This window comes from Anopheles coluzzii, chromosome 3 (assembly GCF_943734685.1).
Source record: "Anopheles coluzzii chromosome 3, AcolN3, whole genome shotgun sequence".
Lineage (NCBI taxonomy): Eukaryota > Metazoa > Arthropoda > Insecta > Diptera > Culicidae > Anopheles > Anopheles coluzzii.
The window spans coordinates 73,729,715-74,303,871 of record NC_064671.1 but is presented as its reverse complement, the minus strand read 5'-3'; the positions used below and the strand labels follow the sequence as shown (position 1 = coordinate 74,303,871).

Genomic DNA, 574,157 nt, shown 5'->3' with positions numbered 1-574,157 from the left:
TGGAAAAACTACTTAATTTTGAGATCCGGCAGGTCCATTCCCTCGATGACCAAAAAAAGCTTCCACCAGCCGCCGCCAGATGCGCTAGTGAAAATCAAAATTACGCTTGCGAGTACGATCAATGTAGCCCGGCCTTAACGCATTGCAGCGCTTCTTTTTCGGACGAGCGAGTTCGGCCCACCTGCCGAAGCAGTACATCTGTTACACAGGTAGCGTAGGTTCGTAGCTTTTAGTGCGTTGAAGTCACTGCAGAATCACTTTCCAGCACTTTTCGAGCGTTCGCGCATTTCGAAGAGGAGTTTCAGTAGAAAAAAGTAACGTTTAATCGTCAACATTATCATAATTTCTTTCAACATAAATTCACGCAAGCGTTTGTTTTGTTTGTTTAGGAAATCCTTTGCAAAAACGAAAGGTTTTTTTTTATTTTATTTTGCGGATTAGTTTGGCGAGTTTTATTTTTTTCGCATCTTTTTTTTAGGTTTTGGTTGGTTGGTTGGTTGGTTGGTTGGTTGATACCCTCTTTACGTGGTGTGTTGTGTGTTTTTGAAATGGAAATGGATTTCCACTCGTGTTTGATACTGTTTAAAATGCTACGCGAAAACCCTAGCCCCTCCTCGTAGAGCAGAGCCTAGCGATAGCAGCAAAGGGAAGAAAGATCAGTCGGCAAGGAGTTGCAAATCCATCACCCACTACCCACAACAATAACACACTTTAATAAAATATATTATTCCCCCAAAGGTACCCCAAAAGAAAAGGAAGTAAATTAAAGTTCAAAATAAAACAAGCGCGTGACTCTAACCGCGGATTGAGCTACCTTCAACAACACACTAACAAACCGATACACACAAGCCCGCCCACGGACTGTGTGGTGCTGTGCTGACTGGGGTGGGGATCATTCCTGGACAAAAGTAACCTACTACGTGCTACACACTACATCATCTCGTCCACGGTCACGTATTAAACTCTTTCATTGGTAGCACGAGACACCCCAGTCGGCCCTCTACTGTGCGGGCATGTACGATAAGGGGAATTCGTTTAAGGTTGGCATTATCGCCAACTTTCTTCTGATTAAGCATCACATAAATGAGGACAATCTGTCATATGTTTGCCTGCCAAATATCTAAATTAACGTAAATGGTCATATTAATCGTAGCTAAAGAGAGAGAGAGAGAAGGAGGAATAGGACGAGAGACAGCGAGAGAGGCATAGAGAGCATAATTACACGTTATCACAAGTATTGGCGTACGTTACGTGGCAACCGAGCCGTTCTGCCTACTGCGGAATGTTTTGTTTTTTTGCTCCGATTCCACGCTCACGGGTTGCTTTGTACTAAAATTCGCTTGTCGGAGTTTTTTCTTCTTCTCTGCAATCATTCCTATTACCTAGGTAGCATCGTGGGTGCATATGGCAACGTATCGTAATGTAGGGACAAACCCACAGGGGCTCTCGTCCTTTCGATCGACCATCCAACTTCGACCTATTCGAGCTAAAATATTCACTATTTACGGTTGCTGATACTACTTGTACTAAAAAAAAGAGAGAACTGTGTTACTTAAAATTACGTTCCCAAACGTTACCCCCAAATTCTGATGACACGCCGCCGCCCCCCACTGTGTGTTACGCTGCTGTGTTTGGCGTTCATAACGCAAACGCGCTTCGCGCACGACGTGCGTCGACACTAATCTTCTTAACCGCTAATGCTAGTACAACCGAACTGAATACTACTACAAACGAAACGAAACTTATTATTTACACACTCCGTCACACACACACATACACTCGAATAAAACGCTCACGCACACGCTCGGTGTGTTTTGGTTTTTGTTGTTGTTTTGCTTGGAATTGCAAGGGGCTGCGCTTTCTCATCGTGTGCGCGCGAGTACTACGCACACACCACGCGTGTAGTGAGCAGCGCGCGCCCTTTTTGATGCGTTTATTTTATTTGGTTAATCTTAAAGTAGTGTCGTTACACTGCGTGGGTTAGGAAGAGGGGGGGGGGGGAGAGGAGAAGAGGACAATATCTAGACTGCAACAGTTACAATTACTTTTAATGGAAAAGGGAGGAAAAATGGAGGGTCAACTTTATAGGACACGTGGAAGATAAGGGAAAAGGATGAAAGGAAGGAAAGATGAGAAAAGAAGAAAGGACCAAATGGGACTAAATAAAAGGGTGAAGAAGATGACGTTACATGTTTTGCTACAGTGTTAGTATTAGTGTTCTTAACATTTATCATTAAATTTTGTTACTTTTTTCTTTTCTTGTTGTTCTTGCATGTTTTTTTTTTGTTTGCCTTCACTACTTCCACTCCTATACTGCCGCCTTCTAGCAATAAAGTTTACGGTCAAAGGGTTTTTTGTTTGTTTGTTTGTTTGGGTTCCTTTGCGAGAGGGGCCATGTATTTGTTGTAATAATAAAATATATTTTAATTGCTTCACTTGTTTGCCAAGCCCTTTCTATATATATATGTGTGTGTGTGTGTGTGTGGTCATCAAGCCCCCACGTGTCATATCGCATACAATCAATACAATGAAAGGCAGATCACGTGTAGCCACACCTATGTAACCGTACCGTACATACACAACAATCTAGACAATCGGGGTTTGTTTGTTTGCTTAACTATTTAACCTATCGAAACCAAAAATAAAAAACAGAAAAAATCTTTACACATCACTTATTCTAAGAGCGTTTTACACCGCGCAGTTGTTGTTCGAAATACACGCACAAACACACGACGAAAACAGAACAAAAGTGAATACAAATTAAAATCGCAGCGGTGTCCCCGTTTCTGCTACAACGGGCAAAACAGTCCGGGTAAGTAAAATGACCTCGTTAAATAAGCGTTTACATGATAAGTGTGGGGAAAAAAGGGACAACGAAAACGACGACGGCGACAGAAATGCTTGCGCGTAATGATCATGTCGGCTTGTTGTTATTTTTGTTGCTATAAAACGCGTTGTTTCCTTGCGAAACAACCGTGCACTTGTATACTACGTGATACAGTTTAAAACATAATATTAATTGTTTAAAAAAACAGTCTACCAATTTCTCCTGCCCTGTAGTAAAGTGTGGGAGTGCTTTTTGTTTGTTTGTTTGTTGCTAACGGATCGTACAACGCGTGTACCATAAAAGATGGTTTGATCCACTGACATAATCTCCAGTGGAGTGTAAGCATTAAAAATATGACTAAGAATAACAATAAAAAAGAAAAGTTGAGGCAAACTCGGAAACAAAACGATTCTCCTAACAAAAAATCAGGTTGGTTCCACAGTTTCCCGCAAGAGGTACACTATACACTACTGTAGCTGCACGCGAACAACCGGCGCCATCTTGCCGAGTCCCTAACACGTGCCAAACAATACACCCCAATCGTGGGTTCAAATTCTCTCTCTCTCTCTCACACACACGCGCACGCACGCACACACACATATATATGTATAATTTGGACACACGAAGCTGGGGCATGGCATTCGATGCGTCCGCACTAATCGGCTGCTGAATAATGTGTTTGCTTCCCGTGAGAGAGGGCACGGGAGCGGAGGGGAGAAATGGTGTTGTGTGAAGGAGAGCGGGGACGTTGGAAAACCGATTAATTGTCCTTAACTAACCTCTGGATTTTTCGCTTGTCCGCCTCATTCACACCGATCCGTCTGTCCAGCCGGTCGAAGATGCGCGCCTTCCGGTTGCTGCTGCTGCTGCTGCTACTGTTGCTGTTGTTGCCAGCTGCTGTCGCTCCGCCTCCTCCGTCCCTCTTGTCGCTGCCGGTCGGCTTCATGAGCACGATGCGTCGGCTGCTACCACCTCCAGTCGCTGCTGCTGCTCCTGTTCCACCGCTGCTGCCACTGGTTGTGGTCGGGTGACGATCCCGTCCACCCTTCGACCCTACTGCTGCCCCTTCCCCACCGGACGATGAGGTGGTGACGTGGGCCGTACCGCTGGTCGTGGACACCTGGCCGCTGCTGGTCGTAACGCGCGACGGCTTCGACGGCATCGGTTCGGGCGTTGGCTCGCGCAGCAGCAACTCTTCCAGCAGATCCAGCTCGATCGCTTCCGAGTTGAGCTCGCTGCTGATGCCGTCGCTCGGCTGCGGCTCGTTGTCGGGGTGGCGCGATCGCGTGCGCTCCTGCTGATCGCCGGCCGCCGGTTTAGCGTGGCTGTTGGAGCGTTCGGTCGGCGAGCGACGGCCGTGCGTCGAATCGGACGCCGCCGCCGCCGCCTGTTCCGGCTTCTTTTTCAGCGTAATGATTTTCTTCTCCGTCACCACCAACGGCGTCAGCTTGGGTGGTGGCGTATTTTCCTGAGGTTTCGGGTCCTGCGTGAGTGAGGGGATGAAGGAAACAATGTTAAAAAAAAGATCTGCATCACGATATTTCAACCAAACAATCAAACGCTTACACTTGATCGCGACTTTAGCTTCTCCTCTGCCGCCCGCTTGCGACGCATCTCCTTCTCGCGGAGCATCTTCTCCCGGGTCGCCTTCTGCTTTTCAATCTCCATCCGATAGGCCCTCGTTTCGGGATCTTCGTCATCGTCATGGCGCTAGAAAACGAAAACCAAAAACCTCAATGAAAGAGTCACAAAAATACACCACAACCACCTCGAACATACCTCATAATGTCCGCGGTTGTTTTCCCCGTAATCGCTGCTCTTTCGCCGCTTCGGGAACCGGCCGTCGTCGTCACGGTCGCGGCTCGCATTCCGACTCCTGCCAAAGTTGCGCCGGCCCGGCCGTCCCAAATCACGATCCCTACTGCCAGCGCGATGATGGCGGCGGGGTGAATAGTCACGCTCGCGATCACGCTCCCTCGACCGTGGCCGCATGTCCCGGTCCCGCGAGCGCGACCGGCCACGGAATGGTTCGCGTTCGCGGTCCCGCTCACGGTGCTCGCGATGGTCGCGCTCGCGCGATCGCTCCCGTTCGCGCGATCGGGCCCGATCGCGGTCGCGCTCGCGGTCCCGCTCCCGGTCACGTTCGCGCGACGGGGACCGCTCGTGCCGGCGCTTCTCCACCTCGATCCGGTTCTTGTTGATGAACTCTTCCTGCTGGCGCAGCAGCTCGTCGTCGCTGACCTGCCGGGCGGTGGTGGCGACGCCGGCCACGAACTGCTGCGAGCTGAGGGCCGCATCGCGCATGAGCTGATCTGCAAACGGTGCGAAAACGGAACCGGTTGATAGAGAAGGGGAGTTTTTTTTTAAAGTAAGCTAACGCGTCCAGTTTTAGATCCAAAAAGCAAACCATGCAACTACGTAACAATGTTTCGATTTATTTGCTCAATTGCCCAAAAAAACAAATTGCGCGTATTTTGCGTACGAAACCACAGGACAGGATGTTAGGGGAAAGAGTTTTTCTGGATAAAGTAATCTCAAGCATAGCTATGTATACAGCGTACAGGACTATTTAGATAGTCGAAAGCGTTTTTTATGGACAGTTCAACTTCCGCCCGCGGGAAACGTCGTCAACAATAATTAAATAGAACAACTTAATGCTAAGGCTTACAACACTAACGCTTAACACAGGGATGAATTGTAATGTTTAAAGCATGGTTCTAACATAAAATACGTGTGAAATACATAACGTAACAGCCATCGGATCGAGATTCGTTTTTCTGCTTCGTTTTCTTGCGTACTCGTTACGCGCTTGTTTTCACTCTTTTTCAATGTTTTGTTACAACTAAAATAACACTTAATTTAAAACACACCTAAATTGCACAGTACACCACAAGGGGAGATCCAATCACTAATTGCAAGGTACAAAATCACATGCGCTACTAAAATTCCACCGCCTACTACAACTACTACGTTTGATCGGTTTGAAACGGAAACCCGGATCCTACCGCAATTAACTTAAACCTCTTAGCAGTTCGTTTTGTGGAGGCTCATCTACAGTGCCAAAACAGAAGCCCGCCCCAGTGATAGCGAAATGTACATAACCAAGAAAAGTCTTCGTATACTCACTCTTGACCGCTTCCACGCCACCTTTAAAATTAGGATTGATGAGAACCTTTTGCGGGAATCCGGGCACTGGGGCGGCGGCGGCGACGGGTGACGGTTGCTGAATCGTGGCCCCACTCCCGGCACCAACACTACCACTTGCACCACCCACAATGCCGCCACTAACACTTCCTCCTACTCCTGCTCCTCCTCCTCCACCGCCTCCACCAACCGTCATCGGATCGAACGTGCCGGACAGGAGCGATTGCGGCTGCGGGACAGCATTACCACCACCACCACCACCACCTTGCCCCTGTTGCGACGGTCCGTAAGGTCCCTGCTGCCCAATGGCCGGTCCTTTTGCCTGTGGCCCGTTCGGCGGACCAGCATTCCGATACATTTGTGGCCCATTGGCACCTCCCATCGGGCGGATGAGACGCGGCGGCATCGGTCGCCCCATTTCGAACGGATGGCCCCGCCCTGGGAACCCGCGCATCGGTGGCATTGGACCGCCCGGCCCCCCTGGCATCAGTACGCCCGGATGGTGCATGCCGGGCGGCGGTGGCCCGGGCGGAAAGTTCATCCGTCCCATGCCACGGTACTGGCCCATCATTTCCGGTCCGAAGCCGGGCCGGAGCGGGTAGCGCTGCCGGTTGCCACCGGGCCGGAAGTCCATTGGGCGGCCACCGCCGCCGCCCGGATGCATGGCGCCGAAATTGTTTGGCCGGTGCGGTCCGAGTATGTTGGGCGCAATCATGCCGCCCGGGTGCTGCTGCTGCTGCTGCTGCTGCTGGGGTGGTAGTAGGGGGTGCTTCATGCCCGGCTTGCCGTACCCGGGCTGGAGCCGGTTGCCGGGTCCATGGTGGCCTAGGAGCGGATGGGGCTGTTGCTGCTGGTGCTGGTGCTGCTGCTGGTGCATCGGATGGCGTGGTTCGTTCTTGGATTCGTTCTTCCAGCCCCGCTTTTCGCTCGTCTCGTCCGTATCGTACGAACCGTCCGGTTCCTGGTTGTTCGCGTACAGGTACAGCACATCCTCGGACGAGGTCGTGTCGCACTGTTCCGCGCTGGTGGCGGTTCGGTCGGTTCGGTGCGTACCGCTCGATGACATCGGGACCGAGCTGACCGTTTCGGCAAGCGACTGGGCGGACGTACTGTACTCGACCGTCGTCGAGCCGGAAACCGTGCCACTCTCCACCCCCTGTCCCCCGCCAGAAGACGCCGACCGTAACGATTCCTTCGACACGCTAGCACCAACATTCGGCACATCCGGCTGCGGCTCTTCAAATGCGCTTTCCGCTGCGACCTCATCCTCCGTCGTAGTAGGCAGCGCCGTTGTTTCGGCACCGGTTGCAGCAACATCCTCTACATTCGCCTCGTCGCCAGTATCGTCCCTGCTCCGAGTGGTGGTCGGTTCGATGGGTGGATCGACGTGGAACGTTTGATGTGCCGGCGCGGGAGCTTCCTGGCAGCCGGCTCCCTCTGTTGGTTCACTCTCATCATCGCACCGGCTTACGGCCGGCTCAACGGGCACCGGCGGACGTGGTGCGGACGTTTCACTGTCACGGGGCACACTTTGCACTGTCGCACTGGTTTCACTTTTCGGTTGCACCACAGTTCTCGACGCTACCAACTCATCGCGTACCCAGTCGTCCGTCTCTTCCAGCAGGAAATCTTCATCCGGCTGGTCGAGTTTGATGCCACTCTCTGCGGGGTGGGGGGAAGGAAGAGCAAAGGCGGTTAATGATACAGTTGAGGGGCAGGGCAGCAAAAGGCAAAAAATCGATTTTCCAACTTACCGTCGTCGGACAGCAAAAGTTCGTCCTCATTAAGAATGGCAGGATCGTCGTTGCCCAAATCGAAGGTAAGCGAGTCGTCACTATGGAGGGAAGAGAAGGAAACGGTGAAAACGATTAGATGCTACACTTTGATGTTCTTTATACACTTTCCCTCCCCGCACAGGGGCCCAAGAGAGGTCGAAGGTTGTTGGCGTCTATCAATTATTGCCGAAATCAGCAAACGCATCCTGCCGCCGGGAGAGAGCCCCCTAACACCGCCAACACCACCACCACGAACACATGTACAAACAGGGTGGCTGTGGTGGTAGGGGAGAGCCCTTGCTTTGCAGGCCTTCTTACACCCACTTTACGCACACAGAACGGGCAAAACTCATCACCACTGAGTGCTTCAAAGCCAGCGGAAAGTATTTAACGTATTTTTTATTGCCTAGGGGTGCGGGAAATTGGTGAAAAAGTCGATTTTTCCCACGAGAATTTGTTCACACTTACTTCGTTTCGGACATCTTTTATGGGCTATTTTGACAGCTGCTGTCAAATCCGGGACCAAGCCAAATACGCCGTCCCGCTACAGGTTAGCTCATCGCCGGGCGCCATATTGGATAAACGGCCTTTTGTCGACTCGCCAAGTCGACAAACGTAAAAATGCGTTTCATCGATTTTCGGGTTGTTTAAATTATAACGGTTATCAGTACGCTAAATCCATCCAGCACCTGTTTACTCTTACTTATAATCAATAATTGATGTATATTTCCCATCTAATGTTATACCAAAAAATAGTCTCATCGAATTGGCTAGCAGTATACAAGCACACGCACAAAAAAGCATCTTAAAACAAGATTGCAGACGCAAACAACGAAGACGAAACGGAGTCTTATCAAATACTCAGAAGTTCCCGCAGTGCCACAGGGAGTTGTGCGCGTAAATCGCAATTGGATGCAGCCCTTTGCGCCAGCAGCTCATTCGTCCACCGAGCAAAGGGCCGCTTGCCGTCAGGAAAATTTTTCCCTTTTCCGCCGTACCGCCGTGATGAGGGCCGCATTATCATCCGACGACCGTCGCTGGTGGCGCTTGCAGTCCGGGCTGAGGAACGGATTCTCGGAATGGCACAGGTCGATGTGCTTGCGCGGCACAAACCAGTCGAGAAAGCGCAGTATAAGATGGCACAGGGCAATGACTAGCACGAAGGGCCACACGCCACTTTTCAGCACGCTGCAAATAGGAGGGGGAAAAGGAATGAGGAATGATGATGAAGAAAGTTGATATGGCATTGGATAACAGTGCGCTTACTTTTTCATCATCGACTCGAGCGTGGCGGGCGCTTCCCGGAGCGCCGTTCGGTACACCTTTTCCGTCCGCTCGGTCACATTGTTCCAGTTGTACAGGTTGGCGACGATCTGGTTGCGCTCGAAGGCGCACAGCCCGGCGTACGACGTTTCGGACGGTGTCGGGGCAAGCGCATCGATCGAACCGTTCGCGTACCGGGCGCTGGTGATTTGCTTCTTCTCCATCTCGCGCCTTATAGCCTCGCGCAACCCCCGGTACACCGAATCGACGGTCGGTTCGGTGAGGATGATAAGGCTGGCCGGAAGGACCTCGGGAATGCCGCCCACCTTGGTCGAAACGACCTGCAGACCGCAGGCGGCCGCCTCCACGATCGCCATGCAGTACGCTTCCGTGAGCGAGGTGTTGAGGAAAATGTGGCCCTGCACCAGCACGTCGCGCACCTTCGCATGCTCCAGCGCGCCGAGCATTACCACCCGATCCTGCATGTTGTTGCGTTCGCGTATTTCCTCCAGCAGGGCACGCTTCGGCCCGTCGCCACCGATGATGAAGTGCACGTGCGGCAGGTGTTTCAGCTTTGGCAGTATGCCCGCCAGCAGGTCGACGCCTTTCCGGTACACCAGCCGCGAGACGACCACGATATTGACTGCGGTGGAGCAAAAAGGATAATTAAAGGTCGATAAAGAAGCTTCATCTTGAGCTATCCGTACTTGTTTCATCGTCGTTCGGTCGTCGGCAGGGATTCGGTGTAAAGTAAGCCGTATCGACCGCGTTCGGTATCACCGACACCTTGTCCTGGTGCACCTTCGCCCGAAGGACCGTATTTTCTTTACCTGAAATTTAAAAAGAAAATTATCAAATAATCACACGACAATAGGGACTCTTCCCACGGTCGGCCTACCCGTGTGGGACACGCATATGCAGTGGTTACAGTTGGCGAGCGAAATTTCCAAAAACTTGTTCGTAACCACCGCCGACAGGTCGGCAAACCCGAACAAGCTGTGATCCGTAAACACTGACTGCAGGAAGAAAGAAAAGGCCCTGTTTTAGTACTGGATGAGGAACGCAACATTTCCTTTCGGAACACCCCATACGCTTACCCTCAAGCCGAGCAGCTGGGCCACGTTCATGGTTTCGTGCGCCAGCGTACTGAACGCCGAGTGGCCGTGCACGATGTCAATCTGCTCCCGGAGCAGTATGTACCGCAGCAGTGGAATGTTGCAGATCATGGTGGGCAGCACGACCTGGTTGTAGAACACCTTGATCGGGACGTAGTACACCTTCAGCCCGTTCGTCATGTACCGGATGCCCTTCCGGTCGCCGTACGAGTGCGTGATGACGATTACGTTGTGGCCGCGGGCCAGCAAACACTGCGACAGGTTGAAGATGTGCTCCTCCACTCCACCCATGTTCGGGTAAAAGAAGTCCGACGCCATGCTGCAAGCGGGTTGCAAGTTGTGTGTTAATGTACGAGCACTTATCCAGCAGGATTTTTAGCAGTGGATGCTTACCATATTTTCATCGTTGCAGCATTTTATGTCTCTTTTACCGGTAGAATGTGTACTTCCTTCTGGAGTAACACATATCCGCTTGTGGCAGTGTTTTGTGTGCGGTTTTTTTTGCTATTTTCCAAACCATCTGCTGTCAATGGTTGAAGTTTTGCAAACTGGACAGGTACTGTCATTGTCAACCGACGGTGCCATACTGATTTTGTTTCATCGATTTATTGTTTAGTTTCATCGAGTCTATTTTAGCGCCATAAAAATACAGCTAGTGCTCAACTTTTGATAATCGTTTTAGGAGTACAAACAAGTTTGTACGCTTTTATGAAACAATCAAAATATCGACTTCCATTGGAACATTTATCGAACCGTTTGGCTTTATTTAGTGTGCGCGTTTCAATCGTTTCTTTCCATTACAAAACGCAACACGACATTACGCCTGTACATTTTATTTGAATATCAATAATTTATTTTTATTGCATTTTAAAAAAAAAAAACTCATTTTCCTTTTTATGCTTACTCATGGTTTAAAATATACCTTGTTTGTTGTTGTTGTTGTTGTTGCTGTTGCCTTTACTTGCAATTTTACTGCAGCAGGAGGTGTGTTTTACTTCTTCTCTCTCGCTCGTTCTCTCTCTTTTCAGCCTAGCGCAAAAACGGACATAATGTATGGTTATACCCCTTCTTTTCCCTCTTCTTAATTCGAATGTCTTCCCGCCTAACACAACACATCAACCTCCGCTGTCGACCATTGCCACCCATAGGCTCACGGGATTTGGGCTGAATGATGATGATGAGGGGAGAGGCTCCATGCTTTTTCTTTACCCCCACATTTTTTAAATATCCTTCCAGCTAATTTCCAACCGAATCCACCTTTAAACTCAACGGAATATCGCATTAAATTATACGTATAATTGTGTTTGTGTATATTATATATATATTATCTAAATCAGAAAATACAGCGCAATAAAATAAAATAAACAATTTCACAATTACCGGTACACGTGTCATCATCATTCGTTACTCTGCTAAGCTCTCTAGCTTACTAAACGGAAGAAACTAGTGTAAAATAGTGTTCAAATCAGTAGTACAAAACCAAAGCTGCTCCTTCATGACGATGAACCCCTTCTTCGCACCACACAACACACATCACCGTTGAACGATTGAGATAATCATTAAGTATTTAGATGGAATTGCAATAATTCAGCTACTACACCACCATGGGTTGCGTTCGATTCCGTTCAATGCTATTTCCATCCCCACCCCCTACCCATGTACCCTGAACTCATGTGTGCCTGTGACCGATGTGCATCATTTTACATCCCAGATTAGCTTACTAATTAGTAGGGTATAAGCCCTGCACAATCTTTTCCACATACACATGCACGCCTCTTACGGGGCTGTCTTTTTAACAGTTCCTGCTACTTCCGCTCTCAATACTTTTAGCCACTTTCCTCTGCTCTCGAGCGGTTTAGTGTAATATTCCTTGCAACCCGCGTGTTTCTCTCGTCTGCGCCTACTCTTACTATACGCCATACCCGCGTGCGCGCTACATGCGCGCTTACCCTTGCACCCCCGATTGCGCATACACACAGGGTGCGCCGCTTCTTGCGCATCAACCGGTGAAACTTTTCCAAAACAACCGCAAAACCGCACGATTTGTGTGGGTGTGTGTGTGTGCAAGATGTTACGAGATATGATTTGAAACGTAAAGAAGAAAACATGGTGGGGGAGATTGTGATTTTATGAATATTGCGAAACACGGTAAATGAAAACTGAAGCTCCCTAGTAAATGTCAGATCGTACACATCCGGCGGAACACTCTTCTAGATATATGCCGACGCACACGTATGGTTTCATTTCCGTTTCCGCTCCTCCTTGTATGGCATATCAATGGTTCCACCACCACCACCACAAACGTTCGATTATTCACACCCGTTCAGAACGGCCACGCACGTACGCACGCACGCGGCTGGTGGAAGCGAACTTCCTTTCTCCCCTCCCAAAAACCAACAAGAGCGCGGCGCGCTAGTGTTAGTGGCGGGTGTGTAGTTTTGTAGCTGCTTGTTGTTTTTTTTTTGTTCTCCCGTGTATATTTTTTATATGATAAAATTGACCGTAAAATCGTGTAATCTTTAAGGTATGTTACTCCGTCCGAAACCCCTCCCCACCCCTCCTCCCCTAGCCTGTCTTGCACTCCAAAAGTCATACTTCCAGCAGGGAAGGGTAGGGATGTGCTGCTGCTCTGCCTACTACGACCGTGCTGGGCATTTTGCACACCACGTGGTGCGCCACGTGTACCACACACAAACACACGTGGGTTTTGAGCGCAAGAGTTTCGTCGTAACCGTTTAAGTCCGGTTGCTGCGCTGTCTGGGTATTTGTATAATAATTACTCCTAATCTAACATTTGTTCTACCCCACCGACGGACCTTTCTTTTCGCCGCTTTTTTTTCCTCCGGTCACTCTGTATGTCTGTATGTTGGGTGCGTGCAGTTGTATTTAATTCTCAGCAGCAGCGTTATGCGCCTGCTCTAGTCAATATTAGTTTTCACAGCATTGTGGGTATTGTGGTTTCACATATGCGCACGAGACGAGCTTTAGATTCCTTCCGTTTCCTGTTACCCATGTTATGTATTGGAGTTTTTTGCTTCATTTTTCATTCGCCCATCCTTTCGACAATTCGTTTTTTATGAGGAGTTTCTTCTTTTGTGTGTGTGTGTTAATTATGTGTGTTTTTTATCATTATATATTCTACATTCAGATTCGTTTTGAATTGAAGGAGCGAAGAGAAATCGTTCGAAGAAATTTCATTTCCATTTGCATCATGTCTTTTCTGTTCTTTTTGTTTTTTGTTTTTGTTTTTTGCTTACTTGATCTAATCTTCCTACTACTCCTCTACCCCTCATCGCTACTACTCTCCCTCCTCACAATGTGTTTGCTCTCCCCTTATGCCATGTTCGGTGAGAGCATTTTTAATGAGAGCGCACGAGGCATGATTTAAATGGTTTAAATTAAAAAAAAGAACAATAAACCAATCACCAAACGAAAAAAGCACCAACCGAAAGCTACACAATTGTTTGTTGTGTGACTGTGTCTGTGAATCAATGTTATCATTACGCGTGTAACGTTTTGTAACGGTGTTATTTGCTGTATAAACGCCACCCCTCTGACTGTTGTCCGTCTGTCTTGCTGGCTGGCTGGCTCTGTCTTTCCCCGTGGGATGAATTTTTTGTATAGTGAGCTACTAGATTTATCCTATTTTTGTTTGCTTATCCGTCCCCGTCCGCGCCGCCGTGTTTTACATGATAGTATTTAGTACATGTTCCAAATATTCCATTACTTTTGCCTGTCGCTATTATGTATGCCTATATTTATATTATATTTGAGCTAGGTATAGTGTTGTTTCTATGTCTTCAACCTTCCACCCCTCATGCTGCCCCTTGTTTCTTGTTCGTTTTTTTGTTTGTTTTCGATTTTCGTACTAGTTTCGAGCGAGGAAGTAAAATGGAGATTTGTAGTAGATGCTCTACGTTTCGTGCCTTGTATATATATATATCGGAGTGCCATACATATGTTGTTTTGTTTTGCTTCTGTTTGTCCCGCGTGGAGTGTAATCCAACAGGATCTACACCGCGAACAGTAAACTTCCTTCCAGTTCCTTTCCATTCCAATAGGATGGGGATGGGAGATGGGTTAGGAGACTGTACACACATGCACACACACACACACACACACACACACTACACCAGAGTACAAAAGGAGTGGTCTAAATTTCTTATGCTCTTTCCCTGTCTTTCTCTCTCTCTCTCTCTCTCTCTCTCTCTCTCTCTCTCTCTCTCTCTCTCTCTCTCTAGCTCAGCTGATTTTTCTGTGATTTGACGATCTGTGGTGGTGCGCAAGTGCAAATATATCCTACACAATAGTATGTTGTTGCGGCGTTCATTTTGGAATGCGTGCCTGATTTCTCACCACACAACCCGCCGGCACACCCAATTCTCTCTGCTTCACCGCGATCGCGCAAAATGGAAAGATTCAATCCCCTTATATTCTTGTATGCGCCAGCAGTAATGATAAATGAGCCTTCGTTATTATGCGTGTCTCTGTGTGCGTGCGCGTGCGCGTGTGTGTGTGTGATAGTTTACATTGATCCTTTTGTTGGTGCGCTAAGAGATGGTACGCTGAATGTTTAAATGGCGTGAATGATTATTTCGTATGTTGCAGTATAGGTGCCGGGTACAGGTGGATGCGATTCGTGCGATTCGATGCTTGACTAATTTTTGTTTTGTGTGTGTGTGTCTGTCTTACTCCAAAGGTCCTTTTCCCTGCAGCCATCGACTACGACGCCATCCTTAATTACAGTGAGAGCGTGCCTTACTAATTATGCAGAGATCCCGGGTAAGAAATCGAGATTATACAATGTTGTACGTTTTTGCGCCTTTTTTTGTTGTTGTTGCTGAGGAATGTTTTGCTTTAAATGTAGGTTGGTTGGAGAAGGAGGTTGAGTAATGATACTCTCTGTTCATTTCATCAGATACACGCACTCACACCCACTCGCACAACTCGCTTTAATTTTAGTTTGTTTCTTGTACCGTCCTAATTCCCATTCTCTTCCCTTTTTGCGGCGTATCTCTCATTCACTCGTCTCTCATTAGATGTTTGCGGGCGGAGGGGGGTAATTATGGTGTATGAAGTTATGATGAGATTACCAGCACTATGATGTCTGTGGGTTTTAGTTGTGAGTACGTTTAATAATCGCAGTTAGATTGTGGCGTCCAATAAAAGACTTGTTTTTATCCCTTTTTCTTCACCGTTGCCTTTACCCCTCTGATTCTGATATGGCCGTGACAACACACAGACACGGGAGCTAAAGACAATCGATGCAAGAGAACGTAGAGTATGATAGAGACTGATAGATAGTTTAGATTAGTCTGAGTGAATGACACTGTGGGCTTGATTGAACCGATCGCACATCGGAAGGAAAACACTAGCAATTCCAGTGCCAAAATCGTTTCCCGAACATGCTGTCTTACACCAAAAACAACAGAGAGACTGGAAAGATGATTTGAATAACAGTGCCTTTCTCCTACGCAGCAAAAGAGAGTGACGCTCTAGCCATGGAACCACCAAAACGAAGATCGTTTAAATAACATCAGTGCATAGAAAAGAGCGTAGATGATGGCGGAGGTGATGCTCGGCTAAGGAAACCAGTGTTGTGATTTGTTTAAATAGTCCATCGAATATAGAGCTTTATATTCTGCACATTTGCGTTCCTATTAGCCATCAACCGAATAGCTGAATTCTAATTCGACCGAATAGCCGAATTCTTATTGAAGTTCGACAAGTAAACGCTTAGCTTATTAGAACTCAGTGTGTGTGTGCGCTTTTGGAAGGGTGGGGGGAAGTAGTAGCATTTGTAGTAACAGTAAAAATGCAACCATTTAAAATTCAATTTAAATTGAAAATAAATGCAAGGGCAAACCTAACGAGCACCGTAAAAATAGTGACAAGGCGACAGTGCGTGATCCTTAGTGTTGTGTACAACAAGCATCCGGTCGCATACAGACCTCCCTCCTAAGTAAGTTACTATTTTTCTCCCGAACAATTCCATGCCAACCTGTTCCATGCCTCCACCATGCGCAAAAACGAATGTTTTCCATCGAGAAACCAATTGAGGAAGAGGAGCACTACCGATTGGATGATCCGCCTTTGCTGTACAGACTATTATATCGGCCTTAGTCAGCTGACTCTCTAGCTACCCTACTATTATTATTACTACTACTGCTGCTACTACTGCTACTACTACTACTAGGTGGTGTGACGCGTGGCTGTCAGCCTATACTTTGTGGGTAATAATGAAGAAATATTGGAGCGCCGTGTGTTGTATGTCTGTAGGTGGCTTAGGATGTTGTCAGTATAAGTGTATGTCGAGAGAAAGAGAGAGATAGAGAGTTGAGAGAGAGTGAGATAGAAAGAGAGTGTTTGGAAGCTAGTGCAATAATCGAAAATCATATCCTATGCGCCAAGCTTGCAACGGGGCGTGTCGTGTCCATCACTGCTGCACATTGTGTTTCCTCTCTCTCTTCTGTTTGCTGCCCCAAAGATGGCGCTTGTGGCGCTGTGCTGACGTTATATGTGGTAGCTTTCTATGCGTAAAAAGATCGTTTCAGAGGTTGCTGCCGCAGCAGCAGAGCAACAGCAGCTACGAACTCCATCCGGTGGCATCATGTACCAGCCGTCGTCACCCGTGTGTTTGTTGTGGCGGGGGGGATCGTCGGTCTAAGCATTAATATATCCTCCATTCAAACAGACAGAGTTGCCCCCGGGTTTCTCTAAAATTGCGATCTCCTCACCAGTGGAGAGCTATCGGTATTCGCTGGCAGCTGGCATGGTTGTTCATCTTCCTGCAAAGCGTGAAGAGTACACATAAAAAAGGCATCAGTATCAGCTTGAAATTTCACCCGTGCCGTCCCCCGGAAACCTACCCATCTTGATGGTACCGTCGCCCGGTGGTAACGACATGGCCTGGCCACCGTTGTTCGCCGACGAGGACGCCTGCTGCCGCTTCATCGTGCGGTCCTCGTACCGCGTGCCGCTCTGCGACGCCATCGGACGGTTGAGCGTGTTGTTCGGCGAGTTGGGCGAGTTGTCGCTGTAGCTGCCGCCCGCCCCGCCATTGCTGCTGTTCAGGTTGCGCGACGCGATCGTCTTCGTCACAAAGTCCTGCTCCTTCCAGCCGTGCTTCTTGTACACGTCGCGCAAATCCTGATGCTGCCACATGGTAAACAGCAGCTGGCTGGCGAACTTGAGCACGCGCGGCGTGTACTTGGACTTTTGCCGCGACATGTTCATCAGCCGCTCGACGCCGCCCGCATCCAGCAGCGACCGCGCGAACTCGGCATTCTTCTTGATCACCTCGTTCAGCGTGGCCAGCACCGCCGCTATCGTGTCGTCCGAGGTGCCCTGGTCGCACTGCGGATTGCCCGACGGTAGCTTCTGCACCAGGTCGCGCATCGCGTACTTCCCGATCAGCTCCTTGTTTCTTTGGTCGATAGCTAGATTGCGCAGGGCCGTCGCTACCGCGCACACCACCCGGTCCACCTCCATGCGCAGCAGCTCGACCAGGATCGGCAAACCCTTCTCCTTGCGCACGGTCGCCCGGATCTCTATGCTCGGCTGCCAGTAGCAGGCGGCCAGATTCTGCAACGCACCGGCCGCCGCCTCGAGCGTCTCCGGGTTCGAACAGCTCTGCAGTAAGGCAAGATAAGAATGTACAACGTCCGGTTGCCACAGCTGTTCCGCTCCTGCAAAACCAAAAAAAGGAAAAAAGCGTAATATTTAGTAATGCGTCGTAAATTGCAAAATGTCATGAGAATCACGTGATAATCATCACTGAAAACAATGAACATATCCATGGTACCTAGATGCTCATTGCTGATACTCAATGAAAATGCGTCATGACATGCCGAACGCGACATGTGAGTGCTTGAGCCAACCGCGCTACTCTGACTGACAAGCTGAGCTTAATGCCGGCGCAAGCATAATCATGACTTTTTCTGGCTATGAACAGTGCTGTCTAATGCCACTGTTTCAGTCACCAACACTCATGACTGAAACGAACCTCAAATCAGCTCACGTACACAACTGAGATGATCAAAAGTGAATCTCAAGCAGTTATTGGACCAATCACATGCTTGATGACATTTTATTTAGCACTTAACTCTTGATCACTCACTTAGTCACGACGTAGCGTGTGGTCCCAAGCAACAAAATGAGCATCGCTCTGTCTGGTTTGTCTGGTCTGTCGGGTCGAACAAAGCGAGAAACCATGCTCATTTTGTTTCTTGGAAAAGCATGCTCGCACTGCGTATCTTCCATGACTATCGTGATGATCACCGACTGAAAATGTCGCGACCAAGTGACTGGCCAACAACTGTTTGAGTTGAGACCTCTGATCATCACAGTAGAGCTCGTGACGCTGACATTATTTTGTTTCAGCCGGAATTTGTCATGATTATGTCAGTGACATTTTGCAGAACTGATCACAGTAAAAACAAAAAGTCATGATATAGTGACTGACCACGCGTTGGTCGAAAAAATGTCACGAAGCATGCATTGAACACACCAATCGTTTTGTGTATCACCTGTGATTATCACAATTGAGTTCGTGACACTGACATGGATTTTGTTTCAGTCAAATTTTTTGTATGACATTGACAGTGACATTTTGCAGCACTGATCGTAATTACGCTTTCCAAGCAGACCATACCTTTATAGTGAGCAGTGTTTTTGTACGCCATCCTCGACGGGTCGCCGTTCGCGCTGGAGTGGTCCTTGTCGGCGGCCGCCTGCTGCTGCGCGGCCGCTGCCGCTGCCTGCTGTTCCTTCTTCTTTTTGCTCGCCCCGAAGCAGCCCAGATTTTCGCCCTTGGACGACGCAGCGGCCGCACTCACCACGATCGAGCCACCGCCGTGCGAACCGCTGCCACCGCTCATGCCCCCGTCCGAGCCGTGGTGCGGGATCGGGTTCTTGTCGTAGTTCGGGTCCTCCACCTCCTGGCAGCGGTACGACAGGTTGCGCAGTATGCACACGCAGTTCTCCACGATCTTGTTGCCGATGTTCGACTTCTCGATCGCTATCCGGATCACGTACAGCAGCGAATCGACCAGCCCCTCGCACTCGCGCAGCTTCTTCCGCGCGTACTCGCCCGCCGAGCTGACGTTGCGCAGGATGCCGGACGCGTTGCGGAACACCGTGCTCCAGCAGGTTTCGCCCGGGTTGGTCGGGTCCCAGCCCGAGTGCGGGATGATGATGTACGACACGATCACCAGCACCGCGTCGTCGATGATGAACCGCTTCAGGTCCTCGCAGGACGACATGTTCCAGATGATGCCCGTCACCAGCTCCTTGATGTCGGACTCGGCCGTCCGGCGCAGCAGGTGGATCAGCGCCTGGATGCCGCCCGCCGCGTTAATTGCACGTTTGTTCTCGTCGTTCTGCCGCCCGTACGACAGGTTGCGCAGGGCACCGCACGCATTCCGAAACACGTCCGTGTTCTCGTGCCCGAGCAGCTTCACCAGCGGCGGGATGCCGCCGAGCGTGCGCGTCCGCTGCTTATTCGGGTCGTCCATGTAGCACAAGTGCTGCAGGTAGGCGGCCGCGTTCGCCTTGATCGCGTTGTTCGGGTGGCTCAGGAAGCCGATCACCTCGGTCAGGTTCGGGTCGCGCCACTTCATCTGCCGCTGCTCGTCCAGATCCATCCCGCCGCCGCTACCGTCCGGCATGCCGCCGCCCCCGCCGCCGGCCCCATTCGAGGGCCCGCCGGCCCCGCTCACGCCCGGCCGATTGTTGCCGCCCGGCGACGTGATGATGTGCTGTAAAAACACGTGATTATGTATCTGCAGGTTCGACAGCTGCTGGTGCAGATCGTCCTCGCCGTCGTAGTAGCACGACCCGTCCGGCGCTACGTTTCCTACTACGCCGCCGCCGCCAACGCCCCCTCCGGCTCGCTGCTGGGCGGTGGCCGCTTCGTACGCCAGCTGCTGCTTGGTGGCGTACGTCGGCTCCACGCCCCCGTTCGGGTCCATGTGCGAGCTGATCGTGCCGTACGGCGGGGTCGACACGTACCCGTACACCATGGCGGACGGGTTGTCCGGGTAGAGCCGATCGACCGGGCCACCCTGCCCGGGCGCAATCACGTACTCGCCCATCTCGTCGTACTGCCCCTGCAGGTAGCCGCCCGGGCCCGCCATCAGCGCGGCGGCCGACGGGTTGCCGCCGCCCATCTGCGCCACCCCCATCGGCATCGGGATGGACGATTCGCTGTTCTCGCTCGACGTGTGCGGCGTGTTGGAGCGGTCGTTCATCTGATACTCGCCGAGATAGGACTGCGCGTGGCCGGGATGGTGTGCCGCCTGGCCGAGATCGTACCCGGCGTCCGTGTACTGCGCGTAATGCTCGTAGTCCTGATAGTGTCCTTGCCCACCGCCGCCGCCTCCCATCGCACCGGGCATACCCGGTCCGCCGCCGCCCATCACCTTGGCGCCCGGCGGCAGGTGCGCCGACTGCTGGACGGGTGGACCACCGCCGGCCCCACCCACCATCTGCTCCGGCTGGTCCATGTGGTTGAAGTTCAAGTACTGCGTCCGGGTCGTGTACATACCCATCGGCATCGACACGTAGTCGATCGGTTGACCGTCGGTTCCCATGTCTAGAGGCATTGCTACATAGTCGAACGGTTGTCCAGCATCCGGTCCCAACTGCTTCACCTCCCGCACGACCTTCGTGATGGTCGTGATCTGCTGTGTCGTTTGCTGCTGCTGATGGTGGTTGTGTGCTCGAGCAATTAGATCATCCTCACTATGCATTGATGTGGTTCCTTTGCTCTCTTTCGCTGTTTTGCCTGTTACGGTCAACAACCCCAGCAGGCCAGTTTGGGGGGGCCTATCACCACTTGCACGCGTTCACTACTGGTTCACCAAGGATCTACAGATTGAAAGAAGGAAAAAAAACAGAAACAGAATTTAATTTTGATGTTACACCTTCGAGTTTTTGTTTCACAATGTTTATTTTATCGAACGCGGTTCTACGAAACTGCCCCATTGTTTGAAATAGATCCGTTGGGTCTTTATCTTATCTTTCCATCCATACTTTAACACGATAAAACTGGCTGTTTTGCCATTTCACAGGGCGCAAACTTCGCAGATACGAAAGGAAATAACGCCGAGACAAGAAAATCCCACAATGATGTCGGAACTGGTGTTGTGCTTCATTAATCTTTCGTTGATTCGTTCATTTGAGTCTTTAGTGATGCGTTATTAGAGTTCCGATTCGATTCTTCTATTTTGCCGTGATTTGAGTCCCGAATCGAATCTCCATAGGTTTGTGATTCATCAAAGATTCATGAATCTTCAAGAATTCATACGAAGATTCATGAATCTCTCTATGAGTCTCAAAAGAGTCATAAGTCTCTAAAGCGTCAAGAGTCTCTAAAACGCATGTATCTCTAAAGATCCCGTTTCATTGATTCACATTGAAGATTCATTAGGATTGAAGAATCTGAATCAGAATAACTCATTTCTAGTTTGAAATTCATTAAATTATCTTCCAGAATTCTTACGAATCTTCAAACATTCATGTGTCTCTAAACCTTCATGAATATTTGTCACTAAAGAGACATGAATATCTTTAAATCTTTAGATGCATGGATTAGAAAAGTCGATCACCACTCATGAATTCAAAATTCAGAGCTTTCAAGATTAAGCTGATACATTGATCTGGAGTTACACATCTCTATCCTTAAAGTGATTCATCTGCAAGAATTCATACGACTCTCCAAAGATTCACACCAGATTCACAATATTCTTTAAAGATGTATGATTCTCTCAGGTGACGTGAATCTCTATAGGGTCATGAATATCAAAATTTGAACACCATTTTCATGTATTTGCTTTGGAAGTTAATTCAGATACATCAATCTGAATCAGAGTTACTCATCTGCAGACGTGCAAAATTGTGCCCCATTAAACTGCGAACCCAAACAGTACATCAATTGCACGGCGAAGAGAGCACTGCTTGCTCCAGCGAACAATTTTTAATTACATCCATAAAACTCATGTCCCCCTCATGTATTGAAGGCCCAACAGACATACATATTCCAGCCCTTCAGCGTCAACCCTTAACGGAACCAGGACTCATAAGCTTCATATTTCATTTTGGCCAAAGAACGAGAAGGAGAGTCGAACACTCATACCCATCGCGTCAATTTGGTGTCGCTACCGCCTTTTTACCCTTCAAATTCAGCACGTATTGCATGTTTCGCATCCCATCGGGATGCGGATCAGCCCCCGTCATTTCCTCGTTTGGCTTGGGTCGGAAAACACGTCACTGGGACGGTGCTACAGACATGCTAAAAAAAAGAAAGCAACGCCACACAAATATTTGCCCATGAGGACCCTCCTCTGCTGCTCGGGAACCTCTCCCGCGTGCAGCAGTGCATGCTTGCACTCATTATCCCTGCTTTCATTTAGCGCTAATTACATGCTATCCATCGTCACTGGATGCACAGAAAACCTGCATGGTACCCCATCAGCTAGCATCGCTCAGAGCATCACGTACTACACACGCAGACACGGTAGAATGCACAGTACACGACACTGAGTCGTCCTTGCCGGGCTCGCAGGTGGTACACGGGAGACCCTGGATGAGCACCAGTCAGCCGTCGGGAGTGCAGCCACACTTTAGCCAGTCGTGTAAATTCAACGCCCTTCCGACAGCTTCGGTACCGGATTTGGATAGGAAACCTGGCCCAGACGACCGTGTAGGTACGATGAGGGAGTTGAAGAAAGCAGGCGACAAAACCCCCCCTCCTGTCACAGTGTCAAGTGCGATTGTGTCCCGTTGTTCCGGGGGTGTCTCGTTACTTTATCCACATGGGCTGTGAAGGGCCGACCGTTTGATACATTTTCCCATATCACATAGTAGGCATTCCTTCTGTCACAAAGTTCATGCTGACTCATACCAGAGCTGAGGTGGCTTCTTTTTTGGGCCCTGTTTTCACCCTCTTTCGCTCTGTTCATTGCATCACAACAGGGCAAGATGATAAAGCAAAAGTGCATGTAGACCCGCTGCTGCGGCATAGCTTCCCTAAGAAAACGTCCTATAACATACCGAAACCCGAGGGAAGAATTGAAAGTAGGGACGCGTTCTTATCTTTCCCCAAATAGCCGTGTGTGTGTGAGTGCCGCGCGCCATCCTGTCGGGGATGTATGTCCTCTCCCTTTTGCTATGATATTGTTCCAATGTTCCTCTTCTCTTGAAGTTTTCCAAGCATTTCGGTGATCGCTGGTAAGAAGTTTCCTTTTGACTTTGCGCTGGTGATGCATCCAAATCGACGAATGTCTCTGTTTGTTTGAGATGTTTTTGGAACTTTAGCACACATCCCCATTCGTATTTGACTCGCACGTATGCTTGTCTACAGAGACAGACCCCCCTACTCCAGCATTTTGAAAACTCCGGGTCGTAGCAACACCATGGTAACACGAAGCAGCATGCCGTCCTTTAAGCATGACGCAAAATGCCAACGCGGATGAAGCACAACACCACACGTGGCACGCAGTCTTTTCTTTGCTGATTGAGACTAATTAAAGAACCAACCCACTCACGTCTTCGGGAGTAGAAAAAACAACAACATCGAATGGGGGTGAGGGAGACTGCGTGGAGGAAGAAGAGTTGAGAAGTTTGTGTTTTGAATTCGTTCGTATCCTTTCAAATTAAGAGAGGATATTTTCACTCGTTCATTGACGGCAGCAAAGCGAATTCCGCCATGTCCCTAAAGTGGTTTCACAACATGCCTGAAGTGTGTGATCCAAAGGCGCGCGCGCCCGAGGAACCTAATTAGGGTGTCTATGAAATGATAGACGAACACACTCGTTTGACTGGTTTTTTTCTCGCTCAATTTGTATCAGATGTTACTACGAAGTTCCTAACAGTGGGTGGAACTTCAGAAATTGCACAATGTCCGAGTTCTCGGTGAATCCTATTAGAATGCCCATAGAATTCGCTGTATGGACGTTGTCAAATATAGTGTTAATAATAAACTTCCGACTTGCATTCGTGTTAGAAACCTTTGCATTTACATACACATACAGCATTTCCCTTTTAGCATTGCAACGAGGACATCTTGTCGGGTGGAAGAGTCAAACACCATCTCCAGAAAGGAGTTCGGTGAACCTACCCAGCCGTCGGTGGTTTGGCTTTACCAATGCCGCCCGTCTTCCCAGACTGAAACAAACCACTTCAAAAGCGGGAACTGGGACTGGGAAGAACGGGCGGCTTCGATAACAGAGCGGTTTTTGTGGGTGGTAGACCTGCAATGGAATGGAACAGAATTCCGCTCTCCTTTGGTTTCTCCCCTCTTCTTGGGCCGTAGGTGCACTTGAGCGCATTTCTTGGGAAATTCTTCACACATTTTCCACAAGCGGCAAGAAAAGCAATTAGAACGGATATTCATTACGAACTTTCTGGGGCCCTTCCTTTGCTTCTAGTACCCCCCCGTACACCCGGGATAGTCGGCCCTTCGCTTCTAACGAAACTATTGGAATGATTTGAACCGCACCAACCGACCAACTACGGGAGGGGGGTGTGTCTGAGGGGGGACAGAGAGAGAGAGTGAAAAGTTTCTATCCGCGCTACAACACGGCTCACGTGCGTCAAGGGGTAGTACACACTAAGATTTAGCCGGAACAGAGAGGATGATGGTACACGACCGGCTTTTGTTCGCCTCTTCCTCCAGTTCTAAATCCTTCAATCGGACACCCACCAACACAATCACACACATGGCACATGGGGACACGGATGCACCCGTGCCCGTCGCATTCACGAGCACCGAGTCCAATTAGAAACTAATTCAAGCTATAATTAAATAGTTGCTTGGTTATGAAATGTTGTGGTTTATTACTCTTTCATCTCATGTTCCAGAAGGCTCGCCATTAGCGATGGCAGCAACGCAGCACCATTCTATGCTACTAGGAACCACAAACCTCCCCGCTGTGCCTTTACCATTACCCCCCGGGTCGTCGTCGTCCCCAACCGGCGAGACGCATCGGAGGACCATCGTAACATTGATTTTGTAATGCATTTCTCGCAACAGCAAACCGAAAGCGACCACTTCTTGGTGTGCAAGTCCAAACCTTCATTTCTCTTGTACCAACATCCACAACCAACAGCACTGCCACATATTTTAATTACTGTGTGTTTCTCCAGCCAGGCAGCAACGGTGACACACCAGCACCACCACCGCGCAGCGGCACTGAAGGGTCTTCAAACGAACCGAAGAAAACATACGTATTGCCACGTATTGATCGATGGACAAAGTGCAGGGCAAGAAGTAGTTGTGGTATGAGACCATGGCTCCCACTGGGTGCATTGACTTGTCGGAAAGTGGTCTGTAGCCATTAAGAAGTTTGAGAGGCTCAGGCGACTGGAATTCAATTGAACGTCCTAATGCTCTCCGGAACTGTCCGGCAACGACAGAAGACACACACTAAAACAACAAAAAACAGTTGGGTAATCCCCAACGTCCCCAATTATAACTTTAATTCACTTTCATTTAACATGAAGGTTCGGAAGTTTTTAAGCACACACCAATCATCCTCAACCCGCCATCGTGGCCACCACCATCACCCTGAACTTTCTGTATTTCCTAAATTTCATCAGTCTGTGAGTCCCTGGGTTCTAGAGCCCGTTGTGAGAGACGAAGAGAAAAGTAATAATTTATCACACCCAAAAGCGCTGCTGCAAATGCATCCCCCTCTACTCCCCGCGCTGATGATGCGCCCGCCGCTCCGGTTGGCTGGACATTTGATGCGCTTTATCGAATTTCCGCGCACATTTCGGTCGCACAAATCAATTATTCAGCCAGCGAAATCGCTCGAACGGAACACAATAAATGCACACAGAGAGAAGAAGGGAGTGTGGGTGGGTTTTGTTTGACACACACACACACGTCTCTCTCGCTATAGAGCTTTGCGGAGACAAAAGCGCTTCCCCCTTTTTTGCTTCGTTTTTGGTGGCCGGATTCTGTCAGTCGGTGTGTCGGGTGTGATTTTATTTTATTTATTTTTATTTTTTGTTTTGTTCCTCATTTTTATCTCTTCAACTGTTTTGACGTATTTGCTGCAACGGAGGCCTTTTGTGGTAGTAGTAGCGATTCGATTTGGATTGAACGCATGGCCGGCACATATAGCGATGATTTATGACTGGTGTGGTGTGCGCGGCTCGAGAGTAAAACGTGCTTACTGCTGCACTTCCGGCTAATGAATAATATACACATATTAATATGTACATTTATAAAAAAATACGTTCCACTCTTCAAACACCAACACAACGGGTGGGCAGGATTTATATGCGTGTTGGCGGGAGCGAGTTTGGCCTTCTAAATCAAATACAACAATGCAGAAGATTCGCTTTCATCGGCAAATGGAGGACACCCGCATGCTTCCCTTCGCCGCGATGTGTCGAGTTTGTGTCAAGCCTTTTAAACTCTATCCAATTCGATACTGCTACACTGTTGTACATTGGTCACCACTGATTTCAGCTGACTGAGTGGTCTACGTTTCGATAGCAGTGAGACACCCGGAAACAAATTTCAAATACGATCGCCATAAAAATCACTACACCATGAACAGAGGGGTAAAAAGTCCGGCATGAATGGCACAGAACATGCAGAAGCCAAAAAGTAAGAAGCAACTCGGTCGAGGTCGATACATTCTAGCAAACAAGAGATACGGTCAAACCCCTTTTTGGATGCTTTTAACAGAGTCCGCTGTGTCACTTGAACTCAATTTTGAGCTATTGAAGCTGGCACACTAGTATAGTATTTTTCATTGAAATTTCAAATTTCATATCACAAATGTCATATGAAAACAAACTTATTAGTTGAACTTACAATTATGGCACATGATATTCCAAAGTAATTAACGTTAAATATACACGAAGCATGTAAACATATAAACGGCTCAGAAACATATTCATACTTTCATTCAAAACGCAACTTTATCACTTGAAATCACAACTTATGGCATATGAATTTGGAAGGAATTTGACATAGTATCACAAAGTGATAAATTTTTAACAGACCGTGTAAAATACAGCACAGAAAAATGCATCACCTGGCATCATACAAGCATTGAAAACAAACTTTACCAGTTGAAATCACAATTGTGGCACGTGAAATAAAAGGCATTTTACACAACGTCACAATGCTGGCAACGATTAACATACATGGCACATCAAGCATAGCATCAAGAAGCATCAGATGATTCTACAAATACGTTCCAAACACACTAATCAGTTGAAGTCACAATTGTAGCAGATGAAATTACGGAGCATTTCAGGTGATGTCGTAAAGAAATCAACGCGTTAAGTTCAAAGATATATATACCCAAATGGATGGTATAAAAAATGCCATCATTCTAAATACACTTATCAGTTCAAATCACAATTATGGCACATGAAATCACAATGATGGCACATGAAGTTACAAAGAAATCAACGGTAACTATACGCGTAGAATTGAAACCCATATAGACACACTGGATGCCATCAAAATAAACTTATCCACAATTGTAGCACAACAAATTGCAAGATTTTGTCCATGATTATTACAAAGCAATCGTCGTTCAACAGTGTAGATACAATAGATCCAATGGTATCAAAAAAGGATCAAGTCCCCACAATAATCGTCACGTATAACCTAAAAATCATCTTTCTAGGGCCTAACTTATATATTATTCAAAAACAGGACCATAAAATGACACGCACACCTCATTTGGGGTGAGCTCTTCTCCAGGAAGAGTCTTCTTCATGGTAGCAAATTTACCACACCAAATGGAGCAATTCTACACAGACAAATAATGGTGTGCACGCGCAGCAGCAGCAGCAGCCCAAACCATTTAACTATCTGCTTTATTTGCGAACCGTAACGAGACGCAACCAAATAAAAGAAACTGGACCCCCTTTTTTCTGAAGGGCGCGACACGATAAAGACGCCGATGTAGACCGGCCACGCGGGGACAGGGGTTCAAGCATACCAATATTGCATCCCGCCCGGTCTGGTCGTTTCCGAAGAGGCGTGGCACCACCCTGACTACAGAAAAGAGTGGAAAGGGTTCAGTTACTTCATCGCAACATTGCAAGAACCCGTCACCGGCCGCGTCACACGGCGGGAACGTTATGCTACAGTTATGTGCCGCTCTCCCGTCTCCCCCCGAAGCTGTGAAGCGCGGCCACCCTCCTGTTGTTGACACTGCGGTGTCGTAAATTGACCTTTCCCGCGCGCGCGTGCCACTGCGCTTGTGTTTGCGTATATACGCCAAACCGTTGACACCTTCTCACTCCCCACCACAGTGTTGCTGTGGTCGCTAGGGAAATATTCGCGGGTTTTTTTTTTAAATATGAAACCGTCAACCGTTACGACCCCCACAGCCTCGGACTGAGCCCCAATTGCTCCCAGCGGCGATCGGGCTTTTTGCGGCAGATTGGGACTCCCTTTTTTCCGCTGCATGTCTGTGTGTGTGTATGTGGCAAACAGCAAACAATAAACCGAAAGCAACCCTGTGTGGTGGAGAGGTTCAGCCTGTTCCACCGGTTATTTCATCGGTCAAGAGCGATTTTTCCCTCACGCACATATAAGACGACCGGTGCGTTGCGGTTGCTGGTGGTGTGATGCTGATGGTGTGGACGGGCGCAATACTGCGCGGTTCGAAATTGAAAATAAAGTTCGGTGCGTGCTAGGAGCTGTTCACGCGGAAAAGTTTTTCCTGCTTGCAGGAAAGACACAGGGAGAGAGAGATAGAAAGAGGGAAAGTGGCGCTGCTGGAAGCAATATTTACTCCACCGTTCGGTTTCTTTGCTGTGTGCTCAAACGATGACGAACGCGCCAACTTCAACACACAGCCAGTAGCAGAAACGGCAGAAGCAACTTTGTTGTACGAACATAACGCACCCAGCACCGGCCAGCCAAGCAGGGTGTCCAGAGGAACGGAGTTAAATGTAAAAGAAAAGCCCTCAATGCAAAAACCACCCAGCTAGCAGCTACTGGTACGTGACTGGTTGCTGCTCCGAGGGATTCAACAGTGCAAGGAGTTGCTCTTTGACTTTTACCTCATTTGATGGAATAGGGGAAAAAAGTTAAAATTCGATCTTATTGCGTTGCTTTTTTGTTTGGGAAGGTTACTTGATGTTACTTGTTATAGTCCGCGGAATTTTACACTTCCATCAAGGCGAGCAGGGTGGAGGGGATGAAGAGAAAAGGAGAGAGGACGCTGCCACTGAAAGCTCACACTAAGATCATAAATTGAAACATAAATAGTGACGTCCGAACGTCTCTATTTACTTAAAATTCTTAACTAAAACAAAAATTGGGGGCTATCCATACATTACGTTACGTTACTTTCCACTTTCACGTTACGTTACTTTCATAGCGTAACAACATGCAACGCTGACTGTTTTACATCTCCCATTCTATTGCGACAATCCCGGCTGTTAGATTGCGGTGGCTTTTCTCTGGATTGTAAATTAAATTATTTTTTATATAACATATTTACATTAAATTTAGCTTTTTCGAAACAAGGCAAACGATTCAAAATTTTAAATATGCCTGAAATGTACAGAAGTGAAAGAGCTCCATTGGAGCCAAAGCCTCAATAAACTATTCCAACAACAATATGTCTGAAAATCGAACGCCCTCCTCGGCCACGTAATTTATGGATGAACCCTATAGAACAATTCAATTACATTCATTGTCCTGAAGTCATTTCACTCCGATAATGCAACAAAATTGGAATAAATCTCCCAACAAAACAGTTCCGACGACATTGTATGGGCGAGATCCGACGCACACCGGCACAATACATCCGACAGTCGACGAGTGCCGCCTGACAGCGGTCCTAACCTAACCTTATTGAAAAATTTGATTCCCACCCAACCTCATCGGTCTCACCCCACGGTCGTAAAGCGCATTGAAATTGTGTTGGCAAAGTTTATCTGAATTTCATTTCCGCCGTGTCAAGGTGCGCGCTTGACTGGGTGGATGGGTGGCCAGATACGGCCATTGCCTGCTCACCGCCTTCACGGGGGGAGATTGGTAGGACCTAAGAAGAGCCTCCCCTGCATGGAAGAAGTGTGTCCAAGAAGACGGTGAAGCTGATTTGCACGGAATATTGATCCTAATGTGAACGTGTGCCGGAACGGAAGTTACTGCCACACCTGCCAAGGTACGGGGAGACACGCCATATAGCGTCGGCGACATTTGCATATAGATATGCGCAGCAAACAGCGAATCTATTCTTCTAAACCGGTGTGTTACCGGCGTCCGGTGTCTATGTGTTGAGAGAGGCAACCAGCAAAGAAGCGCAGCGCAACTTGTTGCAACGTTCGTGTGCACGCCATCATTGCCAAATAGGGCATGAGGGGTCGCGTGTTTGGTGTGGTGGAAGCGAATAAAAGACAATTTAAAATCCCCCATGTCCTCGCACGTAACCATGCCACTGAATGGTGGAGAAGCCTGCCAGCGACAGATAGAGGAACTATTAAATGGAATAGTTTTTCTTCCGACTTCCATTTCCCGCACCGAAGAATACTGGAATAGTAGTTGGCGATGGGTCATTGGTCAGGATCTTTGAAACATAAGCCCCCCGCTGGGAGGACCCAACATTGTAGACGGTATATGAACGAGCGGTGGATGTTGTTTCGAAACAGTGCCACAATAAAACAATAACAGTCGAAAGCGAGCAAGCGAGCTCGTGCTGCGAGTGACATCTGCCATAAATTATGGCATCTTGCAATACCCCCGCGTGCCGTGCTGTACGCATGCCACAGAGCACAACTATATTCAGGATGGAAAGCATCTCCGAGACATTCTGGTGTACAATCAAGAGTAATGCAGTCACACAAGAACTCCCCACAAGAACCCGGGGAGTTCCGTTTTGTTCCTTATTTGTGACGCCCGTCTGCCTACTTCCCAGCTGGTTGTGGGGACATTAGATCTACCACGGCAGGTTTTGCCGTTTCACGTGTCCTTGTAGTTTCTCGCTTTCTCTGTCTCAGTTATGCTACCATTTATCATGAACTTATGAGGAATGTCCACCATAAGTTATTCTTTACAGTTTTGGAGCGCCACTGGACGTGGTTCGTGTGTATCGAAGACAGTTGGTGTAACGGTCATTTCTTAACAGTTTTGGACAAGGATGATGTCCCTTTGCTTTGGAGCGGAACTCTGGAGGAGTTGTGATCCAAATCCGAGATCAAATAGAACAGTATCAGATATATTCTTCTAGAAGTTGATTAACTTCAGACCACTCCTCACACACTCAGGCTATTCTATTCCAGAGCACAAAAGGCAGAACTATTGCAGTCTAGTAGTGGCACTACCGATACAAACATCTCCACGATGTTTTCTGACATACTGCTGTGTCTGCAAACTTTCGCTAAACAAGAAGCCCGCAGTCGATCTGATCTGGTATGGTATACTACCCGTCTCGAGCGGACATGAGCGAATAACAAACCAATAGTTCTCCTCATACCTCAATAGCTCGGTACCGCCGTTGTTAGCCGCGGGCTTGATAAATGACTTCCGCTGATGGACGTGAAACCATCAACCCATCACGGACACAATAGACTGTGTAGTAGCCCCCACCAACACAATGGTGGTACTGCCAGCCAGTCGACTGAGTCTTCTTTTGCTTCTCCACGTATCTCCACCTCATACCCGACAAGATGATCCACAGTACGAGGGGGGGACAGCAAAATAGCGAAGGATTTGTTGTCTTGTAGTATAAATATCTGCTGCTCGCCTGCTTCCACCACACATCTGCTGCGTCCGAGAAGATGTCCTTTTTGGAAAGCAAACACTGGTTCACTACTATCCGTGACAGACCAAACGCAACCATTAGCTCCTTTTCTACGGGTGTGTGCGGGATGAACCTTGAAGTAGCATATAATTGACAGAACCCATGAAATATTCATTGCTTGGGAGCGTTGTTTTTCTTTTCTTCAGTTTTGCCACGAAAACAACGCAAAAACAACGTCAGCGGAGTTGCTTTTTGTTTCCTTTTCATTTGACTATTTCGACATTGCGCAGGATGCGCGAGAATGATGCAAATAAAGCAAGAACAGGACAAAGTTGTTTCTCTGGAAGGCAAAGAATGAAAATCTTTGTGCTATTTTTAATTGTCGAAACGTTTTTGGGATACATTCTTCTGTTTCACTGATTGGAATTCCCTGTTGTTGTTTGCTTCCATTCGAAACAGAAACCAAAATTAAAGTATTTCACCACTTTAGTATGCTCTTCAAAGTTGGATAAATACTAAATAGCAAAGACAGAGGTTACAACCTCCCTCCTCCGCTTGCTAAATGACTGTTTCTAATCGGAGCATCACATCACACGCTCCCTTGCGAACAAACCGTATCCCTTTTCCTAATTGTCACCCTTTCTTTTTAACCCTATATTGCCCCATCGACAAGTGTGCACCAAAGCGATACATTGAGGGTGCTACACCTTCCCCGCTGCAGGCGCTAAAAGCTGCCTGTTTCTTATCTGAAACCGAACACACCAGCAGTATGCTGATGTGTTTGGAGAATTGAAAATTATCGAGCGGAAAACTAATGCGCTACCAGAGGGCGCAAACATACGAAACGACGTTAGCCGCACACCGTAGTATGCAGCATCAATTTAGATCGCTTCGATTGCGGTTCGACGCGGAAAAGCATTGCGACGTCCTTCTTCCACCCCCTCCCACCCTCCCCCCCCCCCCCTTTTATCTCTTCTCTCTCTCCCTTCTCTTCTCTCATAACAGTGGTACTCGACCGTATCATAAAAGGGCTTTTCGCCACGTAAATTTTGCCGGCCCGGTTGAGCTGCGAGCGAAAGGAAATTAATAGCATCAAGAGCAAAAAAAAACACATAGAACAAGTGAAGGGAAATAGCACACACACACACAAGTAAACTACCTTTCCTAAAGCACACATACACCACCGAACCCACCTCTCTCCATGCGCTGAAATGATAAAGCACAAAGCTAGCGAGGAGGTGTCGTGCGGATTGCATACTTCAATTAGCGCGAGTGTTTCACCAGTGCGCGCCCGCAAAGTAGGCAACCCGCGTAGCAAAATTACATTGAAAGCATATTCTGCAGCGAGTTTGCCCCAACTAGTTTGACTGATTTCCTAGTAACACAGACGTAGGTGTGCTACTCTCGCTATTAGTACCTAATGAAGCCGGGATTCATCACATTGCTACTTTTGCCTGGATGGGAACGCGCAATTTCGCAGGAATTTTGTGGGAAAAATTTACATAATTCGCTCGCCTGTAAAAAGCATTGCGAGAGAGGCATGAATTCTATAGTCGACAAACGGAATATGTGAATAGTCGACAAACGTGATGATGAAGCTACGCCCAGCTAGTCGTTGCCAGCCTGTACGCGTTAGGTCCCGATTTTCCAGGCTGTTCCATAATCCTCACCATACACACAGACACACACACACACACACCATCCACCACAGTGTGCTGATAAAGATCATTAAAACCCACCCTGGCACACTGCTATCACACACCGTCAACGGGCACAGAAAGAGCTTTGGATTAAAAGTGCTACCTTCGGCGTCCCAAAAAACACTAGCGCCTATCGTCCATTGACCGTGTCGTCTCGTTGCTGGTTTTGAGGTGTTAGTTTGTAATATTTTGCCGGGCATAGAAAACAAAACCCTTTCCTTTCTCGCGACTAAACCGCCGGGACGGGGAGTTCTTACTGACGCACTGTTTTTCGCCTACTAGAGCGCTGCAGTTTTCGCGTGACTTCTGCTCCATTTGGGACATCATCTGCCTGTACTTGGGCACGACAGATTTCGCACCAACGACACACATGGGCGTGAGATTTGACCACATATTTTCATCCAGCGTCCAACATGGGCTTCCAGGGTTTTTTTTCTCTTTTTGCTGGAGAGCTTTCAGAATGAATTCCCGACAACAACAACAAAAAAAACATCCTCCAAGTCTCCCCAAAAAACTCTGAGGAAAGGGTTACCAACGGAGACAGCGTTTTTGCTTTCCATCTCCATTCTAGCCTGTTCTTTTTTTGTGCCTCGTCTATTGTACCCTTGCATCACAACATTGCAAAAGCAAATGGAATCCAGAGCCAACGGATCCGGAGTGGAGTAAACACACAGACACACAGACACCTACTCGGACAACCGCAAGGACTCTGGGCCGCAGAAATCCCGTATCCTTTTCAGTAAATGTTGAGGTTTTGAGGTTGGACTATGCTGTACTGGAGTGTACCATACTCCTACGCCCGGCCATGTAATCTCCCCCCCCCCCCCCCCCATATGCCAACGAAGCGCATTCAATTTTTTCCAGTAAAACTCAGCATTACTGTATACTCCCTTTCCCTAGTCCACCCTAGTTTCACCCTTGCTCGTCGTGCAGGAATGTGGTGAACTGGATGTAAAAAAATCCCAATCCCAAACTAACTGACATATTGGACCACCTACAAAACCTAGTTGTAGAATTTGCGTTGTTGTACATGGTGCTTTTCTTTATCTTCCAACATCCCATCCCCTGAACCCAACAGAAGAAGCTATTCAATGAGATCTTCTTTTGTTAGCTAATGCTTCGGGGCGAACTGCACACCATCGTGTGCCTCGAGATTTTGCCTTTTGCTCCAAACAAAACGTGGACTTGGTACTTACTGCCGATGGAAAATGCAAATTGTACTCCAAAACCATTGAGCTGCGCATTTGTAATGCATCCCCCCTCCTCTGTGTGTGCTTTTTGTTGGTTGGTACCATCTCATCATCATCATCATGATTCGGCTCTTAATCCACGAGGACGGTTATTATGCTGATCGTTTTTCTGCAGCAATCAGCTCAAGTGATTAGTATCCGGCACAATAAGCTGCCTCCAAATTATTCGATCGAAGAGTAAATCACACCAAAAAGTGAAGGTTTCTTTTCAGACCCGTTCGTTTTCATTTTATTTGACCATTTAAACGGAGCTTGTTAGCATTTAATTCCTATCAAAAAGTACTATTTTGATTGGTTTGAGTTGGTTTTTTTCATCATTTCTCTTTTGCTTTTTTTTCAATAAAGAAGCAACACTGCAGCAGATTTCCATCCGTTTTCCTTTCATTTGTTGAGATTGGAGGAAGATGGGGGGCCAGTAATTGAATGACCTTCGAAACCATTAGCGCCTTCAATCATAAACGTTCGCATCAATGAGGCGTACAATTAACGGTTGGTGTTCCGTAAAATTGTGTAATTTCCAGTAATTTCACACTGGAAAAGAAAGGTAAAGCGCTTAACGCTTCAGTGGAGTCTGTTCGGAGAAATTGATTTATCTCGATTGTGTGTTTGTTTCATTTACCGAAACAGCAATGAAATACCAAAAAAGTGAATTGCCACGGACACACGCACGCACACAATTCGGTGACAAATGAACGACGCGCTGGAAGTCATCATTCATCGCTTCTTTTCGTATTCGTATGCTAATGCCTTCCGCGGTAGCCCGTGTTCCGCGGACCGTACCCGAAGATGGTCATAGACAAGGGGGCGCTGCATGCAACAGCATCTTTCCGTTGCGTGAAAAAAAGAATCATAAATCTTTCATTCTGCCCCGTTTTCATGTGAAGCACCGTCTTTTTTTGTTGTTGTATGCCTCTCATATTCTCTTGTCCGCCACCCAAGCGACGATTATGGATGACCACGCATCCACCAAACTGCCCGGGGTCGACCGGATGGGGTGGTGCTGGAGCCCCTAGGAGTTGGAAGCAGCAACATTCATTCATTGCCTTCGCCTTCTGTATTATTGCTCGGAGAAAAGTCCATTATTAAATGCACACACACTCACACAGAGCCATTTTAGCAGCTTTATGACTGTTGTGTGTTGGCTGTCGCTTTCAGTTTTCACTGTTGCTGCTGCGGCCTGGTAAGATAGGTTCATTGCCGTTGTTTATATGACTTCTTTCCCGGGGAGCTCCGGCTAGATAGAGAGTGGCCAGTGAGCCACCGCGCGTTCGCGCTCGAGCGGGGCATTGTTGTTAAGCACAATTGATATGGGTTTATCGTCGAACGTGCCTTTGGGGTGAAATTGATTGTAATGCTTTTTTGAACTGGAGCATCATAACCACCGCCCCAAAAACACTTCTTTCGTTGACTACCGTTTTTAAACTGTACAATAAACACGTTTCTCTATGAGGTTGTTGAGACGGTTGGAAGTGTATGATTTGCTTTTAACTAGAACAATAACAACGATTGAATTGCATGATTTTTTAAGGACTAAGACCACTCTCATCTATTCTATCTATCTAGTATTTGTAACACTAAATCAATCACTGTGCTATTACAATCCTGGTACTTCCAGCTTATCCAAACTTTAATGTTCAATCAGAAGGAACAGACACTCAAATCATAAAATTGTGTAAGTCATAGGCAGAAACAAGCAGAACAGAGCAGCACTCTTTATTTGCAATCCAAACGCTTGAACCGGAACAGTTACACACATACGGTACACGGACGACACGGACGGCTGTTGGAAATCGATATGGAAAAATAATTCAAACCCCGGGCCCAATCAGGGCTGAGTGTGTTTATGTAACAGCGAACGAGCAGCGTATTAGATATGGCAGGGACGGCGGAGGAAACAGGGAAAATGGAACGAAAAGTAGCAACATCATGTTTTTTGTCGCCCTCTCAATGAGTCCCGCCGGATGAATAATTCTGGTTAAAAGGAGGAAGTGGATTTGACAGGGTTTCTGATGCGATTTGAGTTGGGAAATTCAGAATTGAAATATTTTATTGTAGTAGTAGTATATCATTAATATGTAGAAGACGAGATAAACTTAAGGACCAAAGGCACAGATTCGCGTGTTTTACTTCTAACAGTCAAGCGTGAATTATTCCCTTTATTTCGTTGACAGTTCACATCTTTTGACAGTTGTACGAAAGCGAAGGTCCATCATTTGACGTTTAAGGCCTAAAGATGACATTTCAGTTTCTGTTTCTGGCAACACATATGATTTTCAACACGTCCTAGCAGATGTGATTGTACAGTGCGCAACACAACACGTTGTTTGAGTTTATTTTAAATTTGACAGTGTAATGACTACTGATTTTACAACAATTAACTGACAGAAGGCAGAAGACCGATGACTGAAGAACTGAAGGCGAAAGAACTGCAGACGGAAGAACTGAAAGCTGAAGACTTAAGGTGAAACGCTAAGGATGTTGCTTAAGCAACGATCCAGAGCAGAATAGTCCTTGATTGTGACATTTCATACGATCGCACAGTTGACATTACAGTGATTTTCAAGCCAGTTTCGAATGTAACCATTGTTATTCACCGCATCCAAGATGTTTTTCAACAGCTGTCAAATGATTTATTTGCTTCAAAATGAAATTTCAGTTTCAACACACGGTTTTCAACACATAAAACAACTGTCAAACTTAATCCAGCTTGAGTCGTGTTGAAAATCATGTTGGAGAAATTTAAAATTATTGTAATGGAAATGAAATGTCAGATTGATGTGAATTAACATCTAGCACGCGGTGAATAACAATGTTTACATTCGAAAGTGACTTGGAAAACGCTGTATTAAGGTCATAAATCATTCGAATAATTTGACACTATGGTCATATAGGTCAAATTTGCCCGATTTAACAACAGCAAGAATGACTCATTGTTTAAAGAGTTCAAAATTCAATATCGAAACATTGGTATACATTTGATGTGATTCAAATAATTTAATAACCAAACATTTGTAACTATCTCGCCATTCAGAATGAACAATCCAGTATCAAGTAAGTGTCAAACTGAACGCAAAATGAAATGTAAACAATGCTCTTTTGGGAATAGTACCATTGTGCTGTTCATAATTTAACCAAATTAACTCCTGTTTCTGTGTCAAATAACACATGCCAGTAAAGTTTTACCGTTTGTCCTTTAAAAACTGAATTTTAAATCCGTAACAAAACTCAGTTTACATCAACAGATCAGCCGGATAGAAACCCTGCACGGAACACCCATCATGGGAAGGCCGAAAAGTAGCGAAGAAGGCAAGATCAATTTTCATTCCCAGTTTTGCAATTTGCTTATCAGTGCCGGCAAACACAGAGAGCGGGAAAGTGGGATACGGGATTCATATTTCAAAGCTTACACACAAATGGATGACAATATGGTGTCCAATTTGAAAAGTGATTTATCTGCCATTGTTGTATTACGTAAATGAGACGTAAAGCAAACAAAAGTTAGGTGGAAAAAAATCACCTAAATAAGAACCTGATGCAAAATAAACAGCTTTTCCCCCCCAAAACGAACCAGAGTAGGACTAACTTTCAATAAACACTAACCCAACGAGAAACCATAAAACCGCCGATTGTAACAAACTCCCTCCCGCCACATAAAACACCCGTCGAAATCAGTACTAATATTACCCTTCATTTTTAGTTACCGGGTTAAACCCTTCCGAATGAAGAAAAAACGATTGTTCCTGTACAGTGTAGAACACACATAAGGTCCTCCTCCCTTTGCCCGTACCACCTAGTCGACCGGAAGCGGACGGCTCTCTAGTGGTGCCCTATGGATGTTCCTTGCCATTTCCAACGTACAAAAAAAAAATACAAAAACCTATGGTTTAACTTTACCGGCGTACGGTTTATGTGTGCGAATTTCATGTTCAAGAGAAGCGCTGCTGCTGGCTGTGGGTAGTGACACACAGAGAGAAGAAAAAAATCGATTTTGCCATGCTCAAGCATGGGAGGTAAAGTACTACCGAGCACCATCCCCCGCCCAAGCATGGGTCGCACATATTGATGTGAAGTCGTTCTCACATGCACAGGCCTCTTCTGTCCGTATTCTTCCCAGCCGGAAGTGAAACCTCCCTCACCGCCCATTGGAGGATACACTCGGGATACTCAACCGTTGACAGGAAAGGAAGGGAGGAAACACTTCAAACCCTAGTACACACAACCTGCCAGTGTCTGTGTGTGTGTGTGTGTCCCGCGTCCGCTCCAGTCCCTAACATAAACGCCCAACGTGTAAGGGACCACACACCGATGACGTGTCACCCCTCTAACACACACACACAGGTTGAACTTTTCGCGAATCTTTTGTACAATCCTCGGCACTCTGCTTTAGTGTTACCCCTTATCTTAGCTTACCGACCACACCACGCTCCTTGTTAGACATCACACATACGTTTGCTTCTTCTGCTTCTTGCGATCAAAACCGCTTCAAAATTGGGGACATTACATTTTGCGCTTCTGTCTCCCAGACGGTGAAGCTACAGCTTGGTAGCTGCTAGTGGAGAATTTAATGATTCGTGGTACTGCCACTGCAACTACTACTACTACTACTTCCACAGTAAAGAGGCAAGGATCTTGTCTGATCAAACAACGTTTCCCACGGTTCGACCTCTTCTCGGATCCTGCCAACTTCGAGAGCACTGAAGGAAGGCGTGCAATCAACGATGACAGCTAGACGGTGTGTGTGTGTGTGTGTGTGTGGCTCCAAACGTTTTGCTTCCACCGGAAGATGTACCACACACCACCCGTCATCATTTTATCTAGTTACAGCACAGCCTCCACCATTGCTCAAACCAACCTCCTCCAAAAAAGTGCATCATTATCGAGCGTTCCGGGTGGGTCGTTTCTCCGAACATCCTGGGAGTTTGAGATGGATTCGATGCTCTAATAACCGCCCTTACACCTCCTCCTCCCACACCAACTCCAAAAAGTGCATTTAACGATGTGCCGCCCGAAATAGAAGTAACAGGAGCTATTCGCAAGACTTCAGAGAATATCTCGTCTCCAGAAATTCAGCACGTAAGGTAACTCTTTCAAGTGATTGCTTCTTCTTGGAGCTAGTAGTGAAGCGAGTCGGAATTCTGGGTTAGACGAACTTCAGGAGCATTGCATTCAACTTTTCCGCTGGACAACTTCTGGGCATGATGGTTTTGGTTTTTGGAGTTCCAAAGTTTCCTGTGCGAGGTGGCGCTCCAGACGCTTGGTAAAGGTTTGTCGTGTCCGATACAACAGTGTGCAGCGTGAGCGCAATTAATCATACACCAGGGTTTCTGGAGTACCCAATGTTGCTGAATTCTTATCCATAGAACAACTTGCCCACTGCACCGTGAAAGTCTTAAAAAGTCTTACTGAAAAACTATCAATCCAAAACGATTAAAAACGGCTCTGCCGTCTTATTTTTTTCTTGCCAGAATGCATCACGTTGGACTTTTTCCAATCATCATTGTTTCATTTTCCTTGGGCTTCTAGGGCCTTAGGACACGGCGAGCAGAGGGAAAATTGAAAAATTGCACACACACTCGCGCTCGCGAAATGACTCAATCTCGAAAAGTCTGAGGTACGGCATTCACAGCATTCCACCAGCACACACAACACACCGTCAATTCTTCCTTCTTCCTAGACAGCGAGTTTCCCGCAACAACAGCAGCAAGCACAGGATCACACAGCCCATTAATCACCCATCGCCCATGTGTCAGAACAATTTAACCAGATATTCCTCATCGGCTCATCTCGTGCGCGCAACCACAACCCGAAGAGAACCCAACCAAGCTGCAAGCAAGAATGGGCGGCTGCTGCTGTTGCTTTCCACGTTTTCCTTGATCGGGGAGAACTGTGATGAAGCAGCAACAGCAAAAAGTAGGGCCATTTTCTTGATTAATTTATTATTGTTGCCGCTCGGTTGCCGGCGCTTTTCCCAGCAACCTTCCCATGCCTCTCCAATAGTTCCTCCAACAGGGAGGAGCGGAAAAACACGCCACACACACATTACTGTTGCAGCAATATGCTGCTGACGGTGTACTCTCTACGCGGCCGTTTCTTCCCCGAGCATCGCCAACTCCAAAGGAGAAATATGACCTAAACGGGGACGAGGTTTTTCCTCGACTCTCTGCAACGTGATCGTGGAGCTCTGGAAACAATTAAAAGAATGTGCATCATGCTGCTGCTGCTGCTGCTACTTGAGCCGTCTCTCTATAAGCCTTCACAGACAGGTTATGTGTTTTTCTGGGCTTCCACAAAATTGGAAAAGACTCGCCGAAACATGAAACAAAAAAACACGTGTGCAAAAATGGATATTAAAACTATGCGCCCAGACACAGACAATTGTTTGCACAGCTTTTGCTTCTTCAAAGCCGTGGAACGTGATTGGGTTTGGTTTGCACAAGGAAAAACATGGTTAAAAAAATGAAATCCAAATAAAGCCTGAACCAGGTTCAATTAATGATTTTGTGGTTTCTTGAGACGTGCGGCATGACGGCAACACATGTTTATGTGCGATAAATCACGTACTTTTGAAGCAAGATTGCATCAAAATGTGTGGAGTAAAAATGGGTAACCTTAAAATTGACCTTTAAAAAACTCTCCCGTTTTTTTTTTAAATCCACACCCAGCTGCGCATCTCACACATCGCCTGGTGTTTGCTTAGGACTTCCCCCGCCTGGCTGTGCAATGCGCAAACAACGCCAGCAAAGGGAAGGTTCCTAAAAATGCAAACAGACCCCTCTTCTTATCCCGCTCTCTCTCTCTTTCTCTCTCTGGCTATTTGCCTTTCAAGATCTGTTCCGAGACCCCCTCCAGCGACGAGATACTGGACTATTAATTATCCCGTGCAAGATGGGTAATTATTTGCTTTCATGCGATGCTACTGTGACGAGGGGAACACACGGTAAGACTAAAGGAGCTAAAATAAATTTGTTTTATCATTTATATCAATAAAAACAGCGACTCTAACTGGCTGCGCACCACAACCTGTCGTACCCACACAATAATGAGAATAATGCACTAAAAATGGTGCGTTGTTCGCACGCCAAAGCTGATTTCCCTGTGAAATTCACAGCAGAGTTCACAGAAACACAAATGTGTCCTCCACCGCAATAAACCACGACAGAGCGGACCTCCAACCACACACAACAAGCATGCGCGATGCGCTTGATGGTTTGATAATTTTCCACTTAATTACCTCTCAAAAAAAAAGGGCGATAGGTACACCACACACCACGAGAAATATGCTACATAACCTGCCATATATTTCATACCGCGCAGCAAATAAGGTTGGCCACCACGCCACACACCACCAGACGGGCATAAATTCTAAACCAGTAAAACAAACCATTTATCCTCTTGGGCGGAAGTGAAATCATTCCCCTTCTTCTCTGGATTGAGGGGAGGGGATTGGAGGGAAAAGGAACAGTGCGGTGCCTCAGCAGCTGATCTGATTAGCCGCATTAAACAATCCTATCTAGCAAATTACCTGATTGCAAATTGTATTTCACCTGGCTTTTCCGGGGTCGCGGCACTGCTCCAGACACTGCTGACTGCGGCCATGCAGTTGTATTAGTAGGGGGGGGGGGGGGATGGGCAAAAAAGAAAAGCTGCCAACCACCACCCACAACACAGCACAGCACGTACGGTGGTCCCGGTCCGAGGGGCAAACACGGTCATTATTTATCCTTTTATAGCGGGAAGCTGTGTATGAGCATCGTGCACAAGGGTCCGAGTTCGCGCCCCCCAACAAACTCATTGAAACAAACAAAAACAAGAAGGAAAAACAAGAGGGAAAACTCCCAGGGCGAGGCGGACTAATTTCTCCTATCAAATAATACGTCTCTTCTTCTGCAACGGGTCGAGAGTACCTTGTATATTTCATTTTGAGCCGAGCGAGAGAGCAAGTGGGAAAGACGAGGTGAGCGAGAAGGAGAGAAAAAGATGATCAATTTTCCCACTTTTCCCATGCATGCAGCGGAAAACTACTCCGACTACCAATCCATTATCGGTTCATTTCGCTAGCTGGATCGAGATCCTGCTCTGCTCTGCTCGCTCGTCGGCCGAGTTCGTCGATTCCGGACTCGGGACACGGACAGCTTTAAACTGGTTCCAGACGATACGAAACGGTCTCTGGCCCGGTAGAGAGCAAAAGAAGAAGAAGCTGAAGCTGCTGAGAAAGGAAAAGGACGAAACGGAAAAAGCGGAAACTGTCCGTAACAAGCACGCCGGATGCAAGATTTTTCACATCCTTCTCTTCTGTATCATCATCACCACACCCCCCGCCACCCACTGACTACCTGCAACTGAAGGTGTGGTAAGTTGTCGTGTCTTGTGCTTCCTTTTTTCCCCGATTTCCGTTCAAGAACCACGGGACGAGTAAAATTCCCCGTTGATTATAGATAATCTGCAATCGCGACGCAAAAAAAAAATACACACCCAGCAAACAGCTACCACTTGTGTATACACTAAACACTCGTTCGGGAGCCATGGCCGTCCGTAGTTGACTAGAATTTTCTTTCGATAGAAAAACGATTGCGGCGAAAAAGAGACAAAAAAAAAGGACGATGAGATATAAAATCTTGGGTCCGAAAAAGGAACCAACTGCACAGCAAAAGAAACATAAGCTGCATGTTTCAGTGTACGCCCCCCTTCTATCGCCCCCCCCCCCCCCTTTCTCTTTGCTTTGCTTATACCCGAGATTAGCATAACAGTGGTCTCGCAAGACACACCGGTAGGGAAATTTGATTTTCTTTGCTTTTACAACCGAGAGTGAGGAGTTCGGTCGTGAGTCGGTTGGGGTTTTATTGGTTTTTGAAAAATTCAAATTGAGAATTCTCTTCTCAAAACCTGATTTTATGAAAATGACAAAAGGATAATGCCATGTTTATATTAAACCATTTCATTTGAAATTTCAGCCTTTTCGGTTGATATCACAAATGCTGAACAGGCAATCAGTTGATATAGCACAGCATATGACAACACAGCATATGAAAGCTCGAGCCAATGATTGTAACATCAGCGGAGTTTCCTAGAATATCATTAGAAACGTCAATTTTCTTAGTTGATGAAAACAATTATGATTCTGCAATCAGTTGATGTCTCAAATGCAAAATGTACAACAAACTAAATGACAGTAGCTTCTGATAAATCATTACCGTTTCATTTGAATTAATTCATTTGTCACATGATATGACAAATTTCGGTTGTAATCAGTTGATATCACGAATGGATCAAATAAAATCACTAACCAATTGCTGTAGCTTTAAGTTGAGCGGCAAATAATGCAATTGTACTGTTTTGTGACTTTGAGCGCTGTGCAGTTGCAGATCTCAAGTGCTACAATTGTGATTTCAATTACTTTAATTGTAATTTCAACTGCTGCAATTGTGATTTCAAGTGCTGCAATTGTGATTTCAAGTGCTGCAATTGTGATTTCAAGTGCTGCAATTGTGATTTCATCTGAATTCGTACTAACTTTCTCATTGAATGAAAAAGGCATGTGGTATGTTCATGTGCGTGTGTGTGTGTGTGTGTGAGAGAGAGAGAGAGAGACAGAGAGAGAGAGAGAGAGAGAGAGAGAGAGAAAGTGGGGCAGAAATAGAAAGAGAAATATAGAGAAAGAGGGAGAGACAGACAGGTACAAAGGGGAAGAGAAGCTAAGAGAGAGAGATACAGAGAGACAGATAGAGAGACAGAGTGAGGAAGAGGGAGAGAGAGACAGAGGAAGAGAGGCGAAGAGAGAGAAAGACAGTGAGATAGACAGAAGATAGAGACAGAGAACGATAGAGAGAGATAAAAATGTGACATAGTTTGTACCATTCCAAGAAGCATCTTAAGTATTGCTTTTGTCTTCTATCTGATCGACTTTCCCTTTCCATTGCACTCAATCGTATCAATCATTTGAATGCAATCGTTTACCGTTCGAAGATATTTAAATCATCTTCATTTCAACAATCAATTTCCTTGCTAAAATACCACCCACACACAGACACATCGGCAGTAAAACGTTAAGACGGCAAACGGAACATTCCACGACTCTAGGGCACGACGGGGGCGAGAAACGAATTGATTGCGTGCCGGAAGTAAACCCGTCAAGCCACTTCCCACCACACCTTGGAGAAACTAATTTCCTTTCCATCAAGGACAAGGACGAGAAGGAGAAGGATCACGCTGATGGCCAAACCACAGCCCGTTGAAATAGTTTTTCCCTCCCGGAAGCTCATCCGCGGCACGGAGAAAAAAGGGACTGTCCAATTAGTGCTGCACTTTCCATCACGAACCAACCCTCACACGCCGTTAGGAAGAGATTGATGAAGGCATCACCGGTGGTGGTTTGGAGGCAAAAGTGTTAACTTCTTTCCCTTCCTACTCGGGCAGAGGGGGGGGGGGGGGGTTCGATGGATTAGTTTTGAAGTCGCTGAAGCGCTTCCAAACTGCCTTTGTTACACCAGACGGTGCCGATTACTTCAAACAAAGAGAGAAAGAGAGAGACACACAGTTAAAAGGATATTCTTCTGTTGGTGGCCCTCGATCGTGGAACTGTTTCCCATTGCATTGGATCGATTTTTGCGCGACCGATTTGTGCAAATGCTGGTCAGATCAATCAGACAGAGAGAGCGAGAGAGAGAGAGAGAGGGGAAAAGAAAAAAACGGAAAATACCAGCGCACGCACACCTAACAACATTGTCGAGGTGTTTTGATTTTTTTTCCCCCGTTTACGTCATCTTATCCATCCCTCAAACCTCCTTCTCCAAGTTCCGCGCCAGGTCAGCGGTCACGAAACAGTCACGTTGTTGTGTTGTCGCCGCCGCACAAAGGATATCCAATTACGACCGTTTCGAGGTCGTTCCGGTTATTTGTCATATTGCCCTGCGACGCTGGAGGGAAGGCCAGCCACCGGAATCAATCGTCTCGCGCTTTGATTGTGTCGCCCGGAATCCCCCTTTTGCTTTTGCGCTTCAATATATGGGGACGCGATTGCTGTGTCGCGTTAAGAAGATATCCTTCTTTCCTTTCGAATGATTGGTGTTGCACAAAAGCGCGTGCACCATTATCATTATCAGCAGCAGCAGTAGCAGCAGTGAGTGTGGCTCGTTATCAACCGTTTGTAACGGGGAATGGGGGAAAGGGAAACGGGGTTTGACGTTCGCCAGCCATTGGCATCCAGTTGCCCTTTTTTCGCACTACCGAGTCGGTTGGTGTGGATTGGAGGTGCCATGATATTGCCATCCGGCTGATACTCGATCTTTTGCAATGTGACCGGGTTTCTGTTTTATTGTATATGGGTGTGTGTGCATTTTATCCCCCCGCTGCTCCACATTTCTGTGTAAATTGATTTTGCTTCGATTGCTCCCATTCCCGATCGTGTCGTCTGTCGATGGAGTCGAATTGGACACTGGGAGAGTACGTCGTAAAAGAGCGTAAATGCGGTTGAATCACAACAAAACAAATTAAAAGAAAATATATGTGAGAAACGTTGTGTGCATGCCTTAGTCCTAAATTATAGAAAAATAATGAAAATATTGCCTAAAAATGGAGTCACGTTTCATGATATTCTGTCATGATGTTTCTTTTTCTAATTAGAATTTGACATTAGGCGGCTGAAATTATATCAATATTTAATCCAAGAAACGAAGTAAAGACGTTAAATATAAAGATGCAAACAAATGCTCATTGGATATTTCTGTGACAAATTTCCTGTTTTCTAATTTATAACACAAAAACATCGCCAACCCGCCACCGTGACGTACTCTGTCCTTAATAATGCAACTAATGAAACAAATCAAGCGCAAAGTGACGCCGAGAGCTGAGCTGCTGTCCCATATATTCAACGTCCCGCCCGGTGACGTTCTGCATCGTGGCAACCCCTGTCACTTCCCCTTTTTCATCCCCTCCGCCTTCCATCCCAGTGCAGGAGAAAGTGCAATCTACACACACACATACACGCTGCTACTAGTCGATCACAAACGCAAAAAGTGTGCCACCACCACCGAGCCCCAAAGCGCAACAAACCGGTTTTGCAGCAGCCCCTCCCCCCCTTCCCCCCGACCTCCGTCATTATTCGCGGTTTCACAATGTTGGTGATGCTGTCCCGGGTCGGAATCGACAATCCGCGAGGACGTTGGTTGCGTACCAACGCCACCATAACCAGCCGCCCCGCCACAACCGCGCACCGGTTTGTCGTAGCGATGACGGTTTCTAGGTAATGAGATGAAACACGGGGTTTGTTATTGGGCCAGCCAGCCACGGGCATTTGATGGGCTTTAGCCCGGCGGTGCAGGCAGCGTTTTATGGCGTGATAATTCCCGCTTGCGCAGGCAGTATACCGTTGTCCATTAGCGGTGAGTTGGAGCGCAGCACAGGTGCAGTTGTACTAGATTGTTTTTCTTTTCTTTTGTATCTATCCCACAGGGATTTCGATGTCCGATGTTCTACTGAGATGCTTCCACTTTGGCAGAACGTGGAACAATTCCCGTCCGGTTCGTGTTCTCCTATACTCCTCCCCAGGTTTGGAATTGTACTATATTTTGCTGTGATTATTAAAAACTACAGATCAATTAAATCACTATATAATTTCTTCTAAAATTCCTACGCTTATTCCGAGAATATTCCTACGCAGCACATTTACTGCGGGTATGGTTTGTAGACTGGAACTGGAATTGTATCGGTTCTAGGCTGGGGCTGGGGTTTAAGTATCGTTGCGAATCCAAACCCGGAACAGTTCCAGGTACTGTTCCAGGAAATTAATTAAATCGGAAGCTGCTTCTGAATCATTATGGTTACATGAATCATGATTGATTACAGGACCGATATGAGTTCATGATTAGTACCGGGGTTGGTATGGGTTCAGTGTTAGTTTCATGTCCGGTATGGGTTCACTATCGATTCCAAAACCGGTATGGGTTCATGATTGGTTCCAGGACCAGTATAGGTTCATGTTCGGTTTTAGGACCAGTATGCACCAGTATGGTTTTAGGACCAAGTATCGATTCCAGGTCCGGTATGGGTTCATGAAAGGTTCCAGGTTCGGTACAGGATCATAATCAGTTCCAGGTCCGGTATAGGTTCATGATTGCTTTCAGGGCAGGTATGGATGCATCATAGATTACAGGCCCAGTTTGGGTTCATGATAGGTTCCAGGTCCGGTACAGGTGCATGTTCCGTTCCAGAACCAGTATTGGTTCATGTTCGGTTTTAGGACCAGTATGGATTCGAACATATCGATTTCAGAACCGGTATGGGTTCATGATTGTTTCCAGGCCCTGTATGGGCTCATGATAGGTTCTATGACTAGTATGGGTTCATGATAGGTTCCAGATACGGCATGGATACATGATCGGTTCCAGGACCAGTATGGATCCATGACTGGTGCCAGGGCAGGAATGGGTTCATGATTGGTTCCAGGACCAGTATAGATTCAGCATCAGATCCAGGGCCGACATTAGGACATGTGCAGTATTGATGGAAAAAATGAAACTTTTGTCGGAATAAATTCCGGCTAGCTCGGAAGTTTTCTGGAATCGATTCCGGACAGTAGGTCCGGAATCAGTTTCCGGAATCGATTCCGAAATTGGCTCTGAAATTGGTTCTGGAATCGGTTCCGGATTCGGAGTCGGTTCCGGAATCGAAATCGGATCCGGAATCGAAATTGGCTCGGAAATCAGAATCGGCTTCGAAATGGAGTCGGTTTCGACATCTCCATATAAAAAGGCCTTTGGATCCAATGATACTACGTATTGATAACTGGAAAGAATCAAAATTTACTTGTAAACGATCCATTCTCATGGAGATTCCCGGACTGATTTCGCTTTTGAAACTTCGATTTTTAATTCAAGAACTAATTCTCATTCCGAAGCTAATTCCATTTCTGGAGTCAATCATAATTCCGTTATCGGGGCAAATTGCGATTCCCAGACCAATTCCGATTCCAGAACAGATTCTGTACGCGGATTTGGCTCCGGAGTCAACTCCGGAATTAGCTCCGAAATCGACTCCGAAATCGACTCCGGAATCGGAATCGATTCCAGCATCGGAAACGATTCCAGCATCGGAATCGATTCCAGCATCGGAATCGATTCCTACATCGATACATTGATACCGGACACGGAATCGGAATCGGATAGGATCGAATGTTTTTTTCCAAACTGAGACAAAAATTACTCGCAAATCAGTAAAAAAAAATGAAATCACTCGCCAATCAGTATCAGAATATGAAGAAATTGCTTGATGTGACACGTAATTGATAAGCTGTAAATTGTTGGAAAAAGAAAATATTGTCACACTCCAAATAAACTGCCCCTGTTGACAGCTTATACTCCTCTCCCCTTGGCAATGCGTTACAATGATTGACGAATGCCTTATCGCGCGCTGTGTAATTATGATAAACTCGTTAAACAAGGTAATAATAGGCGCGACCTATTAGGCGCACACTTCCCTTATCTACTGCCATAAAGTGTGGATCGATTTGCTTTTACTACCCAACTGAATCATCAAATCGAGAAAGATGCTTCGGGCGACAAAGAACCTTTGGGTTCGACTCATATTCATAACTTTTTTTTTTTTCAACATTCTTGAACAACTCAAACTCAATAATTGTCGTCATATATAAATTACTGAATCATCCGGTATACATTGGAAGCATCAAGTCCTCCCCCTTCATCCCCCTTCCCTAGACTCACAAACACACAAAAAACAACAACTGCGTGTGAGTGTGTGTGTGCGTGTTTGTTTTGTTTTCCCAGCTTCATGCTTGCCGACAACAAACAATAAACAATTTGTGCGCTCCCCGGTGTGTGCGTGTGTGTGTGTGTGTGTGTGTGTGTGTGTGTGTGAAAATACACACCCACCCACAACCAACCCCATCCTTAACTGCCACCCACTGCCAGTAACCGGAGATAGTACGGTGGACAGAAGCTTAGTGGTGTGCGTGCCCCCGCTGCGTATTTGTGTCAAATTTCTACGCAAAACCGCGACACAAGGGAAAGGATCATTTTCCCATGCTCCACAGCTCTAGTGAAAATGATTATCACAGTCAGGACGAGTGGGGGGTGAGGGTGCAGGAGGATGCAGGACATGCAACAAAAAAAAAAAAAGACCGGATGAGATTTATCTCATCCAACCGCAAAAAGGATACGAGCGGCATTTTCAGGCGAGAGAGAGAGAGAGAGACAGTGTGAGAGAAAGGACCGTTCTCGCATGCTCTCCCATCCTTTGCTGGGCACACGCTCACACTGAAGAGCTCGGCATCCTTAAAATACACACACACAAACACGTTTGGATGGTGTTTTCTTCTTCGTGACACTTCTTTGCACCAGCAGCTCTCTGATCCGTGTTTCTCACGGATCCTCTTTTTTGCGTCTTTCCCATACCGTTGCCACAAGAAATGCATTTCTTCTTCTTCCTCTTCTTACTACTACTACCTTGCACGGGCGTCCCGTGCAGCGTAAATGATCATAGTAACCCAGATTTCTTCCTTTGCCGTGCGACACCAACACCCCAGCCCGGAGATTGCACTTTCCGGATGCGCACACACACACACACACACACGCAGAGATGCACACGTACAGCGCCATACGCCCTATTGCTAAAGGAGGAGACGGGCGGAGGGATGTATAGTGAAAGATTTTCCTTTTTTTATCGGTGCAATCATTTGATAAGCAAAATCATGAAACGAAGAGAAAAGGATAAGAGCAAAAATTGCTACACACACAGAAAAACACACACACACACACATGCATATACAATTGTGGGGCGTAATCCTTTTAGGCGTGTGTGTGTGTGTGTGTGTGTATGCGTTTTTTCCTCTTCCCTTTGCCAACTTTACTAAAGAATTCCATCAATCATTAACCATTTTCACACCGAACGAGCGTTTGTTGTGCATCTCTTTTTTCCTCCTTTTCCATTGGCGTAGGAAAATTGCCGCACCCTTGCCGTACGCATTTCGCGCGAGGCGCGGGGTGGGGCCGTGGTGCAGCAGCCGCAAAATTCGCACACACTACCGTTGACAGGTGCGCCCGCTCACTGTCCCCGGAAAGGAGGAGCATTATATTTCGGGGTTATCCCTCTCGCACAGGGCGTACAATTCCGTACATTTTCCACCGCCACAGCACACCGCGCCACATATACACACCTTTTTTTGCTCTCCTTCTTCTTTTTTTTTTTGTTGCACTACACAAGTAATAGCAGGAATTGGTTGTTTTTTAATGATTCATTTCCTCACGCACGAGGATCACTATTTTGCTTGCAAAAAAACGCAGAAACACAATCCGTCTGCAATTGCTTTTTCGACCATTCGGTTAAAGCGACAGGAAATTTTCCCCGGCACCTGCACACACCCACACACACACTCACACACACGCTACGTGCACTACGTTTCTTCCTTTTCCACAGCAGCAAAGCCCACTAGGACCCAGTGGAAAAATGTGTGATTTTCACTGTCCAATTACGCCTCTTATCACACCATCACACCACACACACCCACAGGCACGAACGGCCCGCCGTGCCGCAACGAACGCTCGCAACCCCCTTTTCGCACTGGATGGCATTTGCCGTGTCCGCTCGTGTCACGCACGCACCCGACTCTGACGTCTTGGCAGTAACGGCACACCACAGTGGCGCGGTGCAAAATTTTCCATTCGCCGCTGACTCTCTTCTGCGTGTCTGTGTGTGTGTGTGTTGATGCGCCCGTTCGCGAGCGTGTGTTGGTGCTGCTGCTGCTGTCACTGGGCCTGTGTGTGCGCCAGCCACCACAGCCCACCTAGACTATAGGAGAGCGAACGATTTCCATCTTTCGTCCTCTTTGCGCATAACCATTGAGATTGTGTTTGGCTTCTCTTGCTCTTTCTCTCTCTCTCTCTCTCTCGGGCTCTTCTCTCGTACTTCAAAGCCCAAAACTGCGGGGCGGTACACGAGGAGACGAGATGGAATTTTCTCTCCCAATCTCGTGGTGGAAAATCTTGATTTTCCACCAGCACGCGAGATTCATGCTCACCAATGCTCGGGCTGCATTTGTGACACACTATCACGGCAGGGCGTTTGGGGCGGGTGTTAATTCCGCTGTATTGGATGATTGGGAAGCTAGGAGGAGATGCATTTGGACGCATTTCATGCTGGGTCTTGAGAATGTGAGCAGCATCCAAGCTGCCAAAATGCATGAATGCCGGTGCCAATGGCCGTTTTACGCTCAAAAAAAGGGTTCGTCGCTTGCCCGGTGTGCTGGCAAGGTTGTTTAATTTGAATGTTATACCATCAAAAGTACAATATTTTGCGCCGGAAATGCCACTCAACAGGGATATATGGATCGATTCATCACTAAAATAGCCAATTAAAGATTAAGGAAGAAAGAGCCTGCAATAACCCGGTTCAGGAGTTACACCTGATAGCTTCAGACTGCTTCGGAAGGGTCTGGCTGCCCACTGCTGGCAATGGAAGGCACCGGAACATTCGGGAGTCTTTTCGGAACCGGCAGATTGGTTCAAAATTGGTGCCAGACATTTGGCCTGAAACAACACTTCTAGGTCATCTGGTCCATATTAGATGGGTACTTTCTCAGTCGCCCGGTTTGACTTGACCCTTGAACTTCTGCCCAAGCAATACCAAGACAATGAGGGCGGCACGATACTAGGGCATTAGTCAGAATCGGCCATCCATTCAACGGACTGGCCTTTCGCCAAATGTGTGTGGAGTAAATACTGATAGGTGTTGATCATGACTTGATTCGCATCATTTGGCAGGATTCAACTGATAACGTTCTCCGAGCTGGTTGGAGCTCCAAAAAATCGTTAAAATTTGTCCGTTACTTTTTTCTCAAAAAAGCAATCCGTTCTGTTTCATCATTTAGACCTAAAATGGGAGTTTGAAATTATTAAACAGTTTCAAATTAACGTTTCATGACGTATCATACTCATTTGTAGGATTATCTGATTGTAGCAGAATCGGATTGTTGTTAACGTTTTGCTATTTCTGCGGGAAAAATCTCCGTCGCCAGTGAAATGTCGACTTATTGGACTTAATTATTGGTAATAAATTCTTAATCAAGCACACACACACACCCCGCAAACAACACATCCTTGAGCCAACGCAGCAAGCATCCTCTTTCTCAGCAAATCAGCTCATCAAAAACTTAATTTTTCCTTCCCGCTCATACTTACACACACTCACACACTAGCGGCGCCCGTCTTGTTTGTGCTGTTGCATTCACACACCTACACACATGCATCCACTCAGCCACGCATCGGCATGCTTCGTTGTCACGCCGCACCACCAGCTCACGGTTCCAGCTCTGCTTTCCTCCTTTCTCACTCTAGCAAATCACAAAACCACACACACACACGCACGTCTGCTTCGGCGACTCTCTGTCACACGTACTGCGGATTCTTCTTTCTCTCTTTTGCCCGCTTTACTGGACCGCTCTTCACCAGTTCACACACCGCACGCCGCAATCTCTCTTGCTCCTTTTCACACCCTCTCTACTACTTCTTCTTATTCTGCTTCTACTTACACTTGCTTTTGCTTTCAACACCACCCGCTTCAAGGGGCTGAGGTTTGACCGACCGTCACACACACACACACTCTCACATACACCCGCGGATCCAGGGATGGGACCGACTATCTTTTCGCACGATTTCACGCACTGTACCGTACGGTCGTGCCCGAACTTCACTCGCACCGGGTAGCGGGACGTTTCCTCTACGCTTTGCACACTGGCGGCACCGCGAACCGTGATTGGAAAATGGGTAATTTTCGCCAAACATGCACCGACACTAATTCCAGCTCCGATCGAACCGAGTCGCCATATTTGTTTTTTTGATGTATCGCGCCCTGGAAAGAACGGGATGCCCGCTATCGATATGCATTTCGCTCGCACGCGCTTCTGTTGCGTCGGAGAGAGTGAAACAGTGCGAGGGTGAGAAGGCGATGTGTCACACGGGCAACCAGCCGCCACCCACCCTACCCGGGATCGGGTTGGTTCAGTGATGGTTGGCAAACGTATCGTAAACAGTTTTTGACAGTTACGATTGAATTTCGAAACTTTCGGATGGCGAAATCGAAACCACATTCAAATTCCTTGTCCGAAAAACCGTTAACGCTGTTAAAATCTTCTAATCGATTGAAAATTAAAAAAAAATCCTTTCGTCCAGTACTTAGACTATGCTTTTGTGAAATGGTTTTAAACATTTTCTTTCTTCTATATTTACAACGCTGAACGACTTTTCCAGAACAGTTTCAAATTGTGGACCACAACAGGTTCAGGGCTTGATCGCGGAACGGAAAAGATTCAGTTTTAGTTCTAGTTTAGTTCCAGTTTAGATCGAAATAGAAACAATATCACTTTAAAGCATAATCGCATTAAAAAAAAACATTGTTTGGAATTACATTCTTTCATTTCGAAGCAATTATATTTTTCTTATTTTGTTTTCAATTTCAACAGTAGCTAGGGTTCAATATCAATTTCAAAACTAACACACATTCTATGGCAATTCAAGGGTAGAGTTAAGCTATAGGATGTAGTACAATGTAGTGATGGGAAAAATGAAGTTTTTGTCGGAATCGATTCCGGCCAGCTCCGCAGTTTTCTGGAATCGATTCCGGATAGTAGGTCCGGAATCAGTTTCCGGAATCGGCTCCGGAATCGGAATCGACTCCGGAATCGGCTCCAGAATTGATTCCGGAATTGGCTCTGAAATAGGAATCGGTTCCGGAATCGACTCCGGAATCGGAATCGGTTCCGGAATTCTCATGGAGTTTCCAGGACTGATTTCGTCAACACCGGAATCGGCTCCGGAGCCAACTCCGGAATCGGCTCCGGAATCGGCTCCGGAATCGGCTCCGGAATCGGCTCCAGAATCGGCTCCAGACTCGGCTTCAGAATCGGCTCCGTAATCAAATCCGGAATCGGCTCCGGAATCGGATTCCAGCATCGGAATCGGCTACGGAATTGATTCCGAACACTGAATCGGAATCGGGTAGGTCCGATTCCGAGCTCCCACCACTAGTACAATGGATACCAGCTCCAAGTGCCACAAATCCCCTAAACGACCACTAAACGGGTTCTAAACGACTCAAACTCTCAACCTAACAGGAATCTAAAAAGACTTCGTTTGGCAGATGGTGAACGACTGATGCATTCTAAAAATAGCAAAATAGCTGGTGGCACCATCTGTTGGTGGGGATACCTAAGCCAGTGGAAGTGGAGCTTTCCTCGCTTTGAGAACTTTCTCCTTCCCTCTGTATTGCTATATGGTAGAATGGCGATCCGATTGTTTAAAAACTAAACTCCAGTTTGTATCATTGGTACTGAAGTAAGTGAGATATGAGTAATGATCGTTGGTGTTGATACTCACGTGTCTGACCGTAAATACGGACCAATCTTTTAGATTTTTGCTCCGAAAGTTAGAAGGGTATATGGACGATGATTAGATAGATAAAGCTAGGCGAAATACATTGCAAGACAAAGATAGCAATATAATGATGAGTTATAGAACGCCATCTATTCAGCGAACCAGTGAAGCTATGGAGCTTTCGTTGTTTTCTATGGATATTCGATTTTCCAGTCACTTAAGCTTAATCTCCCCAAGACCAAGGCTAATTATAGAAACTAGCAATTGAAGAAAACTAGATACATTCACATTTAACACACTATTTAAAGAGAACATTTTATTAATTTTCAATTTTAGCGACACTGGATCAAGGAAGATTTAAGGGGAATAATTTAGAGTTTAGGTGTAGGATAGGTTTTAAGTACTTAGTTTGTCACAGCCTAAAGAGTGTAAGACACATATGTTGGTAAATAAATAAATAAATAAATAAATTAGAATTACATCCCTGTAGCTTTAAGCTAAATTTAATACTCTTTCCCTACTTTCTTAGGAAACACTATATTACTTAAATAATAAATAAAAAAACAACACTCGGAACATTTTCGTTTACACATTGTATAGAATCAATTTATTTCATTAAATTTAAAATCCCGGTCTACATATGGTTTTGCAGTTTCACCTATATACATGACAAACGTTACTCACACGCACCAAATAACCAAATCTGTGCACTTCTTTTTGTGTCGCCCCGGACAGACACGGGGAGACGGGCCGTCGTCCTCCTCCATCCCCTCGGCATTTTCTAGCACCGTTTGCAAACGAAGTACTTTTTTTCTGTCTCTGTCTTAACTAAAGGATTCTCGTGCGCGGCTCGTGGCACGTACATGTCATACATGTGCGCCACAAGGCAAGCAGTAGCAGCATTTCTGCGTGGCCCGACGAAAACAACCGCCCAAAATGCTTTCTTTTTTTTTACAACGAACAAAATGCGTATCTCGTGTTATTGTACAATCGTGAATTGATTTTGAATCAATTTTACGTTTCTGTCTTTCGTGCCAAAAACCCTCCACTGTTAGTGTGCCTGTGCCTGGGTAGTTTGGTTTGTTTCCCGGATTGCAAATATTCCCTCCTCGGAGTGTGGTCTACGACGATCTTCCTTAAAAACGGCGTGTATGGGTGTGTGTGTGTGAGTGTGTTGTATATATTGTTGTCAATTTAATTTAACTAGCACGCGTCTCAATACATCGGGTGGCGACGCAATTTTAACTGTATATAATTTACGAGCTTTTTGTTTAAACACATTTTCTGAAAACTAAAAGTCTGACTCTCGCGTCTTCCTACCCGCCCACCGGTTTCATCACACTGGTGCGCCCGGCGGTGGGTGGTGCCTTTTTAAGTAAAGAAATACGTTAGGAAAAGAAGCGCTCCCGCTAAACAGGCTCCGCTTCAAACGCGTTGTTAAATATATAGAAGTGGCAATGTAGCTGCTTGGCTAAACTTTTCGCCTTCCTTTCCTTGCCCGATTCCGTTCCTCTCTCTCCACATCCGAACGCCGAATCTTGAAAGTGCACAATATTATGTTTCTATGCTATTTTTCACCTCAACCCAACTCACTAACGGTTTAGCACCACTGACGTGTAAGTAATTGTCTGCTGTAACTGGGTGTTTTTTGTTGACATTTTTGCTTACAATATATAAGTAGATTTTCTGCTCGCACTTTCTCCCCTCATCCATCGTGTGTCTGCACTAAAACTGGCTGAGTGTGGAGTACGGACCCCTAATCCTTCCTGTACCTTACATTTCATTTGGTATATTGCCGTGCGATCTTTTAGATCACATTTTCAGTAGCGTGCACGGGGGCATCTCATCATCATTGCGCCTAATTTCCATCGTTCCGCACATTCATTGCACCTGTGAGAATAGTGTGAGGGATTTGGATTTGGTTAACGATAACGGGGGTTTTGGTGCGCGCCCTAGTAAACCGACAGGCAAGTGCCTGGTCACAGTGCTACAGTGGTTGGTGGTAAGTAAGTATGAGTAAGATAGATCGTTTTAGAGCATGTTAAGCGTAAATCTAACGAATAAGAAGGAGTTTTTCATTCTTCAATAAACTACGTACTAACGCGATATGGTGTGCGCGACACGCGAATGCGGCGCCTTGCACACCTTGACAAACGTTTGTTTTAACTCAAGTGCACTAGAAGTTCGAAAAAGACCGAGTATAGCACCGCAGGCAACGAGGATCGCGGATATTTATATATCTTCCTATACTCCTAGCTATCAGAGCGTGTGTGAGTGTTTGGTGTAGTGATGTGCTCTTTGGAGCGCACCTATTACTCCAATCCGACTTCGACTATTGTTAGTACGATTCCGACTCCGGAAAAATGAGAACCATCAGTTCTGTCGTCGTTCGAAGTCGTCCGTAGTCGTTAGAAGTCATCCGTAGTCGTTCGAAGACGTTCGGAGATATCCGGAGTCGTCCGGACTCGTCTGGAGTCGTCTGAAGTCATCTGGAGTCGTCTGGAGTCGTCTGGAGTCGTCTGAAGTCGTCTGGAGTCATCTGGAGTCGTCTGGAGTCGTCTGGAGTCGTCCGGAGTCGTTCGGAGTCGTCTGGAGTCGTCTGGAGTCGTCTGGAGTCGTCTGGAGTCGTCTGGAATCGTCTGGAGTCGTTTGGAGTCGTCCGAATTAGTCTGAAGTCGACTGGATTCGTCTGAAGTCGTCTGGAGTCATCTGAAGCCGCCTGGAGTCGTCCGAAGTCACCCAAATTTGGAGTCATCCGGAGTCGGCAGGAGTCGGAGTTATCTGGAGTCGTTCGGAATCGGCCGCAGTAGGCCTTCGAAACAAAGGCTAATACAAAGTAGACACGAAGCCGGGAGACTCCGAACGACACCGACAGACTCCGGGAGACTCCAGACGACTGCGGACGACTTCGGACACTCCGACTCCTGATGACTTCGGACGACTACGGACGACTCCGGATGATTCCGGGTGACTCCGGACGACACTGGACGACTCCAGATACTGCTGGGCGTACCTACCTTCCTGAGTCGGTTCCGAAATTATCGGAATCGGAGTGGAGTCGACTCCAGATTTTTGCCAATTTTACCCAACACTAGGTTTGGTGTGCTCGTGCTACCTAGGCCCTCTAGTAGTAAGAAGCGTATGGCCGTCTACTTTTGCGAACTTTTCGTAACAACCTGTGCTTGCATGTTTCCTGCTACCTAATTTGCTATGCTTATCGCAACGACCCTGTGGTGATCATACCACATACCGCGTACCCGTAAGGCGCTACGTTTTTGTGTTCAGCACTGTCAGCGCCGGCAGTGCAATCACGACGTTGTACTAGCGTCCGCTAGATGGCACTAGAAATGATAGGGAGTAGCAGGACGACAACGTAGGGACCGAACATCCACGAACCATAGGAGAGCAGGGATAAACGATCGCACCGATAGGAGAGCAGGGATAAACGATCGCACCGATAGGAGAGCAGGGATAACCGATCGCACCGGGCGATCGTCTTTCTCTTATCATTCCGACCGCCAAACGGTACGCTCGTGAGGTTCTTCCGTTCCGATTATCTGTGCGTGGTTATAGTGCGTTTTAATAAAGTTGGTGTACGACAAAAACCCAACAAGTGGTGACCCCGACGTGATCCGCGCATAACGGAAAAAACGGAAGATAGTGCAATAGTGAACGCTACATTGCGCTGTTTAAGGTGCCGTTGTCCAGGAAGATAGTGCAACCGCACCGACCAGCTTCCTCTTCGTGTGCGAGCTTAACCAACGCCGCCGCACCGCACCGCGCAGCATCCTCTCTGTGTGAGAATTTGTGCAATGTCGTTGCACAGCACCGTACTGCACCGTGCTTGAGTTCATCGTCACACCAAACTGAGCCACGTTTAGCTACGTTTCGCCTGAACCACGTCATCGTCTCGCAGTACGCATTGACACAGCAAAGCTAAACGCACTTTGGCGCATCGTGCACAAACGGGCAAACCAACCGCGCATTGCACCAGTTCCGAGCGTCACCGGAGTCCTGCCATCCATACGCACAGGCAGTGCCATCCTTGCGGACCCCATACTCGGCATTAAAAGTGCAAGCCGGTTTCACATTCCGGTTGCCGTCATCACCCTAACTCAGTGGCACCGATCGGCAGTTGCAAAGTGCCTGCAGCACCGCAGCAGGATAATCATCTTGCGGCAAGTACCGTGTCATCGGGATTATCGCAGCTGCACCAGAAATCACGTGAAACGATACCACTGCTGCGTCATCGCTCTCATCGCAGTTCATCGACGCCACCTCGTGGCAACCGCCATCGCAATTCATCGACGCCACCTCGTGGCAACCGTCATCGCAGTGCATCGAAGCCACCTCGTGGGAACCGCCATCGCAGTTCATCGACGCTACCTCGTGGCAACCGTCATCGCGGTGCATCGAAGCCTTCCCGTGGAAATCGCCATCGCAGCTCATCGACGCCATCGCAGCTCATCGGCGTCACCTCGTGGCAACCGCCATCGCTGTGCAGCGACGTTATCGTTGCAGTTTATCCACCACAAGGAAACCATCGGTGAGCGCGTTCCATTTTATATCATTTTTTTTTTTTTTTTTGTTACTCTGAATATTTTTTTTTTTTATTACGTGGTCGAATATCACCAAACCATTGTAAATTGCCGCACTACGCACACTAGATTAGCCAACAATAATTATATCATATTACATTATTATATTCATTTACACATTATTACATCATTATATTCATTTACACATTATTACATTATTGTATTCATCCACACAATATTACATTATTATATTCATTCACACATTATTACATTATTAAATTCATGTACAAATTAAAGTCGGTCGCGCACATTATATATGGTGAAATTAGGACAGTGTAGTTAGCATAGTCGAAAGTGTCAAACGAACAACAGCCATAATTGTGAAACGTAGTGATTGCAATGCCGGGGACTGCGGTGAAGGACACAAAGACTGGCGGGGGGTCGGTACCTGGTACTCCAACCGCCAACCCACCTCCAGTCGTGATCACAATGCCGGGGGCCGCAGCGAAGGGCACGAAACCTAGCGATGGCTCGGTACCTAGCACTTCTGCGACCAATGCAACCCCAGAGATAGCACGTGTGTCCACAAAGCTTCCTTCTTTTTGGGAAGACTCTCCTGCAGCGTGGTTTGCAGCGGCTGAGGCAGAGTTCGACGTTTCTAACGTCATAAGAGAACGCACACGTTATTCGTATTTGATAAGTGCGCTTCCAAAGGATGTTTTGAAAAAGGTGATGGACGTTGTTTCCACACCGTCACAAGATCAACCATACACTTATTTGAAGACTCAATTGCTTGAACGCCTTACGATCAGTGAGGAGCAAAGGATATCGCAACTTTTATACCATGTTGAGATGGGAGATAGAAGTCCCTCGGAATTTTATCGCCACATGGTACAGTTAGCCGGAAATTCTGCTAATTTGACCACTGAGCTTATTCGTAAGCTGTGGCTCTCGAGGCTACCGAAAACAATAGAGGTCACGCTCATTGCAATCGACGCAAGAGACATTAACGAGCTTCTACGGATAGCAGATAGATTGTGGGAAACAACACAAGCTGGAACAGTAGCTGCAGTTGCAAGTGGTTCTTCTGAGAGAATCTCGAGGCGAATTTCCGAAAATCAAAATACGGAATTTCTGAAGCAGGAAATAGAAGAACTGCGACGAATGATTGAGAATCTTTCCCGACGTTCTAGGAGCAGCTCTCGTGGACGCCCACGAAACGACACGCGTGGTAAGCGATACAATCGCTCACAAAGTCGAAGACAGCATTCGACTTGTTACTATCACCATCGTTTCGGTGAGGCAGCAAGGAAATGCTTGCCACCCTGTGATTTTGGGGTTTCACGTGACACGTCTTCCAACCCTTCCGTCCCAAAAAACTAATTCGCTCAGCGGATGAGACGGAAAATCCGCGAGCAGTCAGAGGGTCCCATCGTCTTTTCATTGACGATGAAGCATCGAAACTAACCTTTTTGATCGATACTGGAGCCGATGTTTCCGTCATACCCCACAACTTGCTTGGCAAATGTGCAAAACAAACTGATAATTTTTTAGTTGCAGCAAATGGCAGCTCAATTTCTACATACGGTACTCAATTATTAACAGTCAGCCTTGGTTTGAGACGAGTTTTTAGCCATTACTTCATCCTGGCAGCCGTAAATCGCCCCATTATTGGAGCTGATTTTTTGGCCACACACGGACTGCTGTTAGACCTCAAGAGGAAACGTTTAATCGATCCTCTCACAGGACAGGAAACAACAGCAGTGGTCGCAGTAGTAGATACTCCGACGCCGAAAAACTACCAAATGGAAACCAATCCATTTGCAGCCATTGTAAAACAGTACCCTTGCTTGGTGGAACCCCCTAACTACAAGGCACCAATTCGTCACACTGTGACACATTCCTTAGAAACCAAAGGTCCATTGCCATTTTCGAAACCACGGCGTCTTGACGCACAAAAACACAAGATAGCTCAAGCAGAATTCCAACATATGTTGGACCTGGGAATCTGCAGAGTTTCTTCTTCTTCAGCTTCATCTCCTTTGCACATGGTACCCAAAAAGGATCACGATTGGCGTCCATGCGGAGACTACCGCCGGCTGAATGCAATAACTACCCCTGACCGATATCCAATTCCGCACGTGCAAGACTTCACGATGAATCTGCACGGTTGCAAATATCTTTCGAAATTGGACATAGTGAGAGCGTACCACCTCATCCCCATTGCTGAGGAGGACATATATAAAACTGCCATAACAACACCGTTCGGATTGTTTGAGTTTCTACGTATGCCATTTGGTTTGAGAAACGCGAGCCAAACTTTTCAACGATTTATGGACAGTATATTTAGAGATCTCGACTTTGTTTTTGTTTACATCGACGATATCCTGATTGCCAGTTCGTCACATGATGAACACGTTGAACACTTACACACAGTCTTCAAACGACTAGCGGAGCATGACATAAAAATCAAAGCATCCAAATGTGTTTTTGGTGTCTCCAAATTGGACTTCTTAAGCCATACTATATCGGAAGAAGGTATAACTCCCTCGTCAGAAAAAATAGACGCAATTCGCTCCTATCCGACACCAATGTCAGTGAAGCAACTTCAGAGAATAATAGGGATGATCAATTATTATCATCGATTCATCCCTCATGTCTCAGAGAAGCTTGAACCATTGTATCGCGTAATTGCTCATTATAGCAACAAAAAGGTGAAAGAGAAGTTCATTTGGACGGATGAATGTGAAATTGCTTTTCAACAAGTAAAGGATGATATATCAAATGCCACTCTTTTAGCACATCCCCAGCGAGAAGCACCTCTAACCTTGACAACAGATGCATCCAACGTCGCTGTTGGAGCAGTGTTACACCAGAAGCAAGGCCAACATTGGGTACCTTTAGCATTTTTTTCTAAAACTATTACGCCTACCGAGCAAAGATACTCCACATTCGATCGTGAATTATTAGCAATAGCACTAGCCATTAAACACTTTCGATACTTTCTGGAAGGTAGATTGTTTACAGTATTCACAGACCATAAACCTCTCACAACCGCGCTAACATCGAAGGCAGAAAAATCACCACGTCAGAGTCGACAACTTGATTTTATATCACAGTTCACCAATGACATTCGTTACATAGCTGGTGATAGCAACGTTGTAGCTGATGCGTTGTCGAGAGTGGGCGAAACACAAGTTATAACCAACATAACTTATGAGACGTTCTCCCAAGAACAGAAAACAGACAAACAATTACCACAGCTATTAGAAAACATGAAAAACACAAAATACAAACTTAGTCAACTAGTGCTAGACAAAACCAGCCTAGTTTTTGAAACCTCTGCGGGAAAGAACAGGTTGTACGTACCATTGTCTCTGAGAAAAATCATTTTCGATAATATTCATAGCTTTTCGCACCCAGGAATCCGTGCTTCACGGAAAATGCTGGTGGAACGATATTTTTGGCCTTCTATTAATAAAGATGCAGCAAACTGGACGAGAGCCTGTATAGGATGTCAGAAAGCAAAAGTGGTGCGACACACTCGTTCGCCACTGGAAACATTCCAGGTACCAAAAGGAAGATTTGACCACATCCACATGGATATCGTGGGTCCATTGCCTCCTTCAGAGGACAAGATGTATCTTCTGACCATCGTCGATCGCTTCACACGATGGCCGGAATGTTTCCCCATGACAGACATCACAGCACCAACTATTGCAAAAACATTTGTAGAGCAATATATATCGCGTTTTGGATGCCCGTTAGTTGTAACAACTGATAGAGGTCGTCAGTTTCAATCTAGACTGTTCGAGGAATTGACAAAATTGCTCGGCACTCATCACATAAAAACTACAGCCTATCACCCGCAAGCCAATGGCATGGTCGAACGATTTCATCGGCAACTGAAGGGAGCTATAAAAGCGCACGATGATACCTTACATTGGACTCGATATTTGCCTCTAATTTTGCTTGGCATAAGAGTTTCCTTTAAAAGCGACATCAAGGGTTCCCCAGCGGAAATGGTGTATGGACAAAGCCTAAGGCTTCCGTCCGAAGTTTTTACACCCTCCGATAATAACCCGACAGATCTCCCCGATTTCATCCTAAATTTGAAAAATGCATTCAGATCCGTGGAACCTATTCCCCCTAACATAAAACATAGCTACTCACAGTTCATGCCCAAAAGCCTGGAGACGTGCAAGAATGTCTTCGTTAGAGTTGACAAAGTCAAAACTGGTTTACAACCACCTTACGAAGGACCCTACGAAGTAATACGTAGATGCAGAAAATTTTTCATAGTCAAACGAAATAACAAGAACGAATCGATCTCCACAGACAGACTCAAACCAGCGTTTGTTCTCGAGGGTCTGACCAAAAAGAAGCAACTACGATTCCACATCAATTAATGCCATAGTCCGCGTCTCGCGTTTGACGGCAATCATATCCAAAAAAACAGTGACTCCGTCACTGGAGGGGGGTCCTGTGGTGATCATACCACATACCGCGTACCCGTAAGGCGCTACGTTTTTGTGTTCAGCACTGTCAGCGCCGGCAGTGCAATCACGACGTTGTACTAGCGTCCGCTAGATGGCACTAGAAATGATAGGGAGTAGCAGGACGACAACGTAGGGACCGAACATCCACGAACCATAGGAGAGCAGGGATAAACGATCGCACCGATAGGAGAGCAGGGATAAACGATCGCACCGATAGGAGAGCAGGGATAACCGATCGCACCGGGCGATCGTCTTTCTCTTATCATTCCGACCGCCAAACGGTACGCTCGTGAGGTTCTTCCGTTCCGATTATCTGTGCGTGGTTATAGTGCGTTTTAATAAAGTTGGTGTACGACAAAAACCCAACAACCCCACAAAACAGAACTCGTCCCTTTTTCCACCAAAACCAAAGGACAGAACACGGACTAATGACTAATCGTTCGTCCTAAGACACACCAACAGCTCTCTCCCTCCTCTGCTCTTCGTCGTGTTTGGTGTGTTTGTTGGTAATTTTGTCAAACAAATCGCCACTCGCCACTTTCCGTTGCATTAAAGGCTGCTCTCTCCTCCTCCTAAATAGCCCATTCGTCGGCGCTCGACGCAGTCACATGCCCGAAATACTCGAGTGAGGTGCATAAAGAGGCGATGCTGATATATTGATCAATACCGGGGGTGTGTGAGTGTGTTTTTGCTTGTATAAATATATCTACATTTTCATTACGTACAGCACCAGCACCTTCTTCTTCCGCACAAAAAGTACCTCTAATATGAGGGGGGGGGGGGGGGGGGGGGCTTTGGGGGAATAACCCCCCTGTCCTGTTGGCTCCTTCACCAAAAACCAATACATATATACCATCCTCTTTAGACAAATTGCCCTGTTTAGGACACCCCGGAGGACACCAAGGACGCCAAACGATGGTGATGTGTGTCTGCGATGGGGAATCCTGGATTATTGTCTTTCAATCGTAACACGCCCGTTATTTTTTAGGATTGGCGGGCCTCTTCCCGTAATGGCCCTGTGTGGTTTCACTCTCCGTGGCGTGTGTAAGAAAGTCATACATATCACATACACAGTAGTATCAACAATTTCGGAGCTCCATTTCTGACGCACGCGTCCCGGGGTCAATTTAAAATACGAGCAAAGCACACACACAAACACACACACCGTGGGAGGAGACGGTTCAGGGAGTGCTACCGAACCTTGGCCTCTCTGTTGTAGTAGCCTGCGTCCTTCCAGTGGCACACGACGGCAACCGCCACGCCCAGCAACATCCACGCGAGCCGTTGCGCACACAGGTGCGGCAGCATCGCTAACTTTACACCCTTACCAGCAGCAGCAGCAGCAGGAAGGTGGCGTCAGTAATCGTACTTCTCGCTCGACCATCCGAACACGGTTTTAAAGTCGCTCGGCGAATGGATGTCGCGCTGAAAGTTGTGCTGTATCTGTAAGTACTTGCGGCGCGATTTCGCCACATTGTGCCACCGGTAGCGCAGCCGCTTGAACGCGATCTCGTCCACGATGACCGTTTCGATGAACATCGAGAGCAGGAAGTTGATCAGCCCGTACGCGACCAGGTACAGTCGGAAGCGAAACTCCCCGTCCGGTGGCATCACCAGCTCGAACTGCTCCGCTATCCAGGCGGGCGGGTACACGGTCAGCACGATCGCGATCGCCACGTTCACCAGGATGCTGATGATGAAGCCGTAGTTGGAGAAGATGGACTTCCGGTACGGGGCACCCTTGGAGAAGACGATCGCCAGTATGAGGTACTGGTAGCAGGAGATCGCAAAGATGGTATAGTTCTCGAAGCAGCCGTGATCGTTCAGCTCCCGGTCGGAGGTGTAGTTGAACGGTTCGAACCACGGCTGCGCCTGCACGTGGTACCAGCCGGCCAGCTGCATGCCGATCGCGACCATCATGTGCAGGGCGAGCGAAAGCAGCGGTGCGAGCGATATGAGCGAGTTGGAAGGTGTTTGCTTCACCAGCGGCCCATCGTACGAGGAAGTTTTGCCGAAGAAGAACGCCACAATCGAGATGATGAACAGATCGATGTACAGGTACTGCCAGTCGGTCAGGTTCGAGTCGATCGAGTACAGGATGACGACGGACGCGAACTGTACGAGCGAGTACGCAGCCATAAACTTAAATATGCCAAACGACGTCACCAGTGCCGCCCGGCCCTCCTTGATCACGTTCGGTACGCAGGCGATGGTCGGGTTTTTGGACGTGAACGGTGACGCGACGGATGATTCCGCCTCCGAGAGCGAGATGCCCGTGTGGGCCGCCTTCAGGGCGCCACAATCGTTCGCTCCATCGCCGCACATCGCCACGTAGTAGCCGAGCTGCTGCAGCCCGGTAATGAGATGCTGCTTCTGGTCCGGCGACATGCGCGCAAACACCGTCCCGTACGTGGTGATCGTGCTGACCAGCTCCGGGAAGTGCTCGTTAATGATTGCCCACGTTTTGCCGGTCAGCGCGAAGCGGAAGGAGGAGCCACCGCCGGGCCCGAGCTTGCCGGGCACACCGTTCGCCACCACCTTGATGCTGCCGATGTCGGTCGCCAGCGAGTGGCAGTCGTGGTCGCTGGCCGGTTCGATCACGATCCGGTGCTCCTTGTCGCTCAGCTGCGTCGTGATGGTGCACGTGTCGATCGAGCTGCTGATGCTGTTCGATTCCGTCATCGGGACGTAGTTGCCGTTTTCCTTCGCCCGCAGCGGACCGTCCGGTTTACCGCCGACGCTCCCGTCCACCTGATTGTCGTTCATGATGTCGGACTGGGTGAGCTGCGGCTGGCCCGTGATGTCGTACGACAGGAAGTACCGGTCCGGGTTCGCTTTGTCGGCGTGCGCCGTCACCGTGACCAGGTTCTGGCCGGCCAGTATCATGCCACAGTCGTGCGCTACACTTGCCGCCGTCAGCAGATTGTCCCCGGTCACCATGACCGAGCGTATGTTGGCCGCATTCAAACTTTCAATCACCTCCTCCGTGTCCGTCTTGAGCCGGTTCTCCAGGATGACAAAGCCCAAAAACTCCAGCTCACACTCCACCTTCTCGCGCGCAATCTTCTGCACCTTCGGGTAGTTGAGCTTCTTGTCCAGCTGCTTGTACGCGATCGCAATGATCCGATAGCCCTGGTGCGCGTAAAACCCTAGCTTCGACTGGAAATCCTCCGGTATGCTTTCCGGCCGGCACAGCGAGCTAATCATCTCCGGCGAACCCTTCACGTACACGTTGAAATGGTTGTCCGACACCTTGCGCGTCACCACCGACATGCGCTGCAGCGCACTGGTAAAGGAAAACTCGCGCACAATACCGATATCGTTCGAGTTATCGTACGCCACGTCCAGCTCGAGGTTCAGCTCGTCGCGCGAGTCCCCCCGCGGCGGCTTCACGATCGTCGGGAACAGCATGTCGTACTTCGTCTCGTCCGACACGTTCGCCTCCTCCAGTATCCAACCCGTCGACTCGAAGATCTTCAAATCCAGCGGATCGCCCCGCATCTCCCCGTTCACGAACGTGATCGAGTGGCACGTGACCATGCCGAACAGCAGATGGTCGCTCATCGGCAGCCGGCCCACATCCTTCAGCGGTATCTGGAAGCTGTTGGTCGAGTCCTTCGGCAGCACGCCCCACATATCGAGCCCGTCCTCCGTCAGCGTGCCGGTTTTGTCGAAGCAAACGCAATCGATGCTGCCCGACACGTTGATCGCGCGCGGCGAAATGCAGTAAATGTTGCTGCGCTTCAGCCGCTTCTGCGCGTACATGCGCCCGACCGTCATGGCGGCGGGCAGGGCCGGCGGGACCGCGATCGTGATCAGATCGAGCGACTCCACGATGATCTTCACCGCGCCGATGCTGCGGCTAATCTTCGTGTACAGCGTGTACACGAAGCCGCAGAACGCGACAATCCCGAGCACGGTGATGAACTTGTACGAGTCCTTCTCGAACTTGTAGTCGACCGGCGGCGGGTACAGGATCGACCGGACCAGCCCCCCCTTCGCCGTAATGTTGCCCGTGTTCAGCACCTTCACCAGCACCTTCTCGCTGCCGATGTAGCGCGTCTGGATGACGCGCGTGCCGCAGAACAGTGTGTGGCGCGCGTGCTCCTTCCGGTTGTAGATGAGGTCGCGGCGCAGCGGCAGCGGCGTCTTCGTCACCGGCACGCTCTCCCCCGTCAGCATCGACTCGTCGAGGATGCAGTTGCCGGACAGGAGGACCGCATCGCACTGCATCGTGCAGCCGGTGGCCGGTATTTCCAGCACGTCGCCCGGCACCAGGAAGCGCGTCTCGATCGACTCCGACAGCATCGTGTCGCGCACGACCATCGCCGTGTCGGTGCTGCGCACCGTCGAGTAGAGGGCGCGCTGGTTGCGCTGCGTCTGTATGATCGACACGGTAATGCCGAACGCGCTCATCAGTATGATCACTACCGCGTAGTAGTAGTACTCGTAGAAAAACCACAGCACCACCGAGAAGATCTGAAACACGTAGAACGGGTTGAGCACCTCGAGAAACAGCAGCGTGAGCACACTGCGCAGCGGTATGAAGATCTCGTTGCTGCCGTAGATCAACCGCCGGATGCTCTGCTCGTACACGGACAGGCCCTTGGTGTGGTGGATCAGCACGCTCGGCACCTCCACGTCCAGGCCCTGCAGCTTCACGAACTTTTTCGCCTGATCGCACCAGATGTAGCGCAGCTTCTTGCAGCTGAAGTAGCGCATCGTACTCGCGTGCTCGAACCGGCCGCCGGTGCGGTGGTACGCCACCTGGAACGGGTCCAGCGTGCGCAGGAACGCGCCGTAATCGGGGATCCCATTCTGGGTCAGCTCTTTGATGACGTTTCGGGCGTTGGTTGAGCTTGGCTTTTTCTTCTCACTGTCCACGATTTCCCTAAAATTGAGGAAAGAAAATAAGCATTAGAATACATTCACCATACAAGAGTACGAAAAAAAGAACGCCCTTCTCCATCTACAAATAATCCCTTTTAAATCAATGCTCATATCTTTTTTTTCTTTCTGCACTGCTTTTAATTGCTATGGCCCCATTTAAAAGACTCAATCTGGACGGTCCCTCCTCTCTCTCTCCCTGAGGGCGCGCACAATGGCGTACTATCAATCAGCGTGGTTTAAGCATCCACAGGCGGGCATCGGAATTTCAACCCTCATCCATTGCTATCGCATTCCCGGTCGCGCGGGTGGCCACCCATCAGGGCCAGCGACCGGCACGCCAGATCGTTCGAACAAATAAACTCTAATTAAGAGTGGAACACTCTTGGCGGGAAAGGACGACGATGGCCGCGTTCAATTTCGCTGCCGGAAAGCAATCGAAGAGGCCCGCCGCGTTTGGTGGGGTGGTGACGCCAAACATATACGAGCCAAACCCAACCCACACGAAGCTTGGGATAATGAACTGGGAAGATACAAGTGGCAGTGAAGCAAAAGGAAAGGGAGACGAAATCAATATAAACTTTTAACTTTTTGCATCCCCCGCATGCCTTTCCCGGGGGCTTCTTTAGCTCGGCGAGTTCGGTTTGCTGTTCCGTGTGTTCGGTCAACCATGGCAAAAAGGAAGTGTTTTTTCTTTTGTTTTCCCCAATATCTCATGTCCCACTACTTCGGGGATTATATTAAACAAAAAACTGCCGACTAATCCTTTTGATTTTGGGTCAACTGAAAAAAGCACACAAAGGGTATCATCCCCTACAGCTGTTTTCAGGATGAAATTTATAGTTTGCGGCTTTTATCGCATCGATACTTCCTGAAATAAATTGACTACAATCTGTTTTACATAATATTGCTGTAATCATGCTGTCAGAGAACCGTTTCTCCTTTTTGATTAATTTATCACAGTTGATTGCTCTCTGTATCTACCGCTCTTCCTCTCTCTATTGTTGTAAGCATGTGGAACAGTATCGTCCTTCCCGAAGTTAATACGCCCCACTTTGTCCCTGCTTAATTAAAATGCTCATGCAAACCGTGTCATGCATTACTTCTTTAAGGGGTGATTTGAAGCGTGACACGAAATCATGATTTGTTTACACAATATAAGGGCTCGAGCTCAATTGTTTCATTATGCCGCAGCAGTGAAACCTTCCGCAAAGATTACGGCTGTTGCGAGCAGCGTGGCTGAAGGAGATGATGGTGGAAAGGTGGAAAAAGTTTTTCCATTGCGTTAACCGCTGCGAATGACACAAGTACAAGCATCATCATATAATTGACAATTCAAGACTCACAACAACAAAAACAACAAAATGATTATGCATGTTTTTGAAACGATTTTGCGTAACACGTGTTTGCTGTTTGATGATGATAATGGTTCGTTACAAATTATACAATTTCAAGGAGTAGGAGGAAGAGCTGACTTCTGTTTGGAGGGAATAAAGGACAGAGGGTATTTTTTGAAAAAAAAAACATCAGTGATAAACGCCGTTTTCTACAGGAGAGGGCGGCGAGACGCTGACTATTTTTTCCTTTAATTTGAACTAATTTTATTACGTCGGTCTTTACACGACTTATTAAACAACAATTGGTATCGTAACCTAGTAGAGAAGAGTTCGTTCGTCTTTCTTTTCCTTTAATAAACCCACTTTCCTCGAATTATTTTATTTTACCACACACCTAACTCTCCAATAGTCCGCGGAGCACATAGATTTTAACCCACAACGTATAGCGTACAAGACGAATAGCTTTACCACGGTACCACCGAGCTGCTTCGATCAAGCGACGCTAACAATCGTAGTGTATTGAAGTTTATTGAGTTACGGGTTGTGTTACGGAATGTATGACACAGATTGTTGTAGTTATTCCAGATATTATTAAGGTTTGTTATTAAATTGTTAGTAAAGCTTGTCACTGAGCTAAAATAGACAAAACATAAAAAATAAACTCATTGAATGAGGTTTCCTAAGGGCTACTTTAAACCCCGTGATTTGTAGGGATAGCATTGAAAACAATGGCACGTCCTCACTTTCATTGGCTGAACTAATCGCTCTCTAATAGGTTTAGTTCGTGCGCATTAGGCGTCGGATTCGCCGGCTTGCATCCTAAAAACGCGCCGCTTATCGCGTTCAACGTGCACTTTACATTGGTTTGAAATGCTACCGAGCCGAAGGCTACAGATGTACCGTTTTGCTTTGCACACATTGCACACCTGCTATACGCCCCTGGGGAAGCTACTTGCCTCGCCTCCTCACACCCACGCCATACCGCACACGCTTTTGCTACTACGCTCTGTTGATATTGATGATCTTCGACAACGGGGCGGCACGTGTTACTCACGGCTCGGTAATCTTCAACACTTCCCCATCCTGCGTCCACCTCGAGCATCATGCTCGGCTATTCTTCTATCAGTCATTGTTCGATTATTTCATTCGCTACCGACCGATCGTGGTGAGGTTGGAGTATTCAGTAGGCTTTTTGTCGTTTGAAAAGCATACAAGTACAAAGGTAACCACCGATGCCATTGTGCAAATGGTGTGGGGGAGTGTGACACAGTAATGCGCGATTCTAGGTGTCTAGGGCAACCTGCTGGGGTTGGGCGTCATTTGCTTAGGTGTTTTGCGGCACACACTTCGCGAGCCTACCATGTGCGGGTGCTGCCTTTGTCCCAACGCGTTCCTTTCCCTTACACGCTTAAACTCGCCGCTAAACGCAAAGGGAACAATCGGAACGTAAATGCGATGATGAAGGCGTTTGCTCCACGGCGATGTTATTTGCGCGTAGAGATTGCCACGGCACGATAAGGGAAAAAGAACCAGCCGACTTTATGGGCGATGACGATTACGAGTTAATCAATTGCTCCGCTTTATTGACTAGATTAATTCAAAAACTGACCCACGGCATTGGGGCGCAATCGATCGATTTTTGAACGTACCACCAGGTGGTACAATAAACTTTAATTAGGTTTTTGAAACTCGTCGAAAGTCCTCGTTTCCTATCTTTCCTAAATCTCTCCAACTTCTACTTGAACTTTTTTCGGTCCGATGTATCTAAACACAATTCTAACTTTGATTTCATTGTACCACTGAAGCATCACATCACACACCCACTGCCAAGCACGCGGCACAGGGCTAGAGCGCTGGCAGAACTCAGTTTATCAACTTTTACCCCTTTTCCTCAGCGTGCAATTGCATTTCCGGCCATTTAATTTGCCGGCCCTATCGCACAGAGTGTGACGGCTGTCACACACTCATGGACGGACCCCGGGAGTGGTTGCTGCTCCTTCTGGTGCTGGTGCTGCTCGTTATCGTGTGCCAAGAAATTGAAGAAAAAGGTGAATAATGGCACCTGATGATAACTAAGGTGGCCTCAACGGTATTTGCTCCGTCTGTTAGATAAAAGCTCCACAGTAAGGGGGTTTTACTGTGTTTTAAAGTGCTTCAATGAAGGTCAGGGTTGAGCCATCAATTGCTATCGTACATTAGAATGCAAATTTGCACCGCCAAATTGGACTTTATACGCGACAGAATTAAGGTTCAAGTACCATCATCAGTGTGAGATAATCCACTTGTTTTCAACATGCGATAACACCGCAATTGCTGGTTGCGGTAAGTAGAACCAGCTGTGTTGCATTCGATTCCATCAATGGATTAATTCTGCCTGAGAACGACATTCATTGATAATCAACGCCGGGATTGTAATCTTCTTAGAGACACTAAAGAGTTGCCTACAATACCCATCAACCCGAGCATTCTTTATTGCACTGTATTTCCGTTGTGTACAATTATCTTGTCGCTCTCAGTTTCTTGTATGCACACGAATGATAACAAGCACCTGCAAGAAAAGGAGTGTGACGACAGTCATCGCCGTTGTCATTGTCCGGAGACCGGTTTAGTCATAGTGCGGCGGTACATACTTAGGGCCTAGAGGGAGAGCTTCACTACAACCCTACTCTACAAATACTCTTTTGTAATTTTAAGTGGAGCCCTTACACACCGGGAACACCCCGAAGCACACACACCCACACACATACACACATCTCGTTAAGAAAGAAAGGTCTTAAAGCGTTGCAGTTTGTTTTTGTTACTACTCACTGCACAAATAACAAGAAACTATTGAGTTGGGAACAGCACACAGATGATGCATCACCCTACTAGCCCACTATCAAGATATTCGATAGATGAGGTATATTGTGTCTTGGTTGGCACGGAGCCAGGAGGTACAAGAGGTACAGGTGACGACAAATAGAGCGCCTGGAGCGGGAGGAGTTCCTTTTTCCGAAGGGGTTGTTCCACTTAACGACATAGGTGACACAGTTTGAATTTACGAACTGGAACAGACATTCCAAGGTTTATAGTGTACTCTTCCTTTCATTGCTATGGGAGGTTGAACATCATTTCTAGTGACTCCAGCTGCATATTGCTGGAGATAAAAATAGAACATTATGAAAAGCTCGTTATTTGGGGTTAAATAGAATTCTGAATTGTTGGAACCATTAAAGATATGATCGTTCCAACTGCATTTCATTTGCCGTTTTTGCCCTCTAACTTATTCACGAACGTTCGAACGCTCAGAGCTACTACCTTGTTGCTTTAGTGCGTGTGGTCAAGCGCGTCATCAAAAGTGCGTGTACAACGTAGGATTGAAGTGTCTAGCAGAACCATGCCGCGCAAGCAAGCAACAGCATAATGACACAGTACCGCACCAGCAAAAGACTACAACACCAATACGGTTGGCCATCAAATCTGATTAGAGCCTTATTGCGCCACACACAAAGCAATCGAAATTGGCGATACAACACATCACCACCGCACACTCTGGACGCAGCAGGGTTGATGAGTATAGAGATTTTATTGTTTTTTCTCCGTCTCGCTTGCATAGAGGCGATAACTATTATTATCACATCACCGCACATAAACCCCACCACCGATAGTATTGGTTGGAATGGACCTGTGCGAGCGGAATGGACCGCTCAAACCTGCTCAATGTACTCGATGGGGGCGCGATGATTTCGATTTATTGCAACGCGGTTTCGTTTATGTACGAGCCGCTACGAGCGCACATAAAACTAAGCTACAGGTACACACCGTTTCTCCTTTTGGGAATGGCAACCAAAAAGGGGGCCAACAGGGACGGTTGGTTGTGCGTCGTAGTAATGTATATTGTCAAAATGAGTTTGATTGATTGGCAGGGCCACGGGAGAAGGGTAATAATCTCGCCTAATTTTTTAAACGGGGTTGTGGTTGGGTGGCTTACAAGCAAATTTACAATTGTAATAGGTGTAATACATCTTGCCAACAGTGCAGATAAAACAAGGTGGGCGTAGAATAGAGGAGCGCGCGAAGAAGAAACAGAAAAGAAGAAGACGAATTTGCGTTTTTATGTCTTGCTTTTCATTCAAGATAAGATTACTCTGCTGGGGGAGGTGGTTTTGTTTGGCGTCAGGTTGGTAAGCGTAAAATCTAGAAGAATTAGCACCGGTAATTGATTGGTTTTGGAGGGTCAGGGATCGGCATACCACTGCAAACTTTTTAAAAACCCGGGTAATTTGACCCGGTTAATAATTTCGAGGATATATAATGACTTATGGGTGCACATACAAAGAAACTGATTCAGAATTCATAACGGAAACAAATCCTGAACCCATTCGTTCTTGGAACTAATCCTGAACTCATACAGGTTTTAGAATATATCATTGTCCGGACCTTTGAAGTAGTCCCAAAAGTTGAAATTGTTCTTTTAAAACCCATAAAGATCTCAGGATTGATCTCGACCCAAAATCGGTCCTGGAACCGACCCTGAAACTATGCTGGTTCTGAAGCCTATACCAATCCATTACCAGTACTGGAACTAATCCTGAACCCCATACAGATACTGGAGAACAACATATCATGATTCATTATACCCATTATACATTATAAAACGAGTCTTAGGAACTAATTCTGAACTTGTCCAAAATCAAAAACTCTGTCGGTACGTATCTTCCTTTCTCCCTCTTCAGTCAAGGAGCGTACTACTTCTCAATCAAGTACAGGAATTAATACAGTTACACCTACACTGCGAGTTCTACACACTACTGATGAACAAACAATGTGCACAGCAGCAGTTGTTTTTGAAAACTGGGAGGAATAGAGAATTAGTATAGTGTACAATTACTACAAACTCCAAGTATTAAAACAATCCCGAATGATCCCGAACGGGAAACGATCCTTGTCCAGTCGCGTAGAGGGCCGACGCGTTTACCATTAAACCACCGTGACACAACTATGCTCTGACGTTGTAGCGTCATTAAAAACATCGCACCAATAGCATGCCCTGGATGTTCAATGGACAAAAGTGAAAGGAAAAGACATTCGCAATTTCGTCACCTCACACAACGCTTGGAACGTTCGCTGGTGTTCTGGGGAGCTTTCTCAACCGATTGCCAAACATCATTTGCAAACGACCATGTATGTGTCAGTGTGTGTGTTTTTCCATAGTATTGTCTGTGTCTGTGTGCTTTTTCGCATTTTGCTTTGCGCTACAGCTTCTGCCCTACCATCCCTGGGCAACTCCAACATGCGTCATGAACTGGTCTCTGGTACAACTCAACCATCCCGCGCTGTGAGCTCTCCCCCGTCGGCCACGCACCGGAAGTTTGATTTGCAAAGAATGTGCGAAAAAAAAACGAACCAGCAACACAAAATCGAGACAAAATTTAATAACATTCCCAAAACGGGGAACGGATGACCAACACTTCCCGCATGATACGGAACAGTACGGTGCGGGCTGGGGCAAGAGCTGAGAGGGTAGCAACAATTTTTCAATCTACTAACCGCCGGCTCTCTCTCGCACCAGGGTACCCGGTTAACTCCCGGTTCCATCGCACAATAAAGGTTAAGTGTTGTGCGTTTCGCCACATTTACGCAATCCTTTAATCCATCATTAGGCAAACGCCGACCGGATTATGACTGACGGCGGGGCGGCGGGCTGGGGGTGATTCGATGGGACATCAAGTATTCTGCCTGGAGCTCGGCTAGCAGCATCGGGACGAGACTGGAAAGCTAAAACTTGCTTCACACAGTGCCCGAACGTGCAGGCGGAAAGCGAAGCGAAGCCATCCTCGATCATTCATCTGATGGGATGATGGGATTGTTGTTCCTTTTTTTTATGGTCCGTCATTCTTTTGGGGGAAGTTTTGGTTGAGTTGGGGGATTTTTTTTCGCGCGCGCACGCTGTTAATCATTTTGGTATGCACGGACTGTCATTGGTAGCTTTTAGCGTCGCTTGACTTGTCGATATCGCTGGTGGTTGGTGTAGGGTCATGGGCAGTAATTAACCGGTTTTTGATGTTTCGTCATTCACCAGAACTGTGTCCGTATTTGTGTACGTTAGGGGTTGTAGTTTTATTTCATCAACAATGTTGCATGAAAATTAGCAACGTGGGACGTCAAACAAGAAGACGGGAGGACCATTATATTTCAAAGCATTAGAGAGGACTGACTTGTTGAAACTTGTATTGCCTGAACTGTTCAGTAAAACCAAAGAAAAAAAAGGAATGCATTCAGTGCGAAGCTATTTACTCAAGTGTTCTCAAGAGATGTTCGCGTTCATTATGCGAAGAATGGTTAGTTTGAAGTCGATTTGTGGCCTGAACAAGCCTTCAGTACAGTTTAACACTTTGCAAGCGTTGTCTGTTGAAACTCGCAATTTTATCTTGTTTTTTTTTTTTACATTTTTTGACTGCTCCAGCCGCTTCAAATACGTTGCAATAATGCAAACACACCGCACATTAATCTTGTTCTATTTGATAATTATGAATTCACTTCCACTGTAATGTACCTTTGCGGTGTACATTTTTTTTTTGCTCCGTAATTAGCACAACACGAGGCCATTTTCTTTGATAACAGGAAAAGGAACACGAACACTGTGAGCACTGTATTAACACAAACGATACGATCATTACACCACCCTTAACAAAAATCCCCCCAATCGACGATTCCATTGCGCACTGGCCTCTATAACAAAAAAAAAACCTTCACACAACCAGCTTCCATTACTTTCAGATAAATTGCAATAATTTTGTTGTTTTCAACACCACAAGGTAAATGGAGCTCGCGGTCGATTCACATGCGCACAGCAAGACGGAACAGCGGAAAACCTTCACCAACAACAACAGACACACCGACACAAACACGAACACAGCACACGCTAGAACGGAAAACGGGCAGCAGCAGAAACCGCACTCAATGCCATATTTCAATGGTCAAACTTTCAAATAATAATGTGCTTTCCAAACCCCTGCTTTCCGTGCGCTTTAATCCCAGTAACACTCCCGCGCCGCACTCCGCAACGAACACAAACACCTCTGATGCACTTTGTTTTCCCGCCAAACCGAATGGGAAGGTTCTTCCGGGCGCATGAACAGGGAAAGCGCATCAATCGCATGATAACGATCGCACACCATATACTTAGCATACCAACAACAAAAAAAAACACGAAACAATAAACTAGCATAAAGCTCGCTGCGCCCACCCTTACCTCACAACATCGCCGCTCAGCGTAATGACGTCCTTCACGTAGTACAGATCGTGCTTGCGCTGGTACGCCTCGTGTATCAGCACCTTTTCCGCCCGATCGAGCGAACACTCCCGGTGCGTAGCAAGCAGCAGCCAGTGCTGCCGCCAGTGCATCACCAGCCGCAGGATGCCGAACGTCAGCAGAAACCCGACGTAGCACAGGAACGTTTTGCGCAGGCAGCGCTCGTACCCGGTGATGAACATCTGGTCCTCCTCGCCATCGTTCAGGATGTCGTGCACGGACGCCTGAAGGCCGGGGGAGTCCTGCAACAGCTCCGCTAAAGTAGACACAGCGTCAGGGTGCGTTTTCTCTTGCTCAATGTCGTACCGGTGCGCCCGGTGATGCTGATGTTGGTGGTGGTTGTTGTGGTTCGATAGGAGTAGTAGGGACTTACGCGCTTTCTTGATCTGTACTGCCGCCGGATCGCCAAAATCTACCTCCTCCAGCTCGTCACCTTCGTGGCCGCCGGGGTGGGCTGCACGATCGGTTTCGTCCACAACCACAAAGTGGTCGGTGGCGGCAGCAGCAGCAGCAGGATCGCCGGTAAGCGCCGTGTCCAGCTGGGCGGCTGCCAACCCCGATCCTGCCACCGAGCCCGCCGACGAGTACCGATCGGCAGTGGCCGACCCTTCCGCCAGTGGCATCATGTATCACCCGACTTACGTACACACACAAACACACAGAGAGACAGCGCGCGTCAGGGAGGTTTCACCCGTGCGACACTCCGACGCGCGATCAGACTGACTGAGGCACGGTGCCGGAGCTCGGAGTAGCTCGCGCACGAGAATGCAACGAGCACGCCGCCGACGATGCCTTCAACGACTGCCGGCACGCAATCGGTGGCTGCCGCGGCACAGCGACGCGCTCTAGCACCAACGACCACCACCTTAACCGCGGTAATGATGCCACTGAAAGAGAGGGCTTGGTGGGGGGGGGAATGAGTGTGGGGTTGGTTTTTTTTTCTATGCGCTCACTGGTGCGCTTGTGTTGGTGAGTGGCACCAGTTCACCCCTCCCGGGGCTTTTGATTATAAGTGTGTGTTTGTGTGGCTTTGTTTGAAATGGGGTGGAAGGGTTTGAGCCCCTACCTTCCCCCTTTGCTTAGGTGCTTTTGCGTCTGCCCGGAGGCACTGCGGGGGGGAGGGCTGGTGGCGGGATGCCGCACTCTTGTTATGCGCTATATTGGTTGGCGGCGGTGGCAATGATCGCGCCGTTGCGCTGATAAGCGGCGGGCGGCGCACGAACGGTCGGTGGCGGATGCGAGCAGGTCGGCGGCGCTTATCAGCTGCGCGACACTCGGCTCGGCAAGCGGGCGACGACGACGATGGCGCGCGTATCTATGCTATCTCAGCACAAAGCTGTCAGTCTCCGGCACGGCAGTACAGATCGCGCACATCGTCCCACGAGGCCACAACAGTTCCGTCGACACCGGCGATGCAGGCGGCGTCGAAAGAGGAGTTTTGCACGTTCGCTCTGCTGCTGCTGGCGCTGTTGCTGTAGTACGGCGGTACAAAAACGAGCACGTGTCCTTTGCGCGTAATTATGCGCGAATCGTCGTTTGTACCCTTTTAAGGAATCTTGCGCGCCGTTCGCTCTTACAGGTGTAGTGACTTGTTATAGGCAGGCAGACAAATACACCCGGTCTCGAGCATCCAACAAGCTTCGAACTACACGCCCGAATGACTGGTAAACCTGTAAAAGAGACAGCAATAGAGAGAGAGATAGAGAAGAAAATAAGTCGATTGAAAAGTGAATGAAAGGTTGCGATCAGCGACAGCTGACTAGACAGGACAGCATCCCCACCGGTAACCTTTTTGCCGCCCTAATCGCGCGTCTGCGCCACGTACGTAATGACCTACGCGAGGCGATGGTGCTTGTTTGTTTAAGCCTGTGATGATAATTTGCGGCCACAAGAAGCTGTGTACAGCCCGATTAGAGGTTGTTTGAACCGGCTGGACCGTTTAGGACACCGCAAACGCGACAGTGTTGGTGGGAAGTTATAAATCGGAGCTTTTGATTTAACGAGAAACCCCTCTCGAGAGCTGTGAGTATCGTTTCAGAAGGGAGCGTCCATAAAATACGTAACGAAATGTTTTCAATCGTGTTGCAATGCATTTTGATTTTAAATTTTAATATTTTTGAGGTTTGGTTGCCATACCGTCCCACAAATTATGCATTAAAGCAACATCTAGAAGTACATATTGATCCTTGTTTTACCTAAAGCTGCTTTTAGTTCATAAAAAGGAGGATTATTTATTTTAATTTATTTAAAAGAAAATTTAGAGAACAACCAATAAGGATGAACTGTAAAATTATTACTCATTATTTTTGAAATATTATAAAAAAGTTATTAGCGATAAGGACAATCTGTTTTTTGTTTGTTTTTTGTTCAATTGCACTCAGCAAGATTATGTACAATCATAACACAACAGATGTTTTTCATATATGTTAAAATGTAGCAAAAACAATTAATCTAAGCTTTTTTTCCTTTTAAACGCTTGCAAATGAAGCTTTGCCAATGGTGATAAAGCGAAAAGAATTGAGGCAAAAACATGATGTAGAACGAAAATAAGAATGAATTGTCAACAGATAGTAGACGACACAGATCGCCCTCCAATTGACTGCACATTGATCAAAGTCATCGACGCGGATCAGAACGTGAATCATGCAGTGCGCATGGAGCGTTGCCAAATGATGATTGTGTTTTTGTGTGATTGCGCACTCTTGTTGAGCAAAGTGAACCGTGCTTTTCATCAGATTTTCATCCGGTACACGGTTGTTGTAGCAAAACGGAGGAAGACACGTTTCTGCCGCTGCTACCTGTCATCGATGCTGGCGATCAATTAGGATCTTCGGAAAGCGAGACAGCACACAGAGGAAGGTGGCCATTGTGTGTTATGCAACGCACCCCGAAACGATGACATGTGATTTTAAACTACCGCCGAAACTTCCCCCCTTCGCGTTTAATTGACATGAGGTGAAGATAAAAATTGACTTTTAATTGAATTATTGATTTCGCTATCGGGGAAGTGTGTGCGGCCGCAAACCCTGATAAGCAATTCTTTTGCGCGGGCAGTTTTTTTTTTGCACCGCCGCCGTCTTGGCCCCAGACACTGACTAAAAACGTTCTAGAAAGACACTAAAACAGCTGTGTTTTAGGATGGGGTTGTATTAAAAACCGGGTCGGGTGAGAGTAATTTTATCACCACCGTGTACCGTGAACGATAAGCTGTTCCACACAGTGGCTGGCTCGGAAACAGCCGTTCCGGATAGCGTACGGAAGAGGCCACGGCTTGGTGGTGGTAAGCGGTGCGAAGAAACGAACAATGTGAATGTGTCACATACATTAAAAAAATAAATAAAATACCGGCGATTGCGCAAGGGAATGCCCGGTCCGCGCGATAAGCAGAAATCGACCCCTCGTCGTCGTCGCCGTCGTATGGCGGGAGGGGGGGGGGGGGGGTATGATGACGCAGAACGCAATTTATGGAAATTGACCTCATCATCAAATTCCTGCCTGCTTCCAGGACATTCGGTTATAAAGTGACCAAAACGAAATAAAAAAGAAAGAAAGAGGAAAAATCGTCCAACTCCCTCTGGACGATTATTGTTCAAACAAAGCCGCCCCCACTAGCCGTGTGATGGGAGCTCCCCAATAATAATAAAAAAAATCAATGCCTTTTTTGGATGACGAAACTAGCGCTTGGCTGACCCTAAAACGGAAAAACGAAAAAACAGGGCTTCAAAACACCATTCCGCTACTCCGGCAAATACGCACCTGTCGCAAAGTTGCGGGGCTTCCAACGCTTACACCGAAAACGGCCTGCCAAGGCTCGGCTGGTCAAACGGACGCTGAAACGTTACGGAGCGGGCGACGGGACACTTCCTGCTTTTTCTCCGCCGATCGATGAAAAACGTGTGCTCACGCGCCGCGTCCTCCTTTTCCTGCGGTAGATGATGGTTGTGTGTGAGTGGGTGCGTGTTTTGATATGAGAGGGAAGCGACGCAATGTCCTTCCCCGGAGGAGAGCCCTGGGACAGGAGTGTGCTGGAGTGTGGAAAAGGAATAAATCGGTTCGATGAGTTTGGTGTGTTTGGCCTGCTGGGAGCGGTTCACGTGGCTCCAATGTGGTTGCTTTTTAGGGACACGTACCCACGATATGGCGCGTTTGTGTGTGTTGGCTCCTGCTTTAACTTTACGGCAAACAGGATGCGAGAAGTGTAGCGCCTGGGAGCGTCGTGGTGCGTCGTCGTCGTCGTCGTCGTCGTTGTTGTTGAGCTTTGAGGAATTTCTGCCGCTTGTATCAACTCTTGTCAGTCACACAAAAACCGTACGGGAAGGCAGGTATTTTGTATGACGCCAAGGGACTGCGGCATGCAGTATGTTCGTTTTCTGTGACACGTCTCAAGTAAAGATGCCTAGATGGTTCCGGTTGTCCGCTACATCGTCCGCTCAGGTACGGCCGGGCTCACGCAAACGTCCTTCTGGCCAGCACCCCCTCGTTTTGCCGTTCGGTGGCCTTCTTCACCGTCTGCTCCGGGGCCTGCTGCTGTGGGCTAGAAACGATCCGTCACCAACGCAACCGGACATTGCACACACCGGGTGCACACGAAAGCGCCGGAACCGGTGATGTTCCCGGACCGGTGGGGCCTGTGAAATCGGGTTGCAAACGTATTCCGTCCGACCGGACCACCTTTCACCGTGCCGCGCGGGACGTGTCACAGCGTGCCACGAACTTAGTCACACTTGGGAAACACGCTAGCACTTTGCAAAATACACACATACACACAAACACATGCACGCACAGACGAGCGCTCACACAGTAGTAGACACAGACACACACAATCGCGCGCGCTCGCGCACCGTACTTCCGGCACTATCTGTGACGTGAATTTCGCACTGTTTCCTTTCGTTGGTACACGGTGAGGGGCTGATGGTTGCCTTCAGCCGGATGGGATTTAGTCAAAACCAGACAGGTCAGGCAAAATGGGCCACAGCAGCCGCACGTGAACCACGCGACACACGACCGAAGTTGCGATGGACACCAGCCGAGGAGGTTCCCCTTTCTGGGAGGCCTTGCACGGAAAGATGCTGCAAAAAGGTGACAGACTTTTTTCTCACAACGACACACACACGCGCGCGCACACACAGCCTGCTCTTCCTGCCCGAAAAAGACCATATATATTCGTGCAGTTTTTTTTTTATTATTTTATTTTCGCCGAGACGAGCGAACAAACTCGCGAACGTACGCGTGTAAACGGGCGGACCGAGCGCTACCCGAAGCCGGCAATTCGAACTCGAACGCAGCGCAGCACAGAGTGACCAGAGAAATACCGATTTAGGGTGGTGGCAACGCTGATCGGATGCGATTTTATCGGATGAGATTTACAGGGTTTTCAATGATATTATTGACATGTTCAGCGAGTTGTTGATTCGTTCAGCGAGAAATAGCGGTGATACTTTGATGTGTGTTGGTTTTCGTGAAATCACCTATTGTTTTTTATGGTTTGTGTGTCCTTTTCAGTTTGTATTCAACAGTTAGTGTTGTTCAACTTTAAGTTCGCTTGTGGTTTAGTGGATTTTTTTTTTCTTTATGGTTTTTGTATATATTTCTTCACTTCTTGGGAGAGGATTTTTCTTTTGTACAGGTTCTTGTTCTTGTAGTGGGTTTTTTTTTGAAGTGGCTTATTTTGTGAAACTAAAAAAAATATGTTTTTATGTGTGTGGTAGTTTTGATACAAGGCCCTTTCAGTTGGTCCTTTTGGCAGCTTATTTCTATCCTCCAGTGATGGAAAAGGATGTCTTTGGATTTCTCATGTTTGCAAAAACAAACGGAGTACCCAAACTTAGGAGGCCCCCCTGATGCGTGTGAGATCGGATTTTTTATTATTTTATTATTATTATTGTTATTTTTTGTGGTGTGGTGTTTGAATTAGGAATGTTCAATTAGGTGAAATATACAGCGAAATGAACTATTTGACAGGTGAAATAGCTGACAAGTACAGCAAAAGGGTTGGGGGAGATACAACATCCGCTTTCGAAATTCTATTAAAAATAATATTTTGTTAAGCACACTCTTAAAAATTTTTGCCGAATCTCAGTTAATTTTTGCCGAGATCTGCACAACTGAGATGTCGGCAAAAATCTCGGTTAAATTTCTGTTGCCGACATCTCGGTTAATGTCATTTTGTTTTGACGTTTACGTTTAACCGAGATTTTCGGTTAGAGCAAATCGAGATTTTGGCTAAATATAAAAACATGTTATTTTTATTTTAGTGATTTTATTTACGTATCAAATGGGTTTTTTTTATGTGATGGAAAGCGTTGGGACAGGCGCCGATTCAACCGCCGGATGGGGCACAGCGTTTGGATGTGGTACCGGTACAGGAAAATGAGCCGGACAAGGAGCGGGCACTGGTACAGGCACGGTTCTGTAAAGCGGGCAGAGTGAAACAAGTCTGAGGGAACCCTTTTTAGTTTTCTTGTGATCGAGTGTTGATACTTACCTCGTGTAGGTGACCGGAAATGAATCCTGGAAGTCTGAACGGTCTGGCAAAGGTTGAACCAACCGGATTAGCTTCCACATCTGATCCTTAAATAGGGACTGCTCCGAGCGACGCTCTGAAGAGCGCCGGTTGCGTGCGCTGATGGAGTTTCCTAGCACCAACCCCGCTCCATACCAGTGCTCGATCGCACGCTACTGATTCTCGTTTTTTTTCACGCTGAGAGACTCATTTTCACTTTTTTTACATTTTTTATTTTACATCACAACATCACTCCGAAAGGTTTTCGTTTCATTAGCACGAGATTAACAGAATGGCGAATGACAGATAGAATACCGAGCCTCGGCTAATCCAAGTAGTAAAGCTGAAATCTCGGTTATTTTGACGGATTATCTCGGTGACAGCAGTGTTAACGTATGTGCTCGGCATGTTGTGTTGCCGAGTTTCGGTTTAAATTTTTATTTAACTGATATTTCAGTTTTAAATGGTACTGATTTTCGGCTACTGGGCTTTTTCAACTGACATATCAGCAAGAATCCAAAGAGCCGACGGATTTCGGCAGTTTTTTTAACCGAGGTCGTGAAATATTTTTAAGTGTGCAGAACATTCCCTAATTGGAAGAAATTCTGAACTGTAGACTGACAATTGACGAAGTACTCGATATTGAAGTTATTTAATAGATTTTATTACGATTTTGTCCACGTTATTTGTTTACATTGCACATCAGCTGGTTACTGTGATCAAGGTGTATGGATATTAGGAGGTGAAGTGCTTCAGAGCAAATTGACATTTCACGACTTGACATAACAATACTGGAGGCACCGGTATTAAAATCGGGGAGGGCTGGAGGGGGGTATAGAAAATTGTATGCGATTTGACATAACAATACTCAATGATGGCGCCCGGAAAACGCGCTAACAATTCACCTCCTTAATAAACACACCTTGACTGTGATGCTTTATCCGTCAGATATTTCGCCTGTCAAATAGTTCATTTCTCTGTATATTTCAGCTCATGTGGCCTCGCGGTCAAAAGCTGGGTTCTCCATACAAACACATGAGTTTTAATTGCAATTTCCAGTCTAAATTACTCAAGCCTCAAAGCTAGAATTAAAAAATGTCGAAACAAGATCGTGTTTTCATTTATCCCATTGTGGATTAAAGAGATCAGATTGTACAATCTTGAATCAAAGTGTATGTTTACCAGGTGGTCTCATATCATGTTTTTTTTAACCAAATTTGAACATAACTTTTTGACAGTACGGGTGAACACTTTTGTTCAAACAAGCTTTCTGGAGGCTTGACGAATAAACAAAAAACTCTTAAAATCTTCATTCAGAAACAGAAGTAATAAAAATCAGCCTTCTAAATTCATACACCTTGGGATAAGCCCAGCTGTATATTATACCGACTTAGATAGCTGCTCGAAAATTGCTATACAATGCAATGACAGGCTGAAATTTCAGCCTACGAACTTAAAACGGAAAGTGCCCCTGTATCATGATTTGTGTATGAAATTTTATGAGCTAGAAATGGTGAAGATTAATGCAAAGATTTCATAGAACGATTCATTCATCTTCTTTTTTTAATATCACTAATCTGTTTACTTCTATTCTACATTTTTGTAAGAAAAATAATTTAACAATCGCTTCCCCAGTGACATTTACTCGAAATTGTATTTCCATATTTGCTCGATTAGTTCTCGATACGCCTGAAATTGTGGATTTGTGTGTGATGAAGTGTGTTAAAAGCGCTAAGATTTGGTGTGTTCGTAAAATAGACTTTTTTTCTATCGATCGACGAAGTCGTCGAGCTTATTTTACATTCGTAGCTTTGATTTTTGATGAAAAACAATAGCAAATTTGGTGTGACGTTATTTTATAATGAAATCGATATTCTTTACGTATAAAACGGCAACATGACAAAATGCGGCTCAGCTACGGTCCCAAGGAAAAAAAAATGTTTCACCCGAACGTGAAACGCTACATCGAGGCCATCAAGCTGTACAATGAGAGCATCGCCTTTTCCGAAAAAGGATCGACGGAAAGGGCATTGGCCTATGCAAATCGTTCAAACATTTGTCTGAAGATGCAACGCTTTGAAGAATGTCTGGAGAACATTCGGCTTGCTCGTGAGTCAAACTATTCTGGAGAAAAGTTGAATCAACGCGAAAAAGATGCCAAAAATGCTTTGGCAAAGGCTCGGAACAAGAATGCTTCATCGAGCAAGGTTTCTCCGGATGTGGTGGAAGAGCCCGAGCTAAGCTATCCGTCCAAAGAGAATGCGCCGCAAATTGCCAACTGTCTGGAACTGCGCAAAAACGAAGAATATGGACGACATGTGGTGACCACTCGTAAGCTGAAGGTAGGCGATGTCGTGATGATTGAAAGGCCGTTCGTTACCGTGCTGAAGGATTCGTTCCGATATGTTCGATGTGATTTCTGCCATGAGGAACGACCATTCACATTGATTCCATGCGAAGGATGTACAATGGCCATGTACTGTTCGGAGGAATGTCTGAGTAAAGCGTACAACAACTATCATCGATATGAGTGCGGGCTTTTACGAGACTTGTGGGAAGTTTTCGAAACAGTGCCCTTGATTGCTATTCGCATGATAGCCATTGCGATCGCCACCTTCGATAATAATCCAGAGGCATTGAAGGATCATCTCGACGCACTGGATGAATCCAATGTTAACGGGTTTACGATGGATTGGAATAAAGCAACGCAACAGGACATTTTCAACACGGTGCACGTGTTAACCACTAATCAAGAACGGCGACACAGCATGTTTGTTGCAATGTTCATCTTCAATGCTACCATCCTACATACCCTTGTTCTGGAAAGAACAGAGCTGGGACCGGTGTGTGAAGCAAACCCAGCGACAAACAAGTTTTTACAAGATTTGATCCTGCGATATATGCAAATCGTGAATTGTAACAGAAAATTGTTGTCCTTTAATGCGTACAAGGTGAAGGAATACGTGGCTGAATCATTTGCAGTGGGTTGCTACCCATTGATTAGCATGCTGAACCATTCCTGTGCTCCCAACGTGCAACGCATCACTTTGCGCGATGGGCGTTGTGCCGTTTTTATCATCCGTCCAGTTCTCGAAGGAAGTCAACTGTTCGATAGCTATGAGTAAGTGAAATCAATAGAAGAAATTGACAATATTCATCAGACTAATAATTTCATTTGTTTCAGAACGGATCACAAATCGCATGATTTAGCAATGAGACAATACATGTTGGCCCTCACGTACAGCTTCCGATGCACGTGTGAAGCATGTACGTTAAATTATCCTACTTTAAAAGTTCTTCTGGAAGGTAGTTATTTTACCAATCCTGAAGACATGGCAAAACATTTTTACTACAATCGGATGTTCAGTTCTCATGATTTTAAGAAAGTGCGCAAACTCATGTCGCAGCTACGGCATTTTCTGAATGAAACACCAGAACTGTATCCTGCAAATGAAGTTTGCATTAGTCAGATAGCGTTTTCTTGGTGTCTTCGAATACTGTACGCCCAAACATCTGAAAATGCAGAGTATTGGAAACACTGCAAACCATAACTAATGCTCCCAGAAAAATTTGTGAGGTTCTGAGTACAACTGAGTTAATCTCCTTACGTATATCGTTAGCGCGAATTTTGACACATTTTATGTTCGTTCAATATGCCCATGAATTCGATATGATGCTAATAAACTGAATTTTTCTTTTTGATAAATAACAACTTAACATTTACTGAGTACTGCTATTCCTTCTGAAACTTCAACCTTTCATAGATGCACTAGCGAAATAAATCAAATAAATGATCTCACACGATGTGAAATGAAGAATCGCTTCCCTTAAACAGTTCCTGTTATCTAAACGAAATATCACTCTAGGATCACGTTCCACGAATTTCACGTGGGAAATTGAAAGCTTTTCGGGATAAGGAGCAGAACTCTTTGCTATATTGACTCGGATACCTCTTTAATCGTTAATGTGATGATGGATGGAAGTATATCTTTATCGGAGTATCCTGATTGTCTTGAACAGCCAGAGTGATCATTTATTGGGTGGTAGCAGAAAAGCGATAGCATTTGTTGTATTAGGGATTGGGGATAACTAGGAATTGGCTTGGTATATGATAAAAAGTTAATTCTCACCACCGTCTTCCGTGACAGTGCCCTTGGGAAGAGGATATTAATCAGTAAAGTATCCATCTTACTCATTTTCTTCCACTGTGACACTGCCGTGACCAGGATTCGAACCTGGGTTACTACGGCCACAACGTAGGGTCCTAACCACTAGACGATCACGGCTACAGACGGTAATTGGAAGGTTTTTCACACGAACCGCACAACTTTCGATCCAAATCGATGGCTTTACTGGCCATGCAGTGGGGAAAGCATCGACTGGCCAACTGAAGAGAAAGTACGCCAAAGAAACAGAGCGAAGCGTATGGAACAATACGATCGAATCTCCATTCCAGGGTGGGGTGAACCAAAGCAATGTAGAGAAACAAGATCAAAGGTAAGCATGGTGAATGTGGTGCATGGTGGTTAAAAATATATCCAAAATGTTATGCCTCTGTCCTCTACCATCATTATCAATGAATACTACAAGTTTAGTGAAGATCTGTTCAGTAAAAGTAGGATTTATTTAGAGCAACGGATGGGATTGGATGATAAAAATGTTTCCGCCCGGGATTGGACCGGGGGCCTTCCGCGTGTTAGGCGGATGTGATAACCACTACACCACGGAAACTTGCATCAATTGTTCTCTTTGTATTTGTGAGGTTTAGACAAAGCTTAACATCCATTGTTAGATGATAAGATTCAGTCTTTTGCTCTAGCTCAAAGATCGGTCACGTTAAACAAATCGAAACTGTTCCATCATCGTACGCAAAATGCAACCAGAACATACGCAAATGAAGCATGTTTCGCATGAGAGCATGTGCTTGGAAAACGAAATGGAAATATCAATAAATCAACACATCATTCCATAATAACTTTAGCCGTTTCAACAAACGATGAACGTGGCCCAACCCGAAGGCCAATCCGCGGTACAGGTGAATGATTATTGATTATGTTCATGAGTCATTAGGGTAATTGAATCCTTTGGCTGAGCTCCATACACTGCATCGACGTTGTTGGGAATGCTTTCTGAGTATTGGTTTATGATTTGACTGTTGCACAATTCAAATATTAATTTCTACAGTGATTTATGACATCGAACAATTCTGCCAACAAATCCATGGCGTCACATCCATTTAATTCACTCTCGAGCAGGAATCCACTTCCCAAATTAATTGTAAACATGCCGATTCTTAGCGAGATTGCGTCGTTTTAAAGGATTTCTCTCCATATATTCCATGATGCACAACACATAACGAAACACCCTTTTTTGCCCAAACCGACCATGTTACATCAATTCCAGCTCTTTTCTGGGAGGATTTTGTTCTATTGCGCTCCCTCGGCACCGATTGGCGATAGAAAAACAACTGCGAGGCAGTTTAAATTTAATTATAAACTGTTGTTTTTCTTCATCCTTGTACAACCAAAAGCACACAGACTCTCACGCGGACCCGAACCACATCGACGGAAGGATGAGAGAACCGTCATTCGTTACGGTGGAATGTGGCTTGCGGCCAAATTGCACAACCAGACGATACGGCTGCCTCATCCGGCGTTACTAAAACACGCTCAAAACCAGCTCATGTCGATGTTTGTCTTAATCTTTCACGGTACCATGCCGGCTTTGCAGGGCGGATTGTGTTTGCTATTTGCCGTTGATTGAATATTTCCACGAGGATAGCAAAGGAAGCTCCAAAACACGTCGGATGAGTGATTTTTTACATGAATATTCGTACACCACCAATACAATCGATCAATACCCACACACAATCGCTCAATATATGAGATCAGTTGAAGCGATTTATTACACCTCCGCCATTAGATCCTCTGCTCGATAGCTCACTAATCGGTTAATAAGGTTTTGCCAAATACATAAACTACCTTCTACCGCCAGTCTCGTCCCTCTCAAACCAACCATGAGTCCTCTCCCAAGGTTCTGTATGTGCAAGTTCCCTTCTTGTGCTGAGACCCCCGGGAAAGAAGATCGGTAAATCAGAGATTAGCGTGTTTTCCTTGGCATTATTTGGCCAATCGCTTTTCCGATAAACGTGATCTCCTCCATTTCGCTTCATTGTCCCATCATGTACTGGTTCCCGTATGTCCTTGTCAATTAGCAATTGCGCATGGCACTGACGTCACGGCAAACGGAACAGGATGCGCTTCCTTTTCGCGTGCGCGGTACGTTATCTCTTTCAATTGACATCTCTCTTCTACAAGTATCTCCTATTCTTTCACTGTCCTTTAGCACGAATACCTCTCTAGTGCCCCAGATTCCTCTAGAAGGAACGACAAATAGAGAGCCATTGGACCCTCTGCCCGATAGCTCACTAATCGGTTAATAAGGTTTTGCCATATACTATAAACTACCGTCAGTCTCGTCCCTCTCAAACCAACCATAAGTCCTCTCCCAAGGTTCCGTATGTGCATGTTCCCCTCCTGTGCTGAGACCCCCGGGAAGGAAGATCGGAAAATCAGAGATTAGAGTGTTTTCCTTGGCATTATTTGGCCAATCGCTTTTCCGATAAACGTGATCTCCTCCATTTCGCTTCGTTGTCTCATCATGTACTGGTTCCCGTATGTCCTTGTCAATTAGCAATTGCGCATGGCACTGACGTCACGGCAAACGGAACAGGATGCGCTTCCTTTTCGCGTGCGCGGTACGTTATCTCTTTCATTCGACATCTCTCTTCTACAATTATCTCCTATTCTTTCACTGTCCTGAACAACGAAGACCTCTCTGGTGCCCCAGATTCCTCTAGAAAGAACGCCAAATAGAGAGGTCCAAGGAAATCTCTTCCCCGTGACACACAAGGAAGAAGGAGAAGGACGCTTACCCGTGTCTCCATGCTGCTCCAACACTATTTATGGAGCCATTTTGTTCGAACAGAAGAGATAAATACATAATCCTTCTAATTTCCGTAGATCAGTAATCGTTCTCACCTTCTCCGTCGACCTTCGTGAAGCTCACCTGAAGATAACAAGCGCGTAGGAGTTCGGCAGCACATTATATTTCATTGGTAGTACATAGGAAGAGCTCCATGTTCACATAAATGACAACCATTACAAACGAGTCCAGTTCCGCCACACCAAACACCTTGTCCTCCCGTAGAATTGTAAATCTGATTTGGAAAATAAATAATCGCTTATGTGCAGCGCGCGCGTGTCTTCATGAAATGATCCGAAACTGGCCAGAGAGCCTGAAAGAGACCAAAGATATGAGAGAAAGAGTCAAAATATTGTGAGAAATGAGATCTCCTATTTCCAATTTTCCATTTTTCCTCCCTTACTCACTCTTTTCCATTGTTCCGCAATTCGCTCCGACAAGGTCCCAGCAGGTCCACGGATTATGTGCAGATCAGTGTCGTGTGTCCTGCCTTACCAACAGACGGGGTATGGTGGAAGGGCACGCCAGAATGATCCCTTCTCTTTCAGCTGTTTTCCATCGTCCTTTTTCTAGCTTCAGCGGTACCGTCGCACATCTAATGCTTGATTTGTTTACCTTGCTGCCTTCGATCCGGATTTTCTACTTTGTGCAACGCCATCCTCGTGGCGTAGGGAGATGACTAGGGTACGTGGAAGGATTTCCCTTTAACCGGACCATCCAGGAAAGGAGCTACTTCGATGGCGTCAAACTGTTCCAGCCTCACTTTTGCGCGAACTGTCGAATGGAATTGGTGTGATTGGGGAGTTGACATCAGTTGGACCCGTTGCCATCGTAACGTGAACCTGTCAGTGAAGGCCAAGAATCGTATTCTGTGCATCATAGTAGCTAGGCAAGTGATAAAGAAAGGACAATTGACGACATGGCGGAGAAGTGTATTGTGAACATCGAATCTTTGAATCAAGCAGAATATAGCTTTTTTGTCAAGTAGTGAATCAAACATTCCTCATTAGATTGAAACCGGAAGAACATTTTAATGTTCATCCCGGATATTTGCACCTTGCAAAAACGTATCTCTGTCGCGTGTATTATTCCCTTCAACTCTCCGGTATTGGAAACATCCTGTTCCTATCATCCCGGAGCGGAAGTAACAACTTAAAATGGATTGGGACATCGTTGACATGTAAGTAGATTAGTTTTTGGTTTCCCTTTTATTGTTTTTAATCAACTAATTGGCCTTTAAGCCCTCGACGACTTATTTTCTTTGTAATTCCTCGACCCTAATGAACATTCTTGCCGATGTATTCCATGACGAACAGATCACATTTTTACGGATCGTTGACATGCAGTCAATTTATGTATTGATTTCTAATTGAACCTGAAAATAAGATCTTTTGGTAGATTCACAACCGTCCAGCGCTTAAATCTCTCTTTTTTTTTATTTCCGGTCCTTTTCAGCTTTAATTTCCTCCCCGAGAACCAGGAGCTAGACATTGGCATTCAATCAATCCTGCTGAGGGAATCGAGCTTCATCACAACACTTCCACAGGCTGAGGACGAATCTTCAGAATGCCACAACACACCAATGATCCATTCATCTTCATCCTGGAAGCTTTCTAAATGCATGTAAGTACACCAACACTGCCTAATCTACGTGGAAACAAGCGTTTTGTCGTTACCAAGGATTAAGAAATTACATTCGCACGATTTAAGGTTGATAAATACTCACAGCGACAAACGAAACGAATCCTTTCCTCAATTAGCTTTCTGATGAAAACTATTTGTTTGCTAAACGTACCAACCCTGGTGTGGATTAGCAGACGATGAATGAGTTCCTGGGATCTTTGTACTTTGTACTGGTAGTTGTGATGTGTGGAGGAAGCTTTTGTCGTTCGCTTTTCGGTTGTTGACATGGTTCCTGATTTTATCATTCGGTCGATACTGGACGGCTTCCTTAAAGTCAACACAATATACAGCATCCCATTCAACGATCCCAACAATCCGATCAGGATGGGATATGATATGAACGTCCCCCATACGCCAACCTCCTCTTTCAATTCAGGTGAAAAAAGTGTGTCGGGAAAAATACTTTTTACTGCGAAAGCGTGTGCAACGAACATAAATTATAACTGAACATGATTGGCTTCATTTGCGGATATGAATACGTAATGGAGTGTTCTGAAATGAAAAATAGTGGATTATTTCGCCGCAGTTATCATGGAGAAACATAACAAATGAATCCATAAACATGCATGACTGTGTGCTATGTTGTAAAAAATAGAAAATATAAATTGATTCTTCTCTAATTTATTCATTACTATTGAAAAGACTTAAAAGTAAACCTCAAAGGGTAAGAAATCTGTTCCTCAAAAGAGGTTTCCTTACAGAAAGGCTTCACGCTCACACTTTCTGCAAACACACGTGTGACGAAAACTTTCTAGTCCGAACCTCCCTTTATCCTTATCTCCTTATCCTTGCTGTATTGGTCACGTTGTTTAGTCTTATGAAACATTCAATCCACAGAGTCGTAGAAACGTTCTCATCCTCTTGTGTTTGCTTGCTGGAACACACAACTTCACCAACACCAAGCTACAGCATCAACTTTTGTGCAGCTTTCCTTCCCTCAATCTCGACCTGAAGTCAGCCGATGAGCGACCAAATGATTGGGAAACTATAAACAATCCGAAAAGCGGGGCAAAGTTTCATTGTTTCATACATTTATAATCATCCGGAATGAAATGGGGAACGGAAATTGATGCATCGGTCGTTTGTTATTTGAAATTTGTTTGATTTTGAGATGTTTGATTGGGAGAAAATAGAACTTTATTTTCATATTACTTATTTATTTAAGGAAAATCAGGTCCAAAATTTTCCCATTTTTCCATATTCACAAGGCATTCTGAAGCCGTATAAACCTCCAACGCGATTTATAAAAACGATTTTATTTGCAGGAAATCAACGCTATAATTACTCAAAGAAGGAGTTTGCATTTATTACTTCATAAGGCTTCTGCAAGATACTTGTTGCAAGAAAAATCCTTCTTTACCTTTAACGAAATTTTCCAAAAACTCAAACAAACGTGATTCGGTACATTAAAAGATATTGGAGCAGCAAAAAACATTCTCCCCATCGGTGCCAGACGTGTTTTTTCAGCGGAAACCCTCAGCATATTTAACGAGAACCCAAGACAACAATAACTCGCTGCTAATTAACGCTATTTGCATAGGCACAGTCCGGAAGAATCCGTGAAAAAGACGGCCTCGCTACTCGGCAGACAGTTGAACGAATGGAAAATACGCGAATTTACGATGGAGTTGCGGCATACTACATGATTTATGAACCTCTGCATCCATCTGTAGGGACAACTCCCCAATCAGACCTATTTGCATGACCCTTTATGAATCGGGAAATGCTCCGTGACGGAAAGTTTTGTGCTAAATAAATACAGTGGAGCGCCGTTTATCCGGGTACCTTTTATCCGGCTTTCCGTTTATCCGTGCTGTTGAGAAATGACAGTTCAATACAAAAGTGACATTGGGTTATGAGGAGGATATTTGAAAAAGCGGTTATAAGAGCACATTGTCATAACAAAAAACACTATAATTCATGGCAAATTTTAAAAATTCTCTTTCGAAAAACATGAAGCTAATAAAAACTGGGTTATTTTATCAAAAAATAAGAAAAATTTCCAAAAAATAACCAGGAATTGGTGATAAAATATATGATTTGACTCATTATCCGTGTTATTCGCTTATCCGGGCGAAGCCAACCCAATTGACATTTTCGAGCACGAATAATCGGGAATTCGAGCAAATTCCCTTAAACTGGAGCCTTAAACTTCCCTTAAACTGCACCAGTTTAAGGGAATTCAGAAAAAGTCGTTTAAAATCAACTGTGATGCGGCTTTTTCGTTACTTTCTTCTACATGTAGATGTTTCCTATCGTTTTAGTTGGCCAAGTTCCCATTTTATACTAAAATAATATCTTTTTTTATATAAAATAACGTCACACAAAATTAGCTTTTGTTTTTCATCAAAAAACCATAGCTTTGAATGAAAAATGACCTCGACGGCATCGTCCATCGATAGAGGAACGTCTAATTTATGAACGCACCAAATCTTGGCGCTTTCAACACACTTGATCACATACTAATCCAAAATTTCAAGCGTATCGAGTACTACCGAGCAGATACGGGAAAACAATTTCGAGCAAATGTCACTTGGGAAGTCCCGAGAAGCCCGGATAAACGGCGCTCCACTGTATCATCTACCGATTCCATTTGTGTTGGAATATGTTTTACTAATCAATGGCGAATAATTGTGGCCTTGCATGCTTTACAATCCTCCGCACAACCAGGCAAATAAATTATTCCTAATCGTCCAATGCCAGTCGCAGACGAGAACCGATAATAGTTGGCAGCATTTCAATGAGTTATTATTTACTCAATTATTTCCATAAACAATCCAAAAGGTTAGAAGAGTGTTCACTTCGGCAAAGGTGTATGCTCAATTCACACATTATTATTATGCACTCCACATTTATTGGAAAACTCTTCAACCATGTTCAAATCGCTCAGTGTCTGCTCTTCTACAATCGACTCTCCCTCGAAGGACATTTTTCCAAAGGGGCGTTGCCAGACGATGGACCAATCAGTGCTCTGTTCTCTTCGGAGGGTACGGAAAAAGGACTGAAACAGAAGCAAACTGGATGGCTCTCACAGCTGTGCAAACTGAGATGAGATTCCATCGCACTTAATGAGAGTCTCCTCCATGCTGACGGGTTAGTTTGCTACATTTGCTATTTGTTTGCGTTTGAGTTTAGATATTCTGCATGCTAAAGATATATTCCAATAGAGATTCATTCCAATCACTCCATTTCCCGACGGCATTTGATTACAGACACAGTTATACAGTTGTTGTGAATAATATTGTTTGTGTTTCAGATCTCCAGCGTTGGAGCTTCGTGATTCCCACCAGTTGTTCGACACAATGTCCTGTTTAGAGGTATGCAACCTTTTCTTATCATATTTACTACTTCAATCACCGATCTGTTTATCATTTCAATTCCTTTTTACCCTTCAGGAGATGGAAGTAGAACGCGACATGTTCGGAGAATCCAGCGACACCTTGCAAAAGGCTGCCGTTCCCATTTCACCTCCAGACAACTGCTCCAGGGATTCTAGTCTGCGTGACAAACAACTCCACACTGACAACAACAACCTCCAGCCGAGGGACGAAAGGCCTTTCCGGTGTGCCATCTGTCCCAAGGCGTTCCGACTTTCCTCCACACTGTCCGCCCACAAGAAGCTGCACGACCAAAGAGGACCCAGTCTACGGTGTGAGACGTGTGGACGAGCCTTCACGCAACCCAGCGCTCTCTCGAGCCATCGACTGCTGCATCGGTCGGATCGGCCACACAGCTGCAGCCTCTGTGGAAAGCAGTTCGTTCGGCTGCATGCCCTCAAGACACACGTGCTTAGTCACGCGAATGAACGACCCTACGAGTGTGACCAGTGTGGAAAAGCTTTTACCGAAAAGCACGTGATCGTACGCCATCGCAAGACGCACAGTAACGAGCGGCCCCATGAATGTGCCGTTTGCTCGAAGGCCTTCAAGGAGCGGTATGACCTGCTGCGCCACACGCTCATTCACAGTGGACTGCGGCCGCACAAGTGTCCCGATTGCTCCAAAACCTTCGTCCAATCCAATGCACTGGTTAAACATCGAAAGTGTCACGAACGGGAACGCACCGTTGGCCATCATCAGTTGAACGCAGCTTCCTTTGCTGTAACTAGGGTCGAAACTACGTGTTGCTAAGTGGAACAGTGACGGAGCGACGGAGCAACAAGTGTTAATGTTGATTTGCAGAGTGTAAATAGAAACGTGTTTGAGCAAATGTTATTGTGAGTGTCTTTGGAACAGCCAAGATCTATTAAGGAGAACAGGTCGATGCAAAGCCCGTTGCTAGGTTGCCATTTTCAGCTCGCTTTTGACAGTTTCATGAAAAAGTGTTTACAAACAAACGGCTAATAGTTAACGCGGAAAAGTGGACGAATTTACTATTAGGAAGATTATATTGATTAAATTTCTTGTGGTCTATGAAGTCTGTGATTAAATCAATCACTTCTAGAGAATTAAGGAGGCGTAATTGCAGTCTACTCTGTGTTCAGAAACGTTGATAATCTTTTTGATTGTTTGCCATTCCGTGACCACAAACCACTACCGTTTTCAACGGTCCTGCTGGGAAAACGAAAAGTTTAACATGTTCCATCTGGGTAAAAGAAGTCCTATTTACTTTCAATGAAACACTGAGAGTAAAATGAAACATCCAATCGACACACACTGATACAATATGCATACCGTCCTTTACTTATAACCCGGCGACGAATGATAAATGAGATCCATGGATTCAATCAGCCATGTAATATTCTAATTAGATTCTATTTCTTATAATATTCTAAAAGGAAATGAGTGCAAAATGCTGAACAAAACTTCCTTTCGCTCCATAGCAACGTCCATCGCTAAACATAAACAATGTTCACTTTAACTGTCAAAATTTTCCCATGGCTTTCTGTCATTTTACTCTAAACGCTTCGACCTGTTCTCTTTCAAGGACCTTGGGAACAGCATTCAGAGGAAGTGTACAGTTAAATAAAGTGTGTATATATTCACAGACATGCTTCTGAGTCATCTTAATAATGGTTTCATATGGAATATTAAATTGTCGGACGCTCTGAAAATGACGAAAGACAAAAATGAATGTTTTTCTTGTTTAAGTGACACTATTGAACAAAGTCACTTTACATTCCCTCACTAAATTACCTACGCAAACAACTGATGTCACCCCAAACCAAAGGGGACGTTGTTGCTCCATTCCACAACGCCCCACAGTCCCTGAAGAAGGTTTTGTTAGAACCACTCTGTAAAGACTACTCCTTGCCCAGCGTGGTTCCGCTGATTGTTAAGTAAACATTTTGAAGAGGCAGATTGTCCTGCAACGAAATTACCTTTAATATGTTTGCACAGGAGAATACAATGCCAATAGTTACGGAGATTGAGAAGCGAATCTTGACATGCTCTTTCCCATCGCTGCTTCAAGTCACGGCGGTGGCAGCATTCGAGATGCTTTCTATTTTCAGGATTTAAAAAGGATTTACATCTCAGGCGCTTTCAACACATTTTAGTGCTTGTGGCTTATACCGTGGCCATGGTACGAAAAAAGGCTCTTTGGCAGTAGAAGCAAATCAACGACGGATTATTTTTGGAAATGGTTTTTGCCTTCAGCTATGACGGACTTTTTTTATTCCACGCAGTTTGCATCGCACAAAAAAGTACGTTGTTATTTTTCCATATTTCCCAAATTATGCATGCAAAACGATCCACATCGGAAATGTTTTTTAGGACAAAAAAATCTGAAGGTAATATGAAACCGAAAGTGGGTGTTTCTAGAAAAGTCGTTTTTTATGCAGTTAATGGTTATTTTTTCTGCTTGCTTGCTTCATCCAATGTTTTATCGATTTGCACACAATATGGAAATATTTTATCGGGGATTTTTTTCATCACATTCAGCCCTTTTCACAAGTAAAGTTCGAATTATTATAAGCATTTTCCAAAAAGACGCATTCTTCTCTATCAAGACACTCTGGTTTTGAAAGAATAATTCGAATAACTTGCTGAACCATTTCTTCCATCTTTGATCCTACACCGTATCTCCCATCATTCCACATTTCCTCTTACCAGCTCTGCACCATTTGCAGAATATATGCTTGTTTGAAACACGTTTGAATCATGAAAATGGCATAACGAATCTCGTGACAAAATGATTTGTGATGCGACGGTTGGATGATGATTTTAATATGCTCCGAAAATAGTCATGGCGATTCAGAATACGGAGCTACAGAGACACGACGGTAAACCATGTCGAACGTGCTTAAATCCATTCGGGCGTGGCATATAATCCTCGGCGCATTCGTCAAACATCAAACCCTTCGTTATCATCATTACACTCAATTATGCTGTAACTTTGACCGGGGAATACTAGGGGAATCGAACGTTGAACATTGTAATTGAAACCATTGCCAGGGTTAGCGGCCCTTTTTCATGCCCTTTTGATTGGTGTGGTTCTCCCTAGATCGAAATAGCTGAGTTTTGCACGTAAAATAATTAATGGAGCCAGGAAGCAAACCATCCTCATCTCCTAAAATGGTGTAATGACAATATTGAGAGTTAAGCTCCAAACAATTCCACGCAAAAGAGGCCAACTCATTGTTATGTGCACTAATATATTAATAAATATTGACATTTTAAGGCTGATTTGTCCTAAGTAGACCATTTCTGATAATAATGACTTCATTTTTTATGGCATCGCATACATACGTAAACTACAAGAAGTAATAAATACTTTGTGAAATCTATATAGATGTGAAATATGCCTCCGGAAATTTGCTAGGACAGAGATGCTTATCGTAAAATCACAATCTTCATTTCCATCACATCCAAACCACTCACCCTTTTCTAACACCATCAACTGACAAGAGGAAAATGCAAAAGTACTTTGCTCAACTTACGTGACGACCACAACACCAAGGAGAAGTAGGCCACGTGCATGGATGGTCACGATTAGCTGGTCCCTGTGTGGGTTTGTTTTTGTCACTTTGATTTGGCGTTAAAGAGCTTACTGATTCCGGATCAGACGAGGTGACGGTGGCGTACAGCCTTCGGGGTGTGTTTCTCATTTTGTGACACATTGTACATTGCCGCCGGTAGTTGCTGGTATTAACAAAATACACCGTGATGCTGAGTGAGGTGACAAATTGAAGTGTGGGAATTAATTTACTTACTGATTTTTAAATTAAGTGATTGCCTTAGCACCCTTTTCCGACTATTGGTTACCGTCTCCTGACACTGAAGAACACAAATTAAGCTCTGTTAAAAATTTCACTGATTCCTTTGCTTCGATCAATGTCTTCAGTCACAAACAGCAAACAAGCAAAACCTTCGTGTGCCTTCTGGACCAACGGAAATCTCCAGAAGCTCACCATGGCCTACTCAAACACACTCTCGTAGCCCGGGATTATGTTTCCACTATTTACACATCAATTAATTCCCATAATGACTTCTTCCGATTGCTTGCCATGAAGCAGCCTAAAGGACCCTGCCATGATCCTGTCCCTATTTGTCTGTCCTTTTACCATTCTTTGAAGGAGAAAGTGCGCCTCCGAAATGAACAACAGCTGAACCAACTCTTGCCTGAAGTGGTTGCCGCAGATTGCTTCCCACAAAGGTACTTCTGGTCCGAAAATTGATCCTTTAAAGACACATTTCGCAAACGAGAAGCGTTTTGAGGCATATTCGTCCTCCGTTGATCTTTTTATTACATTGCTTGTGGTTGCACAATGTGGTTCAATGGATGATGATTGTTACATTACAGACACCTGGCCATGGCTCGGGGTGAATTTCATGCAACTTCTGGGTTAACGTTGAATTACAGACCATGAAATTAAAAATTCGTTTTACATCATGGATTAAGAACCAATAATGCAAGAAATGGCTGCATCTTTGTGGCTGTTCACAAAAAACAACACTTCAAAAAGAAAGAAAAAATGTCGATTTGAAACGAATGTAAACAACCGCATATGCAAACTCCTTGTGTAAGAATTGATATAGATACTTACTTGCAGTTTCCAATCCGGACATTGTTATCAGATTACTTTCAGCAACAATTTATTTACCTAATGGTCCATTTTTCACTCAAATGTTTACTCAATTTCAGGAACCAGCTTCTGGTTTGTTTAATCGATCGACGCACATCGATAGAATTTTGTGGAGTGCTTTGGCGTTTTGCTGCAGTGGCACATTCCATCGATGACGTCATATTGGGAGGCATTCGAGCTCCCCATCAAGGTGGATTTAAAATATCAGGTGGTGGATTAGGGCCTTTGGGGGGTCGCCATAGTTGAGGGACTTTACGTCATTTTTGAACCGTGAACCATTGGTTTCCGCACACAAAGCTTAGCAAATAGAACAGATTTCTTTGTTATTATGTGCATTTGTGTGTGTCTATTGGTTTTATCGAAAAAATGAGATATATTAACAAAAGATTTGATGATTTGTGTATGCACGAAATTTAAAATCATGTGAGTATGAGTTCTAATCTCACGTAAATTGTCCATGCGTCTCGTCGATAATAAGGAATCAATGTGAAAATTGAAAAAATAATGGTTTTCTTAATTTTTATCTCCAAAAATGTCGAAAACACAATGAATTATTGAAAAAATTCACAGAACAAAACAAAATAACACATTTTAATCCATGTTCTAATGTTTAATAAGAACTCGCAAAGTCCAAAATATATTTTTAAAGAATATTTAATCGAAAAAATTGGGTAGATAAATTATATGAACAAATTTAATAAATGTAAACAAAGTTTGAATCCTGGGGATTGACCTTACGTCAAGTGACGAATTGTCAAAATGCACTAGAGTCCACCACCTGATATTTTTAAATCCACCTTGCTCCCCATGGAACGTAACACGGAGCCGCACCTGTACAAGAAGTTAATAGGAGCAAAGCCACGCGGGTGACAAAATGCTGATTTTTTTTAAAAGGGAGCTTGTGTCATTTTTTAAGCTTTGTCAAAATTTCGTAACCTAGCAGCCAGGAAAAAAAGTTGACAAAAGTTGATAAAAAGTGACAACATTTGACGTTCGCGAAAAAGCGTAAACAAACAGCTATTTGGCGCAGTTGTGACCCATTGCTTTGATAATAATGCTAAAATGCATGTTTCTAATTGATGTATGCATCTATTTAGTACTTCTTAAACAACATATCGATGATATTAAGATGTTTGAGCCTTTTGTCGTTTTTGTGTATATTTTTGGTGCGGCCACGAGAAAAGCTCATTTTTGCAGTTGACAAGCAATTTGGACAAACTTGAAATTTTTTCAACATTTTGTCACCTCCGTGGCCACGCGCCGATTCATATCACCACTTTGTATTTTGTTGTGTCCGCACAAATTAAACATGAGACGGTGTGTACGGCACAAACAGAATATGTATATTTTATCACTACTCTTTGGGATCGTTATACAATAACACGTAATAAATAATAACGCATACACACACGCAATGCGGGGAGAGGACGACCGGTCCTGCTCGCGCCGCGATCCTCACTGAGGACGTCACAGGATGACAGCCCTGCTGTCAACAGTGAGCCCTCAGGAAGAGGCAGCGGTCTGTCCACAACATATTTATTAAAATACAGGCGGTCCCCGAGATACACGGTACCTCTTATACGCGGATTCGGAGATACGCGGTTTTCTAAATTTGACAGTTCTTTGAGCAAATTGTACTGATTTGACACATCAATTGTATATTGCCAAATAATTTCCATTTCGATCGAATGTTAAAAACTATTTCAAAAAGTTTAAAACTGTTATATTCAGTCAGAATCATATCAAATAACTCATAAAGTGACTAAAACCGCCCCCTACTTGCAAAATTACACGAAAATTTGTGAAATTTTAGCTGGAAATCACGAGATTCGACTTACGCGGAAATTCGAGATACGCGGTATTTTGCGGCCGTTTTCGGTCCCCATTAACCGTGTATCTCGGGGACCGCCTGTATATGTTTATATGTTAGCCGTTTCGTAAACCTTTTGCATCTTCTTCATCTCATGACTTTTTACACGATGTTGGTTTTTATATGAAATTTTGTGAGCTAGAAATAATATAATATTTTTTTCAAAAAAAATCATACAACGAATAATTCTTCTTCATTTTGCAATGTCGCTAATCTGGTTTTTACAAAATAATTTAACGATCGTTTGTTTGACCCTTGTTAAACCGTCTTGTGTACGACCAAAAAACTTTACGTAATCGTACAACCGCCTACCCGGGTAGGCCATACATTTTGTATGGATCAATTATGTTTTTCGTGGTTAACAGCGTATATCTTTTGAATTACTTGTTAGATTGGAATGAAAACTATCTCATAGGTTCATAATAATGTTTTATAACATATCGTAGGAAAATTAGAATTTTAAAAATCCTATCAATATTTTTTTCAATAAAAAATATGTGCTAACTCTACCACCATAATTGGCCAGGACCCATCCCAAGCGCCACAGATTAAGCTTAAACGACTGGAAAATTGAATATCCATAGATAAAAATGAAAGCCCCACAGCTTCATTGGTTTGATCAATATATGGCGCATTACAACTCATCATTATATTGCTATCCTATTCTTGCAATGTGTTTCGACAAGTTTCATCTAATCATGACCTATATAGCCTTCTAACTTTCTGAGCAATAATCTCTATGAATGGTCGTGTGGTCAGATACGTGGGTATCAACACCAACGACCATTACTCAAATCTCACTTGCTTCAGGTGCTTGTGGTTTCGGTTGGAGTTTAGTATTTAAACAATCGTATCGCCGTTCTAGTTCTAGCGATGTATAACTTCAATGCGAAACCATACAACAGTACAGAGGAAATGAGAAAGCTCTCCTCCAAGCGATGAAGCTCAACTGGTTGGGGTATCCCACCAACAGAGAGCGCCACCAGCTTTTTCGCTATTTTTAGAATGCATGAGTCGTTTGCCGTCTGCTAAACGAAGTCTTTCTATATTCCGTTTAGGTAGAGAACTTGAGTCGTTTAGAAGCCGTTTAGTGGTCGTTTAGTGGATTTGTGGCACTTGGGATGTTTTAAGTGGATGATTAGTCTTTTTCTATGTTTTACTTACGTTTCTTTCAAAAGTTATATACATTTTTCAATGGTTTTGCTTGTTGTATAAAAATATATGTTGACGATCTATAAAATACAGTGGAGCGCCGTTTATCCGGGCTTCTCGGGACTTGACCTCGCCCGGATAAGCGAAAAACACGGATAATGAGTCAAATGATATATTTTATCACCAATTCCTGGTTGTTTTTTGGAAATTTTTCCGACTTTTTGATAAAAATAATACAGTTTTTATTAACTTCATGTTTTTCGAAAGAGAATTTTTAAAATTTACCATGAATTATAGTGTTTTTTGTTATGACAATGTGCTATTATAACCGCTTTTTCAAATATCCTCCTCATAACGCAATGTCACTTTTGTATTGAACTGTCATTTCTCAACAGCACGGATAAACGGAAAGCCGGATAAAAGGTACCCGGATAAACGGCGCTCCACTGTATGCTCATGATGTTTTATTAAAAACCGGCTCCGACCGGCTCCAGACAACTTCGGAACCTCCTCCACTCCAACCCAACGGAGCCGGCTCCACACCCACGGCTCCGAAGCTGAATCCGCTCCAGTTACTCCGAAACCTACTCCGCACCAACGACTCCGTGCTCACGGCCCTGGAGGCAGTTTTTGCAGACCGGCTTTTTTTTTACCAAAAAAATCATGTTCAATAAAGTTTCAATCGGGAAGATCCATAATTAGCTGAGTAAATAATGTTGAAAGGAATCTATACAAAAATCGATAAGTGTTGAACATTGTTCAACAATCACACAATCACATCGGGTGTTAGCTTCTACACTTGCGAGAAGATAGATTCGTTTTTTACGCTATCATACAATGCCGTCCCTATTGAAACGTTAGTCCAGAGCCGTTGGTCCGAAGCCGTTGATTCACCGCCGGCTCCGGAGCCATTGATTCGTCGCCAGCTCCGGGGCTGTTGATGCGGACCCAGCTCCGGAGCTGTTGGTGTGGATCCAGCTCTGGAGCCGTGGGTGCCGAGCCGACTTCGGAGCCATTGGTGCGCTTCAAAACACCTATCCCTATTCGGCAGTAACACTATGACAAAAGTATGAATGTGTGTGTTAACTTTTAGCTAATTCTATTCTTGTAGTGGTTAGTATCATTTTAAAAGAGATTATTTCAGTGTTAAATTCAAAATATTGTTACACTGTAATACAACATTTGAAACAAAAAAAAAGACATAAGTATCCTCTCAAAACATGTGGCAAGGCCGGTTGGGGTGTTGGAGTTGCAGCACATTTTTGATTGAAAAAAATATTCATAGGATTTGTAAAATTCTAATTTTACAACGATATGTTATAAAACATTATTGTGACCCTATAAGACAATTTTCATTCAAATCTAAGTAATTCAAAATATATACGCATTTAACCACGAAAAACATGATTCTTCCATACAAAATGTATGGCCTACATGGGTAAATTATTTATATAAACTTAAATAATTTAAAAAAAAATTTAAACATTTTTGATATTTTTTATTATTTGCACTTGGGTAGAAAACGTCTTTTCTGAGGCATTTTTAAAATTTGATGTCGATACGATTTTTTAATCCAAAGTTATTTTGAAATAAAGATGCGAAACATACCCGGGTAGGCGGTTGTACACATGACGGTTAACCATCGACAAACCGACGTGACACTGGCGTTACAAAAGTGTCCCACTCAAAAGTACTGTCATTTGCATGTGAGGCGATCACTTCTGTCAGAGCGTTTCTACATACACCGAGACTGCAGCTGAGAGATGGCTGTGAGAGAATTGACAACCGGTTTCTCACGCTGGTGTGTGTAGAAGCTCTGAAAAGCGCCGAGATGAGACTTTTAAAATGATGTTGAAAAAAACCATTTTAATCGCTAAAATGAAGTCAAAAAAGTTTCTTTTACTTTTTAATAATATATCTACGATTATTAGACGGCAAAAATGCAAACTATAGTTGATCGATCGCTATAAACTGCCAATTTCATTTTTTCTCAGCTCCATCGTTCTTTGCATGCCGAGGAGAATTCTCTCACCGAAAATGCTGTCAGTCGCTGTCAAAGCATGCTGTCAGTTATTTTCTCAGCTGCATTCTCGGTGTATGTAGAAACGCTCTCAAAGTAAGCTCTGATCACTGCTGCTTCGATGTAAACAATTTTTCTAAATACAAATTGCGAAGGAAGTGTGAGGCAAGGTTTTGTGAGAATTATTGGACAAAACACCCAGGAAAATCATTTTATAAGTTTCCAAATCAATGCAAAAGATGTGAGAAGTGAATAAAACAATGCGCATTAGAATTTGCAGAGAAAAACAAAAAGGGGTTTTAGCAGTTCCTTTTTTGTGTCAGTGTAGTAAGCGAATCATTATAGAGATGGCGTTAGTGTTTAACGTATTTTCATTTGAAATAAGGAGACAACTTTTGAAGCTAATTTTGTTCGAAGTGTCACGTCGGTATGTCGGTGGGTTAACGTTGCTGTTCAGATTGTCAACTGGGTGTGCGGATCGGATCGCGCAGCTTTCCAAACGTCAACGGATTATTCCACCACAAGGAACATTCTTTTGTGCGAGTTCAAAGAAACGTGTTCGATTCGCATGCTTCTTGAGGAACAGAACGATTGAGTGACTTAGCAAGTTTCAATTACTAACCAGAGTACGTTTGTTTTATTTAGTGGCAGTATTCAGTTTTTTCTGTTTGTCTTCTGTTGGCTTAAAGAATGGAGGAAGCTAATGCAGTATTTCATGAAGGCTTGGACATGTTTTACGAAACACAGCCTGTGACATCGAGAGCAAAATATACGCATGTGTTGTTTGCAAAAATGTACGATACATTCCTTAAACCCAGTATATTACAAGCAAAACTTAACAATCTAAATACTAAAGAGACTATCGAGCTCCTGGCCCCCAAAATTGGAGAGTGGATTCGTAACAATTCCGTTCGAGAACGATTGAACTTGTGCAACGATGTAAAGGACAATACCAAAGCGGCTCAGCTACGGTCTCAAGGAAAAAAAATGTTTCACCCGAACGTGAAACGCTACATCGAGGCCATCAAGCTGTACAATGAGAGCATCGCCTTTTCCGAAAAAGGATCGACAGAAAGGGCATTGGCCTATGCAAATCGCTCAAACATTTGTCTGAAGATGCAACGCTTTGAAGAATGTCGGAAGAACATTCGGCTTGCTCGTGAGTCAAACTATCCTGGAGAAAAGCTGATTCAACACGAAAAAGAGGTTAAAAATGCTTTGGCAAAGGCTCGGAACAAGAATGCTTCTTCGAGCAAGGTTTCTCCGGATGTGGTGGAAGAGCCCGAGCTAAGCTATCCGGTCAAAGAGAATGCGCCGCAAGTTGCCAACTGTCTGGAACTTCGCAAAAACGTAGAATATGGACGACATGTGGTTGCCACTCGTAAGCTGAAGGTGGGCGATGTCGTGATGATCGAAAGGCCGCTTGTTACCGTGCTGAAGGATTCATTCCGATATGTGCGATGTGATTTCTGCCATGGCGAACGACCATTCACATTGATTCCTTGCGAAGGATGTACAATGGCCATGTACTGTTCGGAGGAATGTCTGAGTAAAGCGTACAACAAGTATCATCGATATGAGTGTGGGCTTTTACGAGACTTGTGGGAAGTTTTCGAAGAAGTTCCCTTGATTGCTATTCGCATGATTGCCATTGCGATCGCCACCTTCGATAACAATCCAGAGACACTGAAGGATCATCTCGACGCACTGGATGAATCCAATGTTAACGGGTTTACGATGGATTGGAATAAAGCAACGCAACAGGACATTTTCAACACGGTGCACGTGTTAACCACTAACCAAGAACGGCGAGACAGCATTTTTGTTGCATTCCACATCTTCAATGCTACCATCCTACATACCCTTATTCTGGAAAGAACAGAGCTGGGACCGGTGTGTGGAGCAAACCCAGCGTTTAACAAGTTTTTACTAGATTTAATCTTGCGATATATGCAAATCGTGAATTGTAACAGAAAATTGTTGTCCTTTAATGCGTACAAGGTGAAGGAATACGAAGATGAATCATTTGCAGTGGGTTGCTACCCATTGATTAGCATGCTGAACCATTCCTGTGCTCCTAACGTGCAACGCATCACTTTGCGCGATGGGCGGTGTGCAGTTTTTGTCATCCGTCCAGTTCTCGAAGGAAGTCAACTGTTCGATAGCTATGAGTAAGTGAAATCAATAGAAGAAATGAACACTCTTCATCATACTAATAATTTCATTTGTTTCAGAACGGGTCATACATTGCATGAACGAGAAATGAGGCAATCAATGTTGTCATTCATGTACAGCTTCCAATGCACATGTGAAGCATGTACGTTCAATTATCCTACTTGGAAAGTTCTTGTGGAAGGTATGGATGTAACCAATTCTGAAGACATGGCAAAACATTTGTACTACAATCGGATGCTCAGTTCTCATGAGGATAAGAAAGTGCGCAAAATTATGGCAGAACTGCGGTCTTTTCTGAATGAAACACCAAAATTGTATCCTGAGAGTGAAGTCTGCTTTACACAGGTAGAGTTTGTACGGTCTCTTCAAGTACTGTACAACCAAACATCTGAAAATGCGGAGTATTGGAAACACTGCAAACCGTAGCTAATATTCCCAGAAAAATGTGTGAGGTTCTGAGTACAACTGAGTTAATTTCCTTACGTATATGGTTAGCGCGGGTTTTTACACATTTGATGTTCGTTCAATATGCCCATGAATTCGATATGCTGATAATAAACTGATTTTTTCTTTTTGATAAATAACAACTTAACATTTACTGAGTACTGCTATTCCTTCTGAAACTTTAACGTTTCATAGATGCACTAGCGAAATAAATCAAATAAATGATCTCACACGATGTGAAGTGAAGAATCGCTTTTCTTAAACGGTTCCTGTTATCTAAACGAAATATCACTCTACGATCACGTGAGTTCCCGTGGGAAATTAAAAACTTCTCGGGATAAGGAGTACATCTGTTTCGTGTATTGACTCGGATACCTCTTTAATCGTTAATGTGATGATGGATGGAAGTATATCTTTATCGGAGTATCCTGATTGTCTTGAACAGCACGAGTGATCATTTATAGGGTAGCAAAAAAGCGATAGCATTTGTGTTGTAATAGAGATTGGAGATAACTAGGAATTGGCTTGGTATAAATATGATAAAAAGCTTTTTCCTCATCACCGACTTCCGTGACAGTGTCGTCCTTGGGAAGAGGAGATTAACCAGTTGAAATCCATCTTATTCTTTCTTCCACTGTGACACTGCCGTGACCAGGATTCGAACCTGGGTTACTACGGCCACAACGTAGGGTCCTAACTACTAGACGATCACGGCTACAGACGATGACTGCAAAGTTTCTTACACGAAGAGCTGAAGATTCAATTCAAATCGATGGCTTTACTGGCCATGCAGTGGGGAAAGCATCGACTGGCCAACTGAAGAGAAAGTACGACAAAGAAACAGAGCGAAGCGTATGGAACAATACGATCGAATCTCCCTTCCAGGGAAGGGTAAACCAAAGCAATGTAGAGAAACGAGATCAAAGGTAAGCATGGTGAATGTGTTGGTGGTTAAAAATATATCCAAAATATTATGCCTCTGTCCTCTACCATCATTATCAATGAATACTACAAGTTTAGTGAAGATCTGTTCAGTAACAGTAGGATTTATTTAGAGCAACGTATGGGATTGGATGAAATAAACATGTTTTCGCCCGGGATTGAACCGGGGGCCTTCCGCGTGTTAGGCGGATGTGATAACCATCACGGAAACTTGCATCTGTTGTTTTCTATGTATTTGTGAGGTTTAGACAAAGCTTAACATCCATTGTTAGATGATAAAATTCAGTCTTTTGCTCTAGCTCAAAGATCGGTCATGTAAAACAAATCGAAACTGTTCCATCATCGTACGCAAAATGCATCCAGAACATACGCAAATGAAGCATGTTTCGCATGAGAGCATGTGCTTGGAAAACGAAATGAAAATCTAAATAAATCTACACATCATTCCATAATACCTTTAGCCGTTTCAACAAACGATGAACGTGGAACAACCCGAAGGCCAATCCGCGGTACAGGTGAATGATTATTGAATATGTTCATGACTCATTAGGGTAATTGAATCCTTTGGGTGAGCTCCATACACTGCATCGACGTTGGTGGGAATGCTTTCTGAGTATTGGTTATTACTTTCTACGGTGATTTATGCAGTCAAACAATGCTGCCAACAAAACCATGGCGTCACATCCATTTAATTCACTCGCGAGCAGGAATCCACTTCCCAAATTAATTGTAAACATGCCGATTGTTAGCGAGATTGCGTCGTTTTAAAGGATTTCTCTCCATATACTCCATGATGCACAAAAACTAAACACCCTTTTTGCACAAACCGACCACGTTACATCAATTCCAGCTCTTTTCTGGGAGGATTTTGTTCTATTGCGCTCCCTCGGCACCGATTGGCGATAGAAAAACAACTGCGAGGCAGTTTAAATTTAATTATAAACTGTTGTTTTTCTTCATCCTTGTGCAACCAAAAGCACACAGACTCTCACGCGGACCCGAGCCACATCGATGGAAGGATGAGAGAACCGTCATTCGTTACGGTGGAATGTGGCTTGCGGCCAAATTGCACAACCAGACGATACGGCTGCCACATCCGGCGTTATAAAAACACGCAACCCAGCTCATTTCGATGTTTGTCTTAATCTTTCACGGTACCATGCCGGCTTTGCAGGGTGGATTGTGTTAGCTATTAGCCGTTGATTGGATATTTCCACGAGGATAGCAAAGGAAGCTCCAAAACACGTCGGATGAGTGATTTTTTACATGAATATTCGTACACCACCAATACAATCGATCAATACCCACACACAATCGCTCAATATATGAGATTTAGCAACGATACTCATCAATTGAAGCGATTTATAACACCTCCGCCATTGAATCCTCTGCCCGATAGCTCACTAATCGGTTAATAAGGTTTTGCCAAATACATAAACTACCTTCTACCGCCAGTCTCGTCCCTCTCAAACCAACCATGAGTCCTCTCCCATGGTTCTGTATGTGCATGTTCCCCTCCTGTGCTGAGACCCCCGGGAAAGAAGATCGGAAAATCAGAGATTAGCGTGTTTTCCTTGGCATTATTTGGCCAATCGCTTTTCCGATAAACGGAACTTCTCCATTTCGTTTCGTTGTCTCATCATGTACTGGTTCCCGTATGTCCTTGTCAATTAGCAATTGCGCATGGCACTGACGTCACGGCAAACGGAACAGGATGCGCTTCCTTTTCGCGTGCGCGGTACGTTATCTCTTTCATCCGACATCTCTCTTCTACAAGTATCTCCTATTCTTTCACTGTCCTTTGGCACGAAGACCTCTCTGGTGCTCCAGATTCCTCTAGAAAGAACGACGAATAGAGAGGTCCATGGAAATCTCTTCCCTGTGATCCACATGGAAGAAGGAGAAGGACGCTTTCCCGTGTCTCCATGCTGCTCCAACACTATTTATGGAGCCATTTTGTTCGAACAGAAGAGATAAATACATAATCCTTCTAATTTCCGTAAATCAGTAATCGTTCTCACCTTCTCCGTCGACCTTCGTGAAGCTCACCTGAAGATAACAAGCGCTTAGCAGTTCGGCAACACATTATATTTCATTGGTAGTACATAGGAAGAGCTCCATGTTCAGATAAATGACAACCTTTACAAACGACTTCAGTTCCGCCACACCAAACACCTTGTCCTCCCGTAGAATTGTAAATCTGATTTGGAAAATAAATAATCGCTTATGTGCAGCGCGCGCGTGTCCTCATGAAATGATCCGAAACTGACCAGAGAGCCTGAAAGAGACCAAAGATATGAGAGAAAGGGTCAACATATTGTGAGAAGTGAGATTTCCTATTTCCAATTTTCCATTTTTCTTCCCTTACTCACTTTTTTCCGTTGTTCCGCAATTCGCTCCGACAAGGTCCCAGCAGGTCCGCGGATTATGTGCAGATCAGTGTCGTGTGTCCTGCCTTACCAACAGACGGGATATGGTGAAAGAGCATGCCAGAATGATCCCTTCTCTTTCTGTTGTTTTCCATCGTCCTTTTTCTAGCTTCAGCGGTACCGTCGCACACATAAGCATTAGATTTGTTTACCTTGCTGCCTTCGCTCCGGATTTTCTACTTTGTGCAACGCCATCCTCGTGGGGCAGGGAGATGACTTGGGTGCGTTTAAGGACTTCCCTTCAACCGGACCATCCAGGAAAGGAGCTACTTCGATGGCGTCAAACTGTGCCAGCCTCACTTTTGCGCGAACTGTCGAATGGAATTGGTGTGATTGGGTAGTTGACATCAGTTGGACCCGTTGCCATCGTAACGTGAACCTGTCAGTGAAGGCCAAGAATCGTATTCTGTGCATCATAGTAGCTAAGCAAGTGATAAATAAAGAACAATTGACGACATGGCGAGGAAGTAAACATCGAATCTTTAAATCAAGCAGAATATAGCTTTTTTGTCAAGTAGTGAATCAAACATTCCCCATTGGATTGAACCCGGAAGAACATTTTAATCTTCTATCCCGGATATTTGTGTTATTTTATGTGAATGTGACCTACCGAAAGAAATAGAGACTGTTGCAAAAAAACGTTTCTCTGTCGCGTGTATTGTTCGCTTCAACTATCCGGTATTGGAAACAAACTATTCCTATCATCCCGCAGCGGAAGTAACAACTTAAAATGGATTGGGATATCGTTGACATGTAAGTAGATTAGCTTTTGGTTTCCTTTTTATCGTTTTGAATCAACTAATTGGCCTTTAAGTCCCTGATGACTTACTTTTGTCGTAATTCCTCGACAATAATGAAAATTCTTGTCAATGTCTTTTTTGCCATGACGAACAGATCACATTTTCACGGATCGATGGCATGCAGTCAGTTTATGTATTGATTTCTTTCGGAAGATTCACAACCGTCCAGCGCTTAAATCTCTCTTTTTTTAATTTCCGGTCCTTTTCAGCTTTAATTTCCACCCGGAGAACCAGGAGCTAGACATTGGCATTCAATCAATCCTGCTGAAGGAATCGAGCTTCATTACAACACTTCCACAGACTCAGGACGAATCTTCAGAATGCCACAACACACCAATGATCCATTCATCTTCAACCTGGAAGCCTTCTAAATGCATGTGAGTACACCAACACTACACCAACACCACATAGATTAGGAAACAAGCGTTTTGTCGTTTACAAGGATTAAGAAATTACATTCGCACGATTTGAGGTTGATAAATACTGACAGCGACAAACGCAACGAACCCTTTCCTCAACTACCTTTCGATAAAAACTATTTGTTTGCTAAACGTACCAACCCTGGTGTGGATTAGCAGACGATGAATGAGTTCCTGGGATCTTTGTACTTTGTACTGGTAGTTGTGATGGGTGGAGGGAGCTTTTGTCCTTCGCTTTTCGGTTTATGACATGGTTCCCGTTTCTAACATTCGGTCGATATTGGACGGCTTCCTTAAAGTAAACACAATACAGCATCTCATTCAACGATCCCAACAATCAGGTCAGGATGGGATATGATATGAACGTCCGCCATAAACTTCCTTACTGTTTAAATTCAGGAGGAAAAAGTGTGTCGGGAAAAATACTTTTTACTGCGAAAGCGTGTGCAACGAACATAAATTACAACTGAACATGATTGGCTTCATTTGCGGATATGAATACGTAATGGAGTGTTGTGCAATGGAAAATAGTGGATTATTTCGCCGCAGTTATCATGGAGAAACATAACAAATGAATCCATAAACATGCATGACTGTGTGCTATGTTGTAAAAAATAGAAAATATAAATTGATTCTTCTCTAATTTATTCATTACTATTGAAAAGACTTAAAAGTAAACCTCAAAGGTTGAGAAATCTGTTCCTCAAAAAAGAGGTTTCCTTACAGAAAGGCTTCACGTTCACACTTTCTGCAAACACACGTGTGACGAAAACTTTCTAGTCCGAACCTCCCCTTATCCTTATCTCCTTATCCTTGCTGTATTGGTCACGTTGTTTGGTCTTATGAAACATTCAATCCACAGAGTCGTAGAAACGTTCTCATCCTCCACTGTTTGCTTACTGGAACATAAAACTTCACCAACACCAAGCTACAGCATCAACTTTTGTGCAACTTTCATTCTCTCAATCTCGACCTCAAGTCAACCGATGAGCGACCAGATTATTGGGAAACTAGAAACAATCGGAAAAGCGGTACAAAGTTTCATTGTTTCATACATTTTTAACCACCCGGAATGGAATGGGAAACGGATTTGTTCAGAGAAATTGATGGATCGGTTGTTTGTTATTTGGAATTGGTTTGATTTTGGCTTGAGATGTTTGATTGGGAGAAAACATAACTTCATTTCCGTATTACCTATTTATTTAAGGAAAATCAGGTCCAAAATTTTCCCATTTTTCCATTTCCATAAGGCATTTTGAAGCCGTATAAACCTCCAACGCGATTTATAAAAACGATTTTATTTGCAGGAAATCAACGCTATAATTACTCAAAGAAGGAGTTTGCATTTATTACTTCATAAGGCTTCTGCAAGATACTTGTTGCAAGAAAAATCCTTCTTTACCTTTCACGAAATTTTCCAAAAACTCAAACAAACGTGATTCGGTACATTAAAAGATATTGGAGCAGCAAAAAACATTCTCCCCATCGGTGCCAGACGTGTTTTTTTAAGCGGAAACCCTCAGCACATTTAACGAGAACCCAAAGACAACAATAACTCGCTGCTAATTAAAGCTATTTGCATAGGCACAGTCCGGAAGAATCCGTGAAAAAGACGGCCTCGCTACTCGACAGACAGTTGAACGAATGGAAATTACGCGAATTGATGTTGGAGTTGTGGGATATTGCATGATTTATGAACCTTTGCATCCATCTGTGAGAATAACTCCCCAATCAGACCTATTTGCATGACCCTTTATGAATCGGGAAATGCTCCGTGACGGAAAGTTTTGTGCTAAATAAATATCATCAACCGATTCCATTTGTGTTGGAATATGTTTTACTAATCAATGGCGAACAATTGTGGCCTTGCATGCTTTACAATCGTCCGCAGAATAAGGCAAATAAATTATTCCTAATCGTCCAGTCGCAGAAGAGAACCGATAATAGTTGGCAGCATTTCAATGAGTTGTTATTTACTCAATTATTTCCATAAACAATCCAAAAGGTTAGAAGAGTGTTCGTTTTGACAATCGTGTATGTTCAATTCACACACTATTATTATGCACTCTACATTTATTGGGAAACTCTTCAACCATGTTCAAATCGCTCAGAGTCTGCTCTTCTACAAACGACTCTCCCTGGAAGGACATTTTTCCAAAGGGGCGTTGCCAGACGATGGACCAATCAGTGCTCTGTTCTCTTCCGAGGGTACGGAAAAAAGGACTCAAACAGAAGCAAACTGGATGTCTCTCACAGCTGTTCAAACTGAGATGAGATTCCATCGCACTTAGTGAGAGTCTCCTCCATGCTGACGGGTTAGTTCGCTACATTTGCTATTTGTTTGCGGTTGAGTTTAGATATTCTACAGGCTGATGATATATTCCAATAAAGATTCATTCCAATCACTTCATTCCCGACGGCATTTGATTACAGACACAGTTATACAGTTGTTGTGAATAATATTGTTTGTGTTTCAGATCTCCAGCGTCGGAGCTTCGTGATTCCCACCAGTTGTCCGACACAATGTCCTGTTTAGAGGTATGCAACCTTCTCTTATCATATTTACTACTTCAACCACTGATCTTCATTTCAATCCCTTTTCACCTTTCAGGAGATAGAAGTACCACGTGACATGTTCGAGGAACCCAACGACAGTTTGAACAAGAATGACGTTCCCATTTCACCTCCAGACAACTGCTCCAGGGATTCTAGTCTACGTGACAAACAACTCCACACTGACAACAACCTCCAGCCGGGGGACGAAAGGCCTTTCCGGTGTGCCATCTGTCCCAAGGCGTTCCGGCTTTCCTCCACACTGTCCGCACACAAGAAGCTGCACGACCAAAGAGGACCCAGTCTACGGTGTGAGACGTGTGGACGAGCCTTCACGCAATCCAGCGCTCTCTCCAGCCATCGACTGTTGCATCGGTCGGATCGGCCACACAGCTGCAGCCTCTGTGGAAAGCAGTTCGTTCGGCTGCATGCCCTCAAGACACACGTGCTTAGTCACGCGAACGAACGACCCTACGAGTGTGACCAGTGTGGAAAAGCTTTTACCGAAAAGCACGTGCTCGTACGCCATCGCAAGACGCACAGTAACGAGCGACCCCATGAGTGTGCCGTTTGCTCGAAGGCCTTCAGACAGCGGTATGACCTGCTGCGCCACACGCTCATTCACAGTGGACTGCGGCCGCACAAGTGTCCCGATTGCCCCAAAACTTTCGTCCAATCCAATGCACTGGTTAAACATCGAAAGTGTCACGAACGGGAACGCACCGTTGGCCATCATCAGTTGAACGCAGCTTCCTTTGCTGTAACTAGGGTCGAAACTACGTGTTGCTAAGTGGAACAGTGACGGAGTGAGAGAAGCAACAAATGTTAATGTTGATTTGCAGAGTGTAAATAGAAACGTGTTTGAGCAAATGTTATTGTGAGTGTCTTTGGAACGGCATTCAGAGAACGTGTCCAGTTAAATAAAGTGTGTAGATATTCACCGATAGTTTAGATTCTCTTACTAAATTACCTACGCAAACAACTGATGTCACCCCAAACCAAAGGGGACGTTGTTGCTCCATTCCACAACGCCCCACAGTCCCTGAAGAAGGTTTTGTTAGAACCACTCTGCAAAGACTACTCCTTGCCCAGCGTGGTTCCGCTGATTGTTAAGTAAACATTTTGAAGAGGCAGATTGTCCTGCAATGAAATTACCTTTAATATGTTTGCACAGGAGAGTACAATGCCAATAGTTACGGAGATTGAGAAGCGAATCTTGACATGCTCTTTCCCATCGCTGCTTCAAGTCACGGCGGTGGCAACATTTGAGATGCTTTCTATTTTCAGGATTTAAAAAGGATTTAAATCTCATGCGCTTTCAACACATTTTAGTGCTTGTGGCTTATACTGTGGCCATGGTACGAAAAAAGGCTCTTTGGCAGTAGAAGTAAATCAGCAACGGATTATTTTTGGAGATGGTTTTTGCCTTCAGCTATGACGGACTTTTTTTATTCCACACAGTTTGCATCGCACAAAAAAGACGTTGTTATTTTTCCATATTTCCCAAATTATGCATGCAAAACGATCCACATCGGAAGTGTATTTTTAGGATACATTCGAATAAACCGGAAGGTAATATGAAACCGAAAGTGGGTGTTTCTAGAAAAGTCGTTTTTTATGCAGTTAATGGTTATTTTTTCTGCTTGCTTGCTTCATCCAATGTTTTATCTATTTGCACACAATATGGAAATATTTTATCGGGGATTTTTTTCATCACATTCAGCCCTTTTCACAAGTAAAGTTCGAATTATTATAACCATTTTCCAAAAGGACGCATTCTTCTCTATCAAGACACTCTGGCTTTGAAAGAATAATTCCAAATAACTTGCTGAACCATTTCTTCCACCTTTGATCCTACACCGTATCTCCCATCATTCCACATTCCCTCTTACCAGCTCTGCACCATTTACAAACAATCATATTTGAAACACGTTTGAATCATGAAAATGGCATAACGAAACTCGTGACAAAATGATTTGTGATGCGACGGTTGGATGATGATTTTAATATGCTCCGAAAATAGTCATGGCGATTCAGAATACGGAGCTACAGAGACACGACGGTAAACCATGTCGAACGTGCTTAAATCCATTCGGGCGTGGCATATAATCCTCGGTGCTTTCGTCAAACATCAAACCCTTCGTTATCATTATTACACTCAATTATGCTGTAACTTTGACCGGGGAGTACTAGGGGAATAGAACGTTGAACATTGTAATTGAAACCATTGCCAGGGTTAGCGGCCCTTTTTCATGTCTTTTTCATCGGTGTGGTTCTCCCTAGACCGAAATAGCTGAGTTTTGCACGTAAAATAATTAATGGAGCCAGGAAGCAAACCATCCTCATCTCCTAAAATGGTGTAATGACAATATTGAGAGTTAAGCTCCAAACAATTCCACGCAAAAGAGGCCAACTCATTGTTATGTGCATTAATATCTTAATTAATATTGACATTTTAAGGCTGATTTGTCCTAAGTAGACCATTTCTGATAATAATGACTTCATTTTTTATGGCATCGCATACATACGTAAACTACAAGAAGTAATAAATACCTTGTGAAATCTATATAGATGCGAAATATGCCTCCGGAAATTTGCTAGGACAGAGATGCTTATCGTAAAATCACAATCTTCATTTCCATCACATCCAAACCACTCACCCTGTTCTAACACCATCAAATAAACGAGAGGGAAATGCAAAAGTACTTTGCTCAGCTTACGTGACGACCACAACACCAAGGACTAGTAGGCCACGTGCATGGATGGTAACGATTAGCCGGTCCCTGTGTGGGTTTGTTTTTGTCACTTTGATTTGGCGTAAAACAGCTTACTGATTCCGGATCAGACGCGGTGGCGTAAAGCCTTCGGGGTGTGTTTCTCATTTTGTGACACATTGTACATTGCCGCCGGTAGTTGCTGGTATTAACAAAATACACCGTGATGCTGAGTGAGGTGATACATTGAAGTGTGGGAATTAATTTACTAAATGATTTTTAAATTAAGTGTTCAGGCTTAGCCGGTCTCGTAGTACAGTCGTCAACTCGTACGACTTAACAACATGCCCGTCATGGGTTCAATCCCCAAATAGACCGCGCCGCCATACGTAGGACTGACTATCCTGCTATGGGGGGGGGGGAATAAATTAGTCACTGAAAGCCAAGCCCACAAGTGGGTACAGGCAGGCCTTGACCGACATCGGTTGTTGAGCCAAAGAAGCAGAAGCAGTTCAGGCTTAGGCATGGAAGCCCTGCCAGTTGATTCGTGTTTAACGAAACACGAAGATCATTCGTTGAGTTCGGAGCGTTCGGGCACGATCGATTAGTTTATAAGTATAAGTGAATTGCGTGAAATAAACTCTCTTCTAATTGTGCAATACAAGGAACAACACCCGGTAATTATAAAACGCTAGAAAAAGTTACACCGAAACACGAAAGAACATTATCCGAAATCGTACAATCGAGATTGAACATTAAGTGATTGCCTTAGCAGCTTTTTTCAACGATTGGCTACCGTTTTCTGACACTGAAGAACAGGAATTTAAATCTGTTAAAAATTTACTGACTCCTTTGCTTCGATCATTGTCTTCTTACTTATGTCCCACAAACAGCAAACAAGCTAAACCTTCGTGTGTCTTCTGGACCAACGGAAATCTCCAGAACCACGCCACAGCCTACTCAAACACACTCTCGTAGCCCATAATCCCGGGCTTCCACTATTTACACATCAAGTAATTCCCATAATCAGCGGTACCGGTGAACACGTTCGTTCCCGGGAACGTTCGCCGCGACGCTCATTTTCACTCATTTCATAGGCCTCTAGATTAAAAATTAGAAAACCGTCTGGTATTTTTACCACCGACAAACCGACGTGACACTTCGAACAAAATGAGCTTCAAAAGTTGTCTCCTTATTTCAAATGAAAATACGTTAAACACTAGCGCCATCTCTATAATGATTCGCTTACTACACTGACACAGAAAAGAAACTGCTAAATCCCCTTTTTGTTTTTCTTCGCAAATTCCAATGCGTATTGTTTTATGTACTTCTCACATCTTTTGCATTGATTTGGAAACTTACAAAATGATTTTCCTTGGTGTTTTGTCCAATAATTCTCACAAAATCGTGCCTCACACTTCCTTCGCAATTTGTATTTAGAAAAGTTGTTTACATCGAAGCAGCAGTGAACAGAGCTTACTTTGACAGAAGTGATCGCCTCACTGGTAAATGACAGTACTTTCGTGTGGGACACTTTTGTAACGCCAGTGTCACGTCGGTTTGTCGGTGTTTTTACTGCCCAACTTAGTGGTACAACCCTGTCCACTCATGAGCGACGAATGTTTCTCGACGAACGAGTTCGCCGGTATGGCTGAATGACTTCTTCCGATTGCTTGCCAGAAGCAGCCTAAAGGACCCTGCCTCCTAAATGATCCTGTCCCTATTTGTCTGTCCTTGTGCCATTCGTTGAAGGAGAAAGTGCGCCTTCGAAATGAACAACAGCTGAACCAACTCTTGCCTGAAGTGATTGCCGTAGATTGCTTCCCACAAAGGTACTTCTGGCCCGAAAATTGATCCTTTACAGACACCTTTCGCAAACGAAATCCATTTTGGGGAACATTTGTCGTCCGTTGATCTTTTTATTGCATTGCTTGTGGTTGCACAATGTGGTTCAATGGATGATGATTCAGCCGTACCGGCGAACTCGTTCGACGAGAAACATTCGTCGCTCATGAGTGGACAGGGTTGTACCGCTAGGTTGGCCAGTACAAAATCCACACGGTTTTCTAATTTTTGATCTAGAGGGCTATGAAATGAGTGAAAATAAGCGTCGCGGCGAACGTTCCCAGGAACGAACGAGTTCGCCGGTATGGCTGATTGTTACATTACAGACACCTGGCCATGGCTCGGGGTGAATTTCATGCAACTTCTAGGTTAACGTTGAATTGCAGACCATAAAGCTTCGTTGAACAAAATGGATTATGATCCAATAATCCAAGAAATGGCATTATCTTTGGTGATGCCCACCAAAAAAAAGAAAAAATCTCGGTTTGAAACGAATGTAAACAACCGCATATGCAAACACCACGGTTTTTCTATTAGAATTGATATTCATACTTACTTGCAGTTTTCAAGCGGGACATTGTTATCAGATTGCTTTCAGCAACAATTTATTTACCTAATGGTCCATTTTTCACTCAAATGTTTACTCGATTTCAGGAACCAGCTTCTGCTTTGTTTACTCGATCGACGCACATCGATAGATTTTTTTGGAGTGGTTTGACGTTTTGCTGCAGTGGCACATTCCATCCATGACGTCATATTGGGAGGCATAAGCCATATGGCATATGGAGAATATTCGAGCTCCCCATGTAACCGTCCAAATAGACATAGAGCGACAACGTCGCGCGCGACGAAAAATATCTTAAAATTTCACTCGGTGTAGATCAAAGTAGCTCATTTGACTCAGTCAACCAACTTGTTTTTTATTTGAAAACACACAAAAATAGGTTAAAATGTGTTCAAATCTATTTTTTTGCGTTTGGCATTAATCCGGCTTGTAAAAAAACTAGATAATTCGATTATTTAGGATGAAGCAAAATGGTTACGCGCGACGGGTAGCTCTGTTTGCAAAATTGAGCTACTTTTTGTCGTGCGCGACGTCCTCGCGCGCGACGTTGTCGCTGTATGTCTATTTGGACGGTAACGTTTTTTTTCAACTTCTCGAAGACGAATCATTTGGCGCAAAGCCACGGACCCGCACCTGTACAAGAAGTTATTAGGCGCAAAGCCACGGGAGTGACAAAATGCTGATTTTTTTTTTCAAAACGCGAGCTTATGTCACTGTTTTAAGCTTTGTCAAAATTTCGTAACCTGAAGCATCCAGGAAACTGAGATGCCAAAAGTTGATAAGAATTGACAAAATTTTATTTTTGCAAAAAAACGTAAACAAAGAGCTATTTGGCGCAGTTGTGACCCATTGCTATGATAATAATGTTAAAATGCATGTTTCAAACTGATGTATGCATCTATTTAGTACTTCTTAAACAAAATATCGATGATATTGAGAGCTTTGAGCTTTTTAACGTTCTGGTGTATGTTTGCAGATGATGTATACAGTTGATGTACAGGCGTCCCCCGAGTTACGACCCCCTCGAGTTACGACGATTCGCAGATACGACGATTTTGATTTTGGCAGTTGAAAGATGTCATTGAGACGAAATTGATCTATTTTTTTGAATTTCTGTGCAGATAACCGTTACAAACATATTTCCTCAGATTCCACAACACCTCGATCTTGAATATCTATGTCGTGTAAACGGCTTTTGGAGGGAAATTAATACATTATCGTACATTATTTTTAATAAAATATACGATTTCATAGATTTCGACTCTTCAATTTTGGTTATAAACTTTATATTCACAGATATTCTACATACGACTATTTCAACTTACGCCTTGCTTTAGGACATTTTTTCGGTCCCAAATACAGTCGTATCTCGGGGGACACCTGTATTGAGAAAAGCTCATTTTTGCAGTTGACAAGCAATGTTTTCAACATTTTATCACCTCCGTGGCCACGCGCCGATTCATATCACCACTTTGTATTTATTAAAATATATGTTTATATGTTAGCCGTTTCGTAAACCTTTTGTATCTTCTTCATCTCATGACTTTTTACACGATGTTGGTTTTTATATGAAATTTTGTGAGCTAGAAATGGTATAATATTAAAACAAAAAAATCATAGAATGAATAATTCGTCCTCATTTTGCAATATCACTAAACTGTTTTTCTTTTTACAAAATAATTTAACGATCGCTTGTTTGACCCTTGTTTAGCGTTGCTGTTCAGATTGTCTACTGGGTGTGCGGATCGGATCGCGCAGCTTTCCAAACGTCAACGGATAATTCCACCACAAAGAACATTCTTTTGTGCGAGTTCAAAGAAACGTGTTCGATTCGCATGCTTCTTGAGGAACAGAACGCTTGAGTGATTTAGCAAGTTTCAATTACTAACCAAAGTGCTTTTGTTTTATTTAGTGGCAGTATTCAGTTTGTTCTGTTTGCCTTCTGTTGACTTAAAGAATGGAGGAAAGAATTGCGGTATTTTATGAATGCATGGACACGTTTTACGAAACAAAGCCTGTGACATGGAGAGCAAAATGTAAGCAAGCGATGCTTGCAAAAATGTACGATACATTCCTTAAACCCCGTATATTACAAGCAAAACTTAACAATCTAAGTGCTAAAGAAACCATCGAGCTTCTAATCCCGATAATTGGAGAGTGGATTCGTAAGAATTCAGTTCGTGAACAATTGAACTTGCGCAACGATGTTAAGGACAAAGCAAAAGCGGACCAGCTACGGTCCGAAGGAAATAAAATGTTTCACCCGAACGTGAAACGCTACATCGAGGCCATCAAGCTGTACAATGAGAGCATCGCTTTTTCCGAAAAAGGATCGACAGAAAGGGCATTGGCCTATGCAAATCGCTCAACCATTTGTCTGACGATGCAACGCTTTGAAGACTGTTTGGAGAACATCCGGCTTGCTCGTGAGTCAAACTATCCTGGAGAAAAGTTGAATCAACGCGAAAAAGAGGCCAAAACTGCTTTGGCAAAGGCTCGGAACAAGAATGCTTCTTCGAGCAAGATTTCTCCGGATGTGGTGGAAGAGCCCGAGCTAAGCTATCCGTCCAAAGAGAATGCGCCGCAAGTTGCCAATTGTCTGGAACTGCGCAAAAACGAAGAATATGGACGGCATGTGGTGACCACTCGTAAGCTGAAGGTTGGCGAAGTCGTGATGATTGAAAGGCCGTTCGTTACCGTGCTGAGGGATTCGTTGCGATATGTTCGGTGTGATTTCTGCCATGAGGAACGACCATTCACATTGATTCCGTGCGAAGGATGTACAATGGCCATGTACTGTTCGGAGGAATGTCTGAGTAAAGCGTACAACAAGTATCATCGATATGAGTGCGGGCTTTTACGAGACATGGTGGAAATTTTCGATGAACTCCCGTTGATTGCTATTCGCATGATTGCCATTGCGATCACAACCTTTGATAACAATCCAGAGGCATTGAAGGACCATCTCGATGTACTGGATGAATCCAATGTTAACGGGTTTACGATGGATTGGAATAAAGCAACGCAACAGGACATTTTCAACACGGTGCACGTGTTAACCACTAACCAAGAACGGCGAGACAGCAATTTTCTTGCATTCCACATCTTCAATGCTACCATCCTACATACCCTTGTTCTGGAAAGAACAGAGCTGGGACCGGTGTGCGAAGCAAACCCAGCAACAAACAAATTTTTACTAGATTTGATCCTGCGATATATGCAAATCGTGGAATTTAACAGAAAATTGTTGTCCTCTAATGCGTACAAGGTGAAGAAATACGTGGCTGAATCATTGGCAACGAGTTGTTATCCATTGATCAGCATGCTGAATCATTCCTGTGCTCCCAACGTGCAACGCATTACTTTGCCCGATGGGCGGTGTGCCGTTTTTGTCATCCGTCCAGTTCTTGAAGGAAGTCAACTGTTCGATAGCTATGAGTAAGTGAAATCAATAGAAGAAATGGACACTCTTCATCATACTAATAAATTTCATTTTTTTCAGAACGGATCACAAATCCCATGAACGAGCAATGAGGCAATTAATGTTGTCATTCACGTACAGCTTCCGATGCACGTGTGAAGCATGTACGTTCAATTATCCTACTTTGAAAGTTCTTCTGGAAGGTAGTGATGTAACCAATTCTGAAGACATGGCAAAACATTTGTACTACAATCGGATGTTCAGTTCTCATGATGATAAGAAAGTGCGCAAAATCATGGCAGAATTGCGGTCTTTTCTGAATGAAACACCAAAATTGTATCCTGAGAGTCAAGTCTGCTTTAGACAGGTAGATTTTGTACGGTCTCTTCAAATATTGTACAACCAAACATCTGAAAATGCGGAGTATTGGAAACACTGCAAACCGTAGCTAATATTCCCAGAAAAATGTGTGAGGTTCTGAGTACAACTGAGTTAATTTCCTTACGTATATGGTTAGCGCGGGTTTTTACACATTTGATGTTCGTTCAATATGCCCATGAATTCGATATGATGATAATAAACTGAATTTTTCTTTTGATAGATAACAACTTAACATTTACTGAGTACTGCTATTCCTTCTGAAACTTTAACGTTTCATAGATGCACTAGCGAAATAAATCAAATAAATGATCTCACACGATGTGAAGTGAAGAATCGCTTTTCTAAAACGGTTCCTGTTATCTAAACGAAATATCACTCTACGATCACGTGAGTTCCCGTGGGAAATTAAAAACTTCTCGGGATAAGGAGTACATCTGTTTCGTGTATTGACTCGGAAACCTCTTTAATCGTTAATGTGATGATGGATGGAAGTATATCTTTATCGGAGTATCCTGATTGTCTTGAACAGCCAGAGTGATCATTTATAGGGTAGCAAAAAAGCGATAGCATTTGTGTTGTAATAGAGATTGGGGATAACTAGGAATTAGCTTGGTATAAATATGATAAAAAGCTTTTTCCTCATCACCGACTTCCGTGACAGTGTCGTCCTTGGGAAGAGGAGATTAAAATCAGTAGAATATCCATCTTACTCTTTTTCTCTTCCATTTTGACACTGCCGTGACCAGGATTCGAACCTGGGTTACTACGGCCACAACGTAGGGTCCTAACCACTAGACGATCACGGCTACAGACGGTGACTGGAAGGTTTTTCACACGAACAGCTCAACTTTCGATTCAAATCGATGGCTTTACTGGCCATGCAGTGGGGAAAGCATCGTCTGGCCAACTGAAGAGAAAGTACGACAAAGAAACAGAGCGAAGCGTATGGAACAATACGATCGAATCTCCCTTCCAGGGTGGGGTAAACCAACAATGTAGAGAAACGAGATCAGAAAGGTAAGCATGGTTAATGTGTTGGTGGTTAAAAATATATCCAAAATGTTATGCCTCTGTCCTCTACCATCATTATCAATGAATACTACAAGTTCAGTGAAGATCTTTCCAGTAAAAGTAAAATTTATTTAGAGCAACGGATGGGATTGGATGATAAAAATGTTTCCGCCCGGGATTGAACCGGGGGCCTTCCGCGTGTTAGGCGGATGTGATAACCACTACACCACGGAAACTTGCATCTGTTGTTCTCTATGTATTTGCGAGGTTTAGACAAAGCTTAACATCGATTGTTAGATGATAAAATTCAGTCTTTTGCTGTAGGTCAAAGTTCGGTCATTTTCAACAACAGTTGGAACAGTTTCCATCATCAATCATCAATTGCAATCAGAACATACGCAAATGACGCTTGGAAAACGAAATGAAAATATAAATAAATCAACACATCATTCCATAATACCTTTAGCCGTTTCAACAAACGATGAACGTGGTACAACCCGAAGGCCAATCCGCGGTACAGGTGAATGATTATTGATTATGTTCATGACTCATTAGGGTAATTGAATCCTTTGGCTGAGCTACATACACTGCATCGACGTTGTTGGGAATGCTTTCTGAGTATTGGTTATTACTTTCTACGGTGATTTATGCAGTCGAACAATTCTGCCAACAAAACCATGGCGTCACATCCAGTTAATTCACTCACGAGCAGAAATCCACTTGCCAAATTAATTGTAAACATGCCGATTCTTAGCGAGATTGCGTCGTTCTAATGGATTTCTCTCCATATACTCCGTGATGCACAACACATAACGAAACATCCTTTTTGCCCAAACCGACCACGTTACATAAATTCCAGCTCTTTTCTGGGAGGATTTTGTTCTATTGCGCTCCCTCGGCACTGATTGGCGATAGAAAAACAACTGCGAGGCAGTTTAAATTTAATTATAAACTGTTGTTTTTCTTCATCCTTGTGCAACCAAAAGCACACAGACTCTCACGCGGACCCGAGCCACATCGATGGAAGGATGAGAGAACCGTCATTCGTTACGGTGGAATGTGGCTTGCGGCCATATTGCACAACCAGACGATACGGCTGCCACATCCGGCGTTACAAAAACACGCAACCCAGCTCATGTCGATGTTTGTCTTAATCTTTCACGGTACCATGCCGGCTTTGCAGGGTGGATTGTGTTTGCTATCTGCCGTTGATTGGATATTTCCAAGAGGATAGCAAAAAAACCTCCAAAACACGTCGGATGAGTGATTTTTTACAATAATATTCGCACATCACCAATACAATCGATCGATACCCACACACAATCGCTCAATATATGAGATCAGTTGAAGCGATTTGTAACACCTCCGCCATTAGATCCTCTGCCCGATAGCTCACTAATCGGTTAATAAGGTTTTGCCAAATACATAAACTACCTTCTACCGTCAGTCTCGTCCCTCTCAAACCAACCATGAGTCCTCTCCCAAGGTTCCGTATGTGCATGTTCCCCTCCTGTGCAGAGACCCCCGTGAAGGAACATCAGAAAATCAGAGATTAGAGTGTTTTCCTTGGCATTATTTGGCCAATCGCTTTTCCGATAAACGTGATCTCCTCCATTTCGCTTCGTTGTCTCATCATGTACTGGTTCCCGTATGTCCTTGTCAATTAGCAATTGCGCATGGCACTGACGTCACGGCAAACGGAACAGGATGCGCTTCCTTTTCGCGTGCGCGGTACGTTATCTCTTTCATTCGACATCTCTCTTCTACAAGTATCTCCTATTCTTTCACTGTGCTTTAGCACGAAGACCTCTCTAGTGTCCCAGATTCCTCTAGAAAGAACGACGAATAGAGAGGTCCATGGAAATCTCTTCCCTGTGATCCACATGGAAGAAGGAGAAGGACCCTTTCCCGCGTCTCCATGCTGCTCCAACACTATTTATGGAGCCATTTTGTTCGAACAGAAGAGATAAATACATAATCCTTCTAATTTCCGTAAATCAGTAATCGTTCTCACCTTCTCCATCGACCTTCGTAAAGCTCACCTGAAGATAACAAGCGCGTAGCAGTTCGGCAACACATTATATTTCATTGGTAGTACATAGGAAGAGCTCCATGTTCAGATAAATGACAACCATTACAAACGACTCCATTTCCGCCGCACCAAACACCTTGTCCTCCCGAGGAATTGTAAATCAGATTTGGAAAATAAATAATCGCTTAAGTGCAGCGCGCGCGTGTCCTCATGAAATGATCCGAAACTGGCCAGAGAGACTGAAAGAGACCAAAGATATGAGAGAAAGAGTCAAAATATTGTGAGAAGTGAGCTTTCCTATTTCCTATTTTTCATTTTTCCTCCCTTACTCACTCTTATCCGTTGTTCCGCAATTCGCACCGAAAAGGTCCCAGCAGGTCCGCGGATTATGTGCAGATCAGTGTCGTGTGTCCTGCCTTACCAACAGACGAGGTATGGTGGAAGGGCACGCCAGAATGATCCCTTCTCTTTCAGTTGTTTTCCATCGTCCTTTTTCTAGCTTCAGCGGTACCGTCGCACACATAAGCATTAGATTTGTTTACCTTGCTGCCTTCGCTCCGGATTTTCTACTTTGTGCAACGCCATCCTCGTGAAGCAGGGAAATGACTGGGGTACGTGGAAGGATTTCCTTTCTACCGGACCATCCAGGAAAGGAGCTACTTCGATGGCGTCAAACTGTGCCAGCCTCACTTTTGCGCGAACTGTCGAATGGAATTGGTGTGATTGGGCAGTTGTCATTAGTTGGATCCGTTGCCATCGTAACGTGAACCTGTCAGTGAAGGCCAAGAACGGTATTCTGTACATCATAGTAGCTAAGCAAGTGATATAAAAAGGACAATTGACATCGAATCTTTAAATGAAGCAGAATATAGCTTTTTTGTCAAGTAGTGAATCGAACATTCTCGATTGGATTGAACCCGGAAGAACATTTTAATCTTCTATCCCGGATATTTGTGTTATTTTATGTGAATGTGACCTACCGAAAGAAATAGAAACTGTTGCAAAAAAACGTTTCTCTGTCGCGTGTATTGTTCTCTTCAATTCTTCGGTATTGGAAACATCCTGTTCCTATCATCCCGGAACGGAAGTAATAATATAAAATGGATTGGGACATCGTTGACATGTAAGTAGATTAGTTTTTAGATTCCCTTTTATTGTTTTGAATCAACTAATTGGCCTTTAAGTCCCTGATGACTTACTTTTGTCGTAATTCCTCGACAATAATGAAAATTCTTGTCAATGTCTTTTTTGCCATGACGAACAGATCACATTTTCACGGATCGATGGCATGCAGTCAGTTTATGTAATGATTTCTTTCGGAAGATTCACAACGGTCCAGCTTAATTTTAAATGTTTCTTTTTTATTTCCGGTCCTTTTCAGCTTTAATTTCCACCCGGAGAACCAGGAGCTTGACATTGGCATTCAATCAATCCTGCTGAGGGAATCGAGCTTCATCACAACACTTCCGCAGGCTGAGGATGAATCTTCAGAATGCCACAACACACCAATGATCCATTCATCTTCATCATGGAAGCCTTCTAAATACATGTAAGTACACCAACACTGCCTAATCTACGTGGAAACAAGCGTTTTGTCGTTCCCAAGGATTAAGAAATTATATTCGCACGATTTGAGGTTGATAAATACTCACAGCGACAAACGCAACGAAGCACTTGCCTCAACTACCATTCCGTCGAAAACTATTTGTTTGCTAAACGTACCAACCCTGGTGTGGATTAGCAGACGATGAATGAGTTCCTGGGATCTTTGTACTTTGTACTGGTAGTTGTGATGGGTGGATGGAGCTTTTGTCCTTCGCTTTTCGGTTGTTGACGGTTGTTGGTTCCCGTCTCTACCATTCGGTCGATATTGGACGGCTTCCTTCAAGTCAACACAATACAGATTCCCATTCAACGATCCCAACAATCAGGTCAGGATGGGATATGATATGAACGTCCTCCATAAACTTCCTTTCTGTTTCAATTCAGGTGGTAAAACTGTGTCGGGAAAAATACTTTTTACTGCGAAAGCGTGTGCAAGGAACATAAATTACAACTGAACATGATTGGCTTCATTTGCGGATATGAATACGTAATGGAGTGTTCTGGAATGGAAAATAGTGGATTATTTCGCCGCAGTTATCATGGGGAAACACAACAAATGAATCCATAAACATGCATGACTGTGTAATATGTTGTAAAAAATTATGGAAATATGAATTGATTCTTCTTTTGTTCATTCATTACTTTTGAAAAGACTTTACAGTAAACCTCAAAGGTTAAGAAATCTGTTCCTCAAAAGAGGTTTCCTTACAGAAAGGCTTCAGTTTCACACTTTCTGCAAACACACGTGTGACGAAAACTTTCTAGTCCGAACCACCCCTTATCCTTATCTCCTTATCCTTGCTGTATTGGTCACGTTGTTTGGTCTTATGAAACATTCAATCCATAGAGTCGTAGCAACGTTCTCATTCTCCACTGTTTGCTTACTGGAACACAAAACTTCAACAATACCAAGCTACAGCATCAACTTTTGTGCAACTTTCCTTCTTTCAAGTCAACCGATGAGCGACCAGATGATTGGGAAACTAGAAACAATCCGAAAAGCGGTACAAAGTTCCATTGTTTCATACATTTTTAATCATCCGGAATGAAATGTGGAACGGATTTGTGCAGAAAAATTGATGGATCGGTTGTTTGTTGTTTGAAATTGGTTTGATTTTGGCTTGAGATGTTTGATTGGGAGAAAACAGAACTTCATTTCCGTATTACCTATTTATTTAAGGAAAATCAGCTCCACACCTTTCCCATTTTTCCATTTTCACAAGGCATTCTGAAGCCGTATAAACCTCCAACGCGATTTATAACATAGATTTTGCTGGCAGGAAATCAACGCCATAATTACACAAGGAAGGAGATTGCATTGATTACTTCATAAGGCTTCCGCGAGATATTTGTTGCAAGAAAAATCCTACTTTACCTTTAACGAAGTTTTCCAAAAACTCAAACAAACGTGATTCGGTACATTAAGAGATATTGGAGCAGCAAAAAACATTCGTTCCATCGGTGCCAGACGTGAATTTTCAGCGGAGCATATTTAACGAGAACCCAAAGACAACAATAACTCGCTGCTAATTAACGCTATTTGCATAGGCACAGTCCGGAAGAATCCGTGAAAAAGACGGCCTCGCTACTCGACAGACAGTTGAACGAATGGAAATTACGCGAATTTACGTTGGAGTTGCGGCATATTGCATGATTTATGAATCTCTGCATCCATTTGTAGGAACAACTCCCCAATCAGACCTATTTGCATGACCCTTTATGAATCGGAAAATGCTCCGTGACGGAAAGTTTTGTGCTAAATAAATATCATCTACCGAATCCATTTGTGTTGGAATATGTTTTATTAATCAATGGCGAATAATTGCGGCCATGCATGCTTAACAATCTGCAGAATAGGGCAAATAAATTATTCCTAATCGTCCAATGCCAGTCGCAGACAAGAACCGATGATAGTTGGCAGCATTTCAATGAGTTATTATTTACTCAATTATTTCCTTAAACAACAGAAAAGGTTAGAAGAGTGTTCGTTTTGACAATGGTGTATGTTAAATTCACACACTATTATTATGCACCCTACATTTATTGGAAAACTCTTCAACCATGTTCAAATCGCTCAGAGTCTGCTCTTCTACAAACGACTCTCTCCGCTGTGCTATGCCTCGAAGGACATTTTTCCAAAGGGACGTTGCCAGACGATGGACCAATCAGTGCTATGTTCTCTTCCGAGGGTACGGAAAAAAGGACTCAAACAGAAGCAAACTGGATGGCTCTCACAGCTGTTCAAACTGAGATGAGATTCCATCGCACTTAGTGAGAGTCTCTTCCATGCTGACGGGTTAGTTCGCTACATTTGCTGTTTGTTTGCGGTTGAGTTTAGATATTATGCATGCTGATGATATATTCCAATAGAGATTCATTCCAATCACTCCATTTCCCGACGGCATTTGATGTCTGTAATCAGTTGTTGTGAATAATATTGTTTGTGTTTCAGATCTCCAGCGTTGGAGCTTCGTGATTCCCACCAGTTGTCCGACACAACGTCCTGTTTAGAGGTATGCAACCTTCTCTTATCATATTTACTACTTCAACCACCGATCTGTTTATCATTTCAATCCCTTTTCACCCTTCAGGAGATGGAAGTACTACGCGACATGTTCGAGGAACCCAACGACAGTTTGAACAAGGCTGCCGTTCCTATTTCACCTCCAGACAACTGCTCCAGAGACAACAACAACCTGCAGCCGAGGGACGAAAGGCCTTTCCGGTGTGCCATCTGTCCCAAGGCGTTCCGGCTTTCCTCCACACTGTCCGCACACAAGAAGCTGCACGACCAAAGAGGACCCAGTCTACGGTGTGAGACGTGTGGACGAGCCTTCACGCAACCCAGCGCTCTCTCGAGCCATCGACTGCTGCATCGGTCGGATCGGCCACACAGCTGCAGCCTCTGTGGAAAGCAGTTCGTTCGGCTGCATGCCCTCAAGACACACGTGCTTAGTCACGCGAACGAACGACCCTACGAGTGTGACCAGTGTGGAAAAGCTTTTACCGAAAAGCACGTGCTCGTACGCCATCGCAAGACGCACAGTAACGAGCGGCCCCATGAATGTGCCGTTTGCTCGAAGGCCTTCAAGGAGCGGTATGACCTACTGCGCCACACGCTCATTCACAGTGGACTGCGGCCGCACAAGTGTCCCGATTGCTCCAAAACCTTCGTCCAATCCAATGCACTGGTTAAACATCGAAAGTGTCACGAACGGGAACGCACCGTTGGCCGTCATCAGTTGAACGCAGCTTCCTTTGCTGTAACTAGGGTCGAAACTACGTGTTGCTAAGTGGAACAGTGACGGAGTGAGAGAAGCAACAAGTGTTAATGTTGATTTGCAGAGTGTAAATAGAAACGTGTTTGAGCAAATGTTATTGTGAGTGTCTTTGGAAAGGCATTCAGAGGAAGTGTGCAATTAAATAAAGTGTGTATATATTCACAGACATGCTTCTGGGTCATCTTAATAATGGTTTCATATGGAATATTAAATTGACGGACGCTCTGAAAATGAATGTTTTTCCTGTTTTAGTGACACTATTGAACAAAGTCACTTTACATTCCCTCACTAAATTACCTACGCAAACAACTGATGTCACCCCAAACCAAAAGGGCCGTTGTTGCTCCATTCCACAATGCCCCACAGTCCCAGAGGAAGGTTTTGTTGGAACCACTCTGTAAAGACTACTCCTTGCCCAGCGTGGCTCCGCTGATTGTTAAGTAAACATTTGGAAGAGGCAGATTGTCCTGCAACGAAATTACCTTTAATATGTTTGCACAGGAGAGTACAATGCCAATAGTTACGGAGATTGAGAAGCGAATCTTGACATGCTCTTTCCCATCACTGCTTCAAGTCATGGCGGTGGCAGCATTCGAGATGCTTTCTATTTTCAGGATTTAAAAAGGATTTACATCTCAGGCGCTTTCAACACATTTTAGTGCTTGTGGCTTATACCGTGGCCATGGTACGAAAAAAGGCTCTTTGGTAGTAGACGCAAATCAACGACGGATTATTTTTGAAAATGGTGTTTGCCTTCAGCTATGATGGACTTTTTTTCATTCCACGCAGTTTGCATCACACAAAAAAGACGTTGTTATTTTTCCATATTTCCCAAATTATGCATGCAAAACGATCCACATCGGAAGTGTTTTTTTAGGACATGATAGAAAAAATCTGAAGGAAATATGAAACCAAAAGTGGGTGTTTCTACAAAAACTGTATTTTATAAAGCGAATGGTGATTTTTTTCTGCTTGTTTGCTTCATCCAATGTTTTATCGATTTACTCAAAATATAGAAATATTTTATCGGGGATTTTTTCCATCACTTTCAGCTCTTTTCACAAGTAAAGTTCGAATTATTATAAGCATTTTCCAAAAAGACGCATTCTTCTCTATCAAGACACTCTGGTTTTGAAAGAATAATTCGAATAACTTGCTGAACCATTTCTTCCATCTTTGATCCTACACCGTATCTCCCATCATTCCACATTTCCTCTTACCAGCTCTGCACCATTTGCAGAATATATGCTTGTTTGAAACACGTTTGAATCATGAAAATGGCATAACGAATCTCGTGACAAAATGATTTGTGATGCGACGGTTGGATGATGATTTTAATATGCTCCGAAAATAGTCATGGCGATTCAGAATACGGAGCTACAGAGACACGACGGTAAACCATGTCGAACGTGCTTAAATGCATTCGGGCGTGGCATATAATCCTCGGTGCTTTCGTCAAACATCAAACCCTTCGTTATCATTATTACACTCAATTATGCTGTAACTTTGACCGGGGAATACTAGGGGAATAGAACGTTGAACATTGTAATTGAAACCATTGCCAGGGTTAGCGGCCCTTTTTCATGTCCTTTTCATCGGTGTGGTTCTCCCTAGACCGAAATAGATGAGTTTTGCACGTAAAATAATTAATGGAGCCAGAAAACAAACCATCCTCATCTCATAAAATGGTGCAATGACAATATTGAGAGTTAAGCTCCAAACAATTCCACGCAAAAGAGGCCAAATCATTGTTCTTTGCTCTAATATCTTAATTAATATTGACATTTCAAGGCTGATTTGTCCTATATAATCCATTTTTGGTAACAATTAACTTCATTTTTTATGGCATCGCATACACACGGAAACAATACATAAAGAATTTAAATAAACGATATGTCATCCACTCATCTAGAAGTAATAAATACCTTGTGAAACCTATATAGGTGAGAAATATGCCTCCGGACATTTTCTAGGACAGAGATGCTTATCGAAATATCAGAATCTTCATTTTCATCACATCCAAACCACTCACCCTTTTCTAACACCATCAACTGACAAGAGGAAAATGCAAAAGTACTTTGCTCAGCTTACGTGACGACCACAACACTAAGGAGTAGTAGGCCACGTGCATGGATGGTTACGATTAGCCGGTCCCTGTGTGGGTTTGTTTTTGTCACTTTGATTTGGCGTAAAACAGCTTACTGATTCCGGATCAGACGCGGTGGCGTAAAGCCTTCGGGGTGTGTTTCTCATTTTGTGACACATTGTACATTGCCGCCGGTAGTTCCTGGTATTAACAAAATACACCGTGATGCTGAGTGAGGTGACAAATTGAAGTGTGGGAATTAATTTACTTACTGATTTTTAAATTAAGTGATTGCCTTTTCCGACGATTGGTTACCGTCTCCTGACACTGAAGAACACAAATTAAGCTCTGTTCAAAATTTCACTGATTCCTTTGCTTCGATCAATGTCTTCAGTCACAAACAGCAAACAAGCAAAACCTTCGTGTGCCTTCTGGACCAACGGAAATCTCCAGAAGCTCACCATGGCCTACTCAAACACACTCTCGTAGCCCGGGATTATGTTTCCACTATTTACACATCAATTAATTCCCATAATGACTTCTTCCGATTGCTTGCCATGAAGCAGCCTAAAGGACCCTGCCATGATCCTGTCCCTATTTGTCTGTCCTTTTACCATTCTTTGAAGGAGAAAGTGCGCCTCCGAAATGAACAACAGCTGAACCAACTCTTGCCTGAAGTGGTTGCCGCAGATTGCTTCCCACAAAGGTACTTCTGGTCCGAAAATTGATCCTTTAAAGACACATTTCGCAAACGAGAAGCGTTTTGAGGCATATTCGTCCTCCGTTGATCTTTTTATTACATTGCTTGTGGTTGCACAATGTGGTTCAATGGATGATGATTGTTACATTACAGACACCTGGCCATGGCTCGGGGTGAATTTCATGCAACTTCTGGGTTAACGTTGAATTACAGACCATGAAATTAAAAATTCGTTTTACATCATGGATTAAGAACCAATAATGCAAGAAATGGCTGCATCTTTGTGGCTGTTCATAAAAAACAACACTTCAAAAAGAAAAAAAAATCTCGGTTTGAAACGAATGTAAACAGCCGCATATGCAAACTCCTTGTGTAAGAATTGATATAGATACTTACTTGCAGTTTCCAATCCGGACATTGTTATCAGATTACTTTCAGCAACAATTTATTTACCTAATGGTCCATTTTTCACTCAAATGTTTACTCAATTTCAGGAACCAGCTTCTGGTTTGTTTACTCGATCGACGCACATCGATAGAATTTTGTGGAGTGCTTTGGCGTTTTGCTGCAGTGGCACATTCCATCGATGACGTCATATTGGGAGGCATTCGAGCTCCCCATCAAGGTGGATTAAAAATATCAGGTAGTGGATTAGGGCCTTTGGGGGGTCGCCATAGTTGAGGGACTTTACGTCATTTTTGAACCGTGAACCATTGGTTTCCGCACACAAAGCTTAGCAAATAGAACAGATTTCTTTGTTATTATGTGCATTTGTGTGTGTCTATTGGTTTTATCGAAAAAATGAGATATATTAACAAAAGATTTGATGATTTGTGTATGCACGAAATTTAAAATCATGTGAGTATGAGTTCTAATCTCACGTAAATTGTCCATGCGGCTCGTCGATAATAAGGAATCAATGTGAAAATTGAAAAAATAATGGTTTTCTTAATTTTTATCTCCAAAAATGTCGAAAACACAATGAATTATTGAATAAATTCACAGAATAACACAAAATAACACACTTTAATGTATGTTTCAATGTTAAATAAGAACTCACAAAGTCCAAAATATATTTTTAAAGAATATTTAATCGAAAAAATTGGGTAGATAAATTATATGAACAAATTTAATAAATGTAAACAAAGTTTGAATCCTGGGGATTGACCTTACGTCAAGTGACGAATTGTCAAAATGCACTAGAGTCCACCACCTGATATTTTTAAATCCACCTTGCTCCCCATGGAACGTAACACGGAGCCACACCTGTACAAGAAGTTAATAGGAGCAAAGCCACGGGGGTGACAAAATGCTGATTTTTTTTTAAAAGGGAGCTTGTGTCATTTTTTAAGCTTTGTCAAAATTTCGTAACCTAGAGCAGCCAGGAAATAAAGTTGACAAAAGTTGACAAAAAGTGTCAACATTTAACGTCGCAAAGAAGCGTAAACAAACAGCTATTTGGCGCAGTTGTGACCCATTGCCCAAGTGCCACAAATCCACTAAACGACCACTAAACGGCTTCTAAACGACTCAAGTTCTCTACCTAAACGGAATATAGAAAGACTTCGTTTAGCAGACGGCAAACGACTCATTTAGACTCATTGCATTCTAAAAATAGCAAAAAAAAAAGCTAGTGGCGCTCTCTGTTGGTGGGATACCGCAACCAGTTGAGCTTCATCGCTTGGAGGAGAGCTTTCTTATTTCCTCTGTACTGTTGTATGGTTTCGCATTGAAGTTATGCATCGCTAGAACTAGAACGACGATACGATTGTTTAAATACTAAACACCAACGGAAACCACCAGCACTGAAGCAAGTGAGATTTGAGTAATGGTCGTTGGTGTTGATACCCACGGGTCTGACCACACGACCATTCATATAGATTTTTGCTCAGAAAGTTAGAAGGCTATATACGTCATGATAAGATGAAACTTGTAGAAACACATTGCAAGAAAAGGATACGCCATCTATTGATCAAACCAATGAAGCTGTGGAGCTTTCATTTTTTTTCTATGGATATTCAATTTTCCAGTCGTTTAAGCTTAATCTGTGGCGCTTGGGAAAGAGCTATTTGGCGCAGTTGTGACCCATTGCTATGATAATAATGTTAAAATGCATGTTTCTAACTGATGTATGTATCTATTTAGTACTTCTTAAACAAAATATCGATGATATTAAGATGTTTGAGCTTTCTGTCGTTCTCGTGTATATTTTTGGTGCGGCCACGAGAAAAGCTCATATTTGCAGTTGACAAGCAATTTGGACAAATTTGAATTTTTTTCAACATTTTTTCACCTCCGTGGCCACGCGCCAATTCATATCACCACTTTGTGTTTATTAAAACGTATGTTTATGCGTTAGCCGTTTCGTAATCCTTTTGCATCTTCTTCATCTCATGACTTTTTACACGATGTTGGTTTTTACATGAAATTAAGCTGATTAAGCAGATTAAGCTTAAACGACTGGAAAATTGAATATCCATAGAAAAAAAATGAAAGCTCCACAGCTTCATTGGTCTGATCAATAGATGGCGTATTACATCTCATCATTATATTGCTATCCTTTTCTTGCAATGTGTTTCGACAAGATTCATCTTATCATGACCTCTATAGCCTTCTAACTTTCTGAGCAATAATCTCTATGAATGGTCGTGTGGTCAGATACGTGGGTATCAACACCAACGACCATTACTCAAATCTCACTTGCTTCAGGTGCTTGTGGTTTCGGTTGGAGTTTAGTATTTAAACAATCGTGTCGCCGTTCTAGTTCTAGCGATGCATAACTTCAATGCGAAACCATACAACAGTACAGAGGAAATGAGAAAGCTCTCCTCCAAGCGATGAAGCTCAGCTGGTTGGGGTATCCCATCAACAGATAGCGCCACCAGCTTTTTTGCTATTTTTAGAACGCATGAGTCGTTTGCCGTCTGCTAAACGAAGTCTTTCTATATTCCGTTTAGGTAGAGTGCTTGAGTCGTTTAGAAGCCGTTTAGTGGTCGTTTAGTGGATTTGTGGCACTTGGGTTTTGTGAGCAAAAAATGGTATAGTATTAAAACAAAAAATCATAGAATGAATAATTCTTCCTTATTTTGCAATATCGCTAATCTGTTTTTCTTTTTACAAAATTATTTAACGATCGCTTGTTTGACCCTTGTTTAGCGTTGCTGTTCAGATTGTCAACTGGGTGTGCGGATCGGATCGCGCAGCTTTCCAAATGTCAACGGATAATTCCACCACAAGGAACATTCTTTTGTGCGAGTTCAAAGAAACATGTTCCATCTAGAGGCACGCTTCTTGAGGAACAGAACGCTTGAGTGATTTAGCTAGTTTTAATTACTAACCAGAGTACGTTTGTTTTATTTAGTGGCAGAATTCAGTTTGTTCTGTTTGCCTTCTGTTGCCTTAAAAAATGGAGGAATATGTTGCGGAACTTCATGAATACATGGACACGTTTTACGAAACACAGTCTGTGACATGTAGAGCAAAAAATAAGCGTGTGTTGTTTGCAAAAATGTACGATACATTCCTTAAACCCAGTATATTACAAGCAAAACTTAACAATCTAAGTGCTAAAGAAACTGTCGAGCTCCTGGCTCCCAAAATTGGAGAGTGGATTCGTAACTATTCCGTTTGTGAACAATTGAACTTGCGCAACGATTTAAAGGACAATGCAAAAGCGACTCAGCTACGGTCCCAAGGAAATAAAATGTTTCACCCGAACGTGAAACGCTACATCGAGGCCATCAAGCTGTACAATGAGAGCATCGCTTTTTCCGAAAAAGGATCGACAGAAAGGTCATTGGCCTATGCAAATCGCTCTACCATTTGTCTGAAGATGCATCGCTTCGAGGACTGTTTGGAGAACATTCGGCTTGCTCGTGAGTCAAACTATTCTGGAGAAAAGTTGAATCAACGCGAAAAAGAGGTTAAAAATGCTTTGGCAAAGGCTCGGAACAAGAATGCTTCATCGAGCAAGGTTTCTCCGGATGTGGTGGAAGAGCCCGAGCTAAGCTATCCGTCCAAAGAGAATGCGCCGCAAGTTGCCAATTGTCTGGAACTGCGCAAAAACGAAGAATATGGACGGCATGTGGTGACCACTCGTAAGCTGAAGGTGGGCGATGTCGTGATGATTGAAAGGCCGTTCGTTACCGTGCTGAAGGATTCGTTCCGATATGTTCGATGTGATTTTTGCCATGGCGAACGACCATTCACATTGATTCCGTGCGAAAGATGTACAATGGCCATGTACTGTTCGGAGGAATGTCTGAGTAAGGCGTACAACAACTATCATCGATATGAGTGTGGGCTTTTACGAGACTTGTGGGAAGTTTTCGAAGAAGTTCCATTGATTGCTATTCGCATGATTGCCATTGCGATCACAACCTTCGATAATAATCCAGAGGCATTGAAGGATCATCTCGATGCACTGGATGAATCCAATGTTAACGGGTTTACGATGGATTGGAATAAAGCTACGTCACAGGATATTTTCAACTCGGTGCACGTGTTAACCACTAATCAAGAACGGCGAGACAGCATGTTTGTTGCTTTTCACATCTTCTACGCTACCATCATACATACCCTTGTTCTGGAAAGAACAGAGCTGGGACCGGTGTGCGAAGCAAACCCTGCAACAAACAAGATTTTACTAGATTTGATCCTGCGATATATGCAAATCGTGAATTGTAACAGAAAATTGTTGTCCTTTAATGCGTACAAGGTGAAGGAATACGTGGCTGAATCATTTGCAGTGGGTTGCTACCCATTGATTAGCATGCTGAATCATTCCTGTGCTCCCAACGTGAAACGCATCACTTTGCCCGATGGGCGTTGTGCAGTTTTTATCATCCGTCCAGTTCTTGAAGGAAGTCAACTGTTCGATAGCTATGAGTAAGTGAAATCAATAGAAGAAATGGACACTCTTCATCATACTAATAATTTCATTTGTTTCAGAGCGGATCACATATCGCATGAACGAGCAATGAGGCAATCAATGTTGTCATTCATGTACAGCTTCCGACGCACGTGTGAAGCATGTACGTTCAATTATCCTTCAATCAAATGTAATAATTTTGTAAACAGGAAACAAATGTTCTGTAATGATTCGATACTGAAAACACATGATTCTAACGAAGTGCGCAAACTGATGTCGCAGCTACGGCATTTTCTCAATAAGCGAAAGGCCACGGGAGTGACAAAATGCTGACAAATTTTTCAAAATGTGAGCTTTTGTCAAAATTTTGTGACCTGGAGCAGCCAGGAAAAAAAGTTGACAAAAGTTGACAAAATTTGACGTTCGTGAAAAAGCGTAAACAAACAGCTATTTGGCGCAGTTGTGACCCATTGTTATGATAATAATGCTAAAATGCATGATTCTAATTGATTTATGTACCTAGTTAGTGTTTCTTAAACAAAATATCGATGATATTCAGATGTTGGAGCTTTTTGTCGCTCTTGTGTATGTTTTTGGTGCGGCCACGAGAAAAGCTCTTTTTTGCAGTTGACAAGCAATTTTGACAAAGTTGAAAATTTTTTAAACATTTTTTCAGCTCCGTGGCCACGCGCTAAATGAAACACCAAAATTGTATCCGGCAGATGAAGTTTGTATTAGTCAGATAACGTTTGTACGGTCTCTACAAATATTGTACAACCAAACATCTGAAAATGCCTCGTATTGGAAACACTGCAAACCGTAATTAATGTTCCCAGAAAAATGCGCCAGGTTCTGAGTATAAATGAATAAATCTCCTTACGTATATGGTGAGCACGGGTTTTTACACATTTGATGTTCGTTCAATATGCTTATGAATTCGATATGATGATAATAAACTGAATTTTTCTTTTTGATAAATAACAACTTAACATTTACGGAGTATTGTTATTCCTTCCGAAACTTCAACTTTTCATTTCATTTTCATTTTCATTTATTTCATACAATATCCGCCATCAAGGCTAAATATAATAGACTTAAAACTAATTTAATACTAACAAATAAACAAAATAATTCATGAAAAACTAAGCCTAACTAACCTAGTCTTGACCTAGCAAAAAAGAAAAGAAAAAAAAACAAGAGTAGAGCGTAGAGACTATCATAAACTTAACAAAAACAAAAAAAAAGAGAGTAATAGAAAACTAAGGAGAATAATTAAAGGGAATTAGAAGAAAAAATACGGTTACGGAAAGAGTTAAGAGAGGAGTCGAAATCAAAGAGATAGTAAAAGTGGTTAAACAACCTGAAACAGGACAGAAGAGGGTCATTGAAAGTATAAAGAGTATGACGTGTTTCAATTGACAGAGGATCGCGTGGACGAAGAGAACGAGAGGGAACATACAGCGGGATGGACGAGAGTAAATCAGGAGCATCAGTAGCAGAAAGTAATAAGCCACCAATAAAACAAGCCTGAAACACTTGGCGGCGGAAGCTTAAGGAGTGAAGATTGAATAACTGCAATCGCGTTTCATAGGGAGGTAGTGAGGCAGCACCGAACAAACGACGAAAGGCAATCCTGGTAAAGAGGCGCTGAATGCTTTCAATTCTCGAACAGCCATCAATAGTGGGAGGATTCCAGATGATACTTGCATATTCAAGAATAGGCCTTACCAAAGCACAATAAAGGATTCTTAGGATGCTTTGATCTCTAAAAATAGAGGTAAAACGTAAGATAAACCCAAGGGTTCGATTTGCTTTTAGTAGCACCTCATCAAGCTGCAGTTTAAAGTTAAGACGACAGTCAAGTATAATACCAAGGTCACGGATGGACATAACACGAGAGAGGGAAGCGCTAGAGAGAGTATAGTTAAATAAAATAGGAGAAAGAGAGTGAGAGAAAGAAATAACAGAACATTTTTCGGGACACAGGCGAAGTAAATTGGATGAACACCAATGAGCAATGACCAATGAGCATGGATGCACTATCGAAATAAATCAAATAAATGATCTCACACGATGTAAAGAATCGCTTCCCATAAACGGTTCCTGTTATCTAAACGAAATATCACTCTAGGATCACGTGAGTTCCCCGTGGGAAATTGAAAGCTTCTCGGGATAAGGAGTACAGCTCTTTCCTATATTGACTCGGATACTTCTCTACTCGTTTATGTGATGATGGATGGAAACGCCCGTAAGCAGTAACGTTAGACCAACTTCCGAGCTATGTTGCTCAATGCCTTACGGGTATTTCGAGCTGTATCTTTTTCGGAGTATCCTGATTGTCTTTAATAGCCAGAGAGGCCACTTCCAGGATAGCAAAAAAGCATTAAGATAAGCATTGTCATAACGTTTGGAGATGTTCTGGCTTCGTATATTGAAAAAGTTTATTCTCACCACCGTCTTCCGTGACAGTGTTCTTGGGGAGAGGGGTAAGGTAAATTTTGGAGGTTTTATTCCCTTCCTTATTCCAATCGGCACTGCCGTGACCAGGATTCGAACCTGGGTTACTACGGCCACAACGTAGGGTCCTAACCACTAGACGATCACGGCTACAGACGGTGATTGGAAAGTTTCTTACACGAACAGCTCAACTTTCGATCCAAATCGACGGCTTTACTGGCCATGCAGTGGGGAAAGCATCGACTGGCCAACTGAAGAGAAAGTACGACAAAGAAACAGAGCGAAGCGTATGGAACAATACGATCGAATCTCCATTCCAGGGTGGGGTGAACCCAAGCAATGTAGAGAAACGAGATCAAAGGTAAGCATGGTGAATGTGTTGGTGGTTAAAAATATATCCAAAATGTTATGCCTCTGTCCTCTACCATCATTATCAATGTATACTACAAGTTCAGAATGAAGATCTGTTCAGTAAAAGTAGAATTTATTTAGAGCAACGGATGGGATTGGATGATAAAAATGTTTCCGCCCGGGATTGAACCGGGGGCCTTCCGCGTGTTAGGCGGATGTGATAACCACTACACCACGGAAACTTGCATCTGTTGTTCTCTATGTGTTTGCGAGGTTTGGGTAAATCTTAACATCGATTGTTAGATGATAAAATTCAGTCTTTTGCTCTAGCTCAAAGATCGGTCACGTTAAACAAATCGAAACTGTTCCACCATCGTACGTGAATTGCAATCAGAACATACGCAAATGAAGCATGTTTTGCATGAGAGCATGTGCTTGGAACACGAAATGAACATATAAATAAATCAACACATCATTCCATAATACCTTTAGCCGTTTCAACGAACGATGAACGTGGCCCAACCCGAAGGCCAATCCGCGGTACAGGTGAATGATTATTGATTATGTTCATGACTCATTAGGGTAATTGAATCCTTTGGCTGAGCTCCATACACTGCATCGACGTTGTTAGGAATGCTTTCTGAGTATTGGTTTATGATTTGACTGTTGCACAATTCAAATATTACTTTCTACAGTTATTTATGACAATGAACAATGCTGCCCACAAAACCTTGGCGTCACATCCATTTAATTCACTCGCGAGCAGGAATCCACTTCACAAATTAATTGTAAACATGCCGATTCTTAGCGAGATTTCGTCGTTCTAATAGATTTCTCTCCATATACTCCATGATGCATAAAAACTAAACACCCTTTTTGCACAAACCGACCATGTTACATCAATTTTGCCTCTTTTCTGGGAGCATTTTGTTCTATTGCGCTCCCTTGGCACAGATTGGCGATATAAAAACAACTGCGAGGCAGTTTAAATTTAATTATAAACTGTTGTTTTTCTTCATCCTTGTGCAACCAAAAGCACATAGACTCTCACGCGGACCCGAGCCACATCGATGGAAGGATGAGAGAACCGTCATTCGTTACGGTGGAATGTGCCTTGCGGCCATATTGCACAACCAGACGATACGGCTGCCACATTCGGCGTTATAAAAACACGCAACCCAGCTCATTTCGATGTTTGTCTTAATCTTTCACGGTACCATGCCGGCTTTGCAGGGTGGATTGTGTTAGCTATTAGCCGTTGATTGGATATTTCCACGAGGATAGCAAAGGAAGCTCCAAAACACGTCGGATGAGTGATTTTTTACATGAATATTCGTACACCACCAATACAATCGATCAATACCCACACACAATCGCTCAATATATGAGATTTAGCAACGATACTCATCAATTGAAGCGATTTATAACACCTCCGCCATTGAATCCTCTGCCCGATAGCTCACTAATCGGTTAATAAGGTTTTGCCAAATACATAAACTACCTTCTACCGCCAGTCTCGTCCCTCTCAAACCAACCATGAGTCCTCTCCCATGGTTCTGTATGTGCATGTTCCCCTCCTGTGCTGAGACCCCCGGGAAAGAAGATCGGAAAATCAGAGATTAGCGTGTTTTCCTTGGCATTATTTGGCCAATCGCTTTTCCGATAAACGGAACTTCTCCATTTCGTTTCGTTGTCTCATCATGTACTGGTTCCCGTATGTCCTTGTCAATTAGCAATTGCGCATGGCACTGACGTCACGGCAAACGGAACAGGATGCGCTTCCTTTTCGCGTGCGCGGTACGTTATCTCTTTCATCCGACATCTCTCTTCTACAATTATCTCCTATTCTTTCACTGTCCTGAACAACGAAGACCTCTCTGGTGCCCCAGATTCCTCAAGAAAATACAACGAATAGCTCCATGGAAATCTCTTCCCGTGACACACAAGGAAGAAGGAGAAGGACGCTTACCCGTGTCTCCATGCTGCTCCAACACTATTTATGGAGCCATTTTGTTCGAACAGAAGAGATAAATACATAATCCTTCTAATTTCCGTAAATCAGTAATCGTTCTCACCTTCTTCGTCGACCTTCGTGAAGCTCACCTGAAGATAACAAGCGCTTAGCAGTTCGGCAACACATTATATTTCATTGGTAGTACATAGGAAGAGCTCCATGTTCAGATAAATGACAACCTTTACAAACGAGTCCAGTTCCGCCACACCAAACACCTTGTCCTCCCGTAGAATTGTAAATCTGATTTGGAAAATAAATAATCGCTTATGTGCAGCGCGCGCGTGTCCTCATGAAATGATCCGAAACTGGCCAGAGAGACTGAAAGAGACCAAAGATATGAGAGAAAGAATCAACATATTGTGAGAAGTGAGATTTCCTATTTCCAATTTTTCATTTTTCTTCGCTTACTCACTCCTTTCTGTTGTTCCGCAATTCGCTCCGACAAGGTCCCAGCAGGTCCGCGGATTATGTGCAGATCAGTGTCGTGTGTCCTGCCTTACCAACAGACGGGATATGGTGAAAGAGCATGCCAGAATGATCCCTTCTCTTTCTGTTGTTTTCCATCGTCCTTTTTCTAGCTTCAGCGGTACCGTCGCACACATAAGCATTAGATTTGTTTACCTTGCTGCCTTCGCTCCGGATTTTCTACTTTGTGCAACGCCATCCTCGGGCGGCAGGGAGATGACTGGGGCGGAAGGACTTCCCTTCAACCGGACCATCCAGGAAAGGAGCTACTTCGATGGCGTCAAACTGTGCCAGCCTCACTTTTGCGCGAACTGTCGAATGGAATTGGTGTGATTGGGTAGTTGACATCAGTTGGACCCGTTGCCATCGTAACGTGAACCTGTCAGTGAAGGCCAAGAATCGTATTCTGTGCATCATAGTAGCTAAGCAAGTGATAAATAAAGAACAATTGACGACATGGCGAGGAAGTAAACATCGAATCTTTAAATCAAGCAGAATATAGCTTTTTTGTCAAGTAGTGAATCAAACATTCCCCATTGGATTGAACCCGGAAGAACATTTTAATCTTCTATCCCGGATATTTGTGTTACTTTATGTGAATGTGACCTACCGAAAGAAATAGAGACTGTTGCAAAAAAACGTTTCTCTGTCGCGTTTATTGTTCGCTTCAACTCTCCGGTATTGGAAACATCCTGTTCCTATCATCCCGCAGCGGAAGTAACAACTTAAAATGGATTGGGACATCGTTGACATGTAAGTAGATTAGTTTTTGGTCTCCCTTTTATGGTTTTGAATCAACTAATTGGCCTTTAAGCCCCTGATGACTTACTTTTGTCGTAATTCCTCGACCCTAATGAACATTCTTGCCGATGTCTTTTTTGCCATGACGAACAGATCACATTTTCACGGATCGATGGCATGCAGTCAGTTTATGTATTGATTTCTTTCGGAAGATTCACAACCGTCCAGCGCTTAAATCTCTCTTTTTTTAATTTCCGGTCCTTTTCAGCTTTAATTTCCACCCGGAGAACCAGGAGCTAGACATTGGCATTCAATCAATCCTGCTGAAGGAATCGAGCTTCATTACAACACTTCCACAGACTCAGGACGAATCTTCAGAATGCCACAACACACCAATGATCCATTCATCTTCAACCTGGAAGCCTTCTAAATGCATGTGAGTACACCAACACTGCCTAATCTATGTGGAAACAAGCGTTTTGTCGTTTACAAGGATTAAGAAATTACATTCGCACGATTTGAGGTTGATAAATACTGACAGCGACAAACGCAACGAACCCTTTCCTCAACTACCTTTCGATAAAAACTATTTGTTTGCTAAACGTACCAACCCTGGTGTGGATTAGCAGACGATGAATGAGTTCCTGGGATCTTTGTACTTTGTACTGGTAGTTGTGATGGGTGGAGGGAGCTTTTGTCCTTCGCTTTTCGGTTTATGACATGGTTCCCGTTTCTAACATTCGGTCGATATTGGACGGCTTCCTTAAAGTCAACACAATACAGCATCCCATTCAACGATCCCAACAATCAGGTCAGGATGGGATATGATATGAACGTCCGCCATAAACTTCCTTACTGTTTAAATTCAGGAGGAAAAAGTGTGTCGGGAAAAATACTTTTTACTGCGAAAGCGTGTGCAACGAACATAAATTACAACTGAACATGATTGGCTTCATTTGCGGATATGAATACGTAATGGAGTGTTGTGCAATGGAAAATAGTGGATTATTTCGCCGCAGTTATCATGGAGAAACATAACAAATGAATCCATAAACATGCATGACTGTGTGCTATGTTGTAAAAAATGGAAAATATAAATTGATTCTTCTCTAATTTATTCATTACTATTGAAAAGACTTTAAAGTAAACCTCAAAGGTTAGGAAATCTGTTCCTCAAAAGAGGTTTCCTTACAGAAAGGCTTCACGTTCACACTTTCTGCAAACACACGTGTGACGAAAACTTTCTAGTCCGAACCACCCCTTATCCTTATCTCCTTATCCTTCCTGTATTGGTCACGTTGTTTAGTCTTATGAAACATTCAATCCACAGAGTCGTAGAAACGTTCTCATCCTCCTGTGTTTGCTAACTTCACCAACACCAAGCTACAGTATCAACTTTTGTGTAACTTTCCTTCTCTCAATCTCGACCTCAAGTCAACCGATGAGCGCCCAAATGATTGGGAAACTAGAAACAATCCGAAAAGCGTCACAAAGTTTCATTGTTTCATACATTATTAATCATCCGGAATGAAATGTGGAACGGATTTGTGCATAGAAATTGATGGATCGGTTGTTTGTTATTTGAAATTTGTTTGATTTTGACTTGAGATGTTTGATTGGGAGAAAACAGAACTTCATTTCCGTATTGCCTTTTGATTTAAGGAAAATCAAGAAATTCCCATTTTTCCATTTTTCCATTTCCTCAAGGCATTCTGAAGCCGTATAAACCTTCAACGCGATTTATAAAAGAGTCTTTGCTGGCAGGAAATCAACGCCATAATTACCCAAAGAAGGAGATTGCATTAATTACATCATAAGGCTTCCGCACGATACTTGTTGCAAGACAAATCCTACTTTACCTTTAACGAAATTTTCCAAAAACTCAAACAAACGTGATTCGGTACATTAAGAGATATTGGAGCAGCAAAAAAACATTACCCCCATCGGTGTCAGTCGTGCTTTGTAAGCGGAAACCCTGAGCATATTTAACGAGAACCCAAGACAACAATAACTCGCTGCTAATTAACGCTATTTGCATGGGCACAGTCCGGAAGAATCCGTGAAAAAGACAGCTTCGTTACTCGACAGCCAGTTGAACGAATGGAAATTACGCGAATTTACGTAGGAGTTGCATGATTTATGAACCTTTGCATCCATCTGTAGGAACAACTCCCCAATCAGACCTATTTGCATGACCCTTTATGAATCGGGAAATGCTCAGTGACGGAAAGTTTTGTTCCAAATAAATATCATCTACCGATTCCATTTGTGTTGGAATATGTTTTACTAATCAATGGCGAATAATTGCGGCCTTGCATGCTTTACAATCGTCCGCACAACCAGGCAAATAAATTATTCCTAATCGTCCAATGCCAGTCGCAGACGTGAACCGATAATAGTTGGCAGCATTTCAATGAGTTATTATTTACCTAATTATTTCCATAAACAATCCAAAAGGTTAGAAGAGTGTTCGTTATGACAATCGTGTATGTTCAATTCACACACTATTATTATGCACTCTACATTTATTGGGAAACTCTTCAACTATGTTCAAATCGCTCAGAGTCTGCTCTTCTACAAACGACTCTCTCCGCTGCGCTTTCCCTCGAAGGACATTTTTCCAAAGGGGCGTTGCCAGACGATGGACCAATCAGTGCTCTGTTCTCTTCCGAGGGTACGGAAAAAGGACTCAAACAGAAGCAAACTGGATGGCTCTCACAGCTGTTCAAACTGAGATGAGATTCCATCGCACTTAGTGAGAGTCTCCTCTATGCTGACGGGTTAGTTCGCTACATTTGCTATTTGTTTGCGGTTGGATTTAGATATTCTACAGGCTGATGATATATTCCAATAGAGATTCATTCCAATCACTCCATTTCCCGACGGCATTTGATGTCTGTAATCAGTTGTTGTGAATAATATTGTTTGTGTTTCAGATCTCCAGCGTCGGAGCTTCGTGATTCACACCAGTTGTCCGACACAACGTCCTGTTTAGAGGTATGCAACCTTCTCTTATGATATTTACTACTTCAACCACCGATCTGTTTATCATTTCAATCCCTTTTCACCCTTCAGGAGATGGAAGTACTACGCGACATGTTCGAGGAACCCAACGACAGTTTGAACAAGGCTGCCGTTCCCATTTCACCTCCAGACAACTGCTCCAGAGATTCTAGTCTGCGTGACAAACAACTCCACACTGACAACAACCTCCAGCCGAGGGACGAAAGGCCTTTCCAGTGTGCCATCTGTCCCAAGGCGTTCCGGCTTTCCTCCACACTGTCCGCACACAAGAAGCTGCACGACCAAAGAGGACCCAGTCTACGGTGTGAGACGTGTGGACGAGCCTTCACGCAACCCAGCGCTCTCTCCAGCCATCGACTGCTGCATCGGTCGGATCGGCCACATAGCTGCAGCCTCTGTGGAAAGCAGTTCGTTCGGCTGCATGCCCTCAAGACACATGTGCTTAGTCACGCGAACGAACGACCCTACGAGTGTGACCAGTGTGGAAAAGCTTTTACCGAAAAGCACGTGCTCGTACGCCATCGCAAGACGCACAGTAACGAGCGGCCCCATGAATGTGCCGTTTGCTCGAAGGCCTTCAAGGAGCGGTATGACCTACTGCGCCACACGCTCATTCACAGTGGACTGCGGCCGCACAAGTGTCCCGACTGCTCCAAAACCTTTGTCCAATCCAATGCACTGGTTAAACATCGAAAGTGTCACGAACGGGAACGCACCGTTGGCCATCAACAGTTGAACGCAGCTTCCTTTGCTGTAACTAGGGTCGAAACTACGTGTTGCTAAGTGGAACAGTGACGGAGTGAGAGAAGCAACAAGTGTTAATGTTGATTTGCAGAGTGTTAATAGAAACGTGTTTGAGCAAATGTTATTGTGAGTGTCTTTGGAACAGCATTCAGAGGAAGTGTACAGTTAAATAAAGTGTGTATATATTCACAGACATGCTTCTGAGTCATCTTAATAATGGTTTCATATGGAATATTAAATTGTCGGACGCTCTGAAAATGACGAAAGACGAAAATGAATGTTTTTCTTGTTTAAGTGACACTATTGAACAAAGTCACTTTACATTCCCTCACTAAATTACCTACGCAAACAACTGATGTCACCCCAAACCAAAGGGGACGTTGTTGCTCCATTCCACAACGCCCCACAGTCCCTGAAGAAGGTTTTGTTAGAACCACTCTGCAAAGACTACTCCTTGCCCAGCGTGGTTCCGCTGATTGTTAAGTAAACATTTGGAAGAGGCAGATTGTCCTGCAACGAAATTACCTTTAATATGTTTGCACAGGAGAGTACAATGCCAATAGTTACGGAGATTGAGAAGCGAATCTTGACATGCTCTTTCCCATCGCTGCTTCAAGTCATGGCGGTGGCAGCATTCGAGATGCTTTCTATTTTCAGGATTTAAAAAGGATTTACATCTCAGGCGCTTTCAACACATTTTAGTGTTTGTGGCTTATACCGTGGCCATGGTACGAAAAAAGGCTCTTTGGTAGTAGAAGTAGAAGCAAATCAACGACGGTTTATTTGTGGAAATGGGTTTTGCCTTCAGCTATGACGGACTTTTTTTATTCCATGCAGATTGCATCGCACAAAAAAGACACTGTTATTTTTCCATATTTCCCAAATTATGCATGCAAAACGATCCACATCGGAAGTGTTTTTTTAGGACACGTTCGAAAAAATCGGAAGGTAATATGAAACCAAAAGTGGGTGTTTCTACAAAAGCTGTATTTTATAAAGCAAATGGTGATTTTTTCTGCTTGTTTGCTTCATCCAATGTTTTATCGATTTACTCAAAATATAGAAATATTTTATCGGGGATTTTTTCCATCACATTCAGCCCTTTTCACAAGTAAAGTTCGAATTATTATAAGCACTCTTCTATATCGTGAGGCCGTAGCTATTAAAGAATAATTCGAATAACTTGCTGAATGATTTCTACCATCTTTGATCCTACACCGTATCTCCCATCATTCCACATTTCCTCTTACCAGCTCTGCGCCATTTGCAAAATATATGCTTGTTTGAAACACGTTTGAATCATGAAAATGGCATAACGAAACTCGTGACAAAATGATTTGTGATGCGACGGTTGGATGATGATTTTAATATGCTCCGAAAATAGTCATGGCGATTCAGAATACGGAGCTACAGAGACACGACGGTAAACCATGTCGAACGTGCTTAAATGCATTCGGGCGTGGCATATAATTCTCGGTGCTTTCGTCAAACATCAAACCCTTCGTTATCATCATTACACTCAATTATGCTGTAACTTTGACCGGGGAATACAAGGGGAATCGAACGTTGAACATTGTAATTGAAACCATGAACACCCAGGAAAATCATTTTATAAGTTTCCAAATCAATGCAAAAGATGTGAGAAGTACATAAAACAATACGCATTTGAATTTGCGAAGAAAAACAAAAAGGGGATTTAGCAGTTTCTTCTCTGTGTCAGTGTAGTAAGCGAATCATTATAAAGATGGCGCTAGTGTTTAACGTATTTTCATTTGAAATAAGGAGACAACTTTTGAAGCTCATTTTGTTCGAAGTGTCACGTCGGTTTGTCGGTGATTTTAAGGCTGATTTGTCCTAAGTTAACCATTTCTGACAATAATTGACTTCATTTTTTATAGTATCGCATACATACGGAAACTACAAGATGTAATAAATACTTTGTGAAATCTATATAGATGCGAAATATGTCTCCGGACATTTGCTAGAACAGAGATGCTTATCGAAATATCACAACCTTCATTTCCATCACATCCAAACCACTCACCCTTTTCTAAAGGCCGGGCTACATTGATCGTAGTCGCACGTATAATTTCGATTTTCACTAGCGCATCTGGCGGCGGCTGACCGAAGCATTTTGCCAAACAATTTGGAGATGCTCCAGAAAATACGTTATTTTTCCATGTTTTTCACTTTAACTGGACTGGGAAAGCTTTGTTACTGATACATAAATATGTTGTGTAAGTATTTCAGCCGTTTTCGCAACGAAAAACGGTGAAAAAACTAATTAATTTTGAGATCCGGCACGATCATTCCCCCGACGACCAAAAAAAGCTTCCACCAGCCGCCACCAGATGCGCTAGTGAAAATCAAAATTACGCTTGCGAGTACGATCAATGTAGCCCGGCCTTAACACCATCAACTGACAAGAGGAAAATGCAAAAGTACTTTGCTCAACTTACGTGACGACCACAACACCAAGGAGAAGTAGGCCACGTGCATGGATGGTCACGATTCGCTGGTCCCTGTGTAGGTTTTTTTATGTCACTTTGATTTGGCGTTAAAGAGCTTACTGATTCCGGATCAGACGAGGTGACGGTGGCGTACAGCCTTCGGGGTGTGTTTCTCATTTTGTGACACATTGTACATTGCCGCCGGTAGTTCCTGGTATTAACAAAATACACCGTGATGCTGAGTGGGGTGACAAATTGAAGTGTGGGAAATAATTCACTAATGATTTTTAAATTAAGTGATTGCCTTAGCACCTTTTTCCGACTATTGGTTACCGTCTCCTGACACTAAAGAACACAAATTAAGCTCTGTTAAAAATTTTACTGACTTTCAGTGCTTCGATCAATATCTTACTACTTCAGTCCCACAAACAGCAAACAAGCAAAACCTTCGTGTGCCTTCTGGACCAACGGAAAACTCCAGAACATCTCCATGGCCTACTCAAACACACTCCCGTAGCCCGGGATTATGTTTCCACTATTTACACATCAATTAATTCCCATAGTGACTTCTTCCGATTGCTTGCTAGAAGCAGCCTAAAGAACCCCTGCCATGATCCTGTCCCTATTTGTCTGTCCTTTTGCCATTCTTTGAAGGAGAAAGTGCGCCTCCGAAATGAATAACAGCTGGGCCAACTCTTGCCTGAAGTGGTTGCCGCAGATTGCTTCCCACAAAGGTACTTCTGGTACGAAAATTGATCCTTTATGAACACCTTTCGCAAACAAACCCCGTTTTGAAGCATATTGGTCCAAAGTTGATCTTTTTATTGCATTGCTTGTGGTTGCACAATGAGCTTCAATGGATGATGATTGTTACATTACAGACACCTGGTTATGGCTCGGGGTGAATTTCATTCAACTTCTGGGTTAACGTTGAATTGCAGACCATGAAATTAAAGATTTGTTCAACAACATGGATTCTTCTTCTTCTTCTTTGGCTCAACAACTGATGTCGGTCAAGGCCTGCCTGTACCCACTTGTGAGCTTGGCTTTCAGTGACTAATTGATTCCCCCCCATAGCAGGATATTCAGTCCTACGTATGGCGGCGCGGTCTATTTGGGGTTTGAGCCCATGACGGAACAACATGGATTAAGAACCAATAATTCAAGAAATGGCTGCAACTTTGTGAATGTTCACAAAAAAACAACACTTCAAAAAGAAAAACAAAATCTCGATTTGAAACGAATGCAAACAACCTCATATGCAAACTCCACGGTTCCTGTATTAGATTTAATATTCAAACTTACTTGTAGTTTCCAAGCGGGACATTGTTATCAGATCCATTGCTTATCCATTGTTTTCAACAACAATTTATTTACCTAATCGTAAATTTTTACACGATTTCAGCCACCAGCTCATGGACTGTGTAGGAACGAGGTCAAATATTTGCCAAAATCGGTTTGGCCATCTTGGATGCCTTTGACTTCATTGACAATCCTTAGTGTTAGTGCAAAAAAGAGCTATGCATCGACCTGTATCATACATAGACTTTGGTGAATTACATTGAATTTTGTCATCAAATCACTCATTATTAGTAATTATTCTGTATCTTTCAGGCTGAACCATGTAAGGACATGACCGGAAATAGAGGCAAAAACTCTTGTCATTCAGGCACATCTTCCAATGCAGGTGTGAAGCATGTACGTTCAATTATCCGGAATTAGACGATCTTGCCAGAAGAAGCTTAGTTAGTTTTCATGAAAATAAGGCTAACATGATCGCTTTATTTCTCTGATAAGTTCTGATAGTTTCTGCAGAGAACAAAAAACTGCGTAAGTACATAGCCGAGCTGTAATGTTGATTGAATGGAACGCCAAAAGCGTATCCAGCGGCTGATGTTTGCTTCAGGCAGACAGAGTTGTTAGGTGCTATTTAAACACTACACAGCCCGACATGCCGCACGAAAAATGGCAAGCTTGGATAACACTGCAAACCGTAATTTACGTTCCAAAACTGGTCTCTTGCGAAAGGTTGTGGTAACAACTATGACTAAATTTTCTTACATTTACCCCGCGATGACTGTGCAAAGATTAAATTAAATAGCTGTATTTTCTGACCAATTAATCAAAATTTATTTTTTACTTCTGAAAGACGAAAATCCAGATTCAATAAAATAAAGCTGCAGAAATTTGATATATTTTGTTAGTATTTTCTTATTAAACGAGATTTTAACTTCCACTCGTTCTAAAGGTAGCGCCAAAATGGCCCTCAACAACATTGATTGTGAAGCAATGCGGCCCGCGAACTGAAAAGTTTGGTGACCCCTGCAGTATGGGATAGCCCTTCGACTGGTCAATTGAAAAGAAAGTACGCCAAATAATAAGCAAGCATAAAGCGTTTTTGTGAGAAATAAGGTTGTTTTGTTGTTGAAAGTAATCTGCTATCAATGTCCCGCTTAGAAACTGCAAGTAAGTAACAAAATAATTTCAAACAATGTAGAAAAAAACGTGGAATGTTGATATGAAATTGCCTACATTACCTTCATGTTTAACTCCTAATAATGCATATTTTGTCAAGTATATCTTCAATTTCTTGGTATGCAGTTTAATACAATTCCAAGGGTTTGCAAAAATTGGTTAACAAATCCAACAATTATCCCGTAAATGTTAAATTTTCATCCATTGAACCACATTGTGCAACCACAAGCATTGTCATAAAAAGATCAACGGAGGACGAATATGGCTCAAAACGCTTCTCATTTGCGAAAGGTGTCTGTAAAGGATCAATTTTCGGGCCAGAAGTACCTTTGTGGGAAGCAATCTGCGGCAACCACTTCAGGCAAGAGTTGGTTCAGCTGTTGTTCATTTCGGAGGCGCACTTTCTCCTTCAAAGAATGGCAAAAGGACAGACAAATAGGGACAGGACATCATGGCAGGGGTCCTTTAGGCTGCTTCTAGCAAGCAATCGGAAGAAGTCATTATGGGAATTAATTGATGTGTAAATAGTGGAAACATAATCCCGGGCTACGAGAGTGTGTTTGAGTAGGCCGTGGCGTGGTTCTGGAGATTTCCGTTGGTCCAGAAGGCACACGAAGGTTTTGCTTGTTTGCTGTTTGTGGGACTGAAGTAGTAAGATATTGATCGAAGCAAAGGAGTCAGTAAATTTTTAACAGATTTAAATTCCTGTTCTTCAGTATCAGGAGATGGTAGCCAATAGTCGGAAAAAAGAGCTAAGGCAATCACTTAATTTTAAAATAATTTCGTAAATTAATCCCCATACTTCAATTTGTCACCTCACTCAGCATCACGGTGTATTTTGTTAATACCAGCAACTACCGGCGGCAATGTACAATGTGTCACAAAATGAGAAACACACCCCGAAGGCTGTACGCCACCGTCACCTCGTCTGATCCGGAATCAGTAAGCTCTTTAACGCCAAATCAAAGTGACAAAAACATACCCACACAGGGACCAGCGAATCGTTACCATCCATGCACGTGGCCTACTACTCCTTGGTGTTGGGGTCGTCACGTAAGCTGAGCAAAGTACTTTTGCATTTTCCTCTTGTCAGTTGATGGTGTTAGAAAAGGGTGAGTGGATTGGATGCGATAGAAATGAATTGATGATTGTGATATTTCGATAAGCATCTCTGTCCTAGCAAATGTCCGGAGGCATATTCACAAGGTATACTTTATAGAATTCACAAGGTATTTATTACTTCTAGATGAGTGGATGACATATCGTTTATTTAAATTCTTTATGTATTGTTTCCGTGTGCATGTAATTTCATAAAAAAATGAAGTCAATTCTTCCCAGAAATTGGTTAGATAGGACAAATCAGCCTTAAAATGTCGATATTAATTAAGATATTAGTGCACATAACAATGAGTAGGCCTCTTTTGCGTGGAATTGTTTGGAGCTTAACTGTCGATGTTGTCATTAAACCATTTTAGGAGATGAGGATGGTTTGCTTTCTGGCTCCATTAATTATTTTACGTGCAAAACTCATCTATTTCGGTCTAGGGAGAACCACACCAATCAAAAAGGCATGAAAAAGGGCCGCTAACCCTGGCAAAGGTTTCAATTACAATGTTCAACGTTCTATTCCCCTAGTATTCCCCGGTCAAAGTTACAGCATAATTGAGTGTAATAATGATAACGAAGGGTTTGATGTTTGACGAAAGCGCCGAGGATTATATGCCACGCCCGAATGCATTTAAGCACGTTCGACATGGTTTACCGTCGTGTCTCTGTTGCTCCGTATTCTGAATCGCGATGACTATTTTCGGAGCATATTAAAATCATAACTCAACCGTCGCATCACAAATCATTTTGTCACGAGATTCGTTATGCCATTTTCATGATTCAAACGTGTTTCAAACCAGCATATATTTTGCAAATGGCTCAGAGCTAATAAGATGAAAACTGGAATGATGGGACATACGGTGTAGGATAAAAGATGGAAGAAATCGTTCAGCAAGTTATTTGGAATTATTCTTTAATAGCTACGGCCTCACGATATAGAAGAGTGCTTATAATAATTCGAACTTTACTTGTGAAAAGGGCTGAATGTGATGAAAAAAATCCCCGATAAAATATTTCCATATTGTGAATTGCAAATCGATAAAACATTGGATGAAGCAAACAAGCAGAAACAATAACCATTAACTACATAAAAAACGGCTTTCGTAGAAACACCCACTTTTGGTTTCCTATTACCTTCAGATTTTTTCGAATGTGTCCTAAAAAAACACCTCCAATGTGGATCGTTTTGCATGCATAATTTGGGAAATATGGAATAATAACATCGTCTTTTTTTGTGTGATACAAATTGCGTGGAATAAAAAAAGTCCGTCATAGCTGACGGCAAAAACCATTTTCAAAAATAATCGGTCATTGATTTGCTTCTACTTCTACTACCAAAGAGCCTTTTTTGTACCATGGTCACGGTATAAGCCACAAGCACTAAAATGTGTTGAAAGCGCCTGAGATGTAAATCCTTTTTTGTAAATCCTGCAAATAGAAAGCATCTCAAATGCTGCCACCGCCGTGACTTGAAGCAGCGATGGGAAAGATTCGCTTCTCAATCTCCGTAACTATTGGCATTGTACTTTCCTGCGCAAACATATTATAGGTAAATCCTTTGCAGGACAATCTGCCTCTTCAAAATGTTTACTTAACAATCAGCGGAACCACGCTGGGCAAGGAGTAGTCTTTGCAGAGTGGTTCTAACAAAACCTTCTTCAGGGACTGTGGGGCGTTGTGGAATGGAGCAACAACGTCCCCTTTGGTTTGGGGTGACATCAGTTGTTTGCGTAGGTAATTTAGTGAGGGAATGTAAAGTGACTTTGTTCAATAGTGTCACTTAAACAAGAAAAACATTCATTTTTGTCTTTCGTCATTTTCAGAGCGTCCGACAATTTAATATTCCATATGAAACCATTATTAAGATGACTCAGAAGCATGTCTGTGAATATATACACACTTTATTTAACTGTACACTTCCTCTGAATGCTGTTCCCAAGGTCCTTGAAAGAGAACAGGTCGAAGCGTTTAGAGTAAAATGACAGAAAGCCATGGGAAAATTTTGACAGTTAAAGTGAACATTGTTTATGTTTAGCGATGGACGTTGCTATGGAGCGAAAGGAAGTTTTGTTCAGCATTTTGCACTCATTTCCTTTTAGAATATTATAAGAAATAGAATCTAATTAGAATATTACATGGCTGATTGAATCCATGGATCTCATTTATCATTCGTCGCCGGGTTATAAGTAAAGGACGGTATGCATATTGTATCAGTGTGTGTCGATTGGATGTTTCATTTTACTCTCAGTGTTTCATTGAAATTAAATAGGACTTCTTTTACCCAGATGGAACATGTTAAACTTTTCGTTTTCCCAGCAGGACCGTTGAAAACGGTAGTGGTTTGTGGTCACGGAATGGCAAACAATCAAAAAGATTATCAACGTTTCTGAACACAGAGTAGACTGCAATTACGCCTCCTTAATTCTCTAGAAGTGATTGATTTAACCACAGACTTCATAGACCACAAGAAATTTAATCAATATAATCTTCCTAATAGTAAATTCGTCCACTTTTCCGCGTTAACTATTAGCCGTTTGTTTGTAAACACTTTTTCATGAAACTGTCAAAAGCGAGCTGAAAATGGCAACCTAGCAACGGGCTTTGCATCGACCTGTTCTCCTTAATAGATCTTGGCTGTTCCAAAGACACTCACAATAACATTTGCTCAAACACGTTTCTATTTACACTCTGCAAATCAACATTAACACTTGTTGCTTCTCTCACTGCGTCACTGTTCCACTTAGCAACACGTAGTTTCGACCCTAGTTACAGCAAAGGAAGCTGCGTTCAACTGATGATGGCCAACGGTGCGTTCCCGTTCGTGACACTTTCGATGTTTAACCAGTGCATTGGATTGGACGAAGGTTTTGGAGCAATCGGGACACTTGTGCGGCCGCAGTCCACTGTGAATGAGCGTGTGGCGCAGTAGGTCATACCGCTCCTTGAAGGCCTTCGAGCAAACGGCACATTCATGGGGCCGCTCGTTACTGTGCGTCTTGCGATGGCGTACGATCACGTGCTTTTCGGTAAAAGCTTTTCCACACTGGTCACACTCGTAGGGTCGTTCGTTCCCGTGACTAAGCACGTGTGTCTTGAGGGCATGCAGCCGAACGAACTGCTTTCCACAGAGGCTGCAGCTATGTGGCCGATCCGACCGATGCAGCAGTCGATGGCTGGAGAGAGCGCTGGGTTGCGTGAAGGCTCGTCCACACGTCTCACACCGTAGACTGGGTCCTCTTTGGTCGTGCAGCTTCTTGTGTGCGGACAGTGTGGAGGAAAGCCGGAACGCCTTGGGACAGATGGCACACTGGAAAGGCCTTTCGTCCCCCGGCTGGAGGTTGTTGTTGTCAGTGTGGAGTTGTTTGTCACGTAGACTAGAATCTCTGGAGCAGTTGTCTGGAGGTGAAATGGGAACGGCAGCCTTGTTCAAACTGTCGTTGGGTTCCTCGAACATGTCGCGTGGTACTTCCATCTCCTGAAGGGTAAAAAGGGATTGAAATGATAAACAGATCGGTGATTGAAGTAGTAAATATGATAAGAAAAGGTTGCATACCTCTAAACAGGACATTGTGTCGGACAACTGGTGGGAATCGCGAAGCTCCGACGCTGGAGATCTGAAACACAAACAATATTATTCACAACAACTGTATAACTGTGTCTGTAATCAAATGCCGTCGGGAAATGGAGTGATTGGAATGAATCTCTATTGGAATATATCTTTAGCATGCAGAATATCTAAACTCAAACGCAAACCAATAGCAAATGTAGCAAACTAACCCGTCAGCATGGAGGAGACTCTCATTAAGTGCGATGGAATCTCATCTCAGTTTGCACAGCTGTGAGAGCCATCAAGTTTACTTCTGTTGAAGTCCTTTTTCCGTACCCTCGGAAGAGAACAGAGCACTGATTGGTCCATCGTCTGGCAACGCCCCTTTGGAAAAATGTCCTTCGAGGGAAAGCGCAGCAAAGAGAGTCGTTTGTAGAAGAGCAGACTCTGAGCGATTTGAACATGGTTGAAGAATTTTCCAATAAATGTGGAGTGCATAATAATAGTGTGTGAATTGAACATACACGATTGTCATAACGAACACTCTTCTAACCTTTTGGATTGTTTATGGAAATAATTAGGTAAATAATAACTCATTGAAATGCTGCCAACTATTATCGGTTCACGTCTGCGACTGGCATTGGACGATTAGGAATAATTTATTTGCCTGGTTGTGCGGACGATTGTAAAGCATGCAAGGCCGCAATTATTCGCCATTGATTAGTAAAACATATTCCAACACAAATGGAATCGGTAGATGATATTTATTTAGCACAAAACATTCCGTCACGGAGCATTTCCCGATTTATAAAGGGTCATGCAAATAGGTCTGATTGGGGAGTTGTTCCTACAGATGGATGCAAAGGTTCATAAATCATGCAATATGCCGCAACTCCAACGTAAATTCGCGTAATTTCCATTCGTTCAACTGGCTGTCGAGTAACGAAGCTGTCTTTTTCACGGATTCTTCCGGACTGTGCCCATGCAAATAGCGTTAATTAGCAGCGAGTTATTGTTGTCTTGGGTTCTCGTTAAATATGCTCAGGGTTTCCGCTTAAAAAACACGACTGGCACCGATGGGGAGAATGTTTTTTGCTGCTCCAATATCTTTTAATGTACCGAATCACGTTTGTTTGAGTTTTTGGAAAACTTCGTTAAAGGTAAAGTAGGATTTTTCTTGCAACAAGTATCTTGCGGAAGCCTTATGAAGTAATTAATGCAATCTCCTTCCTTGTGTAATTATGGCGTTGATTTCCTGCAAATAAAATCGCTTTTGTAAATCGCGTTGGAGGTTTATACGGCTTCAAAATGCCTTATGGAAATGGAAAAATGGGAAAACTTTGGACCTGATTTTCCTTAAATAAATAGGTAATACGGAAATGAAGTTCTGTTTTCTCCCAATCAAACATCTCAAGCCAAAATCAAACCAATTTCAAACAACAAACAACCGATGCATCTATTTCTATGCACAAATCTGTTCCACATTTCATTCCGGATAATTAAAAATGTATGAAACAATGGAACTTTGTACCGCTTTTCCAATTGTTTCTAGTTTCCCAATCATCTGGTCGCTCATCAGTTGACATGAAATCGAGATTGAATGAAGGAAAGTTGCACAAAAGTTGATGCTGTAGCTTGGTGTTGGTGAAGTTGTGTTCCAGCAAGCAAACAAAGGAGGATGAGAACGTTTCTACGACTCTGTGGATTGAATGTTTCATAAGACCAAACAACGTGACCAATACAGGAAGGATAAGGGGTAGTTCGGACTAGAAAGTTTTCGTCACACGTGTGTTTGCAGAAAGTGTGAACCTGAAGCCTTTCTGTAAGGAAACCTCTTTTGAGGAACAGATTTCTTAACCTTTGAGGTTTACTTTAAAGTCTTTTCAAAAGTAATGAATAAATTAGAGAAGAATCATTTCATATTTCCATAATTTTTTACAACATATTACACAGTCATGCATGTTTATGGATTCATTTGTTATGTTTCCCCATGATAACTGCGGCGAAATAATCCACTACTTTCCATTTCAGAACACTCCATTACGTATTCATATGAAATGAAGCCAATCATGTTCAGTTATAATTTATGTTCGTTGCACACGCTTTCGCAGTAAAAAGTATTTTTCCCGACACACTTTTTCCTCCTGAATTGAAACAGGAAGGAAGTTTAGGGAGGACGTTCATATCATATCCCATCCTGACCTGATTGTTGGGATCGTTGAATGAGATGCTGTATTGTGTTGACTTTAAGGAAGCCGTCCAATATCGACCGAATGATAGAGACGGGAACCATGTTAACAACCGAAAAGCGAAGGACAAAAGCTCCCTCCACCCATCACAACTGCCAGTACAAAGTACAAAGGTCCCAGGAACTCATTTATCGTCTGCTAATCCACAACAGGGTTGGTACGTTTAGCAAACAAATAGTTTTCATCGGAAAGCTAATTGAGGAAAGGATTCGTTTCGTTTGTCGCTGTGAGTATTTATCAACCTCAAATCGTGCGAATATAATTTCTTAATCCTTGGGAACGACACAACGCTTGTTTCCACGTAGATTAGACAGTGTTGGTGTACTCACATGCATTTAAAAGGCTTCCAAGATGAAGATGAATGGATCATTGGTGTGTTGTGGCATTCTGAAGATTCGTCCTCAGTCTGCGGAAGTGTTGTAATGAAGCTCGATTCCCTCAGCAGGATTGATTGAATGCCAATGTCTAGCTCCTGGTTCTCCGGGTGGAAATTAAAACTGAAAAGGACCGTAAATAAAAAAGAAACATTGATAATGAAGCTGGACGGTTCTGAATCTTCCAAATGCTCTTATTTTCAGGCTCAATTAGAAATCAATACATAAATTGACTGCATGCCACCGATCCGTGAAAATGTGATCTGTTCGTCATGGCAAAAAAGACATTGACAAGAATGTTCATTAGGGTCGAGGAATTACGACAAAAGTAAGTCATCAGGGGCTTAAAGGCCAATTAGTTGATTCAAAACCATAAAAGGGAGACCAAAAACTAATCTACTTACATGTCAACGATGTCCCAATCCATTTTAAGTTGTTACTTCCGCTGCGGGATGATAGGAACAGGATGTTTCCAATACCGGAGAGTTGAAGCGAACAATAAACGCGACAGAGAAACGTTTTTTGCATCAGTCTCTATTTCTTTCGGTAGGTCACATTCATATAAAGTAACACAAATATCCGGGATAGAAGATTCAAATTTGATTCACTACTTGATAAAAAAGATATATTCTGCTTGATTCAAAGATTCGATGTTCACAATACACTTCCCCGCCATGTCATCAATTGTTCCTTCTTTATCACTTGCTTAGCTACTATGATGCACAGAATATCATGCTTGGCCTTCACTGACAGGTTCACGTTACGATGGCAACGGGTCCAACTGATGTCAACTCCCCAATCACACCAATTCTATTCGACAGTTCGCGCAAAAGTGAGCCTGGCACAGTTTGACGCCATCGAAGTAGCTCCTTTCCTGGATGGTTCGGTTGAAGGGAAGTCCTTAAACGCACCCAAGTCATCTCCCTGCCCCACGAGGATGGCGTTGCACAAAGTAGAAAATCCGGAGCGAAGGCAGCAAGGTAAACAAATCTAATGCTTATGTGTGCGACGGTACCGCTGAAGCTAGAAAAAGGACGATGGAAAACAGCAGAAAGAGAAGGAATTATTCAGGCATGCCCTTCCACCATACCCCGTCAGTTGGTAAGGCAGGACACACGACACTGATCTGCACATAATCCGCGGACCTGCTGGGACCTTGTCGGAGCGAATTGCGGAACAACGGAAAAGAGTGAGTAAGAAAGGAAAAATGGAAAATTGGCAATAGGAAAGCTCACTTCTCACAATATTTTGACTCTTTCTCTCATATCTTTGGTCTCTTTCAGGCTTTCTGGCCAGTTACGGATCATTTCATGAGGACACGCGCGCGCTGCACATAAGCGATTATTTATTTTCCAAATCTGATTTACAATTCTACGGGAGGACAAGGTGTTTGGAGTGGAGGAAATGGAGTCGTTTGTAATGGTTGTCATTTATGTGAACATGGAGCTCTTCCTATGTACTACCAATGAAATATAATGTGTTGCTGAACTCCTACGCGCTTGTTATCTTCAGGTGAGCTTTTCGAAGGTCGACGGACAAGGTGAGAACGATTACTGATTTAGGAAAATTAGAAGGATTATGTATTTATCTCTTCTGTTCGAACAAAATGGCTCCATAAATAGTGTTGGAGCAGCATGGAGACAAGGGTAAGCGTCCTTCTCCTTCTTCCATGTGGATCACAAAGAAGAGATTTCCATGGAGCTCTCTATTCGTCGTACTTTGAAAGGAATCTGGGGCACGAGAGAGGTCTTCGTTGTTCAGGACAGTGAAAGAAAAGGAGATACTTGTAGAAGAGAGATGTCGAATGAAAGAGATAACGTACCGCGCACGCGAAAAGGAAGCGCATCCTGTTCCGTTTGCCGTGACGTCAGTGCCATGCGCAATTGCTAAATGACAAGGACATACGGGAACCAGTACATGATGAGACAACGAAGCGAAATGGAGGAGATCACGTTTATCGGAAAAGCGATTGGCCAAATAATGCCAAGGAAAACACTCTAATCTCTGATTTTCTGATGTTCCTTCCCGGGGGTCTCTGCACAGGAGGGGAACATGCACATACGGAACCTTGGGAGAGGACTTATGGTTGGTTAGAGAGGGACGAGACTGACGGTAGAAGGTAGTTTATGTATTTGGCAAAACCTTATTAACCGATTAGTGAGCTATCGGGCAGAGGATCTAATGGCGGAGGCGTTACAAATCGCTTCAACTGATGAGTATCGTTGCTAAATCTCATATATTGAGCGTTTGTGTGTGGGTATTGATCGATTGTATTGGTGGTGAATATTCATGTAAAAAATCACTCATCCGACGTGTTTTGGAGCTTCCTTTGCTATTCTCGTGGAATTATCCATTCAACGGCTAATAGCAAACACAATTCACCCTGTAAAGCCGGCATGGTACCGTGAAAGATTAAGACAAACATCGACATGAGCTGGGTTGCGTGTTTTTGTAACGCCGGATGAGGCAGCCGTATCGTCTGGTTGTGCAATATGGCCGCAAGCCACATTCCACCGTAACGAATGACGGTTCTCTCATCCTTCCATCGATGTGGTTCGGGTCCGCGTGAGAGTCTGTGTGCTTTTGGTTGCACAAGGATGAAGAAAAACAACAGTTTATAATTAAATTTAAACTGCCTCGCAGTTGTTTTTCTATCGCCAATCGGTGCCGAGGGAGCGCAATAGAACAAAATCCTCGCAGAAAAGAGGCGAAATTGATGTAACGTTGTCGGTTTGTACGAAAAGGGTGTTTCGTGATGTGTTGTGCATCATGGAGTATATGGAGAGAAATCCATTAGAACGACGCAATCTCGCTAAGAATCGGCATGTTTACAATTAATTTGGCAAGTGGATTTCTGCTCGTGAGTGAATTAACTGGATGTGACGCCATGGTTTTGTTGGCAGAATTGTTCATAAGTCACCGTAGCAAGTAATATTTGAATTGTGCAGCAGTCAAATCATAAACCGATACTCAGAAAGCATTCCCAACAACGTCGATGCAGTGTATGTAGCTCAGCCAAAGGATTCAATTACCCTAATGAGTCATGAACATAATCAATAATCATTCACATGTACCGCGGATTGGCCTAAGGGTAAGGCCACGTTCATCGTTCGGCTATGGTATTATGGAATGATGAACGTTAATGTTAAATGTTAAACGGCTAAAGGTATTATGGAATGATGTGTAGATTTATTTAGATTTTCATTTCGTTTTCCAAGCACATGCTCTCATGCGAAACATGCTTCATTTGCGTATGTTCTGGATGCATTTTGCGTACGATGATGGAACAGTTTCGATTTGTTTTACATGACCGATCTTTGAGCTAGAGCAAAAGACTGAATTTTATCATCTAACAATGGATGTTAAACTTTGTCTAAACCTCACAAATACATAGAGAACAACAGATGCAAGTTTCCGTGGTGTAGTGGTTATCACATCCGCCTAACACGCGGAAGGCCCCCGGTTCAATCCCGGGCGGAAACATGTTTTTTTCATCCATTCCCATCCGTTGCTTTAAATAAATGCTACTTTTACTGAACAGATCTTCATTCTAAACTTGTAGTATTCATTGATAATGATGGTAGAGGACAGAGGCATAACATTTTGGATGTATTTTTACCATGCTTACCTTTCTGATCTCGTTTCTCTACATTGCTTTGGTTCACCCCACCCTGGAAGGGAGATTCGATCGTATTGTTCCATACGCTTCGCTCTTTTTCTTTGGCGTACTTTCTCTTCAGTTGGCCAGTCGATGCTTTCCCCACTGCATGGCCAGTAAAGCCATCGATTTGAATTGAAACTTCAGCTCTTCGTGTAAGAAACTTTGCAGTCATCGTCTGTAGCCGTGATCGTCTAGTAGTTAGGACCCTACGTTGTGGCCGTAGTAACCCAGGTTTGAATCCTGGTCACGGCAGTGTCACAGTGGAAGAAAGAATAAGATGGATTTCAACTGGTTAATCTCCTCTTCCCAAGGACGACACTATCACGGAAGTCGGTGATGAGGAAAAAGCTTTTTATCATATTTATACCAAGCCAATTCCTAGTTATCTCCAATCCCTATTACAACACAAATGCTATCGCTTTTTTGCTACCCTATAAATGATCACTCGTGCTTTTCAAGACAATCAGGATACTCCGATAAAGATATACTTCCATCCATCATCACATTAACGATTAAAGAGGTATCCGAGTCAATACACGAAACAGATGTACTCCTTATCCCGAGAAGTTTTTAATTTCCCACGGGAACTCACGTGATCGTAGAGTGATATTTCGTTTAGATAACAGGAACCGTTTAAGAAAAGCGATTCTTCACTTCACATCGTGTGAGATCATTTATTTGATTTATTTCGCTAGTGCATCTATGAAACGTTAAAGTTTCAGAAGGAATATCAATCCTCAGTAAATGTTAATTTGTTGTTATTTATCAAAAAGAAAAATTCAGTTTATTATCATCATATCGAATTCATGGGCATATTGAACGAACATCAAATGTGTAAAAATTCGCGCTAACCATATACGTAAGGAAATTAACTCAGTTGTACTCAGAACCTCACACATTTTTCTGGGAATATTAGCTACGGTTTGCAGTGTTTCCAATACTCCGCATTTTCAGATGTTTGGTTGTACAGTACTTGAAGAGACCGTACAAACTCTACCTGTGTAAAGCAGACTTCACTCTCAGGATACAATTTTGGTGTTTCATTCAGAAAAGACCGCAGTTCTGCCATAATTTTGCGCACTTTCTTATCCTCATGAGAACTGAGCATCCGATTGTAGTACAAATGTTTTGTCTTGTTTTCAGAATTGATTACATCACTACCTTCCAGAAGAACTTTCAAAGTAGGATAATTGAACGTACATGCTTCACACGTGCATCGGAAGCTGTACGTGAATGACAACATTGATTGCCTCATTTCTCGTTCATGCAATGTATGACCCGCTCTGAAACAAATGACATTATTAGTATGATGAAGAGTGTCCATTTCTTCTATTGATTTCACTTACTCATAGCTATCGAACAGTTGACTTCCTTCAAGAACTGGACGGATGACAAAAACGGCACACCGCCCATCGCGCAAAGTGATGCGTTTCACGTTGGGAGCACAGGAATGATTCAGCATGCTAATCAATGGGTAGCAACCCACTGCAAATGATTCAGCCACGTATTCCTTCACCTTGTACGCATTAAAGGACAACAATTTTCTGTTACAATTCACGATTTGCATATATCGCAGGATCAAATCTAGTAAAAACTTGTTTGTTGCAGGGTTTGCTTCGCACACCGGTCCCAGCTCTGTTCTTTCCAGAACAAGGGTATGTAGGATGGTAGCATTGAAGATGAACATTGCAACAAACATGCTGTGTCGCCGTTCTTGATTAGTGGTTAACACGTGCACCGTGTTGAAAATGTCTTGTTGCGTTGCGATGGATTCCAATCCATCGTAAACCCGTTAACATTGGATTCATCCAGTGCATCGAGATGATCCTTCAATGCCTCTGGATTATTATCAAAGGTTGTGATCGCAATGGCTATCATGCGAATATCAATCAAGGAAACTTCTTCGAAATCTTCATACAAGTCTCGTAAAAGCCCGCAATCATATCGATGATAGTTGTTGTACGCTTTACTCAGACATTCCTCCGAACAGTACATGGCCGCGGTACATCCTTCGCATGGAATCAATGTGAATGGTCGTTCGCCATGGCAAAAATCACATCGAACATATCGGAACGAATCCTTCAGCACGGTAACGAACGGCCTTTCGATCATCACGACATCGCCTACCTTCAGCTTACGAGTGGTCACCACATGCCGTCCATATTCTTCGTTTTTGCGCAGTTCCAGACAGTTGGCAACTTGCGGCGCATTCTCCTTGGCCGGATAGCTTAGCTCGGGCTCTTCCACCACATCCGGAGAAAACTTGCTCGATGAAGCATTCTTGTTCCGAGCCTTTGCCAAAGCATTTTTGGCATCTTTTTCGCGTTGATTCAACTTTTCTCCAGAATAGTTTGACTCACGAGCAAGCCGAATGTTCTTCAGACAGTCTTCATAGCGTTGCATCTTCAGACAAATGTTTGAGCGATTTGCATAGGCCAATGCCCTATCTGTCGATCCTTTTTCGGAAAAGGCGATGCTCTCATTGTACAGCTTGATGGCCTCGAAGTAGCGTTTCACGTTCGGGTGAAACATTTTATTTCCTTCGGACCGTAGCTGAGCTGCTTTGGTATTGTCCTTTACATCGTTGCGCAAGTTCAATTGTTCACGAACGGAATTGTTACGAATCCAATCTAGAATTTTGGGGACCAGGAACTCGATGGTTTCTTTAGCACTTAGATTGTTAAGTTTTGCTTGTAATATACTGGGTTTAAGGAAAGTATCGTACATTTTTGCAAACAACACACGCTTATTTTTTGCTGTACATGTCACAGACTGTGGTTCGTAAAACGTGTCCATGCCTTCATGAAATGCCGCAATAGCTTCCTCCATTCTTTAGCCAACAGAAGGCAAACAGAACAAACTGAATACTGCCACTAAATAAAACAAATGCACTCTGTTTAGTAATTGAAAATTGCTAAATCACTCAAGCGTTCTGTTCCTCATGAAGCATGCGAATCGAACACGTTTCTTTGAACTCGCACAAAAGAATGTTCTTTGTGGTGGAATTATTCGTTGACGTTTGGAAAGCTGCGCGATCCGATCCGCACACCCAGTTGACAATCTGAACAGCAACGTTAACCGTCATGTGTACAACCGCCTACCCGGGTATGTTTCGCATCTTTATTTCAAAATAACTTTGGATTAAAAAATCGTATCGACATCAAATTTTAAAAATGCCTCAGAAAAGATGTTTTCTACCCAAGTGCAAATAATAAAAAATATCAAAAATGTTTAAATATTTTTTTAAATTATTTAAGTTTATATAAATAATTTACCCATGTAGGCCATACATTTTGTATGGAAGAATCATGTTTTTCATGGTTAAATGCGTATATATTTTGAATTACTTAGATTTGAATTAAAATTGTCTTATAGGGTCACAATAATGTTTTATAACATATCGTTGTAAAATTAGAATTTTACAAATCCTATGAATATTTTTTTCAATCAAAAATGTGCTGCAACTCCAACACCCCAACCGGCCTTGCCACATGTTTTGAGAGGATACTTATGTCTTTTTTTTGTTTCAAATGTTGTATTACAGTGTAACAATATTTTGAATTTAACACTGAAATAATCTCTTTTAAAATGATACTAACCACTACAAGAATAGAATTGGCTGAAAGTTAACACACACATTCATACTTTTGTCATAGTGTTACTGCCGAATAGGGATAGGTGTTTTGAAGCGCACCAATGGCTCCGAAGTCGGCTCGGCACCCACGGCTCCAGAGCTGGATCCACACCAACAGCTCCGGAGCTGGGTCCGCATCAACAGCCCCGGAGCTGGCGACGAATCAATGGCTCCGGAGCCGGCGGTGAATCAACGGCTTCGGACCAACGGCTCTGGACTAACGTTTCAATAGGGACGGCATTGTATGATAGCGTAAAAAACGAATCTATCTTCTCGCAAGTGTAGAAGCTAACACCCGATGTGATTGTGTGATTGTTGAACAATGTTCAACACTTATCGATTTTTGTATAGATTCCTTTCAACATTATTTACTCAGCTAATTATGGATCTTCCCGATTGAAACTTTATTGAACATGATTTTTTTGGTAAAAAAAAGCCGGTCTGCAAAAACTGCCTCCAGGGCCGTGAGCGCGGAGTCGTTGGTGCGGAGTAGGTTTCGGAGTAACTGGAGCGGATTCAGCTTCGGAGCCGTGGGTGTGGAGCCGGCTCCGTTGGGTTGGAGTGGAGGAGGTTCCGAAGTTGTCTGGAGCCGGTCGGAGCCGGTTTTTAATAAAACATCATGAGCATACAGTGGAGCGCCGTTTATCCGGGTACCTTTTATCCGGCTTTCCGTTTATCCGTGCTGTTGAGAAATGACAGTTCAATACAAAAGTGACATTGCGTTATGAGGAGGATATTTGAAAAAGCGGTTATAATAGCACATTGTCATAACAAAAAACACTATAATTCATGGTAAATTTTAAAAATTCTCTTTCGAAAAACATGAAGTTAATAAAAACTGTATTATTTTTATCAAAAAGTCGGAAAAATTTCCAAAAAACAACCAGGAATTGGTGATAAAATATATCATTTGACTCATTATCCGTGTTTTTCGCTTATCCGGGCGAGGTCAAGTCCCGAGAAGCCCGGATAAACGGCGCTCCACTGTATTTTATAGATCGTCAACATATATTTTTATACAACAAGCAAAACCATTGAAAAATGTATATAACTTTTGAAAGAAACGTAAGTAAAACATAGAAAAAGACTAATCATCCACTTAAAACATCCCAAGTGCCACAAATCCACTAAACGACCACTAAACGGCTTCTAAACGACTCAAGTTCTCTACCTAAACGGAATATAGAAAGACTTCGTTTAGCAGACGGCAAACGACTCATGCATTCTAAAAATAGCGGAAAAGCTGGTGGCGCTCTCTGTTGGTGGGATACCCCAACCAGTTGAGCTTCATCGCTTGGAGGAGAGCTTTCTCATTTCCTCTGTACTGTTGTATGGTTTCGCATTGAAGTTATACATCGCTAGAACTAGAACGGCGATACGATTGTTTAAATACTAAACTCCAACCGAAACCACAAGCACCTGAAGCAAGTGAGATTTGAGTAATGGTCGTTGGTGTTGATACCCACGTATCTGACCACACGACCATTCATATGGGTTTTTGCTCAGAAAATGAGAAGGCTATATAGGTCATGATTAGATGAAACTTGTCGAAACACATTGCAAGAATAGGATAGCAATATAATGATGAGTTGTAATGCGCCATATATTGATCAAACCAATGAAGCTGTGGGGCTTTCATTTTTTTCTATGGATATTCAATTTTCCAGTCGTTTAAGCTTAATCTGTGGCGCTTGGGATGGGTCCTGGCCAGTTATGGTGGTAGAGTTAGCACATATTTTTGATTGAAAAAAATATTGATAGGATTTTTAAAATTCAAATTTTCCTACGATATGTTATAAAACATTATTATGAACCTATAAGATAGTTTTCATTCCAATCTAACAAGTAATTCAAAAGATATACGCTGTTAACCACGAAAAACATAATTGATCCATACAAAATGTATGGCCTACCCGGGTAGGCGGTTGTACGATTACGTAAAGTTTTTTGGTCGTACACAAGACGGTTTAACAAGGGTCAAACAAGCGATCGTTAAATTATTTTGTAAAAACCAGATTAGCGATATTGCAAAATGAAGAAGAATTATTCGTTGTATGATTTTTTTTGAAAAAAATATTATATTATTTCTAGCTCACAAAATTTCATATAAAAACCAACATCGTGTAAAAAGTCATGAGATGAAGAAGATGCAAAAGGTTTACGAAACGGCTAACATATAAACATATATTTTAATAAATATGTTGTGGACAGACCGCTGCCTCTTCCTGAGGGCTCACTGTTGACATCAGGGCTGTCATCCTGTGACGTCCTCAGTGAGGATCGCGGCGCGAGCAGGACCGGTCCAAGGTGTCTTTATTAAGGAGGTGAATTGTTAGCGCGTTTTCCGGGCGCCATCATTGAGTATTGTTATGTCAAATCGCATACAATTTTCTATACCCCCCTACAGCCCTCCCCGATTTTAATACCGGAGCCCCCAGTATTGTTATGTCAAGTCGTGAAATGTCAATTTGCTCTGAAGCACTTCACCTCCTATTATCCATACACCTTGGGACCGGTCGTCCTCTCCCCGCATTGCGTGTGTGTATGCGTTATTATTTATTACGTGTTATTGTATAACGATCCCAAAGAGTAGTGATAAAATATACATATTCTGTTTGTGCCGTACACACCGTCTCATGTTTAATTTGTGCGGACACAACAAAATACAAAGTGGTGATATGAATCGGCGCGTGGCCACGAAGGTGACAAAATGTTGAAAAAAATTTCAACTTTGTCAAAATGGCTTGTCATCTGCAAAAATGAGCTTTTCTCGTGGCCGCACCAAAAATATACACAAAAACGACAAAAGGCTCAAACATCTTAATATCATCGATATGTTGTTTAAGAAGTACTAAATAGATGCATACATCAATTAGAAACATGCATTTTAGCATTATTATCAAAGCAATGGGTCACAACTGCGCCAAATAGCTGTTTGTTTACGCTTTTTCGCGAACGTCAAATGTTGTCACTTTTTATCAACTTTTGTCAACTTTTTTTCCTGGCTGCTAGGTTACGAAATTGTGACAAAGCTTAAAAAAGTGACACAAGCTCACGTTTTGCAAAAAAAAACTGCATTTTGTCACTCCCGTGGCTTTGCGCCTAATAACTTCTTGTACAGGTGTGGCTCCGTGGCCTTGCACCAAATGATTCGCCTTTGGGAAGTTGCAAAAAAAAAACGTTCCATGGGGAGCTTGAATGCCTCCCAATATGACGTCATGGATGGAATGTGCCACTGCAGCAAAACGTCAAACCACTCCACAAAATTCTATCGATGTGCGTCGATCGAGTAAACAAAGCAGAAGCTGGTTCCTGAAATCGAGTAAACATTTGAGTGACAAATTCACCATTAGGTAAATAAATTGTTGCTGAAAGCAATCTGATAACGATGTCCCGCTTGGAAACTGCTAGTAAGTATGAATATTCATTCTAATAAAAAAAAACCCTGGTGTTTGCATATGCGGTTGTTTACATTCGTTTCAAACCGAGATTTTTTCTTTTTTTTGGTGGGCATCACCAAAGATAATGCCATTTCTTGGATTATTGGATCATAATCCATTTTGTTCAACGAAGCTTTATGGTCTGCAATTCAACGTTAACCTAGAAGTTGCATGAAATTCACCCCGAGCCATGGCCAGGTGTCTGTAATGTAACAATCAGCCATACCGGCGAACTCGTTCGTTCCTGGGAACGTTCGCCGCGACGCTCATTTTCACTCATTTCATAGCCCTCTAGATCAAAAATTAGAAAACCGTATAGATTGTGTACTGGCCAACCTAATGGTACAACCCTGTCCACTCATGAGCGACGAATGTTTCTCGTCGAACGAGTTCGCCGGTACGGCTGATTATCCGAAATCGTACAATCGAGATTGAACATTAAGTGATTGCCTTAGCAGCTTTTTTCAACGATTGGCTACCGTTTTCTGACACTGAAGAACAGGAATTTAAATCTGTTAAAAATTTACTGACTCCTTTGCTTCGATCAATGTCTTCTTACTTATGTCCCACAAACAGCAAACAAGCTAAACCTTCGTGTGCCTTCTGGACCAACGGAAATCTCCAGAACCACGCCGCAGCCTACTCAAACACACTCTCGTAGTCCGGGATTATGTTTCCACTATTTACACATCAATTAATTCCCATAATGACTTCTTCCGATTGCTTGGCAGAAGCAGCCTAAAGAACCCCTGCCATGATCCTGTCTCTATTTGTCTGACCTTGTGCAATTCGTTGAAGGAGAAAGTGCGCCTCCGAAATGAACAACAGCTGAACCAACTCTTGCCTAAAGTGGTTGCCGCAGATTGCTTCCCACAAAGGTACTTCTGGTCCGAAAATTGATCCTTTACAGACACCTTTCCTTTTGGGACATATTCGTCCTCCGTTGATCTTTTTATTGCATTGCTTGTGGTTGCACAATGTGGTTCAATGGATGATGATTGTTACATTACAGACACCTGGCCATGGCTCGGGGTGAATTTCATTCAACTTCTGGGTTAACGACCATGAAATTAAAAATTCGTTTTACATCATGGATTAAGAACCAATAATCTAAGAAATGGCTGAAACTTTGTGAATGTTCACAAAAAACAACACTTCAAAAAGAAAGAAAAAATGTCGATTTGAAACGAATGTAAACAACCTCATATGCAAACTCCTTGTGTTAGAATTGATATTGATACTTACTTGCAGTTTCCAAGCGGGACATTGTTATCAGATTGCTTTGAGCAACAATTTATTTACCTAATGGTCAATTTTTCACTGGAATGTTTACTCGATTTCAGGCACCAGCTCAAGGACTGTGTAGGAACGAGGTCAAGTATTAGCCAAAATCGGTTTGGTCATCTTGGATGCCTTTGACTTCATTGACAGTCCTTGGAATTAGTGCAAAAAAGAGCATCGAGCTGTATCATACACAGACTTTGGTGAATTCTATCGAATTTTGTCACCGAATCACTCATTATTTATAAGTATTCTGCCTGAAAGATAGGCTGAACCATTTAGGACATGACCGGGGACAGAGGCAAAAACTCTTGTCATTCAGGCCTATCTTCCAATGCAGGTGTGAAGCATGTACGTTCAATTATCCGGAATTAGACGATCTTGCCAGAAGAAGCTTAGCTAGTTTTCATGAAAATAAGGCTAAACATGATCGCTTTATTTCTCTGATAAGTTCTGATAGTTTCTGCAGAGAACAAAAAACTGCGTAAGTACATAGCCGAGCTGTAATGTTGATTGAATGGAACGCCAAAAGCGTATCCAGCGGCTCATGTTTGCTTCAGGCAGACAGAGTTGTTAGGTGCTATTTAAACACTACACAGCCCGACATGCCTCACGGAAAATGCCAAGCTTGGATAACACTGCAAACCGTAATTTACTTTCCAAAACTGGTCCCTAGTAGAAGGTTGTGGTAACAACTATGATAAAATTTTCTTACACAGCTATACGCCTTCGTTTAGAACGAATCGAAAACGGAAATGAATTGCAATTAACACAGTATGGGATACCCCTTCGACTGGTCAATTGACAAGAAAGTACGCCAAATAATAAGCAAGCATATCGGGGGCGTTTTTGTGAGAAATAAGGTTGTTTTGTTGTTGAAAGTAATCTGCTATCTGCTATGTCCCGCTTAGAAACTGCAAGTAAGTAACAAAATAATTTCAAACAATGTAGAAAAACCGTAGAGTGTTGATATGAAATTGCCTACATTATCTTCATGCGCCGTGAGCTGTTCTTGTTGAACCCCAAATAATGCATGTTTTGTCAAGCATATCTTCAATTTCTTGGTATGCAGTTTAATACAATTCGAAGGGTTTGCAAAAAGTGGTTAATAAATCTAACAATTATCCCGAGCCATGGCCAGGTGTCTGTAGTGTAACAATCATCATCCATTGAACCACATTGTGCAACCACAAGCAATGCAATAAAAAGATCAACGGAGGACGAATATGTCCCAAAAGGAAAGGTGTCTATAAAGGATCAATTTTCGGGCCAGAAGTACCTTTGTGGGAAGCATTCTGCGGCAACCACTTCAGGCAAGAGTTGGTTCAGCTGTTGTTCATTTCGGAGGCGCACTTTCTCCTTCAAAGAATGGCAAAGGGACAGGATCATGGCAGGGTCCTTTAGCCTGCTTCTGGCAAGCAATCGGAAGAAGTCATTATGGGAATTAATTGATGTGCAAATAATGGAAACATAATCCCGGGCTATGAGTGTGTGTTTGAGTAGGCTGTGGCGTGGTTCTGGAGATTTCCGTTGGACCAGAAGGCGCACAAAGGTTTTGCTTGTTTGCTGTTTGTGATTTTGGGACTGAAGTAGTAAGATATTGATCGAAGCACTGGAAGTCAGTAAAATTTCTAACACAGCTTAATTTGTGTCCTTCAGTGTCAGGAGACGGTAACCAATCGTCGTAAAAAGGTGCCAAGCCAATCACTTAATTTAAAAATCATGAAGTAAATTAATTTCCACACTTCAATTTGTCACCTCACTCAGCATCACGATGTATTTTGTTAATACCACCAACTACCGGCGGCAATGTACAATGTGTCACAAAATGAGAAACACACCCCGAAGGCTGTACGCCACCCCGTCTGATCCGGAATCAGTAAGCTGTTTTACGCCAAATCAAAGTGACAAAAACAAACCCACACGGGAACCGGCTAATCGTTACCAGCCATGCTCGTGGCCTACTAGTCCTTGGTGTTGGGGTCGTTAAGTAAGCTGAACAAAGTACTTTTGCATTTCCCTCTCGTTTATTTGATGGTGTTAGAAAAGGGTGAGTGGTTTGGATGTGATGGAAATGAAGGTTGTGATATTTCGATAAGCATCTCTGTCCTGGAAAATGTCTGGAGGCATATTTCGCATCTATATAGATATCACAAGGTATTTATTACTTCTTGTAGTTTCCGTATGTATGCGATACCATAAAAATGAAGTCAATTATTACCAAAAATGGATTATATAGGACAAATCAGCCTTAAAATGTCAATATTAATTAAGATATTAGTGCACATAACAATGAGTTGGCCTCTTTTGCGTGGAATTGTTTGGAGCTTAACGCCCAATGTCGTCATTAAACCATTTTATGAGATGAGGATGTTTTGTTTTCTGGCTCCATTAATTATTTTACGTGCAAAACTCAGCTATTTCGGTCTAGGGAGAACCACACCGATGAAAAGGACATGAAAAAGGGCTGCTAACCCTGGCAATGGTTTCAATTACAATGTTCAACGTTCGATTCCCCTAGTATTCCCCGGTCAAAGTTACAGCATAATTGAGTGTAATGATGATAACGAAGGGTTTGAGGTTTGACGAAAGCGCCGAGGATTATATGCCACGCCCGAATGCATTTAAGCACGTTCGACATGGTTTACCGTCGTGTCTCTGTAGCTCCGTATTCTGAATCGCCATGACTATTTTCGGAGCAAATTAAAATCATCACTCAATCGTCGCATCACAAATCATTTTGTCACGAGATTCGTTATGCCATTTCAATTATGATTGTTTGTAAATGGTGCAGAGCTGGTAAGAGGGAATGTGGAATGATGGGAGATACGGTGTAGGATCAAAGATGGTACAAATTATTCAGCAAGTTATTTGGAATTATTCTTTCAAAGCCAGAGTGTCTTGATAGAGAAGAATGCGTCCTTTTGGAAAATGCTTATAATAATTCGAACTTTACTTGTGAAAAGGGCTGAATGTGATGAAAAAAATCCCCGATAAAATATTTCCATATTGTGTGCAAATAGATAAAACATTGGATGAAGCAAGCAAGCAGAAAAAATAACCATTAACTGCATAAAAAACGACTTTTCTAGAAACACCCACTTTCGGTTTCATATTACCTTCCGATTTTTTCGAATGTGTCCTAAAAAAACACTTCCGATGTGGATCGTTTTGCATGCATAATTTGGGAAATATGGAAAAATAACATCGTCTTTTTTGTGCGATGCAAACTGCGTGGAATAAAAAAAGTCCGTCATAGCTGAAGGCAAAACCCATTTCCAAAAATAATCCGTCGTTGATTTGCTTATATTGCCAAAGAGCCTTTTTTCGTACCATGGCCACGGTAAAGGCCACACGCACTAAAATGTGATGAAAGCGCCTGCGATGTAAATCCTTTTTAAATCCTGAAAATAGAAAGCATCTCAAACGCTGCCACCGCCGTGACTTGAAGCAGCGATGGGAAAGAGCATGTCAAGATTCTCTTCTCAATCTCCGTAACTATTGGCATTGTACTCTCCTGTGCAAACATATTAAAGGTAATTTCATTGCAGGACAATGTGCCTCTTCCAAATGTTTACTTAACAATCAGTGGAACCACGCTGGGCCAGGAGTAGCCTTCGCAGTGTGGTTCCTACAAAACCTTCCTCTGGGACTGTAGGGCATTGTGGAATGGAACAACAACGTCCCTATTGGTTTCGAGTGACATCAGTTGTTTGCGTAGGTAATTTAGTGAGGGAATGTAAAGTGACTTTGTTCAATAGTGTCACTTAAACAAGAAAAACATTCATTTTTGTCTTTCGTCATTTTCAGAGCGTCCGACAATTTAATATTCCATATGAAACCATTATTAAGATGACTCAGAAGCATGTCTGTGAATATATACACACTTTATTTAATTGCACACTTCCTCTGAATGCTGTTCCAAAGACACTCACAATAACATTTTCTCAAACACGTTTCTATTTACACTCTGCAAATCAACATTAACACTTGTTGCTCCGTCGCACCGTCACTGTTCCACTTAGCAACACGTAGTTTCGGCCCTAGTTACAGCAAAGGAAGCTGCGTTCAACTGATGACGGCCAACGGTGCGTTCCCGTTCGTGACACTTTCGATGCTTAACCAGTGCATTGGATTGGACGAAGGTTTTGGAGCAATCGGGACACTTGTGCGGCCGCAGTCCACTGTGAATGAGCGTGTGGCGCAGCAGGTCATACCGCTCCTTGAAGGCCTTCGAGCAAACGGCACACTCATGGGGCCGCTCGTTACTGTGCGTCTTGCGATGACGTACGAGCACGTGCTTTTCGGTAAAAGCTTTTCCACACTGGTCACACTCGTAGGGTCGTTCGTTCGCGTGACTAAGCACGTGTGTCTTGAGGGCATGCAGCCGAACGAACTGCTTTCCACAGAGGCTGCAGCTATGTGGCCGATCCGACCGATGCAGCAGTCGATGGCTGGAGAGAGCGCTGGGTTGCGTGAAGGCTCGTCCACACGTCTCACACCGTAGACTGGGTCCTCTTTGGTCGTGCAGCTTCTTGTGTGCGGACAGTGTGGAGGAAAGCCGGAACGCCTTGGGACAGATGGCACACCGGAAAGGCCTTTCGTCCCCCGGCTGGAGGTTGTTGTCAGTGTGGAGTTGTTTGTGACGCAGACTAGAATCCCTGGAGCAGTTGTCTGGAGGTGAAATGGGAACGTCATTCTTGTTCAAACTGTCGTTGGGTTCCTCGAACATGTCCCGTGGTACTTCCATCTCCTGAAGGGTAAAAAGGGATTGAAATGATAAACAGATCGGTGATTGAAGTAGTAAATATGATAAGAGAAGTTTGCATACCTCTAAACAGGACATTGTGTCGGACAACTGGTGGGAATCACGAAGCTCCGACGCTGGAGATCTGAAACACAAACAATATTATTCACAACAACTGATTACAGACATCAAATGCCGTCGGGAAATGGAGTGATTGTAATGAATCTCTATCTATCTTCAGCCTGTAGAATATCTAAACTCAACCGCAAACAAATAGCAAATGTAGCGAACTAACCCGTCAGCATGGAGGAGACTCTCACTAAGTGCGATGGAATCTCATCTCAGTTTGAACAGCTGTGAGAGCCATCAAGTTTGCTTCTGTTTGAGTCCTTTTTTCCGTACCCTCGGAAGAGAACAGAGCACTGATTGGTCCATCGTCTGGCAACGCCCCTTTGGAAAAATGTCCTTTGAGGGAAAGCGCAGCGGAGAGAGTCGTTTGTAGAAGAGCAGACTCTGAGCGATTTGAACATGGTTGAAGAATTTTCCAATAAATGTGGAGTGCATAATAATAGTGTGTGAATTGAGCATACACCTTTGCCGAAGTGAACTCACTCTTCTAACCTTTTCGATTGTTTATGGAAATAATTGAGTAAATAATAACTCATTGAAATTCTGCCAACTATTATCGGTTCACGTCTGCGACTGGCATTGGATGATTAGGAATAATTTATTTGCCCTATTCTGCGGACGATTTTGAAGCATGCAAGGCCACAATTGATCGCCATTGATTAGTAAAACATATTCCAACACAAATGGAATCGGTAGATGATATTTATTTAGCACAAAACATTCCGTCACGGAGCATTTCCCGATTCATAAAGGGTCATGCAAATAGGTCTGATTGGGGAGTTGTTCCTACAGATGGATGCAAAGGTTCATAAATCATGCAATATGCCGCAACTCCAACGTAAATTCGCGTAATTTCCATTCGTTCAACTGTCTGTCGAGTAGCGAGACCGTCTTTTTCACGGATTCTTCCGGACTGTGCCTATGCAAATAGCGTTAATTAGCAGCGAGTTATTGTTGTCTTGGGTTCTCGTTAAATATGCTCAGGGTTTCCGCTTAAAAAACACGACTGGCACCGATGGGGAGAATGTTTTTTGCTGCTCCAATATCTTTTAATGTACCGAATCACGTTTGTTTGAGTTTTTGGAAAACTTCGTTAAAGGTAAAGTAGGATTTTTCATGCAACAAGTATCTTGCGGAAGCCTTATGAAGTAATTAATGCAATCTCCTTCCTTGTGTAATTATGGCGTTGATTTCCTGCAAATAAAATCGCTTTTATAAATTCCGTTGGAGGTTTATACGGCCTCAAAATGCCTTGTGAAAATGGAAAAATGGGAAAGGTGTGGACCTGATTTTCCTTAAATAAATAGGTAATACGGAAATGAAGTTCTGTTTTCTCCCAATCAAATATCTCAAGTCAAAATCAAACCAATTTCAAATAACAAACAACCGATCCATCAATTTCTCTGCACAAATCCGTTCCAGATTTCATTCCGGATGATTAAAAATGTATGAAACAATGAAACTTTGTCCCGCTTTTCGGATTGTTTCTAGTTTCCCAATCATTTGGGCGCTCATCGGTTGACTTGAAATCGAGATTGAAAGAAGGAAAGTTGCACAAAAGTTGATGCTGTAGCTTGGTGTTGGTGAAGTTGTGTGTTCCAGCAAGCAAACACAAGAGGATGAGAACGTTTCTACGACTCTGTGGATTGAATGTTTCATAAGACCAAACAACGTGACCAATACAGCAAGGATAAGGAGATAAGGATAAGGGGAGGTTCGGACTAGAAAGTTTTCGTCACACGTGTGTTTGCAGAAAGTGTGAACCTGAAGCCTTTCTGTAAGGAAACCTCTTTTGAGGAACAGATTTCTTAACCTTTGAGGTTTACTTTAAACTATTTTCAAAAGTAATGAATAAATTAGAGAAGAATCATTTCATATTTCCATAATTTTTTTACAACATATCACACAGTCATGCATGTTTATGGATTCATTTGTTATGTTTCCCCATGATAACTGCGGCGAAATAATCCACTATTTTCCATTCCAGAACACTCCATTACGTATTCATATCCGCAAATGAAGCCAATCATGTTCAGTTGTAATTTATGTTCGTTGCACACGCTTTCGCAGTAAAAAGTATTTTTCCCGACACACTTTTTCCTCCTGAATTGAAACAGGAAGGAAGTTTAGGGAGGACGTTCATATCATATCCCATCCTGACCTGATTGTTGGGATCGTTGAATGAGATGCTGTATTGTGTTGACTTTAAGGAAGCCGTCCAATATCGACCGAATGATAGAGACGGGAACCATGTTAACAACCGAAAAGCGAAGGACAAAAGCTCCCTCCACCCATCACAACTACCAGTACAAAGTACAAAGGTCCCAGAAACTCATTTATCGTCTGCTAATCCACACCAGGGTTGGTACGTTTAGCAAACAAATAGTTTTCATCGGAAAGCTAATTGAGGAAAGGATTCGTTTCGTTTGTCGCTGTGAGTATTTATCAACCTCAAATCGTGCGAATATAATTTCTTAATCCTTGGGAACGACACAACGCTTGTTTCCACGTAGATTAGACAGTGTTGGTGTACTCACATGCATTTAAAAGGCTTCCAAGATGAAGATGAATGGATCATTGGTGTGTTGTGGCATTCTGAAGATTCGTCCTCAGTCTGCGGAAGTGTTGTAATGAAGCTCGATTCCCTCAGCAGGATTGATTGAATGCCAATGTCTAGCTCCTGGTTCTCCGGGTGGAAATTAAAACTGAAAAGGACCGTAAATAAAAAAGAAACATTGATAATGAAGCTGGACGGTTCTGAATCTTCCAAATGCTCTTATTTTCAGGCTCAATTAGAAATCAATACATAAATTGACTGCATGCCACCGATCCGTGAAAATGTGATCTGTTCGTCATGGCAAAAAAGACATTGACAAGAATGTTCATTAGGGTCGAGGAATTACGACAAAAGTAAGTCATCAGGGGCTTAAAGGCCAATTAGTTGATTCAAAACCATAAAAGGGAGACCAAAAACTAATCTACTTACATGTCAACGATGTCCCAATCCATTTTAAGTTGTTACTTCCGCTGCGGGATGATAGGAACAGGATGTTTCCAATACCGGAGAGTTGAAGCGAACAATACACGCGACAGAGAAACGTTTTTTTTTCAAGAGTCTCTATTTTTTTCGGCAGGTCATATTCACATAAAATAACACAAATATCCGGGATAGAAGATTAAAATTTGATTCACTACTTGATAAAAAAGATATATTCTGCTTGATTCAAAGATTCGATGTTCACAATACACTTCCCCGCCATGTCATCAATTGTTCCTTCTTTATCACTTGCTTAGCTACTATGATGCACAGAATATCATGCTTGGCCTTCACTGACAGGTTCACGTTACGATGGCAACGGGTCCAACTGATGTCAACTCCCCAATCACACCAATTCTATTCGACAGTTCGCGCAAAAGTGAGCCTGGCACAGTTTGACGCCATCGAAGTAGCTCCTTTCCTGGATGGTTCGGTTGAAGGGAAGTCCTTAAACGCACCCAAGTCATCTCCCTGCCCCACGAGGATGGCGTTGCACAAAGTAGAAAATCCGGAGCGAAGGCAGCAAGGTAAACAAATCTAATGCTTATATGTGCGACGGTACCACTGAAGCTAGAAAAAGGACGATGGAAAACAGCAGAAAGAGAAGGAATTATTCAGGCATGCCCTTCCACCATACCCCGTCAGTTGGTAAGGCAGGACACACGACACTGATCTGCACATAATCCGCGGACCTGCTGGGACCTCGTCGGAGCGAATTGCGGAACAACGGAAAAGAGTGAGTAAGAAAGGAAAAATGGAAAATTGGTAATAGGAAAGCTCACTTCTCACAATATTTTGACTCTTTCTCTCATATCTTTGGTCTCTTTCAGGCTTTCTGGCCAGTTACGGATCATTTCATGAGGACACGCGCGCGCTGCACATAAGCGATTATTTATTTTCCAAATCTGATTTACAATTCTACGGGAGGACAAGGTGTTTGGAGTGGAGGAAATGGAGTCGTTTGTAATGGTTGTCATTTATGTGAACATGGAGCTCTTCCTATGTACTACCAATGAAATATAATGTGTTGCTGAACTCCTACGCGCTTGTTATCTTCAGGTGAGCTTTTCGAAGGTCGACGGACAAGGTGAGAACGATTACTGATTTAGGAAAATTAGAAGGATTATGTATTTATCTCTTCTGTTCGAACAAAATGGCTCCATAAATAGTGTTGGAGCAGCATGGAGACACGGGAAAGCGTCCTTCTCCTTCTTCCATGTCTGCCATGGGGAAGAGATTTCCATGGAGCTCTCTATTCGTCGTACTTTGAAACGAATCTGGGGCACCAGAGAGTTGTTCAGGACAGTGAAAGAAAAGGATATATTTGTAGAAGAGAGATGTCGGATGAAAGAGATAACGTACCGCGCACGCGAGAAGGAAGCGCATCCTGTTCCGTTTGCCGTGACGTCAGTGCCATGCGCAATTGCTAATTGACAAGGACATACGGGAACCAGTACATGATGAGACAACGAAGCGAAATGGAGGAGATCACGTTTATCGGAAAAGCGATTGGCCAAATAATGCCAAGGAAAACACTCTAATCTCTGATTTTCTGATCTTTCTTCCCGGGGGTCTCAGCACAGGAGAGGAACATGCTCCGGGGGTCTCTGTGCTCGACAAACACATCTACAATTGAATGCCTTTGGGTTCGAGTAAAAGTTCTTAATGTTTCGCTAATCATCGGATCATTTTATTTGCCTCCTGATCAATCAGCCAACATGGACACCATAAATGCATTCTGTAATTCATTGCACTTAACGAGAGAGAAATATAAGAATGACTTTTTTATTCTGTTCGGGGACTTCAATCAACCTAATCTTAAGTGGGATATCAACGGCAAATTTCCGACACTGAATCTTATGCTTACCCGACTATCCCCTACCAGTCAAGCTCTACTCGATGAACTAAGCTTTGAAGGTCTTCGCCAACTTAACACTGTTCTAAACCACAATAACAACATGTTAGATCTAGTGTTTGCGAACGACAAAGTTACTGATTACATGAGGCCAATCGAATTATGCATCGAAAGTATTGTTGAACCTGATGGACATCATCCAGCTTTACTTACATACTTCACGCTCCCGCAATACAGTGTGCCGTCATCTCAACCCCCACGTCAAGCAGATTTCAATTTTAGACGAACTAATTTCACTGATCTCGTTTCTGCACTTAACCAAATCAACTGGGACTCTATCGCTGACTATGACGACATCAACGACAGTGTGGCTGAATTTTCTTCTCAAATGAATGAACTGTATGAACAATTCATCCCACGGTTTAATGTTCGTGCTCATCCACCATGGACCAATTCTGCACTACGTTTGGCTAAACGTCGAAGATCACGGGCCCTTAAAAAACTGCATCGACTAAAAAACAGCACTAATCAAATAAATTTTGCTCGCGCCTCAAAAATATATAAGCAGCTGAACCGAACCGCCTACGCCAACTACGTCAGGAAAATTGAAATCAATATCAAAAGACATCCCACATCATTCTGGAAATTTGCTAAAGATAAGGAATCCTGTGGACGACTTCCTTCCTCGATGCAGTTTGAGGGAAATACCATTACCGGAGATGAAGAGTTTTGCAATGCATTTGCCTCATATTTCTCTTCTGTGTACACCAACAATTCCTCGGTTCCGTCTAACTCAACATCGGCTTTATCCTTCATAAATGATGAGGTTAATTTATGCACACCACTAATCAACGATGATGAGGTGGAATCTGCTATTTCGTTGTTGAAGCTTTCCTACGCACCTGGGCCTGACAATATTCCCAGCGCAATTCTCATTAATTGCAAGGCTGCTCTCATTCCCATACTGACCAAACTATTCAACAAATCCTTGCAATCGAAATGCTTCCCGCGTCTTTGGAAATCATCGTGGATGTTTCCTGTTTATAAAAAATCTGACAAAAGTAATGTGTGCAATTATAGAGGAATTTCTATGTTATGTGCGTGCAGTAAACTGTTTGAAAAGATAATGTCTCGTCATATGCTCCAAGCCTTTTCACCATTAATTTCTAATGTTCAACATGGCTTTATGCCGAAACGATCGATTGAGACCAATCTAATATACTTACTTAACTTTTGCCACTCCTATATTGACAAGGGCTTACAGGTTGACGTCATTTATACTGACTTCTGCGCTGCTTTTGACAAGGTCAACCACTTTCTATTGCTATCTAAATTATCAAAGTATGGTGTTCACACAAATGTTGTTGAGTGGTTAAGAAGTTATTTAACTGATCGTTGCATTAACGTTAAGATAGGAACTAGTTTATCTGCCACATTCCATAATTTATCTGGTGTTCCTCAAGGGAGTATATTAGGACCTTTACTATTTATTATATTTATTAACGATGTCGTGTTTGCTATTCCTCATGTTAAATTGTTATTATATGCTGACGATCTAAAAATGTTCCTACCTGTTAAATATTCTGACGACTGTGAAATGTTACAAGACTCGTGAAACTATTTTTCTGCATGGTGTTTTAATAATGAAATGTTACTTAATGTTAGCAAATGTAGTTGTATAACATTCTCAAAGAAAAAAAATCCTATTATTTATAACTACAAAATCAATGAAGACAGCGTTCCACGTTTTTCTCAGGTTCGGGACTTAGGAGTTATTTTAGACAGTAAGCTTAGTTTATCTAGCCATTATCAAACTATCGTCACTAAAGCTCTTAAACTGTTAGGATTTGTTTTACGTGTCTCGGCCGACTTTAAAGATCCTTTCAGTTTAAAAACATTATACTGTTCTCTAGTCCGTCCCATCCTGGAATTTGCCAGTGTAGTTTGGTGTCCCCATCAAATCACATACATAGATAAAATTGAAAAAATTCAGAAAAAAATCACACGTGTTATGTTTCATCGTCTTCCCTGGTCAAACCAAATTCCACGTCCTTCGTATAATGTTCGGTGTTTACTATTTGGCTTAGAGACTTTACAGCATAGGAGAACTACGGCTCAGATAACTTTCATGCATAAATTATTAATTGGAGATTTTGATGCACCTGACATTTTAAATTTTATTTGCTTTTCTACTCCCTCTAGAGGTCTTAGAAGTAGAGAGCTACTAAGAAGCCCTTTTAGATCGACTGGTTTTGGTGCCAATGATCCACTGCTCAAAATGATTGATGTGTATAATAGGTTAGGGTTATCAGCAGATTTCAATCAATCCGTTAGTCAGCTGCGTCAGCATATTCAAGTTAGTTCTAGGGCCATAATTTAAACTTGTACACTGTAAGCATTAAGTTATTTAGGCATACTGCCCGATAACTTTGATTTAAATAAATAAATAAATAAATAAATAAATAAATAAATAAATAAATGCACATACAGAACCTTGGGAGAGGACTCATGGTTGGTTTTAGAGGGACGAGACTGGCGATAGAAGGTAGTTTATGTATTTGGCAAAACCTTATTAACCGATTAGTGAGATATCGGGCAGAGGATAAAATGGCGGAGGCGTTACAAATCGCTTCAACTGATGAGTATCGTTGTCAAATTGAGCGATTGTGTGTGGGTATCGATCGATTGTATTGGTGGTGAATATTCATGTAAAAATCACTCATCCGACGTGTTTTGGAGGTTTTTTTGCTATCCTCGTGGAATTATCCATTCAACGGCTAATAGCAAACACAATTCACCCTGCAAAGCCGGCATGGTACCGTGAAAGATTAAGACAAACATCGACATGAGCTGGGTTGCGTGTTTTTGTAACGCCGGATGTGGCAGCCGTATCGTCTGGTTGTGCAATATGGCCGCAAGGCACATTCCACCGTAACGAATGACGGTTCTCTCATCCCTCCATCGATGTGGCTCGGGTCCGAGTGAGAGTCCGCGTGTGCTTTTGGTTGCACAAGGATGAAGAAAAACAACAGTTTATAATTAAATTTAAACTGCCTCGCAGTTGTTTTTCTATCGCCAATCGGTGCCGAGGGAGCGCAATATAACAAAAACCTCCCAGCAAAGAGGCAAAATTGATTAAACGTAGTCGGTTTGGGCAAAAAGGGTGTTTCGTTATGTGTTGTGCATCATGGAATATATGGAGAGAAATCCTTTAAAACGACGCAATCTCGCTAACAATCGGCATGTTTACAATTAATTTGGGAAGTGGATTCCTGCTCGCGAGTGAATTAAATGGATGTGACGCCATGGTTTTGTTGGCAGGATTGTTTGACTGCATAAATCACCGTAGAAAGTAATAACCAATACTCAGAGAGCATTCCCACCAACGTCGATGCAGTGTATGGAGCTCAGCCAAAGGATTCAATTACCCTAATGAGTCATGAACATAATCAATAATCATTCACCTGTACCGCGGATTGGCCTTCGGGTTGGGCCACGTTCGTCGTTTGTTGAAACGGCTAAAGGTATTATGGAATGATGTGTTAATTTATTTATATTTCCATTTCGTTTTCCAAGCACATGCTGTCATGCGAAACATGCTTCATTTGCGTATGTTCTGGTTGCCATTTGCGTACGATGGTGAAACAGTTTCGATTTGTTTTACATGACCGATCTTTGAGCTAGAGCAAAAGACTGAATTTTATCATCTAACAATCGATGTTAAGCTTTGTCTAAACCTCACAAATACATAGAGAACAACAGATGCAAGTTTCCGTGGTGTAGTGGTTATCACATCCGCCTAACACGCGGAAGGCCCCCGGTTCAATCCCGGGCGGAAACATTTTTATCATCCAATCCCATCCGTTGCTCTAAATAAATTCTACTTTTACTGAACAAATCTTCACTAAACTTGTAGTATTCATTGATAATGATGGTAGAGGACAGAGGCATAACATTTTGGATGTATTTTTACCATGCTTACCTTTCTGATCTCGTTTCTCTACATTGCTTTGGTTCACCCCGCCCTGGAATGGAGATTCGATCGTATTGTTAAATACGCTTCGCTCTGTTTCTTTGTCGTACTTTCTCTTCAGTTGGCCAGTCGATGCTTTCCCCACTGCATGGCCAGTAAAGCCATCGATTTGAATTGAAACTTCAGCTCTTCGTGTAAGAAACTTTGCAGTCACCGTCTGTAGCCGTGATCGTCTAGTGGTTAGGACCCTACGTTGTGGCCGTAGTAACCCAGGTTTGAATCCTGGTCACGGCAGTGTCACAGTGGAAGAAAGAATAAGATGGATTTCAACTGGTTAATCTCCTCTTCCCAAGGACGACACTGTCACGGAAGTCGGTGATGAGGAAAAAGCTTTTTATCATATTTATACCAAGCCAATTCCTAGTTATCTCCAATCCCTATTACAACACAAATGCTATCGCTTTTTTGCTACCCTATAAATGATCACTCGTGCTTTTCAAGACAATCAGGATACTCCGATAAAGATATACTTCCATCCATCATCACATTAACGATTAAAGAGGTATCCGAGTCAATACACGAAACAGATGTACTCCTTATCCCGAGAAGTTTTTAATTTCCCACGGGAACTCACGTGATCGTAGAGTGATATTTCGTTTAGATAACAGGAACCGTTTAAGAAAAGCGATTCTTCACTTCACATCGTGTGAGATCATTTATTTGATTTATTTCGCTAGTGCATCTATGAAACGTTAAAGTTTCAGAAGGAATATCAATCCTCAGTAAATGTTAATTTGTTGTTATTTATCAAAAAGAAAAATTCAGTTTATTATCATCATATCGAATTCATGGGCATATTGAACGAACATCAAATGTGTAAAAATTCGCGCTAACCATATACGTAAGGAAATTAACTCAGTTGTACTCAGAACCTCACACATTTTTCTGGGAATATTAGCTACGGTTTGCAGTGTTTCCAATACTCCGCATTTTCAGATGTTTGGTTGTACAGTACTTGAAGAGACCGTACAAACTCTACCTGTGTAAAGCAGACTTCACTCTCAGGATACAATTTTGGTGTTTCATTCAGAAAAGACCGCAGTTCTGCCATAATTTTGCGCACTTTCTTATCCTCATGAGAACTGAGCATCCGATTGTAGTACAAATGTTTTGTCTTGTTTTCAGAATTGATTACATCACTACCTTCCAGAAGAACTTTCAAAGTAGGATAATTGAACGTACATGCTTCACACGTGCATCGGAAGCTGTACGTGAATGACAACATTGATTGCCTCATTTCTCGTTCATGCAATGTATGACCCGCTCTGAAACAAATGACATTATTAGTATGATGAAGAGTGTCCATTTCTTCTATTGATTTCACTTACTCATAGCTATCGAACAGTTGACTTCCTTCAAGAACTGGACGGATGACAAAAACGGCACACCGCCCATCGCGCAAAGTGATGCGTTTCACGTTGGGAGCACAGGAATGATTCAGCATGCTAATCAATGGGTAGCAACCCACTGCAAATGATTCAGCCACGTATTCCTTCACCTTGTACGCATTAAAGGACAACAATTTTCTGTTACAATTCACGATTTGCATATATCGCAGGATCAAATCTAGTAAAAACTTGTTTGTTGCAGGGTTTGCTTCGCACACCGGTCCCAGCTCTGTTCTTTCCAGAACAAGGGTATGTAGGATGGTAGCATTGAAGATGAACATTGCAACAAACATGCTGTGTCGCCGTTCTTGATTAGTGGTTAACACGTGCACCGTGTTGAAAATGTCTTGTTGCGTTGCTTTATTCCAATCCATCGTAAACCCGTTAACATTGGATTCATCCAGTGCATCGAGATGATCCTTCAATGCCTCTGGGTTATTATCGAAGGTTGTGATCGCAATGGCTATCATGCGAATATCAATCAAGGAAACTTCTTCGAAATCTTCATACAAGTCTCGTAAAAGCCCGCAATCATATCGATGATAGTTGTTGTACGCTTTACTCAGACATTCCTCCGAACAGTACATGGCCGCGGTACATCCTTCGCATGGAATCAATGTGAATGGTCGTTCGCCATGGCAAAAATCACATCGAACATATCGGAACGAATCCTTCAGCACGGTAACGAACGGCCTTTCGATCATCACGACATCGCCTACCTTCAGCTTACGAGTGGTCACCACATGCCGTCCATATTCTTCGTTTTTGCGCAGTTCCAGACAGTTGGCAACTTGCGGCGCATTCTCCTTGGCCGGATAGCTTAGCTCGGGCTCTTCCACCACATCCGGAGAAAACTTGCTCGATGAAGCATTCTTGTTCCGAGCCTTTGCCAAAGCATTTTTGGCATCTTTTTCGCGTTGATTCAACTTTTCTCCAGAATAGTTTGACTCACGAGCAAGCCGAATGTTCTTCAGACAGTCTTCATAGCGTTGCATCTTCAGACAAATGTTTGAGCGATTTGCATAGGCCAATGCCCTATCTGTCGATCCTTTTTCGGAAAAGGCGATGCTCTCATTGTACAGCTTGATGGCCTCGATGTAGCGTTTCACGTTCGGGTGAAACATTTTATTTCCTTCGGACCGTAGCTGAGCTGCTTTGGTATTGTCCTTTAAATCGTTGCGCAAGTTCAATTGTTCACGAACGGAATTGTTACGAATCCAATCTAGAATTTTGGGGACCAGGAACTCGATGGTTTCTTTAGCACTTAGATTGTTAAGTTTTGCTTGTAATATACTGGGTTTAAGGAAAGTATCGTACATTTTTGCAAACAACACACGCTTATTTTTTGCTGTACATGTCACAGACTGTGGTTCGTAAAACGTGTCCATGCCTTCATGAAATGCCGCAATAGCTTCCTCCATTCTTTAGCCAACAGAAGGCAAACAAAGCAAACTGAATACTGCCACTAAATAAGACAAATGCACTCTGTTTAGTAATTGAAAATTGCTTAATCACTCAAGCGTTCTGTTCCTCATGAAGCATGCGAATCGAACACGTTTCTTTGAACTCGCACAAAAGAATGTTCTTTGTGGTGGAATTATTCGTTGACGTTTGGAAAGCTGCGCGATCCGATCCGCACACCCAGTAGACAATCTGAACAGCAACGTTAACCGTCATGTGTACAACCGCCTACCCGGGTATGTTTCGCATCTTTATTTCAAAATAACTTTGGATTAAAAAATCGTATCGACATCAAATTTTAAAAATGCCTCAGAAAAGATGTTTTCTGCCCAAGTGCAAATAATAAAAAATATCAAAAATGTTTAAATATTTTTTTAAATTATTTAAGTGTATATAAATAATTTACCCATGTAGGCCATACATTTTGTATGGAAGAATCATGTTTTTCATGGTTAAATGCGTATATATTTTGAATTACTTAGATTTGAATTAAAATTGTCTTATATGGTCACAATAATGTTTTATAACATATCGTTGTAAAATTAGAATTTTACAAATCCTATGAATATTTTTTCAATCAAAAATGTGCTGCAACTCCAACACCCCAACCGGCCTTGCCACATGTTTTGAGAGGATACTTATGTCTTTTTTTTGTTTCAAATGTTGTATTACAGTGTAACAATATTTTGAATTTAACACTGAAATAATCTCTTTTAAAATGATACTAACCACTACAAGAATAGAATTGGCTGGAAGTTAACACACACATTCATACTTTTGTCATAGTGTTACTGCCGAATAGGGATAGGTGTTTTGAAGCGCACCAATGGCTCCGAAGTCGGCTCGGCACCCACGGCTCCAGAGCTGGATCCACACCAACAGCTCCGGAGCTGGGTCCGCATCAACAGCCCCGGAGCTGGCGAGGAATCAATGGCTCCGGAGCCGGCGGTGAATCAACGGCTTCGGACCAACGGCTCTGGACTAACGTTTCAATAGGGACGGCATTGTATGATAGCGTAAAAAACGAATCTATATTCTCGCAAGTGTAGAAGCTAACACCCGATGTGATTGTGTGATTGTTGAACAATGTTCAACACTTATCGATTTTTGTATAGATTCCTTTCAACATTATTTACTCAGCTAATTATGGATCTTCCCGATTGAAACTTTATTGAACATGATTTTTTTGGTAAAAAAAAGCCGGTCTGCAAAAACTGCCTCCAGGGCCGTGAGCGCGGAGTCGTTGGTGCGGAGTCGGTTTCGGAGTAACTGGAGCGGATTCAGCTTCGGAGCCGTGGGTGTGGAGCCGGCTCCGTTGGGTTGGAGTGGAGGAGGTTCCGAAGTTGTCTGGAGCCGGTCGGAGCCGGTTTTTAATAAAACATCATGAGCATACAGTGGAGTGCCGTTTATCCGGGTACCTTTTATCCGGCTTTCCGTTTATCCGTGCTGTTGAGAAATGACAGTTCAATACAAAAGTGACATTGCGTTATGAGGAGGATATTTGAAAAAGCGGTTATAATAGCACATTGTCATAACAAAAAACACTATAATTCATGGTAAATTTTAAAAATTCTCTTTCGAAAAACATGAAGTTAATAAAAACTGTATTATTTTTATCAAAAAGTCGGAAAAATTTCCAAAAAACAACCAGGAATTGGTGATAAAATATATCATTTGACTCATTATCCGTGTTTTTCGCTTATCCGGGCGAGGTCAAGTCCCGAGAAGCCCGGATAAACGGCGCTCCACTGTATTTTATAGATCGTCAACATATATTTTTATACAACAAGCAAAACCATTGAAAAATGTATATAACTTTTGAAAGAAACGTAAGTAAAACATAGAAAAAGACTAATCATCCACTTAAAACATCCCAAGTGCCACAAATCCACTAAACGACCACTAAACGGCTTCTAAACGACTCAAGTTCTCTACCTAAACGGAATATAGAAAGACTTCGTTTAGCAGACGGCAAACGACTCATGCATTCTAAAAATAGCGGAAAAGCTGGTGGCGCTCTCTGTTGGTGGGATACCCCAACCAGTTGAGCTTCATCGCTTGGAGGAGAGCTTTCTCATTTCCTCTGTACTGTTGTATGGTTTCGCATTGAAGTTATACATCGCTAGAACTAGAACGGCGATACGATTGTTTAAATACTAAACTCCAACCGAAACCACAAGCACCTGAAGCAAGTGAGATTTGAGTAATGGTCGTTGGTGTTGATACCCACGTATCTGACCACACGACCATTCATATGGGTTTTTGCTCAGAAAATGAGAAGGCTATATAGGTCATAATTAGATGAAACTTGTCGAAACACATTGCAAGAATAGGATAGCAATATAATGATGAGTTGTAATGCGCCATATATTGATCAAACCAATGAAGCTGTGGGGCTTTCATTTTTTTCTATGGATATTCAATTTTCCAGTCGTTTAAGCTTAATCTGTGGCGCTTGGGATGGGTCCTGGCCAGTTATGGTGGTAGAGTTAGCACATATTTTTGATTGAAAAAAATATTGATAGGATTTTTAAAATTCAAATTTTCCTACGATATGTTATAAAACATTATTATGAACCTATAAGATAGTTTTCATTCCAATCTAACAAGTAATTCAAAAGATATACGCTGTTAACCACGAAAAACATAATTGATCCATACAAAATGTATGGCCTACCCGGGTAGGCGGTTGTACGATTACGTAAAGTTTTTTGGTCGTACACAAGACGGTTTAACAAGGGTCAAACAAACGATCGTTAAATTATTTTGTAAAAACCAGATTAGCGACATTGCAAAATGAAGAAGAATTATTCGTTGTATGATTTTTTTTGAAAAAAATATTATATTATTTCTAGCTCACAAAATTTCATATAAAAACCAACATCGTGTAAAAAGTCATGAGATGAAGAAGATGCAAAAGGTTTACGAAACGGCTAACATATAAACATATATTTTAATAAATATGTTGTGGACAGACCGCTGCCTCTTCCTGAGGGCTCACTGTTGACAGCAGGGCTGTCATCCTGTGACGTCCTCAGTGAGGATCGCGGCGCGAGCAGGACCAGTCGTCCTCTCCCCGCATTGCGTGTGTGTATGCGTTATTATTTATTACGTGTTATTGTATAACGATCCCAAAGAGTAGTGATAAAATATACATATTCTGTTTGTGCCGTACACACCGTCTCATGTTTAATTTGTACGGACACAACAAAATACAAAGTGGTGATATGAATCGGCGCGTGGCCACGGAGGTGACAAAATGTTGAAAAAATTTCAAGTTTGTCCAAATTGCTTGTCAACTGCAAAAATGAGCTTTTCTCGTGGCCGCACCAAAAATATACACAAAAACGACAAAAGGCTCAAACATCTTAATATCATCGATATGTTGTTTAAGAAGTACTAAATAGATGCATACATCAATTAGAAACATGCATTTTAGCATTATTATCAAAGCAATGGGTCACAACTGCGCCAAATAGCTGTTTGTTTACGCTTTTTCGCGAACGTCAAATGTTGTCACTTTTTATCAACTTTTGTCAACTTTTTTTCCTGGCTGCTAGGTTACGAAATTGTGACAAAGCTTAAAAAAGTGACACAAGCTCACGTTTTGCAAAAAAAAACTGCATTTTGTCACTCCCGTGGCTTTGCGCCTAATAACTTCTTGTACAGGTGTGGCTCCGTGGCCTTGCACCAAATGATTCGCCTTTGGGAAGTTGCAAAAAAAACGTTACATGGGGAGCTTGAATGCCTCCCAATATGACGTCATCGATGGAATGTGCCACTGAAGCAAAACGTCAAACCACTCCACAAAATTCTAGCGAAGCGCGTCGATCGAGTAAACAAACCAGAAGTTGGTGCCTGAAATCGAGTAAACATATGGGTGAAAAATTGACCATTACCGTAACAATAGACGATGCGCAATCTCAGATTGCGCATATATTTATCTGTCAAACGGATCGGTTTGATATATTTATCTGTCAAAAAATATGTATATATCTCGGACATATAATCTTGAAAATTTATGCGCAATCTTGGCGCAATCTGAAATTGTATGGAAATGACGTTTATAGCTCAGGGTTGGCTACGCGAAATGACATATGTTTTGATAAAACGAATATATGCGCAATCTGAGATTGCGCATCGTGTATTAATACGGTTAAGTAAATAAATTGTTGCTGAAAGCAATCTGATAACAATGTCCCGCTTGAAAACTGCAAGTAAGTATGAATATCAATTCTAATAGAAAAACCGTGGTGTTTGCATATGCATTGCATTGTTTACATTCGTTTCAAATCAAGATTTTTTCTGTTTTGATTTTTTTGAGGTTTACAAAGATAAAGCCATTTCTTGCATTATTGTTTCTTAACCTTCGTTTCTATGACCAAAAATACACCCTCATCTTTATGACCACCTACCCGTGTAGGTAATACATTTTATAAGGGAATTTGTATTTTTATTGGTCAAAAAATGTATTTTTCAACTTTTTCTATGCAGCTATAATAACAATACTAGTTTTCATGTTATAAATTTATGAAGTATGGCTTTTAGTTACATAAATTGAATGCATAGCAATTAGTTCAACTGACACTAATACACCGCCATGTCTTCCCGACTGTCGGGGCAATCATTTATTCTATGTGACTTTAGAAGAAAATTAAGAGCTAGAAAACTTTTGGAATAGATTCTATAAATATAACTACATGCATTGCTATACATATCATTACAAAATTAGCGACTAATTCAAACCAAAATCCTTTATTGTATGTATTACCTACACGGGTAGGTGGTTATAGAAGTAAGGGGTAAAAGTTGATTTTATTTTTTAAAGCACATTTAAAAAAATTGAGAAATTCTGAATTTTTCACCACTCTTTTAAAACATGTTTCCATAGGCATTCTAATTTTTTTGGATCGATTCGATAACCCAGTAAAAAGTTATAATAAAAAGAATAAGCAAAACATACCCGGGTAGGTGGTTAAAGAAATGAAGGTTAATCCATGTTGTTGAACGAATATTTAATTTCATGGTTTGCAATTCAACGTTAATCCAGAAGTTGAATGAAATTCACCCCGAGCCATGGCCAGGTGTCTGTAATGTAACAATCATCATACATTGAACCACATTGTGCAACCACAAGCAATGCAATAAAAAGATCAACGGAGGACGAATATGTCCCAAAAGGAAAGGTGTCTATGAAGAATCAATTTTCGGGCCAGAAGTACCTTTGTGGGAAGCAATCTGCGGCAACCACTTCAGGCAAGAGTTGGTTCAGCTGTTGTTCATTTCGGAGGCGCACTTTCTCCTTCAAAGAATGGCAAAGGGACAGGATCATGGCAGGGTCCTTTAGGCTGCTTCTGGCAAGCAATCGAAAGAAGTCATAATGGGAATTAATTGATGTGTAAATAGTGGAAACATAATCCCGGGCTACGAGAGTGTGTTTGAGTAGGCCGTGGCGTGGTTCTGGAGATTTCCGTTGGTCCAGAAGGCACACTAAGGTTTTGCTTGTTTGCTGTTTGTGGGACTGAAGACATTGATCGAAGCAAAGGAGTCAGTGAAATTTTGAACAGAGCTTAATTTGTGTTCTTCAGTGTCATGAAACGGTAACCAATAGTCGGAAAAGGGTGCTAAGGCAATCACTTAAGTTAAAAATCAGTAAGTAAATTAATTCCCACACTTCAATTTATCACCTCACTCAGCATCACGGTGTATTTTGTTAATACCAGCAACTACCGGCGGCAATGTACAATGTGTCACAATATGAGAAACACACCCCGAAGTCTGTACGCCTCCCCGTCTGATCCGGAATCAGTAAGCTCTTTAACGCCAAATCAAAGTGACAAAAACAAACCCACACAGGGACCGGCTAATCGTAACCATCCATGCACGTGGCCTACTTCTCCGTGGTGTTGTGGTCGTCACGTAAGCTGAAAAAAGTACTTTTGCATTTCCTTCTCGTCATTTGATGGTGTTAGAAAAGGGTGAGTGGTTTGGATGTGATGGAAATGAAGGTTGTGATATTTCGATAAGCATCTCTGTTCTAGCAAATGTACGCCGGAATATAGGTTTCACAAGGTATTTATTACTTCTTAGAGTCTCCGTGTGTATGTGATACCATAAAAAATGAAGTCAATTATTATCAGAAATGGTCTACTTAGGACAAATCGCGTTTAAAATGTCAATATTAATTAAGATATTAGTGCACAGAACAATGAGTTGGCCTCTTTTGCGTGGAATTGTTTGGAGCTTAACTCTCGATGTTGTCATTGCCCCATTTTATGAGATGAGGATGGTTTGTTTTCTGGCTCCATTAATTATTTTACGTGCAAAACTCATCTATTTCGGTCTAGGGAGAACCACACCAATCAAAAAGGCATGAAAAAGGGCCGCTAACCCTGGCAAAGGTTTCAATTACAATGTTCAACGTTCTATTCCCCTAGTATTCCCCGGTCAAAGTTACAGCATAATTGAGTGTAATGATGATAACGAAGGGTTTGATGTTTGACGAAAGCGCCGAGGATTATATGCCACGCCCGAATGGATTTAAGCACGTTCGACATGGTTTACCGTCGTGTCTCTGTAGCTCCGTATTCTGAATCGCCATGACTATTTTCGGAGCAAATTGAAATCATCGCTCAACAGTCGCATCACAAATCATTTTGTCACGAGATTCGTTATGCCATTTTCATGATTCAAACGTGTTTCAAACATGCATATATTTTGCAAATGGCGCAGAGCTGGTAAGAGGAAATGTGGAATGATGGGAGATACGGTGTAGGATCAAAGATGGTAGAAATGGTTCAGCAAGTTATTCGAATTATTCTTTCAAAGCCAGAGTGTCTTGATAGAGAAGAATGCGTCTTTTAGGAAAATGGTTATAATAATTCGAACTTTTCTTGTGAAAAGGGCTGAATGTGATGAAAAAAATCCCCGATAAAATATTTCCATATTGTGTGCAAATCGATAAAACATTGGATGAAGCAAACAAGCAGAAAAAATCACCATTAACTGCATAAAAAATGGCTTTTTTAAGAACACCCACTTTCGGTTTCCTATTGCCTTCCGATTTTTTTCTATCATGTCCTAAAAAAACACTTCCGGTGTGGATCGTTTTGCATGCATAATTTGGGAAATATGGAAAAATAACAACGTCTTTTTTTGTGCGATGCAATCTGCGTGAAATAAAAAAAAGTCAGTCATAGCTGAAGGCAAAAACCATTTCCAAAAATAATCCGTCGTTGATTTGCTTCTATTGCCAAAGAGCCTTTTTTCGTACCATGGCCACGGTATAAGCCACAAACACTAAAATGTGTTGAAAGCGCCTGAGATGTAAATCCTTTTTAAATCCTGAAAATAGAAAGCATCTCAAATGCTGCCACCGCCGTGACTTGAAGCAGCGGTGGGAAAGAGCATGTCAAGATTCTCTTCTCAATCTCCGTAACTATTGGCATTGTACTTTCCTGTGCAAACATATTAAAGGTAATTTCTTTGCACGACAATCTGCCTCTTCAAAATGTTTACTTAACAATGAGCGGAACCACGCTGGGCCAGGAGTAGCCTTCGCAGTGTGGTTCCAACAAAACCTTCCTCTGGGACTGTGGGGCATTGTGGAATGGAGCAACAACGTCCCTTTTGGTTTGGGGTGACATCAGTTGTTTGCGTAGGTAATTTAGTGAGCGAATGTAAAGTGACTTTGTTCAATAGTGTCACTTCTTCTTCTTTGGCTCAACAACCGTTGTCGGTCAAGGCCTGCCTGTACCATTAGTGGGCTTTGGCTTTCAGTGACTAATTGATTTCCCCCCATAGCAGGATAGTCAATCCTACGTATGGCGGCACGGTCTATTTGGGGATCGAACCCATGACGGGCATGTTGTTCAGTCGTACGAGTTGACGACTGTACTACGCGACCTAAGTGTCACTGAAACAGGAAAAACATTCATTTTCGTAGTTCGTCAATTCAATACTCCATATGAAACCATTATTAAGATGCCTCAGAAGCATATCGGTGAATATATACACACTTTATTTAACTGGACACTTCCTCTGAAGGCTGTTCCAAAGACACTCACAATAACATTTACTCAAACACGTTTCTATTTACACTCTGCAAATCAACATATCCACTTGTTGCTTCTCTCACTGCGTCACTGTTCCACTTAGCAACACGTAGTTTCGACCATAGTTAAAGCAAAGGAAGCTGCGTTCAACTGATGATGGCCAACGGTGCGTTCCCGTTCGTGACACTTTCGATGTTTAACCAGTGCATTGGATTGGACGAAGGTTTTGGAGCAATCGGGACACTTGTGCGGCCGCAGTCCACTGTGAATGAGCGTGTGGCGCAGCAGGTCATACCGCTCCTTGAAGGCCTTCGAGCAAACGGCACATTCATGGGGTCGCTCGTTACTGTGCGTCTTGCGATGGCGTACGAGCACGTGCTTTTCGGTAAAAGCTTTTCCACACTGGTCACACTCGTAGGGTCGTTCGTTCGCGTGACTAAGCACGTGTGTCTTGAGGGCATGCAGCCGAACGAACTGCTTGCCACAGAGGCTGCAGCTGTGTGGCCGATCCGATCGATGCAACAGTCGATGGCTGGAGAGAGCGCTGGGTTGCGTGAAGGCTCGTCCACACGTCTCACACCGTAGACTGGGTCCTCTTTGGTCGTGCAGCTTCTTGTGCGCGGACAGTGTGGAGGAAAGTCGGAACGCCTTGGGACAGATGGCACACCGGAAAGGCCTTTCGTCCCTCGGCTGGAGGTTGTTGTTGTCAGTGTGGAGTTGTTTGTGACGCAGACTAGAATCCCTGGAGCAGTTGTCTGGAGGTGAAATGGGAACGTCATTCTTGTTCAAACTGTCGTTGGGTTCCTCGAACATGTCGCGTGGTACTTCCATCTCCTGAAGGGTAAAAAGGGATTGAAATGATAAACAGATCGGTGATTGAAGTAGTAAATATGATAAGAGAAGGTTGCATACCTCTAAACAGGACGTTGTGTCGGACAACTGGTGAGAATCAGGAAGCTCTAACGCTGGAGATCTGAAACACAAACAATATTATTCACAACAACTGGCTAAAGACTATGAATGCCGTCGGGAAATGGAGTGATTGGAATGAATCTCTATTGGAATATATCATCAGCCTGTAGAATATCTAAATCCAACCGCAAACAAACAGCAAATGTAGCAAACGTAACCCGTCAGCATGGAAGAGACTCTCACTAAGTGCGATGGAATCTCATCTTAGTTTGAACAGCTGTGAGAGCCATCAAGTTTGCTTCTGTTTGAGTCCTTTTTCCGTACCCTCCGAAGAGAACAGAGCACTGATTGGTCCATCGTCTGGCAACGCCCCTTTGGAAAAATGTCCTTCCAGGAAGAGTCGTTTGTAGAAGAGCAGACTCTGAGGGATTTGAACATGGTTGAAGAGTTTTCCAATAAATGTAGGGTGCATAATAATAGTGTGTGAATTGAACATACACCATTGTCAAAACGAACACTCTTCTAACCTTTTCGATTGTTTATGGAAATAATTGAGTAAATAATAACTCATTGAAATGCTGCCAACTATTATCGGTTCTCATCGGCGACTGGCAATGGACGATTAGGAATAATTTATTTGCCTGATTGTGCGAACGATTGTAAAGCATGGAAGGCCGCAATTATTCGCCATTGATTAGTAAAACATATTCCAACACAAATGGAATCAGTAGATGATATTTATTTAGCACAAAACTTTCCGTCACGGAGCATTTCCCGATTCATAAAGGGTCATGCAAATAGGTCTGAATGCGGAGTTGTTCCTACAGATGGATGCAGAGGTTCATAAATCATGCAATATGCCGCAACTCCAACGTAAATTCGCGTAATTTCCATTCGTTCAACTGTCTGTCGAGTAACGAAGCTGTCTTTTTCACGGATTCTTCCGGACTGTGCCCATGCAAATAGCGTTAATTAGCAGCGAGTTATTGTTGTCTTTGGGTTCTCGTTAAATATGCTGAGGGTTTCCGCTTAAAAAACACGACTGGCACCGATGAAGAGAATGTTTTTTGCTGCTCCAATATCTTTTAATGTACCGAATCACGTTTGTTTGAGTTTTTGGAAAATTTCGTTAAAGGTAAAGTAGGATTTTTCTTGCAACAAGTATCGTGCGGAAGCCTTATGATGTAATTAATGCAATCTCCTTCTTTGGGTAATTATGGCGTTGATTTCCTGCAAATAAAATCGCTTTTGTAAATCGCGTTGGAGGTTTATACGGCTTCAAAATGCCTTATGGAAATGGAAAAATGGGAAAACTTTGGACCTGATTTTCCTTAAATAAATAAGTAATACGGAAATAAAGTTCTATTTTCTCGCAATCAAACATCTCAAAATCAAACAAATTTCAAATAACAAACAACCGATGCATCAATTTCCGTTCCCTATTTCATTCCGGATGATTATAAATGTATGAAACAATGAAACTTTGTACCGCTTTTCCGATTGTTTCTAGTTTCCCAATAATCTGGTCGCTCATCGGTTGACTTGAGGTCGAGATTGAGAGAATGAAAGTTGCACAAAAGTTGATGCTGTAGCTTGGTGTTGGTGAAGTTGTGTTCCAGCAAGCAAACACAGGAGGATGAGAACGGTTCTACGAATCTGTGGATTGAATGTTTCATAAGACCAAACAACGTGACCAATACAGGAAGGATAAGGAGATAAGGATAAGGGGAGGTTCGGACTAGAAAGTTTTCGTCACACGTGTGTTTGCAGAAAGTGTGAGCGTGAAGCCTTTCTGTAAGGAAACCTCTTTTGAGGAACAGATTTCTTAACCTTTGAGGTTTACTTTAAAGTCTTTTCAATAGTAATGAATAAATTAGAGAAGAATCAATTTATATTTTCCATTTTTTACAACATAGCACACAGTCATGCATGTTTATGGATTCATTTGTTATGTTTCTCCATGATAACTGCGGCGAAATAATCCACTATTTTCCATTCCACAACACTCCATTACGTATTCATATCCGCAAATGAAGCCAATCATGTTCAGTTATAATTTATGTTCGTTGCACACGCTTTCGCAGTAAAAAGTATTTTTCCCGACACACTTTTTCCTCCTGAATTTAAACAGTAAGGAAGTTTATGGAGGACGTTCATATCATATCCCATCCTGACCTGATTGTTGGGATCGTTGAATGAGATGCTGTATTGTGTTGACTTTAAGGAAGCCGTCCAATATCGACCGAATGTTAGAAACGGGAACCATGTCATAAACCGAAAAGCGAAGGACAAAAGCTCCCTCCACCCATCACAACTACCAGTACAAAGTACAAAGATCCCAGGAACTCATTCATCGTCTGCTAATCCACACCAGGGTTGGTACGTTTAGCAAACAAATAGTTTTTATCGAAAGGTAGTTGAGGAAAGGGTTCGTTGCGTTTGTCGCTGTGAGTATTTATCAACCTCAAATCGTGCGAATGTAATTTCTTAATCCTTGGGAACGACAAAAGGCTCATTTCCGCGTAGATTAGGCAGTGCTGGTGTACTTACATGCATTTAAAAGGCTTCCAGGATGAAGATGAATGGATCATTGATGTGTTGTGGCATTCTGAAGATTCGTCCTCAGTCTGTGGAAGTGTTGTAATGAAGCTCGATTCCCTCAGCAGGATTGATTGAATGCCAATGTCTAGTTCCTGGTTCTCCGGGAGGAAATTAAAGCTGAAAAAGACCGTAATTAAAAAATAAACATTGAGAATTAGGCTGGACCGTTGTGAATCTTCCGAAAGATCTTATTTTCAGGTTCAATTAGAAATCAATACATAAACTGACTGCATGCCATCGATCCGTGAAAATGTGATCTGTTCGTCATGGAATACATCGGCAAGAATGTTCATTAGGGTCGGTGAATTACGAAGAAATTAAGTCGTCAAGGGCTTAAAGCCCAATTAGTTGATCCAAACGATAAAAGGGAAACCAAAAACTAATCTACTTACATGTCAACGATGTCCCAATCCATTTTAAGTTGTTCCTTCCGCTCCGGGATGATAGGAACAGGATGTTTCCAATACCGGAGAGTTGAAGGGAATAATACACGCGACAGAGATACGTTTTTGCAAGGTGCAAATATCCGGGATGAAGATTAAAATGTTCTTCCGGTTTCAATCCAATGGAGAATGTTTGATTCACTACTTGACAAAAAAGCTATATTCTGCTTGATTCAAAGATTCGATGTTCACAATACACTTCTCCGCCATGTCGTCAATTGTCCTTTCTTTATCACTTGCCTAGCTACTATGATGCACAGAATACGATTCTTGGCCTTCACTGACAGGTTCACGTTACGATGGCAACGGGTCCAACTGATGTCAACTCCCCAATCACACCAATTCCATTCGACAGTTCGCGCAAAAGTGAGGCTGGAACAGTTTGACGCCATCGAAGTAGCTCCTTTCCTGGATGGTCCGGTTGAAGGGAAGTCCTTAAACGCACCCAAGTCATCTCCCTGCCCCACGAGGATGGCGTTGCACAAAGTAGAAAATCCAGAGCGAAGGCAGCAAGGTAAACAAATCTAATGCTTATGTGTGCTACGGAAGCGCTGAAGCTAGAAAAAGGACGATGGAAAACACCAGAAAGAGAAGGGATCATTCTGGCATGCTCTTTCACCATACCCCGTCTGTTGGTAAGGCAGGACACACGACACTGATCTGCACATAATCCGCGGACCTGCTGGGACCTTGTCGGAGCGAATTGCGGAACAACGGAAAAAAGTGAGTAAGGGAAGAAAAATGGAAAATTGGAAATAGGAAAGCTCACTTCTCACAATATGTTGACTCTTTCTCTCATATCTTTGGTCTCTTTCAGGCTCGCTGACCAGTTTCGGATCATTTCATGAGGACACGCGCGCGCTGCACATAAGCGATTATTTATTTTCCAAATCTGATTTACAATTCTACGGGAGGACAAGATGTTTGGTGTGGCGGAACTGGACTCGTTTGTAAAGGTTGTCATTTATCTGAACATGGAGCTCTTCCTATGTACTACCAATGAAATATAATGTGTTGCTGAACTCCTACGCGCTTGTTATCTTCAGGTGAGCTTTTCGAAGGTCGACGGACAAGGTGAGAACGATTACTGATTTACGGAAATTAGAAGGATTATGTATTTATCTCTTCTGTTCGAACAAAATGGCTCCATAAATAGTGTTGGAGCAGCATGGAGACACGGGTAAGCGTCCTTCTCCTTCTTCCATGTGTGTCACAAAGAAGAGATTTCCATGGAGCTCTCTATTCGTCGTACTTTGAAAGGAATCTGGGGCACGAGAGAGGTCTTCGTTGTTCAGGACAGTGAAAGAATAAGAGATAATTGTAGAAGAGAGATGTCGGATGAAAGAGATAACGTACCGCGCACGCGAAAAGGAAGCGCATCCTGTTCCGTTTGCCGTGACGTCAGTGCCATGCGCCGCAATTGCTAATTGACAAGGACATACGGGAACCACTACATGATGGGACAACGAAGCGAAATGGAGGAGATCACGTTTATCGGAAAAGCGATTGGCCAAATAATGCCAAGGAAAACACTCTAATCTCTGATTTTCTGATGTTCCTTCCCGGGGGTCTCAGCACAGGAGGGGAACATGCACATACAGAACCATGGGAGAGGACTCATGGTTAGTTTGAGAGGGACGAGACTGGCGGTAGAAGGTAGTTTATGTATTTGGCAAAACCTTATTAACCGATTAGTGAGCTATCGGGCAGAGGATCCCATGGCGGAGGTGTTACAAATCGCTTCAACTGATCTCATATATTGGGCCTCATCGCGAACGAAAGTCGATAACGGAGTGGATAATTTAGCCGATCGGTTAGCAAAATTCCAATGTTATCCAATTGCGTTTTCTCAATCAGAATCTTCGCTAACCGATCGGCTTGGCAGTGGAGTGGAATGGTGTTTGCCGCCATAGCAACGTGGTTAAAAAGTCGAGCAGTGGGTTGGAATCGTTTGCGTTGTTTTGCACCTATCGAAGGTGTTGTGCCTACTTGTACCTTCCGGACTATCCCCAAAAACTCAGGGTCGCTTATGGAAGGGTACAGCCCGGGAGTGTTCGGATTGACACACACATCGCTATGTTCCACGCCTCGTGACAAACGTGTCACCCAATGAATTTTTTTGTTCATCCATTTAAACGAATATGTACACTTGAATAGCTTCTCTTCTGATTCACATACATTACAATTTTAACGTAGTTATTTTATTTTTATCAAATCTGACGCAATCATCATCGTACGTGTGGAAGCACACTCATTGTCGTATCAAGCTCGCCAGTCTTCAGTGGACGGTCCTTGTTCAAGGCATGGAAACGATCGTACCAGGTGTTGTGCAGGGAGAGGGGGTGGGGGGAGATTTCATCTCTTGGCTTTGAATCAAATACACTTTAATTTTTTTCTTAGGGGAGTCGGGGGTATTGGTCAGAATCCCTCATATATGGGCCCCTGTATTCTTTGAGTCCCTTCGTCCATGGAGCCTCTATCGTTCATGGAGGCCCGCGATGAGACTACTGTACACACCATATATGCTGGACTTTATATCCACGGAGCCTCCTGCGGCCAATCAGTCCGTTTACGGTTAAATCTGCAATTGCGGAGAGGGCGTAGTAGGTTTAAATTTAAGTGGCCAGATGACTTGGAGGCCAGTCATTAAGGCCTGGCATTATTAGACTGGCGAGGGCGAGAGACCGTGAGCGGTTTCGGACACTCCTTATTGCACGGAATAAGTGTACCGCGTTGTTTCAATATATTTTTGCACGAGGGCGTAAAATACGGACGTTTACGGATCCAACGTTCGCGGTGGCTGGAGTTGATGGACGCACATGGTATATGGCACAGGACAAGCGTCAGTGAAGGTGGCAAGCTCAGAAAGGATTCAAACCTCGTCCTCCAGTTCATACGATTTTGTTTCAACTAGACTTGTTCAGCCTACAAACCGTTTTACACTTTACCCGGATTGTTTGAACAGGCCTACAGTCAGTACTGTCTAAGGCCTGGTGTGGATTCTTCACTAGATGGTCCGTAAATAAGCCAAATTTACTATTTTATTCATTCCGCAAAACAACACCTCTAAATGTAAACAAAAGTGTGATTGACAGATAGGCAAAATCAATGGCTACTCGAATCGGAAAGAGTTATCCACCGGTGGAGAAGTTATCCACCGGTGGAGAAAATTATCCACCGGTGGAAAATAAATTCCACCGGTGGATTCGAGCAAATTAACCGATCGGATAAATTTTATCGACTTTCGTTCGCGATGAGGCCCATTGTCCGATTGTGTGTGGGTATTGATCGATTGTATTGGTGGTGTACGAATATTCATGTAAAAAATCACTCATACGACGTATTTTGGAGTTTCCTTTGCTTTGCTCGTGGAAATATCCAATCAACGGCAAATAGCAAACGCAATCCACCCTGCAAAATCGGCATGGTACCGTGAAAGATTAAGACAAACATCGACATGAGCTGGGTTGCGTGTTTTTGTAACGCCGGATGAGGCAGCCGTATCGTCTGGTCGTGCAATATGGCCGCAAGCCACATTCCACCGTAACGAATGACGGTTCTCTCATCCTTCCGTCGATGTGGTTCGGGTTCGCGTGAGAGTCTGTGTGCTTTTGGTTGCACAAGGATGAAGAAAAACAACAGTTTATAATTAAATTTAAACTGCCTCGCAGTTGTTTTTCTATCGCCAATCGGTGCCGTGGGAGCGCAATGGAACAAAATCCTCCCAGAAAAGAGGCAAAATTGATGTAACATGGTCGGTTTGTGCAAAAAGGGTGTTTAGTTTTTGTGCATCATGGAGTATATGGAGAGAAATCCATTAGAACGACGCAATCTTGCTAAGAATCGACTTGTTTACAATTAATTTTTCAAGTGGATTCCTGCTCGAGAGTGAATTAACTGGATGTGACGCCATGGATTTGTTGGCAGCTTTGTTCGACTGCATAAATCACCATAGAAAGTAATAATCAATACTCAGAAAGCATTCCCACCAACGTCGATGCAGTGTATGGAGCTCAGCCAAAGGACTCAATTTCCCTAATGAGTCATGAACATAATCAATAATCATTCACCTGTACCGCGGATTGGCCTTCGGGTTGTTCCACGTTCATCGTTTGTTGAAACGGCTAAAGGTATTATGGAATGATGTGTTGATTTACTTAGGTTTTCATTTCGTTTTCCAAGCACATGCTCTCATGCGGAACATGCTTCATTTGCGTATATTCTGGTTGCAATTTGCGTACGATGGTGCAACAGTTTCGATTTGTTTAACGTGGCCGATCTTAGAGCTACAGCAAAAGGCTGAATTTTATCATCTAACAATGGATGTTAAGCCATCCCAAAATTTCACAAATACATAAAGAATAACAGACGCAAGTTTCCGTGGTGTAGTGGTTATCACATCCGCCTAACACGCGGAAGGCCCCCGGTTCAATCCCGGGCGGAAACATGTTTTTTTCATCCAATCCCATACGTTGCTCTAAATAAATCCTACTTTTACTGAACAGATCTTCACTGAACTTGTAGTATTCATTGATGAGCATGGCGGAGGACGGGACCATAACATTTTGGATATACTTTTAGCCATAACATTCACCATGCTTACCTTTGATCTTGTTTCTCTACATTGCTTTGGTTCACCCCACCCTGGAATGGAGATTCGATCGTATTGTTAAATACGCTTCGCTCTGTTTCTTTGGCGTACTTTCTCTTCAGTTGGGCAGTCGATGCGTTCCCCACTGCATGGCCAGTAAAACCATCGATTTGGATCGAAAGTTGTGCGGTTCGTGTGAAAAACCTTCCAATTACCGTCTGTAGCCGTGATCGTCTAGTGGTTAGGACCCTACGTTGTGGCCGTAGTAACCCAGGTTCGAATCCTGGTCACGGCAGTGCCGATTGGAAGAAGGAAGGGAATAATAACCTTCAACATTTACCTTACCCCTCTCTCCAAGAACACTGTCACGGAAGACGGTGATGAGAATGAACTTTTTATCATACTAGTTAAGGCCCGGTAAAATCTACCGGATGTCCTCAAATTTCGAATTATTTTCAAATTCTACACGTTCAGTGGCAACAACCATAACTCAAACACCTATTTGTTCTTATTTGTTCTTACAAATGTGTTAACCTTGTAACTTCCTGGACAGTTCTTACTGTACATTGCAGAACCGTTAAATATCGATGATGCTACTTTTGAGCCATACTGATGTAAATCTTAAATCTTAAATAACCGTTAAAAACCAAGTCACGCAATTTTGTAATTTTTTTAACTGGTGTTAAAAATTAAGGCTATTTGTTACGCACGTAAAGTACCAATGAATCTTATTTACTTACACTTATAAGTAATAACAATGATAATCATGATTGGCGAGTTTTGTGGCCATTTTGATAAAACAGAAAGTTCAGTAGCTGCATTCCTACTTATTTTCAATCGAACTGATACGTTCCATGCTTCTGTTGACACAAATGTATAATTTTTTGATTACTATTTTTTAGTTATCGGCGTGATTTTTTGGAAAGCATAGCTAAGTAGTAACCTCAACAACGTGTTCATTGAATAACGTATTGATGTGCAGTGGATTAAAAAATTAGGGTGCCGCTAATACATACACAACTTGTTTAGATCCAATCCCAATTGCGTACTTAAAAACATAAATTTTTTGAAATGCTCACTTCTGTTTCAACCCATCTTCTGTTTTTTGTGCCCATAAATGTAAGATTGAACTACAAAAATATGATATCGCACGTGGTTCGAATTCCATTTCTACTGTTTTTTCGACGTATGTTTCATACGTTAGGTAATAAGTAATAGATGCTTAGAACAATTTCAATGTAAATTTGCTCGGTCTTTAATTTCATGAGGGTCATTTCCAAAAACGCCATCAAAATTTTATTTTATTATCCTGAAACTGGTTTTGAAGTATTAAATGGAATTGGTATTTGTGTATGAGACAATTGTTATTGTTGTGCCAAATATCAAATTTCAACAGTGAACATATCCCCTCAAATAACCATTCCAAATGTGTAGTTCTAATATTCCGATCTATACTGTTATAGAAAAGAATGGTTCAACACTGTTATAGCCTTCCCAGATCAATTAACTAAATTCACGTTTACTTGCAAACTACTTTATTTACTCTTGCCGCCCCACATCTTTCAGATTTTGCTTCTAATTTGACGTGTCCTTAATTATAACGTGGTTGTTCTTAATCAACACCATAGTACGGTGATAGCATCACATGGTAGATATCGTCATCACTCTTGATAGATACAGTAAGAATCTTTTCAGCCCTCTTGGGCACGCTAAAGTAAGCACAGTTTCATTGTGGATCATTCTGCAGTTGATGCTGATCCGGCTAAATGCAGTGCGCACGGTTGTCTCACCTAACGCGCAGTATGTTGCAGCCATGTTGCGCAATGAACCGCAGCAAGGATTGAATATCCGGCCACGTGGTAATGAATTAAGTCTCGAAAGCCTGTATAGGCCGGCATGTCCGCGTAGGACGTTACGACAAATAGAAGAAGATTTGAGGGAGTGTACATGTTCGACGTACCGGGTATAGCTACCCGTTTTACAGGATATTATATACCACACTTATCTGCTGATGACGACGGTGTGTGTAGTATTTGAGGTGCTTATAAGCACCAATAATGAGTATGGTTGGCTTTATGAATGATTGAATTAATTGGAATATCAACCATTTCACAATTAAGCTATTTTGCATAGTTTTCAAACATGTTTTTTTTTAATATAGCCTTGATTATCTTGATTTATAATGGGAAGGGGTATGAGATGGGACACATCATCAGGTGGCTAATTTGCATCTTTAATTATTTAAATAATTGTTCATTATATCCAATACCATGTGATTTCAAATCAATTTATCCAAACAAAAAATCTAAGCAACCATTACCCGCAACATCCGCCGGATAGCAATAGTGCTTGGAGCAAGTCCTTTCGCAGCAACTCGCGTTGCTAAGAGAGCTCTGCTCTCACCGCTTTCTTTCTCTCTTGCTGAATGTTTACTCTCACGTCATTGCGGCGATTTTCGATTTTATATATAGTGAGATTCTAACGCTTTCCACATCCTGGTACATTTATAAACCAATTCTTGGCCTATTGCAACGGCGATTCATTCCAGCCGTGGTTTTAGGAATTGTAAACGGCGCTTGTAATATATCGTAGAATGCAGCATCTAAAGCATTATTGACATATCGCGAAGCTAACGTTGCTCCAGCTTACAGAACAACAGTCTAGAACTTCCTTTTAGGAAATTACTCCACAAAAAGTCCACGACCTCAGTATTTATGACGGACTTGTTAATAGTTTATTCCATTTTCCACCATGTCAAAATTCAACATTGGATTTTTGTAATCCCATAAAATTTCTCATCTTTTCCTGAACAATGTCGTATAAATGCCTCATCTTTTTATTGCTTAAAGTTGTAAATGTGGTGAGAAGACTTTGGATTTCGTGAAGCGCCTCATCAGCGTCGAGCAAGTAATAGCATAACGAATGGCTACTATTTTGACCGGTGTTTCATTTCTCGCTTATTTCAATACTTTCTCTAGTTACTGATTGATTTATAGCATCGGAATACCCTTATTTAAGGTATTTAAAGAAATATATTCATCACCAATTGATATAAGAAGTCAAATAAATCAATAAATTCGGTGTCCATCTTTCCCCACAATAAGGCGTCCGTCTTTCCCGCTTTGGTGTCAGAATGTTTAAACCACCAAAAAACAATATTTTGTATTGCTTTTATTCTAGTTCTTTCGCCAGTTTTTTCATTAATGATTATGACAACCCATTCATGAAATAAAACTTCCGGAAATATAAACAATACAAGTTGTAGAGCTTAAGATCGGCAGTAGTCAAATTAGATCCACACATAGGCAGTAGTCCAATTAGTGCACATGATTGAAAATTTGTTTTGTTCGTGGATTTAACCAATTTTATGTATATTATGCCAAAAATGTTCTCAAATGTGTTGTTTTACCTTCAGTTTGGATTCTACATTGTTGAATTACTCGAAAATTACCTTTTCCATGCATTTATGAGAAGTGTCCGTCTTACCCGCAGTGTCCGTCTTTACCTACCTTCCCCTACTTTTGTGTGGGACACTTTTGTAACGCCAGTGTCACGTCGGTTTGTCGGTGTTAAAATGTCGATATTAATTAAGATATTAGTGCACAGAACAATAAGATGGCCTCTTTTACGTGGAATTGTTTGGAGCTTAACTACCAATGTCGTCATTAAACCATTTTATGAGATGAGGATGGCTTGTGTTCTGGCTCTATTAATTATTTTACGTGCAAAACTCAGCTATTTCGGTCTAGGGAGAACCACACCAATCAAAAAGGCATGAAAAAGGGCCGCTAACCCTGGCAATGGTTTCAATTACAATGTTCAACGTTCGATTCCCCTAGTATTCCCCGGTCAAAGTTACAGCATAATTGAGTGTAATAATGATAACGAAGGGTTCGATGTTTGACGAAAGCGCCGAGGATTATATGCCACGCCCGAATGGATTTAAGCACGTTCGACATGGTTTGCCGTCGTGTCTCTGTTGCTCCGTATTCTAAATCGCCATGACTATTTTCGGAGCATATTAAAATCATCACTCAACCGTCGCATCACAAATCATTATGTCACGAGATTCGTTATGCCATTTTCATGATTCAAACGTGTTTCAAACCAGCATATATTTTGCAAATGGCGCAGAGCTAATAAGATGAAAACTGGAATGATGGGACATACGGTGTAGGATAAAAGATGGAAGAAATCGTTCAGCAAGTTATTTGGAATTATTCTTTAATAGCTACGGCCTCACGATATAGAAGAGTGCTTATAATAATTCGAACTTTACTTGTGAAAAGGGCTGAATGTGATGAAAAAAATCCCCGAAAAAATATTTCCATATTGTGTGCTAATCGATAAAACATTGGATGAAGCAAACAAGCAGAAACAATAACCATTAACTGCATAAAAAACGGCTTTTCTAGAACACCCACTTTCGGTTTCATATTACCTTCCGATTTTTTCAAATGTGTCCTAAAAAAACACTTCCGATGTGGATCGTTTTGCATGCATAATTTGGGAAATATGGAAAAATAACAACGTACTTTTTTGTGCGATGCAAACTGCGTGGAATAAAAAAAGTCCGTCATAGCTGAAGGCAAAAACCATTTCCAAAAATAATCCGTCGTTGATTTGCTTTTACTATCAAAGAGCCTTTTTTCGTACCATGGCCACGGTAAAGGCCACAAGCACTAAAATGTGATGAAAGCGCCTGAGATGTAAATCCTTTTTAAATCCTGAAAATAGAAAGCATCTCAAACGCTGCCACCGCCGTGACTTGAAGCAGCGATGGGAAAGAGCATGTCAAGATTCTCTTCTCAATCTCCGTAACTATTGGCATTGTACTTTCCTGTGCAAACATATTAAAGGTAATTTCATTGCAGGACAATGTGCCTCTTCCAATGTAAATGTAAAGTGACTTTGTTCAATAGTGTCACTAAAACAGGAAAAACATTCATTTTCAGAGCGTCCGTCAATTTAATATTCCATATGAAACCATTATTAAGATGACCCAGAAGCATGTCTGTGAATATATACACACTTTATTTAATTGCACACTTCCTCCCAATGCCGTTCCAAAGACACTCACAATAACATTTGCTCAAACACGTTTCTATTTACACTCTGCAAATCAACATTAACACTTGTTGCTCCGTCGCTCCGTCACTGTTCCACTTAGCAACACGTAGTTTCGGCCCTAGTTACAGCAAAGGAAGCTGCGTTCAACTGATGACGGCCAACGGTGCGTTCCCGTTCGTGACACTTTCGATGCTTAACCAGTGCATTGGATTGGACGAAGGTTTTGGAGCAATCGGGACACTTGTGCGGCCGCAGTCCACTGTGAATGAGCGTGTGGCGCAGCAGGTCATACCGCTCCTTGAAGGCCTTCGAGCAAACGGCACACTCATGGGGCCGCTCGTTACTGTGCGTCTTGCGATGACGTACGAGCACGTGCTTTTCGGTAAAAGCTTTTCCACACTGGTCACACTCGTAGGGTCGTTCGTTCGCGTGACTAAGCACGTGTGTCTTGAGGGCATGCAGCCGAACGAACTGCTTTCCACAGAGGCTGCAACTATGTGGCCGATCCGACCGATGCAACAGTCGATGGCTGGAGAGAGCGCTGGGTTGCGTGAAGGCTCGTCCACACGTCTCACATCGTAGACCGGGTCCTCTTTGGTCGTGCAGCTTCTTGTGTGCGGACAGTGTGGAGGAAAGCCGGAACGCCTTGGGACAGATGGCACACCGGAAAGGCCTTTCGTCCCCCGGCTGGAGGTTGTTGTCAGTGTGGAGTTGTTTGTGACGCAGACTAGAATCCCTGGAGCAGTTGTCTGGAGGTGAAATGGGAACGTCATTCTTGTTCAAACTGTCGTTGGGTTCCTCGAACATGTCGCGTGGTACATCTATCTCCTGAAGGGTGAAAAGGGATTGAAATGATAAACAGATCGGTGGTTGAAGTAGTAAATATGATAAGAGAAGGTTGCATACCTCTAAACAGGACATTGTGTCGGATAACTGGTGGGAATCACGAAGCTCCAACGCTGGAGATCTGAAACACAAACAATATTATTCACAACAACTGATTACAGACATCAAATGCCGTCGGGAAATGGAGTGATTGTAATGAATCTCTATCTATCTTCAGCCTGTAGAATATCTAAACTCAACCGCAAACAAATAGCAAATGTAGCGAACTAACCCGTCAGCATGGAGGAGACTCTCACTAAGTGCGATGGAATCTCATCTCAGTTTGAACAGCTGTGAGAGACATCCAGTTTGCTTCTGTTTGAGTCCTTTTTTCCGTACCCTCCGAAGAGAACAGAGCACTGATTGGTCCATCGTCTGGCAACGCCCCTTTGGAAAAATGTCCTTTGAGGGAAAGCGCAGCGGAGAGAGTCGTTTGTAGAAGAGCAGACTCTGAGCGATTTGAACATGGTTGAAGAGTTTTCCAATAAATGTAGGGTGCATAATAATAATGTGTGAATTGAACATACAACACCATTATCAAAACGAACTCTCTGCTAACCTTTTGGATTGTTTATGGAAATAATTGAGTAAATAATAACTCATTGAAATGCTGCCAACTATTATCGGTTCTCATCGGCGACTGGACGATTAGGAATAATTTATTTGCCTTATTCTGCGGACGATTGTAAAGCATGCAAGGCCACAATTGTTCGCCATTGATTAGTAAAACATATTCCAACACAAATGGAATCGGTAGATGATGTTTATTTAGCACAAAACATTCCGTCACGGAGCATTTCCCGATTCATAAAGCATGCAAATAGGTCTGATTGGGGAGTTGTTCCTACAGATGGATGCAAAGGTTCATAAATCATGCAATATGCCGCAACTCCAACGTAAATTCGCGTAATTTCCATTCGTTCAACTGTCTGTCGAGTAGCGAGGCCGTCTTTTTCACGGACTCTTCCAGACTGTGCCTATGCAAATAGCGTTAATTAGCAGTGAGTTATTGTTGTCTTTGGGTTCTCGTTAAATATGCTCAGGGTTTCCGCTTAAAAAACACGTCTGGCACCGATGGGGAGAATGTTTTTTGCTGCTCCAATATCTTTTAATGTACCGAATCACGTTTGTTTGAGTTTTTGGAAAACTTCGTTAAAGGTAAAGTAGGATTTTTCTTGCAACAAGTATCGTGCGGAAGCCTTATGATGTAATTAATGCAATCTCCTTCTTTGGATAATTATGGCGTTGATTTCCTGCAAATAAAATCGCTTTTGTAAATCGCGTTGGAGGTTTATACGGCTTCAGAATGCCTTGTGAAAATGGAAAAATGGGAAAGGTGTGGACCTGATTTTCCTTAAATAAATAGGTAATACGGAAATGAAGTTATGTTTTCTCCCAATCAAACATCTCAAGCCAAAATCAAACCAATTTCAAATAACAAACAACCGATCCATCAATTTCTCTGAACAAATCCGTTTCCCATTCCATTCCGGATGGTTAAAAATGTATGAAATAATGAAACTTTGTCCTGCTTTTCCGATTGTTTCTAGTTTCCCAATCATCTGGTCACTCATCGGTTGACTTGAAAGAAGGAAAGTTGCACAAAAGTTGATGCTGTAAATAGTGTTGGTGAAGTTAGCAAACACAGGAGGATGAGAACGGTTCTACGACTCTGTGGATTGAATGTTTCATAAGACCAAACAACGTGACCAATACAGCAAGGATAAGGAGATAAGGATAAGGGGAGGTTCGGACTAGAAAGTTTTCGTCACACGTGTGTTTGCAGAAAGTGTGAACCTTAAGCCTTTCTGTAAGGAAACCTCTTTTGAGGAACAGATTTCTTAACCTTTGAGGTTTACTGTAAAGTCTTTTCAAAAGTAATGAATGAACAAAAGAAGAACCATTTCATATTTCCCATTTTTTACAACATATTACACAGTCATGCATGTTTATGGATTCATTTTTTATGTTTCCCCATGATAACTGCGGCGAAATAATCCACTATTTTCCATTCCAGAACACTCCATTACGTATTCATATCCGCAAATGAAGCCAATCATGTTCAGTTATAATTTATGTTCGTTGCACACGCTTTCGCAGTAAAAAGTATTTTTCCCGACACACTTTTTCCTCCTGAATTTAAACAGTAAGGAAGTTTATGGAGGACGTTCATATCATATCCCATCCTGACCTGATTGTTGGGATCGTTGAATGAGATGCTGTATTGTGTTGACTTTAAGGAAGCCGTCCAATATCGACCGAATGTTAGAAACGGGAACCATGTCCACAACCGAAAAGCGAATGACAAAAGCTCCCTCCACCCATCACAACTACCAGTACAAAGTACAAAGGTCCCAGGAACTCATTTATCGTCTGCTAATCCAAACCAGGGTTGGTACGTTTAGCAAACAAATAGTTTTCATCGAAAGGAAGTTGAGGCAAGGGTTCGTTGCGTTTGTCGCTGTGAGTATTTATCAACCCCAAATCGTTTGAATGTAATTTCTTAATCCTTGGGAACGACAAAACGCTCATTTCCGCGTAGATTAGGCAGTGTTGGTGTACTTACATGCATTTAAAAGACTTCCAGGATGAAGATGAATGGATCATTGATGTGTTGTGGCATTCTGAAGATTCGTCCTCAGCCTGTGGAAGTGTTGTGATGAAGCTCGATTCCCTCAGCAGGATTGTTTGAATGCCAATGTCTAGCTCCTGGTTCTCCGGGTGGAAATTAAAACTGAAAAGGACCGGAAATAAAAAAAAAGAGAGATTTAAGCGCTGGACGGTTGTGAATCTACCAAAAGATCTTATTTTCAGGTTCAATTAGAAATCAATACATAAATTGACTGCATGTCAACGATCCGTAAAAATGTGATCTGTTCGTCATGGAATACATCGGCAAGAATGTTCATTAGGGTCGAGGAATAACAAAGAAAATAAGTTGTCGAGGGCTTAAAGGCCAATTAGTTGATTCAAAACGATAAAAGGGAAACCAAAAACTAATCTACTTACATTTCAACGATGTCCCAATCCATTTTAAGTTGTTACTTCCGCTCCGGGATGATAGGAACAGGATGTTTCCAATACCGGAGAGTTGAAGGGAATAATACACGCGACAGAGAAACGTTTTTGCAAGATGCAAATATCCGGGATAGAAGATTAAAATGTTCTTCCGGGTTCAATACAATGGGGAATGTTTGATTCACTACTTGACAAAAAAGCTATATTCTGCTTGATTTAAAGATTCGATGTTCACAATAGACTTCTTCGCGTTCGTCCTCAATTGTCCTTTCTTTATCACTTGCCTAGCTACTATGATGCACAGAATACGATTCTTGGCCTTCACTGACAGGTTCACGTTACGATGGCAACGGGTCCAACTGATGTCAACTCCCCAGTCACACCAATGCCATCCGACAGTTCGCGCAAAAGTGAGGCTGGCACAGTTTGACGCCATCGAAGTAGCTCCTTTCCTGGATGGTCCGGTTGAAGGGAAGTCCTTCCACGTACCCCAGTAATTTCCCTGCGCCACGAGGATGGCGTTGCACAAAGTAGAAAATCCGGAGCGAAGGCAGCAAGGTAAACAAATCTAATGCTTATATGTGCGACGGTACCGCTGAAGCTAGAAAAAGGACGATGGAAAACACCAGAAAGAGAAGGGATCATTCTGGCGTGCCCTTCCACCATACCCCGTCTGTTGGTAAGGCAGGACACACGACACTGATCTGCACATAATCCGCGGACCTGCTGGGACCTTGTCGGAGCGAATTGCGGAACAACGGAAAAAAGTGAGTAAGGGAGGAAAAATGGAAAATTGAAAATAGGAAAGCTCACTTCTCTCAATATTTTGACTCTTTCTCTCATATCTTTGGTCTCTTTCAGGCTTTCTGGCCAGTTTCGGATCATTTCATGAGGACACGCGCGCGCTGCACATAAGCGATTATTTATTTTCCAAATCTGATTTACAATTCTACGGGAGGACAAGGTGTTTGGTGAGGACGAAATGGAGTCGTTTGTAATGGTTGTCATTTATCTGAACATGGAGCTCTTCCTATGTACTACCAATGAAATATAATGTGTTGCTGAACTCCTACGCGCTTGTTATCTTCAGGTGAGCTTTTCGAAGGTCGACGGACAAGGTGAGAACGATTACTGATTTACGGAAATTAGAAGGATTATGTATTTATCTCTTCTGTTCGAACAAAATGGCTCCATAAATAGTGTTGGAGCAGCATGGAGACACGGGTAAGCGTCCTTCTCCTTCTTCCATGTGGATCACAGGGAAGAGATTTCCATGGAGCTCTCTATTCGTTGTATTTTCTTGAGGAATCTGGGGCACCAGAGAGGTCTTCGTAGTTCAGGACAGTGAAAGAATAGGAGATACTTGTAGAAGAGAGATGTCGAATGATAGAGATAACGTACCGCGCACGCGAAAAGGAAGCGCATCCTGTTCCGTTTGCCGTGACGTCAGTGCCATGCGCAATTGCTAATTGACAAGGACATACGGGAACCAGTACATGATGGGACAACGAAGCGAAATGGAGGAGATCACGTTTATCGGAAAAGCGATTGGCCAAATAATGCCCAGGAAAACACTCTAATCTCTGATTTTCCGATCTTCCTTCCCGGGGGTCTCAGCACAGGAGGGGAACATGCACATACAGAACCATGGGAGAGGACTCATGGTTGGTTTTAGAGGGACGAGACTGGCGATAGAAGTTAGTTTATGTATTTGGCAAAACCTTATTAACCGATTAGTGAGATATCGGGCAGAGGATAAAATGGCGGAGGCGTTACAAATCGCTTCAACTGATGAGTATCGTTGTCAAATTGAGCGATTGTGTGTGGGTTTTGATCGATTGCATTGGTGGTGTGCGAATATTCATGTAAAAAATCACTCATCCGACGTGTTTTGGAGGTTTTTTTGCTATCCTCGTGGAAATATCCATTCAACGGCTAATAGCAAACACAATCCACCCTGCAAAGCCGGCATGGTACCGTGAAAGATTAAGACAAACATCGTCATGAGCAGGATTGCGTGTTTTTGTAACGCCGGATGAGGCAGCCGTATCGTCTGGTTGTGCAATATGGCCGCAAGCCACATTCCACCGTAACGAATGACGGTTCTCTCATCCTTCCGTCGATGTGGCTCGGGTCCGCGTGAGAGTCTGTGTGCTTTTGGTTGCACAAGGATGAAGAAAAACAACAGTTTATAATTAAATTTAAACTGCCTCGCAGTTGTTTTTCTATCGCCAATCGGTGCCGAGGGAGCGCAATAGAACAAAATCCTCCCAGAAAAGAGCCGGAATTGATGTAACATGGTCGGTTTGGGCAAAAAAGAGTGTTTTGTTATGTGTTGTGCATCATGGAGTGTATGGGGAGAAATCCATTAGAACGACGCAATCTTGCTAAGAATCGACTTGTTTACAATTAATTTGGGAAGTGGATTCCTGCTCGTGAGTGAATTAAATGGATTTGACGCCATGGTTTTGTTGGCAGCATTGTTCGTTGTCATAAATAACTGTAGAAAGTAATATTTTAATTGTGCAACAGTCAAATCATAAACCAATACTCAGAAAGCATTCCCAACAACGTCGATGCAGTGTATGGAGCTCAGCCAAAGGATTCAATTACCCTAATGAGTCATGAACATAATCAATAATCTTTCACCTGTACCGCGGATTGGCCTTCGGGTAAGGCCACGTTCATCGTTTGTTGAAACGGCTAAAGGTATTATGGAATGATGTGTTGATTTATTTATATTTCCATTTCGTTTTCCAAGCGTCATTTGCGTATGTTCTGATTGCAATTGATGATTGATGATGGAAACTGTTCCAAATGTTGTTGAAAATGACCGAACTTTGAGCTAGAGCAAAAGACTGAATTTTATCATCTAACAAAGGATGTTAAGCTTTACCTAAACCTCACAAATACATGGAGAACAACAGATGCAAGTTTCCGTGGTGTAGTGGTTATCACATCCGCCTAACACGCGGAAGGCCCCCGGTTCAATCCCGGGCGGAAACATTTTTTTCGTGAATAGATCTTCATTCTAAACTGGTAGTATTCATTGATAATGATGGTAGAGGACAGAGGCATAACATTTTGGATATATTTTTAACCACCAACACATTCACCATGCTTACCTTTGATCTTGTTTCTCTACATTGCTTTGGTTCACCCCACCCTGGAATGGAGATTCGATCGTATTGTTCCATACGCTTCGCTCTGTTTCTTTGGCGTACTTTCTCTTCAGTTGGCCAGTCGATGCTTTCCCCACTGCATGGCCAGTAAAGCTATCGATTGAAATCGAAAGTTGTGCTGTTCGTGTAAGAAACTTTGCAGTCACCGTCTGTAGCCGTGATCGTCTAGTGGTTAGGACCCTACGTTGTGGCCGTAGTAACCCAGGTTCGAATCCTGGTCACGGCAGTGCCGATTGGAAGAAGGAAGGGAATAATAACCTTCAACATTTACCTTACCCCTCTCTCCAAGAACACTGTCACGGAAGTCGGTGATGAGGAAAAAGCTTTTTATCATATTTATACCAAGCTAATTCCTAGTTATCCCCAATCTCTATTACAACACAAATGCTATCGCTTTTTTGCTACCCTATAAATGATCACTCGTGCTGTTCAAGACAATCAGGATACTCCGATAAAGATATACTTCCATCCATCATCACATTAACGATTAAAGAGGTATCCGAGTCAATACACGAAACAGATGTACTCCTTATCCCGAGAAGTTTTTAATTTCCCACGGGAACTCACGTGATCGTAGAGTGATATTTCGTTTAGATAACAGGAACCATTTAAGGAAAGCGATTCTTCACTTCACATCGTGTGAGATCATTTATTTGATTTATTTCACTAGTGCATCTAAGAAAAGTTGAAGTTTCGGAAGGAATAGCAATACTCAGTAAATGTTAAGTTGTTATTTATCAAAAAGAAAAATTCAGTTTATTATCATCAAATCGAATTCATGGGCATATTGAACGAACATAAGATGTGTTAAAATTCAAGTCAACCATATACGTAAGGAGATTAATTCATTTATACTCAGAACTTCACTCATTTTTCTGGGAACATTAGTTACGGTTTGCAGTGTTTCCAATACTCCGCATTTTCAGATGTTTGGGCGTACAGTATTTGAAGAGAGCCTACAAATGCTAGCTGACTAATGCAAACTTCATCTGCTGGATACAATTTTGGTGTTTCATTAAGAAAATGCCGTAGCTGCGACATGAGTTTGCGCACATTCTTAGAATCATGTGTTTTCAGTATCGAATTATAATAGAACAGTTTTTTCCTGTTTTTTGATATATTACAATTAATTGAAGGATAATTGAACGTACATGCTTCACACGTGCATCGGAAGCTGTACATGTGTGACAACATTGATTGCCTCATTGCTCGTGCATGCGTTATATGACCCGCTCTGAAACAAATGAAATTATTAGTATGACTAGTTAAGGCCCGGTAAAATCTACCGGATGTTCTCAAATTTCGAATTATTTTCAAACTCTACACGTTCAGTGGCAACAACCATAACTCAAACACCTATTTGTTCTTATGCGTTACACCACAAATGTGTTAACCTTGTAACTTACTGGACAGTTATTACTGTACTTTGCAGAACCGTTAAATATCGATGAGGATACTTTTGAGCCAAATCACGCAATTTTGTAATTTTCGAACTGATACGTTCCATGCCTCTGTTGTTACAAATGTATAATTTTTTGATTACTATTTTTTAGTTATCGGCGTGATTTTTTGGAAAGCATAGCTAAGTAGTAACCTCAACAACGTGTTCATTGAATAACGTATTGATGTGCAGTGGATTAAAAATTTAGGGTGCCGCTAACACATATACAACATGTTTAGATCCAATCCCAATTGCGTACTTGAAAACATAAAATTTTTGAAATGCTCACTTCTGCTTCAATCCATTTTATGTTTTTTATGCAAATCCTGAAACTGGTTTTGAAGTATTAAATGGAATTGGTATTTGTCTATGAGACAATTGTTATTGTTGTGCAAAACATCAAATTTCAACAGTGAACATATTCCCTCGCATTACTATTTACGGTGTAGTTCTAATATTCCAATCTGTACTGTTATAGAAAAGAATGGTTGAACACTGTTATAGCCTTTCCAGATCAATTAAGTAAATTCACGTTTACTGGCAAACTACTTTAATTACTCTTGAAGCCCCACATCTTTCAGATTTTGCTTCTAATTTGACGTGTCCTTAATTATAACGTGGTTGTTCTTAATCAACACCATAGTACGGTGATAGCATCACATGGTAGATATCGTCATCACTCTTGATAGATACAGTAAGAATCTTTTCAGCCCTCTTGGGCACGCTACAGTAAGCACAGTTTCATTGTGGATCATTCTGCAGTTGATGCTGATCCGGCTAAATGCAGTGCGCACGGTTGTCTCACCTAACGCGCAGTATGTTGCAGCCATGTTGCGCAATGAACCATCTCTCCCTTTAGTGCTTTGTTCCGGAAGGACGTCCTGAAATAAGTAATTCTTCCCACCCGCGAGCAAATCGTTACAAATTCAATTTTAATTTTCAAGCCATCAACATCCGCCGCTTTCTCGCTCGAAATTTCAGCAAGGCTTTTTAGCATATGGCCGCTTAGGGTCTCTCGACTACATCCGCCTCTTATTGTCATGCGTTTTCCTTGTCCCGACTCAGCCAATATTGCAGAGTAGTAGATTTGAGGGAGTAGTAGATTTTGGGCGGTCCTGTGGTACGTGGTCGTCAGCTCGAACGAATCAATAACATGCCCGTCATGGGTTAAAGCCCAGAATGAACCGTCCGCCCGTAGCAAGGATTGAATATCCGGCTACGTGGTAATGAATTAAGTCTCGAAAGCTTGTATAGGCCCGCATGTCCGCGTAGGACGTTACGACAATTAGAAGAAGATTTGAGGGAGTGTACATGTTCGACTTCCCGGTTATAGCAACTCGTTTTATAGGATTTTATGTACCACACTTATCTGCCGATGACGACGGTGTATGTAGTATTCGAGGTGCTTAAGCACCAATAATGAGTATGGTTGGCTTTATGAATGATTTAATTAATTGGAATATCAACCATTTCACAATTAAGCTATTTTGGATAGTTTTAAAACATTTTTTTTTAAATATTGCCTTGAATATCTTGATTTATAATGGGAAGGTGTATGAGATAGGACACCTTATGATCAGGTGGCTAATTTGCAACTTTAAATATAAAAAAAATCATTATATCCAATGCCATGTGATTTCGATTCGGTTTGTGTAAACAAAAAATCTATGTAACCATTGCCCTCATTACCTGCGGGCTAGCAGTGGTGCATGGAGCAAGTCCTTTCGCAGCAACGCGCGTTGCTAAGAGAGCTCTGCTCTCACCCCTTTTCTCTCTCTCTCGCTGAATGTTTACTCTCACGTCATTGTGGCGATTTTCGATTTTATATATAGTGAGATACCAAGCCAATTCCTAGTTATCCCCAATCTCTAATACAACACAAATGCTATCGCTTTTTTGCTACCCTATAAATGATCACTCCGGCTGTTCAAAACAATCAGGATACTCCGATGAAGATACAGCTCGAAATATCCGCAAGGCATTGAGCAACATGGCAGGTGGTCTAGCGTTACTGCTTACGAGCGTTTCCATCCATCATCACATAAACGAGTAGAGAAGTATCCGAGTCAATATAGGAAAGAGATGTACTCCTTATCCCGAGAAGCTTTCAATTTCACACGTGGAATTCACGTGATCCTAGAGATATATTTCGTTTAGATAACATGAACCGTTTATGGGAAACGATTCTTCACTTCACGTCGTGTGAGATCATTTATTTGATTTATTTCGCTAGTGCATCTATGAAAAGTTGAAGTTTCGGAAGGAATATCAATCCTCAGTAAATGTTAATTTGTTGTTATTTATCAAAAAGAAAAATTCAGTTTATTATCATCATATCGAATTCATGGGCATATTGAACGAACATCAAATGTGTAAAAACCCGCGCTAACCATATACGTAAGGAAATTAACTCAGTTGTACTCAGAACCTCACACATTTTTCTGGGAATATTAGCTACGGTTTGCAGTGTTTCCAATACTCCGCATTTTCAGATGTTTGGTTGTACAGTACTTGAAGAGACCGTACAAACTCTACCTGTCTAAAGCAGACTTCACTCTCAGGATACAATTTTGGTGTTTCATTCAGAAAAGACCGCAGTTCTGCCATAATTTTGCGCACTTTCTTATCCTCATGAGAACTGAGCATCCGATTGTAGTACAAATGTTTTGTAATGTTTTCAGAATTGATTACATCACTACCTTCCAGAAGAACTTTCAAAGTAGGATAATTGAATGTACATGCTTCACATGTGCATTGGAAGCTGTACATGAATGACAACATTGATTGCCTTATTTCTCGTTCATGCAATGTATGACCCGTTCTGAAACAAATGAAATTATTAGTATGATGAAGAGTGTCCATTTCTTCTATTGATTTCACTTACTCATAGCTATCGAACAGTTGACTTCCTTCGAGAACTGGACGGATGACAAAAACGGCACACCGCCCATCGGGCAAAGTGATGCGTTTCACGTTGGGAGCACAGGAATGATTCAGCATGCTAATCAATGGGTAGCAACCCACTGCAAATGATTCAGCCACGTATTCGTTCACCTTGTACGCATTAAAGGACAACAATTTGCTGTTACATTCCACGATTTGCTCATATCGTAGGATCAAATCTAGTAAAATCTTGTTTGTTGCAGGGTTTGCTTCGCACACCGGTCCCAGCTCTGTTCTTTCCAGAACAAGGGTATGTAGGATGGTAGCATTGAAGATGAACATTGCAACAAACATGCTGTGTCGCCGTTCTTGATTAGTGGTTAACACGTGCACCGTGTTGAAAATGTCTTGTTGCGTTGCGATGGATTCCAATCCATCGTAAACCCGTTAACATTGGATTCATCCAGTGCATCGAGATGATCCTTCAATGCCTCTGGATTATTATCGAAGGTTGTGATCGCAATGGCTATCATGCGAATAGCAATCAAGGGAACTTCTTCGAAATCTTCATACAAGTCTCGTAAAAGCCCGCACTCATATCGATGATACTTGTTGTACGCTTTACTCAGACATTCCTCCGAACAGTACATGGCCGCGGTACATCCTTCGCATGGAATCAATGTGAATGGTCGTTCCTCATGGCAAAAATCACATCGAACATATCGGAACGAATCCTTCAGCACGGTAACGAACGGCCTTTCGATCATCACGACATCGCCTACCTTCAGCTTACGAGTGGTCACCACATGCCGTCCATATTCTTCGTTTTTGCGCAGTTCCAGACAGTTGGCAATTTGCGGCGCATTCTCTTTGGCCGGATAGCTTAGCTCGGGTTCTTCCACCACATCCGGAGAAACCTTGCTCGATGAAGCATTCTTGTTCCGAGCCTTTGCCAAAGCATTTTGGCATCTTTTTCGCGTTGATTCAACTTTTCTCCAGGATAGTTTGACTCACGAGCAAGCCGAATGTTCTCCAAACAGTCTTCAAAGCGTTGCATCTTCAGACAAATGTTTGAGCGATTTGCATAAGCCAAAGACCTTTCTGTCGATCCTTTTTCGGAAAAGGCGATGCTCTCATTGTACAGCTTGATGGCCTCGAAGTAGCGTTTCACGTTCGGGTGAAACATTTTATTTCCTTCGGACCGTAGCTGAGTCGCTTTTGCATTGTCCTTTAAATCGTTGCGCAAGTTCAATTGTTCACGAACTGAATTGTTACGAATCCACTCTCCAATTTTGGGGACCAGGAGCTCGACAGTCTCTTTAGCACTTAGATTGTTAAATTTTGCTTGTAATATACAGGCGGTCCCCGAGATACACGGTTAATGGGGACCAAAAACGGCCGCAAAATACCGCGTATCTCGAATTTCCGCGTAAGTCGAATCTCATAATTTTCAGCCAAAATATCATTAATCTTCGTGTAATTTTGCAAGTAGGGGATGGTTTTAGCCACCAAATTAATTATTTGATATGTTTCTAATGAATTGAACAGTTTTAAACCTTTTTAAATGGTATTTTACATTCGATCAATACGGAAATTATTTGGTATTTCACAATGGATGTGTCAAATCAGTACAATTTGCTCAAAGAACTGTCAAATTTTGAAAACCGCGTATCTCCGAATCCGCGTATAAGAGGTACCGTGTATCTCGGGGACCGCCTGTACTGGGTTTAAGGAATGTATCGTACATTTTTTCAAACAACACATGCTTATATTTTGCTCTCCATGTCACAGACTGTGTTTCGTAAAACATGTCCAAGCCTTCATGAAATACTGCATTAGCTTCCTCCATTCTTTAAGCCAACAGAAGGCAAACAGAACAAACTGAATACTGCCACTAAATAAAACAAATGCACTCTGGTTAGTAATTGAAACTTGGTAAGTCACTCAAGCGTTCTGTTCCTCATGAAGCATGCGAATCGAACACGTTTCTTTGAACTCGCACAAAAGAATGTTCTTTGTGGTGGAATTATTCGTTGACGTTTGGAAAGCTGCGCGATCCGATCCGCACACCCAGTAGACAATCTGAACAGCAACGTTAACCGTCATGTGTACAACCGCCTACCCGGGTATGTTTCGCATCTTTATTTCAAAATAACTTTGGATTAAAAAATCGTATCGACATCAAATTTTAAAAATGCCTCAGAAAAGATGTTTTCTACCCAAGTGCAAATAATAAAAAATATCAAAAATGTTTAAATATTTTTTTAAATTATTTAAGTTTATATAAATAATTTACCCATGTAGGCCATACATTTTGTATGGAAGAATCATGTTTTTCATGGTTAAATGCGTATATATTTTGAATTACTTAGATTTGAATTAAAATTGTCTTATAGGGTCACAATAATGTTTTATAACATATCGTTGTAAAATTAGAATTTTACAAATCCTATGAATATTTTTTTCAATCAAAAATGTGCTGCAACTCCAACACCCCAACCGGCCTTGCCACATGTTTTGAGAGGATACTTATGTCTTTTTTTTGTTTCAAATGTTGTATTACAGTGTAACAATATTTTGAATTTAACACTGAAATAATCTCTTTTAAAATGATACTAACCACTACAAGAATAGAATTGGCTGGAAGTTAACACACACATTCATACTTTTGTCATAGTGTTACTGCCGAATAGGGATAGGTGTTTTGAAGCGCACCAATGGCTCCGAAGTCGGCTCGGCACCCACGGCTCCAGAGCTGGATCCACACCAACAGCTCCGGAGCTGGGTCCGCATCAACAGCCCCGGAGCTGGCGACGAATCAATGGCTCCGGAGCCGGCGGTGAATCAACGGCTTCGGACCAACGGCTCTGGACTAACGTTTCAATAGGGACGGCATTGTATGATAGCGTAAAAAACGAATCTATCTTCTCGCAAGTGTAGAAGCTAACACCCGATGTGATTGTGTGATTGTTGAACAATGTTCAACACTTATCGATTTTTGTATAGATTCCTTTCAACATTATTTACTCAGCTAATTATGGATCTTCCCGATTGAAACTTTATTGAACATGATTTTTTTGGTAAAAAAAAGCCGGTCTGCAAAAACTGCCTCCAGGGCCGTGAGCGCGGAGTCGTTGGTGCGGAGTAGGTTTCGGAGTAACTGGAGCGGATTCAGCTTCGGAGCCGTGGGTGTGGAGCCGGCTCCGTTGGGTTGGAGTGGAGGAGGTTCCGAAGTTGTCTGGAGCCGGTCGGAGCCGGTTTTTAATAAAACATCATGAGCATACAGTGGAGCGCCGTTTATCCGGGTACCTTTTATCCGGCTTTCCGTTTATCCGTGCTGTTGAGAAATGACAGTTCAATACAAAAGTGACATTGCGTTATGAGGAGGATATTTGAAAAAGCGGTTATAATAGCACATTGTCATAACAAAAAACACTATAATTCATGGTAAATTTTAAAAATTCTCTTTCGAAAAACATGAAGTTAATAAAAACTGTATTATTTTTATCAAAAAGTCGGAAAAATTTCCAAAAAACAACCAGGAATTGGTGATAAAATATATCATTTGACTCATTATCCGTGTTTTTCGCTTATCCGGGCGAGGTCAAGTCCCGAGAAGCCCGGATAAACGGCGCTCCACTGTATTTTATAGATCGTCAACATATATTTTTATACAACAAGCAAAACCATTGAAAAATGTATATAACTTTTGAAAGAAACGTAAGTAAAACATAGAAAAAGACTAATCATCCACTTAAAACATCCCAAGTGCCACAAATCCACTAAACGACCACTAAACGGCTTCTAAACGACTCAAGTTCTCTACCTAAACGGAATATAGAAAGACTTCGTTTAGCAGACGGCAAACGACTCATGCATTCTAAAAATAGCGAAAAAGCTGGTGGCGCTCTCTGTTGGTGGGATACCCCAACCAGTTGAGCTTCATCGCTTGGAGGAGAGCTTTCTCATTTCCTCTGTACTGTTGTATGGTTTCGCATTGAAGTTATACATCGCTAGAACTAGAACGGCGATACGATTGTTTAAATACTAAACTCCAACCGAAACCACAAGCACCTGAAGCAAGTGAGATTTGAGTAATGGTCGTTGGTGTTGATACCCACGTATCTGACCACACGACCATTCATATGGGTTTTTGCTCAGAAAATGAGAAGGCTATATAGGTCATGATTAGATGAAACTTGTCGAAACACATTGCAAGAATAGGATAGCAATATAATGATGAGTTGTAATGTGCCATATATTGATCAAACCAATGAAGCTGTGGGGCTTTCATTTTTTTCTATGGATATTCAATTTTCCAGTCGTTTAAGCTTAATCTGTGGCGCTTGGGATGGGTCCTGGCCAGTTATGGTGGTAGAGTTAGCACATATTTTTGATTGAAAAAAATATTGATAGGATTTTTAAAATTCTAATTTTCCTACGATATGTTATAAAACATTATTATGAACCTATAAGATAGTTTTCATTCCAATCTAACAAGTAATTCAAAAGATATACGCTGTTAACCACGAAAAACATAATTGATCCATACAAAATGTATGGCCTACCCGGGTAGGCGGTTGTACGATTACGTAAAGTTTTTTGGTCGTACACAAGACGGTTTAACAAGGGTCAAACAAGCGATCGTTAAATTATTTTGTAAAAACCAGATTAGCGATATTGCAAAATGAAGAAGAATTATTCGTTGTATGATTTTTTTTGAAAAAAATATTATATTATTTCTAGCTCACAAAATTTCATATAAAAACCAACATCGTGTAAAAAGTCATGAGATGAAGAAGATGCAAAAGGTTTACGAAACGGCTAACATATAAACATATATTTTAATAAATATGTTGTGGACAGACCGCTGCCTCTTCCTGAGGGCTCACTGTTGACATCAGGGCTGTCATCCTGTGACGTCCTCAGTGAGGATCGCGGCGCGAGCAGGACCGGTCCAAGGTGTCTTTATTAAGGAGGTGAATTGTTAGCGCGTTTTCCGGGCGCCATCATTGAGTATTGTTATGTCAAATCGCATACAATTTTCTATACCCCCCTACAGCCCTCCCCGATTTTAATACCGGAGCCCCCAGTATTGTTATGTCAAGTCGTGAAATGTCAATTTGCTCTGAAGCACTTCACCTCCTATTATCCATACACCTTGGGACCGGTCGTCCTCTCCCCGCATTGCGTGTGTGTATGCGTTATTATTTATTACGTGTTATTGTATAACGATCCCAAAGAGTAGTGATAAAATATACATATTCTGTTTGTGCCGTACACACCGTCTCATGTTTAATTTGTACGGACACAACAAAATACAAAGTGGTGATATGAATCGGCGCGTGGCCACGGAGGTGACAAAATGTTGAAAAAATTTCAAGTTTGTCCAAATTGCTTGTCAACTGCAAAAATGAGCTTTTCTCGTGGCCGCACCAAAAATATACACAAAAACGACAAAAGGCTCAAACATCTTAATATCATCGATATGTTGTTTAAGAAGTACTAAATAGATGCATACATCAATTAGAAACATGCATTTTAGCATTATTATCAAAGCAATGGGTCACAACTGCGCCAAATAGCTGTTTGTTTACGCTTTTTCGCGAACGTCAAATGTTGTCACTTTTTATCAACTTTTGTCAACTTTTTTTCCTGGCTGCTAGGTTACGAAATTGTGACAAAGCTTAAAAAAGTGACACAAGCTCACGTTTTGCAAAAAAAAACTGCATTTTGTCACTCCCGTGGCTTTGCGCCTAATAACTTCTTGTACAGGTGTGGCTCCGTGGCCTTGCACCAAATGATTCGCCTTTGGGAAGTTGCAAAAAAAACGTTACATGGGGAGCTTGAATGCCTCCCAATATGACGTCATCGATGGAATGTGCCACTGAAGCAAAACGTCAAACCACTCCACAAAATTCTAGCGAAGCGCGTCGATCGAGTAAACAAACCAGAAGTTGGTGCCTGAAATCGAGTAAACATATGGGTGAAAAATTGACCATTACCGTAACAATAGACGATGCGCAATCTCAGATTGCGCATATATTTATCTGTCAAACGGATCGGTTTGATATATTTATCTGTCAAAAAATATGTATATATCTCGGACATATAATCTTGAAAATTTATGCGCAATCTTGGCGCAATCTGAAATTGTATGGAAATGACGTTTATAGCTCAGGGTTGGCTACGCGAAATGACATATGTTTTGATAAAACGAATATATGCGCAATCTGAGATTGCGCATCGTGTATTAATACGGTTAAGTAAATAAATTGTTGCTGAAAGCAATCTGATAACAATGTCCCGCTTGAAAACTGCAAGTAAGTATGAATATCAATTCTAATAGAAAAACCGTGGTGTTTGCATATGCATTGCATTGTTTACATTCGTTTCTAATCAAGATTTTTTCTGTTTTGATTTTTTTGAGGTTTACAAAGATAAAGCCATATCTTGCATTATTGTTTCTTAAGCTTCGTTTCTATGACCAAAAATACACCCTCATCTTTATGACCACCTACCCGTGTAGGTAATACATTTTATAAGGGAATTTGTATTTTTATTGGTCAAAAAATGTATTTTTCAACTTATTCTATGCAGCTATAATAACAATACTAGTTTTCATGTTATAAATTTATGAAGTATGGCTTTTAGTTACATAAATTGAATGCATAGCAATTAGTTCAACTGACACTAATACACCGCCATTTCTTCCCGACTGTCGGTGCAATCATTTCAATCTATGTGACTTTAGAAGAATATTAAGAGCTAGAAAACTTTTGGAATAGATTCTATAAATATAACTACATGCATTGCTATACATATCATTACAAAGTTAGCGACTAATCGAAACCAAAATCCTTTATTGTATGTGTTACTTACCCGGGTAGGTGGTTATAGAAGTAAGGGGTAAAAGTTGATTTTATTTTTTAAAGCACATTTAAAAAAATTGAGAAATTCTGAATTTTTCACCACTCTTTTAAAACATGTTTCCATAGGCATTCTAATTTTTTTGGATCGATTCGATAACCCAGTAAAAAGTTATAATAAAAAGAATAAGCAAAACATACCCGGGTAGGTGTTTAAAGAAATGAAGGTTAATCCATGTTGTTGAACGAATATTTAATTTCATGGTTTGCAATTCAACGTTAACCCAGAAGTTGCATGAAATTCACCCCGAGCCATGGCCAGGTGTCTGTAATGTAACAATCATCATCCATTGAACCACATTGTGCAACCACAAGCAATGCAATAAAAAGATCAACGGAGGACGAATATGTCCCAAAAGGAAAGGTGTCTATGAAGGATCAATTTTCGGACCAGAAGTACCTTTATGGGAAGCAATCTGCGGCAACCACTTCAGGCAAGAGTTGGTTCAGCTGTTGTTCATTTCGGAGGCGCACTTTCTCCTTCAAAGAATGGTAAAAGGACAGACAAATAGGGACAGGATCATGGCAGGGTCCTTTAGGCTACTTCTAGCAAGCAATCGGAAGAAGTCATTATGGGAATTAATTGATGTGTAAATAGTGGAAACATAATCCCGGGCTACGAGAGTGTGTTTGAGTAGGCCGTGGCATGGTTCTGGAGATTTCCGTTGGTCCAGAAGGCACACGAAGGTTTTGCTTGTTTGCTGTTTGTGGGACTGAAGTAGTAATATATTGATCGAAACATTGGGAGCTATTCTTAAATTCCTGTCCTTCAGTGTCAGGAGACGGTAACCAATAGTCTGAAAAACTGCTTAGGCAATCACTTAATTTAAAAATCATTTAGTAAATTAATTACCACACTTCAATTTGTCACCCCACTCAGCATCACGGTGTATTTTGTTAATACCAGCAACCACCGGCGGCAATGTACAATGTGTCACAAAATGAGAAACACACCCCGAAGGCTTTACGCCACCGCGTCTGATCCGGAATCAGTAAGCTGTTTTACGCCAAATCAAAGTGACAAAAACAAACCCACACAGGGACCGGCTAATCGTAACCATCCATGCACGTGGCCTACTACTCCTTAGTGTTGTGGTCGTCACGTAAGCTGAGCAAAGTACTTTTGCATTTTCCTCTTGTCAGTTGATGGTGTTAGAAAAGAGTGAGTGGTTTGGATGTGATGGAAATGAAGATTGTGATTTTACGATAAGCATCTCTGTCCTAGCAAATTTCCGGAGGCATATTTCACATCTATATAGATTTCACAAGGTATTTATTACTTCTTAGAGTCTCCGTGTGTATGTGATACCATAAAAAATGAAGTCAATTATTATCAGAAATGGTCTACTTAGGACAAATCGCGTTTAAAATGTCAATATTAATTAAGATATTAGAGCAAAGAACAATGATTTGGCCTCTTTTGCGTGGAATTGTTTGGAGCTTAACGCCCAATGTCGTCATTAAACCATTTTATGAGATGAGGATGTTTTGTTTTCTGGCTCCATTAATTATTTTACGTGCAAAACTCAGCTATTTCGGTCTAGGGAGAACCACACCGATGAAAAGGACATGAAAAAGGGCTGCTAACCCTGGCAATGGTTTCAATTACAATGTTCAACGTTCTATTCCCCTAGTATTCCCCGGTCAAAGTTACAGCATAATTGAGTGTAATGATGATAACGAAGGGTTTGATGTTTGACGAAAGCGCCGAGGATTATATGCCACGCCCGAATGCATTTAAGCGCGTTCGACATGGTTTACCGTCGTGTCTCTGTAGCTCCGTATTCTGAATCGCCATGACTATTTTCGGAGCAAATTAAAATCATCACTCAATCGTCGCATCACAAATCATTTTGTCACGAGATTCGTTATGCCATTTCAATTATGATTGTTTGTAAATGGTGCAGAGCTGGTAAGAGGGAATGTGGAATGATGGGAGATACGGTGTAGGATCAAAGATGGTACAAATTATTCAGCAAGTTATTTGGAATTATTCTTTCAAAGCCAGAATGTCTTGATAGAGAAGAATGCGTCCTTTTGGAAAATGGTTATAATAATTCGAACTTTACTTGTGAAAAGGGCTGAATGTGATGAAAAAAATCCCCGATAAAATATTTCCATATTGTGTGCAAATAGATAAAACATTGGATGAAGCAAGCAAGCAGAAAAAATAACCATTAACTACATAAAAAACGGCTTTCGTAGAAACACCCACTTTTGGTTTCCTATTACCTTCAGATTTTTTCGAATGTGTCCTAAAAAAACACCTCCGATGTGGATCGTTTTGCATGCATAATTTGGGAAATATGGAAAAATAACAACGTCTTTTTTTGTGCGATGCAATCTGCGTGAAATAAAAAAAAGTCCGTCATAGCTGAAGGCAAACACCATTTTCAAAAATAATCCGTCGTTGATTTGCGTCTACTACCAAAGAGCCTTTTTTCGTACCATGGCCACGGTATAAGCCACAAGCACTAAAATGTGTTGAAAGCGCATGAGATGTAAATCCTTTTTAAATCCTGAAAATAGAAAGCATCTCAAATGTTGCCACCGCCGTGACTTGAAGCAGCGGTGGGAAAGAGCATGTCAAGATTCTCTTCTCAATCTCCGTAACTATTGGCATTGTACTTTCCTGTGCAAACATATTAAAGGTAATTTCATTGCAGGACAATCTGCCTCTTCAAAATGTTTACTTAACAATCAGCGGAACCACGCTGGGCAAGGAGTAGTCTTTACAGAGTGGTTCCAACAAAACCTTCCTCTGGGACTGTGGGGCATTGTGGAATGGAGCAACAACGTCCCTTTTGGTTTGGGGTGACATCAGTTGTTTGCGTAGGTAATTTAGTGAGGGAATGTAAAGTGACTTTGTTCAATAGTGTCACTAAAACAGGAAAAACATCCATTTTCAGAGCGTCCGTCAATTTAATATTCCATATGAAACCATTATTAAGATGACCCAGAAGCATGTCTGTGAATATATACACACTTTATTTAATTGCACACTTCCTCTGAATGCCTTTCCAAAGACACTAACAACAACATTTGCTCAAACACGTTTCTATTTACACTCTGCAAATCAACATAACCACTTGTTGCTTCTCTCACTGCGTCACTGTTCCACTTAGCAACACGTAGTTTCGGCCCTAGTTACAGCAAAGGAAGCTGCGTTCAACTGATGATGGCCAACGGTGCGTTCCCGTTCGTGACACTTTCGATGTTTAACCAGTGCATTGGATTGGACGAAGGTTTTGGAGCAATCGGGACACTTGTGCGGCCGCAGTCCACTGTGAATGAGCGTGTGGCGCAGCAGGTCATACCGCTCCTTGAAGGCCTTCGAGCAATCGGCACACTCATGGGGTCGCTCGTTACTGTGCGTCTTGCGATGGCGTACGAGCACGTGCTTTTCGGTAAAAGCTTTTCCACACAGGTCACACTCGTAGGGTCGTTCGTTCGCGTGACTAAGCACGAGGGCATGCAGCCGAACGAACTGCTTTCCACAGAGGCTGCAGCTGTGTGGCCGATCCGACCGATGCAGCAGTCGATGGCTGGAGAGAGCGCTGGGTTGCGTGAAGACTCGTCCACACGTCTCACACCGTAGACCGGGTCCTCTTTGGTCGTGCAGCTTCTTGTGTGCGGACAGTGTGGAGGAAAGTCGGAACGCCTTGGGACAGATGGCACACCGGAAAGGCCTTTCGTCCCTCGGCTGCAGGTTGTTGTTGTCAGTGTGGAGTTGTTTGTGACGCAGACTAGAATCCCTGGAGCAGTTGTCTGGAGGTGAAATGGGAACGTCATTCTTGTTCAAACTGTCGTTGGGTTCCTCGAACATGTCGCGTGGTACTTCCATCTCCTGAAGGGTAAAAAGGGATTGAAATGATAAACAGACCGGTGGTTGAAGTAGCAAATATGATAAGAGAAGGTTGCATACCTCTAAACAGGACGTTGTGTCGGACAACTGGTGAGAATCAGGAAGCTCTAACGCTGGAGATCTGAAACACAAACAATATTATTCACAACAACTGGCTAAAGACTATGAATGCCGTCGGGAAATGGAGTGATTGGAATGAATCTCTATTGGAATATATCATCAGCCTGTAGAATATCTAAATCCAACCGCAAACAAACAGCAAATGTAGCAAACGTAACCCGTCAGCATGGAAGAGACTCTCACTAAGTGCGATGGAATCTCATCTCAGTTTGGACAGCTGTGAGAGCCATCAAGTTTGCTTCTGTTGAAGTCCTTTTTCCGTACCCTCCGAAGAGAACAGAGCACTGATTGGTCCATCGTCTGGCAACGCCCCTTTGGAAAAATGTCCTTCCAGGGAGAGTCGTTTGTAGAAGAGCAGACTCTGAGCGATTTGAACATGGTTGAAGAGTTTTCCAATAAATGTAGGGTGCATAATAATAATGTGTGAATTGAACATACAACACCATTATCAAAACGAACTCTCTGCTAACCTTTTGGATTGTTTATGGAAATAATTGAGTAAATAATAACTCATTGAAATGCTGCCAACTATTATCGGTTCTCATCGGCGACTGGACGATTAGGAATAATTTATTTGCCTTATTCTGCGGACGATTGTAAAGCATGCAAGGCCACAATTGTTCGCCATTGATTAGTAAAACATATTCCAACACAAATGGAATCGGTAGATGATATTTATTTAGCACAAAACTTTCCGTCACGGAGCATTTCCCGATTTATAAAGGGTCATGCAAATAGGTCTGATTGGGGAGTTGTTCCTACAGATGGATGCAAAGGTTCATAAATCATGCAATATGCCGCAACTCCAACGTAAATTCGCGTAATTTCCATTCGTTCAACTGGCTGTCGAGTAACGAAGCTGTCTTTTTCACGGATTCTTCCGGACTGTGCCCATGCAAATAGCGTTAATTAGCAGCGAGTTATTGTTGTCTTGGGTTCTCGTTAAATATGCTCAGGGTTTCCGCTTACAAAGCACGACTGACACCGATGGGGGTAATGTTTTTTTGCTGCTTCAATATCTCTTAATGTACCGAATCACGTTTGTTTGAGTATTTGGAAAATTTCGTTAAAGGTAAAGTAGGATTTGTCTTGCAACAAGTATCGTGCGGAAGCCTTATGATGTAATTAATGCAATCTCCTTCTTTGGGTAATTATGGCGTTGATTTCCTGCCAGCAAAGACTCTTTTATAAATCGCGTTGAAGGTTTATACGGCTTCAGAATGCCTTGAGGAAATGGAAAAATGGAAAAATTGTGGACTTTATTTTGCTTTTACCTAGAAGCAATACGGAAATGAAGTTCTGTTTTCTCCCAAGCAAGCATCTCAAGCCAAAATCAAACCAATTTCAAAAAACAAACAACCGATCCATGCACAAATCCGTTCCACATTTCATTCCGGATGATTAAAAATGTATGAAACAATGAAACTTTGTCCCGCTTTTCCGATTGTTTCTAGTTTCCCAATCATCTGGTCGCTCATCAGTTCACTTGAAATCGAGATTGAAGGCACAAAAGTTGATGCTGTAGCTTGGTGTTGGTGAAGTTTTGTGTTCCAGCAAGCAAACAGTGGAGAATGAGAACGTTGCTACGACTCTGTGGATTGAATGTTTCATTAGACCAAACAACGTGACCAATACAGGAGGGATAAGGAGATAAGGATAAGGGGTGGTTCGGACTAGAAAGTTTTCGTCACACGTGTGTTTGCAGAAAGTGTGAACCTGAAGCCTTTCTGTAAGGAAACCTCTTTTAAGGAACAGATTTTTTAACCTTTGAGGTTTACTTTAAAGTCTTTTCAAAAGTAATGAATAAATTAGAGAAGAATCATTTCATATTTCCATAATTTTTTACAACATATTACACAGTCATGCATGTTTATGGATTCATTTGTTATGTTTCTCCATGATAACTGCGGCGAAATAATCCACTATTTTTCATTTCAGAACACTCCATTACGTATTCATGTCCGCAAATGAAGCCAATCATGTTCAGTTATAATTTATGTTCGTTGCACACGCTTTCTCAGTAAAAAGTATTTTTCCCGACACAGTATTTTTCCACCTGAATCGAAACAGAAAGAAAGTTTATGGCGGACGTTCATATCATATCCCATCCTGACCTGATTGTTGGGATCGTTGAATGAGATGCTGTATTGTATTGACTTTAAGGAAGCCGTCCAGTATCGACCGAATGGTAGAGACGGGAACCATGTTAACAACCGAAAAGCGAAGGACAAAAGCTCCCTCCACCCACCCTCCACAACTACCAGTACAAAGTACAAAGGTCCCAGGAACTCATTTATCGTCTGCTAATCCACACCAGGGTTGGTACGTTTAGTAAACAAATAGTTTTTATCGAAAGGTAGTTGAGGAAAGGGTTCGTTGCGTTTGTCGCTGTGAGTATTTATCAACCTCAAATCGTGCGAATATAATTTCTTAATCCTGGGGAACGACACAACGCTTGTTTCCACGTAGATTAGCCAGTGTTGGTGTACTTACATGCATTTAAAAGGCTTCCAGGATGAAGATGAATGGATCATTGATGTGTTGTGGCATTCTGAAGATTCGTCCTCAGTCTGCGGAAGTGTTGTGATGAAGCTCGATTCCCTCAGCAGGATTGATTGAATGCCCATGTCTAGCTCCTGGCTCTCCGGCTGGAAATTAAAGCTGAAAAGGACCACGAATAAAAAAGAAACATTGAGAATTAAGCTGGACCGTTGTGAATCTTCCGAAAGAAATCAATACATAAAATGACTGCATGCCATCGATCCGTAAAAATGTGATCTGTTCGTCACGGCAAGAATGTTCATTAGGGTCGAGGAATTACGACAAAAGTAAATCATCAGGGACTTAAAGGCCAATTAGTTGATTCAAAACATTAAAAGGGAATCTAAAAACTAATCTACTTACATGTCAACGATGTCCCAATCCATTTTCTGTTGTTACTTCCGCTGCGGGATGATAGGAACAGGATGTTTCCAATACCGGAGAGTTGAAGGGAAAAATACACGCGACAGAGAAACGTTTTTTGCAAGAGTCTCTATTTCTTTCGGTAGGTCACATTCACATAAAGTAACACAAATATCCGAGAGAGAAGATTAAAATGTTATTCCGGGTTCAATCCAATGGGGAATGTTTGATTCACTACTTGACAAAAAAGCTATATTCTGCTTGATTTAAAGATTCGATGTTCACAATACACTTGTCCTCAATTGTCCTTTCTTTATCACTTGCCTAGCTACTATGATGCACAGAATATCATTCTTGGCCTTCACTGACAGGTTCACGTTACGATGGCAACGAGTCCAACTGATGACAACTCCCCAGTCACATCAATTCCATTCGACAGTTCGCGCAAAAGTGAGGCTGGCACAGTTTGACGCCATCGAAGTAGTTCCTTTCCTGGATGGTCCGGTTGAAGGGACGTCCTTCCACGTACCCCAGTCATTTCCCTGCTTCACGAGGATGGCGTTGCACAAAGTAGAAAATCCGGAGCGAAGGCAGCAAGGTAAACAAATCTAATGCTTATGTGTGCGACGGTACCGCTGAAGCTAGAAAAAGGACGATAAAAAACAGCAGAAAGAGAAGGGATCATTCTAGCGTGCCCTTCCACCATACCTCGTCTGTTGGTAAGGCAGGACACACGACACTGATCTGCACATAATCCGAGGACCTGCTGGGACCTTGTCGGTGCGAATTGCGGAACAACGGAAAAGAATGAGTAAGAAAGGAAAAATGGAAAATTGGTAATAGGAAAGCTCACTTCTCACAATATTTTGACTCTTTCTCTCATATCTTTGGTCTCTTTCAGGCTCTCTGGCCAGTTTCGGATCATTTCACGAGGACACGCGCGCGCAGATTCTACGGGAGGACAAGGTGTTTGATGTGGAGGAAATGAAGTCGTTTGGTTGTCATTTATCTGAACATGGAGCTCTTCCTATGTACTACCAATGAAATATAATGTGCTGCCGAACTCCTACGCGCTTGTTATCTTCAGGTGAGCTTTACGAAGGTCGACGGAGAAGGTGAGAACGATTACTGATTTACGGAAATTAGAAGGATTATGTATTTATCTCTTCTGTTCGAACAAAATGGCTCCATAAATAGTGTTGGAGCAGCATGGAGACACGGGTAAGCGTCCTTCTCCTTCTTCCTTGTGTGTCACGGGGAAGAGATTTCCTTGGACCTCTCTATTCGTCGTACTTTGAAACGAATCTGGGGCACCAGAGAGTTGTTCAGGACAGTGAAAGAAAAGGATATATTTGTAGAAGAGAGATGTCGAATGAAAGAGATAACGTACCGCGCACGCGAGAAGGAAGCGCATCCTGTTCCGTTTGCCGTGACGTCAGTGCCATGCGCAATTGCTAATTGACAAGGACATACGGGAACCAGTACATGATGGGACAACGAAGCGAAATGGAGGAGATCACGTTTATCGGAAAAGCGATTGGCCAAATAATGCCAAGGAAAACACTCTAATCTCTGATTTTCTGATCTTTCTTCCCGGGGGTCTCAGCACAGGAGGGGAACATGCACATACAGAACCTTGGGAGAGGACTCATGGTTGGTTTTAGAGGGACGAGACTGGCGATAGAAGGTAGTTTATGTATTTGGCAAAACCTTATTAACCGATTAGTGAGATATCGGGCAGAGGATAAAATGGCGGAGGCGTTACAAATCGCTTCAACTGATGAGTATCGTTGTCAAATTGAGCGATTGTGTGTGGGTATCGATCGATAGTATTGGTGGTGAATATTCATGTAAAAAATCACTCATCCGACGTGTTTTGGAGGTTTTTTTGCTATCCTCGTGGAATTATCCATTCAACGGCTAATAGCAAACACAATTCACCCTGCAAAGCCGGCATGGTACCGTGAAAGATTAAGACAAACATCGTCATGAGCAGGATTGCGTGTTTTTGTAACGCCGGATGAGGCAGCCGTATCGTCTGGTTGTGCAATATGGCCGCAAGCCACATTCCACCGTAACGAATGACGGTTCTCTCATCCTTCCGTCGATGTGGCTCGGGTCCGCGTGAGAGTCTGTGTGCTTTTGGTTGCACAAGGATGAAGAAAAACAACAGTTTATAATTAAATTTAAACTGCCTCGCAGTTGTTTTTCTATCGCCAATCGGTGCCGAGGGAGCGCAATAGAACAAAATCCTCCCAGAAAAGAGCTGGAATTGATGTAACGTGGTCGGTTTGGGCAAAAAGGGTGTTTCGTTATGTGTTGTGCATCATGGAATATATGGAGAGAAATCCTTTAAAACGACGCAATCTCGCTAACAATCGGCATGTTTACAATTAATTTGGGAAGTGGATTCCTGCTCGCGAGTGAATTAAATGGATGTGACGCCATGGTTTTGTTGGCAGCATTGTTTGACTGCATAAATCACCGTAGAAAGTAATAACCAATACTCAGAAAGCATTCCCACCAACGTCGATGCAGTGTATGTAGCTCACCCAAAGGATTCAATTACCCTAATGAGTCATGAACATATTCAATAATCATTCACCTGTACCGCGGATTGGCCTTCGGGTTGGGCCACGATCAACGTTTGTTGAAACGGCTAAAGGTATTATGTATTATGATTTGTTGATTTATTTATATTTTCATTTCGTTTTCCAAGCACATGCTCTCATGCGGAACATGCTTCATTTGCGTATGTTCTAGTTGCAATTTGCGTACGATGATGGAATAGTTTCGATTTGTTTAACCTGGCCGAACTTTGAGCTAAAGCGAAAGACTGAATTTTATCATCTAACAATGGATGTTAAGCTTTGTCTATATAAATTCAATTTAAATTGTAATGTCAATATAAATTATAACAGAATACCCGTGCAGTTTGCATATGAGGTGGTTTACATTCGTTTCAAACCGAGTTTTTTTTGTAATGTTTTGTTTGAGAACATTCACAAAGTTGTAGCCATTTCTTGCATTATTGGTTCTTAATCCATGTTGTTGAACAAATCTTTAATTTCATGGTCTGCAATTCAACGTTAACCCAGAAGTTGCATGAAATTCACCCCGAGCCATGGCCAGGTGTCTGTAATGGAACAATCATCATCCATTGAACCACATTGTGCAACCACAAGCAATGCAAAGAAAAGACCAACGGAGGACGAATATGCCTCAAAACGCTTCTCGTTTGCGAAATGTGTCTGTAAAGGATCAATTTTCGGGCCAGAAGTACCTTTGTGGGAAGCAATCTGCGGCAACCACTTCAGGCAAGAGTTGGTTCAGCTGTTGTTCATTTCGGAGGCGCACTTTCTCCTTCAAAGAATGGTAAAAGGACAGACAAATAGGGACAGGATCATGGCAGGGTCCTTTAGGCTACTTCTAGCAAGCAATCGGAAGAAGTCATTATGGGAATTAATTGATGTGTAAATAGTGGAAACATAATCCCGGACTACGAAAGTGTGTTTGAGTAGGCCATGGTGAGGTTCTGGAAATTTCCGTTGGTCCAGAAGGCACACGAAGGTTTTGCTTGTTTGCTGTTTGTGGGACAGAAGTAAGAAGACATTGATCGAAGCAAAGGAGTCAGGTAATTTTTAACAGATTTAAATTCCTGTTCTTCAGCATCAGGAGACGGTAACCAATAGTCGGAAAAAGGTGCTAAGGCAATCACTTAATTTAAAAATCATTAAGTAAATTCATTCCTACACTTCAATTTGTCACCTCACTCAGCATTACGGTGTATTTTGTTAATACCAGCAACTACCGGCGGCAATGTACAATGTGTCACAAAAATGAGAAACACACCCCGAAGGCTGTACGCCACCCCGTCTGATCCGGAATCAGTAAGCTGTTTTACGCCAAATCAAAGGGACAAAAACAAACCCACACGGGGACCGTTACAATCGTAACCATCCGTGCACGTGGCCGAGGCCTTCGCACTGTGGCCGACACCTTAGTTAATCGAGTAATTTTTGCCATCATTTTCAGTTAATCGAAAGTATTTTGCCCTCACTTTGTCCCTTTCTCACACCTTGTGGCAAATCACTGCTTATTAATCTGAACTGCGCGCCGTACAGGGTAGAAAAGTCGAGTGGAATTGGGTGCGTTGAAAGTGATCCCGTCTCCCTTTTGTAGGGTAGGGAACGACAGCTCTTGCTCATATCAATGTCAACTCTGTCGGAACAATTATCCGAGTTCTGTGCACCTGACAAAGAGCACTTCAATTACGTTTATTGCTGCTAGGGGGAAATGATTTAATTACGATAGGCAGTGAATCACACCCTATCTTTGTTTAATTTTCCCATTTTTTCCAAATGAGCAACTAGCATTTAAATTGAACCCAATGTAATGAATTGATATTTTGCTCTCTCCTTCCCTTTTCTGTTGCTGCTTTTAGAGCGTTGGATGGCAGTGTCGGTAAGATTATTTGCCACGCTCGGCTGAAGTTAAGCTGGTTCGATATGATGTGTTATGCTACAATGCTATGGCCGATGCTTTGTATCATGTTTTAAACGATTTGAAAATGCAACAAAATATCAGCACTCAATGGCTAAGCCACGGTTCGATTTGTCACGGGCCTCATCTCTGTGTTCCGGACGGAGCTTATTGAAAAATGGCTCTATTGAGCTAAAGGCTTGCCCGTAAATAGAAACATTTCAGTGAACCGCGTCTAATCCTCTTGCATAATATTGAACAATGCATGACAGTATACCTATTGGAAAAAAAGAAATCGGGTCGGAAATCATGTCACATCTGTCTTTTTCGGTTGTTTTTTTTTAAAGAGAAAACATACATCGTTTGATTTAAAAAACTTTTTTTTTAATTTTTCAATCCTGTTTCACTACATTTAAAACATTTTTTCTATTTCTTACATAAGTAAGGCGAATTTAAAAACTCTTATTATGCGTTTTAATAACTGTTATTTGTAGAAGCATTTTCTGTTCGTTGTACTTCATGTTGTTGGTCATACCCGTTCCATCACGGATGCGATATTCATCTCGTACAAAAACCCTTCCAATTCACTGTACGAACCAATTCGAGCACTTTTGATTTTTAAACTGCACGAATGATCAAAATTTTGTTCCTGCTTCGTTCCCACTATGCCAACGCAACGCAGGACGCACTGTGGAAGAGAATTTGGTGGACAAAAGTTAGTGAGCTATAAACATCGTGCCATAAACTGCCATAAAACAAGAGTTGAGAATTCTATTTTTTTGCGAAATCAGAATTTCCTGTCCTTTTTTGGGGGAAAAGCTGTAATTTAGCCGTTTGTTTAATTTGAAACAATATTAAGGCTTGTTAAACAATAATTGAGAGCAAAATTTCGCGTATTTTGCTACATTCGATAGAAATATTCTGAGTTTAGCTCAACTGCGCTTCAATCGAGTTTAAGTTTATAATCACATTAATCGCCCCAAGGACTGTTAATTATCAGTGATAAGCGCCAACTAATCAATCGATCAACTCATTTTCCCACGGCCGGCCTCACCACCTTACTTCCCACACAGAATGAGGCCACCAGCTTCCTCCACTGATTGGAAGGTTCTGTGTCCCGATTTTCTGCGGCCAACGCTTCTGTGTCTGGTAATCAATTTAAAACCAGCTTCACCTCATTATGCTTGCAACAATGTTTCGAAGTTGTTGCGCAGTCATTCGCCAAATGTGACCGACCCGGGAAGCTTTCTGTCCCATGGCAACCGGCTAATTGCGGTTGATTGATCACTCACTTTTCAGCTGCCCTTCCCGGGCTAGTTGTGGCTTCTTTAGGAGCTGACCGATGTGGCTCCCTCGTTCGGAAGTCATTCTAACGATGACCACAACGACGTTCTCTCTCTTTCTCTTGTTATCAGTAACCATTAACCGAGTGAAGCTCCAAGTGAACCGAATCGGGCTTGCCTGCCCGATAAGATAAATAGACTCATTAATGCAGCAAAAAAGAGAAAATCAACAGAATGGTGGTGAATGTTGAGCGCGCCCTCTCAACCCAAAAGGGGAACCTGTGGCGTTGAACGTGACGGAAAGTTTCAGTTCAGTAAAATTGGAATTGGTTACACTTTCCCGTTGGGTTGGTTGGGCTGGGAGGCGCTGTCTGAAGTATCTTTCATAAGGGTATGACTTTTTTTTTCTTTACATCAGATGATTCGTAGGAAGGGAAGGGAGTCCTTAAACACAAAATTCCATAAGTGCTGCAGCTACGTTAGAATTCACACCGAGATATGTCCTCCCCCTGGGATTAGGCAGTTTGTCATTAATCAACGCGCAATGACCGCAACGTGCATGGCATCGGACAGACACATTAAAATGCTCAGAAAATGGAGGGACGGACCGACGGATATCGGCCAATGATGCAAGGGTGACCTTGACGGTATCTGGTCAGGGTTAAAAAGGGCCTTGCACATACCCACACAAAAAACTCCCCATGTGCCCAAGGAATGTTGAAGCCTGCCTTAAACATGTCTGCTGTGGATGGTGAATGTTGAGAGATAATGAATTCTCCGGCACTGTGCCTCGGTGGTAGAGCGCCATGCGGTCGACCAGAAGACCGATGCGGCTAATAATAAGTGGTAATTTTTTAATGGACTGGAAAGAAACGATTCCTCATCTTGTGGAGGCATTTTCGGTGGATGAAAGAACGGCCAGAAAGCGTTCGGTTTGAGAGAGAGAGCGCGTAACAGAGCGAACGAAAGTTTTGCTGGTGCTGTGACGAATTTTCGGATGCTTGATGCTTCCCACTTTCCCTGTGCTAGAACAATCCTACAGTGCGACCACCGACGGTGCGGATCGTCTCATCTCGAAGCGTCGCCTTCCAATACGTCAACTGATTCTGGCCGACGGTGACGACGATGATGATGATGATGATGACAAAGCTTACGCTTTTAGTGCCCCGACCAGCTATCGTCGTCATAGCCTTCTTGTCGATCAAATGACTTTCGTTCACTCGTTCGTTCGTACGCAATCGTTCTCGGTCGGCTGTCCGGAAGTTAATTCGGAAGAATTGGGCCGTTTTTGTTTTATTTCCCTATTCTGTCGAATTAGCTCTACAACTTGTTCCTGGTTGTTTGAGCGGGCCTTTTCTTGTGATGGGAAGCGGTTCTAGGCGCCACACAGGAGCTAGAATTTGATGACTCATCGAAGAATACCGGTGGCGGAAGAGATGGGTGTTGCAACAGAGCAACTCTTTGTGTAATTAAAAACCAATTTTTTCCTTCTTTTCTAGGTTTGTTTCAAAATGTTTAAATTTTTTTAATGTTTTAAATGTTTAAACTTTTTGTTTGCTTTAAGGTTTTAGTGATACATTTTGTGCTATTTGAAAATGTCATTTTTTTTAAATCATATTCTTCTCTTTCTTCTTCTTATTCTTTTTCTTCTTCTTATTCTTTTTCTTCTTCTTTTTCTTCTTCTTTTTCTTTTCTTCTTCTTCTTCTTCTTCTTCTTATTGTTCTTCATAAAGGATTTGAACCCATTACAGGCATGTTGTTAAGTCGTGCAAATTGATATATGCTATAACAAGGGATCCGTTTAACAGTCTAGTATTATTGAATAAGTCGACTATAAGATTTATTGCAGAATAGAAGAGGTATTTGCTGCTCTTGAACGTTGAGTATAGCCGAAATTCGGTGCCTGGACCAGGAGTAAGGATTGGGAGATGATGTTCCAGAATCAGCAGATATCCCGTTGAATAATTCTAAGATATCTTTAACTCGAATATTTGGTTGGTTGAGGCTCCGGAGAACTTCTAGGGTAAGTTCGACTTGTATTGTGGGATTGGAATAGTTTCAGAATCAAATCTAGGCTGGAATAGATACAATACTTGTTACATGATCGAATATAACTTCAATGTTTGGTTTGCGATAGCCTATTATGCTAAAAGAATAACTGAGATAGGTTCGGGACCAGCTACAAGATAACTAAAATATGTTCAGAACTAGTACTAGACATGGCTTGATTTCGAAATTAGTAGAGAGATTGCGACTGGGTTAGCCATAAAATGCTAATTCTAAGGCTAGGACTAGCCTCTAGCACCAGGATGTACTTGGGACTAGTTTTAAGGCTTGTTTAGATTAATGCACACGGCATTCATGAGGCTTGGGACTAGTTCTGGGATCTAGTTTTGAGTATTGGCATAACATTCCACCCTGTTTTCAATTACCAGTTCAGTTCCAAGAGTTGCAGGAGATGTTCTACCAAAATCAGTTTCAGCACTAAGATAGATTCAGAATCAATGTCATAACGTGGTAGATTTAGGACGTGCTTCAGGTTCAATTACAAGACAAGCTCTACATCTGGGATAGTTACAGGAATATAGCAGCTGTACGACTAAGATAGGCTCAAGACTAATTCAAGGATTGTGATAATAATTTCGGGATGAGTTTCGGGATATTAAACGGTTTCAGTAACTGTTTTAGGTTCAAGATTAGTTTGGGAATAGAAATATACACTCATCCCATGTCCAGAAATGCCACAAATCCTAAGATGTAGTCTTGTTTTGGATGATTCCCTGTTCCAAGTTTTAAGATGAAATTGGGGACTAAGATAAAAAAACGCAATGCTTTGTGTAAGGTTTAGTTCAGAATGCTTGCCGAACCGCCTCCTGGTCCTTGTTAGTTTCGGATTCAAAACTTGCAAAAGGGTATTCGCCGAGATGTAGTCAAGTTAAGGTCACTAAAGGGTACAAACAACGACATACATCGGAATCGTGTTGTATTTTCTGCCTAGATATTTGAATACTAGAACCAGCAATATTTATCCCCATGTTTTTCTCCAAACTGCTTCCTCAATCGGCAAGAAACCATTGTCCAATGTTCTGTAAAAAGCGGGAAACATTGTTTCCGAATTGCAAGTGCACACATCTCCGCGATTTCGTTCCAGCTGGCAACACCACCGCGAGCGAAGTCATCCGGTCATGCTGCACAAATTAATTAGTCTACAGGTATCGAGCGCTTGCTCCTCCCGAGGAGGACCGGCCTGGACGCGCGACATTATTGAAAAGCCCCAGGAACGCTCTTTCCACAACCAAGGTGGGCAGGCAGCGGTGGCCAATATTGGCGCTGCGCGCTAATGAACCGTCAAATCATTTCATGGTCTTCCCCACCTGCCCCTCCCCCGCAAACGAAGCCATCGGGTGAGGTCAATTTTCGGTGGCACTAATTTCATTCCCCCCCCCCCCACCGGTGAGGCTTGGATGAGGTTTGGGAAAACTAATTCGATTGCTGAAGCCGATGTGTGTCTGTTTCTCTGCAGAGCATGTTGTTTTTTTGGTTGTCTCGGTGTGCTCCAGGATGAGTGTACACAGCGGCTCGGCTTCATAGGCTTCATAAATTAGTCGCAGTCCAAACCGAATCATCCTGACGCCGGCCGACACACAGCTGCTGCCGGTGCTGCAGGCCAGCCAGTCGATAACGATGCCGTCGAAGTCAACCGACCGTAGAGCAAATGTGTGTGTGTGTGTGTGTGCGTCGGGGAAAAGGTGGCTGCAGCGCTTGTACGTGACGCTCGGAACGAGACCGTGCCGGGCCCTTCAGAAAAGACCCGCGTCGCGCGAGTTAAAACACAACCACACCGGCCCACGCGCTATCGCTTTTTGTGTCATGCCCGATGCGTGAAACTGGGTGAATCCAATTGAATCAAATGGCCGGGTGGCCTGCAGGTCTGTCTGGGCGTTCGATTTGCCATTTGGCAGGGAAACAAGAACAGTAGAAAAAAAACGAAGTCAAATGAAATTCAGGAAAACAGGACCGAATCGTACTCGGAGTTTAATTTTTTGAAAGTAACACGTACTCCCGGTGTCAGCGAACTTCACGTCGTCCTTTTTTTGGAGGTACAAGTTTGAAAGAACTATTACCGTTTGAAGTGAAATACAATTGGAATGGAGAGAATATTCAAAATAACTATCATATCAAAGAGAGAAAACGTTGCTTTTTCCCAAAAATGTGTGACAGTTGGGAGTGTCCACCCAAACGCATCATGGCCTGCACGCCGGCACGAACCAAATCAAATCAGCAGGCCATGCGTGGTTTCCAAATGTGGTTACCGATGCGGAGAACCACAAGCGAGCTTGTTCGTGCTTGACCGCAGGTGAAAAAGGCCTACTTCGTTGCCTTCTCTTTGCCTTTCAGACGGAGCTGCAGACATCGGGTCAGGTGATGCTGCAGAAAGAAGCAACCCTTGACCCTTCAACACTGACCACATTGAAACAACAGAGGCTTTCGAGTGAAAGAGAGAGAGAGAGAGAGAGAGAGAGAGAGAGAGAGAGAGAGAGAGAGAGAGAGAGAGAGAGAGAGAGAGAGAGAGAGAGAGAGAGTCAGAAAGGAGTGGAACTAAAAACAGAAATCGAAAAGACCGTAAAATGCAATCGTCATTCCCTTGCCGTTGGAGCACCGTGAAGCAAATGGTATGGTGAAGTGGAACGGAAATTTAATTACACGTGTGTGTGTGTGTGTCGGTACCTGGTTCTGATCTGGGAGGTACTCAGGCACAGCGGGTATGGGACTCAGGAACCCCGCGTCGATGCCATTGTCGTAGGTCCGCTTGCTAGGTCGTCCTTGCCCGGCTGAAGAGAATGAAAATTAAAGCCTAAAAAAAGTACTGCAAGCCGTCCTTGACGTACGGGTACGGGTGCTAATTATACTGCCTTGTCTTGTGGATTAAGGATTTCTGTGAGGCGAAGTAAAAGAAAAAAAAACAGTGTCCTTTCATTTACGATCTAAACAAACTTCGTAATGTTCGATGATTGTTATTATTACAAGTTGTTAGCAAAAAGGAGTGGTGAAGGCATTTCAAAACAAGGTTTAGCAGGCACTTTATCTGCTTTGCACGAAGCGGAACCGATTGTCCCAATAACAGGGATGCTCATTGAAAGAGTGATAAAACAATGTAGAAGATTTCGAAGAAAACATACAAAAAGTATAATTTATAACCTGAAAAAGCAAGCAGAAGTGTGAAAATGTGAAGAAGAACAAAGGATTAATAGAAAAAAAGAAAGAAGAAAAAAATAGAAGTAGAAACACTAATCAAATTGAGAAGGTAACCAAAGCATCTAAATTCCTCATTATTTTGTGATATTTTACTAATCATTTTTCTTGTTTTACTTATTTACTTCTTTTATACTATTATTCTTATTATTTACTTTCTTTCTCATTTTCGACAAAACAAAAGGACGTATTTTTCACATTTTTTTGGATTTATTTTTTACTATTGTTTCCCACGCAGCCTTCCCCTTTTGCGCGTATTTCTCAGTGTGGTTTTTGACTATGTATATCCCACTTGTTTCCATTTGGTTGATTCTTTGTCAACCTGTGACTTTCTTCTTTTGCAACTTCTTTACAGCTGTGTTCTACTTCTTTATGTGCGAATTTTCATTTTCTTCGTATCATTCTCATTGAATGTTTTTGTTTTGTTTATTATTTTCTTTTATTTTATGATTTTCTTTACTTTACCTATTTCACCTAAAAGGGGGTTCCGCATTCCGTAGCTCACCATACTTGCCGTGCATCACAATTTCGTTTTTTTCTTCTTTTAATATTTACTATTTTTATCATACTGGTGTGGCAGCAATGTAATATATATATAGATATAAGGGGTGCAAAATGGGAAGAAGGTTCAGGATCGTTGGAATAATTTTGCTGTGGTTGTGCTGTAGAAAAGAAGCAATTAAACGATGATTATGGTGATGATGATGGCGAAGAGGTGGTTCACATTAAGTATTGGGTTTCGGGAGGAGGGCATTACAAACACTTACTGCACCCTTTTAACACCCTTTAAGCAGGTGTTTGTGCTTATTGATTGATCTTTTCTCATCTTTCCATCATCTTCAGCCACAGAATCAATTGTTTTCGCTTGTATTTACGCTTTTGTTTTTCCATTTGCTACATGGCACTCGTCACTGTGTTCCTCGTTTTCCATTCCATTCACCTGTTAATTGTTCACTTTTACATTCTTAATCACACTGTGAAAGAAGGTGGACCATTGTTACGCTACATAGAGACAACGACAGGACGATCTCTCACTCCGGTGGACGATTGATCCTGTATTAAACAGCCAAAACCAAACACGAACTGGATGCCATGCTGCCTTCTCTTCTTAAATTCCTTCCATTTTACCATTTATTTCAATTATATATTACCTGTTTTGTGTTTTTTGTGACTCTTGTTGTTTGTTTATCACTAATAATTGTAAAAAAAAACAAAAGAAACAATCCTTCTTTCTCTCTTTTTTTTTCGATAATTTTGTTTCCTTTTCCCACCGGCAAATAAAACACACACCCTCCTTTGGGGAAGGAACACACACACTGGGGGGTTAAGTTTTTGTCGAATTTTGCATCTTTATTTTTACGTAATTCTTAATTTTTACTGAATTTAATTACTTTAAATATTCATAATTTGCATCATTACCTTTTTTTTGTTTAATACACACGACGCGTCTCACCAACGCTCGATTTGAATGCGTGTTCTGGATGTTTTGTTTGTCCTCTGTATCCACTAATCCACTGCACAAACACTGCTACTGCTTCACTTATTCGTTTTCGTGTGTGCAAGTTGTGTTGTGTGTGTTTTTTTTCTCTTTCTCTCTCTCTCTCTTACTCTCTTATATCATGTTTGTGTTTTGTTGTGTGTACGATTTATTCTTCTTCTTTTTTTTACTGGCGAACTTTTGTGATCACCTCTTGTTCGATCGCTTATTTCGCTTACATCATAGTAGCTCACTCATCCTCACACACTCACTCTCTCACTCACTCACACTCGAACACACTATTTTTCTCTTACTTTATTTCTCCTCTTCGCACGTTTCTTCGTTTTCTAATCAGTTTTCATCATTTATATTTATATACCTTTTGTTTATTTATATTATTTCTTCTGTTTTTTTTTGTTTCTCTCGTGTTTGTGTTTTCTTTGCTCGTTTTTTGTTGCATTTTTAGCGTACTTTGCCTTGCCTTATTTTCCACCTCCATTTTCCCCACTTTTTTTTCTTTCGACTTTTCTCTATTGGGCGCATGGTGCAAATTGTAATTATTATTTGTTTTTTTTTTTTGTTTTAGCTGCAACAAACGGTTTCGGCCATTTCGTGGTTTCAATCAAATCTTGTCACAGATTTATCTTGTTCTTTTAGAACCAGTCGTGGGTTGTTGTTTTTGGGGTCTACACTTCAGCTACTAATCATCTCTCTCTCTCTTTCTCTTTCTCTTAAATGCTAGCAGAAATTCTGTGGATCCTGTTATGTTTGTCTGTGTCTGTGTGGTTTGTTTCGTTTGTTTTTATGTGTACCATTTTTTTTTGCTACTCTGTTTCTCTCCTCTTTATTATGATTATTTCCTGTTCTTTTATTCTCTTTTTTCTTCTTCATTCTTACACTCTTTCTTGAAAATGTGAAATGGGGTGGAAAGGAAATGCTTTTACTTAGATTTTGAGCGTTTGCCAGCTTTGCCTGTTTTGTTTTACTAATTGTGTTACACCTTTTTTAGTGCTCTGTTTTATGGGGATTTCTTCATTATTTCAACTATTTGCCATTTGTATAACTTTACACACTGCTTTGACGAGCGGGTGGGAGAGTGAATAGCACAGAAATGTTGAGATGGGTGGTGAAGTGGGAGTAAATGGAAAGGAAACACAAACATTTTGTTCATTTTCTTCATCGTTTTGTTTTTCTTCTCTTTTTTTTACACACACACACACACATTTTCATTTCAGTTCGGACCTCTCGGAGGGGGGCGGGGAGGAGATCCTTGTTAAGCATTTCGTCGGGGCGCACAAGAGCACTAGACAGTGGCTGCCCTCGTTGCCGCACACCGTTCTATTAAGTAGCTACGTTTTCGTGCGTTTTGTTCCGTGTGCGCCTTCAACTTTGTAGCGCCATGTATTTCATTATGTTTTTACTATTCAACTTCGCTATCACACGCTCCTTTTTTGTTGGGGAGGGGGAATGCAGCCGAACAGGCGACACACAAACACACGCACACACACATTTATGCACACAAGTGGGCAAAATGGGTTTGTTAAAAATCGAACAAAAAACAAACTATCCAAGATAAAGGCTCGCCTTAAGAGAGATGCTTTAAAAAAAAAAAAAACAACAAAGGTAATAATGCTGCTTAAATGCTTTCTGCAGATCCTCTGCTTGCGGTCGGTTCCGACTGTTGCGTACGTACTAATTAAGAACGAATTAAAACCTTCCCCTTACTTTACATCCTTTCATTCACATCTTGCGTGTGTCTGTGTGTGTTTTCTTCTTCTTAATCTCCCCCTTCCGTTTTGCACCGAAAGGATAAGTAAAATCGATTGAGAAAGGTAGCAAAAAAAAAAACATAACCCAACATAAACCACGCGCGCGCGCACTCTTACACACTAACCTCGCTTATTTATATATATATATGCGCATCCGAACTATAATATGTTTTAGATAATAATAATAGTTTAAAAAATAAAACGATATTCACATATACATTTATATATATATAGCTATATAGTTACAGGTCCATGTACAGAGGGGAGGGGGGGGGGAGGGGGTGTGTTACATTTATATAAAACAGACTAGCGTTTCTTGTTGTTCTTTTGTCCACAAAAACAAAGAAAACATTCACGAATCACACGATCACATACGGCGCGCCAGAGAGGCGACGTTCATCATATAGCATTGCGCGCAAATCGGCGTGGATGGGGGAAGGGGGGGGGGGGGGTAGCTGTAGCAGCAAAGAATGACCACGTGGTGACTGGGCGATACGGTGTGCTACTGGGGGTAGGAGGGCTTAACAGGGAGTTTCCCCTTTTAGCTTCTTCTCCATTCCCATCCACATGTATATATGGCAAGAAAGTAGCGGAGGGACGACACAAATTATATTATCTATTGTTTTTCTTCTCTCTCTCTCTCTCTCTCTCTCTCTTCTGTACACTAGGCAGGAGAACATATCGAGATGGGGAGAGAAGGGGAAAGGAAACTTACATTGGTTGTTGGTTGCTTCGGCTAAATATTTACCACCACTGCTCTACAGACGACGGATTAAATCATCACAATAAGTTTACGGCTGCCTAATAGTTGCCTATTACCTTCTCTCCCTCTCTCTTTCTCTCTCTCTCTCTCTCTCTCTCTCTCTCTCTCTCTCTCTCTCTCAAAGTGTTCGTTTGTGTGTGTCTGTGTGTAATTAAATTACTGAAAAACGCAAGGGATGCCCCCTCTTCGTTTTGTACTGCGCTGCTGGCTGCTGCTGTCTTAAAAAGCACCAAAAAGACGCTTAATAAGACACACCTCACCTCGCGCCTAAATGTAGGGGCTCTCTATCCCCGCCAACACAGTGCGTCAGCGCCTTGGCTCCGTGCAGCAAAAGTTGCTAATTGCGACACGGGGAGAGTCGGAAATCATGGTGTTGTGGGTGGTGTGAGATTACGAATTCCCAGCACGTCCGCAACCGCATCCGCTCATATCCCTTCTTTTTGCAAAGAAACTACCGACCAGAGCCTACTACTGCTACTACTGTGTGTTTTTGCTGTTTGTGTACGTGCGATTGTGTGTGTGTGCTCAATTATCCTTATTAAAAGAATTATGGCCCAGGCGAGAGCAGTGAAATGCGTCTTCGGGGGGTGTTAATTAAAGGGGGAAGGAAGAAGTCAAATTCCCACCCTTCAATTCAGTGAGCTGCGTGAGAGGGATAGATCAGTCCTTTCCCACCTCCACACGTTCGCCCCCACCTCTACTAAACTATTTACATGCACAGCACGGAATTGTTTCCTTTCTCTCTCTCTGTCTCCCATCGGCACGGCCTCCTTCGATCAATTTGTTTCTATTTGTGTGTTTGTGTTTGCCACATTGTGACACAACTAAAACGGCAATGTATGAGCTTCCCTAACACAAACACACCAGTACGCTACAGCACAGTTCGCGCACCAAATCGTGCCCACGTGGTCCACGTCTATCAGGGGTCAAAGCGAGACGAAAAAGAAAGGGGAAAAGGATGTGGGGCGAAGGGGGGAGGGGGGGAGAAATCTTTTGCGCTTTACGAATTGATGAACATCTTGCCACCCTTGTCGCGCAGGTTTGTCCGCGACCCTAGCGCCGGTTCCTCGAGCGCCCGAAACCGCACAAACCCTTGCTCCGCCACCAGCATGCTGCCGTTGTCCTGGGCCGCCCGCGGTTCAATCTTCCCGGGCAGGATGCCGCCCCCGTTCGGTGGACCGGAGGTGGGCGTCCCGTTGCCACTGCCGCCGAGGCTTGCCGTCGGCGACGAGGACGAATCGTGATGGTGCGCCGCATGATGCTGATGGTGATGATCGTTGCTGGTCGCGTACGGTACCACCACCGGGCCGCCGCCCGCGTACCCCGAGCTGGACGAGTCCCGGGAGCGCTTCTTGCTGTGGTAGTAACCGGTGCCGCTGCCACTGCCGCCGTCGTCGAAGTTGCCATCGTGGGCCGCAATCCGCTCGAGCGAGTCGGCCCCGATACCGCCACCGTTCAGTAGCCGGTCGTTGAAGCTGCCAGGATGGGCCACAAACCCACCCTGCTGCTGCTGCTGCGGGTGATGATGGGCTGCCGCCGAGCTGAGCGTTTGTGCGCCGGACATTGGGCCGGCACGGCGCTGCTGCTGCTGCTGCACCGCCCGATTGTTCGAGGAGGACGAAGAGGCCGACGAGTTGGAGTTGTTGTTCCGTCCGCTACCGTGCGGGTTGAAGTGCATCGCGCCGATGTTGTTCAGCGTGCCGCTCTTCCGCACCCCGATCCGCCGGTCGAAGGAATCGCCCGGTCCGGGCACCATCGGTCCGCCACCCTGCTGCTGCTGCTGATGGTGGTTGTAGTGATGATGGCCCATCGTGTTCGCACCACCGCCACCGCCGAGATCGTTCTGTAGCTGACCGCTCTTGAGCGTTTTCAGGTTTTTGGACGCCCGGAACTCACCGCGTGCCATCGACTGGGCGGCACTCAGCGCGGAGTGCGGTTGCGGGACCGCCGGCGGCAGGTGCTGCGGGTCAAAGTTCGGCCGCTCGAAGTTCTGGAAGTCGTAGTTGCGATGGTGCGGTGGTGGTGCCATCGGATGCCCGGACGACGGCGGCGGTTGCCCACCCCGCAGCGACTTCGTGTCGTACTGGGGCGCCCCGATCGGTTCCGAGTAGCAGTTGTCCATGATGTCGTGGTACTGGTTGGAGGAAGCGCCCACACTGCCACCACCACCGCTGTGCTGATGGTGATGCTGCTGCTGGTGGTGATGCTTCAGCTCAAAGTTGGGGTTTTCGTAGTGGTCCGGCATCGGTTCCGTCTCGTTGAGGAAATCGTCGGCCGAGTCGGGCCCGCCACCAACGATGCCGTGCTCGTTGTTGCTGCTGCTGCCGTTGTAGTTGTTGCTGTAGTTGTGCGAGGACGAGCGCATGCTGTTCGTTTCGAGCGAGCGCTGGAACTCGTTCGCCCCGACCGGGACACCGCCCGGCGGTCCGAGCTGAAGGTCCTGCTGATTGTTCGGCTCGAGGTTGAGCGAGTTGAGCGCAAAGTTGTCGTCGTAGATCGGCTTCCCCGTGCGCATCGTGTACGTGTGCAGGTTGCGGTTGGTGTTGCACACCGCCGGGTAGTCCGTTTCGAAATTTTCCTGGCTCGAGCTGGAGGTGCACGGGAACAGGGCGAACCCGCTCGCGTTCGGCTGCTCCATGTCCTTCTCGCGCTGGATCACCTTCGAGGTGCCGGTCTTGAGACCCGTCACCCACGACAGCAGCGCCACGATCACGATCTCGATGAAGCGTATGCTGAACTGGTAGCCCCACTGGAACCAATCGATCTCGATGTGTGACGCCCAGAGTGTGCCACCACCACCGGCGCCGCCGCCACCACCGGGACGACCGCCGGGAACATCCCCCGGTAGCCCACTGCTTGGCGACAGCTTTACGCGGGTCTGCGAGCTGATGCTGATCGCACCGTAGATCTGTAGCGCGGCCAGCAGAATGAACAGCAGTGCCGTCGCAATGGTGATGTGGATCGCGTACGACAGATTGTTGTAGCCGTGGATGTAGTTCTGGCTCTTGTGCAGGATGCGCTTCAGCAGCCGGTACATGTACAGGTACAGGATGCCCAGGCTGAGACAGATGAAGATGTAGATGATCTGGCAGATGAGCGAGAGGACCCGCGGCGGTATCTGGATGTTGGTCGGAGGGGCATGCACACCACCGCCCCGCCCTCCCATACCGGCCCCAGCGCCCAGCAGCTGCTTGTTTGCCAGCTGCAGCTGATGCTGCTTGTGGTAGAACTGCTTCGTCTCGTACGACTCCACCAGATGGAGCGTAATGCAGAGCGTCACGTGCACGCCGGACCCGATCATAATCGTGAGCGGGCGCAGGATCGAGCTGTACCGGTTCGTCTTGTGGTTGATGGAGCGCAGCAGCAAAAACAGGATCAAAATGGCGAACGTGGTCGTGAGGAAGGTGAGGGGCAGATTGAGCAGCAGCTCCGACACGAACAGGTTGAAGCTGAAGTGCATGTTGTACGCATCGTAGCAGAGGTAGAAGATGCGCAGCAGACAGATGATGATCAGGATCAGGTGGATGCTGATGAAGTACGCCTGCGAGAACAGGTGCGTCAGCTTGTCGTAGAAGATGATCTTGAAGATGGAGTAGACGGCCAGTATGGTGAACAGGATCGCCGACAGGTAGACGTGCACGTTCCACGCGATCGTCCACGTGCTGATGTCGGCGATTTCGCCCTGGAAGTTGCGATCGTTCCCGTACGCTCCACCGGCATTACCGCCGCCCGCACCCTCCTCGCCCGTGCCGTTCTTGATCATGACGGATTTGAGGTTCAGGTTGGGCATCCGCTGGGTAATCGGGGATGATGATGACGACTGCACGTGCATGGACGATACGGTGGAGGTGGCAATGTGTGAGGTACTACCGCCGGATGGTTGCTGCCGTGCGGCACCCTCCTCAAACGGATCATCCTCTTCATCTTCCTCGTCTTCATCGTTTTCGCCTTCGTCATCCTCAAAGTGACGACGACCATCGCCACCCTCAGGTCCTTCCGATGCTCCACCATCGCCACCATCTCGATCACGGTCGCCATCCAAACCGCCCGGTCTGCTGCCTGGATTCTTCGCATTGCTGAGGGAAGTCGTACCACCACCGAGACCTCCACCACCTCCTCCAAGGTCGTACGCTGGTTGATTCGGACGAGGTGCTGAAGTGACTGACCGCAGCAGTACGTCCGGTATCATCTGCGGGCGTCCGTTCGAACCAGACAGGATGCGCGAGATCGACGGGAAGTGCATCCCGTTCGGCAAGATCGCACTCGAGTTGGCGTTCTCGTCCAGCAGAAACAGCTTGCTGTTTCCGTCATATCCGCCCTTGGCCGCGTCCAACTTGTTCGACTTCTCCGAGGGTGTGTTGAGCGCCTTTTTGCGCTGAGCGTCCATCGATTGGGAGTTGGGTAGACCGGACGATCCTGCCGGTAGCATTCCACCATTATCCGGACCGACCTTCGAGGCGGGACCATTACCAGCAGGGTTTGGCAGGGGTGCCATTCCACCGCCGAGATTACCAGCTCCGGGTGCACCAGGAACAAGATCTGGCGGACGCATCGGGATTCGCTCGTGCCCCGGCATCAGGCTGGGCGGTGGCAGTGGCCGTCGGTTTGCGTACGTTCCCGTGTTGACGATCGTGCTGTCACTGTTGGTGCCGCGCAGCGTTGGCTTGTCAGCGAACGGGTTGGTGTAGTTGCGGGGCAGCGGTGGCGTGAAGAATGTACGGGAGGGCGGAGAGTACGCGGGGATATCGCCCGCGAACATCGAGTTGGTTGGAAAGCCCTTTTTCGCATTGTGACCTAAAAGTTTGAAGAATTGCGGAGAATTGCTTGGAATTAGTGACACTGTTCGGAAGATTCTACTCCAAGAGTTTAACCTACCGTGCGGATATGGCGTCGAGTTGGAGTGCCGATGACGATCGTGGTTGTGATGGCGGTTCGGGTTCGGGTAGGTCGGGTTGCTGTTGCTCTTCAGGATTTCCGCGTTCGGTGCCGACGTCGGCAGCACGTGATCCCGCTCGAGATCCAGCTCGTAGTTCCGGTGGTTGGCGCTGATCTGCTGCTGGTTGTAGTGCGAGTCCTTCTCGCCGAGTCCGGCGCCACCGCCCGGGCTCGATCCGCCCAGTGCGTCCTTGTTCTTGTTGTCGTACCTAAATCAGAAAAGGGGAAATGAAAAATAAAGCGTGGTTTTAATTAACATGACAAGCAACGGTCATCAGAAATGGATGGTACACGGAACGAACTAATTGATGCATTTCACACGAAGAAAGGGAACCCGAAACAAATTCTCCCGCAGCAGAGAGGAAGGAAATTGGGTTTCACGTTACGCGTCACGACAGGGTGGAGGGGAGTTTCCGTGACTTCCGGGGACTCGTCGTTCCGGATGATGGGTTTTACTGCCTTACACTGCTCGTGTTTTTACGTTACACAACCAACTGTTCAACTGTTCCATTTCATAAGAGCGTCTCGAATCGAACTCCAAAAATGACCGAGGGGGGCGCTCAGAGCTACTCCCACGTGTCCAGCAAGCGCAAGGTTCTCTTCGCGGCATTTAACGGGCGCACCAGGCACTAATTTTCTTGACGAGGAGGTCGTCTTCTGAAGGTGTTGTTCGAAGGGGAGTTGCCCACATTTGCATACTAGTTATGTTATTGGGGAGGCGCGAGCAGTATGATTTATTGGACTATGTTTGAATTGTGTTCTGCTGTCGAGCGGGAACTATATGGGAAGCAGGGTTAACCGCCTTGCCTGGTTTGGGATATTGGCCTCTAGTAGAACTGTTTGTAAATTTACAAGATACTTGAGCTGAATGTTAATATGCAGTGTATTATGTTTCAAACTTATATGTGAAAACAGCTTCAAGGAATTCAAATTAAGACCATCATAAGGCTTTTGAGGTAATATTTATCTATAATCCAGCTAAAACGTGAAGATGTATTATCAGCTATTATCATATGAGAGCGCAAGTGAGTGAACGTGCTGTGTGTGTGTTGGTGGTAGTAGCGGGAACGATAGACGGCATCTGATTAGTGGATTGGAGGATATTTGCATCCTATACGGCTCTATGCTCTTAGTATCCGAACGTACTAGGTAGTGCATACCACAGGCATGTGGTACACTGTTGTAAAGGATATCGTGTTCAATCCTCGTATAATAATTTTCCCTTCACGGTATCATTAGTAACACATTCTTTCCAAAGAGACTGACAGACAAAACTTGGTGCATTGCAGACAAAAATTGATGACTTTTCAGTTCGCGGGCCGCATTGCTTCACATATAATGGTGTTGAGGGCCATTTTTCCGTTGCCTGTATCTAATGCGAACGTTTCAATTTAGTCTTTATAAGAAAATACTAGCATAATATACAAAACTCCAATAGCTTTCTACTATTAAAGCTTGGTCTACGTCTCTTAAAAGCAACAATTACATTTTCTTTAAAAATAGTCACAATAATCAACTATTTATTTTAACCTTCATAACGTTTCCACGGGCCGCATAATAGGCTCTCGAGGGGGCCGTAGTTTGGAGACTCCTGACTTAGAGGTAAAAATTAGTTGTCTATTGCCTTAAAATTGGAGCAAAATATAAGACATCGAATCCATCTGTCAAATTGGGATACGACAGAAAATTACCAAACAAAATTGACATGATATTTGTCCACGTCTAATATAGCCTTTTGAGGACAAAATATTGGTTGTCTATGGCCTTAAAATTAAAGTAAATCAAAATTTAACATATCGAATCCATCTTGTCAAAAACGGAATTTGTCAGAAAAATACCAAACACAATTGACAGGATGTTCGTCTTCATCTAATAAGACCAAAATAAGAACCAAAAGAGAAATAGACATTCATAATGTCTATCTCGACAATAGACGGTCAAACCTCTGATTACGATGCACTCTGCAAGATTAGAGGATAAACTCCGTTGACAAAAGAAGAATAAGAAGACATTTAGAGACAAAAACTGATGACTTATAAATCAATGCAAATCAAATAACTTTTAGCTGAAGAACCCTACAAATTCCCGTCATGTCTGTGCGAAGACTCTGCAGTTTCCTTCCTGTTTTGCCCGTACCAGAACGGTTCCGTTCCGGCACCATAATTACCGGTCTCGGTCGGAAGGCAAAGTATATTCAACGGAAAAAACCCCTCCCTGTTATCCTGTAAATAAATCAACACACCCCACTTGGTGGACACTCACCTGAACGTGGTCAGCAGCGGCGTGGAGACGGTCGTCAGGCTCGGCACGTACACGTTGTCCGGTATGCTGCGCTTGGTGGTGGTGGTCGACCCGTACGCCACCCGGCTAAACACTGCCGCTATGCTGCGCTCCAGATTCACCCCACCGAGCTCGTCGCCAAACGCTTGCACCGGCGCTTTGCCCTCCCCAGCGCCCCCAACACCGCCGTTCGTGTCGAGCAGTACGGCACCGGCACGGTCGGGCGCCGATAGCAGAACCAGCAGAATGCTACTTACAAAAACTACCAACAGCCCGCCGACATGCCGCCGCTGATGGCCAGTCCAGCCGGTCCGCGGCGACCCCACCACCACACACTTCCTTCGGGCCGTGTCCGACCCCGTCGTCCTTCGGCGTGTGCGGGCGGGACTGATAATACTACTGCTGCTGCTGCTGTCGTTCCTACTAAACCGGGGGTCACTTTTGGTAGTGCTTATACTAAGGTCGGTGTCGCGGGCACCGTCTGCCCGGCGGTCGCCACCGCTACTACTATCACTGTGGCGCGTGGTAAGGTCCGCGATCGCCATGCCGCACACCCGGCTGCTATCATTCGCTGGTGGTGATGGTGATAAAGTTGCTGCCGCTGCTGTCGTCGTCGTCGCCTCACTCCGACCGGCCTTACCACCGGTGGCCAGGGATATCTTGTAGCGCTTGTGCAGCGACCGAGTGCCCTCACAGCACGACATTCTGGCGGCGGTGGTGGTCGTGGTCGTGGGACGGCTTCAGATCGGAACGGATGCACATGCACGCGCGTCCCCACCACACACAATGTCCTTAACACAGCACACACGCACACACCGTTTTCTGTATGTGTGTGTGTGTGAGTGAGTGGGTGTTCGAAAGGGTTTCTAACACTTGCCACACATCATAAACACACTCGCACCGCGTCTCTTTGCGAGAGACACAAACCCACGCAACACTACTCCTTTCACCAGCTCATCTGAGTCTTTTGAGGCTTTGGCTCGTTTGCTTCCAATTGGGTTAAGGATCTTCACTTTCATACACACTCACACACATAAAACCTAAAAAGAAAGGGTGAAAAAACATGTTAGTGAAATGCACCACTCACTACGCCCCAATTAATGGTCCCACCCACGAGTGTGGGGAGTTGCAATATTGCTTAGATACAATTGCCTGCCGAAGGGACGAACTGAAAGTCCCGCGCGCCCTCTTAAAACGGTTTTGGCTTAGCATCTTTTGTCCCCCTTTTCTGTGTTTCTTGAGCTCTGAATATTCACTGCAATGCTTCTCTCGTTTCGCTTGTTAATCCCCTTCCCCCCCGCTTGCCTCAGCATGTTCATGTTTCGACCCCAATCCATCACTACTGGATGCGAAACGAATTCGTTTCGTTTTCAGGGAAGGAACGATGTCGGAGGGCACCGAAACAGTCCCTCTGATGCAAGGTATGTGTCCGTGTCTAATGCGCCCTCGCTACACTGCGCTTAAGTAGTTGCTTCCTTCCAAATGTATGTGGACACACACACACATATTTATCACACACTTCAGAAACACTGGCTGGAACTGGACTGGATGTGTGTGTGTGTGTGTGCTTGAGCCGAGGGGTTGTACCTGCTGTTGCGCTGTTCCCTCTATTCCTGCTTTAGCAGCCTTCTTGTAAGATCCCAGTTTTCTTTTCCTTTCTCTCCGTTTCTCTAGTTTTCTTCCCGTAAGGGTGCTGGCTGGGTACAATCATAGTAGGCTGCCGTCTGCCCTTCCTTAGCACAAGCAAGCAAGCAGGCGAAAGAAATGAGCCTGAGTTGCTGCCTGCCTGCCCGCTTAATGAACGTTTTGTGCGCGAACGATGAGAGGCTTCCGCGGAGGCACAGCTGTGCAAGCCCGTCCGGGGACGGGAAGTTTATGTTTTATGCGCACCGCGGTGGACCTCCTGCTCTCTCTCTCTCTCTCTCTTGCTTTCTGTATCCTATGCCCCCTTTCGAATCGTGAGCCGCGTGTCAGCGCTCCCTTTTTCCAACTCCTGAAACTATCTTCTCCAACTTGCTGCTGCCGCGCGCGCTCGCTGCCTTGCGCAAAGCATTCCGAAACCGCCGCGGCACACAGGTCGTGCCGTTGCGCGCATTAGCCGTTGCGTACGGTCGTCGAAGCGTCGAATCGGAAAGCTAAAGCACACACACACACACAAACAGATACACCGCTCTTGGGCTTGGCTCCGGTTTTTGCCTTCGCCTAGGGACCGCGATGGGAGTGGGTACACGCTGGCCGATCGATCGTGATCTCGATCGCTCTCTCGTGTGTGTGTATGTAAGACACTTGAACGTGCGAGGGGTTGGTTGGCTTTCGAAATGTAACACCGCGCCTGTCAGGACGGAGAGAGAGAGAGAGACAAGGGGACCATTGGCGCGGGCGTCAAGATGGAATATTTAATTATTCGTTTCTATCTGTGTTTCTCCGGTGGTTCTTCGGGTGGTCTCCCCTTCGACATAGCAGCACTACCCGCCGCCACCGTCACCAGAGTTTTAGCCGTGCGGTAAAGTGATGCTCTAAACGAGCGTGCCTCTTTGAGTGTTTTGTGTGATCTTGGGACGGTTTTAAGACGTATAAAGACACTGCTGCTGCAGTTGAGTGGTTGTGGTGTCACGCTTCGCTAGAACAAGCCCGAAGGGTAGTCGCTTGGACCGTCAAGATTGATCGGTGTTCGGTGCACGGTACACAGGCGAGGCCGGTTACCCCCGCCAAACCGTGGAGTTCTCTTCTTTGCGATGATCGTGTGCGCGCGCGCTTCTCCAATAAAATTACACCATAAATCACAAACACACGCACACGCGAGGGATGGTGTGTTCTAGGAGGGCGTCTGCGTCTTGTATCTCCAACAAACTCCTGTGTACTACACGGTGTTCCGACTACGGTGATATTTTGTGCCTGTTTGGTCTGCTAGTTACCGGCGTGTGTGTCTATCTGTACACTCGCTGTCCCGCAGGTTCTTCTCTGGAGGGGTTTATTTTTATTTGCCCCGAAGGTTAAAACCCGGACATCCCGTTCCCGGAGAATTGCTGCTGCCGCCGGGAGTCTTATCTTGCAACCGGTGGCATCCTGTAAAGACAGAAGAAGAAGGAAAAAAGAACGTTAATAACAGGATATTATCAGAATATGTTGCAGAATGGGTGCTCTAAGGTGCACAAAGACCAAAACCGGACGGGGGAGAGGAGACTGCAAAAACCCAGGCCTCGCTTGGTTTGGTTGATTTAATTTCCTACTTCTGTTACCGCAAAGTGTATCCCGTGTTCCGTGCGACCTTATCGCAACACACAAAAAGACCGTTTTGCCCTTTTTACAGCGTGCCTACCTGGAAAGCAGGGGTTGGCAACGCAGTAAGTAAATCCTTAAACCTTGATAACATGAGCGATCTGTCAATGGTTACTTGGATCCTGGAATTCTTGAACTCTTTGGAATAGGAGATTTGGAGGATCATGCTGAGACTTGGGTCCCAAAAACCCTGCAGTACAGTTTTAGGTGGACCTGTCTGTGGCCGATAATAACAGGCAGCGCTACCTGTAGTCTTCGATATCTGGTTGAGATGTCAAACCCCAGGATGACAACACACCGTTCCGATTACCGACCCTCTCTCTTTGAGGCTCTCTTATGTCCTCCCAAAACTTGAAGACTCCAGAGCGTAAGGGGGAGTTTTGCACGATTGTTTTCGAATTAGCTTTAGCTCTTTAGGTTGCTTCCGCGGGCTCCACAGAGGAGAGAAAGAGAGCAGACGCGGTCACAATCCAACACGATTAAGGCCAAAACGACACAAGAAACGCATTAAACGGCAGGCGATGCAGCACAACGTCCCTGCCTGGGGCGGGTCGTTTTAAGTCAGCGCGATCAGTTTTTGAAGTCTGTTCCACTTCACGCACTACACACACACACACACCCACTTTCTTTGGGGGGGATCGAACGGAATCCTTCAAAACGTCAGTGCGCGATAAGTGCGGAGTCGTTGTGTGATTTTGTCAACCGTTGGCGCGCTCCCCCCCGGTTCGGTTACGAATTGCTTTTCGGGCGGTTTGACAAGCGGCCAAGAAAGAGAGTGCGTTGTTTTGCTCAGTTTTTTGCGTGTGCTTCTTTCCAACCCTTAACGCTGTTGTTCCGATTCCCACGGAATCGGTGGAATTATCGAACCGGGGAATTATCGCCTTTTTGTTTAATGGAATTCACTGGGGGATATTCAGTTGTGCATATTTCGGTTGGCTTTTCACCAGACCGACCGGGAGGTCACTTCTTGTTCCAGTTGGGGACAATTTCGGGTAAGGAGAAGATGTGCCTTGCCTTGCCGAGGGCTTGAGGTTTGAGGAGATAACACTTTCATGTCGCCATTTAAATTACCGATAAGCTAGGGTCCCCGGCTGCCGCTACTGGGGCTGGGGTCCCAAGCCCCTTATGCAACGTGCATTGTTGGACACACACAAAAACAAGCCACGCAGCCAATGAATATTTTATGGTACCGAACTTTTATTCCATTTTTGTCCTTTTCCTCGGACCGACGGGACCGAGGACGGCAGAGCGTGAAACTTTGTGTGCACCGACATAAATCAAAACCGCGAAACAATGTGCCGCTACAAGACACAAGGCAGGAAGCTGTGCACGGAGGACAAAATGGGATAAGAGTCATCCGGGAAAGTAGGAAGAGAAAAAAAACAACTTGGATAGCACTTTGTGGTGTGTGTGGTTGAGAAAATGGCTTTTCGCGCGTAGCAGCTTCCCGCCGTTCGATCCGTTAGCCAACAAGAAGTTACAGTGGCGTGCCAGAACCGAGAATTTAACACAATAGTTTTGTGTGTGTGTGTGTGTGTGTGTGTGTGTGTGTGTGTGTGTGTGTGTGTGTGTGTGTGTGTGTGTGTGTGTGTGTGTGTGTTTTGAGTCCAAAAATGGATTTTAGCCTTTTCCTTCTTTCTTTAGCCACAGCAAAAAGCCAAAGGCTCGCAAGGACACACAGACTCTATAAATAACCATTGTTTCGTTGAATAATAAGTTGGCTTCCCAAGTACAGACTATTTGGGGGCTTTCTTTTTTCTGCTGCCCTGCTTCACAAATCGTCCACTCCTTTTTTTGGTACTTTGGTGCGGGGCATGGAAAAATTGGAAATCGAGCTGTCGGCGCCATACGACAAAAATACACACACACACAAAAAATGAAGAAATGGATGAATGCCCATTGAATGAAGTTTGTAAGAGGTGTAAGACGACTTCAGGGCGGCAAAAGGAAACGAGCGAAAGAATTGTTATGATTTATGTGCTATGGAAAAACTAGTGGCAGTGGTGTAGCGTCCTAAAGACACACAGAAGTAGATGGGGGGGGAGAGCTTTTCATACCACCACGACGACCGAACGCTCTCTTCCGAGTGACCTAAAAAGCAAAAAGGGCTTATTGTGTTGTTTTGCGCGCTTGTTTTATGACCTCCACACACACACACACTTGCCAATGCTTATCTTGTCTCGGGCATCCTACGGGATATATTGCGCCGGCCGGGGATATAGGAGGAGAGATAAAATTCGCTACCATCGGATTAAAGAAACAAACGCGGAGCACTGCGGAGCTGTACATGGGTATTGGGGTTTAGAGCTTGCTCCTGAAACAGCAAAAAACCCGTTTCCAAGCGCGACCCAGTTAATGCGTCCACCCCGGGTTAGTAAAAAGGTGTGCACCAGCACCAACCATTGTTAGGATTAGAGGTTGTTTCTTGCTCCGAGAAGACGTCTTACGTTCGTTACCATCAAAGATCCTGGAAATGGAGCCACAGAAACAGTTGAAAACTGCACACGGAGATACAGAGAGAGAGAGAGAGAGAGCGTACTCACATCAACCAACCCCAAAAAAGGGACGACAATTGACGGCTTTAACGAAGAGATCTCCCCGTTTCAGTGAGAAATTTGTGGCATAAATTCCCCGTGTTGCCGTGCTGTCAGTGATTGACATGGGAGAACATTGGAGATAGGAGTTTGTGGAGGTTGAGGGGAATTTGCAACTTCAGAGCGGCAACACCTAGGGGTCCCCTCCCCGTCATCAGCGCAGACAAATGCTTGCAACTGTTCCCAAATTGCGTCTGCAACGTCGGGAACATCAGAGCAGCAGCGACGACCGATTATGTGTGGTGTGAATTAAAAAACGGCCACTTGCCAACCCAGCTTGTGGGGCGTAAGAGGGGAAAGAAAGGCGAAAGACAAAAGTGGGTGCTGCTTATCCCTTTTTCATAGCACGCACAATGATGGGATGAGGAATGATGATGGTTGTGGCCGGTTGGTGAGAGATGCCAAAGCATCCACGCACCAAATGGTTGGACTTTCTTTTTTTTTTTGTTTCCACTTCATCTCCTCTAGCGTGTGTGTGTGTGTGGATCGATCAACACTAAACAATAAATATTTATTATGTTGATTTTAATTTGGATGAATGCCTAATTAGCACGCACATCAACGCGGGCGCGTTCGCGCGCGCCGGCCTGGGCAAATGTTTACTTTTTCACCACCATCACCATCATCATCATTGCCGCCATCATCATGTATTATTTTTTTGTTGTTGTTGATCGTTTCGGAATCCACAGTAGAAACCGTTCTGCTTGCAGCTGTTGTATGGTTCCGGCCCCCGGGGTGGGGGATCCAGAATCCATTTGGCGTCAATCTGGCAGTAGAGAGTAAAGGGTTTTTATGTCTCATTTCGATGTGTTTGTGTTCAACGTTTTATTACGATCGGGCTTTGACTCCGATGGTGGTGATGGGACTAGACCCCGTTTTTCCCTCGACATAGTCAGTGAAAGCACCTCCTTCCTTCGACCACTTAAGCAGCGTATCAAGAGTGAAATGGAACATTATGCGCTGAGCTCCCGAGCCAACCAACGGTTTTGTGGGTGGTGTATCCCATTTTCTAAGCCTTCACAATGTGCTGGGAACGGGGAATGAAAGCGCATAACCCATCACACAAGAGATCACCCCCAAGGGATCCACCCATTTTAAAGTATTAGTGAAACAATAGGCTCCGTGTGGACGACCGAGTGAAAGGGAAGCAAAGCTCGCGTTTGCACATTCTCGGGTTGATTTCAAACGACCTGTGCGCCTATCGTTTCCTCCTCAGTGTGCAAAAGGGCGACTTTCCGTCCTACTGCTGCCAGCATTAAATGACCCATCCACCCCCATTAGGTGATGGTGGGGCTTTCGAGAGAGAGAAAAAAAACTGTGCCAATGGGCACGTGTTCTCTTCCATCGCGGCGCACAAGAGCGCACCGCCAAGCGACATCGTTTTCCATGGCCTGCTAGCGATGAAAAGTGCTCTTTACAGATACACACACATACAAAGGGAAAGCACACTGCAAAAAGCTATGTATGTGTGTGTGGAGCATCATTTTGCAGGGATGGGCCCCCAGGGCAGGGCTTTTCTGCTTAGACTGTTAGGACGCATCTGGGTCGTCCGTAATGAGGAGTCGTCTGGAAACGACCGTTAGTGTGGGGTTTTAATCGAATTGTCGCGTATTGGGCAGGATTGTGTGTGATTGTTGGCATTATTGCAAGTGGAAAAGAAATAAATAACACTACTATTAAAACGTACGATTTCATAACAAAAACAGCTCCCTAAAAAAACGCAACACACTCCATGCACTGTTTATGTGTCATCTTTACTCGGACAAACGATACATTTCCCCCATTTTGTGCCCGCCCTTGGAAACTGGAGCACATTTTGAGTGACATATATGATCGCATAAAAATAACAAAACACAAAACCATATTACATAATGGCATCGCCCCCCAAAACGGACTCTCTCGAAAACAACGAAAACAAACGAGCAAAGCCAACCAAAAAAAACGGCATCACCCATTGTTTATGGGCCAACAAAATGCTATAAACTAGGAAACAGAAAACCAGTGTTTGCCGCAATATTTGGCGGTGGTATATAAATTTGAAACTTAATCACTGCCGCTTCATCAAACCGGCCGCAGCAGCAGCCGATGCAATCAAACCCATTTCTGCTCCACGCGCGCGCGCCCTGTGTTGCCACGGGCGTCTGGTCACCACATGTTACACCACCGCGTCGCTGCGTGGCCATGACAACGTCACGGAAACTGCCCGAAATGCGAACAAGATGCGTTTATTATTATACCCAGGTCCCACAGGTTTTATCATGCGGAGGGTAGGAAGAGTTGCTGGGATGACCGAACGCGGCGCACCAAACGTGATACGGTTCCGATATCGAGTTTCCGGTTTACGAGATAAAATCCATTAACTATCTCTCTTCTTCTCTCACTCTCTCTCTCTCTCTCTCTCTCACACACACACGCACACACTAATATCACAGTTTGGAGCTATCAGATCGCAGTGAACGCGACGCGCGACGATCGAAATCACTGCCCCTGCGGTGGTGGTAATGGCGGCCCGTTCCGGTTCGAAGGACCACAATTCGGTGCGTTGCGCTTACGGCCCAAGGAATGGAATGGTGGCGGCGCGTACGTACGCGATTTGTGGTTTTGTTTTTAATTAACTCGCATTTGGGAACCGGGGAGAAACGCGCGCGCGTGTGTGTGTGCCGTTTTACAACTCATCACATCCTATACCACACCATAGCCTCCCTCCTCTAGAGGGTCTCTTTTACCCCGTCAGTCTCCCCACATATTATAATGCCCTATAATCATCGATTAACTTTTACAGCGAAATTAAATGCTACACATTCTCGATGTGCGTGTGTGTGTGTGTGTGTGTGTGTGTGTGTGTGTGTGTGTGTGTGTGTGTGTGTGTGTGTGTGTGTGTATGTGTGTGTGTGTGTGTGTGTGTGGATTGTGGTCGAGATGTAGCAAGCGCGGGATAAGCTAATATTGGCTGCTGCCCTACTGAAAATGGTGTGCTGTTCCCCTCTATTTTATGGGTGGTGCGCTTTATTGATCGAACCCTCCCAAAACCTCCCGAACCGATTGCTTCTCCATTGCAGTGGAATTCCACGGTTACGGTGCATTGGAACCACTTTTATTAGCAGCAGAAAAAGGGAGAGAGAAAAGATTGAACAAAATCCCAATGAAGCATGTAACAAACACGTCTCTTTGTCGTCCTTCTCCCAGCAGCTGACATCATCTTTCTCCACCCAGAGAATGCTTGCTATTCCCCGGTCAAGTGGTGAGATGGTGATGAAAGTCGATCAACTCTCGACACTACTTTGGGGCTGTAGGGAAATGGGTGAGAAGCACGAAGCGAAGGGAAGACTCGAAGGTTTTGATGAACATTGCACCAAGCGGTTGGATATTTTTACTGCATTTGCGCCCTCGTTTGAGCGGCAAACTGCAGCAATGCTCACTTGTGTTTTTTACGACGAGCGCTGCAAACACGCGCGAGAAGAGACGGTTTTTCCGTTCGATTTCCATTTCCAAGCTGCCTGATGCTGATGCTGCTGGTGCCCCTGGTGAGAAAATTTGTTTTCTATCGTTATGGCAAGGACGTCATTTCATTGTTGTGGGTGGGAAAGGAGGGCGTCAGAACAAGTATTGTGCAAATAAAATGCGCTTCTAGGGAGGGTTACGCGATAGAACGTTTGAAGCTTTTCGAACCGTAGCGATGATAACACAAAACGAAGCAGAGTTTTTCATCTCAAAGTGTTCTTTTTTCTTTATCAAAACAGATATACACACAGCCACCAAAAGAAAGTTTCATTCCCATTCCATTCGGTTGATTTGGCGTCGTTTATGTTGATGCGCTAGGGGACGCAGGAGCCACTAGGTCCACTGGAACCACTGGAACCACCCGCTGGGCACGATCCTTTTTTGGGGTGCTTCGGAAAAAAATGCAACACAAAAAACAGGTTTGCCCTGGTCGCGCGCAATATCACCTCCTTCTCCTACTTCCATTGCCACACTTCCCGCAAACACGCTGTGGGAGAGTGTGTTTGCATTTTCATGCATCGTTTTGCATTTGAAATCGCTAAAAAAGCTTACCGGTGCGCACCACTGCACGGGCCAGCCAGCAAAGCTCGGAGGAGACCCAACTCCAACTCCAACAAAACAGAACGCGATGTGTTTCGCACTGTGTGTATCGAACCGACAAAGTGCACTTTTTGGGGGGCAAGAGAGAGAGAAGATGACAACATCTTAAGGTCAAAAGGCGAATGGCCCCCGGGCCGTGCGGGTTGAATTTTGCAGCTTCTTTCGGGATCAATATCCGCGACGACGTACAGCTCATGGACGGTAGAAGTTTCTGGTTCGGGTGGGAGAACGCGTGTGGGAGAATAGAAGGTTAATTAAAGAACTCTGTAACGTGTCGCGCGCTGGGGAGAGGGCGGTTTTGCCTGAAATCTGAAACGCGCCCAAGAAAACCTTACCGACGACAACGTTTCGCTTTTTCCCAGCGAGATTTAATTACGGGCCAGCGCAGGAGCGAGGAGCGGCGCGTCGTCTTGATAATGATGCTGAGAAGGAGGAACCTGAGCGAGTTACTGAGCGAGCATTCGGAACACAATCACAGACACGTGAACGAACTCCAAGAAGAAAGCTTTTTGCCCAGTGTCAACAACACAATGCAACAGAGAGTTGGTGAAAAGCCAAGACCACCACTCCCTTAGCACCGGTGTGTGTGTTTGGGAGAAATGTTGCTTGTACGCTAGTCCACTGTGTAAATGGAACTTCGGAGCAACCAAATAGACGACACACAAACCAAGGTAAATCACTTGCTTTGTGTGTTTTTCATGCAAAACTTGCTCCAAGAGGTCAAAGATTGGTGTCGTCCAAAACAAGTCGTTCAAAGTTCTCCAAAATTGGATTCTAAAAACACAACCTCCCTCCCGAGACATCACAACATTTGTGGCCAATTGATGCTTGAAATCTGTAACTCTCTGGTTTGTCCGTGACGTCCGCTGGCTGGGCGCGTCGGCCAACATAAAACAGAAAAGTGAGCACGTCGTCGTACGTCAACTCGCTCTGCTCGTCGCATAAACGCGGCGGGCACAAGGGCACGCAGGTCGTCCAATTATGCGCCTGACAGAGCAGCAGAGTGTCGCCGCCGCTGCCGCCTGCCGCACACATGTTTGTGTTGGTCTCTGTGCATATGTGCAATAAAAATTCCTACGCTGCCGCTCTTTACGCCTTTTTTTCTGCCTTTGGTCCTGGTTGGTGGTTGGTTAATTATGATTTGCCTGCTGTCTTGCCGCAGCGGCTTGCGACTAATGAAGTGTACCACCACCAGCCGGGACCGGGAGAGACGCGAAGACGTGGAAGATATGACATATTATTAACAAGGAAATCATGGCACAATAAATGCATCCTGCGCCGCACACATGATTGCCAGGAGACAACCAGAGCAAGAAGTTGGTGCAGATTCTTCATGCACATTTGGCACGGCGGCGCTTCGCACATTAGGCAGCAGTGCTGTAAGACGACCAAACCAACGCGTCTGTCAGATGATGTGTCTTAATTTTTGAACGCCTTCCGGAAATGCCACTGCCCAGTAAATGACTGAGGTCTGCAAGGAAACCCAGTTGCTGAGTGACCCCGGAAGAGCAGTTCTTCTTGAGTTGACTCATGGAACGGGTGGTCTTAATTAACCGCCGCAAGCCTGTGGAAGCTGTGTGGGCCACACAAATCTGTCATCAGTGGAGCTAATGTCCCCGTTCCTGTCTTCCCTGGTCCAAAAAAACTGGAGCACACTGAAGAAAGCCGCCACTAATGTATGAGTCGTCACATGGCGGCGCTGACAACTGTGGCGCGGTGTGGTCTCTTTTAGCAAAGTTAATTACTTTATTACCGTTGGCACGAGGGCGCGGCGTCCCACCATGCCTTGTACCTTGTGTGTTGTCCGTGTGCACACTTTCCCAGACTTCGCTTGCGAGCTTAATTTATGTAACTTTCCGAAACGGCCACAGACACGTCCATAATAACGCGCCAAAGACGTCACAACCACGATGAACGCACGTCCCCAGGAGATGTCGTCGTCGTCGTCGTCGTCGTCGTCGTCGTCGCAACTCATAAAAACGGGCAATTAAAAGAGTCAAGTTTTTAGTTGAACGAACCCTCTCTCTCGAAATCCTCGGCACCTCGGCACCAGAGTAGGAGATTGAATCTGTCGGAGGGGAGACACACTAATCTTTGCGGAATGAGGCACACACACAGAGCGAGAAACAGCCAAAATCAATCACGCCCTGTAGATGCCTTCTTCTGCATCCGCCTCGCCCTCTGAGCGAGCAGCTCTGGCTCAATATGGTGTCCCCTCTCGCGCCTGGACAACTTCTTCTGTGCCACTTGCGTGCGTGAGTGGGATGATGTTTGGGAAATACATCAATATTGTACCACGACGCACTCTCATTGGACACGGACGACCAAGACGACTGAGACGACCAAGACGATGATCGCACCAGGGAGATATTAAAATTACATCAAACCCCATAAACATTCACCCTCCTGTAGCTGACTTTGGAGATGTCATGTTTCGTCTCCCGTCGCCATCTTCCAGCCACTTTTCTTCCAGGTCAAGTTTCCCAAGGCGCATTGGACAAGTCCAGCACATGGGAGCAATCGTGGGGTGGGCAGAGGGCTATAAATTATCCCATAGATCGCTCGCTCGCGCCTGCCAAAACGTGTATGGGGCCGAGCCCCGGCTTTTGCTGCGTAGAATACGGGCCCCGAGGTATGTTCCCCACGTACACGCACACACACATGGTGGTGGTGGTGGTGGTGGTGGTGTATTAAATTTAATCTTCCCTCTCGTCTGGATCTTCGGGCTCACGCAGCACGATCCAGAAGAAATTCTCGACCACAGCATGGACCATGAGAGGTGGAAAGCATAATTCCAGCCATTATAGTTTGGTGTGTTCTACCTCGCTTTACGAAAAAAGTAAAACACGACCCGCAAGGAAAGACGGAAGCAAGTACCTGAGCAGTATTATTATACATGCTACGGCTGCAATAAAAACTGGATCCAGCGTCTTTGGGGAACTTGCATGCCACCGTCGGCGCATCTGGAGTGCCTAGCCACGTTCGGACCTTCGCTCTCTCTGTGTGTCCGTTCTTAATTAACGAACGAACGCGTGGATACGTGTAGCGGATGTTGGGAAGACTGCCCCGGAGGGCAGTTTCGCTACACGTCAGCCGTTTTTCTCCCGTCTTCTTATTCCGTAATTTACTGGCCTCATGTTCCGAGCAGAAGGAAGGAACAGCCTTTCGGGAGGAAACAGTTGGAGCGCGCTCTCTCTCTCTCTCTCTTTGGCTACCATTTCATCCATCAATCTTTTTGCTTTCTTTGGGCATCCGTTCCTCGAGGTCGTCTCTTGTGCGCTTTTGTTCGGCTTCCAGTCCGGCAAGGGTCTCTAACGCGCCCTTGCGGCGTTCGATGACGACGACGACGATGAATTGCTGACATACCTCCGAACCTCTCTGCTCTGGGGATGTGGACATCAATCAGTGCCGTTCCACAATGTGTGTTTCGGTAGACAGCGAAGGTCTCTCTGGAATAGGAGGACGTCCGGAAGAAGTCTGCCGAGTCTTCAGGGAGCATGTGTTGGGGACCTCTGCCGGAGTTTCCACGCTCCATATGGCACACTGGAGAGTCACCGCCACGGTCGTCACGGTCCAAGGTGCAAGTAGTGGCCAGGGTGGAGAGGATAATTTATTTCCTCACCTTGGCGCGCGGAAATCGTAAATCTACACGACACGTCGCCGAACCGTCATAGAAAACAAAAAGACCATCATGCTGCGACCATGGTGAAGTTGCCTCCGAAACCGCCGGGAGCCAAAGCCAGGCAGGCAGGCAGGCAGGCAGGCAACGTCTATCTCCAAGTCCGTGTCCGTTTTGCTTTACAATTTTTCGCTTTTGTTTTGCAGTGTGCTTCACTCCGGAGAGTTATAGTTTTAGCAGGAAGCTGAATTCCGTTTGTTCCGCGCTTCGTTTGGGCGCGATGTTCCGATAATGAGAAAGCAAGAAAGTTTCCAGAGCGCTCTCGCGCGCGTTTTGCTTCCCACAGTTTCTGACAGTCGCACACTTTCTGCATCTCGCGTAGATAGTTAATAGTATTTCCTTTGTCCAGCGAAACTCTCGCTTCTAACTTCAATGCTCCTCCTCACACTGCGAGTTAAACCGGGCGGGGATGAAAAGTGTTCCTCCACTGATGCCGCCAACCCGAACGGGATGCAGATGCCAAACATCAATTATGCATTTACATCTCCTTTAAAGGGGTTACAGTTCGTTCTAGTTTTGCCACCCCAATCTTTCAACATTGCTTTCCGGTCCACACTTTTAACTCACTCCGGGACGGAAAGTTTGTGCTGTGTTTAAACAGCGCGAGAGAGTGGCGAATTGAAGCAAAAAGAAGAAAAAAACCTGGAGCGGAAAACTATGATAAGACATTTCCCCTTTTTGTACCGAGCGGAGTAGCTTTTCTCCTAGCAGCAGCAGAGTACCACCACCATGCGATGGAACGCAGCCAGTCGGTAGATATATATTTCTTTTACTGCGAAAGTTTACATAAAGTTCACTCTAAAAACTCTCTGCATTTCTTTGCAATTCCAGCATCTCATGCAACCCTGGCCGCCGCCCTGGTTGATGGTGGTGGTGCTGCTGCTACTGCTGGGGGTGGGGAAAGTTGTGCGACATTAATTTTTCACCCTGCTGCTTGCCCCACAGCTTTGTGTCCTCAACTAGCAGCACGGCTTTATCTCGGAAGGACAAAGCGCTTCGGGGCGAAAACTAGAACTTTCCGTCCCGGTCCGTCCGCGCGCGCGCCTGGTTGGCTTAAGTTGTCGAAACAAAACGGTCGCTCCCGGGATGGTGGTGGATGGAAAGAGGATGGGCCATTTTGTTGGCGCTAAGTTTGTGAAGCTAACGAGAGACCGGAACTGAAGCCCACATTCAATCAGTTGGGCTCAGCAGCTTCCACCAGCTCGCACTTGCTCAGCTCTTTCCCATTTCCCAATGTAGCCTTGGCTGACTCTCGCCTGGCTGCTGGTTGCTGGTTGCTGGGAGATAAATTTTAAAGTTTTGATTTGAAGCTTAACTGTGCGGCGGGATAGGGACTTATAAATGTTCCGCCAGCGGGGCACTGGATGGATGGGTTGTGCATTTTTATCAAACCGGGTAGGTGTGTTTTATTTAATCAGTGCGATTTATTATGCTTTGGTTTAAAATGTAAGTTATGACTGATATTTATTTTATTTCAAAAAGAACTCTTATAATTGTGAGATATTCAGATAAAAATATGACATTTTCAGCCTGGTTCTGTCAAAGATTAATCAATCTGGATTGTTCTGTTGTCATATCCAATTGACAGATGACAGTTCTGTCATTCATAAACACATGTTTTATTTCAAATATGTTTGTCAAAACATCCTTTTAATTGTTATTGAACTTCTTCTTGTTTATGTATCTTCTTCTTCTTCTTCTTCTTCTTCTTCTTCTTCTTCTTCTTCTTAATTGATTGATGGAGTTTATTCTCCTATACATTCTGTCATACACACAGCTTAAAGCAGCCTTTAAATTTGACGTGAGGATTATTGCTACAACTTGTGACGGGAAATGTCAAAATCCACATACATATCGATTGTAATTATCGTTGAAATCGTCCTATTTATTTGAAGGAAATAATTAAAATGTATAAAAAGCCCTCAAACGTCATGTGAAATACCTTTTCTCTTAACGCTTTTGAAGCATTAATTCGAGTTGATTTTAAAATGTAGCTTTGAGTGAAGAGTTATTAATTTATTAATATTCCATGCAAACCCCTCAACCGGAAATGTTATATCATAAACCCCTGTCTGCATACACTCTGCAAAACTATTCGCCCATTCGCTTCCTCGACAGACCGCTACTACAAAGTGCATCGAATTGTATAGCTGAAGCATTATTATGCATCGCAAAATATTAATGCATTCACTGATTTGTCCTCCCCCTTTGACCAATGATGAATGCAAATTTGCTGCTATTTGCAATATGATTAGTTTGTATCAAACGAACCATTGTGGAAAGGAACGTTCCAAGTCTCATGTTGCGCTTTGCTACTGATTTCTCATACATAAATACTCTCTCACCGGTATTAATGGTTGTGTGTGTGCGTGTGTGTTTGTGTTTGAATCAATGATCAATAATCGCTCGGGCAAAGTAAAGTGGCCACATTTCCATCACAAATGAGCTTTACTGGTCGCGACAGCGCGTACACCGGAGATAGAGCACCCCCAAAAACTAACCCGATCGAGTTCCCACCAGGGGGGTGGTGAGGCGCAAAGGGGTTGGTCAGCAAAGCGGGGGAAAAAAGAAACCGTTGCTACATCAAAAGAGAGAAAGAGAGGGAGAGAGAAAGGGGGAAAAAGCAACACTAAAACCTTCAAGCTTAGGTTGATTATTTCCTGATGAGCTCGGAAATTGATACGCCAATCGTCGTCGGCGGCAGCAAGCGTCGTGGAAAAGAAGGGAAAAGATGGCCAGCGAGAAAGACGACTCATCTCTTGCATCCACATTCCCATCGGTGGTGTTGTGGGTCTCTCTCTCTCTCGCGAGGCAGGCGGGGTTCGGTTCGGTGCTTTTTTTTCCATCCACGTTCGCCCGTATTGGTGGCGGAAGGTAAGGAAGGTAAGCCGTATATTAATGCGCCAGAAGGGAGGGCCCAAAACGGCTCGGCGGCGTTCGAACGTCGCAGTCTGGCCGAGTTTTGACCGTTTCATTAGCGCCGTGAGGGATGAAATGGATTCCGAAGAGCGGGGGTCGGTTTTCCCCCATCTGGTTCGTTTGTCGGAATCGTTCGTATCATTTTATTTATACCTTACCAGCAGCAGCAGCAGCAAACCTTTTTTTCTCCCTTCCATTCCGGACCGTCGAAATTTATCGCCGTTTAATTGGACGCTGCCATATTTTAAAACAAAAAGGCTGGAAATGTGAAATGTGCCAGTAGTAGTAGTAGAGGGTGGCGCGCCACAGAGGGGAATATATTATTGCATATTATTAAAAGAAAATCGGTCGCACTTTTTTGTCTGCAGACACCATCAGAATGCTTTCAAATGCTGCCCAAAAGTTCAGCAGGGAGGATGAGGAGTAGGACGACGGTTTTGGAATTGCAAATCGCAGCTCCATCCCGAGCGTTCCGTAATTGCGCGGCCGCGTTCGCTCGACCGGCGAACCGTGAAGCGTTTATGGAAATGATACGAACAGAACGCGTGTGCGAAATGAAATCGAAACTAAACCGTATCTCCCCCGTCTCGCTAGCCCCTTAGAGAGGAGTTCAGAAGGTCCACAGTTTTGTCGGCAAAATTACGAGCGCGCTACCGTGGTTTGCGACCTGTTCTGCTCTCTCTCCCCATGGTTCATGATGGTACCATCGGGTCCTACTATTGTCCCCCACCTCCCCCAAAATCTGAGGCAATGGCCTACCACCAAAGCGGCAGCTTAGAGCGGGCAGTAGTAGTAGTAGTAGTTCATGCGAATAAAACGCCCATCAAGCGCAGGGCATCCACAGTCCGCCTGAGATAGTGATCAGGTTACGCACGCCCGAGAGGATAGTGCTTTTTTTGCGCTGTCCAAATGACAAATTTATTCAAAATTCTATGTGAAATCGTGCCGCACCATTCTGCCGACTTCAAGAGTGTGCTGCCGAGTAGGTATTGGACAGACACATGGACGGGGACGGACGCGTAGTGTGTAATCTCTGCCCGCTAAACAAAACTAACATAAAATTAACCGCTCAACCTGAATGCGCACAACACAACACACATTAGTGGCCGGGGCCGGAAAGGCATAACAGTAAATATATCGAATGATCGCTGGGAATCCGTCCCGGGGTCTGATGGAATCACAGACCCGATATGACTCGCACGGTGGGAGAAGAAAGAAGAAGCATATTCGGGAGCCGGTAAATCACAATCTAAATTAATTGAAATGGCACCGCCGCACCGGGCGTGTCGTCTTTGAGGCCTTTTCCCGGTGGGGTTTTTGTGACGGGAAGAAGGTGTTCCAACTTTTTTTTTTTGAGGATGGAAGTTGGAAGAAGCGGACGGAAGCGGTAATCTCCGGATCATCTCCAGCGTGGCAAATGGACGGACAAAACGGTACAGAGAGCTTGAGGTTGATGATGATGATGATGATGCCATCGATGTGACCACCCGACCGTATTTCCAACTGTATATAGTTCCAATGTCCCGAATATCCCACAAAGCTGCACACGTAATATGAGGCACGAAAGACAATACACCGGGAGTGAGAGATAGAGAGAAAGAGGGACACCCGAAGAACTGGAAGGATCAAATTTCAACACACACACAATGTTTCAACGATTTTTGGGTTGGCTTTTTCAACTTTCCTTTACTTCTTCGTTCGCCTGCTCCGGTGATGGTGGCGGTGGCGGAGAGTTGGCCCAAAAAGCTCAGTAAAAGGTAATTTTTCATTGAACTTCAACCCTCCTCCACAAATCAGCCTTCTGCCAAGTTATTCCAGCGGCCGCGGCACAAGATGAAACGTCCAGAAAACCGGCAAGGCGAGAGAAAGGCCATCCTCCAATAAATAACCTGAATAGGTTAGTTAGCCCGGTCGGCACGCTAACAACTTCGAAGCGCAAATCGAACAAGCGCAAAGCAAAGCGCAGCACCCCAACAACGCAAACGGAGATATATAGAAAGAGAGAAGACATACTTCTCTCGGGGTTTCAGGGCTTCAAAATACACCTAACGCATGTTCGCTGTTGTTCTGCTGGAGGAACCTTTTGCTGTGTCCCCGGCACAGAAGAAACTGGGCACGCAACGCACGTCTGTGGTGGCATTCAGTTGTCATCGCCGTGTCCGTACGGGTGTGTTCCAGTGGGCAAAAGCAAAAGGTCGTGTCTCGATCGTCCTCTTGCAGAAAAGAATTCCATGGCTTGCTTTTTTGGAGGGATATTCGTAAAAGTCCTGGGTCAAAGCCGTTGCGCTACATAAACACCTTTTATGCCCTAGCGTGCGAGAGGCAGCTGGTGGTTTCGACAGTTTGCGCTTCTCTGTGTGTACACTGTGTGGATTTTGCCTTTTTTCTCCTCCTCTGTTTTGCTTTATGTTATTTGGGCTATTTTCGATTAACCTTCAGGAAGGTTCTCTTTGCATAGAAGAAAGAAAAAAACCCATACGGTCGGTCTTAAATGACCGTGTGCGTTTACACGTATTACACACGTTTGCCCGTTTTCTATTCCACTATGAGCGTTCATAGGTCTAACGTTGCCAAAGCCTGGAATTGATCCAAAGATCTTCTGGTACGTCGTGTTTGTATTTTTCCTTTATTCTCTCTCTCTCTCCCTTTTCTCATATTCGTTTTGGTAGTTTTGGTTACCTTTTCTGTGTTCAATCTTTCATTCCATTCCATTCTTTGGGTTTTCTACCTTTTTCACATCGGTTCGTGATGTGGAGAACCTTTTTTTCTTCGTTTCTTCTTCCCACTCTGACTGGTTATAGGCTCATGGATATTCGAGATGATGCCGATCATCACATTCCGGGGTTTGTTTCGGTTCGATAAATGGGTCTTTGTGAGAGGGCCCAATGAATGAACACGCGGGACACAGCGCTGGCACAGACAGGCAAGGCAAGGCGATTGTGATGTGATGGACGTCCGCTTGAAGGACTACACTTCGTCAGAAACATCAGAGCCACTTCGGCGTGGAAGGTGTCATTCAAGGCAGGAAAGAAAATCGCAAACGGACTGGGCACGTACATTTGAAAGTCTTTAACTATCGCGGCTCGAAGAAATTGAAACTCTGAGGACTAATTTGCTCCGGGCGAAGATAATGCGATATTGGAGTTGAAGATAAAAAGGGTAGCTTTTTTCAGATGTTTTAAATTGGAATCTAGCTCAGAGTTAATTCTGAAGATGTCCAATAATACATTGAAAGTGTTTTTGCCTGATTCATACCAACATCAACACCATCAGTGTCTGGAGATATTGGAGATACCTTAAAATCTTTGTCGTGTTAGGCTTTTAAAATGCGTCTTTCGCATTTCGCTTTCCATTAAAAAAACCCCTTTTAGTTCCCCTTTTGACCTCACCTTTTAAACAAAACCCCTTTTTTTAGGTCCGTATGCAAACAACTGGCCTCAGCCTGTGTGTGTGTTGTGTCCGACGCCGCCACGCCAAAAATGTGTGCTCAATCGCCCTTACGTCGGATCGCATTACAGAGACTCGCACCCAGAAAACCTAAAAACAGCCATGAGCCATGATAGAGGCCACAGACACACCCGTTTCGCAAACAGTGGATAATTTTCTATGCATTTCAAAATATTCATCTCCCGTCCCGTGCGTTTGCCATTTCCTCAATAGCGCGGTATTGGATGCGAGTGTTTGATATGCCATTCACTTCCCTTCTCCACTTCCGCTGCCAAAACCCATAACATCCTCACACTCCTACCCTTATTTTACATGGCAAAAAGCAAAAAGGGTGGCACACACCACACCACACCACCACCAGCAGCAGCAGCATCAACATAATCATCCATATCTTCCATCATACACCACAAGAAAGCAAGAAAAGAAAGAATATCCATAAGCGAGCGAGCCCGCGCGCGCCCGGGCGTTGTAAACGCCACCGTAAAAGAAAGGGAAACGATCGCACGGATGAAGATAAAACCGATTGAACCGTGAAGTGAAGAGAGAGATGGAGTAAGAAGGGGAGGGAAAAAAGAAATAAAAGTGGAAGACGATGACGATATCCATATATTAATATATTGGATAATTAAAAACTCATAACTATGGTAATGGACCGCCGTGAAAGAGAAGCTGATTTAAATGCAAATGGATTTGTGTGTTTGATTGAAACTTCAACCAAAACCGTCTTGAGGCTTGTGTTTCCACTTTTTTAATTTGATGTTGCTTGCGGTAGTTCTTTTTTTGTGTACGTGTGGCAGAAAATGGATGCTTTTTTGCTTCACTTTTCCACACTTTCCACACGGAACGGGAAGAAAATGCGCCTTACTCCACTCCATCAACAACGCATCCGGCGCGGGGGTTTTCCCCGGCGACAGAACACAATGATCGCGCTTGATTACGAAAGAAATGGATTTCGGTATGTGTGTGTGTGTGTGGGATGCGTTTGAATTTTAAATTGTTGGAATGCCAATTTCAAACCATCCGGCTTGGGGAGGCGGAGAAATGGACATTGTAATAATTAAAACCAACCAACGACAAAAGCCGGTTTCCCTTTTTCCTTTGTGAAATTGACTCACGCAATTGAGGGTGTGTGGGTGGAGGAGGGTGAATTGGGTTTGAAAGTGAAAGAGAAACGGATCAGCGCAGCATATTAGCTGTAATCCCTCTTGCAGTGCGCAAATACTTTGCTGTCGATTGGAACGATTTCCCTTTTATTTTTTGTTGGTCTTGAATAAGATTGAATTGTGAAGGGAAAAATACGATCACGAACAAACTATTCTACCTTTAACGAATGCTCACCACCCTCGTCATGCTAATGCACCCAATCCTCCCCCCCCCCCCCTTGAAAGTGACGACTCAATCTCTCCGTCCCTGCAGCAGTCTTCGTGCAAGAATGTCAGAAACGACAGAGAATCACACGGGGATGGTGACAGCAGCACAAAAAATGTCAATTCTTTCCGTTCTATTGGTTGTGCTGGTGGGGTGACTGCTCATTTATTTAAATATAGGTCATAGATATACGTAGAGAGATGAAGAGAGAGCGATGGAGAGAGCGGAGGAGGGTGCAAGAGACAGATAAAAATAGTGCAGAATGACAAGAGAGACTCTCAAACAAGCCGGACTCTTTGTTTTTGTGCACTTTACCGTACGCGAACCAGCAGTGAAGCAATCCCACTGTGTTGCCGTTAATTTGTGTTTGCATGCCCAAATTTGCCCACCTATTGGTTGTTTAAACAAACAAAAAAAAACACCCCAAAATCCAAACAATGTAAACGAAAGGTTACGTGTTACGCCGGACGCTCGCTCGCGCAATGCGCGATGAATAATTAATCTTGTTTTGGTACGGGTGCAATTTTATTCATCACACAACCTGCACAGCAAGTGAAAGCGGAAAATTAAACAAAACCCGAAAACGGGTGCTCCAAATATATGCTCTGCTCCATCACACACGCGAAAGAATAATATTATTTTACACACTGTTGAAAACGCACCGAGAGAGGAGCTTGGAGTGGTTAGTATATGATCAAATTGCATCAAAAAGGTCAGCTCGTGGCTCGTGGCGTCGCCGACAAACCAATTTTACTTTGTTGTTTTGTTATGTGCAAGAAAAATAATACTCGCTTCGCCACTTTTCCGTGTACAACAAGGGGGAAAAAGAGAGTAATTCATCAGCAGAGCATAAAAATATACGCCACAACAAAGTCTGTGTCAGCGTCAGCTCTTCATGGTGCGCGGGGCTTTTGTTTGTGGAGCTTTTCCGTCCTGTGGGAAAAAAACAGCAATTGCTTTCGAGGACTATCACAAGCAGCGAAAGCGATCATGTGTCGGGGGAAGGATAATTTTACTTCATTGTTGGAAATTGTGGTGAAGAAGAAAAAAAAGAAAACAACGCCATCACACGTGTGCTTCGTTCCGAGCCACATGTTCATAATCTCACAGGACCCTGAGTGACCCAGGGACTGTGCAATGTCCATTACGGATTATCAAAATAAGAACTACTGCGGACATTAAAACGAGAACCTCCGAAGGTAAAAACGCAACAGGAGGTTAGGGAAAAGAACGGAAAAATGTAACCGGCAGAACTGGTCAAGCCAGCGCCCGGTGGGAGAGAGAGAGAGAGTAAATTGATTATGGAAATTGTCCAAAAAACCTTCAGCCCGACTGTTTGGTCGGTCGGTCACGGTACACTGCCCCGTTTTCTTTTTTCCCTTGTTTTGTGTGCCTTTCAATCCATCCACACACACACACAACTACTTCGCTAATGATAGCCGGAGCAATACTTAATGTAAATATTTGAAATAATTTACTCATTTCATTTCCTTTCCTTTCGCGGCGTCTTTCCCGCGGGCGGGCGCTTTTTTCTGTCTCTCCCGTTTTCCTTTTACCCACGCTTTCCCCGCTGGCCGGCTGTTGGAGTTCTCATCAACACACATACCCTTTTACGGAATATGTTGGAGCGGGCGGCGGCGGCGTAACCTTCTAAAAGCCATTTTACTGCAACGAACGCACACACAGCAGCACCACCAGTTGCTGGTCATTTCCCTTCGTGAGGGGTTAGAATGTTAGAAAAAAGGAAAGGTTTTTGTTTCATTTTCACCGATTTTTCCAACGCACATTGCACATTCTTTCAAATCCCGTACGTGCTTTGTGTTTGCCATTGGTGATCGCGACAAAATCCGCTCGTTGACTGTATTTGCTTCTTCGTGTCATCGCCATCATTGCCGTTGGGTTGGGTTCGACACTCTCGGCCATTAAATAACTTGGGTGCTTTTGGGATTGTTGGACATGTTTGGTGGGCATGGCGGGCAGGATATAAGGCGAGCTTGTCCCGGGCGGCGATGGATGCAGTTCAAGAATTTATGTCCATGCGTCTTCAACTGCGCCTTCGCTTTCAAGCCTTTCTGCTGTCCCGAGTAAGATGGGCAAAAAAACCTGTTTGAACCTTGCTTCGGGGTGGAGCGAGCAACACCACCACCAACACACGGGCAAAACAGCGGTAGAATAAAACAGGAAAATCTTCAACTCATCACCCTCCCGCCCGAGGTTCGCAGGGCATTCGGGATACTCTGGTTGTGTGCGCTTGATTTTGCAAAGCAGGCCGAGAATTTTGCACCCCCTTTCCGAGAGCAAAGGGGGGGGGGGGGGGTGAGTTTTGGGGTGGTTTCGTTTTGCTCTTTGTGTTCTGGGTTTGGGTGGCGTCCGTTCCTTCTGTTGGAGCATTCAAGGTGGGATAAAGCATGGCAGACGGAGCAGTTGAGGCAGTTGGAGTCGGAAGAACGATTGGAAGCATTCAAACGGCAATTCTTGGGGTTGGGGTGTGTTGGGGAATGTGCAATGGCAAACAGTTCCGTGCACAATATGAGCTAATCGAAGCGTTATTTTTCAGGAAGTCTTAATGTAGTCTTATTGAGTCACAATAGACCATGTTAGGACTTTGCTTAATAAATCACTTTTTAAGCCTTAAAAAGACCAAAACTCGTTGAAATAAGCTTTAGATAGAGATGTTTAAAGCTTCGAGAAGAAAACAAGTACGTTAGATGCCATTCCAGCTCCAAACAAGCGTGAAATTAATATGAAAATTGAATAATATCAATAATCAAGAAGAGCGCACTCGAGCACTCGCCATCCTCATCCTCATTTAGTTCGTTATCATCAAGCTTCATAATAAAATATTAATCAATTTAAGAAAACTCACTGGTGGCTGCTCCCTACCTCCCCTTCCCTCAACCTTATACGGGTTGGGAGTGGAAACGGTGCAGCACCAGCATACAAAAAAACGCAACACCGTCACTCTTGTGGTCATGTCGGGTGGGTCCGGGGCCGATGATCACATCGGTCGGAAACGGAGGGTCCGACCCTCTACTCTACTCGCTGCACAACATTTCTGTAGAGTCACTTGATGTGTTTTTCTTTTTCGTTGTTGTTGCTGTGACTCGTCTCCTTTTTCTCCTCACTTTTCCTTCCTTCCCTCCGCAAGCTCATCTCGCTCGCATCTTTATCGCTTTTCCATCGGGGTCCGAACGGTTCCTTCCTTGTGGTGCTGTTTCGGTTTTTTTTTGTTCTCGTCCTCTTCTAACTCTCTTCTCCTATCCACAGCCGGTACCATAGATATATTTTCGAAGCCGTGGCGCGCTGCCGCACCACCAATTTGTTTCCTCTTTTGGCGTCATCGTCGTCGTCGGTCGCCGTCACTCTCGTTGCGTTTATTATTATTATTGTTATCGTTGCTGATGTTATTCTAGCTGATGAAGCTTTCAATGTTTAGAAGTTTTCTTGCTCCTCTAACCCCCCCACCCCTCAGCCATCCACACACACACACAGTGGCCGTGTTTTCTTTCACGAACAAGAAGACCTCGGGGAAGGTAGAGGAGGTGTTGGTGTGGTACAATTTTTCATCGTCATTGCGCGGCCAATTCCACGCGGCGCTGCTGCTGCTGCTGCTCCGCGGTTGCCGGCTCGCTTCCCTTTGTTGAACGAACCGAAGGAAACTTTTCATCTACCTCTCCTCCCCCCCCCCCCCCCCCCTGCAAACCCCACCGGGAATGGACCCGAAGGGAGGCATAATTTTCCACGCTTTCGAAGAACATGACCGACCACGACGACGGACGCGTACACGGATATGTTTGCTCAGCACTCGGGGCAGCACTTAGCGCAACGGCGAACGGACGGACGGACGGGGCGTCCTCTCGTCGTTCTTTGGGATAAATATGTTTTTCACAAAACTCTCCTTCCCTCTCTCTCTCTCTCTTTCACCACACATTGCGACACGAGGGGGGCTTGTTTTCAGTATTTGTCGGCGATGGTTTGAAAAATAACAGCTTCCAGGAACTCTGTCGGGTTTCCACAACGCTAGTAAAAAGCTTCCACATAACACGGAGCCAAATGAGAGGATTATGAAGGTTTTCCGATAGTTTGCAAATGCGTTCGAAGGGCGTCAACAAGTTTTCTCCCCATAACGGTGCAGAATTGTTGCATAAAAAATAGTTGATTTTCTGCGCCACTTGTGCCCCCTAATCTGTCTGTCAATAATGTGCAATCGCAACTGCAACTCCAAACGGAAAAATGGGAAGAACTTCCCCACTTCTTGCGTTATTGTTGGCGATTATCCTTGACGCAAAGGATGCTCAAAGATTCCAAGAATCTGTCTGTGTGTGTTTGTGTCTGACAAACTCCAATCCAATGCTAGAGGCACGCCGTCAGCATACAACCTTCATAAATAAATCCATAATTCAACGACAGTCGCCAATAAAAGAAGTAAATTCGACGTGCAGGAGGACGAAACGCACAGAATGGCGATGGGTGGGAGGGCTTTGAATTGTCCCGCATAGTGTTCTACTCAAAGAGAGCTGCCCCACCAGCCGATCTCCCAAAAACCTCTTCCCGAAACTCCCGTGATTGGCGGCGAAAAAGGATCACAGAGAGAGAGGTTATAAATGAGAAACTTTTCATTCCGGCTTTTCCGTTCGCTTTTCATCTGCAGCCTCGCTGGGGATGGTTTTCCGTTTTCTTCCTGTTTTTTTTTCTCCTTCTTCTCGGTCTGCACACTCAGCGACGCAAGGCTAAAGTATCCTTTTTGCTTGCCACACACAGACACACACGAACACCACAATTCAACACACAAAACGATGATGGCGAACCGTCGTCGTCGTCGTCCTATACATACACACACTGTCGTCGTCGATCGAGAGAAGAGTCCATCTATTTTCCAAACCCCCCTTCTTCCTCCCCCTCCCTCCGATGTGTTCTAGTTTTCCACTACCGCCTAAAGTCCCCCCCCACCCCCACCCGCACACTCTTTTCAACTTGTGGCCCTCCCCATCACACACACCGCCCACCAAGAATCGCCAAGGATACACTTTTGCTTCGCTTCGTCACTAATGTTTCCTCTTCCGTCCGTTTCGCAGTCCGCCGCATGCCACCATAACTGTGTACCACAGTCTTCCCCTCCTCCTCATCCTTTTTTACTATACATCGGCCCCACTCTCTATTGGACACAAACAGATGATGCACACGCACGCAGAAACGTACACGGCGGACATGTATTTTGTGGACAAAAAGGAAGCGAATGCGAAAAAAAGGAAAAGATTATTGCCAAGGAAAGCGGTGGCTATTGAATGTGTGTGTGTGTGTGTGTGTGTGTGGACGAGAAGCGTGGCATATTCTTCCCATTGAAAATTCATACCTCCCTGGGAAAGGGGAAGGATGTAGAAGGGGGGGGAGGGGGGCTCCAGCGTACCCATTCCACCCACACAACATTTCCGCAGGAAGCAATGAATCCAAGGACTGGATATTTTTCTACTACATTCTTGCAAATGCTTCTGCCGCATCGTCAGCGGTGCCTGTGCCGAGTGAAAATCAATATACGGGGGACAGTGTGGGGGATGGGGTGAAGTGTCCCCAACCAACAACCCGGGGAGGGGGAACGGGCGTATGTCATTTAAAATGCATCATGCATCGATAAGATGATATCATCGGCACATTCTTGCCCTGTCTTCGCAAGACGGCGGCTACTTCTTGCCGCTGCTTGTCGAAAAAAAGGGATGAAATATCGAACACGAGGTTGTGGCATCGACACACACACACACACACACACACACACACACACACACACACACACACATACACACAATAACACTACGAAGGGCCACCGAGGATCGATAGGGCGAAAAGCAAGCCGCCCTAAAGCCTTGCACTGCAAGAAGGCGACTATCATCATCACATTCCCTTTCCACACGCGCTCCACAGTATCGACGCATCATAAATCACATGCGGAGGGGGGAGAGGGAGACCGATTTAAGAGCGAGACCAAAACGCCGCCACCAACATGAACAGCAAAGTAAAAAAAAAACAACATAAAAACATAATAAACCCCTCCGCTAGCCCATGCCACAACTGGAGGAAAATACTGTTTCATTTCCGAAATGCGACGGAATTTGTCAGACCATTTGTCATACGGCCCGAGTCCCGGAGGCCCGAAGTGTCCAGCGCATGGGAAAGCGCATTAGTAGAAAGGAAAAGAGAGAGAGAAGAACTGCCCATTTGATAACGGTTCGAAAGGGAGAAATTAACTGGCGAACTGGCGGGAATGAGAGCTGTAAATTAATGAAATGCCTGCCCCGTCCGTGTGCCTTTAAATTGCTTATTAGACCCATGATATGGTGGAGAATTTGTTGCCATTCTTTTGCTTCACGACATGGCAGCGCCTTAAGAATGCCTTGATTGCGTCTCGCAACACAGCCGTACACAATTGCAAGCAATCAAGCTCGGGGAGGACTTGCTTTGCTATTGCCAAACCACCAAAGCACAAAGTGGACACAAAGCTGACGTTTTTTCGTCGGATTTTTTATTATTTATTTGGCAACAAACGTTTCGCAGTGACATCTCATCGTGATCATGTCACACCGCCGAATGGTTGAAGAATTGACTCGCAGAGAGGACGCGTACCAGCCTAAATGTACACACAATTAGGAGTTGATTTGGTACGTTCTTGAGGGCTCGCGCATTCGTTTCCAATTTCTTCAACGGGGCTCCGCTTTGATATGGTCTAACAAATGAGCCTCCTAAACAAAGTTCGGTAGAATAAACATCAAATGAGGATCAGCTAGATTCATCGTTGTTGCATTCCAGCAAAACCTATTTTTTTTTCGGGGCAATTTCAAGCTCCGGCTCTATTAGGCGAGCGGGTTATTGTGAATTTCGTTCGGGGTTTGCCTTTGAATAGGCACGAATAATTCGTCCGTTTTGCCGACACACAGAGCATAGGGATAGAGCTAGCAGAGCTTACCGATTCATCGATCAAGTAGTAAAAAAAATATGGGGAGATACATTCTCCACTACGCCAACACTCCATCTTTAATCTCGACCGACAAACAGCCCGAATCTATGGGATGAGCGCAGCGCTTTAAGCGTTGTTGCGTTAGCTAAGGGGGGTAGAGATTTGAGCAGGTTTGGTCAGCTGCTGATGCTGCTGTTGCTGATGGTGGAAATGCATGATGGCCGCGCGTCCAATAACCGGACAAGAGTCACTTCGGGGGGAGAGAGAGAGAGAGAGAGAGAGAGAGAGAGAGAGAGAGAGAGAGAGGGAGGCTTGGTAGGCAAACAACAACACCAAGAATCAATGCAATGGCAATGAGGCGGCGTATAACTCGAACACAAGAAGAACCGAAGGAGAGTAAGAAGGGATAAAAAATCAACATCAAATCAATATAAGCACCGAGGAAGGGTGTGAAGTGCTGGAGTGGAAATAAAAAAAAACCTTCGAAGTGACTTTTGAAATTGCTCCATTCGGCATCGAACGGGTCAGAATGCGCATCATCCAGCGCGCGCACACACACACACACTCAACACATTCCCAACCACGGTTAGCACGAAGCAGCGGCACAAAAGCGAAACAGAAGACGAGAAAAAGCTCCACGAGAGTATTTTGTTGGCTGGGCCACTTGAAAACGGGTGTTTCCCCCCCCCCCCCTCGTCGCTGTGTGCCACCACACTTTCCTACCAACGATCACACACATAGCCCGCGATCATCATCATCATGGCTTGATCTCTTTCCGATCCCAAGCGGCGGCGGGGCACTTTCTTCGATCGTGCAAGCACCGAGCTGAAGCCTTCAAACGCTCGCACAGTGTCCTCTCTCTCTCTCTCGCTCTAGCGCTTTGCTTTTTTGATCGTTGCTTCCCAAAACTCCCGCGATCATTCCTTGGGCTGTGCCCCTTCCCGTGGCTCGAGAATGCTCTTTTACCACCTCGCCCACCCTCACCCCCCATTATAGGGACGGCCACAGGCACTCCACACAGGTTTTGGTGGTACCCCACACACACACCAGCGCTTTCCTGGTCCTTTCGCTTCGTGCCTGCCTTTCGGTGCCCCGGGGATGGTGGTGGTTCTTGCTTTCCATCCTCGGCTCTTCCCTTTTTGGTCATTCTTCGCATGCGAGTGCAGCGATTTAGCCCTCTCTCTCTCTCTCTCCTTCCACTCTAACAACCCTAAGCACTCTCCTCTTTCCGCTTTCATCACTACACGGCGTGCAGCGTTGCCAAGGTTTGCGTGCGGCGTCCCAAAGCAAAGGCCCAAGGTTTCCTTTGCTTGCAAGCCACGGAAATTGGGCTGTGCGCGCTAACGAAGGGAAGAGAAATCCCCAGGCGGTGGTGGCGACGGTCTTGAATGAAAAAAAAGACCGAAACAAAGCGCTGGTGCGCTCGGGATGGTTGATGCGAACAGCGTGAAGCGTCCAGGCAGCTTCCAGCAAACCTGGAGATGAAAAGCTACTTCTCTCGACGTGCGAGAAGAAGCTGGAGAGTGTGTGAGAGAGAGAGAGAGGGAGCAAGAGCGCAAAACAGCATCGTGTGTGCGAAAGAGATGCGAGAGGTTGATGAACGCACCGTTGAGAGCAAGCGACGCGCACGGCAGAGAGAGAGAGAGAGAGCACAGTGGACGAGATTCTCTCGCCTTAATAAAAAAACGCGTTCTAGTCGTCGCAAAACAGACCGATTTTGTGTGTTTCTTTCTTCCAGTGGTTTTACGTGTGTGTGTATGTGTGTGGTTGTTTTTGTACGGGGTTAAGGCCTAAATGCTACAACCCCGAGCGGTACGGGAAACCGTGCACCAACACCCAACACACCAATACACAGTGTACGGGAAGACACACAGCCACACACAGCATCACAGCGAGAAGAGGAGGGTAGTGCTCTCTCTCTCTCTCTCTCTCTCTCTCTCTCTCTCTCTCTCTCTCTCTCTCTCTCTCTCTCTCTCTCTCTCTCTCTCTCTCTCGCACCCCAAAAGGGAATGTGGTACGGATAAAAGTTCGATCCGCGAACGCGTTTGCGTTTATCCCTGCGTTTATCCCATTACTCCACTCACACATTGAGGCGTACCAAGAGAGAATAGGAAAATGCTGTACACATACACGCAGCGAGTGTGAAGGAAAGTTGTGTTTGTGTACTTACGGTGCCCTGCTGCTGCTTGGGCGCCTACAGGAATGGTGGAAACAAAGCAATCCGCATTTTGTCCGATTCGTCCACTGGGCGCAGCAAACGGCTTGGGGAAGATTTGTTTGGCCTGTTGTTGTGCCTGTCCCTTTCTGTCTCATTGCTTGCGTCCCGCAGCAGCTTTGGCGAGTGCAGCTGGGACTCACGTACGACTGGAGCACGGGGTGGAATGAGTTGGCTGTGTATCGATGGGGCAAAGATTTATCTTCCACAAAGGTATTTTTCCTTACGCTACTCTCCATCGCCGTCATGGTCGTCGTCGTCCAGCGGATCGGTCAGCGGATTTCTAGGAAAAGTTTTCGATACATTCCCACAACGACCCCTCTCCGCACTAGCACTAACCGAACCCCTTCTGCTAATAGTTTCCTGCTGCCTTTCTTGCTTCCCTTCTGTGCACAGCCATTCCATTTAGTTTCTCATCTGCCCCTTGGGGAGCGCGCGGAGATAGTTTAGTTTTACCTTCACCTAGCTGCACGGACTTTGCTTGGTGGCCCCCGCACAAATACTTGAGCCAGGGAACTTGGCCGTTTTCTTCGAAATCTTACCCTCTCTGGTCGCTCTCTTTCTCTTTCTTTCTAATTTTCAAATCGGTCTTTTCGCACTTGACCCATACAAGACAATGTTTCGTTCGTTTGCGTCGCCCCATTCTTCCCCAGGATGTGGCCGACCCACCGTTTATGCTAACTGTTTTTCTTGTTCAACCTTTTCGGTTCCACCGCCGGTTCCGTTCCCCCTCTTTGTCCGCAGCCGTTGTTTCTACTTGCTTTGAATTTGACTTTGAAGTGAGGAGTTTGAGATGTTTTACTGCTAATACACCCTTGCGTCCGTGCCTTTGTGCGGGGAGGAAGGAGGGCTTTCTCGGAGGCGTTTTCTTTTTTCTTCTCCCATCCCCATCTCTCGCATTGGTAATAGAAGGTGCTGGAGATTAACATGGCCAACAGCAGCAGCAGCAGCAGCACCACAACACTCTACACGCTGGCTTTGATGTGCTGTGGTGCTCGGGCTGGGCTGCGATTATGTGCAGGATGATGTTTGTTTAGTTGCCATGGTGCATATACATACACAACAGATGCCTTCCGCGTTCAAAAAACCGCACGACTTTTTACGCCCCACACACTTTACGAGCGCAATCTTCATTCGCACATGAAAATTACATTTTTATGCGTTTTTATGCTGTTAACCTTTGGTGTGGAACTTTCTGTGTGTGTGTTTGTGCATAAATTTTAGTTTTTCACCTCGCGGTGCTGCTCTAAACATCCAAAATTATTTCCCCATTTTTTCTGTTTTGCTTCTTCTTTTCGTCGATGAAATCAGTTCCAGTGAAATGTGGTTGAATTTTAAGAACCACCGCTAGCTGTACCGCTAATACGCCGAAAGCCTGCTGGCAGCGTAAAAGCGTCTAATACAAGCAGCTACAGACACAGACACCGAGAGAGCCTCCAGAGGCGCAAAAGTGAAAGGTTCGTGTGTGTGCTTTGTGTCTTTTTTTTCCCCCCCGAGCACAATTTCTCGCGCACAAACCCATTCGTTGGGGCTGAAATGTGGTTGATGACAACCGTTCGGGCATTGTGAAAGCTGGGAAAACTCTACGCCGGGCCCGGCATTGGCACGCAACGAACGAAGCCCGCTCACCGTTGGGTGGTGGTAATTGCATGCCCAGCATCCACACCTTCCCACCTATCACTTTCATTCAATTGATTTGCTATGCCGCGACGAGGTACAAATTAGCGTTTACGGTGCAACGTCGTGCGGTGGGAAGACAGCTCCACTTTTTATTGTATAATTACATTCCACGGGAGCGAAAAAACCTTCACTTGTGCTCACTTTTCTTTGCAACACTTGAACTCACTCAATCTTGAATAATTTTTGGGTATAAAGCCCCACTAAACTAGAGCTCCAAAAGTACACGCTTTTAACGAGCTCTAACCCCCTTTCTTCCCGTGAAGAGTAACAAGCACACACAGCAGCAAAGCCACTTGACCCGCTGCGAGCGATATTTTACGAGCTTAGGGTAATGTTTGCAGATAAATTATCGCACTTTATTATAGTGTAGAATTTCCTCACTCCTGGCCAGCGAGAGCTGGCCAGCGAATTCCTGTCCCGCGAGGTATAAAAGAGCAGCAAAACCTCTCGTTAGCATCCTGTTACGGGGCCTTGGGATTAACTGGAACATTTAGCAGCATTAGGGCACGAAAAATATGACACCTTTCCGTTAAAATAAACACATTATTTTCGATTGCGCACCCCGCACTGCTTGGGGGAAACCGCAAGCAAAACGGGGGCATTTTTTGGTGTGTATTTTGTGGCTGCGTACTTTTCATTCTACGCGCTGTGTACGGTAGGCATCATTCGCCATTCAAGAAAACGGGATGAGGAGCCCAACAAACAATTTACCTTTACGTCAAGGGACACACAAAACATAGAAAAAAAGGATATTGCAAGAGCTACGGAGAATGGTTGCAAAGAGAGTTAACTGATCTGTTGTTTCTTTTTTGCTTAATTTTGTGAACTCATTTTGGTAGCGCATGGTTCTATTTTTTTTGTTGTTTCGTCCATCATTTCCCTATCGATTTTCGTATCATTTTCCACCGCAGTGAGAAGACAAAAAAAGCGCACACACACACACAGACACACACACACACACACAGACACACACACACACACACACACACACACATTCAACCCATCACGCTGGGGAAAGGTGATTTGGTGTGGTGAGGAGAAGTCGAAGAAACAAGAATATGTACAAACCCCAACCCAGCCAACAACAGCAACAACAACAACAACAGCAAAAAACGGAGGAAAGATTCCGTTCCATCGCATCGGAGCGTTGGACGGCGGACGGGAAAAAGTTAGCCCTTGTAAACAAAATGGCCATCTTTGACATTTTTTCCCATGTCTTGCTCGTAATGCTCTCTCTCTCCGGCTTTCAATTGTTGGCTCTCATTCTCTAGAATTTCATTCAAGAAGTAAAAAAACATGCTCTCTCACACAAATAGTCGCTCTCTCTCTCTCTTTACAGTTTGCGAGCATAAACAGTACCAATACCGACCGGTAGAGGTCGTCCGAGGAGCTGGATTAGCGGGTAGGCGCAACACAGAAACGGTGCAGATGAAGGGAAGACAACCAACAGCCCATGCTCGCTCGCACTCTCACGTACCCCGTCTCCCGTGTCCGAAAAACGGGAAAACTGAATTCATTCGAGGGACGACGGTGAAACAACAACAAAAAAAGGATTATTTCCAATCAAAATTGTAGCAAAAACCATCTTTTTTTTTATATGTGGGGAGAGAGGGTGCAAAAAAAAACGATTTGATAGGATTTTCAACTAACCATTTAATGCGGGACGGAAGAGTTTGACCGAGTAGTTGTTTGACGGTGAAGAGTCGCGCCGAGCAGATATAGCAGTGCCGATGCTTGCCCGATTGGTTTTGTGTGACGTTTGATCTTTCGTTTTCTCGTTGACTTATGCTCCGCAGCAGAAAACTCCAAGTTACTGGGGATTTATTCTTTCGTCATTTTTCACACGCAGCACAACAGCACCACAGTCAGCAGAAACGGCCGAAATCATCCTCGCTCTCTCACTTTTGAGTTGAAAAACGTAACGCACACACGCGGAACAAATTTGCATTCCATTTCTGAGCAGCTTGAGATTATTATTATTATTTTTTTTTAACTTTATCCACCTTTATCGGATGCTTTTCCGCATCTTTCGGCACACGGTTTTGGGTAGGGATTAGCACATTCTAACACATTAAATTGCAGATGCACACATTCACAAAACAAACAGCAACCAGCAGCGCTCCGCCTCGAGGAATCGGCAATCCGCAACGCAGGCTTTCTTCTATTTTCTCATGCGCCAAACACACACAGGGTACTTTTCAGCAGCGGCACTTTGTGTACACCTCCTCCCCTCCTCTTTCTGTGTATCTCCCTGTTTTCTCTCTAAACCAGATACACATTCACCTTTCTATTAAACACAGTGAGCTCCCCCCAAAAAACGGCATTAGCCCACGGCGGCCTTTTTGCCTTCTAAACGCGCAAACACACACCTCCCCCGTTATGCGGCACCATTCAAAGCAATACGCACCCGCCCGTTTTTCTAACAACCATCCCCTTCGCCCCCTTCCTTCACTCAATATACTTCACCTTAAAAATACACACGTAGAAACACTTACACACAATGACTGCTAGACACGAACAGCAAACACACACACACACGCACCAAAAAGGACGTCGAAGTGTCCTTTTTTGTTGTTGCTCGGTTGTCTGGTTTGGCTTCAAAAACACTTGCAACACATTTTAATGGAGCGCATAAGAACCTCTCCTGCTCCTCCCTCGCTTTGGAGCATACGAAATGATAATAAAAAAAAAACAACACCGCAAAGAATAAAAGTGGAGGAACGCACTACTCCACAAACGCACGTACAAACACACTCACTTTAACTATGCCCCCGGTGCACCACCCCCACACAACACACCGTCCTCTTCGCCCGCACTCCCTCTATCTCACTCGCTCTCTCTCGCTCTCACACACTGGTGTAGGGTTGGGGAAGAAGTGCATACACGCGCGCGACCGTGCTCCGGTGGTGTTTCCGTACGCACCCTTCAACGGTTTGTTCGTAAATGAGGCACAGCGCGGCTCACCAGCCTTGAGCGTACACGGACGGGAACGCGCGTTCCGCTTCAGCGTCGGGGAGAGCATTGTAGGGAGCGAGAGAGAGAGCGACATTTATGCTCTGCTCGCGTTTTATGCTGCGCGCTGCAGCGCTCTTTTGCTGTGAGGGATGGTTTTTTTTTCTTCTGTGACATTCCAAGGTATTTTTTGGGACATTGCGGATACGGAAATAGGGCCATTTTGGGGGGTAATTTTTGTGTTACAAATTATTGGAGCAAGTTTTGATGAATTTTGAAGCCAAAATCATTGAGTTTGTAAAGCATTTTGGATGCTTCCTCAGGAAGAATGCATCGAAGTCAAAGAGTCAAGGGGCGACTCTCGCACAAGAGGGCTCTCAAATTTGGAGTCTCTGAAGCACAGCATACTTCGGAGAGCTCTGGGAGTAGAGATTCTAGCATAGAAAACCTGTGAGCATAGAATTTTACGCTAATTTTGCTCTCTCTCGTGCGCTCTTTCTCTTCATCTGTGTTTTTCTCTTGCCCTGCTTCTCTCCGTGTACGCGTACACCCGACAAGCGCGTTTGTGAATCATTCCAGACACGCACACACCTTCCCGCAAGGGACTTGCTTCCACAATGCGTACAAAAACATAAGAAACGCTCACACATACAGACACGTACATTCATCTCTTTTCCAGCTCGGTTCCAGAGTAGCAGCAGCAGCAGCAGACTTTGGTTCATGCTCGGTTAAATTGACAGCATCAAAAAGCAGGAACACAAACCGAAAAAAAACACACACAAAAACTAAACCAAATCAACATTCGAATTCGAAACCCGACAAAGTTCACCGAACGGGGGGAGGGGGAAAAACTATCCCTTCTCAACTTACGCACCATTCCCGTACGGTTCCCGTTGGTCAAACTGCAAGCTTCTGGGTGTAATGCAGAGAAATAACCGAGGGCACACCGAGAACGAGTTGCCGCTTTGGGGACTTTGAGCGTTTGCCGCATCCAGTGGGGCACCCGACCTGGACTAAACGGCGCGTGACTGACTCACGGGGCGAGTTCACGGCGACGGAGACAACCGTGGAGGAAAGAAGACAGCATAAAAAAACGATACAGCCCAACAACACAGCCACCCCGCGATGGGGCAAAGGGCCGGAAAAAGAAGGTGTTGTCCCGAACGAACGCACACGCATTACGAAGAGCTGGGAAGACACGGGGAGAGACTGCGCAAATGAGTGCGGGAGGAAACAAAAGAAATGGCCCGATCGAGGAGGGGGTGAATTATGTTTACCCATCATGGAGCCTGCTTCAAGCGCCCGCCGCCTTGGGTCTGGAAATTTGATTCAGCGTCGCTTAATGACAAATTTCCCCTTGAAAAAACACGGTTAAACGGCACCGAACGGAGTGAATTTCGTAGTCCGCCACGACTGAGCTGAGGGTGAGGCTGATTTGGATTTTGTTGTCTCCTCCCCGCTGGATCTATTCCCCTATTTCCATACGTTTTCATGGTGGACGCAAATTAGATACAAAAACCTTCACGCGTCGGCCACCCGGAAATGCATTTGTTTTTTTTTGTCTTCTTTTTCGGTGGATGGACACATTGCAGCCAACACATTCCACCCATTCAAGCTTGATGGAGGAACCATGATATGCTGGGCGTGGGGTCGGTCGTTCCGTGAGGCATTGGGCGAGGCGTTATAATGAAGCAGAAAGCGTGCGAGAGAGAGAAGGTGAGAAGGTTGAGGTGGTAATTAATTTGTCATAAGCCCTCCCGAAGCCCAACGCTGGGCACGGCGGTACGGCCACCCCACCCCTGTACACACACACACACACACACACACACACACACACACACACACACACACACAGGTGAGTGAGGATTTTATGATTATTTTATTTCTAACGTAACTTTTTAAATGCACTTCTGTTGCCCTTCTTTTGCTCCAGTTCCCTCCGGTCGCTTTGGGGAGTTGTTTCCGTTTTTTTCTGTCCTTCTAATTGTACGGGAGAGGGCACAAAGGTATGCAAAGTTCACTTTCCGCTATTATCTAGTGACGGTTGAAGTGTGTGTGTGCGTACGTAAATGGAAACGTAATGCGAGCCCAGCACAAACGGGAGCAAAAGTGAAATGGGGAAATAAAAACCTTCACCATAGCCTTGGCACTGATAAGGATTGCGCTGACGGTGGGTTCTTGGTGGTGGTGGTTGAAGAGGCTAAAACAAAAGCAACCGTGCAAGACATTCTTCGTTCGTTTAACGAGGTTCATCCGTGTACACGGGAATGGTTTGCCGGAAGGGAGATCACCTGGTCGTGTTGTTTCTTTTTTTTTGTTCTCTTAGTAAACCCGGAATGGAATATGTACTTTTCCCATCAAAATTAGAGTATGCATATAAAAGTGGCTGCCGTACGTAATAAAAGGTTTGCCTTTGAAACAGATGTTAGATGTTGACAGAAAAAAAACGGAAGGCACTGGTAGAAAATGGGAAACCTTTAAAGTATTGGTTTTTTGATGAGCTTGCTAATTCACAATGATCATTCATAGTAATAGCTAACTTTTATGATTTTGAATGACTTTTACAAACGTTTTACTACCTCAAACTTGAATGTAACTCTTGTGCTCTTTATTTAAATAAGTTGGCAGTCAAATGAAGGTGTGTCACCTTATCTCGAGCAACTGTCATCTATTCTCGAATCGTTGCGAAGCTACATTGTAAAGTTGACCAACAAAAGCAAGTGTTTGATTATATCTCCGTATGCCACAAATCATTTGCGAACGAGTGCCACCGTATCGAGTAGAAACCAGAGCTGGGAAGGAAACAAGTGAAAAAGTGTGAAAAATGTCACTGTTAACATGGGAAGCTACTTGTTGGTTCAAAATTGTCTAGAGTCGAGATTAATTAATACCAACTCTACTACAAGACATCTTACTTTATTTGACGTTTGTGGTATTTTTGTTCAGATTGTCTCTACTACAAGACTACAAAGTGTCTTTACAAACTACAAACTGACTACAAGACTGTCTCTATTACAAAAACTCTACTACAAGACATCTTACTTTATTTGACATCTGTGGTATTCTTGTTCAGATTGTAGTGACGTGACGTCACCACAGGTCACAACAATAACAAGACATGACGTTACGTTATTAGGATAATAATTCATAACAGAAATTCTTGAACTGTCAGTAGCAGGCAAAGTGGTAGAACAGGGCAAAATAGTTCGTTCAATGTGCCCCAAAATTCGAGAAAGAGTGACATTGGCTTGAGATAAAGTGCTCTGTAGGAACATAAAACTAAAATTTACAAATGTAATTTCAAATTCCTATTGAATTCTAACTTCCAATTGTTCTTTTTTATTCCCATGTACCATGTACCCATAATTCCATGAAAATGTTTCGGAATCGCTTGGGCAAAAAAAACGGCGTCATAAAATGCAGCAGAAATTAAAGTTTTAATTCATGCATTTTTGGCATAATTATTCCACCCAATATCTTTTTACACTTTTTTTTAATATCGGCACACAGTGATAAACCATTTTTTGCCGCCGGCGTCTGTGTTTAAATTAAAGAATCACCCAGAATTGTGAGGAAGGAGGTCGGGCATGGTTGTAAGCGTTCCTTTCGACCGTAAAATCAACCTCGAGATCGGGCACATTCCACCGCGCGCTAAAGTGTACTAACACACCGTGAGCGAATGTGAGTCGGTCGGTGGCCAACCTTTAGCATTCATCCCACACCCCGCTGCTGCAGTTGCTATCGTTGGAGTTTTTCACGTCGAACAATCTTTCCAGAAGGCTGCTGCGGTGCTGGAGCTGCTGGATAACCACCAGCACACCCTGAACAGTGACAAAATGCCAGAGCAAAAATCATATCCGTCTCGTTCCGCTGGCAGCCCATCGTCTAGCAGCCATGGACAGAATCTTAAGTAATCAAAACTCTTGATGAACGAGAAATCAGAAGCACTCCATCCGAAAAACTCCTGCCACTCTCTGGCCCAGGCTGGAAAGCAGGGGACGAATTCTTCCAAAAACTGTGGCCTCCACATACACACTCCACGGTGTGGATGGGAAAAGCTACCGGTACAAGATCTGGGAGAGGTTGGGACGTGTTTTTTGAATGCTCTATCGCGTTAACCTCCCAAAAATTCATCACGTACCGCCGCCACCGCATCGTTGTCGCCGTCGCGTGTATCGCCGCGTAATGGCTTTTTTGCGCTTTTGCGCGTCTGGCGTTTGCTCCAGTGGACACGCACCAGAGAGTGACACAGGGAGTAGAAAGCGACAAAAAGCAAGACGGTGGCTGTCGATTTTTGTTATTAAAAGTAATCATAATCGTGAGACGTGTGGTGCAGGATGATGGGTGCCGTTTCGAAAAGCAGTGTTCGTCACTACCTCCGCCATCGCACACAGCTGCAGCTCGTGTGCTTTAAAACGCGACAAGCTTGTTTTTACGACCCAAACCCAAGCGCGTTTCTTTGGGCGCTTTTCACAGTGAACGTCCACCAGAGCGACACACACACACGTCATGATGGACACGTTTTACGAGCCTTAACGGCAGCAGCAAACGGGGCCGATGGCTTCTAACCTTATTCTGGGTGTGTGCGCTTTTTTACGGCGAGAAGATCTGGCTCGCATGGGTGAGAATTTACGTTGGAAGCTCCTAGTCCGCTTTTGGCGTGAGCCAATCGACACTCTTCGTGGGCTAATCGTGCTCCTCCGAGCCAAGTCTCAAAGGCAGGCGAACAAAAAAACAAAGCTTCGAGTTTTATTATTTAAACGGTAGCCATAGGCCATTGCTAGAAATGCACAGGAACAGCTTAATTGCAACCTTATCTGTGTATGACTCTGAGAGCGTAGGGTGTATAGATAGGAGAATCATTTCTTTTATAGACGCTACCATATTCCATCATCATATTCACACTCTTGCCTGTGCTTAGGCTCTTACCTGGTTGCGGGATGAGGGTTGTTGTGAGGATTGCCCTGATGGACGGGGAAAAATGCCACCATATGTGTGTGACCCTTCACAAAACCATGCTGGCTGCAGTCCTCGTGTGCCCCGCGTGCTGTAACAAAATCAGAAAAGCAAATAGAAAAATCATTCCTCGGTTCACTCGCGCTGCTGCCAAAGCGTGTGTTGTTACCAGTGCCTGCCGGCTGGGTAAGGACGTACACGTGGCTATTGATAGGTTATTTTTTTCTTTGAGGAATCGCCCATAAACGCAATGATACACCTTCTGTATGGCATATGCGTTTTCAGTGGGATTGGGTGTGGGTTTTTTCTCCACAATTTATATACATCTGTGGAATATCTCAGAAACTTGATAAAAAAATACCCCATAATGTCCTTCCAAAAACCACATTAATTTTTTTAACAAATTAAGATAAAGATTTACACTGCAAAGCGTGCCTCGAATGGAAAGAGAGTAATGGAAGAAAAACAAGCAATAATTATTTTATGTCATCAACTTCGCCCGACCACCCGCTGCTCCCACAATAGCGCTGCTCGCCCTCCTGCTCCCGAAACATTTGGAAATTGCACACGCGCGGAATGGATTTCTCTCGCTTGATGTCCCGATTACGGTGAACCTTTTTTGCCGAGACGACGACGATCCCAGCCACCAAGCGGGAGGAAGAGGGTTGATGCTCGGTGGTTCGGGTGGAGGTTCTCGGTGAAGTATCGAATTATCACGTAACCCCTCCCTTGCGTTGCACCATTGACAATCGGCATCACAGACACATATATAAAGGGAAGCATTTGCCCATTTTTCCTGCATGCATCATCGTGCGTGCGCTCTCTTTCTCGTTTTGTCTGATTTCGACCGCCCGTAGGGTGGAACGGACACTTTTATCATGGACGCGAAATCTTTCCCGAGTTCCAAACTAGCGCCCAAAACTGCGCCGTGTATTTGTGTAGCCGGATCCTTGATGTCCTGGTGCGTATGCAACCCTCCTCCAGGAATAGCTCCCGGTAGCGTGCGCACTACAGCACACAGCGAGGAGGCATAAACCACCGCATCAAGTTACGCGGCGCGACCGATTGTTGTTGTTGCGGCCGGACGAATCCCTGTTTTGTTGTCTCGCACATACACACGCACAGCAGTGTGTGCTACCGTATAATTGAAGGAAGCACATAATTCAATGCTGACCGAGGAATAAATATACCGCGGCCTCGGGACCACGACCCCCGGGCGCCATACCAATGATACCTCCGCCGATCGAAGAGGAGGGGACCAAAGCGGGAAAGCCTTTTCCCGAATGAGTTTGATTACTTTTATGACGCGCTTATCGGCCGTGCCAGCATCATCGTCATCATCAGCGTCATCATCATCATGCGAGGTACGAGATCACTCTGACGGTGGCGGTGTGGGGTTGCTGCAACTATTAAATTCATTAGTTCCACACTGTGGCGGTGAGCGCTGTTTGAGGGCCTCTAACCCTTAGGATTAGTTTCCTGTGGCAGGGATCCGGGGCCGACTGTTGCGCACCGAATGGCGCAGGGAGTTGCGAGAAAACAACTTGTCATATTGCCTTTGCTGCTGTGCTGTGCCATAGCAGAGTGGTGACAGTTTTGATGAGCAGAATTGCTACCGAGAGGGGTAGGATGACGACCACGATACGTTCCCTTTCATTGTACGTTCATTAGAATATGAAAGACACCATATGATGTTTGAGATTCATAGCGTTTGATATTAATATACACATTTGTGACTGGAAAGGGAGCGAGAGGATTGTTCTGTGTACGTTGTTTATGTTAATCGGTAAAGGTCCTCTCGTTGACGGCGTGGGGGAAACGAAGTATGCAACCCCTGGGATTATGGGCTTGAAGCGAAGGCATTAGGAACTTATTCGTGGGCTTCGTCATTTTCCAAACTACATCTTTAAACTTCAATTCTATTTAAAATACAGTTTGGGAATGATTCTTTCAACTTTAATCTCCAATTACACCGAGCTATTTGGGGCAGAATCGACGAGCAAAAAAACAACAACAAACAACTTCCACAAACAATAACCGACCAAACACGCGTAACAACGCCCGCGATATAACCACTTAATCTTCTCGATCGAACGATTCGGGTAAAAAGAATCCCGCGATAAACCGTTCGATTGAAATGGTTATTCTTGGGACATTAAATGCCCTGGAACGCAGCGCGCGCGGGGATCACCGGCAAGTGGTCGTCGTCGTTTGCCACAATATCAATTCGCAATGTAAACCATTTTTTAGGTCTGTTTTTGGTGCTCCTGGAGGGCTTGAACTGCATTAAAAAAAAGGAAAGATAAAAACAATCTCCGAAACCGATTGCACCCAATAGCGGGCAATATCGCATTCGATCCCCGGCGAAAAATAACAATATACCGGAGGAGTCCGCACACACCCTTTGCACCTTTCTATCAACACCTGTTTTTCTCTCTCTCTCCACGGCTGGTGGGTGGTTGGTCCGCAGTCGATGCTGAGACTGCCACCGTTCCGGTTTTCCGGCGAAACGAGAGCACGGCTCGAATCGAATCGCATCAATGGAGGAAAAAGTGCTTATCGTCACGCTTCTTAAATCTTTACTTAATCTCGACCGGACCCACCGGTGTGTGTGTGGTGCTGCCGGTGAGCAAACCGCTGCCGCTGCTGTGCTGTGTTACGTCGAAAAACAGATCCCAAGCGGATTAGGGCATCGTTGGGTGGGGGGTCGTGCGAGCGACCATCGGGAAAAAGGTGGCAGGCGATAAACAAGTGGTTTTTATCCCCGTCAGTCTACCACCGGCGTCGCTGTATCCAAAGTGTGGAGGGGACAAGAACTGCCCGCGGTGGCACTTGTTTTATCCCTCCGCCAGGCATCTCCGAGGCAAAGGAAAGAACTTCCAAGAATTCGTACACGCCCGAAGGGAACATTTGGTCCTTAAACCGTGTGCCACACGGTGGGAAGCTTGAAACTCTAATGCACCCGAGCAGTAGTTGAGAGAGAGAGACAGAGAGAGAGAGAGAGAGCGAGGGAGTTGATCCACTACAATAAACAACGCTTGGGGCACAGGCTTCATGGAAGCAAATGTTTGTGCGAGTGTGCAAGCTTACAGTCGACTGCTTGGAGATGGTTGGTGAGACACGATACTGTCGCTCGGGACATCCAGGACACACTCTCGGACGACCATTGCTGGCGGGCGAAAGTCCACAAAGTCTCGACCTTTTGTAGACATGGATCCGTTGCTACCCTTGTCAGAAAATACCAACGGCAACCAATGGATTGGCTGCTCAACAACCAGCGCGTCACCTGGAAAGCCTGGCTCGGGCACTGGACAATACGGCACTGAAAACACCAGATCTGCTGGAGATGAACCAGAACCCGCGTGGAGTGTGTGGAGAGTCGGAGCAGGGCAACTTCTACTGCCCTGTAGTATGTTCATTGCTTGTGAGCCTGTTGAGAAGCCTGTACGACTCGGATGGTTCGAACTTCTGGGGAACATCTCCCAGGACTCTTCGGATTCGGACCAACACGGAAGGTCGCGCGAATGGAACAAAACACCAAAAGAAAAACAATCCAATAGCAACAAACAACAAGAGTGGCGGCGGTGTGGTGCTCACGAGATGTTTATGCGTTCGAGAGCACATCAGCGGAAAAATGTACATCTCCAATTTAAGTTGTTGTTTTATTCTTTGACTGGAGAGAGAGCCCAGTGTTTTTTTTTACTCTGTTGTTTATATCCAGTTGTTCGATACGCCCCAGACCTCTCTAAAACAAGTCCCAAGAAATACCACTCTAAGCAGCATTCCCTACGATAAAAGTGAACGCGGGCGAGCGCACTCGCCGATAGGGAGCCGACCGCAGCCAACTATCGCCTAATGGCCGTGGAACGCACGAATTGCATCATCGAGGAACGAGGCTTTCGGGCACGATGATACGCACTCAACCGCACGGCGCATAGAAACCACTGGAAAGCCCAAAAATGGCTGTTAAGGCATGGAAAGAGCGTGTAGAAGGGAAGAAAAAAATCAGCCGTCTACACAGCACAAAAATTGGGAAACCGAGGAACAACTGTACTGGAGTACGGAGTGAAGCGTATGTAAGAAGCAAGAATCGTTTAAAGGAAGAGCATAAGATCGGATGAAAGACAGTTTAAACTATCCCTACATCATCGTCTGTCTGAGTGCGTTTGTATGTGTGCACGCCAGCGCTTAAGTAAAAGAAGTTCAGCTTTTGCTCAGCCAGAACAAACGAGCAGAGTGTTTCCTTTTTGCTTTTAGTGCCGACGACGACGACCGTTCCTAGACCGTTTTGCCTTTGACTGTTGGTTTTTCTTTTCTTTCTTTTTTTCTTCGGTGCGCATTCATTCTTCCTTTTAATGTTACACAGCCACACAGGCAGGATATACGCAAGTGTTAGAACAGCAAAAAGGAGCCTCACCGTTCCGAAAAGAACACATAAGACGATCCCGAGAAAGCTGGAAAGAAAAACATCCCAAAGGTAACCGGCAGCGGCAGCAGCGATGAGCAAAAAAGCAACAAAAAAAAGTCTGCCCGTCGAAGCCTGGAGGCATTTCCGGGAATAAGGACTTCTTCTACAAACCGAAACTCCGATCCGGGTTCTTCTTGCACACCCTGCTGCCAGACGACGAAGAACCAGAAGAAGCAGTCCTCCGGAAATGTTCCGCTTGAGGAGGAACGGTGTCGTAAAAATTCAGGACACCAAGAATTTCAAATGCATCCCAGCAAAAAAAGAAGGATGAAAATGAAGAATTAGAAAAAGGAAATCTTCAAACATACACACACACACCTGATGATGAGCAATCCACCACCTTTGGGCTCGAGTTTTGGCTCACCGATGGAAGAATATCGTCCAGTAGGATGGATTAGCAAAAGGCACACTGCTGAGGACCACAAACGAAAAAAAGGCGGCGGTCTGAAATCAAAAGGAAACTGTTTTCTTAGGATCAAAATAGTTCAAGCGCTGCAGGATCAAGCGGGGTTTGGACCGGGGTTTTTGTTGCTGTTGTTATTTTCGTTGTTTGGGTCCGCAAGTCCCCGTCAGTGAAAGTCCAACAAGCGACGACCTTTCTGCCAGAAGTCAAGCAGATGATTAGATGGCCGAACCCTGAAGGGGGGACCCGAGTGATGTGTTTCATTTTGGAAGGGAATTTATGAAAGTGATTGTAACCTTTTAATTGTGCTACTTTAGCGACCAGACGTCCCGGCCCGAGACACTTTAAGGTGCAATTTCCTGAAGAATCTGCCATTTTGGACTTTGTAGGAGTAAAGCACTTCCGAAGCATGCACGGTGTGAAGACATTTCCTGTTTCCCTTTTTTGCTTTACTATTTGGCAATCTTTCGGTGCCACTTCTTTTTTGCCACTGCCCAACACAACACATTAACGTTTCTTTTTCCCCGCTCATTTCTCAACTTACTTTTTGTAATGCCCGTGCCGCCGCTCGGACTCACACATCAGTCCGCACTGTCCGCCCACTTTTTGGAACGCCGTAGACCACTACCAGGTATCATACGGAGGCCCCAGGGCGGCTGCATGTTAATTAGAGGGCTTACGAGCGGTTAACATCAATTACGCGAACCACCGCGCACCGCGCGCGGGATGATTCGGAAGTTGTAAAGATTTTATTGCCCGTTCCCCATGTCCCGTACATCTTTCACGCCTTGCACACACACACACACAGATGCACAAAGACACGTTGGAAAAGATTATGTCGGGAGAGGAGAAGTTAGTAATGCATGTTTTACGATTGATTCCTGGGAGGGGAGGGCCGGCGTGGGGGTGTATTATTGTCGGGCCGTGTGTTTTGCGCCCGTCAATTTTCTTCGCAACCAGGGATTTTGGTGAAATTGCACGTACGGGATATGAGAGCTTTGCCGAAGTTTAATTGCATTAACTCGTATTAAGTAGACGTAAATGGTGCCCGCACATTGCGTTGTTCTTTGAAGTTTTGTTTACAGCTGTGTTGCTTTGGGTATTGTTGGAGGAAGATTATGTAGAGTCTAACTCTACGTGGAATAGCTAGAATGGTAAAAAACCCAAATAATGACACTTGTGATGGTTTATGTTGGAAAGCTGAAATTTCTTCCTTTTTCTGAAGAGATATTCATTAAACAGATGATGTGCAAAATACTATTATCAGAGCATAATATCATAACGGAGAACACTTCATTTCATGTCTTCAACTAAGTTTAAAAAACTGTAAGAATTTGGGTAAACAAGCACACAATTTGAGCTTTGAACTATGTTTTCTGAGTATTCGGATGAGGACGAGTCCTGCCATACGCTAATATAATCGCGAAACCCAATGTCCAATGTAACCCCGAAACCCAAATGACAACGTTCCAGGCATATTGGAGTTTGCCAATAGTAGATAAAACAATCATGCATTTCAAAATCGTTTTGTTCTTCGTTTTCATATATATGTTCATGGCATGATATATGTTCTAGACTGAAATTCTGAGGACTGAAGTCCTGCGGAGTTTAATGCTTGGTTTTGTATGGGGTGTTGACACAATTTCAGCCTTCAAATTTCACTCTCTCCGCAAAAGAGCTGCTTGAAATCGTAAAACACTCCAATAAATGCATCCTTTTGAATCACGCAAATGTTACTCCGATGCTCAACTAGCACACAATAGCTTGGAAGCAAATACCATCCATTTCAAATGTACTACCCGGGAAAAATGTTATGATAATTCTAGGTCCCAGGAAGTGGTCCCCCGTTTGGTTGGCATTATCCCCAGTTATCTAACGCTTCAAAATTCAACACAAATCCCCACAGTGCTCTGCCGATTCGCTCGAAAGCTTTTGTCGAAAGCGAGCTGATTCACGTGCCTGAAATTCCAGCCCAGACAAAGCTCTCACTCTCTCCAGCACATCATGATGATTGTCATCGTTACACATGCGTGAAATGTGCGTGTGTGTGTGAGTTAGATTTTTTCCCCCTTTGATACACACACCTTCCGGGAAATTATGTTTCGGGACCGTTCCCGGCTCCAGGCCCCTAATACCTGGGTCCACTGTCAATTGTCAACGCTGGGGTTCTGTGTGTGTGTGGGACTAATACAACACTAAACGTGCGTGGAGGGCACACTATCCCGTGCCCGGATCAATTGAAGCAAATTATGTTCAAGTGGAACCGATGAGAGGACCTTGGGTTTGGTTAAAATTATCCTTTCAAGCGCACCGAAGCGGGCCGGAGTAGAGCCCCAGCACCAGCCTCTTGAGGTGTTCTGGACAATGTGTGTGTGTGTGTAGGATAATCTCCTTTCCATACGAGCACGGGAAGTTGGGCAAACTGTTTTCCTTTCCCGGGTTGGCAGTTAGGTGAGCCTCCGGGGGGAGGACACGAGATGGCAAGAGTAGTGCGCCAGGCCGTGCCGGAAGGCACGAATGATGTCAGATGCCAAATTCAGCCATCGATCGGGGTGGTGAACTACTCGCCGTGAATAGAGCACTCACTTAAAGCTGGGCATATGTGTGCCAGCCCGAAACATGAAAGTTTTCCTTCTCCGAGTTGGCACGCGACCATGTGTGTGTGTGTTGCGAGAGTCTATGTGAAGTGTAGTTTCTTCTTAGATCTTAAACACAAAGACCAAGTTTTGGCAAAATACTGCCGCTGGTCGGTGGCAACGCGATCGAACAGAGGGAGGAAGTATTAACAACTATTATGACAAACATTTTCCGCGTCTCCGCGCGCTCGTGAAACAATGGGCCGGCCCCGCGCTTTCGGTGCCGCCGAGTGGAAAAGCCCTACGGGAAAGGCGGGAAATAGTTTGCTGCGCTACTGCTTGGCTCGCTGGCTGGCTGCCGAATTTGTGTGCCCTCACACACGCGCGCCACGTGCTCTTTGTAGCTCTTTACACATCATCCACTACTTTTCCCCGTTTTTTCCATCCACTGTGACGCAAACCATGGACCGTGGGCGGTTTTTCGGGGGGGTCGGTGGGACGGATCGAAAGCTATTCCAAGCCTCCACAATATTCTCCATCGTATCATAAACGCTTCGCACGCTTGGAAAGGGCGATCCATTTCGCCTTGGTATTGGAGCGGGAAAATAAAGAAACGATTCCACACACGTCAGAGCTCTCCATGTGGACCACGACGGCCGCGTTCGTGCCAGTATCATCTCCATGCCAACGTCAAACTCGGATAGCTACTATTTTTTGGCACACAGAGCAGCACCGAAGCATGAACACTTTTTCCGGAATCATCCGAAATCGATTGGTTCTCGGAGCTCTGGGGAAGCTAATGGGAGTATGCTGGTAGCCTACGATGGGCAATGATAGGACGTGGCACGCCGTTTTTGTTGCTGAGCAGCGCTGTACATACTAAAATTTAATAATCAGCTGAATGGATGTGGGTTTTCGGAAGCAACATTATCCTATTTGCAACCAACGGCCCACAATGCTCGTGTTACACTGGACTAACAATAATTATTCTCTTCAATCACCGCACGAAACAACCGGGCGCAGCACCAGCAGCAGCATTTGATCCGCTTTGCAACGCGTGCGTGTGTGGGTCCCGGGGAACGTGCAAAACCCCTTTTTTGCTCCTTGTCATGTATTATGCAACCACTAAGGGGGCATCGGTATCGTTCGCCCACCCGCTGCTGTTCTTGCGTTCTGTCGGTTTATTTTTGCATATCAAAAATAAAAGCCTGTTGTGCCCGAATTTTGTTGCAAACGTCAAAAATAATGTGTATCATACAGCACACAAAAGGAGCCATCACACAGCACAACACAACAACAGTGCTCGCTCCTTGTTGAATGAACGTTGTTTCCCTTAGCACACTGGTCTGTGTGCCAATGTGTGTGTGTGTGTGTGTGGGAAAAGCGCACATTACTTCACAAATCATTCTGCTTTTTTGCCGCCACCGTCGTCGCTTGGTCGTAGCGACGAGGTAGCGCTTTAATGAATTGAATGAATTTAAATCTTTCATCAAAGCGAAACGCTCAAACGTACGGATGGGTGTTAGAGGGCAGGCTGGGGGCCTTTTCTCTGTGTTCCGGTATGAGGAAGAGGCGGGTGGAAAAACAGGGACGGTTACTTAAGGTTTTCATGCGCCATCTAATTGAAGTTGACACGCGATGCCATCATCATCACCGTCGTTCGCCCCGAGTACGTCCAAACCTGGCGGTGGTACGAAATGTGCGTCGCCGTATAGTGTTGTGTGTTTGTGCGTGTGTGTGTGTGTGTGTGGCTCCTTTTTATTTCACTTGTTCCTCCCCCACCCTATGCCACCCGCATCCACTCGCGTTGTTCCGAACGAATAACCCTTGAGGCAGTAGTGTTTGGGAGTGTTTTGTTTGTGGGTTTGGAAAGTTCTTTTGGGAAGAGTACAACAATTGGTGCATGAAATAAGGTTGAAATCATTAAAATTAGAATTTAGAGAGGGGGGGGGGGGGAGAAGGCTCGGAACAAACTACGGTAATACGAAACTGCTTCATAGACAAGCGCGTGGGGGACAAATTTCGGAACGGAATCGATGTGGGGGTTGTAAACTTAAATTACCGTTTTACACACATCAAATGGGATACACGATTACACGATTCTTGTTAATTAAACATAAATTGTGAGTTCCTAATTGAGAGCGATATACATAAACTACAGAATGGGAGGAACTTTTTTCCCACAAGCCTGGTCACTCTCTTGATTACTGTATTCTGTACCCAATCCAAGACCTCATCCACAGTATCATCAGCCCAGTAACTAACTTTTGTCAGCAACAGTAACAGTAACTTTTGCGTGTTTTTTTTTTCTATTTTTGTCGGAGGTCCTAGGAACTGTTTCAGTCTCGTTTCTATTTCTAATTATTGTCATAGCATCTGAGTAGAATCATTGAACCATGTACGCTCTTCTTGTAAAAGACACGAAATCTTCCACCTCGAATCAGTGGATTCCTTTAGTACTTCAATTCTGGTACTGAATCTGAATCTAAAGCCCTCGGGCTAGTTGCTGGTTTAGTTCCTCTTAACATCTGACGTTAGTAGCTTTTATTTAGACGACTCAATTGTAATCCTCGCAAGAGATCATAATTCTAGAAATAGCAAGTAACGAGAGGCAATTAGTGGCTTTTCTAGGAGTGACTTGTTACAGATACTATTTCCCAGCAGCTAGTCGAGGGATTTAAATGGAACTGAATGACTTGATGTAGCTAATTACAATAACTACTTACCAGTAACTTACAGTAGTTACCATAAATTGGAAGTACTCCGACGTTTTTTAATTTCTGGGAAACTAGCTCAAGATTTCTTGAAAAGTAAAAAGGTATTTCTATGAGTTATTCATACAAGACATTATGCACCTCCCTAGTTTCAAATGTGGACCTTATTCTTGCCAAGATAAGCGCCACAGTTCCCTGCAAGGGTTAAGATGTTCCTTTGATGAAAGCCTCATTTGCCATTTTCCGTGCCTCATTTGCCGTTTGGCGGGCCAAAAAAAGGGAAAATAATTTTCTCCTTCCATGGCTGCCATTTCACAGCCCGGTGCCACACAAAGAAACTCCCACCATCACCACCACTCGGTTCGAGTTTCGGAGCTGCACGTTGTATTGAAAGCTATCAATTGTACGACAAAACAATGGCAATCACGCATCACAACTTCTTGTACTCTCTCCCTTGTACTCTCCCCTTGGCCCTATATCATTAAAAATCGACAGCTCTAATTTTATGACTGTTTCTGCTTTGCTGGGCCGTACGCCCCCTGCACACACAAAAATAGCATGGGAATCGTCAGCACGAATGTCGATGACGCCGGCACACCGGCGAAATCTCATCTAACGCCACATCAAGCACGTCACACGTTCTGATCTTGCACGCGCGGCCTTTCTGTCGAGCGGGGTTGTGGGTGTTGCATTATTTTTGATCGTTATCATTTGCAAAATGACAAAAACAAAACCAAACCGACTACACACACTTCCATCGAACAGGTTACAGAGTCATTTTGCATACGCGCTCGACAGCTCGAAAAAAGCATTATGTCATGCCGTGAAAGATGTGTTTTAACATTTGCACCTTTCAACGGCAAGCCGAGGGGGGAGCCAAATGTACGCCAACCGGCCGCGATCGCGATAACATGTCCCCTGGCGACAGGTAAGGCAGTGGTGGGGCGAAACGACACGGAGTGTAGTTGGCAGCAATTTGTAAGCTTTTATGCCGGTTGCATGCAAACATCAAATGACTAAACAGTAACAGCAAAGCAAAAGCAAAATTAACAGAAAGCGCAAAAAAAGACGAAACAAATCACAACCGACGAAACCAAGCAGCGGGAAAAAAACATTGAAAACATAACGTGAATAATAGGCCAAGAGGGGGGTGTCAGGAAGGTTAAAAAACACACGAGACACAAATTAGAGACGCAACTGCCGTAAAGAGATGTATGTAAATGATAAGGTCACGACGACGGGCCCCGAAACCGATTTGAGACGACTCTTACTACACCAGAGCCTCTCCGAGACTGTGTTTGCCCGTTTAACCTACATTATGCTCGCTGCCCAAATTAGGCAAAACCATCGGTAGCCTATGTGTGTGTGTGTATGTCTACTAGCTAGGTTTGTGACCGTATCGAAACTCGCCGTAGCATAAGTCCGCTCAATGTAACAAAATTTGAAACCCTCGGCAAAAAGCGTTCGCATACTTCACCCCTTTAGGCGACAATAACGAAATAAAAAACGCGCCTTTAATGCGTCGGCGGTACCGACGAAACATGTGAAATACGAAACAACAAAAAGGAAAACAAATCAACCGGACGACAGGCGGGGGAGCGACACAGGCGATGTTAGAAAAATTGAATGATTGACGCCCCGTCAAAAGGGAAGGCCAACACAATGAGCCCGGGCTGTGCACTCGAAATGAAAAGCTTAAGCACACGCACCACGAAGGGAGCCAAAACGGCTCCAATTGGGGAGATTGAAGAAGTAAGAAAAACAAAATGAGAAGAAAACAAAACTAGTGGCAAAGATTAGACCCGAATCGTGTGCAAGAGGCTCTAGGTAAAACAAAGACATAGCAGCAAAACGAAAACATCATAGAGAAATGATTACGCTGCTGAAAGTGGCCGTGCGAGACTGCGAAATAAAATAGCAAGGAGCTAAAAGGCCACAAACAATATTTGACAGTTTAATGCTAAAAGACTGGACAAGAAAGGTCGCCCCTAGACGGGGAGCAGTCGACTTCAAACTATTGCGACAGTATTAGAGGAAAGCTAATTACTGGCCATTATGGTACTTGGGCTTGTCTAATTATGTTTATTTAATGTGTTGTTTGTATTCATTTGCGTGATTTTCAACACAAGTTGTTTGCAAATTGGTTTGTTTACATTATTAAACATGCAAGCGATTTGACACTTGTCGCGCACAACTCTGTGTTTATACAGTCAGGTTGGCAAATTCATCTTTATGGATGCGAATATCATATTGATTGCATTTATATTCCAAATTCTCAGAGCTTTGGCAAACGGTTTTCAGTATTTTATATCATTCTTTTTCATTGTTTTGACCTCACGTTTTCAATGTAAAACTTTATTACTGCAAATAAAAAGTATCGCCAGCAGACTTTATAATAATTTTAAACACAAAAACAAGTCTTTCTTTCTCCCTAACGTTCATTTGCAATTACACCAGCGTTGCATGTTTTACCTTCATTTATACTGTCCTTTTTGTTGCTTTCTCTCATCCTCTCTCTTTCTTTCTCCACTTCTTGCACTCCTGGGCCATAAAATTTAAGCATTTGCCGGCCTGTGTCCTGCTGGCCGATGTGCTTCCACAAATCGCTTTTCCCTGTCTTTTATAACACCTTAAATGACGTTTCCCGCCGCGCGAACGGGTTTATGCCAGTTCCGCATACGTTTTTTTTACGATCGGCCACGTCTCACGCCCGGGCGCCCGGGCCAAGAGGGCGTGCGCGCAGCAGGGTGGACGGTTAAGAATTACAGCCATTTCTACCTTTTTGGACCGGGCCGGGGTTGCCTGAGAGGCCAGGAAAGAGGAGACACACAGAACCGCACGATACGATCAGCGCGCACATATGCACCCGGCGAACGGGGTTTTTGCATTTGCATCCCAAATCCGAACCGTCGAAGCGATATACGTGCAAGTGCATGGAATGTGGTACCCCCCTAGCCCCCTCCTGGCTTTTACCACTTCCCCAGCATTTTTGTCCCATCGTTTCGAGTGGAAAGGAGGATTATTGCGACCGATCGACCACGAGAGGGAAAGACATCTCGTTTCACTCCGCATACACAAACACACACACACACACACATCGAACGATCGAACCTCTTTTCGGAATGTTTGGCCAGCGGGAACTGTCCAGCGGTTGTGTGTGTGTGTGTGGAAACGATAACCGGACCATAAGATGACAACACCAGCGGGCGGGCGTTTCGCGATTTGCGGCAGTTAAACGGTACATAAACTCCCGTGTTTCGGTCCCACCCTCTCCCCCCCCGGTCCGGTTGCACGAAAATCTACAGAGAAAATAACAAAACCTTTATAAAAAAAAAGCACACGCGGACCGATCGCAACTTAAGATGCACCCACCCGGCGCGCGGTCCGCCGCGCCAAATGCCGAACACAACACAGCTCTCCTCAGGGGAAGTGGCCAAGTTATGCCGCACTAAACGTCGAATAAAAACCTACAAATAACGTTTCAAGCAAAACTAAAACAACACCAAACACAGGTCGCGCCGAATCGGACGGTTGCAGAGACGGGGAAAAAAAGAAGAAGAAGAAAAAAAGGATAAACCAAAAGGGGTGGAAAGGGAAGAAAATCGTGCATATCGCATCGATGAGTCGCACAGCTTCACATTTCTGCGTTCCTTGTCCGTTCTCGAAATCGAAATGCTCCGCCAACGAAACACAATAGCAAAGCGAACGAATGAACGAAAAAAAAGGCGACTAAAACTAAAACCAAGCGACCAAGCGAGCGGAAAAAGATCGAAAAGCGATCGATTGAGAAAGCGCAAAGCGATCCGAACGAACCGTGCGCAAGGAGAAGGAGAGAAATAACTAAATAACCGAACTAAATTAAAACCTTCAGATGACAACGATGAATAAATAAATGGTATGGCCAAGGGGGGAGGGGGGGGGGGGGGGTCCCAGAACGACGACCACTGCTGAGGGGGACGCCAACAACTGCGCGAGCGAACGGAGACGACCGTGCGTCCACAGGGTGAATCCGCGGGCGAATCTCGCGCACCGTTTGCGTGTCCATCGTTGTCATTTGTTTGATCACCTTTCCATTCCACCGCCACTAGCCTCTCCCCTTCACACGCATCAAGAACATCCCACTTCGTTTGCCTTCGTTAGCGTGAGTCGCGGCGACCATCATCGTTGGCGGTACCGAACGGACCGACGTTTGCGATCATTCCATTTCGACCATCAACAAAACGATCGTTGGAAGGAGTTGAGAGGGCCGCAGAAACGGCGAGAAAGAAAGCAATCTGCTCTAAAGCGGCATCGAAATTGCCGCCGAGTGAACCGTGGTGGTGGTGTGTCATAATTCCAGATCAAGAAAAAATCGAACAAACAAACACAAAACGGCACGCGGAACGGGCGGAACCTGAGTGAGGTGCTTCCGCGACCGAGCGTTCCGATAGCTGATCGCACAAATTACAGATTATGAAATAATTACAATAATAGCATTTGCTGGCTAGCGTTCGTTTTGCTTCCTTTCGTCCCCGGGGGAGCTCCATGTTTCGAAACAGCTGAAGCCAAAAACCCTTTTTACTGGCGATGGGTCTATCGATTCCATAATGAGCGCGGATGAAGCGACGAGAGCGAAAAAATGGTGTAGCCGAGAACCAAAAAAAAAAAAACAAAAGAACAAACTTGATGAAGAAGAAGCAAAGTGCGGGGTTGTGGGATCGTATCAAAAATCGGAAATTTGGCCTTCTCCTGCTCACCCATTGCCCCGATATCTGTGGCGTCTAAATCGTTCTGGTTGGTTTGACAGTGTGAACCAAACAATAATGACTATACTTTGGCCAGCCAGAGCTAGAGTTATTGCCAGTTAGAAGAGCTCACAGTGAAATGTCATTTTAATAACATTCAGAGCAGAAAAATAATACAACCATGAAGAAGTTTTGATGACATATATTGGAGTTTAAACACGCACGACTGACAGCGGCCGGACGGTGCCGAGGTAAGATCTACAGTGTACCACAGCGCAGGTAGTGCGATCGATTCTTGGGTTGAATGCGATGCACTATCGGGGAAATAATTTATGAAATCGAATTTGTCATGCCTTTATGCAAGTTTTGATGCATCAATTGATGTTTAAAGATCGAAAATTAAAAAAAAATCTGTTTTGTACGACTTGTACCTCCCATTTGGCCAACAACTTTTCCAAAAGGTTAAATATATGGCAAACCGAAACACAGCTGGGGAGCACAAAACCCCCAAGTGTGTTGTGTGTGTGGTGGCTCTGCACGTACACACGCTATCGTTAAAATTTATAAATGCCATAACTATAACTCAATTTTGGCAACTATTGCTTCACCAATCAGCATTTTATGATACGACAAAACGAACACTATTGCCACTGGGTGGACGAAAGTGTGTGGCATTAGAGAGAGGACTACCAACAAAAAAACACCCATTCTCATTCCCATAAGCGGAGCATACACGCGCAAAAGGTAAACACATCAAACAAACCCATTTTGCATCACAAAGGAACAAGGACAGCCGGGGACTGTGAAGCGCTATGCCCAGCGCTAACAACGAAACGAAAACATTGGCTATGGCCTCCGTCGGCCGCTTGCTGTGAAATATTAATAAATCGCCTAACAATCCTGACCTGAGAGGAGGGGTGGCTGTTGCTGTGCTGCGGGGGTTAAGGTGCCAATTTCTTTGTACTGAGCAGCTTCGACGCGTCAAGTACATTTGACGAGGGAGTTGTAATTAATAATTATCCCTTTTGTGCGAGGTGAGCGAATAGAAACCCAAGGCACACATACACAATCACACACACAACACCCCACACCGTATAAGGAAGGAAACAAGAGGCCTCTTTTCCACAAATAAAGGAACAACTCGATGTGGATAGCACCGCAGCAGCGCACCATACGATGCACAATTAAACCATCGCAAAAGGTTTCTGCGCGCGCGAGGGCCAATTGATGCGCATCCAGCAGCGCGAGGAGTAGTGGCGCGAACGCGAAGGTGCGATAGGTCATCCCTCTTGTGGCTGCAGTATCGAAAATGCCATCTCAAGCAACCGTGGTAGGCACGGCATCGCGCAACGGGTTGGTGGTGTTTCGTTTACATAAGTGTCTAATTTACTGCCGCGAATGGGCACTGGGCAGGTTTGCTTAGGTCGGATTCCGCTATAGCGCAAGCGCTTCTTTTTTCAGATTCAAATTTGCCGCCCCGACTCGGCGAGGTGAAAGGAAGCACTCTCGCGGCACACGCACAACAAAACTGGCTCCGAGATGAGCCAGTTGACCTTTTTTTTTTGCCGTAGCGAAGCAACGAAACTGCGTGCGTTCGATATTGCGCTTCGATGTTTCTTGCCTTTTTTATGGTAAAATTTTTCTTCACACCACCAACACTTCAGAGTGGAGGATATTGGTGCTAACGATGTAATGAGAATAAAAACAGCAGCACCACCACCACCACCATTGCTATTTGGGCATTACGAGCGAGTGCAGGAAGTAATTAAATCATCATCACTTTCGCAAGGACACACGGGGATTCGATTGCAGTATCGAAATTGGATAATTCCTAAAGGCTGCAGCTTATTGCATCATCATTATGCATTTAAGGTCCCTCTCTGCATTGCCTCTCTTCTCAGTACACCATCATCATACCGTGTCCGGCGTAATGAGGAACTGCATGGATGGTGCGCCGGATTGAAACGGCGTAGAGAGAAAGAGCGTACGTTCGCAGTATGTATGGTTCATAATTAGCAGAAAATTGTTACATTTTTAATTCACACCAAAAAGGGTGATGTGTGTGGATGTTTTTCTCTGCACGTCTGGCTGTACGGTTTGGTTCGGTAGGTTCGAAATTAGCTTTAATGTAATTAAGATTACTTACATCACATCACGTAATTAATGCAGCGAGAGCTAATGCAGTATATATGCGGGGAAGGTTCATGCAGGCCAACCGAACGAGATGTTAAATTGAAAGATGTTCATGTTTCGGTGTTATACTGGGGTAATGATATGCTTTATTGGCTAGTTCCGACATAGGACATTTGCTCTGTTTCAATGACACTAGAGGCAAGTGATGTTTTTAGTACTTTTTGATGAGTATGGAATTAAAACAGTTGTCGAGGGACACAAAAATAGGGTTTGAAAAGGATATGAGCTTACAGATGGTGCGTGAATCCCAGAATAAGGTCATCTACTCTAAAATCTTACAACCAGATGTAAAGGAACACGAACTTCAACAGATATATTCTTCTCTTTGAGAATTTAACTAGATCCTTGGTAATAATCCTAAGATCTAAACGGGATGATGACTAGTAGATCTGTTGTCTGGTTCCAATTATGTTATGATATATATGTTATGATATATATATGTTATGATATATATGTTATGTTATGAACTTTTCTTTCAATGTCTGTTCCAGCGTAACCTAGTGATAAGATTCCAGTACCTTGCCAGCATCTCCAGTATCTTTGTTTTGGGATTTATGCACTCCCAAATCCAGACATTGTCACAGTTGATCTCAATTCTGGTATAGTCACGAATTGTGTCACGAACTTCTGTATCACTGTGTGTATCTGTTCCTACAATATACAGCTCATGGGTAAAATGTCAAACTTTAATTTAAATCCTTGTGCTCGTCCTCATTCTGGTACTGCTCTAGTTTCAATCTTGCATACTCAGCATGTCTTCAGTCATGTGTCTGCCCAAATTCTGAATGTCGGGATTTTAGGTAAGGACAAGTACTGAGTCAAGGTTTCAAACCACTTTCTTGTTCATTATTCTACCCAGGTTTCGTTTTATTTTGCATGTATTAATGTCGGATTGATTCGGTTTTGTAAACAGTATAAGAAAATCATTTTGGCATTTAAGGAAAGACACTAAGTTTACCAAACAGGAAGGATTGTAGCACACACAAAAAAAAACCACACCACAATCGTGGGCGACAATTGAGGTCAGAAAATTGAAATATTTGATACCATTCCCAAATTTGAAGCAAGATATCATAAATATTTCCCCTGCAGTGCGCACCCATAATCAGGCCCCAAAAACAACACGTGTGTGTCACATAAAGTTTGAGCTTCATCAAAGCATTAACAATAAAAACATACATCCCTAGTGCAAACAAACAAACAAACACCCACTTGCAACGGGGATCACAAAGTGGAGATATCGTGGTCCGCGCACCGTGAGACGGCTCACAAAGGGAAAAGGCAAAGCAAACATAGACGCAGGCACATAGCGAAAAAAAAAAACAAAACTATGACAATATTTTCATCTTAGCTTCAAACAAACGAGCATTAGAAAGAAAATGCGCGAAAGCGCACGGGAGAAACAGAGAGACAAAAAGCGCACTTGAGCTATGTTGCCTTGCCTTTGCGCCCGCGTATCTTTGTATCGTTCGTGCGCTTGGGTGCGCTTTCTTTCGATCAAGACCGGGGAGAGAGTCGAGGGTGGCTTTTGTTTCACCAACCCGACCCGGTTCGCTACCGGTGTAGGGTCTTATCCCGCAGGGGCTTATCCCTATAAAGTCGCACACAGAGGAGACGGAAAGACTTTAAGATAAAATGCTAGGTTCCGGGGCTTTTCTGCCGTTTTTTTTTTTTGCGTAAAAGTGGCAGTAGTAGTGCGCGATCGAGGATTTTGAAAACTGGCATCCCCGCTGGCGGGTAGGTTGGATTGAAATAAGTATAAAACACCCTCACCGATCCACCCGCTCCATCCAAAACCATCAAGCGAAAGCACCATATAAACAAACAAACAAACATGCCAAACCGTACGGGCATGTAGCATCTAACCTAGATTTTCGATTCCGAGTTTTCCCGGTGTCTCCGTGCCCGTTCCCTACGCGGTCCACGGCCGCGACCGTTTCCCAGTGTGCTCCATTTTCCCGGCAATCGGGGCTCGATCGAAGTCAGCGAAGCGTACGGGCAGCAAGGCAGCCTCTGTCGCTCCCTCCTGCACATGATGTTCATGAGCAGCAGGCAGCAGAGCACCAGAGGAAAAACTCGACAGCGCACTGGTGCAGAAGGAAGCCGGTGATATTTCATATTCTAGAGCTCAGCTCCACTGCAGGGAGGGACGGGAAGGAGGAAATAAGTGGCGAATGAATTAGGAGCGACAGGGCAAGACTCAATCGGTTCATTCGCAATTCGCAGGGGTTAGTGAAAGTACGGCCTCAGCAGCACGGCAAGGTGAGCTTCGGAATTGCTAAACAAAGCAAAACAAACTCGAATAATCGAGGGAAGAAAATCAAAGGCATTCATCCCCTTCTTGAACCGCTCCTCCCTCTAAGCTTCATTTACTCCACCATTCCGGAGGTTTGAAATTTGGAACGGAGAATGCTGAAGGAAAATGCTTCCACCGCGTAGGTAAACGATTCCTTGTGCACACGGGTGCTCTGTTCGTTAGATTCACAAAGGGACAAAGCACCCAAGGAGGGGGAAAGGATGATGATGATCTTGGGTAGTGGTTTTTTTTGCGCACTGGTAAAGAGAGAAGAACGCAACAGCAACTATACAAAAAACGCACAGCAACCCCCCTCCAGAGGCCGTTGATTTTCCAATGAATGCAATTTGATTTGAAGTTATTATAGATTATTTATGCAACACAATTATAACCTCTGCGCTAATTATGAATGTGAAATCAAGCGGGCAAACCCGGGAGAGGAGGGTTTCTGTTTCACCATTCCATCCGTTCACCGAGAGCATGCCCGGGCAGCGAAGAACCGAAGGCAAAAACACTCACTCGAAAGTTCAAGAGGGTTGCCTCTCTCGGGCTTGGCGCGGGCGAAGGCTGGCGAGCCATGAAAGCAATTAGTTGATTGTTTATTTATGTGGCCATTTTTCCAGCTCATATGGAACTCGTTTCTAGGAGTGAGCGTAGATGGGAGAGCAAGATGACGATTGTGTTTTTTTGTGTATGTGTTACGCTATTGTGCTGTAGAGGAGTGTTGGAGGTTTTTTTTTCACCTAAATCCTTCGTTTTTTTTCGCTTGTTTCCGGAATTTCCATTCCGAACGCCCCAAAGGTTGCAGTGCGCTTTCACAATTTTCCACAGCCTAATCCTAGGGAAGGGCTCCCGATCCGGACTAGAACGGGAAAGGCGAAGGAAAAGAGGGAAGAAAAAAAACACCAATAACAAATCGCGTGCCCTATTAGTTAAATGAACCACCTGTGCAAATGGACCTGGGCGCGCGCAAGTACAACCGAACGCGAGGCGGCCAGCCCCGACACCGACGAAAGCAATTTTAATTTGAACAATTGCCTAAGACGTCGCACGGGATTTCTTCGTGCAGAAGGCGGCAAAGGGAGTGCATTACGGAGGCACGGAGCAGCAGCAGCAGCATAAAAAAAAACCCTTCAGAGCCACAGCTGCACAACAAACACCGTCGAAGGCCTGCACATTTCTCTTTCCCGGGCACGCTCACACACGTGTGTAAATGGCACCGAGCAAAGCGGAGGGAAAATAATCCTTCAAATACCCGGTAATTACTTAACACGTTGCAGAAGCGGACTCCGAGCGAAAAGGGGATGCCACGGCGAGTTGGCGAGAAAGTACAATATCAATTTCCTCTCCTTGTTGTAAAACCCTGGGCACACACCATAAAGTTGTCCCAGTTGTGTCGAGCATGGCACTACGGTGTGCGACAGTGTGTGTGTGTGTGTGCATTAACATCGTTAAACGGCAATAAAAGTGTGGAAGAACGGCTTCGAGGACGAACGAGCTGATGGGTGAGTGTTTTACACCGAGGCAAATCTACTGCTGAGCTTTCGAGCCCGTGCGAGGTGACGACAGCGAGGGATCTTTTGCTCGCAACAGTACCTCAGACCTCCTCGGTGACTGACGAGAAATTTTCTATCGGTAAACTCCTCCTCCCACTCTTCGTCTGTTCCTTTTTTGTATCGGATTTTCAGTTAATCTGGTTCTCCCGGTTGTTGTTATCTATTTCTGGTTCTGGTGCTTCCAAAACGACCTTCGACAAGGATAGATTGCACCGGGGTTTCGTCGTTCCAGCACTCAGACACCCGGGGCAAAGAGCACCGGAGTATCCTGTGTATTCTTCTGCCCAAGCAAACGCTTCCCTGCCGTTGCATATGGGCATTCGTCCCGGGATGTGGAGTTATCTTCATCGACACGGTAATAATATTGCCATAAAATTAACAGAACTGAACTGTTAACGCAAACGGGGAACCTTTTTTGTGTTGTTGTTGTTGGTTGGTTGGTTTCGTTGCCATCTCTTGACAAGGATTCTGTGTAGGAGGTCGAAATCTGGGCGTACGGTAATATACCCGGACGGCTTTTTTTGTCTTCGGTTCAAGCACCGTGCGTTGTACAGAACGAGTTTTCGGTAAGGATTTGTGTGGAGTAAGAATGAAGCAATGAAAAGAAAAAAAAACACATGCGGTAATATGTATTTCTCTGTGGGTGTATGTGTGTGTAAGCGTAAAACGTTTGAGGGATTTAGATTTTTCATAACAAGAGGGATGGAAACTTCTTTACGAGCTCGTTGCCACAGTGTGTTACGCACACTGTACTTAAAGCCGAACACGTTTGACGTGATTATGTTTTAAACACACATTTAAAGGCCGAGATTTGAACACATTTTGAAGATGATCGGAAGGATATTGATCTTTGTACAGGAACAAAAAGCAATCATTTGTAGTGAAAGCATATTAGTTGCTTTTAACGTTTCTTTCGAAATAGAAACAAAATATATCTTTTAGAAGAAGGAACCGCAGACGAAGCAGAATATACTGCACGCTTATTAGCAGCACCAACGCTGTGACACCCCGTGGTGCATTGGATAAGTGTAGCGCCTACTACTTCAACCGTACGTTGATCGAGCCCCATTTTGATGATGCTCTACATTCTGTTTCTCACAGCCAAAACTGTAACTTTTAGTATCTTTGCTTATGACACCTAGATAGCGAAATCAAACAGGAAAATAAGAAGAAGAAAAAAATGAAGAAAAATACTTCTTATTGAAATAAATATTTATCTATTTCTGTCTCATATTTCACCAAACAAATCATTAATCACTCGACACTCCAACAGGCCAGAGGGGCGCACACGATTTGCGAAACCGATAGTTTGTTGTGAATGCCTTCCTAATCAACTTTCAATCACGCCTCTCGACGACGATGCAGGGAGAGGAAAAATATATCCATTAGCACTTATTTTACGGACCTAAACGGCATGAAATTGGCATCCCAAATTGGTACCTCAAACAAGAATTCAGCACCATTGCTGCTGTTGCTGCTGCACGACTCAACCCCCATGACCATTGGCAAGCGGAGCAAAATTATGATCATACCAGGGGGGACCTGGCTGCTGTTGCATGTCTTTAAATGCCATCGAAAACTCAACATCAGTCAATAACACACTGTGCTGCCCTCTCTCTGCCGCTCTGTGTGTTGGCTTCACGGGGACACACAGGGTTGGCTTTGTTTATTATATTGGTACCGTACCGTCACCGTACCCCCGATGCATGACGACAGCATGTCCTTGCCGATCGCGACCCTGCCCCGCGTTCTACCTAAGTCGCTTTTAATTCGAAATATGTATATTGTTGTACAAATACCAACGAGGCGAAGCGAGGGAGCAGCAGCATTAGAGCCCCTAATGCTCAACCACCGCAGTGCCGCAAGACGGGTCGGGGCAACAAGACGCAATGTTTGGTAATGTTTGGAGCGGACAAAAACTGTGATGATAAAAATTGAGAAACGCCGACTGCGAAGGAGAGAGGAAAGATCGACCCGAGGAATCGCAACAAGAAATAACCGACCAGAACTCCGGGTGAACCGACAAACGAGAACAGCTACGAGAAGCATAATTGGGTGGCACGAATGGGGAGGAGTAGGGTGCGACACCGTCGTCGTCGTCGTCGTTGTTCGGTGTGGTTTATGCGTCGTCGCTGTGCAGTGCAGTCGAGCCCGCGTTGTTGCATTCTTGTTGCATTTCGGGTCCGTTTTTCGATTCTGTTGCACTGCTACCTGCTTGTTCTAACCACACACACATACACACACATTCATTGGTGCACTATGTCGTGCTGAGGTGCATTTGTGCCACAGCGCGGTGTTCGCTTCTTTATGCTTTGTGCCAATCTCCTCCGAAACGGCTGAAGCTATTTCCCTTCACTTCTCGCTACATTTGAATTCTTTAGACGCTCAGATGTTTGCAAGGCCGCACTCTATACTTGTCAATAGTTCACAATTATGCTCTTTGCTCCTGCTCGCACTCTTCCACCATTCACCCAGGGTCTGCAAGGGTACCTCCGGAGGGGTGCTGTGCAAATATCTTCCGTTCCGGAGGTTGTTTTTTCCCCTACTTGCGGACCCTGTTCCCGATCCCATTCATGTTGTTCCTATCTTTTTGCAATTCTTTTCCGACCTTTTCCACCCACCTCTCATACCTCCTTTCCTTGCTTCTCTTCTACGTTACCTCTCTGCCCGCAAAAAGGTCTCGCAATCTCCGTTTCGGTATCGGTTGTTTGGCCGCATGTTGTTGTTGCTGTGTTTTTCGTGTTTCTTCTCTTTCGGTTTTGCCAATCCAATGCACAAAAAAGAAGCCCAGCCATAGTTTTCCACCTTCTCCTCATGATGCTTCCTCGCAATTCCCCTTCGTCCCACCGTCAGCGCCGTTTGCTCCCGACACGGAAGCCTCCGCGCGCGCACAAAACGAAGGGAAAAGCCCATTATTTTTGCTTAATGATGATTTCTATCTGATTTTCATAATATCGATTGTGAAAGCGTGACCAAATCGTTGGCGTTTTGTGTTTGTGTTGCCTGGCGCATTGATGTGTTCTTGTACCACCCCCTACCCTCTTCATGCCGTGCGTCGTGCTGATGCTCCCGGTGCCGGTGCTACACAACTACAGCCGACCGATCGATCTTTATGAGGGCAGCATAATGAAAAGCGTGCAAGACTCACAGACGGAAGAGCCGTTTGGGGCAACCTCGCGCACCGGCGAACCCGACGAAAACTTTATTATGCTGTGTACCGATCATGGGGTGGAAAAAGAGGGGGGCAGAATCGGATCGGATATACTGGGAGAATACTGGCCTCCCCGCGTGTCTATGCCCCCCCCCCCCTTTAAATTGGTTCGCCTTTGTTGTTGCTCAAACCCCAAACAGCGCGGGCAGGAAGGAGCACGTGCGGCTGTTTGATGTTTGAGGATTTTTCCACCCAGCCTCCATCGTGGGCTACAAACAAACACACACACACACATACCTTTCCCTTGCACCCGCCGCACGTCAAATACGCGCCTTTTCACTCGATTGCATTGCGCGGCTCTATCGCTCCCCCTTCCAGAAATGGGGTGCTTTTGGCCGTTTGATACAATTTTCGTTGCTGCTGTTGTTGTTGTCTGTGCCTTGCTTCCGTCCGTCTCGCGTGCGTTGGTTCTTTCTTTAGTGAGCGCTGGTAAGTTGGTTTTTTTGTTCATTATTGCCCGGCACAGTTCTGTTGTTGTCGTCGTCGTTTGCTTGCTTCCTCACAAAGAGAAACAAAACACTCCTTCCAATGAGGAGGGGATCCCCGTGTGCTGTGAACTGTTTGTTTTGCGGGGGACGCGTGTGTTTTAAATTTTTACTCGCTACGAATCGTTCAAAACCATGTTCGCGTGTGTGTGTGAAAGCTGTCGATAAAGTGTCAAAATTTTGCAGCCCAAACAATTCAGGGGTAGCAGACCGGTGCGCCCAGAAAATCTCACCCACCCCCCCTCGAAGTGGCATTTTACGATGTTTGACGATAAAGAGCATAGTTTACACACAAGCGCATTTGTTTTTGAAGCGAATCATCGCCGGGACGGGTATAATGGGGCTGACTCTAGTGATGGGGAAAAGTTGGCAAAAATCCGGAGTCGACTCCGTTCCGACTCCCAATATTTCGGAACTGACTCTGGACATTAGGTGTTCGGACCAGCATTTTCTGGAGTCGTCCGGGCGACTCCTGGCGACTGACCCCAATTTGATTCTGATTCCGGCAAACTCTCGTCGACTCCAGAGGACTCATATGACTTCAAATGACTCCGCCTCTGGATGACTCCGACTCCTGTTGACTTCAACTCCTAAAGAACTACGACTCCGGATGACTTCGACTTCATCTCCGGATGACTCCGACTTCGACTGCGGACGACTCCGGACGACTGCAAAAAACTCCAACTTCAACTCCGAATCCGGATGACTCAGACTTGAACTCCAGACAACTCCGTAAGGCTCCGACTTGGAATGATTTTGACTCTGGACGACTCCAACTCTGATCGACACCAAACGACTCCAACTTCGACGTCGGACCCGGATGACTTCGTCTTGAACTCCGGACAATTCCGTAAGACTCCGAAACTTCCAATGACTTTGACTCTGAGCGACTCAGGCGACTTCGACCCACTCCGACTTTAGAAAACTCCGATCTCGGACATCTCGGGACGGCTCCGACTCTGAGTGGAACTAGTGGTTCCGGTTTTGCAAGTGTGTAAATCTCGCAACGGAGTCGTTGGTGCGCTCCAGAGAGCACATCACTAGTTGGCACATGCACATTATGGAACAAAGACAGTCCGCGACCGTAAAAATTGAGCAAGGATGAAAAAGTTCTTAAAATTTCGTTTTTGAAGCTCAAACATTTGGTCTTAAAGAAACTGCATTCGTGCAGGATTTTATAAGGCACCTTTCTTGGTAATTTTGGTTCAGTTTTAGCAAAATGATTAATAACAAATCATAGAGCATGACCAGAACGTGTGAATGCATATCACAGAGCACCTAAAATTTGAGTAAATCAATTTAAAGCAACATGGCGATACATGTTTTTATTATGATATCACACACTACCGAGTACGTGGTAAATTTTGCCTAAAGATACTTATTTTCTAAATATAATTTTCGTACTTCTTAAAGCAAACATTCCAATTATGTTATGCTTTAAAACATGACCAAAGCATTGCCTCCAAAAATTGTTTTTTTTTCCGGCGCTCGAAACACAAATCGTTTATTTATGACCCATCGGCCGCAGACGGTTCATCGCACCGAGGGGCAATCTCTTTGGCGAACGGAACGCACGCACACCGTGGCGCATCCACAAACGCCCCCCCCCCCCCCCCCCCGCGCTCTGTTTCCGATAATCATCGTAGACAATTTATTGAAATTAAGCTGTACCGCGATTGAATTGCGTGATCATCGCGGCGCGTTCGACACCACCCCTATCGGGGGCAAACGAAACAAAAAAAAGGAAGCTGAACGGATTTCAAACAACAGCATCGCCCTTCTCCAGTCGGTCCCGGTCCCTTCATAGAATGCGGCCAATTTTTGAAGAGGTCCCCCAGCTGTGTACGTTCTCTGCTGCCTTTTTTGCCATCGGTTTCGCCTCCACCCGGCACCCGCTTACCCCACTCTGATGCAATGTGATGGAAAAGTGCGCAATTTGTGTGCGCAAAGCGCTCGTCGATCCATCAACGACGCACCGATTGAAGGATGGAAATCGCACAAGACAGCAGGAGTGCAAGGGAAGGGTTTGTTTTTTCTTCTTTCGTTGTTGGCAGTGGATGAAAACCCCGTGTGCCCGAAGCCGAAACCCTTTTCTATCCTGCCGCCCCACGTACGTGTACCGTTAGGAAAATCCATTTCAGTCAAATAATCAGGCCAATCGGTATAATCATCGATTCGACGGTGTTTAATGCTATCGTGCGAGCAGCCCGGCCACAGTATCGGAAGGGGGGAGGGAGCAGCGAGCAGGCCCGTCAAAATAAAAACAACAGATAAAAAGCGCAGCGCGCGCGCCTTTTTTGACGGTAGGAGTTGTTGTAGCGGGTTTTGCATAGTTACAAGTGCGGTGAAGTGCGGCTTCTTTCAACAGCACTCGGTAAAGGGCAAACAAAAACACGCAATTTCTTCTCCGACCCGGCACTCGGAGACTCATCTCCGCTATATGGAGCTATGGAGTGTATTGTTTCAGCATGTCACGCACGCGCACGGAAAGTGGTACAAGCTTTCTAATTCTCGACCATCTTAGGGCACTTGCCCCGTCCGGTGTTCGGGGAAGGAAAGGGTAAGCTACTTCCTTTACACTGAAGGGAGGATACAACCACTCAGCGGTGTGGCGTGTAGCTACTGCTAGTGACGTGAATTTGGTCATGCAAAACTAGGCCTGTTTTAGGCCGTAGGTTTGACGCTTTTTTATTGGGTAAGGCAAAGCCAACAAGATTTAAGGTATATTAGAATGAGTGCATGTTGCTCATGTAAGATCCGGAACATGATAATATGTACAAGAAGCGTCTAAATCGTTGGGAAATGGGGGGCTCAAGTGACAGAGTTTGTAACCGACGATCAGAATGTAAGGTACATTATTTTGAAAGTTTCTGTGTCAATTGTTTTTGAGATATTCGATGAAGATATTGACTAGAGATTCTAAACACAAAGTTGCGCAAAAATTACTCTAAATACACCAATCGGGACAAGAGAATTCCGAAACATGTCCGAAACTAAAGTTCACTAATTAATGTTTTGCTAATGCCTTAATGTTTTGTTATGGACCCTTTCTTACTCCAAAACACACCAGTGTCAGATCAGTTATGATTAGGAACAAGGATATACATAGGAGAAAATGCCACAATAAATAAATGAATCACTACAGGAGCCGCCTTAGGTGTTCATGTATGAATTTGGCCAAATTCAATCAATTAACATTGTCTCTTAGTTACACAGTAGCTCAGTTTCATCTCAAACAGATGAATTCGTACCGAAATTTGATAATGGAAGAAACGTTTACTAAATACAGTAAGCGGATGTAGAATTAGAAGGATCTTTTTGGCCAAAACCATGTCCATGACTATGCGGAATAAATAAGATACACCAACAAAAATAGACAAACGTTTCCAGGTTCGCTACATCAGGTTTTTATTAGTATTTGCTACATTGAGAGCGTGTCAAACTGCACCCAAAGGAAAAGCGTTACAGATGTATCAAAGTCAAGCGTTTCTAATACTTGGAACGTATTCAATATGTGTTTCATGGAAATTTTAATAAAAATCTCAAACCATTAAGGCAAAGTTTCATATATCAATGGTTACAAGAGTTCGTGTTAAAAACAATTTCATTTCCCCGTTACAAACTCAATTGAATCAATGAAATGAAAATCACAATTCAAATGAAAATCAATTCAATTCGTGAAAAATATCTAACACACTTGCCATGGCATGACACTTAATCATCACAAAAAATGTCAGTATGGTATTAATCTGATAACAATGGAGACACCTGTTTTGTACACAGAAAACCCACTGGTCAAACAAACGACGAATAACTGTTTCCTTTTCAATGTATTTTTCGAGACATGACACATCAATAACTGTGCCACTCGAATCATGTGCTAATCTTCTTCATCTGCCATTGGAGCTATTAATTCAGCCTTTGTGTCTTTTTTTTATTCATTTCATCTCATTACGCCTTATTGATAATGTTTGAGATTCAATTTAAAGCAACCACGCAATATACCCGCCCGGACAGAAGCTGTACCGTCACAAAGTTCCATGCTTTGCATGCTTTCCGCTTACTGTGATTGATCTCTCGCCGACTTCCTCCCTTTTGGAGGGTATGGAAATATCCCAATCGGAAATCCTGCGCAATATGTGGTGCGTCAGACAACACACGAGAGCCAGTGGCTGGCGTACAATGGAAAAGCAAATGTATGCACCGGACCCCGGTCAATACGCAATGCCGGGAATGAAGTCATCCCGGGCTGCGGAACTCGCTCTGCGATGTCATTTCAATTAACAAACTTTTGCACAAAACCTTAGATTGATTGCTTTTATCAGATGGATGCAGCGCCCAGGGACCATTTCCCAACGCGGGCCGGCAAAAGAGCGCGGAGATGGTGCTGAAACACATACACGCAGGGAGGGCTTATCAATTTGTGTGCTTCCTGCGCGTCAAACAGCACACCAGGAGCATAATCAAGAGTGAGGTGGGAGCAAAAACCTGGTCAGCCGGAACGAATTTGCAAGTCGGGCAAGCAAAAGAGCACAGACACACACACACACACACATGACAGGGTTAGTGCGCAATGGTGATCGATCGTTTGCCCCTCCTGACCCATGGCAGTACGCTGCCTCTCCCGTTGAATCTCCAATGTTCCCAACCGTTCCGAGTAGCTCTGGGTGCGCTGGGTACGATTTGATTTGAATTGGAGAGTTGAAAGCAACAATTTTCAATAACCCTCGCCTGATTAGTCATTATTCAATTTGCGGGCGAGATCACCCGAGCTTATCATTAACTGGGGCGTTGCGTGTAGGTGCAAAAATTCAAGGAATATGGCCGTGGGATCTAACCATGGTATCAACAAAGTGTGTGGACACCTCAAAAAGGGATCTGTATGAAAAAAGGGTACACGCTGATGATGATTATGAAAATTTTAATATTCATTTAAATTCAATATGTAGAGCTTGATGAGCGCCTGATGAGCTCCCCAAGCACACCAGGAACATTAGATCACAAGATCGAAATGAACAGTAGGCTGTGCAGGTTTATTCACGAGCTGGATGGCGTCTATCAATTCTTTCATCTCAGTTTCATATAAGAGCAAATAAAAGAAATACCGTCTATTAGTTCCTGTTAAACTGATCCGTCCGCTCAATCAATATCCTCGTAGAAGCAACACTTTGTAACTCGCTTTCGCCAATTCTGATGTTACATGTGACTGTGTGTACATCAACCCCCAAGGGCATTCCATATCCAGAGAATTGGTGGGAGGTTCATAGGTAGAAAATATTGCATACCAATCCATAATGCTCCGCCATTTCGCCTCCCCATACACAGACCTACCAGATTTTCCTTCACATCATCTCTCCATCAGCAGCAACAATTCGTGCAATGCGAGAACTATATTGGGTATTATTGGAGGGGGCTGGTATTGGAATTCTCGAACCTCCGGAAGCGCTCACCTGCAAAATGTGGGAGGAGAAAAAAGTGAGAAAAGCGTTACACATGTTGGAGCGAACATATAGTGAGGATAGCGAGGACGTGTGAGCCACCAAAGTAGCAATAAATTAATTTAGATTTTCCACACTCCCGTTTGCACACACACACACAGCTAGTCCTGCTCCTCCCTGTCGATGCAATCGATAATGGAGTTCGGCTTTCGATAAGCTGACGGCGGATTGGGTGAAGAATGTCTGTGTATGTGCAATTTGTTTCCTTCTCACCTTCACCCCCTTCTCCCTCCCCAGGTCGAGCTGGATCGTAGCCCGAAAAAATAAATAACCCCCGGGAGCAAATCCGACCGGCTCTCGGATCTGTAATTATCGCGGCTAGTAGTAGCAGTAGTAGTACCTGGGAATGCAGCGGCTTTTCTTGCTTTCTCTCGCGCGCTCTCTTTCTCTCGGTCGCTCGAGCATTATTGCATAAGCCCGACGGAGAGGACCCACGTGCAGGCGCCGTAATTGGTGTGCCTGGGCTCCAAAAATGTGTGTTACGAAAACGGGAAAACGGAATGATGCAGGTAGCAGGCAGCAGTAGCATACGATATAGCTATCGGATGTAGGCCACACCACACAGAAGCGGAGCAGAAGCGAGCTGTCAGAAGTTGTTGATTCTGGCCTCGGGGTCGTTTGGAACCGGGGCTCCGAACACGGGGTAGTGATAATGGAGAAGAAGAACAAAACTATGCTACACAAGTGCCCTCGCCCCATTTCCTCCCAAAACGTCCCAGAAACACAACCCGAGGGCGGCAGCATAAAGGTGGTTTCCCGGTTGTTGGCACGGTAACAACTATTCATAATACGACCATTGCCATTGGATGTTTGTGTGTGTATGTGTGTGTGTGTAACTTTGTTTGTTCGCATATATATGTGTGTGTGTGTGTATATGTGGCCCGGTGGCGTGGTTTAACATTCCACTGATAACGAGAGCGCGCGTATTTTCTCTCGCACAAACGAAAACAAGAATTTAATAAACTAATTAAACTTCGGTATTGCACTATGTTGCACCGCCCCCGGATGGGATGGGTATGGGGGAGGTGGTGTTATATGGGCGCCAAGCTCACCTTTATGCTCGGGAGGAACAAAGGGAAGGCCCGGGGAGGCATGGAATTCGATGCGGTTTTCTCATATCCACGCTCGCGGCAGAGAGGCAGAGGCATCGCCACAAAACGGCCAATTATTTATGGCCAACAGTAAAGAGAAGCGATTTGTCGGTGTGACGATGTATGTGCGTGTGTGTTATAATCACAATCCAGCGATCTTCGGAAACAATTTAATTGCTTTTTCTGTAATTGCAACTAGGCAAATGTTGGGTCCAAATTGAACCATGTCAAAATTTGCACCTCTTTGTAATGTGGATAACTAGGATATTAAATTTGATATTTCATGGAATTGATTGTTTGTGTGCAACATTTGCTGACTGGTTATTGAACTGCGAGCAATTAGAGTGAGTTCCTGTGAAACGCTTCCAATGAAAGAAACACTTAATCACCATTGGGTACACTTTTTCTCCACGCAGAGACTCGCTCGCTTGATTTTCCAGAAAAAAATCTGCCACTAACTATTGCAGACCACACAGACACACACACAGTTTGCCACAACAAACCGCATTCGTATGTGTGTTAGAGCATGTGTGTGGTCTGCGGATCGGTATCGGGCGGCAGGGTGGCACAAAAATCATAACGAAAAACCGCACCACCCCAGGCGCGGCTGGTTTCGTGGGGGACAATATTGGCATTGATCTAGAAAATGCGCCCCAAAAGGCAAATAAAAACAGGAAGCGAGAGGAATAGTGCCGACCGTTTGAAGCCAAACCCCGGGGCAAAAACAGACAAATAAATATTTGGCCATCGGCCACACATCACTGTGTGACAGTTCTGTGTGACCGAGGCGGTGCTGGTTTGCGGATGAAGAAGTCGTGGCTAGGGAAGAATTCAGACATCAACAAGGTTAGGCACTATTGCAGAAACCACACACAAACGCATCCGTGACCCGGGTGAGGATGAGTTGAGACGGGGTTTGTAGATCGAAAAAGCTCACCCAAACAACATCTAGCAGTAGCAGTAGCAGCACCAGCCGGAAAATGGTGGTTCTGGAAGTGTGATAAAATTAATGAATTCCGAAGCGACTTTAGGCCGACTCCGACAAAACTCCCCCCGAGTGTGTGTGTGTGGAATTCGCCCGCAGGCGGATCGATGCATCCGCTTTCGGTTGCTCCGTTTGCTGCTGTACCGTACGTGAACTCTGGCCCGGTCCCGAAAGCAAGGCGACACCGTTTGCCCATGCAGCACGCAAGAAAGTGGACCGCCCGAAAGATGAAATCTTCGAATGGTTTCATCCAGCCAGCCGGGTCAGACTGCTCGAGACATCCGTCAGTCTGGCCCCGACTAGGCGATAATGTGTGTGTGCGTGCGTGTGTGTGCTTTGTAATTACGAGATATTCGACAGCGACCAGCCAAAACCGATCCGGTCGGATCCGGTGGTGTCAAGACCATTTGTGCCGGGATTTCTCGCAGGGCATGAAAGCACCAAACCACCAGGAGCCGACGATAAGCATGTGGCGTACCATGAGCCAGACAAACACGCGCGCCCGTTAGTACGCAATTCTTGTGTGCTGGATGGTTGTGGTGCCCACATGTGTGTTAATGGCTGCAGTCAGTCAGAATAAATTCTGCTCACTCGTGCCCGGGGGTTTGGGGGTAGCTTTGGAGCCAACTCAAGCTTTGGAGCTGCGTCGCCGCCAACCAGACGCTCGGGGCCAAAGTGTGTCCGGCTGCGACAGTGAACGTAAATTGAATTAATTTGATTGATACGAAGGCGCACAGCGAGAGAGAGAGAGAGAGAGGATTACCGTAAAAGGGGCAGAGGAGTCAATATCAGGGTGTGGGCTGCAGTAGGGATATAATCTCTTCTAAACCGACCGACCGAGAACAACGGACCAAGTCCACAGAAAAGGATAGCTTTAGCATCCCTTTGCCCAAGATCCCAAGCAGTTCTTGGTCAGCTATCCAGCACCTGGGCGCCATATAGTCCGCTCCGCAGCAGCGCGAGGATTCACCTTGCAGCGAAATCAATCTCAGGCCATGTCACTCACTCATATCCGGTGGCGACTACCATGGGTAGGACCGACCGTCGGTAGGTGGTCAAAGCTCACCGTTTGCGCTCCAGTTATTACGAACTGTCCAGGTTGAATAATGGCATCCCGGATCTGGGTATCTTTCGCTTCCCGGCGCACCAACCTTCGATTCCGTTTCCACAGGCTCTCTCTCTCTCTCGGGTTGCAGGACCTTTCGGCTCGGAACCTTTTCCATCGGGCAGGGATTATCTTGTTCCAGCGCCAACAGAGAGAATGGTAAATGGAGATTTTGCTTAAAAACGGGCTACAAAACGGGGTTTCATCCTCGTCGCATCCATCCAAGGAGCAATGTTTGTGCAAGCGTTGTTTTGCTCGGGCATGCCAACTGCTCTGCTTCCACAGGGTGCGGACGAGCGCACAACAACTGAGGAGCAGCAGCAGAAGCAGCAGCTTGTTGAAGTTAACAAATTTCTCGCATTTATTATCGTCAGCCGGTACACCGCAACGGGAGTTCCCGCCACACCGTGCACAGTGCGATGTAATGCGAAGATTATTGCACAATCCCCATGTGCAGATGATTCACATGGTGGTTCGGGGGGGAAGGGTGGGTTCCAGTGATGAGTTGGCTGTGAGCGGACAATAACTATAATTGGGTAATTTAAGTTGACAAACCAATCCTTACCGCGAAGAGCAGTTGCAGAATTTCGTCTAATCCATTAAAGTGTTGCAGAGTGGCTGGCTACTTTGGGCAACAAAGTTCCTGTGCTCGTAATAAAGTTGGTATTGGAGTACAACATCCACTCCAATAAACGCTTTCTCCAAAAATGCTCGCTGTCCCGTTTGCTCTACTTCCAACATTGATTGGAAAGGAAACCGTAGCTCCCTGTCGCAGCGTTCGAACAAGGTGACATCAGCCGCGAACGGTACACACGACCCGGCCTGGGTCTGGGAGGTGGACCGGTGCAATTAAAACCGAAATCCGAGTTAGCACACTTACGCTATACGAGCGGGGAGAGCCCGAGAACATCAATAAACCATCGATCAAGCTAACAACCTAATAAAACTCCAACTATGTCACTTCTGCCGTAGACGGACGCGCGCGCATACGCGCCCCAATGATGATGATGATGGGGGGGGGGGGGGGGGGGGGGATAGATGGACAGAGACTCGGTCCCGGTGTTAGATGTTCGTGACAGAGGGATGGCATAGCGTCCTAACCAGCACGACGCAGGCACAAAGACGAAGCAGCAGCAGCAGCAGCAAAAAAAAGACACCGAATGTACGAAAGAAATTGATTGCTCGCCCTACTCAAAACGGAAATCATTAGCGATTTTATGAACAACCCATCAACTCCAACCGGTGGGACGGTTGCGTGAGATAGTGCGGGACGAACCCTAGCAGTGCCAGGGGAAGGTCAGTCATCCCGCGTGTCAGATGTGCGCCCCCGTGGGTTGGTTTGTATGGCCGGGCAGCAAGAGAAACAAACGAAAAAAAGCAATAATCGTGAACGTCTCGCGCTCTCTCTCTCGTTTGCAGAGTACCTCCGTAGAATAGATGGTTTGCTCCTAGAGGAGAAGAATCAGAGTGGCCAGCGCGCGGATGGATGAGATGAGCAATCGCTAAGGATTGGTGTGGAATATTGCGTAAAATATCTTCACCCCTCTGGATGAGCTAATAAAACCGGGTAAAAAGCGCGGACTTTCGTGCAAACATTGGTCCGGCGGTGCGAAAAAACGCATCATTCGTTCGCGAAAAGCTATAAAAAAATATATATAAAGGATTGCCATAAAACAGATTCCCAGGGGGGGGGGGGGGGGGGGGTATGGAAATAACTCATAAGAAACTGATTAAAATTGTATAAACGTCGATTGGTGGATGATATAAATTGGGATTGTTAAATGGCTCCCACACACACATACACACGCGCGAGCGTGTTGTGTTGATTTTGTATTGGAATTTGAGTTGCATTTTAATGACATGCATTTTTATTTCAGAAAGTCATTTCAATTTAAATGTCATGTTTAACTGTTGGAAACATCAGAACGTAAGAAAATAATAATAAAAAATCGATTTAATACTTTAATACTTTAATTAGCCCTGTGCAGTACGTGTTTCGCAAAATCATTCTAGTCCACCGGGTTATATCCATTTTACATGTAGATATAGAAAAAAGGGGCAAAGAGGCCATGTTAACGAATGTGTTTTGAATTTTTTTACAAAGCATTTTACACTGTAACATTTTGAGCAGTTATTTCTTAATTCTTAAGCTTTTTAAGAAATCTTAGAGCAAAAAACTTGTGATGTTCTCTTTGGAGCGCTCCCAAGACTCCGATCCGACTCTGGCTGTTGTTAGTCCGATTCCGACACCAGAAAAATCCAAACCACTAGTCCCGGATTCGGAATCGTCCGGAGTTGTTCGGAACCGTTCGAAGTCGTCGGAGTCGTTTGGAGTCTACAAAAAACGTCTATGGCGCTCCTGAAACATAGTATTTGTTTGAGCTTGGTGACCACTTTGCCCCGAATGCCACTACACATTATTACAACGGTAAACCAAACAACAACAAAAAAAACCTAATCGAACAAGTCACACAAGCACTTCAAAAGCCAAAATGGAACGTATGAATAATTTACTGCTGTCGGACAGGAGCGAAAGACAAAAAGTGTCACCCGCTCCCGCCGTCATCACACTCTCTGGTCAGTCCCCCCCTCCCCCCGGACCATCGGAAGCGAACCAGGCAGACAGTATAATTTCCCTCGCACAACATCTGACAACTTTCCACCCCACCCGCACGGCTAATACATTTGTTTTTCGCATTCAGCCAGGGTGTGTGTGTATGTGTATGCAACAGTCGTCGGATTTCAATTTATTTCCTCCGAGTGAGTTTCAATTTATTCCTAACCCACACCCGCAACGCATTTGCAACTGGCGCGCAATTAAGCGTGCGAAGGAAAAGCTGCGCACCGATGGAAAATAAAGCAAAAGGCAACAATATTGAACTATCGTGAGCAACAAAAAAAAGAAAACAGGCAGTCAAACTACAATTGCATACTAATAATCGAACCCGCCCAGCCAGCACTACGCGGTATTAGCACACACATCGATTCCAGGGAGGGCTTACATAAGGGGCTGACGAGGGAAGACGAGAGGGCCTTGGAATAGTGTCAGATCATAGCTACATCATGATGCGGTTGAGGAACCGCAGTAAGCATACACAACGGGGAGAACACGGCCGAGCGCTAGACGCGGGTACAAAATCAATCATTTTTGATTATGTGTCATTTCGCGACTCGGACCTGTACCGAAATGATAGGAAGTTACCGGGAATGGAGGGTATGGATTGATAGGGAGCTCTGTCGGTCGATATGAAGGGGTTTTATCACCTCTTTCCTGTGTTGGACACACACATACAATCCGAGGCACACAGAACATCGGTTGTGCGGACAAGATATGCCCCCGCCGTGCGTGTGAGTCGTCGGCAAAGACACCTTGTGCTGGAGATATACAGTGTCGTTGATTCACCAGAAAAACTCGAGCGCACTAGTGGTGTTGGGGCTATTGACAGCTAGCTCCGGAGCAGTCCCCTTCGAAGCAAATGGATGGTATATATGCTTGGGCATGATACGATAATACCCTCAACCATCGTCTCCACAACCGCGCCACTATCAGGACGACGCCATGCATACGTATAAATATGAATCACGTCACCGGTATTGCCACTCATTTATCGGCACACGGCACTTTCCATACGCCCTTCTGGCACAGGGGAGTGCTGGAACCGTTCTACCGGTCAACCGTAAGTAATGAATTGTGTCAGCTGTCTTCCGGCGAGCCTGCATATCTTGTAGCCGTAGTATTACGTTCCTCCGCAAATTCCTCGTCCGCTTTCCAGCGAGACCCAGACATTCTTGGGTCTTCGAAGTTCAGGAAGTTTGTGGCGTCAGAAGTTCTCGTCCGGCTTTGCTTGCCGGTGCTGCGGTATTCCATTCCAACCCATTTCCATGGTAACATCCTTTTCCAATACGCGCTCTGCTAGTCTGTTCTGTTGTTGCTGGGGATGTTGGCTGGTGACCTTCCCATGCACTCCGATTTCCATTGCACAGAAAAGTGGACACAATATTCAGAGTTTGAATTATTATCGATCCCTTGATTACCCCGAACACCGAATTTTTTCGCTTGGAGTGACACGAGCTTCCAGGCTTTACACGTTGTGAATTGTCCGATAGGGTAAGCAAATTGCAGTGTGTCGTTGCTGTGCAACTGCGTTACCCTTCCATTTCCAGGGAGTGTGATATTGGAAATTGGAAAAGAAAGCTCGGGCAGCAATCTAGGCCATCCCGTGTGCAGCTGCTGCAGTACGGGCGCCGCCCGATCGGTGAGAATGAATATTTAAAAACAGAGTGCTCTACACGGCGACGAACGAAACACAACAAAAAAGGCAACCCCAGGAATCAATACCAGTCGATAAGTGGCCGTGTTTAATGCGGCCCCCGGGCGAATGGATTGCCCGGTCGGGAGGGAGAGTGTGCGAGAGAGAGTGAGAAAATTCTAACAAAAGCGAACTCGTCCTTTACGGGCGAGCTCCTCCTACCGTGGGTTCTTATTGCGCTCGATTCTAATCGGTATAAAATCCCAGAACCGCAGGTTCTCGTTTCTATGAATTTCTGTGAAACCTGAAACAATTATCAACCCATAAAGGCTGCGGGGAAGAGGCACACGGGAGAGGTGTTTTACGCCACATGTTTTCTACACTCCAACATCCCGGGATGAGGAAACATGGGGAATTGGGAAATGGGGTAGAGTCCCTTCGGTGTGGAACTACCTGAATACTGGAAGAGAATCTAAACGGACAACCCGAATCGTGAAAAAATGAAAAAAAGCCAATGCTCACCATATGGTGTTGTCAACATTCCAATACCTCCGAATGTCCGAGCGTCCTAACACCCAAGGAATATGAATCCTTTTTTTTGTGTGGTGTGTGGTGGTTCGAGTGTGAACCTACCTGCGCTCGATTATTGGATTGCAGTCCTCCCCGTACCTTTTTTCCCTTCCTTTCCGAATGTTTATTTAGCGCCACCGTGAGATCGTTTTAAGGGAATTTCATTTTATCGAAACTTTGGGATCGTTAGACACATCAGCACAGCCGCTGTTCGAGTACAAAATTAAAGGTTTTATTGCTCTTCTCACGGGCTTTGGCTCGAATTCGATTGAAGTGTTTGGGTGCGTGTGCGTGTGTGTAATGATCTAGAACGTTTTGGGCGTTATCGGAGCAGACGAGCAATTGCCGCTGCCAATACCGAAATAACCCCATTTTGGCAACAATGATATGTAAATTCCGCGTTAAGAAGCCCGGGCGCAAAAACCGCTCACCCCGGTCGAACATTCGTCGGGGGTCGGGAAGTCAAGAAGTTGGTGCACTCCCCCCCAACAGCGCCACAAGCCAATGGCAAATAATTGGATACCAAAAAGCACCTAATTTAAGCTCCTCCAGCAGTAGCACCGTGGCGCGGTGGGGTATTATTTTATTTAGCTGCGAATCGTGCCGAGTTACCGAGCCCGTTTGAGCCTTCCCGCCGGTACAATCCCAGCGTTCCTTGGCAGGATTGCAACGCACGTACCAGTGTGGAGTGAGAGAAGGAAAAGTTTTGCTTCGCGCGACTCGGCCAACCCTCCCAGTGGGGATGACCCCGTACCAAACGGCACTAATGCTGCCAGCGCACACACACACAAAGCACGAGCTTAGGAATTCGTACGTTCGAGACGATTTCGACACAAACAGCCCCATCTTTGGGGTGTTCTTTTTTTTTCGTTTGTCATTTCGCTCACTCGCTCCCCACACCAAAAAACCAACCGGAACGTGATGCACAAGTCGAGCCATCACGAGGGGGGAAAAAACAACCAGAAAATCGATGACAATTTCATTGAAATTCTAGTCACCGGTTTGACCTTCCCCCCTTAGATCGGCACTCTGTCTCTTCGTCGGCGACCGAGCGAACCGAACACTTTGTGCGAGGGGTGGTGCTGGTGGTTATGCATTTGATAGCGAAGAAGCCTTTTAATGCGCTGAATTGTTCTCGCGCGTATCGCCGAGGTTTCGGTGCGGGACAGAGCCCGTCGCGCTTATCGAGAGGCGAATGCAAACGCACACACAGAGGGGCTTATCGCCGGCAACGCAGCGACCACCTTCCGACTGCTGCGGTGTTGCGTAAATAAACACATTTCAGGATTGGAAGGTTTTCCTGCCGGCGTTTGGACGGCTGGTTAGACGGGGTGGACAGACCTTTCCTGCTGGTGTATAGAGCTCCGCGCACGAACGATTGGCTCGAAACGATTGAGGGCCATCTTCGTTTGATTGGTTAAATAAATAGCTAAAAGGTAGAGGCAGACACGCCGAGCTCGGGGCCGAAGGTTGAGCTTTTTTGTGATGCAAATCTGTGTTAAGTTCCAACCATTTTCGTTATCGGATTGGAGTGAACTGTTTTTCCAATAAATTGATTGGTAGACTGTATTACAAATCATGCGTATCAACAGCCAATTTTAGCTGTATTGCAGCACAGGTGAATGGTAACATGGGAAGGTTTTAAACAATATCTTTTGACTAAAAGGCTTCAATTTATCTCTGCTAAAAGCACGTACAATAACTCAGCATAATAATTCATCAAAAAAAAATTGACAAAGTTCAGTTGGGTTGTTGTTGAGTTGACTAGATACATTCTGTTTTGTCCTCCAACGATCGGCGATGTTGAAGTATATTATCAATACGTTTTGTCCATTAAATCACCTTATTGATAAAATTGATGAGATCAGTGCCAACACTATAACTACCTGACCAATAATTTTGACTAGTAATGCTAAAATTCAACTGTTTATAATTGCTCATAAGTATTTGTATTACACGAGATGATAATGTTTCAATTTAGCTTTTTTTGGATACCAAATATATTAAACAAAAAATCATGTCATAGAAAAATGTAAAAAAAAAAATTACATGCAATTTTGTAATAAAACTTTACAGGGTTTCGAATCATATAAGGGAATAGTTCAACCACTTAGGGGAATGTTGCAAATCGGTAGGGGAATGTTGCAAGCAAGCTGTGGATGTTTGCAATCACTTAGGGGAGTTGTGCAATCGATTAGGGGAATGTTGCAAGCGTACTGTGGAGCTGTCATCAGACTGTGGGTGCCGGTGTAAAAAGCTACGAATTGATACCGATGATGTTTTTTTTTTAAACATCGTTTGGAGTTGTTTTCGTGTGGGATTCTGCTGTACATATGATAAACTATATAAATCCTGCTGCGGAGCCATAATTAAACATGATAAGTTAGTAAGATTGACGAAAATATTTTAAGGTACAGTATCGGACATTAAGATAGGACCCTTTTTTTCAATGCACCGTGCACTTGTTTTGCCACGTTACTTGTGTTTGTGTGTGTGTGTATGTGTGTATGTGTGTGTGTGTGTGTGTGTGAGTGTGTATGTGTGAGTGTGTGTGTGTGTGTGTGTATGTGTGTGTGTGTGTGCATGTGTGTGTGTGTGTAGTAGTGTAAAGAGAGTGTGCTTTTTAATGTGTATTAGCAAGTGCGCGGGTTTGTGTCTGAAAAACATAGCTTGCCATGATGTCATATTGCGTTGAAATTATTCTTTTTATGTGTGTTATCATGTGAAACATTGTGCGTTTACACTTGGATAAAAACTAAAGTTTGCATCGACAGCAGCGCTTGTTTCTCAGACGAAAACGCAGGTGTGCTGTTTCATGAATGTGAATGCGACACTGGTGCGAAATGGACACGCGCACAATAGCATTGAACTCGGCATTCCCTCACAGGTGTTTCTCCAGTGCGCGCCATTGAAAGGCCTTCGTGCATCTCTGCGTTGCACGTTGTGTGCGAATGGTAAACTTTGTGCGTGCATTGAGCTGGCGCGCAGTTGTTCTTTTCAATGGGCGTTTTGTTTCATGAGCGCGGCAGTATTCTGTTCTCGATTTTGAAGGGAAGACGCTTTCTCGCGTACTCGTTGATAGTTTTTATCCATGCGATGTTTTCGCTGCTCGACAACGATGTAATTCATCGCGTATAGAAGTAGAACGCAGGCAGAGCACGGGATCAGCCGTGTCCAAGTTTTTAACCAGCGCGTTCTTGACGGTCCAAGCAAGCAATGTTAGTAACAATGGGTCGAGGTAAACGTTGTACCGATTATCAGCGCCATATGTAAAAGCGAATGGCTGCTGCTGGCATTAAGCGCAAAAGGATCGAGTTCGTAATGGAACGATCGCGCACTTTTGTGGCAAACGCGCTTCGGACAACCGAAACGTGCTTAGACAACTGAAACGCGCTTGGACAACCGAAACGCGCAAGTCAACCGGACGTCCTCAGAAGACCACGGCGAAAGAAGACCGTAACATTGTTAATATATCGAAAACACACTGATCGCGAGGGCGGTGGTCCTGCTTATCACACCAAAAACCTAACCCAAAACACAAAAAAACTACTTACAAATCTATCCGACACGACCTACTTGTGAAACAAAGACACACATCGATACACATTCAAACATACATACACACACACACACACACACACACACACACACACATGCACACACACATGCACACACACACACACACACATACACACACATACACAAACACAAACACATACAAACCACACATAAACATGGCCCAACGGGTGCATGGTGCGTTAAAAAACCAATGCCCTATCTTTCTGTCCGATACTGTATTTACAGCGGCACCCACAGTCTGATGACAGCTCCACAGTACGATTGCAACATTCCCCTAATCGATTGCACAACTCCCCTAAGTGATTGCAAACATCCACAGCTTGCATGCAATATTCTCCTACCGATTTGCAACATTCCCTTAAGTGATTGAACTATTCCCTTATATGATTCGATACCCTGTAAAACGCGTGGTACTTCTAGTGTTAATCAAATAATCCTAGTTGTCCTTAACTATTCCGCATTTATCAGTCCTCTTTAACATTTAATTGAGCTCAGAAACTACAATAAATGCGCCATAATCTCATTCAGCCGTTCAAGAGCTCCAGCGCTGTTTAATTATACGCTTGATGGTGTCAGAACCTCGAAAGAGCGAACTGTGTAAAGGATCTAGGAGTCCTCCTAGATGCTAAACTCTCCTTCGACAAACAGATAGACCAAGTAGTCGCTAGTGGCAATCGGCTACTTGGCTTGGTCATAAACATGACGCGCGAGCTTCGTGATCTTACAGTGTTTCAAGACACTGTACTGCGCACTTATCAGACCACTGCTGGAGTACGCTAGCATTGTTTGGTGGCCAGCATCTACTCAGGCACTTACGCGGCTAGAGTCCATCCAACGGAAGGCTACGCACTTCGCCCTTCGTGATTGGCCGCGTCGCCTTGACTACAGGACTAAGTGGTTGCTGCTTGGGATCCCGCCCTTCGCCGAACGTGTTGAGCATGCCAGGCTGACATTTATCATGGGAATCTTAAACGGAACCATCGACTGTCCCGAGCTGCTTTAAAGGATTAACCTCTCTGTTCCTGCCAGAATACTCCGTCGCCGGCCAATGCTGGCAGTCGCTGAAACCCGAACAACCTTTGGCTCTCACAACCCCCTTCTTTGTATGTGCCGTCTACTAAATTCAGCTGACGATATCTATGAGCCTGGAATGACGATAACGGAACTGACTTCACTTTTGAGTGTCCGGAATGCGTCCAACAATAACTATGTTTTGTTCGTTACCTAATGTCTATCGTAAACAAAATTTGACTCGAGAGGGCTTTATAGTCCATCGATTAATAAACACTAAACTAAACTAAATTAAAAGTATTCTCATAAAAGGGGCATACAAATTTTAATAACAATTAATTTGAAATTCATTTGAGGAAGCAGTTCAAGGCACTAGTTTTAATGTTTCAAAATAATCAAACTTTTACATACCTTATTCGCTCAAACTGATGTAAACATGTTGCTCTTTTTGTTGATAGAATCTCCTAAACGTCTGCTTTCGATAATATTCCCAAAAAGAAATGATAAACATTAACTTTGTAACACAATGAAAGCATGATTACGACGCGCGTAATAATTACGCATAGTTTATTGCGGCCTAACAACCACAACTACATTGTATCACTAAATCTATCCACTAACTCGGCCGTTCGAGTCCCCTGTTGTCGATACCGTGACGAATCATAGAAACCGTGGGGTGGTGTCCGAACAAAGAAGCTTGAAACCCTAAACAGCAATTTGCTACCCAACACATCCCCACCCCAAGCATCGGTTTAATAGCGCCAGTTAACAATGGCCCATAAAAAAACCTAACCGTCCTTTACCATCCCCGCCGAAAAACGACATTCAAACTAAATGTTCTAGACACACACACACACACACACACATAACAGGCACTTGCCGAATATCTAATGATCATGTCGACCGGCGACCGATGGTGACAAAACCGGACAAGATATTCAATGTCTCTTTCATGCGTCCCAACCCAACGGGTTCGGTGTTGTTCTTGTGGCCCGGACCGCGACTCCGGTGCCGGCGGGAGCGAAACCATAGTAATGACGACATATTATTGTTATTATTTTTCACATACAAAAGCCTCATTCTCCTTGTCCATGGTTTGCCATGGTGCTACGATAAGAAAAGAAAGCAAGTGGGGGAGCACACACACACACACACACACCATCGGGACACCGGAAAGGAAGCGATGAATTTGAATTTGAAAAGGAAGCACATTACGAGCTGGAAGCATATAATCACGCTGCATACGGCAAGCTAATTCACAATCACAGGCATTAGTTTCGGGGGACGCTACTGTCGAACGCGAAGCGTAATAACTTTCCCTCCCGTAAGCCAAACACCAGCAGCACACACGAGACGGGCGTGCTTCTTTCCTTTTTTTGTTTTGGGACAGGATGCAAAGCGAAAAGTTAAGGGAAAGAAATTAAAACCACCAAACAAAACAATCTCATTTACGAGTCGCTCCATTAAACTCCCGGCATACTACTCGCTGGGGAGTTTTGTTGTTTTGTGCTGCTGCAGAAACCACACGAGCTGGCGGGGGCGAGCCTGACTTCTGAAGATGCTTCTTCACTGTAACCTCTCTTAAAACTCTTGCCAAGCGAACAATCATAAATCTTGCATTCCAGAGACTATACTCGACTCGGTCTCTGTCGCGTTCTTCTTGTTGCAGAACGCTGTGTGTTCATTAAAACTTTCCCATTGTTTGCGGTGGAGATGGAGAGAAACGCAATTGATGCTCCCCAGTGCTCCCCCTCCACGACAAACCCTTGCACACAAAGCAATGCTACGACAAACAGCAGCTTGAATCACTTGAAATCGGCAAAACTCGGCGTTGTAGATGTGTGTGTTAAAGTTTAAGGACGCGTTTTAATTCGCATCCATATGGTATCAAAGTTTGGAACCTTTCGCGTGCTTTGACTTCCCTTAACAGCACCTGTCAGACTGCTAAACTAGGGCTTTAGCAAAGTAATAGGAACGAGCGCATATGTGTCACTGTGCAAATCCCAGACATCCAGAGACAGGATCTCTAAACTGCCCGGCGGACAAACACACACACACAGCGGTGGCGGACGACTTGGGAGCACAAAATCTCGGAAGCTTTCAGGACGGTTTAATAACCGTTTCCTCGCTAGTTAGCCAACTCCAACGTGGGGGATGGCTTTCGGGCGAGAGCGGAAAAAGGATATCAGCTTCCGTGAAGGATATTTAAAAGCACACGCACACACTGGTGTTGGGGGAGGTTTTCCCAGACTCGTGTGTGAGCTGCGCATACTAATGAAGTCAATCGCAGAAGCGCTTGGATTCGTTCCGTTGCACCGTTGGCGGTTATGATGCGTTCTTAGACTAGTGTCGCACTACTGAACGAACGCGCCAACAGGAAGTCGTCGCTTCTGGTTGGAGGGGGAAAACAGGGTGAGTCCAGGAAAGAGGGACGTTGGTATAAAAGTCCATCCTACCAGGAAAAACTACCCAGCCAGCTCGATGTCGGCGATCGACGGTAACACACAGCAGCGAAGGATAACATATTGTGTCATCCGGCATGTCCTGCCATCCACCAGACTGCACTTTTCCAACCCGACACACACACACACAGGCACACATCCTGTGAAAAAGTGAATTCCGAAGCGTACCTCACATTGCAGTGGCAGTGCTAGTGATAGATATTTCCTCGGTTTTTTTGTTGCGTCTGATCCTCCTCCATCTACTCCAGCACGGCGTCGTCTGTGTGTACGGGGAATGGCAGAAAAACGCGTTTGCTGCATTTGCATATGCGGGACAAATTAATTATCTGTCAACGGTGGTTGGCATCTGGAGCGTGATGAGCTCTGCTACACACATGCACACACACACACGCACAGCTGTGTGTGTGGATGTACAACACGAGAAGACAAGTGAGATAACATACACGCGTAGAAATGGAATTGTCCTAGCGGCAGCAACCTGCAAACCCCAGGAATACAATCAGAATACCCAACAGGAGCAGAGGGCGGAAAACCGCTGCAGATCGATGCGTCAAAACGTACTCACATCAATGCAGATCTGTCAGGTCCTCTCGGACACACAGACACACACACACAGTAGGGAAGTTATTTTGTGCTAATTATTCCTTTTTTACCCTTGCCAACCCACTCAGCAGGCCCTAGACTGCTTTTTGCCCGCCGACTGACTGCTGCAGAACTGCTGCTGAATATCCGGAAAGTAGGTCACACCATTGGAAGAATAGACATCTACTATTTCCAGGCGTCATCATTACGGTGTCCGGGTAGGAGAGCTGTGTCTATGCTGAAAGACACTCTTTAAATCACGTCCAAATGATAGGCTCTTTGGAGACTGTTCCTTTTCCCTTCATTCTTCAGAAGAATTTCTTTCCGAACTCGCTTCCCGAGAATACACATCCATAAAAATCCATCACTTCTACTCCAGGGTTTCATGCCTCCGGATGCCGGATAACTCTGGCAGCAATCAACCGAGAAACACGAGAACGGTGCCGGACCTCGCATAGGCTCGCACAATATCTATTTGTTCGTGTCATGTTTAGCTGCGGTAGTAAAATTTTTCCAACCGAAATAAACATCACGAAGCCACGTACCTCCGGGTACGCCCCTGGTTGCAACTGAAACACACACTCTCTTTCTCTGCGTAGCACATGTGTATTTGCTCCGTAGCCGTGCATAGATTGCGGTGACTTCGTCCTCCCTAGTTGAACAACACACGATTCGGCACGGAATTGATTTGTGCGCAACACGATTTTGTATACGGCGCTGCTGCGGCAGCTGGACCGTACGCGGATTGAAAGGTTTGAAGAATAGGACGGCCAGGAAGTTGGGCACTTGTGGAATCGTAAAATAGTCACATCGTAAAGGCGCGCCATTTTAAACGGCCCGCTGCATAAACATTGTTGAAATTGAATGCTTTCGAATTTGTGCGCCAACGTTGCTGCAGCTCTCCCTGTTTTTTTATGGCCGCGCGCCGTATTTATAAATGTTGGAAACATTATGTGTAAATAAAAAGTCATTTTTGTGACAAATTTCCGGAGGCAAAAAAGCATTTTTACGCTTTATTTTAGTCATAAATCAAATGCATGCAATTGAAATGCTCTCACCTTGTCTGGCCTTGTTCTACAATTTGGAAATTCTTGAAATATTTAAACACACGCGGGATCCACCATCCCATTTTTTAGCTCATAAACTAAACACACAAACACAGCACACAACCCCCTACAAACTCATCAACCAACCGAGCGAGAATGGTGGAAAAACACATCCCCACAAATGTGACGTTTAACTTCGACTCGGTCGCGTTTGAGTGTTTTCCAAATCGAAAGCATCTCCCCGTGCAGCCGTCCTCCCGTCCCCAAAAGCGCGTTGCTGTTCTAGGGCAGTGGTCGTGTCACATTGGCAGCATTACGACGAGCCCTAAACGGCCGCGCAGCACATTGTCATGCCCATTGGTTGGAATGTGCGTAGAGCTGCGGTACTGCCGTCTCTACCAATTTTGATGGCCTCGGAAAAAGGCACTACCCACTTCAAAAGTTGGGGGCACTCGGGGCACACACATAACATCCGCGGGAAGGCCGGGACGATCGGGAGGGAAAAATAATAAAAACAATCCCGCTCGCGCTTCCAACAATTTCTCTTACCCCATTCTTGGATATCTCGGGTCTGCCGCCGCAGCGTTCCGGACAAGTTGATTCGACGCGGCACGAACGATGACAAAACTTGGAAACTTTCCGACGATGTTGCGGGCGCGGCCCGGGTGATTTGAAACATAGAACAGGGCCCCACACTCGTGGCGTTTGTGCCTGTGTCCCACTCTTTGCTTGTGTTTGAATTGGTTGATTGATTGAATGGAGTCTAATTTTAAAGTGAGCGCTCGAATATGACGGACGAGCAACTTCACGTACCCCGGCGTTTGCTCCACCAACTCCACCACCACAACAGCGGTGAACGGATTCTTTTCTTCGGGTAATGAAGGATGCTGCTTCCGAAAGCCTTGTCGGGTGAAAGGGGGGGGGGGGGGGGGAGGGGGGAGGGGGTGAAGTTGTTGAAGTTTCCAGTGCTCAGTCGCGCACTATTGGTTACAACGACAAAGCGTCAAGCCGGCAGCAGCAACAAAAAGTGAACAATGCTTAAGTCCCGTCGGTTTTTGCCGGTTTAGTTGGATAAATTGTGTTTAATTTCCTAATGGGCAAAGAAAAGAGACTTTTGTCGAAAGGGCCGTGGGTGTGTGGAAAGGGGGGGGGGGCAGGACGGCTGGGTACAAGATCTTTCGCCGCCGAGCACGAAGCGATCTTGTAATCAATTTCAAGTGACCCGAAAACCACTTTCGGGTGCTTTTTTTTATTTCTTTCCGAGATGAGTTGGATGAAGAGGACGACCCACGGAAAGAGTCACAGAGAGGTTCTGTCGCGTTATGCGTTTGATAGATTGTGTGTGTACACGCGGGTATAGCCAATACAAGAGTTGTGATTCATGTTGCTCTTGTAAAAGGGAAATCAATGTTTTAAGGTTTCTTCTGAGTTTGAGGTTGACGCTACATCCAATTGGAATTGGAACACATCAGACCAAAGAGGAATCATCATTCGAATTGGAAGTCTCTAATGTACTCCAATTTTTAAGGCTTGAACCCTGAAATTTTACCTTAACTGCAAAATAATTACCATGCAGCAAGGCTAGGCTAATACTGTTTTAAACGCATTGCCCTGTAGCCCTGCTCTAGCGGACCTTAGGAAATAAAAAAAGATACCGTTCCAGTCGACCAGCAAATCATTGGACACTCATTGGACGTGCGGTTCACACCTTCTTCATCGCGCCAGGAATGCCATAAACTATTTCGCATGCCCATATACCAATCGGAAGGTCAGTACCTAAACCATTCACACAAAAACTCACACTTTCCCATCCCATCTTTGACGCTGATTGCACCCCGATTTCTATCCAGAAAGAGCACGCTCTCTCACTGTATCTCCTTTCCCTCACCTCACATAATTGCATTGCATCTCTTCCGACTAGTCTGCGGCGTTACAGGGTTTTCGAGCATTATATAGACATGTTCAGCGAGTTGTAGATTCGTTCAGGCATATAATAGACTCTTTCAGCGAGATATAGAATTGTTCGGATGTAGGTGTAGACATGTTCAGCGATTCTGTAGAGCTGTCATTTGTTTTGTTTACACACTGTGCCGCAGGGTTCAATTTTTCATTCTTAAAAGTCCTAAAAGCAGCTAATAATCATTCTCCAAGCTGTTTAATACATAAATTAGTTGAAAAAAGCATATTTTTTCGAAAACCGTTTGTTTACCTTCTGATGAGAATGATCCAACTTGCAGTCCAAGGGGTACGAAAGTGACAGCTCTACAGTATAACCGAACATGTCTACACCTACATCCGAACAATTCTATATCTCGCTGAAAGAGTCTATTATATGCCTGAACGAATCTACAACTCGCTGAACATGTCTATATAATCCTCGAAAACCCTGTATTAGACACCTCAGCACGGCGCGATTGACTCAATCTCAACGCTCCGTCCGTCAACTGGCGATGATTGATTGCATCGGCCAATCATTAGGCCGAACCCGGCGCCGGGGTGCGATATTTAATAGAAAAACCTAACCATTTGCCTAACCTTTTGCGCGCACACACACACACTCAACGGTAAGGTCCACGGATCATGTATTATATTTGCCTAAGATAGCGCGAACGCCCGCAGCAGTGATTGCAAAACTATGTTGTTGTGTGCTTTTTTTTTGGTTGCTCACTCCACAACCCACGGTCTAGTCTGTCACTGACGAGATAGAGAGTAACGCTCCCAAGTGTTTTGCCTAACAAAACAAACAACCACACAGTATGGCGTTGGTGCATGATTTGATGGGGTTATTTATATGATTAGAAGTACCTCACCGACACACAATGCCCATCCAGACGTTATCAACCGGGACGACCCTCGGGCTTGGCGCTTACCATGCGAAAAATGATGCCCCCATTCCGACGACTCTGCCGCATGTGTGCCTTATCGATGCTATCAGTAATTGGGTGCTTGAGTTAATATCGCTCGCAAGTCTTTCACGCGCAGGAGACAAAAAAAATCAATCGACCACGACGACCCACAACCGGGGTACGCAAATGTAATCTCAGCTTCAAATTCAATTCCACTATCAGGCCCCAAGCCCCGGCCCAGGAAATCACGTGGAGGCAACGCATCGCACGCAAAACATCAACTCAACACTCTTTCGTCATATACTGTCGATCCATCATCTGGTGATGGTAGCGCGAGTCATCGGAATAGAGATCATTTAATTACAACACCTCACCACAGTATGAGTAGGCGCTGAGGATTGCTTAATAGTGAAACCAATTTCGCCACTTCCCGGCTTGGAGCTGGACTCCGAACTTTCCAAGTGCTGCAGACACAACACGATGAACCTTTTCAAAACGCAACCATGTTAATTACACTCGGAAAGTTACACTTCTATCCCTCCCGAGTGTTGAGTGTTGATGTTTGGAGCGGCACATCACGAGCACATTAGCCGGAAGATGGTTCCACACAAAAAGGTGTTTCTACGAAGGACAATAGCACCGCTTGCGTTGGAGGCGTCGGGCATCCTTTTTGCTGAAAAATCCACCAGCCGTGCGAGCTGTAGAGGACTGCGGAGCAAGAGAAAGTAATTAATTGCAGATGTTAATTCGATGGACGAAGTGTTTCAGATCCCAGGGATCTTCAGCCCACTGGCTCCAAAGAGACCCACCGCACTGGAACCTGGTGCACATTGTGCTGGTGATTAATAATAATAATAATAATACTTTCCCATGGTTCAAGAACTGCCTGCTATGTCTCTTATCTAGCTCGAGTTCACTTCCGGAGGACAACGGCCTACCTTTTATTAGAAACTCCGCCACAAAAACCGCTGCCTACCTTCGTAAAAGCGTAATGTTTTTACAGCTCGCTTGTAGCCTCCGACCGCCAACGGGCAGTCCCTGGGACAGACGTCATCATCATTTTAGCTTTTGCAAGAATTAAGATAACCTTCCCACTGCCGCTCGACGAGCTGAAGGATGCACTAAAACACCTAATATCAACCCCGCTAGGTGTATCGTGTTGCAAAATATGGCTCCAGCCGCATCTTTGTTCGGTAACAAGAATCTCGAAAAAGAACAGGGCAGCACAATATGGTGTGGGACAACATGAAAAGGTTGAAACAGACAGGAATGGTCGGATGTTTACGCCAAGTAGCGGGTATGTTTGTAGAATTAATTACTTCTCCAACGAGCGAGAGTGAGCGCTCCCGACGACAGCTTCCACGGTCAGAAGAGATCCCTAGACGTTTCGGTTCATCTCCACGGTGCTCTACCTGACTGTGCGCCACGACGCTGTAAATAAAATGCCAGTCATTGCACGGAGTACAGCATACAAGGTAACTTCCCCACCCAAAAAAAAGAACGTCTGATGCACACAGTGGAAGCCCTACGACACACTGGCGCTGGTTTCGTTGATGCGGATTTGGCCCACAAGCACCCACTCGAAGCGCGCCGTGTGAGCGTCGCGCTCCGGACGTTGGCGTATCTGCAAAAGCCTTTCATAACAAGATGCAACCGTCATCCAGGTGGGAAGCGAGTAGAGAGATAGAGAGCTATTTAAATTGCAATGGTTGCTGTGGGTTGATGCGCGCGGTGGCGTGAAAATCAGGACAACGGCACGGCAGCTTATTTCGCGTGACAGCGAGAGGTGACGGCGTCGATGGGATGCAGCAACTACTCCCAGGATGTTGCTGGCTGCCGCTGCGGTAGGAGCTACCGTTGGGTAAGTTATTGTTTGCTTGCAACAATGTTATTATTTTGATTATGATTTAAATTGTAGCACCGGCACATGACCCAGTTGGGCACGGTGTGGTGTGGGCACAGCGAGATCGGCTACTGTAAGCGCAGATGACCAAATGGCCGGACCGGGTGTTGATCCTTTCCCAACGTCAATCAGCAATGATTCGAAGTGGAATTCCATTAAAATGTATTGCAATATTTTTGTTCCGTTACTTCAATGTAGCCTGCAAATCTGAGTGTTCCCGGGTCCCGCTGTTGCTGGAGACGGCGAAGATACTCTGCAGATCTCTAATGTCCGGATGATTGTTTTCAGCAAAAATACCTTTAATATGTGTGTAGTTTTGTTTGAATTAAGGGATTTAACTTCTAACTTAATCATTGAATAGAATTAAGCCAGATAAATAGCTTCTAGGTTTGTATACACATTTCAAAATTCAATATGGCGAAACGTAGCTTTCAAATTTATAAATATTTCTAATGAATCAGGCTACAAATTCTAGTTATTTAATTCAAAACGTTAATTTCTTCGTATCTAGAAAACAGCTAATCATCTATCCTCGGGCCTACCGGTGTTTAATAGCTCTTCAGGCCTTATTGACTAAAAACATACATCCTTGAGGACTGGACGTAGTTTTCCGAATGCTCTAGAAATTGAAGCAACTTCAAAAACAAAGAAACAACATTTAATTTCAATAACAAAATTCATAAATCATTGCCCCAGCTCTCTCAGTACAATACGCATCTCAACCGGGGAGTGTGCGGTGTTGATCACATGCCAGCGTAAAGTAATTATAATTTATTGCATCGCTACACAACTTGCCTGCCGGGGGGCACAAGGAATGTGATCCACTTTCTTTCCACCACATGTTTAGGCCCTACGGGGAATGTTTGTTAGTGTGTATGTGCGTGTGTGTGTATTGTAGCTTCGACAGGAAACAATGTCCCAAAAGGGAAAAAGGCCCCCGGACCTAAGAACGTTCGATAATCATCAACCTCATTCTCTTTCTCGCTCTTCAGCTGTTGCCCATTTGGCCTAAAGGTGGCCGAGCCGTCTAATGCTCGTCGAGCAGGGGTGGGGGACCCTCGCGAACTGTCCTCGACCTTTGCCATGTTCGATTGTCTTGTCTTGGCGGTTGGAGCCCTTGCGCCCCGGAGGCCATCGCATGCCGGCGCACTGCCCACTCGTCACGACGCTTTCCCATTTCCCCCTCAGCCAACCCCCAAGGGACCGAACAAAAAAACTGCACCACGGCTTTGCTGTAGGTCGAGTGGGCAGGTTTTATTTTTACAACATAATTTCGCTCCAACTGACCGCCGCCGTTCGGGCGAATTGTGGCTGTGGTGTGGTCATCAGGCCGTCCCTCGGTAGGTGTGGTCGTTTGATCGTGTATGAGCGTATGAGGTGTGCGTGTGTGCATGTGTGTTGACACTTGTTTTGGAACGGAAGTTAAACACGCTTTTACCGACGCAACATCTTCACCTGACCTGTATGCACTTTCCCGGGAGCAACGGGCGTTCGTTTTGTAAATGACTTAGTGTGTGTGTGTGTCAGTCTGTCCTTCCCCCTAGGGCCCTATCTAATGCCTCATTAAGAACCGGAAAGAGAATAAAAGAAGCGGGAGGGAGAGAGTACGAGAGAGTGCGACGGAACCGTCCTGGGTCCTGACCCCACACAGGGCAACAAAAGTGTGGCATTCGTTACGGCCGTGCACGAATTAGTTGCGGGCATTGTTGTGTCGGCCCCACCAGCCACTGCCAGCCACTAATGATTCGTACAAACAATGACGCTTTATGTAAATTCATCGTGGACGAGCGTTTGACGTTTTTATGTTTTTTGTTTTCGCTTTCCAATGTACGACACCATTAATGGCAAAAACGGGAAATTAAAATTTTGAAACGCAATTAATTAATTAATAGCGAACCATTTTTAGTGATTGAAATGTTCGTAGAAGAGAAAATGAATGCTCCACAGCAATGAAATAATCTGTTTTGTGCGTATTTTAATTTGCAAATGCTTTTGTTCGCATCCAAAACATAATCCAATTGCATTCTTTCTAGAAAAAACACACTCAGACCATTGGACAACTGTCCTTCTTTTTCCCATTACATTCCATTTCCAATCAAAATGTTCCAGCTAGAGGGAACGTATGGTAATAAAACAAACAGATCGCAACATCGTCGAGTGGCCAGTTGATATATTTTAATATTTGGCCCTTTTTGATTTTTAGCTCGATATTCTCACATTCGCAGACACACACAAATATCTTAATTCTAGCAAAGGACATTTTCACTGACATTCACTATGGAATGCATAATTACCGCACGGAAACTGGCCATCGCCTCCAGGAAAATGCCGGGAAGGCGATGAAAACGAAACCAGAGCGAGGAAAGAGAAACGGGTAACAAAAAGGCAAAAATGTATAATAAACGGCAAACCACACACACACACACACCAGCCAGCCATAACAAACTGGGAAATCATTTATTCAGTTTTGTAAGATGAATTTTTCACCCACTCCACTCGGTGATGAATTTTTAACCAGCCGGACCGGGCGTGGAGGGTTTTGTGTGTACATGTACCGCCGTGTAGTTTTTATTCCAGTTGCCAAAATCAAGTCACTGTTGATGGGTTCGTTCCCATCGCTTCCCATTCTTTGGGCTCCGGGAGGGAGGGGTCAGTTCGAGCTCATCCAAAAACTTATCCACTTTTGCCAGAGGGACTTTTGCCTAACGTTTATGGGGGGAGGAGACGACCAAATGGGTGCCTTTTTCATTGTACCACATCTCAATATTATGATGGATAGGTGTTCGAGACTTGTTCGCCTCCAACTCGTAGCTCTGCCCAGCACAACAACGGGTGGGATTGTGTTGGGGGTGACGTTTGGAGTGAAGATAGAAAAATAATTTCCCTCCTTTTTTTAGTTTAATTTTCCCTACAGCCCCTACAGCGGTGTGCGCGCCGGCTCATACATAACTTAATAGCGCAAACCGGAAACTGGATATATGAATAATGAACGTGGCGCAAACGAATTCGCCAACCGTCCTCCCGCTTCATTCTTGTTGCTCACTTCATGGCTGCTGCATGGGAGGATGGATGGGGGGTAATAATTCTTTCACTATTTCCTCGGCAACACACACGTGTGGTGCGTGTATGTTTACACATCCCCGCGTACACATAGTTATGCATGTGGATAAGAAGCGACGCATGTGTATATATATATACTCTCGTTCACTCAATTCGACTCTATTTTCGTATCGGAATCGAATGACAAACTGTGCGTCCGCCCAGTCGGAAAAATCGAGCACACGCTGACGCATTTCCACGCAAATGGTTGGAAATGGATTTCACTCGAACGAACGAAGGTCCCCGGAGGCTTTCGCCCGCGCTGTGTGCGTTTTGCGCAGTCGGTGCAGAGCAAGGCAAAGTTTTCCTGGGAGACTACTTCTGGGCCTCGGGTTGTCTCGGTCCACCCCAACATCGGGCTGACCGGGCGTTAATGTTGGCGATGGGGTTTTTATGCCTACCCCACCACCACCACCAACCTTCTGGGGGGGGGGGGGGGGATCAACGCAATCGGATCTGTTGTCCGCGGCTTGGCTGGTTGTTTTTTTTTGCGCAAAGAGCCACAGTGAAACACCGGCAGCGCACTCAAAAAACCCGACCCAGTCAGCCCCACAACCTGTTGAGAGGATTGAATTTCAAACTAAACGACTCTCGGGACCGGGCCGGTTCGGTACACCTCGGGGGGATTCCGTTGTTTTCACGTTTTTATTAGGCCTAATCTGTACCCGATCCCCCCCCCCCCCTCCTCCTGATTCCGAGGCAGTGCCGCCGTACCACTGCTTCGCACAGCGGTCGCACCCTAAACTCGTGACATAATGATGAGCTGAAAATAGTTTTGTGCGTGTGTGTGTGTGTGTGTCTGTGGATGTTTGGTTGTGAAAGCCGCCGTATTTAGTCCGATGCCAGCTTCCTTTCAGGCGGGGGGAGGGGAGGTCTTCCCTAACCCCTACACCACTCGGGTGTCATCCGCGGTAGTCCCCCGAATGGGGCAGTTGGAAAAACAGTGGAGCGGGAAAGCGGTTTTCTTAGTATGTAAACTTAGCTTTACATAATAAAGCTGATCGCATCGTAAAACAACGCCAGTGGAAACGGCCCGAATGTACTGGGATCACTACCCGAGTCACCATCATCGACAAATGACTACCGTTTTTAACTGACTACGGCGTTTCTGATGTTTGATAGGTTTAACCCTTAGGCGTTAAGTAGGACACCATGCTTTAATTGGAAGACATTTAAATATCTAACGTTAGGATGATGCCCGAACACCTGGAATGGTTTCAACCGGAAGAACAGAGTGTCGAGACCATTCAATCCCAATCCCAAGCATTTATTCCAAGAATTGGCCAAATCGGGATCGATCATCGAAAACTTTGAAGAACAAAAATAAATAGAATGTAACGATTTTTTCTTCCACTTTGCTTTTGTAATTTTGAAATCAAATGCACAATAAATAGAATCATCCAAGTTGCGTAAAGTTTTCCCAATTTTCCAAGAGTTTTCTATTTCTCCCAGGTTCAATTCTGAGATTTACACCAATTCGTATCTCGTCCACAGCTTCTTCTTCCTCTCGAGACCCTCTCTTCCAATAAAATGTCCTCGACATCGTCGTTGTTCCACTTTTACCGGCAAACATCCAAATTCGTCGAATCATCTGCAAGTTTTCATCCCCCCCCCCCCCGAGCCCGTTTTTTCGCGCGGGAAAACAAACAACCCCACCCCATTGCTCGCGCACGGTACAGCCAAGGGTTAATGCCGGCTTTAAAACAGTATCCCCTCGAGTGGAAATTAACAAGAATTATACCTGCGCCGCCACCTACCAAGCGCTGAGGGGAGAGCGGGCGAAACACCCAACCCAGAAGCAGTTTAATGCGATTTGGTACACCAACAGCAAGCAAAACGGACGCAAAACGGACGTAAAACCTGATTAAGATGCCTTCGCTAACGGATGAATAATTTCGGTGTGCGTCGCCATCGTCGTCGTACTTTTTTATGGTTGTCAAACGAATTTTCTCCCAGCTGACCTTTTGGGCGAGTGTTTCTGGGGCGAGGAGACCTAAACCCCGCCTATGGTAAGGGTGCTTACAGCTAACTTTAATCGCGTCCGTGTGTCTGTGTGTATTTTCCAGCACTCAACATGTGGCCTGGTGCCGCTTGTGCACTCGACGGCACACATGTGATTGAAAGTGGAGCAGCAGCAGCAGCAGCAGCAACCGCAGTAGAGTTAATTATAGTTGGAAATGAGAATGGAAAGCCCAAGCGAGCGAAACTAGCAGCCAGGAATGGACAGAAGAAAGAAAACAAAATACGTACAGAGCACAGAACACTTCCTGAAACAAAGAGAATCGAAACCCATCCAACACAGAACAGAACAACACCATCGTTCAGGACTGCCAAAGCCATCCATCCATCCATCCCCCCATCAGACACACACACACATACGCGAGACACAGCCGACCCATACACCATATATAACGTTTTTCCCAAACAAAAACGTCTCCCGTTGTTTTGCGGCCATCACCGCGCTTCGCCTGGCATTCCGTTCCGGCAGCATTTTCCGGCCGGTGTCCCCGTCCAACCACCCTCGCCACCAGTGAGGGGAGGCGAAAAGCATCCCCAAAAATTACCTAACCGAAATTGTTTTCCAATTAAGCCCCAGTCTTTTGCATTCTTGGAAAATTAATTCGCCCCGGGCTGGCTTTGGGTTTCGAAACGATCCTTTTTTGTTTTTTTGGTTGTACTAGCAGCGACAGCAGGATCGGACCATCATGCGGGTAAGTGAGTGAGTGTGTGTGTGTGTGTATTTGTGTGTACATGTACAGGTATTACCTGAAGCTACTGAAATACAGACTGAAGCTGAAATACAGACACACACACACACATACACAGCTTGAACGGGTCTGTTTCCTCCATGTCCCGAAACCATTGGGGTTTGGAGATTCCCATTTGTTTCCCGAGTGTAGCAACTGTAGCTCTTTTGCTGGATTTATGTAAGCCTGAAGTCTGAGCATGTACAAAAAACAAATGGGCTTCAGTATAGTGTACACACCTACACACACGTTGGTTAAAATTTTCATGCAGGTCATTACAAAAATTAATTATGGAATCCATACCTCCTTTGTGTCGGTAAGCTGTCGGGACATGATGTAACTTGAATGAGCCTTCCGTAGTACTTGTAATTGCTTCTCTTCTCCCGTGCCGAAAGCACGCGGTGGAAAAGGAAAATGGTTGCGCTAGATGGAAAACCGTAGCCCACAGCTTTTGGTCCTAGCATTTTGCAACAATAAACAGTAAGGTTATTGACTTGTTGAAAAGCATTTACCACAGGGTCGTTAGGAGATACAGGGAGAGGTGGTGTAGCAGTGTAGCAGGACGTGTCAGAGACTTCAAAAAGTTCCTGCAGACCGGCAAAGACGTAGAAACGCTGCTCCCGAAAATAATCAAATCTCACCACAAAGCCCGCCAGCTGCAGCGGGCTTTAAATATGTCCTTTGAACTGTGTAAGCGAGCCACCAAGAGGGCCAACACAACAGGGCTTGCTGTCGTGCGGGGCTAAAACCGCAGACAATGGAAAATGGCCCTGCGAAGGACACAAGCGCGTTCTTCTTACTCTCCGAAGGGGAGTCGTCTCTGCGCTCTAAAGAGCTTCGTTTAGATAATGGTAGGACACACTCAACGGTGAGACAACGGAAATAGTCAACTATTTTGGGATATTATCTATTATTAAAGAGCCCAAGAGGTTCTATTGGAAGCTCTGTTGTGGTTATTAACGGTGTCTTCTTTTATGTTAGACATTTCTTAGTAAACGTTCAATAAAATATATTCCCTTTCAAAGCAACTACGACCTCGTTTGAACTTTCGAATATTTCTGGAACATTTCGCAAAGTTTTAGACTTGGGCAACGACACGTACATTACAAAACTTAACTGGTACGTTGTACAAACACACCACCCGAACAATGTGTCTTTAACGCTACAAAAACACAATAGTCGTCACCGACAAAAGAATAAACTTTACTCAGCACCAAACTTTGCCCACCCCCCAAATGCTCTCTCCCCGTGTCCTTCGTGTGCTATTGAAGCTCCCTTCGCCGTTCTCTATTTCTAGGACAGTTTGAAAAAGACACCGGAATTAATCGAAGGCGCCGGCACCGCGGTAGTGGATGCTTTTCGATACCCACTCGCCTATGACGTCAACGGTTCCATTCAGATGCGCTTCGCACTGACGCAGCGCAAACGCCAATGCTCCCTTCACCTCCTCTGCCGGATGAGTATCATCGATGGGAGGATAAAAATATAAAGTAGCACAAAACGATTGAGGCTTTTTCTTCCTCAAGCTACACAAAACACAAAAGGGCAGACAAAAAGGCAGCCTAAACGCACGCTCGAAAGAACGAAAAGCCACTGGGAGGTTGTGTGTGTGTTTTTTTCTTGTTATTTTACTTTTAAACAATCGCTGCAAAGATAGCGGGCAAAATTGTGCACCGTAATCGAACGTAATGGATGATTGGTGGGAAAAGCGGCGGTAGCGCTAAAGAGGCCGGGGGAAGCTGCTGACAGGAACCAGCAGACAAAACCGGAGCAGAAAGTAAGTAAGGGAAAAAGAAGGAAGAAACCCCGCAGTCATGTGGCACCCGAGACCAAAAGGCGAGGAAAAGCTCTGACCGCACCGCACGCTACGTGCCGGCGTTCGATTGATTTGATAAATTGACTCCGATAAACATTAGCACGTTCGGCGGCACAGTGTGTTACCGGGGGTTAAGGATACACTATCTAGACAAACCGCAAAGGGAGGGGGAGAAGGGCCCATTGAACCGAGGAAAAAACCTTCCCATACCACCTCCCCATTGGGCGTTTGTAAAATCGAGGAAAAATCACGCATCACCGCATTAAAGCGGCCGCGCGCCGTGTGCTGTCAAGAGGTTACGCCGTTACCCGATACATCCCAGCAGATAGTGGTAGATGTCCCCCGGCGGCGAGATTGTTAGGGCGGCGGTTGGGACCCCTGGTTGCAGCTTGGCAAGCACGGGGCAGCACGGAACGGGCGGCCGGATCCCACGGAGGAGTCAGAGCAAATCAATAACATCATCATCAAACGGGGAAGCGAAACCCGTCAATAGCATCATCGTCGAGAACGGTGCCCCATCCTCGCCTGCGGGCAGATCAACACGGAGGGTCGACTGCTTTGGTTAGGGAGTGGGGGAAGAAAGCATAACACAGTTACCCGTGTGCCCATCATGGCGGTTGGATCCACCGGTTGGATCAGCATCCCAACCTTCACCGTTCAAAACAAATCAAAATCAAACACATCAATTTTTGTTTTCGATAATGCGTACGATGTTCAATCGAAACATGTGAATCTGTGGCTGAAGATCTCTACCATATGCATATTGAGCGTCATGTTTCTGGGGCTGAAATCTCTCTCTGAAACCCAAAACAAATGTTCAAATGTCAGCCGGGGTGGAAAATTGGAACCAATTCTGAGAATGTTCATGGGTACTGTTTACTAAACTTCACCGAACTCACTTAACTCTTCACCGAACATTGTCTGGAGAACTGCTGATTTCTGAAATTCAGAGGAATTCTTCAAAAAGATATTAACCTTAACTCTTCACAGAACATTGTCTAGAGAACTGCTGGCTTCGAGGATTATGAGCATTTATTCAAATTGAGAATTTTTAATACTTATTTTTTCTATAATTTTTATATTAAAGGATTACATACAGAAAATCTTTTAGTCATTTCAAAGAATAGTGTGATGCGTCTTAAATTCTTTCCATTGCTTTGTAAACATTGGCATCGTAAATAGTGCCATTTTAAAGCTATTTATAATGAACCGAAGCTTACAATTTTGGGTTATTAAACCTTTTCCAAAATATTTACCTTGTTTGCCGCTAAATTCTGACTTCAAGACACCAATTTACGATACTATATCTCATATTTTAGCTCAATCTGTCATCATTTTTTGTCAATAGATTACAAAAAATTTGAACAGTAAGCCTATCTTTGTTTTACTTCCTGTTTTATTGTGCAGTGACAAACAAATAACCAAGGTATATTTTACAAAAGTCGATGCAAACTGTCGGCACTTGGTGTGCTGGAGTCAAACAAGTATGATCAGATTCAAAAATTGATGTCTCAAAAGCTAAGTTTTGCAACTGTGAACTAAAGGAAATACCTATAACTGGTCCCATTAACATTAATGACATTTACTAAGTATCGTTTAACATATGTCATTGAATGCTCAACTCGTGTGTACAAACGTTTAATAAAGCATGTTTATATTAACTCCGTAGAGCACGCATAAACTCTCGCTCTGTAAGACGATCCAGGATTTTGTTCGAATCTATGATGTCCAAAGCACCGAGACCAAAGTCAACTTTCCAAGCAAATCTAGACCGCATCCTTCTAGGGAAGCTAAACAAATGAGCTCTACTTTCAACCTACGAAAGTAATTATTTCCTGTTAGTTCGAAGAAGAAGAAAAAAAATTGGAAAAATGCTCACTCAAGAAGTCCCATTGCCCGCCCAACGTTGTGCGCTACACAATTCCCTTTTACCGATCGATCGGAGCCTGACGTTCAATGAATAATTTAGATTTCGCTTTCACTAAGGTCATCACCGGCATGCGGCGAGGGTTACTGGAGGGAGAGAGGCTACTAAGGAAGGACGTGAAGGGGGTCACTACAAAACGGTTCCCGTTTGACCCGCTTCACGAGCGGGCCCACAGACAAGCCGATTACTGTTGGAGAGCGCCGCGATCTCCCGTCCCGTTCCACTTTGACTTCTCCACATGGATTCGAAAATCAAGCAACACAGACGTGTTCCGGCTTCTAGTCCGTTGGGCAAACTTGCGTGAGTGATGGGTTTTGTGGAAAAGAGACAAGACCAGCAAAAGATGAAGCAGCAAAAGGCAGCAAAAAATCAACACTCAACCTGTGTCTCAAGGTGTGTGTAAGTAGATTTCGTTAAGTTCCGTGTAGCTAAAAGGGTTTTGGAGGTGAAACGTAATGCTTACCTCCACGTCGCACCAGGTCTCACACACTGAGAAGACCCACCATTCAAAGGTACCGAACCATTCACCCGCGTGAAGGCACCACACAAATAGATACTGTGCCCTGTGTGAATGTCGAACATGCACAGCAACAACAACAGCCGCAAAAAAAGACTGGAGGAAATAATAACAATCATCAAATACCGATTAAGTATCAGAAGAGCATCGGAAAGGCAGGTTGAGCCGAACGAATGAAACGAGCGTGCAGATCGCGTCGCGTCCTCAGGCAACAGAGCAAAGCGAAAAAAAAAATAACACATCGCCGACACCGGAACCGCCTATTTGCATCACTTCACTCTGCGCTGCGAGGCGCACTAATTCATCCACCACTCAATCTTCAATCGACACCTTGAAGTGCTCGCAGGCAAGGCAACAGGTTTGAAAAGGAGCTCGCGTGTGTGTGTGTGGAAATGATAGTGAATCATGGTTTACCTTTCGCTTAACGCCATACGCCGCTTGGCCCTTCTTCTCATCGGTTGATCATCATACATCCTCCTCTCCCCGGTTGGATCAATGGCGTCGATTGACGTCCGATGAGCAGCGGGCGAAAGGCGAACCGACCAAATCGATCGTGTGATACCCTTTTTCCTGCGCAATGACTCCGTTATGCCCACTTCCCATCCACTACACCAAGGGCACAGGGCACGAGAGAGAGAGACAGAGAGAGAGAGGGTTCCGGTAGTGGACTCCGCACGGTGCAGTATTTGGATAAAGCCTATCTTTCCCTGCCACACAGCCGTCGAAGCCAGCACAGCTTCAGTCGGCGGCTTTCCAATCTGTGCCTGTGCTCGCGCAGTGTTTTAAAGACGGCAAACAAAAGCGAACCAACCCAGCCGTGCGCATATATTTAAGCTTTTAAGCTGCCCTGCGCCAGCCCGCCAACCGCTCCACGACGTCCGGGGGCATTCGGTTGGAAATCGAGGCCGAGCTGTGAGCCGAAAGTGCCTAATACACCGATTCACACACCCGGTGCCCGCGCCGTAACATGAATACATTTGAGCTGCTTGTGCCTGCCCGCTGCATCTTAGCCTCTTCGAGCGGAATAGCGCTTACCCGACCTCCCTGCGACCTACAATGGTACAAGAACCCAAGCGTTCACCAGGCCTACCTCGAAGCGTTTCAGCAATTATGCATCTCGGCGCCGCGTTCCCCTAGGGGGGAGGGCAGCTTCCTAGGCTAGTTTGCAAGAAGCTTTTAACCGCCGCTCGCGCTGGTAGCTCGGGGAAGTTCGCGAGTTAAGTACACCGTACCACCACCATTCCTACAGTGAAGATCACCCGACACCTTCCTTCCCGTCCCGGGGCCTTTCTGTTGTCTCCAGCTCCGAAACACTCCAAACAACTCCAAGAAGCCCTAACACCACTCTTTGTGCGGCACCGCAATCCCCGTGAACATCGATTGGCACCTAGCGCAAGGTTTTCGCTGTGCCTGTGCCCAGCCATTCCAAGGTGGTGCGTCAGCAGAAACTGCATTCGTCACCAGCTACACAAACCTAAGCGCGGCTTGGACACAAAAAAAAAAAAACAAACTCGTAAGTCACACCGCGCAAGACGATCAAAGAAGGGTGCCTGAGTGTGTGCGGTTTGCTCGCACACCGGGGGTGATTATGGTCAGGGTCGAAAGAGTGTTGTGTGCGCGTCTGGGGCGGGTAGTGTTTATCGGATCGGCGCTGCTTTGTGCTGGAAAGCGAAATTTATGGTTTGATTTTTGCTTCCCACAACCCACCGCCGAACCAGGATTGCCGGGCCCCAAAACAAATACATACACAGACACAGCGGGGCGGCTTTAATCCTTGAAGCGAGAGCTGTCTTTATGGTTCGGTACGATTCGACACACCTCGAAACGGGCACTAATCGCCGTACCGTTCCGTTTCCGCCCAGCATTGATTTGTATTGTTTTTTAATCATTGCAATTTGTTATCTTGCGTCTACGAGGCGTACATTCTTGGAGGGATTTGTGCCTTACGCTTTATATACGTGGAATAGCATGTTCAAAGCGATGAAGGATTGGTGGTGTAATGTTAGGCGCCACGGCTTGGACAAGAAAGGACGTTGTTTGTTTCTCATCTTGAAACGCGCGTTATCTCGTAGTGAATTTATTTGCAATGTTACAAATTATGGAAGGTTTGTCAAAAAAGGATTTGATATATTATAGACCCTAGGAAAAAGAAGAAGAAGATGTGGACAAATGAATGTTTGAAAAACAAAGTTTTTTATAATCAATTGCGATTAATTGTAAATATTAATGTTCATATGTCCCAAGTAAACAAAAAAGCCTACCCATACCAATTTGCTGTTTAACAAAACTTTAAGCTTAATAATTCCAACAAACCCGATTATGGAAGGGTTCAAAAAGTACAGCACACACGACCAGGGCTTGATCTATTTGGCCTGTTTCGCGAGGAGCCCACCCAGATCGCGAGAACACGCAAAGGAAAATCACGAACGGCAAGAGAAGGATTAGGTGACATCATAATCCTACGTCCATCCGTCCGTCCGTCCGTTCGCACTTACACCTCGTTTGCCAAACACCACAAACCCACCACGAGCGCGCTTTTGTGTGTCCTCTCACCTGCCACAGCCATGGGAATGCGCGCCACACCTTACCGCCGCCCCATATGTCTCTCAGGGCAGCAGGAAAGAAAGCCATCCCGAATGGAATGATTATGGGATGTAAAAAGTTTGTTTGCTGCCCCCAAGCTCTCTCAATGCCATTCCGGCCGTCTGGTCGAGGCCGCACACGGGCCCGTTACAGACGGGAATCGTGCGCGAAGCGAATGACAGATCATAATTATGAACATTAGACGTTCATTAGCCTCGCCGCCCGGGCCGCGGACCGGGCGAGCGGACACTTTCAATCATCCTGCCGAATGTCTGCCACGCCGCTGCGTTGCGTTCCCAGGCGCCCAAATATGCCACAAGAGCCCCGGCGAGAGACAAGCGAACGAAGTGATCCATTGCCATCAAAGAGCGGCCCAACCCAACCTTCCCTTTGGTGGCGGCAAGCAAGCAAGCAAGGGGATTTTTTTATTTATTTTCTGATTGCCTTTCATTTTCGCACACTTCAAAATCCGCTCTCGCTGGAGATAGAAACGTTTTACAATCCGGTACCGATCCGGGAGATGAAGGAAGGAGCACAGCAATGACCACAACAAAACACTTTGAATCAATCTGCTCGGTTGGTTCGAAGGAACTGGCTGGCTAGAGCAAATAATAGAAGCATTTTGTGACTACGCTGCAGTGATCGTTTCCAAAGCGGCACACAATTAAAGATTAGTTTCGGCGAGGCCCGTCTTCTCGCGGGCGTGCAACCAGATGCGAAGTGTCAGTAACAAACTTCGCACACGCTTCAATGACTGGGGAGGGAAACATCGGTAAATATGCATCGTCTTGCCAGACGCCCAGAGATTTGCGCCATTCGCAGCAAAAGTAAGCTGCGTTGAGGTAAGTAAAAAATAACGAGCAACGAGCACAGTGCACGATGAAGCGTTAAGGTAAAGCGCTACATACAGACTCCAGGCGGAGCAATACAGTCAGCCGTGCGTCGCTTGGTCCGCAATCTTCACCACGTCACCGCCGGGACCGTAGGTCGCGTCGGTCCCGATGCTCCGGTGCCAAATTCATTATCCTCCCGGCCGACTGCAGACGCTGTTGCAGATGAGAATGAATTTCGTCTCGCTTCAGAGGAACGGTCACCAACCTGCCGGCAGCGAGCCCTGCCTTGCCCGAAAGGACCTGCGTGCTGTCCCGTCCCAGCCCGCCAGCACCGCCGAAGCATACAGAGCAGACAGCATCGCAATTGCATTCCACACTTCGCTGCACATCTGCATACTCCGCTCAGCTCGCCGAACACAACGACTTAACACCTCGAGTTTTCGCTATTCTCCCCTCCCTTGGGCCGGGGACCTGCTGGCCCCTTTCCACCTCACGAGCGCACACAACGGTCGCCGTACAACACCGTCGCCGTCTGGCTTTTTGCGCGAGCCAGCTCGCCCTCTGTCTTCTCGCTCCCGGGGCCGCTTTGCTTTTTGTGTGACACGATGAGATGGTGAATTATTGGATTTTCCTTGCCTGTTGGGTATGCAATAAAATTAGTTTCAGACCTAAATATCGTTTGTCACCAGTGCTGTTGTACGTACGCTCGGCTCGTTGGTTATGGTTTGTTGCGCGTTTTTCTTCTGTTTCTTCTTCTATTTTTTCCTCTGTTTTTGTTCCCGCCCGCTCATGATCCCTGTTTCGCGAATTGCTTGGCCGTTTTTGGCCGTCCTCCTCCGGCGTATATTCCAGTAGCGCGCTAGCGTCTTCACGGTCCAAGTGAAGTCAAGGAGAGAAGTACACCGAGCTGTACCGAGTGAATATTTCTTTGCCTTTTTTATATCTGTTTCGTTTGCTGGTGCTGTTTTTTCCTACCTCTTTTTCATTTTTCTCGGGCTCCACACACACACACCGTATATGTGTGTGTGTCAGTGGTTTGCCAATTTTTCCGTCCCCCGGTTTTTTGCCAAATGAAGACTATTCGTTCCGTTCGGTTGGTTCGAAAAGTGGTGTTTTATTGGGTTGTTGAGGTAGTTGCTACTCTCTCAAGCACCGGTCGCACCTCAAGTAGGAGGGAAAAATCTCAAGCAGATGCGCATGAGGGAAAAGTCAGTTTATCGAGCTGGGGCTCGGAAAATACACTTTGGTAAGGGAGTGAGGTTCGGAGATATTTAATTGAAAGATTTTTGAGTTTTGGCAATATGTTTTTAACCCGTGTCAACATTTCTTCTGTTTAAAGGATCGAATTTTCGAATCGAATCGAATCTGATGAAAATTGTTGTGATTGTAAAAACATTCACGATTATTTTGAAATAGAATTAAACTGTTAACTACTAGCAGTTTTAATAAGATGTGATGGACCATTAGATCATGTTTATGTAAATTAAGAATACAAAATCAGAATGGACAATTATGTTACCTATTTTCAAATATTCATTCTCATTGGTTAATATATTCATGTTTTTCATATTTCTTTACCTTTTCTCTGCGCTTAATAGTATCAACTATTTCGTATTGTCGTTATTTATTTATATTGATCTCCTCGCTTTTCTTTATTGCTTATTTATTATTGTTCTTATTAATTTAAATTGCTCTTGTCTCCTCTTTGCTACATTTGTACATTTACTTTTACTTGTTTATAAGATTTTTTCTACTTATTATTTATTTGCCATCATCTATTTACATTTTTTTAATAATTACTTTTCTCTTCTTTCTTTATAGCTTCACTAATCCATTTTTGTTATTTGTTTATTTTAATTAGTCTTGCCTCGTCTCCTCATTGCTTCATTTATACACTTTCTTTTGCTTATTTGTATGAGTATATCTGCTTATTTCTTTATTTGACATCTTCTATTTATTTGATTCCTTATTTATTTACATTGATCTTCTCTCTTTTTTCATTGCTTAATTTGTTACTTTTTTATCTGTTTAAATGACTCTTCCTTCGTCGCGTCACAGCTTCATTTATTTCTGTAGCATTATTTATTTGTTTGGTTTTATTTTCATATTTGTTTCAATTGCTCTCCTTCCTGCTCTTCATTGCTTCATTTATTTATTTTTGATTTTATTTGTCTAATTTCACTCGTTATTGATTATTTTACTTACAAATTTATTTATACTATGTTGAAGACAATTCAAGTAACTATATTGTAACATTATTGGCAGATTATTAAAATATTAACAGTTTCCATGTTCTGCAGAAAAGAAAACGGCTGCCGATTTGACATGCATATTTACATACATAAAAAGGTAACACAATTTTTATCACATCATACTCCACCACACAGCTTACGGAAATCATGGAAGGAATCGATTTGCGTCGTAAATATATTATGCATTACGTTTTCATCAATTCCCTGCAACTTTTCCACCAACCCATCAAAAACCTCACCGTTAAATACACGCTGCTCTAATATTTATTTCGTCTAACAATCCAAGATCAGCAACAGTCCACAACAGCTGTCGGGCTGCGAGGGGAGGGGGCATTGAGCTGTCGGCGGAAAAGCCCTCCCCCTCCCAGTTTCCTCTCGAACCAAACCGCCACCAAGGTTTTTCTCTGCAAGGAACCCTGCTCCTTCCACACCGAGTGTGCTCGTCGGGAAAGTGGGATGTCAAGATCGTTGCAAACTCCATTGTACTTCACACCACCCTTCACCCTCGTCACCCCGTCGTCGTGCACATGTTTTCTGTATTTGCTCCACACAACCAAAATACGAAAAAAAACAAGCGGAAACCAAACGGTACGCCAGCACAGCCAGTACCAGCAAATGGCAACAGAATCTGCCACACCTTAGCCCACCAAACAATCCTCAAGGAAGATAGCAATGGGGGTGTAGGCGAATAAAAAAAGAAGAAAAAAACACACACATTAATATTTCGAAACGGAAAGGTCAGCGCAATGGTGTCTCGCGGCCTGTTCGCAGGTTACTCTCCGTGCCAGGTTGTGTTGTCCTTCCCGGTGTAGAAGTATGTAGCAGCCCCACCAACAACAACAAAAATTGCTCACAATACAAAACGGAACCACAGCAGCCCAGCAAGAACTACCACCCCCTCACACCTTACTGGCCACAGCAAACCACACCAGCAGCAACGAAAAAAAGCAGGTCAACATCGTTATCCGTTTCGGAAGGATTCCGGGGGTCGAACAGGGCGGAGGAGGGAATCCGGGGGAAAGAACACCAACATTCCTGCTACTATTTATCATGGCTTCTGCGGTGGTGGTGGTGGCTGGCAAATGGTTAATCATTTTATATCATCAACAACGAGCCGCAGCAGCAAAACAAATGGCAACCGTTATTATTGCTCAATGGGAATGCACGGCACCCGCCACCGAAAGGGAATGGGTTTTGCTGCACCCGTGCACACACACACACACACACACGGTAGGACGTACTATACCATTTGCTGCTGTGTGCTATGGTCTTGTGCTTGCGTTTTCTTCTATCTTCACCTAACGTAACACATACAGCACACAGTAGACGAACGGCTCTGTGGTAGCGCCCAAAGCCCCCGTGGTGCATGTGCGATCACAATGCATTGTACACACGGTACACACTCCGGCCGCTGTTTTATTATTACCTGTGTGTCTGTACGCGACTTCCTGTGACCCTTTGAGAAGGCCCCCCTCGTGGGGCAGAAGGAGGAGAAGGTTAGCTCGCAGCTGACTTCGTACAACAGCAGAAGAAGTGACAAACGAACCACGAGCAACAAACCAATCCCTCCACCCTTATGGCCCTAAATCTCACCCAAACAAAGCAAACTGACGGATTTGCTCAAATTAAAATAACATTTAGCGGTACTCATAAGTGCGGTCGGCTGGCAAGCGGGACCCTTCCTCTTCCCATTGGATCCCCCCACCCCATCGCAGTTCGATCGACGCGAGACAGTTAAATGATTATGCAGCTCAGCTGCGAACGCCGCGAGATGGCGAGTGATTTATGGTTCTTTTTTCATTGTTGCGTTGCCGTTGCCTGATGTCTTGCCCCTTGCTACCTTTTTTTACTTAAGGGGCGCAAAAAACTCACACACACACACACACACACACACACCGTCGGTACCGTCTTCCCTCGTTCGTGTCTGATGGATTAAGCCGAAGGAATCGAAGGTTCCTTTCCTTTACACTAGCTCTGAAGGGATTGTGTGCGTTTGCGGGCGAGGGTTTTCTTGGTGCTCCCCCGCTTACGGGTATGGGAGTCAAAACGTGCAAACACCTCGATGTCCCTGTGTTTTTTTCCTCTTCCCAGGCAACACAGTATAGTTGTGTGGTGTCACGAGCGGAGACAATTATTTACCCCCGGGTGGAATGTGTGACTGGCTGGCAACGGTTGGGCGTTAAGATAAACGACGAAATTCAATTCTCGTACGATCAAATGCACATGATGCAATCCATTATCATAATCGGACGGACGGACGTATCGTTATTTGCTTCGACGGTCCGTACGGAGAGAGGACAGTGATGTAACATACATTTTTATTATCGTTTGTTTCAATTTGGTACGGTATAGGTTACTTTTAAAATTATTTCGTGTTGCAACTACTATTGACCCTGCGAAGATTGCGCACTTGCAGAATGACTAGCAGTGATTTATTGGGTTCCTGATGGCCAGATAGTCGGGGTGAGAAATTTGGGGCAAGGACCTGATGATGTTTGTAGCCAATGCTACACTGAATGCGAGTCGAAGAAGTTTTAGAAAACATTGAAGTAGATTTAAAAAAATGTCCTAGTATTTGAGGTTGAAATTAGCTATTGAAGCAATCAATATAGAGAAGTTGGGAAATAATATAAGTAATTAAGTAATAAGTATCTATTTCTATCGGATATAGATCACAAGTAGCTGTCCTAAACGCTGGAGTTGGATAACTGGATTAGGAGCAAAGTCATCATAGTCCTAATATCTGATATCTGCAACAGCATCTATTCAAGTAATCAACATGGTCCACGAAGATAGCTCTATAGCAAAATGACAAACGATAGAATCCAGGACATTTTGAGTAAGATTCAGATAATGGGGGCCTTCACGATTCTAGTTAGTTTTTTGTATGGAGTTTGACAGTTGGAGGCTGAAATCATGTAAACACTCCATACAAAACCACACAAAAAACTAGCCTGCGATTTTCAGTCTAGAAAATTTTAGACTAAAAGCTGGAATTAGATTCGAGTACCTGCTCGAAAACACGGTGTTGTTTACATTTATCCCAAAGTGCATTAAAGAGACCAGGTGGTGGAATCTGGAATCAAAATGTATGTAGTCCAGGTGGTCTCATAGCATTTTTTCATAACCAATTTTGAACATCATTTTTTGACAGAACGAGAGAAAACTTTTGCTCAAACAAGCTTTCTGGAGGTTTGACGAATACACAAACACTCTTCAAGTCTTCATTCAGAAACAGAAGCGATAAAAATCAGCCTTCTAAATTCATACTCCTTGGGATAAGCCCACCTGTATATTATACTCAATTAGATAGCTGCTCGAAAACTGCTATACAGCTGACCGGCTGAAATTTCAGCCTACGAATTTCAAACGGAAAAGGCCCCAATATTTGTAATCACTGTCTGGTTCTACTGGGAATTGGAACTAAAGGACTTTCCTACACTGAAACTGCATAACTAAATTGATATCCTTAATACGAGATTTTGTTTCTACGGTCATCAATGACGTCTGTTCAAGGCATAAATGTTTGAGACGTGGTTCATAGTTTGGAACAGAATTCACCAGAAACCTTCCACATAAAGCCTTCTATTTTCAAAGACTTCTTTGAATTCTTGGCAGAACTGAGCATCTCAGATCAGAAACCCACAACGCAAACATTCCCGGTCAAATAGTCTCACCCCAAGTTCCAAAAACACATCCAAAGGCTACATTTCAACCGCACAGTTTCATGAATATATTTGCCTCCCATATAAAAATCTAGCTTCCCATCTAGCAACTCACCTGAATCGACAACTGCCAGAAAAAGCTCACGCCAAAATTCGCTCCGCACGAACAACACTGCTCCCGCAGCTCATCAAATCATCTGCAACGAACAGCCCGAGAAATGAAATAGATATGAGTTTTAAAAAAAGGGTTAGCCTGTGAAATAAAATAAGAAAGAAAGAAAAAGCGCACGCCACTAATCTCCAACGGACTGTGTAAAAACCACAGTTGCTACAATTATTACGCCTGCATGCACGCTCAAACGCTTCTGTGTCTTCGCTCTAAACTCCTCGTCCTGCTCCGAATCGCCTATCAGCCCTCTATAATTGCTGACTGACGTGCTAGCTCGGCCAATCTCGGAATCCTGTCACGTCACGCCCGTCCGAAAGCTGTCTAAATTTAGTCGCTCACCGCCTTCCCTCCCGACCACTGGCCCTGGCTGTCAGACGAAGAGCAGCAGGATTTCCGAGCCCGAGCTTTTGCGCGCACACACGAGAAATGGACACGGCCAATCCGAAACGAAACCAATGCCAGCCAGCCGGGATGGTATCGCATCGGAAGCGCGGAATCGGTACTACAATCTCCCAACACCATTCCATTGCAAAAGGTACGTGCCAACAAAGCGATAGAACGGTGTGGTCGTCGTCTCTCTGTGTGTGTCTGATTTCCGTACCGTGACCGAAGCATCAACGCAGCATTCCTCGGCGCGCCGAGAGTTATTAGCATTTTAATGTGATTATCATCGTAAGAGCCAAATCAATCTACCAGCAAATTTTCGTAGATTGGATCCAAATTTATTATGCTTCCCGGCTAGCAGCGCTAGCGCGTCGTCTGCCACCACACGCGCCACCACCAGCGATGGAACGTTTCTAGACGAAAGTCAGACGTAAATCGCTCGAGTTTGTGTGCGGACCAGTCCGTCGTGCTGTGGCAAAAAGGGTATTAGGAGGACGGCGGTTATCCCTTTCAGGTGCCGGGCATTTCCGAACGTACACGAGCAGAAACGGATTCGGATTGACATCTAAATGAAAATATAATTATTATCCGGCGCATAGTTCTGGAAATTCTTGCCCGAGAGGCTCGCGGTTGGAAGGGCCGAGAACGGCAGACGAGAATGCTTAAGCCTGCAGGATAATCAAATAAGTCCTGAGAAAACAGACGCTGCATTACCCCCGCATACACAGCGCGGCAGGCTTCGTTCAGCAGTTTGCAGTTCTTTTTCACACTTCCATCGGCACGCATTTGTTCAGGCAGGCTCTAAATGTTTATGTTAATCATCGATGCTCGACGGCTCGCAAGGCTTCGCTTCAAACTTCTAGGAAGGCATCTAATCTTTACCGTTTAGAAGAAGCAAATGGGCACAAACCACACAATGAGCCTTACCGTATGCTTATTATTGGTTGAGTACCTCAAGTACGACCCAAGGAGAACAACTAACCTGCTGAAAGCATGTGCGCTTTTATGCATTGTGCAGCCACACAATATCCCTGTGTTGTGTTGGCTGGCAATATGTTTGCCTTTGCATTATGCCCCAGGTGCTAAAGCGGGTCTCCGGGTGTGCTCAGTTAATTTTCAAACTCACACAACAAAAAAAAACAACCTCACAAAGAACCTAAACCCAAGTCTGTTAGGTTAGGTTCGGGTCGGGGCGTTGTACCAAGCGTTCTTGGTGAGGCGGTACCGTACGGTGTGCTAGAAATAAATCACCTCATCGTTCGATTTTCTCGTGAATTATTCACTTTATCCTTCGTGTTTTTATCTTCTACTTATACTCTCTTTCCCCGAACCAAACAAAAATCTCTTGAAAAGAACACACAAACCCCAAAAAATGCTCGAAATGTAGTTCAAGGTGTGGTTTGCACGATTTGTTTTGTTCCCCGGTTTTTTTTTATTTAAGCAGCCCTCCCCAGTAATTAAATAACCGTCACACCGACCGGGTGGCATTAATTACGGGTAATTACACAAATATTAGAATGGTCCTTCCAGACGGTACGCCCGTTCGCCTGTGTGGAGAAAGGGGCAGCATGGAGAGGCGGCTCCACGAAAAAAAAACCTCCAATTGCACGAACTGCATTTAGCCGAAAACCTTTCCACACCGACAACAGCAAGCAGTAGGGAAAAGAAGCAACGAAAATGATTAATTTGCAACATCGTCTGTAGCTCGCGTTTGCTATTTTATTCTCCCCCCTCCCGTCAGCGTACGGCAAATTAGGTCCCGTTTTCCTTAGGTCACCCACTAATGGAACGCTTTTCGGCGCTTCGGGGAACGTGTTGCGGTCTGTGGACGGGCGCCGTTCCTTACCATTTTGGAGGATGCACGAATTTCTGGCGCTTGCAGCAGGCCCGCCGAAAATTTGAAACAAAAAGCTCGTTCGTTCGGGGACACGGGATGGTGTACCGTCAGGCAGGGTATGGAGAATCGTGCATAAATTAGAGCTTTTTTGCACTAGAGCACGCCCCATTGCGAACGGGGCCTGTGCTGAAGGACGCCGGAGCAAATGCGCTCCCAGCACGACGGCGATGACGGTGTGGTGTTGCTCCAACCGGGGAAGGAAGGGTACGCGCTAGGGTTTGCCGAAGTGGCCATAACATCAGCCCTATAATTTGATGTCGTGAGAAAACACACGACCAACACACTCTCTCTCTCTCTCTGTGCCTCCAATTTGTACCAGTGGAGCTACGAGCCAGGTTGAAAGCGGACAGAAGCGAAGTGGTTCTGGCAAAGCGAGGCAACTTCCAATTAGGATCTCACCTTGTGCACAAATCTGTTCACCGTCTCACCCGCGAAGCGGTGAACTTACACTGCTCATCGGTGTGAGAGAGTTTGAGGGAGCTGAAAAATTGAAAGCACCATCGCTCAACGGCTGCTACAAGAGGGGTTTGAATTTTGCATCTTCCAAATTCAGCACGATACAGGGTGAGACAGGAAAAAAGGGGCGAAAACTTCTTCAAAATCTATGTTTTATCAATTACACCAACTGTTTTGTGTGTTGGTATATTAATGATAGATGATCCTAGATTATGAGATATTTACTTTTAACAACGACAGTCTTTGAACGAGCGTCTTCATAAATAAATTTTAATAAGAATCATTCTTTTCAGCTGTAGCACATAGTTTGGATCATAACATACCTTATGATCCCAAGTATTTGGTACGTATTCAAGACACCGATTCACACTTTGGTATTGATTTTGATCACAAACATAACTTCGGTGACTTCAAGACTCTTTCGGATTTTCAAGTATCTCCAATACAGGACCAGGTCTTAGTGGATGTAGTTCACTTAGGCTGACCTGACCTGACCTGAATATACCTCCTAAAAGTTTTTGTTGATTGAACAAATCAAACTTGATCGAACAACAGAGTCTCTTTGAACGAGCTACGCATAGTTCATTCACATGACATCTTGGCTCGGTAGAATCCAGAGAAATCCTTTATGGAAGTTTATGTCTAGAAATTCTAGGAATAATGGCTAACAAAACCACTATAGTATTTGCTCCAGACAATGGAGGACTATGTCCCCATAAAATATCCAAAGACCCTTGTCGAAATGTCCTTTTGGACGAGAAATAGTCGCCAAATCACATGATAACCTTTAAAAATATCTCTGCAGGCATCAAAATGCTTCATATGTGTATACAAATGTTTACCAATATGGAATAAAAAGTTACTCTTCGCTTAAAATACACACCATAACACATAGTGAAAACAATTTTTGCCTTTTTCCCTTATCCACCCTGTACTACTACACAACGGGTCCACTCCTTGTGAGAGCCTTGTGATCGCTCACTCCACACTGAACCGGCCGACAGCCCAGTGAAGATAATCTCCTACAGCTTCTCGTCTCCGTGAACCTATCCGTGGCCAATCCGTAATTACATCGCCCGCAACCACACCACCGCAACCGCATCGAAACCACAGTGTACCTTCACCAGCACCACCACCACCATCACCGATAGAGCCCACGGGGTTTTATATTATTTTGGCTAACCTCAATTAGAAAATGAGCATATTCGACACCGAGCCCGACCAGTCGGTTCGATTGGATGCTGGATAGCCAACCGATGTTTGTGGCTTCGGATTTGAAAGAGGAATGGGGGGAGAGTGATTTGTTTTCTGCAATGGATGGCTGGCGTCTTCCGATGGATATCTGCCTCATCAGCACCACAAACTGCCACCAAACTATCGCGATGAAGATGTAGAGATCTAGGATTGCGAAACTAGCAGGCAAGGTGCGTGTGTACACATGTATGCGGGGCGGCGTATTTCTTTCGATTTAATCCGTCGCTCTGTTGCCACCGCAAAAGGCTAAAAGCTACCTTTTACCGTGTGGAGCTAAAGCCCGGTGGCATAAGGCCGCCGGGTAGGGTAGAGCCCGGTAGACACTAAGCCCCACACACAGCCTAATAACGTCTAAATGCTTCTCACTAGTAGCATTTTACTTTGGTTTCGGTTGCGTAAGCGTTCACCATGTGTCGGTGAATATATTCACGCAGTCGGACGCAGCGAACGGACCGTGCTTGTGAGCGTCGATTTCGAATCGCTCGTGGAATCTGCCTCCAATGACGGTTTGGCGTTTCGCAATTACCACCATGTGCCGGGGCTCGGAAAGTGACAATGAGATTAAGATTATGGTGTCTAGTTTTTTTTTTTTGGGAGCCTGCATCAACAATTTTCGACAACGCTACAAGGTGACTTTTAAATTGCTGTCTCAGATATCGAAGGGCAATCGATGCGGAGTTGGGAATCGATTTTGTGTTGGATGAACGGCGACATCGCAATGATGTCCAGACTTGATTTCTTATTGCATTTCTCATGATTGCTAATGCTCCCTTTCCAATTTCCATTTAGTTCTTAGGCGCTTTTAAAGACACTATTCCACAGCCACTTGTCCGGAGGATGAGGGCTCACTGTATTCCCCGTGCACGACCCACTTGACCGTTCGCCACACCCTTCGAAAGCTCTATTACACACAAATGCACTTTGCGTTGGCAAGAAGATCGCGTCTTGAGTGCACACTTGAGCGAGCGAGCGAAATGTTCGAAATCCGTGGAGCTCGATGAACCGAACATGCGATTACGGCTGGTCCAGCCCCTACTACAGCACCAATTCCAAACCCAATCCAGAATCCGATACAAAGACCATTTATCAACTTAATGCGATTTCAGTGCGCTCTGTTTAGCGGTGCAATTTCTTGTGCTTCATTGATAAACTAGCTCGTTCCATTAGCTTGCGTCGGCCAGTTGGGTGGGGGCTAATTTTCTACCTCCTTCGAACTTATCACAAAACGATTATGCCAACGGTTTATCACTGCTAAAGATAATGTGAGTATTATAGACACACACACACGCATGCCGCACATGAATGGGAACTCTAACCATGGTGGTCCAGCGACCAGAAATTCCATCTCGTGTGATTGGCGATTTGCAGTGCGCTTTCCGACAGTTTATGCTTCATCAGACGAATTACGCTTCATTCAGACTGGGGGGAGGAAATCGTACCATTGCCTGTGCCTGATCGTAGCAAACACACGCAGAGCGATCGCAAAGCGATTGTAAACACACCGAACAGTAAAAACAAAGGTAATTAAAGAAAGGTAAATAAAACCCCGAGCGAAACGAGACGGATTTACAATCACGCCGCTGTCCCGGAGACACGGAGCGCGATTAATGCAACCACCAGCCGGGATCACAAAACCAACATGGGAGTGCACCTTCGCCATATGACGCGGCGCGGTGTGTCACACCGTTGGTGGGCTTTGCCTCCGGACAAAGAGTGCCATTTACCATTACCAAACGACGCAAAACAATCTCATGCAAAAAGAAATCCACCGTTCAATTCTCCTTCGAGGCGCAAGCTATCGTAAAACACATGTTTCACCCGCTTTGCAACGGACCCGGGCGGATTAGTTCAGTGTGTGTGTGTGTGTGTGCGTGTCACGCCAAAACCATGCAAACATCGAAGCAACAGGAAATCTGGTTCTGGTGGCGATCGTGCGAATAAATATATAATCCACCCGGTACTGTAAAAGGCTGCCACACTTTACTTCACGTTTGTCCGATCGATTCCAGATCCTCCACACGTTCCGTACGGCGAAACCGAATTCTCACCCACGATGGTGCGCGGTGGCCAGTGCACTTGTGATTCGTGCCGGTCGAGCCGAGCTGCTGTGTGTGTGTGTGGTACGGGAGATGGCAAGAGCTTAATGCTTGGCGGCCTCCACGCCAAATGCGACAAGCGGCCGTCAACCGGCGCGAATGCCATTAACACTGGCGTTAAAGCCAACGGTTCATCAGTCAGGCAAAGAACTGGCCAAGTGTGTGTGTGTGTGTGTGTGTGTGTGTGTTGGGCGTGAAGTGGCAGACAGCCCTAAACAGAGACACCGAGGGAGGCGCGAGACAGATTATATTGTACTTTATGGATGGTCAGGATTTGTGTCAAAATGTTGCTCAGACTCGCCCGCGTTTTGGCTCTGGAACGCGTCGTAATCGCCTTCGATGCCTGCCTGCCTGACTCTCGCCGACCACATCAGGGGATGGGAAGAAGGGATGGAATGTGATGAATCAGTGCCAGCAGAGAGCGCACGAGTTCTCGCCTTCGCGGTTTTGACTCTCCCTTTTTTTCATGATTTCTTGCCGACTTCTGCATCCGGAATTTGTGTCTTCCACCCGCATCGTCTGGGACTGGTGGTGGCACCACTGTGTGAGGTCTTTCAGATACGTCCGGGCGGATTTTCCATGCAAACACACACACACACAGCAAAGTACAGGGCAAAACTCCAACGCTGTGTGCGCTGTTACCCGAGCACGAGCAGCTTAAACTTGTGAACAGAAGGCGCCCCAAAGGCACGATCGGAGAATCCGTGAAATATAACGTGATGGTCGGCGGGCTGACCTTGCCCCATAATGTGCACCACCCACACCACGCCACCGTGGCACTGGATTCTGGAAGGTACCGGGCATGATAACCGTACGGTACGGTATGCGCCAAACCACCACCCCCCGGGCGCTCATGAAAAATGTAGCTCCAACCAGGATAAATTGAATAACAGCGTACAGAAATCGAATAAAAAGGCGCACCATCCCACCCACCCGACAATCTTCATTCCAAGGGTTCCTTTTTTTGTGTGTGTTTTGTTTTCTGACGGCACCGGGTCATGGCACTGAGCAGTTGAACCGTAACCGCTGTACTGTTGGGTGACTGTGTGTGTGCATGTGTTCCGGTGTGAGTTTGTATGTCCTTTTGAGTGGGAGTGTAGAAAAGCAGCACCCCGAAAAAAGCACATCTTTCACGGCTTTTTTTTGGTCGTCCTCCACACGATACGGTAGGATCCATTTGAGGTATGGGGAGTTCACCGTGTGAAGACCTTAAATTGAACAGAAACTTTGATTGTAAAAAGAGAAGCCATGGCCGTGGTAAGGTTTGGTAAGGTTTTCCCTACTTTTTTCACCGACTGACCTTTATTCGCATTGGCGTTCCGGTGTGTTTACGGGGCATAAGTGAAATGTGAGTACGATTTTACGTGATGCAAGCAAATGCAAACGGATTTTCATTGTCAGCAGGTTGAAATTTGCCCGGCGTTAACTTTTATTTGCAGTAATGAATATTACATTTCACAGTCGCCACAGTTTTCCTGGTTACTCACGTAATGAAGTGTGCAGTGGGCCATCCAGGGCTGATTGGAATTGGTTTACCGATCACACAGTGATTTTGCTTGCCGCTAGAATTTGGTTATTTACATGCAAAGGAAATGGAATATTTGTGTTATCATAAAGTTTAGCTGTTCATCGAATCATCTCAGTGCTGCGAGAGGCAGTAACGAAGAGGTTCCGGTCAGAGCACTTCTTCAACAGTTCTGGAACTCACCGAGGGTGTTTGGAGCTCGCCGCATGAAGAATTCGCAGACTTAGTGAAATCCCTAAATGTAAAGAAGAGCAAACTATGATATCTAGAGCTTTTTTTTAACTTTTCCATTCTTTTTAAAGAGAAGTTCTGATAAATGATGCTGATCAATGCATTATGCAACTAAACCGATTTTAGCCATGTGGAATATTAGCCATGTGACCAAATCTGGCTCATCCAGAGTTGTTCAGACTATCTTAAATGAACAGTATCCTTCCTATAACTCTATATATTTTTTCATTTCATAGGCTCTAAGCGCATTTTTTTACCCAATTAAGAAGCTGCTAGGACCAACTTGTAAGATACATTAAAAAAAATCTTAATGTCGGTTGTTTAACTGACTAACAATGACCATGTTTCATAACAAAGATAAAATTCACATTATATATCATTGGGACCTAGAGAGATATCGACAGAAAAGTGTCGAGGTGATAACAGCGTAGAATTATATATATTTCTAAATTCTGAATCATGGTTTTAGATCTAGTTTTACAGTCCTTTAGTTGTGGATGAAAGATCTGCAAGAAAATTAGGCCCAAAGGTACCTAAAGAAAATCCAGTCAACATTTGAAAGCTAAAATATTACTCAACTACTCAAACAGTTTTCGATTTCCTAAGTAATTTGAATTGCCGGTCTGGTGGTACAGTCGTCAACTCGAACGACTTAACAACATGCCCGTCATGGGTTCAAACCCCGAATAGACCGTGCCCCCATACGTAGGACTGACTATCCTGCTACGGTAATAAAAAGACACTGGAAGCCAAGCCCACTAGTGGTACAGGCAGGCCTTGACCGACATCGGCTGTTGTGCCAAAAAGAAAAAAAAAGAAGAAGAAGAAGAAGAAGAAGTAATTTGAATACTTTAAAGTCGCAATTCTTCGTAATATTAAAATAGAGGTCAGCATTGAGCATTAAAAATCTATGAGGCAAGATCTTTGATGTACTTTGCTCTGATGCAGCTCAGACGAGAACTGATCGATTATCCGTAAAAGATCCCCGTCACTCTTCAATCTAATCAACACATTATAACTTTTTTCTGGTTTTTCTCGAAGAAAGCAAGGCATGTCGTCACCTCCATCCTATCTGACAAATTATCTAATTCAAAATAGTATTTCCCGATCCACACAGCCCAACCGTTCGTCACCCCACCGTCGCCACACCGAATAACCGAAACAATTACCTTCCGTCGAACGATCACAAGGCCTATCTTGAAAAGTGAATCTACATTAAAAACCAACTCCAAAACCTTATCACTCGAGCCACAGCTCGCGCTAAACCACACACACACATAGATGCAGCGAGCAAAAACAACAGAATCTCTGTATAGGCTAACGTTGTGCTATCCTCACCCCAACCCCCAACCAGCGAAACCCAAGAGAGTAGCACACATTTCTGCATTTAAGGCACAATTTGCCGAGGCACATCAAATTAAGCCCTCCTTCCTGCAGCACCATCATCTCGCCCGTCTTCTGCCCGCACGTATAAATCGTAAAACTCGCTGGCACCGACGAAATCTGCACCGAAAAGTTGTGACCACCCGCCGCCTTTCTGGTCCAGCATTGCCTGGCCTGCTGCTGCTGCTGTGTCGTAAATAGTGAGCCGAAATGCTTACCACCCTTAAAAGGCTTTTCCCGCCCTCTACCGCCATCGCCGGCCTCTATTTGGAGCAGCATTTTTGCGCAAAGAAATGCTTGGATCCACCGGAAACACACACACACACACAACTATCGGCGAAAGGGAACTGTGGGGTCACTAAAGCGGAGACTTGGGAGCCGCTGGGAAACCCATTTGCAAATGAGATATAAGACAAAACTGACGGATTTATGGGTCAGGATCTGCTTTCGTTCCTCTCCATCCTTTTGGGGCGATCCTCGCCTCGCCCGGTAGAGAGCACTTTTGGAGAATTCGACACGCTGACTAATGCCACTGTGGTCCTTTGCTGCTCACCTCAACCCCTTTCCACCTACCGCACATTCTCAGTCGCGCGGCCGTTTGGAATATTTCCTCCACAGCACGGTCAAATGAAAACTGGTAGTAGAGTAGTGTGTGAGTTTTTTTGTTGCTAAGAAGAGGTTCCTGTCTACCACGAAGGCAAGTTTTCGCCTCGCGCTCCATCAACGCTGCTTTCCTTCTCTCGCCCCCAAAAACAATACTCTTGCCACGGTTGAACACCTCTTACAAGAACTCCGGAAAGGATTACGATGGTTGTTAGGAGGGTTTTTTCGGTCCTTTTTTCTTTCTCCCTGCAACGCGGATCCCACTTTCGGGGGAGCAACATTTCCCAGAATGAACGTCCGTGATGTGGTGTTGCTTGCTGGCTTTCCATTTTTCTCCCCATGTTAGCCCCACACAGCGGGCTGCACACAAAAACAACATTTGGAAATAGGAAAATTCACCCATTCTGACCTTTGCACACGCCCGTGCCTTCCATCTCTTCGCACGGGTTGAGTTTTCGGTGCGAAAAATGGGCAAAAGTATTTGCGTTTTCCACTGCTTCCGGTTTAGCCGGGGACGACGACGACGACGACGGCTGTCTGATGCTGCTGCTGCTGCTACTGCTAGCGTTTGCTCTCCACGCTGAGCCAGAAAGTGCAGAAATGAAACGATGCAAACACACAACGGACAACTCCAGCAAGCAACGAAATGTTGACCGTAATGCTCGTCCCGCCAACATCTCCACCACACGCTCGGAACGAATCGTTACGCTTAAATGCATTTCTCGACTGCAGCAGTACTATACACTACACAGAGAGACGCGGGGAGACCGATGGTTTATGGCGGTTAATTTTAGCACCCGGCGCATTACCCCTCACGCTGTCAGAACTGGGACCATCAGGATACGGGAAAAGGACTTCAGGAATCGGCACAGCGATGATAACACAGCCTTCACTCAGCGAAGCTGAAGGTCAAATCAAAAGCAGAAACAAGGGGGGGATATAAAAGCTCCACCAAACGGTCGGTACGTGATGGTTGCTCGTTGCGGGTTATTTATGAAAGTCTTCCGACCGACCACCAGCATTAGCTCTCTTTCACTCGGTCGCTCTTTATTATACCCACTTCCTCCGGTCCAGACCGTCCTTTGACGATACGGCCGTAAAAGGATGTCTATCATCTAATAAGGATGCTCCCCCACTCTCTCTCTCTGTCTCTCTGTCTCCGACCTGGACTTGGAGCAAACAGTGAACATCAAAACCTCTCGGCTAAGCCTCGCAGGACGCCACTGCACAGAAATCACGAAACAGCCGTTCCTCCGGATGTTATGTTAATGAAGCTGCAAAGTTTTCACTAAACGATGAGAGACAGAGGATGTGTCTCATCCCTCATCTCCGCTTGAATCTCGTCTTTTTTTCGCTTCTTTCTCAAACAACAACAGCAACAAAAAATCGCTTCCAAATCCTTTAATGCCCCCGTTGGTGGTAGCATTCATCTTTTGTCGAGATTTTGTTTGTCTTGTGTCGCTTTGGTTTCCCGAATGTGCTGGAGGGCACCATTTACAGAAGGAAACACTCCCCTACTCCCGAGGTAAGGAGGGAGTGGGGAGGCAGCAGTTGGAAAGTGGAAATAACTCCTTCGCCCGAAAGATCAAACTAGCGCGAGGCAGGGAACGCTGGAAATCCTTTTTTGCGACAGAGAAAAACAATTTCCTCTCGTGACGAGCGCGCGCGCACACGCTCGCGCCCTGGTCCGACCGGGCAGAAAGTAATTAGCTGGATGTGCAAATAGCGCTGCAATTACGGGGTTGAGCTCGGGCGTTCAGGGAAACGGCTGAACTTTTCCACCGCTTGTCCAAGCAGCGCACAGGGAGGACACACGCGAAAAGCGTCGGGAGATCGGGTTGTCATAAACTTTTTCCCACTGCCAACCGAAGCAAAGGAAGGACCAGCGCACGGGGGAAACGAAGAGTTGGCCGCACACATGTGTGACAGCAAACAAACGCGATACCAGAGATCCTGGAGCAACAACCAAAAAAAACTGGAAAGGGGAACGAAAATAAAACTTTCGTGATCGTCGGAAAAGCTGCGTACAAGCTGCTCCGCCACCGTAAAGCGTATCGTTACCGCCTCGTCCTCTTCTTCGCGTAAGATAAATAAAGTTAGCAGCCAATGCTGCTGCCGCACTGTAAAATGGAGCTTTATACGAAGGGCCGGGATGGAATATGAATGTTAAACAATATTTGGGGATGGATGGAGCAGGAAAAGTTGGATTTGAATTTCGTGCGACTTTTGAAGCGTATTGAAATTTGATCTGAAATATGGAACACTTTAAAGTACGAAAATAGCAGTTGGGTGTAAAAACTCGGAGAAAATTGTCATAACAAATACAGCAAATGTACAGATAGTACCTTTCATAAGCCTGTGCCTTCATAGTGCCTAGTAACAGTTTTTTTATGTGGAATTTGACAGTTGGCGATTGGAATCATTTCAAAACGTCATACAAAAGCCTTATGTTTTCAGCCTATACTATTCTTGCCTGAAAAAAATAATTAACAGGCATCGATTCTTTGCAGACTCGAACATGTTTTGCTCAAATTTGTTATGAACACAGTTAAACATAGTTCAAAACGATTTTTTCAATGTATTTAAAGTATTATCAATCTTTTCAAACAAAAAAACGGAAACAGAATGCAGGTTAGCTAAAGTTGTTCATTTTCACAATTGTCGAAAACCAATATTTTGGAATGCAACTACAAAGGGGCATCGAAAATTTAGTAATATAAGTCACTTAAACTAATATTTTCTCATAAAAATGCCCAAATTTACATATCTCTTTTACTTGGCTACAAAAACCGACGTTTGAGGTTCAAATCAAAGTTTGTTTTTCTGTTTATCAAAGGCTTGGTTCAATCAAATTCATTCAATCCTCAATTTCTCAATTTCTGATTGTCATTCCAACAAAACTCAGTTTTTACAGGTTTACTCAACTTCGACTGCGCACTTTAAAAACATAGTAAGAGCATTACACCAACATTATGAGAAAAGGAAACGCTCGAAAAACGACAGTATTTGGGATAGAAATAAGTTCCAGCGGAAGATGTAAGTAAAAATACTCCAATATCCTTCAAAACATCGTGTTTCACCGGAGTCATAGAATTAGAATATTGTGTCTGTTAAAACAAATTTGAGAAAGTATTAATTTAGTACAAACAAGCGTTTACACGAAAGAATTTATGAAAAAGTATGATAAGCAACATCTTTTTATTAGATCAAAACTGACAACTTCAAACTGTTATCAGAAAAATCGTATAAACCAGTAAGATTCAAATTCAGTTAATTCAAATGCACTAAAACATGTCTATAGTATTGCAAATTGCATCACCATATTTTTACATTTTCCATAGCACCAATGGCACACTTTTCCCAATTTTCCAATTTTTGTTGATGACCCCAAAATGAATGATGCTCCATATTTTCCCCCATGCCGACATCTCGAAAAGGGAGGAAATCCTACGCAGCGGTAGTTCCCGGGGATCCGAGAGTAAAAGTGAATTGTTTACTGTCACATCCCCCTTTGCCGATCTGCCTAATGCACCAACGCAGCACGACGCACTGCACCGCATGTGATGATTAGTGGCGGCGTGCGCATGCCGCGGTCGGTAAATTAGCTAATGAAATCTACCAACTCTACCTACTCCCTATCTCCCATCCGAAAAAGGGCCATACAACCGTGGCGGGAAAGTGTGTCTCGTCCCTCCGTGTAGTACGCGTGCACAACAATAAACAACTCCAAGTTGCGCAACCGACCGACCGACCGAGACGGTGCGAAAAAGCGGAAACCCACCGGGAGGCGGCGAACTCTCCGGCACAGTGTGTCCATTTCGTTGTAACGACAAACGGCCCGAAACCTGACACCTTGGCCAACACGCGGCGTGACTTCGGGCGCGCTCTGGCACACGCACAACATGCTGGTACCATCCCAAAGCGTTGTGAAACGGACGCTGAAATATGTCCCAAGAGAACCGCGACCGACTCGAGAGGAAGAGTTACGATTGTGACCGGAGCAATGTAGAGAAAGGGTACCCTCTAGTGGGGCTACGGATGGCCATAGTTCACACCATCCCCGGGCTGAAGGAAGGGGGATGTGATTAGCATGGAGTTGTCGGCATGCATCCAGGATGCAACGGTTCGACCGACGCTACACGCTAGGCACTCCACAAGTGGGCCTGGGAAGCACGAAGGTACGACCGACTCAGGAAGAGGGGCAACTTGGCACGATCTGGCCAGTCCTAACGAAGTCTTCGTTAGCAGACCGTGGTATTCCATTGCATAAAACGCTGCCCCGGCGCTCACGCATTCCGCATACCGTACGAACCGAACCTGCAGGCTACAGAGACCCAGGGGTTTGGCCCCGGTTCGGACCTTCACCGGTGCAAAGGTCAGCGGCGCCGTAAAGCAGCATCGCGTTGTGTCCATTCTTCGCCCTGGCCCTGGCTAAAACGCTAACGAGAGCCACAAACGTAATCGAGACACGATTTGTACCACGACCGGTGGACCCTTAACGAACGGGGCAGAGACTCCCAAACTTACATCATCGGAGCAGACGGAGTGAAAGACGGTTCCCCGGTCGATCACGGGCGACATGACGAAACGATCCATAGTCGCGCATGGAAAGGGAAAGCTCACCGCGATCAATCGATCGATCGAGCGAGGTGCAAATGAAGAACGGACTCCTACCCGCGAGGGGTCCTTTTTTGGAAGTCTCCGCCACGCGTTCTCCCGGCTCACGGGAGCGAAGGTAGGGAATACATTTCGCACTTTAGACGCGCCCCAACAGTCGGCAAATGGATGGTGGGGGGAGGAGGCTTTTTAAAAATGGACGGGCTTAAATAAGGGACTGTCATTTGCCTGTGTGTGGGGACAAACGGAGTGAAACCATAAACAATTTCTTCCAACCGGATTACAAGCTAAAGCCAATTTAAGCCTTTTACGTACTATTGATTAATGTTAGTGTGTGTCTGTCGAACAGAGCGACACCGAAACGGGCGTGAGACCGTTCGCTTAGTAAGACGACACAGCGTAAAGCCCCAATTGTCACAGAACATGTCTCGTCTTATTTATGTAAACTAAATGAGTAACAAAAAAAAAGAAAGAACAAGAGCGGGTTAACTCGTCGTCTGCAAAAAGGTCACCACAAAAACATGGGCGAGTGTGTGTATGGGCGATGTGTAATATGAGCTGATATTACGGCGATAAATCTGCACTTGTTAGCATGGTGGAGAGCGCAGTTCTGATTTCGTAACCACCATTTCGGTGTCGGGTTGCCGAAAAGAAAGCATTCCACAGCAAATGCTTTGGTTTGAATTTTGTTTTTAATTAGCAATGATGTGCTTCAAAAATGGTTGACTTATGAATTAGTATAGTAGGTCATGTGATGTCATCTCGATACACGAGGTCCTAGTCTGTAGAATTACAGATTCTATAACGCAAGTTTAAACATCAAGATGGACGGCACCTCCAAGATAAGAACAAGATCACTTAGGTCACTCAAGTCCTGAGAAAACCTCAACAACTTTTATTAAGTTCTCAGGATTGATTTCCTGAAGATGTTATCGGTACTGATTACCTAAGCTTGAACCTGCCACATCTTCTAACTCCCTGTGGACAATCTAGTAGAACTTTATAGACTATGTCTTCTGATAGACAAATGATACGTCCAGCATATCTCAACCTAGGAAGTTCCTTTCGAAGCATCTTCCTCTAGAACCTATTCGAAAGGGTTTTATTATATTTGGACAACATATTTGAGTCCATTTCTTAGAGGCATAGATGACTACTGAAACAGGGGTTTTGTGCTTTCTCTGATATATATGGCATACTTTTTGGAATCTCAGAACTATTACTGAAATTTTGGAAAGCAATAAGCCTCTTCCTACATCATTCCTACGTAGCATCGGGTTGCTGTAGATGCTACACAATAATTTCGGGATATATCTCTTTAATCTGTGTATATGTCCGAGATACGCTGAATCCTTCCAAGATGTCCCACAGACAACTAGTGTCTATAACATCAGTTAATGACCAAGATTTTGATTCACTTACAAAAGGTCACGAATGGCATTCGCTACTCCCAAATTATATAAAAACTAATGCCTTGCGTCAGTGCCCAACTTTGCGTACGAAGTAATATCAGTTTAAAATTCAAAGGTAAACAAACTCTCAGTTCGGTCTATTTTATTAACGATGTGTTCTAGTGTACGTAGCCAACCAGATCGTCCCAACGCAAAACCCACAATAGATCATTCATCGGCAATCCGTGTCAGACAACTTATTTACAACGCTGAGCCTCACATAACTTTAAGCAAAAAAAGGCACAACAAACAAACGTTCTAATGTTTCACCCGGTCGCTTCGTTTCACTGCTAATACCGAGAAAAATGACAATCCAAACACCGCGAGGTCGTGCATCATTGGACCATCAAGCGTCGCGTAACACAAGATGCAGCAGTGGCGGCACCAGCAGCAGCAAAAAAAAGGAGATCCCAAACGCCAGCTGTGCACAAATTGTCACCAACCGAACGCCAGAGTCTCTCGCTCTGTCTCTCAGCTTTCACCGCCGGCACTCGAAACCGACGCGCAAAAATGCCAAACATGCCCGCCTCGGGTCCATGAAATTCTATGCCTGCTCTCCACCAGGCTGATATGTGTGCACACCAATGCCCCGTTGGCAAAGTGAGTCCGCAGAGTCTGTGGTCAAGTTTTGCCTTCTACTACTAAAGACATCCCGAGCCGGGGGGTAGAGCACAACAACAACAAAAACACGCGACTCGTAAAAAAGAGTGTTATGATATTCGCCTTCTTGCAGATGCACTACTATCTGGCGAGGGAGGTGGAGCCGATGTCGCGTGGAAAACATTTCAACACAACACACGAGGGCGCACAGTGCGGCACAGCATACGGCGACGAACGTAGAGCCACACAACGCAAATCCCCATAAATTGTGTGATATATGAGTAATACATGGGAAAGACAGGCCCGGGTTTTCGCGCTCAACCCTCTCTATCTCTCTCTCCCGGTGCGCAAAACGCCCGCGTTTTTTCGCACCCCATGTTCTTTTGTTCCGCCCTGACGCATGGCCAGACCGAAAGCTTCACTTAGTTTCAGTGCCTTTTAAGCCGCCACACAGCCCATGCTCAGGCGCAACCGAAACCGCGTCCGCATTAGTGAACATCCGCTCCTGTCCACCCCAAGCTGCCTCCGAGACCAATAAGTTCTTGCAGTGCGCACAACGGGTTGGTGGGTTCGCTCTTGTCGCAATATTTGCCCGGGCCCAACGACGACACCGAACGGCAAAAACACACAGGGATTTGGTTCTCGCGATGGCGAATGGCTGACAAAATAAGAAATACAACACGCACCCTCCTCTCCCGTCCCGTCCGCTGAGCGTGGCGAAGAAATTGCGAAACCATTGCGAAAATGGAGAGGCCCGGTGCACGATGGTCGGTGCACGTCAACGGAAAGAGTTGGAAGTTCCCGCTTTTTTTTCGCCTTGGACTGGGCGAAACACTTTGGGGAAAAAACGGAAAGGAAACACCAACGGCGCGAACGAGCGAGCGAGCGGAACCATGGTTTGATTGGAGCTTATGAGTTTCACCGTTCAATCTGTGCGATTTGTGCTTCCACTGGGTGCCGGATCGGTCGATTGGGGTGGTGCATGTATCACACACACACACAGCACAGCAGCATCATCATACGGTTCCATTTTGTCGGTTTTATCCCGCTGAGCGCATCTGTAACGCTGCGCTGCAAGGTCGGAGGGGCGCTCCAACTGGCTAAGGGAAGGTGTGCAAAGTTTGTGGCTGCGCTTAAAGTCGATCGCGGAATCGCGTAATATGCTGTAAGGCTTTGGCACGGCTGTTTTTTGCAAACGAAAATGGATTCGGCGGCCTGCGGAGTCGGGTTGGAGGGTGGCAATAAATAAATACCGAGTTCGATATAGCGAGGGAGGGAAGCATGTGACCTAGGTGTTGCAGGCGACCCCCGGCTTGCTAAGACCTTGTTACAGCACTTTAAGCGTATTTGTTGATTTTTCGCGCTGATCCACTTTGGCGCACGGTGCACGAAAATGGGGCTTTGTGGGTAGTAAATAGTTAAAAAAAAGTTGTATCAATAACGGTGTGGTGTTGAGAACATTTAAAAACTGCTGCATCAACTGCACTGAACAAGTGTTGCATCTAGTGTGTTTAACATATAAAAACATTTAACCTAGTTCCGTTGTCGTTTTGCTTCAATTTTGGGCACATTAAACATTAATCCAATTATTTGAAATTGGGCAGAAAGTTAGAGATACTGGTTCACTTTCAATGCCCGTCCCGATATGTCGGCCGCGTGGTAAAATCATCAAGTCGTACGACCGAGCAACAAACTCGTCATGAGTTCGCTTCTCATCCGCACCCGATCAAGCGATCGATGATGGTCGGATCCCTTAGGCCGCGGGGCCATGGGGATTCTCAACGCTCATTTTCTCAACCACTCATGAGTGCTTTTGAGAAAACCTCGTTCTCAGCGTTTGTCGAATCGGAACAAAATCGGTTTTGAGAATCTTTAAGAATCTTTGAGAAAGTTGACGATGCAGCGATCGGCTAACTGAAATATGGAGAATTGTGCTATTTGTTTATCGGAAATCACTTTGGAAAATGTATTCAATGTTTATAATTGAAAACGTTAAAAAAATATGCGATTAAAAACTGTTTTTCTATTTGAAGCTCTAAATAAAGCTTGAGTGTCTATATCAGTCTCTCAGGGTGAGAAAAACTGACGACGACCACGGGCTTGAGTCTGAGAACAAGTTTTGAGTGCTTGAGAAACTTAAATGAGTGCTTGAGAACGTTTTCTCAGCTTGAGAAAGCCCCGTGGCCCCGCGACCTTAAGTGCTGTGCTGCTGTCAATAAAATTAAGATGCAGAATTTGGAATATTTGAACACATTAGTTGGCAAGTCAGCTGGTCAGCACTCATCACTTCTGAGATGAACTCTCGCCTTCTTGGTAAATGAATAAGACTTTTAATCTGTTGTCAAAGGTTTTGTTACGACGATTTCCAGCTTAACGTCGTAAATATAATGTGGCATGTTTGCATACAATTCTGAAATTAAACTGCACAATCTTATGTGTTATGAGCCGACTAGTGACTCACTCAGAACGAGACTCTGAATGACAAAACAGCAAATTGCATGTTGGCAACCACAGTGAGTTTAAACACAAAAGAGTGATCAGTCACTAGTTAGCACAAAGACTGAGTTAAATCACACGAAGACTTCAAGTGAGATGTGTCACAAAAGAGTGAGGCACTAGTATGCAAGGAGTGTTCAATAACGTGAATTATTGGAAAGATTCAGCCACTAATCGACACCATCGGGTTAAAATAAATGAGTGAGTGTGTGAGTTAAATGTCAAAAAGTGAGTCCTAGGTCACTACAAAGAGCAACTAAATGTGTCAATTGTAGAGTCACTAACGCTCAATTCCACTAATTTGCACAAAACTGAGTCGCTACTTCATCCTGAAGCATTGGATGATGCATTTTCAATGTGAACTTGAAAATATATGCCACTCCCGTACTTTGATTCTATCAACCTAGAAGCAGGATTCAAAATCCACACAATTCGTCGTGTGCAAAGCCAGCAAACCATACAATGTTAACAAATATTATTGACAAACCAACAATCAAGCATAAGATTGTTCAAACGGATGCGGTTGAGAATTGAGGCTTGGATATAAAGCGCACCAAATAAAAAACCACACAAACCATTTTCTTGAAGCTGAACGATTCTTCGCTATTTGCTAGAGCATCGGTTCGGTAATTCACATGTTCTTCTATTCCCGTTTATTTCTCCCCTTTCACCCCTCCCTCCAGCAACACCACCGCAGATCCCACGGGAGCTTTAAAGCCCCGCAAACGATCTACACCGGTTTTCCGGTTTATTTCTTTGCTACCTTACCTCGCCATTTTTATCTAGGCGGGTCGATTTCAATTCCGAAACCACCTTTCCCACTGCGCACTGTGCCGGCCACGCAAACCGCACGGCGAACCGAAACGACCGACCGAGCTCGCTTCCTCCACAGCGCATCGGAAGCGGCAACTTTTCGCGGATTATGAATCGATTGCATTTCGTTTACTTTGTCTTATGTGCGCACTTCGATGCAACCGTGAGGAGGACACGATTCTTTCTAGCTCTCTCTTTCTCTCTCTCTCTCTCTCTCTCTCTCTCTCTCTCTCTCTCTCTCTCTTTCTTTCATACGACACAGGCACGTCGAACGATGCATATTCGTTCGAGGCTAGTGAATATGCCCAATCACATGGCATGCAGCAGACAAAGCGTGAGCACCGTGCAGCAGCGGTGAAGGTGACGCCAGGCTGGGTACGTGCAAACAACCGTCTCTTCCTCCCGGCCAGCTATTGATATCGGCACCCATATAGGCTTGATCTAGCGCATCTCCCACCCCCCTTATGGAGGGGGGGGGGGATGGTAGTGGTAGTGGCCAGGCAAGACAAGAGCGTTCTCTTCTCGGTGCGCTTTTGTACGCGCGCCTGAATCACTTCGCGCTTTACTAGCTTTTGCGTAACACGTTCTAAGGACGTGGTCGCCATAAAAGAATAAAGGAGAGGCTGCCCCATCGACCGTCAACCAGGACCACCACCCCAGAGCAAATGATGGATAAATGACGCTTGCGAGAATGGATTTTTCTCGTCCAATTTTACGTCCTCCCTTTTCACGTGTGCAGGAGCAAGGAAGCTAGCAAAGAACGGTGAACCTTGTTGCTCCAATCTGTGTCTTCTACCTTCCGGGATGAGCGTTACATTCGCCCTGGTGGTCTCACCATCCCGTGCTGCTGCTGCTGCTGCTATGTGCATGTGCAGTGGCCTGATTTTGGATTTTATTTCGTATGCATGTGTGCGCGTGTGGTACGGCGATACGTGACCTGCGCCCGCGGTTGCACAGGGCGCAATCAAGGTTAGCGGAAAAAGCAGCGAAGACGCGTTCCACCTTCTGCATGGAAAGGAAATGTGTGGAGTGTGGAGAAAATTACTTAGCCACTTTTGTTTGTGTAATGAACACCGAGAAGGGGAAACCCGCGGGAGCGCTGAAACGAAAACGGTTGGCCCACAAACCATTTCCGCGCCTCGAAAGCTCATCCCAGCGCGGCGTTTGTTAGTCTTCAAAAAAAAAACGGGGGCATTCTTCAAGCAAGCGGAGTGGCTTTTCTCTAGTACGAAGAACATCTTCGGAGCCAAATCCCGTCACTACTCGGTTGCTAGGGCACTTGCATTTGCACACCGTGCGCCCTGTATCTGTGTATCGAGTGACACCGAGTCTCTTCATCGACGACGAGCGGAACGAGTCGAACGAAACTCCACGCTCGCTTCATCGTTTGGAGAGGCTAATTGTTCCGTACGGGTGCATTCCCTGGGATTGCGATAGGATTGATGAACTCCGGTGATGGGTGTTGGGTTACAGACAGGAGAACTGTGTTGCTGTAGAAGTACCATTGTGCGAATGGCGATGGATTATCGAGGTACGGCGCACGCATCTCTTCAACAGCTGAGCGAGCTGAGAGAAATCAACATTATGGGAGTTGAAAGGCAGGAAGACGAGGGTTTAGTACGGGCCCCATAGGTATCTGGTGTCCCTGGGTATTAATGGACTGTGGAGATTTAGATTGATTGGTTGAATGAAATTAAATCTGGGATTTGTTTTAGGTCTGTCGGAAGAGTTGGAGAGGATCCTGAGATATTTAATAGGGTTTAATTATTTCTTCATTTTCGAGTTTGTAGCTTGAAACAGTTATTTTCCCGCTGCGAGGTGGATGATACCTCAATTCAGTGGTTGCAAACTGATACTGAGACACATCAGTTTATCTGCAAGCAAGAATGGGAGTATTTGGGGTAGCAATTAAGTACAGGAACATCCTTTTCACATAAAGATTTTGAGGAATTCAATCAAATATGCATTATAAAACGAATGCAGAAGCGTTTGCCGGTTCAAGCAATTATGGTCCTCAGAAATTCCTGATATTACCTACTGATATTACCTTCAGTATTAGTCTTTGATGGTTAAGTACACAACTGTAGACACAAAAGTGGTTATGCCTCAGAGACTTTCTATGTTCTAACAAGCGTTGTGCAAAAGCCTCTAAACAATATCGAAGGAATACAATTCTGAAAGGCTATGCACAAGAAATCACAAGGTATGATTTCTTCTGATAGATCAAACATCTCAATGCTATGAAACTCTATTGCGTCCTTAGTATCTGGAATTGGTCTGACAAAAGATGTTTGAATGACATTCTCCAAAAAAAAACTTCAAAAGCTGGGTAGATATTTTATGGATTCGAGGTTAGACAAAATTCCTACATTTCCTAAATCCCTACTTAAAATGATGAACGACCAAGCATTTATGCTCGTGTCGCTTTCTTGGAACATTCTCTCAAAATTTGCTTCCCAGAACCACTTCATACGACTTCCCAAAAAAAACCTATCCCAAAGGCATGACATAAACACACCCGGCCAAGAATGCATAAGACCTTTTAAATAACGAATATTCCATAACAACAGCAAGGCTATCATCTTAGGCGTTAAAATTAAAGGTAAAACCTTAACCCAATCTACCGTTTAAGGTTTTCAGCATTGGAACGAAATAACATCCAAAACATTCGTGAAGTGACGCCGAAATTATGAACTTCCAATAAGACCATCAACGATCAGTGTACAGCACAGCAACGAAGAAGGAAAAAAACCAAATTACATGGCAACTAAACCCCAACCTCGTCTAATTTAAGGTACTAAAGGTAGCACAAAAGTGCCTCTAATCGCAACCGTCAGCGCGCAATCGCACCTGAAGTAACGCTCGTACTCGCAAACCCCATCATGGAGTCGTGATTTCGCTACGGTTACGATGTCCAACCATCCGACCTTCCCCGATGTACCAACAAAAACGGTGACAAAAATGCATTTGCAAGAGATTCAACTAACCGATCCGATATGCATAATTTCCGCTCAAAATTTTGATTGCCGTCCTCTAACAAAAAACTACAAAAACTTCAAGCTGTTTGGAGAAGCCTTCATCAGAGTAACAACACAGAGAGACAGAGAGAAAAGAAGAACCCCCGAAGGGAACAACTGGAGGAGCTCTTGCAGCTTCAAATGAACTGTTGGCAAGGTGGGAGAAAAACTAGAATTAATCACGATACCAGCAAAAAGCCTTTTCCCCTTCCCACCTCCTCCTACAGTGGCCCTAACCATCACGCCAACCAGCAAATTGGCAGCACATACCGTGCACCATTTGTGCTCGGAGTGATGCAACGCTGCCCGTGCGAGGGTGGGGGCGCAACTCATCTCGGTGGACATGGGGCAACAGCAACAAAAACCACGACCCTCTCGCGGCCGAGGCTAAGATCGGCACGAAGCAATTCCGCGCGGTACCGATCACGGCACGAAAGTACATTTAATCCCGTTCGTTCTGCAGCCTCTCACTCCACAAACCCCAGCCGATGATTAATGCATTAATCATTCGCCACGCAAACCGCGCGCCGCCCGGTCGATGGGGTCCGATTGGCCACGATACAATATTTTATCCTTCACCGCTGTGAAACGGTACAATTTTCCATAGACTCCGAGAGCAAAGGTATTTCCGATTGGGATGAGACACATTTTCTACCACGCATCAATAATGTGCCAATGAAGACGACGATCAATGATGACGATGATGATGATGATAATGCGCCAAGAAGGTGGAATGTCTGCGCCGTGTTGTGGCACAATGTTGTGACACACACACACAAAATGACTACCAAACGACCATAAAGTACTGATAGACACCAACGGGTGGACACCGCAGCGGAGTGCCATGAGTCAACCGCAAGCTTTGCTTACGATCTTCACTGGCTCGCCTTGAAGATCGGGCGAAGCTTTGCACGGCGAGTTATTTCCGCCAGTTGCCTCGTCGACTCCCGGCACAAAACCGGTCACCAATCACACACATGGGCCGATCGTGTGCCGTTGGTTTCCTTAGATCGAGATCGAACACTTGTGCTGTGAGAGTGTTTGGCATTAGAAACACCGTGAAAAGCGATGCATTATCGCTTCGCCAATTGCAAAAAAAACCATTCCAATGCTAGTGCTTCTGGAGGTGCCTCCTGTAATCATCATCTTGGTTGATTTGTTTGCGTATGCTAAACGTTATACACACGCACACACCGACCAGGTGACCTTTTTTTATCCTGTTTTAATGCGCATTCGATTAGTACCAGTGCGCTCTCTGTGCGTGAATGCGCAAACTGCATGTACGGGGGGGTAATATGAGTGACCCAGCGTTCGGGGGTTGTTTGTCATGATCACACGGACACGGAAACGTGGCTAATCTGTGCATACCGTACAGCACAGGCACATAAATCAGCGTGAAGTGTTGCAGTGGTCGATCGAAACGCCCGATAGACGACACCGTGACAGGTGCCGATCTCTGCCTTCTTGTTTTGCAAGTGCAGGCTAACATTCATTTATAAATGAGAATTGAATGTTGTGTGTGTGTGTGTGTGTTATAGCAAGAGCACTTTATGAGCTTTTATGAGCTCGCTTACAATGGACAGCATTGATTTTTTGTGTGTGTTATATTGTACTTGTAACATTTACATGCAAGCTAGCCGCAGTGGAATTGATATTGACGGCTATCAGCGCTTGGGTATTAAATGTATGTATCCCTCCCACATCCTTTCCCCCACAAAATGCGTCCTAAAGCTCCACCACCACATGGCCAAAATCGAACTGGTATCTCGTTTGGTTAATTTAGCACAATTTAATGTATGTGTGCGAAACATTTAATTAAATTTAATACCCGCTCGCTTCTGTCAGTCACAATCAGAGCCGTCCCCCCCGTGTGATTGAAGCTTTTTTGACAGTGGAAAATTATTATCTGCTTTTTGATTTTTGTTTTTTTTTCGCTCACTTCTATGTACGCTACCCGTAGCAACGTTAGTCACACAATTAAGTGTTACCGAAGCGGATGAATTAATTATGCTTTGAGCGATGTGTGTTTAATTGTGAGTGAAAGTGCCCCCCCCCCCCTCCCTACCTTCTGCGTAAGCGTATTACATATACCTGTATAGGGGCATTAAAACTGGCACAAATAATAGCACATAAATGGGATTTGTTTTAATTTTATATTTTTAATCATTTTAATACTCCATTATGATGCTTCAATAGGCAAAAGAGACCTTTTCATACAATTTATTTACTTTTTAAAAGGGAGGGAAGGAGGATGCATGTGCAAAAAGGATGGGTTCATAGTAGTGGTGGGAAAAATGAATCTCAGAAGGGATTCGAATTATTGAATCCCAATCCTGGATGGGATTCGAATCATTGAATCCCAATCCCAATGTGGTATAGCGTTTTATTCTAGTTTGCAGCAGAGGGAGGGGCGGGGGGGGGGGGGTGAATTAGTTGAATCTGGAATAAGAGGTCATTCTGTTTTACTCCAAATTATATTTAACTTTGCTGTACTTACATCATAATTAGTACAGATCTCCGACGCGAACCTTTCTTCAATATTAAAATTATTTAGTGACTATAACTTCTCATTAAATGCTACATTACACGAACATTTGCTATATTTTGACTGAAAACTGCGCAATCGCAATCAGAATCCCAATCGCAATCGCAACCCCAATCCCAATCAGAATCCCAATCGAATCCCAAACGAATCCCAATCCCAACCGAATCGTAATCAAATCCCAATCGCAAAGGAATCTTTTAGGGATTCAAACCCTACAAACGGGATCCGATCCGATCGAATCTTTCTAGGGATTGAATCTTCGAATCTTCCGAAACCTGAATCTACCAACACTAGTTCACAGACTGCAATTCAAAACGGCCCCGTCATCGTACAATTGAAGGGTACACCATGGTTTCAGCCGGTTTCCAGCGACGCTTTAATGCGATGCGATGATTAACCACGATTGAATGGAAGACAGGAAATGTTCCCCGAACGAGTCGCTTTTTTCTGTTCAATTTTTTAACATCATAACAAGAGACTCATCATCAACATCATTCGGCGTCCTTGATGGGGCTGCATTCTGTGTGTGTGTGCTGTACAGGCAAGAGCTCAACCAAATCAGCAACGGATTTCGCCCGAAACGCAAATGAGGCGTCTACGGGAAAATCGCGACTTCCCATGGATGAAATCGCGTGGAAATTGGCCGCAGTAGGGTGTGTACGTGTGCAGTTGCCAAGAAAAAGGTTCTCGTCACGTCAACAAAAACGATTGCAGTGCAATTCTACCGGCCGAGAAGGGTCCAACTGCACACCACCTCCGCTGCCTGCCCCCCTCTCCAGTGGCACCTGTCGTTCGTTCGTTCGTTCTGCTCAACCTCAACTCAATTCTAGTCAATTCTGCGTGTTTCTGTTTATTTGGAAAACAGTTTTCTCTTCTCCAAAAAAGTGCATCCCACCCCGTGGAGGTCCCACGGTCCAAAAAGCCGGGAAGAGCGCACACGTGGCTTGGGCGGCTTGCGTTGCGCCCGCGTCGACTTTGGTTGTTTACGCAAAGGAAAGTGTTATTTCTGTGATTAACAAGTTTACATCAGCTGCCGTTCTTGTTTGAGGCGAGGTCTGTCCTATGCATTTCCACATTTCGTTTGAACTTGCCAACCTTTCACACACACACACACACACACACACACACACACACACACACACACATTCCGTTGGTATGGAAATGGTGTTTTTTGGGGGGTAGGGGTGTTCGGGTGTATTTATTTAACAATTTTAAACAAAGTGCATTCGTCGGAGATGCAGTCGGCGGAAAAGAGGGGAAGTAGAAAAGAGGAACGTTTAATTGTAGCAGCGCACGAGGCACGAACGTATCCGGTGCGTTTTTATTTTCCCTTTTTTTTGGAAACGTATGCTCACACACATTTCCCCCTTTTCTTTGCGTACTGAATGTTGTTTTATGCGGAAATTTATGCTATCAGGTTTTTTGTTTATTGCATCCCGGTTGTACAGCTGTCTAATGCAGTGATGGGGCCCTGGTAGAGAGGTAGGGAAAAAGCAACATTCATTTGAACCTTAAATTAAGTGTACATACCCCGTCAATCAAGATGAGGAAAGAAGCGTCGCGCGTTCGATGTTTGATGCACTTTTGGCTGTGTATTTTTCGTAGAAACAACTCACTTTTCATTGACCCCGCACTGAAAATGCCGCATTCAATTTTGGAGTCACAATTTTACACCAATCCATTCCACAGCATAGACACACACACATACAGCCCGATCAATTGGTTTGTTTTGTTTCTTTTTCCCTCTTATCTTCAATCAATGTTGTCTTATCTACATTAACTATGAAGCTTTTTTCTGATTTAATTCATTACCCTTGCCGTGGATTATCTTTTAAGCACCGCCCTACTCATCCCCTTTTTCCTACACTTTTGCTACATTCAACAACTTCACTGCACTGTTCTGCATCGGCACAGGCATGCTACGATGGGTTGCAAAACAGGCACAAACAGGAATTGTTTTGCTTTCTGCACTCCTCCAACAACTCGCCACTCACCAGGCAGCGCAACACGATACACGTGCTTTTGACCGCACGAATTGTTAGCGTTTCGATAATTTCACTCACTTTAGAAGCACCGCACACTTTACCTACACAGTTATTGCACAGTTTTTAGTTTATGCTCGTACGCTTCTGTGCTGTTGACCGAGAGAAGAGAAAAAAACAACAAACATTACCATATCGAGCAAGCAGCATATCTGCCCGAAATATGCGCCGCCTGTCAGCCGGTGCTCGAAACCGAAATCGCTCTCTATACACCTTGGTTTCTGTTGGGCGATTTGTTTGCACAGGTATGGCTGTCTGTATTGGCAATTTATTTCATTTTTAGCGCTATAACGACATTCTAAGTTGTTTTTATCCTGAATTTTGCAACAAAGCTTTATTTAAAAAAGATTTTATTTGAGAAAAAACAGTTTACTTTCAAATACACGTTGCAAGAAAACTGGCGCACAAGTTTCGTCATCAAGCAAATGTGCACTGAAGTGTACCATACACGTGAGTCAGATTTTTGTGGCAATTTTGAAACTCGCGATCAAATACCGTCATAATTTAATTATTGAACGATTTTTCGTTGAACGCTAGAATGAATTAGCCAAAAGTTCACCGAAAGAATTAAAAAACATGCATTTGTTTGGATACTCGAGTTTTTTTTAAACAAAAAATCTTATGGCTTATTCAGAAAAATCTCAGATTTAGATTTGTATCGAAAAAACGTGCCAACTAAAAACTAATCAATAGTTGGCAGGGAATCGAATTTCAACCAGTGTTCTCATATTGTACCGAGCAATAAGAAACATTTGCTGCAACCACAGGTTTTTAAACCAATGGAAGGCTTTCCCTACATGATGGAATCAGATGATTTCTACTGTTGGTGGTTAGAAAGCCTTCATTTGTGTTGCAGTCGACAAGAGTGAGAAGCCTTGCTGAGTTGAACACAAGGATGCTGGCCGCCGCTGGTCATTCTATAGCCTGAGAAAGTAGTTCCCATACAAGAACCTGTTAATCGACGGGCAAAGCTGACAGCTAGTATCAATAAAGTACCAGTAGACTGTAAGAATGCTTGGAAGGATTTTCGGCCCCGTATGTGTGGAAGGGGCCGGTCTGGTGGTACAGTCGTCATCTCGTACGACATAAACAACATGCCCGTCATGGGTTCAATCCCCAAATAGACCGTGCCCCCATATGTAGGACTGACTATCCTGCTATGGTAGCAATAAGTCACTGAAAGCCTAGCTCACTTCACTAGTGGGTACAGGCAGGCCTTGACCGACAGCGGTTGTTGTGCCAAAAGAGGAAGAAGAAGAATGTGTGGAAGGAAAATGTACGAGTCGATACAACGACGAGGCTGTCGTGATTTTCCATTATTTTTCAATATTTTATATTGATTACTTTTAGGTGCAACATAACCAACTTTCATCTCGTAAATCCATTACTAAACTGAGGCAACTTTCATCAATATTTCTCCTATGTTCCCGAAGCCCCGAATGGACCGTGCTCTCATACATAGGGCTGACCATCCTGCTATGGGTAAATCAATAAGTTCAAATCAATAAGTTCAAAGCCAAGCCCACAAGTGGTACAGGTACCAACGGTTGTTCTACCAAAGAAAGAGCGGAGACGAAGGTACGAGACCACGAGCGATTTTGGAAAATGCTACAACAGGCCAAGGCCGCAGAGTGTTGTAGCGCTGTATGTATATTTAAACAAGAGTCAAAAAAAGGCATGATTATAATTTTAATATTGAAAATTGCCTTTTTCTCTGACCTTTTCTCACAATCTCACCCAATTTCTCACTTCCATGAATAATGTTTTGCTCGTGTCTACCAACCTCGTCCGCGCACGTGTAGCCGCCGCTTCAGTAAACGTCAAACGCCCCACCGTGCAGCAGCAAAGTTTCGCGAGCGCCTGCCAGTGTGCGTGTTGTGTTGGTGAAACTGGTCCATATTTTGGAACGAAACTATTTTGTAATGCTTTTCCGTGCACTTCGTGCGTACGTGCCCCGTAAGTGAGTTCGTGCGTGCCGTCGCCGTGTGGTGCAGATAAAACCCGTTTCTTCACGTGAGCTGCGTGATAAAAAGTGTGTGGCCAAAGGTGTCTCATTAGTCTGTGTGTGTGTGTGCGTTACCATGTTTATCTTCTGTGCTGATAATCGTACAGCATTCCCGTGATCTTTGTTCACCGTACGGAGGGGAGGGGAAAGGTAGTCTATTCAACGTGTCACAGTAGGTGGGTGGCACCGCACTGCTAGACACAGCCACCCGGATACAATTACAATCCACTCTGCCGTCGTGCTGTGTCCGTCGCCTCCACGTACACAGCAGCAACAGCAGCAGCAGCCCGAGATTGCACTCGCTTGCCCTACGAAACTGTCATCCGCGGTAGCCCAGCTGTGTAAAGGTCAGGGTGGTGTTCTTTCGAAGTTTCTTTTGTGTTTGCCAACCGTGTGGGGTGGAACTTTCGTCACCCATTTCTTGGAACGGCAAAGGCCAGATTTGCTCCGGTTCATCAACATCCGGGCTTGGCAACAACGTCTCCGAGCAAGCAGGCAAAAGGTCACACGCAGGGGGAACAGCTCGGGAAGGGAAAGGGGAACGATTGCAAAAAAAATGTGAGAAGCTCACTTACACGCACCTTGATTCCGGCGGAGAAGAAGCAGGAGAAGGAGTGGGCGAAAACGTGCGAGTAAACAACAATTAGAGTGAAAACGAACCGAAAGGAAAAGAAATCAGCAACTACAAACAACAACAACAAAACACTTTCGCTCGTGTGCACGTGTATTGCTGTGTGTATGTGTGTCCAGCTTTAATGATTGCTTCTTCAATGAAGACGAGAAGGTGTGGATAGGGGAAAGGGAGCGCAGCAACAGTGGAAAGGAAGCACGCACCAGCGAAAACAACAAGTGCAAAAGCACACAGAGACGGACACAGGCAGCAGCTTGTCTCGTGTTCGTTTAGCTCCACAGAAGCCCCAACAGTGTGTGTGTGTGTGTGTGTGTATGTGTGTGTGTGTGTGTGTAATATGGCCGTGTGACGATGGCATCCATTGTAAGGATTCCCGTACGCTGCAGGTGTCGTGCGGAATGCCAGTGCTAAAGCGTCCCTCGAGACGGCCGCAGGATATTGTCCTTACGCGGATGTGTGTCTGCTGAGTGTGTTCTATCTTGTGTGTGTGTGTGTTTGTGCATCTAATGGCAGCAAATGTTTGAAAAAATAAAAAGACCAACAATACAATAGCGCGCAGTCAGCCACAGCCTCCTTGTGCTACTGTGCTTGTGGTAGAGCAACATCCGCCCAAGGAGAGAGAGAGAGGGAGAGGAAGAGAAAGCCCACACGGGATTGAAGTCACCAACGACAACGACGAAGACGACGCACACAACATCATCAAAATGGGGCTACTGTTTGCAAAAATCTGGAGCTTATTCGGCAACGAAGGTAAGCATCTTGGTCCGCTCTGCTCCTTCTCCTCCTCGGGGGTGTTGTCGTCATCATCCGTTCCGCACGCTGCAACACGACAATGAAATCGTTCACTGGCCTACATTTGTGAGAATGGGAGCCCCTGCTCTCCCCCGTCCTCATCGTCGGTTACACTACGTCCATTTTCTTCACCGCCTAGTGAAAGGTCTTTGCTCTTGATCACGGCCGACGGGTGCATCACCATCATCATCGAAAACATCGTTACTATTTGCTTTTCTTTCTTCGGTTTTGCTTCGTTCACCATCCCCTCCCCTTCTCTCTATATCCTCATCCGGTGTGTCAGTCAGTCAGTCGCGGGCTCATCACTAGTGATGTGCTCTTTGGAGCGCACCCAAGACTTCGATCCGACTCTGGCTGTTGTTGATCCGATTCTGACTCCGGCAAAATCCGAACCACTAGTTCTACCCGGAGTCGTCTGGAGTTGTCTGGAGTTGTCCGGAGCTGTCCGGAGTTTTTCGGACTCGTCCGGAATCGTTCGGAGTCGTCTAGAGTCGTCCAGAGTCGATCCGAGACCGTCTCCGATTAATTCTGGATGACTCCGTACGACTCCGGGTGACTCCGGACATTTCCGGGTGACTCCGGACATTTCCGGACGACTCCAACTCCGAAGAACTCAGGGTAACTGCTAACGACTCCGGGCGACTTCGGACGACTCCGAACAACTCCCAATGACTCAGGAAGACTCCGATTCCCAACGACTCCGGACAACTCCGAATGACTCGGAAAGACTTTGAAAGACTCCGGATGACTCCGATTTAAACGACTCCGGCCAACTCCGGACGACTCGGGCCAACTCCAGATGACTCCGACGTCTCACAGCGACTCCGGACGAGTCAGAACGACTCCAAACGACTCCAAACGACTCCGAATAACTTCTACTTGGGACGACTTCGGACGACTCCGAACGACTTCGAACGACTCTGGACGACTCCGGCCAACTCTGGACGACTCCGACGACTCAGAACGACTCCAGACGACTCCGGATGACTTCGACTCCGGACCACTCCGAACTACTCTGCATTACTCCGGACGACTCCGGACGACTCCGGATGATCCCGAACGACTCCGCATGACTCCGGATATTGCTGGGAGGACCTACTTTTTGGAGTCGGATCCGAAATCGATCGGATTGGAGTCTATTCCGGATTTTTGCAAACTTTACCCACCACTACTCATCACCCTTATCAAACGAAGAGAGATAGAGTGCGAGCATGTTAGGCGCCTTCTTTCCCGTGTGCCAGCACCCAACACGCTTATCATGTACTGGTACTGCAAACATACAACGAAATGTTCGTTTCTAGGTAGTAGGACTTTTGGGGGTGCTTGGCCACCGAACTAGCAGGGAGGGGGCCGGCCATGTTAACAATGTTCGAACGCAATGTAAGAAAGAGAAACGGATTATGTTGAAAGCTATGTTGCCGATTAGTGAGCCCGAGTTGTTGATTAAAGTAGGCGATGGTTAGATAGCCGGATCCAAGAAGCCGGTGGAATGTTAATGAGTCGTTAGGGGTATAGTTATTGGCAAAGTATGATGTGCAATTCCACTGTCTATCGATCTGAGATGAGTGCGATAAGGATGATAGATGTCTTCTTTTGCAAACATCACTATTGCTGAAATAATAATAAATCATCAGCATGAAACAAATCAGAAAGACGGTTGGATGCATAGCGAGGTGAACTACGAACCATTTTACCAGACAGTTTAAGAAACGGCACCGTGTCCTTCCGGGAAGGCTAATCTGGGAGTTTAATGTTTTGAATGCTTGTTCCGGCATCGAAAAGGTAGTCTATTCTTCCCCCCAAAAAACCGTTGGATTAGTGCCAACCTGCAACGTAAAAAAAACGCACACACATCAACAGGTTTCCTCCGGTGGTGGCAGTGTTCATGGTTGTGCTTGTTGTTGGCTGACGATGGGGCTATTGGCTGTCAACCCATTGAGAAACAGATAGAGAGAGATTTGGCCAAAAAAAAACGACAGCACATGCCACTCAAATAATTTTCCCCAACCCTCACTACCTCGCCACAGTTCCGGGTGGGTGCGTATTTCTGCTTGTTGTTGTTCCGCTTTGACAAACTCGTCCGACGAACTTTAAAACTTTTGCGAAGGTCTCTTTGAAAAGTGAAACCATCAATTTACGATGGGGGGGAGGGAGAGTGAGTGGTGGCCATTTATCTGCTGCCACTGTAGTAGCAGGTCAAAGTATGTAATTAATGTTTTATCTCTATTTTTTTTGTATTTGTAGGTACTCACTGAACCTAAACCCTTCCAGCATCGCTCTTTTGCGTGGTTTGGCAGATACAAACAAATTAATCCTCACTTTAAAGCGCATCAGTAAAACGTGACCCCAAGCAGATCCCAAAAACCTATCGCTGGCACGCACGCACGCACGCACGTGGGGAGGTTGAGCGATGCGCGGCCGCAGGCATAAAGTAGGGAAGCACAAAAAAAATCGATCACCGCTGGTCGCGAAGCAGCACGCAAAAGGAGGTCATCAGCCACACAGTTGCGTTTTTGGCGTGTTTGGCGAAGCCTACGTAATGTGCTCTTGTTTCGAACACACAGCGGACCGATTTTATTTTAAACATTTCATCAAGAGCCTTCGCACCACCGGATTGAGGGGGGCCCGTCCGTCCCCGGCGGTGTCGTTTGGATGTGATAAATCAATTAGCCGTTACATAAAGCATGATTTGGCCAGAGCGTGCGAGCACACGAACCCATCGGGAGTGTGTCCATGTATGTGTGTGGTTTGATTTAGTGATGCTAATGCCAGCGAGCCCCCACCCGGTGGAGCATTAAAAAGCTATTAATTTGTTTTGTGCGGTAGCAATCAGCATCCTTGTTGGTGTTTGGGGGAAATGGAACTGCGGATACACGTTGGATACGATTAGGTTTATTAGTATTAAACATCAATTATCACTTTTTTATGCGAATTTTCTTCTCTTTTTTGGTAGCCGGACGAATTGGCTTTATGTTTGCCACAAATCTTACTTTATGTGTCATTTCTGAGCGGAATTTCATCTTAAACTGTCTATTACCCGTCAAAACGCTTTCCAAAGCGAACCAATTACGCTAAACATAATTACGCTCAGCTTTAAATAAAGCTTTAACATTCACCCTCCAAAGTATGCAGATTTGTAGATCCGTGATTTCATACTCTCACACACACGGACACACGGCCACTTTCATCCAAATACGTGCGAAACCGTGCACCGGTACAATTGGCTTTGCGCTGTGATTATTTAAATTAAAATAAATTACTTCCAGCAACGACTACTCGGTGCGCGCCTCCCCTCCCGTGTCCCACACGTTTACCTACCCATTCCGACCCATTCCGAGAGGGAAGGTACGGGCTACACTCGTGCTCGTGACAAATATGTGCCTCACCATCGGTCACCACCTTCCCAAAATCAGCTGCCTGAGCTGAGTCAGCCACGGTGTCAGCCTACAGATACGGTGCGCAGTGAGGGAGAGAGGAGTGACCTGTCGCGTAATGAGCTTGAGCCGAAAGAGGGTAGTAGTAGACCCTGACCAACCCTTCTGCGTTCAAAAGAGATGGAGATATCCATCTCAATCATCAAGATCGAGGCGAGTGTGTTGTGCCATGCCTCAACTCGAGAGCGACCTCGTGATGGTAGCTTTTAAATGTTCTCTGCTCTACTTCAACTACGTTCAAGAGAGCGTGGGGTACAGTTGCATGGCATCATTTTCAGCTGGATATTATCCCTCTCGATCGCTACACACACACATACACACTTGGTACGATCATGCGTGGGATAATGTACCATCGGCAACGGTCGGCTCTAATGGTCCCGGCGTGAGCTGGCTGGATGAGAAAAAAAAGACACATGCACGAGAATAATCTGATGTAATGTCACGGTCGATCGAGCGTTAAACGAACAGCTCGCCGCCGGCCCCTCGTCATCGGGCTACCGGGCTGTAATGTAATGCTTCCCAGTCAACCGAGAGCACTTTCTGTACGATGCTGCGTAGGACGGAACATCCCCGAAATGCAGCTTTATATGGTACAGCTTTAATTGACAATTACAGATAGATGTGTTCTAAGCTTGTGAAGGTCTTTCACCCTTCGGGCGGATTTCGAAGGTGCAGCTTATGCTGGTGGATCAGGTTACACACAGACAAACACGAAGCAATGTGGCAAACGCGTAGTGCAAGTGGTTACTGTACGCTGTGCCCGTAATGTGCTGCGGGTCAAATGCTCTCTACTAAAACCACGCCGCTTGGAACCAGTCTGAAGGGACCAACAGTTCCAACGTTCGGTAAAGGTTCACCGTTTTAAACCACACCACAACAACAACGACGTGGCTTTGAGTTGGGTTCGAAAGAGTTAGAAGCTGTTGTGAACGACAGTCAGGGGCAGTTTTTAAACGCTCTTAGCGCGCCTCTCAGCGCCAGCAAGAAAAAAAAACGGGATTAAAAACAACTCTTTCGTGTTTTGACGTTGACTCACCGACGGCGATAGTGATTTTGCTACTGCTGCTGCTGATGTCGCGGTCAGTTTTGGGGGGGTGGGGAAACTTCACTCATTGCACCAATGTTTGCCCGTTTGCGTGTAGTAGTAGGAAGGCTTTCCATAGGAGATGTTTACAGGGTTTTTGCAAGGGTTCCCATAGCTGTGGGATACTTGTTTGACTTTTTCTTATCGGAAATGAACTCTATTGGACCCTATGGCACCCTTTTTGGACAAACTCATTGGGAATTCCTATTGTAGTTGTCCAAAAACGGTGCCATAAAGTCCAATTCCTTACAGAAAAAGTGCATTTGGTGTAAGAAAGAATCATGAAAGTATTCCACAATTATGAGAACCCCTCAAAACCCCTGTAAAGTGCTGCACTGTCGTAGCTCGTAAAGCAAGCATGTTTAATTTATGACGTGTGAATTACATTTGCTGCCAGTGAGCGGCGATTCCGGTTATCTGCCTACCAACTCTATTTGCTCTACAAGCGTCAAGTCATAGTGTCATCAAATGTATCATTTTACGCTATAAAACCTTTCATAGTAACAAACAATCCTTTTTATTGTTCTCTTCTGAAACCCCGCAGAACACAAGCTCGTAATGGTGGGTTTGGACAATGCCGGCAAGACAACCATCCTGTACCAGTTTCTAATGAACGAAGTCGTCCACACCAGCCCAACGATTGGATCGAACGTGGAGGAGGTAATTTCTGCCGTGCTCAATTTGCTGTTGCGCTCGACACAATTACTCCAATTGCTCCTTTCAATAGGTTTAGAAGCTCCACATAACATCGTTTCAAAGAAGAAGAAAAAAAAAACATTAAAATACATTTTTGCTCTTTAAAAAGCTCTCCCCCTAACAAACACCGCACACGATGCACCGAGCAGCAGCAACATAAGCCGCTTATCTAGCACATTGGCAAACGCTAACCATTGTTTGTTGTTTCTCTTTTTCATGCGCCTGTTTCCTCCCGCTCATCCATGGTATGCCGATGGCAGATCGTGTGGAAAAATATTCACTTTCTCGTGTGGGATCTGGGCGGCCAGCAGAGCTTACGGGCGGCCTGGAGCACGTACTACACAAACACAGAGGTAAGTCGCCGTCGTCAGGATCATCTAGCCACGTGCTGCACGTGATCAAATCCTGAGAGTTAAAAATAGCGACCACTAAGTGGCTGCGAACATGTGACCAACGACCCCCGGGTTGCCGGTTTAAAACTCTGGGTGGCGCACGTTGTTAACATTATTTTAATCTGTAATATTTTGCATTTTATTCCCCAATTATTCCAGTTCATCATCATGGTAATAGACTCAACCGATCGCGAACGGTTAGCGGTGACGCGTGAGGAGTTGTACAAAATGCTGCAGCACGAAGACTTAACGAAGGCTAGTTTATTAGTGTACGCAAATAAGCAGGCAAGTGAAAATCGAGCTCTCTCTCTCTCTTTTTCCTCACTTTTTGTATGCTTAATTTTTTCATATTTCTCTATTTTAAACTTCCACACCCGCACAGGATCTAAAAGACTCGATGAGTGCAGCTGAAATTTCCAAACAATTAGACCTTACCTCCATCAAGAACCACCAGTGGCACATACAGTCCTGCTGTGCGCTCACGGGCGAAGGGTAACTACCACCACCACGACGGCGATGGAAGAGGACTTTGCACTAATCCATTTTCCCCCACGTGGTCCGTTTTCTCGCTTTCCAGGTTGTACCAGGGATTAGAATGGATAGCGCAAAGGATCAAGAAGAAATGACACCCACCTGTGTAAAAGCTCTGCAGCGATGTAAACCCCGTGGGGCCGACCGGCACCGGTAGCGCTTTGCTCGGCGATTCTATTGTTATTCCGTATGGAGTATATGGAGAGATGGGCAAATAGAAACCCACAAAATCATAACCAAACCAAGCGCCTGTGACGACGTTTGGCAAGGGTATGCTGGGCAGTAGGAAAACCCCTCCGCCTGCTGCTCTCCATTCAAACCGTACCGAAGGCTATCGAAATGGTCGGCGGAGGAGACGTGTAATTAGCGAAACGATCCATCAAAAACTCTAGACCGGAGTAAGCACGGTAAATGAGATTGTACAGGTTTAATTGTTGTTGTTGTTGTGCCGAATCCGATCATTCGCGGCTCGCACACCGAAGGTATGATCAGCGAGCCACTAACACACACACACACAATTGGTGTAAGATAGCGATAACTAATTTGCAGCATAACTTTAAGCGCTAAGAGAAGCGAGAGAAAAGTAAAGTGTTGTTATGCGGAGTAATGTGAGACGCTCCGCGCTTATTTTTATTTGCAGTCGTGTTGGGGTGCGCCGGGGAATACTGCGACTGTGAAACGACTAAGACGTAAGGGAATGTTAGCTTAAAGATAAACACACTCAAACGATTGACGATAAAGCAAAGGGGGGAGGAAGAGGAATCCTGCTGCATCCCAGGATGCTCCCAGAGCTAAAAAGACACCCCTCAATTAACACCTGATGTAGAGATAAACGTTGTATAAAACTAGCCAAATGTAATACGATCGTACAGAAGTACAGGGGGCTGTTCGGTGCCACAGTGCTGCACAGAGGAGGAGTGACACACGTAAAATTTGAACTTTTCATTAGCAAAATTTCGTGCAAAATGTATACAATGTTAATTACGACACAGGTGAATACTTTAAGTTAGTGCAAAAAGGATTCAAAGTGCATCATGCAAATTCCAAGAACTCAGTAGCCAAATCACTACCATGCGGTGGCAGAATAGAGGGGAAAATGCAGCATGTAAGAGTAAGAGGAATGTAAGAGTGATATTGATGCGGACGAAAAGACACATCGCGTCTCCTCCGGCGGGCAGGGATTACCTATAGGGAAGAGTAAACTATCTCACAAGGAATCCAATCAGGCGAGTGAAAATGGGAAAGAGCTTTAGGAGGAGAGAGGGATGCATTTTACTACTTTAAAGCAGTGTTTCCGATGTATAGTTTTATTCTTGCGTTTGCTTACGTATTACATCAATAATCGGTCGCGGCGAACAGGGAAGCTGGGTTTGTTTTTGTACATTTCGAGCGTTATACTGCTAGCAAAGAGACGAGAAAGACAGGCAGAGGATTAAGCGTTTGAGCAAGGGTGTAAATCAAATCCTACCGTGCGTTTACTTGTTGCTCGACGTAGGAGGACGGTTCAGTGTGCGTGTGCGAGTATGTAAGGATGGGTGTGTAAGCGCTACTACTTGAAGTCGAATGAATGAGAATGAGAGAACTACTTACACTATATATAGTTAAAACAAATGAAAAGTAACAAAATATATATACATGTACGTATCGAAAGAACCTCTAACAACACAATGTAAAAAAGAAGCTTTTTCCAGTAATTCCGAACTTAATAGGAAAAACACGTACAAGTATTCTCCGATATGCAGTCTGTTACCGAGTTACGCGGTTTGTGCGTTTCCGAGGAATCCGCGAATCCGGAATACTCGATTTTTTTTTATTAAATGTAGCCCTTCTGGAGAGCACCCACGAATTGTTAGTTCGATTCCGACTCCGGCAAAATGGAACCACTAGATCCGCCCGGAGTCGGAGTCGTTCCGAGTCGCCCGGAGTCGTCCGGAATCGCCCGGAGCCACCCGAAGTCGTCCGGAGTCGCCCGGAGTCGTCCGGAATCGCTCGGAACCACCCGGAGTCGCCCGGAGACGGAGTCGTTCGGAGTCGTTCGCAGTGGTTCGGAGTCGTTCGCAGCCGATTCTGGATGACTCCAGACGACTCTGGACGATTCCGAAAGACTCCGAACGACTCCGGACTTTTAAAATGTTTTTTTTTTTAATTTCGACCAAAAGGGAATTAAGTTTGCATTTGACATTTGATCCGTCAAATTAGTACTATTTGCTCAAAAAACTGTCAAATTAAGAAAATTACGTATATTCGAGTATAGCGTAACATCGGGGAAACCTGCACTCTGTTGATCCAAATGCAGTGCTGCTCACTGTAATTTTGCTAGTCGACCAAGCACACGCAATGCGGATTGCCTACATTCAGGCGGTTTGAAGTGATTTGCGTATTTGAACTGCGTGCGACCGTTACGATTATACAACACATTTTTAAATGTATTTCCCTTGCTTTTAAGGACCTATACAATGCAGCAAAGAGGAAAAAAAGGCTCTCCAATAATTATATTCATGCTTGTGAATGTTTGCATTAACTGAACACCCTCAAGTGTGCCCACACAAAGCTCCTTTATTCCGGAACAATCACTGCAGGCAAACGGTGTATCGTTCCGGATCGCACCTCATAAAAGCAGCCACCTTCCCGTTGGATATGTAAGCAAATAATGCTGCTTAAACCAACTGGAGCACTCCAATTGACGAGAGAGAGATGTAGGAGGAGGTGTAGTGCTACGCCGCAGCAGTTGTACTAGTAGCTGTTTGTAGTAAAATTAACTTCAACTCATCTCAAGAACCGCTCTTGACGGCAACACAAAAAAAAGAACAGTAATGGAGAGGGCCGGGAGCACAATCAAATTAGCGCACACCTGCAGCACTTCTGGGTGCAATTTGAATGGGCAGTTTGTTGTACTGCATCCGTAATGTGTGCATTTCATGTATTGAATGGCGTTAAATTAATAACGCTTGACAAAAGGTCTGACAAATACATTAAACCACACTGCTGTGGCGGTGGAGTGCTTGCAATGGCCGATGGCCTCTTATGCTCAGCGCCAGAAGGACTCATCGAACCTTTAGGGCACAACCAGCTCACTTCACTCGCTCGGAAGGGGCCCTCTCGCTCGTACAAACTCAAACGCCCAAGAAGTGCCCTGCACTACTCCTGAATGGGTGTGCAAAATGTCAAACGCCCGTCCATAAAGTGGCTTCATTTGCAAACAAAGTGCGCTCGAGCTCGATTGCTGGGGCCACTTGCACGCCACGGTAAATATCATTAATTAGCATTTCGTTTCGCACCTTTTATCCTCCATTTTTTTTCTGCCTCGAGTGGCTTTGGCTACCGAAAATACTTCAGAAGAAGCAGGGTAGCAGTCACTTGACGGCAGATGGATTCTCTTCCCCTAAACCGGAAGTGGAGAACCGCCGACAAGGCGTGGGTTTTTTTTTCAATGGTTACGACCTTACTTGGGAAGGGTTTTGTTCTCGGGTGAAACATTTTAGTTGCAGCAGGTGTTTTTTGCTCCGCGAGCCGATGGTTCGCCCCCCACACCTTATCAGGGCGCGCACAGGGCACCACCGTCGGCACCCAGATAGTTGCTTATCGCAGAAACGATAGTTTGCAATCGTGCCGCGGTACGGGCAGGTTTTTCACTTATTGGATCTTATTGGGGATTTGGTGGGGCAGGAAGGGATGGCAGGTCCGATACGATGCATTCGCGATTGTTTGCACGACTGCACCAGACGGACGTGTTGGGCTCATATCTCTCTTTCGCTCTCTCTCTCTCTCTCGGCCACATGCAATCCCTTCCCTCTATATAGTAACTGATGGTAAAGTTTAAAATCTTCTTCTGGGAGGTTTCTTTTTCCCATTGCACTGTTGCTGGTGCGCATCCGTCCGCTCCGACACTGTGATAAGGGGGCGACAGTCGCTAATGCAGGTTGCCAATATATGCACCGTGCACCCGGGCCTCGGGTCGGTGCATGTGATCGCACCCGATGGGCCAGTGTATCGATTGGCAAGGACAAGGCGCTGGGCAAACGATGGTGGTGGTGGTGGTGTGTATGTGTGTTATTTCCGATGACTGAATGCTGGTGCATTCTGGCCGTGTGCGGCCAACCCGCGCATGATATCTCTGCACTTGCTTGCAGTGATAATTATTAGCGCTTGCAACACTAGTTTCGCATCGCACCGAATCCGAATGAGAATAACATTGTGATGGGTTTTTTTTTATTTATTGCAATCTGTTTTTTACGATAAGAAGCGGTTAATCAGATGACTGATCAGATGGGGGCTTTTTTGTTTGTTTGTTGCGTATCAATGTGGACTTTTTGTCTTGCAATGTATTAACCGTGCAACGATGTCGTTCGTATCTGATTCAGAATAATTGTATGAAATGATCATTTGTTCTCTTAACCCATGCTTTATTTTTGTAAATATCGGATTGTTCATTGTCAAATATTTATATTAATTATTATGATGATTTCGTATTTATTAGACATTTTGTTAAACTACACAATTCTATCATCTTCTCTCTATAATTTTCAGAATTTGAGTCATGAGCTTAAATCACAATTAAAAGAAGCTTGTGTTTTAGATCGTTCACAACAAGTAGAAGCTCAAACACGTTCTTTTAATGTAAATTTCCCTCTGGAGAGGCATTAATTATTTCTATATATTAATTCAATTCATAATTTATAATGCAAACGCAGGCACATATTTCGGATCATGATGCCAATGTTAAGAGCTGCATTATTCAACGCATGGGAGACGTTTTTCAACAGCTGTCATATATTCCTGATAGCTTTGCCGTTGGAAAACATCTTGCGAGAGTTCAATAATGACTGTAACTTTCACAGAAACAGGACATCTATTCTTTATATTTTATTATTCTTCGCCGTCTTATTATTATTATTATTATTATTATTATTATTATAATTATTATTATTATTATTATTATTATTATTATTATTATTTTAATTATTATTATTATTATTATTATTATTATTATTACTATTATTATTATTATTATTATTATTATTATTATTATTACTATTACTATTATTATTATTATTATTATTATTATTATTATTATTATTATTATTATTATTATTATTATTATTATTATTATTATTATTATTATTATTATTATTATTATTATTATTATTATTATTATTATTATTATTATTATTATTATTATTATTATTATTATTATTTGGTGGTCCTTAACGAATATTCCAGATACATAATTGTATTTATTCTTGGACCCTGGAATCATTTTACAAATATTACCTCACCGCCAGATGCTTCAATTGTAAATTTGTAGGAAAACAAAAATCTAAGCAGGAGCTACGAATATCTAGTAGATCATAAGAACACAACAGTGACAGACGGCCTAAGGTGATCCTCAGGCCGTAGTTCGATCCAAATTTAGTTCAATTGATCGATAGCAAAAAGCCACGGATAACTAGATCAACCACAAAAGCCAACATCAGTAACCGTTAAAAGCACTTTAAATCAAGCTTAACCTTCATATTTAACTTAACTTTATTCAAAATATATTTATAGATTACTAGTGAAAAGTAATTCAAATTGGCTAGACATGAAAAGTCTTACTTGGAGCCTTAAAACTGATTGAATCCTGATTAACTATTAAAAGCATAAATTAATTGAAGGACATTTGCCAAACACGTAAAAACTTACTGGCCACATGTTGTTGCCGCCGATCGGGAGTAACAATTTTTCCAATAACCCTCCCCTCGTGTGACTCCCCCTTTCATTGCCCTTTCCGCATCCCTTGTAGTACACCTGTGTTTGTGTCCCATAAAAGCTCCAACCTGAAGCTGATAAAGAAGATAGCGCAGGCAATCACTGGGCTGCGGCCAATCCAGGTGTGTGTGTGTGTGTATGAGAGAGAGCCTCCAGTGAACCAATGTACATACCCACACATATACACATCTACTTCGTTCATTTTTATCAATCGTTGATAATGTGAAATTAAACATTAGAGAAATACTGCCGTATTAATAAGGTGCGTCTCTTGCCTCGGGTGGGTAAGGGTGGAGGTGGTCCGGTGCACAGGATGGTTTGTTGGTTGCACAGTGCAAATGGGGCTCGGGTGAATGCAGCAGTTAAAGCTTGACGACACACGATAGCGCGGGACAGTGCCGACCGGTAGTGCCAATATTGGGCTCCAATCAATCCGCCTTCGTTGGGCCAGGTTGATAGTTCGTTCTTGTATCGGATCGATCGGTCAGTAGCTAAGGTAGCTAAGTGAGTTCAGAGAGAGACAGTGCTATGTTAAGTGTGAAACAGATCGTTTTGAACTGTTTTGTGTTAGTTTGGTTGCATTGAAATCATTCCAATACGATCGATGCTCCTCGGAGAAGATCTGTGAGAAGTTACTTAGGTCTTAACGTGTGCCTCTCTTAAAAGTGCGAACCGACTTGGCAATAACCAGTGCCAGAACAGGCAGCATGAGCCAAGGAGCTAACGGATTACCCGCCGGCCAACCATCGGCAACGCCATACTATCCCTACACGGGCCTACACGCCCCGGACGAGGGTTACGATGCAAACTTTCACATCTTCCCACCGGACTACTATGCACCGGAGTGTGATTATCGCTCGGAGTAAGTATTGGGCAGGCATCACCACCACCACCTGAATGAAGGGATGAATGGAGTCTATTTTATCGAAATTGTATGACAAGATTATTTATGATCTGCACACGCGAACCGATGTGTGTAGAGATTTCGTTAGGGAGATTAGTGCAGTCAGTGTGCAGCGGCTTATAGCGGGACTGTCTCTGGAACAATCTAATCTTTGTCGTCCGATAGGCAATTAAACGTCAGGCTTCGGGTGGCAATGAAGGCAGGTCATAAATGGGATATCAGTGTGGGGTTTTTGGGGGGCGCTTCTGGTGTAGCAGATTGTTAACGGATTTTGATGGTACTTGAAGAAGTGGTTTGATTTTTGGATTGAATTTTTGATGATGTTCGGTGCCGGAAACTGGAGCTATATCTTCTCAAGTGGCTCAAGAGACCTAATTGTGTGGTAGCGTGCTGGAGGATCATAAATTCTTGTACGGAATGGTTCTGATTTGTGGGATTCGTTTTTCTCACTTCAAGGCATCGTCGGATAAGCATGGTCTTACCATATTTCCCTTATCGCTTTACGACCATGACCTTACAAAAGAGTTGTTTATGTTGAGCGTGCGAAAGGGAATAGCGACTCTTGCGAGCCGCTAATCATCTAAATTACAGCCAGAATTCTTCAACAGTTCATTACTGTGGGGTTTTATTTCTAAAAAAAGAGACATAATATGTGTTGAAAGATCTGAATAAGAGCAGTTTGACGAACCTCTTATCACCTTGTGACCTTGCACTGGATCCAAAAACACCATTCTACCCTTGATATGGTATGACTTCAATTTCTCTCGATGTTTTCTTCTCTTGCGGTGAAGTTTACCCAGTTCCTCGTGATCTTTTCATACGTTTATCAAACGGTGGTTACACAACACAACAGGCCTCGATGCCTTCAAAGAGATTATTCCTTGCCAAGTTTTCGGTCTGAACTTTGTTGACCGTGGTTAGGTTTGCTGGTAACACACTCTGATAAGCTCTGGTTCTTATCCAATGGTTTCTTAGTTGTTCTACCCGCTCCTAGTCTACTATAAAAAGCGAGCTACATATGAGCCGTGTGTTTAGTTTAATTCAACAGCAAGTATAGTTAGTCGTTGGAATCTTACAAGTGTTACGCCATGTACCGACTGAAAGTGTTGTTATATTTTGTGCTAATATCATTACCAGCCGCAAAAGTCCAGTGTAGCAATGGTACAGCATCATCGCTTACCGGCTTTGGCTTTGAAGTGTTAGCAGCCAAACTTGAGCACCTGCAGGCCAAGCTTCTCGAAACTGAGCAGAAGCTATCCAAAGCCATCAATCAGCAGGATCGCACGATCGAACGTCAGCTAGCCGCACTGCAGGCCCAGTCGCACAAGACGCTCTCCCTGCAGACAGCTTGGGCGCAAAAAACGAAGTTGTGGAAGGATATTCAAGCTCTATCGTCAAAGGAAGACATAGAACGGTTTAAGCTTAGCTCAGGGCTAGATCTGGCCAGCATCTCGTCGCGATCGTGCAAGGCGGTTGGGCAGGAGCAGTCGGGCAAATTCTTAATACAGCCTACGGAGCATGATGAACCATTCTTGGGATATTGTGTTCAACAGTACAGTTTCGGAGGAAGCTGGTTAATTATCCAGCATCGCAACAACAGACGGCTGGAGGTCTTTGACCGCAACTGGAGTGAGTATCGGAACGGGTTCGGAAGCGTCGAGGAAGATGTTTGGCTCGGCTTAGAGAACTTACACCGGATTACCACAGCACGCAAGCACGAGCTGTTGGTGGAGCTGAAAGATATTGCTGGAAACACGGCGTACGCACGGTACGATGAGTTCGAGATCGGCAGTGAGGTGGAGCAGTATTCGTTGAAGAAGCTTGGGAATTACACAGGAACGGCAGACGACTTAATGAGCAGTAACGTAGGCAAGAAGTTTACGACAAAGGATCGGAACAATGGTGCAACAAGGGATGGTGACTGTGAAGGAGGATGGTGGATGGACCCTTGTACGCCTACAAATATAAATGGACGTCTGAGTAATCAAGACCGCTTAGTGTATATGTTTAGCGAAAATAACATATTTTCTATTAAAAAATTGGTATTCACGAGAATGATGATCCGTGAAGCTTAGCACCCTAGGCAAGCATTAATGTAAGGAAACAAACCCATAAAAATATAACATCCTTTTTACGCAAATATTTAGCACCGATTTAAAGTTGTCCTTCCCTCGAAGCTTTCAACATACACCGCACATAGTTATCCTATCTGTGAAATTGTACATCAATACAGGGCTTTCCAAGTCAGTTTCGAGTATTTACATAATCGTTTACCACCTACAAGATGTTTTTCAACAGCTGTCAAATTGTGTATTAGCTTCAAAATGAAATTTCTGTTTTTTCACAAGATTTTCAACACATCGCAAAGAACTGTCAAGCTCAATCCAGCCTGAGGCGTGTTGAAAATCTTCTACTTCTTTGGCACAACAACCGCTGTCGGTCATGGCCTGCCTGTACCCACTTAATGAAGTGGGCTTGGCTTTCAGTGACTTATTGTTACCATAGCAGGATAGTCAGTCCTACGTATAGCGGCGCGGTCTATTTGGGGATTGAACCCATGACGGACATGTTGTTAAGTCGTACGAGTTGACGACTATACTACCAGACCGGTCCAAACCAGGCCGGTTTTGAAAATCATCCTGAGGAAATTACAAATTGTGATAATGGACAATACACACATACACAGATACAAATATTAGCGGAGCTTATTTGAAAGAATACAACGGCCCAGGGTATAGGATCAACCGTTTTTCTATGCCCCATTTGAAGTCTACGAAAATGATGATACGTTACGACATTCTGAGGTCATTTGCTGAACTTTAGGGATAAATTGTTTAATATTGGCGAAAGCCCTACATATTATCCTCCGATCAAGAAGACCTTTTAAATAAAATGACACATTTATTTCAAAGAACACATTTCGTCCACCTAAATTTCTTTCAGCATGAGTCATTAGTTCTTTCAACCATTGTTGATTCAACCATAAAAACAGATAATAAAGCAACATACTCTTTGTTTTGTACTGTACTGAGTTATTCTTCCCCACATCCACTTTCAAATCTTGAAGTTCATGGAGTGCATTTGATTCCAGATATAGTGAACTTGGAAGTACAAAGAGCAGCCGAACATTTGTATTCTGCTATCGCATTGGTTATGAAATGATATTTTTGTGGAGCACTTGTATTGATTTTTTTGAATATTGCCTGTCTTATTAGATACAATATATCATCTTCTCTATGGATCGCCTTGACTACGATGTGATCTATAGGTGATCTTTCAAACAATATTTCACCCCTAAATTCACAAGTTCTTCCTCATTCCTCGCGCTCTTCTGAAAAGTTTATCAAACGCCGCTCGTGCAAAGCACAACCAATCATGCTAGCAGGAGAGACACGATGCAATGATTCATAAGCTTGACTCCGTTGGTTCGGATGGATGCTAAAAAAATCTCCTTTTCGAGAAAGAGAGTTACTAACACTAGGAGATAACTAACCGTCTGGAAGAATGACAGAGAGCTTCGAAAAAAAAAATGAAGCCGGGAGCCCGCTTACACAGATTGGTCATTTTTGTCGCCATTGAATTGGGTAGGTCACTGATAAGTCCTTCTTCTTATGCAATTTATCGAGTTGTTCTATCCCATTAGTTCACTATAAAAGAGAGCGGCATAATAGCCGTCTGTTCAGTTTCATTCGGTACAAGCATAGTCATCGGTCCTTAGCTCACCATGGACGGTTCTAAAGCCGTGTTGTGTCTTGTGCTAATTTCTTTACATACCACAAATGTCCAGTGTACCAAAGGCACATCATTATCGCTTACCGGCTTTGGCTTTGAAGTGATAGTAGCCAAACTTGAGTACCTGCAGGACAAGCTTCTCGAGACTGAGCAGAAGCTGTCCAAAGCCATTAAACAACAGAATCGCACGATCGAACGTCAGCTAGCCGCACTGCAAGCGCAGTCGCACAGGACGCTCTCCCTGCAGACAGCCTGGGCACAACAAGGGAAGTTGTGGAACGATATTCAAGCTCTATCATCAAAGGAAGACATAGAACGGTTTAAGCTTGGCACAGGGCTAGATCTGGCCAGCATCTCGTCGCGATCATGCAAGGCGGCTGGCCAGGAGCAGTCGGGCAAATTCTTAATACAGCCTACGGAGCATGATGAACCATTTTTGGGATATTGTGTTCAACAGTCCAATTTTGGAGGAGGCTGGTTAGTTATCCAACATCGTAACACCAAACGGATGAACTTTAACCGCAACTGGAGCGAGTATCGGAACGGGTTTGGAAGAGTTGATGGTGAGTTCTGGTTTGGGCTGGAGCATTTGCATCGGTTGACTTCGGCCAGACAGTACGAGCTGTTGATAGAGCTGGAAGATGCTAGTGGAAACTCCGTGCATGCACGGTATAGTTCCTTTGAGATCGGCAGTGAGGTGGAGCAGTATTCGTTGAAGAAGCTTGGGAATTACACAGGAACGGCAGACGACTTAATGAGCAGTCACGTAGGCAAGAAGTTTACGACAAAGGATCGGAACAATGGTACAACAAGGGATGGTGACTGTGAAGGGGGGTGGTGGATGGACCCTTGTAGGTCTACAAATATAAATGGTCCCCGTAAGAGTCGTTCAAGCCTCCTAAGGTTTGCACTTATGTACAACGGAGCATTTTCTATATCAGGTTTGCTATTCACGAAATTGATGATCCGTGAGGTTTAGCGCCCTAGGAAAGCATTAATGCAAGGAAATAATTCTATACATTTTTTTTACGCAAATATTTAGCATCTATTTGAAGTTTCCCTTCCCTCAAAGCTTTCAACATACACCGTACATTGTTAACCTTCCTGTAAAACTGGGCACCAATAAATTGTTACCCAATAAATCCATCGAATGCTAATTTAAAATGACAATCAAATTTCACGCTCCTGTCGCGCACCGAAAATAGAAATCCGCTTCGGGAAAGCCCGCAGCCGAACAAATCAAATTAGGCTTATATCAATAATTGTGGTTTCGATCGGGGGCACGAACACGAGCGGCCTGGGCCAAAAAAAAGAACCGTAAACGACCTTCTGACGTGTTTTTTTTTTCTCTACTGCTGACGCGTGACGCGGTTACAATGTAGCAAATTGAGCAGCAGGAATCATCCATTTCTGGGGGGATCCATTATCCGCCAGTTTCGGTTATGTTTTTTTGGCGAGTCTTTTGACTTGCTGCTGAGACCCCCCCCCAATTTAGCGGCTGCATTTAGCGATGACGAATCGTTCCATGGCGTGCTCATTTCATATCGTTTCACGTTTGAAGCAGTTTGATGTTTTTGAGGGAAATGAGAGAGTTATTTATGGTAATTTTGAGGTAATAAATAAACTTCAAAAAAATTGTTTTTACTTAGGTTAATTTTTCTGGCTTTTTGTGAGTACTCATTTAAAAAAATGGCTAAATATCTAAAAAAAAGTAAATAACTAAAAGAAATTTAAATCATAACCTTTGCTCTAGCCTAATTGACTATATTAGGACATCACCAACCGAATCCGAGCCTCAAAACCCTTCCCAAAACAAACAAGCCGCCAAAAGGCCCACCCCGGCCAATCGAGAAAAACAGAATGCGATTGTTTAAAAAACCAATTACAAAGTTCCCACGAACCTCCCCCCCCCCCCCTCTTCATGAACTCTCTCCAACTCCAGCACACGCGGCTCAGGAGGTTGTTGATGTGCAAAACCTACTTATCCCAAAAGCTGTGGCGCGGCTTCCCTAAGCTAAGGAAGTCACGTTTAGTAATTGAACTGGTTAAAAAAAATAGCTTGACAAACCGAAGTGCATTCGGGTGTGCAAGTGCAAGCTGCAGCACGGTGCCGCTGATTTGTGGCCACGTAGATGATATGCTAAGAAGTGCAAACCCCTCCCCATAAGAGGGGAAATTAACTTCTGTCTACGTTACTCTTTGTGCACTGGCATGAGTGCACCTCTTTTGTTCGTGGGCAACGAACGAGTTGTGGGAAACAGGGAAAACGGACTGTAATCGGCCACACCAGCCCTCACCAGTAACCTCCAGAGTAGCCGTGATAGCCGTGGGAACAGGCGCGCATTGCTTTTCTAACAAACTAATTTCAACAGCGCACCCAAACGTTACGGGGAACGGCAATGTAACAGCCAAATGGTCCCACTTTCGATGACGTTGGATAGCGCAGTTTTGTATCTGTATGTGTATGTGTGTGTGTGTGTGTGTGTCTATTTTAACGACCGTTTACATGCTCATCCGTAATTATGAAATATTTATGATTGTTTATGCGAACACTGTTTGCTGATGATGAGGAGGATGGCGTGGCGTACGCGATACGCTTCAGTGAACCCTCGCGAAGCAGACGATGAGCGCATTAAAACGCGCGGTTGTTATTTAGGGAAGTCTTTTTTTGGGGCCTCAGGCACGTGGTTGAGGTTTCTACTTCTTTCCCGTCAAGTGTTGTGCGCAATCGAAATGGTGCTTTGGCATGCAAAATATGACTTTCTCAGTTCACTGTCTTTTTTGGTCGATAATCCGATTCGTAGTCAGCACGCGAGAGATAGCGCAAAAAAACAGCAGAAATAGACAGACACAACTGAGACGGGGCAGAAATAGAGTATTCCAAGTATGGCACATTGAGGAGCTTCTAACTTTCAAAAGCTTCACTACTACTTCATTGCACCTTGGTACCGGAAAGGGGTTTACATGGAGCCATGGATCCTTAAAACGCAAGTGAGCAACTTCATGCAAACATGTGTGCGCAGGAGCATACGAGCAAAGCGTGCATACGTGTGATAGATTTATCGCTCTTCTGCATTGCTGCCAGTGAGTTTCTTTTTTTTGTTATGTTCACCAAGTTGAGTTTTGCTGTCGACTTTCATGGGAGTTTAATGGGGTAACTTGTTTAGATGCACTCGGCCAGACGGGCATTGCATGCGATGATGATTGAGTGGCATTTGAAGACTTTCGAGAGGAGTGCTGCTCTAGAATCAATATGGCATCACCTGCAGTGATTTATGGTTAATTCGATTGCCAGCATTTGAAGTCTTTTTACAGGTAGAAACTATTTTCATTGATTTAATTAATTGTGGGGAATTTATTTCCTTTGTACATTGATGGAATTAAGTGCAATTATTTATACTCTCGTATCATGTCCGAAGTAGATAGGACCTGTCAATTTCAGAAAATTGAAATTTTATATAAAAAAATACGCTAAAAAATGTAAAAACAAATTCTGGCTCTACAACCTATAAAAATAATACTAAAAATATAATACAGAAATAAAACCAAAAATAAAACAAAGAATAACACTGTTACGCGTAATTCAATTTTCCCGCCAAAGAGTTGCGACATCCGCCATGATACGCCTTCTTTCCAGGAAAGGGGCGTGTCTACAAGACACTTCCAATGCGGTGCAAATGTAACGCTAGCTCCTTGATAAGTAACCTCATTTAGAGGTATTTTTGTGAGTTGCAAAAAAAAGTTAATGTCTTGAAAGTAGATTTGAACAATTTGCACAGAAGTTATATAAGAAAATGTTTAAAATATGAGAAAAATAATGCGCGAAGCGTAGGGAGCCACATGGTGCGGCGTTACCGCGCACAATCGTACTTTGATTCCTTTCTTACTATCCTTGCCTTGGCTGTGGTCCTACCAAGGCAACCGACAAAACGGCACACACTCAGTAGCGCGTAGATCCTCAACCGATCCACTACTACAACCAGTGCGAGAGCCGAAGTGTGATCCAAGTGACCGGTGAAAATTACCACACTGGCGAAGGAAAAAGTGACCGATCCGCGGCTAGAAAAGCTGCTCACAAAATGTGCTCCCTTCCTGTCCTGGGCGCCAATCTTTATGCCCGCCGCCACGCTCAATCACAGCCTGCTGCGGGCCGCCCTGTACCCGATCGTGCTCAACTCTTCCATTCCACGGTGAGCACGTGTGTGTGTCTGTGTTTTTTATGATTAGAATAGCTGATAGCAAGCGGCGATTAGGATTAAGGTGCGCACCGAAACGTGCCAACCATTGGTGGAGTGTTGTGCCGATAAGCGATACACGAGGTTTCATTAGGAACGTGTGCTGTGGAAGTGGGGATGGATGTTTGTGTGTGTGTGACATGCATGTACAGTTGGGTGGTGTTACTAGTTAATAAATCGTTGCTAAAGGAATTATCTAACGCCTTATTGAATGGCTTTCAGGGTCATATTTACAACTTTTAGACACATTTCTTGCTTAGAAAAACAAATAACGCAGTAAATTACGCAACATGTGTGTTCCCAACAGTTCAACCACTAAAGTTGAATAAATAATTCTGTGATTGTAATTAATGCCGATGCTCCGGGGAACTTAATATTGTTGTGAATCTTTAACTAATTTACTTTATCAAAAATTTTAATGATAAGCAATATGTTCTGGGTGCATTCTCTACATGGTCCCCAAGAACGGCTTGACCCTGTGTCCCGCAAAATGCAACGTGATGGGGCAACTATAAATAGAGTGTTTTTCGAGAAGAATCTGGAAGTATGGTTAGACGGCGAACTTTTGTTCAAGAAGCACATACACTTTGTCGTCAACAAAGCTAATAAGTCATTAGGCTTGATCTCTCCGATTCTTCCGAAATACGCAACCCAACATGTCTTAAGGCTCTCTACTGCTGCTGAGTACGTCCTATCTTAGATTATGCATGCCTAGTCTGGACTCCGGCAGGTACCACAGCCAATATGTTCTGTTTTAATGATAAGCAATATGTTCTGAGTGCGTTCTCTACATGGTGCCCAATGAACGGCTTGACCCTGTGTCCCGCAAAATGCAACGTGATGGGGCCACTTTTAAGTGTCCTCCGCGAAGGATCTGGGAGTATGGTTAGATGACGACCTCTTGTTCAAGAAGCATATAAACTTTGTCGTCAACAAAGCTAGTAAGGCATTAGGCTTGATCTCTCGTATGGCTTCCGAAATACGCGACCCAACATATCTTAAGGCTTTCTACTGCTGCTGGGTACGTCCTACCCTAAATTACGCATACATCGTCTGGACTGCGTCATGTACCACAGCCATGCAAAGTCTGGAGAACATACAAAGACAATTCCTTCGAAGATTCCTACATGGCTACAATAGCAACATGCGTCAATACTCGATGCGCTGCCTGTTGTAGGGTTTGACTGACATCAAGACTCGTCATTCACATACTCAGGCTCCTTCTCTACTGTCGAATATTTCGCTGTATGCTCCTTCTCGTTGTCTTCGTGACAGACACTCTCATTTTAATACCTCGTACACGTTATACTTTTGCTCAGAACGACCTGTGGCTTAAAGCGTGCGAGTCCTTTAACAAGTACTACACTCTGTTTCCATCCCGCTTTCGTGCTCTCCTACTGGATTCTACCTAATCTATTCTCAACACACATCTTTCCCAACCCTCAATCCTTATTTCCTAGTTTTAAGTAAGCATTATAAAGCCCATTGAAGCAATTTGCGGAATAGACGATAAGCATTAGGCGAAACAGACCAAAAATCGGTCGAAGTTGGTGTCAGCTGCAGTCAGTGCCTCCAAAGAGGCTGTAAAGACCAGTATGTGGCTTGCGAGCCATTATTTGCCGATCACTGGCCTCCTCTGAGCCGATTCCAACCGCTTTAGATGCCAGCCGACAACAGATTGTGACGTCTCCGTACGTCTTAGGCTGACTCAGGACAGCTCCGAGTCCGAGGGGACCCGACGGTGGTTACGGTCGAACTACCATGGATGCACTCCAGACACCCCAAGACAACTCTGAATCTCTTCCATTATGACTTAAATTTAGTCTCATATGATGCCCTTATTTACCGATCCTTACATGGTTCTAATTCTTCCTTCAATCTTTCCCACCGTGCAGCATCCTGGATAGTATGCGCATGGCTCCATCACAGCGCTCGCAACGGTTTCACATCAGCAACATCCTCGAGCTGAACAATCAGCAGCATCAGCACCAGGATCAACCCGCCAGCAAAGACCAACCGTCCGCTGCCAGCCTATCCTCCTCGACCGTACTGCAACCTCACGCGCCCCATCCGTCCGCATATCCCTTCACAATCGCCGAGCTTGAGTCGCAACAGCATGCCACCCAACCATCGCTTGATGTTACCGCATCCACGAGCTACCCGGACGATCAATCTGCTGCCCTACCGTACGGTACAATGTCCTCACAGACCGCTTCCTGCTTGCCACTGCAGCCCGTCCTTAATCCATCCGCGATTGGCACTGGGATACCGTACGATCCGCCACCGTACTATTCCTATTCGCACCATGCCCATCATCTCTTTGGAGGAGGTAGTGCAGCATTGGGGTCATCCGGTGTGGTCTCGGAACCGCCCCGATCGTCCTATTCCTATGGTGGCGTTAATTTAGATTATGGTAAGGAAGGGCGGTGTAATTTAATAAAGGAATCATATATTCATTGGTCTGTTCAATTACAGTTCCATCAGTTATTCAACACAGCACACCGAGCGAGACAGCAGCAAACAGTAGCAATCAGCAGCTCAGTCCAGATAGTACCTCGCCCGGGCCGGAACTTTACTCCCTTGCCAGCTACAGCAACATCCCGCGCGTTGTCAACGAAGCGTCCGATCGGTTGGTAGCGCTCGAGTCCGACGGTCCTTCGCTCGATCCAGAATGTTCCGTCGACACGAACAACAACAACAACAACCATCACACCCCAGACGACACCCCGGACGATCTGGACTCACCGGGTCCGAGGGCCAGCCGGTCGGGAGGACACCGTGGAGAGTCGGGCTGCGGCACCGGCGGTGGCCACAAGAAGCGAAAGCGACGCATTCTCTTCTCCAAGTCACAAACGTTCGAGCTGGAGCGACGCTTCAAACAGGCCCGCTACCTGTCCGCCCCCGAGCGGGAACATCTGGCGAGCATGATAAACCTCACGCCCACGCAGGTTAAGATTTGGTTCCAAAACCATCGCTACAAAACGAAGCGTGCCCAGACGGAGAAAAGCTCGTGCTATGGCGCACCGCCACCGAACGTGCTCGGTGCTAGTCCGCCGAAGAAGATCAATCCTCCGGTGCTGGTGCGGGACGGCAAACCCTGCCCGGAGGTGCTACAGCATACGCATCACCATACGCAACAGCAGCAGCAGGCGCACCAGCAGCAGCAACAACAAGGACATCCACATGCGCATCAACACGCGGCGGCGTCGGCGGCAGCACATTTTCATCACACACCGTTCCACGGGGTACACAGTTCGGGGTTGCAGACACCGGGCAGTGGTGGAATGCTTTCCGGTGGCCACGGTTCCTCGCCGCGCATGTGGTGACGCCGGTGAGCCTATTTGAGGGGCCGGGACAGTTCCGAAATCGAATTTTTCGAATAAAGAGTGCAATTTTATTTAATTAGTTAAAATAAAAGATGATTCTTTATGATTGTTACTTTAATTGGGGAAGGGTCGAAGTTTCTGAAACGGGTCCAATTTTCACAAAGCTGTTTTAAATCCAGGCAAAATCTATCCTTCAGATGTCTCTGATACAGTCGATCAACTCACGTAACTTAAAAATATGCCCATCATGGGTTCAAGCCCCATATGGGCCGTATGTCCCTCATACTTGGGACTGACTAAGCTACTATGGGTAACCATTAAGTCACTTATAGCCCAAGCCCATTAGTAGCACAGACAGGCATTCACGGAAACGGTTGTTGCACAAAAGAAGAAGAAGAAGAAGAAAAAGAAGAAGAAGAAGAAGAAGAAGAAGAAGAAGAAGAAGAAGAAGAAGCAGAAAATTATTCATAAAATTCAAATAAGCTAGATCTAGATTTTACAATGAATGGTTCAGGAAAATATTAAAATTATTGCATAGAAAGAAGAAGAAAAAGAAGAATAAGAAGAAGAAGAAGAATAAGAAGAAGAAGAAGAAAAAAAATATTCATAAAGATATTAAAATTGTTGCATAAATTGCATAACGGTCACTGAAATGCAGCAATATTTTGAATTTTCTAAGTGTCCGACACATCTTCCGACATCTTCGAAATTATTTCATCCAGTATATTTCCACCGTTGCCGGTTAAATATTCAATTAAATTTTAACCTTATTTAGACTTGATGCTCTTTGTTCTGATTACTATTGAAATAACCAAGAAATCATGAGTAAAAGACAGAAAACCCTCAATGAATCAACGGCTCCTGTTATTGCGCTGAACTGTCACCTTGTTTACCTGCCCGTGTCAAGTTCCGACAAACTGTCAGCTGGGCAGCCGCCCTGTTTGACAGCTCGTCAAAAACGCCGAAATAAACAAATGGTCTTTGCCACGGTAAAGGCAAGTTCGTTAGCGGATACAAATCCTTTGCTACGCCGGGAGTTGGTGGCCAAAACCGGTGGACTTGCATATACAACGATGAGTACCGCACTGTAATCGAAAACAAAGCTCAACGGACAATCGCAACACAAAGCAGCCACACACCATGGAGCTGCCATTTATGGGTGATACGTTGATCGTGCTCGTGTCACAGGTAAGTGCCACCCCACAGGTTTCGATCGATCGGAATGCAACACGTCCTCAGTCTTGTGGTTTTGTTTCGTTTCTTTTCCGAATCGGTGCAGCTCATATTCTTCATCGGCGGATGGGTGTTTTTCGTGAAGCAGCTCTTCCGCAACTACGAAATCCGCCATGTGTTCGTGCAGCTCATCTTCTCCTCTACGCTCGCCCTGTCGCTGACCATGTTTGAGCTGATTATTTTCGAAATCATCGGCTTCCTCGACTCGAGCTCGCGCTACTTCCACTGGCGGCTGGGGCTAACGCTGCTGCTCATCATGGTGATTGCCGTGATACCGTATCTGATTGCTTACTCCTGCATCAGCAACGTTCGAATAGGTATGGAAAGGTGCAATTTTTATTCGTGTACCTTTGCTCAACATTCTTCATTCCCATTCTGCAGTGCCGGCCAAATGGGTGCAACCACTAACGACACTGATCTGGCTGTGCTATCTGTACGGCTTTTGGCGCATCGGCGATCCGTTCCCGTTGCTAAGCGTCAGCCGTGGCATATTCACGATCGAGCAGGCCGTGTCACGCATCGGCGTAGTCGGCGTCACCGTGATGGCCATCCTGTCCGGGTTCGGTGCGGTTAACTATCCGTACACCAGCATGTCGTACTTCATCCGGCCCGTCTCGCAGAGCGACGTGGTCAATCTGGAGCGAAGGCTGCTGCAAACGATGGACATGATACTGGTGAAGAAGAAGCGCATCGCGCTGGACCGGAGGCGCAACAAGCCGAACCAGAAGCAAAGCATCTGGGGCATGATAAGTAGCGTCACGCAGCGACCCGCCGGTGCTGAAAGTGGGTGGACAGAAATGCAATTTTGCTATGAGAATTTTTTCGAATTAAATTTGGCATTTCGTTGTAGATATTGGACAACTGCGGTTAGAAATTTCCGCCCTGGAAGAGCTCTCCCGGCAACTGTTCCTCGAAGCGCACTCGATGAAGAACATGCAGGAACGGGAACGGTGGGCTGCCACCCTGCAAGGGAAGTACTTTAACGTGCTGGGGCACTTCTTCAGCCTGTACTGTTTGTGGAAAATATTTATTGTAAGTAAAAGCCCCCCTTAAACAGCCAACAAATAGAAAAATAGCTTACGGCAATATGTTTTGCGCCCCCGGTGTTTGCAGTGCACAATCAACATAATCTTCGATCGGGTCGGCAAAAAGGACCCGGTAACGCGCGGCATCGAGATAGCGGTGCACTGGTGCGGCTTCGACATGGACATTGCGTTCTGGAGCCAGCACGTGTCCTTCCTGCTGGTCGGCTGCATCGTCGTCACCTCGATCCGCGGCCTGCTGCTCACGCTCACCAAGTTTTTCTACAAAATTTCCTCCAGCAAATCGTCCAACATTATCGTGCTGGTGCTGGCCCAGATAATGGGCATGTACTTCTGCTCCTCCGTGCTGCTGATGCGCATGAACATGCCGGCCGAGTATCGCGTCATCATTACGGAGGTGCTCGGCGGGCTGCACTTTAACTTCTACCACCGCTGGTTCGATGTGATCTTTCTCGTGAGTGCGCTAGCGACGATCGTGGTGCTGTATCTGCTGCACAAACCACCGAACGTGGACACCAGTATGTAAAAGGGTGCTAAAAGTGCCACACCAAGTGCTTCTTTTTTTGTCCAAATGCCATACCAATATGCGTTTGTGTGTGTGTGTGTGTGAGGATCACAATGCCGCGACCAGCCACTAAGCTACAGTAAACCGCCGAAACAGTGATTTGTATCGCAACTCTGCGGGAATGCTTTCAACGTTTCTCTCATACCCATTTACGTCTAATTATACGCCTTTTTTTATTCTCTCATCTGTAACGCTTTTAAGTTTTGCCCTTTTTTATCCATTCCGACGTGTAATGGGCGATGATATCCGTAGCAGGAAGACGAACGGTGCGTAACGGAACAAGATAACACTGTTGATGTAAATAATAATCGAAAAGCAAAGCGAAAAGCAACTAATAAAAGTTGTACTTGAAGGATGCTATAAAACTGTTGTTGGTAAGGCAAAGGAAACTGAAAAAATAAGCTTTAATTTAAAATGATTAAATAATAATTTAATTCTTGCTGAAAAAAGACACCCCTTGGGCACACCCTGTAGCAATTGCACTACCATTGGAACGTTCTTCGGCTCGGTCCGTGGTGTACGCCTCCCGACATCACAATTGCCAGTAATAATTAATGGTTAACAAAATCGCGGTACAAAGAATCATCATCGCAAGTTCACACCAAGTGTTTGGGGGGGGGGGGGAGGAGGCCATTAGCCCCGTGAGGGTGAGACAGCGCCATCCATAGTTAATGCACCCACCAGCACGACTTCGACATTCCTACCACACTGAGTCCACTTAATCAAATGGAAAAGCAAATCAAACCCCGTCCGGCAGCGAACGATTGCGGATCGGCATTCCCCCCCCCCCCCCCCCCCCCAAAACAAAAACCAAAAAAAAGCCAACACACCTTTCCTACTACCTTTCCAAAGAGCGTGCCCTTTGTACCAATGTTTTCGAGCCATCCGAAGGCTTTTTATTTATTTGCCGTTGCACGTTGTCATGCCGATGGTCCATTTTATGAATAAACAACCCCGTACAAACACACACACACACGCGCGCTCGCTCGGTCGCACTTGTTTGCTGCTCCGTGCTGTTGCCCACCACCACCCACTCTTCCCTCCTTCGAGCTGGTGTGAGGCCACGGACAAACTGCGGTCGTTTCTTGTTTCGGGCCGTGCTCCGATCGCACGCCCGTCAGTCGACCGTTGGTTCACACGTCATCCGGTACCGCGCGGGAACTACAACATGTGATTGCCTGCGACGCGGGATGTAACGTTCCGACACTGCGAAAGAAAACGGGTTTTGCGGTGGCCAGTGTGTTAATAGGAGCGACGGAGCGGCGGACTTTGTTAATCGGTTCCGCTTTTGTGGGGGAAGGGGGTGCGTGAATCGATATTGGGAGGTTCAATTTGTGCACACGGGGGTAAGGTTTGATCATTCGCGTCCGGTGTGTCAAGCAACGCACTGTTACTGTTGTTTTGCTGGTGGATGATTCTTGCAACGGAGTGTGCAGATAGGAATCAACAGTTGCAGAAATAGAATATTAATATTTCAGTGCACACAGCACGTGTGTGTGTATACGTGTGTGGCCAATTCATCTCCAACAGCGTGCGGGACACGCTTGACGTGATCATCGTGAACCGCAAACCCGTTGTAAACGAGCGAGTGAGCGAGCGAGCGAGCGATACCAATCAATCGTTGTTTGATCGAAAACGGTCGGATTGGCCACGGGGAGCAGCACCGTCGTCACGGTCGCGCCAACAACAACAGGTTGCAGCAATAGACGCGCTAAAGTCCAGCACTGTGTCCAGCGTGTGCGTGTACCTATGAGGTACGCTCAAGAGTGCAATGAAGTGCGGCAAAGGTGAACGTAATTAGTGGGTTCATCCTCGCTCAGTGTTCAGTGTGTGTGTGTGTGTGTGTTTGTGTGAGCAAGAGAGACAAAGGAGTTAATTTTCAAACACGCAAGGGAAGGAGGAGCACCGGAAGGCGTGGTGGGGAGGAGATTGATTCGATGCTTCCATGTAGTCAGCTGGTTGCGTGCCGCGAACCATACAATGGGCTGCAACACTAGCCAGGAGATACCGAGCTACGGTGGTGGCGGTGGACAGAAGACGACCGACTCGGCGGCCGCCCTCGGCGAGCTGCTGGAGGGTGATGTTGAAGAGGGTAAGTTTAGGTGGTCTGCTTTGGGGTCTGTGAAATGGAGGCGCCTGGTTAATGATCGAAAGAAAGGGGGATGGATGCGCCTGGTCGTTTGTAGAAAAGGGCGCACGTGTGATGAGCGGTGAATGTAAATGTACTTTGAACTTTGTTGTAAATTCGTTTAAAAAGGGTTTTTATGAAGGTACAGGTTCGTAACGGAATTGAAATCGTTTCGGGCATATTGAAAGGTCTTACATTTAACGAGTAATTGCCATTAAATGCCTTGACAACTATGCTACACTCTCTACAAATGGATAATAATGATAATGAAGGTGCAATTCTAACAAAAAAAATCTAAAAACAACCTTAAAGAAACGCACAAAGCGTTTCGGTCAAAATATTCTCCCAAATTCTTTCACCACACTTTCACACACTCGAAACTGCTCGAATTCGAGCGCTTTGGACGCTTTCGAAAGCTCTCTCCCATACATTCGCTCTCGCACGCTTTCTCCCTCTCACTGAAAGCTACTTTACGCTCGCTCCCTCTCTTCCTGCATCTATTACATCACCTGTTCGCATTGTTGTTGCCAGTAGAGAGGCGCCTGCCAGCAGCCATTTGGGCCGAACGGCTGCACACACAACAACAACAAAGTAACACGGCTGTTGCCAAGGTGTAGCAGCACTTCGTGTTTCGAGCAGTTCGCCACTTCGGGCTGCTCGAGCTGCAGCGCTCGGCCCGAACGCCCGAACGCTCGAATCGTGTCACTGTTGTTGTTGCTGCTGCTGCTGCTGGCAGGACAGTGCGTACACGCTCCACCACCTGTGTGTGGCTGTGTGTGTCTGGCTGTGTGCATCCTCATCCGGTTCGGCTTTCAAGGCCCGTGCTCTCACTCTGAAGCGATACTCGGTGCCGTGCACACGTCTTGAACGCAGCAGCTACCTTACGAGCGAACGCGCGCCCATCTTCTTAACCTCTCGAGCCTCCTTGTGCGTTTGCCGTGTGTGTGCGTGTGTGTGTGGTTTTCGCGTTCTCCGCTCCACGGTCTGTCGCGCGCTTCAAGTGTCCGTGTTGCATAATAGTCAGCCCGGTCAGCAAACAGGGGGGGAAGGGCTCTCGAGCACGTCCCCGTAACAGGCCGCGAGTGTTCGTTTCGTACACGGCCAACTGCCGTCAGCCGTTACCCGGTTGTGTGTTGCCGCGTTGCCTACTGCGATTGCCGTCTGCGGTTGAGTGAAGTGAACGCCGAACGCGCTCCAGCCACTTGTCCACCTGTCTGAGGACAGCCACTAAGTGCCGAGCGCAGCAGCACAGTAAGGTAACGATTTTTTCAAACCTCTTTTTCACCATATCTTTGTGGGTTATGGGTTAAAAAACGGCCAGCAATGGGGTTTTTGGGTTTTTTGCGTGTAAATGTGTGTTACATCAAATCACCAACCAAAATGCGCCTGGTTTGCTTGGGTGGTAAATTATTAACGCAATTGTTTTCCGACCTCATGCCAGCTTCCTGTCCTGTTTGTGTGGGGAGCCTGCAAGGTGAACGGTGAACCCACATTTCAAAGCATTCCTCAGAACATGGCTAACCAAAACCCGACTAACGAACTTGCAAGGCGGAGGACCTCCCCCTGCTATCATCAATCTAACTTTTGAAACCACTCTACTTTGAACTTTTTTCCTGTTTCCTGCCCTGCTGTATCGTTCTCAGATCCTCACCATTCCTTTAAACGAGTTCGGTTCATCTTATCCTTCCTCCCCCTCGGTCTCTCTCTCTCTAGGCGTACGTTGAATTATGTACACGTTTTTGCCGTTAGCAAATGAGAGCAGAGCACGGATTTGCTAATGCGTCTTCGCTTTGCCGCCGCCATTGCAAAAGAACGCGCAAGTTGTGCAAGGTGATTCTTGTGTGAGGCTTACAAGGTTCTCCCCCGCGGGCCTGTTTTCCTCTCGCAACCGTTCGATTTTACCAAAAACCAACATGGTTTTGAGGGGGGAGGGGGGCATGAAGTTGTACGGTACGGGGCTTATTGATTTCGAAGCTTCAATTTTTGATGCACCTCCCGCGGGTACTATGGCCGTTGCCTTTTCTTCGACCTGCTTTAGTGTAAGTTCCTGCCCGTCCCGATCCGTGGGGAGTGGGTCCTAACCGATGAAAAATGGATCGATTCGTACCGAACCGTAGGGGGTGATACAGGGTTTCCAGGGGTTCTCATAGTTGTCGGACGCTTCTTTGACTCTTTCCTATTGGAAATGAACTTCATGTGTTGGAAATTGGACTCTATGGCACGCTTGTTGGACAGGCTCCTTGGAAAATCCTATTGGATTTGTCCAACAAGGGTGCTGTAGAGTGCAATTCACATTAGATTAAGTTCATTTCGTGTATGAAACAGTCAATAAAGTGTCCCACAGCTATGAGAACCCCTGCAAAAACCCTGTACCTCCATCCATGTCTCTCCCCTGCTTTGATTTCGTTAGCTACTTGCGCGCGCCCTGCTTCATTGCGTTCGCCACATTGTAATACAGAGAAACTGCGACGCGCAGCGGGAAGGACGATCTCTCGAGCCTTTGCGTCTACTCGTGCATCGGTGATTGCATAAGATGGGGGAGGTGGGGGGTCGTTCGTGGAAATAGGCAGTGAAAGGCGCTCCCGTTTGCCATTCTCGAGTGGTTCTACTTTATACTTCACTGGCTTGGTTCTGGCCCATCTTTCCACTGGTCCACCAAACACTATCTTACGAAGTGAATCATCACCGCCCGTCCGTGACCCGTCCCTCTGGTCTTTTTCCTTTGCCGAGCTCGACAAAATAAAGACACTTCATTTCGGTTTCGGTTGTCTTTTATTCGAGAAGCCACTTAAGCGTGCCACACAGCACTGTGTGTGCCCACGAGAAATGCACACGAGTGTCACACTGCGGAGGGGGTACTGGTAGCGACACTGAGGGGACACAAAGGGAAACTAAACGATTCAGCACCATTTACATGATTTCGAAACATCATTACTCTTGACGGAGAGGAGGAGGAGGAGGAGGAGGAGGAGGAGGAGGAGGAGGAGCAGTTTAGGGAGAACGGGGCGTACCCGGGTGTACTGAATTCCGTTTATTGATCGTACACTCGAAAAATGAAACCGAAGCGCTCCAACACTCAAAGGTCGTCCAAAGTAGCTACCTAGCTGGCTGGGCTTTCGGTTGCTTCGGGCTGTAACCGTCTTTCATCTACTTACCTTACTGAAGTGAAGCATTCTTTGCTCCTTTTTTGGACTGGTAGTGTATAAGCCCTCTTTTTGAAGGCTTTTTAGTCTAAAAATTTGTTTCGCGAAGCTCCTTACTCGCGCTATCAAAGTTCAAGCTTGAAATTGGGCTTCCACTTAAAATGTCTAATTTAAAAACACTTCCCCTTGCTCGGCGAATAAAACTCTCCACTTTTCAACACTCTAATAACCCTTCTGAGTCGTTTTTTTTTCTGGGGAGGGGTTGGGGAACATAAATCTCCTCTACACTACACTTGACCGACCGACCGATGCGTCGTCTTCAGTAGGTACCAAATCGTCCGTTTCATGGCCCACTAAATGTGTCATTTGCATAGTGAGGCCGGGGCGCTTATGAATAAAATTATCGGCCACCACAGAGCCGAGCTTCCTTGCTGGACACTGGGAAAGGCAAGGGGGATCCTTCCCCATGTACGTCCTTCACTCGCAGATGGATTGTACCAATAACGAGCAACATCCATCGTATCAACCGAGCTGTTGTTGTTTTTTTATTCCCTTTCTTCGTTGACCATTATCTCGAGCTTTATTTAGTTTTGTTTTTTCTTCTTTGGACTAGTTTTCCGTACATTTTCCTGCAGAAATGAGCAGATTATTCTATTCTATTTTCTTCCTTTGACTAGTTTTCTTATATTTTCTTGCAGGATGAGCATACAATTCTACTTTTTCTTATTTGTATTGTGCTCTTCCTTTTCATTCTTTCATTTAAAAGTCTCTTGCATTTCGTTATCTTTCTTCTAATCGGCCTTGCCGCTTCTGCATATAAATCCGCCCGCTCTATCTATCGCGAACCAAATTCAAATTGCTATGAATTATATTGTCACTAGCAGCTAATCCCGCAGCTCCTGAAATTGTTTGCGCGAGCGTTATTGCACAAATAACCCGTTTTCCCATCCCAACCCATCCACCCCCCCCCCCCCCCCACCACCGCTGCCAAAAGAGGTGGGGAGTGTCTGTTTGATGAAGGTCGGAGCGCACGCTTTGTTTACGCGTCGGAAGCGTTCCGTTGCGCCGAGATCTGTTATCAAATTAACCACCCTCCCACCCTCCCTAATGTGATGAAAATCCCATTCACTTATGAATAATTTTCCAACCATAAAACGCACACCAGTGCCAAACAGAACAGAGCCCCTTTGGAGGTGTGTGGGGCAGGCGAGCTTACGGAAGTAGCGTGTCGGTCGGGTGGTACGGGTCGGTGCACGCTGAACGTTGTTTTAAACTTTCAGGAAGAAATGTAAATATCATGTGAAGCCTCGGTTCGAGGCTCCGGGCACGTGGTGTGATCCCCCCTTTGGAGTGGGAGCTTTCTGTGGAATTGGGGAAGCTTTCCTTAGGGGGTTGAGAGTTGGAAACATCCGTTTTAGGAGGAAAATTTGTTGATAAATAACAACAAAACAAGTTCCTTGTGGAGTTGTTTTACCTAGTTATAATGATTGAAAAACTACCTGATGATGCTTAAAAGCAGACAGAAGTATTGAAAAATGATGTCGAATATTTTAACCTCTTTTACAAACGTCTATTTTTACTACTTTATTTTGCATTTAAAAAGAAAAGTAAAACAAAAGTGTAAATAAAATCACTTGCTAAAATTCCGTTTTTCTATCAAACGTCAATCGTTCGTGTCCGCATGGGTCCGCCTTCTGTGCGAACGTCAGTTTGACGTTTAGCGACCCGTCTCGCATGTTTGTTTACAGTCCGACAAGCTCGCTTGCCTGTCTGCCGAAGGTTGTTGTCGCGTACAAAAACCGCGTTCTAAAGCTAAACCCTCGTCCGTGTGTGTTACTTTCTAACCTTTGCCCCCCGGTGCTCGTTTTTCTCTTATTCCCTTTGTCAGCCACGCGCCACAAACAAAAGAAAAGGGGCCACGGCGATGCTGGAAATCACGTGCAACGATCGGCTGGGCAAGAAGGTGCGCGTCAAGTGCAACCCGGACGATACGATTGGCGACTTGAAAAAGCTGATCGCGGCCCAAACCGGCACCCGGTACGACAAGATCGTGCTGAAAAAGTGGTACACTATTTACAAGGATAACATAAAGCTGGCGGACTACGAAATACACGACGGCATGAACATCGAGCTGTACTATCAGTGAGCTGTATCTCCGTCTATGCTTGGTCTCCGGGTCTAGTCGGGCGGCTCGGATTTGCCTGGTTGTTGTGATCGTATCGATTTTTTCGGAGGGAGGCCAGATGCGAACCGTCGGCTTCGTGGACGCGAAGGCATTGCCGAAGCTGGTGCGCCGACGGAACCGAAGCAACGACGCCCTACCAGAGGCACAAATGTACATCAACGGGAGGGAGGGAAGCGCGGAGGTCGGTGGGAGAGGGAAGAAACGGGGTAACAACGTTTAAGAAACGACTCAGAGAAGAGGCAGGAATTTAAGTATGTACGAGATACGAGATGATAACGTAAAGAAAGAAAAAAAAACTAAATAATAGAATGAAGAATGTAACTGTTGGAAAGGAAATAAAATTGTACTAAAAACAAACACAGTGCACGTTGTAGGAATAGTTTTACCTCATTTACGAATGCGCCAGACGCTCCGAGAGCGCTCAGCCTGCCTGCCTTGGGTATCATTTCTCATGTCACATGTCTTGCGACGTCTTGTTATCGTAAAAGCCGTTAGCCGCAGCCGTACTCGCTTGTACCGCCAAATGGTGATGGTTGCTTGGTGTGAACTATCGTTTCCCTTTTCGCATGCAGACACCATGATTTATCGGTTATGGTAATGGTTTGCAGCGTGTGTTTCTGTACGCTGTTGGGCGTTTGGATGTAACATATTCATGCGTCAATCTGTGTACCGGTACGGTGCAGGGGTTACAGCAGCACAAAACACTGCCTCACCTTTCTGACATGGACCCCCTCCCGAGAGCTGGAAGAAGGGGCAGTTTCTCCTGACACCCAAATCTGTTTTGTCAAAGGCTGCCAAGGGGGAAGGTTGCGAAATGGTAAATGACGGTTGGCCACCAGCACGTGACCGAGCTTTAGGAATTGTTTTACGCCAAAGCCGATCGTTGTCAATGCAAATTTGAATTTCAATTCCGGCAATGGAGAGAAGTTGTTGTTACTTGGCATTGCACAAGACTAGTGAGGTGTTCGCTGGAGCGCACCCAGGACACCGATCCGACTTCGACTATTGTTAATATACAGACCTTTGCTTTGAAGGCCGATTCCGAACGACTGAGACTCTGAATACCTCAGAGCGACTCCGAAGGACTCCGAGCGACTCTGGACGACTCCGAGCGACTCCGGATGACTCCGAACGATTCCGGACGACTCCGGACGACTCTGAACGATTCCTTACGACTCCGAATGACTCCGAGCGACTCCGGACGACTTCTGACAACTCTGAACGACTACTTACGACTCCGTACGACTTCGAACGACTTCGGACGACTCCGACTCCGAATAACTCCGGGCGACTCCGGACGACTCCGAACGACTCCGGACGACTCCCACTCCGAATAACTCCGGGCAACTCCGGAAGACTCCGGATGACTCCGAACGATTCCGGACGACTCCGGACGACTCTGAACGATTCCTTACGACTCCGAATGAGTCCAAGCGACTCCGGACGACTTCTGACAACTCTGAACGACTACTTACGACTCCGTACGACTTCGAACGACTTCGGACGACTCCGACTCCGAATAACTCCGGGCGACTCCGGACGACTCCGAACGACTCCGGACGACTCCCACTCCGAATAACTCCGGGCAACTCCGGAAGACTCCGGATGACTCCGAACGATTCCGGACGACTCCGGACGACTCTGAACGATTCCTTACGACTCCGAATGAGTCCAAGCGACTCCGGACGACTTCTGACAACTCTGAACGACTACTTACGACTCCGTACCACTTCAAACGACTCCGGACGACTCAGACTCTGAATGACACCGGGTGACTCCGGACGACTCCGAACGACTCCGGACGACTTGGGACGACTCCGACTCCGAATAACTCTGGGCAACTCTGGACGATTTCGGACGACTCCGAACGACTTCGGACAACTCTGAACGACTTCGGACGACTCCAGACGACTCCGGACAACTCTGAACGACTCCGAACAACTCTGAACGACTCCGAACAACTCTGAACGACTCCGAACGACTTCAAACGACTCCGGACGACTCCGGACGATTCCGAACGACTCCGAACAACTCTGAACGACTCCGAACAACTCTGAACGACACCGGATGATTCCGAACGACTTCGGACGACTCCGAATAATACAGGGCGGACCTGCCTTCCGGAGTTGATTCCGAATTTATCGGCAGTCGGATCGGAGTCGACTCCGGATTTTTGCCAACTTTACCCATCACTGTCACAAGACACCAACAATCCACCAACAGGGCACGCAGCAGAGCTAAGTAAAGCCAAACATGAAGAATTGCATCGAAGCAAGCATGTCAAAACTATCACTTTGTGTGTTGTCAGGGAGACAGCCATAAAGTAGGATGAACTAATTGGGTTTGTAAATTCAATTGCCGTGCAACAATGATGTATAGGTGCTCTCTTTCTCTCTCTCTCTCCCTCTCTCTATCTCTCTCTCTATATCTCTCTCTCTCTATATATATCTCTCTCTCTCTCTCTTCACTGGATGTTATTTTTTACTTACAGCCGCACAGCTTTACGTACGAACCAGAGCTTGGCGGGGTAGTAAAAACAATCCTCTACTCGAAGGCTTTTGTTTGTGCTGCTAAAGCTTCAACCCGAACGCATCTGACTAATAGCCAATTATGCCGACTTTAATTTAGCATCTGCTATTTGTCCACCCTTTTTTATTGTAGCTCTCAAGCTCGTTGTGTTCAGCAAAACAAAAACACAAAAAACAATCCACCATTGGTCGACCATGCTGGTTGGCCACGTGCCAGCGCTGCTAGCCACACCGTTCGCTGGACAAATTATTTCATACGCTCTTGGGCAGCCCAAAACAGTCCCAAGCGTGAGTGACACCCCGTTTCGATGGACCACCTCGACCGCAACCTCGGCATGCAACATACTGTTGCACACGGTTGGCGCCGAATGTGGGTCAAAGAACTGTGGCCACGTGTGGGGTGAGTTATGGAGCCACGTAGGCTGGCAGGCTGCTGAATACAGAGGAAAAAAGAAAAAAAAAGCCCAATGCTGTTAGACGGGCTCTTGCTGGATTTGCGGCAAGCCATGTGGTTTTGCATCCTTTTGTGTCCAATTAGCTTTCCGTTGTCTAGTCTCCTAGCCCCATTTGACCATGACTCCATTTATGGTCGTTCCCCATTGCACACTCCCACTTTTGTGTGTGTGTGTGTGTGTGTGTGTGTTTTTTTGGATCGTTGGATACGTCCATTTACAATCCTACTCCCACGTGCACGTGGGCTCCGGTGCTGGTCGCGAAAACTGATCCGCAACGTGGCCTCGTCGTCGTCGTAGTAGTAATCCTTTTTATTGAAATCGATAAATCAACGTGGCGACATTGTGGCGAGGCATGAGTGGGGATGGATGGGGTGCAGTTTTTTTCATTTCTTCTTCTTCCCGAATCGATTCCATCGTTCCACCTTCACCTCCAATCCAATGATATTGGCAAAGGGCTTAACCATGTTTTGCCGAGCTTTCCAATATGTCTGCAGCGTCAATAGCGTCAAACGTACAAAATGGCCCTGAGATCCCGGGGGCAGCTGGATCCCTCCACTTCCAACGGTAGGGCGTGGAAGGGGCGTGGAACTAGAGTTGTATTGTGAACATTTTTCACATCCACATCCGGGGAGGCTCGACAAACATAATGGCAACCCGTAATTGCAATTTGTGGTGGTGGCTTTTCATGATGCGGTGAGACACAGAGAGAAAGAGCTGTACTTGAGAGTGGTGGTGGAGGGGTGGTATGGAAGAAAGGATTTGTCCCCGCTCGTGGGAGCCTAGCGGAAGTGCTGTTTGAGAATGAGAACGAGTTTATACGTGGGGAGCACTGTCACTTTCCTTTGATTTCCTCCCGTTCCCCGTCCGCTGTCGGTTAGAATCGGTTAAAGGCTTTTCAAGCCACCACCTGGGTGTGTGTGTGTGTGTATGTGTGTGTAAGTGAAGGTGTCGATCGATAGAGCCTCCCCACACTAGTAACGGTTCCGGCTTATGTTCTCGAGTGGTATGGTACAAGAACTTTTGCCTTCTTTTTGTGTGTCTGTGTGGGTGAATAACACACTCTCCCACATACGGCCCACTGGCTTTAGCACTCACCAGTGTGCCATCTGCGCCAAGTGGTACGGGGATTGACTAAGCCCAAGGAATCGTCCTCATCCTCGAAGCCGAAAGCCGAACCAGAAGTCGTACAAGTGATTGAGCGAATTTACACCGATGATTGACGACACCATCCGGAGTGACGGAGGGTGACGCAATCAACACACACACCCACCCACACAGTGACACGCTGATTAGTCGTTCCGGTAGTAAATCGATCGGTGACAGTTCGCTCTCGGCAGCTGGACATTTCAATCAGTCATGCTCGGTTGAGCAACGAAGAATTACAGCGTTAATGCCGGCCGAAGTTGACAGGAAGTTGTCTCCGGAGTTGGTTCTATTAATGCAGGCGAACGGAACGCTTGAGCTTCTAGAGGGAGGGAGGAAGGTAACGCAAGGTGGGAGAGGCTTTATTTAATCTTGCTGTCTTCCGATCCTTGGCCTACATTTCCCACGCATTTGTCCACCGAGGTCGGAAGGTTCCCCGCTTCGAACCGGAAGGCTGTAATTAGATTGCGGTCAAGTGTTGCTTGTCGTCCTGCGTAGCGTAAGCTGATGCGTAAATGATACGCAATATCCTAAAGTGTTGATATGAAATGTTCTAAAATTATTTAAAAAAAAACCTAAAAATAATGCTCATTTTTGTTTGCAAAGCTCATTTTGAACACAAAAAATTCATCCCATCATGCAAACAAACTCTCTCCAAAATGGGATTCTAATCCCTTCCGGGCGCTATTTTACCCGCCCAAAAGCTCCAGTGCACACTTTGCCACCATCCTGCACGTACTACAAGCACCATTACGCTTTATGACACTATTTCGTAGTGCTGTGCTTTCCCAGCTGCAAAGATAACACAGCACCCGAACGATTGTAAATGGAACGATTCCAATTCTAAAACCGTCCCATAACAGTCCGCCTGGGAAACACGTCATAAAACGGGGGAGGCAGAGAGATGCTAAAAATACTTGCGCAAACTTTTCATTTTTACCGCAAACCTGTTTGTGCTGCCGAGAGCAACTGCCCGTTGCCACAGTAACCGCAATGAGGATGTTGCGTACTGCCAATGATACACCGGCGGGCGGAGCATTTTTGTCCCAATGAGGTAGAGCAAAAGCACCACGCGGGAAGGAAGGGCGGGTTTGAGCACTTTAGCCCAAGGATGTGTCAGAATGGACAGAACATGGGTGTGGTTTATTGAATTTATAATAAAGGGAGATAAAGGGAAAATTTGTATTTTTTGCTTGCCCGTTCCCATCCTATTGGTTACACATGGAACGCTCTGTCATAGCATTCACCGGGCAAGATGGAAGATAAAGTATTACAACAATGCCGTACATCCTCCCTTAGTCACTCCCGTACCTCCAGCAACTTCGTTGGTCGCATATTGTCCAGTTTTAATTGAATCCTTGCCCGAGGATGAAGCACAAAGCCCGTGGGCCGTGGGCAAAAAAAACCTTTCGGAACTTGTTGAGCTTTCCTTTGTCGACTAAATAAACAATGCGTAACGCACACAAAACACTTACTTCAATCAATAAAATTGATTTTACACCGGCCGACCCATTTCGCAGTGTTGTAATCGGATTCGAAACAGCAAAACGAAGCGAGTCAAACGAACGTACACGACCAGACAAAAAAAGCTCACTGTTTGTCGTTTCGTCACCATTTCAGTGGGGAGGGTGGGGTGTTGGTGAGGTGTGCGTTCACCACCCAAAACCCATCATCAACGCCCGGAGTGCCCGGTTGAGCCGTCCTTTCTGGTCCGATCGCCCGAGGAGATTGTTTTAATTAAAATTAGATTCAAATTTTCATCGGTTCATCAGATCGGGTGTTTATTTTCAATCTACGTCGGAATGTCCGTTCGTCTTCCCTTTTTTCCCCCGAGAGCAGGCGTTTTGTCACCGTGTCTCCCTTGGGTGCTCGGGGGTAAACTGGGAGCTTCCCAGTGCAAAATCAGACGACACGACATGGACACAGATGAGGGTGGGCACAAAAAAACAGCGATTCAAATGACTGTTGCTTCACATTTCCTTTTACTGTGAGAGAGGGAATGAGAGTTTCATGCAATCGGGTGAAACTTTGCACCAAAACCAGAAGCACCACAATCACCCAAGTCGAGCACGACGACTACGAGTGGCCAAGAAACAACGGAGTCACGGAATTCAATTTGAATCTCAAGTGAAAATAAATGCATGAAAGACTCTGCCGGTTTCACATTTCGGCATTTCGGGTGGAAGATGGTTGGCACACTCTCTTGCTCGTATTTGCAAGATCTCGAGCGCTGGTGCCTGCCGGTTGGAAAGTTGTGGTTCCCAGTTGTGCCGGTGCGATGCAATTCTTGCGGTTTTTTATGCACTGCAGGTGCCGTTTTAGCATATAAATGCACTTTCGATGCAAGGCATTGTGCGCTGTGAATGGTGACGATTTATAATTCATACAGCTTTACAAAATTAGTTTTTCTGTGTGTGTGTGTGTGTGTGTGTGTGTGTGTGTGTGTGTGTGTGTGTGTGTTTTTTTTGTCTACTGTATGGTGCATTGAAGAGTGCGTTTCTCGATTATGTTTCTGTGAGCAGTAATACATTTTCTGGCTCACTGGAGTGCGCAAAAGTGTTTTAATGCTTTTCGCACTTCAATTCCGATGTGAACGTGGGAAATTCTAAGAAGAGCTTTATCTTATTTGCATATCAAACTTTAGTGAAAATAAGTAGAATATGCTGTGAGAGCACTAATATGCACTGTTTTAATAGCTATTCAAATGTTAAAAATGGGCCACTTAGTATATTTGCGCCTAGAGTTAGGCAAATTGCATTCGAAATAGTGCACTGCAAGAACTGCAATAATCGAAGGAACCTTGGAACACGAAGTGAAAGCTTATACTTAAACGCTTTATTAATATTGTTTACTTATTGTTGTTGAGTCTTATTGTCAATAAGACTCATATCAGAGGGTAAACAGAATAAGGTGGAAGTTTGAATTGAAATTGCAATATATAGGGGAACCTGGGGCAAAATGGTTAAGTGGGACTAAATGGTCACCTGCATTTTTGGCATATTTACACGTTTACGACTTCTAATGAGAGAAAAACATCAAATACAATGTTTAAAGCACATTTCGTTTCATAACCTAAGATAAGTGAATAATTTAGCAAATAAAATGTTTGCTCAAAACGATGTTATTTTCACCGTCTCTAAAATAAGATTTCGTTCTTAATTCTTATTTAACATATAATTAGAGAAAAAAAGAATGTGTACCCAGGAAAATGATATTTATCTATGATTAACGTGAAAACAGTAACCATTTTAATTTATTATAAAATTTGTAAAATGTTTCTCTTGGGACAAAATGATCGTGTCAGCTTGGGGCAAAATGGTCTTTATGTTTTGACAGGAGAAACATGATGAGGCTGTGGTATAAGCTAAGGTCGCTACAATACACTAGCTTTACATAAATGAAACTGTACTGTATGCCTATTATATCGACAAGAAATATTACTGACAACACGTGAATTATTGAAATATTCCTGCATTTTACTAAATTATTCAACAAAACACTTAAATACTAAACTTTAATTACAGTGGAGCGCCGTTTATCCGGGCTTCGCGGAACTTGACTTCGCCCGGATAAGCGAATAACACGGATAATGAGTCAAATGATATATTTTATTACCAATTCCTGGATATTTTTTGGAAATTTTTCTTATTTTGTGATAAAAATAACCCATTTTTTACTAACTTCGTGTTTTTCAAAAGAGAATTTTTAAAATTTGCCAATGAATTATATTGTTTTTTGTTATGACAATGTGCTCTTATAACCGCTTTTTCAAATATCCTCCTCATAACCCAATTTCACTTTTGTATTGAACTGTCATTTCTCAACAACACGGATAAACGGAAAGCCGGATAAAAGGTACCCGGATAAACGGCGCTCCACTGTATTACTCTCACAATTCTACCGCGATGCAAGAGCTTAAACCAAAGCCTAATGTCCATTGTTGTGGTCAATTTTGCCCCTTTGTTTTGTTGTGTTTTGACATTTTGTGTAAGACCATTTTGCCCCAGTAGCAAGACCATTTTACCCCACACAATACATTTTCATCACTTTTGACGTTGATTTTTAAAATTCATTTTAAACGTATATATTTGTTGTTAATGCGTCATCTTATGATTAAGATTGTTTTTCATGAATAAGACGTTGCAGGATCGATTGATGTCAAAATAACAGTGGAAAGTGTTTAACCAATAAGATACAGATCGAAACTCTTAACAGATCCATTTTGCCCCGCTTTCCGCTACAGATAGCTTATATCTTCTTCTTATATTAGGCGTAACGTCCTACGCGGACATGCCCGACCTACACCAGGCTTTCGAGACTTTATTCATTACCACGTAGCCGGATATTCAATCCTTTGCTACGGGGGGACGGTCCATTCTGGGCTTGAACCCATGAACCCATGACGGGCATGTTATTGAGTCGTTTGAGTTGACGACTGTACCACGGGATCGCCCCAAGATAGTTCAGATAATCAATCACTTAAATAGAAATGAGCCCAATGTATGCCTATAGTTCAACAGTGTAAGAACCAGTGTTCAGCACCAAAGTTAGTATGAGCTTGCATAAGAGAGAACCCCGAATAAAAGATAATTTTCTTTCTATTCATTTACGGGGTTTTCAATTTACTCTGTACTGTAGAAACCAACTCAACAAGAAGCCCTAATTACTCCCCTAACTTGCTTATAATAATCCATTGAGGTCCTCTTGCACACACATACATAATTAATCAGAAAACACATAGCTAAGAAACATCCAGGAAAGACCCTCTTATCCCCACCTACTACACGTAACTCCACTCTTTCGTTACATAATCTTCCCTGGACGCAAAAGAAAAACTAGAGCTAGTTACCACACAATCAAACACATACACCCACGCGTCATTAATCTCCGTCCATTCATGCGGCACGAACATGCACCATTGTGCTACGCGTCGTTAGCTTAGTACACTTTAACTAAACATTCATTAGAATGGATGAAAAACTGAAGCCCAGTATGAAAAAGCAAAAAGTCCCCTATTTACCCTAAATACTACAGCAACATCATCGGCCACATACATCGGAAAACAAACTCATTACGCAACGGATAGAAAGAGAGAGATAGAGAGAGAGAAAGAGGGAAGCAAAAAACGAGGCTAAGAACCCAAAGCTTACTCACCCTTACCCGAATGACCCGTTGAACTCCATTTCAGTGTGCGGGAATGTGTCCCGTATGTAATGTAGCGAAACGGACTGACATTGCCCGGTTTGGGCGCGTTCAACAACGCTGTTGTCATCAGGTGTTCCCGGGTTGGGTCAGTAGCAGGGAAAAAAGGGCAAAGGACAAAACAGTCATTCCCTTTTTTTCTCTCCCCTCTCTCTTTCTCCTTCCTTGAAGGCTACCCATGACCATAAGACAAGGTTTGACCATGGCTGCAAAGCATTAGCAGTGCGGGAACCGGGCGTGTAAAAAGCAATACGCGAAAGCGGAGATTTCGATCAACCTTCCATTATGGCCGCACGGCCCCGAACAACGACATTAATCCGAGGTATTCCGCTGTTAGCTTTTCAGCCCGCGCGCCACTCGGTGCACATTAGTTGGAATGGATTTCTGTTCCGTGTTCTACCCGTCACACCGTTGCGCCAATGTCCTGCCGCTCTCCCGGCAGGAGCATTCAAGCGCGACGGGAAACGTACCGTGGATATCAGCCCCCCCGCTGCCTGAGAGGTGCTGGAGGTGAATGTCAATTATTGGAGGGTAAGGTCACCCATCCATTTCCATTCGCCGCTGGAAGCTGAAAGCCGGCCACACAGCTGTTGTGCTGTTTGTTTGTGTGCCTTCATGTGGCCTCCCTTCCCAACAACCGGCCGGGATCGATCGAACTGGGAAAAACTCATTTCTCAATGTCCACAATGCCCGGTTGCCCGGGTTCGGGTTCCAGGATGCCAATTGGTCGCCCCTACACTTGGCAACCAAGGCCGCTCGCCTTCGCCTCACCGACTGTCGTAAATAATTAAACACCACAGGAACAGCACAGGAGAAAGCTCTTAATTAAAATGTATACAAGCCGTTCCATTTCTCCCCCTTTGTTTTGTGCTCCGTGAGTGTGTGTGTCGTGTGCGAAAATGTCACCGACGGGGAAGGAAGTCGGCACCTCGAATCTTTGGCGTCCTTTTGTGTTGCCTGGATAGTGCCACACTCACGGCAGAGGCCGGAACTAGGCCGGAAAAAACGGAGCCTACGTGTGGTGGAACGAAACACCTGTTCCACCTGATCATTATACATCTCCCTTAACACTCCCCCGACTCGGGTTCTGTTCTTGCGAATGTAATTAGTATTGATTGCGAATCATGAAATTGTTATCCAAGCGAAAGCGTTCCGTCCCACACACACAGTTGGCAGACGACGGGTTTGACGTCCCGCGCGGACGTGGAAGGGATACGTGATAATTGAGATAGATCCTTAGGCTCGTTAGCACAATCTTGCCCCCCCCCATTTTGGACCGAGCTGGTAGCAACACACAGACACAATGCAAAGGCTCTATTTTCCCTTTGCAAAGGTACGAAGCACGGCCAGCTGTTGCACATCGGGGATCGCGGGAATGCATTCCCATTCGTTTTCTGTCGCTCCCGTCAAACTCAGCGACTGTGTGGCAGCAAAGCAAAGGTTGGCACAAACTGTGGTGTGCAATTGGTGCAAATTGGATTAAGAACACTTGAGGTTCGCAGCGACACAGAGCAGAGGAACGGGGTAGAGAGGTCACCGAGAGTGTCAGAGCAAAAGGGGTTAAATGTTTTATATGCTAACCCATTATTTGCACGCTCCGATACTAAGCCGTGTGGCGTGGCAATGACTCCCGCCCCACCTACTTTTCTCCCATGCAACAACATGCCCTGCCGGGTATGATGATGTATGATAACGATCGGCTTAAGCGCACACTTTCCGCTCTTGCGGTAGTATAATTTAACCTGCCTTTTGCCCTGTGTCGCTTCTGACGTTCGTGGCGAGCTGGCGAAAGACCAAAGTGTGATGTAAAGCGGTACGGTGGCGGTACTATTTTGACTTCTTTTCGGTAATAAGGTGTAGCGTGTGTGAGTGTGTGTTTGTGTGCTACCGAACCTTAGGAAGGCGCCTGTTATCGATTGTGTAGCCCCCGAGGGTGGTGCTTCCAGATCATTCGCTTGTCGGGAAGCTGGCGCATTAACGGGGAGACAATTATCGAACAGGCGTAGCCCCTAACGCTGCCCCTATGCTCCGTGGGTAGTTTGGCATTTGTTTTAGGGACAGCAAGCAAGCAAGCAAGCATGCGAGCAAGCGACCGAGCTAGTAGGTCGCACATTACGCCTAAATGGTTCACCGGAGGGCACCGGAAATGGAATCTAAGGGATTTTGGGGAACGCTTCCGTGCTAGCAATGTGTATCCTGTACGGAGCGTGCGTGTCTTTGTACACGTTCTTCCCCACATGCTCGGCACTGCACGGGCAATTAGCTTCGGCAAAGCTACCGAAACTGCTGGCTTTAAATGTGGATAGCACTCGTGCTGAATAATTAAAGCATCGTTTGGCACACATTAAATATGAAGGCAAAAGTGAGTGGAATTTAAGCTCGGCACTGGCTTTTGGCGTATTGTTGGCCATTGTTGGCAGGCATTTAAATGTGGCTTGTGACGGTATTAGTATTTGATTTTGGGCGTTATTAGGGCGTTCAACACACGAGTTTCTACGATTCTCAGTGGTATAATTGCAGCCATTAAGCAGCGCTACCTCATACAACTACACGGGAACTTCCGCGCTGCGTAACAGCACCGGTCAGCCTAAAGGTAGCAGAACATGGCGTTCTTCGTTCTTACTTCCCTCTCGCTCTTCATTTTTCTTACTAAAGATTTCCAAAACTGTACTTATGATCTATCTACCGAAATAGATTTAGTGAAAAGCATTAGTTTGTACATTGTATGAACATTTGTTTTGAGAAATCCGGCTCGAAGGACCAAAATATCCATTGAACAGATGTGAATACTCACTCTTTTGGGTGAGTTGTATCCGAGTTGGAGACTAGCGGTCTGGGCCTCACTCTTTTCGGAATTGAACCACTCACTCTCTCTCTGCTGCATGCAGATGAATAAGAATATTCCTAATATATTAAAACATCAATATAAAAAAATAACGAAATGATTTCCATAAACTCTTCGATTTGAATTGATTGATTGATTGAAGATGTATCCTGCGAGTGTATGTATAGACACTAGCAGGATATAACTCTCACACTCACTCTGAGTGTTGCTCAAATGTTGCTATTCTAAAGTTATTGGGAAATACATTTATTTCCCACAATGCCCTCAAATTTATCTCACTGACTTTTCCCTATTATGAAGAAAATCGAATCTTCCAGTTAATACTGTTAGTACTGAATTGATTTTCGCATGAACTTCGCACAAATTATATTGTAAAATTCGTTAAATTAAACCATTACAAGGAAAGTCGTTAAATTGCACGATTGAAATTCGTGCACTTCACGGAACGTAAGCATAAAAACAATCACACCCACGAGTCCCATAAAACAACGGGACCGCCACAGACTGTGCTGGCAGGCACATGTTTTGATCAACTATCCTAGAAGCTCACGCACACTCAATTGCCGAACCCGTGCCCGTGGTGCATTTCGTTCCACATTCTGGGAAGGTTTTCCGTCAATCTGGAAGCAATTCCTGGAAGGACGGAAAAGCGATATTTTTATCATGCACTGCTTCGCGCAGAGCGGCGGACAAAAGCTACGGAGCCGTAGCTAGCACGGGTTTGGTCCTGTCTGTGGACGTGGTTTTGTCAAAGCATTTTATTTGTGCTTATTGCAACTTGGAAACGAGAAAAGATGCAACTAATTGGTGTTATTGGTTGGAAACGATCTATTTTTCTAGCAGTCGGCAAAAGAAGCTAGAATCTGTTCTTCAACTCGAGGTCGTATGACCTGCGGGGGACTTTATAAAACCCGTTTTCAGAAGAAAAAAACCATTACGACATTCTGAATATTGCTTCCGGCACTAAATCATGCTTAATCAAATCTCTCCACAATTACATCAAGGGTTTCGTTTTTTTTCTTTATTCACGCAAACGCTGCATTACCTTGACAACTCGCACACTCAACATACCGAACTACCGAATCCTCGTCCTCCAACCGATGCTTGGGAAACGTTTAATCATTTCCCCTAAATCGTTTTCGCCGTTTCGCGCAGCGCGTGCAATTTATCGCAATCGACAATTTTCTCAATCGATCCATCCCGGGTTCGGAGCGATGAATGCCGATAAAAATGTCATCGTCCATGCCCATAAAACATGCCGTGCGGCACGGGCAAGCTCCCATTGGCAATGCGGGGAAACCCCGTGCCCGACAATCGAGCAAGGCTGACTCGCCAGCCCCGGAAGCACTAAGCAGCGGGTGCACGATTGTACCAAAGGAACGACAGCAGCAGCGGCAACTTAAAAGGAAAAAAAGCACACCGCCCTTTAAACGCAGTAACCATAACGAGGAAGACCACCGTGGAACCATAAATAATATTCCATTCGATTCTTTCTGAAGTCTCGTTCTGTCGTGGCAAATGTTCGCAAAGAAAATGGACGATAAATGTACGAGCGTCGGCGGTCCGGGCCCCTCCCGGAAGTAGGTTGTTGAAAATTGGGCGTACTGGTTCTGAAACGAGGCTGGCATAGTAGGCAGCAGTAGCATAGAGCACAGAGTCCGTTACGAAAAAGAGGACACAAGACTCGAAGTAAAAAAAATCCACTTTTTTGCGGAAAGCTTCAGCTTCGAAGGCGAAGTATGGTTTCGAGTTGATGCGTCATAAGCGGATAAAAATCAGACATCGGCAGGTATACTACAGTGGGTGGCACTGGCACTGGCACACACACACACACACACACGACAGCACAGGTTGTGTTTGTGTGACATTCGCTAACCGTGATCTGGTTCTGCCGGTTTTTGGCCAGATGGCCTTACGAGTACCAATGGGGAGCAGAGTGTGTGGGGGAAATAGAGCCACATGCAAGATTATCCTGCAAAGAGTGTCGCCTTTTTTTATTTTGCTCGTGTCGGTGTCGGTGTGGCTTAGCGTACCAAAGGAATGGCAATGGTACGGCGTTGGTCAGTGTTGCGGGTGGTCGGAAACGTTCCCATGGCCGCACAGCAGTACGGCAGACGGCTGCCTAAGCTGTAGTACGAAAATAATCATATTTTTCTGATGGCAGGATAAATCTACTCGAGCGTATAGGTTATTCGTTTAGCTGCTTCTGCTGACTTTTGGGCACAGCACGAAGAAGAATGGGTAAGGCAGCAAGGCATTACCAAAGCCTTGACAAATGGAACTGGTGCATTAATGCGGATCCACTTTTTGATGGTTTTGATGGGGGAGGAAAAAGTGAGACAATCTGTTTGTTGCATGAAGATATGAATATTATACAATTACTGACAGGGAAATCGTGTTATCAAAATTGTAAGCTGGCAGGTTACGGCTCTAAAACTGATTTTTAGCTATGATACATGTTAAAAATTACTAGTTCAACGTTACGTTCTTCCAAGTGGATGAACGAACTGTTGTCGCAAAGTTCGTCCGTAAACAAAAAGCTAAAACTGATCGACGAACGAACGAACGATTGCACGAACGACCGGTACAAGAAATGAACTAACGTACAAATGAACGATATACAGGTTCATGCAAGCTGTCCGAAACTAGTGGCTATGAGTGTAGAAACGACTGGCCAAGAATGTAGCTGAACAACCGTATTCGTTCCGTTTTTTAGTAGAGTTAGTAGATCTACTCCCGAGCAGGTTGCCGGTTACTTATGTCAAGCAAGTCATTGAAGCCCAAACAAGATTCAAATACCACATGTGATGATGATATCCACCTGATAAACGCGACACCGCGTTTCTTCTTTAGGCCGCTGAGCCATGTGGATTTTCAACGCTCATTTTTTCAAGAACTCATGAGTGCTTTTGAGAAAATAACATTCTCAACGTTTGTAGAATTGGCACAAATTCGAATGGAGAATCGTTTGAGAGTCTTTGAGAAAGGCAGTTTTAAATATTTATAATTGTAAAAGGATCAAAAAATATGCGATCAAAAACTTACTTTCTATTCAAAGCTCCAAATAAAGCTTGAGTGGCAATATCAGTTTTAAAGAGTGTGAAAAAATAAGGAAGGCCACAGTCTCGCATTTGAGAACAAGTGTTGAGTGCTTGAGGAATTTTAAGGCCGCGGGGCCATGGGGATTCTCAACGCTCATTTTCTCAAGCACTCATGAGTGCTTTTGAGAAATCCTCGTTCTCAGCGATTATCGAATCGGAACAAAATCGGTTTTGAGAATCTTTGAGTATCTTTGAGAAAGTTGGCGATGCAGCGATCGGTTAGCTGAAATATAAGCAATTGTGCTATTTGTTTTTCGATAATCACTTTGGAAAATGTATTCAATGTTTATAATAAAAAAAATGCGATCAAAAACTTATTTTCTATTTAAAGCTCCAAATAAAGCTTGAGTGGCTTATTCAGTTTCTCAGAGTGAGAAAAATTGACAACGGCTACGAGCTCGCATCTGAGAACAAGTTTTGAGTGCTTGAGAAACTTAAATGAGTGCTTGAGAATGTTTTCTCAGTTTGAGAAATCACTCTTTTGATTGAGCTAAACCAGAGTGGAGGAGAGTGATTTTTAGCTGCGGGACCATGGGGTTTCTTAACGCTCATTTTCTCAAGCACTCATGAGTGCTTTTGAGAAACCTGCGTTCTCAACATTTGTCGAATCGGCACAAAATTGGGTTGAGAATCTTTGAGAATCTTTGAGAAAGTTGACGATGCAGCGATCGGCTAGCTGAAATATAGGCTATTTGTGCTATTTGTTTTTCGATAATCACTTTGGAAAATGTATTCAATGTTTATAATTAAAAAAATGCGATCAAAAACTTATTTTCTATTTAAAACTCCAAATAAAGCTTGAGTAGCTTATTCAGTTGCTCAGAGTGAGAAAAATTGACAACGGCCACGAGCTCACATCTGAGAACAAGTTTTGAGTGCTTGAGAAACTTAAATGAGTGCTTGAGAATGTTTTCTCAGTTTGAGAAATCACTCTTTTCATTGAGCTAAACCAGAGTGGAGGAGAGTGATTTTAAGCTTCAGGACCATGGGGTTTCTCAACGCTCGTTTTCTCAAGCACTCATGAGTGCTTTTGAGAAATCCTCGTTCTCAGCGTTTGTCGAATCGGAACAAAATTGGTTTGAGAATCTTGCAGAATCTTTGAGAAATTTGACGATGTAGCAATCAAAAACTGCGATCAAAAACTCATTTTCTATTTAAAGCTCCAAATAAAGCTTGATTGGCTTTATCAGTTTCTCCGTTTTTCAAAATGCAGCATGAAAATATTGCAAAACGAGGCAGCAACTCTGAGTGAATCATCAATCAGTGCGGAAGATGAGTGCTTTGAATTGCAAAAAAGGGTTTAAAACACACCTCACCAAATCACTCACTCACTCTCACTAAGGATGCACAGCAGGAACAACACACTGGTGACCTTTTGGGATTTATAACTGTATTAGCTTTCAATTTCAATCACATCGATGTAAACTTTTAACTCTTCCAACAATCGCACAATGACGTTGGTAATTGCAAACAGTTGCAGCAAACTGCACATTTACCTAACCATTCTACCATGTTGAATTTACCCTTTATCTGCTCAGTAGCAAACTATTCATCGATATTGATATTGCCGCTTTTTACCCTTCATTAAAGAGCCGGTTGGGTGGAAATAACTTCTATCCATACCTGGTATGTCACCCGCAACACACACTCACACACACATACACGCTTTTCCCACTATTCAAACGTAGCAAAGTGTGCGCCCTGTGTTGCTAGGCAAACCGAGCCGAGGGGGTAACATTTTAATATCAGGCGCGTGGTGTGTGTGTGTGAACCGTCGCAAAATGTCAGCACTGGATGCAGGCGAAGCTGGAAATAGCATCCGATGTGCTGCGAGCACAAAGTGAAAATATTTATCGACATCGATGCTGCACTTTGCGAAAGGCTGCACATGGCTGCGAAGCACTTTGTACTGCATGTTGTACCAACTTTTTTTACGCTGTCCCCTGTCTATGTAGGACGGTTTGAAAAGGATTCTTCTTGTACATCTTTTTTTCGCTTGGAACACTGCACGTACCACGTAGCACACACACACAACACTCAATGATGAGGCAAAATGTCATAAATGTTTTGTAACAATTTGTGCTCGGGGTGAGGAGTGTGAGTGTGTGTGGTTTTGAAAGGGGGAACGAGATGAAGAACTTACATGGCCACATGGTTTTAGCAGGACGTGTAAACACGTCGGTCCGCAAACGTACTGGAAGGAGCCTGCCGAAATTTGCCCCAAAGGTGCTCCTAGCGCGAGCGATAGAGAATTGCACCAATCCTCGCCACACCCCCACACTCAACTGGACGCGCTTTGTGCCGGACCGACCTGGGCCTGGGATAGTCGGGCCTCGGGGGCATCTAGCACGTTCTATCTGGGTCACCGTTTCGGAGGTGTATATGATGGGCACACGTGTTGTAATATTCTGGATACGTGTTGTTTCCCTTTTTTGCCCTCTCTCTCCCTCTCTCTCTCTCTCTTTTTCTATCTTACACGTTACAGTCTAAGGCCACTTCAGGCAACCTTGTATCGCAGCCGAAGCAGCGAAGGACCACTTCCGTGTCCTTCAGCATAGTTCGTGCATAATTAACGGGGTTTTCCTACCCCACAGCTCCGCTTTATCACTCCTCGTTCCTCGTTTGCCCGCTCAAGCACACCGCACAAGCCACTTCATAAGCCCACCAAAGATGGGTTATGAAATTTTTCTTATCCACACACTAGCACACACACACACACACACACAGCATGACGCCTTTTGCTACACGGTCGGCTAACATTCTTGCGTTTGACTTTCCGCGTGCGGCAGAACGGCGAACCACACGTCTTGGCGTGTGCGAAGCGGTTGTTGATGACGTTCTCGCTGCTGCTGCTGCTGCTGCTGGAGATAAATTATTTTCCAAAGAAGATAAATCAGCCCCGGATCATTGGATGTGTGTTTCTGTGTTCCTGTGTGTGTGTGTGTGTGTTGGCCTGTATGCCCGGTTGCTTCGACCCTGTGCCGGCCACAAACTCATTTAAGTCAATGTTTGCAAGACGTTCAATTAGGAGCCGTGGCAGGCCGTGTGCGGGCCGTGGTTAGTACCACCCAGGCACGCGCCTTCATTTGTGTGAAGGGGTGGTTTTGTTTTTGGTCGCTGTTTCTTCTTTTCCCGCTTCAGCAAAGCAGGGGATTAAGTATGTGCGAAACGATGATAAGCAAATTATTATACAGCGTGATGAGCTGGCGCTCATGCTCCTCTAATCATCTTTATGGTTGTGCGCGAACAGCGTCAGGAAGCGTGCATGTAGTAGCACTTGCCTTAAATTTGAGTGATGAGCTTTTAAACACGGAATGGCATTATTTAATGCCACCGTTGGAGATTTTTGTGAACGAAAATTTCTCATAAAATATCAAACTAAGCTTGCAACAGGGAGATAAAACATTCTACCAAGCACGCAAACGGGAAGGAACAGCTCTTCCATCACGTCGATACCCCGGCTTCTTCTTGGGACCAGCAGTTGAAGAATACATTGTTCACGGTTTTCTCCCTTTCGGATGACTGCTCGCGCACAAAAAGACAGCTCAAACCTCAAACCAACGACCCCCGGCCAGGTGTGTTTCTGTATGTAGGGGAAAGCGGGGCAAAATAGGCATGTGGGGCACCCTCTATTTAAGCATTACTTGACTACAAAGATACTTTCCAATGCTCAAAATGTATTCATTAGAGTGTTATATGAACACCATGTAAGTTTCAATAACAAATAACCAAGAGAAATGCAAAATAAGGTTTAGTAACATATTGATGTAATTTTTGCCACTTCGAAAATAAGCTTAAACCAGTGTCGCAGGGATGCGTTGAAGTTTTTCATTGTATATTTTTAAAGATATGATATTTCTTTACAATTTGTCTGAAGAAAGCAACGCGATTGAATGCGTATTTTTACTAATATAACAAAAAATACAAAAATGCTTCACGTGGGGCAAAATGGGCAGATGCTTTTGACACACGGCGCTTGGTGAGGCTATAGTGTTGTACTTATCGCCTCAATAATGATAACAGGCACAGTTTCAAAAGATTCGATTTTGTAGATTTAAACGTGTAAAAACTGTTTTAATTTTGATAACATATTTTGGGAAGAATTTTAAGGGCTTTCCTGACCAGCAAAACAAAAGATAGAACAAAAAATACATTTCACGAAACGGTGCGCAAAAGCATAGACCATTACCTAAGCCAGTTGTTGTGGTCCATATTGCCCCTGTGTTTTGACGTTTCACAGTTTGTTTACATATGCCCATTTTGCCCCAGGGCTATGCCCAGTTTACCCCGCGTGTCAAAATAGCTTCTCGTAAAACATCAACTTTTATTTTGCACTGTTTTCATGTTTCTGATTTTAAGTTATTTTCATTCTATGTGGCAATTTTAATCCATAGAGAAAGGGTGGAGGCATACAATAATGAAAGAAACATTGTGTTCTGTGGCATATTCAAAGAAATATTCATTAAACTGCTTAACATGTCCTTTATGCCCCGCTTTCCCCTACAACAATCCACACTGAAGGAATGCCGTCTTAAAAAGGGATCGAGTTGCAAAAGATGGGCGCAGTTCTGTGTGTTTGTGTGCATGGTCTTTTTTTTACAAATTTAATGATAACTAACGAGCAAAGTTTTTCTCTCTCCCTCCCCACACTCACTCGAGTGTTCTCATTACGGTTGGAGATATTTTTAGGCACGGTGTGTATGTGTACCGTACTTGCCGAAGGTATTTATCAGGTGTAAGCGTGTTCGCTGCGCCTCCACCACCACGGCATGTTTCGTGCACTGCAAAACACGATGATAAATTATGTTAATTAAAAGCTGCTTGCAGCATGCGAAATTTGGGAAGCATCCCCACACAAAAAACAGGCTACAAGTGCTTTGTGTGTCATATGGAGGGAATTGCCTTTTTTAACAAAAAAGCAAAAAATACATGTGTGAGAAACAAAATACATTTTTACATTACAAACAAAAAAACAGCAACGGCGACCACGACATCGTATTGTAATTAAATATGCGGTTAGTTTGTGTACAATAGTTTGCCTTCAAACTAGTGATGGGAAAAATGAATATAAGAAGGGATTCGAATCTTCGAATGCCGATCCTGGATGGGATTCGGATCTTTGAATCCCAATCCCAATGTGGTATAGCGTTTTACTCTAGTTTGCAACGGGGGGAGGGGGATGGGTGGTGTATTAGGTAAAGCTGGAATAAGAGGTCATTCTGTTTTAATCCAAATTATTTAACTTTGCTGTACTTACATCATAATTAGTACAGGTCCCTGAGTTATGCGGACCTTTATTCAATATCAAATCAAATAATTTATTTCAAGTTACTATAACTTCTCATTAAATGCTACATTACACGAACATTTGCTATATTTTGACTGAAAACTGCGGGATTCGACTTCCGAAATTAGAGATACGTGGTTTCGCTCGACCCCCATTAATAGCGTATCTCGGAGACAGCCTCTTATTACAATCGCAATCCCAATCCCAATCGCAATAAAGAATCCCAATCGCAATCCCAATCCCAATCAGAATCCCAATCCCAATCAAATCGCAATGGAATCTTTCAGGGATTCAAATCCTATAAACGGGATCCGATCCGATCGAATCTGGGATTGAATCTTCGAATCTTCCGAATCCCGAATCTCCCAACACTACTTCAAACTACGTTTTACTTGTCTTTTTTTGTGTGTCATTTCGAAAGAGTTAATAGATAGTTGCCAACGAATCTAATAAATTTTCCCGCTTCGACAAAGCCAATTTAACGGTTGATTCAATAAACCGAGCACTAGTTTTTGCCTCCCAGCTTCCCTTTAAAAAAAAGTACACACACAATAACAGACAAATAAAATGCACGATTTAACACGAACGGAAAATGGAAAATAATTCGATTGGTGCAACATTTACTCCCCCCAACAGCACCGTATCGGTTACCGATTATTCGATTCGTGTCCTTTCAATTTATTTGCAATTTACCTACATTTTGCCAAAGTTTTGTGTGTGTGTGTGTGTGTAAGTGTATTTAATCAATACGATTGCATTATCGGTCGCGTACCACCGGCACCGAAATGCAACTTTTCGGTTTGGAACTTTTATTTACCTTCTCGGAAGCGCGATGCAACTTCAAAGCTTGACAATCGCTTTCCCCGATCGAACGCTCATCGCGCACGACGTCAGAGCGCACCGTGTGGGGGCGTTGAATAATCGAGTCGGCATTGATCCGTACCCGGGTAAGCTTTCAATAATGCAACGCGGGTACAGTAAAGTGAGAGCTGTTTCGCTATTTCGCTCAATTTATCATGTCAGCGCTACAAACCCGTGCCTGCGTTTATTGGGTTGACAGTCCATTAAACTGGGCCCGTGTGCGCTGCATCAACAAAGCAAACTCAATTATGTGCAGCTACACTTGCAAGCGGAGAGTAGTGGAGGAGAGCTACTTTCTTCTTGCTTTTCTTGCCTCTTTGCAAGGGGTTTTTTTCTGAGGATTTTTATTTTAATTTCGAAGAAAGAGTCTTCCTGCCCGTACGCGACTGCGATGGGTATGAAATAGATACTCGCCGGATGTGAAGCTAGACTCTGTGTTCTACCCTCCTCCCTTTTCCATTCTGTTTGCCTGCACCCACAGCAGGGTCTTGTGTAATGTTTCCGGGAAGTGTTTCGTTTGCTTTGAACGGTTTTGGGAGTTGTTTTTTGTTTGCTTCTTCATTTTGAAACTGTTTTTTCCATCCCAAAACACTGGATGGCTCTAGTTCCCCTAAGCTCGACTTGTCGAATTTTCGAAACCATCTCCCATAACCCAACAGAACAGCTCCATCCAAGCCCATTGTACCACTTTGCCCTCATGTCGTACGTTCTTTTGAAAGCTTCGCCCCGTCTGCAACACACAAGACACTATGGCCGGACGGGTATGTGCTCGCGTGTGGCTCGGCTCCCTATTTGGTCGATGAATTTAATTTCCGACCTGCCGGGAAGGTCCCGCAAAGGGGCAGGTCAAGCCATTTCCAGCAAGAACACGCTGTCAGTGGCCATAGAGGGCGCTTACACCTTTTTTTGTGTTTTGTTTCGCTCTCTCTCTCTCTCTCTCTCTCTCTCTCTCTCTCTCTCTCTCTCTCTCTCTCTCTCTCTCTCTCTCTCTCTCTCTCTCTCTCTCGTGCGCCTTCAGCGCATTCAGCCGTCACGAACAGGTCTTGGTTGTCTCGAACACACCGACCCGGGACTAGCTCACAGGTCTTGGTTAAGGACTAGCTGAAGGTCCTGGGAGCTTCGTTCTCGGGAAGCATCGAGTCACCTCGTTTACAGATAGAGCGCAGTTCGACCGGGCACTTACAGGCAGCACCACCACCACTGTATTGCCCTTCGGTTTAATGGGGTGTAAAATTTTAAGGACATGCTCCTTCTCTTGCAACAGGATCGCCGTACAGCGATGGTAAAGGCACCACACAGCCACACATACACAAAAGCCCCCAATAGAAACTGTTGAATAATTGATCTGCCATAAGAAATAACATTATTCGTCCACTTTTTCTCTTGGACTGCGTACGGGGCTGGAATTTTGCCTGTTGGCACTTTTCCTTGAAATTTCGTGCCGTTCCACGCTTTCGCTAGCCCATGCAGCTGTTGTGGGTGTGCTGTGTTTTGGGGGTTGCATCGTGGGTTGAACAACAACAAGAACAAAAAAAGGCGAAACCCCGCTACAACCAACCCAGCAAGAGTAAATTAACCTTTTTCAACATCAAAGCACGGCGACCCAGGCTGACCAGCAGCGGAAAGTGATGGAGTTTGGATGGAGCGAAGCCTTGAAGCTTTTGCACGTCATCCTCGTGGACAGCATGGTAAGCCACTTGGGGTGCCTACGTTTTTTTAGAGGGGTGGGAGGATGAGGACACTCTTTTTCCCCGGGCACTTTGTACGGGTGACCAAGCAGCACTGGTGCACTGTGGTGGGCGTTTCGTTTTTTCCTCCCCTGTGTTCCGGTACGATATGGTGTAATTTTATGCTTTTTCGATGTGCTTTGTAGTGGGTAAATTTACTTAGCCTTATTTACGTTTCGGGGTACCGTTTACGGTTCACGTGTGGTGTATAATTTAAGCAGTACGGTGCGGTGATTTATTGGCCAGTGTCTTTTTGGGGGGAGCTTTTTGCATCTAACCATATCGTAAAGGTGCATCATTTGCCGGTAAGGATCGGTCGTAAAAGTGACAAATTTGGCTTAGTGAACAATACAGTGCTTCCATATCTTCAAGCTTTGAAGCTTTTATGTTGTATCAATTGCAATATTTTGGTTTAATTTTGTTTCCAAGGACTTGTTCGTTACAACAGACACACTTTACGGATTTGATGGCTTCCGTCGAGTATCTGGAAGCTATTGGGCCTTGTATTAAAACATTGTGGAAATCACTTGCAACGAAGGGACTTTAAAGATTCTTGTGTGGAAGGCAATTTTAGCTCTTGAAGATGGTCTGGTCATGTCATATGTCATGTTAAACTACAGTATAGTAAGCGATAGGGTCACATCGGACATTTGTGAGGCAGAAGTAAATACGTAAGTAAGTAGGATCACATCGATAGATGAAACATAGCAAGAGGTTAAAGGTCAATCAGGATATTTTACGATATTAGTTATTTTAGTTTAGATAGAGTTTGACATTGCCGGTCTCGTGGTACAGTCATCAACTCGTACGACTTGACAACATACCCGCCATCGGTTCAAGCAAACGTCTGACTATCCTGCTTTGGATGATCATTGTAAGTCATTGAAAGCCAAGTAGACTAATGGTACAAGCAGACAGGCCTGGACTGACAGCGGTTGTTGGGCCAAGAAGAAGAAGAAGAAGAAGAAGTAAAAGAAAAAGAAAAAGAAAAAGAAAAAGAAAAAGAAAAAGAAAAAGAAAAAGAAAAAGAAAAAGAAAAAGAAAAAGAAAAAGAAAAAGAAAAAGAAAAAGAAAAAGAAAAAGAAAAAGAAAAAGAAAAAGAAAAAGAAAAAGAAAAAGAAAAAGAAAAAGAAAAAGAAAAAGAAAAAGAAAAAGAAAAAGAAAAAGAAAAAGAAAAAGAAAAAGAAAAAGAAAAAGAAAATGAAAAAGAAAAAGAAAAAGAAAAAGAAAAAGAAAAAGAAAAAGAAAAAGAAAAAGAAAAAGAAAAAGAAAAAGAAAAAGAAAAAGAAAAAGAAAAAGAAAAAGAAAAAGAAAAAGAAAAAGAAAAAGAAAAAGAAAAAGAAAAAGAAAAGGAAAAAGAAAAAGAAAAAGAAAAGGAAAAAGAAAAAGAAAAAGAAAAAGAAAAAGAAAAAGAAAAAGAAAAAGAAAAAGAAAAAGAAAAAGAAAAAGAAAAAGAAAAAGAAAAAGAAAAAGAAAAAGAAAAAGAAAAAGAAAAAGAAAAAGAAAAAGAAAAAGAAAAAGAAAAAGAAAAAGAAAAAGAAAAAGAAAAAGAAAAAGAAAAAGAAAAAGAAAAAGAAAAAGAAAAAGAAAAAGAAAGAAAAAGAAGAAGAAGAAGAAGAATAAGAAGAAGAAGAAGAAGACGAAAAAGAAGAAGAAAAAGAAAAAAAGAAGGAGAAGAAGAAGAAGAAGAAGAAGAAGAAGAAAAAGAAAAAGAAAAAGAAAAAGAAAAAGAAAAAGAAAAAGAAAAAGAAAAAGAAAAAGAAAAAGAAAAAGAAAAAGAAAGAAAAAGAAGAAGAAGAAGAAGAATAAGAAGAAGAAGAAGAAGACGAAAAAGAAGAAGAAAAAGAAAAAAAGAAGGAGAAGAAGAAGAAGAAGAAGAAGAAGAAGAAGAAGAAGAAGAAGAAGAAGAAGAAGAAGAAGAAGAAGAAGACGAAGAAGAAGAAGAGTTTGACATTTGGCATCTGAAATTATGTCAAAACTAAATGTAAAACTAATGCTTAATCGTTATGTACTGGCTAAAAGCAGGTTGCAACAATGTTTTAAAACGTATGAGGACAAATCTAACAGAAAATGCAATTTTAGGAATGATTTGTTCAGCGGCAGATTTTCCTATAAGCGGACAAAGCAACTCCGGTGGGGGTGGGGCTCCGGCCTAAAGGGGCCCTTAGCTAAACCTCCACATGTTAGAGATTGATTTTTTCGTATTAATACACGTCTGAAAACAAAACTTAATCTATCTCAAATTAATACAATTAAACAAGTAAGTGTGTGGAATGTTTAAATAACATTTATAGCAATCACAAGTTGCTACGAACTTTAAAGATGATTGTTTAAGGCCTAGATAATCTCGGCATACTTTCGCACTCTTTTATATTGGCAATAACATGTTTTGTGTATTTGTGAAACAGGAAATCACACAAACTTTATGCGGTGGCTTTCACCTCTCGTATACAAGAGTGAGCAAACAAATGAATTGAAAAATCTTCTTTACAAATACTAAAGTACAAATGAGTTAAATTCGATTTTTCGTTTGAACTTTGGAACTTGAACTATTGAAAAAATCCACTAACGGAAACACTGATGAAGGACAACCAGAAAATATGCAAAATATTTAAGCGTCATTGCACGAAGGCTATAGGTACCGTTAAAATGTTATAATAACTACCATCAAATAAGACAGAAGAAAGTTAATCCTTAACAATTTCAGGATTATGCATTTGGTAATCGGAAAAAATATATTCATAAAAAATGCGAACGAAGTAATAGTTGATGTAATTTATGTATTTTGGGGAATTTGTATAAAAATATAACACAATAAAAATATTAAAAATATCAATGGTGTATTTTTAGACAGACTCCTGAACAGAACAGAAACTTGGTTGCTTCCTTTGTAATGAAATATTAGTAACTTTATAGCGAAACATATTTGCTTCTTTCCTCTATTCTTTCCCTTCAAGAGAAAGTATACTTTGGTTGAAACATATAAAACATGACGCATAAAAGCCACTTGCTACAATGTATCAATTTTGTTACGCTTTTTGTAACGACTTTCAGTCAAGCGTTGGTGATTATTATGTCATTATCGCGTTGACTATCAGAGAAAAAGACGCTGCTGTGCAACCGACTGTCAGGAAAATGAACTTTTACTGCCCATCCCCCTCACCCCGAACAGGCCAACGGTGATCGATTGAGCTGGCCGTAAAGACTGGCTCGCAACTGTCATTAATGATCGATAATGTGACAAGTTTTTACTTCTCACGGTAAAAGTTTCGTGTTTGTCGTAAAAACGTTGAAAATACTTTGAATTATACATCTTCCTTCAGCGCCTTGTTAGCTATACTACACCGGGAGGAAACCCCGGTGTATTCAGTACCAGCAACAGTTGGCTAGTTTTATCACTCTGTCAACTGGCTGGTGCACCCACTTCCACCCGTTCACATCCGGAATGTGTAAGAATGTCTGAAAGCGTTTCCAATTTAGATCAATCTTCTCGACTTGCCCCGTCATTCATCACGGGGCAAGTTGAGACCAGGTTGTTTTTTTCGTTTCTAACGTTTTAAAACCTCCCCGTGCGTGTCTACTGTGAAGCTTTGTTCGCTCCCAGGCTTAAGTGATACGGATTTTCCATGTATAAAAGGAAATGCCACCGGTCGCATGGTTTAGTGACGCAAAACCTAGCTGCTCGAGCTGTTTCTTTCGTCCCCACCAAAAAAACCACTTCACAATGCAATTTTACACCACTGTGGGCGCAAGCAGTGCCATTCTTCACCGGCAGCCAGCACCTTGTTTTCCCACCAGCACAATCGCTGAAACACGCCCGTGAGGGACAATTGTGTACCACGGATTTTTGGTGGCACCGTGAAATGGCAGCCGAAAACCTGTCACCATCACCATCAAGACAGAGGGGTGACTCTGATTTGGGCCAAACTGTCATTCCATTCCACTTCAGCTCGCAAGACAAAATGTGACGCAACGTCATGAAAGTATCTCTTGGCAAAGGGATAGGAACCAGGGTGTGTGTGTTACACCTTCGATGCCATTACCTGTGTCAACTATGGCATGGCAGTTCGCATGTTTCGCTTTCAGCACCGAGAAGCTTTCAGCAATGTGACATCGCCCAGCCCAGCCCAGCGAACCCAAATGCTGGTGATACAAAACAGATCGTCCACGGTGCCCCATTAGCATGCAAACGAATCCGCTTTGCCTGAGATGTTGATTAAACTTCCTCCCAGCGCTGCCGGGGATGGGATCACGGCCGACTGCTGCACAGCAGGATTAGGTTTGAGCCCGTTGATTGAACTTGTGTCTCCTTCCACACGAACGTGGTACGGCAACGCGCGGTAGATGCCGTATTAACATTATGCGGAATTTGATGCAAATGCAAACACTGGATGATACGTACGATTTGGTCAAATGATCAGTTTGTCTGGCGAAGGTGATGGTGAAACGTCAACCGCCCAGGCCCAGCGAACCATTTCAATTTCGTGTCCAACCTTTCAGTTGGTTGAACTGATACACATACACACACACACACGTACACGGACAAGCGCACAAGGGTACATATAGATACACCAGCAAGCAGACAGAATTGTGCCGGAGCTTTGCTAACATTAAAATTAGTCTGTGCCAACCCAACGTGCCTAGAATGTCACAATGGAGACACCTGGTGACCCGTGTAAAGCTCTGCATGTGAAACGGATGCTATGACGATTGTACATGTGCGTGTGTTTGTGTGAGAGTGCGATAACAATAGTCACACTCACAAACACACACACACACACACACACTCACAAAGGGTTCCCCACTTATGGCCGGAAACCGGAAGCCGGGCCTTACATTTTCCACTCCAATCGCTTCACTTCCAAACCCTCGAAACCAACGGTCGAGCTTTTGTGCCAGCCAGCACCCCGAGCCTTTTGCTGTTCGGTTGCTGATATGCTGTGGCTCTGCCTGCTGCCCCTCCCTACCACAGCACATTGGACAGAGCGGGGCTGATTATTGATTTTGCACCACAGGGAAATGAACGTTTGAAAGGCTTCTACTGCTAGCATAGAGCGCCGTTACAATAGCCGTCCAATAACGAGCAAAAACATTAATGATAATTATGTTTATAATTGGTTACTACTGGGAGAAGGGACTGGATGGTAGCAGTCCAGGAAACTCCACTGTGCAGCCGATACACAGCTAGAGAAGGAAGCGGGCACCTTCTTTTTTATGCCTGTGAGGTGCACGAGAGCGTGCGAGGATGAATTTGCCCCACAAATTTCGCCAATAAATCATCGGCCCAGCGGCTTAGAACAAACGTGATCAGTCGTGGCGGGTCCGGGGGCTCGATTTAGCAGCAGTAGCGGAACGGGCGCTAGCCGGAAAGCTGGTTGAAAAATTAATCGTTCGTCCTGTGCGTGACAGACAACACACAGAGCCACAGCCACGCGCTTGCTACGATCAACAGGCAGTGCAGGAAAATTAATGACGACAAGCCCACCAATCATTTGCAAGCACGTAAACGGCTCGTTTTGGAATCGTTGTGTTCTGTTGTTGTTTTTTTTTGTTTTTTCTTCTGCCTATTTTGGTACAACGGGGTTATGTTGGATATGTTTTAATTTCCATGCTTCGTGAGAGCTTTTCGTGAGCCGGGTTGGAAAAAGGGAGAAAACAGACAGAAGGAAGGATCATGACCGGAAGCGCAAAAAAGCGTGATTGAAGTGGAGAGATGCCCTTCACCGATAGAGCAGTCCATTTTTCTGTGTTGTACATTGTACAATCGTACCAGCGGGAATGTGTCAGTTTGATTTACAATCTCGCTTCCAACTGTACTGCTCTCTTCTACTTAGCGATAGACACCAAACGGTAGGGAGCTTTGTGGTGAAGTACTTCCGCAAAACTCGCTGACTCAATTAATAGTACGAAGCTTTTTTTCTATTATCTACCGCTTGCTTAAAGCACACACACACACACACACATTGCGGTAAATCAATCGCTCGTTTGCAGTCATTCCCGCAGCTACCCAAAATCTGTCTGCAATTGAATTTTCCAGTTGGAAACTTTGCTTTGCTTTGCCACAAAACGCTTTGTGCGCCATCCACCCGGGCGCTGCTCTCAGGCAAGGTGGAGTTTGGTTTTGAATGATTTATCGTCCTACTCGACAGCGATAAATTGTCTTTAGCGTGTGTTTTTCTTTTTTCCTTTTTTTGTTTTATACTACCCCTAAATTGCTACCCGTTGTTGATGGGAATTTGCCCGTTTTTTTGCCGCACCGTTTGCAACCTCCAAACCAGTCAACTTACCGGCTCAGGGGGAGTATGCAAATTTTGCAAACCCTCTAGGCCCTGGGAAAACGACCAACACGGACGGGCCTCGGTCACGATTTGTGCAAGGGAGGGGGGTAACGCTGAAAGCTGAAACACGGGGAGCACGGGGAGAATGCAAAAGCACGGCGGCACTAAAAGAAGAACGGGGGAAAAAAACAAAAACAGTGAACATTTTGATGAAACTATTCAACGAGCTTCTGGGAGCAACGGTGAGGCAGCCCGTCCCTTTCAGTTGCCACCCGGCCTAGCCACTCATCAGCTCCGGCTTGGCTTAGCTTTTATAGGGACCCTGGTGGAGAGGAATTATGGATTGTAAGCGAGCATTGAAGATTGGCCGATGTTGCGATGGGGATGATTTTACAAAAGGCTGTCCTTAAGGGGCTCATTTGACACAGACACAGGCAGACAGACAGTCGGGGTTTGTCTGACCCGAAAATTCTACCGTCCCAGTGTGCAGTACTTGTGCAGTAAAATAATTTTTATAATTGCATTGCGGGCCAGTGTCCCCTGTTGAGGGTTTTTGAAATCAAATCTTCTTTCCTGATTTTGAGGGCACTTTCGTGGAATGAAACCGTGGAAGAGACGTATAAATTTGTGTTGTATCGTTCCCGAAGCAACATTTCCTGTAATTTTTACACTTCAACTTGTCTTAAAGCAATCTTTATTATGAAGGTAATAAGCAACATGGTTTTTTACATGTTTTTTGAATATGTTTAAAAGTCTTTAAAGTTGTTAAAGCTTTAAAACGTTCTGAAGACGCTTATAAGACTGTCTGTTAAAATTAAAATTGGAGTATTGATGGTTGGCTTTAATCAACCTGTAAACATATTCTTACAGGGTTTCGAATCATATAATAGAATAGATTAATCACTTAGGAGAATGTTGCAAATCGATAGGGGAATATTGTAAGCATGCTGTGGAAGTTTGCACTCATATAGGGGAGTGTTACAATCGACTAGGGGAATTTTGCAAGCATACTGTGGAGCTGTCGTTGAACTTGTCAACGCCTACTTCCGAACAATTCTTTTGATAAACAAATTCATAGTTGACATGACAAATAGAAAAATGGCAATTTGCAAAACGCTTTTCACGTCTTATTTATTATAATACAGCTTTTGGTGCAAATTGGAGGCGTTAAAAACATATCTGTATTTTGTTCAATTTTTCCATCCATTAAAATAATTTATTTTTAAAGTAATAAGTAGTATATTATTTATTATTTATTATTTATTATTTATTTATTTCCTAATTGTTTGCCTTCTCTTAATATTATTGAAGTTTTGATAGTTTTCAAATTATTATAATGTGATTTTTTGGCATAGTTTTCTGCACATACGCGAGCTATTTCATCAGAAAATATAAGAAGACAACATAATAATTCTCAAATAATTCTCAACCATTATTATGACTTCATATTCATTGCCGTCTCAAGCACATATCCATAGCAATATGCTGTAATTTTGATAGTTTATGTGCGCCTCACATCTTAAAGGTCTGGAAATGGTAACAGAGTTCTTTAGATGGGTCCTTTTAGGCTAAAGTGAGTTCTATTATATTCTTATTAGGGCTTACACGACATTCAAATAAGAAAGGATGACTTAATGGAATAACCGTAGAAACATCGTTAAAACTATGTTAAGGTTTAAAATGATTCTTGGGTTTTCATCTAAGCCAATTAAAGCTTGCCGAAGCTTGCTTCCCTATGCTGGTGAACTTCAAAAATCCCCATCAAAGCACTCCATGGGGATACACGAAAGCAACTCACACAGAGAATGACTGGATCATTTTGAACCTTACTCAACGGGTACAGTGGACAACCTGTCCCAGTGTACGTACATCCCGGCAGCCCCGTTAAAGCGGGGTTGTTTGGGGTTCGAAATTTATTACCTCCGGCCAACCTCCAACCTACCCCCCTCCCTTCCCCCCACCAAACCTCTGTTTTTGGTTTCGAATTTTCGCTCCACGGCACAAAGGTTGCATGCAGCTAAAATTTGAAAAACAAAAGGCGCAGAAAGGTTAGCTTTGTACCCTGGACAGGACAAAAGCCGAAACGAAACCGGAGACGAAAGTTGAACGAAAACAAAGCAAAACTAAAAAAAAAGAGAAGGCATTTTCCGTAACGAAACATCCGAGCAAAAGTTTAAAACGATCCCCGTGAGAAGCGTTCTCAGGAACGACGGTCAGCGATGCCAGCGACACTGGCAGCCGGTTCGGATTCGGTTTGTCCAAGGTTTGATCCCCCATTCGTACCCCCATTCCGGACAGTGGGGTAGGTATGGGGTTGCTAATGTTCACGCCACCTATTTTGTTTCGCTTATGTTTTATTCAATGTTGTTTTTCACCTTTTTTTTTGTTTTGAAGGAAAGCTGATCCATGGACGCGTTTAGGGTCGTCTCCTCGAGATAGGATTGGCTCAAACCTCCGCAATGGGAAGCAAGATAACAAAAGCCATAAAACCATTCGCATACGGAATGGGAGGTCCGTTTCGATGGGGCACACACTTCGTTATCGGTGTAGTTTGAAGCAGCTTTTTTTTCCTGCCCTTCTTTTTATGACCTTCGCGAGTGGCGCTCACCCGGGGAGGCTTATAAATGGCTGAACGAAAGACAAAAGCACCCCATCTCTCCCAACATATTGTACCAACTTGTTCACAACCAGAGCGAAGAACGATTCTTGAAGACTTGACATAGCTCCCAGTGACGGTGAGGCCACGTTGACAGGAGCGTTCTCTTAACAGCTCACGTCATATTCAGCCTTACGTCAGCTGATGCATATGCTTTTGCGTGACCTCTTACTGTACTTTTTTTTGTTCTTGTTAGCCTTCACCCTTTCTCTACCCTTTCGGTTTGGTTGTGGGACATCATTCTAGCCCTTCTCTGTCGGTGGAGTTCTCCGCTTTTAACGGCCATGGCGAACGTGCAGCGATACCACGGCGTGGATTAATGAGTGCCTGCTCATTCGTGGACAGAATTTTATCACACAAACCACCAAACCGACAACAAGCAACCTCGAGAGGACACTTCACTCGGTTCTCGCTATTTCCGGCAGCGGGGAGTTGTGCTGGGAGATACAGGAGGACCGATGCTCTGCGGTTTCCGTGGTTCCGTTGGTCGCGGAACGTGGTTAAAAGCTTTTAGTTTATTCGGCTGCGGGAAAGCTTTGTATTGGGGTTCGGGGCGAGTGGAGCGAGTGAATCTATGATGGCATTAATTAGGCCACCACCGAGCTGGCCCAGCCCTACTTCAGCTGCCCACTTAGCGGCCTAAAATTAGACACTAGAGGAAATGGGAATAAAATCTAATATAAAAAACAAGGAACAGCGTTAGGGCAAAAACCCTGTACTTCCTGCTGATTTTATGCCGCTCAACGTGCTGACGTCGCAGGAAGCTACACGAAAGCTTCCCAGTGTTAAGCTAATTGAATGTAAATAATTTGCCTCATCCTTAAAAAAAACACATGCACACACGAATTGCGTTTATCGCTGCAACTGCAAATTCGATCGATCGTTCGCTATTTCCTTTTTCGAGCGGGATGATCGCTATTTCCCTCGCTTAATTCGCTCCCGGGAAAGGTGCCACCATTCAAATTGATTGTGCAAACGAAATAAATGGCCGTACGGTGTAGTGAGGGTCCAGTCCGTACCCGTCGAACGCTTCCTGGAGGGTCACAGGTTGTGCGTCGAACATCTGTTTGATCTGCATAAGTTGAACCCCTTGTGTGCGCGGGCCCGTGGGGCCGGATGAGAATTTATTCGATTGCCCCGTTAATTAAGTGGCTGACGGAAATTGTGTACGTTTCGATGAATATTTCATTCCGGCTTTACTTATGAATATACTCATTTGCGGGCGGATAGTGCCACTGATGGTGCCGGAATGATGGCAGGAACGTTTCGGCTGCAATTTTGCTGCATTTTATTTTATTTTATTTTATTTTATTTTATCGTTTTCAATCATTATCGCCCAATATGCGCTACATTGGATGGGACAGTGACATTAAAATTTGTATCATTTTGCGCTCTCAACAATCAGGTTTTGTGATTTTACAAATGAAGTTCTTTATTTAAGCGATGAATTTTTATTGCATTAATGACGGAAGTTTGACCATGTAAATTGTATCTAAATATTGGATCTAATTCGATGCATATTGTATGTATTTAAATATCGGTTTATTTTTCGTTCTCCTACTCAACAGCAGTTCTACAAGATTTCTAAGGTCTTCACAAAAATATTTTAAAAATAGTTCCATCTGATAGATTACTATTCAACAATATTAATGATAACTCGAAAACTCTATCCAGAGTTGCAAAATGTCACTGTCAGTATCATAAATATTGTAATTGTAACAAAATCCAAGCGTCACGTAGTTAATTCTGATGATACTCAAATACCAATACAAGCCTGATGACATTTTAGCAACCAACTTTATCATGACGTCACCTTAATCAGTCACTTTATGATGCAAATTTACTGTGATCAGTTCTACAAAATGTCACTGACATAGTCATGACAAATTTCGGCTGAAACAAAATAATGTCAACGTCACGAGCTACTATCAGCTACTGTGATGATCAGAGGTGAGACTCGAACAGTTGGTACGACCATCACATTTTTAGTGACATTTTATGCAACCAATTCTTGGTCAGTCACTTGGTTGCGACATTTTCTATCGGTGATCATTACGATAGTCATGGGAGATAACCGGTGCGTGCGAATGGTTCAAAAAAAACAAAATGAGCATGGTTCTTCGCTCTGTTTGACCCGACAGACAAAAAAAGCAGATAGAGCGAGAAAGAATGCCCATTTTGTAGCTTAGGACCACACGCCAATTATATTCCAAGAATGTCGTGATTATCACCGACAGAAAATGTCATGACCAAATGAGTGACCGAGAGTTGGACGCTAAACAAAATGTCACCAAGCATGTGATTGGTTCACCAATTGTTTAAGTCTCACCTCTGATCATGATGGTGATGGAAACAGTGGCATTTGGCAGTACTATTCACAGCCAAAAAAAGTCATGACAATTTTGCGACGGTATTAAGCTCAGCTTGTCAGTCAGAGTAACGGGTTTGACTCCAGCAATCGCATGTCGTGTTCGACATGTCTTGACCCACTTTCATTGAGTATCAGCAATAAATATCATGCTACCACGACTCATTGTTCATTGTTTTTGGTGATGATTATCACGTGATTCTCATGACATTTTGTAGCACTGGTTTGTGAACTTCTATCAATGGTTTCTTCGACCTTCACTCGGTAAACAACTGAGACTGTTTGAATGAGATTTTCTACAAATTACGCTTACGATGCTGAGTTGGGTAGAGCACTCCTCTTATATTTATATTACACAGTAATGTTTTTGTGGCTTTTACTTTGTAAACTGATTGTGTTTCGGTATAGTTAGTTAACATAATTGACTATTACTAAAAGTCAAAATCTATGTAAAAAACGCATTGACATCGAAAACACCTCAATTCTGCACATAAGTATAATCATTATAAATCAAATCTACTGCTTGCTTAACAATTTTTTTGCAGACAACTGTGAATCAATAAAAATATAAAAATAAAATGCACCATAAACACATTTTCAATCTAATATTAATATCATTCCCTACCATTGTCTGCACGGTATGGCATTATGTTTAGACAATTTTAATACCCTTTCGAGCGCGTGTTGATTGTGACCTCCCCCTTTTGATGCACACCAATGTTTGCCTTGCTCCCGTGATGCGTAAAGCAAAACGAACTTCAGTTCAGTAAACAAGCACCGGAGAGATGCGCCTGGCTCCACGCTCCGGATGGCAGCGATCGCCGTAATGGAAGTTTTCCAATTTGAAAAAAAGCTGAACTGCCATTCTCCCGCCACACAGCCAGTGTGCACAGACGCATCGAAATATCAAACAGCATTCATTCTCACAACGTGCACGTGCCAGTCGCATACCTGAGTTCGTGAGAAAAATCAACAAGAGTACACAGAAGAAGAAGAAATAAAAAAAAGGCCTGGGAGGAACGTGGAAGTCCGGTCCGGTTCCCCGGACTGCGACCCAGTCAGGTCAGCGAGCACACGCACGTGGCATTATTCCGCATCCGGTGTTCGGGGAATAGAACACGATTGCAACCACCGCTGCCACTGCTGCTCTCCCAGTAGCATCCAGCGGTGCCAGCAGATGAGCACACATGAACAAATAACATGCACAGCGGCACCGAGCCGAGTCCCAGCCAGTGTGTGTGTTCGGTGTGAATTATCCTTGTGACCTGATTCAGACGGTAGCAGAAGCAGCAGCAGCACCAGCAGCGTTCGGGCGATTTGTAGCGCAGTGTGCCTGACCGCACGATGCGCTGACGATGTTTCGATCAGCACCCTGGCACAGTTCGTCACTCGAGAGGGATGGATGCAAGAAGCACATTCCCATTCCCGGAAAGTTCTTACCACACAAACTGGAAGGAGGATATGTCGTGCTGTGTGGGCTCTTGGGAAGAGACATGATAAAACACACACATTTCCTCACTCACGCTTTTGTCCAGCCCGCGTGCTTGTGGTCTCCATCCAAGCTCCCTGGGCACCATTACTCTGCGTGATTTATGTGTTATCCATGTCACCTGTTCTTTTAACTCTCCACAAGCACACACACACACACACACACACACACACACAGACGCTGTGATTAGTGCTGAGCATGTCGCAAAGTTTAACGTGGCGTGCAAGATTGTACCCACCTATCCCACCATTCCCACCACCGATGCCATTCTTATTAGCTCGTACATGAAAGCTTTACTTCTTTCGCCAGACAGATAAAAATCAGTATCGTGCCCGTGCGTTCGTTTGAATTTAATCCAAACCTCCCCGCCTACTTGACAACTGTCAGGTGCTCTGGTAGCTTCGTCCCCATTGGGTCAAGGGCGGCGTTGAAAATTGGAAAACTTTCACCCAAACAGCTCCGGCTACAACTTTGGCACACACCAAACTCTTGCGTAAGTGAAAATATTGCTCTCAATTAAGGACACGTCCTGACTGTCACAGAAACTGTACCTCGCTGCAGGGGGGGAGGGGTGTTATAAATCCAGGCAGTGAAAAGATGTAAATTGTTCCAGCCCGAGTTCCATTCGTAGATGTGTAGATGCGTTAGGAGGACCCATAATTCACAGCCACATGACAAATGGTTTGGGCAAACTTTTATCCCCCCAAAAACACTCAGGTAACTGGCGATGGAGTTTCTCCATCTGGGAATGAATGTGTTTTACAATCTTTAGACTGACTGCAAGTAATGTAAATAACTATAAATCTGTCCCGTAAATTTGAGGCCAGAGAGTTAAAGATGAAGAGAGGAGAGTTTCAACACACTTGAGTTACCTTGAGTTACCTCTCTCTCTCTCGCGTAGCAACAATTCAAAACACTCAAAAACTCCGCAAGCATTCCTGCTGCATCGGCAAGCGCAATTGTTTCCGAAATTCCGGGCACAAGCCCTACACTGGAACCAGCCCCATTAAAAGAACCCATCGCGTCACCGTACCGTGGAAACGGTGAAAAAAAAACCATTCTCCGCTCAACTCCAGCACAACAATTGGGCGAAATTTATGTTAGCCTTGAACCTCTTGGCCGCGCACTGGCACAGGAACATAACTCTTGTGTCGGGTCGGGCTCGTCAGCTCGGTTTCGGGCTGGTTGGAAAAGTAAACACTCGCTTTATTGGTTGCTCAAACAGAGATAGCACTTAAGCAGCACGGGGAGCTCCGGTAGGCCCCGGTGCTTCAATCGAGCCTGCAAAATGGGAGGGATTGGGGAGGGCAAAAGAACGCTAACAATGGCACAAACGGGAAGAGTTTATTTGGCGAAAAAATAGAAGAGAGAGCGAGGAAACCTTGCCGCACCCTAACGAAAACTACAATCGGAACCGATCGGAGCCAAGAAGCTCCCATAACTCACACTCTCGAGGGCCCAACCTTTTACCCCGGGGGAAAAGGAAGCCCTATCACTAATAGAAAGTAAACTATTTCCTCTCAATTCCACTGCATTTCCGCTCAGTTCATCTTGTCGGGCCTTTGCTCCAAACACTCGCCCTACCCCCGCCCTCTGCCGCTTTTCCTTTCGTTCGATCCAATGAGAACGAATCCGATACGATCGTAAATAAGAAAGATAATCGTGGACAGACCAAACAACAAGCAACCGGGGTTTTGGTGAAACGTTCCATCTGCAGACCGCCTGCCGGTGTGTGTGTGTGTGTGTGTATGTGTCCCCGTGCTGGTGCCAACTTCTCCATGCTCCATACAGCAACGTTTGGGTGTGGGCCAACAAAAAAAAGAAAGGTTCCAAAGCGAATAGCGCACCAGCACCGGCACAAGGCCCACAAATCCCAGTGCACTTCTGGTCCGGGTGGAAAGGCGGCTAAAGCTCCGTATCGGTGCCGGGATCTGTCGCCTTTTCCTCTTTTTCTTTTTCGTTTTTTTTTGCTATCGTTATCGACACTTGGACAGCTTTTGTGAAAGCGATAGCGATTTCAACCCGCAAACATGCTTCAAACCCCGGGTATGTACGCGATAAAGATCTTCTACTGTTCGTAGAATTGTCCGGTGGCTAGCAAAAATTCTAGCTCCACTTACCAGACTCTTCTATTGAGTTTGGAATTGGAGATAAAAATAAAACAAAAAAAAACGCTTACTTTCTTAGTATCAAAATTCAATTTTGAACGAATGTTTAGATGTGTATGCCTTTATCTTCAAACTTGGCTCCAATACAAGCTATAGAATGACCTTCAGCTTCAGGCACAGCTAAATTCACGTCACGCACCAAACAAAAAAAACACCCCCCCCCCCCCCCCAAGAAACTCGTAACACAGACACGTTTCACCTCAGACACATAATCTGACAGAAATTCGACAGCTCGAATTTCCGGTGGTCAAAAAAGGCGGCAACCCACTCCCTCGGTTGGGTTCAGTCAACCTTGAAGAAGCAAAAGCAAAAAAACACCAATGCATCGCTGTCGATCGTCCAGCGCTCTTTTTTCTATTGCTGGGCGTGTCCTTTTGGGGGTTTAATTTAATTCCCTTCTGCAGGACGATAGTCGCATAGAGCAGAGGAAAAGGCAACATTGATTTAAAGGAAGCAACGTAAGGCAGTTACTTTCACTGCTGCAATCCAACCCCCCGAATAATAAACAAATTTATTGATACAACACACACACACACACACACACCTGGGACCTGGCCGGGATTTGAACGGGATTCATTTGACAGGGCTCGATTATTTACGTCCATCAGTTTGTAGGCCCTGTCCCTGTAGTCAGGAAAAGCAGTTTAGCTGCACGAACCATGCTTTTCGGCCACCAGGAAATGGGCGTCGACCACCCACCCAGTTCCACCTACACCTGTGGGGGTTGGGTTCGTGGCCTCCAACGTCACATAATCAGCGTCCTTCAGGTGCTGCGATATCCTTCCGGGTGGATAATTTAATACCACCGCGGGGCCAGACGCTAACAAGCGAGCTGCCACGCGCTCTTCCACCCAACCGACCAGCCAACATGATGGGCCACACCATCACCACTAGTTTTATGTGCTTTCTTTTTCAATCGTTCCGAACTAATCGGCATTCGGTCGACATGTGTGTGTGTCTATGTTGCTATGCTGACGTGGACCCCAGCCAGGTCGTTCTGTGTGAGCTCCTGAAGGTGTACTACTACTGGGTGGGTGGGCGATACTCATCGGTTATTTATGGTTCAAAACGAGGCTGCCACCATTAGCAGGGCTATTTTAGGGTGAGAGATTAAGAAATAATTTGAAGGCATGTGAAATGCTTATTTATTATTTAACTAAATATAATTTTCCACTTTTTGTGAAGCTAATTTTACCCAAATCACATCCTCATTTAACACGAGAGAAAAAATGGTTCTTCTTTTAAAATAAAAAGAATTTCCATTCAAATCACAGCTCTTTCTACATCCCTCTCATGAAGCTTAAGCAGCTTAAGCCTATCGAAAGCATATTTTAATCATCGTAATCCACCTTTTATGCGAAAGCGAATGATTTATGCTCACACATCTCGACGAAACGCCCGTGTACCGTGAAGGTTGTACCCAAGCGAAAAGGCTGCCCAAATCCACAAGCAGACCCATCTTTCCACCACTGGCAACACAAAGCAAAAAAAGAAGAGAGAACGAAGAAAAAAAGAAGACCTGATGACGTGGCAAAGTGAGAAATTTGTAGATGAAAAATTACGCCTCCTCAGATGGGGATGCTGCCGTTTGCTGCGGAGGGGCGGAAAATAAAAGGAAAAATAAGTGGCGAAGGAACGCGCACACGACGAGACGGCCATGATGAGTAGCACATTTGCTTGATTTTAGTAGGGGCGCCCCGTGATTAATCTTGATTTTTCACAACCCCTAACGGAGCAGCAAGCAACAAAACAAAATAAGCCTAAGGAAAAGCATTACGGCAGTGATGTCTTTCTTTTTTTTTTTTTTTTTTGGGTAACAAGTATGAGGTATGGAGCTACAAGCAGTCATAAATTTATTTATTTTCAACACAGAGCTTTCGCCCTTTCGCAAGCACAGTTTGTGTCACTGTGCGGTGGTAAAGCGGTGGTATAGATTTATAAATATGCCAACCCATATAAACCACTATCGATTGGATCGGGGATCGAACAAACGCTTTTCCGCGGAAAAGCCCTTTGCACCCTGAAGGAGAGGGATGGGTACAATCGATTGCAAAAAGCAGGCCAATCTGGGTCATCTCGTTAGTGTACAAATGGTCGAAATAAAGTAACGGTGGCAGCAACAAAAAACATGACATCAACCTGACGAAACACAGAAATGGATCGCTATGTGTGTGTGTGTGCGTTTTTTTTTGTTAATGTTTCGAGTTATTCCTGCTCTGCTCCATTCTCCATGCTCTTGCCTTGCCCCAGGGTGGATGTCAAATAATGGTGACTAAAAATAGCGCTCAACCCATCAACCAACCCGTGCTGACCCGGATGAACTATTGTAAAAACACCGGGTTTTGGGGCGTGTGTGTGTGTGTGTTACCTTTCCATGATGGCAGTTCGCAGTGTATCGATTGAGCCACCAGTGTGCCAGGTGGTGGGACAAAGCTTTTCCGGTCCAGGTCCCGATTCCAGCATCATATTTTATGGATCACCGGAGAGCTGGTACGAGATACCGCGAACCCCGTAAAATCCCGCATGTGGAATGAATTTACCCCACTCAAAACCTCATTCCATCGGGAACTGGACGGCCTCCGAAGTACATGCACCACACACACAGAAAAGCAAGAAAAAAAGCAATCTAAAAGGGAAAAAGTAACAACAATACAACACACAACCGAGAAAACAACAACAAGCGACAAAGTTTCGTACGCAACTTTTACCACACACCATTTATGGTACGGCTATGGTGATGATGGCAGGTCGTAGTAGGCGCTGTTTGTGCGCGGCGGGACAGACCCGAACAACATCTCAGAATGTTTCTTCTCTTTTTTTTTAATGCTGCCTTGCTTCTCTGTTCTTTATTTCGCAAAACAGCCAAAAAAAAGGAGAGGGGAATTGAAGCGGAGCATGATGATTTTTGAAATTTTGAAAGCAACCAGCAAAGGTAACGAGCTGTACCTTTTTGCCAGTAAAAAATGGAAAGGGGGGGGGGGGGGGAACAAGACCCCCACAACACAACCACAACGATACCGTGAAAGCTCGAAGGCTTAAACCGGCTTGTACCGGATGATCTTCGCGCTCCGCAGCGCAGCGGGAGGGCCCGGGGTAAACAAATTCGGAAATTTTCTTTATTGAATTTACCGCCCTCCCACCTCCGTGTGCCTGCTCGTTTGTCCGCGCTCAGCGATACAGCAGCAAAAGCTTTCTGCTGCTGCTACTGCATTCCATCAAAACTTCGCTTCGCTTGCGTTACTTATCCGGTTTACCCCCCGTGGGCAATCCCCTCCCTCCCCACAAAAAAAGAAAAATATTAACACACCGTTTGCGTCACACCTGATCAGGCACGGTGCAAAGTTTCGGCACTGGCAGGATCAGAGAAATAGAGCACAACATGAGGCAAAGAATGCATAGCGTTAGTTTGCTCCTTTCCCAACTAACGGGTGGGTTGAGAGAGCAAGCAGCAGAGAGAGAGCAGATGGAGAGAGATAGAAATACATTTTCGCAACAAATTTCAAACTTGGTGCAAATATTGTGACGCTACCGGATGGCGGGTCGATTAGCATTTCGATCCATGATTTCATCCCGTACACGTAAATACAGCGAGTGCGCCACCATCTATCACGCTCTCTATGTGTGGCTGTGTGTGTGTGTTTATGTGTGTGTGCAATAGAAGGCAGGAAGTATTTGAAATGCAAATCAAGCCTTCTAGCTAGTTTGCACTACGTGTCTGGTGGGCGTGTGTGTGGAGTAGTTGCAACACTTTGCTTTCGGTACAAAATTGCAATGCTGTTGCCATCCCCCCGCCTTTCCAATTGAAATCTAATTGGGGAAAGGGGGGAGGGAAGGCTCGTATTGAAGGGGCTACTAACAGCTACTACCCATTTTGCACCGCCTGCTAACAGTTTCAACCGTGCAAATCCGTCAGTTGGAAAGAGCAAAAACAACAGTGCGCAACAAAAAAAAAAGAATGCTTCATTTTCGTTCATTAGCATACATGAATGTAATTAGTGCTTTCCCATACATCCACACACACCCACACACAAACTGCTTCCTGAGTAGAGCGGTTGGGAGTGTTTAATTGGAAACCAGTGATGAATTCATTAAATGCACTTCGGTGAAAGTTTTTTGTTTTTGCCCCGGTGCTTTGCACAAGTTTGCCAATCATAATTGGAGCGATGGGAGCAAAGCATATTAAAAGCTCGTAACGAACTATCGGGGGACAAATAATTAGTTGACAAAGTGAGCTTGTCTCGCAAACGTGACTGAAATGTGTGTTGCCAGATGGAAACACACATTGCTGGCATAGATTGTGATACAAAATTGAATTTTAAAGCAATTTTAAGGCTGTATAATGCGTCACTAATACAAAAGAGGCAATTATTTTACTATTATATTTTTCTTACTTTTTCCCTTTTTTGAATTATTTCGTTAGTTTATACACAAATACGGTAAACACCCATTTCATACATTTTTAATGCCTAATGTATTTGTTTCGATTGATGCCAGAGAGTGCGGTGTAACACACCGTCTTAACTAGTGCTGGGTAGATCTGATTTGGATTAATGAATCTGAATGAAACTTTGAAATAATTCAATGAATCTGAATCCCGGTTGCAATGATTCATGACTTTCAAATATTCATGAACCTCAAATCTCCAAATATTCTCGAATCACCAAAGATTGATGAATCTCAAAAGACACATGAATTTCAAAAGATTCATGTACATCAAAAGATTCATATCTCTAGGGATTCATGAATCCTTTCATGATTCATGAAATTCATACATCTCCAAAAAATCATAGAGCTTGAGCTTCTCATTATTCTTCTTTTTGAAGCAACAACCTACATGGTCATGCCAGCCTATACAGGATTTCGGGACTTCTTGGCAAGTCCAAGCAGCCGGATCGTTTGTTTTGCTACGGGGAGACGGTGCATGCGCGGCTTAAAGCCACGACGTGTTTAAGATGTTGTTTAATATGTTGGGGATGTTGTTTGGTGAGATCGCGCAAATTAACTATTTTGCAAATCATACACCTCTAACGATTCACGGACTGGAGATATATGATTATTAACCTTTAAGTTGGCAACCGGATACCCGGGTATTTTTTTCAACTTTAAACTGCAATAACTTTTGATTCACTGCTTTTATTGGCCTGAAATTTTCTGTAGCCCATCAACTTTTAATTTATGATTTTTTGGTGCATAAGTTGTAATTTTAAACAGCCTGTAAGTTTTTTTTTTCGAATTTTTTTTTATCTTTACTACGTAAGTTGGCAACCAGCATACCCGGGTATTCCATACATTTTGTATGAAGAATGACGTTTCTTTTCTTCTTCTTTTCGTATTGTGCTTATTTTCGAGTCAAATTCAAGCGATTCCAAATTTCAATTTGACCGTCATTTTTATAATAAAATGAAAAAACTTTATGAATAAATGAAATAGAAGATAATATATGGTCGGCACTACTTACTTACAGCATTAAAATATAGAAAGCATTGTTTAACTATGAAAATCGTTAATTTTTTGCATCAAAACGTGTGGAATACCCGGGTATGCCGGGTGTAAATCTGGTTGCCAACTTTACGGTTAATGGATTTATTAATCTTTTAGATTCACAAATCCTTGAAGATTCATATAACTTTCGAGATTCATAAATCCTTGGAGATTCATAAATCCTTGGAGATTCGTGAATCTTTAGAGATTCATGAATCTTTAGATATTCATGAATCTTTGAAGACTCGATTCAAGAATTTAAGAAGACTCGATTGAAGACATGCTTGCCAGAAACGACGAAAAGATTCCAGTGCCGATCAGATTTGAGCACACAACAAGTCGCGTACAAGTCCAAGCACTTGACACACCACCATTGGACCACGTAGGCATCTCGAAGGTTCCAAATAAATATAAACTGTCCTGCCACACAAAAAACCATCCATTCATGTCGTTTCAATCATAATAACTCCCTTTTATGGCATTTTAACATCCCTTGGTATTGAAACATTTACGGACTGAAAACAATGGAAAATTTGTGAACCCCAGCTGGGCAGCTTTTGCGTTGCGCGTACAACACGCCACACATCTTCTACTACCTGTCAGCGAAAATTTAATCATGTCGCACACACACCCAACCACGTACTCAAACACCTCACGTGTTAAACATTTTAAATCTGTATCTCCCACATCGGCAAACGCTTGTTCATCCGCGAAGGGATCACGAAACACGATCGCGAGACGCCCGGGCGCGCTAACACGTAATAATTCTGCCCACCGTACGCGTGATGCCTGCAGCAACAATGGCACCAACTTCCCGGGGCCTATTCCCGGGAGACATTTCTCGTCCGCTCCCACAGCGCCCAGGTCACATTCGGTGGAAATGTGTGATGTTAATAGCACTTTTCAGTGCGAGCAAGATGACACAGACACGGCGAGAACCCACTTTATTGGCAAATTTTACGTGCCTCTAATGCCATTTTAACACGCTGAAAATACCGAGCACCGAGCATTATTGAAAAATGCTCCCTTTTTCCCGGATGATGAAGCATGTGAAACAAAGCGCCATCAATGCTCATCTCTTGCTAACGCGTTGCCCTTTGCCGTGGTCCGCAAAAGCTTTCCCCCGTTCTGGGAAGAACCATTACGCACAGCCTACTACTGCTGGCATGTTCACCCACCCTCCAGTTGACGACGCTAATGGTGAAAGTAACGAGCGAAAATATGTCCTCTACGAACGGTTGGCCCCAGAAAAGACATGTGTGTGGGGGTAAAGGTATAACGATCACCCGAACAACACAAATCATAATTTATACACCTTTCCGACCTTACCCACACATCCTCAGAAATGCTGCCCTTCCAGTGCGTGTGCTGTTTTGTTTTTCTTCTTTGCAGCACAGTCATTCATTCCCATTGGAAAACGTGAACCCGGCCTACTTGCACCTCAGCTCAGCGGGTCAAACTTTACCACGGACACGGGGCCCAGCCAGCAAAACGCCCAAGCAATATGTGAATGCACATTCAATATTTATTTGTTTACGCGTCCAATGTATCGGAAAAAGGGACTTTGCAAAGCAAACAGCGAGGCCCGCCGCCTGCATGGAAAACCACAAGCCACCAAAGGGGGAGGGAAAATTTTGGACTCGCATGATTTATTGCTATCGAAACTCTGGTCCTCTCGGCACGGACGCTCAACGAGCGAGTGTGCAAAGTCTCTCGAATCCGATAGCGTGAGGGCGGTGAACCGTTCTGTGAACTGTTCTCTAATTTGAAAAGTTTTGTCACAAAAGCGGCCGGAATTTCTCTACCTTAGGGGGGGGGGGGGGGGGGGGCGGGGGGGGGAAACAGCCCCAGTAAAAGGTGAAGTGAAAGATAACACATCACCAACCGGTGGCCTGAAATAACACCGGTTTTGTCGTACCGGGAAACAAAGCCCATCGGTATCGGTATTTGCAAATTAACAAGTCTTGGAAAGCTTAAGACGAAGCAATCAATATATATACTGCTGAGCTTGCAACAGGCATCTTCGGAGGCTCAGCCGAAAATATAAGCTCCACTGTTACTTGCGGAACAAAACGACAAAACGACAAACATTTAACATTATTTCCAACACGAGCGCAGCGGAACTTATTTCGTCCTTGCCGTTCATTCTGGTGAGCAAAAAATGGGCAAGCAAAAAGAAGTAAAAGCCAATAAAGCCTGAAGAATGTTGTTCCAGCGCTTCTTGCTGTTATCACAGTTGTGGAGAAGCTCATTAAATGGACTACTTTATTTTACGCCACATTCCGGCACAATTGTTTTCGCTTGGCCATTTCCACGAAATGGGATGCCTGCAAGCGTATCAAGTCGCGCATTTTTTGTGCTTTTCTTACATACAAACCTACACACACCTCGACAACGATAAAAGAAACTTCCCCTGCTTCCCTCCCCAATGGAGCAGAGCGTAGTGGCAATATTTAATCATTACTTATTTCTCTCTCTCTCTCTCTAAATCTTTTGCCATCTTTCGCAGTCGAGGCGGCAGCCACAAAGATCCAGGCAGCGTTCCGTGGCCACAAAGTGCGCAGAGAGATGAAGCAAGGGGACGGCGTTACCGGTGCGGAGGGTCAGCAGAAGCAGGACGCCCAGCAGACGGAGCGGGAACCGACCAAGGAGGAGCTGGAGGCCGAGTTCGACCCGAACGACCAAGGTAAGTGCCGCGGCGTGGTCTAAAGGGATGCCGCGGTTTTAGGGATAATTTTATCCACCGGCAATGACGCATAGAGGCACACGTGGAGCGGGGGGGAGGAGGTTAGTTTTCGGAAGGAGCTTGTTTAAATTGGCGCGGGAGGGGGGTTTGGGAAAGCGTCAATTGAATGATTAAATAATAAGGTTTATTATTAGTGTTGAGGTGCCATCGACGTATTTTCGACAATTCCTTATGGTTGGCCGCATGTTATTTTAACCTACTTTATCAGCTGGGCGTGTTTCCACCATGCTCAGTGTTTATTTTTAGTAGAAGCTACAATAACAACTATCTGATATCATATTTTCGATTGAGGAGGTACTCGGTGGAATTTAAAGTGGGAAAGTGGTCCAAAAGGAACAGTACGCCAGCACCTAAAAACTAAAATTACGTGATTTTTTTTCACAATTTTCAGTACGAAAACAATGAAGTTATGCATCTTCTTCTTCTTCTTCTTTGGCTCAACAACCGATGTCGGTCAAGGCCTGCCTGTACCCACTTGTGGGGCTTGGCTTTCAGTGACTTATTGATTCCCCCCCATAGCAGGATAGTCAGTCCTACGTATAGCGGCGCGGTCTATTTGGGGATTGAACCCATGACGGACATGTTGTTAAGTCGTACGAGTTGACGACTGTACTACGAGACCGGCCAACCTGCATCTTACAACCGAATAATATTGTCATTTTGTACAATTATTAAAAAAAATACTACTTAAATAGACGTAGAATAGAGTAGACATTCAACTAGACATCTTTTTATATAGTGTTCTCGCCTGTCAGACGCAATCAATGCTTCCTTTTCGGCTAGAATACAGGCTTGAAACTAAAAACTAATACAGGGGCCCTTCACGATTCTAGTCAGTTTTTTGTGTGGAGTTTGACAGTTGGAGGCTGAAATCATGTAAACATTCTATACAAAACCACACACACAAAACTAACCTGCAATGTTCAGTCTAGATTATTCTAGCCTCAAAGCTAGAATGAGATTCGAGTACCTGCTCGAAAACACGGTGTTGTTTATATTTACCTCAAGGTGCATTAAAAAGGTGACGTGATGGAATCTAGAATCAAAGTGTATGTAGTCCAGGTGGTCTCATAGCATGTTTTTATAACCAAATTTGAATATCACTTTTTGGCAGGATGGGTGAAAGCTTTTGCTCAAACAAGCTTTCTGGAGGCTTGACTAATACAAAAAACACTCTTAAAATCTTCATTCAGAAACAGAATCGATAAAAATCAGCCTTCTAAATTCGTAAACCTTGGGATAAGCCCACCTGTATATTATACCGATTTAGATAGCTGCTTGAAAACTGCTATACAATGCAAACAGCTGACAGGCTAAAATTTCAACCTACGAACTTAAAACGGAAAGGGCTCCATAGATGGCGTCACTGTAGCATTGGTAGTCCGAGTATCAATGGTAACTAGAATGATTTGACAATCAATTGACAATGTTGAAATGAGATTGAGAGCCTCCCGATGAAGAGTTGGCTACAGAAGCCCTGTATAAACATGAATATAAACCTCTCATCACCTCTTCCTACGAGCGTGTGCTTAATAAATTAAACCGTAAATAGGTTGTAGCTTAAAATATACAATACCCCAATATCACACACACATACAGAGTGTGTTTTATATCAATTAATAATGTATGATGCATAATTATAAAGCCACTTGCTGCCTTCCCACACACACTGAACGAGTGACCTCAACCACCAGCCCAAAACCCACGACAAAAAATAAACTCATCCTTCATCCACTCCACTCCACTTGATACAAGTTAATTTGCACGAAGTGACCCGTCGCATTAAAAATGCAATACCATGTCCCACCGAAAACTGTGCCCACACACACACGTGCACACACGTACACCGTTATGACCACATAATTACGATACAGCACCCGGATACAGCTCACTTCCACATTGCGCTTCGTTGTTTTCTTTTATCGAGCTGGTAACATTTTCTGTTTGTACACACCGAGGCGGTTGACAGCTCGGAGTTCCCCTGGCATCAGCCTGCGAAAAGAATATTAATTAAAATTGATATCCTCCATTAAGGATAATTGGGTAAAAGACGGCAGAGGAGAGGTCACTGCCACTGCAAACCATCATCCGGGTGGCAGCCTCCCAGATCGCAATTCGCGGTGCCGAAAGATGGACCCCCTACTAATGGACGTTCGCGTCCCACATCAAGAACGCCAAACTAAGGCCAAGAGTGTATGTGAGGAGGGGGGGGGGGGAAAGCGCACGGCCACCACATCACTTCTGCTCCAACAGTTGCCTGGGCAAAGTTTGCTGCCGTGATTGTGCGAACAAGGGGATGGATAGGAGCATTTCACCTGGCCAGGTCCAGCTGCTAGGCGCCTGTCTCGTTTATAAGATTAGTGTGCGGATGCTGCGAATATGGGACCCCAGTGGCATGCCCGTTTCGGTCGTTTTAGAAGCACACACACACACACACAGTGAAAGCAGGGAGAAAGTGTGTGCAAAGAAAAACAATACACATTGCTTACTGGCAGGGAGCGACCGTACTATCTCGGGGTCAGCAGCAGCAGCAGCAGCACATCGACCCTACGGTTCATGGTTGAATAGAGGATGGTGGTTGAGTGGGTGGTTGGTGGTTGTTGAATGAGTTTTTATTGTTTCTTTCCACCCACGGTGCCAATTTAGCACAATATTTCGCTACATTCTATGGGGATGGTCGAGTACGGTCGATGATGCTGGTAGCTTACCCGTACCACAGCAGGCTGTACGGCTGTTTGTGCGAGCGCGTGCCCCACTAACGGCGCTGGGCCGAAAAGGGATTCAACGATCTTTTCTCTTGGCAATGTACAGCAAAAAACTCCCTTACAAAAGGATAATAAAACTTTCCGGCAAAAGGTATATTCTCCCATTCGCTCGGTGTTAGAATTGCACCTTTTGCGATTGAAGGGGTTGTTTTTTTTTTTTTGGTGCGGAAAAGGTGGCACAATTTAATGCCCTGCCCGAACCAATTACTGTTGCGCGTCCATTCTCACGGCACGCACGGATGGACACCGTTCCCGGTGTATTGTAGCAGCAGCAGTAGCACACAAACACACAAAAGCACACCGTTGCTAAAGGTAGACAAAACGGACTTCATTGTGTCGAAATTGTCACAGTGGCGAAGAGTTCGGATCGGATGCTCGGCAAAATCCACTCATAACGTTTGATTTTGCAGCCCAATTTTGCGGCCCTCTGTGTTCAGTGGCGGAATGCTTGGAAAGCTCAAAGCGCCTGACCGGCTAACAATAGCGGATAAATGATGACCGTAATGACTGAACGGAAGATCGTTAACTTTCTACCAAGGGGCATCTCCGAAGCTCGCTGGAAGCAGGAAATGGTGCAACGTTATTTGAGACGCAGTCATTTCTGCTTCATTTCCTTCCCCATCTTTCTCTGGTGCCCCAAATCTTTCACTTTTTGGGAAAAAACATGAAAGACACGATGGCAGATACTCCCCAAAATCAGCCAATCAGCTGGCCCCACTAATTGGCAATTTTGTTTCGGCTTCTTTGGGGCTGGGCGCACGTGGAACGTATCGTACTGCGAGAGGATTGCAAACCATCGGGAGTCATATCAATTTTTAATGAACCGTACGATACGCCAATAGAGATGAGTAATTTGTTTGGTAGAGCAATGTTCTGCTGTGATCATCATGATTAGTCATTTTTGGTCTATTAGCTTTGCCTTTTGGTTCTGCCACTCGTATAGCCGAGGTAGCTCTTTTTTCAAACAACTTCTTTAATATGTCTGCAAAAGCCCAAACCCAATTCAATTTTGTCGAGAATTTATGATCACGAAATGGACAACGTAATTCACTCGCCCGCATCGCATTCAATTATTGCTTCAACTCGTCCCTCCAACTGCAATTTATTCCACAGTTTCATGAACAGTTTTCAGCACCACGCTAACGTGCTACCAGGTAGGAGAAAGTTTAACCAAAAAAACCCCAGCCAGTCACCGACGACGGAGGATAAATATGCACACAAACAACCCTAGCACAGGTGGTTTCGCTTGCACAAAGTTGCACAAAGCCACCGAAGCTTTAAGCTGCCCGGGAAACGACCCCCATACCAGGGAATGGCGAGAGAGAAAAAATGCTACAGCAATTCGCTCCACGCTCCACGAAATTGCAACTCAAACCACCATTAATAAATTGGTTTCTCCAACTGTCGGCAGCTCACTTTGCGTGGCGGTGGTTCTAGGAAATGCGAGCAGGTGGGGCGAGAGAGATTGTGTGGTACGGCTGCCACTAGTGCCACGGAACGAGCTGTGCCACAGGAGCAGCATCATCCAAGGGGGCTCCATCGCGATGAAACTTTATCCGTTCTCTCCCCGGCCACAACAAGAAGCTCCCACACCTCCCCCCTCGCTACTAGTCAGAAACCTCAGAAGCCTGTACTTGTAGCGAGGTTTTCAAAAGGCGTACTCCATCGTACCATGGCAGCGCTCTATCTATCTGCGGTATAATAGTTATCTACTCATTGTCAGCAATTCCCACACTGTCTGTGCATGCCCGCCGTACTGCCGTACGAAACTGTACAGCAATTGTAGCGCTCACGGACGGTGCTTTAGGGACGAATTGTAGCCACACACACACACACACAGCAATACTATCGGTGTCGATGAAGTGCAAGTACAAGCAGAACAACTCTTACACAAAGAGTCGCTTGCGATTAAAAAAAACAAACACTTTAGACACTCCGGTGGTTAACTAACCCAACACGCCCACAACCTACAAGGCGGCCACCGATGCGTGTGATGAATAGAATGCATTTCGCCAAGCGGCGACTTATCCCGCTCATGTGTGTGGGCATGCCCTCGCTGCAGCTTAAAATATGCAGCACAACGATCGTCACAAAGTGGCTAGCAAAACAGGGGGTGAAACGACAACGCTACCGAAACTACATCCGGGTAAGAGGGAAACAACATAAATAACAACAGAGCTGCTAATTTTCCGCTAAACAACAGCTCAGCAAATGCTGCGTCACGTTGTTCGGCATAAATAAGCGTAAGCTTCTTTCACCGTTGCGGTTGCTTTGCGTTCTTTCGTTCATGCATGATCAATAATCAGTAGGCGAATTATACGCTTAGAGTCTGACGAGTCGTATAGTGCAGTTGGTAACGTGATTGGGTTCATACGCTGTGGCCTGTGTTTAGAAGTTCGAATCTCAGCAAAAGCGGTTGCTTTTTATATCTCTCAAATTAAATGGAGAAACTTATTCACACAAGAAAATGTTTGTTTTATAGACACCAGAGACTATCATGAATGTTTTTAGTAGTGTGAAATTAGAAAATATTACTACTGGGGCCCTTCACGATTCTAGTTAGTTTTTTGTATGGAGTTTGACAGTTGGAGGCTGAAATCATGTAAATACTTCATACCAAACCACACACAAAACTAGTCTGCAATTTTCAGTCTAGATTATTCTAGCATCAGCTAGCATTTGATCCGAGTACCTGCTCGAAAAATGGTAAAACAAGGTAGTGTTTACATTTATCCCAAGGCGCTTTAAAGAGTTCTGGTGATGGAATCCAGAATCAAAGTGTATGTAGTCCAGGTGGTCTCAATGCATGTTTTTTATAACCAAATTTGAATAACACTTTTTGACAGGATGGGTGAAAACTTTTGTTCAAACAAGCTTTCTGGAGGCTTGACGAATACACAAAACACTCTTAAAATCTTCATTCAGAAACAGAAACGATAAAAATCAGCCTTCTAAATTCATACACCTTGGGATAAGCCCACCTGTATATTATACCGATTTAGATAGCTGCTTGAAAACTGCTATACAATGCAAACAGCTGACAGGCTGAAATTTCAGCCTACGAACTTCAAACGGAAAGGACCCCACTGCACAATGGGCAGTTTAGAACAAATTGCGGGATAAAATTATTTTTGCAGAAATTGTTAGTTTTTATCGTTTGTAGTAAAGTATTATGAAAGTAAATAACATTTTATTTGAAGTTCGCATCCATACCACCAGTTGGCGCTACCTAAAATAGTGTTTTAAGGGATCTTTGCTTAGTTTTATCAATTTTGTGTGTTTTTTTTTTCTTGTATTATTTGTTGCTAATAGTATAAATCATTTTAAAATATACTGTAATGTTCCATAATGAAGATTAAATGAATAATAATACTAATAAAATATAAACAAAACATAATAATTTTGAATAAGATAATTATTTCTGCTTTGTATAGGACAATTGTAGCTAATTCTCGTCACTTTTACTCACAGGTAGTACAAATATTAAAAATTTACATACACAACTTAGGTGGATGCTATTACAAGCTCCTGACGTCTAGTTCACATTTCTAAAGACATGAATAAAGGCATTTAAATATTTAGATAGAGCAGGTACATTGAAATAAAGTAGTTCCCAAATTCGTAATGAAAAGCAGCACATATTGTTTGTCTTTGAATATTCATCCAATACTTTTCCAAGTCCTGTACTGCCTTCAGAAGGGGTAATAAAACTAAAAATCCGATGTTCTTGATTTTACAATTATCCAAAAAAATCAGAATTCAACGATAGCTACAAACTGAGTATTTACTTCATTTGTAAAGTTGAACGCTGTCTTTGTTTTAGTGCGTGTAGCTACTGATATTGAACTGGTTAACGAATCAGAGGAATACAGCTCATTATAGGAAATGTCCTTCTGGATGCTTTTTCTTTTTTGCAAAATATTCTTTGAGGCATCTCCCCTCTATCCTTATATTTAGTTTGTCATGAGTTTTGGGAGTTTCTTCTCCCAAAACGCCAATAGATGCTACTGCATTCATAACGTTTTCCTGTTATGCGTGTAATTTAAGAATTATTTTCCTTATATCCTTCTATACTCTACAGTAGGACCAAAAGGTATTTGGTTCTGATTTGCTTTATTATATTTAATGATAAAGTTAGGTTAGAATAGAAATTTACATATTAGATAAGTACATAAGCTGAAACTAAAATACACAGCTTCGTAATTGAAATGAAAGTTGATCAAAAGCACGTAGAATATATTTTTGTAGAATACACGAAATACGCTACACTAGGCACCTATGGAGCCGCCTAGTTACGCATGTGTCTGTTTTTAGAAAAAGTTGATGTGAAAAAACTTCAATAAAATTCGCGTTCGCAAACTTTCGCAGAATATTTCTTCACAGATTGATAGTATATATATTACACTATGATGTGACATATATGAGACAACGCCACTCTACGCCACTTTTATAATGGCATCAAGTCAAAAATTAAAATTATGAAAATTTTCAGGAGGTTTCTTCAGTTATTATCGTATATTTTTGCATAAAATTAACTTAGCTCAAATCATCTGTTTATAAAGCTGACTAAATATCCTTTATAAAATGTCTAAATTTATCAAAATCGGTTCATATTTGAAAAAGTTACATAGGTTTAAAGTTTTCCAAAAAAGTGAAGATTTTTCTGCGTTTTTTTAACAAATCTCGACTTTGAGAGGTGTTTTCTAGAGAACCAGAACAGATAAAGAGCTCATATTTGGTATTTTTCTTAGTTTAACCCTTAGTATTAAAACCTATTATTTGGAATTGCGCTATTACAAAGTTGATTTTTTGAATTTCATCCCGGCAAATGCCCATTGTGCACTGTTACTGTTCCCGTATTACGCAGTTCCGAACTTATTCGGAGATACACGCGATTTTTTCTAAATCTGACAAGGTAATCATATCATGTCATATCAATACGTTTTTGCTCCAAGAATTGTTAGATAGAAAAGAAATAGCTTTTTTGCTAAAAATTTAAACTGCCATTAAGCTATAAATACAGTAGGAGGCCGCTAACTAGATGTGTTTTACTGGAGTTTTTTTTTAACTCGAAGTTCGCAAAATGGAGTGATTCTCAGTTAAAAAAAAAAACACATATATGCGAACAGAAATTCATAGCAAATGTGCACTTTCCTCATAAATTTTACCTCTAAGTTAGCGGTCGCCTATTGTACCTAATGTTTCTGCAAAAGATGATGATGTGTATAATATAGACACATTTAATCAAAAATAGCCATTCATAAATTGTATTTTTTTGGGGAACAAGCGTGATATTCGACATTGGCGGATATGCGAATTACGCGGATCCCTCGGGAACGCATAAATCGTGTATCTCGGGAACAGACTGAACGCTCAAAAGCAATGGGTAGAACAGCGTTGTTCATTTACCAACAGATTTGTGAATTTGTATATGAAAAATACCACATTTTTTACACAGTTTTGTACCTTTTTGTTGTACCAACCGTCAACTAACTTCTCTGCTTATTTATCTTTCCCACATTTGAAACGCACACAACATTTCGGACAAATTTTGTCGAAATGCAAGTGCCGCAAAACGGAACAAAAACACTGCCAAACGAGTGCCTAACACCAAGCAGCAGGAAGCAGAAACAATGCAGTCATTGCCACACGACGCCTTTGCCGTATTAAAAAGGAAACTTATCCCCACCCCACTGCTACGGGGTCTTTGTTTTCCTTTGCAACAATAGCCACTTAAAAGTCAGAAATGCACTCTCCAGTGTGCACTACAGGAAGGAGGAAAAAACACCAAACACACACACTCACTTCCTAACCGATGCCATTGTATGAACGGAATGAATGTTTCGCCTGCAGACTTCCTTGGCACTGCACCTTGGCAGTGTATACCTCACCTCACACGTCGACAGTCTGTTTTTCCTCCTTTTTTTTACCCCTTTTTGCTCTCTCTATGCCCCACCCGTGCCAATGTTTTCGTTTCATTATTCACCACGAATTTGAGCAGTTCCTGTGCACCAGCAGCAGCACGTCCTGGCCGGAAAATTGTATCACAGACCACATGCTCCCGGGGGTTTTGGTACGCAACCCGAACCCCCCCCCCCTTTGCCGTTGCTATGTGAGATTGTTTATTTTTGCTCTCCCTCTCTCTCTCTCTCTCACCACACACACACACACACAAACACACTTTTGGTTGCTGCGAGTGAAATTTGCTGCTTTTTTGCTTGCGTATGAAGCAGCTGCTGCACGGTTCAAACCTGTGCAGGCTGCACAAAGCATATGTGTGGCGCTTTTTCCCATAGAGAGAGAGAGAGAGCAAAAGCACAGGCCATTGTTTTGATTGAGCTTCTTAAATAATCCTAAGCAGCTTAGCAAATGATATTAATAGCACGAAGCTGCTTCCTATCTAAATAACGTGCATGAGCGAAAATCATTCACCGAGCAGTTGCGTTAGATTTCCTTTGCCTTACTCGGTGTGTACGTTTAAAAAAGTATATATTTGACAAGGAAAGGAAGAAATATTTGATTCCCAATTGATTAGAGGATTAATATGGTGGGAAACGATGAGTAATAGCATTATGAGCGCCGGACCGAATAAACCGCCGTCAAATGACGGGAGAGAAATGATTTTCCTTCCTTTTTTCCAATTTTTGCATAATGAACTTTTCAAAAATTGTTTGCTATTGAAGTTTGTGGTAGAAATTGAATTTTAATTCAATTTCCTCCCCCTCCCCAGACCGTTCTCCATTATCACCATTACTCACGCTTTTGCGGCATTGAACAGCGTCGCTCGGGCCGTGAAATTGATCCGTGATTGGTTTTCGTGCACGTGGCAAATGGTTCGTGGTTCGTGCAGTTCAATTGCTGGTTTGGTGCATGTTTCGTGCGCCTTAAAGCTCAATCAAAAAACAGAAACTCAACATGGGGTATTAATTTAATGCAAGCGTTTTCAGCAGCGTACCAGCAGCGATTTAAGCACGAGGACGTGCTGTACTATAAATCAATTGCATTGCATATCTTCATTTCCCCCTTTTGCTGATAAATTGTGTATGTGTGTGTGTGTATGAGCCTTCTTACCTATGACCTTCGAAAGCGTTCGTTCATCGATGCTAATGCTACCATGGGAGGTACTCAACGGTGGGGATATTTGGAATGGTTTATTTAAGCAAATTTATTTTCACCTCTGCTCCGGCCGAAGCTTAAATCAACATATAGAGCATAACCCACTCACACACAGGAAGGGGATTGTTAAGGGAGGCAAAATCAGCAAAATCCGATCCATCAAACATTCGACAGCAGCTGGTGAAATGGATCTAGCGCTGGGAATAGCACATAAAGGGTTCATTTTTGCTCGTAAAATATTCATTATCATTTGCATCGTTCGCTTCATTACCATGCTGAAGCGGGAGCAAATGTTCCCACTGCCTCTTGCTCCATCTGTTCAAAGGGTCGGGCCATGGCGAGCGAGCGAGCGGGGGCAATAATTAACCAATTTATTTCACAACAAATGAGAAACTCGGAGCTGGTTTTGGGCTAGGAAACTTGTTTTCAAATGAGTTGCCAATTCGAAAGCAATTAATATCTTCGCTCTTTTGACGCACCAAGGCACAAAGCACAGCAAAAGCTTCACAGACAGATACAGAGAATGAGTTAGCATTGAAGATAAAGAAAATAAGCAGCCTTCCCCTTTCAACGGCCTTTGCAGTGGACACACAATCCAAGCCCTGTCCAGCCGGAAGTAGTAAATTATGTGGTGACCCTCCCGAAAAAAAAAAACAATTAACAGACTAACCCTTTTGAATAGATAATCACCAGCAGCTAGGCCACTGGTCTGGCTGGGAAGGTTCAGTTGGCGGGAGGGCCCCAACTGGAATGGTGAAGTGAATTAAAAAGTTTTGCCGCTGCTTGTGCTGCCTTCTACCTTCTGTTGCCGAAACAGTGCTGCCAAATTCCCAAGATCTCCTTTCTCACTGTCACAGAAAATTTAACCATTTTTTTTGTTTGTTTTTGTTCAAGTTCATTCTTTGACACTCTCATACTTTTGCAAATGAAATATGATACTTGTCTGCTGCGTCGAGTTGACACTTATCCCGGGGTGCGGATTGTTTCGAGTGTAGCGCAAAGTTTTGCGCAAGCACCTCGCCGTGTTCCGGTGAATAGCGCGACTGCGTTGCTTAGAAAAGCGCAAAAAGAAGAACTTCTTAAGAAAGCTTGGCCGTGTTTTGTGTGTTGCTTTTTGTTGTGGATTTCCTTTTTTCGGTAGGAAATGAACGATGATCACGATTTTGATTAAAACACTGGAATGAAAAATGAGAAACAACTGGCATCAACTGACAGATAGTAGTAGTTGCCCCGTTGCTGAGCGTTGCTTTATAAATTCGTTTTAAATAAGGTGTTCTTGTTCGCTTCCGGAAGCCCTTCAACCGACGGCTAGAAACAGCCACTTGAATTTTACGATGAAAACGGGACCCAGTGTGTGTGTTTCTGTGCTGTGCCACTCAAGGAACACAACTTGTGTGCCGCCAATCTTCGCCAAGCAACGGACCATTTCCGGTGTTGAAAATAAAAACCTCCGCCGTAACGACGACAACCTCGAAAAAAGAAAAGAAACACGGAAACTCCCTCGCGCACCGGTACGCTTATGTCATTAAATTCCCAGCACCCTTCCTTGCCTGCCAAAATCGCAGTAGGCTCGGGCAACGTTAAGCAGACGCAAATAAAGCTCAACAACAGCTCTGTGTGCGGCGGTCTGGGACGGGCGAGGTCGAAATCAGCAGGTAAATGTTTACACTGCCGCCCATCATACAGCGGCCGTATCCGGTTGCGGAATGCTCCGTTTTAGGGGAGAGGGGACCATTTGGTGATCTCGGTTACTCTCCCTCCAGCAAAAGGACAGTGTGTGTTGTCTCGCGAGAGCACCCACTGAAGCACCGAGCGAGAGAAGCTTAATTAAATGTGATGTGTAATCGTAATACACACCCGAGCAGCCAGTGCGCTGCTCCCCCGGTAAAGCAATCCATGGCAACGCTCCGCGCTTACTGTGGAATGAAATCTTACACCCCTCCGTGCAAGGCAGAATAGCCACGGCCTTCTTAGATGGAGTGAGTCCGAAACCGAGAGCAGTGGTGAGCAATCCGCGGAGGGAGTTCTTAAAATTTTAATCATTTAATCATGGAGCTACAAGACCGTTGGAATGCGTCGGTGCGTGTTGGGATTTTCTTTCTTCGTGCCGTTATTTTCTCCCCTTTTTTTCTTGCTCTCCATGCCCGGTGTAGTAACCACGGGACGGGGCGTCGGGGATACGTTTGCATTTTATTTTCCGTACTTTACTTCACCGACCAAATAATGTTTGTCAAACGGAACGAACCGGACAGTTGCTGTCGCTGGGCGAGTGATTTAGTATGCCATGGTTTGGCCGGGTAGCTGTCCATTTATCAGCATGGGTCAGTGGCCGGGTTCGTATCGCTGCCGTAAGTACGCTTCCAGTGGAGGAGGGTTCTTGAGACAAACGCTCGCGCTCGCTTGCAACTTGTTTCGCAATTAACGACGCGAGCTAAGTGTACTACACCAGTAAAGTTTGGCTTTAAGCGGTGGCGTAGTGGAAATTTATCGTTCGGAAAGTTCTGGCGACGGGGAAAAAGTGACGCCCTGGAGTGTTTTTTTTTTCTTGTTTGTTTTAAAAACGGTAAGCTGGTTTTACTGTGCATGAAACTATTTTAATTAGTGTTTTAAAGGGATTAAATTAATTACCCGCGCTCAAAAAGTGGCACGTGCAGAGGGGCTATTGAGCTCTATTGGAATTCAAATTGTGTTAGACCAAGAAGATGAAAAATTGATCTAGTTTTATATTAACTAGGTATATTGAAATAGATATTCCATAAATATATTGTTTTCTTTTTTTTAATTTCATCATACTTCCTATTAAATTCATTATCCTATTAGACCTATTTATCCTATTATTAAACTTTTTTAATTTGGATAAGCTAACACAATACAGAAAATAGAAGAAAAAACATACAAAACACTTTAAAAGAAATTAAAAACAGTGTTTGTATCTAACGCAGTAAAACCAGAGACTGAATTATCTTTGCTTTAGATAATTACCAATGAATTCTTCAGACATTTTGGTTTAGCAAGTCTTTGTCTCAACAACACAGGACAGGTGTTGCCATCTGCCCCAAACCCGTAATGGCCCATAATGACAGAATTCGTAGGCAAAAGGGAGCAATTATATTAAATTGAAAAAAAAGTCATCAGCTGTATGTGTGATTATATTTTCTTCGAGTGGAGTTCAGGGCACAAACATCGGTTTGGTGGGCAAGCGAGATTGTTTAGAGCAGCGGTCGGCAAACTTTTGAGGCAAAGGGCCAAATTTAGTAAATGATTTAAAGCAGCGGGCCAGGAGAAAGCGTGTTTTCTATTATTGTAATTTCATTATTACATTAAATAATTTTAGAAACAAAATAATTGGTTGATGATATCAAGCAATGTGATTGCTATTATTGCTGTTTTCCTATAATTGTGTCATCCCAGAATGGTTAAAAATTGATAGTACCTACTATAAAAAAGCAACACACAAAAATCAGAAAATTTCGTATGCGAGCTTCATTCCGATAGTCTTATTGTGGTGTTAAAATAATTTTAATATTACATAACGGTTGCATTAAAAAATGGACAACAATTGTCGATTTTGCATGCGTTAGCTGGACCGGGATATCGATGCAACCCACCAAACATTAAAATAATACCTGGGAAACATGAAGAAACAGATCAGAAATTGTAGCGAAAACTTAGGAGGAATTGATGAAAATCGAAGGTAGAACTTAAATCATGCATGTCTTCGTCCACCATGGTGAAAATTCCTAATAACTGACGAAAGGCAATTCGCAAAGTCTTGAACATATTTGTGCAAGTAATCTGAAATAATTCCCTTTGAACAGATGTAAATGTAAAGAAATTATCTTTCCTACTTTTTTCTACAGCCAGTCGAAAATGGCATATTTTTTCATGCAAAAGCTACGGGGATATTGGCCTCGAGTTCGAACCATCGCACTTTTTCAAATTTTAATAAAAGTACTATGGAATGATGGACCGTTCAGTATCTTTAATTAAAAGTTGAAAAAGTACGATGGTTTTATATGGTATACTAGAAGATCTTCAGTAATTTGTGTACGAATCGTTGCTTCCCATCTTTCAAAATCAGTCAAATCCTTTCGCGGGCCGGATTGAATGTTGCGGCGGGCCGCATTTTGCCCGCGCGCCGGACTTTGCCGACCGCTGGTTTAGAGAGCTCTCTTGAGGTATTTCCTGTTGTCTGTTGTCTAAATCAAGGTATATTTACAGGGTTTTCTACGATTTATTAGTTGGGCTCCCATAATTGTTGAGCTCGTTTCACGATTTACAGGATTTTCCAGGAGCTCTCATAGCTGTGGGACACTTTATTGACTCCTTCTTACGTTAAATGAACTTAATGTAATGGGAATAGGATTCTATAGCACCCTTGATGGACAAATCCAACATTAATTTTCAAAGAGCCTGTCCAAAAAGGGTGCCATATAGTCCAATTTCCTACATATGAAGTTCATTTCCCATAAGAAAGAGTCCAGAAAGTGACCCACAACTATGAGAACCCCTGGAAAACCCTGTATTGGTATCGTCCGATTCAACATCAATACTATGGAATACAAATATTATGGGAAACGCTAAAAAAAATCATGGAAACACACACAAAACTAAGGGAACCAACCAAAAACTTATGGAAACCAACCAGTAAATCGTGGGAAACCCTGTAAAGTATTAAACTTTTATCCGTCTCCAAAATAAACGGTTTTCTTGTTGTTACAACAGATTTATTGTACTACCAAGCCATAATATTAGACCAATGTAAAGGCTATAAAACTATTTTGTTTTGATTTTTTAAATGCCAGCCAACGCTTTATTAAACAACCATTCCAATCATCGAAATACCAGTACAAGCGCAAGCCCCTCACTCGAAGAAACAAAGACAATTTTCATCCACCAATCGCGTGACAGTTTTAGCCAAATCTTTCCGAATCATACTTGTTTTTCCCTCCTCTCAATAACAATGAGCTGAGCCATCTCCCTCTCTCCCCTTTTGTTTAACAACGCGACAACTCTCCCCCACCGCCACACAGATATAATCCCTTCCCCTCGTCAGCAGCATAAACATTTACCCACTCGCGCCTGTTTACATCGTCACGCCACCGTGAGCATAATCTTTTCGTGACTCTGTTCGATCGACAACAGTGGCTCCCCCCTCAAAACCCCCGAAGCCTTCATCGAAAAAAGAGCCCCAAGCACAGTCACCGTTAGCGAGCAGCGTTCATTAACACGAGCGAATGTGTTCGCGGCCCCCTCGCTCCTCCCGCGCTGAGTGGATTAATAAGCAATGTTATGCAAAATTTAAAGAAAACCATACCCCATCGATGAAGCCAGTAAAATCAATTTTCCCTACTCCACAAAATCATTAATTCGATGCGTTTGGGGAAACAGTGTGAGAGAGAGAGAGGGAGAGAGAGGGAAGACATCGGAATCATCTAATCAAACTTTACGATCAGAAGCCAGAGTAAATCCGCTTGTTCTAAAATCCTCCACAAACTGGTGTGGGTGGTGGGAGGTGAATATAATACCCCCCCCCCCCCTTTCGATTTGGCTTTATCTCGAGCTTCTTGCGAAGCGCTTTGTGCGATATCATTAAATTTTGGACTTTTGGAATTATTTATTTACCCTAAACTCCTGATAGAGCAGAGAGGGTGTGTATGAGCTCCGAGGCTCCGCAGCATCGCAGGCTTGTGTTTTCAATTTTCCGCCGGAATCAGCACCGGAAACCAATCACAAAAAAACAGAAAGAAAAACAAAGAAATGTGGTTGGCACTGCCCGCCTGCCTGCCTAACCGAATAAAACCGGCCGATAAATAAATAAATCCACGCTACTGCACGCACCACATTTGCTACTGCCGAACTTTTGCTACCGAAAAGGGCTTAGTGCCGAATTACGTCCATTTCCTCGCCACGCACCCGGGATTTGCTGTTTGTTTGTTGTCTTGCTTGTGGTGTGTTTTCGGTGTGTATTCCCGTGGCTTTTCTTTCCCCACTTGTGTCACTCTCGCAGTCTCACCGTACCGTAAAGCCTGGGCCGCCTTGACAGGAAAGGATTTGGACACGGTTTGGGATTGGTGTTTCCGGTTTCCTCTGTATGTTTTGCCCACACAGTCCCACAATTTCCACAAATTCTTATCCCGGTTTCTACTCAATTTACAATTACAACGTGTTTTTGGATTTTGGTTGGTCGATTTTTCGATATTGGACCGTATCGAAATCGAAACTTCCCGCCACGTTCGGCTTGAGTGGTAATTCAATTCGCCGTGTTTTTGGAGCAATCGTTCGCGTTATTTGTGACTGATCAGCCGATTGCGTTGAATAATGTACGGGGCTAGCTTTCATGGCGGTGATCGATGGAGGCGCCTGGTGGTTTGTAGATGGAGGCGCCTGGTGGTTCGATTAATCTCGTTGAGATGGGTAGGGTTGAGGCAAAGATTGGTTTACAATTATGTATCTGTTCTGTTTGATCGACCAATGTGTATGGACGAGGTGGTTTTTTGATTTTACATGTGGGAGTGCGCATTACATCTTTTTACACCTTTTTTGTATTGAATTCGCTTACTTTTAGCTATGAAAATCTAATGCTCGTCCCATCGTCGTGTTTTGTGAGCATTATTCTTACTAACTCTCTCGAATGCACCTTAAGGCCGGGGTACATTGTCCGTACTCGCTAGTGTAATTTTCACTAGCGCATCTGGCGGCGGCTGGTGGAAGCTTTTATTGGCCATCGAGGGAATGGACGTGTCGGACCGCAAACCGAAGTAGTTTTTACCGTTTTTTATGCGAAAATGTCTGAAATACTTTTCTAGTCCATTTTAAGTGAAAAAAAAAAACATGGAAAAGGAACATAATTTCTGAAGCGGCTCGAAATTGTTTGACAAAATGCTTCCGTCAACCACCGCCAGATGCGCTGGTGAAAATCGAAATTACACTAGCGAGTGCGGACAATGTCCCCCGGCCTTTACGCTCTAGATTGCTCTCTCCCCTGTTTCTATTTGTTACTGTTTCTATTCGTAAATTTTGCCTTCTTTCACTATTGCTGTTTATCTTTCTCTCTCGACGTTGGATTTGACGCAATGTACTTGAAATGATCCAAAGTAATCATGTTCAGAAAACCATAAATGTTACGTCATGGTACAATGTCTGGTGATTATAAAATTATAAAATTAATTAAAAACACATTTTCAATGCACTAAAATCAAAGCTAAATTTGCATTAAAACGTGTAAATACGTTCGCGTATTTTTTATTTTTATTTTTTATTGTATTTTTTATTTTTTTTTTATTTTTTATTACAATTTTTTTACAGATTTCGATAAATTTTCTTCGATCTTAGCTTTTTTATCTTCTGCTACGTTTCACAGAGTATGAACCAATCATTAACCCGAGAAATTCTCTTCGAGAAGGAAAATGATCAATCAATGTACCTATTTTATTATTTAAATAAACTAACATTAGCTCAACAATTTAACAACTTCAAACAAAAGAAAAACATTTTTACTCGTTTTTCCTCGCCAGTCAATGATATCTGATCGATCTCCTCACAGTCGCTGCTGCTGCTGCTGCTGCAATCAAAAGTAATGCAGATTAAAAAACTTTTCCACAACCTGCACAGTTGTTGGGAAGTAGTGCAGTAGTTTTGCCGATTATACTTGACTTTCCACTCTGTCTCTTTCTCTCTCTCTCGCTATCCATCCTCCTATTCCCCTGTTTAATTGGCATAGTTCAAGTGCAACAAACTACACTTGTCTCAGAGCATCATCATTGCCTTGCCGATACCGATGACCATTGCAAAAGCTAAGTGCAGCATTCGAGGTGGTGGTGATGGTGATGGTGGTTGGACAAAATGGACACCGTAGCAGCACGGAATGAATATTGCCTTTTTGCACAGCATTATCTTTCCACTTGAAAAAAGGTAATGCTTCTGTGCTGGGTTTTTTTGTTGTTGTGTGCACACTTTTCCTTCTTCCCAACACTTCTCTATTATGTGGCTCGTACGGCCATTATCAAACGTATTCCGGTTGAATGGTCCCGGCCTGCTTTGCTTGCTACTTTGTGCATTCAATACCCTCGAGCGGCCTATTGCCTTTCACGCCCGTTCTACCGTATTGGCATTTATTGGTGGGCTAAAAAGGAGTGCATAAATATAGGAAAATGTAAAAAGAAAAGAAAACGCACAGAGCGTTAGAGCTAATAAATACACTACAATATGGCACGCTCTGAAGGGCGTTTTTTTCTCTCTGCTTCTATTGCTCACACCAGCGATGAGCTTAATGTACTGAAAATTGGAAGCTTTGTAGATTAAAGCTTTCGTGCAGCAGTAGGCTGTGGCGAGTACGGTTTAACGTGTTTGTTTTTTATTTATTAGTATTAAATCACCAAAAAATCGAAATCAAGCGACGATTTATACCGCACCGTTTACGTAATATCTCAATTCCACTCCCGTTCTGTTTTTGTTTTGCTTGACCCACTTTTTCCCTCGTGCCCTACCCATAAAAACGCGCGCGGCTTTATCGCTTTACATAAGCTCTCCATCAACGCGTCCCCCCCAATTTGGGCCAGCTCTCCAAGACACCACAACACAATCAGCTCGATAATCGACACCGGGCCCCGAGTCATCGACTCCAAGTGAGCAATTTTACTAAAACATTCACTCTCCGCTCCCCCTGGAGGGCAAATAGCCTGGGTGGCCTTTTCCCGACCAAAAACCAAAGACAAACTATTCCTTGCTGCATGGGTTCTCTGTCCCTGCTCTTCTGTTCTTTTTCGGGTTCTCGTAAATAAAACATTCGGCCCCGGGTCGTTCGATAGGCTGACTTGTTTGTGGACTGGTACTGGCACTGCTACTGCTACTGCTACACTTCAGTGTAAATATTTAATTTCGATTCGTTCGTTCGTTTGCTGTCTGCCCGAGAGTAACGAAACCGAATACTAACGAAAGCTCATTCGCGCCCCTTTTCGAAACGCAAGCTCGAGCTAGGCGTAGCCATGGGTATGAAAGCGGAAAGGCCTGAAGGAAATTTAATCCTCATAAAGCGCACACACACAAAAGCAAAGGATTGACGGGAGGACGGGTGACGATCGCTGAATCCCTTGGTTCGTGCACGCCCCCCCGGAAGCTTTTTACACAACAATCCACATCCGTCAGTTCGTGTTACATATCATCACGCTGATTTTTGCCGCGTTTTGTTTTTGCACCATTTTGGAGTGTGCGATGCAACACAGCGAAAAGCATTTTCAGCATGGAAATCGGTGTAAGCCTGCATCACGCGTGAGCGGACACATATCGATCAACCCTGTTGGTGCGTGTCCATGTCACCGGAAGCCATTCATCTTCCCCGGGTTCGCTCAATGCACACGCACAGCAAGCCGGAAAGATGAAATGCGAAAAGCTATCTATATGTAGCGCTGAATGGTCAGCGTGGGATGAGGGTGAGGAGGGGGGGGTCATTTTTCACCCGAACGAAAATTAATTCCTTGATGCGTTGATTAATCGAAACCAATAATGGGTTTGCCGAAACTCGTTATCAGAACGTGCTTTGTGTCGTGTTAATTATTTAGAATTCAGCTTACAGCACTGCAATACGATTCCTATAGTTCCCGGTATCAACATACGATTAATATTGATTCCAATTGGACAATAAATACAGTTTAGTGGGAATTTGCTGTGTGCACATAGGAGGAAATCGGTTGGTTTGGATTAGATTTGAATGCCAGCACGATTGAGCTGGCAGCTAAAAATACGCCTAACCAACGAAATAAATAATCATTAACACACATTGTGGGCCATCCTGTGAGTGGGATTGTGGAGGAGACTTGCGCTCTCTAATTGAGATAATAAATTGTATAATCTCTGCTTCCACTCACTCGCTCTCTCTGTCGCTCCCTCTCAATGGCAGCAAACTTTGGTCCAAAAAATTCACAATAAGACCCACAATTATTGTGCTATGTTAACGAGAAGAGAAGCAAACAAAACTGGTTTCGCAAGTAAAGGCATGTAAAGACGTGGAGTGGAAAAGTTTTGGTAAGCAAATTTACACGCCACCCTTAAAGTCGTGCACCACCACCACCACCACCACCACCACCACCACGACCAACAATTGGGTAAAGTTTTAATCAACACTTTTGGGAAGGACAAGGAGCACATGGAAGCACATGGAAGTAAGGGAGAGATGGTATTGTTCTAAATTGGAAGTAGAAACTTCCTACTGAAGTGAAATTTATGTTAAATTAACAATTTGCTACCCCATAAAAGCTGCGGACAGTTGCAGAATGTTGCCACATTCACTGTCTTACTCTTTCTCCCCCTTACTTTACACCACAATTACATTGGCATTCAGCTAAATAAAAAAGGATAAAAAAGGCAACAAAACTCATCTTACTCTCTCTTATCTTTTGGATATTCTTCAAATAAAGCATTCCATCCACACACACACACTCATACCAACCAGAGTGTCTGGTCCAGTTCTGGTTCGAATGAACTGTCGATGAAGATGTAATGCCGTTTTTCTTTAAGGGAACAGAAGAAGAAAAGCTTCCAAACCGCAACAAACCGATTACGTTGAATCACACAACAAAACGGAGGCTCGGTTGGGTTTCCATACGCTTGTGGAAATCTAATTTCCATGTCATTTTCAACTCAGCTCAACCGCCGAGACACGTTAATGGGCGAACAACACACACACACACACAAAAACGAGGCCTTTCCTGGGCCTAGTTTGAAGGGCCAGGGGTTTTGTGATGTCCGGGAGCGGTGGGGAGAGGGAGAGAGAATAAATCGAAACCTTTTCTTCAAAAGATTCTGGCGCGTATTGACATGAGATGATGACGACGGTGGTTTTAAACACATCTTTTAAGCTTTTGTGGGGAGGTTTTTGCGAATAAAAGCGCGATTTGAAGTTTGTCTATTGTTTAAAAACCTATTTGTTCTGTTGAATTATTCCTTCTATTTCTCAATAGAAAAGCTTCAATACATTTGAAAATGCCTCTTTGGAATAAAGTCCGTCTATCTTCTGCCACAAAGAAAAGCTCCCAGGCGCACACTAGCTTCGATCGCACGCCCAACGATGCGCAGAGTCAATCACTTACCCACTGCACCACATCACCGCCATCTGTGTCGATCGTTAAAAGCTCCATTTAATGCACCGATAATTCCACTATCAAACACATTCCACCAAATCACGCAAGTATTATAAACCTTTAACGACCGTTTATTTTTAAATGACGGTCCCCGTCAATAATCCCGTTTTATTGTGCTCTGAATGATGCGAGCGTGTGTGCTTTATTCACTTTTGCGTACAATCAATACCGCCAGATATTGTTTTGTGAGACTAAACTATAAAAAACAGGCGCAAAGTATCGTGACAAATGTTGCGTCTTCTTCGAAAAAATGGAAGACACAATCGATTCTGTGATACATCGACACTAACCAGAAGTGGGAGGGAGCATTAGTGAGCTGCTCTTAAGAATCCGCGCTCGAATGCACCACACCAAACACTTGAATGTTGTTTTTCACCGTCGTTGTGGCCGGTAGAGGAGAAGTTGTTTGTGTGTGATCGATAAGTGGAAATCGGAGAAACGATTCCACAGCATTCCACAGCTTAACGAGCCATCATTACTCGCAGCAAAGCGATGTAACAAGTGTGAGCGCCTGTGCTACGAGAAGATGCTGCTGCTGACATGAGCGGGGATACCGATGGAAAATAACAAACTGTGCATTTCCTTTACAAGCTAGTATTTTGGGATGAAGTAAACTCAGCCCGGCTGGGAGGAATAATGGCTGCCTGTAAGAGACGGTATAAAAATATTATAAATAAAGGCAGAAAAGAATTTTACACAACTGTTCGGCAAAAAAAAGGAGTTTGTTCAAAATTCAATATCCTGTTTAATTTAATTTAAAAAATATATAAAACTCCCACACTGGCTTTTCACATTGGCCATCACAGTCATAAACCTACATATAAAAAAAAAAACAAAGCAAAAATCCACAACCACCAGAACATTTTAAAATAGCCCTTACCAGCCACGTCGATGATGGCTCACGTGTAATGAAATTTCATTTCGAAAAGATCCATCAAACCGGAATTGAAATTGATTTAACGATTTTTCACTGCACGCGGGGTGTTGGTTGTTGCACCCAGGGAGGGCTCAATAAAACTCCCCTAGCTACGCGAACGGTTTGCGAACAGAGAGCACCGCCTGCTTCGGTGTTGGTGGTTTGCATTTCGTCTGCGATCCAATCAATCTGGCACCCATTTGCAACCGAAAATCAAATTGTTGTCCGTCCGTGTGTGTGTGCGAATGCGGAAACTTCCTGGTGGCATTTTTCGCGCTTTTCTGTTTGTTCTATCCTTTATTGTGTATTGATTTTCTGTGCCTTTTTTTTCTCTCTCTCACTCCTTCCTTTTGCAGAGCTGACTCACGCCGCGACCCGTATACAGGCCAGCTTCCGTGGTCACATGGCCAGAAAGACGGCTACGAAGGGTGAGGACGAGAAAAAGGAGGTGGACATTGATGAAATTACCAAAAAGGTAAGACCGAAGGAAGGCCTCGCTCGAAAGTATTTGCCGAAATGTTGCTCTAATTCATTTTCCCCCTTTTTTTTTGCTCCTCTTTCCAACACCCACCCAAGGTGGCCGAAGAGCTGGACATCGACATGGACGATCCGGAGCTGCACAAAGCGGCCAGCAAAATTCAGGCCTCCTTCCGCGGGCACAAGGTGCGCAAGGATGTACCGAAGGAGGGCGAAAACTAAGCCGCTCTGTTGGTGGGTGCGTTGTTGTGTGCTGCGTGCGTAACCGTAGCAGCGCGCAGCGAGTGGCATTGGTGGTGGTGGTGGTGGTGGTCGTACTCCGGCGGCGGTGGCGACGACGACGACGATATCCTCCCATTTATCCCCATGTGTTTTGGTAAACGAGTAAATATCGCAAATTTGTGGAAATTTAATGATAAACAGTAATACTGAATAAAGCAAACGGCGCGCGCCCAATACAATTTTACGGACGGACGGAAGTTGCACTTGTTATGATTTTATAAATTTTATCGATTTCGATCGAATCGAATATATTAAACACAGAAGAAAAGAAAAAAAACAGCAACTTAGAAATCAATCCTACTGAAGAACATACACAGATGCAGAATACAAAAAAAAACAGTTACAAAAACAAAACCACGCAACTAGAGCGGCTCCTCTAAATGAACGTAATGTGTGAATTTCTAGTAATTATATCACGCGACACAGGGCCAGAAAGAAGGTAGCCATCAATTGAAAAATTGTGGCACAAGGAAACGAACACATTAAAAAAACACACACAGAACAGAAAACGGAATGGAAATGGAAAAGCAAAAATAAAATAAGTCAAACAAAAACTTCAAATACAGCAACACATAGAGAGAGAGAGAAGATAATGAAATGAAACAATTAGCATCACAAAACACAGCAACTCTTACTCTTTAAGCGTACTAATGCAAAACAAAAACAAACACAAACACATTAGAAAGATGATATAAATACTAAGATACCCAAATTTCACAGCGGTAAGCCATTTCTATTCAATAATAAAACATCTAAACAAAACCCAAGGCAAAGGCAACAAAGCTCCCAAATGGCAAAGGCCAGCATAAGCAACTAAATTAATAGTTTAGCGCTCGAAGAAAATGGTTCGTAAATTTCTCGATCACTCTCTCCCGCCCCATCCGGGGTTTGTGTTTTTCCGGTTTTCGGTTACATTGCCTAAAACGCTTCGGAATGAGCGAGCGAGCCCCACGGAAGCTGTGTGAACCCGTTTGAAGGACAGGAGGATTGTACTTTTAGTCAGATCGGGCCGTTTTAAGAGAGAGATAATGAGGGCGCGAGGGCAGTGGGGAGGTTCCTTCCTAGGCGACTCTATAGACCTTTTTTCCCATTCGGCGTTTGATAGTTGTATCGGCAATGGAAACCGAAGTAGAGCATTTGCGGACATAAAATACAGACACGGGGCGCACAGGGGGGACTGCATTTAGTCATCAGTATCGGTGAAGCCCTAGAAAACAGGGACATAATACGTTACACACACACGCAAACATGTAAACACCATCCTTGAAATGTCCCTCCTCCGATGATACGCGCGCATTAGCTTCGAGGACTTGCGGCGTACGCGAGACGCACCCCGGAAGTTGGAGAGACGAACGCGAACGGAGTTACACTTGTCACCGCCATGAATGTAATACTGTCGTCAATAGGCAAAATAAATGCATAACTACATTGAGCTTTAAAATCCCACAACGAGGTGTTTTCGAGGAGCAGGGGGGAATTTCGGTTTGTTTAGTTCTCTGCATTTGAAAAACATAGGAAAAAATCATTGAGAAACGATGGTAAAAGGTGGTCTTCTCTGTAACATGTACTTTCGCATCTCATACATGAAGCTATTGTTGAAAAACTATTAATTACTACCTGGCTCCACATGCTTACATGTCCTCCACGCTGTACTTGTACGCCTCCTCCTCTACCGCCTTCTTCTTGCTCATCGTTTCGAACCAGCGCTTTTCGAACCCGTTCGATCGGTCCACACCGTCCCATCGATAGCCGGGCCGTATGCCGTACCGATTGTCCGGGAACGCACCCTGATAGACGGGCTTTTCCGGGATGCCGGCCCGCTTGTTCTCCTCCCTCCGTTTGCTGCGCAGGTACTCCAGCATTGGGTCACCTTCCCGCTCCTGCTGCTTCAGATGCTCGTCCAAGTCCTTGTCGTCGGCGTACCGTGCCAACGGTTTCTCCATCTCGCGAGCCGCCTCCTCCAGCTGCGCCCTATAATCTTCCACCTGTTTAACGCTGTTCAATCGGAAACAGAATTCAATTAAAGAAAAGGAAATGCTATCCCTTACGGGCATCCCGACTGCTTACCCCTTGCCCCAGCGCGTGTAAATTTCCTTCTTCTTCTCATCGTGCTTTCGTTTCGCCAGCTCCTCGCGCAGCTCCTTCTCCACGTCGCGGCGCCGGCCGCCCTTCTCGCGCACCACCGTTTCCGCATACCGGCCGGACATTTCGTCCGACAGCTTCATCAGCGCTTCCCTTTCCCGGGCCCGATGCTGCTCGTTTTCCTCCCGCAAGGACTTTGCGTCCTGCAGACCGGCCCGTTTGCCGTCGAGCGTTTTCGCCATCTTTTCTGCCGGCGCGTGCCTGCTGGCGGATGTGGACGGTGAGCGTGGTTCCTGCTTGATGCGGCGCTGCTCCGCTAGCTGGTTCCTTCGCGGTGGACTTTCCCGATCATGTGGTCGGGTCGATTTCCTCGGCGGCGAAAGGTCGGAGTCGGAACTTTTTCTTTCCTGCTTGATACGCACCGGAGGTGAAACCGTTCTGCTGTGGGAAGGTTGCTGCTGTCTCCTTTCGGGGCTTCGACGCGATGAGCGTCTTGGGGGACTTTCGTCTGAATCGTTGTGGCGACGTTCTCTCTTTACTGTTACGGTTTGCGATCGGCCGACTTCCGCTTCCTTTGCCCGGCTGTGGCGTGGTGGACTTTCGTCGGAATCATGCCGCCGATTGGAGGACTTTTTGCGATCGTATTCCTTTCTCCGGGGAGGGCTCTCGTCCGAATCGCTCGAACGATGCCGTACCTCTCTGTTGTCCCTTTCGCGGTATTCCTTATCCCGGTGGCGTCTGGGCGGACTTTCGATCGAATCGTGTCGTTGTTTGCGTCGCTCCGGTGCCTTTTCTTCCCTTCGCCGGGGAGGACTTTCATCTGAATCATGCTGTCGACGTTTCCGTGGTGGGCTAATATCGTTTCGTTTCTCTGTGCCCGCTTTTCTCCTGGGAGGGCTCTCATCAGAATCACCCTTTCGTCCTTTTCCTCTAGAAATGTCCTTCTCTTTGGATCTCCTTCTTCGTGGTGGACTTTCGTCTGAATCCGGATGTTTTCTCGTGTTTTTACTCGTTCCAGTTTTACGGGGAGGACTCTCATCGGAATCGTCACCTCTTCGTTTTCTTCTTACGTCATCCTTCTCTTTGGATCTCCTTCTTCGTGGTGGACTTACATCCGAATCGTAATTTTTTCTCGTACTTTCCCGTGTATCATCTTGTTTTCCCCTCTTTCTCGACACTTCCTTCTCTTTCGATCTCTCCCTTCGAGGTGGACTTTCGTCCGAGTCCTGATGATTCCTTGTACCCGTTTTACGTGGAGGACTCTCATCGGAATCGTCATCTCTATGCTTTCGTCTTTTGTCCTCCTTCTCTTTGGATCTCCCCCTTCGTGGTGGACTTTCATCCGAATCATGTGTTTTCCTGCTTTTCCCCATTGAGGATTTCCTTGGTGGACTCTCATCCGAGCCGTCCCGCTTGTTTCTCCCTCTAGACACGTCCTTCTCTTTCGACGCTCTTCTTCGAGGAGGACTTTCATCCGAATCCTTCCCTCTCCTATCCCGTCTACTGTCCTCCTGTTGACGTGGCGGGCTTTCCTCCGAGTCATACTTTCTCCTGCGTTCGGTCTTCGCTCCTTGCGCTTTAAAACTTACCCGAGCTTCAGCATTACCATTCGGCCGTTTGCTTTCGTTTGCCCGTAGCATCGCATCGAAACCACCATCGTTAGCGTTCAATGCTTTCCACTTGGCGCTACTAAAGTCCTCCTTGGCGCGCAGTTCCGGTGGCCGCTCGTCGATAATTCCCACCACCTGCGGTGCCTCTTCGTCGAGCCCGAACAGGTCCGTTTCATTGTCATCGATCCGGCTCTGCAGTGCCGATAGGTCGAGATCATCATCGACGATCACTACACTGTGGAAAACGGAATGTTTTACTCGACGTGCACACACACAACATTGACAATCTTGGCAAGCAGGCAACTCATACTTACTTGGCCTTTTTGGCCGCTTTTAGTTTGTCTTTCTTCTTCTTTTTCTTTTTCGCGTCCTTATCGTTGGAAAGATAGCGTTTGAGATACTCTTTCTGGTCGATTTTTGCTGCCATCATGCGGGATGCGGCTCACCAATTTCTACAGGACACGAATAAACAGGTAAAAACGCGCGTTGCTTGTTTACATTCGGGCAGTGACAGCTCGCAAGCTGCGTGATTGCTGTCAGATTACATCCCTTCAGAAACGACACGTTGCGGCCGCCCTTCAGAAATGACACATTTGGTGTAATTGTTCGTTGCTCATTTTTTATTTATTTCAAATGCGCTTGTTTTCATGGTCGTTTCACTTTATATTAGAAAAGTAAATGAATATGTTTATGCAGCATTTGCAAAATGTTAATCTGTTATAATTAATGCATTTGCAAAGTGTTAATGTTATCTGTTATAAATATAACGACTATTTCGTTTTGAAAGATCTTTAAACTGTTAAATTCCAAGTGAAAACTATTAAACACCTGTGCTATAATAAATAAATTTAGTGTCTCACAACAAGTACAGTATGACAACGAAAGACTGCTGCCGCTTGTTTATTGATGGTATGATCCGAACATGTATCTTATGCCAATTTTCTTTGTATGGCAGGAAACGAGTAGAAAATGCACACTGAAACGTGACCACGGGAATGGATTTCAGCGCCGTCCACCCCCTCGATTGTAGTTGGAACGTCCGCCGCCTCCACGACCGCCACCCCGGCTGCTGTACTCGTTGTCGTAGTTGTTGCGGTTGTCTCCATAGCTGGCGTTACCACCTCGGTCACCACCGCCGCCGTAACCACCGCCCCGATCGCCCCCATACCCACGGTCCGATCCTCCGTAGCCACGGTCGCTGTAGTTGCCTCCGCCGCGATGGTCACTGTAGCCGGCCCGACTGCTGCTGCCGGAATTGTTGCTGTACTGATCGCTGCCACTGCTGTAGCTGCTGCGTCCCGATCCCGATCCGTACCCGCTGTGGTTGTAATCTACAATGGAGAGAAACGCATCCGATTGAACCCAAATGTAACAAGATTTGATGGCCATTTTAACCGTACCTTGTTGAGGTTGCGACCAGCCGCCTTGAACACGACTGCCCCGGTTCTGATTGTGACCTCCACCACCTCCTCCACCTTGATGGAAGCCGCCACCGCCACCGCCACCACCCGTACCGTTTCCGGCACCATGGTTGTATCCTCCTCTGCCTCCCTGATGGTAGTTTTGACCTCCTCCCTGGTTATAGCCCTTGTTGGAGTAATTTCCCTGCTGCTGCTGTTGCTGGTGAAATCCTCCACCACCGGCATTATTACCACCGCCACGTCCGCCTCCCTAAAAATAGAAATTATCGTAAAATGAAGTAATAACTTGTTGCCTGCTGTAATATAGCAAAAATCGAATTTGTCACTCACAGCCATATCCTATGTGAGAGTAGCATAGCAAGGGCATAAAAAGGGGACATTTTAAGAAAATGATTTCTTTTGTCTAATTTTAACCTAAAAATAAGTCAATAAAATGATTAGTACATACCCTTCCACCGCCAAAACCTCCACGACCACCACCACCGCCGCCAGTGTTGCGCTGCGTTTGCCAGGACGGCATTTCCAGCGGCGGCGGATTGTGCTCGTACGCCCGTCCGCCCCTGTCCGGCACGCGCCCAATGATGTGCCGCTGGATCTTGCTCTTGGTGTTCTTGCGCACCGACGCGCTGCTCGTCTTCTCGATGATGGCGAGCGTTTCGCGGGCCGCCAGCAGCGCCGCAATGTCCGTGTCGCGCCCACCGACCTCCATCGTGTCGAGCAGTTTGCGCTTTTCCGCGTACCGGTCCGCGATCACGCCCTCCTTGTCCTTGACGCGGCTCGACCACCGGAAGCTCTGGATCGTCACGTCCAGCCGGGTGAGCAGCATCTTGCGCCGCAGATCGTACTCACTGTCCAGATCCTTCTGCAGCTTCTCCAGCTTCGCCCACTGTTCGGCCGTCAGGCGCTCCTTCGGGCTGAACAGCGGTTTGCTGAGCCGGTTCTCGCCCGCCTTCCGGATCGTCTCGTCGAGGCTCGCGTTAATGCGCTCGAACAGTGCCTTCGGGGGCACATTGTTCGGCGGCTTGCCCATGCCGAGCGTGATGCAGATGTCCTTCAGCGCGGCCGCGGTCGGCGATTCGTGCAGCGTGATGACGGTCGACTTTTCCTTCGGCTTGAGCGATTCGAGCATTTTGAACGCCATCAGCTCGTTGATCAGGTAGTCTAGCAGGAGCAGCTTCGATTCGAGCGTTTGCAACCGGTCCGACACATGGCCGGACGTGAGGCTCGCGTACGGGCAGGTGAGCTCCTTCAGAAACGCGGATAGCTCCAGTATGAACGAGCTGGCATCTTCACTCTTCCCAACGCGCTCGTCCAGCTTGCCGAGGATGCGGATCTCCTCCGTCAGCCACAGGACGATGTCCTGAAACTCGCCGCTCTGCGGCCCCGCAAAGATTGCCGTCGACGCATAGTTCTGATCGAGAAACGGTCCTTCATACCTTTGGGTGGGGGAAGAAGGGTTTTCACTGTTAGTCGCAGTTTTAGCGGTTGTACACAGACTTAGATGACTCACCCCACATTTCGCAGCTCGTAGATGAGTTGTGCCTCATCCGCAGCCATGGCCACCAGTATCAGACCTCAGCGAGAGGGAGAGCAGCAACGAAAAGCCGGCTTTTGTGACCGTACGCACGGAATGTGTCTGCACCGCACACTTTTACGCGTACAAATTTCGACGTAAAGTGAGTAATTATTAAAACAACATCCACAAACCTGTTCAAGCGAAACTGGTGCCGCAGGCTGAGGATAAACAATCGCTTTGCTTGCGTTTTCTTCGGGGAAAAAACTCTTTCTAGCCTTCACTTTGCCTTCGGCTGCCGCAAGGAGCTGAAAATGTTACTTGTCAAAGTTGTTGTTGTTTCTGTTTCCATTGCAAGAAAATCGTTTTAGGGGATATTATTTTCAAGTAAACTAGAAATGGATGTCGGATTGCACTGGACTTGGAAAATTTACAGAAATCGTAAAAAATTGGAGAATTGGTTTGTTTCAAATGATTTTTAATGCATTTAAAGGCATAGCGCGTCATGAGAGATATCTCTGCAGGCTAAATCCATACATCCAGAGTCTTTAAAATCAGAGCAAAATGCTTGGCCAACGTTTGCAGTAGCCATGACGATGAACAGCCTCCGGAATCGAATCGGATCATATCTCCATGAACTATCTCTCCCCATTAAAACTAACGAAAGAGCTCAAATACCTAAATTTTCCGCCTGTAGTGTAATTACAACATTGTCCTCTCTTTTGAATCGAATTTTGATTTTTATTTCCGTACCGTTCACATTTTATTTCCAAATCCAGATATGCGCTTCCCCAGTGCCTTGTGGTAGGCTTTAACTGTGAATAAAGCAGCACAAGACCAATCTAATGTACGGGCGGGTTATCAAACCGGCCAACCAATCAAAATGCAAACAGTAACAGAAACGCCATCATGAGACAGAACAGCCCCATCGCTTCGGACAGGGCAAATCCCAGAATGGCGTACGAGAAGAGCTGCTGCTTCAGGGATGGATTGCGCGCATAACCGACAATCAGCGATCCAAACACGGTTCCAATCCCGGCACCTAAAGGATTACACACGCAAAACAACAAATCGGCTATAAGATGATGAAGAACTACTGTAACAGAAAGGTTACAAAACCTACCCGATCCGGCGACTCCAACCGTGGCAGCGCCGGCCCCGATGAACTTGGCCGCAGAATCAATGTCTCGGGATGCTGTGCCGGTTTGGAACGAACGGATCGATGGCAACAAATCCACGGAAGTTGTGGTGTTGCGGCCAGCTGGAGACTGTCTCTCTATTGTCATGAAGCTACAGATCGGCCGGATGTGCACATTGGCTCCACTAATGGCCTGTAAGGTTTGTAAGGAAAGAGAGAAGCACAATATAGCGAAAAGAGCGTATGATTGAAACTCATCGATTTATTCTTGTTACTTACCAACTTCCGTGCAATCGCACTCACGCGAGCTGCCATCGAGATATACATGATGATGCTGCTTTTGAGGTTGGAGTTTTCAGGCTACAGATTGGGCGAAAGCAAGGATGTACAAGAATCACTTTGAATTCTGGGAAAAAGTCTTCAATCCTTACCTGTGCTGGACCGTATTCCAAAAGGTCGGATTATGCAACAGACAGCTTCTTTTGATCGAACTGCGAAAAGAGTGGTTTTTGAGCTTTTCACCGCAGGGTACTGCGATCTGCGTTGGATGCCACCAGAATTCTCCGAAATGAAAAACGCGCACACACCAGCAGCAGGCCAACACATCGACCACTTGAAGTGACAATTGATTCCTTTTGCCTAGAACTCCACCTTCAAACAATCCAGATCCAATTCAAAAACCAGACAAGAGATACATGGAAAAACCAAATTCCGGTCTTTTTAGGGCAACAACACACAATTCTTCGCAAAGATATCACACGGAGTAATCGCACACGCACCGCTCGTAACGTCCAGTTTCTACGAAATGGGCGGCTTTTGAAGACTTTGACAATTGCTACTGACAATGCTGGACGATGAAGTGGCATAGACACGTGTGACATTTCTGCATGTCAATTGGAAATGACAAAATTAAAACAATATTCCAAATTGTTCCATTTCTTGCAAATGTTGTTGGAGCTGGTACATTTCTAAATTAATTTACAATATTTTTATTTATCTCTTAACAGTATGAAATAATTATTTAAAGTTTATGCGTACAAATTTTTGTCACAACGGTCGCCGCCCGGGATGACCGCTCGAGGCGTACCACTGTGCGCTCCGAGCCATCGAATGACTCCATTTTGCACGTCTCTTTCGTCGAAACGCGTCGTCGTGTTTTCAATACGCTTCTCCTGCTCCGTTCGGCTGGGACCCAGAGCGGTGTGCCAAAACAAAGTCTCGCGCTGAAAAGAAAAGCAGCAGTTTCGCGCAACGCAACCACACGCACATCGCACGCATCGGTGCCACAATCTTCCCAAAAAGGTTAGTTTTTCCCCCTTTTCCTATTAGAAAGGGTTGCGTTTTTTGTTGTTGTTGTTGTACGAGAAAGGGTTGTTAGAAGAAATCGCAGCAGTGTGTGCAGCCAAATCACCTTTCCGACGCTGGTGGCTGTGGTGGTGGTAGTGGCGGCATTACTTATTTGCCGTCCGTCCCGGTGACAAGAGCGAAAAGGATTAGAAAAGCAAAGAAAACCTGAAGAAAAGAAAGGTAAAAGCCCGTCCCATCCACTCCAGTGTGTGGTAAAGACGCAACGAATTTGTGAAACGACCGTGAGTGCGCGTGTGTGTGTGTGTGGTGGGCTAATTTCGTTAATTTCGGAGTCTATTTGGTCGTTCGAAACGGGAAGAAAAGCGGTAGGAAAGAGTTGTGCTTCCGTCGCCGTCGGTTGTGTGTGGCTGCTGCTGCTGCAGCGTCTTCGAAGGTATTTCGGCACGAGAGAGAGAGTGAGAAAAGGAGAGCGCGTGTAGCCAGCAGCCATCAGTTTTCATTAGTCCCCGCGTGTTGGTGTGTGTGTGTTGTGTCTAGTTGTATAATTTCTAACGATAAGCGGATTCTAGTGCAATTCGTGGTGGTGTGGAAAGGCCCCCCGAAAACGTGCCAAAACGTGCCGCAAAATTGTGGAATGTGCTTTCGGCGGATGCGTTAGTTTTCTATTTCGCTTCTGTGTGTTAACAACAACAAAAAGTGCAGTGCAAATACGACACACAACCCCCGCCCCACAAACACGCATCCGCGAAGGTTGCAAAGCGCGTGAAAGTAAGCTAAATCACACTGCTCGCGAACTCGTCTAGGCTGTATATGTGTGTGTGTTGGTGTGTTGTGTAGTAAAAAAGGGGCAACATTTTGCATGGAGAAAACACTGCTTTTTGGAGGTCTTATTACACATAGAGCAAAAGGAATCGATGATGCGCCGGCAGCATTGTGTTGTGAGGTTTAGAAATTCACACTTCCCAAGAAACGACAGCGCGTCATCCACATTCGTTGCTCGGGAATCAAACGGAACGGTTTCTTTCCGGTATTGCTTCCCCTGCCTTTGCTTCTGTGTGTGTTCATTTTCATCCGTGATTGCGTGCAACGGCTGCCCCAACCACCCAGCCACACATCTGTCCAATTGTTCTCCAACCAAACAAATGAAAAAAATGGGCGAAAGAGAGCAAAGCAGGCTGTTTACTTTTTATGGTTTTTTGTGCAACGGCAGCCATCACCATCATCATCATTCACTTGACACACCAACTCAATGCCGCGTGTGAGAGAGAGAGAGAGAGAAAAAAAAAAAGAGAGGGAGAGGTTTATAACTATCTACCCCGAAATAATGAAACTAACGCCGTTGATGCACGCAGCATACAGAGGAAGCATATATTATTTGCGCAAACATACCGGCCAACGGAGCGCTAAATGCAGGCCGGGGACAGTACGCGAGCAAACGATGATTTTGCTATCAATATGTTTTGACCTTTTCAGCACGAATTCAGCACTCCGAATTCATAACCTAACCTAAGCAAAAGGGTCTCTCTCTCTTTCCTCTCCCCATTATTGCACGTTCGGTCACAAATATTGGTAATGGTGCGCGCAAAAACATGGTGGAAGGATGTCGAAACATGGGCCCAAGAAAGTCGAACAAACAACAAGACAACAACACAAAAAAAAAAACAGTAAAATAAACGCAACCCAAAGGACCTTGGACGGTGGTGATTTCAATTCACCACACATACACACACACACACCGCACGTACTAGTCGGAGTCGGTCTGTGCAGCACTTCCTTTCTCTTCTGCGCTGCGTTTTCCATCCAGCCCCCGCGGAGGGGTTACGGAGGGTTTTCAACGCTCAAGTCACGGCGGTCTTGAAACAAATGCAAAGAGTAGAGAGACACATTACACAATGCGTCCATCCGTCGCAACAAAAGCGTAGGTGCACCCACAGACGGACGGCACGCACACAGACACACAGAAACAGACGTAAACGGACAAAAATCGTAACGCGATGGATGCACGTCGTGTTCGGGCGCAATGTCATTCGATGCGAAGAGAGACAAACGGCGACGCATGTAACAACAGATATGCACACACACACGCACACAGGCACACACTTAGGCAGAAACAGTGGGAACCAAAGCCGTCATCGTCATGATGGTGCATCACACACAGCAAGATGTATATCGTCTCCCAATGTTTGTGTCTCCCTCACTCTCTCTCTCTGTGTACTTTTTCTTGCCAGTTTCTTCGGCATTCAACATTGCGCGGCGGTGGCGGTGGCGAAGACGGTTAGAGCATAGTTGGCGTTGGTACAAACAACAACAAAAAAAACGCACTCATACGAGGAGAGTGGGGATGGAAGGGCCAAATGTATTTTGCACTGCAGCGCGCACACATAGACACACAAAACAAAAATAAAAAAATCTTTTCTAGTTCGGTCTAGCGGTAATGCCTGCTGCTGTTGGGTGCAGTCTTGCGGTGGTCCGGTGGCATCTTCTTCAACCCAACACACAGACACACGTTGTCCGTAGTAGTGATGGGGAAAATGAAGTTTCCGTCGGAATCGATTCCGGCTAGCTTTGAAGTTTTCTGGAATCGATTCGAGGAATTGGTTCCGGAATCGAAATCGACTTCGGAATCGGAGTCGGTTACGGCATCTCCAATAGAATAGGCGTTTGAGTCCAATGATGCTACGTATTGATAGCCGCAAAGAATCCAAATTTACTAGTAAACGATCCATTCTAATGGAGATTCTCAGGCTGATTTCGATTCTAAAACTGTTTATTTCAGTTCAAGAACTGATTCTTATTCTGGAGCTAATTACATTTCTGGAGTCAATCCTGAATTCCGTTACCGGGCGATTCCCAGGTTGATTCCAATTCCGGGGTCAAATCTGATTCCGGAGTTGAATCCGATTCCTGAATAGATTCCTGAATAGAGCCGTATCCGGAGTTGGCTTCAGAATCGGCTCCAGAGTCTACCCCGGAATCGTTTTCGGAATCGACTCCGGAATCGGCTCCGGAGTCAACTCCGGAGTCGTATCCGCAGTCAACTCCGGAATCGGCTCCGGAGTGAACTTTGCAATCGGCTCCGGAGTCATCTCTGGAATCGGAATCGATCCCTACATCAGAATCGGCTTCGTAGTCAACTCCAGAATCGACTCCGGAGTCAACTCCAGAATCGGCTCCGGAGTCAACTCCAGAATCGGGTCCTAAAGACGTCTGTTCTGATTGAAGGTTTTATTGCAACTAACTAATCCTTAACTACGTTCATAGACTACTGTGAACTGTGTTCAATCTACAACGATTGCTAGATTACAACAGATCCGGAGTCATCTTCGGAATGGGAATCGATCCCTACATCAGAATCGGCTCCGGAATTGATTCCGAATACGGAATCGGAATCGGGTAGGTCCGATTCCGAGCTCCCACCACTAGTCCGTAGCCAGCGAAGTCAGGTTTGCTTTTTGTGGTGGCCGTTGTTTTTGTGTGGTTTATTAGCTTCGATCGAAAATGCAATGGATGGTTGTGGCATGCTGTGGGGTGGGTGCACGGGAAGACACTTTTTGCTGTTGTTGTTGTGCAGCAGCAGTTGTGTCTCGGTAGTGTGTACCTCGCGGACAATCGATCGGCGGGTCGAAGTTGGCTGAGGGATTTTACAACTGTCTTTTCTTCCTTGTTTTGGAAAGAACATCTAAAATAAGATCAATGGTTTTAGTGTGTGTGAGTGACAAAAGAAAGATTTTTCGCATAGAAACTTTAGTGATTTATCGATTTTCTTGAGGACCTAAAATAGTGAAGAAATTGGCTAAATGGATGTTAAACATTTGTGTAAAATTTGATTTACTGTTTTAAATGCAAAAGAAAAGCGACACTTTTGCTTGTTCGTCAAAAAGAATAGTTTCATCCATTTCCGCTGAATTGTTATTTCAACCCCCACTCCAGGCGGATGAAACTATTTCGAAACTGGAAGGAACTAGCCACTTCAAAGGTGACTGTGTGGCAACATAGAAGATAAAACGAAAGAGAGAGCAAGATAGGAGGAAAAGTAAGATCAGATTGAACCGCGAATATAGAACCCCACACAGCATGGAAGAACGGTATCCATGTGCTGTACAGATTTCTCTGCTGATTCTCTGCTGTTGTGTGAGAGGAGCCGAATAAAAAAATAATAACAATAATGGTCTAATATCCACCCCAATGTTCTTCGTGTGCCGGCAAAGAACGAAGCAAAACAAAAACGGATAAATGGTCCGATCAAAGCGGAAGAGGTTGTGAAACCGGCATCGGCGGCGGCAGCAATATGAATGCGCGAATATGCTGTGGAGAGAAGGCCCTCTAAGAGTAATCGGGGATCGGGCCCAACTTTTTGTTTCTTTCTTTTTTTTTTAGAAAACTCAAGAAGCTGTCCCAGAAACTCATAGCAGGCCGAGGGGAGAAGTGGCCGACCGTTCGCGCTAGCCTTTCTAATTCTTCTCTTCAATTGGGGCCAAACCTTCTTGGAATGAAATGCAACGTTTGATCACGGCGACGACGGCTGGGTTCTTAAGCGGAAGGCACAACACCGCGTTTGGGTCGCAATTGCCAACCTACGAATTGAGAGGGAGATGGGGGGGATTTTATTAGCTGGTTAGCATTGCCTGAGACAACCTCCAGTACAGAACCAGATGCCTCTTACAGTACCAGCCGCCGGAGGTGTCGTGTGTTTGTGCAAAATTGTTCAATTTTGGGCTCGATTGGCCTTTTCTCTTCCCTTTCTCTTGCTCTGTTTAAGGCGATACATGGGAATTGAATGAGAAGGTCCGATTAAAAACAAACGCGCCCGCCACACAAAGCTGTGTGTTTGTGTGTGCTCTTAGATGAGCTGTGCAAGAAATGGCAAAATAAAACAGCCCCACACTCGCTTTTGTGGGTAAGGCTCTTCTCCCCCCCCCCCCCTTCCATTAATGTGGTCCTCCCCCCCCTCCACCCGAAATGGTGAAAAACGAGGTCAAACCACGTTGCGCGAGTGATTGGCGGTAGAGTGGAGCCTCCCGGCGCAAGCGGCTGCTTGTTGTGGTTGTTGTTTGACTGCGCGGAATCGTTTTTTTATATCATAGAGCAGCTGTGTGTGTGTGTGCAAAACCGACAAATCCAAAAGGGAAAACATATCTCTTTTTTATTTGTGTGTGGGGAACTTGCATGTCGTTTCGTGGAGGGTAGGGGGGGATGAGAAGGTGCATTCTGCATTTTTTTTTTTTTCATTTTATATCGTACGTATTTCTTTAATAGTTTTTCTTTGTTGCTTTTTATATGTCTTTTTAGATTGAATCCCGCTTTTCGTTCGCTGGTTTTTGGTTTCCATCCGTTTTAGTGGTTTAGTTTTGTTTCCCTCCCCGAAGCACGACAGTTAAAGCGCCGCAGAAAAAAGGAAAAACATGGCCGATCAACAGCAGTACTTCCTCAAGTGGAATGACTTCCAGACGAACATGGTGACATCATTCCGTCATCTACGGAACGAGAAAAGCTTTACAGATGTAAGTGGCGTTTTGCGCTTTGCCCGCGGCTATGTTCTCTCCGTATTATATTATAATTCTTTTTGTTCCCTTTTTAGGTGACACTAGCGTGTGAGGGACAGACGTGCAAAGCTCACAAGATGGTCCTGTCAGCCTGTAGTCCATATTTCAAATCACTGCTGGAGGTACGTTCTCGACTTACAATCGCACAGCGCAGTCCCAATCAATTCGCATTCCCTCTCTCTCTCTCTTTTGTTGCAGGAAAATCCCTCCAAACACCCGATCATCATCCTGAAAGACGTGTCCTACAACCATCTGCAGGCGATCCTCGAGTTTATGTACGCGGGCGAGGTGAACGTGTCGCAGGAGCAGCTCCCAACGTTCCTCAAGACCGCCGACCGACTGAAAGTGAAGGGGCTGGCGGAAACGCCGACAAATATCAAGCGGGAAGGTTGATTTTCCACACCTTCACACGGATGGGCGGCGGCGGCGGCGGCATATGCTGTGTTGCTGTGTTGGCTAGGGGGATGGGGGACAACAAGCCACCACCTCCATCTCATGCTCCGTGTGCTGTTTTTTTCTCTTCCTTTTTATTATCAAAAAGAACTCTTTTATATATATACACAAATACACACACACACACACATATTATATATATACAAATCACACCAACACGGAAACCACGAGACATAATTAGCTATAAATAGTGAAGAAACGAAAGCAAGCGGTGGAAGCAAAGATGATGCTGATGATGATTGTTTAGAATCGTGAAAATTCCCCGTCGGTGCAAGAAAACGGCGTTTGCAAAAGATTGCAATATCTTATTTTCGTTTCGTTTTTTCCCCTCTACTGTTCCCTTCCCTGTTTAATTGCACCTTAGCCCAAACCATCACGTGCGCCTGCCAGACGAACGTGTTGTGATGTTGATGGCGGCGGTGATTTGTTAAAACGGGATGCGCGCAGGAGTGATGTTACTAAAACGCGCGCGCGTGGATATGTTGCTGCCGCGTCCGTTTTCTCCCTACCCCCCTCACCCTCCCCCCCTGCTAGAAGCATATTAAATTTGTAGGAGAAAAGGAGCGAGAGCTGTTGACCGACCGACCGACCGTCGTCCGATGGTGTGTGTATGGGGTGTGATGGTCAGATTGATAGGAGAGAGCAATTATTAGAACGATAGGCAAATAAAACTAATTTAGTGTAGCCACTCCAATACCGCGCCTGCGAGAGATAGAGCAAGAAGCTTCCGGAATGTGTGTTGAGGTTTAATGACAAGGACTAGAGAAGTTGAAGGATATGCAACAAACAGTACAGGAAAGTGTGAGGGACCGAAAGAAAGTTAGTATGTACCGTTTAGAGCTCTACAATTAAGGAGAAACGCAGCAGGCAAGGTACCAGCAACAAATGCGGACGATCAGAAAGAGGGAGAGAGAGAAGGAAACAAGAGCCGCATATTACTATAGTGATTAACTCGCACAGCCGCCTACTGGACACACGTGTGAAGAAAGCGTTGCGAAGAAAACGGAAAGCGAAACGAGCAAGACGACACCAGGAATGTATAGTTCCACCAGTAGTACGGGGAGAAAAGACAAGGAAAGCAAAATGTGAGTTTGCAATTGATTTCTTTTTTTTTTTTTTTTAATTTTGATTTTACCATCTTCAAGACACAGTAACTTTTAATCTTACAATCGTTTGCTGCATACATGCCGCATACGTACACTAAAGCAGAATTTATGCTACAATTGGTGATGAATTAATTGCACACACACAATAGAGCAAAACACAGACACTTCACCATTCACCCCTCCCAAACCATCCGTTGATCAGTTAGTTATCTATCAATTGCTATCAAAAGCGTTAGCCCGTTTATTAGTTTCTTCCTCCCGCAACAGCCAGCCTCCCTTCTTTCCTCCCCCTGTAGCGCAGTTCATATAAATGCCCATCTTGCTTAATATGCCGGGCAAAAAGGCCTTAGAACGCATCATAGAGAGAGAGAGAGACAGTGAAAGAATATGTGTATGCGATAGTGGACAGCGAGAAAGAGAGGTGCGTGTGGACGTGTGCGCGTGTGTGTGTGTGTTTATATGATAAGACAAATAAGCACCGCATAATTACCATTTATTCCAAATGAAAAGCTGTACAATAACTTCCGAATGTAGAATTATTGTTTGTTTTTGTTTTTTCTTTCTTTTTTTCTGTTTCACTCCGTAGTCTCTGTGTGTGTGTGTGTGTTTTGTAAGCCAAGGGTAATAGTTTTGGTTACCTTTTTCTCACTATTTGTCGTTACTCACTGTTAGAGGTTTTTTGTTTGTTTGCTGGTATTTCAACACTTTTGCTCAATTTATGTTACCCTCTTCACATGGGACGGTAGAACTACTGGTGCTACCTACCAACGCCACACGGATAATGCCTTCTTTCTTATTAGATTTAACCAATCCGTTCAATTCAAACTACTTTTGGCCACAAGGAGGCATATGGTACGCGTATTAAAAAGAGGGAAAAACTTGTACGCAAGGATACTATGAATATTCGGGGCTTTCTCTTCGTTTCCATCATGTTTGCGAGATGAAATGTACATATATAAATATTATAGCACGATCTTGTTGCGGAAAGCCGAAGTAAAACTGTGCAGATGGCACCAGGCCCCAATTTTCAAACACACTAAAAAGCAAAAGAAGGATGTCCGCAAGGAAGAGATTTGATTAGAGAAAGGTGTTATTTTCAACTCCAAATGATATGACCCTGTAGAGACGCTACATAACCTTCCTAATTGCTAGCATTCTGTGGTGCTGTGGCGTTAGTCCTCTGTTAATTGAATTATTCCGGATCAACTGAGTTCGATCTGCTCTGTCGGTTGACGCCAAGATCTGTGAATATGTTAGGCTGACCTTTAACTGATATATCTAATCACTTTCCGTTGCAGTATCGTAACACCAGAAGCAACACACACACACAGCACCCTTACTCCTATTACGTTTCTTTGTTAGCACTATTATTACTAATTCTGCAGGCGCGCGCGCGCGAAATACATTTTGTAGGAAGTAAATAATTACACACACACGCCCGACGTGATGCCGTTGTCGATGTCTCATTCCGACCATCCGAACATCTCCTGCTGAGTGAGCGGTGGTGCTGCCAATTACACAATGAAGTGGAAATTAGAAACGTGTCCGTATTCCTCAAAGTACGGTGGTGTCGCGTCTGCTCAGTTTGCTTCCCACAGAGGACTGAGGCAATGGGGATAGCCTTTCATGTATCCTGTACAGCGTGGCCTTAGAAGGTGTGATAAGACGAGCAGGCATCGACACGCGAGGTATACCATCTTCTGGCCCTCCATCCAACTCCTGGACAACGCAGACGACATTGACATTATTGCGATCAACAAGAGAGGATGGCTGTGGAAACGCATGCTGGACTTAAGTCAGAAGCTCAGCGGGTTGGACTCCAGATCAACACGTCAAAGACGAAGTACATGCAGGGAATAGGGCCTAGGGATAACACTCCAGATACTTTTCCCTTTATCAGCATGGATGACGATGAGGTACTGGAGGAGGTAGGTTCTTTTGTATACCTAGGATCCCAATTCACATGTGACTCTGACATATCCTTGGAAATTCGGAGGCGCATTCTCGCTGGAAAATCGCACCTTCTGCAGTCTACGTAAGTGGCTGCGATCTGGTCGGTTCTCCAGGCGATCGGGCCCGTTGTACGCTACGGACATGAGACATGAACCTTACTGGAAGGCAAGGCGATCTACGTGCACTTGGTGTTTTTGAAAGCAAGGTACAAAATGACCACGATGAGCTGTACGAGCTGCTAGGTGATCCCCCGATTGGAATCCTGGTGAAAATCGAGCCACTTAGATGGCTGGGATATATAGCGAGGAGGCCTGTTAGCTCCTCCAGCCAGGGAGGTCATCAAAAGGGACCCAACGGGCACGCGGAGGAGAGAGGCACAGCGAGTACGGTAGCTTGACCAGGTCGAGGCAAACTTGCGGAGGATCGGAGGATCTCGAGTTGGAGATCTGCAGCACATGACCGGGCGTTATGGCGCAACATTCTGGCGCAACGGTACGAGTCGACCTAGAGCCGTCGGTCCCTGTCCGTTATTGTTTATATAGAAATATTTTTCTTGTTTGAGCATTCGATTTTTTTATTACCTAATTATGTATACAAATATGCACCTTACGTAAAGCTAGGGTCTTAACAATTCACGGTAAATAATATCTGGATATGTATTGGCACAGTGCAAACACTAACATTGCGTCCTCGAAACAACACACCTCTAAGCGTAAAAAAACATCTCCCATCGTGGAATGATGGTTCCCGGGGGGTTGAGAAGAGGGACATTTACCCACTGCCCCGTTGCAGCTCCAGCTCCCGGTACGCCTTCTCGAGCATCCGTTTCTTCCAGCTCTGGTACGGTTCGATCTTTTCCGGACTCGCGTGCTTCCGTGCCGCACTGCTCCCACCACCATTGGCCTGTTCCTCCTCTTCGCCCCTTGCTGCCAGCTCCTTCACCACAACGCCCCTGGTATTCGCTCCCTTCGGTCCCATATCGGCCGCACCGGTGGCGAGAAATTTCTCCCAATTCTTCTCCAGCATGCTCCACTGGGCCGGCTTGAGATGGCTGAACGGTAGCAGCTTCGTTTTGGGCGGTTTCACCTTCTGCCGCTTGCACGCCTGAAACACGGCCATCGTCGCGTACTGCGGGTGGCTAAAATCGATCCCGGCGCCGCCCTGTCCGGCGTACTGTTTGTACGCTTCGAGCAGTGTGGCCGCTTCCTGCTGCACCTGGGTAACGCCCACCTGCACACAGATCTCCCCGATGCCGAGCGTTTTGTTAATGTCCAGAACCTTCTCCAGCGTGCGGCGTCCGTTCGCGTACGCCGTTTTCCTCAGGCCGGACAGCTTCAGCGCCGTGTCGGTGTCGAACGGCAGCCCGAGCAGGCTGGAGGCAAGGTCGATACAGATCGTTGCCTTGGCGTAGTCGCCCAGGGTGCTCATCATGCCGCTGGACGAGCGTATCTCCAGCAGGCGCTGCAGTTCCGTCGCTTTACTGAGAAACGGAGACAGGACGGACGTTAATACACACCTTTTTTGCTCTTGTTTATGCAGTAACATTGTGAAATAACTTACGGCGCAAGGGACTCATAGTTGGCGAGGCCTAGCTTTTGAACAAGCTGAAGCAACAGTTTATTATCGCCGGTGGCCATCGTTTCACTCTTTTTCCTTTTTTACGATCGCAACCCTTGTTTACACACACGCAACACGCTCCCGTCCGTTCCGGCGAAGCTGATGATCGTGTGCGTGCGTGTGTTGTGTCGCTGTTGCACCACGCACCAGTTTGGCGCGAATTTGAACGTCAAACTGTGGCCTGCTGCTGCTGCTGCCGAACCCGCACGATGACAGATCGAAGCAAGAATCAAAACAAAGGAGGCCATTTCTGCGCATTTGCACACTTGTTTTTCCTTGGAAATGCTTCATCTCGTGTGTTTGCTTTTGCCTTTGGAGTGAAACACAACGCTCCCCACACCAAAAAGTGTTGCAAATTATCCACCCAATAAGGACTATGACTTTATTACAATTCTTGTTTTTTTGTTTTGTTTTTTACTTTTAATTCAACGTATCACGCAACATGATTTCTGCATCCTCCTAATGTGCTCTCGGAGCTTCGCTTGAAAATGCCTTCGAATGTATATATTTACTGTACGACACGACGACGACGACGATGACGACGGTTGCGATGATCCAAAATGGCAACTCGACGACTACGCCCGGCGTGGCCTTCCAACTGCAACCCACCCGTCGGTTGCATTCAAAACTCCTCCCTTTGCCACACCAAGCACGAGTAGAAAAAAAAAAGATTCATTTTAGATGTATCACTTCCCCCCCCTGTCCCGGCGGTTATTCCTCAGCATCAGCAAATTTCTCCTCATCTGCAAGAGTTTCCAAAAAAAGGAATCAGCGTCAAAACACTTCCATGCCGGTCCACCCACCAAGGACTCACTCACCATCGAGCTGTAGATTCCGCATATCGCCCACCTCCTCCAGCTCGTCCTCCTCCGCCTCCATGTAGTCCTCGTCCTCGCTGACGTCCGAGCCCGGGTTCAGGCTCTGGCACTCCCGCATGGCACTGAACATCTGGTCGAGTATCTCGCGGCTGGCCGGCTGCAGCCACATCTCCGTCATCGCCGACTCGGATATCTCCGAATCGTGGCCCTCGTCGTCCTCCCCCTGCTCGTCCGGATGCGCGTCGCCGTTGTTCTCGGCCGGCGGGCCGCTGTAAAACCCGGGCCACACGATGTTCACGTCCAGCATCATGAACAGACCCTCCCCCGGTACGGACGAGATGGCGTGCACGCCCACTCGGGGCCACGGGATGCTGATGCTGGCGTTCCTCTCCTCGCAGCTCCATATGCAGGAACTGTAGGGCGAAAAATGAGGTATCGGGAATCGTTACTGATGGTTCTAAGAAGGCAAGAGGGATGGACTAGAACCTGTCCCGAATACGGACCCTACGGTCAGGTGCAGCGAGCCCGGGGACGGTATCAAACTGTCGCCAATCTTCAGCTTCACGTCCGTGGCGGAGAAAATGATCCCATCGGTCGGCGTAAATGCTTCCCCTATGGTAACCATTGTTTAGAGACGATTCGTAAACGCAAAGTTGATAGCTTTGCTATTTCCGGTAATACTGGCGCTCGTATGGCGGGCGAACCAAAAGGGTGGCCAAGGTTTTCTCGGTCGGTAGTCGGTGGCTCTGTCGTCCTAATTTTGTACTGTAAAGGCGGTGCAAAGAGAAGGGCAAATTGCTTGCTCGCTTCTTTTTTTTCAAAACACTATCAACACGCCAAACCAGCGTTGCCTACGTACAGGGTGTTTCGCTTCATCTTTGTGACAAAGTGTCAAAATCGAGAAATTCAGTCTTTGAAAATCAACGTTCACAAGAAGAGGGTTGGTATTTTCGATTTTCATACATTTTTGATTGACTAGACTTTTGAAATAACATTAAAATTAAGTACTTAAGTTTAACTTTTTCTGTTTTTTTTTGGAGAAAATCAACTCGTTTTTCAACTCGGTACCAAATGTCATCCAGGCGATCAACTAGTATTTTCTTATCGTTTTAATGTCCACAGTCGCAGGATAGCGCAGCACATCAACAAACCACCGAAAATTCAAGCCCTTATTCGCTTTTTCGAGCTGAACAATAAAAATAAATTTATTTTAATGTTTTCCATACTTCAATCTCCATTTTGTTTGCATTTTAAAACAAGAAAAAGGCCAATCGAAAAGATAATTTCGAAAAAATCGTCAACCCGCATGACCATGCCGCGTTTCCACTGTGCCGCAATTGACGTCTTCGGCACAGCATTGGCATCCCAAAAGTAAACGCACGTGTTTTTGGGCTGCGGTACAGCGTGCAGAGCTGTACCAATTCGGCATTGAATTAGAAATTTTCCGTTCCCGGAACCCGTGCAAGTGCGCTTAATTGGCAGCAAAAGCCGAAAGTGGCAAAGTAGCTGCAAAAACGTGCTAGTTCAGTGAAATTTTCATCTCATAATGGGCAGACCAGGTACGAAAAATGGAGACAGGCGGCTTGCTCGGCCGGCGTCTGGCATGGCATAGCGATGCTGTGTTTAGGCAAAGCATGTGATTTTTTTTTATTATTTCGGCTTACAACTTCAACCGCGCCACCAAGCGTGGGATGGGAGTTTGTCCTTTAAATTGATATTTTCCTTCCGCACTGAGCATCGTGTGCGTTTTGATTACCATATTCCAAAACACACACACACACCCATGCAGACACGCGCTCTAATCCTAACCTCTCTTCTTGCGGACCTTTTTTTCTTTTCAAGGATTCTCTCCAAGAGGTGGCGGTGGCCGTGGAGGAGGCGGTGACCGTGGCGGACGCGGCGGCTTCGGTGGCCGTGGACGCGGTGGCGGTGATCGCGGTGGTCGTGGAGGTTTCGGTGGTGGTCGCGGCCGCGGCGGCGGTGGTCGTGGTGGACCGGGCGGACGGGGCCGTGGTGGCGGCCGTGGCGGACCCGGTGGCCGCGGGGGCGGCAAGATGGGTGGCTTCAAGGGGGGCAAATCCGTCGTCATCGAGCCGCATCGTCACGAGGGCATCTTCATCGCACGCGGCAAGGAAGACGCGCTGGTTACGCTGAACCTGGTGCCCGGCTCGGAGGTGTACGGCGAGAAGCGCATTTCGGTTGAGGTAAGTGTGTGTGCGTGGGTGCAAGGCCATTGTTTATATTTTGTTTGTTTGTTGGCTTTGGGCATACGTGATGACGCGCACAGGGGTATTGAATTGGCAGCATGTAGCCAACGGGGGGCGCACCGCTGGTGGGAAGTGGAGCCCGAGGCATACCTTCCCGCTGGTGCGCTCGCTGTAGAACCTGCTTACTGACGCTCGTTTAACAACAAAGTATTTTTTTTTATTTTAAATGCTTGTTTCTAACATTTTCTATTCCTTTTCATTCCACTGCCCCATCGCCCACACAGAACGAAGGGGACAAGAAGGAGTACCGCGTGTGGAACCCGTTCCGATCGAAGCTGGCGGCGGCCGTGCTCGGCGGCGTTGACAAGATTCACATGCCGCCCGGCTCGAAGGTGCTGTACCTGGGTGCCGCCTCCGGCACGACCGTCTCGCACGTGTCGGACATCGTCGGCCCGGAGGGGCTGGTGTACGCGGTCGAGTTCTCGCACCGGTCCGGGCGCGATCTGCTCAATGTGGCGAAGAAGCGCACCAACATCATCCCCATCATCGAGGACGCGCGCCATCCGCACAAGTACCGCATGCTGGTCGGCATGGTCGATACCGTGTTTGCCGATGTGGCCCAACCGGATCAGGCCCGTATCGTGGCGCTTAATGCGCACAACTTCCTCAGGAACGGTGGCCACTTTGTCATCTCCATCAAGGCGTCCTGCATCGACTCGACCGCCGTCCCCGAGGCGGTGTTCGCGGCGGAGGTGAAGAAGCTGCAGTCGGAGAAGCTAAAACCGCAGGAACAGATCACGCTCGAGCCGTACGAGCGTGACCACGCGGTAGTGGTGGGCGTGTACCGACCACCGCCGAAGGCTGCGGCATAAGAGCGGGCGGGCGGGCGGGACATGTCGGTGGAGAGGTCCGTTAGGTTATTAAGGGGTCTTGTTAGTGTATAAGAACCAAAATTTGCTTCTATATTTCACCCAACCACCTAGTAGCAGTAGCGGCAGCAGAGGGCTGTGTACGGTGGATCAAACTTCAAACTAAGGAACACAAAACAAATCTATGTCTATGTATACACAGTACATAAAAGAAGAGACATGCAGGTCGAGATGCAAACGAGTGCGAGTGGTTTAATTTTAGCATTTGTTTTTTTTTCTCTGTGGGATATAATGACCCACTACGACAAATTGAAAATAAATAGAACTACATATTTTACAAAACCAATCTCTCCCATCCTCGTGATGGCTTTCATTTGCTCCGTTCCTGCTTCACAGCCTGTTCGGTGCCATCATCCGGCTCATCGCCATGCAGCACCTCCGCCAGCTGCAGCCAGCCCAGTGCCTTCGCCATCGGATCGTTCCGGGACGGCTGGCGATCGTAGTTCCAGTAGGTAAAGTCGCGGAAAGCACCGGCAAACGTTAGCGTTCGATCGTCCTCGTCCGAGAGTGGCTTTTTCGTTTCCTGCAGCATCACGCCCGTGTAGCCGGCCGGCAGGGACGTTGCTTTGCCGCGCAGCGGATAACCCCGAAGCGCATTGCACAGAGCTAAAAGAAGAAACGAATTGTTAGACTCTGTTGTTTTTTTTTTGACACTTTGCCAATCCCCAGAACACCACTCACTTCCGTCCCGTTGCGTTTCCGTGTACGGGGTGAAAAACTGCTCCAGATTCGCCGGCCCGTCGCCCTTGATCGTGGCGGGAATGTACTGCAGCTTGATGGAGCCGTCCTGGAGGCTGGTTTCCACGTCCTTCGAGCTGAGCTTTAAATTGATTTTGGCCATTTTTGTTTTAAATTGGAAATTGGAACAAGCAAAAAGTGCAGCCCAAAGGGACGAAGGTTTGATTGTTTGCTGTTTTGGCTGTTTGATGCAACGAGACAGCCCTTTTCGCGCCTCCATCTGCTTTCTGTCTTGCTGTCAGCAGGGCTTCAGCGGTTTGAACTTTTTTTTAAAACAGAAAATGGAAAATTGGATACGTATAAAAAGTGTGTAAAAAATAACAATTTTTGGAAGCTCAAATAATTGAATTAAAGGTACAATTTGGTTATGAATGAACGCAACTCGATTCACGTTGTCGCTCCATTCAGCGCTTCTCCGTTAAGGTAGTCAACCCGGCAGTCTAAACGCACCGGTTTGACAGAAGGAAGAGGAACAAACAGCAGGCCCAGTTTGACAGACGATGGTAAACACCGAATCAACCGTAGCAGCGCCGTGCGTGCGAGAGCGGGACGGCCCATTCTGCGAACGTTTATCGCAGCAGAAGGACCAGCAGTGGCAGCAGTAAGCGAGCGAGCGATCGAGCGACCGTCGACTCGACGAACTGCACTTGTTCTGTGTGTGTTTATACCATCGTTAGGAGTGCGTAGAGTAGGTTGGTGTTTGCCGTCCGCTGTTCGCCGTTTTGCCCGTCGTCACACGCACGGGAAATTATTAGTTGTGTTCGCGGGTGTGAGTGTGTCTGTGTGTGCGGGTGCTGCTGCTTCTTCGTGAGTGAGCGTTTTTTTTGTGTTCGCGAACAAACCACATACACAGTGAGGCCGTTTCATCCCCCCCTTCCCCCGCTCGGTCGGTGAAAGGCAAAAATACCACTCCTTTTCATTCTTGCCAGAGGTTTCGTCTTGCCCTGCGGGGCCGTCAAAGGGTTGGGTTGCGTTCCGCGTGTGTATGTGTGTGTGTTTGTGTGCGTATTCTGCCAAAGTGTGTACCGTCCGTTGTTTTTTTGTCGGTTGTTGCTGCTGTGTGTGTATTTGGCTAGTGCAATACACGCGCAGCCCGCTCTGCCTGCACCCGTCCTGCATTGTAACGTGGTCACCGTCGACGAGTGCGTGCGCGTGTGTGTGTGTTTCTGTGTGTGCTGTTATCCGTGTTAAAACGTGTATATGTGTGTGTGTTTTGGATACACAAAAATCGTCTACGTGGTGTGTGTGTGTGTACAGTGTGCGTGTGCTTCTCTGGAGTTGCATTACAGTGGCCCAGCAGTTTTCCCTTGCCCCTTCCCCTCACGGTCCAATGTGCTTTTCCCTCTCCGTTCTCATGTCCGTCGCCGTCGTCGTTGTGCTTCTTCGTCTGATTTTAATGAGACCTGCTTGCAGAAGAATACGGGCCACACAAACACATCGCCACACACACACACACACACTGCCACCGGACATGGGCGCTCAAGTAGCAGCGCGCTGATGAAGCAACAGAGCCAACCAGCAGCAGCAGCAGCAGCAGCAGCAGAACAACAAGAGCAATAGCAACACACAGCCAACGACGCATCGGCAGAGTGTGCGTGCGCGCTTACACACGGCGACGGTGCGCCTCCTGTGTGTGTGTGTGTGTGTGGGGAGGAGTGGCCCCGGTGCGGCGCGGTGTGTCCGGCGGAGTCGCTTTTGGTTCTTTCCATACACACATTCACACACACACACGCTCGATTACCGATACCACCTTACGGCACCTCCGCCCTCTCCCCCTCCCCCATTCCAGCAATGCGATCCTCATCCACTCATTGAACTTTTCTGACCGTTGGAGTGGACCAGGGTAAGGGAGAGTAGTGTGCTGTGCTGCTGGACGGTGGGCAAAGGTAGAAGTGTACTCCCTTTCTCGCTCGCACATATTCTAGCAGGCGTGTGAAAGAGATGCTGCTGCTGGTATGGCTGCGGCCGTCACGCCTACACGTAAACAGCATGAAGACGTCGACAGACGACCGCACCACGACGACAACGACGGCGACGGCTCGCGCGCGCTGGTCTAGAGAAGAATGCGTAGCGCAAAAAGGGGGGGAACAACACACACACACAAAGCGGGCCGCGCACAAATGATCAAGGCAAATTAGCGAAGAAGGGGGCCTGTGCGCGCGCGCGCTCTCTCTCGTTCGCCTCTGTTGGTGTGTGATCGTAGGGAATATTTTGTGGCCCGGTTTTCCTTCCTGTCCGTTCTTCTCTCTAGCGACCGAAAGCCATTTGCCAAATGGATCGTTTCAGTGACGAGAGGGGAGAGGTTTAATTTGTGGCCCCCCTCCTTCTAATGTCATTTTGACAGCTCGCGCTTTGTTTACCTGTTTGCCGAGAATGCGAGAGCTGTGGAATTGGGTGCAGTTTTACTATGCAAACCTGCAAGATGAGCAAATGCAATGGCAATTGTAAGCCGAACATTTCCGATTCTCTTAAATTTCGATCAGTGGGTGTTATTGTTCAGTGACAGCTATTGTTAGAACGATTCCGACTGCGGCAAAATCCAAACTTATAGCTCCTCTCGGAGTCGGAGTCATCTGGAGTAGTCCTGAGACGTCCGGAGTCGTTCAGAGTCGTCTGAAGTTGCCCGGAGTAGTCTTGAGACGTCTGCAGTAGCCCGGAGTTGTCCGGAGTTGCCCGGAGTCGTCCAGAGTTGATTGCAGTCAATCGGAATTGGAGTCTGTCGGAGTCAACTCCTTCCGGTGCAGTGTACTCTTGTGATCAGGCATTTCATTTCGTTGTGTTTTTTGTGTCTTTCGTTTTGTGCGTGCAACTCGTATACATAGCTTTGTTTCGATTCGAACCGATTTTGGACGATCCCGGACGACTCCGAAAGCTCCAAACGACTCCGGATGACTCCAGACGACTCCGAATGACACCGACTCACAACGATTCCTGCCAACTCCGGACGACTCTCACGACTCCGAACGATTCCGAGCGACTCCGATAACTCCAAACAACTCTGAACGACTCCAGACGACTCCGGATGATACCGACTCACAACAACTTCGGCCAACTCCGGACGACTCTCATGACTCCGGACGACTCCAGACAACTCCGGACGACTCCGGACAACTCCGGACAACTCCGGACGACTCCGGACGACACCGGACAACTCCGGACGACTCCGACTAATGCCGACTCCGACTAATGAGGACTCCGGACGACTCCGGGGGATTGCGGACGATTCCGAACGACTCCCGATAATGCTGGAAGGACCTACCTTCCGGGGTCGATTCCGAAATGAACGGAGTTGGATCGTAGTCGACTTGGGATTTTTGCCAACTCTATACATCACTAAGTGTGGAGTATGCGAAGCTTATCCCCTTTGCATCCCCGCTCCCGATGGATATTGGGATGATGCTTGCTCTGTCGTTCAAGCATCGTTTCCAGTCGTTGAAGTTTCAAGAGCACGTTTCGCAATTAAACTTCACGTTTGTGGCTCTAGTTTCTCAGAACAAAACGTATAAAAACCATGTAAAGATTTAAAACAAAGCTTGAAAATATGCCCTTATTGCAAATATCTTTTCAACGAAATTTGGTCACAAACGCAAGTGGACGGAACAAAAAGTACTTTTAATTAGGAAAAACTTCTTCAAACGATAGTTGTTTGATAATTTCTATTCCAATTTGATCAAACATGATCAAACGAGAGCGAAGAGAACTGTTGCACCCAAAAACCAATTAAAAAGGTGTGAACCGTATTGAATGCTGCGTGGTGTTGTGGCCGAAAGCAACAATTCGGTCCAGCCCGAAAGTTTGCTAATTGAAATCCAGGCGCAGGGCAGGAGCAGCGCGAAGAATAAATGACTGTCCGGGGGAGGGGCGGGCGGGAGGCGATAATTGAAACGAAATGGCAAATGGGGGGTAGCAGTAGGGGAATGTATCAATGAACGTGCGACAAAGTCGTCGCCATTTCCTTCATCCATTGATGATCAGCAGCAGCAGCAGCAATGAATCGTCGCATCCTCTTCATGATTGGTTCGGCAAACAGCGGCAGAGAAGAATGTGTCTAGCACAGCGCTCCCCCCCCCCCACAATTGCTTGGTGGTGGTAGGTAGTGTGTGTGTGGTGTAGTGAAGAGAGAGGCAGCTTGTTAAGCAGTTGGCCACAGGTTCTGCTGTTGTCGGGGGTAGACGGGGAAAGAGGGTGGCAGCATAACTCTTCCGTGTGTTGGTACAAGAGAGCGCTGGGAGTGTTTTTTTTTCGCAATTTCGCGATCGATGACGACCGGTCGATCGAAGCATCCTCATCCTCTTCATCTTCATCCTGCCCTCCAGTGTGTAATGATTATGTATTTTCTTTCAGCATATTACGCTGGGGCAGTGCATCGGCGTGCGTCGGAAGATAATAGATACACACACACAGTCGCAACACACAACACCGACCGGGAAATGATCGACCGTGCGATCACTAACACGCTGTGAGAAAGAGTGAGAGAGCGAGTGAGTGCAATGTAGTGTGTGTTTGTGTGAGTGCGACGTATTGAAGCAACGAAAAGCAGAGGAAGAAGTGAAGAAAAACGAGAGAAAAAACGAGCAGGAAGAAGCAAAATAGTAATAATAGATGATTGTGTACAGCCGCTGCTCCTGCTAGGGCATTGTGGTGGGCAAATTAACGAAGGGAAGGGAAGCGATCCTATCACATCTTCCCCACCCGCCGCGGTGGACGGCCGCGATCGCTGGTCCGGTTTGTTTTTTGCAGCGAAAAACAGTGTTAACGATCGCTTCCTTTGTTGTTGCTGTTGTTGGCGGTGTGCGTGTTTTTGCGCAAAAGAAAACAACAAAAAAGTCGTGTGTTGTGTGCGTGCGTGAGTAGTGTGTGAAAAGCCGCAGCCAGTGCCAGTGCCAGTGTATTGTTTGATAAGCAAACGGGTGGTGTTGATCGTTTAACAGAAGAAAGCAAAGAAAAAAAAACACGGTCCGCGGGCGGGGGGCGACACCCGGCGGCGGTCGTCACACTAATGTTTCGCCGCCGACGACGTCGTTGGGGCGAGATCGTGTCGTAGGATCGCGGAAAACCACGCGGCAATATAGTATCCTTCCTTTAAGTGTACGCGCGCGTGTGTGTGTGTGTGCGTGTTTGGTTGTTGCAAGTGAGCAGCAGCAGGGTGTGCAATCCTTCACGCGATCACGATTGGAGCACTCGTGGCCAAACGGCGTCGCCGCGTACTGCTGCCCGGCAAGGAGGAGAGCTGCGTTACGATGAACAAGCTGGAGTACTCGCGGCGCAATGGCACGCAAAAGATTCGAATTACCAGTAAGTATTTTAAATCCCTCCCGGGAAAGGATAAGCATGGGCTTGAGATGTTGGGGGGATTTTTTTTAAAGGTGTGGCATAATTCAGGTCCATTTTGTTGTCATCCGGTGTGAACTATTTTTATTGACCGCAGACTTTCATTGATCGTGTTTTATGTCGAATATAAGAAACGTTCTTTGTGTGTGTGTGTGTGTCGGTACTGCACCATAATGTTACTGCATATAGCAGGTTTCTTCTTGCGTCCTAGGGCAGTGGAAGGCAATGAATCAGTCGTGAAGCAAAAATAATGTAACTTCTCCAGCATTAAACGCTGCTAAATTTACTAAACATCGTTTCGTGACACAAAGTGATGATACATTCAATAGCAAATTAGTAAAAATTGGACTTTTTTTAGGTTTTTTAGCAAGAGCTTTGAACTAGTGATGGGAGCTCAGAATCGGGCCTACCCGATTCTGTTTCCTTGTTCAGAATCAATTCCGGAGCCGATTCCGATGCTGGAATCGATTCCGATTCCGGAGCTGATTCCAGAGTCGACTCCGTAATTGAATCTGGAATTGAAACCGAAATCGGATTAGGTTCCGAAATCAGAATCGGAATCGACCTGGGAATCACAATATGCTCCGGTAACGGAATCAGAATTGACTCAAGTATTGGAATTAGCTCCGGAAAGAGAATCAGTTCTTGAATTGAAATAAGAACTTTCAGTTAGCGAAATCAGACCGAGAATCTCCATGAGAATCGATCGTTTACAAGTAAATTTGGATTCTTAGTGGCTATTAATACGTAGCATAATTGGATCCAAACGTCTCTTCTTATGGAGATGCCGAAACCCATTCCGATTTCGAGGCCGATTTTAATTTTGGAGCCAATTCCGGTTCCAGAGCTGATTTCGATTTCGGAACCAATTCCGGAACCAATTCTGAGCCCGAGGCCGAAACCAATTTCTAGGCCGATTCCGGAATCGATTCTGGAGACTGATTTCGAATCTACTAACCGGAATTGATTCCAGACTGTTTGGTTAGACTGTTTACATGATTCTAGTCTCCAACTGTCAAACTCCATACCAACAAGCTAATTAGAATCGTGAAGGGGCCCCAATAAGCCGAAGTTTCAGTCTATCAGTGGAACAATAAATATCATTCGGGTTGTATGAACTTGACAGTTACGGTCCGTCAGATATTGGATTTCAGCAATTGTGTTTGAACAAAGATGTATTTTAAAATATTTTTGTATTCTTTTTTTTATAAAAAAATCGATTCAAACTATTTTTATCCCTCCTTAGCACAATATTTATGCTTCATCACTAAAATTCAATCCTGATCGCGTCTGCGACAAATCGGTGTATGTTTACATATTTTTGGGGCTGAAATAATCTAGGCCAAGCTGCCTGTATAGATTACAGGTGTATTCTTTAGTCTGATTTTGGTATCTACGATGGATGGATCTACCTATGGATATTGGTAGATAGAGAGTTATGGTTACTAAAGACGTCGTGTAAGTAGCTAAGTAATTTTGGACGCCCTAGCTAGAAGATTTGTCAAAGTCACTGCACGGACCGACCTACTACAGGTCCTTGATGGACCTTGATCTAGGCTGAAAATCTGAGGCTAGTTTTGCGTGTGGCGTTGACATGATTACAGCCGCCATGTGTCAAACTCCATTTAAAACGGTTGGCTGATAAGGTAAAAGCTCCCATTAACGGATTATGGTGCAATTTTATTTAAATTTCAATTTTTTTTACATTTTGCATGATTGCATGAAGGTATAATGTATTGAACAATGTATTTTAAATACCATTTGAAATATAGTTTCGTTCACAGCAGCTTTCAATAAACGCAATAAATGCAATAAACAATATTTTTTTTCCAAATTTCAATATTCTATCGACTCTCTATTAAAAAAAAGTTCTTTAATTGTAACGTTTTTAGATCAGCATTTTTAAAGTATAATAATTGTTTTTTTAAATTATTGTAAGCTACTCCACGTAAACCGTGATGCAAAAGCTTTAAAAAAGGCTTGCCAACCACTGCCTGAGGACGGGTAGAAAGACAAGATCACGTCCCTCGCCATCAAAACCGGCGGCGATCGCTACACATATAGTCACACACACACTCACTAACGTACCCACACACACGCGCGGCACGACCAGGCCGAGAGGACAGAAAAAATGCCGTCGAACGCCTGTGTGTAATTACGACCGATTGGGGGTTGATGCCGGATGAAGGCGATCATGTTTCCAGGTATCTCTCCCTCTCTTGGGCCGGTCAGGTATCTTGCCGCTCGCGGAGGACGAGAGACACGGCTTAATGAAAGCAACAAGGAGAAGAAGAACAAAAAGCACAAGAACGTTGTGTATCAGCTCGTCCTTTTAACAGCAAAAGGAACGCACACAGAGAACGCACATTGTGGGGGTAGTTGAATTGGGACAAGAATGAAGTAGAATGAAAGACGGAGAGCACGAGAGACAGAAGAATTTGTTTCCCCCTTTTACCGTCTACGTGTCTGGCCCACAGGGGCGAGATGAACGGTATTTGAAGGGTGGAGGGCGGCGGTGAAGGAATTTTCAAAAATGCTTTTGCTGGTGCTGCTCTTTCCCCCCGGTCCGTGTCCGTGTGAGAGTTTGCCGAAATATTTCACATTTTGCAACAAAAAAAAAGGTTTCTCATACTTTTTAATTCCGTTACGGGGTTGTTCGGGGTCACTTCAGGGAAGCTTCAGAATGCTTATTTTTATTATAATTAAATAAAATATAAATTCAGAAAATATATTATAATAAATTGACAATTTTCTACCCAAAATGCGCAATATTTAATTTTCCTTCTTTTTCCCCTTTATTTTTACTTTCAGTTATGGGCGCCCGTAATCTGGCCCGGAAGGAGATGTTCCGTAAGTTGTGGTGCTTCCTAGCAGCATGTTGCTTCCTTTCACATCCCTCCATCGTTTGATGTAGCGTAGTTGTTGATGTTGTTGCGACAAAAGCAGTGAAGAAAAAAGCAAATGAAAACATTTGCATTCTCTACTCATCTTCAATCTTTAGTGCTTTGTTGTATATTTTAACGACGATAAGCGTGAAATTGTGTCATCCACTCCCTCCCCCGTGGAAGCGTCGCCAAACGTCGTCGCTTGGTTTCCAATGGCGACCGGAATGTTATCGGTGTGCGCGAAAACACACCGGTGTGTTGTGCCCCATTTCCGCTTTCATTTTCTTCCTACGAATCCCCACATTCCCTCCCCCCCCCCCCACAGCATGTTCATTGTCACAATTCCGGTGACATTCCGGCACACCTCGGCACACAGAAGCGGAAAATAGCTTTTCTTCGATGGCACGCAGCGAAAACCACCCCGGGAGACGCTTTTTCCTTCGCGGGAACCACACGATGGGTTTTCTGCTTGCCTTTGTTAACCGATAAATAAAGGGAAAATTGTTCGAATAGATGAAGATAACTTCATCCTGTTGGAAGCGTTCTTCGTTATGACAATGGAAAGGTTTGCTCGCAAATGTGTCGAGCGAGAGAGAGTGAAAAACATTCTTTCCATAGGGGAATTGTGTTCGGGACAGAGGAGCGAGAGCACGTGTAAGGATTCCCGTGGTAGAACTTTCCTTTCCTGTTTTGAATGAGAAAGGAAAAAAAGCGGCTCGAGATGAATTATTAAAATCGAACAGAGGGGAAAGGTGCTTTTCATCGAACTTTATCGAACAATCTGTGCAACCGGCCGGTGTGTTGATGTGTGCAGCTTTAAGCGCAGCGAGATGCAAATTAGTTGTCACCACCGCGTTGCTTTCATCGCAGGTGTGTGTGTGTGTGTGTTGTTGATCATCAATCGAGAGTAGGAGAGAGAGAGAGAGAGAGAGCGAGAAAAATGCGAACATACAAAACAAAAATCCCACTAAGAAAATCCATATTCATTACGTTCAATTTTCCCGTTAGCGTAACGGTTCGGTGAGCATAAAATGACCACCCCAAATGCAATTCCGAGTGCAAACTCTCCGCCCGAGATGCGATCGTTTTTTTTTTTTTTTTTTTTTTTTTAACGCACACACCCCGGGGTGTGGCCTGTGTGTGTCGCACAGAGAAATGGAAAACGGATTTTCACGGCACCGCTTTTCGCGCGATTTGGTGTGCCCCGGCCTGCGTTCAATTTGTTGCAGAATTGTAAAATTTTGCTAGCAGCAGCTAAATCCGCCAGAGCGCATTTTATTTTTCCTTTTTGCACCTGCAGCCAATTTAATTTATTATTTATTGCGGGCTTTTTTTCTATTTTTTTGTGGAGTCTCCGCAACACAAAGCTTGTGGGACTGTGGCGGTATACTATATATGTTCGGCTTTAACACTGACCCCGGACAATCACCATGGGGGAAGGAAGACAAAAAATAAACGCGACGAGCGGATCAAAAACGGTTTAAAAATGGCATGAAATGGGTGAAGCATGAAAAATCCGTATCATAAATTCGCACTCTGTGTTGTGGTTTGGCCAAATTCCACCCCTCGGAAAGGCTTGCCAAAAAAAAGGTTATTTTTTGGAGAGGCATATTCCCCGTTGTGTTTAAGTTGGGTCCCGCGAAGCGGATGAAATATTTTGCAGCACACAATTCGTTTGATGTGCATTCGTTTTTTTGCTTTTGCTGGTTGATGATCGTACAATTATAAAACCTTAATCTACCATGCCGATTCATTTTTGTTGCGTATTGGGCATCCTTCGTTAAATATTCAGTGTCTCTAGTTCGCCTACCACCCACCACCACCAAATCATTGAATGTTATGTGATGCTTAAAACGAGGCGCAGTAACTGTTGCCGAACATTATTACTTCAGCGTGTTGTGTTGTGCTTTATTGTTATTATTATAGTCTTTACACCACCAAACTCATCGATTACCTTGTGCGATTGTTTTTATTGCACCCGGGGCCAATGGCAAAAAAACACTTTAACAGCTACTAACACAGGCGGCAGGCACCGAGCCACACGTTTTATGCTGCCTCCGTTTGGCAGGAGGAGGCTTGGTATGTTTGCGATCGTGTTGCAACTCAAGGTCACGGGAGCTGTTTTGATGAATTAATTGGGGGGATCCGTGTGCACACCTCTAACTAAAACACACACAAACAGCAGTGAGCGGATGCAACATTCCACACGAGCTGTGTGTTTGTGTGTGAGGTGGCTAAGGAATATGGTGTACGTGTTATCGCTACACGATCTAGATTCATTTTCCGTTTCAAAGCCAACCAACCGTGTAACGGTTCGCAAAGCCCTGGCGATGGAGAAGAGTGGCGGGTTTGAGAGGTTGAGAGGCTTTTTCTGGTTGCTACTTCTTGTAAAATTGGGTTAAAGTGTGTTGATGTGTTTTTTTTGCGACGCAGCACAGCAAAGTGAACACGAGCTATACATGAACATACAGTCTTAAAGTTTCCTCTAATTTGCAGTCTCTCAAGGGTTCGCCTCTGTAAGAGGACAACGTCTCTAAACTGCATATGCAATTCGACAAAATACTGATGGTCTAAGCTGAATTATTGAATGACAATCCACATAATCTCTCTCTTCAGAAGAGAACATAAGGGGGAAGTAAGATACAGTGGCAAACCCTAATCTGAACTTTAAACTCAATGGAAAATACAAATAACTGGCCTGCAAATTATAGAATAACTCCGTGGAAATTGCATATAAGCAAGAATTTGAGGGTTGTAGATTTCAGAGATTTGGCAGATTAGAGGAGAACAAACTGTCTGAAGTTCATACATCACGCGATGATTAGTTTAGTTTTTCTTGAGGATGACAATGTCTCTCTCGAAGCAAACATTCACATATTTCTTCCCTGTGTCTTCTTGGTTGGTTTGTCGATATCTTCAAGCATTTCTTGATGCTTTATTCCTTTTGGTGCTCTTGCTCGCTTCCTGGGTTTGATTCTCTGATCTTTCTCTAAATGTAATCTACTATCTTTTGGTCCTGTGTTGCATAAACTACAATCGAAAGATCTAGACCTGGGAGATGGCTGGACGATGAAGTTTTAGTCGTTAGAAAACCGAACTTTAATGATATCTTTTCTCCCGTATGGTGATTCACGCGTTCCTATGTGTCCGAAGAAAGCTCTTTAATACTCTGTTTGGTTCGCGTTCTGTCCTAGAATGTTTTATGTCTTTTAGCTAGCTAGTCTGGACACCATCAGTTAAAAAAGCACAGCCATGCAAAAAGGTCAGAGTGCATTAAGAAGAAATTTAAGCGGAATGCGGTTTGCAGATTTCTTCTTAGAAATAGTCCTCTTTCTGTTACACATCACACATCACACATGGAAAACCACCATTATGAAGAATATGAGGATATTCAATTTGAGAATCGAACCAAGGATGAGCTTGTAGCATGCACCGCGCGTTGATACCTTTACCATTGGGCGGATCCATTCGATCGGCGTTAATTGTGCTATAAAAAGGCAACCAACTGTTCGCCTGACTCACTTCAATTGTAGCTTGTATTGTTCCTAATTAGTGTATAATTGTTACAACCTTACGGAAAGGGGCTAGTAAATTTGAAATCATCTATTACGTATTTTACTAATCGCTTCGCTTTGTTGCGCATTAAACAAGTCACAAAGAGTGAAGTAGAAGAAGGTTGATGTAATTGATAAAATTATTCGCGCTACAAATGGTTTCTGTGAGTGAGGGAGTCACCATTCGCCCATCTCATTGTAGTGCATTAAATTCGCACCCCGGTTTACCGCATGGGAATGAATCATCTTTCGCCTAACTTGCGATGATGAGCGTGTGTGCTGGTTTATCTTCCCCGCCGAAACCAACCTTTGCACCGCGGTGGGGATCGGTTGGGGCTGGGCTTTGGTTTTACCAAATTTGTCTACTTTTTTGTTTGTCGGGCGAAGTCCGCCTGTTCGCGGTTGTATTTTGAGTTTCTCTGGTGCCTCACCGAGGGAGAAGGACGGTAAAGGGTTTCGCGAAATGAGCACACCAACACCGTCCTCCTTCGCCCACTGTCGAACGGGAGGGCGTGTAAGATCAATGACTTTGATCGCAAATTGTTCGAATAGCTCGAACCCGCGAAGGGAGGGATATGGTGTGTGAGTACCGCAAGAAGTGCATACGGTGCCGGCAAGCTCGGGTGAGGAAATGAACTTTCGCCCATGGCGCCAACCCCGACAGAGCGCCACGGTTACGTGCGATTCGGCTCCTTTTAGCTTGTTGTTGTGGTTTTTTTGGTTTGTTTGTTGAAATTGTTTTCCTCTGTAGTTGCTAATTTTAGTTCGCACATTTATATATATACGCATACGTCGGTGCGGTGCGGTGTGTGTGTTGTTATTCGTCATCTATGCGCGACCCGTTAGCACCACCGGTTGGCTTCTCTCGCATCGTAAATTACAACCAATGCACAAAACCACACCGTGCAAAGACAAGGTTGTTATTATGGTTCTTGCCAAACTGGCCTGCTTGTCCACCCCTCCCGCGACTCGGCGCCAAAGCAGAAGATTGAAACCGATGGAAAGCGATCCCACCGGCGTGTTATCCACATGGTGTCGGCGGTTTTTTGGGTGTTGTTGGACACGCTTGTATCATTTTATTTTATTTTTATTGCTTTATCTGTTTTGTTGCGCCTGTCTGTCGTTATCAGTAGCTGCTGCTGTCATGATTGATTTTTTCTTCACTTTTATTTTATACAGAGAGTTTCTTATCACACATGCAGACCCAAAGCATATAGGCCGGCCACCACTACCAACCCATCATCAACTGATAAGTACGCAACTTTGCGTAACCATTTCTTTGACCCGAAGCGCGTGTCACTAAGGTGTCATTAGGTTTGCTTGTCGATGGCTGTTGTTAGGTGGGGCAGAGGCAGAGGGCATTCGATGCATCATTCGATGCATCATAATGCGGTGGAGGGTGAATCATTGATGGGGTAAACATGTATATCATTGTTTGTAAATAAATATATCATTGTTAGTTCAACAAAATAAACATTTAGTTCAGGAATTTGTGTCTACCTTCAAAAGAAGTCCCCCAAAAAACCAAATTTCCTTGAAGTCTAAAGATCCCTTTTGGAACAATAAGCTCGTTTAGCTAATATGAATCATTTTTGCATCTTCAAAGCCTGCCTCCCGCTTCCAAGACCTCGCTTTGCAAAAAACACAATTTTCCAAATGAAGAATCCATTATCCCGAGGCGCATCATTTGTGTGGTGTCTTCTTCACACCTTGCCCCGTACCCTCATCACTTGCTGATTGTGCATTCGTATTTGATCCAAACGTGTTTTGTGTATGTTGGGACCACAGAACAACACACACACACACACACACACACACGGGGACTGGGATTTTGTTTGCTCCTCTCGCACATGCTGTTCGCTTGAGTCCGCGTTTGTGCACGCCCCAGAGCATCCCAATGCCGATCTGTCCAATTAATTAGAGTTATGGCATTCCATTCGCTTGCCATAAATTCTCATTGCTCTGGTATACGCCAACGGGGACGCGCAGGAAGAGCTTTGTGTGGTGGGAGAAGAAATGAAAGGGGTAAGCAAAAACGGGTGAGTGTGTGAGCGCGCGCGCGCGCATCTAGTCTGAGGAGGATCCCGCGTATATGCATCCGAGCCGCCGTCGCCGCTGCCGCCACACAAGGTCGACCTCTGAGGGAAGATTCTGTGTGATTGTTTGTATCGTTTTGGCTGCCATGGTTGGCCTGGCTGCGCTCCGTGCACATTTAACGTTGTTTTGCGCTTCACACTTTTCGACGCCTCGGCTGGTACAATCAGCGTGAAACCGCAACGGGCAGAAAATTGCTAAATTAATCTATCCAGCAGTTTGCCGCTGCTGCTCCAAATTCAAATCCCAGTGGGGCCCAGTGTGTATGCTTACCCGTCGCCGTATCCAACGTTTCCGGAGGGAAGTGGAAGCATGCTGACTCATGCTTGACCCGTTTCCCGTTTCACGAATTACGGTACGAATTTTACGTATCGTGCGTAACGTTGGCTGCCGTCGTCCTCCCTTCCGGACAGATGCATGTGCATGACTTTATACATCACAAAAAAGGTTGTTATTTAAAAAAAAAAGGAAAAATGGGGAATAAAATAAATTGCCAATAAAAAAAGGCCGAATGGGAGCCGAAGCTTTGAATGTGTCTCCTCGTTCGTTAGTGTGGGAGGGGGAAGCACAAGAAGGAGCCGTCTAGACATTAGTGAGAGCGCTCTATTGCATTACCCCGGGGTGGCGGGCTGCTACGCTTCTGTCGATGCGGGCGATGAGCAAAGAAAGCGAAAGGCTGGACAACAGCGGGCGGGGAGGAGTGGCTCACACGCAAAACCCAATCATCGTTTTGGCTCCCTTCTCCGGCCATCGACGGCAACCAACTGCAGACGAACTAAATTGCCAATGTCCTGGGACACTGTGTGGTATGACGCCTTTTATGTGTGTTTGTGACGGGGGAATAAGGCTGGCCATAAAAATAAGGACATATCAAGATCGCAAAGCTGGTGGAAGGGAAATGATGTTTGATTCGTTTTAAAATAAGTCACATACGTTTAAAATAAGGGGCACCACCACGACACGAGGAGAGCGGCAGAAGCGTGTGCATTCTCGAGTGCGCTCGTTGGATAAGATAAACGAAAAGACCTTGACTTGAAGGACGCGCTTTGTTGGAAGTTGGAAGTGGAGCTGAAGTCGATAACATTCTCCTACCGTGTCGTGTGGTGTGGTGTGTGCGTTGTCATGCTTTTCTAATATCGTATCGTTCTTGCTGGTGTGCCGTTTTTTTTTTCTAGATGCAGGGCTTGCCTGACACACTTTGCGATGTGAACTGGGCGTAATTTGTTGTTGAAGTATGGGATTTAGACTAATTCCAAATGTTTGTACTGTGCCAAAATATGTTTTCAACTTCGAAATGCAATTTTTTTATCTCGTATTGATTCCTATAAAAAATGAATCGTTATGCCTATTAAATTTGCAGTCATTGAAATTTTACAGATAATGTTGTTAAGTCGTACGAGTTGACGACTCTACCACCAGACCGGTCCTTATTAAGTTTGTTATTATTTGAAGTGTAAAAATCTGTGTTTTTCAGAATTTCTTTCAAACTCATATTACAGGGGTTTCCAAGTCAGTTTCGAATGTAAACGTTGTTATTCACCGCATGCAAAATGTTGTTCCACATCGATCTGACATTTCATTTCCATTGCAATAATTTTTAATTTCTACAGCATGATTTTCAACACGATTTAAGCTGGATTGAGCTTGACAGTTCTGTGATGTGTTGAAAATCATGTGTTGAAACCAAGGATAATGTATTTAGAAGGTTGATTTTTATCGCTTTTGCTGGGCGACATTGTGGGGGACATCTGTCACTCTCATACAAATCGCATACAAATTTCATTACCCCGCACCCGCACCTCCCCGATTTTTATACCGGAGCCCCCGGAAGAGAAATGTAAAGTCGAGAAATGTCATTTTGCTCTGAACAACTTCACCTTGTCATTTATAACACCTTGGTTGAAACTGAAATTTCATTTTGAAACAAATAAACCATTTGACAGCTGTTGAAAAACATCTTCGATGCGATGAATAATAATGTTTACATTCGAAACTGACTTGGAAAACCCTTTATAATGTTACATCTTTTCACCAAAATGAATATTTGTGATTTCAAAACAAAGCTTAATGATCATATGGAGTGCTAAAATTCTTCTCGGGACATGTCAAAAATCACATATGGACACTTTTTATTTAGTTACAATGCATCTCCTTAAAACATCAAATTAGCGCCCGCTTATATCGCAAAAGCGTTACCCAGCAAACCCTGCAATTTAGTGTAAAATCAAATTTTCGATCATAGATATATGAAATTAGCTCGACCTCACAGCAAGATATCACTGTCTGCTACTCAAATGCTAACTTCAAAGACACTCGTTATGGATATGGCACATGTGTGTGGAAAATGAAAACCTTGTGCAAATTGTCTGAAGCTAGCGATAACAAAATTTATTAAAAAAAATGGTTCTATTGCGACAAGAGCGCAACCCCTCAAGTGTACTTCAACCATTGTTCAATGTGCATCGTGGCTTCTCTCTATTTGCCTTTGCCCTTGCCCTTTGAAGATGGGTTTGCATCTGTGTCATTCTGTGCAGATGGGGATGGAGCGACATTGGCGAATTTATTTAGCTAAGGAATTAGACAATCTACATAGCCATATGATTTTGAGACATCAAAGTAAGTGGCTCAAGTCAAGAAGGAAGGCGACTAGCATTTAATGGGTAAATTTTGAATATTTTTTAAAAATATTAAGACTAATTTAAGCTTAATTAAAGCATTGTTGCCTATTGTTACTGTAAAAAAAGAGCAAAATTCGTGCACCATATCCCCCTCATCCCGTGTGTTTGGCTCGGACAGATGAGTAAGCCCCCAGAAAAAGAGCATCGGATGTTCGCCTCTGCGTGTGTGGTTTTTTTTGTACCGTTCTCTCCTCCCTTTTGTTATTCTTGTCATCATCTTGGCTTGTGCTTGTGCTCGCTCGTCGCGCGTTAGAAAGTGATCTTTCCGTTGGCGCTGGGGATGAAGATGCTGTATACACATACACACACACACACACACACACACACACAGTCGGTGGTAGCGGCGACGAAAAGACGCGCCCTGAGTTCACCCGTGAATGTACCCGATGAGCGGACGCCACTGTCTACTGACTAGTACTGTAACTAGCAGTGGGCAGCTTGCTCTGGTGGCGGCAGTAGCAGCGGCCTTAACGAGGGAAGCGGGAAGGGATGAAAAATAAATTTTGCTAAGCGCCAGTGAAGCGCCACTGCCTGTCGTCGTCGGGGAGTGGTTTTTTTTGTCGCCGCGTCGTCGTCGTCGTCGTGCCTGCGAAATGGTTCTTCGGCAGATTGTCCCCTCCGCGCACCACGGACCCAAATATATTCGAAACCCATCGCCAACAGAGAACGCCAGCGCGCGTTGTCATCGTCGCCATGGCTCCTCTTCTGAGTGATGCCGTCCCCAACAGGCATGTCGCCAAATGGGGAGGAGCGTGTGCGCCCGCGAGAGGGCATGGTTCTCTTGCGGCGGGGTGTGTGTGTGGTATGTTTTCTTGCCCACTCCGGTGGTTCACGCTTAATTCGGTGGGGGTGGGGTAGTGGTAATAGTAGCCGACTGGCGCATTTTCCACCCCCGAGCGCCGGAAAGAAGCTTCTTGTGTGTTGTGTGTGTGTGTGTGTGCGCCCCACTCGCCCTGGCGCTAAAGGATGGTGTTGTTTTTGTTTTTGTTGCTGGTGTTTTGGTTTTCCTCGTGCTGCGAGGATAGACACCGAGTTTTCCGTGTTGGTAGAAAATTGGCGATCGCAACCTATTGGTAGGGGTGTGTAGAATGGAGGAAACCTATTTTACGTTCCCGCCAAGTGGAGAGGGCCAAGTGAAACTGAGACGCAATTGGATCTTCCCTGGCGTGGTTTGGTGGAAGGCAGAAGGAAGGTGCGTAGGAGGGCACAGATGCAATAAACGAGCGAATATAATATCACCATTGGCGTGCGGCGGTGGTGGCGGTTTTTTCTTACTTTGATGCTGATGCCTCCTTCTCGGGGCGTTGGTGATGAGGTAATAATATCTTAACGGTTCGTCACGTTGTGCAAAAAGATCGGTTTATGGGTGGTGTGAGGTCGCACGGCGTATTGCTTTCTTTTGATTCCCCGGTTAGGAAGGCGAACGAATAGAGGCCGGCCACCATTACCATTCGTCTTGCGAACGCGTGAGCTGTTGTAGTAGTACACACGCAAACGGCAACTGATGAGGGGTGCCATCGGGTTTTTACAATGATTTGAAATGTGATTCCCCCTTTCTCCCTTTTGACACGGGCGTTTTGTTTATTTGGGACGCGCATGGAAGTTTAATTGGCAGACGCGCCACGGTTTTATCGCTTTATGTAGTATTTTTTCTTAGATCAAAAAGCGTAATGGGCACTGAGGGGAGGAAGATTTTAATGTGGGTAATTTCAATCATTTTATGAGCTTTTTATTCTAACTGTTACATTTGGTTTTGAAAATCACAAAAGAAAGTCAATCAAAAACCATGAAAACCAAAGCGGATCGGATCACTTTTATTGGTGTTTAAGCATGTGTTGCCAGGAGCGACACTGGTGGCGGAGATGTCAACGCAAGGATCCTTGACAAGCGCGTACTGCGTTCAAGACTCGACTTCGACCGATCATCGGTACACGATTAAGGGTTTTTTCAAGTAGCTAAGAACATTTCTTCCAGTCCAGTCCTTAACTAACAAAACGATCATTTGTAGAAAATAATATTTGGCACTATTTTGCCCGCATATGATCAAAACCATGATCAAACAAGACCTCTCTCTCTCCTACACTTTTTCCTACCAGTGTTCCTACTATCTCAACGCAAGATCTTGCACACGTTTACCTGTTCGTAAATTTGCATGTTTTTCTTTCACACGCTGCTCGCAACCAATCGCCCCTAGCCAATCTGTGTGTGTGTGTGTGTGTGTGTGTGTGTGTTTGTGCTTGCGTGGAGTTCAAAGCTGGTGTGTGTTTACCTTCCACTGCACCGGCTCTCGCTCTCCGGCACACTCACTGGTGTGCTCTGGTGTTGGTTTCGCGTTCGTTTATTTAATTTCCTTCGCACTATAGCAATCACTTTCCGGCTGCGAATGGAACTCCCGCCAGCTCTAGCGAGGTGATGGTGTTTCACCCTAACCCTCCCACCATTCCATCAGCCCAAATTATGATGATGATGCGGTGCCACCCTTCCGCACACACTATTTCTCGCTTAAACCCGTTTATGTGTGGAGTCGTTGGTGATGGTTGTCCTGCGTTGTATTTTGGCGAGCAATTTTTTGTTGTTGTTTCGGCTTCTTCTACACCTACTACAACTACTACTAAGCGAGCATCATTTAGTCTGTGGGGCGGGGGGAGTAGTGATCGTATTTTGTTACTCGTCTCACCAGATACCTAGGTGTGCGCAAAAGCGGTCTGCTAGTTTGGGGAGAATACCATTATTTAGACCTTTCTACGTGCGTGCGCTTGACCGCACAAGGCAACACTAACCGCACAGTTCGTGTGCAAACCTTTGTCCGAAAAAATAAAACACAGTACAGTTCATCCGTTAAACGGTCTCGGTTGTTGTCCGTGGAAGCAGCACAAGCAAGCTATCTAAATTCCGCCTTTTTCTACCGTTTTTTGTCCCCCCTTTGGTTCGTTGTTTCATGAGACATGGTGCACTATGGTGCAATAACAATACACTTAAACACGTTGCAAAAAAAAACAAACTATACATTGTTGAATTTAAAACACGACGAAAAAGTGAGAACCGTTGCACCATTTTCAAACCAACCGTTGCAAAAAAAACATCCACTGTTTAAATGCATAACATTTGCATTACAACAGTGTGTGTGTGTGTGTTGTGCTTTTTTGTAGATACTTTTGGGGAGGTTTTTTTAAAGATTTTTTTTTACAGGTGAAAATGCATTGCTGCAACGCGAGAGAAGAAAAAAAAACAAACGAAATCCAGGTGGTTCTCTTTTTATTCCTCATTTGCCTAAAGCTTTAATGCAATGAATATTTAAAAATATATCTTAATCTCTTCCGTTTGGTGGCGTTAAGCAGTTGACCTTCTTAATGAGCTCAGCGCAGAAAGCTGTGTTGTGAATTCTGCATGAGTGTTATAAAAAAAACGAAAAAAGAAACCCCAGTTTTGCCCTTCAACTATAATAGGGGAAAACGGAGCACGAAGTCATTTAAAACAAAAAAGCCCATATAAATTTAAAAAAATATTGGGGAAATATTACTTAATTTTAATCCCTAAAGTTGGATTGGACAATCCACTCTCCTCTGTAGCAAACATGCACTACAAAACATTTTGTAAATATTTATTTTTTTTCACAAAGTGTCATCTAGCTCCCTTTTTCTTTACACGCCTTTCGTCGCCTGTTTGATCGCTCGCGATCTTTGCGAGATAAACGGCGAAGGAAACAGAAAATAAAAAGCAACCAAATAAACCGGCCTCTCAAGCATCAGAAAGAATTTAAGCCAGTTTGGTCTAGCCCCGAGAAGAGTTAGAGCGACGTAACTTAACGATCGAAAAACAAATCCACTTCTCACTCGCTAGTGGTGGTGGTGGTGGTGCTGCTGCTGCCGCCGTGTGTGTGTTGATGTGGTGAAGAGATTTGCGAGATTAAACCATTTTCCTGCTGTCCCTCCGGCGTGGCCCCTGTCTGCCCTTGTGTTTCAGTTAATCCTCCTTCCTCCTTTTCTCACAATTTACGGCTTCCCCAATCAGCAGCAGCAACGCCGCGCCACAGCGCCGCCGATCGTTTGATTTGCGAATGAAGATCGTTCATGCGTCTGCTGCTGCTGCTGCTGCTCTGGTCTCAGAAACCACTTCCCCTGGCATGATCAGATCGACTGTCCCGCGATACTTATAAATCACCGAGCGAAAGGAAGGAAGGGAAGAAGACAGGTGTGTGCGTGTGTTTGTGTGTAGAAGAAAATCCTCCCCGAAAGGGTGGGAACGGAATGAGTGGAAAAAGGAATAAAGCAACAACAACAACAAGCGTTCGATTATGCGCGAAACATTTAAAACATGATTCAGCTTATGATGAGGAGGCAACCGTGGAGAAATGAGGGAGAGAGAGAGAGAGCACGCACATATGATATGATCCATTGAACCTCGGCTTCTCCCTTTTCCCCACAGGTTTCGTTGGGTTTTATATTTGGCCCGATTTAACGTCGGTTCCGTTTACTTTATGATTGGTGATGCATTGGCCTGTTGTTGCCGCTGGTTTGCTTTTTTGGCACGCCGAAGATGATTCATCGCGCGAATGCGCGGGAATGTGCATGATGTTTTGGTGGCACAAAGAGAGCGTGCACAATCTGAACGTGTGTATCGTTCGAGGTGAGCTGTGTTTTACGATACATTTTGCGTTTACAGGGTTTTCCCAGGGGTTCTCATAGTTGTCGGACACTTCCTGGACTCTTTCCTATTGGAAGTGAACTTCATATGATGGAAATTGGAGTTTATGGCACCGTTTTTGGACAGGCTTCTTGAATTCCTATTGGATTTGTCCAACAAGAATGCTATAGCGTCCAATTCCTGTTACATTAAGTTCATTTCATGTAAGAAAGAGTCAAATAAGTGTCCCACAGCTATGAGAACTCCTGGAAAACCCTGTAATGTGGAAAGTGTAAGACAACTCAAAATTGATGTACATTTGTGTGATAAAATAGCATTTTGCTTTGATGCATTGACATTCGTTTGCCCTACTTCTGTTCTTTTCCACGCCACACAACGCAAAGTCTCTTGGTCGTTGGCATAGAATTCAAAAGCAAATTGCATCGTCCTTGAGCAGCGAATGATGATGATGACGTTTTTGTTCCATTTTCCAAGTGAGAAGACGTGCACAGACGTGCATTCTCTATGATAGTGGTCCTTGAAGAAAAGGCATCCACCGGCGGGCCACAACGCCGATGATGGACTGGGCATCGAAAGCACCGAAAAAGAAGGGGCGTGTTGAATGTGCTGAAAAGATGAGACGAATATAGACACAAAAAAAAACACAGAAATCAAATCGATCCACAAGGGACCACACAGAGAGCGCTACGCTACGAGATTGTCCCGGGTCCAGGGTCGAAACCGCGTCTAAAGCAGAAGAGCATCAAAAAGGCAACGTAAATGCACAAAAAAACACGCACACGCCTCAACACAAATCGCAATAATGTCTTAACTTGCCGCTCGGAGAGCACTCTTCGGCGGAAAACGCGCGCGCGTAATCTGTACACGCTTGGGCCATTTTTTTAATGTTTTTATTTGTTTTATGCGTTCCTCTTTACATCTTACTTAAGAAGGTGTAGAAGGCGTCCGAGAGGGATGTGCATCGCATCTTGTATGGGGAGGCGACAACAACACAAAGGAGATCAGTGCAGGTCAATGATTATACACACACACACACAAGAGGGAGTCATGCAGCAGCAATTAGCAATTTGATTCATTTGATTTGGTGCGGTTTGTTTTTCTTCTTCTTTTCTGTACTACTTTTGGAGTTCAAGGAGTTGTTTTTGGGTGTGGCTCGCGATGGGTTTGTCATTATCGGTCGGATTGTGTGCTTTTGAAATTTCACAAACCACAAAAACTGAGGCTTAAATAAAAGGTACAGTTTTGATTTTCCATGCTTATGGATACTTCTTATGGTATAATTTGTGGACATGATACTTGATATTTTTGAAAATATACGCAATGTCTTCGCTTAATATTCAATCACATTAAGATTTTGGAGAAGAAAAATTCCATTCTAAATCCACTAAAAACCCGTCGATTTGAACACACCCAGCTGCAAGAGAGTGTAAGCATCATCATCATTATGTGCTGCCACCCTTCAGCCATTGAAATGCAGCCCTTAAAGTTCTGAACTTGAGCTCTTTTTGTGGCGCTCCAACAATAAAACCTCCCCAAAATGCGCCCTCATTACTCGTGGCACTGGCTCTGGTGGCTTATTTAACTTCGAGTGGTGGTTGGTCCCTTCGCCATCGTTGCAGACACACATAGACGGTGGTGTGCTGCAGGCAGCGACTGGTCGAATTGGCGCGACACCAGCGCCATGTGTCTCGGTCCATTTTTGCGTTCCACCCGTCGTCGTCCGTCGGGCTCCGAGGGGGGTTTTTTTTTGGGACGGATGTCGGCGCCGGTATTTAAGCGTTATTTTCTTCTTCTTCTTCCTTTTTGTTTTGCTCTTCCTTCTGGTCATTTTGGGAAGCCCTCTCTGTTTCCGACCGTGTGTTGTGTACGGAGCAAAATCCACACACAGAGAGACACAAAAAATGGCAGTGATCATACGTAACATTATTGGCAGGCTAATTCTAACGTGGCTTTAGCGAAGGAAACAGAGCCCCCGACCGGAGGTAAAGTTGAAAGTAGTGTTCGGCCCGGGAAGGCCTGTTTTAATGTGGCCAAATGATATTATGTTTTTGCGTAAGCGCGTTACTGCAGCATTTGTGCAATTAAAATGATATAACGTGTAGATTACAAGGGAAAGGGAAATGTTGCGATTATTATTAGCAATTTTCAATTTTACAGATAGTCACACTTTTTTTTTGCAGTTATTGGTTGTGCAATCAATAGGAGAAAGTTATGTTTTATTGTTAGTGAGCGTCTATCTTTTTGGTTTAACATCCTTTCGATTTCGAAACAAGAATATAAATTAAACGTAAAATCTATAAAAAATATGAAGATTAGGGTAAATGTACCAATAGTGGTGCAAATTGTAGTGGTACAGTTGTGTTTTAATGGATTTAAAGTGTCAGGAAGGACAATTTCTGAATATTTTAACACATAACAGTTGGGATATGTTTTACCTTTGCAATCACAACCATTTTTACCATAAAACACATCAAATTTAAAAAAAAATACATATTTTTGGGACTGATTCGTTGTACCTATAATGGTGACATGGTTCCTATAGTCGTCGTATTGTGTTCCTATAGTGGTGGTAAACAAAGATGCCTCAAAAACAGTGTATAATATCAATGGAACTTAGTTTTGAAGCTGTTTTTGTATGAATAGCAAGGATTACTGCCATAATTTCGATTTCTTACATAATTTGATCGTAAAAAATGTATGAATTTGGTTGATGAAAATATTGACTAAAGTACTGTATAACACCTGTCGTCAACCCACACCGGGAAGAGTGTGCTTGATTTGAAGTCAATTTTTCACTCAGCCAGATAAGCAAATGTTGGCCTTTGTTTGGTAAATTACTCACAGAAAACCCATTTCTGTTGCACAGTGATGTAACAATAACATTACATAACAGTTATGTTGAAAAACTAGTAATTGCGTGGTTATTGTGGTCTTTTAGAACGTTAACAGAAATATGAATTTCGTTATGAAATCCTAAGGATTTTGGAAAAAATGTTGACACATTTCACAAAATAATGTATTTCTAAGTCACCAAGTAACGGAATGGCCCCATTTAACTTTTAAACCCTTTGTTAATGGCCAGAGATAATTTTACACTAACATTAATAACTTAATTACTTTTAATTTATGGTATAAAACGCATTTTAGTGCAATACCACCACTATAGGCACGTTTACCCTAATTGTTTTGATATCACCTTTATCTCATACATTTAGCAAGTATGAAATCGCATTTTCCCTTACTTGTGGTGTATGCAATTTTATTCATTTAGAAGTTCGCAATTTGTTTTGTCTTTGTGATGCATTCGTCTCGGTTTATTTATTTTTCAGCAATTCTTCCAGCCTTGGTGGTACACAAATGTGCCAAAAGGCACTGCCGCCAGCAATCTCTTGGCTGTGTGTGATGTCTGTTTTTCATCATGTTTTGTATATTTTTTGTTCTGCCTCACTGCACTTGCCAATCACCGTTCGGAGGAGAAATTTAGAGGTCGTGGCGTGTGCGGGAGGGTAAAAGGTCACCTCCGGTTTTGAACGCGACACAGACAGACAACACACAAACCAGACGAGACCCGACTGTGCACGGTGCACGTCGCAGTTGCCGAGCCCCAAACGCCCCAAAATGCAGCAGCCCCCTGCACGGAACAACAATATTTATTCAATATTGATGGATTAATTGATTGGCCGTATTATTAAACAATTGCGAATAATTAAAAATAATTGAAATGAGCGAGATGCTATGCCCACTTCCTCCAAAGGTCCTCTCTCCGTACTCGCGATGAATTAAACGCGCCCCAGTTGATATTTAATTGTTATTAATGTTATTGCGTTTATGATTGTGCATTCGTAATAACACTCCAGCGGTAATGCAATGTTGTCTAATCACTCACTATCATTCATTCCCACTTCGACAAGATCTCCTGCTGATATGGACGCACACACACAATCCGGAAACATGCTGCTGTCTTGCTCCGATATCATGCCATTTCCTTGTACACGCGGCCAGCTCGGAGTGTTTGCTCGGTAGCTCCAAAACGGCAAGAAACCTTGCACACACCGTACCAGCCTGCATCGCCCACACCCCACCCGGTACAAAGTGCGTGAGAAAGTACATCGTTTGGCCCAAGGGGGGAGGTTGTGCCGGGCACGAAATGAAATTAAAATTATCATTAGCGCCACAACACGGTGAGGTTTGGCCGCCGGTGGGAGCTGCAGTGGCTACGGTCGTTGATCGAATCGACCACGCGAAACGACACACAGGAAGTCTAATCGAGATTGATAAGTATATGCAGAGTTGCTGTTTGTGTGTGGCTCCATCGATCGAATCGGAGAGCGCTGCGTATGATTGTGTGCAAACTGCAGCGTTAGATGTGTGATTGTGCAGTAAAGATCCAACCAAAGATCGCGCATTATGCGCGGCGCGGCATTTCAGTTCCATCGCCATTTAATCTCGCGAGTGATTGATACATTTGTGTCCTCGGGTGGTTTGTTGCGTTACCCGACATAGTGTTGTGCGTCAGTTGTAATGAAGTCTCTTTGGCGGCGGCGCCCTATTGTTCCCTCCTAGGCACGGCCGCCGTTCCGCAAACTCATCAATTCGTGCCAACAATAAATCAAAATCGCAACATCAATTGGCGGATTGCATGTAGCGCGCGATTTGATTATGGTAAGCCCGCCAGCTCTCATTGTTAGCGCACTACCGGCAAACACACACACACACTCGAGCCTAATGTTCCGGCTAATGTGCCGAGTTCAATGCCAGCCGCCTCGGTTGGTTGGCTTGACCGGATTCATCACCGCGCGCCGCACAAATTAGCATTTCACGGGCAACACCGTCAAACCGAGCCCCAGCGATATCTATGACCGTTGATTCACGCCAGGGAAACCGTTACAGTACTTTTTTTTCGTGCTTTTACACGCTCTCTGTATCGCTTCGGAATGTATCGCTGATGACGCTGCAGTAGTAGATTATCCCGGTGCGCTGACCTGGTCATGCAATAATGCGAGCGCAGGAGGGGGTGAAAGGTGGTTCGCATGAGGCGGGGAAGAATTGGGCACACTGTTTATTAATGCTCTCTGGTGTGCAGGAAGGTTAGCATCATTTATTAAAAGTCTAACATCATTACTTACTAAACTCGTGTGTGGTAATGGATGCGAAGAGAAAGCCTGAAGTTGAAGTTGATCCGGTTCGAAGGACTAAACGAAAAACTTCTTTCTAGCTTGATTCCTTCTATACAGATTTTGGAAGTATATTGGTCGTACTGAAAAAAATTGAAAAAAAGGAAAATATAAATTGTTAGTCTACGTCAGTCTAACAAATCTAAAGCTTTACTGTTCCAGCTTTTGACAGTTACGTTCCGCCATATTGAATTTGCCAACACGATGCCTCGACGATATCACGCATGTGTCCAGCAAAATCGATGTGTAGTTTTTTCATATATTCACATTCTTAAATGTCAAAATCGGGGTCGATCACATGTTCATCATGGATTCAAGCTCCATATTATGTTAAACAATGAAAAGAAAAGTCTAACACTATTCAAAAACAAAAGTTTGAATTCATAAAACATTCCAATAATGATACTTTGCTAACAATTCAATGGCATTGTTTAACAAAGACTTTGTTAACAAGAATAACTGAAATGAAATAGGAAATGTGAAAAGAAAATGTATTAGAAATTCCGGCTCGAAGGACCAATTCGATCCGCAATGGAGTATCGCAAAATAATATAATAATTCTTGGATTCTAGAAAGCATCAGTATCTCAAATAAATATGCCTATTTTAACGAATGCTACGCTAATGAAACATAAACTGTTTACTATTCCAAAGCAAACAGGTATTTAAATCCGGCCCGAAGGACTAAAACGGCCGCCATTAAACGTGTGTATCGCAATGCCAATGTACATGTACATTCTCTGCCCACCACCACCAACGCATCGCCTTAATTTGTATGCACTTGTCTGTTAGCATGTCAGTATCACTCGATGAAATTATGCCACCATATATGATGACCCTTGATTGAAACCTCCTTCCAGCACACTTTAAACCTACCAAGAGCTCGTCAGACTCCTCGTGCCCCAGTGCAAACGGTACACCACCAGCATCAGGCGTCTGTGTGTTTGTGTTAAAATCAGACCAACTATCCATGCTCGAATTGGTATTTTGTGCGAGAGAGGCTGCAGGAACGGAAACACTGGCCAGCCAGGCCCGTGCTGGTGTTGTGTGGTGTATTATGGATAACGAGATACGGTATGCGAAGCGGATTATAAAGTGCTGCAAAAACATTGCCCTAAATAAGGGGTCGGTCGGTGGTCTCGGTAGCTCTTGCGGTCGTCGAGATGTGAGGTTAAAGGCCAGACTAACAAGCAGTGCGAGTGGGTTGGAGATGATGGGTTTATGTATATATTATTATCCACCTGGAAGCCGCTCGAAATCGCCTCACACTTGTTCGTTGGTAGTCCTCCCTCTCTACCTCCCAGACAGATGTATCAAGTGAGGAGAAAAAAATGGGAGATGATACTGCCAGTAGGTCACAAGACCATAGTGCAGTGCAGTTAGTGTTAGGTTAAGTTTGAATGTTTTTCCAGAGCAACTACTGCGATGGTTTTGAGATCTTCGGGTGGAGGATTAAAGGGCGAAGAGGAGTGTCTGTATGTATTGTGCGAATCTCAGGGGAGACTCACTGCGACACGTCGAGGAAAGGTACAGTTAACGAACCGTGGCAGAGAGGTACTACGTGGGGCGAGAACACCCCGGTGTATTATGTATACCGAATGTATCTTCACCTTCAATGCGGATTCCCCCGAACACACGGGGGACAGCTTGTGTGTGTCTGCCACTTGACGCACTGCAGTAATGCTTTCGGGTGGGTTTGTACAAGAGTCGGTAGAGTGAGAGATTAGAGGACGGTACGCGGGAAACCTTTACACTTTGCTGTAACTAGTGTAGTGAACTCCCCCTCCCCAATAGCTGTTGCCTTCGCTTGTGCTAGATTCTGATCCGGTTGGATGATATTGTATAGTGTCACGGGTGCCCAATCTCTTTCTCCAAACCGACCGTTCCAGTTCGGCACGGACGGATTCTTTGTCCAGCAGCAGCAGCAGCAGCATCGGGCGATTGATCCCTCCTCCCAAAACTCTGGGCGTCCCTTTTGGGGGTTCTCGCCCATTCAAACGCGCATAGAATATTATGGTAAAAAGAGTCGAACGAGACGCGATGCATTGTGTGGTCTGCCCTCAGGGGAGGTGTGGGATCTGGTCGTATGCGCTTCTCGGGATTCCTTTTCAATCTCAACGCGGTGTGGCGGTGGCAACACAATAGCGCGTATGCATTTCGGGGTGTGGAGTGCATGTGCATGATGCTGGGGATAGAGAACACTCCGGAGGGAGGTCGTTTTGGAAACTTTCGCCTTGCGCCACCACCACCACCAGAGCACGTGGTTGCTTTTGCTGAGCGACCGTACCGAGGTTGTGCTTAATTAACTTTCGCTTTTTATTTTTCTTTCCAAAACTTTCGAGCTGCTTGTGCTAAGTTTAATAGCCCTTTGTGTGTATGTGTGTGTGTGTGTGTGGGGGGGGGGGGGGGGGGGTGGCCGAACTCTTTGTATGAGAATGCCGAATTCCTATAAGTGTGCTTTGCCATCCGAATTGGAAACACTCCCTCTGATGATGGGGTGGGAGTCTGTCGTCTGGCCTTAGTGTGTGTGTGCTGTTTTAATGTGCTTTCTTTATCTAAAGTTTGTTTCACCAGGTGTGCAACAGCAGTAGTTTGAAGTTGTTGAATCCATTCGAAGTTTTGCTCTGCTGTGCGTGTAGACGTTGGAAGTAATGCGCTTGCAGTTTACCTAATAAGGTTGAATTGTTTTCGGTGTTTATGTTAAATTTCGTTTCTCGTGAAACATTTAAGCGTTAATTTTATAATTTACTACACATTCTTCTCCCGAACTTTATGAGTTCCTCGAGGGAGCGCTAAGAGCATGTTTGTTTGTTTACAAATTAATTTGGTAATGGGCAGTTTGATGATTCCAACTGGATTTTTATAAGGAGTTAGACATTTGGCGGTTTAAGTCGGAAAATAAATGTATTCAAACGTCCATTTGTTGTATGGCTTGAAAAGATTGGTTAAACGGTAAACGGTGTTGAAAAGGGTAAACAACTGTGTTATAAAAATAATGAAAGTATTACGAAACTTTTCAAACCAAAACACCTTCAAATGCGATTGGAATCAAATGGCTTCAAATCAATTATTGGGGGCCTTCACGATTCTAGTTAGTTTTTTGTATGGAGTTTGACAGTTGGAGGCTGAAATCATGTAAACAATCCATACAAAACCACACAAAAAACTAGCCTGCGATTTTCAGTCTAGAAAATTTTAGCCTAAAAGCTAGAATTAGATTCGAGTACCTGCTCGAAAACACGGTGTTGTTTACATTTATCCCAAGGTGCATTAAAGAGATCAGGTGGTGAAATCTGGAATCAAAGTGTATGTAGTCCAGATGGTCTCAGAGCATTTTTTCATAACCAATTTTGAACATCACTTTTTGGCAGAACGAGTGAAAACTTTTGCTCCAACGAGCTTTCTGGAGGCTTGACGAATACTCAAAACACTCTTAAAATCTTCATTCAGAAGCAGAAGCGATAAAAATCAGCCTTCTAAATTCATACACCTTGGGATAAACCCACCTGTATATTGTACTCATTTAGATAGCTGCTCGAAAACTGCTATACAATGCAAATAGCTGACAGGCTGAAATTTCAGCCTACGAGCTTCAAATGGAAAGGGCCCCATTGTTGGACTTCAGTTTTTAAAAGCCAAATATAAATTTGATGCCATTCAATAAAACAGTTTGGTTGATGAAAAACAATCTATTAATTGACTAAATGGAATATCATAAGCTTCTTCACAGAAACACAGCGCTTTTGCATTATTAATGTTCAACAAATTTGTCATCGTAATCGTAAAACAAAACTCTTCTCCATTTTCCCTTTGCCACTGACACATTTACCCCGGACAGTGCGTACCATGTGGATACAGGAAATGTAACTAACCATTATTATGTAACCGCTGCAACCGTTGAATTGGCTCGTGCAATCATTGTCTCCATTAATAGAAACGAATTAGGCTCATATCAAAAGATGCATCGGAGCGCGTACAAACACGCCACCAGACTGGAAACGAAAGGGAATGTGCGAGAGGGTTGGGGAATCATGTCTTGGCTGGTGGCTTCCGCGTACGTGCCCTGCCCGAGCGTAAGTCACTTGCTAGTGCAACACATTTGCTGTTTGTTTTCTGCTTCCGTCCATTCTTGCTCTCTACCCTCGGCTCTCGGTACCACCACCTACCCACTCCAGGCTGTGATGGCTGGACACCAATTGACAATCGACTTCCTCGGTTAATTTGGGCCACAAAAGGCAGCACAGAGGCCTCCGATGCGGCTCGGCGCACGCCATCATCATCGTCATGGTGCGGGTCTGAAAGACCCCAAAGCTAAGGGGGGGGGGGGGGGGGGGGGTCTACGGAGGAGTTGTGAAGGGTACCGTTGCAGACTTTAAGCAGTCGAGTGTCGTGAAGATTGTATCAGAGAGGATGATGATGGTACAGGGTGTGCTGGTAGGAATGTCTGTCGGGTGTAGCTTGTCGTTTGGAACTGTATTGCTTTCCATTAACCCCGTCCGTAACCATTACCCGAGTGGGCTTTGATTACTTTATTGTTGGTAGTGTAGCCCTTTCGAAACACACCGCAAGGGCCTTCTCCCAAGAGAAGGAGAAGTTCAATTACGTGTGTACAACCAGTAATGTCCCCATCACACTTTACTAAATCTCTTTTCCTCTCTCTCTCTCTCTCTCTCTCTCTCTCTCTCTCTCTCTGTCTTTGTTTCTCTCCCAAACAGGACTGCCCGATCCGTTCGCCAAAATTCTCGTGGAAGGCACGACCCAGGAGTACACGACGGAGATCTGCAAAGCGTCGCTGGACCCGCGCTGGAACTCGCACTACGATCTGTTCCTCGGCAAGAACGATAGCATCCTCATCACCATCTACAACCACCGGAAGATGCCGAAGCGGCAAGCCTTCCTGGGCTGTGTGCGGATAGCCGCGTCCAGCATCCAGCTGCTCCGCGATACGGGTTGTAAGTATTTTGTAGGATATCATTAATATCGGACATCAATTTGGCTCTTGCAAACGATGTTCCTGGGCGTGTGAGATCAAAGACCGTAGAATCGTTCGAAAATAGTCAACCGTGTAAAGTTCATTAGACGTAACGAAGATGTGTAGGAAGTATGTAGGAAGGAATCATTAGGAACATTTAAATCTGTACAACTTACGACTCACACATTAATGAAGGAAGTCCGCTCGGGAATTACGGGCCCATTTCTGAAGTCTGTATCGATCTTCCTGAGATCTGAAGCTCAAACCCTTTTACTAAATTTATTTTGTTGTAGATATGGTTGACCTTTGAACTTAATTTTCCTTTATTTTTCTGATTCTGATGATATCAATCAGGACACTTGAACATCTTCATAAGACATCGTTCTCATTTATCAGTGTTGTGTTGAATCTTGAAGTATTCACTTACGAAGAATTCGGAACACTTCCCACGAATCTTCATTTATTCAGAATTACTGTATAATTCGTGTTTCGAATGAGTCTTCGAAGCAGATGCATATTAAGGGAATAAAAACACAATTCTTTCTTTTTCAAATTAGCATACGATACGACAGCAAGATAACAGCTTCATAGATATCTCTTAACGCTAGGTAGGATCTACATATTAGGTAACGCAAATAAATGTACAAAATATGAATTTCATTCCCAAATGTCACTACGCAAAGTGCTCGCTTTTTACGCTTTAAATTTCCCTACGAAAAAAACAATTCCATGCCCTGTTGCAATAATATCTGCACAGATTAAATTAAAATCGTTGAGAGTATATATGTGTATGTGTGTGTGTGTGTGTGTGACTATGAGCATTAAGGGTAAAAGAGGGCTTGAAATGCATTCGGAATGCCGCTGCGACGCCGGATGGTGCACACTGCATGGATGGTGCTTGAGCGTGGTCCTCCGTCCCTAGATTGCGTTTGCCCGTTAAAAGGCACCGAGAAGGAAAGGGAAATCTTCATTTTAATTGCACCTGCACACCGTTTTGTGAAGTGCAGCAGGCGGCGACGTCATCACGAGGCCGTCTTCCCACCACCGGGAACACCGGAACACGCTCTCTCCCCCCATTCCCATTGGTGTGTGGTGTGCTGCTGCCCTCTTACGCTAGAAAGTGGCGCTTCAGCTCCCAGCGTATGGTGTGGTGGTGTTGATGGTGGCACAAAGAGTGTGTCGTAAAGCACCACTTTCCCTCTCCATTTGTTTTTCCCCTCCGACGGTGCAACGTTTTGTCAGGGATTGCGAAAGCTGCGAAAACACTAAGGAGAGAGAGAGGTACGCTAAAAGGGTGCTGCAGTCAAAGTGCACTTGATGGGAAAGGCACATTGTTTAGACGTGCACACAAACACACACACACACACATGCGTGAGTGTATATGGCGGGGTCGTGTTCGCCAACGGCCTTGGATGCACATCTCCCGCTGACGAATGCGGGCAGCGCGATGAGAACATTGGTGATCTGTGTTTCAGCTTCCAGCGAGAAAGTGGGCCAACAACAGCTCACAATGTCCAAAGCAATGGTGTGTTCCCAAGCAGCAGACCCTGCAGCAGTCCCATCACCTCAGGGCGAATCACACCGACGCTGTCAATAATGCAGGCTACTGCGACGAAGATGCACAGTAGGCTCTGTCGCGAAGCGCGCAGATGACAATGGCGGAAACACAATTCGTCACAATCTTCTCAAACGATCACCAACAGCCCTTGTGAAGCAATTGGCCCCGAGCGGCTGCGAATCTGCGCTTTTCTTCTTCTATTAAACCAACCTCCTGCTAACCCATTCTCCCCGTTCTGGGGGATTCCTTGTGTGCTCGCGTTTTGAACAAAAAGAAGGTGCTATAAATTAATTAATTCTGCTCCGCTTTTTCTCGCGCGGGAGAAGATTATGATGAGCATCATCATCGTAGCTGCCGGTCACCACTATTACCACCCCGTGTCTTGCTGGAAGGTTAGTGTGAAAGTGGTGTCCATGGGGCTGTACCGAACATAGCGCAAGCTGCAAGGCCGCCGCCCTCTCACAGAACCATAAAAGCTGGTGTGTGCTGGTGTTGGACGATGTGCAATCATATCTCAGTAACGGACAGCATATAAAAAAGAACCAGCAGAGAAAATGTCGAGAAGCATGAAAAGAGCTTAATTTGGGGAGAAAAAAGTAGTTTCTTTCTATTTAAAATTGCATAAAGCTCTTCCCCACACCTTGTTCTAGTGAGGTTTTCTTCCCTGCCGATGGCGCCTGAAGCAATCTCGTTTCGAGCTGTTTGCACAGTCACAAACAGTCGTCCTCTTGTCGGAGAGTTTGGAGTCAGCTTCGCACAATACCGTATTTACTACTCATTAGCGACGGCGACAACCAGCGCCAGTGCTTGGCTTTCCCTAATTGGACACTCGTTGACGAAAGAATGAGAAAGATGTTTTTGTAGGACCATTTTTTAGTTGGTTTACAGTTTTTTTTTGACTTCTTATCGTCACGTGAATAGGCACTGCCATTTGCACCAACCAGGTCATTAATTACATTTTTTGTTTGTTCTCTTTTTAGATCAACGGCTCGATCTGGTGAAACGGTCGCAGGATGATCCGGATCCGGTCAAGGGACAGATCATTGTGTCGCTACTGTCGCGGGACAGTGCGACCGGCGGTACGCCGCTGGCAATCGTCAGCCCGGCTGGGGACGTGCGCGTCCCGGAGGATGACGATGCCGCGGACGAGTCAATGATAGTCGAGCAGCCGCAGCAACAGCAACAGCAGCAGCCGCCGCCACAGCAGCACCAACTGCCCCGGGGCTGGGAGGAACGGTCGGCACAGAATGGGCGTACGTACTACGTGAACCACTACACCAAGACGACCCAGTGGTCGCGGCCAACGGAACCGGCTGGTCCGCCCGTTCGCCAGTCGGGTAACAACAATGCGGCGAACAGCAGCACACCCCTCACCGTCAACGGGACCGTTAATGGTGGAGGCGTTCCACACCAGCAGCAGCAGCAGCACATTCTCGGCAGTCCAACGAGCGCCACGAACGGTGTCGGCGAAGAGTCCGGCTGCCCCACGATACCGGCCGGTCCGTCCAAGTCCGCCACCAATCACAGCATCAATAGTATTCAGTCGAACGATTCGGGCAGCCGGCGGCACTCCGCCGAGATACTGGTCAGCTCGAACAATAAGGAAAACTGCATCCAGCAGCACCCGTCGTCGCAGCAGCAGCATCATAACGGGAAGGAGCAGCGAACGGGAAAGGATGTGGAAAACGGTGGCAGGGGTGATGCGTTGGTGAATGGCAATGCGGGTGGTGGTGGTGGTGGTGGTACACCCGCTCACAATCGGCACCGGAATGAGGCGAAAAGCCCCGTCCGCATACAGGACGAATCGCTGCTGATCACACCGAGCTCGTCGAATACGAGTCCGCTGAGCGAAATCAATAGCCCGATAACGTCGCCCAAGCAGCAGCAGCAGCAGCAGGATGTGTCTCCGCGCTCTGGAAATGGCGGACGGTAAGAATAAAGGATGGGAAAAATGAATTTTTAGTCGGAATCGATTCCGACCAGTTCTGGAAGTTTTCTGGAATCGATTCCAGATAGTAGGTTCGGTATCAGTTTCCGTAATTGAATCCGGAATTTGCCCTGGGATCGGAATCAGCTCCGGATTCGGAGTCGAAATCGGTTCCGGATTCGGAATAGGTTCCGGATTCGGAATAGGTTCCGGATTCGGAATAGGTTCCGGATTGGAAACGGTTGTGGAGTAGAAATTGGGTTTGGATTTGAAATTGGCTTCGAAATCAGAATCGGCTTAGGAATCGGAGTCGGTTTCGGCATCTCCGTAAGAATGATCTTCTTAGCGTTTGGGTCTAATGATTCTATTTGGCACAAACGTCCTACGGAGACATGTACCGACTTTCGGGACCTTATTCTTTACCGCGCATGACGGGCATTTCGTTAAGTCGTACAAACGGGACCGCCCCTGTACAATGGGTCCAATGATATTACGTATTGATAACCGCAAATAATTCAAATGTACTTGTAAACGATCCATTCTCATGGAGATTCCCGGACTGATTTCGCTTCTGAAACTTCTTATTTCAATTCTGATTCTTATTCCGGATATATTCCATCATAATCGGCTCTGGAATCGGCTCCGGAATCGATTTCAGCATCGGAATCGGTTCCGAAATTTATTCCGAACACGGAATAGGACTCGAATAGGTCTGATTCCGAGTTCCTACCACTAGTAAGGATGCCTTTAGTATTGACTCCACTTTTCTCTTCTCTCCAGGGAACCGCAACAAGTGTCCGGTATGACGAATGCCATCGGGACGCTCTCGATCGATGCACCGCCCGCCCGGTCCGGCACGAACGCAACGAGCGGCGGCGGTGGTGGCGGACAGCAGTGTGTGGTGATGGTGAACGGTTCCGGTGCGGGTGTTACGAACTACAGCAGCCCGAACCATCAGCATCAGCGCAGCACGGGTGATGCAGGACAGCCTGCTGGTCATCCGGCAGCGGCAAAACCGACGGTGCCTTCCTACTTGCCGCTGAGTACGAGCAATGGCACCACGAATGGGACTGCTGGCACCACGGGCAGCGCGAACTCGTCGCCCCACAATGGCGTCAGCAATCACAGCAGCAGCGCTTCCGCTCCCGACACTGTCGGTGGTGGTGGTGGTGGAGGAGGAGGCGGAGGTGGTGGAGGAGGACGATCACAGCACCATCATGGGACACCAACCACCGGCGGAGAGACTGGTGGCCATCGGGAAGGGTCGGCGTCACGGTACCATCGCACCCGATCGGGAAGGCACGCGGAAGAGCCGGGCCGGCGGCGCACTTCCCGCGACAGGCCACCGCGGCCACTAATGGGTGGTGGAAGTATGGCTCCACCTCCAAACGCCCGGCCCGCTCTAGTGCCCTTCATCCGACCGGCGGTCGATCTTCCCCATGGTTATGGTAAGCGAATGCGCTCTCTCTCCAGCAAATCAATCCGATTTAACCCTTTTTTGTTTCCCCCTTTGGCAGAAATTCGCACCACGCAACAGGGGCAGGTGTACTTCTACCACATACCGACGAAGCAGTCCACCTGGCACGATCCGCGGATACCGCGCGATTTCGACACGCAAAACCTAACGACGGAAACGCTCGGCCCGCTGCCGCACGGCTGGGAGCAGCGCAAAACGGCATCCGGGCGGGTGTACTTCGTCGACCACAACAACCGTACGACCCAGTTCACCGACCCGCGGATAAACATGCACATCCTGCAGATGATCCGGCGGCAGAACAGTGTGGCCGCTGCGGCGGCGGCGGCTGCTGCTGCCACCGGTGGCGGCGGCGTCGCAACGAACGGCTGCTCGTCCTCTCCACTGTCCGGTGCGGGACCGCAGGTTCCGAACGGTACCGGGGCGGCCGGCAGCGGTTCGAGCCGGTATGCCGCCGCTGCCCTAGCCGAAGCGGTCAACCCAATCGCCAATGGTGTAAGTAGCCCGTGGCGGGCGTGTCGTTGTGTGGTGTGCATAGTAAGTCAGAAGGAAGTGAGTGAGTTAAATCTTGTGAGAATCGTCGTGCCCTTCCCCCGTCCCCGTCCCTGCAAAATTTTGCCCTCCTTTTTTGGGGTTGTTTTGTTATTACATTTTTACCGAATTTCATGCAGGAAATTAGATTTTGGGTGCTTGGGTGCAAAAAGTCGACTGAAATGAAAAAGTGGAACTCGTTTGTCAATGTCTTCAAAATCGAGAGATCATGACTAGTGATGTGGGGTCTAGGGCGGATCCACGACTCCGATCCGACTCCGACTATTATTAGTCCGATTTTGATTCCGACAAAATGGGGAACCATTAGTTCCGCCCGGAGTCGAAGTCATCCGGAGTCGTAGTCGTTTGGGTAGGAGACGTCCGGAGTCGTCTGGAGTCGTCCGGAGTCGTCCGGAGTCGTCTGGAATCGTCCGGAGTCGTCTGGAGTCGTCTGGAGTCGTCCGGAGTCGTCTGGAGTCGTCCGCAGTTGTCCGGAGTCGTCTGGAGTCATCGAAAGTTACCCAGAGTCGTTCGGAGTTGGACTTGATTGGAGTCGTCCGGAGTCGTCTAGAGTCGTCCGGAGTCGTCCGGAGTGGTCCAGAGTTGCCCGAAGATGTCTAGAGTCGTCCGGAGTCGTTTGGAGTCGTTTGGAGTCATCCAAAGTCGATCGGAATCGATCGGAATCGAAGGCGGTCGGAGTCAACTGCAGTTCTTCATGGATCATCATTATCAACAACATCACAATCATCACAAATCCGGACGACTCCGACTCTCCACGACTTCGCACGACTCCGGATGACTTCGGACGACTCCGGATGACTTCGGACGACTCCGGATGACCCCGGACGACTCCGGACGACTCCAGAGGACTCCAGACGACTCCAGACGACTCCAGACGACTCCAGACGACTCCGGACGTCTCCTACCCAAACGACTACGACTCCGGATGACTTCGACTCCGGGCGGAACTAATGGTTCCCCATTTTGTCGGAATCAAAATCGGACTAATAATAGTCGGAGTCGGATCGGAGTCGTGGATCCGCCCTAGACCCCACATCACTAGTCATGATCTCTCGATTTTGAAGACATTGACAAACGAGTTCCACTTTTTCATTTCAGTCGACTTTTTGCACCCAAGCACCCAAAATAATTTTCGAGAAATCCAACACCGGTCTCCAAAGCTATCGGAGTTGTGTCGGGTATTCGCCGGTTTTTTGCTCCGGTTGTTTGCCAACTTTACCCATCACTAATCTGTAATCAGCTGCGCAATGTTCCTTGAAAACCATGAAAACGATTCGGAAAGAGAAGGGAAACTGTCAGCAACTAGTCACAGAAATTAAATCTGTCATAGTGACCCTTCCTAAAGTACCGGTAGTCAGTTCCGGTTCCTAGTTCTGAAACCGGATACAGATCACAATCGATGTTAATGACGGCAATTTTGAATTTTATATTCGGAAAATACGGAATTGTTTAACCTTCGCTTGAACATCCTGTATATGAAAACCAACGCTAGCATTCTTAAACCCTTAACTATGGCACGTTATTTTGCAAATACGAGGATAAGATAATGGCAATTTGGCAATACAAATACACACACAGATACACGCCAACTCTAAAACAGAGCAACGACTGTATTATATGGTTTTTCATTCTAAGATTTAACTCACTGACTAACTCATTAACAACGAGCTAACTCACCGTATTCACCCGTGGTGTAGAGGCTGTGAACATTTCTTGTGTTAATCGCGAACCCTGTTTCTTCCCGCAGGACATGCTGCACGGACCGAGAGGAGGCAGTGCAATAGCGGCAACCGGCAGCAGCACCACCACCACCAACCATGTGACCAACAACATTCCCGATCTGCCGCAGGGCCTGATGGACAGTGCCGATCTGCTGCCCAAGTACCGGAGCGATCTGGTCGGCAAGATACGGGCGCTCCGGCAGGAGCTGCAGCTGCTGCAGCCCCAGTCCGGCCACTGCCGGTTGGAGGTGTCTCGAAATGAAATTTTTGAGGAGAGCTATAGGTAAGGTTTGCTGTGACAGGCACAAAGGACGGCGCTGATACATATTTGATTGTACGTTTTGTTCCTTCCCGCCCGCTAGACTGATCATGAAGATGCGTCCCAAAGATATGCGCAAACGGTTGATGGTAAAGTTCAAGGGCGAGGAGGGCCTGGACTATGGTGGTGTCGCCCGCGAATGGTTGTATCTGCTGTCGCACGAAATGCTCAACCCACAGTACGGGCTGTTCCAGTACAGCCGGGACGATCACTACTCGCTGCAGATTAATCCCGATTCGTGTAAGTGGTGGTGATGGTGGTAGTGTTGTGAGCTTTGAAACAACGAAAAACTATCCATTTCTTTCCCGTGCTCTTCCTTGCAGCCATTAATCCGGAACATTTGTCGTACTTTCACTTTGTCGGGCGCATTCTCGGCATTGCGGTGTTCCACAATCACGTGCTGGATGGGGGCTTCACGCTGCCGTTCTACAAGCAGCTGCTCAACAAACCGATCACGCTGTCCGACATCGAGGACGTCGATCCGGATCTGCATCGTAGTTTAACATGGATACTGTAAGTGGAGTGCAACAGGCAGAAAAAGGGTTTTTTGTAGTAAGAGTTTGTCTTCATTTTTTCACCTCTTTCGCCGGCAAAACAGGGAAAACAACATAACGGGCATTATCGATTCAACGTTCAGCGTGGAAAACAACAGCTTCGGCGTGCTGAAGGTGCACGAGCTGAAACCGAACGGGGCCTCCATCGCGGTGACCGAGGACAACAAGCGCGAGTACGTGAAGCTGTACGTCAACTATCGGTTTATGCGCGGTATCGAACAGCAGTTTTTAGCTCTCTCGAAAGGTAAAAGTCTTGTGCTTTACTGTTGTAAATCCGGGACAAGACGTTTAAAGGTGTTTTTCCCCTCTTTTAAATCCCCCTTTTTGCAGGATTCGGCGAACTAATCCTTAGCCATCTGTTGCGACCGTTTGACGAGCGCGAGCTGGAGCTGCTGATCAGCGGCATTAGCAAGATCGACGTGAACGACTGGAAGGCGAACACGCGGCTCAAGCAGTGTACGGCCGACACACCCCAGATCGTGTGGTTCTGGCAGGTTAGTAGTACTGATTTGCAGCTCTCGACGAGAAAAGATCGCTTGCATGTATTTAACTGGCTTCCCTTTGCTTCCCGTTTTTTCCCGCAGATCGTGGAATCGTACTCGCCGGAAATGCGCGCCCAGCTGCTCCAGTTCGTGACCGGCTCGTGCCGCGTACCGCTCCAGGGCTTCCGGGCCCTCCAGGGCTCGACCGGTGCGGTCGGTCCGCGGCTCTTTACCATCCACCTGACCGCGGACGTACCGCTGCAGAATCTGCCGAAAGCGCACACCTGCTTTAACCGGCTCGACCTACCAATGTACGACTCGTACCAGCTGATGTACGACAAATTGACGCAGGCCGTCGAAGAGACGTGCGGGTTCGCTGTCGAGTAGTGTGGGGGAAGAAGTTTTTTTTTTGTTCGAAAAAAAAAGTGTATCATGCTACGGGTGTTTTTTTTTATTTAAATGATGCTGCTTGGAAGGGGAAACGTTTTTTTTGTTTTTAGAACTTTCTTGTTCTTGTCCACCACCTCCCTCCGGGTTGGTGGGAAGTGGGAAGTGCAAACACACGCTCGAATGTGTTTGCTGTGAGTTTGAGTTGGAATTATGCCCGTTGCCGATCCACGTGGTTCGCTCAACGCAGTAAAAACGAAACGAAACGGACTGAATTGTTTTCCTTTCGGGGGTGCTTCGAGTGGATTCGAACCCAGTTGGTGGCAGTGGTATGAAAGGAAAATTAATTTACCGTCTATTAATTGTGTATAAGGTCCCTGCGAGCCTATTACTTCTTTTGTGTTCAGTTCAGTCAAGGCAAACAGTTACAGTCAGTGTGAATTACAATTGGTTCGGTTTTGGAGAGGGAAGGGAAAAATAAATGAATTGCCTCTAAAGTTATTACAAGTAAACACAGAAGAGGGAGTAGAAGAAGAACTAGTAAAAAAGCAATGATAGAAAAGTGGATAAATTTTTGTATTTGAAAAAAAAAACAATCAAACAAAACAAAGAAAAGCGTTCAATTATGTAGAATTGCACGTGATCGATGAAAAACGAGAAATTGGAATGTTACAATGTCGAAAGAGAGAGAAAGCAGGGGAAAGCAGTAGTGGGGCAGGAGAGAATGCAAAAATAACGAGTGATATAATTATACACGTATAAATATATATAAATATAACTATAAATATGTAACTGTAAATGTTATAAATTGTATAAAAAAAAGTATAACAAAACAAACACAGCAAGAGAGCAACAGAAAGAGAAAGAGCAATTAGCAAAGAAGAAGAGGGTATGTGAAAATGTGTGTATGTATGTATGTATTTGTATTGTATGTAACGATGAAGAATCCCCAGAACAGGAAAAAAGAGAAAAGGAAGAGAGGACAGAGAGAGCATTGGCAAGATATGTTAGAGTAGTTAAAAAAACCAACCGAAACACTACTCTCACCCTTTCCAATCCGATCGTAGGTCGGGCGGGATTTTAAAACGTGTCGAGAGGGAGGGGGTCTTGTTTTTATCCGCAGACGTTGTGCTTCAAGCTTTAATGTTAGAATTTTTGGTGAGATTAGACAAAGGAAAAAGGTAACCAAACAAACTACACCTTGTGGAATGCTACCAACCTCCCTCCCCCCCGGGGTAGATGTGAGAATGGGACTGCGGTGTTTGGAAAAGGAAAAAAAAGAAGCATGATAATGATTGTATTGCCATGAAAGATTTGAATACACATATCGAACCCACTCGGGGGGGGGCACACTGGGTGAAAAGAGACACCCCGCTGGCGGCTGCCGCCTGGGTTGCATGAAGTTGTTTATTTATTTTTTTGTTTCAATTTATTATTTTTGTTCATCCTATCTATATTCCAACAAATCAGCGAGCTTTTCAGCTCAGCTCAGCGAGGAACTCTGCGAGGAGGGAATACGCAAACATCTCCCTGCCCTCCCAAAAATATATGCCATTATTTGTTGTTACAGTGTAAATATATTGGTACAGAGCGAGAGAGAGAGAGCATTAGGCAGACGTTAGTTAGGTGTGTATCAGAACATCGAATCACCGTTATCAAACGTATAGCATTACACAACACATACAGACCGAACTCATTTATTAAGAGCATGCTAGCATTTAGCTGTAGAGAACACTCCTGTCTTGCCTTTCCCGTGTTTTTTTTTCGAGGCAATCGATCGCGCCTCTCAGATCATGTGGTAGTTGTTACACTTTTCGAATCCAAGTCCAATTTTAGCACACGTCTTTGCTGTTCGTAAAAGTGCTCAAACAACCTACCTAAAAGGGTGTGTGTTCATAGGTAGAAGTACCCAACTCGGAGAAACACTAAATCAATAAATAGCAATTGCAAATCAAACTATGAAACAGTCTCTGTAGGGTGAAGGAAATCAGCAATCAAATTTTAAAACCTTACTAGCGAAACAAACGATTCATAAAACAGTTCAAACACAATAATCGTAAATACAGAAAACAATTTTGAAACGAAAGCGAATAGCATAGGTAACAAAACAGGTATTTAACGGATGCATAATAACATGATATAGCGCAAACAATAGTGAACAAAAACCAGCAAAAAGGGATAGAACTAAAAAATCAAAACAAAATAATAATAAAAACACCACAACTAAAGAGCAGTTCGAGATGGTCTGGTAGTTAGTGAGGAAAAGAAATAAACGAATTACGCAAAAAAAAAAAAACAAATAAGTTCCCACAAACATAGTAATCAAACTCCAAATCGGAAAACATTAGCTAATCAAATGTGTAAAAGAAAGGTGAAGTAAAAAGAAACGAATTAATCCATTTTTATATAGACAAAACGATGAGTGCTGCGATGGTGGAGAGTGCGCGTTATAGCTAGCTAAAGAATAATAAGGTTTACACACGGGGAGGGGTTTCGTTTTGTGTTCGTCGAACCGTTTTCCTTCCCACGTCCTTCCCAAATTTCGCGGTTTCGTTTGCGAGTTCCGGTTGTCATTCGGAATTTTAAAAAAATGAAAAAAAACTATCGAATAGAAAAGGATGGGAAAAACACCTCCAAGCGCTGCACTGAACCGTTCAACAATTGGCATTTGGGGCTTCACACGATCGGGGACCGATCAATGATCATATCATTCGATGTAATGTATGGCCGTGAGAAAAAAACAAAAGAAAAACAATCGTCCCACTCCCTTTTCGTTTGCGAACAACGGTAGGATTAGGACGGAGGGTTGAGGCAAAAGAGAACTTCACAACAACATGACAATAGCATGCAAAAAAGGGTGCGATAAGATGGGGGAGAATGGCAGGAAAGTGATGAGATGGTGGAAGTAGTAGGGAAGGAGGGAGTGTATATTATTTGTATAATAAAAAACAAACAAATCGTGGTTATTCAGTTCAAAGTAAATGGTTGTTGTTTGTGGTGTCGCTATGCCTGTCTTCAAATGAAAGAATGAATCAAAATATTTGTCGAAATCAAAATCAAAACACAAAAGAATAGAAAGTAAGTATAAAAATTGAATTTGAAAAAAAATAACGCCTTAAGGTAGGCAATGTGCACAACAAAATATCCCGTCAGTATCAAACGCCTAAAGGTAGGTAATATGTGCAACAAAAGAGGTCGAAATCAGAGTTGGGCCAAATTAACAAAAAACCGGAACTGGATCCGAATGGTTCCATCAAATTTCTGAACCAGCTCCGAAGGGTAAGTTCAATCACTCCCGCTGGAACCGCCCGGAATCGTTTGGAATCGTTTGGAATCGTATGGAATCGTCCGGACCAGTTCGGAATCGTCTGGAATCGTTCAGAATTGTCGGAATCGTCTGGAATCGTCCGGAATTGTCGGAATCGTCGCTAAAATGTTTGGAGAGTTGATGGAACCTCTTAGTATACTGGCAACAAAAGCCTTTTTTCCGATCACTCCATAGTAGTTGCTGAATTGAAATCAGATCATTTTTTGCCGTATTGTTCCGTTGTTTTGTTGTTCTAAATATGGACAAGAAAAAAAAACTAACCCATGTTTTAAAATTGCACGAGCTAAGACGCAGTTCACTTGACACCTCCTACTGATCGTTTAAGCTAACTGTGACTTATTGTTGTATGTAGGTATATGGGCTCGGTACACTCAGAAATCGACTCTATAACTGTCATGCTATTAAAGTCGTAGGCACATTCAATAACATCGATCCACTACGATTCCGGACGATTCCGATGACTCCGAACGATTCCGAACGATTCAGGATGAT

The 574,157-nt window shown here is 44.7% G+C and overlaps 34 protein-coding genes, 2 long non-coding RNA genes and 13 other non-coding genes across 70 annotated transcripts; 24 read left to right on the top strand and 25 right to left on the bottom strand.

Moving 5' to 3' along the window:
- Positions 1–489: 489 nt before the first annotated feature.
- On the bottom strand, positions 490–8,303 carry LOC120956336 (death-inducer obliterator 1). Its single transcript, XM_040377719.2, has 6 exons — positions 8,215–8,303; positions 7,726–7,805; positions 5,954–7,633; positions 4,607–5,139; positions 4,394–4,537; positions 490–4,310 (listed from the first exon to the last, which is right to left on the bottom strand). Exons 1-6 carry the CDS (start codon positions 8,226–8,228, stop codon positions 3,588–3,590), a joined length of 3,174 nt encoding a protein of 1,057 aa, XP_040233653.2. The 5' UTR covers positions 8,229–8,303; the 3' UTR covers positions 490–3,587.
- Positions 8,304–8,438: 135 nt separating this feature from the next.
- Positions 8,439–10,654, bottom strand: LOC120956338 (phosphatidylinositol N-acetylglucosaminyltransferase subunit A). Its single transcript, XM_040377720.2, has 6 exons — positions 10,518–10,654; positions 10,107–10,443; positions 9,908–10,025; positions 9,717–9,839; positions 9,013–9,652; positions 8,439–8,934 (listed from the first exon to the last, which is right to left on the bottom strand). Exons 1-6 carry the CDS (start codon positions 10,526–10,528, stop codon positions 8,715–8,717), a joined length of 1,449 nt encoding a protein of 482 aa, XP_040233654.2. The 5' UTR covers positions 10,529–10,654; the 3' UTR covers positions 8,439–8,714.
- Positions 10,655–10,950: 296 nt separating this feature from the next.
- On the bottom strand, positions 10,951–53,713 carry LOC120956266 (catenin delta-2). Of its 4 annotated transcripts, none has more exons than XM_040377645.2 (4): positions 52,994–53,713; positions 18,778–20,993; positions 16,994–17,812; positions 10,951–16,912 (listed from the first exon to the last, which is right to left on the bottom strand). In XM_040377645.2, the coding sequence occupies exons 2-4, from the start codon at positions 20,873–20,875 to the stop codon at positions 16,905–16,907; spliced, it is 2,925 nt and encodes a 974-aa protein (XP_040233579.2). In that variant the 5' UTR covers positions 20,876–20,993; positions 52,994–53,713; the 3' UTR covers positions 10,951–16,904. The 4 variants fall into 4 exon arrangements, with proteins under 4 accessions (XP_040233579.2, XP_040233581.2, XP_049466193.1 ...); XM_040377647.2 differs by lacking the exon at positions 52,994–53,713 and adding an exon at positions 50,974–52,071; XM_049610236.1 differs by lacking the exon at positions 52,994–53,713 and adding an exon at positions 51,185–51,198.
- Positions 53,714–64,846: 11,133 nt separating this feature from the next.
- On the bottom strand, positions 64,847–82,906 carry LOC120956265 (polyamine-transporting ATPase 13A3). 3 transcript variants are annotated; one of them, XM_040377643.2, is made up of 5 exons: positions 81,869–82,906; positions 81,495–81,763; positions 78,112–79,408; positions 77,679–77,994; positions 64,847–69,111 (listed from the first exon to the last, which is right to left on the bottom strand). In XM_040377643.2, the coding sequence occupies exons 3-5, from the start codon at positions 78,362–78,364 to the stop codon at positions 65,577–65,579; spliced, it is 4,104 nt and encodes a 1,367-aa protein (XP_040233577.2). In that variant the 5' UTR covers positions 78,365–79,408; positions 81,495–81,763; positions 81,869–82,906; the 3' UTR covers positions 64,847–65,576. The 3 variants fall into 3 exon arrangements, with proteins under 3 accessions (XP_040233577.2, XP_040233575.2, XP_040233576.2); XM_040377641.2 differs by having other exon boundaries at positions 77,679–79,408; XM_040377642.2 differs by having other exon boundaries at positions 77,679–79,408; positions 81,495–81,661.
- A 1,097-nt stretch (positions 82,907–84,003) lies between these two features.
- Positions 84,004–84,822, bottom strand: LOC120950707 (uncharacterized). The gene is made up of 2 exons (XM_049610254.1): positions 84,223–84,822; positions 84,004–84,147 (listed from the first exon to the last, which is right to left on the bottom strand). Exons 1-2 carry the CDS (start codon positions 84,300–84,302, stop codon positions 84,024–84,026), a joined length of 204 nt encoding a protein of 67 aa, XP_049466211.1. The 5' UTR covers positions 84,303–84,822; the 3' UTR covers positions 84,004–84,023.
- A 1,013-nt stretch (positions 84,823–85,835) lies between these two features.
- LOC120956262 (SET and MYND domain-containing protein 4-like) lies at positions 85,836–87,365 on the top strand. Its single transcript, XM_040377638.2, has one exon. The coding sequence runs from the start codon at positions 86,145–86,147 to the stop codon at positions 87,363–87,365; it is 1,221 nt and encodes a 406-aa protein (XP_040233572.2). The 5' UTR covers positions 85,836–86,144.
- A 1,089-nt stretch (positions 87,366–88,454) lies between these two features.
- Positions 88,455–88,526, bottom strand: Trnah-gug (transfer RNA histidin (anticodon GUG)). The gene has a single exon. It is a non-coding gene; the product is annotated as a tRNA-His (tRNA).
- Positions 88,527–90,408: 1,882 nt separating this feature from the next.
- Positions 90,409–116,674, top strand: LOC120956260 (uncharacterized). The gene is made up of 8 exons (XM_049608998.1): positions 90,409–92,404; positions 92,680–92,847; positions 96,164–96,224; positions 96,303–97,027; positions 106,794–108,146; positions 112,975–113,142; positions 115,662–115,722; positions 115,796–116,674. Exons 1-8 carry the CDS (start codon positions 92,382–92,384, stop codon positions 116,525–116,527), a joined length of 3,291 nt encoding a protein of 1,096 aa, XP_049464955.1. The 5' UTR covers positions 90,409–92,381; the 3' UTR covers positions 116,528–116,674.
- On the top strand, positions 106,082–108,747 carry LOC120956631 (SET and MYND domain-containing protein 4-like). The gene is made up of 2 exons (XM_049610240.1): positions 106,082–108,146; positions 108,210–108,747. Exons 1-2 carry the CDS (start codon positions 106,666–106,668, stop codon positions 108,574–108,576), a joined length of 1,848 nt encoding a protein of 615 aa, XP_049466197.1. The 5' UTR covers positions 106,082–106,665; the 3' UTR covers positions 108,577–108,747.
- Positions 109,238–109,309, bottom strand: Trnah-gug (transfer RNA histidin (anticodon GUG)). The gene has a single exon. It is a non-coding gene; the product is annotated as a tRNA-His (tRNA).
- A 5,752-nt stretch (positions 116,675–122,426) lies between the features above and the next one.
- On the top strand, positions 122,427–124,867 carry LOC120957722 (SET and MYND domain-containing protein 4-like). Its single transcript, XM_040380067.2, has 2 exons — positions 122,427–124,299; positions 124,364–124,867. The coding sequence occupies exons 1-2, from the start codon at positions 122,819–122,821 to the stop codon at positions 124,728–124,730; spliced, it is 1,848 nt and encodes a 615-aa protein (XP_040236001.2). The 5' UTR covers positions 122,427–122,818; the 3' UTR covers positions 124,731–124,867.
- Positions 124,868–125,397: 530 nt separating this feature from the next.
- Positions 125,398–125,469, bottom strand: Trnah-gug (transfer RNA histidin (anticodon GUG)). The gene has a single exon. It is a non-coding gene; the product is annotated as a tRNA-His (tRNA).
- Positions 125,470–125,837: 368 nt separating this feature from the next.
- Trnav-aac (transfer RNA valine (anticodon AAC)) lies at positions 125,838–125,910 on the bottom strand. Its single transcript has one exon. It is a non-coding gene; the product is annotated as a tRNA-Val (tRNA).
- Positions 125,911–128,485: 2,575 nt separating this feature from the next.
- LOC125907353 (zinc finger protein 726-like) lies at positions 128,486–132,991 on the top strand. Its single transcript, XM_049608996.1, has 4 exons — positions 128,486–128,829; positions 129,088–129,255; positions 131,764–131,824; positions 131,903–132,991. Exons 1-4 carry the CDS (start codon positions 128,807–128,809, stop codon positions 132,602–132,604), a joined length of 954 nt encoding a protein of 317 aa, XP_049464953.1. The 5' UTR covers positions 128,486–128,806; the 3' UTR covers positions 132,605–132,991.
- A 1,119-nt stretch (positions 132,992–134,110) lies between these two features.
- On the bottom strand, positions 134,111–136,339 carry LOC120957723 (uncharacterized). The gene is made up of 4 exons (XR_007452736.1): positions 135,775–136,339; positions 134,951–135,569; positions 134,518–134,879; positions 134,111–134,202 (listed from the first exon to the last, which is right to left on the bottom strand). It is a non-coding gene; the product is annotated as an uncharacterized LOC120957723 (long non-coding RNA).
- Positions 136,340–138,190: 1,851 nt separating this feature from the next.
- Positions 138,191–140,269, top strand: LOC125907352 (SET and MYND domain-containing protein 4-like). The gene has a single exon (XM_049608995.1). It carries the CDS (start codon positions 138,785–138,787, stop codon positions 140,267–140,269), a length of 1,485 nt encoding a protein of 494 aa, XP_049464952.1. The 5' UTR covers positions 138,191–138,784.
- Positions 140,270–142,783: 2,514 nt separating this feature from the next.
- Positions 142,784–142,855, bottom strand: Trnah-gug (transfer RNA histidin (anticodon GUG)). Its single transcript has one exon. It is a non-coding gene; the product is annotated as a tRNA-His (tRNA).
- Positions 142,856–143,225: 370 nt separating this feature from the next.
- On the bottom strand, positions 143,226–143,298 carry Trnav-aac (transfer RNA valine (anticodon AAC)). Its single transcript has one exon. It is a non-coding gene; the product is annotated as a tRNA-Val (tRNA).
- Positions 143,299–145,990: 2,692 nt separating this feature from the next.
- Positions 145,991–150,213, top strand: LOC125907513 (zinc finger protein 397-like). The gene is made up of 4 exons (XM_049610249.1): positions 145,991–146,288; positions 146,545–146,712; positions 149,213–149,273; positions 149,352–150,213. Exons 1-4 carry the CDS (start codon positions 146,266–146,268, stop codon positions 150,081–150,083), a joined length of 984 nt encoding a protein of 327 aa, XP_049466206.1. The 5' UTR covers positions 145,991–146,265; the 3' UTR covers positions 150,084–150,213.
- A 7,802-nt stretch (positions 150,214–158,015) lies between these two features.
- LOC120956261 (zinc finger protein 397-like) lies at positions 158,016–162,830 on the bottom strand. The gene is made up of 4 exons (XM_049610248.1): positions 162,651–162,830; positions 162,202–162,369; positions 159,630–159,690; positions 158,016–159,551 (listed from the first exon to the last, which is right to left on the bottom strand). Exons 1-4 carry the CDS (start codon positions 162,671–162,673, stop codon positions 158,817–158,819), a joined length of 987 nt encoding a protein of 328 aa, XP_049466205.1. The 5' UTR covers positions 162,674–162,830; the 3' UTR covers positions 158,016–158,816.
- An 8-nt stretch (positions 162,831–162,838) lies between these two features.
- LOC125907516 (uncharacterized) lies at positions 162,839–163,740 on the top strand. Its single transcript, XR_007452735.1, has 2 exons — positions 162,839–163,435; positions 163,530–163,740. It is a non-coding gene; the product is annotated as an uncharacterized LOC125907516 (long non-coding RNA).
- A 1,916-nt stretch (positions 163,741–165,656) lies between these two features.
- Positions 165,657–165,729, top strand: Trnav-aac (transfer RNA valine (anticodon AAC)). Its single transcript has one exon. It is a non-coding gene; the product is annotated as a tRNA-Val (tRNA).
- Positions 165,730–167,090: 1,361 nt separating this feature from the next.
- LOC125907512 (SET and MYND domain-containing protein 4-like) lies at positions 167,091–177,768 on the bottom strand. Its single transcript, XM_049610246.1, has 3 exons — positions 174,227–177,768; positions 167,254–174,031; positions 167,091–167,190 (listed from the first exon to the last, which is right to left on the bottom strand). The coding sequence occupies exon 2, from the start codon at positions 168,734–168,736 to the stop codon at positions 167,633–167,635; it is 1,104 nt and encodes a 367-aa protein (XP_049466203.1). The 5' UTR covers positions 168,737–174,031; positions 174,227–177,768; the 3' UTR covers positions 167,091–167,190; positions 167,254–167,632.
- A 391-nt stretch (positions 177,769–178,159) lies between these two features.
- LOC120956633 (uncharacterized) lies at positions 178,160–237,756 on the bottom strand. Its single transcript, XM_049608994.1, has 7 exons — positions 237,400–237,756; positions 213,490–213,550; positions 199,076–199,800; positions 189,392–190,744; positions 181,676–181,843; positions 179,094–179,154; positions 178,160–179,015 (listed from the first exon to the last, which is right to left on the bottom strand). The coding sequence occupies exons 1-7, from the start codon at positions 237,531–237,533 to the stop codon at positions 178,284–178,286; spliced, it is 3,234 nt and encodes a 1,077-aa protein (XP_049464951.1). The 5' UTR covers positions 237,534–237,756; the 3' UTR covers positions 178,160–178,283.
- On the top strand, positions 187,799–187,871 carry Trnav-aac (transfer RNA valine (anticodon AAC)). Its single transcript has one exon. It is a non-coding gene; the product is annotated as a tRNA-Val (tRNA).
- On the top strand, positions 188,226–188,297 carry Trnah-gug (transfer RNA histidin (anticodon GUG)). Its single transcript has one exon. It is a non-coding gene; the product is annotated as a tRNA-His (tRNA).
- LOC125907511 (SET and MYND domain-containing protein 4-like) lies at positions 188,841–191,211 on the bottom strand. Its single transcript, XM_049610239.1, has 2 exons — positions 189,392–191,211; positions 188,841–189,328 (listed from the first exon to the last, which is right to left on the bottom strand). Exons 1-2 carry the CDS (start codon positions 190,870–190,872, stop codon positions 188,962–188,964), a joined length of 1,848 nt encoding a protein of 615 aa, XP_049466196.1. The 5' UTR covers positions 190,873–191,211; the 3' UTR covers positions 188,841–188,961.
- Positions 207,297–207,369, top strand: Trnav-aac (transfer RNA valine (anticodon AAC)). Its single transcript has one exon. It is a non-coding gene; the product is annotated as a tRNA-Val (tRNA).
- Positions 207,737–207,808, top strand: Trnah-gug (transfer RNA histidin (anticodon GUG)). The gene has a single exon. It is a non-coding gene; the product is annotated as a tRNA-His (tRNA).
- LOC125907515 (zinc finger protein 726-like) lies at positions 212,527–213,461 on the bottom strand. Its single transcript, XM_049610251.1, has one exon. It carries the CDS (start codon positions 213,388–213,390, stop codon positions 212,680–212,682), a length of 711 nt encoding a protein of 236 aa, XP_049466208.1. The 5' UTR covers positions 213,391–213,461; the 3' UTR covers positions 212,527–212,679.
- Positions 219,420–219,492, top strand: Trnav-aac (transfer RNA valine (anticodon AAC)). The gene has a single exon. It is a non-coding gene; the product is annotated as a tRNA-Val (tRNA).
- Positions 219,823–219,894, top strand: Trnah-gug (transfer RNA histidin (anticodon GUG)). The gene has a single exon. It is a non-coding gene; the product is annotated as a tRNA-His (tRNA).
- Positions 233,719–235,444, bottom strand: LOC125907514 (zinc finger protein 726-like). Its single transcript, XM_049610250.1, has one exon. The coding sequence runs from the start codon at positions 234,763–234,765 to the stop codon at positions 234,043–234,045; it is 723 nt and encodes a 240-aa protein (XP_049466207.1). The 5' UTR covers positions 234,766–235,444; the 3' UTR covers positions 233,719–234,042.
- A 12,396-nt stretch (positions 237,757–250,152) lies between the features above and the next one.
- On the bottom strand, positions 250,153–398,898 carry LOC120960132 (uncharacterized). Of its 7 annotated transcripts, XM_040384107.2 has the most exons (7): positions 398,249–398,524; positions 371,297–371,378; positions 300,162–300,279; positions 262,968–263,118; positions 260,035–261,092; positions 257,713–257,981; positions 250,153–257,631 (listed from the first exon to the last, which is right to left on the bottom strand). In XM_040384107.2, exons 5-7 carry the CDS (start codon positions 260,754–260,756, stop codon positions 253,838–253,840), a joined length of 4,785 nt encoding a protein of 1,594 aa, XP_040240041.2. In that variant the 5' UTR covers positions 260,757–261,092; positions 262,968–263,118; positions 300,162–300,279; positions 371,297–371,378; positions 398,249–398,524; the 3' UTR covers positions 250,153–253,837. The 7 variants fall into 7 exon arrangements, with proteins under 7 accessions (XP_040240041.2, XP_040240043.2, XP_049466191.1 ...); XM_040384109.2 differs by lacking the exons at positions 300,162–300,279; positions 371,297–371,378; positions 398,249–398,524 and adding an exon at positions 293,931–294,729; XM_049610234.1 differs by lacking the exons at positions 262,968–263,118; positions 300,162–300,279; positions 371,297–371,378; positions 398,249–398,524 and adding an exon at positions 398,782–398,898.
- Positions 398,899–400,585: 1,687 nt separating this feature from the next.
- Positions 400,586–409,978, top strand: LOC120955648 (ADP-ribosylation factor-like protein 5B). The gene is made up of 6 exons (XM_040376704.2): positions 400,586–402,146; positions 407,251–407,366; positions 407,663–407,755; positions 407,954–408,079; positions 408,177–408,286; positions 408,372–409,978. Exons 1-6 carry the CDS (start codon positions 402,101–402,103, stop codon positions 408,418–408,420), a joined length of 540 nt encoding a protein of 179 aa, XP_040232638.1. The 5' UTR covers positions 400,586–402,100; the 3' UTR covers positions 408,421–409,978.
- Positions 409,979–414,365: 4,387 nt separating this feature from the next.
- Positions 414,366–426,366, top strand: LOC120955645 (homeobox protein vnd-like). Of its 2 annotated transcripts, none has more exons than XM_040376698.2 (3): positions 414,366–414,935; positions 424,840–425,357; positions 425,420–426,366. In XM_040376698.2, exons 1-3 carry the CDS (start codon positions 414,781–414,783, stop codon positions 426,268–426,270), a joined length of 1,524 nt encoding a protein of 507 aa, XP_040232632.2. In that variant the 5' UTR covers positions 414,366–414,780; the 3' UTR covers positions 426,271–426,366. The 2 variants fall into 2 exon arrangements, with proteins under 2 accessions (XP_040232632.2, XP_040232635.2); XM_040376701.2 differs by lacking the exon at positions 414,366–414,935 and adding an exon at positions 422,449–422,899.
- Positions 417,225–422,358, top strand: LOC120955647 (angiopoietin-related protein 1-like). The gene has a single exon (XM_040376703.2). The coding sequence runs from the start codon at positions 418,702–418,704 to the stop codon at positions 419,686–419,688; it is 987 nt and encodes a 328-aa protein (XP_040232637.2). The 5' UTR covers positions 417,225–418,701; the 3' UTR covers positions 419,689–422,358.
- Positions 426,367–427,207: 841 nt separating the features above from the next.
- LOC120958621 (Golgi pH regulator) lies at positions 427,208–429,562 on the top strand. Its single transcript, XM_040381545.2, has 5 exons — positions 427,208–427,458; positions 427,550–427,820; positions 427,885–428,286; positions 428,354–428,535; positions 428,617–429,562. Exons 1-5 carry the CDS (start codon positions 427,411–427,413, stop codon positions 429,070–429,072), a joined length of 1,359 nt encoding a protein of 452 aa, XP_040237479.1. The 5' UTR covers positions 427,208–427,410; the 3' UTR covers positions 429,073–429,562.
- A 915-nt stretch (positions 429,563–430,477) lies between these two features.
- LOC120955235 (neuromodulin) lies at positions 430,478–505,873 on the top strand. The gene is made up of 4 exons (XM_040375923.2): positions 430,478–431,203; positions 482,666–482,842; positions 505,194–505,312; positions 505,414–505,873. The coding sequence occupies exons 1-4, from the start codon at positions 431,092–431,094 to the stop codon at positions 505,534–505,536; spliced, it is 531 nt and encodes a 176-aa protein (XP_040231857.1). The 5' UTR covers positions 430,478–431,091; the 3' UTR covers positions 505,537–505,873.
- LOC120955237 (ubiquitin-like protein 5) lies at positions 431,995–436,924 on the top strand. Of its 2 annotated transcripts, none has more exons than XM_040375925.2 (2): positions 431,995–432,495; positions 436,271–436,924. In XM_040375925.2, exon 2 carries the CDS (start codon positions 436,307–436,309, stop codon positions 436,526–436,528), a length of 222 nt encoding a protein of 73 aa, XP_040231859.1. In that variant the 5' UTR covers positions 431,995–432,495; positions 436,271–436,306; the 3' UTR covers positions 436,529–436,924. The 2 variants fall into 2 exon arrangements, with proteins under 2 accessions (XP_040231859.1, XP_040231858.1); XM_040375924.2 differs by lacking the exon at positions 431,995–432,495 and adding an exon at positions 436,092–436,161.
- Positions 505,874–507,121: 1,248 nt separating the features above from the next.
- On the bottom strand, positions 507,122–509,805 carry LOC120955233 (BUD13 homolog). Its single transcript, XM_040375919.2, has 3 exons — positions 509,603–509,805; positions 507,664–509,523; positions 507,122–507,591 (listed from the first exon to the last, which is right to left on the bottom strand). Exons 1-3 carry the CDS (start codon positions 509,716–509,718, stop codon positions 507,228–507,230), a joined length of 2,340 nt encoding a protein of 779 aa, XP_040231853.2. The 5' UTR covers positions 509,719–509,805; the 3' UTR covers positions 507,122–507,227.
- Positions 509,806–510,154: 349 nt separating this feature from the next.
- On the bottom strand, positions 510,155–512,532 carry LOC120955234 (protein FAM98A-like). The gene is made up of 4 exons (XM_040375921.2): positions 512,220–512,532; positions 511,158–512,145; positions 510,689–510,959; positions 510,155–510,619 (listed from the first exon to the last, which is right to left on the bottom strand). The coding sequence occupies exons 1-4, from the start codon at positions 512,264–512,266 to the stop codon at positions 510,291–510,293; spliced, it is 1,635 nt and encodes a 544-aa protein (XP_040231855.2). The 5' UTR covers positions 512,267–512,532; the 3' UTR covers positions 510,155–510,290.
- Positions 512,533–512,940: 408 nt separating this feature from the next.
- Positions 512,941–514,193, bottom strand: LOC120956746 (ATP synthase lipid-binding protein, mitochondrial-like). Its single transcript, XM_040378462.2, has 4 exons — positions 513,792–514,193; positions 513,640–513,720; positions 513,346–513,553; positions 512,941–513,264 (listed from the first exon to the last, which is right to left on the bottom strand). Exons 2-4 carry the CDS (start codon positions 513,685–513,687, stop codon positions 513,101–513,103), a joined length of 420 nt encoding a protein of 139 aa, XP_040234396.2. The 5' UTR covers positions 513,688–513,720; positions 513,792–514,193; the 3' UTR covers positions 512,941–513,100.
- Positions 514,194–514,464: 271 nt separating this feature from the next.
- Positions 514,465–523,212, top strand: LOC120956747 (longitudinals lacking protein-like). 3 transcript variants are annotated; one of them, XM_040378463.2, is made up of 4 exons: positions 514,465–514,662; positions 519,958–520,169; positions 520,247–520,333; positions 520,410–523,212. In XM_040378463.2, the coding sequence occupies exons 2-4, from the start codon at positions 520,071–520,073 to the stop codon at positions 520,602–520,604; spliced, it is 381 nt and encodes a 126-aa protein (XP_040234397.1). In that variant the 5' UTR covers positions 514,465–514,662; positions 519,958–520,070; the 3' UTR covers positions 520,605–523,212. The 3 variants fall into 3 exon arrangements, with proteins under 3 accessions (XP_040234397.1, XP_049466210.1, XP_040234398.1); XM_049610253.1 differs by lacking the exon at positions 514,465–514,662 and adding an exon at positions 514,738–514,887; XM_040378464.2 differs by lacking the exon at positions 514,465–514,662 and adding an exon at positions 515,142–515,436.
- LOC120958506 (origin recognition complex subunit 6) lies at positions 521,766–525,590 on the bottom strand. The gene is made up of 2 exons (XM_040381355.2): positions 525,284–525,590; positions 521,766–525,203 (listed from the first exon to the last, which is right to left on the bottom strand). Exons 1-2 carry the CDS (start codon positions 525,358–525,360, stop codon positions 524,495–524,497), a joined length of 786 nt encoding a protein of 261 aa, XP_040237289.2. The 5' UTR covers positions 525,361–525,590; the 3' UTR covers positions 521,766–524,494.
- A 106-nt stretch (positions 525,591–525,696) lies between these two features.
- On the bottom strand, positions 525,697–527,006 carry LOC120958507 (methylosome subunit pICln). The gene is made up of 3 exons (XM_040381356.2): positions 526,662–527,006; positions 526,159–526,571; positions 525,697–526,083 (listed from the first exon to the last, which is right to left on the bottom strand). Exons 1-3 carry the CDS (start codon positions 526,781–526,783, stop codon positions 526,052–526,054), a joined length of 567 nt encoding a protein of 188 aa, XP_040237290.2. The 5' UTR covers positions 526,784–527,006; the 3' UTR covers positions 525,697–526,051.
- A 496-nt stretch (positions 527,007–527,502) lies between these two features.
- Positions 527,503–529,580, top strand: LOC120954885 (rRNA 2'-O-methyltransferase fibrillarin). The gene is made up of 3 exons (XM_040375184.2): positions 527,503–527,717; positions 528,001–528,362; positions 528,650–529,580. The coding sequence occupies exons 1-3, from the start codon at positions 527,705–527,707 to the stop codon at positions 529,235–529,237; spliced, it is 963 nt and encodes a 320-aa protein (XP_040231118.2). The 5' UTR covers positions 527,503–527,704; the 3' UTR covers positions 529,238–529,580.
- LOC120954886 (ribonuclease H2 subunit C) lies at positions 529,461–530,282 on the bottom strand. The gene is made up of 2 exons (XM_040375185.2): positions 529,976–530,282; positions 529,461–529,900 (listed from the first exon to the last, which is right to left on the bottom strand). Exons 1-2 carry the CDS (start codon positions 530,250–530,252, stop codon positions 529,605–529,607), a joined length of 573 nt encoding a protein of 190 aa, XP_040231119.2. The 5' UTR covers positions 530,253–530,282; the 3' UTR covers positions 529,461–529,604.
- A 177-nt stretch (positions 530,283–530,459) lies between these two features.
- LOC120954883 (E3 ubiquitin-protein ligase SMURF2) lies at positions 530,460–573,319 on the top strand. Of its 7 annotated transcripts, XM_040375183.2 has the most exons (13): positions 530,463–530,839; positions 534,377–535,327; positions 538,175–538,213; positions 561,107–561,343; positions 563,902–564,850; positions 565,629–566,296; positions 566,366–566,817; positions 568,622–568,878; positions 568,958–569,154; positions 569,238–569,427; positions 569,513–569,712; positions 569,799–569,962; positions 570,053–573,319. In XM_040375183.2, exons 2-13 carry the CDS (start codon positions 535,273–535,275, stop codon positions 570,335–570,337), a joined length of 3,693 nt encoding a protein of 1,230 aa, XP_040231117.2. In that variant the 5' UTR covers positions 530,463–530,839; positions 534,377–535,272; the 3' UTR covers positions 570,338–573,319. The 7 variants fall into 7 exon arrangements, with proteins under 7 accessions (XP_040231116.2, XP_040231115.2, XP_040231113.2 ...); XM_040375182.2 differs by having other exon boundaries at positions 530,460–530,686; positions 569,799–573,319; XM_040375181.2 differs by having other exon boundaries at positions 530,460–530,720; positions 569,799–573,319.
- Positions 573,320–574,157: the final 838 nt, after the last annotated feature.

Excerpts from the sequence above, each read along its gene's own strand:
- LOC120956336 (XM_040377719.2), bottom strand. Across the intron at positions 5,140-5,953 it reads TGGCGTGGAAGCGGTCAAGA|ATCAGCTCATGCGCGATGCG; the intron begins GTGAGTATACGA and ends CACCGTTTGCAG. Across the intron at positions 4,311-4,393 it reads AGCTAAAGTCGCGATCAAGT|GACCCGAAACCTCAGGAAAA; the intron begins GTAAGCGTTTGA and ends TCACTCACGCAG.
- LOC120956338 (XM_040377720.2), bottom strand. Across the intron at positions 10,026-10,106 it reads CCCAGCTGCTCGGCTTGAGG|TCAGTGTTTACGGATCACAG; the intron begins GTAAGCGTATGG and ends TTCTTCCTGCAG. Across the intron at positions 9,653-9,716 it reads ACCGAACGACGATGAAACAA|TCAATATCGTGGTCGTCTCG; the intron begins GTACGGATAGCT and ends GCTCCACCGCAG.
- LOC120956266 (XM_040377645.2), bottom strand. The coding sequence starts at position 20,875 with ATGCATAGTGAGGATGATCTAATTGCTCGAGCACACAACCACCATCAG. Across the intron at positions 17,813-18,777 it reads AAACACTGCTCACTATAAAG|GAGCGGAACAGCTGTGGCAA; the intron begins GTATGGTCTGCT and ends TTGGTTTTGCAG.
- LOC120956265 (XM_040377641.2), bottom strand. The coding sequence starts at position 78,364 with ATGATGCCACTGGCGGAAGGGTCGGCCACTGCCGATCGGTACTCGTCG. Across the intron at positions 69,112-77,678 it reads CTGAGCGGCGATGTTGTGAG|GGAAATCGTGGACAGTGAGA; the intron begins GTAAGGGTGGGC and ends CCTCAATTTTAG.
- LOC120950707 (XM_049610254.1), bottom strand. The coding sequence starts at position 84,302 with ATGTGGAAGCTAATCCGGTTGGTTCAACCTTTGCCAGACCGTTCAGAC. Across the intron at positions 84,148-84,222 it reads TTTCCGGTCACCTACACGAG|AACCGTGCCTGTACCAGTGC; the intron begins GTAAGTATCAAC and ends CCCGCTTTACAG.
- LOC120956262 (XM_040377638.2), top strand. The coding sequence starts at position 86,145 with ATGCGGCTCAGCTACGGTCCCAAGGAAAAAAAAATGTTTCACCCGAAC.
- LOC120956260 (XM_049608998.1), top strand. The coding sequence starts at position 92,382 with ATGGATTGGGACATCGTTGACAT. Across the intron at positions 92,848-96,163 it reads TGGAAGCTTTCTAAATGCAT|ATCTCCAGCGTTGGAGCTTC; the intron begins GTAAGTACACCA and ends TTTGTGTTTCAG. Across the intron at positions 113,143-115,661 it reads TGGAAGCCTTCTAAATGCAT|ATCTCCAGCGTCGGAGCTTC; the intron begins GTGAGTACACCA and ends TTTGTGTTTCAG.
- LOC120956631 (XM_049610240.1), top strand. The coding sequence starts at position 106,666 with ATGGAGGAAGCTAATGCAGTATTTCATGAAGGCTTGGACATGTTTTAC. Across the intron at positions 108,147-108,209 it reads CAACTGTTCGATAGCTATGA|AACGGGTCATACATTGCATG; the intron begins GTAAGTGAAATC and ends CATTTGTTTCAG.
- LOC120957722 (XM_040380067.2), top strand. The coding sequence starts at position 122,819 with ATGGAGGAAAGAATTGCGGTATTTTATGAATGCATGGACACGTTTTAC. Across the intron at positions 124,300-124,363 it reads CAACTGTTCGATAGCTATGA|AACGGATCACAAATCCCATG; the intron begins GTAAGTGAAATC and ends CATTTTTTTCAG.
- LOC125907353 (XM_049608996.1), top strand. The coding sequence starts at position 128,807 with ATGGATTGGGACATCGTTGACAT. Across the intron at positions 128,830-129,087 it reads GATTGGGACATCGTTGACAT|CTTTAATTTCCACCCGGAGA; the intron begins GTAAGTAGATTA and ends GGTCCTTTTCAG. Across the intron at positions 129,256-131,763 it reads TGGAAGCCTTCTAAATACAT|ATCTCCAGCGTTGGAGCTTC; the intron begins GTAAGTACACCA and ends TTTGTGTTTCAG.
- LOC125907352 (XM_049608995.1), top strand. The coding sequence starts at position 138,785 with ATGGAGGAATATGTTGCGGAACTTCATGAATACATGGACACGTTTTAC.
- LOC125907513 (XM_049610249.1), top strand. The coding sequence starts at position 146,266 with ATGGATTGGGACATCGTTGACAT. Across the intron at positions 146,713-149,212 it reads TGGAAGCCTTCTAAATGCAT|ATCTCCAGCGTCGGAGCTTC; the intron begins GTGAGTACACCA and ends TTTGTGTTTCAG. Across the intron at positions 149,274-149,351 it reads ACACAACGTCCTGTTTAGAG|GAGATGGAAGTACTACGCGA; the intron begins GTATGCAACCTT and ends TTCACCCTTCAG.
- LOC120956261 (XM_049610248.1), bottom strand. The coding sequence starts at position 162,673 with ATGGATTGGGACATCGTTGACAT. Across the intron at positions 162,370-162,650 it reads GATTGGGACATCGTTGACAT|TTTTAATTTCCACCCGGAGA; the intron begins GTAAGTAGATTA and ends GGTCCTTTTCAG. Across the intron at positions 159,691-162,201 it reads TGGAAGCCTTTTAAATGCAT|ATCTCCAGCGTCGGAGCTTC; the intron begins GTGAGTACACCA and ends TTTGTGTTTCAG.
- LOC125907512 (XM_049610246.1), bottom strand. The coding sequence starts at position 168,736 with ATGGAGGAAGCTATTGCGGCATTTCATGAAGGCATGGACACGTTTTAC.
- LOC125907511 (XM_049610239.1), bottom strand. The coding sequence starts at position 190,872 with ATGGAGGAAGCTATTGCGGCATTTCATGAAGGCATGGACACGTTTTAC. Across the intron at positions 189,329-189,391 it reads CAACTGTTCGATAGCTATGA|AGCGGGTCATACATTGCATG; the intron begins GTAAGTGAAATC and ends CATTTGTTTCAG.
- LOC125907515 (XM_049610251.1), bottom strand. The coding sequence starts at position 213,390 with ATGTTCGAGGAACCCAACGACAGTTTGAACAAGAATGACGTTCCCATT.
- LOC125907514 (XM_049610250.1), bottom strand. The coding sequence starts at position 234,765 with ATGGAAGTACCACGCGACATGTTCGAGGAACCCAACGACAGTTTGAAC.
- LOC120956633 (XM_049608994.1), bottom strand. The coding sequence starts at position 237,533 with ATGGGCATTCAATCAATCCTGCTGAGGGAATCGAGCTTCATCACAACA. Across the intron at positions 199,801-213,489 it reads ACACAATGTCCTGTTTAGAG|GAGATGGAAGTACCACGCGA; the intron begins GTATGCAACCTT and ends TTTACCCTTCAG. Across the intron at positions 179,155-181,675 it reads TGGAAGCCTTTTAAATGCAT|ATCTCCAGCGTCGGAGCTTC; the intron begins GTGAGTACACCA and ends TTTGTGTTTCAG.
- LOC120960132 (XM_049610234.1), bottom strand. The coding sequence starts at position 260,756 with ATGTCGTGCTGTGAGGGCACTCGGTCGCTGCACAAGCGCTACAAGATA. Across the intron at positions 257,982-260,034 it reads CCGCTGCTGACCACGTTCAG|GTACGACAACAAGAACAAGG; the intron begins GTGAGTGTCCAC and ends TTTCTGATTTAG. Across the intron at positions 257,632-257,712 it reads CTCGACGCCATATCCGCACG|GTCACAATGCGAAAAAGGGC; the intron begins GTAGGTTAAACT and ends TCAAACTTTTAG.
- LOC120955648 (XM_040376704.2), top strand. The coding sequence starts at position 402,101 with ATGGGGCTACTGTTTGCAAAAATCTGGAGCTTATTCGGCAACGAAG. Across the intron at positions 407,756-407,953 it reads CGTACTACACAAACACAGAG|TTCATCATCATGGTAATAGA; the intron begins GTAAGTCGCCGT and ends CAATTATTCCAG. Across the intron at positions 408,080-408,176 it reads TAGTGTACGCAAATAAGCAG|GATCTAAAAGACTCGATGAG; the intron begins GCAAGTGAAAAT and ends ACACCCGCACAG.
- LOC120955645 (XM_040376698.2), top strand. The coding sequence starts at position 414,781 with ATGAGCCAAGGAGCTAACGGATTACCCGCCGGCCAACCATCGGCAACG. Across the intron at positions 414,936-424,839 it reads GAGTGTGATTATCGCTCGGA|CATCCTGGATAGTATGCGCA; the intron begins GTAAGTATTGGG and ends CCCACCGTGCAG. Across the intron at positions 425,358-425,419 it reads TGGCGTTAATTTAGATTATG|TTCCATCAGTTATTCAACAC; the intron begins GTAAGGAAGGGC and ends GTTCAATTACAG.
- LOC120955647 (XM_040376703.2), top strand. The coding sequence starts at position 418,702 with ATGGACGGTTCTAAAGCCGTGTTGTGTCTTGTGCTAATTTCTTTACAT.
- LOC120958621 (XM_040381545.2), top strand. The coding sequence starts at position 427,411 with ATGGAGCTGCCATTTATGGGTGATACGTTGATCGTGCTCGTGTCACAG. Across the intron at positions 427,459-427,549 it reads TGATCGTGCTCGTGTCACAG|CTCATATTCTTCATCGGCGG; the intron begins GTAAGTGCCACC and ends GAATCGGTGCAG. Across the intron at positions 428,287-428,353 it reads GCGACCCGCCGGTGCTGAAA|ATATTGGACAACTGCGGTTA; the intron begins GTGGGTGGACAG and ends ATTTCGTTGTAG.
- LOC120955235 (XM_040375923.2), top strand. The coding sequence starts at position 431,092 with ATGGGCTGCAACACTAGCCAGGAGATACCGAGCTACGGTGGTGGCGGT. Across the intron at positions 431,204-482,665 it reads GGAGGGTGATGTTGAAGAGG|TCGAGGCGGCAGCCACAAAG; the intron begins GTAAGTTTAGGT and ends CATCTTTCGCAG. Across the intron at positions 482,843-505,193 it reads GTTCGACCCGAACGACCAAG|AGCTGACTCACGCCGCGACC; the intron begins GTAAGTGCCGCG and ends TTCCTTTTGCAG.
- LOC120955237 (XM_040375924.2), top strand. The coding sequence starts at position 436,117 with ATGTTTGTTTACAGTCCGACAAGCTCGCTTGCCTGTCTGCCGAAG. Across the intron at positions 436,162-436,270 it reads CGCTTGCCTGTCTGCCGAAG|CCACGCGCCACAAACAAAAG; the intron begins GTTGTTGTCGCG and ends TCCCTTTGTCAG.
- LOC120955233 (XM_040375919.2), bottom strand. The coding sequence starts at position 509,718 with ATGATGGCAGCAAAAATCGACCAGAAAGAGTATCTCAAACGCTATCTT. Across the intron at positions 509,524-509,602 it reads AAAGCGGCCAAAAAGGCCAA|TGTAGTGATCGTCGATGATG; the intron begins GTAAGTATGAGT and ends CGTTTTCCACAG. Across the intron at positions 507,592-507,663 it reads TACACGCGCTGGGGCAAGGG|CGTTAAACAGGTGGAAGATT; the intron begins GTAAGCAGTCGG and ends CCGATTGAACAG.
- LOC120955234 (XM_040375921.2), bottom strand. The coding sequence starts at position 512,266 with ATGGCTGCGGATGAGGCACAACTCATCTACGAGCTGCGAAATGTGGG. Across the intron at positions 510,960-511,157 it reads GAGGTTTTGGCGGTGGAAGG|GGAGGCGGACGTGGCGGTGG; the intron begins GTATGTACTAAT and ends TTCTATTTTTAG. Across the intron at positions 510,620-510,688 it reads CTGGTCGCAACCTCAACAAG|ATTACAACCACAGCGGGTAC; the intron begins GTACGGTTAAAA and ends TCTCCATTGTAG.
- LOC120956746 (XM_040378462.2), bottom strand. The coding sequence starts at position 513,687 with ATGTATATCTCGATGGCAGCTCGCGTGAGTGCGATTGCACGGAAGTTG. Across the intron at positions 513,554-513,639 it reads GTGCGATTGCACGGAAGTTG|GCCATTAGTGGAGCCAATGT; the intron begins GTAAGTAACAAG and ends CAAACCTTACAG. Across the intron at positions 513,265-513,345 it reads GGTTGGAGTCGCCGGATCGG|GTGCCGGGATTGGAACCGTG; the intron begins GTAGGTTTTGTA and ends GTAATCCTTTAG.
- LOC120956747 (XM_040378463.2), top strand. The coding sequence starts at position 520,071 with ATGGCCGATCAACAGCAGTACTTCCTCAAGTGGAATGACTTCCAGACG. Across the intron at positions 520,170-520,246 it reads ACGAGAAAAGCTTTACAGAT|GTGACACTAGCGTGTGAGGG; the intron begins GTAAGTGGCGTT and ends TTCCCTTTTTAG. Across the intron at positions 520,334-520,409 it reads ATTTCAAATCACTGCTGGAG|GAAAATCCCTCCAAACACCC; the intron begins GTACGTTCTCGA and ends CTTTTGTTGCAG.
- LOC120958506 (XM_040381355.2), bottom strand. The coding sequence starts at position 525,360 with ATGGCCACCGGCGATAATAAACTGTTGCTTCAGCTTGTTCAAAAGCTA. Across the intron at positions 525,204-525,283 it reads AACTATGAGTCCCTTGCGCC|TAAAGCGACGGAACTGCAGC; the intron begins GTAAGTTATTTC and ends TCCGTTTCTCAG.
- LOC120958507 (XM_040381356.2), bottom strand. The coding sequence starts at position 526,783 with ATGGTTACCATAGGGGAAGCATTTACGCCGACCGATGGGATCATTTTC. Across the intron at positions 526,572-526,661 it reads TCGCTGCACCTGACCGTAGG|TTCCTGCATATGGAGCTGCG; the intron begins GTCCGTATTCGG and ends TTCGCCCTACAG. Across the intron at positions 526,084-526,158 it reads GCGGAATCTACAGCTCGATG|ATGAGGAGAAATTTGCTGAT; the intron begins GTGAGTGAGTCC and ends AAACTCTTGCAG.
- LOC120954885 (XM_040375184.2), top strand. Across the intron at positions 528,363-528,649 it reads AGAAGCGCATTTCGGTTGAG|AACGAAGGGGACAAGAAGGA; the intron begins GTAAGTGTGTGT and ends TCGCCCACACAG.
- LOC120954886 (XM_040375185.2), bottom strand. The coding sequence starts at position 530,252 with ATGGAGGCGCGAAAAGGGCTGTCTCGTTGCATCAAACAGCCAAAACAG. Across the intron at positions 529,901-529,975 it reads GGAAACGCAACGGGACGGAA|CTCTGTGCAATGCGCTTCGG; the intron begins GTGAGTGGTGTT and ends TTCTTCTTTTAG.
- LOC120954883 (XM_040375182.2), top strand. The coding sequence starts at position 535,273 with ATGAACAAGCTGGAGTACTCGCGGCGCAATGGCACGCAAAAGATTCGA. Across the intron at positions 535,328-538,174 it reads GCAAAAGATTCGAATTACCA|TTATGGGCGCCCGTAATCTG; the intron begins GTAAGTATTTTA and ends TTTTACTTTCAG. Across the intron at positions 569,155-569,237 it reads GCAGATTAATCCCGATTCGT|CCATTAATCCGGAACATTTG; the intron begins GTAAGTGGTGGT and ends TCTTCCTTGCAG.